The sequence below is a fragment of the Microtus oregoni genome, unplaced genomic scaffold (genome assembly GCF_018167655.1).
Source record: "Microtus oregoni isolate MIOR12 unplaced genomic scaffold, Mior012 000000F_ref0000247, whole genome shotgun sequence".
Classification (NCBI taxonomy): Eukaryota; Metazoa; Chordata; class Mammalia; order Rodentia; family Cricetidae; genus Microtus; species Microtus oregoni.
Genome location: NW_024543059.1, coordinates 18862284 through 19438999, shown reverse-complemented (window position 1 = coordinate 19438999; position 576716 = coordinate 18862284). Strand labels below are relative to the sequence as shown.

Sequence of the window (576716 nt, the reverse complement as noted above, 5' to 3'; positions counted from 1 at the left end):
CAAGGTCCCAATGAGGAGCAGAAGGAGGGAGAACATGAGCAAAGAAGTCGGGACCACGAGGCGTGCACCCACCCACTGAGACAGTGGAGCTGATCTACGGGGAGCTCACCAAGGCCAGCTGGACTGTGACCGAAAAAGCATGGGATAAAACCGGACTCTCTGAACATGGCGAACAATGAGGGCTAATGAGACGCCAAGGACAATGGCACGGGGTTTTGATCCTACTTAATGTGCTGGCTTTGTGGAAGCCTAGCCAGTTTGGATGTTCACCTTCCTAGATATGGACGGAGGGGGGAGGACCTAGGACTTACCACAGGGCAGGGAACCTGGACTGCTCTGTGGACTGGAGAGGGAGGGGGAGAGGAGTGGGGGGAGGGGTAGAAGGGTGGGAGGAGGGGGAGAAGGGTGGGAGGAGGGGGAGGGAAATGGGAGGCTGGGAGGAGGTGGAAACTTGTTTTTTGTTTATGTTTTTTTTTCTTCTTTTCTTAATAAAAAAATTATTAAAAAAAAATAACCTCATGATATTTTCATTAGGTCCTGTAGCAGTTTCCAACAAGTTGTGTAACCTGCCAAAGTCCTTAGTGAAACCAGGAGAGAAAGACAAGTTGTCCGGAGCCCAATTCAGCAGTGGTAAGGACGGCCACCATCTATGGTCTCCAGTGTTGAGAACGGCCTTCTCTTTGCGGGGAAAGGAACGGAATCCTGATGTCTAAGAATCTAAGGGAGATATCAGTTTTAAAAGGCTCCTTTGTGGTCTGCCTTGAGTCAACAAAAGGATTGCCTTAACAAAAGGATTTGTTTTAAATTCAAGGCACATCTCTCACCAAAATTCTAGTGTAGAAAATTAAATTAGTTTTCCCTATTCCTCAGGACCCAACGCATAAACTTCCCACTCTCAATAGGGGCTCCTGTTTATTTTTTTTTTTTCAGTAAGCACAGGGAACCATTCAAATATCAGCATCGTCCTTCCACGGAAGATCACTATCAAGTGTGACTACCAACCTCATTAATACGAACACTTCTCAGAAAGCATGTTTGTCATTTCAGTTTGGAAATGTAAGGGACAGCGACAACGTAAATCCTTCGCTTAGAAGAGCAAAAGTACCACTAGACAACTGGGAAAAATCTGCATCACGTTTGTTTTGTAAAAGGCCAGGCACAGGTGAGGGCAGAAGCCATCCGGCATCTCCTGGCTCCTGGCTGCCAAGGACAAGTGACAGCTATAGGGGAGTGGAAGCCACACATCCTGGGAAGTCCTGGGGTTCACTCTGCAGGCCTTTGACTGATAGACATGTGGGCAAAATCCCTTCTGTGGTTTTCTGGGAGAGTGAATCTTCTCCACTCCCTGCGCTGCCAGAGAAGGGGTTCAGATAGTAATAGAGCCAGAAATGGCTGATTTACAGTGTGTGTGTGTGTGTGTGTGTGTGTGTGTGTGTGTGTGTATTTCTCTGTGGATATGTGCAGAAGCCAGATGTCAACCCCAGGTGTCCTCCTTTCACCAGCTGCCTTGCTTTGTGAGACAGGGTCTCTCATTGGACTAGAACTCACCAATTAGGCTAGTCAGGCTGGCCTTTGAGCCCGAAGACCTTCCTGTCTTAACCTCTCCGGTGCTAGGATTACAAATGTGTGTCACCATGTCAAGTTTATGTTATTATTGTTGCTGCTGTTGTTTTTGCATAGGTTCTTGGTTCGAAATCAGTCCCTTGTGCTTATATAGTAAGCTCTTACCATTTGAGCTATTGCCCTATGCTTGGTCGTTGGTATCTAGGAGAAAAATATAGCCCGATACTATAGGCAAACCTGTAGTGATATTTTGTTTATGTTTTAACAAATAAGGCTTGCCTGAAGATCAGAGTGCAAAGTTAAGCCACTAGAGGCCAGGCAGTGGTAGCACACACCTTTAATCCCAGGACTCGAGAGACAGAGGCGGAGGGATCTCTGTTAATTCAAGGCTACCCTTTGTTGTACTAAAAGAGAAACAGAGCTCACATCATAGGTGATCCCAGCACTTAGGATCCCACACCTTTAATCCCAGCACTAGGGAAGTGGAGACAAGAGTGATATGGCTGGGCAGAGAGAGGAATATAAGGCGGGAGAAGAGAGGAGCTCATTACAGTCAGAGGTTTGGTAGACACAGGTGCAGCCTGAGGATGCAGCCTGAGGATGCAGCCTGAGGATGCAGCCTAAAGAGACAGTATGAGGATATAGCCTGAGGATGCAGTCTGAGGATGCAGCCTAAAGAGACAGTATGAGGACAGGATTGCCCCTTTGGTCTGAGCATTGGTAAGGTAAAATGTCTCTCTAGTGGCCGACTGCACTGCTTCTCTGATCCTTCAGCTTTCACCGCCTCCGCCTCATATCTGATTCTGGGTTCTATTTATTAAGAGCAAATAGAATTCAAGTTACACAAACCAAGCAAATTCTAGAGATGGTCTGCAGATTTTTAATGTGAAATTAGGGAAAGAAAGGGGCTGTACGCCGTCTCCCAGCCAGCTAGAGGAGGAAGGGACTTCCACGCACTGACAACTGCTGACAGACTTCCCTGTTCATCCTGAATTTTATCACTGTTTCAGTTCTGATGATTCAATTAGGCTCTCACCAGTGTTAAAATGCCACTGCCCTGTATGAAGACACTCTCGGCAGCCAGGTCCACTCTAACGATCGACTTAACCGGCGCCTTTAAGCAGTGTGCTTGGCACTGAAAAGCGTTCCCTTAGCGTAATTGCTAATCTCAAAATCCTGTAGGGGTTTACGCACGCACACTGCTTTTATTGTAGAAATCAAAAAGCTTAGAGTGGTCAGGTGATTTTCAAGCAGTAAATGATGGGGTGGAGAGGCGTATCATACTACAATCCAAAACCGGGGTTCCCCCCACAAAAACACTCTTTAGGCCACACCCCACCGCTTGCCTCCTCAACACACGCATAGACTGGCTCCCAACGGCAGACACATCCGTCTATGCCTTACATTTTGTACGTATTCTCTCTTGCGTGTCTTCCCATGCGCATCTTCTCCCCCTAATGCTGTGGGAGCTTTTGACTGTAAAAGTTGTTTTTCGGGTAAGTTCCTGCTGAGAGTCCACCTTCTCCGAGAAACCTTTCCAGGGTTTCTGGTCCTAATCTAGTTCTCCAGGGCAATCCTCCCTTCCAGGTAAATATGAAGTGTCTGTACCAAGTCTTTATTAACTCCCTGAATGCATCTTTAGTCTTTTTAGACAGAGGAAACACAGAAATGACTGCAAGGATCATGGAATATACATAAGAATAAACTATATTTTGAAATGGTATATGTATGAAATGTCACAATAAAACTCATTTGTGTGCCAAGCAAAAAATTAAATATACATTTTCAATGCATATTTAATATCTTTATATGTTATATAAATATATAATATATTATATCAATATAAGTATTTTTATATATTAATATATAAAATATATATTTGCTAAGATTTTGAGCACATATTGTATACCAGGCACAGTAGTAAACTACTTACATGTTCAAGCTTGTTCAATCTTCATAGCAACTTTGTAAAGAAAGTCCCTTTGCACTTATGAAATAAGTGTAGCGATTCATACAGGGATAAAACAAGTCCCAAAAGTCACATGTCTGACCAGGAGAGTTGGCTCAGTGGTTAAGAACACTGATTGTTTTTCCAGAGAACTTTGGTTTCTCAGCACCTATATGGTGGCTCACAACCAGTTCCAGGGAATTGGATGCTCTCATCTGGCCTCCTTAGGCACCAGATGCACACACGCACGCACACACACACACACACACACACACAAGGTACACAGATGTGCATGCAGGCACAATGCCCTTACACCCAGGTCAGAAGTTAGGCACACCAGCTCAAGAGGCTGTGCTTTTAAAACTACTGCTGAAGCATTATAGGTTCTGGCACAGGATGAGGAGATGAATTGGCCTCTTAGAAGTTTTCACAGAAGAAATTTTAATGGTGTCCTGAAGAATTACTATCAAGGGACCAGGAAAATGAGGGTCCAATGGACATTATGGTATGCAATAGGTGCTCAATAATGACACCTATAATGCAAATACATATTTAAAGATATTGAAATGTGTATTTAAATTTTTGGTTATGTATAAAGAAATGAGCTTTAGTGTAACAGTTTCAGATATGTGCATCAATAGTAAAACAGTTTATTTTTGTATGCCTGTCATGTGCTTTTATGTGTGGTCATTTTTGTGTTCCCAGTGTCTAAAGAGAATTAAGATATAATATGTTCAGTGAAAAAATGGAGACACGGCACAGAGAATCCATACACCATTCAATCCAGGCTCCTTCAGCAACTGTAGAGTTTAGAAATATGTGAATTCCATGTGTGGCCCATGACTGGTGATTGGCAGTTCTAGAGGTAATCACAGCCCCTTAGCTATGATTTACTGAGACCCCAAAGCCTAGCAGCATTTCTTTTCAACAGAGTCTGACATTGGTGAGATCTAACAAAGCCCCTTCTAGAAGCCCTGTCTCTCTGTTCTGGTTGCAAGAGGGGAAGCAGACTTGTTGCTGGCAGCCACTCTAAGCCATGGTGAGGACCAGCACCTGCACAGCGGCTGCTGCCTTAGCCCAGGCTACCCCAGTCACCAGTATTCCATTTTACACCTGCTCTCCATCACAGTTCTCAGTCATAGAAAGTGTCAGTGACTGCTAGGGTGCAATCTGCCCACGGCACCAAGCTTCTCATTGGCCATCTGACCAGTGATGTCATCAGAATCCATCCTGAGGACCTGCTTTCCAGGACACCTCCTGGGACCAAATGCAGTCGCCTACATTTTCTCCTGAAAGCAGAGCCGTTGCGTGTAGGGTAGGGATACTCTAAAGGCTAACACAGGGAAGGAAGGGAAGCAAATCTAAGGGTTCATTATCGTACTCGTCACTCCTGTTGACAACTGAGCATTAGCCTTGCAGGAAAATTCTAAGGAAATGAATAAAATATGACCCAGAAATACTGCCCAAGGGCTAGGAGAACAAATCACCATGTGCCAGTGTTCATTCCACATCAGGCAAAGCTTGCCCTGTGTACTGTTAACTGTTTGCTTCTGCTGGTCACCTTATGCACAAGTGTCCTGATGATCACATGGTGGATAAGAGTCCCTCATCGAGTCTGAGAAAAGTCCTGGGACAGAAAGGGAAAAATACACTGTGTAGCTGAGGGGGCAAGGGGGGGCGGGCACGTGCAGAGATCCTTGCACACAGCTGGTTCCTTCACCATTATTCAAGTCAGCTGAGAGAATCTGAGGTAACTGTCCACACAGCACTACCAGACATCAGAGGGAAATAAGGATCCACAAGCTCAAATCCAACATTCATCACTACCTCTGTACGCCCAGTAATGTGAGCCTATGCAGAGACCACTGAATGATATGGGAGTGTGTGTGTGTGTGTGTGTGTGTGTGTGTGTGTGTGTGTGTGTTTTAAACAGATAAGCCATGACAGGGCTGAGGATGTAGCTCAATGACAGAATACTTGCTTGGACTGGGGAAGGCTTTGGCTTCGATAATAAGCACCACTAGAGACAGGGTATGGGGCAGAGTGGGAAAGAGAAAGAGGGGTGGATTATGAACAATGAACTGTGGCATGAGAGGCAACAGAAAGGCTATTAAAGGTATAGGGAGTATCTCTTATTGGTTATGAATCCTTAATTGTATCACACCATTCATGCTCAAGAATACATATAAAAACCGGATAGTGGTGGTGCACGCCTTTAATCCCAGTGCTCAGGAGGCAGAGGCAGGTTTATCTTTGTGAGTTGAAGGCCAGCCTGGTCTACAAGAGCTAGCTCCAAAATAGGCTCCAAAGCTACAGAGAAGCCCTGTCTTGAAAAACCAGAAGAAGAAGAAGAAGCAGTAGAAGGAGGAGGAGGAGGAGGAGGAGGAGGAGGAGGAGGAGGAGGAGAAAGCTGAAGAAGAAGAAGAAGAAGAAGAAGAAGAAGAAGAAGAAGAAGAAGAAGAAGAAGAAGAAGAAAGAATAGCATTTAAAGATTGCATTGCTTTTCAGTTGCTTTCAGCTTCTTAAAATACAATGCCTTGCTAAGAGTAGCCCCTGAGAGAACCAGGATATGTAAGGTTACACAGGTTTACATGCATGAAATTTGTCCTGTTTAGCATATTTTGGATGTGATTTTAGAATACTTTAACTCGCTGGCTTGTTAAGATTTCCTTCTGGGATTCATTAATATCAGCTCCTGCAAAGAAAGCTAGATAGAAGGCAACTTAACTATGAATTAAACTAGCATCGTGATCAAACAGAATCTCTAGATCAGATGTCATTTAGAAGCTAATTTAACTAAGTTTGGACCTCCCACATTAACCACCTCATAATTCATAGTTGCAAAGAGTTACAGTCTGCTGCAAAAGACTGTTTTCTTTTCCTGGGGAAGATGCTCAGATCATGGGGAGCCCTGTGGTTTCATTATGGAAAGGGTGAGCTGTAGGAACGGCCCATGACTCTAAAGCCAGATATCTGGGACTTGGTTTGCCTTCACTTCTTGGAATAGTGGAATAAAAGGAAAAAGGATGGCCAGTTGGGGATCACTGGTTGGCCCTCTTGTCCAAAAGTATTTGGGACAAATTCTTCCTTTAATGCAAGAGTCTGTGAAAGTGCAAACCCCGCCAGGCTGTTTGTTTTCTTGTTTTTGCTTGTGTGTGTGTTTGTTTGCAAGGTAACAGGTTTCATAATGACATTTTCATACAAACATATCACTATATATTATTCTTATTCCCCTCTACTCACCACTCCCTCTTCTTTGTCCCCCTAAATAGTTCCCCTTGTGCTTTCATGTTATATATATTTCCTAGTCCTCTCTTGCTCCCCTCTCCCCTCTCTTTCTCCCTTGTCATGATTCCCTTTCTATTTCCCTATTATACAAACATGCAGACATACATACACATGTACATACATGTGCATACTCTACAAATGAGAGAAAATCAAGTGATTTTTTTTTCATTCTGGCTGATTTCACTTAACACAACTTTCTTCAGGTCCAGCCATTTTCTGCAAAGGAAATCCCAGCAACCTATGTTCCGACCACATCCCTACTGTTAGCTATGTTTCTCTAAGAAAGAAAGAATTCAGCAGAATTTGGGTCAACCTGGATAACAGGGATAGGTCACTTTAAGAAGGGCTGTTCCTTCTCCCTAGGTTGTCTCCACCACACCCTCCAGAGATTCTTGTGGTGGTGCGAGACTTAAAATTTTACAGATTGCAAATTCCTCAGTCTCAGCCCTAGCCCTGTAGCAGACCGCCTGCAGGGTCCTGCCTTCCTTCTCTGCCTCCATCCCTAAGAACTCCATGGAGACATCCCTTCTCCCTCACCCCACCTCCTGTGTCAGACACCAAGGCGAAGAGTCCTCTCTACCTGGGAACACACTGGTCATGCTGACCTAGGCAGATTGTCACTCTCCTTCCCCTCTGTCGTTGTGAATCGAAGCTCATCCCTGCTTTGGCTTAGGCCACCCACAGGAACCTCCCTTCCCTTTCTGGACAGATCCTCATAGCAGACCCAGCTTTTCTCTTTCCTGAGGATCCTCTCAGGCCCGCCCTGCTAGCCCACCCCATTTCTTTGGGTCAACCCCTAATACCTGGAAACACACCCTGGACGCTCAGTGGCCACACCTAGCAGGATCTCAGACCTGTTCCTTACCAGGCAACCCACACCCACCACACTCTTCTAAGATCCAGAGACGGCAACAAAAAAACAAGGAAGGGAACACCCACCCAACAAAGACAAGAAAATATATCAACACCTAGAATTACAATCATCCCAAACCCAGATGCCTGGACACCAGCATAAAAACACAAATCAATGACAACCAGGACAACATGTCTCTACCAGAACCCAACAACCCTACAACAATAGGCCCTGAGAAAGACAGCACAGCTAAATCTAAAGACAAGGACTCCAAAATAACTATTAACGAATATGTTCAAGGACCTAAAGAGGTTATTGATACATCCTTTAATAAAGTGTAGGAAAACACAAACCAAGAGTGGAAGGAAACGAAGAAAATAGTTCAAGACATTAAAATAGAAATAGAATTACTAAAGAAAACCCAAACTGAAGTAAAACTTAAAATGAAATCTTTAGGAAGTCAAACAAAAGCCTCAAAGGTAAACCTCGCCCACAGAGTACAAGAGAGAGGAGGGAGAATATCAGGTAATGATTACAAGGTAGAAGAAATAGACACCTCAGTCAAAGAAAATATTAAATTAAAAAAAATCCAGGCACAAACATCTAAGAAACTGGGGACACTGTGAAAAGATTTAATCTACAAATAATAGGAATAGAGGAAGAAAAAAGCCAGGTCAAAGGAGAAAAAAATATTTTCAACGAAACCATAGAAGAAAATTTCCCCAACCTAAAGGAGGTACAAGAGGCATACAGAACACCAAATAGACTGGACCAGATAAGAAATTAGCCACAGCACATCACAATCAACACACTAAATGTATAGACCAAAGAAATAATATTAAAAACTGCAAGGTAAAAAGACCAGGTAACATATAACGGCAGACCCATTAGAATAACATCTGACTGAGAAACCATAATTAGAATATACTACATTGAAAAAATATTTTTTCAATAAAAAATAAATATAAAAAATAAAAACTGCTAAGGGCAGTGGGGAAAGAGCCTAACCAAGGGAGGATATCCCAAGCAAGACCAATCAGAGAGGAGAAAGCACCAAGGAAGTGTGAAGGACTCCAGAAGCCAATAAAAGGGGCTGGAGAGATGGCTCAGAGGTTAAGAGCATTGCCTGCTCTTCCAAAGGTCCTGAGTTCAATTCCCAGTAGCCACATGGTGGCTCACAACCATCTGTAATGAGGTCTGGTGCCCTCTTCTGGCCTGCAGGCATACACACAGACAGAATATTGTATACATAATAAATAAATAAATATTAAAAAAAACAGAAGCCAATAAAAATATCTGAACAGAGCACAGTGGACCTGACTTCCTCTCCAAACACACACACACCTTTTTCTAAGTAAAGATGTCCACTTATTCTTATGTGTTCAAACTATGTTCAATATATATTTTCTAAAATGATCTCCAGCTAGGTGCAATGGCATGTCTATAATCTCACCACTTTGGGAGTCTGAGACAAAAGGACCTGAGTTCAAAGCCATCCTGGGCTAGATGTCACTCCCCTCTTTTAAGATAACCAATAAAACAAAAGAGGTCTATTTAAATCTATATTCTTCTTTGTTTACTATGTTTGTGTTCTAGTCAGCACACAAAGCAAGAGGTTTTGTTGTGGTATTTCCATGTATGATTTGTTCCAATTGACCTTCACCCCTGACTCTCATCCCCACCCCAACTCCCTGACAATCTTTCACCCCAGAAGTCCCTTTCTAATTTCGTGATGCATGTACTCTATCCTCTTCCCCTCTTTCCTAACACCTCTTTTCCCTTATTGTGGTGTCCTTTTATTTGTTTTCTTTTTATTTTCTCTGTATGAATGTTTGGCCTGCGTGCATGTCTGCAAGGGTCTCAAATGCCCTAGAACTCGAGTTACAGACAGTTTTGAGCCACCAAGTGCATTCTTGGAATTAAGCCCAGGTCCTTTCATGAAGAACAAGCACTATTAACCACTGAGCCATCTCTCCAGCTCCCTGTAAACGCCTCTTTAGCTTCATGACCTAGACCTCTACCCACATATCCACATACATACACATATGTAACAATTAAAAGTCTAGGATCTACATGTGCTAAAGAACATGGTGTTTGTCTTTTCGAGTCCAGATTATATCACTTAATAATAATAATTTCCAGATCTACCCATTTTCCTGAAAATTTCTTAATCTTATTCACTAAAGCTGGATAAGATTCCACTGTTTATATGACCCATGTTTTCAGCAACCCTTCAGCCAAGCTGGTACCTTTTCCTTGCTACTGTGCATAGGGCAGCAGTGGACAAAGAGGTGCAGGTGCCTCTGTGGTAGGATAAGTCCCAGGTATATTCTGAGACTGTTATTGGTCATATGATAACTCTGGTTTTAATTTTTTGACATACCTCCACCCTGATTTCCAGCTGACGCCCCCACCACAAGTGAGAAAAGTTCCCTTTCCCACATCCTCATGACTGTGTGTTGTCATTTGCTTCACCGATGGGCTCCATTCTAACTGGGATAAGATGGAATCTCAAAGCAGTCTTAATTTCCCTAATGGAACAGTTTAAAATATTTATTGGCCATTTGTATTTCTTTTTTTGAGAACTATCTGTTCGGTTGATTACCCATTTATTGATTGATTGATATTGGCCCCTGTCTAGAGCACAGCTGACTAAAATTTCCCCTCGTTCTCTAGACCAGCAATCTCAACTTGTGGGTTGTGGCCCCTTTGGGAATATAATATCAGAAATCCTGCATATCAGATATTTACATTACAATTCATAAAAGTAGCAATATTACAGCTATGAAGTAGCAATGAAATAATTCTATGGTTGGAAGTCACCACAACACGAGGAACACTGTATTAAAGGTTTGCAACATTAGGAAGGTTGAGAACCAGTGCTCTGGGCTGTCTGTTCACTCTGCTGAGAGTTTCCTTTTCCATACAGAAGTGAAAAGCTACATTCCTAAAGTCACATTTTCAGATGAATGACACTCACCCCCTCTGATAGTTCATCTTCACTGTCAACTTGACTGAATTTAGAATCACCATGGGAACACACCTCTGGGTATGTCTGTAAAGGTATATTGAGAAAGAATTAATGGCAAAAAGAAAACCAGACCTGAATATGGGCACTGCCACTCCATGAACTCAATAACAGAGAGAGAGAGAGAGAGAGAGAGAGAGAGAGAGAGAGAGAGAGAGAGAACTGCGTATCAGCACTCACATCTCTCAGCTTCCTGACTGTAGATGTAATGGACCAACTGCTTCATGCTTCTGCATGACAACATCCTGGATATAATGGACTATACCTCCAAGTGGCAGACCAAAGCAAAGTCTTCTTTATAATGCTTTTGTCAGGTATTTTGTCAAAGCAATTAGGAACTAACAGCCCCATAAGTCACTGTGATGGTTTGAAAGAAAATGACCCCAAAAGGGGTGGCACCATTAAGAAGTGTGGCCTTGGTGAAGTAGAGTGAAGCCTTGTTGGAGGAAGTGAGTCACTGTGGGGGGTCAAGCTTTGAGGTCTCTTTAGCTCAAGTTTCCCTCAGTGTGATACTTAGTCCACTTCCTGTTGCCTTTTAATCAAGATGCAGCCAGCACCATGCCTGCCTGAATGCCTCCATGCTCCCTGCTATGATAAAAATGAACTAAACCTCTGACACATTGATTAAATGTTTTCCTTTGCCAGGTGGTGGTGGCACACACATTTAATCCCAGCACTCGGGAGGCAGAAGCAGGCAGATCTCTGAGTTTGAGGCCAGCATGATCTACAGAGTGAGTTCCAGGATACCCAGAGAAACTCTACACAGAGAAACACAATCCCCCTCCAAAAAAAAATGTTTTCCTTTATAGGAGTTGCTGTGACAGTCTTAAAATTAGATATTTTGGCAAAAATACCACACACTAACCTTGTTCAGTTCCATGTGGACTAGGATGTCTTGAGCATTTCCCATTGGCATGGCTTCCTGGGACACAGGCAAGCAATGGCTTTGTCCTGCAAAGATTCATAACTATGAGTTTTTATATAGTTTTAAAGAGAAAATACAATCTTTGAGGCAAAAATGAAACTAATAACCAACTTGCTACATCCTGTGTATGGATCCAAGTTTTGTCTCTTCTGTATCAGGGTGTTCTAGCTCTTTATTTTCCATTCATACCCTCCTGGATCCATGTTCACAGCTGTCACGTCTACTTGGGGCACCTTCCTTGGCTGAGTCTTCACTGAAGACTGAATTCTTGTCATCATTTAAAATTAAGCTAATGTTGCCCTTGATTAACCCTCTAGAGGTGACAGGTATTGCTGAAGATACCATGCACTTCAGAAACATTGTTCACAGACCCCTGAGCTGGAAGTGACATAAATGCACCCTCCCTGAGGATTAGCTTTCATGGTACCAGAAGATGTCATGCAAGCTTCCAAAAGAAGTAGATGACCAACAGTCCCTCCCAGCTATATCACCTATGAACTACATCAATGACCAGCATAGCACAATGACCCTAAGGTGCACCAGTGGCACACAGATCTTGGCAGTAACCAACTGCTCTCTAATTGGACTTATAAACCATTCAAGAAGAGGGAAACCACACCTGATACTGGAATCCTAGCTAACTCCTCAGTGCCAGTGAAGTTATGGCTATTAGAGGAAAATATATACCACTACTATAATCCCTAATAACAATTTGATTTGTAAACATTTGTCATTATAACCACAAATAATTGGTGATTCTTGATGTCGGATTTCCCTTCATGTGCTGTGAATGTTTTATTATCATTGGTTAATAAAGAAACTGCTTTGGCCTATGACAGGGCAGAATATAGCAAGGCAGAAAATCCAAGCAAAAAGGTAGAATCAGGCAGAAGCCATGTAGCTGCTAAAGGAGAAAGATGCCAAAAACCTTACCAGTAAGAAATCCACAGCTTTCTATCCACTGTGGAAACAAAAGAAGAACTTCTTTTCCAAAGAAACATGTCCTCAGTCTTAAATTCGGAAGTCAAGATACCTTTAAATATTTATTTTGGTTTAGTTTAGCAGCTCGTACAATGAAATGTCTCTCTGTAGTTAGTTCATTCACAGTCAAAAAACAAAAAGAAAGAAAGAAAAGAAAATCCAGACTCTGTGTATTTTTAACCTTTATGTGGCTTTTTTACTCTATTTCTTTTACTTTTATTTTTTAATTTTTTATTTTTGAGACAGGGTTTGTCTGTGTATCTTTGTCTGTCCTGGATCTTACTCTGTAGACCAGGCTGTCCTTGAACTTACAGAGATCTGCCTGTCTTTGTCTCCCAAGTGCTGGGATTAAAAACATGTGCCACCACACCTGGCTAATCTATTTCTTTTTTTTTTTTAAGGACTTTCTCTATCCTTTTTCTTTTCTCTCCCAAGACTACATATATTTTTAAACACACTGTAACCCATTTAGAGGGCTTTTTTTTTAATTTCTATCTGAATCTATCTTTACTGTATAGCTCTACCATTTTTTTTTTTTTTTTGAGCACATGAGTTTTTAATCTGCTAAACAGCATGGCTAGGATTAAAGCTCCCGCTTTGGCAGCTGACACCACCACATTCCTTAACTTTTTGAGAGTCTAGCTTCATGATGGAGGTACTGGTGGGAGCCATGGTTTTTTTCCTAGGTCAATGTCACCACCAAGAAACATGCTAACGGCTGCTCATAAACACCATTTACGTGTTTGGTGGCAGAGTCTCTTAAAAGAGCTGCACAGTTTTTGCTGCTAATGCTGACTCAGGAAGCCTCCCTTAAAGGAGCTGCACCTCTGCTTGCCTCTATCAAACAGAGCCTACTGGAGAAAGACAGTTACCAAGAAGCTGTTCTTAACTCTGTTCTTGTCTGTCTAGAATCTTTTTTTTTTTTGTAAGCTTTCTCAGACTTTATGTGGAAATTCTACACTTTTGTTTCCTGGACACCCAGATCCAAATAATCACACAGAAACTACATTAATTACAACACTGTTTGGCCAATGGCTTGGGCGTATTTCTAGCTAGTTCTTACATTCTCATCAAGAAAACTCTTTGCAACAGAAACCACTAAAAAATAATAACAACCAGTCAAAATGCTGACTTGTGAGGCCCAGTCCCCAAGGATATATCTAAAAAAATACTCCTGTGTCTAAGGCTCAGGGAACACTGTAAAAGAGGAGGTGAAAAGATTGTAAGAGCGAGAGGATCAGGAAGTTTGCTGTGAGATTGCATCTCTTAATAATGTCAGAAGCGACACCATGAAATCTCACCCAACATGACTGCCCAGACATAAGCAGAACAAGGTTGACACCAAACAGGACTAGGAAAATCCCATGAAACCTCAACCCAACACAAAAAACATAGGCAACTAAGGAAAGCTGGGCATGGGAAAAGGGGTCCTCCCCATGGAAGTACACACCAATCTGTTTCTCATAGCAAACAGTCAGCTCTGAAAATATATATGCAAATAACATTACACATAGTGAGCAGGTTATATTTAGGAATATGTATATATTACATACATGCCTGCAATAACAATCAGTGGGGGGGGGGGAAGCCATGAATTTAAAGGAGACTGGAGAGGGTTTCAAAGGAAGAAAGGAAAAGGAGAAATGCGATTAAATTATAATCTCAAAACTAAAATATTTAAAGCATACTTCAGGTGTTTGTGCTGTTATTTCCATGACTGCTTTAATAAAATCTGATACACATCAAAAATAAATAAAAATATTGACAGCAAAAAAAAAATTTTTAGTTAAATTGTCTTCATGTAAGGAAGCTATCCTAGCTAGAAAAAGTGATTCCCTTTGCTTTTCAGAATATTCTGTCATAAGTATACCATATACATAAGTTATACCATAGTATTTACCATTTTTACTGTCATTATGAATTAGTTGTAAAAGCTATCTATGCCCATTTTTGTTGTTGTTGTGGTTTGGTTTTTGGTTTTTCAAGATGGCTTCTCTATAGCTTTGGAGCCTGTCTTGGAACTCGCTCTGTAGACCAGGCTGGCCTCGAACTCACAGAGATCTGCCTGCCTCTGACTCCTGAGTGATGGGACTAAAGCCATGCACCACTACTGCCCTATTTATCTTTGTACCTTTGAAACCTCGGCACAGATGACAGATATATACAAATTTTGCAGAATCATAATAATTTTATGTCACCTTTTAAGGCTCAGAGATAATACTTTTATTTTTAATTTATTTACTCACGGGATGAGGCACATGCCCCAACACACATGGTAATCAGAGAACAACTCACAGGAGTCAGGTCTCTCCTTCCACTGTGTAGGTCCCAGGGATAGAATTCAGATCACTGGGTTTGGCATAGGGGCCTTATCTTGCTGACCACTATTATTCCATGTTCAGCTAGTATTAAGCCACCACATAGAAACCCATTTGCCCATGTGCAACTTATGTCTTTGTATCTTATGAGCAGGATACTGCCTGTTCATGAACTGCTAACACTTAATGAATTGCTAACGAAACTAACTGGATCATTAAGCTCAACTTACTGAAATTTTGGAAGGTCTTGGCTTTTAACTTTTTTTTTTTTTTTTGGATTTCCCAAAATGTATCTATATTTATTTAAACCATCTGGATTAAGAGCTAAAAGAATACATTTTTAGTGTTACTTTTTTCCCTTTTTTATTGAGCTCTACATTTTTCTCTGCTCCACTCCCTGCCTCTCCTCTCCCTCCTTCAACTCTCCCCCAAGGTTCCCATGGTCCCAATTTACTCAGGAAATCTTGTACTTTTCTACTTTCTACTTCCCATGTAGATTAGATCCATGCATGTCTCTCTTAGGGTCCTCATAGTTGTCTAACTTCTCTGGGATTGTGGTTTGTAGGCTGGTTTTCTTTGATTTATGTTTAAAAAAACACCTATGAGTGAGGACATGTGGTAATTGTCTTTCTGGATCTGGGTTACCTCACTTAAAATAATGTTTTTTAGATCCATCCATTTTCCTGCAAAATTCAAGATGTCATTTTTTTTCTGCTTTTTTGTGTAAATGTACCACATTTTCCTCATCCATTCTTTGGTCGAGGAGCATTTAGGTTGTTTCCAGGTTCTGGCTATGACAAACAAAGCTGCTATGAACATAGTTGAGCACATGTTCTTGTGGAATGATTGAGCATCCTTTGGATATATACCCAAAAGTGGTATTACTGGGTCTTGAGGAAGGTTGTTTCCTAATTTTCTGAGAAATTCCCACACTGACATCCAAAGGGGTTGTACCAGCTTGCATTCCCACCAACAATGCAGAAGTGTTCCCTTTACCCCACAATCTCTCCACCATAAGTTGTCATCAGTGTTTTTGATCTTGGCCATTTTTACAGGTGTAAGATGAAATCTCAGAGTTGTTTTGATTTGCATTTCTCTGATGACTAAGGATGTTGAACATTTCCTTAAGTGTCTTTCAGTCATTTTAGATTCCTCTGTTGAGAGTTCTCTGTTTAGGTCTGTACTCCATTTTTTTATTGGATTATGTGTTCTTTTGGTGACCAATTTCTTGTGTTATTTGTATATTTTGTAGATCAGACCTCTGTCTGATGTGGGGTTAGTGAAGACCTTTTCCCATTGTGTGGGTTGTCATTTTGTCTTGTTGACCATGTCCTCTGCTTTACAGAAGCTTTTTAGTTTCAGGAGGTCCCATTTATTAATTGTTTCTCTCAGTGTCTGTGCTGCTGGGGTTCTATTTAGGAAGTGGTTCCTTGTGCCAAATGCATTCAAGTGTATTTTTCACTTTCTCTTCTATAAGGTGCAGTGTGGCTGGCTTTATGTTGAGGTCTTTGATCCATTTGGACTTGAGTTTTGTGCATGGTGATAGATACGGGTTTATTTTCATTCTTCTACATGTTGATATCCAGTTATGCCAGCACCTCTTGTTAGGCTTTTAACTTTTTTTAGAGGGTATTTGTTTATTTATTTATTTAAAGGGTATCTCTGCTGTGTCACATGCGGAGAGATCATCTGACAAGTCCACGTCAGTTCTCCCCTTCCACCTTGTGGACTCCAGGAATCCGACTAGAGTTGTCAAGTTTTACAGCAATTGCCTTTGCCCACTGAGCTATCTCAGCTTCTGAAACCTTAGTTTTTTAACAGCAAGTTCATCGACTGTAATATATGCACCACGCTGGTATGGGATCTTGCTAGCAGGGGAAAGATTACATGTATGGTAGCAAGGAGTACATATGTATATGGGACTCCTCTGAGCTTTCTGTTCAGTTTTTCTGTGAAGTTAAAATTGTTTTCAAAGAAACACCTGTTACTTTGTACACTAACCCGAAAGCTAATCTAAGAAGTAACATTTGTTTAAAATTTTTGGCATTCATTTCTGTGTGAACATATATGTGAAGAACATGCATACCGCAGCATGCACGTGGAGGTCATGGGCCAACTTGGAGTTGGTTGTCTCCTTCCACTGTTTGTGTCCCAGGGATCAAACTCAGATCATCAGGATTGGAGGCAAGCACCTTTGCCTGCTGAGCCAACCCACTGTCCTGTACTATTTACTTAAGTGGGAGAAAATTTTACTTAAATCTTCTGCACCTTCCAATCTTATTAAAACGGATACGTGTTTCTTCTGCGTCTGGGGAGATAGAAAATACACTGAGATTTACCAGTTCTCTGCTCTATGAAAAAGGAGGAAGACACAGAGAGTCCCTGTGGGCTCCTTCCAACCTCATGCTTCCAAGTCAGGAACTGCTGGCTGAGTGACAGACTTCTGACACGAACTGAATTTGTTCTGCAGTGAGAATCCACAGCAAAAGAACTGTGACTCTTACTGACTGGTGTCTTCCTAGGGCTGCTCTCCTGGTTTCCTAGCCACTCTAACCGAAAGCTTAATGATAAATGTGATTTGGTGATACTGTCTTGTGTAACTCAATGCTTATTGACTTGCAAGGGACCGGCGTTCTCCAGGTGTTCGCAACACAGCCATTAATCTTTTACGCCTTTTCCGTTCATATGTGAGGCAGCTCAGACCCAGCTTCCCATCAGAAGCACGAGAGGATGAAGGCTCCCAGCAGGTTTGGGATCGCTGCAGAAACAGCCTCAGGACCTCCTTTCGTACACACTAGACATCACACACTCTCAGACAGGGGTGAGAAACCAAGATGTGTATCTAGCCAGGAAGCATGTTTCCATGGCGATCTCATTCTCCTGGGCCTGCCTTTCTTCTCGCAGCCAGGGTGTTCTGTCCGTTCAGTCTCTGCAGGTTTTGCCCCGTCTGCAGGGCAGCTGGGGCCTCAGCTGCTTCATGAGCTGCTAAAAAGCCTTGAAAATTAAGCCAAAAGCCAGACAATAATGCTTACAGTAATTATCTTGTGATTATTTGCCATGATTTTTTTTTTTAAATTCAAAGACAAAAAGCTTCGGGACCATCAAAGCCCTTACCTCCTTGGTAGTAAGCAGCAAAACACTAGAAATCACTTTAACGTTCAACAAGAGGGGAGTTTTGAAGTAAATCATGACGCACTTGTGATGAGACACTCTAAAGCTGTTAAAGCACTTTCTGGAAGGCGATTTTACAATGAGGGAAAAGCACACGGGAAAACACAGTCTCCAGAGCGTATGTACAGATTAACTCTGATCTGGGGCTGAAGATGTGAGTTATATGCTCCACGGGGCTGACCTCACACCATTCCTCCGAAGTCCAAAGCAGAGAGGATTTCCATGAGGCCTCTCTACCACCCTCCCAGGGGTCAAATAGGCTCGCACATGTTCATACTGTTTGAAGAAGAGCACTCACCACACAAAGTCATCCAGATGGACTAGCAGCGTCACAGAGAACAGATGGCTAACGAGAGAACAGGTCCACGTGCCACGGACCCGCCGGCTGATCTCTGTGGGTGTTTCTAGAGCACGTCAGGGAGGGAACGGCTAGCTCTGTTCTGTGACGCTAAAAATTCAAACATGCGCAGAAGGCTTGGTGGTCACTGGATGCGTCCTCACTCCCTCCTGCCCAGCAGACGATGCTCCCCTGGCGTGACACCTGGGCAGCGGCTTTGCACTGGCCATTAACTTAGGCTTCTCCTATGATCTTTCGTAACTTAAATTAACCTGCTTTTATTAATCTACTTTCTGCCACATGGCTTGGCTACCTCTACTCTGTGCTGTTAGGTCCAAACTCTTCAGTGTCCCCTGGCATCTCCTGCACGCCTGGATTCCTCCTCCTCTTCCTTTTTCTCCCTGGAAATCCCGCCTATCCTTTCCTGCCTAGCTATTGGCCATTCAGCTTTTTATCACACCAATCACATCAATACATCTTCACGCAATGTACAAATGTCCCACAACAATGGACCAGTTGGAAAATGTTTGAGTACATGTAAGAATTATCAGACCCCAGGAGGATTAGAATCTACTAACAACATATGCTTTTCTATTTGAAGTTTTAAATTCACAATAAAAGTTGTATATAATAAATGTTGCAAGGGTTGGTGAGGCAGTTCGTCAAGTAAAGGTGTTTGCTTCCATGGCAACATGAGTTCAGTTCCTGGGACCACATGGTAGAAGAAGAGAACTAACTTCCCCAAGTTGTTCTGTGACGCCCCCACATGTGCACAATGACACTTATCTGTATACACAATCACATGTGTATCGTGTTCATGTCCATGTGCGTGTACACACACACACACATTAAATAAATTTTGTTCGTGCCTATCAAAGAACATATTTTATTAATTTTTTTGTAAATTAATACCAAGTATTTTGATCACTTTAGCCCTACTCCTGTGATTTTTTTTTTAAATTATTTTAAATGCTGAACTATACCATGGAAAAAATCAATACTCCACTCCATCAGTTTACTTACAAAAGGTAACTGCTATAAATCATTATCAACAATTTGAAAGCCATGCTTCCAGCTACTTTCTGGAGCGTATATAAATAACTCTTACATAAAATTCTGCATCTCTTGTTTAATAGTGTAAGGAGCCATTTTTTTTTATCCCCACATGCACAAATTGCCTTCTTTGTCTTAACACTGAGTAGTAGTATTTATGCAAGGCCTTTGTGGTCGCATTCTCTCTTGAAGGACCATGTAAATAAAGATGAACACAATGGGGCAATCCAGGCATTTTATAAATGGTGTAGGAAAATGTGAATAGCCATTTCAAACTTGCACAATTAGAACCATTCTTCAGAACATACACAGGAACAAAATCCAAGTGGGTCAAGATGAAAGCATACAATGTTAGGACATGCAAAAGAAAAGATGAACAAATGTATCTAGCATGTGAGTATGGGCACATATCCGTCCACCATGACACAATCCCAAAGCCACTAAGCAGCATGGGTGAGTTGGAACACATAAATGTGTTACCATCGGGAGGATGAAAAGGAAAAAGAAAAGAAGGAAAAAGAACCCAGAGGTTAAAAACACACCTTCAAGCTGGGCGGTGGTGGTGCATGCCTTTAATCCCAGCACTCGGGAGACAGAGACAGGCAGATCTCTGTGAGTTCGAGGCCAGCCTGGTCTATAAGAGCTAGTTCCAGGACAGGCCCCAAAGCTACAGAGAAATCCTGTCTCAAAACAAACACACACACACACACACACACACACACACCCTCAAGATAAATCAACCAGAGAGCTGGTCAAGAAAGCCTGCCTTAGATTTATACTGGCACTTACTTACTTTGTTGAACAATCATAGGCAAATGCAGATTTCTTTACATTACTGCAAATGACATACTGCCTTATCATGCTAGCATATGTACATATATACAGCATTCATTTCCCAGTTCATCTCTGAACTACTGACATCAGGAATGGCAGGTCGTCGCTTTCCAGCTGTGCCCAACTTAGGATAAAATTAGATTAGAAAAGATTTCTCCATTTTAGTACATTTTAAATTTTATTTACTTGCTTGTGCATGGGCTGAAGTAAAAGGACAACTTGCAAGAGTTAATTCTCTCTTCTATTGTGTGGAATCACTGATGCTTTCCTATCATTTTCAAACATCACTTGTTTGGCTGGCTCTGTGGCTGCACCACAGCCCATCACCTTCTCCCTGTGTCTCCGGCTCCTTTTGCCTGTCACACAACATACATAGGATGGTTGCCCAGCCCACTTACCTCACATCCCTTGTTTAATCTCATCTGTCAAACTTTTCAGTACAAGATAACGCTTACAGGATTTAGAGATTAGTGATTTGGGGGCCATCCTCCTGTCGCCTACAGGGAAGAGTGAGAGTCACTGCTGGGTGCATGTGAAAACCAGTCCTGTGACCTCTGCTTAATACTGAAGTCACGTGTTGAAAGAAGAAAGGTTTAGATGCTCCAGTCAATAGGTACTTTGTGAGCCACGATGGTCGTGTAAGTAGGGTTATTGGGAAAATATTGATCGAATGCCAGGCGATTTATAGCAGGAAAGAGCTGTGTGACACAAATCCAGGTGGCTCTTGATTATCAAACCACAAAATGCTTTTTCAGAGACCAAAATAGCCACTGACTGAGATGCCTCCTAAGCTTGATCGAACATTGATGACAATGTTGAAAACACTGATTAAGGGTGAACTGCAGCTCCTGCACATATCCTTGTGGCTTGTCTGTGGACAAAGAAGTCATTAGAACAACACTCCCTGTTGCTTTGGGGGAACGCATACCCTTGACTTTGAAATACGGAATGACACCCCATAGATAAGTATAATTATTATATGTTAATTAATAATAAAAATATAAGGGTTACATCTAGGGTTCAGGGTTTAGGGATTAGGGCCCAATGTTTTGGGGAGCCACCCTCCTGTCCCCTAGAGCATTTCTGTAGTATGTCCAAGCACCCTACATTCAATGCCCAGCCCAACAAAAAAAAATAATAAAACATTTTATTTATAGTAATTTTTAAATTAAAGAGTTCTACAAAATAGAAATAAAGGATGAAGTTGAAGTAACTGCTTTTTCATGATGTCATTTTTATCTTAATTTATAAACCTTAATTTCTTGAATAATATAGACCAGGGTTCTGGACCCATTAGAGACAATTTATCTCTATGATGAGCACTCAGGACAGAATACCAGGATGTCTTTAGTAGATGAAATATGGGGCAGAGACTTTGATCTCTGGGCATTTAATTACCAAAGACGAGTGTTTGCCTTGACCAGTGGAATAAGAGCAAGAAAAAAAAAACAGTATCTTGTACTGCAGATTTTAAAATTCACATTATATTCAAGTAGTACAACCAGATGTGGACTAGTACTTCTCTGCGTGTGCCCATGGGTGTGGGTGTGCGCGTAAGTATGCACTCTCTGTGTGTGCCCATGGGTGTGGGTGTGCGCGTAAGTATGCACACGGAAGTCAGAGCACAACCCTGGGTGCCATTCTGCAGGTAGTGGGTGTGTGCGTAAGTATACACACTCTGTGTGTGCCCATGCGCGTGGGTGTGTGCGTAAGTATACACACTCTGTGTGTGCCCATGCGCGTGGGTGTGTGCGTAAGTATGCACACGGAAGTCAGAGCACAACCCTGGGTGTCATTCTGCAGGTAGTGGGTGTGCGCGTAAGTATGCACACGGAAGTCAGAGCACAACCCTGGGTGTCATTCTGCAGGTGGCATCCTTCGTGTTTGTGTGAGCCACAACCTCTCTTTGGCACGAAGCTTGCCAAGTAAGGTAGGCTGGCTGGCTAGCCAGACCCAGAGATCTGCCTCCCTCAGCCTCCCCAGCACTAGAGGTATAAGCACTTGCTATTCCTCATGGTTTTTTGGTTGTTTTGTTTTTGCTTACTTGTTTTTGTTTTATTTTAACATGGATTCTGGGCCTGTGGCTTAGAGTCTCAGGCTTGCAAGGCAGGCACTTGACTGAGTTATCTCCTTCCAGGCCCGGGAACAATGCCTTCTAGAGTCGTTGTCAAGCAGACAGTGAGAACAATGTGTATTCAAAGCCATCTCTTGAGCAGCAATGTGAAGTCTTTGTACAGCTGCCCGTGAAGTGTCTGGCATGGTGGGAAAGGCTGGAGTCATTGGAAAACGACTTCATTTTCTATCGGCTTTCCACTCACACTGCCACTCCCCATGACCTGAATTATAGGCTGGGGTTTTCCCATCTATTAACAAGATAGAGGAAGAAAGCAAACGTAAGAGGAGAGAAGAGATGGTGTAGAATCTGACGTGCATGGCTCAAGTGGGTCAGACACCATTAGAGACAGTCACAGTAGGGAAAGACATCAGGAGAAGGCAGTGCTTCAGCAGGTTAGACATTTCTGTTAGTGCCAGCTTTATCATTATGATCTCAAATGCTGTGTTTATCACTTGTAATATGACATATGTAGTTAGAAGTGTTTTCTAAACGTTTTATTGATTCTTTATGGACTTCACCTTATCCATTCTGACCTTATTCGTCTCCCCACCTGCTCCTACCCTGTTCTTGCAAGCTCCCCTCCCAATTAAATAAAATTTAAAAGAAAAACAAAAAAAGCAAAAATAATAAAACAAACAAAAACTCAACCAAATAACAACAACAACAAATCTCAGCGTGGAAGCTGAAGTGTGGCCCAGTGAGTCACACAGTTTATACTTTAGTCCTTACGTCCTTACTTGTAAGCGTTCGTTACCATGAGTCACTGGTCTGGTTCGAGGACTCTGGCTTCTGGTACACCATTGACATTGGGCCCTCACTGGGACTCCTCTTGGATAAACTGTTGTTGCCTTGTGTTGTGGAGATCCTGCAGCTTCAGATCTGCAGGTCCAGCCCCTTCACACATTCCAACAGTTCATAGATGATATGGATGTTGGAGTGGGCTAACTGGTAACCCTGGTTCTGGGTCTGGATGGTAGCTGACTTAGTCAACCTGCCAGCTTTTGCTCATCGTCACCACCAGGGGGAGTTCTCCAGCACTGCCCCAGCTAGCTCACCCAGTGCAGCAGGCAGCAAAAAGACCAGTTCTCCTGCTCTCATGCCTTTGGGGCTGGCTCATTTGTACCCACACCACCAGGGTCTGCTCTACTGTTTTGCCCAGGTGAGGTACAGGGCCTGCTCTCCCGAGTGCTGCAGTTGGTGAAGGACACAGCCAGTTCTCCCTTGTGCTAAAACCATGAGGAGAGGGGTCAACCCTGTGCAGCCCTATCCTCCCTGTCTTTGGTGGTAATAGGAGCCACAGACATCAGCACACACCCAGACATGACCCTTGTCAGCAGCCCAGGCCCAGAGGACACCATGGCTCCTGTTGACAGCGCAGGATGCTCAGATCTGTATGGTTCTGGCAGCAGCATGGCCCTCGGACAGTACCACCACCCTAGGTGGCAGCCAAGACCCCATTAAAAATCAAATGAGAACAGCAAGATCGCTCAGCAGGTAAAGGCATTTGCCATGCAAACCTGACCAACCGAGTTTGGTCCCCAGAATCCACATAGAGGCGGACAGAGAGAACTGGCTGATTCCACACAGTTTTCCTCCGACTTCTACACACATGTCATGGCATGCACACACACATATGCAATAATAACAATGGTTTTGTGTGTGTGTGTGTGTGTGTGTGTGTGTGAGAGAGAGAGAGAGAGAGAGAGAGAGAGAGAGAGAGAGAGAGAGCATGTACACACATGCACGCGCACCTGTCAAACACACTCAAGAGTGCCCTGACTTCTGTGCAGAGGTCAGAGGACAACTTTTGGGAGTCTGTTCTTTCTTTCCACCATGCAGGTCTCAGAAAGCCAACTCGGGTCACCAGGTTTGGGAGCAAGCACCTTTGCCTGCTGAGCCATTGCGCCAGTCCAAATTTTAAAAATTAAAAAAGAATTCAAAGTTTTAAATGAGACCTCCTCTTACAGACAGCAGCTTTTCATTTTAAAAAAGAGGAAACTTTTAATCCCAGCACTCGGGAGGCAGAGGCAGGTGGATCTCTGTGAGTTCGAGACCAGCCTGGTCTACAGAGCTAGTTCCAGGACAGGCTCCAAACCCTGTCTCAAAAAAAAAAAAAGAGGAAACTTTCAGTTCAAAGTTTTCCAGGATTAAAAATTTGATTGATTTATAAGAAGTCATTATATGAATATATATCTAAAAACTTCAGGTCTAAAGAGATGGCTCAGTGGGTAAGAGCTCAAGCTATTCTTCCAGAAGACCCAGATTGGATTCCCAGCATCACACGGTGGCTCACAGCCATCGGTAACTCTGGTTCCAGGGGATCTGAGGCCCTCTTCTGACCTCTGAGAACAATGGGCACTCGTAGGATACACAGACTTACATGCAGGCAAAATTCCCATACACATAAAATAAAATGTTTTTAATTAGCTGGAAGCAGAGGCAGGAGGATATCTATGAGTTTGAAGCCAGCCTGGTCTTCAAAGTGAGCTCCAGAACAACCAGAGCTACATTGTACATCTCTGTCTCAAAAATAAAATAAAATAAAAATAAATAAATACAGTTTAAAAAAACCTCAGTAGTTTTCGTCACTATAAAGAAATCTTAATAGCTAATCCACAGAGCTGAGGACAAATGGGTCAACAGTTTATTGAAATCCACTTTTCAATGTTTCATTTTTCTGTCTCCTTTGGGAAGTCATCTTTCTGAGCTATTTGTACAAAATCAGTAAGCCGGTAACTCCATTGTCCTGAGGTAGGGAAATTTGCATTCTGATTTTACCTGAAACCTACTCACTATTCATGTTTGCAGATTGTCACAAATTGCAGCATTTACTGATTTTTATTTTTGCACCGAAATCCACTAGAGACAGCACAGATACAGGTGAAGACAGCTGACTGAAGCTGAAGGCTCGCACCCACTAGACACTGACGGCTCGGACACTTAAGGCCTTTCCACCAGGGTTGGTGACCTGAGTGTGATCCCTGGGACCCACATAGTGGACAGAGAGAACCAGTTCCCATTGGGCTGTACCCTGACCATGTCTACATGTACACTGTGCAGAGAGACACACAAAGGCACACAGATGCACATGCATGCATGCACACATGTGGACACACACACAGACACATACACACAGACACATAGACACAAATACACACACACACACACGGATGAACACACACGTGAACACACACGCACGCACGCACACACATGGACACACACAGAGACACATACACATGAACACACACACAGACACATGGACACAGATATAGATACAAATACACAGACACACACACACGGATGGACACACACGTGAACACACGCATGCACACAATGTGCTGGTTATTCTTTATCACCTTGACTCAAACTAGTGTTATCTGGGAAAGGGAACTTCTCTGAGAAATTGCCTCCTTCAGACTGGTGTTTGGGCATGGCTGTGAGGGCATTTTTTTATTGTTAACTGATGCAGGAGGGTCCAGCCCACTATGGGCAGTACCCTCTCTGGGCGGGTGGGCCTGGGATATATAAGGAAATTATCTGAGCAAATCAGGAAATCAATCCAGTAAGCAGCATTCCTCATGGCTTCTGCTTCCGTTCCTGCTTCCAGGTTCCTGCCCTGAGCTCCCGCCTTCGCTTCACCTGATGATAGACTATAAAGAATTCTTTTGGATGCAGCAGGATTTATTATTATATTTGGAAATACTTAGTCACACGTATTAAATGATGAAGACATTGAAAGAGAAGAATTTAGGAAGGGACATAGAGAAGACAAGGAAGGGGGAAGTGATGTAATGTATTTTAATCAAAATGTCTGAAAATAAGTTTAAAATAAAAAGGCAGAGAGGAAGCTTAGCAGCTAATAGCACTGGATATTGTTAGAGAGGAAAAAAGTTCCATTTCCAGAAATAACCTGTTAGGTGCCTGTCTCCTAGAACTCAGCCTCTGCAAGTACTGCACATGGAAGCATGCAGGCAAATACCCGTATATGTAAAAATAAAATTTTTAAAAAAAAAATTGGAATTCCCTTCAGTGATGCCACAGCCCTGACACAGACGGCAGTCAAGGCTAGTTAAAATAAACTTTTGATCCTGCAAGGAAGCAGCCGTGGTCTTCCTCTAAGCCATCCTATTCTGAGGCGAAAGAACCCTTATTCTGGGATTAGAATAGTTCAGAAGAGCTCCTCACTTAAGAAAATCTGGCACAGTGATTATGGGTAACTTTTCCTTGATTTCTCATTTTGTTATATTTTTATTCTCTGCCCCGCGTATGTGTGAAAATTGTGACACTGATTCATATTTTAAATGAAGCTTTTCAATCATGATATATGATCTAAAAGATTTGCTGTGTTAATCTCCATCTGCGTAAGTGACTAGATTTGCTGCATACTTACCCTGCTTAACTGTCGAAAGTATGACCTGTGGCTTGATCCTAATAGAAAATTAGGAATGTCAGCATACGTGGAATGGAAAACATTTAGACTGTAAAATTTAAATGAAATAAATTCCTTCCCTCTCAAACTGCTTTTTTTGCTCACGGTATTGATCAGAACAATAGAGAGCAAACCAGGACACATACATACAATAAATTCATATAATAAAACTTAAAACTTTGTCGTTTTTATTTTATATAAGTGAAAAATACTTTCCTGTTACTTTCTTCTTTTTTTAATTTTATTTAATGTGTGTGAATTCTTTGCCTGCATGTCTCTATGTATGCACAGACGTGGTACCTGAGGAGGTCAGACAAAGATATTGGATTCCATGGAACTTGAGTTACAAACAGTTATGAGCCTTCAGGTGGGCACTTGGAACTCAAGCCCGGTCCCCTGAAAGAACAACAAATGATATTAACTCTTGAGAAACCTATTCAGTCTCTGTGATTAACTCCTCTTGTTCAGCATAATTTTGAGGTTCATACCTAGGTTGGAATTCTTTTCACTGCTGGACACATTCAAGAAATAGAATGTGCTGGTGAACACATGCTAAGTAACCAATCAGCTCAAGGGTTGATGGGTATTCAGGCTGGTAGTCATGCATAAATAGTCCTGTTCACGTCTGCTAGAGCACGTGAAAACACAAGTATTTCTTCATGCTTCAAATCTAGACCTGGAGCCATCTCACTGTCTGAAGAACACAGCTCTCAGGAACACAGGTGCAGGTAGTAGAGCTTTATAATAAAAAGAGGGAATTCAAGACACTGAAGCCAGTTGTGCAGCAATGGAGGGAAGCAAGGAGGGAAGACACCACCACTGGGGATGGGTGCACAACTGAAGAACTGCCAATGATCTAGTTCTCAATCCAGATGTTAGATATACAATTATTTGTTTGGATATTAATTCTAGGCAGGTGGGTTTAAACTTCTGTATCTATCTGACTACATTGTACACATACTAGTGTGCAATACTCTTTGAAACTCCAATCCACTTCTGTGAATTTTGTCAATAACCCAGACAAATTATATAAAGCATCATCTAAAGCAAACGGTGTATGTAGCAGATTTTACATGGGGCATGCACACCAATAAAGTCCTTCTGGGACAAGTACAATATTCAGAATGTAAAAAAATGCAGGACAGATATTATGAGATGTAATTAGCAAAATTTTATCATAACTCTTTATAAGACTTCCAGTTACTTGATAAATATCAGTGAGTTAGACATGGTGATAAATACCTTTAAACCCAGCACTCGGGAGACAGAGGCAGGAGGATCTTGGTGAATTTGAGGACAGCATGATCTACATACTGAGTTCTGGGACAGCAAGACTAAACAGAGAAACTCTGTCTCAAATATTATAATAATAATAATAATAATAATAATAATAATAATGTGGTTCCAGTGAGGCAATTGATAATTGATCAGTGTTCAGTACTTTCACATTAGCAAGGATAACCGGTACTCTGGCAGCACAAACTGAACCGCAGTGACGGAGCAGGAACAGGGACTCCAGCCTCAGACACGCTTGTTTAAGTCCCAGCTCTATTCCTCTGCAGCTGTGTTGTCTGGTAAACATTCACTTCATTTAAATATTTCTCAGTTTCCTAATCTGCAAAACAGGAATAATTATAGTACTTACTCCATAGAGTTATGACGAGGAGTAAATAAGGCCATGTGTGGAGAGCCCTCCGTGGGAGCCCCGAACCCTCAGCCAACACCGTCATTTGCTACAGCCAGGAAGCTTGTTGCTCCCGCCTGTTCCATACAATGCCTCGTTCTTTTTCCCTAATAACCACACCCGCCTGCTTTTGGAGCAATGAGTTGACTGCAGAGGATACTGTGCCCATCACAGAGCCTTCCCAGTCAAGCCAGATCAATTGTAGGCGCAAACCAACAACTACAATCCAGATATTTCTAGGAAGGTTCTCTTTTCTATTTCCTTTTTAATTTTATGTGTACAGATATTGTGTATGCTGTATGTCTGTGTACCACATGTGTGCCTAGTGCCCGAGGAGGCCAGAAGAGGACATTGGATTTCCCGGAACTGGCGTCATAGACAGTTATGAGCCATCATGCGGGTACTTGGGGGTCCTGGTCCTCCAGAAGAGCAACCAGTGCTCTACACCACTGAACAATACAGGACAGACACAGCTGCCAATCATCGTGGCTCCAGACTCATAATAATCACCAGCCTGGAAGAGGGCAATTACAACTCAAAGAACGGCAAAGCTGACAACTCCAGCCATCACACAGCCTCCTCCGAGCCTGCTCTTATGGCCTACCCATTTGGCTTTATACTCACCGCAGTGTTCTAGTCAGCTGTTCCAGTGATGTGTAGCAGCTGGCCTAGGCTTGATAAATAACTGTTGTCTAGGGACTCGGCATTTTGAATACAATGGCAAAGGATCTTTAAGAGAAAGGTATCAACCTTCCCTGAAAGCTTCTTGAGAAATGATAGCCTGGTTTTTTTCTCTCTTTTTGATACTAATAACTCTAGGGCTTGGGGTCCCTCTATTCTTCAATCCTGTAAGAACAGACCCTTATTTAAGATCCTAAATTTCAATATCTTAAAATCTAAAACTAGCATTGCTTCATTTTTCTTTATCGGAAGCAATTTGTTCAAAAATTTTACTGTGAGTGTTATATTTTCAAAGAAAAATCATGCTCACTAAACAAGGCACTGAGAGAATTCAAAGGGTGGCATTCTTTTGGCAAAAACCATTATGTTTCTGAGTCTACTGCTCAACGAGGTAATTCACATATTAAGACAGAACATTGCAGTTCCTCAATGATGACTTCACACTACCACAGTTTGCAGAGAGTAAAAGTAATTTAGAATGCCAGCACATTAATTTCCAATGACAGACACATCTATCACACCAACCAAAAGGCGTGCTTGCGCAAGGCATAAATGATCAGAATGCTACTATCAAACAGTGCACTGACGCATCTAAAAGAAGAAGTATTCCTGGATATGTGGCTCAAATATTTAACAGAGTCCCAGCTGGAGTTCAGCTTTGACCGATCCTGGGAAAGTCAAATATATTAGGAAACAGAAACCTCCTTGATGCAGACTGAAGGTGCACTGTAGTAGTTTTTTCTTCCCTTCTAATATTTATCGTGTGTGTGTGTGTGTGTGTGTGTGTGTGTGTGTGTATGCACGTGCACATGTATGTGCCACATTTATGGAAGTCACAAGAAAGCACTGGATTCCCCGGAGCAGGAACTACAGTGATTGTAAGCCACCCATTGTGGGCACTGAGAAATGAACTCGCGTCCTTCAGAAGAACAAGAAGCACTCTTGATCACTGAACCAGCTCCCCAGTCCCTATCACTAGGATTGATCTATGTTTCTCGTGTTGTCGCGCCTCTGAAGACATGACTGTATCACAATAGTGGAACATATTATCTATACATACATATATACACATGCGCATCTATAATAGGTATAGAGCAAATACAGAGGAGAAAATATCACTATTCAATCTTAATGAAGATTGTCTTCTGAAAAGTATTGAAGGTGGGGAAAATTGCTAATAATACTAAAAGATCATAGTTATGCACCTGTATTCATATTGTTAAGTGTGTCCTATAGATAGCACTGACTGTGGAAACAAATGATAAATCCTAGGCCTGTTTCTGATTTTTAAAAAAGCATTAAACCAGCTGAAAATGTCTGATTACAGATTGGCTTCCAGCTGTGCCTCTGTACCCTCAACACTGTGAACCATGGTCATCTGCCCTGCTCTTGAAGTCTATCATCTTTTCCTCTTCTTAACACAGCCAGGAGTTCATTGGATGTGTATGCCTTGAAGAGAAGGTGACAAAGTCAATGGCTCAGGGCACAAGTGATGGGGATAGAACACATGAATTGACATCCCACCACTGTCAGTGGTCTCCTTAATTCTTAGTGGTCTTAGTTACTTGTTCTGTCACATGTATATTAAAAACAGAAAGACACACATGTATTTATATATGCATGTGTGTGTTTGTTAGGAAATAATAGATGATAGATAGATAGATAGATAGATAGATAGATAGATAGATAGATCACATATATGCATTATTGTGTCAAGACATACAGAACATCAGTAAGTCCAGCCTGGCATTGCTAAGTGTTTCTGTAAATGTTGACAACTGTTTTTAAAATTGCAATCCATTTAATAGTCTCACCTCCTTGAAGCTGCACCCTAATAATCTTAATGATGATGCTGACATTGCTAATGACCTATTAAATACCTATAGTGTACTACAGTATACTGACAACAACCCCTTAGATAAAATACCTCATTTAATTATTGCAGTAAAGTATTTTCTATATATGTTTTAACTCTTAAGCTACAAAGAACCTTAAAAATCAAGAAATTTGCCAGGGCTGCAGTAGAATGATTATCGAACTTGCATAATGGCATGGTTCATTCCCCAAACCTGCAACAATTGGAAAGAGAGAGAGACAGAGAGATTTGTCTAAGATTAAACAAATGGTAGTTGGTGGAATCAAGATTTAAAACAAATTCTTTCCAACTATAAAGCTAGTGTTTTATCACTTGATTGGAGCTTGGAATTTCTTCAACTTCTGGCTCAAATATTTTCCTTTTTATTGTATCTACTTGGCAGGGTATGTACGTATTCATGCAGTGTGGTGCACACGTGGGGGTCAGAGAACCATGTGGGACCTGAGAATGAAACTCACCTCCGCCACCTCAATATTTTCTTATCTTAAATTGATTTTACAATGTATCCAATGAATAATTAATCCTATCCAGAATGGCTTTTTCAGTCTTGTTTTGTTTTTTAAGTGCGACCTCATTTCCCTGATCTCCAAGGAAAGGGAGGAAGGACTGCCTTACTGCAACCTCCTTCACCATCTTAGAGATTACAGAAAACAAGCGAGAATAGGCATTCATCAAAGCTGTGCGCTCATAAACAAATATGTTTCAATGAAAGGGGTTTGCCTTCCTGAAAAAGACTAGGGCGAGGATTGCTTTGCGCCCTGGGGTTGTAAGCAAGCCAAGAATCTTAGATTAAACAGGGAACAGTGTGGCAAAGCCCTCATCAATCAAGCAAGGAATTCCACGACGCTGAGAACCAGAAGAAAATCGCTCCTCAAATTGAAGACCCAGACTCACAACTTCCCTCTGCACCTGTGGACCTGGAGGCCCCCACGTGTGTCTTATGCTTACTTGTCACAGGTTTGTCCTCTTCATCTCCTGCCCCTGCCTCGGGCTCAGCCTTCCCAGAGATGCATCTGCTAGACGTCCCATATGTGGAACAAGATTCTGGAAAATGACCCAGTGTGCAAGGGTCACAGAAGAGTATTTGGGGAGCTGACTCAGCCTGATCCCTGACCAGACTGCACAGCCCAGGATGGCAGGCCACTTCTCAGTCTCAAAAACAGTATTAGGGCTGCCAATAAAATAAACTAAATGTAATTAAGATTTGACCAGCCTAGCCTTTAGAAGCATTTCCCAGCACTGTCTTCATTTGGCCTTCCCCAAAACACTTGGAAACAGACATTGTTGTTCCTATTTTACAAATGAGGTGACAGAAAACTCGTGGTGACAGCCAGCCATGGTCTGGGGCCAACTGAAAGACTCTGAAATGTCTCCTTTTGCTACCCTGTGCTCAGATGCATCAAATGGAACACACACGGAAAGGTTCGGTTGTATTCCAGGCCATGTAGTGGGAGCTCATAGCAGGCAGAGACAGAGAGTCCTGAGATTACAGTCCCCTAATCGGGACAGGCACACGCGAGCACATCAACCCCCTGTACTAGCTGTCACAATGGGACAGAGGAGAAGCATGTCTGCCCCAGGAAGAGGCAGTGACAGCGAAGTCTGAGCTTTAGAACTGGCAAGGGACTTGGCTGTAGGACAGTGTTCTGTCGTCCGTCCATGGCGTCCTACAAAGGCTTTGATTGCTCAGCATCCACCTTGAGCAATCTCCAATCTGACAGCCACGACCACCGGGTTCCCCTGCCCCTAAAGGCTTGTGACATTCACGTCTTTCCCATTTCACACCATCAGGCATGTATTTCTGAAATAAGCATCCTGTCCAGGTGGGTATGTCATAACAGAAGCATAAACAGAAAGCAGATAAAATGGCAGATAATATTTAGCATCTAGCTTGGCAGTTTGCTTTCTGGGCAAATAAGCTATTTATCTCAAGTGCCTCTTTGTGTCCTTCTTGCCCATTGGTAGGTTCCATTTGTGTGTGTGTGTGTGTGTGTGTGTGTGTGTGTGCGTGCGTGTGCGCGCGCACGCGCGCACCTATGTGGATAGAATCAAAGTGAGGGCTTTAAACTTAATCTTTACCATTGAACTGTATCCCCGGCCAGCCCTGGTGTTTTTGAGGCAAGGTCTAACATTGTATAGCCTAGGCTAGTCTCAATCTTGAGTTCCTTTTGCCTCAACCTTCTGAATGATGGGATTACAAATGTGCACCACAATGCTTGACTGCAGTCATCCTTAATGCCTTTAAAGACATGGGTTCTGGCTTGAGAGACAGGCAATAGGACACAATGGATGATGATCCAACAGACCTTCAGTTCTTACTGTTTCTGAACTCCGGTCTGTCACGGGAGTATAGGCAGAAAGCTCCAGATCCAAAGAACTCATATATGCAGAGAATCACCCAGAAGGATGCTTCCAAGACTTTGTTAGTGCTGACTCTCCTATAATAAATAGCCTCTGTGGCAAGAGCCAAGGAATCAATAGCCAGGAAGAAGACTGTCAGTTACTTGAGCATGGTAGTCATAGCTGTCACATGCAAAGAGCTCCCTCTCCTCCATCACAGAGCTTCTGAATGTAAACTTGAAGATCAGAACAATTACACAAGGGGCCAGACCAGAACCTCAGCTGTGGGCATATCTTAGCCAGGGTTACTATTGCTGTGATAAAACACCATGGCGAACGCAACCTGGGGAGAAACTGGTTTATTTGGCTTACACTTCCATATCACTCTTCATCATCAAAGGAAGCCAGAATAGAAAATCAAACAGGGCAGGAACCTGGAGGCAGGAGCTGACACAGAGCCCATGGAGGAGTGCTGCTTACTGGCTTGCTCCTCATAACTTGCTCAGCTCTTTGTTATAGAACCCAGCACCTCACAGCCCAGCGATGACACCACCCATAATAAGCTGGGCCTTACCCCATCAATCACTAATTAAGAAAATGAGCTATGGACTTGCCTACAGCCTGATCTTATGGAGGCATTTTCTCAGCTGAGGCTCCCTTCTCTCTGATGGCTCTAGCTTGTCTCAAATTGGCGTAAAACCAGCCAGCACAGGGCAAGGAGCACACAGTGAGCATCCCTCATGATCACACAGTGGTCTTGCATCACACAAAAGACAGACTCCAGCAGAATGATTAGTCCAGGAGCAGCCACTGTGTCATCAACAAATTCCACAAACGGTACTCTCGGGTTCACTGAGATTGCCTGGCTTTAGAGCCAAATGGTACCGGGAGATAAGAATGCCTGTTTCAACAGCGACACCCTGTGGCAGGATCGGCAGTAGCAACCCACCATTTGGAGCACTGAACCTTTAGTATCCCACTCTGGCAGTGGTAGCATGAAGGAAGCGCAGAGTATCTTTCAGGAGAATGGTCTGGGGAGTTGTCACAGAAAGGGAGACAGCAGAAAGAGGAAAAACGCGTTCTCACTATTGATGCTATGGGATCACAGAATGAGTTAAATTAAATATTGAGCATGTCTCCCAAACTATAGAATAAATAAATGCAGCTGCCTTTTGTGCCCTCCACAATTGTCTGTCATTTCATTCACTTGTTTCAACAAAGTCTCCATGCCCTGTATTTGTCTTCATTACTGGAGGAAGCTGACAATCAGAAACTCGGGAACGTGCTCACAGGAACACTGGCTAGGGACATTCTCTGCTCCAAGTAAACACGGAACAGTGGAGAGAGCTAAGCCAAGGTTGCGCTCCTAATATGTGGAAAATTCAGCTCCTAGCGATGCTGTCTACAGCCTAAATTTCACAAAATACCTACTCAAAGTTGGGCACAGTGGTGCACGCCTTTAATCCCAGGACTTGGGAGGAAGAGGCAGGCAGATCTCTGTGAGTTCAAGGACAGCCTAGGTTACGTAGCGAGTTCCAGGAGAAACCAGGGCTACATAGAGATCCTCTTTCAATAAATAATAATAATAAGTATTCTTTAAAAACTACTAAATGCTTATTCATTTTTTTCACCAATTTTTCAGCAGGTCTTTTTAAAAAAAAATAAGAGTCAAAGTATATCAATAAATAGTATTATTCTAACTATTAAATGCCTATCTAACTTCCTAGGCACAATGACAGACTTGACTTATTTATCTTTGCAAAGATCTTTGTAAAATGCAGCTGTTAAACCGACTGGATGTGGTCTATCTGTTGCCAGTCCAGATGATTTTGGAGGTAGAGTTGCCAGAGAGCCAGATACAGTGGGGCACACCTGTAATGCCAACACTTGGGGATAGGAGGCAGTAAGGTCAAGAGTTCAAGGCCAGCCTCTGATATGTAAGAGTTCAAGAGCCTCTTGGGATGCATGAAACCCTGTCTCAAAAAGATGTATACATAGTACTTTATGTACGATTATTTTAATATATTAAATATGTATCAATATTACAATATTGCTCAATGTAAAGAAGTCCGGATACCGAGGCCTTCTCGTACCACTCACACTTTGGTCCCTGGGTGCTTCAGAAGGGTGAGGGTGTATTGTATTGATCTGAGATGGCTTAGCCACGCACTAAAGTAGTTCATGGGAAACTGTGGCATGCTCTAAAATAATGCCTCCTCTCCTTTTGCCCATAAGAACATTGTAAACTTAGAAGGAAGCCAGTGCCCACAAGTCTTGTTGCCAATAAAATTTTAGCAAAATTAGACCTTGCTATGTAAAAGTTCCAGGGCAGCTGCTGGAATCAGGACTTGGAAACTGGAAGTAAAAGAAAACTGGGGAAAAAATGTATCATATAAAAATGAGGAAAGAAATGATTTCTCCAAAAATTAATGGAAAGAAAAGTTAAAACATTAACTGTTTAAACAGGGAAAGAAAAACGATAATATAACAAAAGGAAGAAAGGGGGTGCAAAAAGGTAGACACGGGTGTGTATCAGTTAGCTATTGCTACATAACAAAATACCCTAAAACTCAGTGGCCCAATCAATGGTCATTTATGAGTAGAGTTCTGCGGAGTTTGGCTGATCTAGGCTGGAGCTGGCTTTGCTTCTCTCTATGGATCTACAGGTCAGCAGAGAGAACTCTGCCCCACAGCGCTGCTGCTTCACCTGGAGCCAGAATTGAATTCTTATCTGTCAAAGGGGAAGCACAGAGACAATCCTCTGTGGAACTGATAACAAGTTTATTATTTACAGAAGGGAATTAACACTTAAAGAACTGAGAATTGGATCAGTTAGCCTAACACAGGTAAAACTTGGAGACGTTTTGTTACATGAAACAAGCCATTCACAAAAAGGAGACTGTATGATTCTATCTACATGAGACTAGGGGGTGTCAGATTCATTGAGACAAAGGGAAAAAATGGCTTCCAAGGGGAAGGTATGGGGAATTAATGTTTAAGGGATGTCCGGTTTCAGTTGGTTAAAATAAAAGCATTCTGGGAAGCCTGAGCGTGGTAGTCACGAGTGTGCTTGCTGCCAAATCGGACCACCTGGGTTCAAACCCCAGCAACCACCTAGTGGAAGGAGAGACCTGACTCCTGCGATTTGGCTTCTGACCTGCACAGGTGTATCATGGTTGTGCACACATATACACAACAAATAAATAGTAACAGAAAGTGTAATGAATTGACGAGATGGCTCAGTGGATATAAGCTCTTCCCGCCCTGAACCCACATGGTAGGAGAGAATTGATTCCTGCAAACTGTCCTCTGATCTCCATAAGCAAGGCCGTGACACCACGCACACATAACATAAACATAATTTTAATGATTAAAATGTTGAAGCTGTTGGAATTCTATAATAGGAATACAAAGGAAAAAATAGAAGGTTGAAGTGAACCTGACAAGAGCTGTAGAAAGGTCCTAACCTGGAACCTGGGTGCCTGAGGAATTGGAGCTCAGGACAACTGGCTTTTAGCTATAAAGGGAGTTTCCCATGATGGCCCAGAGCCAATCAACTGTGCCTCCCAGTGTGGGGGCAGTGGGAGTAGCCCAGCTGGGGATGCAGGGCATCCCAGTTGAGTACGGCGAGGTATCATTCATGTAAGTGGGTAAAAGGCTAAACAATAGTCTACGTTGCTATAGGAACACACATATTTATGTAAACAGATGGGAGTCTGGAGGCAATACTCAGTCACTATGGCTGTTTTTTTTAAGACATTAAACTAATAAAGGAGATGGCTATCTTGATCAGAATGTCTTTCTTAATAGTACCAAGAATGTGTTTGGGTATTTGTATGACTTGAAGTTAAATGAGAAAAGCATTGTGTGCTAACCTCCTTGCCTTCATTGTGTTAATAGAAATGTCTGTCTGCAGGAGAATGCCATTCTGCTTGCAATGGGCAATAGTTAATGCTGAGATGCCTAACTGATCAGAGGGCTGAGAATAAGTTACTCTTGAGCACTCGGCCCTAAATGGAACAACTGCAACACCCATTCAAGGCTTACAGAACATTAAGGAAGGGGTGGGGGGGGGATGTAAGAGCCAGGGCCTGAAGGTGGGCATGCGGTGCTGTAAAATGCTTATGTCTTCTGCACATGGTTGTTGTACTGTGACATCCCTGCACAGGGCGGAGCCCACTAACACCCCATGGTGAGTGGTTGGTGGAGTCAGGCGGCCCCACCCCTCTCTGAGGAGCAATGGGCAGGTTATGATTGCTAAGGTAGGAGTCAGTCACATATTCCTAAGTGGTGTGGACACTGGTAGGTTGCCCTTGCTCAAGTAAATAACTTCCCCCAGCTGCACTCAAGAAAGCAACCAAACTTAAATGCAATAAGACATGAAATTTTTAAAAATTAGGCATGGAAATAGGAAAGATTTGTTTGGGAAGAGGAGGGTTGACAAAAGGGACAGGGAGGAAAGATGGGATAATAGGGGAAGGTCAGGGGAGATGGCTCAAATGGATAAAATAGCTCACCATAAAAGCAAGGGGGGAAAAAAGGTAGACATGGCTGTTTGTGCCTATAACCCTAACATTGGCAAACAGACAGGTGGATCCTGGGAGCGGTGATGATGATGGTGGTGGTCGTGGTGGTGGTGATGGTGGTGATGGTGGTGGTGATGATGGTGATGGTGGTGGTGATGATGGTGATGGTGGTGGTGATGATGTTGGTAGTGATGATGATGGTGATGGTGGTGGTGATGAAGGTGATGGTGATGGTGGTGGTGATGATGATGATGGTGATGGTGGTGGTGATGATGGTGATGGTGATGATGCTGGTGATGGTGGTGATGATGATGATGGTGATGGTGGTGATGGTGATGGTGGTGGTGATGATGATGATGGTGATGGTGGTGGTGATGATGTTGGTAGTGATGATGATGGTGATGGTGGTGGTGATGAAGGTGATGGTGATGGTGGTGGTGATGATGATGATGGTGATGGTGGTGGTGATGATGGTGATGGTGATGATGATGATAGTGATGGTGGTGGTGATGATGGTGATGATGGTGATGGTGATGGTGGTGGTGATGATGTTGGTGGTGATGATGCTGGTGATGGTGGTGATGATGATGATGGTGATGGTGGTGATGGTGATGGTGGTGGTGATGATGATGATGGTGATGGTGGTGGTGATGATGTTGGTAGTGATGATGATGGTGATGGTGGTGGTGATGATGTTGGTAGTGATGATGATGGTGATGGTGGTGGTGATGATGTTGGTAGTGATGATGATGGTGATGGTGGTGGTGATGATGATGATGATGGTGGTGGTGGTGATGGTGGTGATGGTGGTGATGATGATGGTGATGGTGGTGATGATGATGGTGATGGTGATAGTGATGGCGGTGGTGATGATGTTGGTGGTGATGATATGGTGATGGTGGTGGTGATGATGGTGATGGTGATGATGATGGTGATGGTGGTGATGATGATGATGATGGTGATGGTGGTGGTGATGATGATGATGGTGATGGTGGTGGTGATGATGTTGGTAGTGGTGATGGTGGTGAGGGTAATGGTGATGATGATGATGATGATGATGAGAAAAGTGATAGAGAAAACCACATTTTGTCCTACTTTGGCCTCTACATTGTCCTGCACTCCCACCCACTCACAGGTGTGTATCTATATCACAAGCGTAAAAACCAGAATAAAAATTAAAAAGGAAAAGCCAGACATGCAAGCACATGCTTTTATTCCCACTATTCTGGAGACAAATGGAGAGAGATCTCTGAGGGTTTGAGGCCAGCCTGGTCTACACAGCAAATTTTTGGCTAGCCAGAGATTATATAGTGAGACCAGGCTTGGTCTACAACAGCTAGTTCCAGGACAGCTAGGGCTGTTACACAGAGAAAACCTGTCTTGGGGAGGGAAAAACTTATTAAAAAAATCAAAAAGGAAATGGGGAGAATATGATCACAGTACATAAAATATATGTATGAAATTGTGAAACAAACATTTTTAATGACAGAGTTTGCTCAAAGTTTTGAGATGCTGTTTTTGGTTCAATTCTTTCCATTTCCATACTCTTTTTATTATTCAAATCAGGCTAGAGACGTGCATCCATTAAGAGCACTTGCTGCTCTTGTAGAGGACTCAGGTTTGGCTCTCATGTGGGTGCTCACATCCATCCCTAGCCCCAGTTCCAAGGTATCCAACATCCTCTTGGCCTCAGAGACAGTGCTGATGGTGCACACGCATACCACCACACATACATACACATACATACCATAATGCAGCAAAACGGTAAATATACACAAATAAAAATAATAAATTCCTTTTTCTAAAGGTCTCTCAGAGCTACTGCCCTGGTATGCCCTAGGAAGGCATGTGGGCAATTGTTGCACTGCCCTGCCCATCCCACCCACACCTACTCTCTTCCCTCTGAGAGTTGGGCACCTTGGACTGCCGCCTTCCTTCATGCGCGCTGCTCAGTTCTCAGGGGCTCTCCCTTGTTCTCTCCGCAATGATCTGTGAGAAAGGTGTGCAACAAGGAGTCCCGGATGCTTCCGGTTGGGCTCAGCCATTGGTTCCCGGTTACACAAAACTTTTACTCAGGTCTCTGCGCTTCTCTTTCATTTATAAAGCAGTGAAAAAAACAAAGTTTAAAGTGTATCCATGGCTGCTACTATAAGGTTGCTGCCATTAGAAATAATAGGAACTAATTTAATCTTTAAAAAGCACTGGCGATCAGCTGGGAAAGAAAGGCAGGCTGGTGTAACAGCTGCCTCTCCAACCTAATTGTAAAATCCTACAGCATATCACAGTGTATGTATCACCAACCCCCCGGCTTGCCTACTCGGGCTTCCCTGGTTCTCCATGCTATAGGACACCTGATCCAGCAGATGGCAGGAGAGAACTGAGATCGTGGGGAAACGAGCCCAGGCATTTCATTCAATCTGCCCCGTGAACAGAAAGAGAACATCCTCATTCTCGCGTGTAATCCGAAACAGCCCTGCACAAAAGCTTCACAGTCAGTCTTTCCGGGTTGTACTAACAAAGATGGGCCTTAAAGTCACGTGATTGACCACGGCACTGAAAACAGTCTCTCCAGGGTTCTGGTGCCTTCTGCCTACAAGCCCAGCTACTGCTCCCTCCTGTTCATCCCTCCGTGTTAATGTTGTGACGAATTCACTTTAACGTTATGGTCTCGAAGTAGATATTATTTCCTCTGAGAAACTACCTCTGATGGCACATAAAAAATTGAGCTGGTGTTTGTTTTGTTTTTATTGTGCCTGTGTGTGTTTGTATGTGTGCTCGCGCGTGCATGCGTCCGTACGTGTGTGCGTGCATGCGTATGTGAGTACACGAGCACACAAAGGAATCTACTCATGAATTCAAAGAAGCTATAACCACCTGTACAAAATCAAGCCGGTCAAGAATTACAGCCTGAATCCATGGATGGGGTGGGCTCATGCTCTACTCCTAGCTGAGGAGCTACTGGCAACTGAGGGGTGCTGTGGAAAGAGGAGTCATTTTTCTTCTGGGGTGTGGCCCCTGACTGGTTGCCCATCTGCATGCAGAAGACAATACTAACCAGACTCAGCAGACTATTTGAAAAAAATAACAGAAGAAAAAAAAAACATAAAGGTGGGGAGGACACATGCTGGGGAATCTGGAGAGGGGCCCATATTATCAGATACACTGTCTACATTACGAAATTATCAAGGAAAAAATAAAATATGTTTTTAAATGAAGCTACAGTCCCTGGATCTTGCTATCTATATGTGTGGATATTTGAGAGGTTGAGTCACCTTCTGACTTGAAGGACTTGTCTGGGACCTGGGCAGGGTCAGGAAGGAAGAGGAGGCGATACAACACAGGCCTGTCTGCAGATCAGAGGATGTGGCTTCCTCACACAGGCTCCCACAGCAGGCAGATAGCAATGGCTTCCCAGACCCGCCCATGGGCTGTCGCCTCCTGGAGCCCCCAAAGCCACCTACAACCCGAAAACACAGCAAGGCCTTGGTGTGGAGCTCCTAGAGACCTCGTGAGACCACGGAAGATCATGAGACAATCGTGAGAACCAGAGAACAGTGACAGTGACTCCAACACAGTTGTGTGACAGGTGCAGGAAGATGTCACTTTATAGGATAGCCCCTAATCTGGTTATTTTCTTTCTGATAATATACTAATTGAGAAAATTTTGGAAAAATAGAGAAAATAGGTAAAACTTAGAGCATGTTATTCTATTACCCAGAAAGCAACAACAGTGAGAAGACTTGAACCCTGGCCATGCGATACACTGAAGACATTTGTGTGAGTTTTCAAAAATTACTTCATCCCCAGTGTTTACTTTAGTTCTGTCATCAATAATTTGATCACCCAGCTCTGTGTCTAGAATCTAATTAAGTCTTCATTTCAGTCCCCCAGGTGTTTAGTCAGTAATAAATTCGCATCATACTTAATAAGAAAAATATTTCGAATAGTTTCAAACTTGGATGGGTTTCCTAAGCTCGGGTGAACACTGCCCTCAACATTAGCTAGTCTTAATTAATGGAAAAGACCACTCAGCTTCTGGAGATGTCATTTCCTCATCAATAAAGTGATGGTGCTTATCTACAATGAGACATTCAGAGTCTGGAAGGCAGCTCTGCTTGTTATTACCCTGGCATAGCTGGCATAAACAGAGGCTGCTCCAGGAACTCCTGGATATGATCACCCCACCCAGCTGAAAGAGATCTGTACCAAATGATCTCAGAGGTTTCTGCTGGCCTTGTGTTCTGTTGCTCTATAACAGAAATAGGGGTCGAGAGCAGTTGTATTTGTTTAAACGTATTCTCTGTTCAGATACACACACACACACACACACACACACACACACACACACACAATGATGTGTCTCCTCTGATACAGTTTTATTTTTAATGATCTATGCCATGGTCACTGATAACTTAAAAGAATTTCTTGTGGGAGAAGAGAGAGCAGGTGGGCTCGTGTTCTCTTCTCCTCCCCAAGCAGATGATCACACGTGGGAACTGTTCATTGTTCTTGTTGGAAGGAGAACCCAGAATTGTTGGAGCTTCTAGGGTTGGATTCTCTGCCTGATGTATTCATTGAAATAAAGCTCTCTCGGCATTCACTCTCACAACTGTGCTCTCTGTGGTCTCGACACTGTTAGGAACTGCTGAATTTCATCACCTATCACTGTGAGTTTACATGAGGTAAAAGAAAGAAAAGGAAGAAAGGAAGAGAGGGAAGGAGGAAGTGAGGGAGGAAGGAAGGGAAAAAGGAAAGAAAGAAGAAGTGGCCGTAAAGGAGGGAGGAAGAGACCAGAGCATAAGAAGCCTGGGGGCAGACCTATCCCATATGAGTGACAACTTGTGGACCTGCAAAAATATCTCAGGAAAGAAAGCACAATTTAAACTAATGCACCAAGGGCTGGGGTGTGCAAATCAGTGGTAAAATACTTGTACAGTACTCAAACATGGCCCTGGGTCCAGTTTCCAGAACCACTAGAAAATAAAGTAAATTTTGGCTTGGGAGTGGTGGCTCACATCTGTTATCCCAGAACTTGGGAGGTGGAGGCAGAGGAATCAGAATTTTAAGGTCATCCTCCACTACACAGTGTGTTTGAGGTCAAACTGACTCATGGCACACTGTCTCATCCTCCCTAGGGATCTAAAGACAGTTGAAGGTTGCTAGAGGAGAAAGAGTGTGGGGGAAAAAAAAAAGTCTGAGCCCACTTCCGGGTTTGAAAACTTACCAAAACCAACCAATTCCTGGGCTTGATTTTTTTTTTTTTTTTTGGTTTTTCGAGACAGGGTTTCTCTGTGGCTTTGGAGCCTGTCCCGGAACTAGCTCTGTAGACCAGGCTGGTCTCGAACTCACAGAGATCCGCCTGCCTCTGCCTCCCGAGTGCTGGGCTTGATTTGAAATCCACCAATCCCCATCCTGGAAATCTCCACCCTAGAGAACTCTATCCCTCAAGAAATCCTATATAAAGCCTGTCTCCTGCTCAGTTCCCTGCTGCTTCTCACCTGAATAGAGGCAACCACTGTGTTGTGTCTCTCACAATAAATCTCACGTGTGACGTGTGTTGTAAGGTGTGACTTCGTGGTATTCCTTGGCTTCCGACTGTCAGGATACCTTTCCCTTCAGAGCTGTGACACTTGCATTGGACAAACCTTCCCCTTAGAGCTACAACAACTCCACTGGGGAAGGCTTTCTCCTCAGGGCTGTAACACAGACATTTTCTTTAGTGGTGTACGCACCAATAAGATGACCAAGCTACTGCAAATAACTCCAGACTGCTATATAGCCCTTTTCTACAAGATTGGAGGGAAGCTCCTTAAAGCACAAAATTTTAAAAGGAAGATGAAACAACAGGATGTTCTAAGGGGCATAGAAGTCTACCTGCAGGGAAGCTCCTACTGCTCAGGAAGTGAACAACTCAAAATAGCTTCAGGAAGTCCCTGAAACTGACTAGATGCACTGGACACCATCCCAAGCATATATAAACATTCAGAACTGCTGAGGGACACTCAGCTGACTAGAGGAGGCTCCAACAAGCCAATTTACCTAGAAGGAACAGAGATCTGTTAAGCTGGGAAGAAGCAGAAACTAGCTGAGATGCTGGGAAGAGAGTCAGGCCAACCAAACTATCGAACTGCCTATGGGTTGTGCAGTGTGCTACAGGTTCCCATGATCTGACAGCCAAGTTGGGGTGGTCTTGTGATGCAGCTATCTTTGGTTCATTACTGGTCTTGTAAATAACCCCTCACTGATATCACTATATAAAACCCACTGGTTCACCAAATTGAATTTTAGTGGTATCCTTACTTTGGTCTGTCATTAATTCCCTATCTGACACACATATCTGGTTGCCTCAGGCAAACATACACACATATAAAAATTTTTAAAAGCTTTTTGAAAAGTATTGGCAGAGGCCTGGAGAGATGGTTCAATAATTAAGAGCACTTGTTGCTCTTGCAGAGGACTCAGGTTCATTCCAGTACCCAGTTCACAACAATCTGTAACTCCAGTTCCAGGGAATCCAACAACCTCTTCTGACCGACATGGGCACCAGGCACACAAGCAGTGCACATACATATATGCAGGCAAAGCCCAATATAGATAAGATGAAATGTTTTAGTCTCAAAAAGTAAATCCCCAAATTTAAAAAGCATAGTGGCACATACCCTCAATCCCAGCACTCAGGAGGCAGAGGGAGGTGGATCTCTGTGAGTTCAAAGTCAGCCTGGTCTACATAGTGAAACCCTGTCTCAAAAAAATAAAACAAAAAGGATGGAAATGGTACATACAACAGGATCGATGGTTACTCCTAGGAAGAAAAATAAAATGGAGTAAGAAGTGAACTTTGGCCAGTTTTGGCCAGGGCTACACAGAGAAACCTTGTCTCAAAAGAGAAAAAAAAATACAAGAAGTCAAATTTGTCCTTCTCGCTCTCTCTCTCTCTCTCTCTCTCTCTTTCTCTCTCTCTCTCTCTCTCTCTCTCTCTCTCTCTCTGTGTGTGTGTGTGTGTGTGTGTCATTTCATTTATACATACAGTAGATTATCTTATACTGACCCTATCTTTGATGTGCTTCAAGGAGTTTTCCTTTTCTCTTTGAATTTTCCCTTTATATCTGTGCTGAATACTCTCTACTGCCTTCTCTTCAGGCTGACTTATTTTTCCCTCAGTAATGTAATGTCTCTCAAGCTGCTCATTACAGAATTCTTCATCTCTATCACTTTGTCTTTTTTGAGTTTTACAATTTTTATTTATTTTTTAGTGTTTTCATTGAAGTAGAATTACACTACCTCCTGTTTGGGTGGAAGCTTCACCCGAGCCTCCGGCATCCATATATCTAAAGAGTCTGGAATGTTCAGGTGGAAGCTCCATCCCAAGACCCCTCCCCCACCTCTCTCCAAACCCTGCTGCATCTCAGAAAGTCCACCAAATGATGACCCCTCCCCCAGAGAAGCTCAAGACCACTCCTACAGTGTGTTTAAACTGCCCCCCAGAAAATTGGCATGTGGTTTTCTAGTCTTCCTTTCCCATCTCCTCTCTGGGGGACTGGAAAACCAACTGGGAGCATTGTATCCATTAAACCTGGGCTTTTTCTAATTCACTTTGATTTGGTCTGATTTGGATTGTTGTGTCTGCAGAGAGACTTAGTGGGGTACAAAAACTTTTCACCTTCCCTCCTCCCTTTCTTCTTTCAAGCCCCTTCCTCCTATCCTCTCTCAAACCATCCCCTTTCTCCCTACTCACAAGTTCATAGCCTCTTTTCTTTGATTATTATCATTGCATATATACATATGTATGTATGTATGTATGTATGTATATGCACAAATGTATATAAATACAGCCTACTGAGTCCATTTTTGTTAGTGGTGTACATATGATTTCTAGGCTGACCTGTACATTGGCCAGCTAATAATGGGCTCATTCCTGAGAGGCTCATTCTTCTCCCAACAGTCATAAGCAGCCTGTAGATCTTTGTCTGTGGGTGAGGCTCCATGAAAACTCTCTCATTAGCACGTGTATTATGTTGTTTATGCAGCCACTTCTAGAAGAGACGATTCTAACAAATCCATTCTTCCTTCTGTTGGTCTATATAGGTCATTTTCATGGTGCTGTGACCAGTATAACTGGCAGACACAGCATGAAGAAGGAATGATTTATTGTGACTGGACTCAGAGTTCCATGGGAAGACATGGTGGAATAGTGTGACCCCCCCCCAGTCTGTTGGCATGGTTACTAACCAGGAAGCAGAAACACAGACTAGAACCAGGGGCTGCCATCATTTTCAAATGCCCGTTCCTTGGTTGCTTCCACCAACCAAGTGCCAGCTCCCAAAATCCCTCAGCTTCCCCAAATGGCACCACCAGCCGGGGAACAAGCATGGAGAATAAGAGACTGTTGGGGACATTTCAGACACAAATGACAGGTCCTCTGTCCACTGAAACTGTCCCATCAATGCATGCATATTGTTTACATTTTCCACTGGAGCCTCTAATGTATTAATTGTGGAATTTTTAATTCCCAAATAGTCTCAAAGGAATAAGGAGTTTCCTTTTGTTTTATTTATGTATCTTTTGTTTGGTTTGGTTTACTTTGTGCCGACAGGGTATCACTATGCAGCTCTGGCTGGCCTGGAACTATGTAGACCAGACTAAGCTTGAATGTGTGGTAACTGTCCTGTTTCTGCCTGCCAAGTGTTGGGATTACAAGACTGTGTCGACACACCTGGTCCTGTTTTGCTCATTCTGTTTTAAATCTTTTATTGCATTTAGTTATTTGTTGGGAAGCTCACGTATCACCGTGTATGTGTGGGAATAAGAGGACAGCTCAGATCACCGGGTTTAATGGCAAGTGCCTTTATCTGCTGAGCTGGCTCACCCACTCTTGTTCATTCGACAATTAGAATTTTTTCTTATATATTTTGTTATCAAGGGCAAAGACATTGTGTAAAGCTCCTGTATTTTGATTGAAAAGTGAAAATTCCTAAAATTAAAATGATTTGGTTTCCAGAGCTAAAGTAGCATTATTTTGAATTCTTGCCCTCCTCACTATCATATCTCCCACCCTCATATCTCCTCCCTCGCGTCCCCTCCCTCATATCTATTCCCCCATGTCCCCTCCCTCATATCTATTCCCCCATGTCTCCTCCCTCATATCTCCTCCCTTCTATCTCCCTCCCTCAGAGCTCCCTCCCTCATAGCTGATTCAGAAATAGTCTGACTGCAAACAGATACTACAGAATACTTATCAATCTCATGAAAAGAGCCCACACTTTCCTCTGAAAGCTATAAGAAGGGATCTCTGATTTAAGGTTGGAGATGTGAGTCACGGTTAAGAGCCCTCTCTAGTCTTCCAGAAGACCTGGGTTCAATTCCAGGCATCTTCATGGCAGTTTACAAACACCTATAACTCCAACCTCTTCTTCTGATCTTGTAGACTCCTGAACTCACGTGGTGTGCAGAGACTCATGCAGGCTCATGCACGTACACATAAATAATAAATTTTGAAACGTCAATCTTATGGGAAAGAGGACACTATAACTGCCCCCCGCCCCCCAGTGGCACATTTACCTGCTCTTTTCTCAGAGCCTCCAGTATGCTGCTGCCTTTCCATGGATTAAAAAAAAAAAATAAAGCCTTTTTTGAGACAGGACTTCTCTGTGTAGTTCTGGCTACCTCAGCTCTCATTCTATAGACCAGGCTAACCTCAAACTCAGAGATCCGCCTGCCTCTGCCTCCCAAGTGCTGGGATTAAAGGCATGCGCCACAACACCTGCAAACATTTTTTTAAGAAATATTTTGCCCAAAAGGACAATTTCCTTTGTTCCCAAACCCCAAACCTTTCCTATTCCCTGCAATTTTTGGTAGAGAGTGTGTAGAACAGTGCAGAGCAAGATAAACACTCATGCCAGAAAACGGGCATTGTGTTTTCTCATTCACTCACCAGTGTGGGGGCATCGAATCACTCCCGCCAAGAATAGAGGGATTGTGTTTGTTGTTACTATAGTTACCACCCCTACACACTGGTTTCAGATTCCTCTGGGGTATTTCATGCTTGATGAGACTGCACAGTAGAGGATATTTCTGTGTTTCTACTTCCCTTCTGGCTTCCAGCCTTCCCTGTGAGCAACCTGCTTTCTTGTAGAACCCAGGACCACCTGCCCGGGATTGGCACCACCCACAATGGGCTGGGTCCTCCCCCATTGATCGCTAAGGGAGCAATGCCTTACAGCTGGGTCTCTGGGAGGCTTTTCCTCAACTGAGACTCCTTCTTCTCTGATGACTCTGGTTTATGTCAAGTTGACACACAAATCCAGTCAGTGCAAAGACTGAAGCCAGGCTTTTGATAGTGCTTATCTATGACCCCAACATTTAGAGGAAGAGGTGGCAGGATTTTGAGTTTGAGGACTGCCTGATCTATATAATGAGACCATGTCTCAAAAAATAAGCAAAATAAACAGAAATTAAACATACATTGAAGATGAAAATATTTTATTACTTTTGTGGGGAGCGGAGGCAGGGTTTCCCTGGCTGTCCTGGAACTAATTCTGTAGACCAGCCTGTTACCAAAACTCAGGGATCTGCCTGCCTCTGCTTCCCAAGTGCAGAGATTAAAGGAGTACACCAGCACTGCCTGGCAAAATTTTTTTTTAATTTATTTATTTATTAAGGATTTCTGCCTCATCCCCACAACCGCTTCCCATTTCCCTCCCCCTCCCCCGATCAAGTCCCCCCCCCCCCCTCATCTGCTCGAAGAGCAATCAGGGTTCCCTGACCTGTGGGAAGCCCAAGGACTGCCCACCTCTATCCAGGTCTCATAAGGTGAGCATTCAAACTGCCTAGGCTCCCACAAAGCCAGTACGTGCAGTAGGATCAAAAACCCACTGCAATTGTTCTTGAATTCTCAGTATTCCTCATTGTCCGCTATGTTCAGCTAGTCCGGATTTATCCCATGCTTTTTCAGACCTAGGCCAGCTGGCCTTGGTGAGATCCCAATAGAACATCCCCATTGTCTTAGTGTGTGGGTGCACCCCTCGTGGTCCTGAGTTCCTTGCTCGTGCTCCGTCTCCTTCTGCTCCTGATTTGGACCTTGAGATTTCTGTCCGGTGCTCCCGTGTGGGTCTCTGTCTCTGTCTCCTTTCATCGCCTGATGAAGGTTAATATTCCTGAGGATGCCTATGTGTTTGTCTTTGGATTCACCTTATTTAGCTTCTCTAGGAACATGAATTATAGGCTCAATGTCCTTTATTTATGGCTAGAAACCAAATATGAGTGAGTACATCCCATGTTCCTCTTTTTGGGTCTGGCTTACCTCACTCAGGATAGTGTTTTCTATTTCCATCCATTTGTATGCAAAATTCAAGAAGTCCTTGTTTTTTACTGCTGAGTAATACTCTAATATGTATATATTCCATACTTTCTTCATCCATTCTTCCGTTGAAGGGCATCTAGGTTGTTTCCAGGTTCTGGCTATTACAAACAATGCTGCCATGAACATAGTTGAGCATATACTTTTGTTGTATGATAGGGCCTCTCTTGGGTATATTCCCAAGAGTGGTATTGCTGGATCCAGGGGTAGGTTGATCCCGAATTTCCTGAGAAACCGAAACACTGCTTTCCAGAGTGGTTGCACAAGTTTGCATTCCCACCAGCAATGGGTGAGTGTACCCCTTTCTCCACAACCTCTCCAGCAAAGGCTATCATTGGTGTTTTTTATTTTAGCCATTCTGACAGGTGTAAGGTGGTATCTTAAAGTTGTCTTGATTTGCATTTCCCTGATCGCTAAGGAAGTTGAGCATGACCTTAAGTGTCTTTTGGCCATTTGAAGTTCTTCTGTTGAGAATTCTCTGTTCAGATCAGTGCCCCATTTTATAATTGGGTTGATTAGCCTTTTACGGTCTAGTTTCTTGAGTTCTTTGGAGATCAAACCTTTGTCAGTTGCAGGGTTGGTGAAGATCTTCTCCCAGTCAGTGGGTTGTCTTTTTGTCTTAGTGACAGTGTCCTTTGCTTTACAGAAGCTTCTCAGCCTCAGGAAGTCCCATTTATTCAATGATGCCCTTAGTGTCTGTGCTGCTGGGGTTATACATAGGAAGTGGTCTCCTGTGCCCATGTGCTGTAGAGTATTTCCCACTTTCTCTTCTATCAGGTTCAGTGTGTTTGGACTGATATTGAGGTCTTTAATCCATTTGGATTTGAGTTTTGTGCATGGTGATAGATATGGATCTATTTTCATTCTTCTACAGATTGACATCCAGTTTTGCCAGCACCATTTGTTGAAGATGCTCTCTTTTTTCCATTGTATACTTTTAGCTCCTTTATCGAAGATCAGGTGTTCATAGGTTTGTGGGTTAATGTCAGGGTCTTCTATTCGATTCCATTGGTCGACTTCTCTGTTTTTATGCCAATACCAAGCTGTTTTCAATACTGTAGCTCTGTAATAGAGTTTGAAGTCAGGGATGGTAATGCCTCCAGACAAACCTTTATTGTATAAGATTGTTTTGGCTATCCTGGGTTTTTTGTTTTTCCATATAAAGTTGATTATTGTCTTCTCCAGATCTGTGAAGAATTTTGATGGGATTTTGATGGGGATTGCATTGAATCTATAGATTGCTTTTGGTAGAATTGCCATTTTTACTATGTTGGTCCTCCCAATCCAAGAGCAAGGGAGGTCTTTCCATTTTCTGGTGTCTTCTTCAATTTCTTTCTTCAAAGACTTATAGTTCTTGTCAAGTAGATCTTTCACTTCCTTGGTCAGGGTTACCCCAAGGTATTTTATGCTATTTGTGGCTATCGTGAAAGGTGATGCTTCTCTGATTTCCCTCTCTGCTTCCTTATCCTTGGTGTATAGGAAGGCAACTGATTTTTTGGAGTTGATCTTGTATCCTGCCACGTTACTAAAGCTGTTTATCAGCTGTAGGAGTTCTTTGGTAGAATTTTTGGGGTCGCTTATGTACACTATCATATCATCTGCAAATAACGAAAGCTTAACTTCTTCCTTTCCAATACGAATCCCCTTGATCTCCTTATGTTGTCTTATTGCTATTGCTAGAATTTCAAGCACTATATTGAAGAGGTATGGCGAGAGTGGACATCCTTGTCGTGTTCCTGATTTTAGTGGGATGGCTTTGAGTTTTTCTCCGTTTAATTTAATGTTAGCTGTTGGCTTGCTGTAAATAGCTTTTATTATATTTAGGTAGGACCCTTGTATCCCTATTCTCTCCAAGACCTTTATCATAAAGGGGTGTTGAATTTTGTCGAATGCTTTTTCCGCATCTAGTGAAATGATCATATGGTTTTTTTCTTTCAGTTTATTTATATGGTGGATTACATTGATAGATTTGCGTATGTTGAACCAGCCCTGCATCTCTGGGATGAAGCCTACTTGATCATAATGGATAATTTTTCTTATGTGTTCTTGGATTCGGTTTGCCAGTATTTTATTGAAGATTTTTGCGTCGATGTTCATGAGTGAGATCGGTCTGTAATTCTCTTTCTTGGTTGGGTCTTTTTGTGGTTTTGGTATCAGGGTAACTGTAGCTTCATAAAAGGAATTTGGCAATGACTCTTCTGATTCTATATTGTGAAATACCTTAAGGAGTATAGGTATTAATTCTTCTTGGAAGTTCTGGTAGAATTCTGCATTGAAACCATCTGGTCCTGGGCTTTTTTTCGAAGGGAGATTTTTGATAACCATTTCTAATTCTTCGCGAGAAACCGGTCTATTTAGATCATTCACCTGGTCTTGGTTTAGCTTTGGTATATGATACTTATTTAAAAAAATATCCATTTCTTTTGTATTTTCCAGTTTTGTGGCATACAGGCTTTTGTAGTAAGATCTAATGATTCTCTGAATTTCCTCTGTATCTGTGGTTATGTCCCCCTTTTCATTTCTGATCTTATTTATTTGCGTGTTCTCTCTCTGTCGTTTAATTAGTTTGGATAGGGGTTTGTCGATCTTGTTGATTTTCTCCAAGAACCAGCTTTTGGTTTCATTGATTCTTTGGACTGTTTTCTGTGTTTCTATTTTGTTGATTTCAGCCCTCAGTTTTATTATTTCCAGTCTTCTACTTCTCCGGGGCGCGTCTGCTTCTTTTTTTTCTCGAGCTTTCAGGTGTGTTTTTAAGTCCCCAATGTATGCATTCTCTGTTTTCTTTAAGTGGGCACTTAGTGCTATGAACTTTCCTCTTAGCACTGCTTTCATTGTGTCCCATAGGTTAGAGTATGTTGTCCCTTTATTTTCATTAAATTCAAGGAAGACTTTAATTTCTTTCTTGATTTCTTCCTTGACCCAGGTGTGGTTCAGTAGTTGACTGTTCAGTTTCCATGAGTTTGTCGGTTTTTTGGGGGCAGCGTGGTTGTTGCCTTCTAACTTTAATCCGTGATGATCTGATAAGACACAGGTGGACACTGATATTTTTTTGTATCTGTGGAGGTTTCCTTTGTTTCCGAGTATGTGGTCAATTTTTGAGAAGGTTCCATGAGCTGCAGAGAAGAAGGTATATTCTTTCCTATTTGGGTGGAATGTTCTATAGATGTCTGTTAAGTCCATTTGCTTCATTACCTCCAATAATTCTCTTAATTCTCTATTAGGTTTCTGTCTGATTGACCTGTCCCTTGGAGAGAGAGGTGTGTTGAAGTCTCCTACTACTAGTGTGTGTGGTTTGATGTCTGCCTTGAGTTCTAGTAATATTTCTTTTACATAAGTAGGTGCTTTTATATTGGGGGCATATATATTCAGGATTGAGACGTCCTCCTGATGAATTGTTCCTGTTATGAGTATAAAGTGACCGTCTCGGTCTCTTCTGATTGATTTTAGTTTGAAGTCAGTTTTGTTAGAAATTAGTATGGCCACACCTGCTTTTTTCTTAGGACCATTTGCTTGAAACACCTTTTCCCAACCCTTTACTCTGAGTAGGTGCCTGTCTTTGTGGTTGAGATGTGTTTCTTGCAAACAGCAGAATGTTGGATCCTGTTTTCGTATCTAATCTTTTAGCCTGTGCCTTTTTATAGGTGAATTGAGCCCATTAATATTAAGTGATATTAATGACCAGTGGTTGTTTACTCCGGTTATTCTTATTGCTTTTGGTAGTAGAGATTGTGTGTCTCCTTTCTTTGAGATGTGCTCGTGAAGGGTCATTAGATGCCTGGGTTATTGTAGGCAGTGTTGGCAGTGTTGGATTCCTTGGGTTGCGATTTTCCTTCTATTACTTTCTGTAGGGCTGGATTTGTGGCTACGTATTGTTTAAATTTGTTCTTATCCTGGAATGTCTTGTTTTCTCCGTTGATAGTGAACGATAGCTTGGCTGGGTATAGTAGTTTGGGTTTGCATCCATGGTCTCTTAGCTTCTGCAGAACCTCTATCCAGGACCTTCTGGCTTTCATAGTTTCCATCGAGAAGTCAGGTGTAAGTCTGATCGGTTTACCTTTATAAGTTACTTGCCCTTTTTCTTTTGCAGCTCTTAATATTCTTTCTTTAACCTGTATATTTTGCGTTTTGATTATTATATGGCGAGGAGATGTTTTTCTTTGATCCAGTCTGTTTGGTGTTCTGTATGCTTCTTGAATATTTAAATGAATATCTTTCTTTAAGTTGGGAAAGTTTTCTTCCATAATTTTGTTGAAAATATTTTCTGAGCCTTTGAGCTGTGACTCTTCTCCTTCTTCTATTCCTATTATTCTTAGGTTTGGTTTTTTTATTGTGTCCCATAGTTCCTGAATGTTTTGTGTTGAGAATTTGTTGGCTTTGCTGTTTTCTTTGATCTGTTCGTTTATTTTCTCTATGGTGTCCTCAGCATCTGAGAGTCTTTCTTCTAGCTCTTGTATTCTATTGATTATGCTTGTTTCTGTAGACTCTGCTCGTTGGCCTAGATTTTCCATATCCAGCTGGTCCTCAGTTTGTATTTTCTTCTTTGCCTTCATTTCAGTTTTCAATTCTTGAACTGTTTCCATTACCTGTTTGATGGTTTTTTCTTGGTTTCCCAGGGTATCATGTACGTATTTACTCATTTCTTCAAACTTTTTGTTATACTTCTCATCCATTTCTATAAGGGCACTTTTTACATGTTGTTTAAGGGACTCTATTATCTTCATAAAGTCGATTTTTTCCACTTCTTCTGTGTTAGGTTGTTCAAATACTTCTGTTGTAAGATCATTGGGTTCTGATGTTTTCATGTTGTTTTTCGGATTATTGGGTGAGTTCTTGCCTTGGCGCCTGCCCATCTCCTCCTATTGATCCTATCCAATGGATCCTTTAGAAACCGGATCAGGTTTCCCTGCTGGCCAAGGGCTCCGCTTACAAAATGCCCTCACTCTCTTTCGTGGTTCCTGCTGCAGGCCAAGAACCCTCTCACCCCTCCGAAGGATCTTCAGGACAGGACCAGGCTCCCCTTGTGCCAGTGACCTGGCCAACCAAAGGCCTACCTCTTTGATTCAATTGTAGTAGGGCGATCTGCTCTCCTTATTGCACGCCTGTCCCAGCCGCTTGGGTCTGGCCACTGCTCCGCCTCGTCTGGCGCCGCCGCCGTGCCGCCGCCGCTGCGCCGCGTCTGGCAAAATTTTTTTTACATTTTTTAAAATTTATTTAGTTTGTGCATGTGACCACAGGCCATGTATGTGGAGATCAGAGGACAACACGCAATGTAGGTTCTCTCCTTACACTTGTGGGTCCTGGAGATTAAACTCAGGTCTTCTGGGTTGGTGCCTTTACGCGCTAAACCCTCTCAGCACCCCCACAAAAAATATTTTTATAAATGTTAGCACCATTCCTTCTGATACTAGGATTGTGTGTGGTCGTTTTTTATCTTATCTTTGCATATTGTCAAATTTTCCATGTTGAGCATTATTCATCTAAATTCTTTTTGTTTACTGAGGTATAACTTTTCTTTCTTTGTGGTTGTTTTCCCTCTGACCACACATAGACACCCCCCCCAGTGTGAAATGAGAACGATTGTAAATGAAGATGCACCCTCTCTCCCCATTTCCCCAACTCTTAATGCTTCCTTTTTACCAAGGACTTTTCTCCCCATCAGCAACCTTAGCTCCTGGTTAGGGTCCTCAACTAAAACCTGGTTCTGGTACTAGCTCTTCCTCTGAGTCTTAATTAGAGGCTAAAATTAACATTATCTTGGGTATCTCAGAAACCAACAGCCATTTTTTTCCTTGTATCTGAATAGTCATGTTCTTCATAGCAAGGATCAAACTCATTAAAAGTATCCAAAACCCCCAAATTTGGAGGACATCTTTATTTATCTCTTGATATAAGATCTGAAATTGTATTTGCCTCACACATTTATTTCTCTAATGCTGCAATAAAAATTATTTCAATTTACCGGATTAAAACAATACACATTTATTATCTGAATTGTTGGGGAGCGATCATAAAGTCAGATACCACTTAGTTAGGGCCCTCTACTTAATGACTTCCAACATAACAGAAATCAAAGTGACAGCCTGGACTACCATCATTTCAAAGCCCAGCTGGGACAGGGCAGACGCACTTCTAAACTCACCTCACAGTCATTGACAGGATTCAGGACATGGATGCTGTTGGGTCGAAGGTCACGGGGTTTCGATATGTGTTGACCAGAAGTCATCACTGGTTCCTCGTCATCAAGCCTCTCTATGATGTCATCTACCTTCATCAGAGCACACCAGAAAGCACAGGAAGAATAAGAATGAGACCGTGGTAGCAAGAGAAGGATACCTAACCAGGTAGAAATCACTGCCTCTTGTGACCTAATCATGGCACAGATATCTCGATTGCCTCGTCTTATTCATGAAAAGCAGGTCTCAGAGTTCCAACTCAAGCCCAAGGGAAGGAGATCACACACTGGATTTAGTACCAGGAGTTGGGGGGGGGCACTCAGATAACTGCCTATCTTACTAGGTCTCACCCTCTAGTCCCAAAGTCCTCCTCACGGTTTCTTCTCAGAGGCCTAGCAGAACCTCAGGCAAACCGGACTCCAAATGCCCTCTTCTGCTTCCCCTGGTTCCGGTGAGATGGCCCAGTCATACTCATGCCTCCTTTCTCTTTGCCACACAACCCCAATTGGCTTAGGCTTTCGGAGAAAGAAAGCGGTCAACAGAAGAAAAGGAAAGTTTGTCTAAAGCTAAAGACTTAAAAGATGTTCTCGTTTCCAAAAGAAATCCTGCCCCATGGTTTAAAAAAAAAAATCCTCTCTGTGCTTGTGCAGTACACTTGACCCGGGGCCCCACAGCGCACTGTTCCTGTTCACAGACACTGAAGCCACGCTGTCTTCCTGAAAGAGTTATCTTGCCCTTAGCTGGAGCTCAGCTGCACAGAGGGACTTAAAAGGAAACAACAGCTCTTGGTCCCGCGCAATAAAAAGACAAATGAGTCATAACAGTCTGGATTCTCCTCCACCAGCCTCAGCAGTTCCGTGAATCGTCTCCATAAAAACCCGCCCTAACATCCCAAGCTGTGTTCCAAGTGCCAAAAGCCTCCCATTCAAGAGTTTTATAACTCAGCCCTGTGCTCAGAAATGTCACTGCACATAAGAGGGCCTTTGATCTCAGGCCGTACCCAAGCCCAGAGTCTGCAGCGAAGCGTGGTGATAACTATCTAAAGAGAAAAGCTCTTTGGCTTCCTCTCATCCTTTCTATTAGACTTTTAACAAGCTGCTTAGCTCTGGGCATGTGCCCTCTGCCCTCTGAGCTTCATCTGAATCAGAAGTAAAACAGGCCTGTGGTTATGCGCTCGGAGAGCTTTTTCAATGACGACGGTGGCACAAGGTCATAAAGGGCTCACTGTGTGCCAGGCACTGTCCTCAGTTTGTGCAGGCTGCAGGAAGCTTGTGCAGAGGAAGAAATGGAAGCACAGAGAAGCTCGGAGTGGCTGACAAAGCCACAAAGCCAGTAAAGGGTGGAGTCAGGACAAAAAGAAAGAAAGAAAGAAAGAAAGAAAGAGAATGCATCTCCAGAATAGATATTGCCCCTCCACAATGAGAAGAAATAATACTCCATATATATCCCAGTATGAAGTCATAAGGGTGTCTTTAATAAGAGCAGAACTTTGGAGCAAACTCCTAGACCTAAAAACACATTTTTTTCCAAGTTCTCTGTTAGAAATACCTTCGGTAAGGAAAAGGAATAGGCCAACTTTGCACCATATGAAAACTTTACACAAGCTTTCAACAACTCCAGCTGAACTGAAGACTCCAAGTCTGACTAATTTATGCTCTAAAATCTATTGTAAGTAAGCCCATTGGAAGTGACTTCGTTGTCCTTCTGTGAAATACAAGGACAGAGGGCTGGGGAGAAGCTCCGTGCTAAAGCACTTTGCCTGGCGTGTAAAGCCCTGGCTTTGACCCCCAGCACCAAAAATTTGCCATCCATGAGGATTTTATTACCCGGCATATTGGTACACATCTGCAATTTCTGCATTTAAAAGACCGAGTGAGACCAAGACCACCTCGGGCTACATAGTAAGTTTGAGGACAGCCTGGGCTACCAAGCAAGACCTTGCCTCAAAATAGTAGCAAGAACAATAACAATAATAAATTAAAAGAGAAAGAATTCCTGATTTAAATTAGAAACCTGGACTTTCTAAAGCGCATTTTTCAATAAGTATGGAAATACACAAAATACATCTAGGTTAGAAAATCATGATTGTTGGTATAAATAAGATGTTTAATCTATCCTTTCAAACATATTGGTATTTGAAAATTAATTACCGGAGATGACTCAGTGGGAAACGTTCCCACTGCACACAGACACGAGGGTCTAGCTTGGGATCCCTAGCACCCAGAAAACCAGGGGCAGAAGTACGTGTAGGTGATGGCTTATACTCTTTTGACTCTTTGCTCTTTGGCAGGTCCACCACCAGAGCCCAAATGTGGTTTACATGGAGGCTTATTATTATTTATATTATTTATAAATGCCCAGCCTTAGCTTGGCTTGTTTCTAGCCAGCCTTTCTTAAATTAGCCTGCCTACCTTTTGCCTCTGAGCTTTTACCTTTCTCTATTTCTATATGCCTTTCTTTACTTCTTACTCCATGTCTGGTTATGTAACTGGGTGGCTAGCTCCGGGTGTCCTCTCTCCTTATTTTCTCATACCTCAATCCCTCTTGCTTCCCATTACCCTTTTTCTTCTTCTGTTTATTCTCTCTGTCTCCCAGCCCCGCTATCCTTTCTTCAGCCTTGCTATTGACTGTTCAGCTCTTTATTAGACCAATCAGGGGTTTTAGACAGGCACAGCAGCACAGCTTCACAAAGTTAAACATTCATAAAGGAATGAAGCATCTCTTTGCATCATCAAACAAATGCTCCACAGCATAAACAAATGTAACACATCTTAAAATACTCTTCTATAACAAGTGCATGCCTGTAACCTAGCACTGGGGCTCAGAGACTGGCAGACCCTGGAGGCTTGCGGCAGCTAATCTAGCTGAAATGCTGAGCTCTGGGTTCAGTAGAGACCCTGCTTCAAAATGCAAGGCAGCAGGTCTGGAGAGATGGATCAGCACTAAGAGAACTTCGTATCTTTCCAGGAAACTTGAGTTCAGTTTCCAGCACCCACGTCGGACAGCTCACAACTGTGATCAAACACCCTCTTCTAGCTTCCAGCACACACACACACACAAACACACACACACACACACAAATAAATACTTTTTTAATTTATTTATTATGTATACAATATTCTATCTACATGTATGCCTGCAGGCCAGAAGAGGGCACCAGACCTCATTACAGATGGTTGTGAGCCACCATGTGGTTGCTGGGAATTGAACTCAGGACCTTTGGAAGAACAGGCAATGCTCTTAACCTCTGAGCCATCTCTCCAGCTCCCAATAAATACTTTTTTTAAAGGGTGAAAGCAACAGAGGAAGACATCTGTTATTGCCTTCTGTCCCCCACATGCTCAGATAGGGACTGAAAATCTGCATATACATACGGTAACACAACATATATCCCACCCACAATAGATACGCTCAAGAACCAGCTATTTCAAATGGATCCCAGAGAGCTGAGTGCGATGACATGTCTGTAACGTCAGCAACTGGGAGGTGGAAACAGGAGAATCAGGAGTGCAAGCTCAGCCAGGTGTCACAGTGCTCGCTTTTTATCCCAGCATTCAGGAGGAAGAGGCATGTGGGTCTCTGTGAGTTCATGGCCAGCCTGGTCTACAAAGTGAGTTTTCCAGGACAGCCAGGGCTGTTATACAGAGACACTCTGTCTCAATAAAAAATAGTGTAAGCTCATATCCAGGTACCTAAGAACTTCTTTCTTGATAGACAGATAGATAATAGATATATTTAGATATTATAAATATATACATATTACAACCTACTTTCTTCTGTTAATGTGGCTGCTCTATTACCCTAGCCAAAAATCTTAGACTTTCACTGAATTGTTGAGAAATTGTTCTTTTTAGTATGTGTGCTGTTGTTGTTGTTGGGGATAGAACACAGGCCCTCACATGTGATAAACAAGCACTGTGGCGTCAAGCTATCCCACGGTAGCCCAAGAGTACTTGGAATGGACTTGATAAGCAGGTAAAATACAAGCCTGTAGCTGTTCCAGACTGCCCATTGGGGAAAACTGAAAGTCAGAAAGTGCTTCTGGTGGTGATGCTATGATATCATTATTCTATTATACAGTCATATCTAACTCTACCTGAATCCCCTTCAGTTCTATTCAGCTAAGAGCACCTGTAAAATTATGTTTCTATTTAAACCTATGTATTGAGTTTCTGCCACGTGTTACCTATGGAGTCTGGACTAGTTCAGAGGTTAGCTCCCAGACTCTGCTCAGTTACCGCTAACCACAGTAGGTTGTTTGGATCCCACAAGAGTCGATTATTCCAAAGCCATGGCCATGAGCTGAGTGTTTCTGCTAAAACCATCAAGCAGTCTGTTACAGCCAGAACTGGCTAAGGAAGCTTCTCCAAAGGCCCGAGCCTTCAACTAGAGGTCATATAAAATAATCTAGAGAGTTAATACACAGCACACGCCACCACCACCATATCACTAGGCAAAGATACCACAGATTTTCTTTGTAGAGGAAATAATCCTGAGCAAAATACAGTTATGAATCAGCAACTGCCTATAATTAGGGGCTTCCCCTCCCCTCCCCTATACCCCTGTAATATCTGAATTAAGGGAGAGAACAATGAACAGTCCATCAGTTGGTTGAAAAACAGCCACATCTTTTCTGATGTTTCCCATGACTCAACTCCTGAAAAGCAGGCCGCTGCAAGTTGGGAAAACACTTCCTAGGAGAATGTAATATCTAAGTGGTTGGGAGGTTCCTTCTCTCTGTCAGCATCAAGATAATTCTACCCTGGGTCTTCCACTTAGGACTCAGCGTGACTCAGGCATCCACTCCAGAATACCCACCGATTGCATAATTTCAGGGCTTGTTTCTCCCTACAGAGCAGTATAGGAAACGTATGTGCATGTTTTTAAACGGTAGTTGTATTAAACAGTGCACCCATCCACCCAGACAGAGACGCGCCTGACGACAAGTCATTTGCAAGCTCCCCAGCTCTCCTCGCTCTCCAGAGGGTTAGTCACTGTGCTGCCTTTAATGTTGACCATTCTCTCCCATTAAACAGAAAAAGGTAGCAATTGTTGCCTGGTGAAACGGCTCAGTCAATAAAGCGCTTGGCCTGCAAACATGCGAACCTGAGTTCCGTTCCCAGGACCCACATAAAAATCCAGGCATGGCAGGACAAGCCTGCAATCTCCGTTGGGGAGGCAAAGGCACGGAGATTGGTGGACTTTGCCGGCCTAACCATGTGAGTGAGCTCTGGTTTCAGTAATTAATTAATGGCTCTTCACTAATGAGCCCCCGGCAGATCCTTATGCTTACTGCTCTGACCTTCATAGCAGCTAAGAAGGGACAAAATTCACTCTAGCTCCCGGGTGACTTCAGCGTGATGGGAAGGACACAAACACCCTCAGCAGAGCTGCCCCTTTAGCCAGCATAGATTTTGTTTTCTCTAAAGGCAAACAATACCGAAAAGACAACAGCAGGGGATGATTGGCTTTGGAGACAAAGCGATGATGGCAGGGTGGGAACAGCATGGTGACACCATACAATTGAGTTCCCTCCATTTTCCTGACGACACCTCCCGAGAAGCGCGATCAGTCAATGCCTCTCACTGAATTCTTACCGTGTGCTCAAATAGGCTGAAGCGTGGGGCAGGGCTCTTGACCTCCCCACTACTGTTATGCCTCATTGAGCAGTTTCTTTCCTCCCAGGAAGCATTCCACAAAGTAAAACTCCCAAGGAAGAGGGACTGATGGACTGCTTAAAGTACTCAAATTTTATTTCCTTGAAATCCACATTTTGGCAAAAGTGATGGCTCAGTGGTTAAGAGAGGGTTTTGCTCTAGCCGAGGACCCAAGTTCAGTGCCCAGAACACTTATCAGGGAGCTCACAACTGCCTGTAACTCCAGCTCCAGGGGGATAGTATGCCGTCTGTTAGACTCTTCATGCATCTGGACCTATGCATACACACACAGAGTTGCACATAGACATTTTTTGAGAACATTAAATGTATGGGTTTTTTTAATCTTTCTAAAGTGTGTACCTATGTAGTTTTAAATAGAAAACATGAAACAAAGTTTAATCCTGACTTGAGGCTGGTGTTATGGTTACACATATCTAGTTTTAGAGTGTTAAGAATTAACCCAGCTGGGTGATGGTGGTGCACACCTTTAATCCCAACACTCAGGTGGCAGAGGCAGGTGGATCTTTGTGAGTTGGAGGCCAGCCTGGTCTACAAGAGCTAGTTCCGGGACAGGCTCCAAAGCTACAGAGAAACCCTGTCTCGAAAAACAAAAAACAAAACAAAAAAAAAATTAACCCACAAGACATTAAGGGAGTTTGTAGCTATTTGCCCCACACCTAAAGAGAGCACAGATCTATTTGTGCTCAATATGTGAGCTTTTCCCAAATCTATCAAATGTCACCTGATTTCTTTTATTGGTCCCACTTCAAATTGGCTATTTCACCCCTTCTTTGCTATTTCTTCTCCGATACAGGTTATAAAATCCATAACGTATAAGAAACAAGCCTAACAAAACTAAACTCATCGAGGGCCTGGATACCCTGGCCACAGATCAAGTGTGGGATGAGGACTGGTCTTTCTGATTCCTATCTGACAAACTCCCAGATGATGCTTATGACGCTGGAACAGGGACCTCACTAAGAATTAATGGAGCCTCCCAATGAGTCATCTCTTCAGATACGGTATCCTTTTCCTTCTTCCAAATCCCTCCCTTCTGTGGAGCCAGTGTGAAGGCTTCCATGTCTTCCTTCACTCTGAGAAAACGTTTGGTTCAGTCTTCTCAGCTTTTTATCTCTTCTATACATACTTTCATAATCTGAAATGTCCAAGTAATCAGTTAAGGCTATATTCTCCATCTCAGCAATCAGGCTGATAATTTATTGGATGAGTAAATAATGATCATATAACACAGTGTGGCAGAGTATGCCTGAAGTTTCAGCATCCAGGAGGTGAAGCAGGAAGATCAGGAGTTCAGGGTCACCCTCATCTACATAGCAAGCTTGAGGCCAGTTTGAGCAGTAGGAGATCCGATCTCAAAAATAAAAAAAAAAAATACTAAAACAAAACAACTGTGTAAATAGAGATCAATGATTAAACACTGTCTATAAGTCAAATATTATTTAGGTAATTTTTATCTTCTTTAATCTTTACACTTTTATAGCCACCTAGAAATAAAGAGCTCATGCATGTTCTAAGCTGCATTGTGGGTGGGGTAAATAGACTCACTCTTTCAAGGTCATGTTTGAATGGTGTAACTGGGATTCAAATAAAGCCAGAATATATTTCATTAGACTATGGCTTCAGCCTCATTGAAAGCAAAATGAACAGCAAGGTACAAGGAGAAATGGCAATCCATGGTTTACAAAACAAACAAACAAACAAACAAAAGACACAGCAAGCTTATTGATACCTCTATCAGATGCATCCACATCCCTGACACTTCTTCATTTTCAACCCACTGTCTCTAGTATCCAGAACTAAACAATTAGAGCAAGCATAAATTATGAGCCTATGTGGTTTTGCTTTACTTATTTGTAAATTTTATATGGTGTTTTACCACTTAGAAATATCACACTAAAGGGGGGCTGGAAAGACGGCTCGGTGATTAATAACACCCAGTCTTTGCTCATTCCGAGGACATAGGTTCAGTTCTCAGCACAGGATGGCTCACAACCCCAGTTCCGGGGGATCCAATTCCCTCTTCTGTCTTCCCTAGGCACCATGTGGTGTACACACATACATGTGAGCAAAACACCCATACACAAATAAATCTTCAAAAAAAATCCAACTAAGGAAGCAAAAAAATCTGATGGAATCTAGAAAGATGAGTAGGTAAAATTGGGAAAGGTAGGCTTGGAATAGAACTGAGCAGCTCTTTCCTACCTCATCCTATACCACTGGTTCATAGCCAGGGGCAATTACACACACACACACACACACACACACACACACACGTTCATATCAGTGCCATGTTTATATTTTTGGCTGTCACAACTTAGAAGTGCTACCGGCCTTTAGTAGAGTCCATGGATAATCCTATTATAGCTAAACGTCCTATAGTGCACAGGACACCATGCCTTCTCCCCAGCAAATACTATGCAGCCCTCAATGCCAATGGTGCTGCAGTAAAGAAGCCCTGGTTGATTTCATAAACACAAATAAAAGAGGAATGGGGCTATAGTTCCTGCAGATGTAGAAGTGTGCTACCTCTCTGTCACATTGGGAAAAGAAATCCAAGAGCTAGAGATCCGCAAGTTTGCCTTGGGCTCTGTTTCCGACTGCCCACACACAAGCTGCGGAGGTCACATCTGGCTGGCTACAGTATCCTTTTGTTTCTTTCTACTCAGAAGACTGGAAGAAGCATCTGCTACCCACAACTGTCTCAACTCGGCTTTTGGCTGGCTTTGTCAGTTTCCCTGCAACCAAGAAAGACAAAAGACATTTACAAGAAAAGGGAAAGTGAACTGGCAAGGGGAAGAGCTGGCCAGAATCAGCTAGAAAAACTCTTGCCCCGCCCTCGGCAGCCTGACTGGTTTTCACTGAGGGCAGTGAATGTTCTCACAACCCTTTTGTCCTTGGTTTGAAATGACCTCATCCTCCAAGGGCAGCATCCAGAGCAGCAGAGCTGGCACCCAATGGCATCTCCTTAGAACTGTAGCATCTCAGCCCTCCTGACTCAAATCTCTTTGTTTTATCAAGACCCCTGTGTGAGTCAGAGGCACGTGAGTGGTTGTGAGGTTCAGTGATAGGGTTTCTAAGAGGCAAGATAAAACTTCAGAGTGAACAGCTGAAGACCGTGCAAAGCTGTAGCCCAATACACACTTTCTCTAAGGGATGTAGTATCCTCTGTTCTTGTACCTCAGAAATGTGAAAGAATGAATATATGTATGGAAGACGGGGGCAGGGGGATGCTAAAAGGTCATATTGTAGACTCTTAAACGTTCCAAAGGGATTGATTCACTTTCACTTTGGGATACAGGAAATGTACCCAGCTTCTGAACAGCCACACAACCACATAAGAGATGAGGTCTGTCTCTGTAGCTCAGAATGTCCTTAACTCATAGCAATCCTCATGCCTCAACCTCCACATGCTAAGTTTATAAATATGAGCCACCACCTCAGCTTATTTTTTTAAATACACAGCAAGAATTTAATCTCCCATTAAATGAGGAAAAACCTGATCTAATTAATATTTCCGAATTCTTATAAGAAAACAAAAAGCATATATCTCACTAGCCTGGGCTGCCCTGGAGCTAGCTATGTAGACGAGGCTGGCCTCAAACTCAAAGAGATCTGCCTACCCTGGCTTCCTGAGTGCTGGGATTAGAGCATATGCCATCATGCCTGACCTTATACTGTACTTTTAAATAATTTGGGAAACAAATTCCTGTGGATGAGGCAGGTTCAACTTAAGATTCATATTTGGGAATACTAGTTAAAGATGTGCTACATTCTTTTATACTGTGCAACATTTGTTTAATGATGCAAAGATGTGTCGCACTCTTTTATGCTGTAGTTGTTTAACACTGTGAAGCTGTGTGACTTCCTCCTATCTAAAACACCTGATTGGTCTAATAAAGAGATGAACAGCCAATAGCGAGGCAGGAGAGGGAAAGAGGCAGGGTTGGCTGGTAGAGAGAATAAATAAAAGGAAGAAGGACAAGAGGAAGGAGAGAGAAAAGGAAAACAGGATGCTGGGGGCCTGGCACCCAGTCACGCAACCAACCGTGGAGTAAGAAGGAAAGAATAAAGGCATAGAGAGTAGAGAAAGATTAAAGCCCAGAGACAAAACATAGATGGGATAATTTAAGTTAAGAAAAGATGGCTAGAAACAAGCCAAGTTAAGGCTGGGAATTCATAATGAGAATAAGTCTCCATGTATTTATTTGGGAGCTGGGTAGCAACCCCCAAAAGAGCAGAGAGGAAAAAGATCCAGCTACAGGTTTACACTCAGCTCACCCACATTGGCTTGCTCTGATTCATTCAACAAACACCAGTTCCCTGGTTTATGCCAAGAGTTACAAATTGTAAGAAATGCAACCAACCATGCAGCACCCATGCAGCACCCATGCAGCAGCTTTGGAATTACAGGCAGCTCCTGAAAATTCAGGTTAAAAAAAAATTAAACATGAGCAGAACTTTTTAGGGTGGATGAGGAGGGACAAGAACTGTGGATACATTTATAGATTAAGAAATTGAGCTGGGCAGTGATGGCGCATACACACCTTTAATCCCAGCACTCGGGAGGCAGAGGCAGGTGGATCTTTGTGAGTCTAAGGCCAGCCTGGTCTACAACAGCTAGTTCCAGGACAGCTAGGACTGTCACACAGAGAAACCCTGTCATGAAAAACCAAAAAGAAAGAAAGAAAAGAAGGAAGGAGGGAGGGAGGAAGGGAGGGAGGGAGGGAAAGAGAGAGAGAGAGAGTGTGTGTGTTAGGTGAGTTCCTGGGATTCTGGCTAGGTCTCAATTTCTGGACCACATTGCCCAGAACACAGGCCTAAGACCCAGCCATGGCTCATGGTGAAAACATTGTGTTTTGTTTATTTTTTGAGGAGGAATCCTGCTATATAGCTGTAGCCCAAGTCTTAAACTCGAAATCCCCCTGCCCCAGCTTCCTGAGTGCTGAGCTCACTGATCTGCACCACACGAGGCTCTGGTAAAGGCTTTCAGAGGACAATGTCACCCAGTCTTGACAACTCCTGCTTGTGACTGGACAGCTCTGGCCTACTCAAATGAGCAAGTCCCCAATTCTTAAGGCACCCTTGCTCCACGCAGCATGTCTAGAAATGACCACTAGAGGCTGCCCTTGGTCCCCTCGCCCAGGATCCGGAGGCCTTGAGCATGTTTGGGGGCGGACTTTGTTCAACCCTGAACACTGTTGTGTCTGCCCTAACATTGCCGAACGCTGCTGGGAGAAATCAACGGGGAAATAAAACGGAGGTTTCTAGAAGCTGCCCCACCTACAAAACAGTTCAAAGGCCATCAAACGTTCAAGCTCAGGGAACGTTCTGAGCTCTGGGATGAGGACTCGGTGTCAAGACAGAGAAACAGAAGTTACTCCTCAAATACGTCAAGAGAAATGTGAGCCAGCGAAACACAATCCTGCCTAGGGCGGGGATGTAGGCATTTGTCTAAGAAGGGCAATGGTCTGGCGACATTAGTGAGTCCCCCTCCCCCACACTGCTTAGGACCCCATTTTCCCTGATTTCAAAATTCGAGCTAACATCTGCTGAACAACTTGGCCGTGGAAAGCTGTTCGCCTTAGCGGAGTAAGGACGCGGCTTTGATTTGATTTGTAAATAGACCATGCAATCACACAATCACATTATTCAAAACTCAATGTACACAGAAGGAGCTGGAGAGCTGGTTCCGCCTTTGGGAGCATTTGTCAGTCTTTGAAGAACCTGGGTTTCTTACAGGGCACCCACATGACAGCTTACAAGTGTTAGAAACTCCAGTTCCAAGAGAATCTGGTTACTTCTGGTTTGGGCACTGTATAAACATAAAGGACAGACATACATGCAGGCAAAACACGCATACACACAAGATAAAGATAAATAAAAAAAATTTTAAGTGTAGAAAACTCAAAAACAAACAAGGCTTCTGTCCCACTCGCCCCAAATCTGCCTCTTTCTCCATCTTCCGCCTCCACATACTGTGGTACCCACCACCCTTTCTACCCCATTGCATATTTTTAACTTTTTTTTTTCTGAAAGAGGGGCTAGTGTATCCTAAAGTGGCCTCAAACTTGCTATGCAGCTGAGGATGACCTTTAACATGGGATCCTCCTGCCTCCACCTCCCTAAGTGCTGAGACTATAAACCTGCACTACCATTTATACACTCACTGAGCCCAGGGCTTCAGACAGGCACTCAACCAACTGAACCATTTCCTCAGTCCCCTTTAGCATTGCTTCATGCATGCACCAGTTAACACAATGCATATTCTTCTGTTTCCCTCCGCACCATGCATAGTGTTCCAGATTTTGCTCTCTTCCCGTGGCAAAATATATCAAAGGCTTTCTGCCCCAGCACGTAAATAACTTCCTCATTCTTTGCCTCTCACGGCTGCACAGTGTCCCGTTGTATAAAATACAGCGATTTAATTACACAGCCTCTATTAGTGGAAATCAGCCTGTTTCCCACCTTTTGCTTTCCTGAACAATGCTTCAGTAACTTCATACCTACATCCTCTTCACAAGCCAGAGCCAGAAGCCCACACCTAACTAATTCTGGTTTAAGTTCCCTCCACTCTCAAGAGAAGGCAAGGCGAAATAGAGGTGATCTCTGGTGGGTAAATGCTCCTATTTCTGTCCCATGCCCATCTCCTATCTCCCCACTCTCCTAACTGAACTCTATTCACATCTGAAGCAGCCACAGGCGCTCCAGACAGAGAGCTCCTTCCGTTTTCTCTTTCTATGACGGCCTCACTCCATTCCTTAAATATAGTGGGACTATAACTGGGCTGAGCTGGAGACAAAGTCTGAAGGTGGTGTGTATAAAATGGGATTTCTGCTACCCTTTGGATCACACTGTTCTCTCCACGCCTTAAAGAAGTTCAGGTCATGCCTGCTGTGCTGGCTAGTTTCGTGTGAGCTTGACACAAGATAGTCATCAGAGAGGAGGAAGAAAATATTTCTGTAAGATTGGGCTGTAGAGCATTTCCTTAATAAGTGATTGACAGGGAAGGGCTCAGCCCACTGTGGGAGGGGACATCCCTGGGCTGGTGGTACTGGGTTCTATAAGGAAGCAGACTAAGCAAGCCATAAGTGCAAGCCAATAAACAGCACCCCTCCACGGTCTGCATCAGCTCCTGCCTCCAGGTTCCTGCCCTGTTTGAGCTCCTGTCCTGACTTCCTTCAGTGATGGACTATGGACTCATAGGCCAAATAAACCCTTTCCTCTCCAACTTGCTTTTGGTCACGTTCATAACAATATTAACCAAACTACAATACCTACCATAGCCGACAACAGGCCTGGATTCCAGTTTAGACCTTGAAGGAAGGCCCCGAGAAACTACCTGCTGTTTCGAAAGCCAGCATCTTCCACCGTGTTTAGCTGTGACCTAAGGGCTGGGAAGTAAACAGAGGAACATATTGGAGGATGTCTGCCTGATGGGAGAAGTAAAAACCATCAGCCAGATTTTCATTATCATCAGCTATGATCATTTTATCAACTCTTTCTATCCTCTGTCTCAGATTCACCTTTCGGGGGGGGGGGGGACTCCCCCAAATAGAAAGCAGGATTAAGAGAGTCTTCAAAAACAAAGAAAAAACCAAGAAAGAGCAGGTTGGTTTTAGTCATGGGATTTAGATGATCTGCTGCAGCCTTTCCGGGGAGACAGGATCCTTCTGTTTCAGAGGAGTTTCTTTAACTGCAGGCCAGTGATGTTATGGGTGAACGGCATAAGGCTAGGTAGGCACTCCTGCCTAAAGGAGATGCAGGGACATACCTGTGTTTCTAATACATCAAAAGGCACAAACCCGAAGTCATCGAACTATCAGATAGCCAGAGAACTATGCCTAGGGTCTCCTTGAGAGAAGCATGCAGTGCAAACTGGGGACAGAAGAGGAGAGCCAGGCAGTTCTGGGATTCTTTGAGGACATGAAACCGAAGCCTCAACACCTTGCAGGCAGAGGTCAGTGGCATGAGCAAAGGTTCAGTTGGGAGCACTGTGACCAAAACTTGGGGTATATATGTGTGTGCGGGGGGTGACTAAGAATAGCAAACTAATTGCTCCCGAGGAACAAGATTTAAGAGGGAAAAGTTGAAACAGAATTGAATTAGATCTCTGAGTCCTTACGTATTAGCCATTCCTCTGATCTTACCTTAATAAGCTCACCCTGACCCTCTTCAACAGTTTGAGGGATGGTTCAGCAGAGTTCCCAGAAAGCCTTATCTCTGACCCATGACCTGGTTCTGCTAATCACAACAGAGGCTTAAACTGCCTTTTAAACCCTACCAGCCTCGCGCTGCTCGCCTATTATTCCCGTGTCTTTCCCTCTAGTTACTGGCTGTGAAAGGCAAGGCCCTAGGCTTCTAGAAACCCACGTGCCCTGGCTGGTTTTTATCAGCTTGACACAGATTTACACATACCTGGAAAGAGGGAATCTTAATTGAGAAAACATCTCCATACAATTGGGCTATAGGCAAGTTCTGTGGTACATTTTCTTGGGAGTGTCCAACTAACCTCTGGGCAGGTGGGGTCCTGGGTTGTATTATAAAGCAGGCCTAGCAAGCCGTGAGAAGCAAGCCAGCAGCACTCCTGCATGGCCCCTGCATCAGCTTCCACTTCCGGGTTCCTGCCTTAAGCACCTTCTCCGACTTCCCTCACACTTGCGTGGAGGACGAGGCGGCCGGCGTCTCACAGACAGAGCGTGCAGAGGCGACACCTTATTCACCCATGCCCAAGGTCACACCGCAGAGGTGTGTGAAGCTGAGAGTCACACCCCAGCCTCCTCGGTGCGCGAGCCTTGGGTCATGTGGAGCGTTGTCTCATTTTATTGAAATCTCACCTAGGGCCAAGTTCTTTATATACTTCCTGTGAGCTATAACAGGACCGAGCCGAGTGTCAGCATTTCAGAAACCTGCCGCTTCCACATGACCCCAACACCTCGAGCTAAAATTGGACAGGAGCTGGGAGCACAGGCATCTCTTTCCTTTCCTGGTGATTTCATGGCATGGGGGAGGGAACCCAGAGTGGGCAGAGTTCAGAATAGGAAATTAGGAAATAGGCCCTTAGCTGGTACTCATGTACTTCTTTCCTTATAACCACAGCGGTGTGTAAGACATAAAGCGCTCAGGAGAGCCGGGTGGAGCTCAGGAGTAGAGGCTGTGCTTAGCATATGCAAGGCAGAGCCAATCTCCATAACTACTACCAGCCGCCATAGATAAAGAGTCTCTCAGAAAAGCAAATGGTTCATGGATTTTCCTTGGGCTTATTTGGAGAAATGGAACAATTCAACTGCTTTGTGGATTTGTAAAAACAATTTATTAAGTCTTTGATTTTTAAGTAACTTGAAAATAGTCATTTTTTACTACTCTCCCTCCCTTCATGTGTGTGTGTGTGCGCTCCCATGTGCTCCTGCGTGCATACATGTGCAGAGTCAGAGGCCAATTTGCAAGAGTTGGTTCTCTCCTACCATTTGGGTCCTGGAGATCAAATTCAGGTTCCCAGGCTTGGCGGCAAACACCTCCAGCTGCTAAGCCATTACTGCCCCTAGAATCATTTTTAGAGGAAGGAACGCACATTCGTTGTGTGTCGATGTGCCAAGTGCTTTAGCCTGATCATTTTGTGGAGGGGAATATTTATTTTCTGTCCACTTTACAGGTGAGGAAATTGAGGTTCAGAGCCATGATAAGAAGAGCAGGGGGCAGAACTAAGACATCTGATTAGTCATCATGAAGTTTGAATAGGTTTTCAGAACATTAGCAGAGGGTCAAGGGAGGTAAACATGTTTTCCTTTTGAGACAAGGTCTCTTTGTGTCTCCATTCTTAGAGGAAGGGGCTATCTATCCTGTGGTATTTAGTTAAGGTTTCTATTCCTGTGATAAAACACCATGATCAAAAGCAATTTGGAGAAAAAAAATGGTTTATTTCCTTTTATTTTATTTGGGGAGGAGAAGAAGTGGCAGGTTTCTGAAGTGCCGGCACTAAACATTTGGCTCGGTCCTGTTAGAGTTCACAGGAAGTATATAAAGAACTTGGCCCTAGGTGAGATTTTACTAAAACGAGACAATGCTCTGCATGACGTAAGTGGTGAGGTTCACCACTATTCACCTTGGGCATGGGTGAATAATGTGTTGTCACTGTACGCTCCATCTGTGAGATGCAGGCTACCTCACATGCGACATGGTGTAGTGCTCCACATATGGCCATCCCCCTCTCCTCCATGGGGACCAGTTTCTTCCACTTAGCATCCGTAGAGATGTCCAGCTCAGCAACACTACAACCCTGCCTGATCACCAGTCACTTATTGGAAATGCTCTTCCTTAGACAGTTTTGCATTGTTTGGGGGCATCTGTGGTAGAATCCTTTGCTGGCTCTGAAGCCTGTATCTTCCCAGGCAGAGCAGAAAGAATAGTCCTCCTGAGCTTCCACTCCATGCGATGCCATTTGGTACCCAGGGCGGTGTATCACCCCCATCACACTTTCTCACCCAGCATCCTTGCCCTTCCCAATGAAGGCAGACTGGGATCTCTACCTGGGACTATCTCAATCCCTTTAGTACTCAGACCTGGAACTCTGAGTCTCTTGTCTGTTTCTTACCCTTCCACCGTTGCTTGCTCTTACACTTCCTGGGGCATTCCCTTCCCTTTTCAGTGACATTTCGGAGTCACTTTGCTTTTGTGTTGTTGCTTTGCTGTGTCTCGGCGACCAAGGTTAGGAGCCCCAGCATTCTCCCCTGTGTGCATGACTCATTGTTTGTACTTGCCACACCAGGGAGAAATCCCAGGGACTGCCCCGTGCTGGGCAAGGGCTTGCCCACCCATCCAGACCCACAGCCCACATAGGTTATTTTTATTCCACCATCTCACCTCTCAAAGTAACATGAGACGCAAAAAGATGCCTTCAAAATACCTCATAGCCATCAACTAAAGGCCTAAAGATCCAGAAATACTAAGCAACTAGGGAAGCAACAGTATTTGTGTTCAGCGTACACTGACACACAAACCAAGCAGTTATGTATTTGCAATATGAAATTATCAATAAAATCACACTGCCATAAAATTAAGGCAACAGGCAAAAAAAAAAAAAAGTAACTGACTACTTGGCACAGTGGCAAACACCTATAACCCCAGTACTCAAGGAGCTGAGACAGGGGTGTCTCAAGTTTGGGAACAGCCTGGACTATATAGTTAGGATCTTGCCTCAAAACAAAAGCCAAACAGACATGGTGGTGGTACACTCCTACAGTCTCAGTCCTTGGGAGGGTAAGGCAGGAGGAGTACTGAAAGTTCAAGTCCAACTGGGGTATATAACGAGTTCAAAGTTAGCCTGAGTTACATAGAAAATCCTGTAAAATAAAACAAAACTTGGCCAGATGTGGTGGCCCAGTACCTAGGCGGCTTCCTATGAGTTCCAGGCCAGCGTGGTCTACACAACAAGTTCCAGACTAATCAGGAAGTGTAGACCCTGTCTAGAAACAACAACAACAAAAAAGGCCACAATGCCTACAACATGTACACACACACACACACACACTTGCCCTCTTTCCCCTCTGAATGCCTTGCTTCCAAGCCATTTCACTCACATTGCAACCTAAATTCTGCTCAACCATCGCCCATTGTTAAATGAGACTGCTGTTCCTAGGCTGGAACACTTTCCACTTTGTCACAGGACCACGTCACGGTTACTTTCCCATTCTGCCAAGTCTTGGACGCAGCAAGTACCCAGCTGATGCCTGTGATTGCTCAGTTATTGGTGTGAAGGATGACTCTACAGTCCTCTAAGTGTGGCCCCTCCCCTTTCAGAGAGAGCCTAGCATGCTCTCAAGAAATAGTGATCACTTGAACAAAGAAGAGCCGAGGGGCATCTAGGTGATACGAGGAAGGACCTCCCTCACTGTGACAAGTTTTTTAGAAGATATCCATTGTAAGTCTGGAGGCTGAAGGAGCAGGGCTTCAGGGACCCAAGTGGGAAAATCAGAAACAGGATCAACAAATACTGTCACTACAAAGCATTTCCTTCAACTGGCCCTGTCTCTCATCCTCAGACACCAGGAAGGTAGTAACTCCTCCCTTTGGAATCAGAACGCTATGGTAAGGAGACAGCCACAACCTGATCCAAACTCAGCAAGCCCTTACATGCATGCTGTGTAGAAAGCATCAGACCCTGGAGGGCCATAAGTGATGAATGGTTGAACAGGTGAATGGATAAATGAGGGGGAGACACACACACACACAGACAGAGAGAGAGAGAGAGAGAGAGATAGAGAGAGAGAGAGAGAGAGAGAGAGACAGAGAGAGAGACAGAGAGACAGAGAGAGACAGAGAGAGAGAAAGGGAGTAGGGAGAAAAGAGAGGTAGACTCAGAAAGAAGCATTGGTAAGGATTCCTCTTTAAAAAAACCATAAGCTTCTATCTCCTAGATAATAAATGGGAATGGCTAATGTTTGCTCAATTCTGTGTGCAAGTTATAAAGGGCTTATGTATATGATCCCATTTATAAAGGGCTTATGTATATGAACCCATTTTCACCCTCATAATCTTCAGCGTTGATCCTTTCATTATTATTCATTTTGTGCCATCGTCTGAATTATAAATGTTCCCCAAATGTCCATGTATTCGAGACTCGGCTTCCAATCCAAGGCACTGGGAAGCGGTGACACCTGCAGGAGGCGGGCCTAGTGAGAGAAAGTTAGGTCATTGGGAATGTGCCCCTCGAGGGGACACTAGAAGCCTGTCCCTTCCTGAACGTCCTGATGTGAACAGCTTCTTCTGTCACATGCTCTCACCATGGGGCCCTGCACCATTCTGAGCTTAAAATCAAAGGCCTGAAACAGGGGGCCATGAGTCAGAACAAATGCCTTCTCATTTTTAGTTGATTGACCATAACTATTTCTAATAACAGGGAGCTGGCTAACGCGTTCCCTAAATAAACATTTAAACACAGTGAGGTTGAGTGACTTCTCCAAGTTCCAAGTCCAGCTAGTGAGCGGGTGAATCTGGAAACAAGGAGGGAGGGATGTAGGAATTAAAGGAAGAGAAACGTTGGGTGGAATCTTGACCCAATCACCTGTTAGCTCTGTGACCTTTTGGGAGTTATTTCAATTCCCTGAATCACATTTGCCCCGTGAAAAAAAAAAAAAAGACTGTGTCTACAACATAGTGTGCTGTATGATGTATTGAATCTTGGACCTTTGAGTTTCCAGTAACTTAAGGACTAGTGACTTGAACTAATCCTGCTGCAGAAAACACAGCCTTGGCTAGTTCCTCCTTCCCTTCCATTCTTCCCTCTCTCCTCCCCTCCCCTCCCCTTCCCCCTCTCTCTCCTTTTCCCAGGAAGGCCTCTCACACACTGTAGAACATAAGACAACCTTGGAGTTTTGATTCAATTGCCACCTTCCCAGTTCTGTGATTACAGGAATGTATCACTGTAAGAAATGTTTTTTTGTTGTTGTTGTTGATTTGCTTATTTGTTTTTCTATCAAAGGTAGTTTGTCCACCAAGGTTCAATATTACATAAATCTCCCCCACCTTGGTGAATGGTATCTTCCCTACCTCTGCCTCCAGAGTTCTGGGATTACCTCACAAACCTAGGGCTTTCTGCATGCTAGACATGGACTCTTACCAGCAGCTCTGTACTACCAGACTCTCAAGTTAAATACTTACTGCACACATGAATACAATGAGGAGACAAAGTGGGAAAACAAGTGCAGAAAAGCAAGTTAAAGAACAACAAAGGGAGATATTTGGAGATATTTAATGTTTTGGTCACATTAAAATGTTCCTATTTCTCTATTCAAACATCTATATCCCTTCTAGCCTTTCTTCTTCTGTGACAAGCATCACCATTGTTAACCACAAGATCCAAAGGTCAGATGGCCAGGTTTAAATCTGGACTCTGCAGTTCCATCCCTCTGGTTGTTTTCTTTATTTGAAGAATCAGAATCAGCACGATATCATCTCCTTCTTTATTCTGAACATCAAATGAATAAATGCACAAAGAACGCTCAATGCAACAGTCGGCCAGTAAGAAATCACTATATAGGCTGTGTGTGGTAGTGTAGCATATCCCTTTAATCCCAGCACTCAGTGGAGGCAGCTGGATGGATCTCTGTGAGTTTGACACCAGCCTGGTCTACATAGCTCCAGGAGAATGACATAGAGAGACCCTGTCTCAAAACCAAAGCCACTATATGATGATGGGGTAGTGCTGGCGACTTTCTGAAATGCTTTCCTTATCTGTCAAGTTGGACTAACCCTTCACAATGTAGGTAAAATATTACCTACCCCTTAACTCTTCTTTGTTAGTTTCTATGCACTAAAACACTCCACACAAGTGTCTTCCCTTGGCACAGTGGTGCTCAACCTGTGGGTCTCGACCCCTTTGGAGGGTTCTGTACCGGATGATATCCTGCATATCCGATATTTACATTATGATTCATAACAGTACCAAAATTACAGTTGTGACGTAGCAATGAAATAATTTTACAGTTGGGGTCACCACAGCATGGGAAACTGTGTTAGGCAGCATTAGGAACCTTGAGAACCACTGTTTTAGAGCGATGTGTTGCAATGGAACATTGACGTTTTCATTTCTTCTCCAGAACGATACACCTGTTCACAAATCCTTTTTACTGTAAAAGCATGAGTTGCTCGTACCTGACACATAGGTGCTGCTTAGCAATATTTGCCAAAGGAGTATACTGATTTCTCTTCCCTCAGAATGGGAAGATTACTTGGGCAATAACATCTTTTGAGGCCCATGCCCTCTCTCATGAGACAAAACCATAAAGCATCATTGGATCACTCACTTGTATTGTCACTATGAAACAGAGGTTTCTTCATAGCTACCCAGTAACTTATCCGCCTGATTTTCTTCTACGTGAACCGCAGTGTCTGGAAAATGACTAAACCACCATAAAAATGATACTGGCAAATATATGGAGCTAATGAATCATGAGATAAGTGACCAAGAAGAATTCTTCCTGCTCGTGTGGGAATGTAGATTTGAACTGACTTCCTGGTTCTCTCGCACTGGTGGGAAGAATACTGACCTTGGAGTCAGAAGATTGGAATTTAGAGCCCAGATTCACTCCTTATTTGTTAAGTGACAGCACAAAGCTTAGCCTTCCTAAACCTCACTTCCTTCACTTGGAAGTTGGGTTTCATTGCACATACCAGACCATGTTTGCTGTGAGCTCAGTATGCTGAAACGACTATCCACGGCCAAATGTTTTTAAATTATAAAGACGCTTGATTAAGCTGGATCCCAGTGTTTGGGAGATAGAGGCAAGAGGACCAGGAATTCATGGTTACAGGAGACCCCTTCTCAAAAAATAAATGATAACAAAAATACTTGACTGTAGTTGCCTAGGCTAGAAAGGGCCCAGGTCTATTTCAGTTCTCAACACTCAGTGGACAGCCTAGGCTTTCCTCATTACCAAGCCAGGTAGTTTCCCTAGGAACAAAGAGATGGAGCGAGATGGAGCGCTTGTCTTCCAGGTGCAAGACCCTGGGTTTGAGTCCTAGCACTGAAACAAACAAATCAATCCAAAACAACAACAACAACAACAACATTAGGCCTCTTGGGATTTAAACGGCATCTCCGGTTTGAAAGTTTGGCAAGAGTCTGAGCTCAATTCCAGAAAAAACAACCCTGGAGGGATTTGTTTGGGGAGTACGTAGGAGGGCTCATGCTTTTCCCATGACTGGACGTGCTCTGACCCATTCATCCACAGCAGCAAGTGGAGAGAGGCGTGGGATGCCCCAGCTGAGGCCTGGGAACATGGAGGAGACTCTAGAATGACATGGCTTTGGACGTTAGCTCTGAAACACCCGGGCTAGAGAGTAAAAACAATTCCCCCTAGCAGGAGACTCACGTCAGGGCCGGACTCGAGTGGCCTCATGTCTAAATCATTCAAGAGCAGACTCTGGCTTTAGAGATCCATTTGCTCATCCGACGTATGCGTCTAGCTGCATCCCAGTGCTCCCCAGATCAAAAAGCCAAAGCCAGTTCATCACACAAGGAAGCCCTTCCACTGCGATACTGCTTTGTTGATGAAAACCATATTATCTCCCTAGTTGTATATTCCTGGAATTAAAGGACACCGGAATGTGATATTTATACTGTATCAGTAGGAATCCACAGGAGGGGAGAACCCAACAAGTGGCACACCCCTGGGAAGTAGTGAGTGGGACCAGAGTCCAGGTGTCTTCACCCCCAGCCTAAAAATGCCAGCCTCTCGTTGTCCTCCACCTCCCAGAGGCATGAACCTGGAGGAGTCAGATGTTTCCGCCGATCAGCTGCAGTCCAAAGAGAGGGTGGAGCCGGGTCAGAGGGAAATTTGTTAAGTAAATAACTTAGCCAGCTGCAAGGCAATTCAAACCTCCTACTGAGATAGACGGCATGAGAGTCGTCATCTGTTTAAGGGAGGACCAGGGTGTCAGTCCACTTACTGGAGTTGCAGCAAGACCAAAGATGTTTGCCCAACCAGTACTCTTCCTTGTTAGTCTCCCCTGAGCAGGCTGGGGATTGAACCAAGGGCTTCGTGCATGCTAGGCAAGAACTGTACCAACTGAGCCACAGCTCCAGCCTGGAAGGCAGCACCTTAAGGATGATGTTCTAAACCAGTGGTTCTCAACCTGGGGGTCTTGACCCCTTTGGGCGCACATATCAGATACACATTTCAAAGCAATGCCTTGAAAACAGTAATTGTATTTTGAACATTAGAAAAAAAGAAAAAGTTAATATACATATGCAGACAGACATATTTCACTGGTGCTTCCATATTCACATGTAACTAGAAGATTAAAGGAAGATTATATCCATTAAATCACGACAAAAATCACATGTGGATGGTTACATTCTAGTCCTATCTGCCCTTTGTGCTCTGGAGAAAATTTGTCTCACTGTCCCTAAACTTCAAACTAGTAGTGTAAGTAATAATAAGTCCTATTTAGCCAGTGATTACGTACCAGGCAACTATGCTAAGCCTTTTAGATTAATTACTTCCCAGCAATTACAGGAGAGAATTACCACTATTAGCATCGTCCCTAGCTGACGGGATACATTGCACATGACCCGTGAGGAACAGAACCTTGCTCTTAACCGTCACGCTGTGATGTCACCCAGCTGTCAAGCTAATACTTAGACGTTTAGGGAAATGAAGGTGGAGACCAGACCCCTGCAGCTCTCCCCACCTTGGTTGAGGAGGCAGCTAATCCGAGCTGCACTGGGCCATGGCACCAGTCTGGGCTGAGATGCAGCACGGGATAGAATTCTGAGTCTCGTCATTTTATTGCTATACAAGAATTTCCAGTCAGATGGTGCCTTTAATCCCAGTGCTCGGGAGGCAGAGGCTGGTGGATCTCTCTGTGAGTGGGAGGCCAGCCTGGTCTACAAAGTGAGTTCCAGGACAGTCAGGACTGTTACACACACACACACACACACACAAAAACCCTGTCTCAAAAAAATCAAAAAGAACAAAGAAAGGAATTTCCAGGAGGTTCAGACTCACATAGGAATAGTGTTCATCTTGTGGGTAGATAGTGTCTGTCTTGTGGATAGATGAAAGTTTGAACTTTTTTCCAACAAGCCGGTTTGGGTAGATGGCTAACATTTGTTTACGTTTCCAAGGCCAGGAACAGGTACTGACACCGACTTAGACTGACCTCATTCAATTGCCCAACAGCTTTACTTTTTATCTCATTACCTGAGCACAATGCCTTCCTGGTGTGCAGATAGTTAATGAGGTCACCATCCCACACAGGAGAGCTTTCATTCCAGGGCTGGGCTTCTGCAGAGGCCTCTTCTCCCTGCTTTCGAAGCCTTGCAGACTCTTTGGTCAACCTCTGGTCACTCCCTCGCATCCATTGGCTGTTGGTGAACAGGCTATTGTTCTGGGGGACATTTTAAATGGCCTCTTTTGCACGTTTTTTTATTTCTTCTAATTAGGTCAGAAGCTTCTCGGGGACAAAGATTCTTTTGCTTATTTGGCATCTCACCCATAATGCATAGCATTCTCTTTGTGTTCAGTAGGTCGCCAGCAGAGCTTTGTTGTCTGACTTATTTTTTTTTTAACCTAACCTCCAACATCAGGGGAGAAAAATTCAACAAGCAGAAAGGAAGGTGAATGAGCAATGAATGGTCTGGATGTGCCTGGCTTCAGAAAAATAAATCATTCTCTTTGGGCATTTTTTTGTGGGAAATTCTTACTTGCCAATCACATTTTACGTACACATCAATGACATTTTTGTTTTGTTCTGATCAGTGTTGTTGAGGCATCATCTCACTTCCTCTAAACCCAGGATAACCTGTAGACCATGCTGGACTTGACAATGATCCTTCCACTTCCGGACTCCCAAGGGTTTACACTACAGGCATGACATCAGCCACTATAACAGCATTTTTTTTTTTAAAGACAGGGTTTCCTATAGCTCAGGATGGTCTTGCACTCCTGATCTTTCTGATCCTAGGACTGCACACTTAAGACACCATCCCCAGCTGTAGTCAGGCTGGCCTTGAACTCACAGAGATCTGCCTGCCTCTCCCTCCTGAGTTCTGAGGTTAATTAAAGCTACACACCACCACGACCTGGCAACAGTGTTGACTTTTGTAAACACTGAGTGAAAAAGCCTTACTGGGTGCTAGGTTTCCTGTGGACGTCACTCTTTTATTTAATCCTTACAATAACAATAACAGTAACAACGACAGTAACGACAGTTTTTTATCATTATGAAGATTGACTGTCTGGGATAGGAAGGAATTTTCCCAAGGCTTTCTGTCTAACTACTACTGGGACTGAGAGTCAAAGCCTAGGATTTTCTACTCAACTACATATCCCCAGGCTCTGTCTCATGGTTTTCTTGCCCGCCCCTTTCGTTCTTTTTCTGTTTGACTGGCTTATCTGTAAATTGCGTAACACAGACTCCAGGGAAGTCTGATGATAGCTTTGAAAAGAAAGGAAGACTTGGAGAAGAAAAAAAAAAAAACAGTATCAAAGGGAAAGAACATCGATTGCTGATCCATAGTGGTAAACTGGGCCATTACTAGCCACCTCGTAGTTTTTGTTTTGGTTTTGTGAACCTCAGATAACCCCAGCTGGCTTCAACTGGCTATATAGCTGAAGACCTGGATTTCTGATCTTCCTGCCTTACTTTGGAAGTGCAGGGATTACAACTGTGCAATACCACCACACCTGGTTTATTGACTCAGTTTACAATCCTCATTATGCAAATGAGAAAAGTTGAAGCTCAGGAGGTCACGTGACTTATTCTAAGTCCCACAGCCCTCAGCGATGGCATCACAATCTTGCCCCAGAACTACGAGAAAATGGGAGATTAAATGAGATGAAATAAAATGCACTCTTCGGGATTCGGCTGTTGTCTTTGCCGTGTTCTCGTGTCTCCCGGCAAACAGGTTAGTCTGAGTGCCACAAGACGCTGAATGCTATGCATGTCTGAGGCAGAGAGTGCCAGCCACTCTCTGATGTGGTTCACTGAAGCTCAAGGAGGATGCCCAAGAGGTCACAGGTCAAAGCCACTTGCCCAGTCAGTCTTTTAGAGATGCTACTGCTCACACACATCCTTCATGGTGACAGGAGAGCCCAGAAACCACCAGTTGCAGTGAATGACCTTGATCTCTCTGCAGACCAGGTCCTTGGGAGAAATCCAGCTGGAACCATCTTTCAGATGGGCAGCATTTTGGGTGGACAAGATAAAAGGGATTATTTTTAGATCAGAGACGAAGAGGATGGCTTGCTTTCTCTACTCAGTAGTCACTCACTTGCTGCTGGCAGCACCCCATATATTGTCAGACCCCTCTCCTGTGCTGTTGGTAAATTGACACTCCCCCCACTTAGCAGGTGACTCAACCCAACCTATCACCGTGTCCATCTCCCGTAAATCATGGGACAGTCTGTAATTATTGCTACTATTATTGGCCTGTGTTTTCTTTTTCTTTTTTTTTTAAATATTTTTATGGTTTATTTAACTTTTATTTTATGTGCATTGGTGTGAAGGTTTCAGATCCCTTGCAACTGGATCTTCAGACAGCTGTGAGCTGCCATGTGGGTGCTGAGAATTGAACCTGGGTCCTCTGGAAGAGCAGTCGGTGCTCTTAACCACTAAGCCATCTCTCTAGCCCCCCTGGCCTGTGTTTTCTTAAATATGTGTGTGCTTGTGTGCGTGTAAGCACGTGTGAAGAGGTCACATGACAACTTTTGGGTGTTATTTCTGTTAGAAACAAAGAATAATCTCGGTGTCCCACAAAGGGACAAAAAAAAACAATGCAAAAGGAACTTGCCAAGTCAATTCTTTCTGTGAAAAGAATGCTTCAAGATCCAAACCGGTCTAGCAAGTACTCATGGGTAAGTGCATCTTGTACCATTGGTGGCAGCTCACCTTTATAATCTGACACCGTTGGCCTATCGGTGCAAAGGAGGAGATTCAGGAAACAGAAATTCTTGCCTTTGTTAGATAAAATCTTTGATAGAAAGAAACAAAAAATAAAACAACAACAACAAAAACCTTTTGTCATAGTTCTCCCCTTCTGTGTTGTTTTTGAAGCAGGGTCTCTCCCCTCTTTCTGCTGCACACTCCTGGCTAGCTGTCCTTCTGTTTCCACTTCCTATCTGTCTAGGATCCCTGGGATTGTAGCTAGGACGACTGAACCTGGCTTTTTTTTTATTTTTTTAAATTAAGGCAAAGTCTCACTATGTATCCTTCGCTAGCCTGAAACTTTCTATATAGACCAGGCTGATCTGGAACTCATAGAGCTTCATCTGCCTCTGCCTCCAGAGTGTTGGGATTAAAGTTATATGCCACTATGAATTCCTTACATCTGTTTTGTTGTTGTTGTTGTTGTTGTTGGAGATAGAGCTCAAGCCATCAGGCTTACACAGCTGAAGCTTTTACCCACTGAGCCACCTCACCGGCTCTGCACTTGTCTGTTTTATTCACTGCTGTTGCCCATCTAGAGCTTGGCCTATGATGATGATTCAGTGTATGTTGTCTCAGTGAGTGGGAGAATATCTGGAAATGCAATACAGGAAGGAACCCCAGAGCCTTTTTATTCAGACCTGGGTTCAAGTCTGCACCCTCACAGGTGATGACTTCCTTTCTTTTTGTTATTGTTTGTGTGTATATTTAGCTTGCTTGCTCATTTTTTTTTTAAGACAGGGTCTTACTTCATAGCCCGAGCTATCCTGGAAATCACTGCATAGCTTCTGACCCTCAATGATCCTCCTGCCTCCACTTCCTAAGTGCTGGATTGCAAGCATGAACCACATGCTCAGCTTCAACTACTAATTTCTTAATGCTGTGCAAATTACTTAATATTATGGAGATTCAGTTTCTCACCTAAAAACAGGACATTAATAAAATCTGCTCTTGGGCTTATGAGGTTAGACGAGGTTATGTCATACAGCATTTTCCTGCCACATTGAAGGCTCTTGTTACACACATGGGACGAGGCAGGAACTTGTTAAACTGTTACCTCTTGCTCATCTTCTGGGGATCCATGATGGCTAAGGGACAGCCAATGGTATAAACCTGACTCCATGACGAGAATCAGTATCTTTACCCAGTGTTAGCATGCTCACTTGGTTTTACAATAGCTGATCCAAGGAAAAAGATTTTTCTGGCCTGGAATGCTGGAGGAAGACATCTGATAAATTTCTGAAAAATGAAGAATGGTAACATGACTTGTGTTACCGAGTGTTATGAGCTGAATGCTGTGATGGACTCAACACTGTGTTCTTTAAGATTCATATGTTGATAGACAAGCCCCCATGTGATAGTATCTGAAGATGGCAACTCGGTATTCTTACATAAACACCAGATTGCTCTTTCTTCCCCTTCCTCAACCCCCTGTTCTTCCCTCATCACCTCCATGTCTTGTTCTGCCTTGTTAAAACAGAGCAAGAAAGGGGATGGGATGGGAGAAGGTTGGAGGTGGGAAAAGGGAGGGATGGGGATCTGGGGTTGGTATGTGAAATGAAAAAAAAATAAATTAAAAAAGAAAGAAACAAAGCAAGAAGACAGTCATCTGTAAACCTTGGCAAAAACCTGACTATACCGGCTCTCTAATCTTGAGCCTCCAACCCCTAAAATCATGAGAAAATTCATTTCTGTTGGTAAGTCAACCATATAGAGAATTTTGTTTCAGAAGACTGAGCTGATTAAGACCATTGGGCATGCTCCCTTTTTCATTGGACACATAATAAACTTGAAGTTCCATATCATGAAGTGGCGAAATGAAAATAAAAATACCAAGATGGAAAGTTGAAAGTGTAGCTGAAGATGGTTGGTGATGGCGCACACCTTTTATCCCAGCACTCAGGAGGCAGAGGCAGGAGGATCTCTGTGAGTTCGAGGCCAGCCTGGTCTACAAGAGTTAGTTCCAGGACAGCTAATGCTGTTACACAGAGAAACCTTGTCTCAGGAAAGAAAAGAAAAGAAAAGAAAAGAATAAGAAGAGTAAACAGTATATAAGGAACTCCAAGTTCTAGAACTGAGCTGTGAGTTTAACTACGAGCTTCTAGTTCTCCAAGAGAAAAGAGAGGAGAGGGAGAGAGGAGGGAGGAGACAGCAAAGAATGTCCTGATTGGCTTAATGGCTAGGGAGTTAAGGAGCTCCGAGAGTTCAAAGGTAGCATTAGTTATTTAACATTATGTAAGGTGTGACTACCTGACTCCTTCATTATATGATTGATGCCTTAACAGATATGCCCCAGTGAATAGGCTCAAATGAGTAGGTTGAGCCTTCACAGCCCTCATTGAGCTGCCATGGTGTGCTCATCCCTGCTAATGAAATGTCTGGGTTTCTCTTTCAAGCTGGTGGCAACTTGCTCATGTAGACTCAGGATCGTTGTCTTGGGCTCACAGCTGTGATTTAAAGATGTCTTCTCCCCACAGGGCCCTTTGGAGGTTCTGCTAGGGGCCCTGGAACCTTATCTGTGCCCCCCACTGCTGCTCTCTCCAGGCTCCTGGCCAACGAGGAAGACGACTGGGACCCAAGAGTCCTACTCTTCTCTTTCCATTAAAGTGTCATACGTTTTAATGGCTCTCATCATTCCTTCTAATCGTTCTCTTATTCTTATAACCTGGATTATTGTTTGTTATTTTTCAGTAAGCTTACTCACTATAGATTTTTGTTTGTTTTTAGTTGTAGGTATCAAACCAGGGCCTCATGCATGCTGCTGGGCCAGTGCTCTGCCCCTGAGTGACCTCTCCAGCCCTCACTTTCGTTTAGTTTTTAATAAATTTATATTTTCCTTAAACAATATCATAAAAGCATGGACCTGCTGTACTTATTAATTGTATCTAGTTTTTACTTTTTTAAGATTACTTTTAATGTGTCTGAGTGTTTGTCTGCATGTATGTATGTGTCCCATGTGTGTGCTGGAGCCTGTGGAGATCAGAGGAGGGCGTCAGATCTCCTGGAACTGTTGTGAGCCTCCATATAGGTGCTTGGAACCAAACCCATGTACTCTACCAGAACAGTAGCAGTTTTAAAATTATTATTGTGTGTGTGTGTGTGTTTTGCCTACATGTATGCATGTGTGCCATGCATGTACATGGTATCCACATTGTGAAAAATGTCAGATTCCCTCATATTGGAGTTACAGAAGATTGTGAACCACATGGGTGCTGGGAACTAAATCTGGCTATTCTGCAAGAGCAGCAGGTGCTCTTAACTGTTGAGCCAGCTCTTCAGCCCCAGGGGTTCTATTAACTATGTGCAAAACAATACTGGAGCTATTAACTTTTATTGCAGATTTCTTTTTAAACTTTATTTTATTTATTATTGTCATAGCGTTACAATATATGTGTGCGGTCGCCATGGTACACGCGTGGAGGTCAGAAGACAACTCTGTGGAGTCTGTTCTTTCTTCTCACCTTTCCATGGGTACCAGGGACCATCCCATAGTTTGGAACAACCCGAACTGCACAGTATTCCAGGCCAGCTAGAGCTACACAGTGAGACTCGACCTCAGAAAAGCAATGACAAACAATGTAAAAATCCCGAACTATTTCAGCTAGCCATGCTGCTGTCCCACAAGGTGAGGTAATGAGACTGGCAATGGGGTCTGTAGGAAAGAAAGCCAGTCATTCAGATATCCATGATTTTACCCTTCTGTCCAAAGCAGACATTTCTTATTTTTCTTCACATGTATTTATTTATTTTGTGTAGGGGAACACGTGCTACAGCACAGGCGTGGAGGTCAGAGGACCGTTTACTAAAATCAGTTCTCGCCTTCTACCATGTGGATGCTGGGGGATTGAACTCAGGCCACTAGGCTCAGCAGCTTTACCTGCTGAGCCATCTCTCTGGCCCTTTAATAGACCTTTCTTTCTCTCTCTTTCTCTCTCTCTCTCTTTCTCCCCCCCCCCCCCGTCCCTTACCCCCTCTTTCTTTCTTTCTTTCTTTTTTTTTTCTTTTTTTTTTTTTTTGGTTTTTCGAGACAGGGTTTCTCAGTAACTTTGGAGTCTGTCCTGGAACCAGCTCTTGTAGACCAGGCTGACCTCGAACTCACAGAGATCCACCTGCCTCTGCCTCCCGAGTGCTGGGATTAAAGGCACGCACCACCACTGCCCAGCTTAAATAGACATTTCTCAACAGTTATATATTTCAGATAATATTATGAATACCAGTTGAAAAACTTAGGATTTTATTAATAATAATGATCAGACGAATGCTAAATTAACCATGACAAAATAATAGCAATAAGATTAACGTTGTCTTTATACACTGTCAGATGCCTGGGGATCCAAAATCTTTTAGATTTAACTGCATTAAAAATAGAAGGAAATTTGCTGAGTTGAGTTTATCCTCATTGTGGTTTTTAACTGATATGTGTGTGTATGCACATGGTCATATTTATGTCCACATACAAATATACATGATGTGTACATACAGAGGACAACCTTGGGTGTCATTCCTTAGGTGCCATCCACGTTTCTGCTGAGACAAGATCTCCTATGAGTCTAGAACTAACTTGTAGGCTAGGCTCACTGGCCAGTGAGCCCCACAGATTACCTGTCTCCACTTCTCCAGTGTTGGGATTTCAAGCCTGCCACTGTGGCTGGCTTTCTTAAATGGCTTCTGGGGACCAAACGCAAGACCCTAGGCTTATAGTACAAGCATTTTACCAGTTGTGGTATCCCTCCAACTCCCCGATTCATTTTTCTTTCTTTCTTTTTAAAATATGTCCTTATGTTTTATTGTCTTCTAAGCACAATGGGCTTGGAACTGGATCACTGTTGTCTGAGTTTCTTTCCTGCCTGGTTCCCACAGTCGTTAGGTCTCAAAGAATCACACAGAAGTCTACATTAGTTATAAACTGATTGGCCCATTAGCTCAGGCTTCTTATTAACTCTTATAACTTATATTAACCCATTATTCTTACCTATGTTAGCCACATGGCTCAGTACCTTTTTCAGCGGGATAATCACATCTTCCTTGTTCAATGTCTGGGCAGGGCTGTGGAGAAAGCTTCCCTTTTCCCAGAATTCTCCTGTTCTCACTGACTCACCTCTATATTCTGTCTGATTGTCCTGCCTATACTTCCTGCCTGGCTACTGGCCAATCAGCATTTATTTAAAACATAATTGACAGAATATAGACAATTGTCCCGTACCAGACCAACAGGCCCTTTCTCTTCTTATCACTTCCCAATTCAAAATGTTCACCTCTCTTAAGAGCAGCCATTCTTTTAGATTGTGAGGTTGACCTCAACACACTCAAACCTCAGCACAACCTTGGTGATTTGAGCCCTTTTGAAGGCAATCAGCTTAGTCTGCCCACTTTAACCAGTCTGTGTTCTGTCATAATGTCACTTTTGCAGGACACATAGAGAACCGTGCCCTTCTTGTGTTGTGTCACTTTGTGGGACTTGTGCTTGCCACATTTCAGTACTGTGGGATTTAAGTGCTGTCCACGCAGGGCAGAAGACTAAGCTGGATGCTAGCAGGTCCCAGGATCTTATCAAGACCACTTTCACAAGTAGGTTTGGACAGTGGTCTTGAGAGAGAAATATTTTATATAAAAATGTGTTTTTAATAGAAATGGAATTACATCATTTCCCTCCTCCTAGTTCTCCCTCCAGCCACTCCTAATAATCCTCCCTCAAACCCTTCCCATTCCTACCCTTTCTCTCAAGTTGATATCCTCTTTTTCTTTGATTATTATTGTTGCATACATCTATAGCTCTATGTTAAATACAACCTTGTGAGTCCATTTTGTTGGTTGTTTGTACATGGTTTCAAGACTGACCATTCTGCATTGGCCAACCAATGAGGGGGCTCATCCTTGGGAGAGACTAATTCTCCTTCTTTCATCTGTCATTGGGTACCTGTAGCCTTCTGTTGAGGAATGAGACCCCAATAAAAATTTCTCCTTTCCCATTAACATGTCCACTGATATTGCCATTGTTCTGGTGTTGTTTACACAGACGTTTCTAGGAGACTGTCTCACAGCGGACTTCCTGTTATTCTGGCTCTTACGATCATTCTGCCCCCTTCTTCTTTGATGTTCCCTGAGCCATAGATGCAGGAGCTCTGATACAGATGTGTGCAGTGAGGCTGGGCTCCCCACTATCTGTTGATCTCTGTGTTGCATCCACTTGTGGTTTTCTATGAAGGTCTCCATTTGCTGTAAAGAGAAGCTTCTTTGATGAGGTAGCTACACTTACCCAGGAAAGATGGCTCACATGCAAAGAGTGGGAGAAATCTTTTCAGCTAGGCAAGTAGAAGAACAACCTCCTTAGGTCTAAAGCAAAGAAGACATTTGCTCATTTCACCAGCATCCATTTGTGCTGGATATTGTGTTGAATTTAAGAGCAATCTCACGATCAGGGCATGGTGGTGCATGTCTCTAATCCCAGCACTTGAGAGGCAGAGGTAAAGGGATCACTGTGAGTTCAAGGCCAGCCTGATCTACAAAGTGAGCTCCAGGTCAGCCAGGGCTATAAAGTGAGACCCAATCTCAAAACATAAAATAAAATATATAAAATCTCGTGAGATGCAGGGTTCACCCTCAGGAGCTTGTAATGTAGTTGGGTGAGACTAGCACATACTATAAAAAGTGGTACTGTTCCGTTCTGTAGGAACAGTGAGAGTCTACAGGAAGGGAAATGCAATCTGGCCCAAGAAAGTCAAGAACTGATTGCCAGAGAAGTGAAAGGGTCATAACCCACATTTTTATAAGGATGAACTAACATGGCTAGTAATTGAGATAATTCCAAGCCAAAGGACGTAGTCAATTGAAATGTCTTGGATGCGGGGTTCAGTGGAACATTGAGACCCATTATTGAGGGTAGGCAGTGTATTGAAACAGTTATAAACACCATGATCAGACAAATAGCACAGCAGGGGCTCTGAGCAGAGTTCAGGCCCCAGGGACCACACAGGGCCCTGGTGGGGGAGGAGGGCTTTAAGGAGGAATTAGATTGATGTGACGATCAGGCTCCCTTCTTTTAGGACTCTGAGGAAGGGGGTAGGTTTCACAGTATAAACCTGGCTACAGATGGAGAGAGGGGACTGCAGGTATCATGGCCTGAGCAGCAGTCTGGTATGGACTCCTTCACAGACAGAAAAACATCTTAACGAGGGGCAGTGTGATGTGGGAGCAGGTTACTCACGAGAAATAACCAGTTCAGTGGGGCTTAGGTGAAGGCAGTCGGGGATGGTGATGGATCAGACACAGACAAGCAGCAGAGAGTCATCGCAGCCTCTCCAAATTTTAGGTTGAGGCCATCGGGGCCTGCTCAGTGTGGTTGCCAGGAATACCCTGAGCCAACTGCTCACCTCCATTCTCGGGACTTTCCCCAGATGCATTTGTCTCCAGAAAGCAGCTGCAATGGCTGACTGCTGGAAAACAAGGTCTTGCTGGTGTGGAATTCAGGCGACTGTAATTACAGATAATAGGTCTCAATTTGCCCGTCAGGAATTCGCACGGTTGGCTCTGTCATTGGAATTTAAATATTTTACATCTCGCTTGTGCGCTGAAGTTAGACAGCAGACGAAGCAGAAGTGGTCCAAGTGTCCCATCAGCTCAGTAAGTTGGCTTTGGAAAATGGTCAGGAGGTCTCTGAAGTGTGGCCTTTTCCCAGTAAGGGAGATTTCCCTGAGTAAGCTCAAGCCACTATTGGGTCCTGGGGCTGCAAAGCTGAAGAAGCAGGGCTTGCTGTTATGGTAACCCTAGGGCATTTTCTTGGAGTCTGTAACAAATTACAAGGACTGTGTCCACTGCATGCTAGTTTTTGAGACTGACACACTGTCCCAATTCCAGAAATAAAAATAAGGGACTTGTCCGTGAATGTCATGGCTCTACTTAGGATAATTGTCTGGGAAGCATTACCTTTCTTTTCTTTTCCTTCTGTCCTTCCTTCCTTCCTTCCTTCCTTCTTTCCTTCCCTCCTTTTTCATTTTGAGACATGGTCTCTCACTATGTAGCTCTGGCTGGATTGCACATCTCTAAGTAGACCTGATCACCCTCAAACTAACAGAGATCCACCTGCCTCTGCCTCTCAAGGGCCAGGATTAAAGACGTGCGCCACCACATCTGGCAGAAGCATTTTATTTACCACTGTGTTTGTTTCTCGTGCTTCATTCCTCTCCAGAGCCAACCAGTTTGGTTGTCCACCTGCTAAGATTTTGGTCTTCAATGTCCTCAAAGGATCATGTATTGAAGATGGGGTCCCCAACCAAGCCATGTGGCGCCTCTATGAGGCCATTGGACCATCATCTGATCTCGTGAGTAGATTAACTCAAGTGTGGAGGCACAGGTTGAAGGACCCAGGAAAAGGACCCTGCTTACAAACCCCCCTCTCCTTTCTTCCATGTGCCACACAATGTGCAGCTCTGCTTTCCCGCATTTTCCTTGCACAGTGACTTGTCTCACCACAGATTTATAGTCACAGGCCAAGAAACCGTCCATGAAACCATCACGCGAAACCATGAGCCAATGCAAACCTTTTTCTCCTTTTAATCCCCTCAGGGATTCTGTGTTAGTGATGAGAACCTCACTGCACACTATGCTTCTAATGTTGTCTTCTAGTCTTGTCCCAGCATGGGATTTATTTATCTACATATTTGATAAATATTTGTGGTGTACTTGGCCGTATGTCAAGAATGTTCTAAAGCGATTGTGTGTGTAATCAGATTTATTTCTAGTAAAACTGCATGCAATAAGTATAGATGATTATAGAAGCTATTTGACCCATTTTGCAGATGAGAAAAAAAAGTCAGATAACAGTGGAACTCCGACTTAATCCTGGCAGTACGATATAGCTCCAAAGTCTATCATCTTCCACCTGAACGCGATAAATGCCAACTTTTCTTTCCTAATATAAAGGGTTTGTGTTGTTTTGTTTTGTTTTTTGTCTTGTTTTATATTTTTGAAGCAGGGTTTTACTCTTTAGCCCAGGCTGACTTGGAACTCACCGTGTTGTCAAGCTACCACAGTTGTTCAAGTGCCGGGGTTACAGTCATGAGCCAAACCATCCAACACTGAGATGGTATTTTGATAAGTATGTATGTGTGATAGACTCTTTATTCCTGTGACTTCTGTTAGGCTTCACAACAGACAGAGATACAGAAAGGGGATCCAAGTCACTTTATTGGAGGGATTCCATTAGTAATCAGGTGAGCTACCGGCATGAGAGCCCTTTGTCTCTAGTTTCTTTTCCTCACCCAGTACCCGGGTTTGTTTTCTAATTGTCTACTATATTGACTGCCTTGTGTGTTCTCACAGCCTGAGTAAATCCTCAGGACCTGACTACTATAGCACCGGATACGCTCCAATCTCGGCTCAAGAGGTGTCTGGAGCAACTTGCTATGACTCAGAAGCATGGAATTTTCATCTCCAGTCTGTTTCGTGAGGCTACATTCTTACTACTTCAGTGGGAATCTTAATAAAGTAGTAGTAATGTTTACTACCTGTATTAATATCTTCTGTTTTTTAAAAATACTTTCTAATAAGCCAAGCACTGTGCATTATAACATCCCTAGCCATCATTCCAGCCCTACAGGTAGATAGCATTGTTACTGTCGTATAGTGGTAATGAGGAAATAGGTTCCAAGAGGCTAAATGACTTGCTTGTGAGGGGCCGAGAATATAGCTCACTGGGAGAGTGAATTACATAACACGCACCAAGCCCCAAGTTGAACCACAGGAACTATATGAAACTAGATGTGATGACTCTTCCTTATAATCCCGGCACTCATGAAAGAGAGGCAGAGCAATCAGAAATTCTACGTTATCTCAAACTACATGCTAAGTTCAAGGCAAATCTGGGGGATATGAGACCCTGTCTCAACTTGCCTATGAATACACCATATATGCTGACTCTGAAATTTATACTCTTCTTGCTGTATCTTCCTGTTACGTGTATTTTATATAAGACAAGCCTTTCCATGAACTTGAGAAAAACTATAAATGGGTGGAAGAGAATAGGCTTTAACTTGGGCCAATGGGATATTTCTATTCTTTCTTTCTTTCTTTCTACTTCCCTACTTCCTCTCCACCCTTCCTTTCTTTTTTTTCCTTCCTTCCTTTTATTCAACCAAAGAAAAAAACCACACAATAAATAGCAAATCTAGCAGAAGCACTAGACTTGGTCTTCTGTCGTTTTTAAAATCCAAGTTCCACACATAAACAATTATGACTGCTGACAATAAAATCCCAACCCAGTGTGAATCAGCTCAGAGAAAAAGCAAAAGAGGGCAGGGCTGGGGCTTGGTGATCCGAGTTAGCCCCAAAGTTATGAGTCAGAGAAGTCTCAGAACAAGCTCCCTGCCAAGCTAATTCCAGGCCAGTACTTGCTGAGGTACAGCTGGTTGCACAAACTCTGACTGGAGTGGAGTCCTGGGGAGAAAGGGCAGTGTAATATATGGAAAGGAGGCAGACTGGGCTGGTTATTAGAATTACAGTCATTGCGCCAGATCATTCCAGCCACTAAGACACAACACTCCTAAAGCCGCAGAATGGAAAGCACCTGCTTAATTCAGCCCCACCCTGTAGCTAGGAACTCCAGGAAAGGTGTGTGTGGGACGTCCAGAATGGAGACACAGATTTGTTCTTCTCAGGGTCTTTTCTTCCTTTTCCATCCCCTTCCGCTCTCTTTCATTTCCATTTCCTTCCCTTCCTCACTTGGTTCTTTCTTCCTATTGAGACAGGGTCTTCTGTATCCAAGCTGACCTCCAATTCAATACAGCCCATAATAATGCTGAACTTCAGATTACCCTGCCTCTACATCCTAATTGATAGGAGCATGCACCCATATGCCTTGTTTTATACGGTACTGAGGACTGAAAAACCAGGGCTTCCTGTATGCTAGACAAACGTTCTACAAACTGAGCTACATCCTTAAGACTTAAATTAAATAATACTTGTAAATATCAACTGGCCAAAAACATTGATTAATACATGCCATACTAACTATATGAGTTCTTGGAGACTTCAATGACTGATATCAAGTGAAAAATTTGACATTTTTTCCTCTCAGGATCCAAGCATGGTGATACACACCTTTAATGAGATTACTCAGACTGTAGAAGTAGGGAGATCTCTGTGAGTTAGAGACTATCCTGATCTTCATAATGTGCTCTGTGACAGTCAGGGCTACAGAGTGTAACCCTGTCTCAAACTTTCCCACACCCCTATCACGGCTGAGTTAAGTGGTGTAGCGTTTGACTGGCATTAGACAAATTCCTGAATGTTATCTCGAGCACTACAGAAAATTAATTTAAAAAATGTGTGCTTGGTTCATGCTTCCCTCTCTATTTGTGTGAATTTGGACATTATGATGAACTTGGGGTGTTCAGATTATTTTTCAGTCTATTCCAGCACATACCCAGTCTCCCTGGTCTCATCTGATGTGTTCCCCTTCATTTTCCCAAAAGACAGAAACTGGGGACGCTCTCATCACCCAGATCCTCCTGGAGGAGAAAGAGGAGGTTGTAGATACACCTGATGTGGAAAGAGAGCAGGGTTTAATTGTTCTCTTTTAGGGTGCTGGGATCAAACCCAGGACCTTGAGCATGTTAGACAAGCACTCTACCCCTGAGCTACATCCCAACCTGAGACCACACACGTTATAAAGTAAAGCATGGAAGGCAGATGAGATCCTGAAAGGACCAGAAGGAGCTGACCAGGTGCAGGAGGGAGGTAGGGACAAGTTCTGCAAGCCGAGTGTGAAATCAAGATTGCTTCTGTCTGGCAAAGACCATGGGTGTGGAAGGGGAATGTACGGCTGGGGAATTGGGCAGGGGTAAGTCAAAAAGGGTCTGGGAAACTAGCTGTGTAATTTGGGTTTGACCATGAAATGTTTGGAGAATCTTTGAAGAATTCCAAGCAGGGGTAACATGATCAGATTTGCTGTTTCAGATTGTCGTCAAGGTTTATATCCACCGACTTGACTTGGTATTATGAACTCAGTGGTTTTCCCCTCCACAGACAGAGAAAATACATCTTTGAGAAGTTGTTAAAAAAAAGAACCAAAAAATAAAAATAACAAAAAAAAAAAACACCCTTCACACTAGATGGGATTTTGCTGCAGATGGGAGGAGACTTCTGAGATGTGGGAAGGACTGTTGACACTGAGAGTCAAATTTACGTCTCTCATGACACTAATGGCAGTTAACATTTTTACCAAAGAGAAAGGACAAAGGCCTTCACCTTTGCAAACAGGTTCTGAGTAACGTTTCAGGTGTGGGTGAGCATAAGGCTCTTGCCCAGCCCTGAACTGTATCAGCATAGGCGGTTTAGGACCAGGGTGTTCTGCCAGTCAGGCACTCCAGGTCTTGTGCTCTATTTCCGGCCATAACTAAAGGTGCCAATATCTCACTTCCAAATGAACTTAGCTTATTTAATTAAAAAAAAAACTATGTTTGCAAGAAGTCTACAGAAGTGCCTTGAATAGTTCACGAAGCTCATTTTTGTAGCCCTGTAACATCTGTGAATATTTTTTGTTGTTGTTGTTTTCTGAGACAGGGTTTCTCTGTAGCTTTGGAGCCTGTCCTGGAACTAGCTCTGTAGACCAGGCTGGTCTCGAACTCACAGAGATTGGCCTGCCTCTGCCTCCCGAGTGCTGGGATTAAAGGCGTGTGCCACCGCTGCCAGGCAAACATTTCTTTTTAATCATTGGCATTTACTTGTTTATTTGGGGAGGGTACAGACTATAGGGAATGTGTGGAGTGTGTGGAAGTTGGAGGACAGCTTTGAGGGGTTGGTTTCTCTGTGTGGTTCCTCCAGATAGAACTCAAATCGCCAGACTTGTTGTGCATCACCAACTGGTGAACCATCTTACTGGCCCCCACTGTTACTTTTTGATCAAATTCACTGTCGGGGCTTTTGAGTTTCAAGGACAGTTTAAAACTGGGTTAGTGGCTCGAGCCAGTAATCCCAGCACTTGGGAGGCTAAGGCAGGAGGATGTCTATGAGTTCCAGGCCAAGCTGGTCTACATAGTGAGTCTCAGGTCAACCGAGGGTATATGGTGGGACACTGCCCCAAAGCAAAGCAAACAACTAAAACAAAACGGAGAAGATTGAATTTGGTTACACAGACCTTTAGTTTCAGCACCCAGGAAATAAAGGTTGAGAAGTTCAGTGTCACCCGTGACTACATGGCAAGTCTGAGGCCAGCCTGGCTACATAAGAAGTGAGAGAGAGAGAGAGAGAGAGAGAGAGAGAGAGAGAGAGAGAGAGAGAAGAGAGGGAGGAAAGAGAAAGAGAGAGAGAGAAGAGAGGAAGGAAAGAGAGAGAGAAGAGAAAGAGAAGAGAGAAAAGAGAGGGAGAAAGAGAAGAGAGAGAGGAGAGAGAAAAAGAGAAAGAGAGGAGAGAGGGGGAGAGAAGAAAGAGGAGAAAGAGGAGAGAGAAGAGAGGAGAGAGAAAGGAGAGAGAGAGAGGAGAGGGGGAGAGAGAGAGAGGAGAGAGAGAGAAAGAAGAAAAAAGGAAAAAGAAAGACTGGAATAGAGCAGTTTGCCTTACCAGTCAGACCCCATTATTAGATGCTTTGCTTACAACAAGAGCAACAGGCAAGATCTGGAGAGAAGAGTTAGAAAAGAAGGAATGTGCCCCCGCCAAGGCCTTAGTTGCTGTGCTGCGCTCCTTGATTGCCCCCATTCACTGGAGGCTTTCCTAATATGACATTTGTCTTGGCAGATGGAGTGTCACATACTAAGCAGGTGATAAGCAGCATGACTCTAGGGAGGCATTCAGGACAGCAAGTCGGGGACAAATGACAAGCTGGAATGTGGAACTGTCAGCACACACAAGCCGAGGTCTCTGCATAAAAGTTATTTTGAAGGCTCCTTTGTGGCTTGGCAACTGTGCCGAAGTTCAATAGGCACGGGCTCACTTTAAAATTGTGTGTGTGAGTGTGTGCGTGTGTGTTTTGTCTCTGTTGTTCATCATTTAAAACAAAGAATCAGGAGGTAGTGTTGCACTTAACGTAGACAGGAGAGCAGAGACCTTTAAGCGGAAGACAGAGGACTGAAGCAGATTTCCAAACAGACCTGCCGTCCACTTCAAGAGCCCAGCTAAAATTACCCTGGCCAGAGTGTCTGGCGTCACAAGCTTTGTTCCCGATGGATGCTAAGGCTACGTCGTCCCCACATGGTACTCCAGCCACAGCCCAGCAGGGAATTATACACCCACTGGGGTCTCTAGGTCAGGATTTAAGTGCGTTAGCAGAGGGCCTCTTCAAGGTAATGTGACAGAGAGCCATCAAACCAGGCTGAAAGCTAAGGGGGTGGGGTAGCGGAGGGAAGAAGAGGAAATCATCCCTTTGTAAGCTTCAATGCATTTTCACAGACTGGGGTGCACTTGTTCAACCTTAAAAATGTTAGCCTAATGCCTTGCTTCTGTCTGAGTTACTTCAGTTCGTCGGGTTTGACATTGGCCGAGCCCTTTCTTTGTGTGAAAGGGAATGGGTGTGAGAAGAGAGGGCCGGGAGGGGGAAGGGGTAAAGGACAGCTGTTCCAGCTTGTCTCTGTTTCCAGGGTCTCCAAAGCTCTGTAGGTGTTGGTTTCAAGCTAGACTGTGAAGGAAGTCTCCAGATAAAAACGAGACCCAACAGCACTCTCCTAGAAGATGGCGACCAGTTGGAATCCTCCCAGCCGGTTAGTAGAACACTTCCTGTTGGTGGTATTCTTGCACCAGTCTGTAACGCGTAGATTTAGCTGGGCACCGATGTCGTTGGAGGATATTCTGAGTCCTGGTAAGTGTATCAACAGGCAGAGCAGAAGGAACGCAAGGGCCTGTTCTGGAGAAGCAGAGCTGCGGAGTCAGCAGAGTGTGGCATGCATCAGCATCTCTCTGCAAGGTTGGAATCAAAGTCAGAAGACACCTGAAGGTTACCAGACAAGACACAGCTTTTACTAAAGGATGGGCGATAGGGAAAGGAATGCATTTGAGACAGAAGTTATGAGTATGTTTACATGAGTCAGGGTTCTTAGAGGAGCAGAACCAATAGAATGAATGTATATTACAAGGGGAGTGTTATTAGATTGGTTCACACAGTGTGGCTGGGCTAACCTGACAGTGGCTGTCTACATGCTCTTATGTCTGAGAACCCAGTATCTGGCCAGCACGTGAGGCTGGATGCCTCTGCTGTGCCACTCTGGTGTGGAAGTCCTGGAGGATTCCTGGAGAGCAGGTGTTTTCAGTCGACTCCGATAAGCCAAAGCAGTAGGTTTCCAATGTCAGCTTCACCATAACCCTGTGACAGACCCGAGACAGAAACTTCCTGTCTGAAGGAAAATGAAATAGCAAAAAGAAGCTTGCCATCCAAACAGCCTAGAGCTTCCTAAGCTTCAGAAACTTTGTAAGCTAATTTAAACTAGGTGGGGAGGGGGGGCAATTTTTGCATAGGAATTAATGATTCTGTCTTTCCAGAGACATACATTTCTGTGCTTTCATTAAAATGAACCCTTGGGAAGACAAATCTTTAAGGTGATGGAAAACCAGCCTGCAGTTATTTGAAGTCCTGGGGAAGGAAGGGTGAGCGTTTCTGAGGACCCATGCTTGGTTTTCAGCGTCCACACGGTCAGCTCACAAATACCAGTCCCTTCAGCTCCAGGGAGTCCAAATCCCTCTTCTGACCTCCTTTGGAACCAGCACACACATGCACAAACACACAGACACACACACACACACACACACACACACACACACACACACACACACACTTACACATTTTAAAAGTGAAAAGAGAAAACAGGTAAATGAGAAAGTGGTGAAATCAGTAGGTTCAAGTGTGATGTTGGTGACAAGAAGAGGTGGGACAATGTCACAACAATGTATCTGGGTCAATGGTCAATGATTGCATTTGTTTTACAGCTTAGGATAAGAGGCATGAGTAAGTGTGACACGGATAAGGACCAATAGCATGAAGTGGGAAATTTGCATTATAAAATGAAATTCTGGAGCAGCCTGAAATAAATGACATAATAAGCTTGAGAATTAGATGGTGAAACTCTTCATAGAGAAGGTTATCAACACTAAGAACAACCCAGTAGAATGGGTCTGTTTACAAAACCCAAATTAGACACTCTTTGGATTTAGACAGAGAAGTTTAGCTTTGTACACATTTACACTGGAGTTCTGAATTCTCAGTTGAGACGTTTAGTCTTATGCTATGAGCCGCAGTGAGTCACTGAAGATTTGGAACTGCAAAATGAAGAGCCAGGGATGTACCTAAGCAGGGAGGCTGGGAGAGGGATATCTCGGTGGATAAAGTCCCTGCTATGCAAACATGAGATCCTGAGTTCAGACCCTCAGCCCCCAAGTAAAAGGACTGGTGCTCTAGAAACTAGTACCAGGCTGGAAAAAGACAGTCTGATTCCTGAACTCGTTGCCCAGAGAATCTAGCCAACTGATGCCCTAACAAAGTAAGATGGCCAGGTTAGCTGAGAGGGTAACTGCCCTTGCCACCAAGCCTGAGTTCAAGCCCCAGAACATGCATGGTGGAGAGAAAACTACCTCCCCCAAGTCATCCTCTCATCTGTAAGCACACTCATTCCAACCCCCCAAAAGTATAAAAGTTGCAGAGTGACTGTGGGGTGTCAACCTTTGGCCTCAACATGTGTTGGAGGAGGAGACTTGTTCGTTTCCTGGACCCCGAAATCCAGAAATAACCATACAGAAACTGTACTAATTAAATCAATGCTTGGCCCATTAACTCTTGCTTCTTATTGGCTAACTCTTACATATAAATTTAGCCCATCTCCATTAATCTGTGTATCGCCACGTGGCAGTGGCTTACTTGGTAAAGTTCTGGCATCTGTCTCTGGCGGGGCTACATGGCTTCTCTCTAAATCCACCAGCATTTAGTTTAGTTCCCCCCTCTGCCTAGCTCTGTTCTGCCCTGCTCTGCTATAGACTCAAGACAGTTTTTTTTTTATTAACCAATGGTATTCACAGCATACATAAGAGAATCCCATATCACCCCTCCTTTTCTGTTTAAATGAAAAGGAAAGTTTTAACTTTAACACAATAAAATTACATATAACAAAACAGGTATCAAGCAAGAATTACAGTTACAATATTTATATCTACTTTATCTTTTGTCATAACTAAGGAAAACTGTAGCTATAAATTCTTCAACTCCATCAAAGACTCCAGAAGGATATATTACCTAAGTAAACAGGAAGTGCATTGTTAGCATCTTCCAAAACTCTAGAATTGAGAAACATCTTCTGTACCATTGGGGCATCCATCTTCAGCCTACGGGCCCATAGTATCCAGCAGACTTTTCCATTAAGCAGGAAATTTCAAAGACAGTTCTACCTATATTGGCAGTTCGTCAGTCACTTTTTTCTGTGTCCTGCAGAATGTCTAACAGACTCTTTCATGAAACAGGAACCCAGAAGGATCGTCTCACCTTTAGGCAAGTTCAGTAGTCATTTCTCTGTGGGTCCTGCATGTGCAGTTCACCCAACATACCATCCATCAAGCAGTCCAGGCAAGAGCAGTTTCTTGCCCAAATGGTTATCCAACTCCATAAGGAACCTCTTTGATACCCATCTTCCTCTTGAAGTAATTGGTGCTGCCAGGAGCAGATGTATCTCATTGTCATGAAAAGTCCTAAGTTCCTAAAACATTTTAAATGCCATATGCTGTAGTTCTTGAAAAATTTGAAAAATGCCTATCCATCTGAAATACTTATCTGTCCAACTAGAAAATCTAATTAAGGTGACTACAAGCTTGATATTATATTATAAATGATTATCTATTAACCTATATTTCTTAATTATACATTACATTTTAAAATGAGCTACACAAACACAATACCTTAATCAGGGGCAGAAATATATGAATATATGTATGTATGTATGTGTGTATGTATGTATGTATGTATATATATATGTGTGTGCCCCCAGCTCACATGCACACAAAATCATATGTGTAACACACACACAAAGAGAAAGAGAGAGACAGAAAGAGATACAAGGAGAGATACAGAGAGAGATAGAGAGATACAGACAAAGAAAAAGAGAGATATTTTTAATTTTATTTTACACTCTGAGTTCCTCAAAGCCATCTGACCAGGGAGACTGGCCATACCTTCAAGCTCTGGGTTCGATTGAGAGACCGTGCCTCACTGAATAAGGTGGGAGATTGACTGAGGATGGATCCTAACACCAACTTGAGCTTCCATATGCATGTGCACCCATGTACATGCCCATCCACACATGTCCCATATGCATGCAAAACAGGCTTGCATATACATGCACTATACACACATCTATGAAAAATGGAGAAAGGAAATAACAAAAAAGAAAAAAAACTGGCTCAAGCCATGCAGAAACTACTTATTTTTAGCAGCTGGGTGTACATCGCTTTCAATTTTTAAAATTTATTACATTAATCGTGTGTGTGTTATGTATGCGTGTACACATGCTCATGTCGCGGTATGTGTGGCGGTCAGAAGAGAGCTTTTGGCAGTCCATTTTTCCCCTTCCACCATGGCGAATCTGTGATGAAACTCAGGTCACTGGGTTTGACAGCAAGTACCTCAACCCGCTGAGCCATCTGGCCAGACCCATCCTCTCTCTTTTATTTTACTCTGTGTCTACTTATTTTCCTATTTAAGGTCATTTCTTTTAGCCCAGGCTGATCCTAAACGTGTGATGATCTTTTTTACTATGCCTCAAACTCCCAAGTGCTAGGATTGCAGGCCCGCATTGCCACTCCCAGCTTGGGTTCTCCTCCTTAATAACACAACCTCTATAAAGTGTTAGAAAAATAAAACACTGAAGATGAAAGCGAATCTAAAGGGAAAAAAATTCTCCAAGCAAACCTGGGCTTAAGCTTCATGTGAGTCGCTGGAGCCCATTTCCACTAAGTGATGTTTAAGGCTCAAAAAACACGGTGTTTCTCTAACGCCAGCTTCAGAACCCTGCCATTATAAATAATTGGGGATAATTATGAGAGCAGCTGAATAAACTGGGAAAGACTGGGCATAAAGAGCAAAGCAATAGGAGGAAATGTGTAGCGCAGAGCCCGCCCATAAATCTCCCTGGAGTCACAGTGACAGCCGTCCCCTCCACACTGAAACCTGTTTGGGGAGCATCCCAAACCAACCGAAACAAATAAAAACAGTGTTCTTCCCCCAGAGTGACTTTTCGTCTTTATAGTTACTAGGAACTAGTGGACTGTCCTTGAACTCTTTTCTACATTGAAAAGGACACCTCTCTGATGCCAACTGAGAAATACAGCAGTAACGTTAAGGTCAGGGTGGTCCCTTAATCCTGAAGTCGTGTTGTGATTCTCTCTTCCCCAGGCTGGCAGCCCTCAACCCTGTACCGCTTCTAACATAATCATGGTAGAAGGCTAATAGGGTCCAAGGGACAGCCATAAGCCTATATATTGCTGGAAAAGTTATAGGGAAAAGAAAGGTTTTCAGAAATTAAATAAATTGTTCTGACAATAAGTGGTACACCTGGTATGTATTAATCAAAGGCTGGGATGCCTCAGAGAGAGGAGACAGGGAATGGGTGGCTGCCATGGCTGCTAGGGGGGGGTTAATACAAGATAAGGAACACTTTTGGTTGGGGATGCTCTATAATAATTGTGATAGGCTCGTGTTTCCTGACATTCTCCCCCCCTCCCCGCGTGTGTACATGCACAAACATGGGCGTGGAGATCAGAGGGCAACTCCTATCGTTATACTTCCAGTACATTCCACTTATTGTTTGAGATAAGGTCTCTCACAACCCTGGAACATTACCAGATAGGCTAGGTGAGGAGCTTTACGGATCTGCCTGTCTGCTTCCCTGTCTCCCTGTTACTAGGATTACAGATGCGTGAAGCCATGCCTGATTTTGACATGGGCTCAGGGGATCTGAGCTCAGGACCACATCCTTGTGAGGCAAGTGATTTAGGGACCATCTTCCCAGCCCTGCGTTTTTCTAATATTACGTCTACCAAACCAAACTGACTCCAATATATTGTCTCTAAACAGGGAAACTGAAGAAGTTAAAGGGGGCAGAAGATTTCTGCCGTGCCAGACAGCAGGCTAAGGGTTATCCACAGGCTGTTGTTTGTATCAGAGCTGTTGACCTGGAGTGAGCTCTCTACCGAGAAAGAATTTGAGACTCCTAGCCAGGAGGTGGTGGCACATGCATTTAATCCCAACACTTGGGAGGCAGAGGCAAGCAGATTTCTGTGTGTTCCAGGACAGGCTCCAAAGCTACAGAGAAACCCTGTCTCGAAAAACCAAATAAATAAGTTTGAGAATCCAAGGCTTAACCCAAGCTCCAATTGCTTCTTTCTGTTTCCTATGAGAAGAACTTAAATCATGTTAGACTCCTAATGCCCTCACTTATCAGCACGGCTACTATAGAGACAATATATGTACCATGGATACCAAGGTTCCTAAAATTATTAATATTGTCAGCCACTGAAAAATAATAATTGCAATGCTAGTCAGTAGACATTTACCTGCAAAACAACATATAATCCTAGCCATTTGTGTAGTTCATATGCACAAAATGACGGAAATGTATTAACAGGAATGTATCCTGAGCCTGGGTCCCTTGATTTACCAGCCTTCATAGAACATCCATTCTGCAGACAAGATCAACGCTTCCGAGTCTTAAGAGAAGGAAGAGGGGAAGAGAGAGGCTGACCTGAAGGAAGACCTGTGCCTAGGCTACTCTAGATTGAGAAACCTGGTGTGGTGGTGCACACTCTTAGTCCTGGCAACTCAGGAGTACAAGACAAACAGATTTCTGTGAGTTCGAGGCCGGTCTGGTTTACATAGTGAGTTTTAGGATAGCCAGAGAGACCCTGATTAAAAAACAAAACAAGCCGGGCTGTGGTGGCACACACCTTTAATCCCAGCACTCGGGAGGCAGAGGCAGGCGGATCTCTGGGAGTTCGAGGCCAGCCTGGTCTACAAGAGCTAGTTACAGGACAGGCACCAAAGCTACAGAGAAATCCTGTCTTGAAAAACCAAAAAGAAAAAAAAAAGAAAAAGAAAAGAAAAAGAAAAAAAGGCGAGAGAGAGAGAGAGAGACAGTATAGGTGTTATGGTCTGCAGCACACATTTAGGTTTAGAAGTAATTCCCAGTTAGAGCACACAACAGCAAGGGACTGGGGGAAAGAGATGAGTGGTAGACTTTGTCCTTAGCATGTGAGATGCCCCGGGTTTGATCCCAGCACAAAAACAAGGAAACAAGCAAGCAACCAAAACCACAGATGGATGTCTTCAGCTGGTCAGACCCTGAAGAGTCAATTTTATTATTAGGGTACTAACTTCCCCAATGGGCTACTCTACTGATCAGCTAGGAGATAAATGGACTATTAAGAGGTGAAACATAACTGGAAGAAGCAGGTCACTAGTAACACTCCTCTGAAGACATTATCTTGACCCCAGCCCCTTTCCTGTTCATTTTTCCACTTCCTGGCTACCATGGACGGCTTGGCTCTCCTGCTAAGCTGTTCTGCCCCACCATGTAACAATGTACCCAGCCAAATCCTCGCTGAAGCCTCTGAGATGCTGAGTCAGGATACACATCTTCTCTTTCAAGATCTCACTAAGTAGCCCAGGCTGACCTTGAACTCTTACTCCTCCTGCCCCAGTGTCTCAAGTACTCTTTGTTCTCTTCTAGTGTTTTGCCACAGCAACGGGAAGTTGAACAACACGGAATCAACCACTCTGATAATTCTTGAACAATACAGTAGCTTCCAGCCTTTTGAACACTTGAAATATAGCTAGCTAATCTGAATTGAGATGTGTTATAGATGTGAAGCACATAATGCTTTATTTTAAAGACTTGATACACCAAAAAGAACGTAAAATACCTAATTAATGAATTTTATATGGATTTCATGTTGGAAAGGTATTTAGATTACATTTAGCTAAATAAAATTAGCATTAAGGGTAATTTTATACTGCTTCCTTTTTAATGTGAATATAAAAAACATGAAGCAATATACATCTGTGCCTTTGATTTTCCAAAGAAAGTCTTTCATTACCCATGCACTTACAACCCTGCCCTAAGAGAGACTGTCCCTAATTAATTGTTCTTCTAGGATACAACTTCTGTGTTTCCTACTTGGATTCCGCTTTTGTTTGGATCTGGGATCCAAAGACCCATGTGCTGAAGGTCTAAGCTTGGAAGGTGTTGCAAAAGATAAGCCGCCCGTGGTATGTTCTTGAAGAGGAAATCTGGACCCCAAATCCACCCTTGTTTCTCTTGCTTCCTGGACCGAAACCTGGAAACCTGTAAGTCAAAGCCGGCAAACTTTTTCATTGACTTGTTTGGGTGCTGTTGCTGAAGCCGGGTATTACTCCGTAACTCAGACTGGCCTTGAATTTCAGCCGTTCTTCTGCCTCTGCCCACTAAGTGCTGGGATTATAGGTGTGTGCCACCATGCCTAGTGGCTTTTCTCATGTTAAGCTGATCACCTCGGTTATTCTGCCACAATAAGGGGAAACTGAGAAATACAAATACCTTCTTCTCTAAATCATTAGCCTCCAAGTACACATACTATTCTTTGGGTCTCTTACTCTCAGAATTTAAACATTCTTTTTAGATTTATTTTATTTTCTGTGCATGAGTTTTTGTTTTGTTGTGTGTGTGTGTGTGTGGCCTATATGTGTGTATACGGACCATGTGTATGTACACATCTGGAACCTGTATAGGTTAGAAGACAGCATTGGATTCACTGGAACTGGAGTTATGGATGCTTGTAAGCCACTATATGGGTGTTGGGAACCGAAGTTAGGTTCTCTGGAAGAACAACAAATGATCTTAACCACTGGAACATTTCTCCAGTCCCGGTATTTACTTTTTTGTTTGTTTGCTTTTTGAGACAGGGTTTCTCTGTGTAACCACTCTGGCTGTCCTGAAACTTGCTTTGTAGACCAGACTGGCTTTGAACTCACAGAGATCCGTCTGCCTCTACCTCCTAAGTGCTGGGATTAAAGGCTTACACCACTATCTCCTGGTCTGTATTTGCTTTTTAAAAGATACTTAGACATTTGGTCTCTGGTTTGCTCTCTTGTTTCCCTTGCTTGACTGTAAGTTCCTTGAGGATAAGACCCTTATCCTTCCCCTGTAACCCCTGGACCAAAGTTAATGCTTGACACACAATAAATTTTCAACAGTTAATTGCTAGCAGGTGACAGAACTGAGCAGGCATCGCCAGCTCATTATAGTGGTCTATCAATTAAGAATCCTGTGGATGTAAATAGTAGAACCCTCTGCTCTGACTTTATAGGCTTGTGTAATTGAAGCCCTGTATTTGTTCCCACCTCAGGCACTGCTGAATTCATTTATTTTACCTTCCTACAGTGGTAAGCTCCTAGAGATTCTAAGTGTTCCTTCCTCATGGCAACAAGATTCTGACAAGCATGTCCTCAGACTAATTTCAAAGCAAAGATTCTAAGCAAGAAAGGCCCTGATAGTCCAAAGGTGTGTGTGTGTTTGTGCGTGCGCATGCACGCATGTGTGTAGTGTGTGTGTGTGTGTGTGTGTGTGTGTGTGTGTAAAACTTAGCTACCCTATCCCTGATCAGATTGTCTGGGGTCCTGTGTCCAGCCCTGACCGAATCTCGGTAACCTATGAATAAGGTGTATCTTTTGCTGGTAGGCGGAGTGCTAAGACTAGGGAACTGGGGATGTGGTAGAGTTGGCTTTACACTAAACAAAGAGCCAAAAAGAGAAGTAGGAAAAGAAACATCAAGATTCTGCTTCTACCACAAAAACGAGAAAACACCCAGCGCTACACAAGAGCCCTGGGACAAGCTTGTTCCAGCATTATCTTTTATGAGAGTAGACATTTCAGGAACTGTGGGGCCTCAGAGAAGCTTTTGTTCTTCTCTGTTGACTTTGTTTTCTTTATCCTTTGCTTTGGTATTGCCAGGGACTGTAAAAAAGGGGTTTATTTTTGTTGGGTTTTTAGGTATAACATCCTTGTAAATAAAATTGAAAGCTACAAGTCAACTGGAGAGATACAAAATCTTCCCACTGCTTGATAAGGCTCTGACATCTTTCCTAGCTTACAACTTATTCAGAGAAAGTCAGGATGATTAAACCTGAAACTACTTTCTGTGAAAATGAGGCCCCTCTGGAGAGCTGTGTGGCGCACTCTGAAGACCTAACCTCTAGTTTCAGGGTCATTTAGCTGGAAGGTGCTCCCGTAGTAGCTTTGTGTAATCAGTCATGCACAAATTGTATTGAGTCCTTGTTGTGTGCCAGGTACTGTTATAGGCAAAGGAGTGGAGGGGTAAAGGGAGTTGTCGCCAGGCAGCTTATGCCACAGTGAAGGGGATGACCAGTAGATACACAACATAAATATTTTTTAGGTTAGAATATTTTACATGATAAAAACAAGTAAGATAAAGAGAAGGACTGGGTGAACAAAAAATTCTTTATTCATTATTATATATTTTCCCTCTTTTTTTAAATATCAAAATCCTGTGTTCAAAAAAGATTTATATATGTATGTGTGAGAACATGCATGTGTGTATGTCCACAGAGATACATGTATGTGCCTAGTTCCCAAAGAGGTCAGAAGAGGGCATTGAAGCTCCCTCGAACTGGAATTAAAGGTTGCTGTGAGTTACTATGTTGGGTGCTGGGAACTGAACCCAGGACTTCTGCAAGAGTAGCAGATCCTCTTAAACACTGAACGATCACTCCAGTCCTTCATTTCTCTTTTAAGTTGTCTGCTACACAATTAGCAGGCAACCATTGTACATATTGATGGGTAAAGTAAGACAGTTTCTTTAAAAGTTATTTTCCGTGTGTGTGTGTGTGAGAGAGAGAGAGTGTGTGTGTATGCACATACATGTGTGCAGCTGTCTATAGAGACCAGAAAAGAACAATGGATCCCTTGGAGTTAAAATTGCAGACATTCGTGATATATACACATTGTTTATGCTGGGATCTGAATTCTAGTTCTCTTGATAAGATAAAACAGCAAGCATTCTTAACCACTAAGCTGTCTCTTTGGTCCTAAGGTTTCATTTTTTTATGGTTGACTATATTCACATATATATGCTGTATACTTTATCCATTCATCTGTTGATGAACTCCTGTGTTTATCCCATCTCTTGGCCACTGGGAACAGTACTACAGTAAACATGGATGTTCAAGTAACTACTTTGTATGTTAATCTCATTTATTCTTGATACATACTCAAGCAGTAAAACAGCCAGGTCATATGTCAGTCAATTTTCAGCTTTCTAAGAACTTTCCTCCTGCTTTCTGTAATGACAGCAATAGCTTCCATTTGAGAAAGGGTTACTTTAGAGGGGTCCAGCTAACTTTTTGATATTGTAACATGACATTGTCATCTACAAGTGCACCGAGTCTTGTTCATAGCTAGTCTACACAGTTGGTATAGATGAATTCAACCACAGTGGTAGCAAGCCCTAACTGCAGCAAAGATGACATGTTTTAGACAATATTCATATACGTGAGCATGCATACGGGCAAAACCTTCCAGGACTGTAATTGTGCCTAAATGTGTAACAGGTGATTTTAATGTCTGCTCTGTAAAAGTATGTGTAAAACATTCCAACAAGGGTTTTGTTTTAAATTACATGTATTTACTTATTTGTGTGTGTTTATGTGTGTGCTTGTGTTCACGTGTATGCATGCCCATGCCATGGCACTTGTACAAACGTCAGAGAACAACCTTGGAGTCACTTCTCTCCTTCCACCACATAGCTCCAAGGATGAAGATCAGGTCATCAGGCTTGGCAGCAGGAGCCCCTACTTCCGTGGTTCTCAACCTTCCTACTGCTGTGACCCTTTAATACATTTCCTCATGTTGTGATGACCCCAACCATAACATTATTTCATTGCTACTTCATAGATGTTGTTTTGCTAGTGTTACACAATGTAAATATCTCACATGCAGGATATCTGATTTGTGACCCATGTGATATGGTCATTGGAACCCCAAAGGAGTCATGACCTACAGGTTGAGAACCACTGCTTCATCTGATGACCTAACTTGCCGGCCTCAAACAAGGGAGTTTGATTTTATTTATTTTCACATTTCTTTAATATGTGTCTATACAGGTATGTGTGTCAACAAAGGATTTTAATGAAAAATTTTCTCCATCCATGCTGTTGTTTGTTCAATGTACCGGTTTTATCAGGATACTGAATAAATGTCATTTTAATAATGATCTGTTACAGAGTTGTGGTAGCATATACCTGTAATACCAGCACTAGGGAAGTACGGGCAGGAGGATCAAGAGCTCAAGGCTGTCTTCAGGCAACTTTGAGGCCAGCCTGAGCTACAAGAAATCTGTGTTCAACAAGTAAAACAAAACCAATAACAAGCAAAAAAATGAGCCATGTTCAAGTTATGTGCTCTGAGATTCTCCTGGAAAACTTTCTCAACATGGAATTCTATCAGGGCGGTGCCAGGCTGAAAGTTGTTTACGGTCAGCTTCGGTAGAGAAACTATTTGTATTCAGGAAGCTTGTGTACTTGAAGTGACCCAAATGAAGTCAGAGAACTTGGTTATGAATCATATATAGAGGCAGGCACATTTGAATAACACCAAATTTTTCAGTGGAAACCCTGAAATCCAGAAAGGCCTGGACAGATTTTCTACAAAATCTAAGAGAATAGAGACGCCCACCAAGATTACTTTAGCCAACAAAACCGTCAATTAAAATAGATGGGAAAAAAACATTCTATGACCAAAAAAAAAAAAACAAAAAAACAAAAACCAGTTTCTGTCAATCCAGCTCTACAGAAGGCCCTAGAAAAAAGTTTCAGTCTGAAGAAATTAACCACACCCAAGAAGAGACAAGAAATAAATAATCTGAGAATAGTAAGTCAAAAGAAGGTTGGGAAACCACACCATAAGAACAAACTAGCAGGAATCAACAAGAATAGTTCATTGATAACATTCCACATTAATGGTCTCAATTCCCCAATAAAAAAACACAGACTAACAGATTGGATTAAAAAACATGATATAGACTGGAGAAGTGGCATAGGGGTTAAGAGTACTGGCTGCTTTTGTAGAGGCCCCGGGTTCAAGTCCTAGTGATGTGGAAAGACCTTCCGTATATGTGTTGCTTTTATTGGTTAATGAATAAAGAAACTGCTTCGAGTCTATAGCAGGACAGAACAGAGCTAGGCGGGGAAAACTAAAGTGAGCGCTGGGAGAAAAGGAGGCGGTGTCAAGGGGAAGTCATGTAGCCTGAAGAAACATTACCAGGTAAGCCACAGTCACATGGTGATACACAGATTAATGGAGATAGGTTAGTTCAGGATATAAGAGCTAGCTAGCAATGCACTTAAGTGACTGGCCAAGCAGTGATTTAAACAATATAGTTTTCTGTGTGATTCTGTTGGGAGTCTGGGTGGCCAAGAAATGAACAAGCAGCCTCCTAGCACCCAAGTGGCAGTTCACAATTGTCTATAAATCCAGCTCCAAATGATCCAATGCCCTCTTCCAGCCTCTATTGGACACACACACACACACACACACACACACACACACACACACACCATATATAAATAATAATTTAAAAATAACGGGATCCATCTTTTGCTGCATCCAAGAAATATGCCTCACTATTAAAGATAGACAACACCTCAGCATAAAGATGGAAAAAGATTTTCTAAGCAAATGAATCCAAGAAGCAAGTAGTTGTAGCCATTTTAATATCCTATAACATAGTCTTCAAACAAAAACTAAACAAGCCGGGTGGTGGTGGCGCACGCCTTTAATCCCAGCACTCGGGAGGCAGAGGTAGGCGGATCTCTGTGAGTTCGAGACCAGCCTGGTCTACAGAGCTAGTTCCAGGACAGGCTCCAAAACCACAGAGAAACCCTGTCTCGAAAAACCAAAAAAAAAAAAAAAAACCTAAACGGAATAGATAGGGAATAACAATATAGATTCATTAAAGGAAGACCCATCAAGAGAATATTGCAATTCTAATTATTTATGTACCAAACACAAGGATACCCAAACTCAGAAAAGAAACATTACTACAGCTAAAATCACATATTGACCCTCACACAATGATAGTGGATGACTTCAGTACCCTACTCTTGCCAATAAACAGGTCATCAAGACAAAACTAAACAGAGGAATGCTGGAGTTAAGTAATATCATAAATCAAATGGACCTAGCAGATGTCCACAGAACATTTCACCCAAACACTGAAGAATATATTTTCTTCTCAGAAGCCCATGGAGCTTTCTCCAAAATTTATATCATACTAGGAGACATTGTAAGTCTCAACAAGTACAAAAAATTGAAATAACACCCTGTATTCTATTTGACCACCATGGATTGGATTGGATATCAGTGACAGCAGAAATGACACAAAGGCATGGAAACTAAACAACTCACTGCAGAATGAAAAATGGGTCAAGACAGAAAACAGCTGGAAATGGAAACCTTTTGTGACTTGAATGAAAACGAAGACACAACTTAACCAAACCTATGAGACACAATGAAGGCAGTTCTAAGAGGCGAGTTCACAGCACTAAGTGCCTACTTGATAAAAATTTGAGAGTTCTCATATTTGTAACTTACAGCACATCTGGAATTTCTAGAACAAGAAGAATTAATACTCCAAAAGAATATATGGAAAGAAATTCAGGGCTTAAGTCACTGAACTAGAAAAACAAAACAAAAATACAAAGAATCAATGAAACAAAGAATTGGTTCTTGGAGTTTGAAGAAAATCAATACAGTTGACAAAGCATTAGTCAGTTTGACTAAAAGACAAATAGAGATCTTGGGATAACTCTCACCAAGAAAGTGAAAGAATTGTATATTAAAAACTCTAAGGCATCGAAGGATGAAATTAAAGAGGACATCAGAAGATGGAACAATCTCCCATGCTCATGGATCAGTAGGACTAACATTGTGAAAAGGGCTACCCCACAATAGCAATTCTTAATAAAAAGAATAAATTCAAGAATGTTTTAGATATTCTGAGTTTTTGTGTTTCCATACAAAGTTGAAGATTTTTATTTTCAATTTCTGTGAAGAACTGCATTAAAATTTTGATGGATATTGTGTTGAATATATAGTGTACAGTGGAGAAAAGATAGCATCTTCAACAAATGGTACCCGTCAAACTGGATGGCTGCTTGCAGAAGAATAAAAATAGATCCCTATCTATCACTCTTCAGAAAATTCCAAATGGATCAAGAACCTCAGTATAAGATCTGATATCCTGAATCTGATAGGAGAAAAAACGGAGAGATTGACTTGAACTCAACAGCACAGAGGAAGACTTTCTGAACAGAACACTGATAGCACAGGCATTAAGACCAATTAATAATGAATATGACCTCACAAAGCTGAGAAGCTTCTATGTGGTAAAGGACACTATCATTTTGGCAAAACAGCAGCCTATGGAATAGGAAAAGATTTTTAGATTAGATAATCTAATTTACCAATTAGACATCTGATGGAGAGTTAATATCTAGAATATATAAATAAAAAACTGAATATCAAGAAAACACATAATCCAGTTCAAAAGTGGGGTCTAGAACTAAGCAGAGAGCCTTCAAAAAATGAAACACAAACGGCTGATAAACCTTTAAAGACTTGTTCAACATCCTTAGCCATCAGGGAAATGCAAATTAAATGTACTTTGAGATTTTGTCTTATACCAGTCAGAACAGCCAAGATCAATAGAATAAAGCTCATGCTGTCAAAGATGCAGGGAAAGACTAACACTTATTTATTGCTGGTGCGAGTGCAAGCTTGTCTAGCCACTCTGGAAGTCAGTGTGGGGGTTTCCCAGGAAGTTATCTACCTCAAGATCAAGCTATATATGGATATATATATATATACCCAAAATACAGAAATACTTGTTCATTCATGTTCATTGCTGTTCTATTCACAATAGCTAGAAAGTGGAAACAGCTTAGATGTCCAACAACCGATGAAGGGATGATGAAAATGTGATGCATTTACACACTGGACTATTATTCAGCTATTAAAAAAATCATAAAATTCTCAGGTAAATGGGTAGAGCTAGAAAAAGTCATTTCAAGAGAGGTAACATAGATCCCAAAAGATAAATATCGTATGTTTTTTTTTTCTCTCTCATATGTAGATGTTAGCTTTTAAGCTTTCAATATGTATGCTATACTCCAAATAACCACAGAAGTTAGAGACTAAGTAAGAGGCTGGGGGAAGGAGAGGCTCTTCCAAGGAAGGGGAGATGGACGATATTGTTGTGGAGAGACAAAGGGGAAACTAGGAGGATTAAATTGGGAGGGAATGAGGGAAAAGGGTAAAGGGGAGAATGTGGGGAGGGACAACTAACACTAAAGGACTTTTGAAGACCAACGTGGAAACCTACTTCTGTAGAAGCTTCCTAAAACACATACATGTTTGAAAAGAATCTAAATGGAGTTACCAGATAATAGAGGAGACAACGAGACATCTTATACCACCAAGTAAAACCTCCAGTGCCAGGAATGGGTGATGTCTTGTTGAGCTGTTGGCTAAAGAGGCCCCCCTGGAAACCCCTAAACTTCACAGGCTATTTCCAATGCTACTGATTATTTTCCATAACCTGATAGTACGAATCTATTGCTGAAGGTAACATTTACTTCTATCATCAAACATGGAAGACCAGAGCTAGTGCCTAATTAGAAGCTTCACCTTTATTGATTAGCCATCAAGGTACATAAGAGAAAGGCAATCATCAATATTACTGAGTGACCTGCCTGTACAACATTCTAGTTTAATAGTGGCACCAATGTAATGGAAGCAACCAACCACTTTGTGATTCCATGAGATGGAACTCATACCTACGCTGCCAACGTGGCTAAGAATCTCTAACTGGTATGTCATGGGCCTAGGGGAAACCTACTGTTATTATTCTAATATAAAGGAACATAACAATAAAATGACTCCTAATGACATCTGGCCATACCTATAGATCAGTACCCCGATCCAATCCACATCAGAGAAGCTTCTTCTTGTAGTAGCTGGGCGTAACAAAGAGATCCACAAGTGCACAATGTGGAGAAGGTGACAGACATTGGGGCATTCCGTCCTAAATGGTTTGGATCAAACCCCTCCCCACAAGGCTCAGGGAGGTATGAGGAAGAAGAGGCAGAAGCATTAAGAGTCAGAGGTGATGGATGACTCCGAGGAAACAATGACCCCCAGGAACAATAGACTGAGGTATGTATGAACTCATGCAGACTATGGCAGCACACACAAAATTTGCACAGGTTCAAGCCGGATGCAGTCCAACCACTGAAAGGGGGAATTGGTCACGGGCTCCCATTTGGCTTTGTTTTGACTTTTTTTTGGGGGGGAGGGGAACTCTTATTTGTGTTTTGATGGTTTGATTTCCATTTTTGTGTTTCTTAATTGGTTTTGTTTTTGAAAGAAAGAGAAAAAAAGAACATAAAGTTATGTGGAAAAAGTCTCTGAATTAAATTTCTTTTTTTAAAACAATAAAGTTGGGTGCGTAGTGAGGTGGGGAGGATATAGGACAAATTGGGGGAAAACAAGATCAAAATATATTGTAAGAAGTTTTTTTTCAATTCAAAAAGCATTTTGAAAGAATGAAAGCACCATGTAGCAAGAGAAATGTCTAGTACAGCCATTGAGTACCCATAATACCTTCTGTTAGGTAGGTGGGGGGTGGGGGTGGGCTAGCCTGAATTAAAACTTCCTAATGGCAGTGATTTTCATTTTTTCAGGTCTGTGCCTTGTACTAGCAATTTAAAAAAGATTGACTTCAGTAATGAGATTAATCTTTTCATATAATTCTTTGAAAACTTCATACATTCATATAGCATATTTTGAACATGTTCACCATTCCTCTCAACTTATTTTTTCCTTTAAAACATTATAATTCACCGTGTTCAATTTGTTCTGCCTGTATATGTACGGATGTGAGGCTATGCACTGGGGCATGGCATGACTCTCCCTTCCCTAGCAGCAATCATCTGTCAATATCTCCTTCCTCATAAGCCCCACCCTCCAAAGGGCCATTCATCTTAGGGGTACAGCTACATGACATTTTCATATTTATAAGTTTGTATAACTTAGCTCAAAATACACAACCAGTACTGCAGGAATTCTGTCCTGTTCCTCCTCAGTCAATACCCTTCTCCCCCTAGATAACCACCCTTCTTACTTCAATCAATATAAATTAATTTGAGCTGCACAGAAAATCTCACATTCCTGGCTTACTATTTATATCCCCGGACCCTTTCCAACTTTCTATTGACCAAAGAAAACATCTTTTAAAATAGTTGGGCATGATAGGCGTGTTTTCCCCTAATAACATATTGCAATATGTAACTATTAGAGAAAAGTTTCTTCTTGTACCAATTAATTTTATCTCTTGGGTCACCATTGGGCACATGTCCATATTTTGTTTCTCCGAAACCACTAGATGATTTCTTGAAGTCCTTAGCAACTCAAAGCCAGTGGTTTTGTGGCGATCGAGTAGCTCAGTCACAAGATACATTGTGATAATCTTCATCCCGTCAATCGGCCATTCATCCCATCCAACGAACTTGTTAAGTACCTAGCGCTGCTCCACCTTCGACACTAAGAAGACCCCATTTCTTGGATGGAATTGAAACTCAAGAGTAGATTCCGTCAGTGGGTGGTGAGTGTTCCAACTTAGGTAAGCACCAGGCGCACGGAGGAAGGGCGGCTTCCGGAGATGGGGCGGATAGGAGAAAGTGGGTGGGCATTTCCCCAGCAGCTGTTGCCAGCCACCCGACTTTGATCACTTTGCCGCCTGGCAGCCGTAGCGTACAGCCTCATCGTTCCTTAGCAACAGGAGCCAACAGCCAAGAAGCCTTCCTATTGGGCTCACGCATCATGACGGGCAGCCGCGTTGTCCAACCGCAATTCCTAGGCTTGGCCGAGTGCCCCGCCTACTCCCGGTCCGCAGGCAGCGCATGCGCGGGTGGGCCGGGCTGTGTGCAGGGCGGTCGCGAAGCCGGAGGAGCCGCTGCTAAGTGTTTGGACTCGGTCGACACCGCGGTGCTTGCTCCTCGCCCCAGCCGCCGCCGAGGGAGCGGCCGCCTATTGTCCTTCGCCGCCGCCAAGGCGCGGAGCTGCTCCGGCTCGGCCCGCGGGGGAGCCCGGGGAGCCGCACGGTGAGAGCGCAACTAAGTTGAGGGAGTTGAGGGAAGTTTGGGCGTCTGAGGAGGGGGCGCGCGCGCAGCCGCCCCTCCCCCTCGGCGGTCCTCGGCTGCGCGCGCGAGAGCTGCGGGACTCGGGGGCGCGCGGGCGCGACGCGGGCGGCGGACCCCTCGTCCTCCGTCGCATCCGCGGCCGGGGGGTGGGTAGCGCGGTCACCGATCCCAGCCTCCTCGGATCCGGCTGCCCGCTTCAGTGGTTCCTGCTGGGGCTTTTCCTCTGAGGGATAGCTGCTCGGTGTGGCGCGCCGCCCTGACGGTCTGTGGCCACGGGAACGGGCTCCCCGGGGCAGTCGAGCGGGGTAAACATTCCGCGCCCCGGGCCGCCTTCGGGGGCTTTTCCGCGCTTTATCCCGGGGCAGGGGATGGGGGGCGCGGCGGACGCTCCGGGAACTGTGCATTCGGCTCCTCAGCCACCGAGCCATAGTGCAGCTGCTCGCACTTTCAGACCTAGTCGCTGCTTTGGTAGCTGGGACTCGCGAGACGCATAAAACTCTGGATGAGAAAAACCCTCAGTAGTATTCTCGTTGAGAAAGTGTGTACCTCCATCCCCACCCCATCTTACAGCCGAAAGATTGGTCGCCTGACGTTGCTAGACCCTACTGTGAATTCAGGAATTCACAATGAAAACTGGATTGAGCAGCATTTTAGTGTTAGGTCGTTTGCACTCCATAATGAAGTTATTTTGAGAGTTCATTGCCAAAGTGATGTGCCTCACCCTCTTCTCCCCTTTTATTTCCAGAAGTCGCTTGTTCATTTTTTTTTTTCTCTTTAAACGTTTAGATTGCCTGGGTCAGGTGAATTCTCCAGTTCTTGAAAGGTCATTGTCTGTAAAGGAGTTCCCATCAGTTGAGATGACTCAGATAAATCGGTGTCACTTTCGTACACCTTCATTTCTTGGGGACTTACAAGCTGCATTAAGCACTCACCTTCTTAAGTTTGGGGTGCATTCATTCCACTGCATTTCGTTGATTGGACTTAACACTATAATGATGATGATTCTGTTTTCGTTCCCAAGTGGAACTACCCTAAATGTCCTAGTATTCGTATTGAAACACAATGACTATGTCGCTTCATGTTCATTTCAGTTGTGTCTCTTTGGCATCTGTTAAAGTTTTCTTTGGAAACTACAGCAAATGATATTTTGCTTGGTTTCCTATGCGAATAACATGGAGAAACGTGGCTTGGGTTTTCTAGCTTGTTCGGCTTTTCTTTTGGAAATCCAGCTTTGAAATCCAGCTTTGTTTACCTGATGAAACCAAGGGAAAATAGTCTTAAGTCACAGGCATCCAGGACTCGGAATCTTCGTGCTTAATTTTCCTTCCCTAGGTGGGTGTGGTGAGGGAAAGGAGGTTGACAGAAGTTGGTAGTTATTAAGGAGTTACATAATATAAACATAATTGCCTACAAAGTCGGGTGACCAGGACACCAGTTGCTTTCCTTCCCTGGACTGTGATGACATGTGGTTTAGTCTTTCTTAGAATTTCGTTTGCTTCACTAGATGGAGACTGTATGTAGTACAAATGGTCTTTCCTAGTCTTTTTCCTCCTTAAGGACCACGATGGGGGGTATTTTGTACTGTCTCTGCTAGAAAGGTCTTCTACACATGGTTGGTATTCAGCTTTCGTTTGATTTGGATGAAGAGACTTTTACCTGCTACTGAAAGTGTACACAGGAGAGACTCATTAATTCTTGGGCCTTGTACAAAATGCTAATTAGTTTGCAGAGTTGTGGTGAAATTTAGTTTAGGAGAATTTGCTAAGTTTTCTTTTGAAACAGGGTCTCACTATATAGCCCATGCTGGTATTGAACTCACAGAGCTCCACCTGCCTCCTGAGTGCTGGAATTAAATGCCTAGATCCCCGTCCCCCTTGAGCTAGGGTTTGCCTTGTAGTGTAGGCTGGCTTTGAACTCCAGGCTTCCCTGCTTCAGTTTCTTCAGGTCTAGATAATGGGTTTGTATCACTTTCCCCAGCTTTAAAAACTCTTTAATTTGTTGATTTGTTCTTGGAGATAACTGGAGTTTGGATGGTACACTGTGGACTTCCCGCCCCCCCCCCCCAAAATAGCAGTTTAGAAATCATCCCACATACTCCCCTTTGTTGAGACTATTAAACTGCTGAACAATTCTTCCATAACTCTCCGTTCCTTTATCGTGAAATTGGGAGGGAGCACAATTTAGAAGAAATTCAATTTTTGGAGTTATGTCAATTCGACTTCAGATCCTTACTTTTTCTTTGTCTGATTTTGAAGCCTTGAGCATCTCACTTAAGTTCTGAGCATTTTTTTTCCTTGTAAGGGGTAGTAACATTGTATGTTCTTAGGAACACACAAAACAGTATACAGAACTTAGTGCACTGTCTGATATCGTGTAGGTGGCTGTTTCCTGGTGGCTAAAATGATAATTTTGATACATTTTACATGCCTTTTAAAATGTTATTTCTGCACAGATGATGGCTCAGTTGCTACCAAGCCTGTTGCTCCGAGTTCAGCTCCCAGAAGCCCACGTGGTAGAAGGAGAGAACCAGCTCCTGAAAGTTGTCCTCTGGCCCCCACATTCACACTGTAGCACTTCACCCCCATGCTAAGCTCACAAATGAATATAAACATTATGAAAGAAGTCTTCTGAGCAGAAGGATGATAGAAGCTATAGTGTTTCCTCACCTATTAGCCTTCTTCTGCGTGGGACTCCATGTGGCTTGGTAGGGACGAATTCTGTACAGCTATGTAGTTTGGGAAATGACAAGAGGTTGGGTTGTTTTCTGTACTGTCAGTAGTGTGTCTGTCTTTAGTGTTCTACTGCTGTGAAGAGACGCCATGGCCATGACAACTCTTACAAGAGGAAGCATCTGATTGGGACTGGCTTACACTTTCAAACGTTTAGACCATTGTCATCATGGTGGAAAGCATGGCAGCATGCAGGTAGACATGGTGCTGGAGAAGGAGCTGCAAGTTCTACATCTGATCCACAGGCAACCGGCAAAGAGAGACTCTGTCTGGCTTTCACTACTGAAACCTCAAAAAGCCCACCCCAGTGATGCACTTCTCCAGCAAGGCCACACCTCCCCCAACAAGGCCACACCTCCCAACCTTTCAAGTAGTGCCACTCCCTGGTGACCAAACATTGAAATCTATGGGCCTATGGGGACCATTCTTATTCAAACCACCAGGGTGTCTAAGTTACTGTCAGTTTAACTTTTCCTTTTTACCTTGGCCTTGAAAACCGTACCTTTGTGACATTCCTCAGGTTTGCTCAAGATAGAACTGCCCTGGGTGTTAACAGGTTGAGAGACTTAGACAAACTGCTCACCTGCCTTCCCAAATGCCACTATTTACGGAAGGAAGAAGTGGTTAAAGTCAGTTGTACCGACTTAGTTTAGAATGTTTAAAGTACCAAATGGAGAAGAGATGTTTTAGAACTGTTTACCTGATCAAACTTAAAGATTGTGGGTATAAATATCCCTGACCAAGCCACCTGGGCAAGCTTCGACTTCAATGCTTGCCTCTCTTAAAAGTTAACTTTAAATACACTCGAAAAGTCTCGAACTACAGTTATTACTGGCAAAGACGAACATCCATATGGAAGGGATTGTCATTGTGTTGTGTGTTCTGCCTAGCTTACTGTGCTGGGGAGAGAGAAGGAAGCTGTTAGTGGGAAGAAGTTTATTTCATGCACATGTCCTCAAGCCTGTAGTTTCTAGCCCATCTTTGTGTTGATTGGCTCATCGTAAGTAGATCAGACCCATTTGTGTCAGTCTTTGCTGGGAGGTTGGACTGGCAGATGAGTACTGGAACACTGTGATTGAACTTTGTGTTGGGCAATGGGCTGCTTTGTTTTATCTCTTCAGAGCTGTATCTTGGGACGTTTGTATGATATGGATGGTAAGTGAAAGAAAGGGAGAGGCGTGAGGTGTTTGCTCTTTTAATTTCTGATCGTAAGCCTGCTCTTGATCATAGAATTAGTTCCTGCCACCCAAATAGTGAATTATTCCTGAAAGGTTAGGAATTAATGAGCGTGGCACACTACAATCAATTGGTCTTTTTAACTTGTGCTGTCAGCATAGGGGAAAGCCTTAACTAGAAGTTAAAGATGAGTTTTGCAGAACCCCAGGATGGTTCTCTTTGTGGTCTCTCTGAAAGCACGTGGTGTGGAGCCACATCCACACATTGCCATTTTTCGGCTGTCTGTTCTTGAGCCAGTCACGTTATCTTTCTCAGACCTAGTCTCTTTGCTTATTTCTCCCCCTTATCCATCCCCACCCCCACTATCATCCTGTCAGCTAAATGCTGCTGTTGTGAGAAACAGGCCAGAAAGCACCATACTGTGTGGTGGTGCAGTTTCATTGGTTAGCTCCTGGTATAGACAAAATGTAAATCCTGCCCCTCAAGGGGAAACTCACCACTACCTTTGCTGTTATTTCCCCTCGGAAAGCAACTAAACTGTTATAAGACATCTACCCTTCCTCATGCTTGGGAAAGCTGGCTCCTTTGCACTTTCTGTTTGGTTCTCACATTTTCCTTCACGGAATATTTTATCAGGGAATATTTTTTAAACTAACTTTTGGTTCAGAATGCTTGTTAGGTTTAAATCGCTGTGGACGCAGCAGCTGACTTTGGATGCTGGGACTTGATGTCAGGTTCACTGCAAACAGTGAACAAACAGTGTTGGTCTTTACTACCATTTTCATACTTAAAATTTAAAATTAGTTTGCTCAGTTTTCTTCTGAGCTAGATGTACTTTATTTTACCTATATTTGTTATTTAGTTCTCAACCCACCCTCTACCTCCAGGGTGGTGGGAACCAAGAAACAATCCTGAGAATGAAATTGTTAATCCATTTTTAGGTTAAGAAAAAGTTCCTAAAGTAACTAGCTAGTAGGTCTCTGTGTTGAGTTGATTATTATGACTGAGGTCAGGCTTTTCCATATCATTGATACTGCCGTATGAAACTTTAAAGTACATTTTAAAAACAAATCAAGTTCGTTGAAGTATTACAGAATGCAGTAAAGCACACCCATTTTAAGAACATAAAGTTTAGTGAGTTTTGATAACGTGTACCTGCCTGTAACTCAGCAGAGTCAAAACAGCATTTCTAGCATTTTCAGGATCATTATGCCTGCCACCTTCTTGGCCAGTCTCTTTAGTGCTCATCTCCTGCCTACTGTACCATAGGCAACCTCTAGGGTACTCTGGTCTTCGCTGGTCTGCTGCCTGTTTTTGCAAATAAGGTTTTAGTGAGATGTAGCCACACCCATTTTGTTTATAGCTGCTTTGGAGCTATAGTTGCAGCTTAGAGTGGTTAACACATTCTTTCTACCTAAGTGGATTATTTAGCCTTGATTATACCTAACAAAATCCAGTTATTCATGTCTAATGTGAACAGTACTATATTTTTCAACATATATTTGATGTTCTATTAGCATTCATTTGAAAAAATATCAGGGGCTGAGTAATGACTCAGTGGGTAAAGTGCTTAATGTGGTAAGCTTGAGAAGCAGGCGTGACACCGTGTGTCTCTAAACCCAGGCTGGGAGGTGGAGACAGGAGGATTCCCGAAGCTTCCTAGCTAGCTAGTGTAGCCAGTCCATGAGTTCCCTGTTCTCTGAGTGACGATCTCAAAGACTAAGGTGGAGAGCCATAAGAGGAAGACGACTGTCACACCTCAGTCTTGTCCTCCATAGGTACACGTACTAGCGTGAGGACCTGCTTATAGATGCACACACCACACACAAGCTAATCAAGCTTCCCTCAGCACATTGTTACTGTGTCTCTTTAGTCTCCCATTTTTTCTTTAAGAAATATATCCTTTACAAATTCAAATTCATTGACTTTAGTATATAATATCTTACAGATTTTGACAAATGTGTAGATTCATCTAACCACTGCATGAATTAGAATAATTCCTTTGTCCTTCCAGATTGGTCAGAATCCTTTTGTAGTCATCTGGTATTTTACCCCTGAATCTTAGAAACCATTAATCTGTTTTCTGACTCTATGTGGTTTTTGTTTGTTTGTTGTTTGCCTTTGTTCTGGATTCTTTTTAAGAATGTAGGTCAGTCGGTGTATGTCTAGCATGTACCGAAACCTAGGTTCAATCCCTAGTAACAACACTGAACATGGTGGTTAATGACTGTAATCCCTGTATTTGGGGTGGGGTAGGGGGTGGAGGCTAGAAGATCACACATTTGCGGTCATATTTTTCTACATAAGAGTTGAAGGCTAGCCTGGATTATATGAGTCCTGTCTCAAGCCAAAGTGTGTGGGGGGCTATCATAAAAAATAGAATTATATAGACGCATTTATTTATTTATTTATTTATTTATTTATTATGTATACAATATTCTGTCTGTACGTAGGCCAGAAGAGGGCACCAGACCTTATTACAGATGGTTGTGAGCCACCATGTGGTTGCCGGGAATTGAACTCAGGACCTTTGGAAGAGCAGGCAATGCTCTTAACTACTAAGCCATCTCTCCAGCCCTAGACTCTGGTTTTTGTGTGTGTGTGTGTGTTTAATAATGCTGTCCTTTCATGTTATTATTTTTTATCTCTTGTTGATACATCTGTTCAAAACTGTCCACTCTAAAAATTGAATTGGTTTTGTGTGTGTATAAAACCATTACTTGAAAATATTATCTTATAATATGCTGCTTATGTTTTTCTACCTTCCTTCCACCCACCTCCTAGGGTCTTGTATACAGCAGGTTGGCCTGAAACGCTGTACTTGAGGATGGCTTTGAACTTCTGATCCTCCTGCCTCTGCTTCTTGAGTGCTGGAGTATAGGTGTGTGCCACTGCATTGGGTTTATTAAGCCCAGCGTCTCTTGTATTCTACCAACTGAGCTGTAATGCTTCAATTTATCATTATTATTATTATTATTAAAGTATGCTAAAGATCATGCTGTTTGCATACATAGGAAAGCCCCCTACTTATCACTGAGCTGTGTGTTTCCAGATCTATCGTTTTGACTTTTGAAGCACTGGGATCCATCCTAGAGCCTTTTATGTGGTAGAAAGGGCTTGCTCTGCCATTGAGCTAACTCTGTAACTCTAGTCAGCAGATATTATCATTTTTTTTTTGATTGACATTGGATTGAATCTGTAAATACTTGGGATTACTGCCATGAACATCTGCATATCTACATCTTTGGTTTTTGGTGGTGGCGTACTTTTTCAGCAGTTGAATCCTGCATGTTTTGTAAAGCTTTATTTATATAGCACGTGGTTTCAGGATCCATGATTTCAGTTGCTAGTGTCAGTAAGAAGGATGAGTATGGTACAGTAAGATACTTTGAGAGAGGAGAGACCAGGTGTGCTGGTTAATTGTTTTATTATTTATTTATTTTTATCAACTTGACATGAGCTAGAAGAGGTGAAATCATCTTTGAAATATTTCCTCAGGGTCAGCATGCAGAAGCAGTGGTCCAGAGTGGCCAAGGTTGCTCTTAAGCTTGGTAATATGCAAGAGTTTCCCAAGTAGGGCTGGTTTTAGCAGCATGTAGGCTTGGCATCATGTAGCAGAATCAGAGTCCCTGAAGAGGGCAGGAGAGGCAGTTGGTGAAGATGCAGCCTCGATTCGAGTGAATACCCCCAGGAACAACGATAGATGTGGAGCTGGCCTGAGCTTCTGAGGCAAAGTATGTTTCAGATGGCAGAGCCAGTTGAGAGGTGGTGGCACATGCCTTTGGTCCCAGCACTTGGGAGGCAGAGGCAGGCAGATTTCTCTGTGAGTTTGAGGCCAGTCTGGTCTACAAAGTGAGTTCTAGGACAGCCAGGCTGTTGTACACAGAAACCTTGTCATGAAGATACCAAAAACAAAAAAAGAAAACAGAACTAAACAAAAACCAACCAACCAAACAAAACCCCAAAACTAAAACAAAACAAAACAAAAAACCCTAAGCCCCCCCAGATGGCAGAGCCAGAGAAGTAAGCTTGCCTGAGACTTTGGAGCCCACATCAGGGTCCCAGGTGTTAGATGCTGGGCCATTTTTCACTGTTGCAATTTGGTTTTGCTTAAGCGTGGTTCTAAGTGTTCCTTGGTATGTAACTTATTTTTTTATTTTACAAGATCCCACAGTTGAGAGCATTTTTAATTTTAAGAAGAATGTGGGGCTTAAAACATGTATGTACTGCTTTATATTGTGAAATTAAGGAAACCTGAGATGAGCCTTTAGGTTGTTAGAATCTGAAACATAACAACTTTAGCGTTGGTTTTACACGTCTTCTTTTATCCAGCCGATGGCTGTGCTAAAGTGGCGAACGTTTGAGAGACTTTTTGTAAATATGAGATTTTCTATATCCGTGGGTCACTTAGAAAACTCGGGATGATTTGGGTGCTGCCTCTGTAGAAGCGTGTCTCCTTGTCTGGCCATGGAGTTTTGTCTTGTCTAAAGTAAGTGCTTTTCTGAAGTGCACCGTGGCATTGAATGGAAGCAATTTGTTATTTTTGACAAGCTGAAGGAGATTTTTAAACTTTCCCCTTAGACTCCTTCAACAGAACAGCTAGATTCTGAACACAAAGGAACTCTCCTCTGCAATAGTCATTGTTGAGTTCCTTAGGAAAACGCTGTGGCAACAAGAGTTGAGAAATCGAGGGTAAATGTTTATTTGATCATAGGAGTGTAAATGTTTATGTGGTCACATGAAGCTGTAGAGAGGCCTGGCTCAGGTACTTTCTCTTTTTGAGGATTAAAAGTCAGTGTCTGGGCCTTCCTTTCAAAATGGTTCTGCATACGTGCTTAGGTCAATTTGGAGAGACCATTGAAGGACATTTCCCAGTGTTTTCTAAACAGGTCAGTAAGGGGGAGAACTTGTGTGTGGCTTATATGTTAACTTACCATTCTTAGTGCTTTATAGAGTTATAGATTTAGTTTTATTCTTCCAAGTAAATAAACTGTGACTTTCTTCTAGGATTTATGATATATTCTAGCTTTATTGTTTATGCTGTAAGCCACATATTTTTCACCCTGATATAATTATATCCAAAGAGCTTAAAATTCCAACTTGTTCTTGGTCTAGGAAATCATTGTGGTCTGATCTTAAAGTTTTCCTGGAATCCTTAGAAACATGCTAGGCTTTCATGTTTGTGCCTGGAAAGTAGCAAGAGCTTGCCAGTGGTTGATTTTTTTCACATGCAGTGACCGTTGTGGATGGCAGCCAATAATTAACGTTAGCACCCTTGTTCACATCTTCAAAGTTTTTTACGAACGTTTAATTAGTTCATGCTTAACTTCTGTGCTAGAAGTTGGAAAACCAGTTTTTAAGGTTCATTTTAACAGTCCTGAAGTGTTCGGGGGGCAAATGAGAAAAATACAGGTGAAGATAGCTTTCCTTGCTTTTGGCCCAGCTTGCTTTTTGAGGTGTATAACTTCTGGTTGATGTAAGCATAGAATTATATAGATTGGAAAAAAAAAAAAGGCATTGGGCGGAATGGCTAGGAATATGTGGATAATTTGCTTTCAACTCAACTTTTCTTTTATGTAGGCTTGTAAGTGAGAATTGTCTTAATTTATTCCTGTGACTTTTTGGAAAGATAGCCTGTGACTGGAGTAGGCTCTGGAGAATTAGAATATATGCTAATACATGATAATCTAGGGAGGGGTCACCTCTGCTAGCTTCCTCATTTCAGTTTGTCTCTTGATTCTGTTTTCACAGTAAGTTGGCTTTTACTTGGCCAGGTTGTGTAGTGAACGGAGACACTGTTCTCGGTTGTGTTGTGTTCCTGTCACATTAGCCGTGTGATCTTGTGTGGGCAGTGCTTTTTTTCTGCTCTTACATTGCTTTGTTCTGGGAAATTACCTATTTAATTTAATTATTTTGAGGTAAGCTTTGTAGCTTGCCTGGAGCTCTCTTATATATCCTAGGCTGCCCTGGAACTCCAAGTAGTCCTCTTCAGCTTTGAGAGTTACAGTACTGGTATTTAGGTGTGAGCTGCCACACCCAGTTGTGAAATTGTATTTGTCTATGACTCAGGTTTTAATAGAGAAAAAACTTACTGTTTTTCTATATGACACAGACTCGATCAACTTTTTTTGGTTGGCAAGTGAGACACAGGATAACACTTCCTTTTATTCTCTCGAGATTCTGTGTCATTCATCTGCCTCTGGAAGGACTCAGTTTCTTAGGAATTCTCTGTAGACGAAGATACCAGTGATGCTTAGGAGTAAAGAACATTTTGCTAAGTTCGGTGCGAAGTCCTTGCTCAAGGTATTTGCTGTTTTGCTTCTAATTTTGTTTGCAGCACTTGTTTGCATGTTTGCTCTTTATTAAGAAGAGGGTCTGCTTGATTTAGGTGTTATGTGTAGACGTGGAGTAATATCATTAGATGTCAAAGCTCTGCTTTATTGTCATGATTGTCTGGAGTAGAGAAATAGGGTAGGTTTATGACAGACACAGATAAAGGTTTAGTTTTGATTAGAAGTAAATAAATAAATAACAGAAGTTCTGTTTGCTGCCCTGCATGTTGCTACTGCAGCTGCCATGCATGTTAGTATCTTATTTTGTATAGGAAGAAAATGTTAGAGAAACTGCCTCTAAAATCTGCTTCGAGGCACATGGTTTCCGTTTGGCAAGAATTCATCTTGCTTTCGTGACTCACCTTTTGTGTAGTCCTAAAGAGGTGGTCAGAGGAGGATCGAGAACTTAGGTTCTTGGACAAGAAATGGGACAGAGAATGATTCATATTATTGAAGATTAGTCTAAGTTTTGGTGACTTCCTGCCTTCTTTGGAATAGATAACTTTAACTGTTATTACTGTACTTTATAACATTTGCAGTAAATACTGTGTCTAGTTCGTTTCCTACATCAAGGGCATCATTTTCGCCATTGTTTCTAGCCGCAGCATTCAGAGGAACCCGAATCTTAGTCTAGATAGTCTCGCCAGGGCAGCTTTAGTACCTGATGGCAGAAAGGAGAAGAGTTCTGAGAGCTTCGCATGCATGTTTAATAAACATTTTATCGTGAATATGGATCTGTTCTTCATGGTGCTAGATAAGCATGGCCCTGGGGCCAGGAAGATAGCTCACCTGGTAAAAGTGCATGATGTGCAGGCTTCTCTTGAGGTCAGATCCTGGAACTCATGATAGTTCAGTGTAACTGTAGGTGTCTGTACTCTTAGTGACTGAATCTGCAGCCAGGTGGGAGAGCCTCCTGCCCATTGATCTGGAATCGGTGATGCAGTTTGAGATCCTGCCGAAAACAAGCTGTCTATCTGTTATTATTTTTTAAGTGTGCATGTGGAGGTCAGAGGACAATTTGTAGGATTCTGTTTTCTTTACCATATGAGTTCCAGGGATTGAGATTTCATGGCAAAAGTATCAACTTGCTGAGCCATATTGCTAGCCCTATTTTTTAAAACTTATTTTTATTTTTTACTCAATCTTATTTATTTTACCAGTGTATGCTTGCCATGATGCATATGTGGCAATCAGGGACAACTTGAGGGAGGAACTCCATTCATCTTTACCTGGGTACTGTGGAGCAGACTCAGGTTGTCATGTTTGGTGGCAGTTGCTTTTACCTGCTGGGCCTTCTTGCCAGCCCAAAATTTTATTATTTTTTATTTTATTTAAAAAAATTTAAAGATTTATTTCATTTTGTTTGCATGAAAATTTTGCCTTCATTTTTGTATGCATTCCACGTGGGTGCCTGGTGCCCACGGAAGTCAAAAGAATTGGCATCCCTGAAACTGGAGTTATGAGTGAGTGTAAGCCACCATGTGGTTGCTGGAGACTGAATTCTGCTTCTCTGCAGGAACAGTGAGTGCTCTTAACCCTTGAGCCAATCTCTGTAGTTCTCGAAGAAAAAAATTAGAGCTTTGTGGACAGGCAGGTTTGGTTCTTTGTTTAAAAAAAAATATATACACATACATATACATAGACACATACACACATATGCACTGTGGGATAATGCTCTTGTACAATGTAAAGATTTGTCACTTATATTAGTTTAATAAAATGCTGATTGGCTAATATCCATTAAGGAAGTATAGAGTATAGGCGGGCAACCAGCCTAGAGGAATTCTGGGAAGAGGAAAGGCAGAGAGTCAGTCACTAACCTGATACAGAGGAAGCAAGATGAGAATGCCTTACTAAAAAAAGGTACCAAGCCACATGGCTAAACATAGATAAGAATGGGTTAATTTAAGTTGTAAGAGCTAGTTAAAAATAAGCCAGAGCTAATAGGTAAACAGTTTATAATTAATAGAAGCTTCTGTGTGTTTCTTTGGGATTGAACAGCTACAGGACTGGACTGGACAGAAACTTCTCTCTCTCTCTCTCTCTCTGTAATTTTTTGAGTCAATTTCTTACAGAGTAGTCTTAGCTGACCTTTGACTCACTGTGTAGACCAGGTATGCCTTAAACTCAAGAGATTTGAGCACCTCTGTTCCCAAGTGCTGGAATGAAAGTATAGTTTTTTTTTTTAATTTCTTTTTTACTAATTTATTTTGAGCCAGGATCTCACTATATAGCCTTTCCTGGTCTGAACTCACTATGTAGACCAAGAGTTGTAGAGATCTTCCTGCTTCTGCTTCTTAGGTGCTAGGACTAAAGTGTGTGCCACCACACTTGATTTCAAAATTTATTTTAATTTTGATTTGTTTGTTTGTTTGTTTGGGTATTTTGCCTGTATGTATGTCTGTGCACTTGTACAGAGTTCAGAAGAGGCTGTTAGATGGCCTGGGACTGGAGTTACAGACAATTGTAAGCCACCGTTTGGGCTCTGGGGATTGAACCAAAGTTCTCTGGAAGGACAGCCAGTGCTCTTAACCGCTGAGCCATTGCTCCAGCCCCAGTTTTATTCATTTTCAATGGTGAATTTTAAATAGTATCTCACACTAATTCATAATACTATACAACATGAAATATCTATTATAAAACATGACATGATCTGTTTCCAGGACACTAATCAGACAGCTACTTTATTAAAGCAGATGAGAGCTGAATAGCCATTTTCCTTTCAACAGAGAGCAGTTACATAAATAAGACCGTAACCTTTTTTTTTTACCGTAACCTTTTATATAGCACCTTTGTATGAGATCAGAAGTGTCTATCAAGTTAGACATGAAAAGTTAAACAAAGCTGCACCACTTATGGATCTGAGCAGTTTTAGGTTCTCCCTGTGTTGAGTTTTTCTCTTCCAGTTGACTGTTTCTTTTAAATATCAGTGCAAGAATGTTCTGATTTATATAAAATTATCTTTGGTTTTATGTTAGGTCTTTTTTTTTTCACTTCTCCATATAAGATTTAGTTACCTTTTTCCCTTTGGGGATTATTTTTTTTTTATACAGTGCATTCCCACTTTGATTTTTATGAAGAAAATACCTTTATTTTTAATTTTTTAAAAAGTAACTGAATACCTTAAGTTTTGTGCTTCATAATTTGGGTAGTGTATGTAAAAATGTTGATTTTTTTTTCATGAAACCTCAAGAAGAACCAAGAGACTTTTTCCCATGGCCTCTGTTGTGCACGTTGTATCCTAGCCCATGAATTCTTTGAAACACCACAGTTCTCTGCTCTACCCATGGCAAAGTATTATTTGACTGCTTTGCCCAAAGTGCTAGGGCCCTGTAGAGCTTACCACTTGATTAGTCAGCTCCCTAGGATATGCACCCTTGCTGTAGGACAATGGTCTTGTACTTTGTAAAGATTTGTCACTTGTATTTTAGTAAAATGCTGATTGGCTAGTAGCCAGGCAGGAGGTATAGGCTGGGCAACCAGAACAGGAAGGAGAATTCTGGGAAGAGGAAAGGTTCAGTCTGCAGTTGTAAGCCAGACACAGAGGAAGCAAGATGGGAACGCCTCACTGATAAAAGGTACCAAGCCACGTGGCTAATACAGACAAGAATTATGTGTTAATGTAGGTTATAAGAGTTAATAAGAAGCCTGAGCTAATAGGCCAACCAGTTTATAATTAATGTAGACCTCTGTGAGTTTCTTTGTGACTGGATGGCTGCGGGACCGGACAGGACAGAAACCTCTGTCATCACACCCTTGAATGCAGACATTTCCTCCTTGAATTCAAATAAAAATAATGATTCCTCTATGCAATGCCTCAGGACACAAATATGAGTCCAGAAGAAAATCTTATCCTCAGCTCAATGCCTGTTGAAATGGCCAGGGGCAAGCTCACTAAAATAACAGCTGCATGATTTTGATTCTTCTCCACATTGTGATGAAAATGAAAACCATGGAATGCTAAACCCAGGACAAGTGTTCTGCAAGATGAGTTTGAATGCTCACAGTTGGCAGTTGTAAGAGGCCGAGACTTTGAATGCTCACAACTGTAAGAGGTTGGGACTGCTAACTTATTTTATGAGTGAGGAGTCTGAGGCTTAGAGAGGCTAGATGATTTGCTCAGTGTTAGGACTTAAACTGATGAGGGTCCAGCTCTAGAATCCAAACTCTTCTGTATGTGTTAGTCTAACAGGATTTGAAAAGGCTATCCATTGTAAGCTATGATTTTGGCAGAGCCTTATGTAACTTTGATTTTGCTAGTTGACTTATTTTTATGGGTCATTTCCTACTTTATGATCTCTTAAACTAGGTTCATCAGATAGCTCTTCTGCCTTAAGAAGGATATTGGGTTTCCATCACTCCTGTAATGTGCAGTCCATCCAGAAATTCAGAAGTGGATATAATGCAAACAAGTAACTCTTAGGAATAAATGACATTATCTAGAGGAGTTTTTTCAGTGTGATTTTTTTTTTGTTTCTCCTTCCAAACTTGAAAATTGGTAGAGGGTGGTTGCACGTATCCCTGTGTACATGTATGTAAACCATTTGTGACATATGTACTTGGAGACAACAGATTATAGAACATTTCTGGGTTTATATACTATTAACACATGTCATAATTAACTTAATGACTGTATGCGATCACTAATTATCTTTTTTGCATATCTATGTTATATTTTTCTGCCCTCCCTTGCTCTCTGTTGCTCCCTTCTTCCTTCCTGCTACTTACTGGTATTGCTGTGGAGAATTCCTTTGCACACATATCTGTGTATCCTTGTTTATGTCCTCTCACAGAAACTGTCAGCAGCTGTCGCTGGTGCCGAGTTGTCAGTGGACAGCTTCTGTCATTCACACTTTCACTGGTAGCCCTGAGTACCCGCTTCCCATTTCTCCATAACTTTTAGGAAGCAAGTGTGCAGTTTTAGTTTTGCCTTTTTAGGAGTTTTGGTGTTATCCCAGGCTGGCCTTGAACTCTTGCTTTATCTTCCCCAGTGCTTGGTTTGGAGGTGTGTGTCACCATCCCCGGCTCTTATAGGACACTTTTAATGTTTTAGATGCCATCGAATTGCCACATTATTGATAATCAGTAATAAATGACAGGATCCTGTGCTTTTGTTTATCTTTTGTTTTTAAATCAATACTGTTCATTTTAGTTTCTATAGAATAAATTGATTTTTAGATTTAATCTATAAATTTCTATGTGTGTTTTTAAAATTGGAGAAAAAAAACAAAACATGTGAAACACATGTAGCCTGAGAACATGACTAAGAGCACTTATAGCTCTTACAGAGAACCTGGGTTTGGTTCCTCAGAACCCATGTGATGGCTCACAACCCTCTGTAACTCAGGCGCTAGGGGATCTATGGTCTCTTCTGGTACTAGGGGTGCACAAGGTACACATATAGACGTGCAGACAGGACACACACACAAATCTTAAATCTTTAAACATTACAGTTTTATTCATTTAGAATGTGTTTGTGAGCACATTCTGCCTGCCTCTGCCAGAGTGATGGGATTAAAGGTGTGTCTGGCTCTCTTTGCTTCTGTGTGTATCACATCCTTGGTGAAGGAACCATGACTGAACTTAATCACGGCATTATGTATTTTTATGATCGTGTTTTATTTTTCTCCCGCCTCTCTTGTGACCTTGGACTGGGTATTCATTTTTGAGCTCCAGCTTCCTTGTGTATAAAGTAGGAAAAGCAACCGCCACTTTGTACACAGCACTGGTTGTTGGGCATATATGCTTTGTAAGTGTTTTGTCTACAGTTTTGGGGAAGATTTAGTGCAGATGGTTGTAGTGACATTTCACTTGTATTTTAATAAATAAAACTTGCCTAAGGATCAGAAAAGTAAAACAACCACACTGGCCAGTTTTACTGACCAGGAACAATATAACACATTAATCCCAGTAGCCACACTAGCTTGCTATAGAAACCAGGTAGTAGTGGTGCATGCCCTGTATACCAGAACTAGGGAGGGTTATAAGACGGGAGGAGACGGATCTGTCTCATTCTGAGATTCCTGGGGGCAGGATCGCCATTTGAAACTGAGGTTGAACCCCAGTTTTTGCTTCTGAGTTTTTATTAACTGTGCTTCACATGGTGGTGTAAGGGATTGGAAGGTAGTAAAGACAGTACTGTACAGCAGACATGGACCACTACAGTTCCTGTTTCTATTAAACAATTCTCTGCCCATATTTGTGTTTTTATGTTGGGAAACGGGAAGTATCTAATAACTTGTTTGCAAAATTTTTGCTTCTTAATTTTGTAAATGTAATTAGATTGCGTATTATTTTCTGTAAGCAGGCCATAGATACTTTGTAGGAAAAATAGGGTAGAATGGAGTTAATTTAATGGTTTCTAGGAGCAAACTTATTTTATGAATTATCCAAGAACATTTGAAACTTATCATTTTGGGTCAGGCTTTGAAAGAACCAAAGGAGAGCAACGCATAACCCCAGGTCACCAAAGCCTATTGGAGAAGTGGTGGTTTTTTGTTGTTGTTCACAAAACAGAAAGTAAGTTTTATGTAAATCATAAGTACAAGTTATGTAAGCTGGTGGAAGAACATGTATGCACAGAAAGACTATGTGCCAGGCCACTGGAATGGAAGAGTTTTGGATATACCAATAGAGCTAGAAAGTTACGATATACTGATGATCTGGGCCTGGCTTTGTGGTAGCTGAATTCTGAGGCACACTGGGAACAGATGAGGGATTGCACTGGGTCTGCAGCGTGACTAAGGTTTTGTTAGGCATGCGCTGACAAGAGAAGGAATGGTCTTGAGCAGCTATGCAGTGTGACCAAAGAACAAACATCAGAAAACTTGGTGGGAGCAGTGGCATGTACTTGAGTCATTTAGTTTGGTTATGTGTGAACACAGAATTAGGCCAACAGTTCAGGCTGGGGGGAGTGTAACTGTCTTACACTTGTGCTAGAGAATTTACTTTGTCCTTCTGAACAAAAGGGAAAGCAGCTCATTTGGGGAGGATTATGGGTAGTGACAGCTGGGGAAAATGAAGCACTCCCTCTGAGGGACATTCAGAGTCCATTGTGTTAGTTTAGGATGGGATTCCCAGAGCCAGAATGCAGGGAAGATGAAAGAGAATCAGAGCTACTGAGTATTTAGAGAGTCAAATGAATGAAACTTGCTGAGTGGATGGAGGGAAGTAAAATGCATCATTGTCCACAGTGATTGGAAGCATCTAGGAGCAGTTTGGTTGAGCAGTCGCATGCTGGGGCATAATTCATATTGGCATGGGTTTGACTCTCCTTCTTGAAGGAGGAAATGTTTGCGTTTTATTTAGATTGCCTTTTTCTAAGTAGTTCTTGTTCTTGACAAGCTTGTTCTAGAAAAGCTCCTGAGTTTGTATAACTAAGCTACCTGCTTGGTATCTTAGTTGGTATTTTAAAAAATTGGAACAAGTTTAGTTGTGGTAAAATAGATAAAGCATAAAATCTACTATTATAACCATTTTTTCTTTTAAAGGACCTTTAAAATTATTTAAGTGTTTGTGTTTGTATAAGTCATGTTTAGGTACCTGTGGAGACCAGAAGAGGACATAGGGACCACTGGAACCAGAGTTACAGGTGACTGTAGCCACCTCATGTTTGTGCTGGGAACTGAACTCTGGTCCTCTGGAAGAGCAGTAAGTGTCATCTTTCCAGCTGCATAGTTGCTATTTTTTGTTTTTGTTTTTTTTGAGACAAGGTTTCTCTGAAGCTTTGGAGCCTGTCCTGGAACTAGCTCTTGTAGACCAGGCTGGCCTCGAACTCATAGATATCCGCCTGCCTTTGCCTCCTGAGTGCTGGGATTAAAGGCGTGCGCCACCACCACCCGGCCTATTTGCTGTTTTTAAGTGTGCAGTTTAGTAGCGTTTGTTAGATTTATGTCATTGTACAACTGTAATTTCTGTCTATACGTTTTCTTCCTGCAGAGCTAAAACTACTTTTTAAACTATAATGCCTGTGGCAAATGGCAACTCTTTTTTCTGTCTCTATTAATTTAGCTACTTTAGATGCTTCGTATCATTAGTATCTAGAATTTTTCTTCTTGTAACCAGCTTAATTACCTTGCATCATGTCTTTATGTTGTGTGTATGTGTCAAAATTTGCTTCTTTTATAAGGAAGAACTACATTCCATTATGCATATACCACAAGGGTGGCTTTTACCTATTGGCTGTTGTATGGAAGCTGTGTGAGCATGGGTGTAGAAAAGCTCTTTAAGCCCTTGCTCTCAGTTCTTTGGAGAATCTGCCTACAATACCTCAATTGTCATGGTATTCATAACAGTCATGCACTCTGTAGGAGAAAATAATGCCATTTAACACTAATGTCTTTTTAAAAAATGTTTATTTTATTTTATATTATGTGTGCATGTGTGTCTGTGTGAGTACATATGTACCTGTGGCATTCAGAAGAGGGCATCAGATCCTGTGGAGCTGGAATATAGGCAGTTGTGAGCCACCTGATGGGGATGCTGGAGCTGAACTCTATCTTCTGCAAGAAGAGTTTGTGCATGTAACAGCTGAGCATCTCTTCAGTCCCACTAACATCCTTATAAAGGGATAAATATTAATTTGTTAAATCTCATCTTTGAAGCACACATTTTAAAAACATGACCAAAAGGGAGTTCTATTTAAAAGACTCTGTATGTTGAAATATTTTGGTTGTGTTGAGGAAAAGCTGTTCAGTGATTTTCTTTCCAGATGATCTCTCTTCTTTTCCGTTACCCACTCTTTAATGGAACTCCATTTTGACTTGAAGGGCAAACTGATAAACTGTTGTTTGATATTTAGAAGGTGGTTATTTGGCAAATATTCTTCTTGTTTCCTCTCCTTCTGATTTTTTCTTCTTTTTTGGTAGAGATGGGGATTGAACCCAAGACCTCATGCATGCTGGACAATGGGAATGGAAAAGTAACTGTCTTAGTCCCCCAAAGCAGGGAAAGAGGCATAACTCCTTATTTATTTATTTAAAAGATTTATTTATTATATATACAATGTTCTGTCTGCATATATACCTACAGACCAGAAGAGGATACCAGATGTCATTACAGATGGTTGTGAGCTACCATGTGGTTGCTGGGAATTGAATTCAGGACCTCTGGAAGAGCAGCCAGTGCTCTTAACCACTGAGCCATCTCACCAGCCCATAATTCCTTTTTTAAACATCATCACAGTCAGCACTGCTGTGGCTGTTGCATAATTGGTACTGTCCTTCTTATTTGTGTTATGTAAATAGGCTTTGACTGGAGCGTATTTAAACTGTTGTAAACATTGCCTGTTCATTCCTACAACTGTGTTTTGTGGTAATTGAATTACTAATTGTGAGAAGGAGTTTTAAAATGAGGAACAAAGTGGGAAAATTTATGAATAGTTGCCCAGTAAAGTCATTGAAAGGAGTGTGATCACTGTGTTTTATTTTTCTTCTGTAAAGTAGGCAATAGCTTTTTCCTCCAGTACTGCGTGTCCTTTGTCTTAGGTAGGGTTTCTATTGCTGGGAAGAGAAGTTCTCTTATAAAGGAAAACATTTAATTGGGGCTAGTTTGCAGTTTCAGAGGTTCATTTCAGTATTGTCATGGTGGAAAGCATGAAGACATACAGGCAGACATGGTGTTGGAGAGGGAGCTCAGAGTTCTACATTTGATCTGCAGGCAGCAGAAAAAGACTGAGTGCCACTGAACCTGGGCTTGAGTATCTGCAACCTCGAAACTGGTCCCCACAGTGGCATGCTTCCTCTAACAAGGCCACACCTACTCCAGCAAGGCCACACCTAACAGTGCCACTCGCTATGGACCGAGCATTTGAACACAGGAGTCCATGGGTGGTGGCATTCGTACTCAGAACACCACACCCCTAAAACTGTTTCTGTGTACACAGAAATGAATTTAGGAAAGCAGAGAAGATGATGTATTGAGTGACAATGAAGAAAAATCTTGTTACTACAAATGGGTGGTTTATTTTTTATTATTATTATTAGTAGTAGTAGTAGTAGTAGTAGTATAACTTAGAGAGTGAGTTGCAGACTACATTTACTACAATTCTAAGATGATTAATTTGTTGTTGCTTTTACAAAGTCTTTTTGAGCAAATGACAAATTCAGATGATGTCCTAACTCTGAAGAAGAAACTTGGTATCTGCCCAGGGCTTTTTGTTTGCTTAGACTTGCTATTGTGTGTGGCTAAAATGGTCTAGTAGGAGTAGAATTGGCATCCTGTTTTCAAAAGTTAATTCTGGGCCTTTTAAGGGGTGGTGGGATGGGGTGGTGGTGTCAGAGCCCAAACCCAGTAATTTAGGCGTGCACTTTTATCCCAGAACCCCCACCCTACCGTGTCCTTTTAATTTAAGTAGGATCTTCTGTATTCTTTCCTGGCTCTCAGCTTACTATGTAACAGTATAACCCTTGAACTTTTGATCCTCCTGAGTGGTGAGACTAAAGGCGTGCTCCTTGTACCTGGTTTACTTGGTTGGTCCTAGGGATTTGGAATTGAACCCAGGTCTTGTGCATGTTTGGTAAGCTTACTTTCAACTGAGTTACTCAGCCCTGGTCTTGAACTCTTTATCCTTCTGTCTTTGTGTCTTCAGTGCTGGCGACAATAGACATGTGCTATCATGGGTTTCTTACCTGTATTTGCTGCTTTAGAATGTGGAAGGAAGACCTCAGTGTGCTCCAGAGTTACACATTTTGTGAGTTATTTTGGTTGGGTTCTCTAGAGTTGGAATTTTTTGTTGTTGTTGCTGTTGTTTTAATTTAACTTTCAGATTTGGGCTGTTAGACTAATTCCAGAACTGGATAATTTTTTTCTTTAGTCTGAGGAATTTTGGAGAGAAATGGTCGGTTTTTTTTTTTTCCCATCTGAATATGTTCTTAAGTAGTTTTTGGATAGGAGATTTATGACAGATCTAATGAACTCACAACCCCATAGTTCAGCATGGTTAGTTTTTTCTTGAACTTCATGGATCATGCAGATTTAGAATTAAATTTAGTTTGTGTGGTAAATGACACAGGGAAGATTTGAATCATATGTGGATACAGAACAGCTGGAACTTCTTCGAGGAGTTGAAAAGTATGGAGAAGGACCATTCGGTTTGTTTTGGTTTTAAAATCTCCTGGTGTGACAAGCCTGAAATTCACTATTTAGACCAGGATGGCATGAAAATCACAGAGATCTGTGTGCTTCTGCTTCCCAAATGCAGGGACTAAAGGTATGCACCACCATACCTAGCCTGATAAGGGCCATTTTAAAATTTAGAGCATTAAGACTGATGTGGGTGGTGTTTTATGAGCTCAGATTTCACTAACTGTGTATTTGCATAAGTGGACACTTAAGAATTAGTCTAAGAGGAATGAAAAAAAGAATTTAGTCTAAGAGGCAGACGGATCTCAGTGAGCCCGAGGCCAGCCTGGTCTACAAAGCGAGTTCCAGGACAGCCAGAAGGATAACTGAGCAGTTAAAAGTGTTAGCCACTCTAGTAAAGGGCCAGCGTTCAGTTCCCAGTACCCACATGGTGGCTTACAAACATCTGTAATTCCAGTTTTAGGGTATCAAACTGGTTCTGTAGACACCAGGAACGCACAGGTACACACATAATACAGGCATAATGCCCACACACATAAAATAAGCAAAAAAAAAAATCCTAAATGTATACACACAAAAGAATTAATTTAGGCAACTATTTCATTGTGTAACTTACATTTGACTCTATATGTTAGGATTTGGGAGAAGGAGTTAAAAATTAATGTATATCCAGATACACTGATTTTTTTTTTCTTCCCGTTTTGTTAATTTGCTATTTCTTTCCTGGAATTAAGCTACTTTGGAAGCCTCTTGTTCATTAATGTAAAGTCACACCTTATACCTCTCTTCTGTAATAGCCTTGGACCTGATTGGTAACCATAGTAGCTTGGGGTCTCCTGTGGTTAATGAGTTTGCCATAGGTACTTTTTTTTTTTCCATGACTGACTAGGTTTTATTGGGAAAGGAAGTTAAGTAATTTGCTTTTAACTTTCTGAGTGTGTAAGGTATTGGATCACAACTGTGATGATTATAGGAAGTTTCAAGGTCATCCTTGGAAACTAACCCATTTGATACCAGTGTGCTGATTCTAATAGACCCTAAGTGAGGCTGTGGCTTGTCTTGTTTTATTCCTCTTCTTTCCTACCCATGGAGCCTTCCTTTTTTTCCTGAGTTTTGAAAGTAAAATTTCAGACTTCTTATACATATGTGCTTCTTTAAAATTTACTGTATCTTACAAGGTACCTGCAGAAGCTGTCTGATACCCTGGAACTCGAGATTCATATGGTGGTAAGCAACCGTGTGAATGCTGGGAACAAAGGTCCTCTGCAAGAGTAGCTATTGCTCTAAACTGCTGAGACAGCTTTCTAGCCCCTACTCTGATTCCTAATTATCTACCTATGCAAATACATAGTCAGAGCATTACCTGCATACAAAGAGTTATATGTTTAAAGAATATCGTGTCTTCAAAATTAGCTCTTTCCCATGTATGGTACAGCCCAATGCAAATAAGCTACATTTGAAGGGCCCAGCATCCTCATGAGTCCAGTTGCCATTCCATGGGACCTAGTGTTTATGCAGTGGCCACAGCTCCATTTTGCTTCTTTTAAGTATGTAAGTTAGGAGCCAGCACTTGAGCATCTGTTTTAAGTGTTCTTTTTTTTTTTTAATTCTTTAAGTTTGTAGGATGCTGTTAGCACTGCCATTGACTAGTTTAATAAAATCATTCATTAGGAAGTGACATAGTTCTTTGTGGAAATGTAGCTATTTGGTTATTTTCCTGTATTTAAAAATTAACTCTTAAGCAGGTTAAAATGAAATAGACCAGTAGTATATAAAAAAAATAACTGTGCTTAAGCTACATATTTTAAGAAATTAATAATTTTCCTTGGTAATGGAAATGGCATGGCTAAGACAGTTTTAGACTGAGAAGAAAACAATGAGAATTGATCAGACTGTAAGATAGCTAATTTCATCCAGCAACTCACTTTTAGTACTGGTTATGTGCCAAGCACTATTCACATGTTGAAACTAAGAAATGGACCTGGTAATACTCAACTCACCCTTAAGAGTTTAATTAGAGGCCCTGTTTTCATGTCACCTCCTAGGCAGTCAGCTATGTCAAGATGACACTGCGTATCTTCTTCCCTACCCCTAGCTGTTAGAAACTCATTGAAGTGGGCCATGAATGCAAGCTTTGTATGTTGTATGAGAAGCACATGGCCACAGAAGTAGCTACTGATGCTCTGATGAAGAGTGGAAAGGTTATGTGGTCTGAATCAGTGGTGGGCATGACAAACAAGGTCTTCCCATGAAGCAAGGTGCTGTGATCCATGGCAGAGTACGCCTGCTGTTGAGTAAGGGGCATTTTTGTTATAGACCAAGGAGAACTAGAGAAAGGAAGTGCAAGTCTGTTCATGGATGCAGTGTGGATGCCAATCTGAGTGTTCTCAATTTGGCTATTGAGAACACTGAAGAAGATGTTGTCTGCCTATAATTGTCAGAAAGCCCTTAAAGAAGGTAAGAAGTGTAGGACCAATGTGCCCAAGATTCAGCATCTTGTTATTCCACATGTCCTTCAACACAAATGCCAATGTATTGCTCTGAAGAAGTAATGAACTAAGTAAAACAAGGAGGGTTCTGCAGAACATGCTAAACTTTTGGACAAGAAAAAAGTCAAAGAAAAGCACCAGGAACAGATTTTTAAGAGATTTAGGTTATTCTAGCTGAGAGCTTATACTTCTAAATGAGTCCAGTCAAGAATAAATATTTAAGGATAACAAATAAATAATCATACCTTGAATCCTCCCCAAGAAGTTTAATTAGAATAAATTATACTGTTTTAAAGTCTGGAATTGAGAAGAAATGTTGAAATTAATGAGAAGAGTCAAAGTGTACTTTTTGTTGTTATTATGAAGACTGTTTGGTTTAGGTCTTAGTCCTGTAGTGTTATAGGATTTTTGAAATTTTCAGGCTTATTTCTGTCCGTTTAAAAATACATTACATGGCTGAGCAGAGAAATCTTCCAGCAGTTAAAAGCACTTAAGTGCTTGACTCTTCCAGAGCACCTGGGTTCCGTTCCCAGCACCCGACCCACATCCTGCAGTTCACAACTGCCTGTAACTCCAGCAGTTACAGGGGACTCTATACTCCTCTCTGGACCACATGGGTACTGCACTCATGTGCACCCCTGCCCCCATGTGCATACACAATTAAAAATAAAAAAATAAAAAATTTTAAAAATGGATTGTATGGTACTGAGAGGATAGAATTATGATAGCCCTGGTGCTACATTACAGTGTTACCCTTTTGATGTTCTGTAACTTGTCCTTATGCTGCCTTATTACTATTCATGACAAAAACCTACTGGTCACATTGATGAACTACATTTACATTGTGCATACATGTATGTCTGTGTACCATGTGCACACAGTACCCTTAGAGGCCAGAATTAATTAATTAATAAGAATTAATTTCCTTGGAACTGGAGTTAGAGGTGATCAGTTTATTGCTAACCACTATGTAGATGCTGGGAATTGAAACTGGAGTCTTCTGGAAGATTAACCACTGCTCTTCACTGCTGAGCCATCTCTATTTCTTTTTCTTCATTTTCCTGAGTTCTTTTTCTAGTGGTTTCTCCAGTTTAATGGTCTATCCAGGAACTGTTTTCTGGTATAGAGAAGCCTGACTACTTCCATGCAGCATAGTAGATAATTTCTTGTGATTTTTTTTTAATCAATGTGCAATTTTGCTTTTGTCTGATAAATGATAAAATTAGATGTGTGTAGTAAAGATGAGTGGCGAGCTGTGTTCCTGCCACTCGGCTCCCGGCCGCCTGGCTAGCTTATACCCGAAATAATTACACGGAAACTGTATTCATTTAAACACTGCCCTGACCCATTAGTTCTAGCCTCTTACTGGCTAACTCTCACATCTTGATTAACCCATTTCTATTAATGTGTATCGCCACTTGACTGTGGATTACCGGCATGAGTCTAACCACCGTCTGTCTTGGGTAGCAGAAGCATGGCATCTGCCTGACTCTGCTTCCTTTCTCCCAGCATTCTGTTCGGTCTACTCCGCCTATCTAAGCTGCTGTCCTATCAAAAGGCCAAAGCAGATTCTTTATTAACCAATGAAAGTAACACATAGACAGAAGACCTTCCCACATCAGATGTGTGCTAAACAATTGCTGGAAAATAGAAATACGTGTTTATTATTGATTTGTGTGTCTTTTTTGCATAAACCTCTATGCAGGAGACCATGTAAAAAATTTTTTGGGTGAAAAGAGTCTTTGAATGGGAGTGAGAAAGGTTTTAAGAAGCTGTGTTCTAGACCAGCAGTTTTCAGCCTATGGGTCACGTCGGATATCCCGCATATCAGATATTTACATTAAGATTCATGACAGTAGCAAAATTACAGTTAAGAAGTATAAATGAAATAATTTTATGATTGGGGTCATCACAACATGAGGAACTATGTTAAAGGGTTCTAGCATTAGGAAGCCTGAGAACCATGTTCTAGACCAACAGTAGTTAGCATTCTTCTTGGAGAAATTCACTTTATTTCCTAAACATTTGTGTTAAGGATGTTCCTTGCTAACATGATTTGGTGCTAGCCTCCTGGGAAAATGCCAGCTTTCCTTTGGCTCCCAAGAACTTACCATCTAGTTGAAGAGTTAAAATATACACAAATTTAAGAGAGTGAGAAGTGCCACAGGGCCAGAGAGCCATAAGATGAACCAACCCAGCACTCAAAGAAGCCACTGTCTGTTCAGAGGGGAAGGAAACACAAATGTGAATAGATATTATCAGGAGGCTCTGGTTCTCATCCTGGCAATGGGTGTTAATGTCCTGGGGAGATTTTTAACTCAGTCATTTTGGGGGAGGGGGTAAGAAGCTGGTTTCTGATCTGTGCTGTGGTTTATAACATAAAAAGAATCTTGTATTTTCTTCTCAGAAACAGGTTTTCTCTTTATTTCTACATATTCTGTCTCATTTTTGACATAAAAGTTGTATGTATTTATTCCTAGGGTCATATATAGTGTTGCCCTATATGTGTACAGTATACAACATTCAAATCAGAGTAAACACATTTTCTCAGATAGTACCCTTGGTGATGAAGCCATTTAAAATCCTTTCATCCAACTTTTTTAAATCATACAGTACATAGTCGTGATCTGTATCTACCTTGCTGTGCAAGAGAACCTAGAACTTCTCTTATCTAACTGTGATGTAGTGCCCATGAACCAACCATCTCCATCTTTCCCTCATTCGAACCTTCCCCAGCTGCTGGTAACCACTTCTCTCCTCTCGGCTTTTGTGAGAACAGCGGATTCCACTTGTAGCTGAGGCGGCTTTTGTGGTATTCCTCCCCCCTCCTCCATACTATGCTCAGAAGTGGAAATATTGAACCAGTGGGAGGGGTTCATTCTCATTCTTCTTACTTAGATCTGTTAATGTAATCTGTGACTAAGTTGGCAGACTTCCCAGTGTAGAAGTCAATTCAATCTCAACTGCAGTTAATTGTAGAACCTAGTGAAATAGGTTTCATTTATAATTGCTTGATTTGGACTAAAGTTTTACATTTAATAGCAGTGCCTCATCATATTCTGTTAAGCCTCATTAATTTGAAACCTGTAATGTAAATTTGTAGTTTATATTTGGAGGCATGCTGACTTAAAGTTTAATACATAATAAATCTGCCATTGTTTGTTTCAGTGTGCTAATTACATGCTTTAACAGTCATAGCAGAACAGACTTAACTTTGGGTGTTGTTTTACTGGCTCCTAGTTTCAAGCTAATACCTTCATTAAACTAGTAAATCTTTATGTTCATAAGCTTGTTACTAAATGATCTTTCTCCAGCAGTCAGATTAGTTGAGGTTGTAAATTGTAATTGTTGTAGTGAAATGTGCTGATATTTTCTCTTGAACTATAGAAAGAACATTTCTCATTTGAGAGGATTGTGAGCGGCTGTGGGTGGGTCTGTTTCTTAGCTCCATGGTGTAGCCATGGAGTCAGCCAGCTGTATATTTAGACTGTCCTAAAGTGTAGTCATTGAAGGGATCCTGCGCATGTCTAAATTCTGCGTTACTACACACAATTTATGTTTTAAAATACTGTAGGTAGTGAGAAAGTCGAGTAAGTTGATAAAATTTCTGTTACCTGACCAAGCTGTAGTGTAAAGGGTAGAACTGCTTGTGATTTGTTCTGTTTGCAAAGACTCAGAGGAAGAGATGCCACTTGTTTATGATACAGATGAGACTTGGAATTATGGACGTGCTGTGTGTTGCTTAAAAAAATGACTAAATTTCATGCTAAGGCTGAGTTTAGGAGAGAGGTTTTCTGCACCCCCCACATATTGGGATTTTGTTTTACTATTAATTTTTTGTGATTCTCACAGTTGTACCCAACTTTTGTGTGTATTAGGTAGTAAGCTGTCTGCACTCATCTGTATCCTTGAGATAATTATGTTGGGTTTTTTTCGAGGAGGGGATTGAATATTACAATCAGATTAGTTCTGATTTCTTCCTTTCGTGAGAATATGCACTTTAGCCCAAGTACAATAGGAAACAGCCCTCTCTTCCAGTTACCTCAGTTCATGTTGACCTCATTCCTAGCAGCCTGACTTTATGGTTAATTTTGGCTACAGATTCCTGCCTACTTTTTATCTTCTCTAAAAACTTTATTTCTTTTCAGTGCAGGGGGAAATGTAAAGCATTACGTGTTTGTTCTGGATTATCTTTCCACTTTCTTGTAGAACCTTTGAGGTCTTCCTTCCTTCCCCGGTCTTAAAGAAATGGTGGTTGCATCTGAGGCTAGATAAAAACATTTGTGTGTGTGTGCTCACACACTTGTGGCCTGGTGTGTAAATGATAAGAGAATGCACCGACTTCCCTTAGAGGACATCACCCAGCAGTCCACTGACGATGAGAGTCTGCACTGGCTGCCTTAGTAATCTGGAAGAGTTCTAGGTAAAGAACTCAGGGAGACCAGGGAAGACTTTGCTTTCTCCCATTAAGAAAATGTTTTATTATTAATATGGTAGGGGGAGGAGAGAACAGAGCAGGGGTGGCTGTGTGCCGACAGTGCCACAGTGAGCACAGTATGGCAGCCAAAGATTGGGAGTTGTCTGGTTCTTGGGATTGAACTCAGGTTGTCAGGCTTGTGTGGCAAGCGGCAAGCATTCTTAATCACTGAGCCATTTTGCTGTACTCAAAAGTTATTTTCCCATGGGGGTGGGGAGACAAAAACAATAAAACTTAGGTAGATTTAAAGCTCATCATAGCACTGGTTTTCACTCATTCTGCAAAATTGGACCTTGATTAGGCTAATATAAGGTGAGAAACCATTCACAATCTTACAGTGTTGCTCTGGACTGAGTTTCAGTGTTTGCAAGCATACAGAAAACCATTGAGAGGCACTATTAACATGTCTTACTGTAGTTTTCTTTACTGTGCTTAATAATGGTCACTGTAGTATTTTGAAAAATGGTGGATGATGTAGTTGCCTACTGTCTCTCCCCTTGCCACATCCAATTATATAGGTAGATAATAAATAAAAGTTTGGAAAATATGTAAGACAGGGATGGTGCTCTAAACTTTTAATCCCAGCACTCCAGAAGGCAGAGGCAGGAGGATCTCTGAGATCAAGGCCAGCCTGGTCTACAGAGTAAGTTCCAGGACAGGCAGGGCTACATAGAAGGGCTCTTGTCTTAACCCCCCAAAACCAAATAAACAGAAAACCAAGAAACCAACACACACACACACACACACACACACACACACACACCCCTACAAAAGTATAATCAATAGTTAAATCTTGGAGAGAGAACATGATTATTTTCTCTTACATAGTTGAGAAAATCAGGTGTTATTTGCATAATTTCTTTAACACTGATTCCATTTTACAAAGTTTTTTTTTTAATATTTGTTTATTATGTATACAATATTCTTTCTGTGTGTATGCCTGAAGGCCAGAAGAGGGCACCAGACCCCATTACTGATGGTTGTGAGCCACCATGTGGTTGCTGGGAATTGAACTCAGGACCTTTGGAAGAGCAGGCAATTCTCTTAACCGCTGAGCCATCTCTCCAGCCCCCACAAAGTTTTTTTTTAAAAATATATTAAGTGTGTATTCTATTGGAGTGATCAGTTTAGGTAGATATTTTTATTAGATAGTAAAGTTTCTCCCCTCCCACAAACCACCAATTCAAATAATATTTCTTTACAGTAAAATAAAATGACTATTTACATGGTTGAATATTTGCTATTTTTGTTTATTTTAGTTTGGTTTTTTGAGACAGGGTTTCTCAGTATATCCCTGGTTGTCCTGGAATTCATTCTGTACACCAGTTTGGTCTTAAACTCAGAGATTTGCCTGCCTCTGCCTCCCGAGGACTGGGATTAAAGGCCTGCACCACCACCGCCTGGCAAATATTTGCTTTTTATGGGGCACTCAGGACATTATGTACCCCAGGTTGGCCTAAGATGGGCTAAGTATCTGAAGATAACTTTGAGCTTCTGGTGCTCCTGCTTGGACCTCCTGTGTGTCACAATTTTGGGATTAGTGTGGTGGAGCCCAGGATTTCCTGCATACTAGACAAGTTTTAAGTACTCCCAGATGTCTAGTATATTATCCCATTACATTTTACCCACAGTTTATGAACATTTGTGTTTCATGTCTATTTTCTGAATAGATAAATTTTTGCTTTACTATATCTTTATCAACAATGGAAGTTTTGCTTTCTTACCCTGTCTTAATTTGTAGGTGTTTTGAAAAGATACCATCTCAGATGCAATGAGATTATGCATAATTTTAAAATGTTACTTTTATCTTGTCGGTCCATGGGCTCTTTAACCTTAAGTTTTGGCCTGAATCAAATTCTTAGAACATGGGTGAGTTTGTATTACATTAATGTGGTTTAATTAAGAAGAGGTTGTCAGTAAACTGAGCAAGGACTTTCCTGTGAAAGAAATAGAATGCTCAAAATTCATTCTCTCTCTCTCTCTCTCTCTCTCTCTCTCTCTCTCTCTCTCTCTCTGCATGTGTGTGTGTTGTTTTGGTCTGTCATTAATGTATTTAGTAACTATATTAGCTAAACCAGTTTGCATCCAGAAGAACCAGTCAGGATGTCTGTGCCTGTTCCTTCCCTCAAAGCAAACACCTTGGTCTTCCTACTTTGACTTTTCTTTTGACCACAATTAGCAGGTCCCCAGCTGTGAAGGTTAGTGTTTAATGGCCAGCCTGGCAAAATCTAGAATCTTCTGGGAGAAGGGCCTTTGGGTATGCCTGAGGGGGATTTTCTTGATCGCACTAATTGATGAGGAAAAATCCATTTTAAACTTTATTGTAGGCCCTATCATTCATTCCCTGGACAGAATCCTGTGTCTTATAAAGGGGAAAGTGTGCTTAGTGCTAGCTTGCATACTTGTATTCTTCTGTTTCTTGATTAAATATTGTGTGCCCAGCCATGTTTGAGTTCCTGCTGCCTTAACTTCCCCACCCATAATAGATTCTAGCCACAAGGGGCCTGATCTTGATACTGAAGAGCTAATGTAAAAATCATGTCAGCCTGGTCCTGTGCCTTCCCTCTCCCCTGCAGCTTACTCCCACTTTTGAATATGAATATTATGGTTCTCAGGTTGGTTTCTTGAACTCAGAGGCATAAGCTATCCTGTACTGTGTCCACCCAGGAAGATAGGTCTGTATATTTATATTGCCACAACTGGCTCTGGTGAAAAATCTCATAGTTAAAGAGCTTTTTTCTTCATCAGTAAAATGTGTTCCTTTATTTAGCTTCCACAGATGAATTAATCTTATGTCATCCACCCCTCCCCCAACTCGCCTTTGAGACCAGGGTCTTGATGTATAGTTCTAGCTGGCCTGGAACTTGTAATTTTGTTTCAGCACCAGAGTGTTAGGACTATATGCGTGAGCTAACATGTCCTGACTGAATATTTATTTAGGACAATCTTTATTTGAGATCAGTCAGGTATCACAGAGGGAGAGAGCAGAGTCTAAACAGTTTCAAAAGATTTCACCACGGTCTGCTTTTTCAGAGTTACTTTTATCATATATGACATTTGAAGAAGTTCAGTTGAATCTTTTCCTAACCTGTATATACCAAGGTAGTCATGACCATTTAGGAGCTAGGGATTGTTTGAGAATAACCTAATGTGATTGCATTTTCTTTTTGTACATCGGAAGTGGTTGGGTAGATTGGGTCTCTTCCAGAGGACTTGGGTTTGATCCCCAGCATCAGTGTGGCTGATCACAATTACCTTGTAACTTTAGTTTCAGGGGATCTGATGCCCTCTTCTGGCCTCCACAGGCACCACTCACACATGTAGTGCACAGACATGTATACAGGCAAAACACCCACACACATAAAAATAAGTAAATAAAATAACAATTATGAGGTGATTTAAATCATGCAAGTAGGTTTCACCAAGGGTATTGCTTTATCAGTTGTAAGCACCAACTGTTTGACAAGAGAACCTGCACAATACATACTGAACCCCAAGGACAACGATCTGGTTTCTCTTCAGATTTTTGTGTTAATTAAAAAAAAAAAAACAGAGAAATTGCTGAATTAAACTGCCAAAGTGGTTATGAATTTTATATTCCTACTATGAGTTCTATAAGCATTCTGTTTCTGCACACTTTTGTCTATTTCATTACAGCCACTAGTGGTGTTCAGCATTCTTCCTGTGTTCATTTGCCATTTTTCTCTAGTAAAGTGTCGTTAAATTTTGCTTATTAAATTCTGCTTTTGTTTATTGAGTTATAAAATTTTTATATATTCTGAGGGAACCTATGAGATGGCTCCTTGGGTAAAGATGCTTGCTGCCAAGCCTGACACAATCAGAGTTCAAGTTCCACGTTGTAGAAGTGAGAACCAGTTCCACACAGGGTCCATGCCCTGCTTGTGCCTACATACACACCAAAATGATTTATAAAAATTTAATGTAGTAAAAAATAATTCTTAATATATTGTGGATATGTCTTTTATATGATTTGAAATATTTTATCCTAGTCTCTGGCTTGTTTTTATTTTCTTTAAAAAAAAAACAAATTAATCTTCTGCGTATGAGTATTTTGACTGTGTGTTTGTGCACTGCATGTGTGCCTGGTACCCGCAGGGGCCAGTAGAGGGTCTCAGGTCCTCTAGAACTAGAACTTCAGGTGTTCATGAGATACCACCTGGGTTCTAGAACAGGGATATGATGTATTTGGTGTCTTAGATCCTCATCTTAGTGAAGATTTCAAAGTTTTCCCCATGTCTTTTCTCTAGAAGTATTAGTTTTTATGCTTATGCCTGTGATTTACATTTGTTTTAATTTCCAGCAGCTAAAGCACTGACCTCTACCCTGAGTCTGTCCATGCTTGGCAAGCACAGCACTAACTACTGAGCTATACCCACACCTTCAGTTCTTTTCTTAAAAGATGTGTATCTGCTTGTTCTGGCGCCACCTGCTGAAAAATCTCTTAAAAGTTGCTTTTACTTTGATCTGTATTATTCTGTTTTATATACACTGATCAGAAGGCTTCAGTTTTTCACTGAGTTGGGGAAGGAAGATGAGAGAGGGTTTGTCTTGGGTTTTGGCCTCATTACTCAAAGCACTTGTGTTATAGTTCTTTTAGCTTTGATGCTTTGCCTTTTCCAAGGGACCCACAGAGTCTTTTGTAAGCAAGGAGTCCAAACTTGGCTTTGTAAGAAGCTGCTCTGTTCCCCTCTCCACAAAAGGTGATTATGAAATCTTATTTTTACACACAAGGGTGGGTAAGCCTAGGGCAGTGAAAGCTGACTTGCTGAACATTAATGGTTCCAGTATGAGAGTGGTGAAAGCCTTAAAACATTTTTGTTCCAGCAGTAATTTTTAGCTATATAAAGTAAAGCATCCTTATTGTGGAAAGTCTTGGAGATTACCCAGAGTCTGAAGAACAAGTCTTTCTTCCTCTATCATCGCCATGCTGTTTTGGCATAGCAGTAGTTGTGAGTTTTGTGTGCTTGATATAGGTACAAATTTGGGGGCAATATGCTTTTGGGAAACAGTATTTGGGTTTTTGATGGATTTGGCTCTGTTTTCTTTCATTTCTTAGAAGATTGGGTGCTGGTACGTGACAGAAATTTACGGTGATATCAGGACTCGTGTTCCCAGGGCTCTAGGGACTATTACAATTACATTAGAAAAACATTAAAATTATTTCCACTTCTGTGCTTACTGCATTCCCCCTTCTACAGACAGGTTTGAGTTAAATAACTTGCCTAATGTTTTTAAGCCAGTGTGGGACAGATCTGAAAACGAAGAGTTAAACTTGAACATTTTCTTTCTTTCTTTCTTTTTTCCTGTTTGAAAGACAGTGAAAGCAGAAAGGCTGAAGCAGTTCTCCTTTTCTTCCTAGCTCCTGCGGTTTCTTTGTGTGCTCTGCAGGAACTGGAGGCTTCTGGTTTGCCCAGTCCTGACCAGATTAGGACTTGTTTCTCTTTCTGAGCTGTGCTCTCAGCACAGAGACCCCTTCCATGCCTCTAGCTTTGCTGAGTACCATTAGCTGAATAAGAAGAAAGGGCAGGTTGGATTTTTTAGTAAGGAACATTTAAAAATTTTTTAAAATGGGAAATAAAGTTATTTTCACATAATATATTGACGATTCCTTCTCCCTCATCTCTTTCCAGATTCTCCCCACCTTCCTACTCCTTCATCCCCATGCATTCTATCTTTTAAGAAAACAGACAGGAAACAGAACAAAACAGATGAACAATAATAAAGCAGAATGAAAATGAACAAACAACAAAAAGAGCACAAGAAATACGTATACACGTAGATACACACACACTCATAAAAACACAAAACCAGAAGCCGTAATATACAAGGAAAAGACGAGTAAGTTAAAAAAAAAAAAAAAAGCAAAGCCCAGACAAAACAATGAATTGAAAAAGGAAAAAGAAAATCTCCAGTAAAAACCATTGAGTTCCTTTTGTATTGGCTGCTGCTGAGCATGGGGCCTGCCCTTAAGTGTGGTTTGTCTCCAATGAGACTCCCATGGAGAACGGAATTTTTCCTTTGAGAGTGCTTGTTAATTGGAGATAGCTTCTTGACTGGGGATGGGAGCTCTTGTCCACAGCCCATCTTGGTGCTAGGACCCTGTCTGTTTGGGCCTGTGCAGACCCTCTGCATACTGTCTCAGTCTCTGTGATGACTCTGGATGCCACTGTTTCCTTGGTTTCATTCACTCCCTCAGACTCTTAACAGTCTTCCTGCTGCCTCTTCTTCATCGTTCCCTGAGCCCTCAGAAGGAAACCTAATACTGGGTTAGGGATGGTAGCTTGTGTCCTTTTCCCTCTCCGTGCTGGGACCCCATCTGGCTTAGACCTGTACAGGCCATGTGTATGATGCCACAGTATCTGTGAATTCATATGTGTGTCAGTCCTGTTGTGTCTAGAAGGCCTTGTTTTCCTTGGTGTCTTCCAGTCTTGACTGGCTCTTATAATGTTTCTTTCCACTTCTCTTCCACGGAGTTCCCGGAGTCCTAAGAGGAAGGATTTGAGATGAAGACATCCCGTTCAGGACTCACTCTCTACACCTTGTCCAGTTGTGATTTCTGTATTTGCTACCACCTACTGCATCATCAGCTTCTCTGCCGATGACTGAGCGGCTATAGCAGAATGCTGTTACCACTCATTTTTATTGATATATTTTCTTAGCAGAACAGTAGTATTTGGCTTTCCAATAGATCCGTGATCTATCTAGTCTCAGATGCTTCGTCACTTGAGCTGTGTCAGGCATTGGTTCCCTGTCATGGAGAGGGCCTTACGTCCAGTCAGACAGTGTGATTACTCTTAGAACTATTTATTTATTTATTTTTGATTTTTCGAGACAGGGTTTCTCTGTAGCCTTTTTGGTTCCTGTCCCGGAACTAGCTCTTATAGACCAGGCTGGCCTCGAACTCACAGAGATCCGCCTGCCTCTGCCTCCCGAGTGCTGGGATTAAAGGCGCGCGCCACCACTGCCAGGCACTCTTAGAACTTTTGTGCCGATACTGCACCAGTGTTTTATGCAGGCAGGACAGCATTGTAGAGCAGAGGTTTTGTAGCAGGGTTGGTTTCTCCTCTGTAGCTTGCAGAGTACTTTCCAGTACCATGAACACCAGTTAGTAAGAAGGCCCTAGTTAGGCACCAGCTTGTCTTCTCCGTGTTCAGTGAGATATATAGGTGTCATTTCAGCAATAGGGCCTTATTATCAGTTTGTGGAGTACAACCAATAACCTTGGCAGTAGCCCGAATCGTTCGGGTGTTTCCATGGGACACTTTTGCCCTATAGCTCAATTAGTTATAACCTATTCCTGTCAAGGAGGTTTTGCTTGGTGGCGAAAAATATCTAGTTGAGGCTTTGTCTTCCTCATTATTTGATGATTTCATTTGGGTTTCTTTCATATATGTTTGCATGTTAAGCTTCTGCTGTAGTAGGTTTCTGTAAGACCCCTTGATGGTCTTTAGTATTGCCAGCTGTTCCCCATATTCTCCCCCTTATCCTCTTTCCCTCGCCATTTAATCCTCCCTTTCTAGTCCCTCCCCCCATTTTTAATCTATCTATATATTCTATTTTCTTTCTTGGGAGATCCTTCCAATCCCCACTAGTTAAGTAAGGAACACTTGTTCAGTTGGATTGGTTTCATCAGCATTCCTGATTTATTAAGCATCATCTGAGGGTTTTGGCTGTTAGGATTCCTACCTATTTAAAAAGATCCTTTCATAGTCTGTTCCCATTCCTTATTGTTCATGATAGGATCAGAAATAAAGATGTGATGTGGTGTTCAGAGTGTCTGCTGAGGGGACAAGTATCTAAAGAGCCTCAGATCCTCCAACTGTGCTACGAAGGAGAGGTAGGAAGCAATGGGGATAGGTAGACAGAGATATTTATGATTCTGTAACTTCATTTTCCCTTCATTGAATCAGTATTTATGACTTTCAGGGCCTGCTCCAGAGCCAGAACTTTCCACTGACCGCTTGCTTGCTCAGCTTATCAAGTAGCACAGCTTATCATATGTTTGTTTATCTTGTTGTCATAGTATCCATCTTGAAAACAGAAAGGTGGTTGTGTTTGTGTAGGAATCCAGGGTTTTCCCCTCAGTTGACATTTGCTGGTAGAAATCTTTCTCAGTGATTCAGGCTAAAACTTGAGGCTGTGAGCACAAAGGGAGAGAGAGGGTATGTCTTGACTCTGGACAGTTAGAGAGTTCTTAATATTAACCCATTCTGTTAATCGCTAAACTTTTTTGTGTGGTGATTAGGTTCTTCCACTAAAGCTAGTTACTTGTTATGGGAATTGTATTTATTCCTGGCAGATATTCATGGACTGAATGATAGGATTTGGTCTGCAATGGAGTGCTTCACTGGGACAGCAGGCCTATACAAACAGAATTAAAAAACAGCGTACAGTGCTGGTTTTGTTACATTAGCAAAGATAGTTTATAAAATTCAAAAATGAAATCATAAAGATCAAATTTTGACCTTATTGCTAGTAAGTCTTTGACTTAGTTGCAGAAATAAACTTAAGTCAAATCACTACTTTGTGTTTTCTTTTCATATGTAGAGAAAGATGAAGGAAACATTTGCTGATTTGGTAAATTGTCAGCATACAAAATATAATGTCCTCTGGGTGGCATCGGCACACACCTTTAATCCCAGCACTCGGGAGGCAGAGGCAGGCGGATCTCTGTGAGTTCGAGGCCAGCCTGGGCTACAAGAGTTAGATCCAGGACAGGTTCCAAAGCCACAGAGAAACCCTGTCTTAAAAAACCAAACCAAACCAAACAAAAAAATATATAATGTCCTTAGAATGTGTAAGGAGAGCTACAAATCAGTATTAAGAATGGGATTATATACACTTCAGTTAGAATTTAGTGAGGTTAGAGTCAGGTCTCCAGCTCTGTTTGTGGTAGTGATGCTGTTCTCTTTGATCTTCTACTTTTTGGACCTTTTGCTTCTTGGACTGTTTCTTCCCGGCCTCTTTACCCTCAGGTATCCACTTACTGTAGAAGTTCTCTTCATTTGATACATTAACACAGCTGACTGATTCTTCTTTACTGTCTTGAGATATTATTTAAGGTGTTTTAAACATTAAAACATCTGTTTTAATGGTGCAAAGATGCATTTCTTATGTTGCATTTGTTTAACTCTGAAGCTGTGATTCTTTGCCTGATGGTCTAATAAGGAGCTGAACGGCCAGTAGCGAGGCAGGACAAAGGATAGACGGGACTGGCAGGCAGAGAAAATAAATAGGAGGAGAAATCTGGGAGGAGAAGAAGAAGGAACAAGATAGAAAAAAGAGGAGAGGAGGACATCAGGGGCCAGCTACACAGCAAGCTTCGTAGAAAGAAATAAAGAACAGTATACAGAAATAGAGAAAGATGAAAGCCCAGGGGCAAAAGATAGATGGGATAATTTAAGATAAGAAAAGCTGGCTCGAAACAAGGCAAGCTAAGGCCGGGTATTTATAAAAAAGACGAAGACTCCATGTATATTTATTTGGGAACGGGGTGACAGACTCCCAGAATAGCCAAAGAGTGAAAAACCAACAGCAGCATTTTGGCGTTCCAACGTGGGGCTAGAGTAAAAGAAAATCTGACACTCTGCAGCTGAGGAAAGGAAGACAGAAGTGTCATGGGTCATGCGCTGGCTTTCCATTTAATGTTTTTTCTCAGAATGTGTTCCCGTCTTTCCTCCCATCCTATATGTGCTTACTCAAAGCCCCACTTCTGATCTGTGATAAGCAAAAGGAGGTTATCTGAGCAAAACCAGTTCTTTGGAATGAACCTCATTTAGGGTTATCTCAAATTCCTAAAGATGCTGGGTTACTCTAATGAATACTGACTTACTGCACCTTGTGGGCGATGTGTTTGAAGCCTTCTCAGTAGCCAGGAAAACAGCTTGCTCCTTACAGTTGGCAGTCTTCATCTCTGATCCTGTCTAGAGTACCCAGTGAGCTCAAGGCTGTGGTGGCATTCTTGAGAGCCAGCACTGAGAAAACTGGATGATTTAGATACTTTGATTTAGGGACATTCTAATTTAGAGACTTTGAAAAAGAAACCTGATTCAGCTTAGGATTCTTACTAATCATTGATTCAGAAATAATTTAACCAGGAAATTTGGTTTCTTAAAATGTTACTTAATTTTATTCTTTTCTCCTGGAGGTAGTTTATGGGGCATTTTGGTCTTGATGAACATTCATTTAATTACATTTTTCTTTGGACTTTCTTAGTGTTGTCACTTAGCCTATATTATACCATTGACTTAGAGATTGACTTGGAGGAGGGGAAGATACCAACAGGGATGGAGAGTGCCAGTGGCTATTCATGTTTGTCCTGTTGTAGTGATGTGGTGCTTGGAAGCGCCTCCTTCTCTTGCCTTAGTTGGTGATGGCCTGATGCTGGGAGTTGTGGGGGCGGCAGGAACTTAAAATCCAGATAGTAAGTAATGTGAGGTATATACATAGGATAAAACACTGGGTCCTTGGAAGGATTTGAGAAGGAATTGCTGCTCATACCTGAACTGTGGTGGATTTGAACCTTGTGATTAGGTAGAGGAGTAGATGGATGTACTTGGAGTTTGGGAGAACAGTAGGGAAGCTATGGTATAGGGGACAGGACAACATGAAGACCAGGACAGTATGGTTAGATAAATAGCCAAAGTTAATCTCTTTAATAGTCACAGCTGCTTCTTCAGCTCAAGCATGATCAGCACACACCCAGATTCTTTGCCTAAGTATCATGAACTAATTGCTTTTATCCCAGTTTTTGACGCTGTCCTCATTCTTGATGAACCAGGCTTCTACTGTCTGCATTTCTCTGTGCATTTTTATCCAAGCTCCCCACAGGATCAGCCCATTAAGTTGTAACTACAGCACCCAATGGCTTTTCCAGCCTAAATTCCAAGCTCTTTCACGTAATAATCGAAAGCAGCCACATGGTCAGGGTTATGACAACAGTGACCCTGCTTCCTCAGTACCAGTTTATGATGTGATTTCATTTCCGATGCAGTGACAAAATACCTGGAAAAGAAAAAGCAGCTTAGGGAGAAAAGTGTCATTCAGCCTGGACTTCCAGGTTTCAGTCAGAGGAAGTTGGGGTGGCAGGAACTTGGAGCAGCAGCTCTTGTCATATCTACAGCCAAGGTCAGAGAACAAACGAATGTACGCACGCCTAGTGCTCAACTTGACGTCTATACTCTGACACAGTCCAGGGCCCAAAGCCAAGGGATGGTGCTGCCCATTGTGGCCTGTGTCCTCCCAGATCGGCTAATAATCAGAGACATGTTCATAGGCCTGAGCTAGACAGTTCTTCTTGAGCCTCTCTTACCAGGCAGTTTTAGGTTGTGTCAAGTTGACCTTTAGAGCTAACCATCAGTGTGTATCTGGCTGGACAGAACAGCCATACTTGAAGATTGAAGGCTGAGAAGTAGAAAAGAGAAGAGTATAGACTGATAATATCTGGTCAGCTGGCCTTAAATTGGATCCCGAATTAGATAGAGATAATAGATATTCTCTGTTATAGACCAAGGCAGTAGTCATACCCTTGGAAATACAAACCAGAGAAATGAGGTGTATCCTTTCCCACACCTTTTTATGGAACAAAGCCAGTGCCGAATAAATTCGTGAGAAGACTTGGATGTAAGACTCTGATTTCTTTCAGTTTTGATGTGCAGTTTAACAAGGTTTTTCTCCTGTTGTCATTTGTTTCCCCATCCTTACCCCCTTTTTGTTTTTAGTTTTCTCTCGAGATTGAATTCTTCAATGTATCCTCTATTGGCCTTGAACTCAGAACCCTTCTTCCTCTGCTTCTTAAGTGCTGGGATTTTAGTGTGCACCATCAAGCATAGTTTGAAAATGATAGAACTTCTTTATTTACTCTCAGTAATTTTTTGACTTGTTCATTGATTGATTTTGAGTTAAGGTCTCTCACTATGTAGCCCTGACTGTCCTGGCATTCATGTAGATCAGGCTGTCCTAAAACTCACAGAGATCCTCTTGCCTCTGCCTCTTTTCAGTGCTGAAATTAAAGACATATGTCACTACTCCCAGCTTTAAAATTATTATTACTACTAGTATCACTACTAATATTGTTATTAGATAAACAGTGTCTACTATGTAGCCTTGGCTATGTTGGAATTCATTTTGTAGACCAGGTATACTTAAACTCAAGAGATCTGTCTGCCTCTGTCTCCCTGGTACTGAGATTGATGGCGCGTGCACTGCCTTGCCCAGCTGCTTTATACTTATTTACTGTTGGTTTTTTTTCTCTTTGTGACAGACTATCATTGTATAGCCCAGGTTGACTTCAGAGTTTTGATCTCCCTCCTTAACCTTCTGAGTGCCTGGATTACAGTTGTTTACCATGATGCCTGGCATTCTGTTTTGTTTTTTTGTTTTTGTTAATCTTTTTATTAGGTAGCTCTTTGTATGTGTTGAGTGTGTGTGCACGCACTCACGAGTGCATGCACCTATGCCAGAAGTCAATGTTAAATGTCTTCTATCATTTTCTTATTTTAATCTATTTTTTAAAGATTTATTTTTTTTGTTTGAGTTATGTGTATGTGGGTAAGCACACACGGGAGTGAGGGTGCTTCTGGAGGCCAGAGATGTCATATCCCCTGGAGCTGGAGCCACCCAGTGTTAGGTGGGCTCTGTGAACAGGAATAGGTTCTCTGGAAGATCCACAAACACTCTTAACCATTGGGCCATCTCTTCAGCCCCCCCCCCCACCTTATGGTTTGGGGGACAGAATCTTTTCACTGAATCTGGAGCTCACTGATTCGTAAACTTTGACCAGCAAGCTCCGTGGATCTGCTTGTCTCCCTTTCCTAGTACTAGGGTTACAGTGTATGCTGCCATGCTGGCTTTTATGTTGGGGTTGGGGAATCTGAATTCAGGTCTGCATGCTTGCTGAGCTGTTTCTCCAACCCCATGTTTTTATTTTTAAGAGCAGAATTAGTGTTATTACTCTAAGATAAGAATCCTTCAGTGAAACAAAAAGAATGTGGACCCTTGGTTTGATTTGTATTCTTTTCTTTTAAAACAAGTTGGTGCTGGAGAGGTGACTCAGCTGTTTAGGACAGTTACTGCCTCTGCAGAGGACCTGAGCTTGCTTCCTAGCATCCATGCCAGGTGACTTACCACAGCCTGCAGCTCCAGTTCCCTGCCTCTGAGCACTGAGGGAATGTGCCCCAACTAATAATTAAAATGAATAAAAACACAGCTTTAAAACACAGCTTTAAGATAGAATTCATACACTGTATTAGTCAGAGGAACAGAACCGATAGAATGAACATAAAGGGGGTTTATGAGAGTGGTCACAGGCTGAGGTCCAGCTAGCCCAACAATGACTGTCTGCCACTGGAAGGTTCAAGAATCCAGTAGCTGTTGAGTCCCACGAGCCAGGATGTCTCAGCTGGTCTTCAGTATACACCAGAATCCCAAAGAAGTAGGCTTTAATGCCAGTGAAGGAATGGACTTGCTAGTAAGAGGCAGACCAAGCAGGCAAAGAACAAAAAGCTTCCTTCTTCCACATCCTTTATATGGGCTGTCAGCAGAAGGTGTGGCCCAGATTAAAGTGGGTCTTCCCACTTCAGATGATTAACTAAGAAAAAATTCCTCACAGGTTGCCCTGCCATTGGGTTTTAGTTAATTCCAGATGTATTTAGGGTTTTAGTTAATTCCAGATTACTTAAGTTGACAACCAAAAATAGCCATCATACATACCATATACTACACCCACTTAAGGTATACTGTTTATAACCCCATAGCTTTCGAATGTACTGTACACAGCTGAGCAAATCATGACCACTTTAAAAAATTTTCGTCATCTTCAGAAGAAAAGTTGTACTGCTTAGCTATCATTTTGACCTAACACAACTTTTTTGCCATGAGTAACTCATTTAATCTCTCTGTTTAGTTTATTTTTCTTCTTAAACATTTCTTTTTGTTTGTTTGTTTCTTGCTTTGAGACAGTATCATGTCTCAGGCTGGCTTTGAACTTGCTATGTAGCTGTGGATGATCTTGAAAACTTCTGAGACTGTGCCACCTCTACTTTCCTGAATACATGCTAGCGTTATAGATGGGTAGTATATCAGTGCTTGTCATTTATTTGGTGCTAGGAGTTAGACTGTAGGCCTTGTGCATGCTATCTATCAACTGAGCTATATACCCAGCTCCTTGTTTCATTTCTTTTTTAGTTTATTTTTAAATTTATTTTATATCCATGGGTACTTTGTGTGCATGTGAACACCACTTGCCCTTGGTGCCCATGGAGGTAAGAAGAGGTCATTGGATTCCCTTGACCTAGAATTATAGTTATGAACCATCATGTGGGTGATGGGAATGAACCTGAGTCCTTTGATAGAGCAGCCAGTGCCCTTAATTGCTGAGCCATGTTTCCAGTTCCTTGTTTCATTTAACAACCCAGCATACAATTGAATCAGATTACCTCACTTCCTTGATACCTCAGCAAATGATGGCTAGTGGGGTTGATCTCTCTCTCTCTCTCTCTCTCTCTCTCTCTCTCTCTCTCTCTCTGTGTGTGTGTGTGTGTGTGTGTGTATACACTTTAAGATATATTTCTGTCAGTTGCTTGTTTTGACAGTACAGGATCATGTGTATTAATATTAAATTTCAACTTGGTATAGTTTGCCTTCTCATTATATCTTGTACATATCCATTTAGACTTCATGTGTCTCTGAGCTTCAGTGCCCTGTCTTACTTTGGATATGATAGGCAAGCACTGAATCATCTTTTCAAGATAGTAGTATTGTCAGATAACTGCATATAGTTGTCTTGTTCGTCTTATTTTACTCACTGTCCTACTTTCTTCTGTTTCTGTGTAAATACCATGACAAGAGTAAACTATGGAGAAAGGGTGTGTTTGACTCGCAGTTCCAAGTCACAGTCCACCATGACAGGCAAGAAGCAGAGAGGGACACCTGCTACTGCTCAGTTCCCTTTCTCCACTTTCACAGTCTAGGGTCCTAGCCAGGGAACGGTGCCGCCCCCATGCGGGAGCCTTTCCACCTTAACGGAGACAGCACCAATTACATCTTATTTTCTTATGGTGGTGAGGATCCTGCGCAGGGCCCCACACGAGGCAAGGAAGTGCTGCCCATAGAGCTCCGTCACAATCCCTTGTCATTCTGTCATTAGATCAGTCAGGTCATTGTTCAATATATACCTTCCTAAGAACTGGACAGAAGCTAGGAGGAGAGGCACACAGGTTTAGTTCCAGCACTAGCAGAGGCAGGTGAATCTCTCTGAGTTCCAGGCCAGCTTGGTCTACATAGGAGGTTTCAGGCTAGCCAGGGCTACATAAAGAGACATTGTCTCAAGAGCAAAACAAATGAATAAACAGAAGGACTAGACAAATTTAAGGTGAGGAATTCATTTTGCTCCTTAAATTTTTTTTTTTTCTTCTTGAGACAGGATCTCAGTATGTAGTTCTGGCTGGCCTGGAGTCACTAGATAGACTAAACTGGCTTCAAACTCATAGAGATCTGCCTGCTTCTGCCTCTTGAGTGTCAGTTTGCTTTTTATCTTAGTTAGCTAAAGGCTTAGAAAGGACCAGTAAATCATTTTCATTGCTTATGAAAAGCGTTATAGGGTTGAAGATGGTAATACTGGGAATGAAAACATATCCCCCCCCCCCCCCGGTTTACATTGCTTTCCTGATTTTCTAGAAGAATCTAGGTATTTCCCCACAAGGACACTCAGATTGAGAAAAGAGCCTTTACGTCTTCTAACATTCTATCAAGCTGGATTTGTGAGCTGCCTGACATAGGTTCTGAGAACTCAACCTGGGTCTTCTAGAAGAACAGAAAGTGCTCTTCAGCTACTGAGCCATCTCATCAGTCCTTGTTTTTCTCGATTTTTAGTAATAAATGCTTATTGTGGAAATAATTGGAATATGAAGAATTAACTCATTATGGAAACTTTGTAATGTGAACTAGAAAATGAAAATCCCCATGATTGTTCCTTCCAGGAGTGATGACTGTAATTGAGGCATGGAGTTATTCTTTCTTACCTTGTAGCATGAAGTGATCCTTGCGTAGATTTGACATCTGATCACTTTAATTTTAATTGTTGCACGTTATTAAGTTGCTCTTATAAAACAACCTTAGTCATTTTCCAAATGTTACACAATTAGTCTGTTTTTAATATTATGAATATAATTTTTACATACATTCTTTAATTTTTTGATTTTAGAATATATCTTGTATGTACTAACTAGAATTATGTTGCCTTGAATAATTTTGAGTATTTGGTAACTTTCAGGACTGTCAGAATTTTTACCGCATTGGATAATTATCCCCTCCCCCTCCTCTCCTCTTCCCTCTGCTCACCTTCCCCCTCCCCTCCCTTCCCTTCCCCTCCTCTCCCCTCCTTTCCCCCTTGTTTCCATTTCATTGGTCAGTGTATCTGTTTTTAGGACAGTGCCATGTTTTCTCTTTTTGTAGCTCTGAAGTATCTCTTAAAATCAGGGATGGTGATAGCTCCAACAGTTCTTTCATTGTTCAGCACTATTCTGGATATTCTTTTGTGTGTGCGTATGTACCCAAATGAAATTTAAGGGTTTTTTTGTTTTGTTTTTTTTTTTTGTTTTAATTTCTGTGAAGGATTGTGTTGGAATGGCATCGAATGTATACGTTTCTTTTGGTAGGATGGCCATTTTTACAATATTAATCCTACCAATGCATGAGTGTGGGAGGTCTTTCCATCTTTTGGCATTTTCTTCATTTCTTTCTTAAGTAAGTATCTTATTATAACAGAACTCTTTTTTAGGTTACATTTATTGAACAATATTTGAAGCATGATTAATAAAAACTAAAAGACGTATATTGAGGTTTGACCTGAAGACGAGAAAAGCAAAACAGCCAGCCACTGGCTCTTTCCTCAACATTAGTCTGAAAACGGAGATTCTGCGTCCAGGAATCTCAGAATAAGACTGTGTCTGAGAGCTGTCTTCTCCCGTTTTATAATCCCTTTAGTTCTGGGATTAAAGCGAGCACCACTACCACCTGGTTTCTATGGCAAGATGGGAGACTATCTTGAAGGTGATTGTTTTCCTGATTTATTTTTTTTTTGGTATGTTTGCTGTTTGTTTATAGGGAAACTTTTATGTTTGTTAATTTTGTTTTCTGCAGTGTATTTATTAGCTGTCTGAGTTTCTGGTGGATTCTTTAGGATCTTTTATGTATAGAATCATATCATTTATAAATAAGGATATGCTGACTTTTTCCCCTATGTATAATCCTTTTCTCCTTTCCTTGTCATATTGCTTTAGCTAAGACTTCACGCACTCTATTGAGTAGGGCAGAAAGAATGGATGTCCCTGTTTTGTTTCTTTTTTGTAGAAATTCTTGTTCTGTTTAGGGTGATGTGATCTTACTATATATTGGCTTTATTACGTTGAGATATGTCCCTAGATTCTCCAGGACTTTTGTCATGAAGAAATGTTGGATTTTGTCAAAGGCCTTTTCTTTTCTAATGAAATGATTCAGTGTTCTCTGTCCTTGAGTCTGTGTATCTGGTGGGATACAGTTGCTGATTTACTTATGCCAAAGCACTCATACTCTGAGCTGAAACTGACTTGATCAGTTTTTTTTATATGTTCTTGAATTTGGTTTGCAAGTATTAAGAATTTTACATCTATATTCATTAGAGAGATCAGCCAATAATTTTCTTTCTTTCCCTTTTTTTCGTTCTTTTATTGAATCTTTGGCTTTGGTATTGGGCAATACTGACTTCATAAAAACAATTCCAAATGTTTCTTTTTTCCTCTTCAGAATAATTTGAGTAGTGCTAGTCTTTTGATGGTCTAGTAGACTTCTGTATTGTTAAAAAGTAGGGCCATCTGGTCCTGTTTAATTTTTCATTTATATATTTATTTTTAACTGGAAGAGTTTAAATTACTGCTTTTCTATTGGTCATTTAAGTTACTGACTTCATTTTCTATCAATAGACTTATCAAAATATGTTTCTTTAGCTATTTATTTCTAGAAATCTATCAATTTCTAGTTTAACTTTTCCAGTTTAGTGGAATATAGATTCTTTTGTTTTGTTTTTACTTGAGACAAGGGTCTCATGTAAGCTCTGGTTGACCTGGACCTCTCTGTAGATCAGGATGCCCTCAAATTCACAGAGATCCACCTGCCTCTGCCTCCTGAGTACTGGGAATAAATACATTGCTATGGAATTTAGATTTTAGTGTTTTAATTACTTCTTTTTGATTCTCTGAATTTCCTCAGTGGCTTCGCATTGTTTTCTTTTTCATCTCTGATTGTATTAATTTGGCCTTTTCTTTGTTTCTCTTGGCTAATTTGACTAAGGACGGTTAATCTTGTTAATGCTTTCAAAGAACTAACTCTTCATTTAATTCATTCTTTGTAATTTTTTTCTTCCTATTTCTTTGATTTCAGTCCTGACTTTTCTCTTGCCATTTACTTTTAAAAGGTATTGTTTTTGTTTTCCCAAAGCTTCAGGTGAACATTATTATGAAATTGCTCCTTGTTTTGATGTAGGCTCCTGTGCTGTGAACTTGTGTCCCAGAGATTTTGGTATGTTGTGTTTTTATTTTCAGTCAATTCTAGGAATTTTGAAATTTTTCTTCTTGATTTTTCTCTTGTCTCAGTTTTGATCCAGCAGTGTGGTATTTTGTTTCCATGAGTTTGTGTATTTTCTGCCACATCTTGTTGTTGACATCCAGAATGTTATTTCAGTTTTGCTAAATTTGTTGAGTCTTGCCTTGTGTCTTTTGGAGAAAGTTAAGTGAGCAGCTGAGAAGAGAGTGTATTTTTTTAGTGTTTGTATGAAATGTTTTATAAATGGCTCTAATATTAATTTGACTTATGATCATTCAGTACCAAAGTTCCTCTAAAAACAAAAAAAAATAAGAATCAATTTTTGAAAGGTCTGGTATATACATGTAATCAGAGCCATAAGAAGAATGAGATGAAAATGTAGCTAAATAAAAGATAAATGTTTTCTAATTAAAAAAAAAAAAAAACCCAACCCTCAGTGGAAATCAGCTCATGAAGTGGGAGGAAAGGATGGTTCTTTTCCCAGCGAGCCTCCTGGGTGCTTGACCCTGTTAGCCTCCTGATTGACATCGCTTGTTTGTAGTAGTTTTGTGGTGGGCTTCTGTTATGTGCAAATAAAAGGCAGTGTGTTACTTCTTGCCCAGCCCCTGTACTATCTGTGTGCCTTTTATTTCCTTTCTTTCCCATGCACTCCTTAGCTAGCACTGCCTTTGTGGGAACCTCTCTGCTCAGGTTGCCTGTCTCAGACTAAACATTAAACTTTCACCCTTTGTTTGATTTCAAGTGTAGGTTTTTCCCTTTTTAAGTTTGCAAAGTTTCTGTCTTGGTGAGCTAAGGTTTATTAGAGATGAGGTGTTGTCCTCTTGAATACCTTTTCTGCATTTAATGAGATGTATGTATACTTGTTTTTCTTTAAAAGTATTTTATTTGTAGCCAGGAATGGTGGAACATTCCTTTAATACCAGTACTTGGGAGGCAGAAGCAGGCAGATCTGTGTGAATTCCTGGCCAGCCGGTCTACATAGCAATTTCATGCTATCTGGAACTTACAAAGTGAAATCCTGCCTCAGAAAAGAAATGTCATTGTGTTGTGTATGATGTGTTTTTATAGGCGCATGCGTGCCATGGTGCACATGTGGAGTCTGGACAGCACAGTAGTCAGTTCTCCTGTCTTGTGTGGCTTCTGGGATCGAAACCCAGTGACTAGGCTTGTGCCGAGCTTTCTCTTTTGAAAATTTTTGACATGAATTCAACTAAGTTTTTCAATAGTTGACAGTATATTCCTGGATAAACTCCATTTGATCATTGTGTAGTATTCTTAAAAAACAAAACTTCGTGCGGGTTGAGGAGATGGCTCAGCAGTTAAGAACACCTTAACGCACACACATGCAGGCGCACACACACACCAAGTAAATACATTGTTTAAAAAGAGCACATTCCTGGATATTATTGGAAACATTTTAAAAGGTTTTCTGTCTATCCATGTGAGGGATTTGCCTTGTTCTTTTTCATGTTGTTCACTAGTTTTGGTGGCAAAGCAAACTTGACTTCATGAATTGAGTGAAACCTCTCTTATCTACCCCAGTGTTTTGAGAGCATAAAAATTCTGTCACATTTTTTTCCTTTTTTTTCTTTTGATTTTTTTTTTTCTAGATGGGGTTTCTCTATATAGTCCTGACTATCCTGGAACTCTCTTTGTAGACCAGGCTGGCCTCAAACTCACAGAAATCTGCCTGCCTCTGCTTCCCGAGTGTTGGATTAAATGCGTGAGCCACCACTGCCCAGCCATGTTCTGCTCTTTAATGCTTGGTACTTGTCACCAGGGCCGGAAGATTCTTGGTTGGAAAACTGAAAGTGCATGTTTGGAGCAGATGAAGGAGCTGCTAGGTGAATAGGAGCATTTTATGATCTGTTTTGACTGTTTTCCAGTGACCAACCTGATGTTGAGCATCTGTTTATGTACCTGCTAGCCATTGAGATCTCTTCTATCATGTCTGCCTGTCTGTCTGCCTGCCTGACTGCCTAGCTAATTCTTTGAGAATTTCCTATAAGTACACAATGTATTTTTATTACAGCCATTCCCAAATCCCCCCTCCTCCTCTCACTAGGCCTTCACATCCCCCTTTCAACTTTGTGATCCGCTCTTCCTTATATTTCTTTTAATAACCCAGTGGTTCCATTTAGTGCTGCCCTCATATAAATAGGTCTTCATATGAATAGGTATGGAGCTATCCACTGGAACGCGGGATAGTGGCCACATGCCCAGAGAGAAGCAGTTCTCCCTCCCCGTCAGCCATTAGGAGTGAAGACTTCTCAGCCTCACCTCTGCCCCTGCTAAAAAAAAATTGACAGGCTTGATCTCGTGTAGGTAGCCACAGCTGCTGTGAGTGTGTAAGTACAATGACCATGTCCTGTGCAGAAGACAGCATTTTACAGAACTCCTGGGTCTCTTCCATTCTTTCCTTCTTTCCTTCTGTGATACTCACTGAGCCTTTGGCTGGGATGGAGAGAGTACTAGGTTGGCCGTGTGCTGTTCCATTTAGAGCCAAAGCACTCACAGCCATGTATTCTCAGCCCTGCAACGAGCTATGAATCTCCTCATGAACTTCTGTCATTACAAAAAGAAGTTTCTCTGACCAAGGTCAGGAGCAGAACATATCTACAAATATAAATGTAAATATTAAGAAGGCAATTGGGCAGCGTGTCTATTTAGCAAGAATAATAGTAGTAGGTTATCACATAGGATATGTGACTTCCTGAGCCAGGTGCTTTTGATTGGGTTCACAGAACCCAGCATGCATTTTCTCCTATGGAACTGGCCTCTGCCAATCACAAATGGTTGATTACCCCCATAACCTTCATGATCGTACATTTCATAGAGTCTGTATACTCCAAACCTTTGAGCTTACTTGTTGTTGTTACCTTACCGTAGAGTGTTTCTTAGGAATCATAACATTTCAAATGCTGGAAAGGAACAGGTTGATTTGTCTGGCAAGATTTAAATAACATTTTTTTTTTTGCTTGCTTATTTTAAGTGCCTTAGAAAGGGAGAACTCGCCTGAAGGTTAGTTACATCTAGTTAATTCTCACCCGAGTGAATGTTTTTATTATTTTAAGACTGTTAGCAAATCATCAACTGAGAAGTACTGTCTCGGAGAGCCCACAGCAGAGTTTTTAAGTTTCCCCAAGTCTATGGTATTTCTTTTTTCTTTCTTTTAAACTGACTGGGGAGGCAATCCTTGCATGGGTAGCTGCCTTCTGTTTTTGGCTGCCTTCTGTGGCCTGGCTTAGTGGATCAGGTTCTACAATGGCGTGTCATAGTGTGTATGGCTTTGCTTTGTCCATTGTTCTGTGCCATTTGTCTGCTCAGCTTAATAGCAGATTTCAGGACTTGGGATTACTGCTTTGAAAAGCTAGTGTGCTTTTCAGTGTGTGCCAGGCAATGATAGGGTGACATATTCTTTATTAATATTTAAAATTGGTTTAATTTATTGCAGAGCTGACAGAAACATTATACATTTTTTTCTGTAAAGTTTTGAATGATAAATTGACTCCCTAGTCACTCTTACAGCTTTGGTATTCATTTTTAAGATTGACCTTTTTTTCTCCCATAGTTTTGTACAATTTGGAGTAAAAATTTGTGGAAAATTTTGTTCATTTAATAGCAACTAAGTTTGTTTAGGACTAAATCTCAACTGGTGGCTGCAAGCCTGTGTTTGTGTGGGAGTCTAGGAGTCCTTTCCAGCCCCTTCTCCAGTTGTCAGCATTTCTGTTTGCTCAGAGACAGAAAGTGCCATATGTAAATTAGTTTACAAATGCTACCTTTGTCTCTTCATTTCAGCGATTTAATTAGTAAAATTTTATATACTCTGTAAAGCATCTTCTGTTTAATGAAGTTCTCCTAAGAATTTCTTTTCCTTTTTTCTGTATTGATGTATAGCATACAAATAATGCCCTTGCCTCATTTTTGCTCATATCCCTAAGGTGCTCATGTTTCTGTGTGGGGAAACTATAAGCATGACTTCAGAGTCAGGTCTGGGTTCAAATTCCAGCTGCCTCTGTTTGTATTAGCAGTGCAGTGCTATATGGGTGCGTTTTTTCCTATTTTTATTAAAGATTTTATTTATTTTTATTTTGTATGTATGAGTATTTTGCCTGCATATATGTCAGTGTTCCATGTGCATACAGTGGCCACAGAGGCCAGAAGAAGGCATTGGAACTCATGAAACTAGAATTAAAGGCAGCTGTTAGCCACCATGGTGGGTGCTATCTGTTGGACCCATATACTCTCTGGAAGAGCACCCACATAGTAGTAGCTCAAAACTCCCTATAACTCCTAGGGGTACAGCACTCTATTAAAGTACGGTCACCTTTAATCCTGGCAGAGGCAGGACAGCTAAGGCTGATAGTGAGATCCTGTCTTAAAACTGAGCAAAACAAAAGCCCATGATTGGATTTTAGAAATGATTTCAGGTGCCAGGTAAGAAACTTGTAACAACAAAAAAAGATGAGATGAATTGGTGTATTAGAGCTAGTTGATCATCCCTTTACTTGAAGATTACAGGATTCACATTACAGAAATGAATTTAAATATACCTAGGGCCTTTCAGAGAAATTAGTGTGTTAGTTAAGGAAGGAGGAGGGGTGAGGAGAATGGTGGCTCACAACTGCTTCTTTAACTCCAGTTTCTTGGGATTTAATGGGATGCAAAAACTTTTGCAGTCATGCATGAAGGCAGACAGGTAGACACACATGTACACTGGTACACACACCCTTCAATTAGAGCAAAACATTCAGTTTTCTATGTATGTTATATAGCAGAACAATTCTCCAGGGATATTCAGGTCAGAGATGTTTTGTGGGTTAAAAAGTCCCATTAGAAATACTTTTCATTTAAGCAGTTAGTAATATATTTTAAAGACCTGTAATAGGGAATTGCTGAAAGTATTGGAATTTTTGTCTTTATTTCAATTTTACTTCATTGTGATATGTACAGATTTTTAAAATTGAAGTCAAGTTTTATTAAATACAAGTACTTCTGATTTTGAGATTTTTTTTTAATTGGCATCTCTCCAATTTTCTGTAGTTGTTCTCCAGATATTATTGTAACATTATAACGTTGAAAGCAACAGTTATCTTCAAGAGAAGGAACTTTTTTTTTTAAAAGCTAACATTAACTTCTTTTAGCTTGTTTGTGGCTTCTTCGTTAACCTGCTTGTGTAATCCAGTTGATGGTGCTTTTGGACATGTGTCCGAGCTGGGTAGACCTGTGGTTCTGTAGGGTAGCTGCAACAGAACCTGGAATTTGTCCTGGTAAGGGCTACGTAGGTTTTCCAGGTGCTGCTAATTTACTTAGCCCATCAGGCTGCTTATTTTTTTAGATGATAGAAACTAGGGAGGGTGGGGAAGTATAAAGGCATGAATTTGGCAGTCTCTGTACCGGATATCTATTTTAACCCCTGCAGAAGTCAATTTACATGTTTCACAGCTGTGTATGAGTTTTCTATATTTAAAGTTTGTTCTTACTACCATAGGTATAAATGTCAGCACTTAACTAAATTTGTGAGTTTTCTTTTCCTTATCTGAATGTCTAGGCCACTTAGAGTTCCATTTCCTTTGGATAACAGAATACAGCTGGCACCTAAACTCTCACCTACGGAATGACCGTTGGGAGCTTTCTTCTCCATATAGATGTTTGCAAAGTATCAGAAACCATATTTGCAGGAAACCACCAGGTTTGTTAGCATAATTGAAATAATGTGCTTGTGTATTCCTCCCCTCAGAGGCTGCATCCTTCATGTGGAAGGCCTAGGACATGGTGAAGTAGCACCCAGTAGTCTTAGAAGATGCCCTCCTCCAGTCTCCTCCTGTCAGTCTTTGGTAGATTAAAGTATTGCACAGACATTCAGGTTCATTTGTCTTTGATGTTCATGTTTAAAAAGACTATCTTTTTTTTAGTTGACAATTCTATCCATGTATATATCTTGGTCACACTCAATCCCCACTAACCCCTAGACGTCACCAGACACGTACCCTTTGTACTTTCATGTCTTTTTCTCCGTTTTTTTTTTCCTTTTTAAAAACACAGTCTAATTAGTGCTGCCCGTTGGAATTGGCTGATCTGTTGGCTTGACTTTGTGCATGTAGCCATAGCTGCAGTACAGAGTTCATGAGTGCAGCAGCCTTGTCATGTCCATGACAGCTTTCACAGCACCCCTCCCCGTCTTCTGCCTGCTACACAATATAATAGATCATTTCTGTCCCCTCTTCAAGGAATCGTCCTGAGCCTTGATGGTAGGAGGGGGGTTATATGTGATCACTCCGTAATAACTTATTCTAAGCATTTTGACCAGTTATGAGCAGACAAGTTCAGTGTTGGATAGGACGGTTGATATCTTCCGCTGGCAGCTGCCTTCACGTCTTCTTCCGGCACTATGAAAACTAGCCAGCCAGGTACAGGGATGAAGTTTTTAGGTCATTTTTAGATTTGTTTCTCTCTGTTCTGCAACTAAACTGTGTTGTATTTTTGGCAATAGGATTTACCTTCTAGTAAGTTATAGTCGACAGCCAGAAGCAATGGCAGGAATCAACATTGCCCTCTTTCTTACCAGTAACTTGTAGGAATATATCCCGCCTGACACTCAGATTTTTGCTTACTAACCTATTTCTTCTGGAAGCAGCGTTGTCCACTCATGCAGGGTATTTGTATTCAGACTCCTTTAAAAGATTTCTAAAAATCAATTTACAGAATTTAAATCTCTATGAGGGTTTTCCATAAACCTTGGCTTTGGCATACTCTCTTCCCACTCCTCCTCTCCCGTCCCTCCGCCTGTATTTATAAGTCCTAAGATTCCCCATCCGTACATTTTGTATCATTTGTAGTGTATCATCCCCTTACTTTTTAAGGTCTCTTCCCTGCTCAATCTCGTGGGCCCTTTTTTGTTTGTTTGTTTTGTTATTGTTTTAAGAGTATTGAGGAGATCGGCACTGTGCCAGATGGTGCGTATGGTACGTTTGATAGGTGTTCTACAGAATATCTTTGTAATGTGGTAGATTAAGTTACTAAGGCAGAGGCAGAAGACAAGTACAGAAATGAGAAAATACTATATAGTGTGTTACTTATTCTGTTGATTGTATGGATTGAGTTATAAGCAAGAATCCTGTAATCATAGCAAGGGTTGAGGGTATAGGCATGAGCAAGGGCCTGGAATGGGCTGAAGAGCTAGGTATACAGGTGTAGGAAAGCAGAGTACTTAAGCTTGCATAGATAATGAGGAGAGCTTGAATACTACTCAGAGGCTTAAAATAGCAAGGACGGTGTGAATGTCCTTCTGATATCTCCTTTAATGATAAATTGCACATTTAATAGAGTATCATATCTACTCAGATTTACTCAGCAACTCCTCAGCATTACCCTTTATTTATAGTTATGGATTAGCATTAGATGTTAGAATGCAGGAATTGATTATAATGTATGACTGGCCATGAAGTGGTTGTCATGTCAAGCATACCAGGTATTAGGAACAAGAACTTCCTTTATTAGCATTTCCTTATTCTCCACCACTGTGTTAAACATTTCATACATCTTTATTATTTAATCTCTATTTTACGAATAGGAAGCTAAAATATGGCAGAATCTTAACCATAGCATGAGCTCCTTAAGCCTAAATAGTGCATTCATATATACATACACTTGGCCATGACCGCTATTAAGTTAAATATATTTATTTTATACCAACTGTGTATAAGCATTTATAGGGATAAATGCTCTCGAGAAAGTAAGGTGGTTCACATGCGTCCCCTAAATGGAATATAGTTTGTGCTTTGGCCTCTGTTTCTTGAGTCTTGGCATTATTACTCTTAGTGTTATGTCCTAGAACTACTTAAAGAAAAGGGATTGATTGATACCTCAAAAGAGCTTCTTTCAAAGATTGCTTATTCCAGTACATGAAAGTGTTACAGAGTGAAAGTGGAGTTTTAGGAAGGTTTAGTCAGTCAGTGGAGCCTGGAGAGATTTTCTCAGGGTGATAAGACTCTGGCATTCAGTCTACAAGCAGAGACAGGCAAGTTGGCAGTGGTTGCTCCCTGGGGAAGGAGTTTGATCTGGTCTGTTGCTGTGACCCCCTTATATTGCAAAGGTTTGTGACTAGTGGGATCTGGCTAGGGATCTTAGTGAAGAGCACAGTTCCTGTGCAGAACAACCAGGACATCAGACTGTGCTTGCTGTAGAGAAGCTACAGCGGGAGTCTGGCTAGTCCTTTGGGTTGTGTACAACAGGTTCTTGGCTTTGTCTGGATGGGTTTGAATTCAGGCCTTGTGATTACCAACACCTTCCACTCTACTGTTTATGTATCATTGGGCATTCAGTTGTGGATAACAGAATGTGAACTGAGCTTTGAAAAGATAAACTTGAAGCCATCATGTTTTGCATGGATGTGATTTCTTTAGTATACAGCCATGTCATAGAAGTTTGCGTGTTTTCTTCACTTTCCTCTTTTTGCTCTCTAAGGCCGGCACTTGGAGGCATGCAGATTGACATGAGATTTTCCTTTGACCCCTTTCCTGTAATCCTCTGCTTGTACTCTACGTTGATATGTGTCATGGTCAGGAGCCCACCTTGCTCCCAAGGCTTGAAACTGCAGCTCTTTATGCTCTGTACTTTCTCCATGTCCATGTGGTGAAACTTGCCTCTTGATTTGCCTCCTCTAGCTTGGCTGTTGGGATCCCCTTTCTGGAGAGTTTATTGTTGCATCCTGACCCTTATAACGTTGTTACTGTTCTCATTGTACTGTAATTTAAGTGCCTGTTACATGTACATTAAATTGGTAAGATGAGCCATATATAATTTATTTCTGAAGCCCAGTAATTAGTTTTGGCTATGAAATACTCTAGGAGGCCAGGAAAGTGGAAGGATTTTCTTTGCTCTTTTTATGTTATTGAGTTGTCTTAACATGATAAAAAAAAAATAAAAATAAATTTAAAAAGGGCTCTGATAGGTTCTCATGAATTTTTAAGTAATCTAAAATGAATGTGTAAAAAAAAAAGATTCTGAAGTTTTTGTTTTCTCACAATACTGGAAATTGAACCCAAGACCCCATGACTGTGCTATATGTTCAGCCCAAAGCTGTGATTTTTTTTTTTTGCCTTTTTCTTTTTTAATTTCAGAACTGTGATTTTAAAAACGATTTAATTTCTTTATTCGCAGTCTTTATTTCTGAAGTAAAAATGCTTATTATTGCTTTGGAATTTACGCATAAGTGTATTTTCCCTAAATATGTGCTTATGCTGCCAGTTAGATAACCCAGCATTGACAAAAAGTAGATAAGTGAATGTGAGTATTGTGGGATTTTTATTTGTTTATGTTTTAATTTACCTGGATTCATTTGTATCTCTGTTGCGTCTTATTCTACTTTGAAGTCTTCTTTATTTTCATATCCTGTTTACCTTCTGTGGCTTATGGGACACTCCTGCTCATTTGGATCAGTGCTTTTCCTCCTCTTTCTTGGTGGTTAATAAATAAGTACTGTGCCATTTGATAGCGACAGTCAGGCAGAGCAAGGCTAACCGCTAAGTTAGCAGAAAATCAGATCCATGCCATGCAGTTTCATCATTTTCCAGAGTGTGTGGGCCACGATTCCAGAGCAGAGGCATTGCCAGATGTGGTTCTTGATAGAGTGCAAGAATCTGGTGTTTAACAAAGCGTTGAATGGCTGCCCTTGAAATAAGGCTCAAGAATCACTGCTTACAGCTGTCCACTTAGTAGTTGCTACAGTTGTAAACAAAAGCAAGCATAGCCCCCATGGGCCCTGTTACACCCCCATGAGAGAGGGAGGGGTGGGGTGCGGTGGGGTGGGACGTCTTCAGCAGGAAAACGCTATTCAGTCTACATATTCTTCTTGATCTCTTCCTTTGACTAGAATTCCCAGTTTTAGCCTCCCCAACTTCCCTCTAGTACACCAGCCCATGCTCCTAGGAACGTAAGAAAGATTTGTTGGATTCTGTTGTTTTCTTTGAATAAGAGCTGAACATTTATTCTTTTACTGGAACCCTGAGCATGTATGCATTGTCATTCCCATGCTTACTTCTACAACAATGTTTAATGAGTTCTAAGAATTGGGTATAGCTTTAGTCTTTTTTTGGTCTTTAGTAGAGTCTTTGGCCAGGAGAATTTATTTGAAGCATATTCTGTAATGGAAGAACTCTGACAATAGAAATCCTCTAAATATACTTGTGTGCGTTCTTAATTGTTGTCCTTTCCTGCTAGGACTTAGGGCAGATGTGGAAGGTATTGTGTTTTAAAACAGCATCAGTAGAATTTAGGTAGTTTCCAGTCAGTGAGCTGAGATCACCAGGTTTATAGGTACTAGAAAGTGTACAGTGAAATAATGTCAAACCTATGAAATGCCTCTCGCGGACTTCAGAAATGCTTTATTATCGGCTTAGAGTAGTCTTTTTATATTAATATATGTATAGGTACATACATTCTCAGTTTTAATTGTAAAGTTCATTAGTAAAGATTGTAGTTGTTTTTTATTTTTCTTTCAATTTTATACATCTGGCAAACTGTCTTCTTACAAATTTGAGGTTTAGTTCTGATGTGTTGAAAAACTACAAAATTAATATCCAGATTTTGTTTGAGTAGTAACAAGTAAGAAAGTCTGGGAAGGGACATTCCCTGCAATCTCCAGGGATGTATACTCTTCTGTGATTTACTATGTTTACTTTCCATTGTCGACTTGAATCATTTAGGGAGACATACCTCTAGGTATATGTCTTGAGAAAGTTTCCAGAGGCATTTGACTGAGGAGGGAAAACCCACTGTAAGTGTAGGCAGTATGTATCCCAGGTTCAGGTCCCTGACTGATTTAAAAAGGGGGTATTAGGGATTGATGAGTCTTGTCTTGGCATAAAGTGAATATGCCACTTTTATACAGCAATAAAATATGAAATTTGTGTTCCTTCCACTTCATAAAATAAAGTGGGAAGAACAAAAGCCTTGATTACTGTCATTCTGCTTAATTTCACACCCACCAGATTTATGACTCATTTCAACTCTAGGTAGTTTTACAGAGTTGTGGATTTGTTGACCAGACTTCATAACACCATATCTTTAAAACTAAATTCTGGTGTCTCCTCTTAGTCTTTCAGATGTTTGGCAGCTTTTGCTCTTTGTACTTCTCTGTATTGGCTGTTATCTGAAGGCTGCTCATTTGAATCTGTGACTAGCTTTAGGTTACTGGCTAAGGAAGACATTGTAAAAAGGTTCCTTCTTAACATTGCTCGATGACATTATTAGATGTTTATAACACATTTCACTAAGTATCCCTTGCAGACGATTCAGCAAATCTTGTTGACAAAGACTTGAGTTGATGACATGGGGAGAAAACCTCTATGTTAGTATCTGGCAGATTTGGGCTATTCCCTTTATGCCCTTGGTGTTAAATAATTGATTCTTTGGGTCATCGAAATAGGGAAAATAGTATCCTATGTGGAAAAGGAATAAAACATCAAAAGTAAAGTGCTGTGAAAATTAGTTTTGCTCTTCTTGTGTGTCAGCATTTAAGAAGCCTAAAAGTCATCCAGTCTACCAGCCCTTCCCTGGAGCCGTCTGATCATTACTGTGATTCTTTTTGACACATGGATTTGTTTGCTGCCCCGTATTAGCAATGTAACAGTGATCTGACTCTTTGGAAAGTGTGGGAGGGCAGACACTTTGTCATCCCTCTTTAATCCTGTGTTGGAGCGGCGTGTACATGGCTGGTGATGTGGTGTGTTCAGATGAGTGTGTAACTCTACACAGTCTGATGGCATCAGCCTGCCCTTACGTTATGTGACTTTCATCCAGTATGATGGAGCCACATCAAGAAGTTGGTGTAAAAGCCAGCAATTTATTTATTTTTTCTTAGCAAATCATGAAGCATAGATGACTGTGAGTCACACAGCTTTTTCATCACAGATGGTGCCAGTTCTTATGGGTTGCCAAAGTATTAATTTCTTTGTCAGTGTAACTGGCATTTTTGACTGTGTGCAATGGCAGAACCACTTCATAAGTTAATCGAGGCACACTGACTCATAAATTTATATGTTCCAATTCTGTGTCCCAGGCGAGTCTAAACGGGATCTGAAGAAACAATTAAAAGGCTAGCAATTTAAAATTAAATGAATATTTAATACACTGAAAAGCTATTCAAGCCCATCAATATTTCTTTTTTACTTTTGGTTTTTCAAGACAGGGTTTCTCTGTAGCTTTGGGGCCTGCCCTGAAACTAGCTCTTATAGACCAGGCTGGCCTCAAACTCACAGAGATCCACCTGCCTCTGCCTCCCAAGTGCTGAGATTAAAGGCATGTGTGACCACCACCTCCGAGCTAATATTTCTCTTTAAAAAAATTAGTTTTATTTATTTATTTTTAACTTCTGCAGATTTATGTGCATTTGAATGCAGTTGCCCAGATATGCCACAAGAGGTCATTGGGTCTTCTGGGGCTGGAGTTACAGGCAGTTGTAAGCAGTGGATATGGTTGTGTTCTTAATTATTGAGCCATTCATTGTTCCAGCCCCTAACCTTTCTTTTTAATCCGCATTTACTATTTGAATATGATTGCTTGAAATGTACTTGACTTTCTTCTACTAAAAAGAGCTGATTCGTTTGTGATTTTGGTTTTTAGTGATTTCAGTGATTTTAGTACTTCTAAGTACAAAGTCATTAAATGAAGACAGATATGGAGGAAAGAGCTAGGGAATGAGTAAGGAAGGCCATACAGGTACTCCTTTAAACATGGGGGAACCCACCTGTGGCATGAAACTGATTGGGCAGGATTTAGTTCTAGGAGCTCAATAGTAGAACTCCCCACCACCAGTCTATGTTGGTCGCTTTTGGGGTGAGCCCTAATCTCTCTGTCACGCACACACGCACGCACGCACACACAGAGAACTTGATCTGTGGCAGGTCTCTGAGATGTTTATTTTGAGAGGTGTGTTTAGATTGTTCATGGTCACAAAAATGTCTTTTGTTCTCAACATTAGGCTTTTAACTTCTAATTTTATGCTGTTTGGATTCCAGTTTTATTGTTGGGCTTCTGAAATCTGTTAGACTTCATGGTGGGAGTTTACCTACTGTTTTTCACTCAGTGAATGTTTCTGAACTGCTGATGTTATGGGTTAGTATGTGTCTTTATTTATCTGTTATGGATAAAAAAAGCTTCAGATGAGATATTAATGAAGTCATTTTGGTCTTCTCAACTGTAGTGAGTAGATCAGTGTCTATTCAAGGTCAGAGTATTTGGCAGAGGACCTGCTGTCCTGACGCCCTCGTGAGATTACCAAGCCAAACGTTTAAGAGTATGATATTCTTTTTTTTAACCTTTTAATAATATTTTTTATATTTTTGAAATTATAATTCTGTCACTTCTCCCCATCCCTTTTCTTCCTCTAGCAGTTCCTGTGTACTTCTCTTGCTCTCTTTCAAATTCACGTCCTCTTTTTCTTTAATTATTGATATTGGTATATGTGTGTATTCCTAAATATATAAATACAACCTTCTCATTTCATATAATGTTACTTGTATGAATATGTTTATATGTTTCCAGGACTGACCGTTTGGTAGTGGATAGCTAATCAGTGCTCTCTTCCCTGGGGAAAACTTATTTCTCATGTTTCAGCATTCTTTAGTTAATTTTCATTCTTTGTCTAGGGTTGAGGCCTTGTGAGCTTTACCCCTTCTATTTTAGTGTGTCTATTGGTGTCGTCTGAGTGTGTTACTTAATTTAAAAAATATATAATCCTAGAAGCCTATAAAGTTCGTTGATTTATTTTAATATGATGAAAATTCAGGTACAAAAATGACTTGGAAATTTGACCATTAATTTTAGCCATAAAGAGCAAACAGTAACCTCCCTTTTCAAGAGCGCTTTAGTGGTCCTCAGTTACCTCCTTTCATCCCAAAGTTGGGGACATCCACTGGCAAGCAATTTTTCATGTGCTTAGGCTGTCGCGTGAAAATTCAGCTGTGATGTCACTGTGAAGCTACACCTTTTCAATCTTAAAATTCACCCCTTCTGAAAAGACTAGAATACAAGTATTCTGCAGTCTTTGGGCTTCCCTCTTCTTTCTTATATCTCTGAGTGTACCTCTCTCAGACTTAGGGTTTTACTCACAGTGCCATGGGTGACATCTACAACTTTTAGGTGGTATTTTTTTTTAAATATATGTTTTTGCTAACAACTTTGATTTTTATTCTCATCTATTTCTTCTTTTTGTTTCAGTGTCTTGGGTCATGAAACTTAGTCCACAGCAAGCTCCATTATATGTGAGTAATGTGCTTTATTTTGATTTATGGATATCTGTGTTTGTTTACTTATAATCAACTTGAAGTCTCATGCAGTAGAAATTAGAAAAGCTGTATATACTACAGCTTTACTGATGCAGACACACACACACACACACACACACACACACGCACACTTTTGCAATTAAGCTTGATTTGGAAAGTCATTTAGATGACTAATATGTGCATGGCACTTTACTGTTGGAAGTCCTCCAGTCGGTGTGATAGTTTGCACATGTGGCACAGATTGCCCTCAGTGGGTCCTATGCTCTCTTTTACTTTCACCTGGAGAGCATCTCTGTAAAAACAGGATGGAGATCTTCACCTGCCCTTTAAGGTACCCTACATTACAACTATGTGACACTGTGTGCCATTGGCCAAAGTACTGCTTACCTTAGGACTCTGGCTAAAGCAGGCACATCGGTTCCGTCAATAAAATAAGGGCATTGTAAGGTGAAATAACTAGATGCACAAAGCCAGGCTGAATAAGGTGCATTCTAGATAGAGGTTTTTCTTATTGCTGTAGAAATGAATTGACTCCATCGGAGTGGGGAAAAAGTGTGTGGGGGTGAGGAGGCAGCCAGAACTGCGAGAGGCCCTGGGGCTTTGTGTTGTAGTGGTTTGGAGTCTAGTAGAAGTCCTCTGTAACAGGATTTGAATCTCTTTATCTCAATCCATAAACTATGATTCTATTTTGTACAGCAAGAGAGATTTGTCGTAACAGATTGAATTGTAAATCTTGAGAGGGGAGATTATCCAGGATTGTTTCGATGACCCACTACCCATTGTAGTCTTTTTTATTTTTAAGACTGGTTTTCTTTGTCTAGTCTTGGCTGGCATGGAATTTACTTTGTAGACCTGGCTGGCCTGAACTCACAGAGATTTTTCTTGAGTGCTGGGGTTAAAGTTGTATACCAGCATGCCTAATTTCATTTGGTTCCTTTAGAAATTATTAGTTTCATTTTTATGTGTAAGAGTGTTTTTGTTTGCATGTACGTGCCCTGTGTTTCATGCCTGGCTACTGAGGTAAAAAGAGAGCAGTGGATTCCCTGGAACTGAAGTTATGGGTGATTATGAGCTGCTATGTGGGTGCTGGGGATTGAACTTGGGTCCTCAGCAAGAATAGCCAATGTTCTTAATTGTTGAATTCAGCCCCCATGATAGATAAGATTGTTAAAAGTGAGACAGTGAGGAGAGTCAGAAATTTGAAGATGCCTTGCAGCATCTTGATTTACATAGGGAGTTCTAGGCCAGTCAAGACTACAACGTGAGACTTGATCTTCTCTGCCCTGTTCAACGTATGTATGTATGTATGTATGTATGTATAAAATTTAGTTTGTGGTTTTGTGAATAATTGTGAAAGAGAAAATAGTGATGAAAAGATGAAGTAAAAATCCTTCTGACCTTACTATCATGAACCGTCCCAGCTGTAGAATATTTATAGAATAAATAAGCACTTGGGAATTATCTGCTTTGCCCATTTTATCTTAGACACAAGGAGACTGAGGTCAGAACATGTTGTGATTAGCATAGCTTTGATTTGAAGCTATTTTCCAGATGAGTCAGAAAGCACTATAAACATGTTAAATTTTAAAATGTTTCATTCTGGGGCTGAGAGAGATGGCTCAGTAGGTAAAGTATGGGGCCCTGAGTTCAGATCACCAACACATAGGTAAAAGGCCAGGCATGGCTGGGAAGTGGAGACAGGAAGGTCCTGGGAGCTTACTGTGCAGAGCCAATGAGTGACTGTCTCAAAAACATGTAGATAGTGATAGGAAAGAGGCCAGGCTTTGATTTCTGACCTCATACATTCATATGTACATGAGTACACACACACACACACACAGGGTTGGGGAGAACAATAAGCAAAAGCACGGTTTCCTTTGAGATGCAGGACTCAAGCACGGTATATATGATATCATGTATATGTATAATATGTGTAAAGGAATTGAACAGGCTCTACAGAAGAATGCCCTAAGTCTCAGCTTACAAATATGTCTGTCAGCAGTCATACTTTTATGTCTTTATTAAAAAGGTAACAGTATATTCCATTCTCAGTGAACTGAATTAAGACAAGTAGGTGTTGTATGGCAGTCAGAATTGAGCAAAAGGTCAAAGATGATTGTTTTAGGTAGGGTTTCTATGGCTGTGATAAAACACCATGACCAAAAGACAATTTGGGGAGGAAAGGGTTTATCTGACTAACATTTCCACTGAAGGAAGTCAGAACAAGGATCTCAAATAGGGCAGGAACTTGGAGGCAGTGCAGAGGGTGGAGGGATGCTGTTTACTGGCCTCCTTTCTTATAGAACCCAGGACCACGAGCCCACGGATGCCATTGCCCACCATGGGCTGGACCTTCCCTAATGCATCACAAAATGAGAAAATGCCTTACAGCTGGATCTCAAGGAGGCAATTCCTTAGCTGAGGCTCTTTCCTCTCTGGTGATTCTAGCTTGTCTCAAGTTGACACACAAAACCTTTCTGTACAGTTATGTTGAAGTTTTCTTTTAAATTACATACTTAGGTCTCCTGGGGTGTCATGAGCAGAGGAGAGAAAACTGCTGTGAAAGAAGGAGAACAATCCTTAGAACTTTAACTAGAGAAATAGGCTGGACTTCAGATAATTAGTTTACCTAGTCGTTGAGTAGAGTCTCATACAAAATAATTTGCAGTAGTTAAAAAATGTGAGCCAGGCATGGTGTACACAACTATAATCCACCAGTCATGAGACCGAGGCAGAGAGGTCATGCGTTTGAGGCCTGCCTCAGTTACTGAGTGAGGCCCTACCTCAACATGAGAGTTGTACAGTATATAGATGCTTGTATTGTGAAATGATTTAGATGAGGCTGCCTGAATGCATAATTATTTCTTGGAGGAAATGTTCTCAGTAATGTAGAGTCACTGGGTTGGAACTTTGAAGACCAGTTGCTAAGTGTGTGTGCTTTCCTCACATCTGATTCTTGTGTGAGTACTGCCTCATGTTAGAGAAGCAAATTACATTAGTAGGTGATGTTTTTCTTGCACCTCCACAAAAGCATCCATTTAGTATAGTCATTTCACTATCTTATTTCTTTGAATACCACTGGTATTTGTGGTAATTTTTCTAGATAGCAACTCCTTAAAAAAACAAAACAATAGAATATGCTCAGACAGTACCATACAGTTTTAAAGGCATGCCAGACTTATGCCATTTGGTTCTCACAGCACAGTTGTGATGGTAGAAAAATGAACGTTCAGGATGGTTCATTAGTAAGTGGGCGGGGTGGGGCTTTTTCAAATCCATTTTCTTTCTTCTGTGTACCAAGTGGTTGTGATAATCCACAGCTGTTCCATAAACCATGAAAATCTTACAATACTTGCAAAGTTCTTTTGTCTTTTAACTAACTCAAGTTTAATCTTATATTTAATTTTTAAATTTTTAGTTATTTCATTTGAAATAAGATTAAACTATAAATCACAGTGATATTAACTTCTATTCATCCATTTAAATATCATCTGCTTACCATTTACATTGTTTATATTTTATATTTTGAGCCATTTGAAAGTTGATAGTATCCCATTTGTTTACATATTTCAGCATATATTTCCTCATATCTAGGATATTCTCTTTCATAACCTAGTACAATGAACAAAAACGGGCATTACAACATCGATGCAATGCGAGGTAATATAAGTCTGTATCTGTAGTAGGAAGCTGCTTGTTTGTTTCCCGACCACCCAGACTCCTGATGACCATACAGAAAATGTATCAATTAAATCACTGCTTGTCCTAGCAAGCTCTTACATTTTAAATTAACAAATTTCTATTATTTTACATTTTTTCACAAGGCTCATGGCCTACTGGCAAGGTTCCACCTAGCTGCTTGTGTCTTTCTCCTCTGGCAGCTCCATGGAATGTGACTCACTCTGCCTTCTTTCTCCCAGCATTCAGTTTAGTTTTCTCTGCCTAGCTAAGTTCTGTCCTGCTATAGGCCAGAGCAGTTTCATTATTCATTAATGGTAATCACAGCATACAGAGGGGAATCCCACATCATACATCCAAGATTCCTTGACTATCCCAGAGTTTTCTTAGCTCTCTCCTCCCAGCTCTGGATTTCCAGCGGTGTTACAATGTAATTATATCTCAGTTTCTTAATCATGAAAAAGTACTTTTTTCATATTTGTATTTATAAAAAAAATAAGCTGTGTATTGTAGCAGTTAGGGTTTTGGTGATGTTTTTCTTGTGATTTTGTAGTACTACATAAACAATGTCTTTTGGTAACTTGAAGATCTTCTTTTTGTTGTTGTTTTGAGGTAACGTCTCACTGTGTAGACCAGGCCGGCCTGGAACTCAGGGATATGTGTTTGCCTCTGCCTCCTCAGTACTGGGATTAAAGGTGTGTGCCACCACTTCCAGCTTGCTTTATTCATTCATGTCTAATTATTGGAGAATTAACTTTGGTTTCTTGATTAAGGTAGTGAATTTATCTGCTCCAGTGAAATGAAGCCTCATAAGGTGGTATGAAAAGTTGCTCAGTTTTTTCATCTAATGTTGTCTCTGGTTTGGAAGCACCTTTTGCATATTAGACTTTCCCAAATTGGGGCACCTTTTTCTCTGTCAGGTATATCTTCAAATTCTTGTTTGAATGTGAACTGTCTGCCACAGGTTCATGTGTTTGAACATATGATCTCAGCGAGTGGTTTGTTCAGGTGTTCTGTTTTGAGAAACTGTAGAATCTTTATAGGGTGGAACTTAGCTGGAGGAAGTGGGTCACTGGAGTGCAGGTCATAAGGGTCTAGCCTCACATATAGGCCCCAGTGTGTCCATGACATAGTCTGTTGAGATGAACAAGCTTTCCCATGCTCCCACTGCTGTGGAGTTACTTGCTGCATGCCTTGTCAGTCACAATGAACTTTGCCTCCCTAAACTTTGAGCCAGAATAAATCCTTCTGCCCTCAGGTTGCTTCTTTTCAGGTGTTTGGTCACAACAATAGAAAGAAAACAAGTGCTGGTATCAATAGAGTGCTCATTGTAAATAACACATCACTTGAGGTTTGAACAAAACATTATCTTTATCTTTGTATACCAGATTCTTTTTTTCTTAGTTTTTATGTGTGTGAGTGTTTTGCCTACATAGAAGGATGTAGAGCATGTGCATATCTGGTGTTCACAGAAGCCAGAAGAAGGTGTCTGATTTCCTTACATTAGAGTCACAGATAGTTGTGAGTCACCTCACAGGTGCTAGGAACCAAACACATCCTCTGGAAGAGCAGCACGTGGTCTTATCTGCTGAGCTCTCTCTCCAGCTTCTTGCATCTGGTTCTTAACAAATGTTGTTCTCAACTGAGCCGTAACAACCATACCTAACATTGATGCAGTAGTGAGTGGTTGTAGAGTAAGTGAAAACAGTTCAGATTAAATTAGAAAAATTATGAAATTTGCATTATTTAGATTGAACAACTGTTTCCTTTGAGTTGTGTGTGTGTGTGTGTGTGTAGGCCTGACTGGACTGAAACTCCCTTTATAGATCAGACAGGCTTTGAGCTGAGAGATTCCCTTGCTTCCTCTCAAGTGCTGGGATTAAAGGTGTGCACCATCATGCCCAGCAGTTGCTAGTGTTTTATGAGCACAGTACATGTGAACTTTGGTCTTCATGCTATAAAGAATAAAAGTATGGCCTTACTGGGACAGTAAGGAGTAAGAGATGCTGTCAGACAGTCAAAGGAAAGCCAAGCGCATAAAAGGAAGGTTGGTGGTGTTTAATAAAACAGCTGGGCCTTACGATGTGGTCCACAACTAAGTACTACTTGATTTAACAACTTATCACTAGTAATAGTAAACAAATCCTCCTCTAGACTAACAGCTAAAAAGGAAGCCAGGTTTTTGGTTGTTGAAAGAAGATGGGAAAGGTCTTTGTTTCCTCTTAGACCCAAGGTACAAGGAAGCAGTAGGTATAGGTGTCAAGAATTGGGAGACTTTGAATGAATTCTTTAGTTTATATGGGGTGGTGGTGGAAAATGATTATGAATGTGAATATATCTTTACTACTTTACACCAAGTACATTCTTGCAGTTAGCTCTTCATGTGGGAATGGCTTTTGAGAAAGTCTAAGCCTGGGGAGTAATTTCATAAGCCGTGGGAATTATTGTATTTTAGAGACTTTTGAGTTTTGTCTTCTAGAAGAGTGGGCAGACTCTGCAATAAAGAGACTGAAGGGATTGCATATAGTCTGATCAGGTAGCAGACTCTTCAGTCAGTGTGAGGGGACAGGACTTGAGCTGATTTGACTGTAAGACAACATGCAAACAGAAGTTGTAGGGTTTGAATATGAATGAATGGACTAAGAAATGTAGCGATTGGAAGACTGAAGAAGAGGAAGTGTTTGAATAGAGCACTGATGGAACAAACAAGTAAGGGTTAGGACATCTTCATGAACTGTAGAAATGTAGCCTAGTTTGCCATCTTTATTTGAAATAAGTGGGAGACATGCTCTAATTAAATCAACTTTTAACATAGTTGGATAGATATCTCATCATTATACTTAGAGCATCCTTAATAGGGTGATGAGTTTTAAGCCCTGAACAAGTGAGGTCAAGGCGCTAGAACATGGAGGCATTTCTTAGAATTCAGCTTCTGCATTTCCGGATACTTTGCCTGTATTAGAATAATATTCTTTACTGGTTTCTTACGTGTTTCAGTGGACTTTGAGTCTACTGTGGTTAATGCTATTTTTAGCTGTAACTCTAGAGGAGACTGCTGTGCCAAACGCTCTCCCAGATGGTTTATATTGTATGCTGGCAATTTGATAAAATGACCAGAAGAACACATTTAAGGGGGGAAAGTAGGGGTGTATTTCTCATATTCTTCTGTTGCAAATTGCCTTTTTATGGCTCTAAGACTGTTTGTTTACTTTTTGGCTGTGGAGCCAGGAGGAAAGTTTCCATCAAATACATCTACTCTTTGAGGAAACACAAAGGCGCTCCTCCAACAAAGCAAATACCTTTAAAAGTTCTTTAAAATATTTAATTTGATGATATAGTCACACATGAGAGATAAATTTTTTTCCAAGACAGATTCCAAGGTAATACATGGGTTAATAGTCATTATCTACCCTATGTTTAGGATAAGACTCCTGTTTATTAGATTTTCAAGGGGAAGAGCCATTTCAATTGCAAAACAAATTTCCAGAACCCCTACAAATATGGTTTATTATGTTGTCCTTTCTCTCTTTTTCCCCTGGTACCAATATTTTTGTATGTAATAGCTTATAAGATGAGACAAAAACATTCTGAAAATTGAAAAAAAAAAAGTTTATGAAAAAAGAATAGCCAGTACTAGATGTCTTTCCTTATTTAAGTTCTGCAAAACAAAACCGTATCTAGTGATTTTAGCTGTTTCTATTAGGCTAATCCACAGCTGTTATTGTCTGGTTTTCAAAGGAAAACTATTTAAAATGACATCTTCAACAGGGTAAAGGTATTATGGCTTGCAGTTAATATGGATTTCCTAATATGCTCTTCATAATGAGCATGAGAGTGTGGTTAATATTTCCACTTCACGTCCTGGCAAGTGTGAGTTAATAACGGTCCCTCAACCACCCCAGTGGAATTGTATTCAGATCTAGATAGGTCCACCAGCCATATACAGAAGGGAACTCAGAAGACCAGACCCTTTTGTCTGGTTTGTGCGTTTGGATGTTGACAAAGAATGACTTAGGGCTACCACATTGGATTTTTCCCCCCACTTTGGACTTGTTTCCAGCCTGCTAGTATTTGCACTTTGGGCATGGGCTTGAACTGCTTGTTCATGATCATTAGAACAGATCTCAGTCCAAATGCCCTTGGGTTCATCATGTGATAGCACTGATGCAGGTACTGTGTTGAGATAGAGGGGAGCCTAAATCTTTGACCACTTTAAAAGTTATTCTTTTTTTTTTTTTTTTTTCGAGACAGGGTTTCTCTCTGGTTTTGGAGCCTGTCCTGGAACTAGCTCTTGTAGACCAGGCTGGTCTCGAACTCACAGAGATCCGCCTGCCTCTGCCTCCCGAGTGCTGGGATTAAAGGCGTGCGCCACCACCGCCCTGCTAAAAGTTATTCTTAAATGTAGTTTGCATAAATCAAAGTTGGGAAGAAACACAGAACTTAGGATACCTGTACATAAGTGTTCTCAGTTGCTTCAGTAGGAAAGAGAACCAGTTTGTTAGTGGACCCCCTCCCCCTTACACACATGCACACTCCCATTCCAGGGAAATGTGTTTCCACAGCAGGAATGAAACAATCTGTGACTCACTTTACAGGTAGGTTATATTTTGCTTCTACCATGGTAGAATGATCAGCATTCTGACTTCTTAAGTGGATTGATTATCTATCTAAACAATATTTCTGGTAGGTCTGCTTCATCATTTCATTGGCTGGTGGCTCTTATCTAGCCAGATCTGAGAATTATATTTAAATAACAGTACTATGTGACTAGTGTCAGAAGATGTAAGGAAATCTGCTGTTGCTTCACAGTATGGTTTTATAGAGAAAAACATTGTTTCCATCTGTTGGGCTTTTTAACTAGTTTCCAGTAGTTTGAGCTCTATGTTTTAAGTGGTAGTTTTAGAACTAACAAAGGTGGTTTTCAGTGAGTATTTAAAGGATACATTTTATAATAGATTTATATTTCCTAAGCTTTAAAATAGCAATGAGGGGAGTTAAATTTTCCATTTAGTACTTGGAGTCTTGCTGGCCCCTGAAGATCGAAATATAACGTTTTGTATGCTTAATTCATTCAACATAGGTATTGTGAAGCACTTGTTACGAGAAGAGATGTGGTCTTAGAAATCAAGACATGTGGCACTCACAGTGAAGCTCACATTGTCAAGAGGAGGAGATACTGGCAGAACTGATGGGACCCTCAGAAAGGGTAGCTTCTAGAACAAACACCCCATTCCCAACATGTAGAATCCTGGGCTTGAAGCCTTCTGTAATCCTGGTGCCCACCAAAATCTAATCATGAACCAAACAGACAAAAAGGTTAGTTTTAAAATCCGTTGGTGAATTAAATGGAATAGTTTGGGTAGATATATGTCTTCCGACATGGCTGATAAAGCAACCCATCAAAGAGAAACAGAAAATTGTAATGTAGGTTGTTATTTCTAAAGGACAAGTACCTAGCTTCTCCTTAAGGCCAACTTCCTGGGTAAATTGTTAATAGATTTTGAAGTCCTTGTTAAGGTGCATGTTATTGACTATAGCACCAGTAATGGTCGCTTTCAGAGGACCACTCTGTTACTGGGGCTAGTACTTCACATCATGTTTCACAGTATTTTTTTTAAGTAAACTTTTAAAATATTTATTTATTTATTATGTATACAAATATCCTATAGATATTTGGTGCCAATAGTAGAGGGCACCAGATCTCATTACAGACGGTTGTGAGCCACCATGTGGTTACTGGGAATTGAACTCAGGACCTCTGGAAGAGCAGTCAGTACTCTTAATCTCTGAGCCACCTCTCCAGCCCCTCACAGTATTTTCTATGTCTTTTGGAATTTTCACAGATTCTTTGTGTGGACATGGATAATTAAGGCCACATCTGCTTTGCAGTGGGAGCAGTATAGGTCATGATGCAAATAGAACTGATCAGATGCCATAGGTTTTTCTAATTTGCCTATAGAAATTACAGCATAAATGCACACAGTATTTTGACATCAGCATTTGGGAGGCTAAAGATTCCTAGCTATGGGCAGTGCTATGCTGAGTTGGTAGAATGCCAGATCATAAACGAGTTCCAAATATATTGTTTATTACTTGCTTTGGAGTACCACCCCTCCTCCCCCCAAAACACACACCACCACCACCAAACCGTTTAGCTTTCAGGATGAATTTCCTAGCATTTGTCTGTGTGGTGCTCTGCCGTATCCTTCCCTTCTGTGGAGCCCATCGTGTCTCTCTCCTGCTGTGCTCTGCAGGCCGCTAACACCTCGAAGGCTTCTGTGCACTTCTGTATGTGGGTTTCCCCACTTACCCTCTTACACATTTCTTGAGAGTTGAGAGTAGTACTTGAAATTTGTTTTTATCGCTTTCAGTTTAACTTGTGCTTCTGTATCTCAGTGCCTTGCACACAATAGGCACGGTGCTTTTGGTTAAATATTCTCAGGTAGAATCCGAGTCATCCTCAGGAAAGAGCTTTACCCCGTGTGTGAGTAAATGCCAGATCGTCTAAAGAAGTTAGAAGATTTATGTCCTCAAAGGGAAGATCAGTTAAGAGATGAAACTGAACAGGAAAACTTTGTGATCTGGAGCAAGTGACAGAGTGTTATTTTGTTTTGACCTCTGCGGTGTGGTCTTTAGTGAGTACTTGGGACTGACAGTGCATAAATGGGAGTTTTAGCCAAACTTCTGTCCCATATCTCTGTTATTTACTCGGAACTCTCTATGTGTGCTTTCTTAGTAATCTTGTTCTACTCATCTGACAAAGCAATGAATTAGGAATTGTTTTCTTATTTTATAGAAGAAGAAATTGGGGTAAGATCTATTATCTTAAAGTTAGCAGTGTTTGTTTGAAGGTGGAAGTTTCTCATTGCTTCTTTGAGATTTGCTTTGTCATTTGAGATGAGACCATTATTTTCTTTTTTAATTAAAAATTTTTATTTATGTGTTTGTTTGACTGGATGTCAAGTGGGTACAGGTATCTAAAAAAAGTCAGAAGAGGGCATCAGACTCCTTAGACTTGGAGTTACAGGCAGATGTGAACTATCCAGCGTCCAGCATGAATGCTGGGAATTGAACTCAGAGTGGTCTTAACCCCTGTTAATCTGTCTCTCCAGTTTCCTTTTTCTCGCTCTTAAAAAAATTATTTACGTATATATTCATTCATTCATTTGTCTATTTAATTTGTGTGTTTGGGGGCATAAGTGTCACAGCATGTCTGTGGAGGAGATCAGAGGTCAACTTGGAGGGGTCAGTTCTCTCCCTTAACATGTGGACTGGTGGGATCCAGCTCAGGTCTTCAGTCTTGGGAGAAAAAACACCCTTACTTGCTGACCCATCTCCCTGGCTCTGTTTATTCCTTTTTAAACCAAGAAAGAGCTGTTGGCTCTGGTATATCCATGGAGCCCTCCACAAAACTTTGTTTGGATTAACTGCTGACCCCATGTGATATACAGAGCATCTGGCAGCTGGGGTGGAATTCTCAGCTGTCTCTCTTTGTTTTGTCCACAGAAGGAAATGTGAGTTTTATCTTACTGCTCAGGCAATGGTACATTCCTTTTTTGGTTCATGGGACCCACCAATCTGGTTGTGGGCTCATTTCCGACTTTTTTTTTAATCTTGCATTTGTTTGAAGATCAGGAATGAATTTAACCTACTCTTAATGAACATAGAATTATGAGGTACCTCTGGCATTCCAAAATTCTCCTTTGAGGTTTTGCTGACATGGTCTAGTCCATCCTTGTTGTGTGTGTGAATACAGGCAGCAAACCTTGAGAATTTAGGTCTGCTGTTGTTTATTTTTGCCCCACAAAGCCTGTTTTCCAGATTTCAATGACACTATTTACTATTCTTGGCACATCTAAGGGTACGGTTATACATTATCTGTATCTTGCTCAAAATTAAAAGTGTTTTTACTTTTTGTCTGGGAGAGAAAGGATGTTTGAAGACATGAAGCCCAGCCATAGTTTTTCTGCTTAGTATAGCGTTGGGAATACTGATTTTTTTTTTCAGTTGTGATGTATTTGTGCATATATATGTGGGAGGGAGTGGCAGAAAAGTATGTTGTTTTATAGTTGTAATAATATGTACCTCTGATTTATTTAATACCTGCTAGTACTTACATAGTGTGCTGTTTACTCTATTTTCTTGTAATCCTAATAACTTCACGAGATGACTACTCTGTTTTAAGAGGAGGCAATGTCAGAACACCTGTGTCACTTGGTGCACCATGAAGCTAGCAAGGGACAGTTTTCCAACTCAAACCAGGTCTCCCCCGACCCCTGTGAAGTTAGCAATACATATCTATTTTTACATTTTTGGGTACCTGACCAGATTTATGGAAACTTCTGTACTGTCTAGTGTGTGTAAGGGTAGCGTAAAATTGGTGAACTAGCTTCACTGATGACTTTGGAGGAGAAGGAAGAGAATCAAGAATAATAAGTAACCCAGGATGATAGCAGGTAACTGAGAGCCGAATACAACAGCCAAGCTGTCTTTCAGTCAGCAACAGCAGCGTGATAACAGTATAGCTAAATATCTTGTTCCCAGGAAGAGGGGTACAGAGTGAAGAAGACCTGATGCTACCTAGTAGCTTTCAGCTCCTTCCATGAAATTCTAAATGGAAATAATAATAATCATAATCATAAACTATGTTTTCTGCATTTTCAGAAGGGAGATCCTGTTTCAGAAGGGAGAATGTCTTAGTGTTGATCTAATTATTTGAGCACATAGTTATGAAACAGTCCTGAGAGGAGAAGTTGCTTTAAAAAGCAAACAAACCAGGAAATCTAGGTCCAGCTCCCTGCAGATAGTTTAGCACTGCCTGTTTAACAAAAACAGACTGAGAAGTTGAGCCGAATACAGCAACAGAAAGAACTTGGAACAACTTTTAAAACTCCATTCTCTTTAGGGACACTTATCATTATGTGACTTCCATACATGCATGGTTTCCAAACATATTGCATTTTTGTTTCCATTTCATCTTAAGTCTCAAAATTCTTACATTTGGGAGGAACTCTCTTCCACAGAGAAAGAAACATACATCAATTGGGCGCCATCTGCTGGTTTTGTCTCGCTAGAACAAAGAAGCAAAACCTACAAATCTGCATTTGCTTCTGTCAACCCTCGTCTGTATCTGCAGTGACCTAGTTGGTACTAAAATCAGTAAATTCCTCAGTCGGTTTCTGTTTATGTTGTTAAGGAAAGTTAAGGCTTTGCTTGCTAGTTGGTAGTGGGCTTTACCCAAGGCTCTTGGATTGTGTCTGAGCATTTTTCCTCTAAGAGTCGGTCTGATAGATGGGATGATCCTGTTACAGTTTCTTATCATGAGTGCTTTTGAGTCTTGCTTCCTTTTAACCGTCATTTTATGGACTTATAAGCTGAACTCTTATCTTCAGAGCATTTCATTTTAGATTTCCTGATTTCTCATCCAGTTATCCCCATAGTAGGCATCGGGGAAAGAGATTGTTTGCAGAATGGAGTTAAGAATTCTTTTATCCGGCCAACGTTATTGAACACTTACAACCACTTGACACACTTTTGGGCTGATACAGCATTGAATAAAGCAAGCATGTCCTTAACTCAGATAAATATGCTGTCGTAGAATTCTGGACATCGATACACTGTATATTGTTAAATGTATGAGTCATATATTAAGTGTTAGAGAAGAAAGTAAAGCAGAGAAGAGGTAGAATGGGAAAGTTCTTGCTCATCCAGAAACACATTTGAAGGATAATGGTTGTGTCATGTTGAGGGTACGTCACCTTTACCAGCCATGTGTGGCAGATGATGTAGCCTTTTCCTGGCTCCCCTTGCCTAGTGTACATCGGACTAGGAACTCTGGTCCTGGCTTATATGCTCCTGGTGCTCAAGCCATGGCATATTGCTCCATGACTGTGCCATGTCATTTTATCAGTGTTGTGACTTTGTAGGCATCAGTTCACCTCCTCTGCGTGGATTTACCCTTTGTCTATCTACCTAGTTCATACTTGTCCTCCCCCTTCTTTTAAAGACTCGTGCTGTTTTACTTTCTTTAATAAGTGTTTATATTCTGAAACTGGGTTATTTATTTCCTTTTCTTTCTCTTTTGTTAGCCTGTAGCTTCTGTTTTGGGCACTTTCTGTTTGTCTGAGTCTCTCTTACTCATTCAGGAATGAATTCTTCATGTGTTTTTTGTTGGTTTTGGTCAGGAACAAGAACCAGTAAAATGTATGTACAGTTTTTGTGTCTGTCCCTGCTAAGGAACACATAGCATGGTTTCATCTAAATAAAAAGCCCTAAGCATTTGTCTGGGACAGTAGAGTTCTTCTTAGCATGTGCTACACATTGATCACCTCACATACACCCCCAAAAGCTTTTTAGACAAGGAGTTTAAAGACTTACATCTGCCTACTACCTGCTTTTTGAAGCAGGGTCATGCTTTTATTTTTCTAGTTAGTTGTTTGTAGAGAGAACATGAGCGTGGAAGTTGGAGGCCAGTGTGGGAGTAGGTTCTCTTCTTCCAACGTGTAGATTCTGTGGATCACACACAAGTCTGTGAGGAGATTGTGAGACTTGAGTGGTGGGGTTCCGACAAGGGCCTTTAAGATGTGCTATTTTGCCAGCCCTATTCTTGTTTTCTTATGTGTTGTTGTACATGTCTGCTTTTGAGCTATAAAAAAAGAGAACTGAGTAATTGTGATAGTAACTGTATATGTTCCACAAAGCTGAAAGTTTTCCAAGTTCACAGGAAAATTTTCCCAACCACTACATTATACCTGAGATCAGCATATACATGGTAGAGACTGTTGTAATCTTGGTTTGAAAGGCTGTTCACCTTCATTCCTGGGCATTAGGATTAAAACAGAAACTTGTGGTGTTGTATGGTACAAAAAAAAAAAATGGTTTACCTCTTTCTTGAGACCAACTTCCCTTTGTCATAGTTCAGAAAACTCCAGTCTTTCTGAGTTGATATGAATTTTACTCAAAAGTTGATGAGAGGGGGGCGGTGTTGTGGTTTAGAGTGCAAATTCTGTAACAGGGGTCACAGCTTTCTTCCTGAGGAACTGGTGTCTGCTCCCCCTGGATCAGACCTCACTGCTCCTGAGGGCAGGCAGGCATTGGCTATAAGGGGAGCGCTTACACTGTGGCTATTTTAAGATTTTCCCAAGAAGTAGTAGCAAGATTGTGGGCCATGGTTTCTGGGAAGAGAGATTTACCCACATGTCACTGACTGGGGGCTCCTTCTTTTGTGGCATTTTACTTTGTTTACTTGATACCTTCACAGATGGACTTCAGCAGGTTCTACTCAAAGCATGCCAAGTAGGAAGGAGCTGGGAAGAATAGAGAACTGCCTTGCTTTGAGGCACTCAAATCAGGTTTTGTTTCTCTTTTTAAAAGATAGGAAGGCAGCATGTGTGCATGGGGGAGGGGGAGTCCACAGGCTGTAAGGGCAGGTGGTGTCACTGTTATCTACCCTTGGGACCATTCTTGATGGCCTCCCAGGTGATCTTCCTTCTCTGTAATTTCTGTCCATCGTATTTTCCTCACACAGGAACTGTAATTCTTAGAAGATGTGAATTGTGTTACTATGTTGCTTACCCCTCCTCTCCTCCTAGTGGTTTAAGAGCACACTCAGAACAAACAAACCCCCATGTAATGCCCTCCATAGTCCTATTGCCTGCAGTCAGTATGTCTCCTCACTGGGCTTTGTTCCTTCTTAATGCTGGCTTGCACTTGCCTTCCATTTGCAGTGCTCTCTCTGACTCGATGCCGTCAGGTTTCAGCTTGAGTGTCACTTTTCAGAGGGACTTTCTGTCTCCACTCTTGTCTCACTCCGTGTGACAATGTTTTTCACTCCTGCTTCATGCACATTTCAGCCTCCTCCTTGTATTAATCTAAGGTTACTTTTTATGATCTGATTATTTCTGACCTCCTAAAGCAGTGGTTCTCAACCTTCCTAACACCATGACCCTTACTACAGTTCCTCATGCTGTGATGGCCCCCAACCATAAAATTATTTTGTTGCTAAGTCATAACCAGTTTTGCTACTGCTGTTAATCATAATATAAATATTTGATATGCAGGATATCTGGTGTGTGACCCAAAAGGGATCACGACCCACAGATTGAGAACTGTCTAAAGTATAAGACCCTTCCACCCTAGTTCTGAATAGTTCCTAATGTAACATGATTGCTTGGCAGTCATTACATATATGAGTTGGTTTTGTTGGCAAAGTGAACAAGTATTTCCACTCGTCATCCACTCACTCTAGAGTCCTCATTCAGCACAGTGGCAAATACTCTGCTCCTGAGGCGCTTCTTGGCGTTGAAGAAATAGTGCTTTCGAATGGAAGGAAGACTTTGTGTTTGGACACATAAGTATTCCTTCTCTCCCTCCCATAACATGTGTCCCATAATTGTTAAATTTTGTGTTATAATGCTTGGGGTAAGTTTCAGTATAAAGAATGTCTGATGAAGATGTAAATGTAAGGGCGGTTAATATTTATTTGGGGTTTGCTATTATTACGTGGCATTGTAAAAGTTCTGTCATAGCTAGTGTCTACAGCTTCTCAGATTCCACAGCTGTTTCCTGGACGACTGGATCTAGAATCTAATTTCTTTCCCCTCCCCCTTGTCACCTTTGCCAGTTCGTTGTTTCAAGAGGAATTTGAAATCAAGCAACAGAACTTGTGTTCTCTTGGCCACTCAGAGATGACTCTATGGGAAGCCTTTCTACTGTACTTTGCTCACTCACATCACGATCTCCTTTCCTTTCTGTTCTCCCTAATCTTGCTTTTCCTGCAGCACTTCTTATTCAGCTGGAGCTGTGTACAGCTTTATAAATCTTCTCCCTGAAGAAACTAAGCCTGAAAGGAGCAAGAATTCTTTTGTCTTCATAGCCTCATTTCCTGTCGCAGTGTGTCCCGCATGTGTTCTCCAGTGTCTCGAATGAGAGGAAAGGACAGACTTTATGTACTTATTTTGTGTAGCATTTGAAGTTTCTTTTTTAAAATATGAAATATTTTAGGTTCAACTCAGCAAACACTAAAGGACGTACTTGCTATAGGCCAGCCACTTTAAAGAATGCCAGCATAAGCTAGTACTTTCTGTCACTTAGCTGTGTTGTGATGACATCTTTCGGGCTTGTGTGTCCACCTAAAATGATCTGCGTTGAGTTTGGGGCAGCATGGGGTATAAGCATTTCTACAGAAGCTCTCCTGGTTATAGTCTTCATTGTAGAATGTGAGCATTCATCTTGTAGAAAATCTGCTGTCATTTACTGAGGTTCATGTCTGTCACTGCCCCTGAAGGGAACTTGAGTCCTTTGCAAGAGCAGTATGTGCGTATATAGCCAGCCACCAACCTCACTGCTTACTGTAGGGGTGTGCCACAACTGGAAAGAGTCTTTTAACTTTATACAGAGTAGCTTTACCTAATTAGTGCAGACTAACAATTATATCTTGTCTAGATTATGTCATCTTCAAAAAGCTCTTGTTGTTACCAACTGCTAGTATTATTGATAGCAGATTATTAAAGAGAAATAGGAAGTATTTTAGGATGAACATCCCTGTTCATTTTAGACATCTCTTTTGGTATCTACTGAAAGTTTACTATTTCATATATATATACATATATATTTATATTTCTTCTATTGATAATTACTTATTTACACACACCACTTTTATTTCCATCTGTGTTTTAGGCTTTATCCTTTAGAATCAGAATAATGGGAAGAATATAAGCTTTGCAATTGTACTTGAATTTTAATTTTGACCCTTTGTAGTTTTGTTCTCAGGCAAGTCATTAAAGTAAACATTCTCTAGGCCTTAGGGCTGGAGATATGATTCAGCAGTTCCGAGTGCTGACTGTTCTCGAAGAGGACCTATGTTTGGTTTCCAGCACTCACTTGGTGGCTCACAGTCACCTCTAACTCTAGTTTCAGGGAATCCAAAGCCCTTTTCTGACCTCTGTAGGCTCCTACACAAATGCATGGTACACATAATACCCCTAGGCCCACACATAAATAAATAGTACTTTGCTCATCACTAAACTGGGAATAAGAATGTCCTGTAGTACTACATTACACATAGCTCAGCCCTGAACTACAGCAGGGCTGAACTACAGCAGGGCTGTAGAAAGCAATAGTAGTAGGTGTTAGTTTATCTTGCCTTCTATACACTCAAAGATTTACTGTTCAAGAAGCAAGTTTGGTGCTGAAAATGCTGTATTGTATTACTCAGTTTACCTGTATAACCAAGTGAGGGACAGTTGTGTAAGAGTAAGGACAAGCCGCATGCTCCGAGTTCAGGGCCCAATTTTAAGTGGGCTTTAAAGAGCTAGCTGTTTAATTATGGAACACTGTATGCATCTACATTGGTAGAGCATTCTATATCCCCAGTCCTTTATATCTTTAGAACCTTTTGGGCATTGTGGGTTTTGCTTGTTTGTTCTTAAATCCTTTCATTTACAAATAATTTTAAAAGTGTTCAAATTATGTACAAACTCCATAATCAGTGCAATGAGTACCCATCTGTCCTTTACTTAGGGTGGGTAGCACTTCTTACTTTAAAAAATTGCTTAAAATTTATTATTTGGGTTTTTTATGATCTTTTTTATTTTATATGCATTGGTGTTTTGCCTGCATATATATCTGTATTCAGGTGTCAGATCCCTTAGAACTGGAGTTACAGACAGTTGTGAGCTGCCATATTGGTACCAGGAATTGAACACAGGTCCTCTGGAATAGCAGTCAGTGCTCTTAACTACTGAGCCATCTCTCCAGCCCCGTTATTTGGTTTTCCAATAGTCCCAGATTTGTCTAGAAGGAGCCACTTTAATCTGGTCTTTGTGTGTGTACTTAAGGCAGGCCTTTCTAACTTTCTGAGTTCCTCCCCTTCCCACTCCTTATTCTCTCTCAAGAGAGTGTGTTCTGGACTCATCTAACAGACCCAACCCAGGCTAGCACCAACCATTTGAGGAGCCTTTGTTTCTTTTACTGGAGACTGGGATTTCTAATGACTATAGTCTGCTCTGGCTTTGCTTGCTGTTACAGAAGGTTCCTCTGTTGTGAAATCGTCCAGTGACATTGAGCACAAGTTGCCTTGAGTTTATAAGGAAAAAGACTGCATGGTTGCCCATGGGGAAGTTGTATCAGGTCATCAGTCTTTGCTTGCTTTAGGAAATGGTTTTGCAAAATGATAACAAGTGTGCTTAAAGCAGAGGAGCAAGCCTAGTTATATATGAACCTGTATAAAAAAGGTAGCTCTCTCCCCCCTTCTCTTCCATCTTATAGAAAGATAGGAGCTTGGAGCAATATTCAGATTTACTTAGTATTACCAACTTCCTTAGTTTCTCTTTACTGTGGTGGGTTTAAATGTCATTTTGGGAAATCGACTTCAGAAAACTCTCATACCTTAAATGCAAGTTCATTCTTGTTTTCTTGTTTGTTGACATAATCATGCTCTCACCATATTTTTTTAAGATTTTTTTTTTTTCTGTGTATGTGCATGTGAGTGCAGTTGCCTGCAGAAGCCGGAGGTGTGAGCTTGACCCTGGCACTGGAGTTAGGTGTTGCTGTGAGCTCCCTGACATGAGTGCTAGAAATGGACCCCGGGTCTTCTTGCAAGAGCAGGCCATGCTCTTCACCTGTCTGTTGCCGTTTTTCTGAAACATTTAAAGACAGGTTGTAGTCATTATGCTCTTTTATCTTAAATATTTCATTGTGTATTTGCTAAGAACAGGAGCAAGAATATTGGCTTATAATCACAGCATAATTAGAAAATATCAGAAAATTGAACACTGGTACAGCATTAAATATGTAAAAATCTCATTCAAGATTTGCCTGTGGAGGGCTGGAGAGATGGCTCAGTGGTTAAGAGCACTGACTGCTCTTCCAGAGGACCCGGGTTCAATTCCCAGCACCCACATGGCAGCTCACAACTGTCTGAAAATGCAGTTCCATGAGATCTGACACTTTCACACCAATGCACATAAAATAAAGTTAAATAAATCATTAAAAAAATTTAAAAAAAAGATTTGCCTGTTGTCCTAATAATGTAGTGGCAATTTTAAAAGATCATTTAGTATTCAGTTTAGGACCATGCATTTTATATAACTTAGAAGTCTTTTTTTTTTTAAAGTAATATTCTCATTAATTCTTTGAGGATTTTATATGACATTTTGATCATACTCACGTTCCTCCCCAACTCCTCTCAGATTCACTTAATCTACCCACCTAACTTTGTGTTCTATTTTTCTTTTTAATCAAAAATTGTTTCTTTGATGGTTGATGGTGTACACCTTTAATCCTAACATTCAGGAGACAGAGGCTAGCAGATCTCTTGAGTTAGAGGCCAGCCTGGTCTGCACAGTGAGTTTCAGGACAACCAAGGCTACACAGAGAAACCCTGTCTGGAAAAAAAAATTTCTCATATCATATATTTTGATGGTATTTTCCCATTCCCCTAACCCCTCCTAGTTCCTCCCCCTCTGCCTCCTTACCCACTTCACTTACGTTCTCTCTTTCAACCATCCCTCCCCCAAAAACAAGAAAACAACAAAAATCTGATAAATGAAACCCCCCACAAAAATGAAAATAAAAGGCCATCACTTCCTAAGCCTCTTCAAACAGTGCCACCAACTGGAGCCAGGTATTCAATATCTGAGACTGGGGGTGGGGGGACACGGACGGACGGACATCTCATTTGCATCACCACAGTGACAGACTGCTGGGCCAAAAGTTTTTGTTTCTGGAGCCTTTTACATTTCTTAACTAAGTAGGCTCCGTGTACAACAGCAGTGCTGTTGAAATGGACTGTGGCCAATGCATCGCTATGGGTCCCTTTTTTAAAAAAATAAAATAAGTCACTTAATTCTTGTAATCATCTTATGAGACAAGCAGAATTGCTTTCCTCCTTTATAGCTCAGAGAATAAAGTTAAAACAGGAAAAGTACTCCATCTTAACTGGGCCTGATGTGAGAATTCTTTACCCTCTGGTCCTTAGCTGACCATTTGGAAACAAAGGCTCTTGTGATGGTTAACGTGGGTTGTCAACTTGATAGAAACTAGCATCCCTTGGGAGGTGAGCCTCCAGTCTTTCCTATGGGGATTATTTTGAGTATATTAATTTGGGTGGCAATACCAGCCCGTTGTGGGTGGCACCACTCCCCGATTTAAGAAGAGAAAGTGAACTGAGCTTTCTGTTTGATGCTTCGAGCTCCTGCCTCTGTGAATCTTCTCTCCCATTATGGACTGTAACCTGAAACTGTGACCTAAATAAATCCACCCTTCTTTACATTGCTTTAATCAGAATGTTTTATCACCAGCCCTGATATATAGCATTTGCCCTGATATATAACATAATTTCTCCCTTAGTGATTGATTTCTAGCTATCCATCCCACTTCACTAGGGGCAGAATTGTCAAGTGATGTATCCTAGGAAAAAAATATGTCAATAGCACATACACTATTACATAGATTTTCTTCCATATGCACACCATAATATAAACCTCAAAACAGTATAGTAAGATATAGACTTATTAATATAGGCTTTTAATGTATGTTATATTTGCTTTTAATCTATTTTACTTATTTGTAAGTTTAACTTTTAATAAAAGCTGTGCTTAGCATTCCAATCATAGAATTTCCCAGAAATCTAACTGCTGGATCTCACGAGTCCATACAAGTTGGCCAGGATACTGCTGTAGTTATCTTGTTGCTGAACAGACCCACCTTCTAATATTATGTGGCCAGCATTATCCACGACATCAGGGATTTCTTCTCTTGTACCAGTTCCTTACTCCAGTTTTCTACTACATTTCCCCCTTATCTATTTACCATGTTCCCTGTTTCCCACGTCCTTTTTCTTCCATCTGCTTCTGTGGCATAATTATTTCTTGTTCCTGAAATGCCTAGCTCTTTTCCATTCTATTACCCACTTCCCCCACATTCCTGCTCACTGAAGGAGGGTCCTGGATGACCAGTATCTTGTGAAATGAAGTCTTCTGGCGAGGTCTTGTAGAGAGAAAGTCTTTGGTCTGAAGAAAAGAAAACATATTCTTAGCATCCTGATGAGAAGTCAAAGTTAAAAACAATTTTTTTCTCAATCATTAAGGTAATTTTTACAGTGCTACTAATATAGTTGATGATCTATATAAGTTCAGGATGTGGGCAACTGAGACTTACCACCATTCACAATCTTCCTTTATTTTTATAATATTTTTATTAAAAACCTATTCTTATGGACAATTAAGCAGTTACTCTGATTAACATTTATAATCACTGTATTATACTTGGGGGATCATCTGTGTAAGAATGCATTAAGACTGCCTTTTTCATTTGTTATTATGTCATCTATCAGCAAAACCAATTATGACCCTAAAAATAATCAAGCTCAAGGATATACTTCTGATTAATGAAGAAAGGGAAAATTTTATCTCTCTAAGGACAGCACTGTGTTTCTTGGGCTGGTGTTACTGGAGGCTGATAACATAGATGGAATCCTTTCCCCTCAGTGGGTAAGACTGAAATAATAGTTGAAACTATCTTGAACATTACTGTTGTTATTAAGCTCATCTGTGTAGTTAGCAGTTACAGACGTAACTGTGCAGCCATACTGTTTTTATTCTGTGTATTCTATGGGTTGGGCCTAGTTTTGAACAGCAGAGTAATTTATCAGGGCTTCTTTCATGGAAAGTAGAGATAAAACCAATCGTCTGGATACAAATTCTTACTGAGATCTGCAACTCTTCTTCAATCCCATTTGCTTAATCTTTCAAAGTCATCTCCAGTTAATAATAGGTGCTTAGTGAACAACCATAAATAGGAGTCACCTGCATCTGTGAAATGTGAAATTTGTTTGCTCTGTGACTATCAGAGGGAACCAGCTACTTCAGTGCCAAGTGTCTTTGGAATTTAGCATTTAAGTTGTCTTGAAGTATTTGAATAAAGCTTTGTTCCCTTCTCTTAGGTATAGGCTTATGTGACTTAGCTTTTAAAAAAGTATGAAAGCAATTCGGAACTTAAGTTGTTTTTGTCTTGGGAGTGAGAAAAGAGGTTGGTATTGAAAACTTTGTTAAAAGGATGTTAGTTGCTTGTGTCAACTTTCTCTTGCCCTTCTTGAAAGGAAGCCCCAAACCTAACTAGTATAGGCACAAACAGTACCTCGGCAAGAGACTGTGGATGCTCACATGGAGAGGATTCCTTGGTTCGGCAAAGGAGGATTCATTATTAGAGTTCCAGTTTAGAAATCTAAGTGAACAAACTTCAATTAGAAATTAAGTAGACGTCCTCTCTTGGAAAGATGTAGGTGGTAAATGAACGTGACCGTCGTGTGCAAGCGTGTGACTGAATAGGCACAGCTGGCTCCAGTGAAGCTTTGCTCGTGACGTAATTAACAGAACAAGCAAGAGGCGGGGTGTGGCCCATGGGGCTTAGTTTCCAACACGTGAAGAAAAGAATGGAACTTTTGTGTTCTGTTTGTAGGCTATGAGGGGACTCCTTTACTTAGAGACAATGGACTGTTCTCATTGTGCCTCAGACACATAAACTGGTTGCATCATACTAAAGAATAGTGAACGTTTCTAGAGAAAGACACATGCAGAAGACCAAAATACAGTTTGGAGTAGTGGCCAAAATTAGTAAGTCTTTTCCTGGCCTTGATATCCCTTGTGTGAGGGTGCTTTGGAGTGCTCCAGTTATAGTTATAGTGCTCCAGATAAGTTATGCCTTAAAAGTTATGGTTCATTTTGACTTAAATTGCATTTAGGGGACTTGAGCACTCAGAATAAAATAAAAGTGACATTTGCGCTCCAGGAAATACTCTGAACTAAGTCTCCAAAATCAATGTGCTGTTAACATTTATTACACTTAATCTTTGCTTTGACCTCATGAATTTGGGTTTTCAGTGATGGCAAAGTGCTGCCTTCTCTTTCACTTACTCTGAGCTTAATAATGTGGCCACAGGGTGGCGTGGTTGCCTTACATACCTCAATGTTGATAAAATGAAAGAGAAAAAATACAAATTAAATGGTAACCCCCCCCCCCAATTTTAGTGTTAAAATGGCCAGGTTTTCACTAAATTATTGTTTACATAATTCATTACTAAGATTTTTAGAATATTAAATCCTAGTACCCCAAACCTTCATGTGTTAAAGTTTTTTGTTAGTTTATGGCTATAGCACAAATTATGTTTATAATTGAGAAGAATGGTAATTAGGGCTGTATTTCATAGGGTATATTTAACTGTGAGCCTCATTTTATTAAAAACAACATCTTATAAAAACTGATAGAGTATTTGGAGCTGGTAGACAAAGATGTTTTTCATCATAAATAATGACAAAGGTGTGTGCAGAGTTTCTGGCATGATAGCTACCTATTGTAAAGACTTAGTGGAAGGATGACTAAAGGAAAACAGGGATCTCAGGTGGTTAGGAGGCACAGGTTGTTCAAAAAGTGATTTTATCTTAATTGATGGAGAGTTCACTCTGTCCCATGAGTTTTCATTTATCAGCTCTAAAGACAGAAGGGTTGCTTCCATTTATACAGTTAAGGAAATTTAAGTCTAATGGACCTAAGTAAATCTTTGTAGGTGGAATTTGAATGAACACTGCTGTTTCTAGGCAATATCTAGATGCCGTCACTTTTGTTGGGGAACAGATAGACTTGGTGTGAAATTTAGCAGGTTCCCAGGAACCTTAATAATTCAGACTTGTGAACTCTTTTCCATTCCTAGGGCGATTGTGTTGTTACAATACTGCTTGCTGAAGAGGACAAAGTTGAAGATGATGCTATTTTTTACTTGATATTTTCCGGTTCTACCCTCTATCACTGCACAAGTACGCGGAAGGTCAGTTCTGATACATTGGAGACAATTGCTCCTGGTAAGTATCTGAGTGAAATTTTTTCTAGCTTCTAGTAGGTATTTGTTAGTTTGCTTTTATTTTGAGGCAAGGGCTAGCTGTGAATAGCCAAGACTGGCCGAGAAACTCTGTGTCCTGCCTCAGTCTCCTGAGTGCTGGGATTACAGGCCTATACCAGTATACTGGGCTTCTTTAATAGTAGTGAACTACTAGGTTGTATTTGTAGCAATTGTAATTGTCGCAGTAGCAGGTTGTTTTGCTTTCGCCTACCTTTGAGATTTGTAGAGATTTCAGGTAGTTCTTAGGAATGTATTTCCCAAATATAAAGAGATGGCTAGAAGAAATAGTGAGCTCTTTTCTAAAGAATATTAGGCATCCTCGTTTCTTACTCAGCCCTCCAGCCATCTTGTTTTCTGTGATGTGTATCATGTCAGAAACACTGATCTAAAACTTAAGGTCTGCTCTTTAGCAGGTGCCATGCAGCATTTCAGCTGCCTAGCTCATTGTGTGTTGGTGAAGGGACAAGGGTTCTCTAATCGGGAATCAGTCTCTGGGCAGACATACTAAGAAGTGAGATGGCTTTTATGGCTTAATTTCTTCCTGATTACAGTTTATGGTTAAAATTCTCTCACTCTCTTCTCTTCCTCTCCCCCTCCCTCCCTCACTTCCTCCCCTCCTCTCTCTGTTTCTGTCTCTCTCTCTCTCTGTCTCTCTCTGTGTGTGTGTGTGTGTGTGTGTGTGTGTGTGTTTTCCAGGAACGCCCCAGCTCTACCCTCTGTGGGTGTCCATTTGTGTTTATTGATTCTGAATACTGTTGCCCTAGTGACCTAATCTAATCTAACCAGAATCAGCATTGCACTGTGCTACTAGTTTTGTCATTCTTGATCCATTCATTCATTTGTAACACAGAATTCCCATTTCTATTTATCAGCTTTTTCCTTACCTAAATCTATTCTCTATGATGCTTACTGATTCACTCTAACTCTCCTCTTCCTCAATAACCCCATTCTTCCCCCACCCCCTAAATTCGTTAAGATTTCTGATAGGAAGTGCCTAATTACAGCAAAATTCTGAAAGCTCCTCATGTACCCAGGGGAGGCTAGTGAACATGATGGCGTCACTTTAGCTTGTGAGGCTTTATTGTATGCTAGAGAATACAATATTCATACTCGGGTATGAGAAACTGTGAATCCTTGTGTTTTGGTCATCATGTTTGAGACATTTTGTTTACTTGTCTCTTTGAGCGACTGCCATTTGGATTAGTTCAACATACTGTAGTGGAGGGGTAGAGGTAGATATTCAAGACCATGGGGTGGGCGCAGGACCCAAACAACTTCAAATATCTTGTTTTTATCTTGGGATTGGCTTTTTAACCTAGGATCAAACTGACTTGAGTCTGCTCTTGTGGTCATCCTAGACCTGTTTTTTCCCTTCTTCAGTATGCTTTTTCTAGAAAAGAAACACTACAGTGCCTTTGGACATTTATCTGTTCACTCAGCTTCTCGTGCACTCTGTTTTGCCCATTTCCTTTTTATTTCAGCTTCATGAGGCACGGATTCTGTTTTCACTGGTGTAAGCTGAATTAGCTTTTCTAGTAATCCCTACTGCCTAATGGGCATTGTTGCTCTGGTTCTCAGAAGGGACTGCATTCTAGAAAGGTGCACGTTATCCTCCCTTCCCCCTTTCCCTCTTCTTTGTGGAAATGCAAAAGGAGTTTCTGGTTTCTTGAGTGCAGTTCTTAGCCTGTCACTGTAGTCTCTGCTCTCTTTCCAGTGGTGGCTTTGATGGTTTCAGTGCGTCACTCAGTGGTAATGATAGCTCCGATTTCCTGTCTGCTGAGGGCCAGTGTCAAGTTAATCAAGATTTCTTGATGGAAAATCTGTACAGTGCTTTGCACGTTGCTGTTACTGCATAAATGTTCACTGTCTTTTTTTGGCAGCAGGTGTTCCTGATAGGAATTTCTCTGTGCCCTTTCTACTTATTCGAGGACTAGCTCTGCCATTTCCAGTCATCTGAGCTCTAAGAAGAAAAGGCTTTGTGCCTTGTTCTTCCTTTTAATGTCATGATTTATTCATATACCTGCCTTTGGTTTTTCTCTGTATGATTCATTGTCTTGTTTAGTTACATTTTAGTTCTTACTAAAACCAGATGATTGATTGACCTTCAAAAAGCAGCTATATTTTGATGTTAGTCTGTAACCTTTTATCAAATATTTTCTGCAAATAGGTTAGGAATGAGACATTTCTAAATTATCTTAGAAAAAAAATTTACATCATGTAATACAGTTATAACATTCTATGTTTCTAATTCTGTCGTGCTATGCAAGTCTGAAAATCTGATTTTGATCTGTGGAAGGAGAGAGTTGGGATCCAAACATTGTTATTTGACCTCCATCTGCATCCCGTTGTACTTGCCCCCTTTCCTCCAATAATAATAAACAAAACAAAAATAAGCAATTTTTAAGATGACTGGTTGAAGACTATAATTTCAATTTTACTGAACTATCTATCTCAAAGGTATTTTTAGGATTATACAATACTATTTCAGAAGGGTTACTTTTTGTAGTCAGTTTAGACAAAGCAAATAATGCTTTTATCATTTAAAAGTGGAATGGAAGCTGGGCTGGTGATTTAATCCCAGCACTTAGGAGGCAGAGGCAGGTGGATATCTGTTGGTTCAAAACCAGCCTGGTCTACAAGAGCGAGTTCTTGGACAGGCTGACTCCCAAGCTACAGAGAAACCCTGTCTCAAAAAATAAATAAGTAAGTAAAAGGAATGGAGATTTCTGTACATTTTATTGTGAAAGGCTTTGGTGTATGCTATTAATTTACTTTTGGAATCCATGGCAAGGCTTTTGTTTGGCAGTAAAATTACAAACCTTTAGTGATGTCAGACTAGACTCAACACTTAAATATTTTTCTTTTGTTTCATACTTATCAGGGATAGTTGACCATGTAAAGTAGTTTCATTGTGTTTACAATTCCCTTTAGTGAATGAGTACTGGAAGCTTAGATCTTACAAAGTAGTTCTGTGTGTGTAGCACGGTATTTTTTTATTTATTCCTTGTGAACCAACATACTCTTTAGCCTCAGGGGTTTATTATCAAATTAAGAAGTTTTTTTTAAGTTATTAGCATTTAATTTGCATAATCAAAAATTCTTAGAACCTCCTTACTAACAGTTATCAGTTATTATTTTTAACCAAACACTGTATGATGGTCTGTGTAATCCAACTGTAAGACTGTTTCTCGAAAGCTTTGAGTTCATCTGCTTGTTTTTTTAAAAATCAGTTAATACAGTGCATATAATTGTTATACTGGAAAAACAAACCAAGAAGTAGTTGAAGAAAGGAAAAAATACCCACATCTGTTGTTCACTGTCCTCGTGATTATGTGGTAAAAACTATATATTTTATCCCTATGGACCTGTGAACACAGCACTGTAATCACAAGGAATGTATTACAACAGAAATGGTATAATTTGAGAGTAGAAATTGGATTTGGGGTGTGTGTGCGTCAGAAATTTTTATTCTTTACATACGAAGTACATACACACATGGCATAGCAATGAAATTCAGATTTTTTTTTTATTTTTTTATTTTTTTTTTGTCGTGCGTCGTGCAGGTTGAATAGGAAACGCTAAGAAGGCTTCTGGGAGTAATGATAATAGGAAGAAAGATTGAGAAGCACTAGCTTAAAGGTTTTGTCTGGAATACAGGAAGTCATGATTTTAGAATTCGGTAGCCTGCCCTTTTTCACGGTGCACATGATGGGGTTCTGGGCTTTGCTATTGTGTTGTTTAATTATTCCTGTACATATAGAGACATTTTGTAAATACACTAAACCTGTGCACCTGCCATTATTTGGCCAAGATCTGGTAGCACGAGAGTGCGTGTTTCTCCATGGAATCCTCTCCTGGGGGAGGGGCAGTCTGCAGACTGAGCATTTCACTTGCTGTTCCACAGCCACTCCTGAGGAAGATCACGCCAGGTTCTTAGCACTTCTGTGATAAATTAAGTAGTAAAGCCAGTTTATTTCCCACTGCTGACTATTATAGTCTACCCTTTCTGTGTGGGATGGCCTGGGCTGGTTCAGCCAGTGCTTTTAGGGTCCTTTTTAGATCACTGATAAAAACAAAGGCCCGATTGTTTTAGTCTCAGAAGAGAAGGCCCGGATGGGATGTGTTCCATTTTTAGCTTAACAGGAAATGAAGTAATTTTTTGGGTCATACTTTAGCACTTTTGTTTATCTGTAGCAGTTTTTTTGTTTCCATGGGTACAGATGTTTTAGACATTGATACAAAGCTTGCAGGGAAGACGCCTGCAGGAAAGCTCTCTAAACCCCAGGCACACATACTTCTGACCCACAGGGCCTAGAATTGAATGAGTTTGAGAGAACCATTAACCTTAGGTAACTTGTTTCTTACCTAGGTGCTTCTTGTATTATTTTAGCTTTTTATCCCTTTGTTTTTTCAGTTCTGCGGTGTCAAAGGCACAGTTTGTCTTACAGACTTATTGGCCTGTGCTATCTAGTGAAATTCTTTGTCAAGTTTTTTGGGATCTATTTTTTTCGGTATGTGACTTAAACAGCAGCAGTATTTTGAGAATAACCACTGTTTGCCATGTGCTTTGTGTTTAGCCTTCTGATATTTCCAACGGTTTGTAAGGTTGGTGGTATTTTATGATGAGAAAAACAGTCTTCAAGGCTGAGTGTTAGGATAACTACACCTGTCTGCAGTAGAAGTTGGCACTCAAATCTAGTGTGTCCATCAGTAGTATGTACTATAGTTTACTTGGTAGGTAACAGAGCCTTCTTCATACCTCATAATTTATCTTGTGTTTCTGTTGTAAATGAAATAGACTTTGTAGAAGGCTAAGATGCTCTTAAAGTTAGGAATTTCTCCCCTTAACCGTTTCTGAAATTTTTTGTTCTGTTTTATTTTGGTTTGTTTGTTTTCCTTTCTGAATTCTATGGGATAGCTTCTTTTAGAAACTGAGCAAAATTTCAGTGCTTTTCCTTTAAAAACCTCTGACAATGTTCCTCTCTTGTTACCAGGAAATTGAAAGGAAACAAAAATTCCATGGAAACTAGCTGAAAAACGTTGCTACTGTACTTCCCCGTTGTATCAAATTAGATGAAATTTCCCATACTGCTTTTGTAGTTTAGTGGTAGGTCTGTAGGTCTTTTCACTTACTGTGAAGTTCTCTCCAAACAGTCATTTGTCTGGAGTATGTTTGCAGTAGTAAGCTTTAGAAACTTATCTGTACTGATGCAGTTTTATTCCTAGATCTCTATCAGACTGCCTGTAGTTTTAAAATATGCTGACTCCTCTATCCTCATGTTTTATTTGAAAAGATACAGGGTTTTAAAACTAATCTTGAGCCTGATAGTGTAACTCTGCCCATCTTGAGTATTTTGACCACACACTAGGTGAGGCAGGTATTTTGTTCTTCTTCTTTTTTTTTTTTAGTTTTGTCTTGTGTTTATGATTGTTTTGTCTGCATTTGTATATGTGTACTACTTGTGTGCCCATGGAGATGTCTTTGTTACTCTTTAATTGATGTGACAGATCACCGTGACCAAAGCCAACTTAGAGAAGAAAGACTATTTGGTGCTTTCGGTTTTAGAGCCTGAGTCCATGATTATCATGGAGGGGAGTGTGGTAGCATGCAGGTAGCATGGTGCTAAAGCGGTAGCAGAGAGCTCACATGTTGATCCATGAGCAGGCAGAGAGAGCTAACTGGGAATGATGTGGGTTTTTGAAACTCAGATCCTGACCCCAGTGACACATCTCTTCCAATAAGGTCACTCCTTCTAATCCTTCCCAAACAGTTCCACAACTGAGGCCCACTTATTCGGACATACAAGCTTATAGGGACCCTTCTCGCTCAAATCACTACATTCTACTCTCTGACCCTTATAGGCTTGTGATCATACCATAATGCAAAATGCATTTAGTCTACCTTGAGAAGTCTGTATAGTCTTTCACAATCTGAACATCATTTCAAAGTAATCTCTTCTGAGACTCAACAGTCTCTTAACTGTAAATCCCTATAAACTCAAAATCAGATTACCTACTTAGCCATATACAGTGGCACAGGATATATATATATATATATATATATATATATATATATATATATATATATATCTCACCATTCCAAAAGGGAGGAATGGTGGCATAGTGAGGAAAAACTGGACACAAGTAAGACTGGAACCCAGTGGAGCAAACTCTCAAATCCTGTAGCTCAGTGTCTGATGTCAAAGGGCTTAGATGATGTCACCCTTCCAGCTTTGTTGACTGCAATACACTTCTCTCTCTTGGTTCAGTTCTACTTCCTGTGTACAAGTCTTACTGACAGGCCTCCCATGGCGTTGGTACCTCTAACTTCCTGAGGTCTCCAAGTGTAATCCAGACTTCATTTTCACAGCTTCATGCAGTGGTTCCTCCTCTCTTCCCTCTATGTCTTCCTCCATCTTACCTTCCTCCCCTCTTCCCTCCATGTCTTCCTCCATCTTACCTTCCTCCTCTCTTCCCTCCATGTCTTCCTCCATCTTACCTTCCTCCCCTCTTCCCTCCATGTCTTCCTCCATCTTACCTTCCTCCCCTCTTCCCTCCATGTCTTCCTCCATCTTACCTTCCTCCTCTCTTCCCTCCATGTCTTCCTCCATCTTACCTTCCTCCTCTCTTCCCTCCATGTCTTCCTCCATCTTACCTTCCTCCCCTCTTCCCTCCATGTCTTCCTCCATCTTACCTTCCTCCCCTCTTCCCTCCATGTCTTCCTCCATCTTACCTTCCTCCTCTCTTCCCTCCATGTCTTCCTCCATCTTACCTTCCTCCTCTCTTCCCTCCATGTCTTCCTCCATCTTACCTTCCTCCCCTCTTCCCTCCATGTCTTCCTCCATCTTACCTTCCTCCTCTCTTCCCTCCATGTCTTCCTCCATCTTACCTTCCTCCTCTCTTCCCTCCATGTCTTCCTCCATCTTACCTTCCTCCTCTCTTCCCTCCATGTCTTCCTCCATCTTACCTTCCTCCTCTCTTCCCTCCATGTCTTCCTCCATCTTACCTTCCTCCTCTCTTCCGTTCATCTCTTCCCACTTGTCGCCTCCCTCCTTGGTTACCTTATTTCTCTCTATCTTTGCAGTCATTTTTTCAGCCACAGATAGATTTCTGTGCATTCATGCACATTTCACAGCTTTGAATACAGTACTATTATTTTATCATAGTTGTTTGGTTTGTATATTTGTGTGTACATACAGACCAGTAAATTATATTTATTTCTAGTACCATTGCCTTTTGATTCAAGTTTTTGGGTTTTTATCTGTGCTAAAGTTTGGGAAAGAGGTTGGCAAGAAAGAATGAGGTCTGTTTGCATAGGTTAAGAGCATTGGGTTTTTCTATTTTAGGCTAGTACAGTATCTTCTCTACGGCACAAGCTTTAAAGTTTGAAGGTAGAATTTAATTTGTATCTGTTATTATTGATAACATCTCTGTTAGATATACTGTCATCTGAACGTTCAGCTCCTTCAGGCAGTGGCTTACCTGGTGGTATTCTCTCTTCTCTGTTTACAGCATTTGGCACAAAGCTCTTGAGTCCTAATGAATGAAATAGGCAGTGTCCTTTCACATCAGCTTTGACTGTAAATGATGGATTCTGCTTTGCAGTATCTTTGGAGCTTATGTACACTACTTTATTTAATCATAAAATTGTTACATAGAGAAAATGATCTACTAAATACCCAGTATATAGTAGTTACTTGGTTGCTACGCACATTTTATTAATACAGAGTCATAACAACAGTGAGAACTATGTTGTGTCATAAAGGCAATGGATATAAGGAAGATTCTAGAAAAAGTAAATGAAAAAACAACTTACACTTTTTAGGTATATGAAAAAAAATTATTTTTCTTTCCCTCTCTTCCTCAAAGTGGTGATGATAGGAACAGAATATAATAGCTATTTGAGATCAGTGTTATAAAATTGAGAAAAAGCACTACATGCTTTGTTACGTATGATCACGTTGGAAATACTTAACTCTGAAAGGGTAGGAAGGTTTGGAGAAGAGAGTCTTGTTCTGTAAGAATAGCTAACCCACCAGAGCTTCCTGCTGCTATGTGTGAGAAGTTTGGCCCTGGTGGAGCTTGCAGCGGCATGTAGTTGTTACTTAGCCTAAGGCCGTGTGGTGCCTGCTGATCTGTAGAGTGGGAAGCACAGTTCTCTTTGCTTGTGTTTGCTTTTCCAGATTTGGGCTTGTAGCCACAGCGTTGCATCATCTTTATTTGAACCTGGTGATTTGATTGACATGCTTATTGCCTTAGTGGTTGGGACAGGTAGAAAGTATCTGGGAACAACAATTCTTATGTAACTTTTGGACCTTGACTTGTGTGAAAACTTATCCTTTTAACTGTTCTACAGTCTTGGATTTACTGTGTAGTGGTATGGGGCTGTCTCTGCTGCTCCTCTCATATCCCCATTCTTCCTGTTGTTATTTCAGATCTAACTCAACTCAGTAAGCCTTAGACTGCCTACTTTGTGCTGGACCTTATAGGATCCTAAAACTTCCATTCTGAAGTTTGTTCAAATGTAACAGCACTAGTTGGTACAGCCTATTCCATGTGACCAGAATGTTGAAAGCAGGAATTCATGTTTGCTCACCATTTGTTAAAGATATCATATATATTTGCAAATATCAATAAGAAAACTAAAACTAGAATTTAAAGAATTTGGGAGAGGAAGGTTTTCTTTTTGGAGGAGAAATCTTGTGTGCTATGATAAAAGCTGAACGGACCCACTAGGGGGTTCTTCATCAATCAATTCAATTCTCTTTGCTACCTGTGTTCTCTTTAGGTCATGACTGCTGCGAGACAGTGAAAGTGCTGCTCTGTGCTTCCAGAGAGGGCCTGCCTGTGTTTGTAGTGGCTGAAGAAGACTTCCATTTCGTCCAGGATGAGGCGTATGATGCAGCTCAGTTCCTGGCAACCAGTGCTGGAAATCAGCAGGCTTTGAACTTCACTCGTTTCCTGGACCGATCAGGACCCCCTTCTGGAGATGTCAATTCTCTCGATGAGAAGGTTGCACTGGCATTCAGACACCTGAAATTGCCCGCAGAGTGGAATGTGTTAGGAACAGATCACACCTTGCATGGTAAAAATTTACATGGCTCACAAACTGCTTTGGGATGCTTGTGCCTTTGCTTTTAAACAACCACTGTTGTTCAGGTTTTCTGCAGTAAATTAGAACTCTTGTACAGAGTTCTCCTGGTGACATAACCTAAGAAAATTGGCACATCTCTGTGGGTTGTGACTGACTTTTCTGAGCAGGGCTGTTGATTTACCCTTCATGAGAGAATAGTAGAGTAGCCTGCTCTTTAGTCACAGAACTGTAAGTACAGGGTTTTTGTTGCTGTATCTGAGGTTCTGTTAAAAACGCTGTGGGGTTGTAGGAAATCAGCTATAGGTGTGTGTCAGGGAAGCATGATAGCAAGATACTGTTGAGAAACTCCATAGCTCTTTGACTAGGGTTTTGATTTTCTGACTCTCTATATAAAGGTTCTTACAGGGCTGCATTTAAAAAAAAATAACACTTCTATTGTAATAAATACATTAAACAATTAAACATGGGTTTCCCCATCTAATTATTCTTATAGCAAATGATATCTAGATGTCATGATTGCAAATACACATATTTTAGTAAAATTTCCTGGGCTCATAAATAGCATCCTGTTCCTATACTTAGTGTGAATCCAACTGAATAAAAAGTGTAGGAATCTCGCACATGGTACTCAGAATGTTTGTTTCAGTACTGATGAGAGCTGCATTGGAGCCTGGAAGTCGGGCTTCTAAAGGAAAGGTTTGCTCTTACTTTGTAGCTGTCTCTAAAGGAGCGGATGATCTTGCGTGATGTCTGGACTCCACCCAGCTTCAATTACAGTGTTGTGTAGGGTGAGCGGAGAAAAAGTCTTCCACTCCACGGATGACATGAGGAATTAGTTCCTAAGGACAGGAGCCATACTTAGTCCCTGAACTTCAGACCAGTCAGATAAGTTGATTCTTCCTTGATTGAATGGTAAGGAAATATTTGCTGACACTGATTCTGTTAAATCAAGTTTAAAGGCAAGCTGTGACCAAACAACAGCTTGATAATGCCATGCTTCAGAGACATACTGATGGCGGTCACAAATACTGCCAAAACTGGATCGTTCAGGGAAAAAAGTATGGACATTCAAATCTTGAAGAAAACTTTTTTTTTTCACTTTCTTAATAGTACAGCATCCAAGAAACTTCTGGATACTGCTAAGATATTAAGGTCCAAATATGTGACATTTACCGCCTGATTACCTATTCAGAATACCTATAGATGAATCCTGATTCTTTCTAGTAGCTCCTGCCATTTCTATGTTGATGTGGGAATTGAACTCTGGTCCTCTGTCAGTTCCAGCAAATACTCTTAACTGCTGAATCATTTCTCCAGTCCCTTCCTTCCCTGTCTTTTGTTAGAGGAAGCTGGCAAGCTTTAATTCATTGTATACTTCTAGACTTTGTATTACTGCTTCTAGACTTTCTGAAGTATAAAGTGATACTAGCAAAGACTAACATGTGTACTTTTAGGAAAGTGCAGAGCCACAAAATTATATCATTGCGTACTTGTTACAATGAGTATTAAAGTGTTGGCAAAGGCACCATTGTTGGGGCTTGGAATCCAGTTAGTGTTGTTAGAGATAGATAATTGGATCATGGGACAAGAGCCTCATTAGTAAATTAATCCATCGATGCATTACTGGTTGAATGAATTAGCGGGAGGTGGGCCTGGGTGAAGGAAGTCATTCACTGAGGGTTGAGGAGTATAGCATGTCACTGGCTTTTCCTGGCCACCATGAGGTAAACAGCTTTGATCCACTGTGCCATTCTGCCATGATTTACTGCCTCTAGTAGGCCCATAAACAATAGAACTAGTTCACAGGCTGAAACCGTGAGCCAAAGGTGCGGCTCAGTTGGTAAAGTGCTTGCCTTACGTGGATGAAGAGCTGGGATCAAGGTGTGGTGAAGCACACATGGAATTCCAGGCCATAGCAGGTAGATAGAGGAGAAATGGGAGTTCAAGGTCATTCTCTGCTACATAGCAAGTTCATAGTCAGTTATATGAGATCTAATCTCAAAATAAACACAAAAAGGAATCAGTTGTTTGAATACCCCACATTTTGTCATAGAACCCAGAGTGACTGACACAGGCATCTAAAGTTAAAAAGATGAAACATGAGTGCAGAATAATATGTCCCATTTTGCTTGTGGAAATGCCCACTTTGAAGAAGTGTGGTTTCTTCTATCACCTAGATACCTACTTTTGGGTGTTTACTCTAGAAAAATGAAATGTCTATATACAAATGTAGCATTGATCATGTATCACCAGAAATGGAAACAGCTCACATTCCTCTTTGAGTGATACTGGCATATTAGCCAATTGTGATACAGCTGTACAGTTGAATATCACTCAGCAATTCAAAAGGAACAAAGCATTGATATGTGCAGCAATTTGGATGTACTTTGAAATTTTTGTGCTTAAGTCAAAGTCAGTTTCCAAATATATAATATATGGTTCTGTTTCTATATTCTGAAAGGCTGTCATTAAAAAATATAAATAGATTCTATAGGCAGGGGGATCTCTGTGAGTTCGAGGGCAACCTGGTCTACAAGAGCTAGTTCCAGGACAGGCTCCAAAGTTACAGAGAAACCCTGTCTCGAAAAACCTATATATATAAATCAGTAGTTACCATTGGCTGGGAGTGGGGAAAGGTCTAACTTCAGAGTCTTATCATGGGAGAATTCTTTGTGGATATGTGAGTTATTCTGCAGCCTGTTTTAGTGATAGTTTATAAGACCCTAATGCGTATCTCCCCAAAATGAATTGTTGAGATGCAGTGCTGTTCTGGTCTCTGTGGTTTAGCCACACCTCTTCTCTGTGGTTTAGCCACACCTTGATAGACCTTTGCATTTCAGTGTGATTGTTACAGTTTCAACCTAGAGCCAGCCTACATTTTTGAATGCTATTTTGAAGGTTCTAAAGCCTTTCAGTTGGGACTAGCTGGTGGGAGAGGTCACTGGGGCAGGTCTTTGGAGGTGATACCTGCTCCTGCCCAGCTCTAGTCTAACCACTGTCCTCTATGCTGCCATGTGAGCAAGCTTTGGCTACATTCTCACACTGCCATGTTTTCCCTGCTGTGACTGGGCAAAATTTCTGATCCAAGAGCCAAAATAAAGCCTACTTCCCTTATTGTTTTGTCAGGTGCTTTGATCACAACTCTGGGAGAAATAATTAACTCAGTGGTCAAAAAGGAACACAACCAACATGGGTCCTATGAGATAACTCTTTTGGGCCCTAAATGTACCTGGAAGAAAAACTTTCAGGAAGGCAAAGATGAAGAGGAATTGTTGGAAATATTGCAAGAACATTCTGATTCCCTTGATCTAATTGAATTCTGTTGTGATGAAGGACCCAAATAACATTGTAGGAAATCTAGCTAGCAACCTAAAAACAAGAAGTTGAGAGCTGAGGAAGTGGCTTGGGGTAAAGACCTTGCTGCACAAACATGACAATCTGAGTTTGGAAAGCCAAGTGTGATAGCTCACATTTCTGACAGTAGAGACCAACAGGCCTTAGCTCCCTGGCCACCATGTCCACAAGCACCTCCAGCCTACCCCCTGAAATATAAAGTGAGTAACTTCTGAAATATAGAAGACCAAGAATGATGGGTTGAGGAACGATAGCATTCTGGATGCAGAGGCAGGTGAATCTCTGTGGACTCGAGGCCAGCCTGAATTAAGAGCGAGTTCTAGGACAGCCAAAGCTACACAGAAGCCCTGGAAAGAAAGATAGTTGATAAAGCACATATATTGATGGGAGAACATTTATTGTAGGACTTAAGTAGTTTAATATCTGGTAATTGTATAATTCTTTTAGCTTATATGTATTTGAAATTGTAATAGAAAATGAAGGGTGGGGTTGAGTAGTGGGGATGACTTAAGATGCGAGGTGCTTGGCCTTATGGTGCCTTATTTCTGGTGACTTAGAGCAAAGGTACTAGAAAGAGTGGAGGCTGGGGAGAAAGTTATTTTGAGGTGATATTACCTGATAAGACTGGAATTAGCCTGCTCTAAAAAAAATACCCACATATTTCCTGGTCCATAAGTGCTTAGTGCTTTGGTATTTTGATAAGGTTATCAGAGTGTTGTGAGAATCATAAAGTCCGAGTCAGGTGTGCTTAATCCTTGATGAGAATTCTTTCTGCCTTTTCCCCGGCCATTCCACTTCCTCACAGTGTGTGTCTATTAAAATTTATGCTTGGAAATAATTATTTATTCAAGGACATTATTTTCAGTAGTCTTTTTAGGGATTGTGGTTCAGTTCTTAGAGTACTGAGTATTAAATCAGGCCCCGTGTATGCTCAGCGTTCCCCTCCTGAACAATTTTCCCAGTCCCCAAGACATTTCAGTCTCCATCCCTGCTTGAACTCACTGCAAGGCCTGAATTCATCCCAAGTATTTAAAAGACCAATTTGCTTTTAATGAAATTGTGTTGGTCATAGGTAACACAGTGACATTAAGAAACAGTGCAGTTGGGACTGGAGAGATCTCCCAGTGACACTAAGAGCTCATACTGCATTTGCAGAGGACCCAAGTTCAGTTCCCAGGTTGTGCACAGTTGCCTGTAACTCTAGTTCCAGAGGATTCAGCTCCCTCTTCTCAGAGGCATTTCACTCACATGCAAAAACCCCAGCCCAAAAGAAATGAAAATCTTGTAAAAATTGTTTATGAGAAACACTGCGGTTCACTGTCAAGTCACATTTTCAAGGATGTCCTCACTCCTGCTGTGGTAGTCACCTGTAGAACCATCTGAAGATTTCAGAGAAAAGGAAAACGCTGGGGTTCATCCAAGAAGTCTTTGAGTGCAAAGAAAAGAAGTTGAGACCCAGAAACCATGAGGAAGAAGAGATGAAAACCAAGCTGAGAGGAGGAAGGAACGCACAACTGCTTGGACTGAGAACTGTTACATGTAGAGCCACAGGCAGCATCTCTGCCTTGGTCCTTCACAAGATGATGAGCTAGGAAGTGTTGCTAGTGAAGTTAACATGTAATCTGAAGCCCGAGAACAGGGCCAGAAGCAAGGAAGAGGGGGAGAACTGGTATTAATGAGAACCCTGCAGGCAGTCGTTAGTCTAGCGTTTCATCCACCCCTCTCTGTTACAACAGCACTGAGAAGTGATGCTGTCTTGCTCCAGGGGTCTGAAAGTGAAGCCCAGAGAGGCAAGTGAATCATGCCTACTCACACTGATGCTTAAGGCCAGGCCTGAGCCCACTTTTGCCTGATCTGAAGCCCTTTCCCATCCTACCCACTTTCTTAGGGACCCAGCATGCCAAAAAAAGGATCCTACATTTCCAGTGAAGTAAACCCAGGCACATGGTGAAGTTCTTAGTGTAGTCTTATAATTCGACTCATTGTACCTGAAGATTCATTTCATTTTCTCACTAAGCAAACACAAAGCTAGTAGTGCCAGCAATTTGATATGCCCTTAGTGTGAGGGACTTAAGACCTGTGTGTACTTAACAAGTCTAACCTGTTTTTAGTGTTTAACTAGCCAGCTCCTTTCTGAGTGTTCTTTAAAAAGTAATTATACCCTTCAGGATATACTCACCTAAGTCTTGACAGCTGTTCATCTTAGAGCCCCATCGTATGGAAAGCGCTGCATTTACTCTGGTTATTGTTGTTTTAATGGAAAGGCCATAATGTAGTCAGTCATCTTTATCAACTTCTGTGAGAAGGTACAGAAATGACTTGGTTCTCTTTGTGGGGTGAAGATTTTGTGTCATCATTTTTTTCTGTCTTTGTTGTCTTTACTTGAAGGGGGATTTTACCTGGAATAAAGTTGTTTGCAATGTGTTATCGTTTACCTTCAAGATCCTAGATACTTGGAAGCAACAGTATCTACCTAAACTTGTCTTTTGTTGTTGTTGTGGTTTCTTTGATCTTTGTTGGTGGATACTGTTATATATTCTTATTTTTATGTTCTCCGTTTACAGATGGTGGCCCCCGGGAAACATTGATGCACTTTGCTGTGCGGCTGGGACTGTTGCGGTTGACATGGTTCCTGTTACAGAAGCCAGGTGGCCGTGGAGCTCTCAGCATCCACAACAAGGAAGGGGCAACGCCTGTAAGCCTGGCACTGGAGCGAGGTTATCACAAGCTCCACCAGCTTCTGACTGAGTAAGCGTTCATTCCCGTTTGCTTCTTGTCTAGCCCCACCCATATTTCATAGCAGTACAGCCCACTGGCTCTGCACCTCGCCTGCCATGGAGGTCTGCAAGCTTGCTCCTGCTAACTGCTTCATTGTGTGAAGGCCAGTGTGAGTCACATTACCATTTGTCTTTCTCTTGTCTGTTTTCACTGCTTCTTAGTGTTTGCATTTTATTGAGAACTCAGAATGAAATCTTGTCTGTGGCGACAGTGTAACGTTCCTAGTGTATAGTTTTAGATGATAGTAGAGGAAGAAACAGTGTTGCTGTGTCACACTTTTTTTCTGGTGCATATTTAAGACCTGAGTAACTATTAGAAGTGATAGTTAGATGTTAAAATTGTATATAAAATACGGTAAAGAATTGAATTTTGGTTTGAATATAATTTCTGTGGATAAAGTTAAGAGCAGTGGTTTCCTACGAGTAGCAGTTAAAAGCAATTGCATTGTCGTGGAAATATGCAGTAGGAAATCCTGTTTGTCTTTGAGCTCAGTTATTGTTTCTTTAAAGACTCCTTTGGAGGAAGACTAGTAGTCAAAACATTGAAGGATTTTTTTTTTCTTTTTAAATAAAAGAATAAATAGAGTATCCAGTGCTTTTTTCATTGGAATATTTTCTTGCTTAATATGTTTTTTACTAGTTTTATGATCATCATTTTTCTGTCATATTATAAGAATCAAACTATATTGGTTCCCTGTTCTTTAGTATGAGGCAGTGTTTCCAGATTTTTAGATACTTTGCTTTGCTCGGAGTTGGATTTGATTTAGTTGCATTTCATGTCATTATTAGTTGTACAAGGTGACTAGAAGGACCAGGAGGAGGGCATCAGATTCAAACAGTTATATAAGCAGAGTTGTTTTCTCTTTCCTTTTTTCCCCCTTCATTTGCCAAGCTTATAACTTTCCCAGTCAAGCCAGGCAGAAAGGTCTTTTCAGATCAGACAGCTTTGCAGTGGGTGCTGTGGTGCAGTAGTGGAAGGAGGGGCCCAGGGGCGCCCTTCGTCTTGGATGAGCTTCTGATACTGGAGCTCTTCTGTGACTGTATTCCGGAACGTGGTCTGTTCCGTGCCTTCATCCTTGCTGTCTGGCCAGTGATCAGTTTCCTTCTGTTGTTTGCCTCCTGGTTTCAGGGAGGGAGGATTGCTTTAACAATTGAAACAATTAACTAGGAATGCTGTTAGGGATTTTTAATGCAGTTCCTCCAGATCTGATATTACAGCTGAGTTTGTCATGGACTGCCATCCAAATGGGGAAATAAAGTGATTGCAACATCTTCATTGTATGTGTGGACTAGGGTGTCACAAGACAGTTATTGCAGCATGACTTTATGAATGTTGGAATAAATTTATTCTTGGAGATTTTTGCTTACTTCAAAATACAGCCTCTGTTATTTACAGAAAAATAAAAGACACTAGTGCTTCCTTTTAAAGGGACAGTGGTGAGGGGAAGTCAGCCTGAGAAGTGGACGTAGAGGACTTAATACAAGCGTGACCGCCCTACTTTAGGTCTGTCTCGCTGAGCGTGACTTTCTCCAGGGAGTTACTGTTTGAAGCTAAGGAAAAGTGCTGAGTCATGGCTGGCAATTAAAAAAGTAGATGTGGGGGCTGGAGAGGTGGCTCAGTGGTTAAGAGGACTGGCTGTTCTTCCACAGGTCATGAAGTTCAATTCCCAGCAACCACATGGTGGATCACAACCATCTGTAATGACATCCGGCGCCCTCTTCTGGTGTGTCAGCATACATGGAGGCAAAATGTTGTATACATAATAAATAAATCTTTAAAAAAAATAAAAATAAATAAAAAAGTAGATGTGGTTCTCCTAGTTCTGTTAGTCTTAGTTGAATATCAGTGGGCTTTGCTAGAATTCAGCCATGATGGTGGGTTAGGAGAGATCATTCTTCTCTCTCTCTGTCTCTGTCTCTATCTCTATCTCTTTCTGTTGTGGGGACACAAACACTCTAAAATATACTCTTGGTTAGTTTAATTATATAACTCATTGTTGTGTAACTGTCGCCACTATCTGTTTCTAGAACCTACTATTAACTCACACAAAAACCCTGTACACAGGTAGCCCTAATTCTGCATTCACTTTCTCCCTTCCCCTGGTGGCCTCTGTTCTACTTCCTTTCTCCAAGAAACTTCATTCTAGATACCTCACATGAGCAGAACATAGAGTATGCTTCTGTAGCTGGCTTGACATCACTTAGTATCCTTAAGATTCAGCTCTGAGCCAGGTATGGTAGCACACACCTTTAATCCCAGCACCTGGGAGGCAGAGGCAGGTGGATCTCTGTGAGTTCGAGGCCAACCTAGTCTATATAGTAAGTCCTAGGACAACCAGAGCTATGTAGAGAGACCCTGATTCAGAAATGAAAATGATTCAGCTGGGTTATGAAGTATGTATCAGGATAATAACATTATTTTGAGGTTTCTGAAAAAGATTTAAATATTCACATCATAAAAAAGTAGTAGATATGGTGATGGATATGTTAAGTGGGTTGATTTAAATAGTTCTTATACTGTATACATCTATCAGAATAGTCACATTGTGCTCCATAAATATGTAGGTTGGATTTTTTTTTTTTGCCAATTTTAAAAAGGCCCAAAAGGAAGTAAAAGGTAGAAGTAGTGTAAATGTTGATCCCCAGATGAGTAAATAAAACATGTAAACAAAATGTGTGTGCACAGGGTGGATCATTGTTTATGAGAGAGGAAACAAGTAAATCACCCCAGAGAGGCAAATTGACTGATTTACGGTAAAAAAAAAGGTAGTGAGCCTGAAATAGGAGACAAATCTCCAAACAGGTTGTTGATTGCTTACTACTTGTGGGATCCTTAGAAGAGTCTGAGGAGTAGGCTTGATGGGATCTGTAGAGAATACGGGCGAGCTTGTGGGCAGTACTGAGCGAAGGGTTTGTTTTAGAAGACTTATAAAAGTGTTTTTGAAAGTTAAGAATTGCTGACTTCACATTACTGTCTCTCCAGTGTATACTAAAATCTCCAGTCTTCCTCTCACCCTCTCATCTTCCACGGAGACCTGATCCGCCCTGTCTGTTGTCTTCTTCCTTGCCATCATTCCTTTCTTCCCCTTCCTTTTGTGGTCCTGGGGATTGAGCCCCGGCTTTAGGAATGATAAGCATGTACTTAAGCTCCCGAGCTCCCTCCTTAGCTCTCTAGCGTTTGTATGCAGCATGCTTACCAGGGAAGGCCAGAGGCCTGCACATGGGACTTCCTCTACTGCTCCACCTGAAAGGTCTTTGCTTTTTGTCCTGAAACTAGAGCTTGGTTTGTTTTCATTTTTGGTTTTTTTGTTTGTTAGTTTTTGTGCTTCTTTTTCTTTTTCCTGCTAGACTGACTAGACAGCGTCCTGATCCCCCTGTCTCCACCCCCCAGCACTAGGGTGACAGACCTGAGTCCGTCATGCCTGGCTTCTTATGTGGGTGCTGGGACTAGGAACTCAGATTTCTTGCTTACACAACAAGCACTTTACTGGAACATCTCTCAACTAAGACCCATCTCTTTCAAAATCACCTTTAAAATTAGGACCAGATTAAGGAAGGATTGTGCACTCAAAAGAAAACTCCAAACAACTAAATAGCTATTTATTTCATTCTAGTCTGTGATGGTTAGTGTAATTGTCAGCTTGACAGAATCTGCACTCACCTGGGATGTGGGCCTCTGGGCGTGTCTAGGGGAGATTCTCTTGACTGCACTTACTGAAGTAGGAAGGGCTGCCTGGTGGTGGTGGTACCATTCCCCTGGTTGGTGAAGAAAGGGAGCTCTGTTTTCTGATTGTGAATGCAGTATGACTGGATATTTCATGTTCCAACTTCCTTTGCCTCTCTGTCAATACGAACTGAACCCTGTGAGCTTTTTACACACCCTTAAGTTGTTTCTTTTTTCCAACAATAGGGTAATAGGTGGTAAAGGATTCGTTCCAAGTACATTCTGGACAAAAGTAAAGATGTGAACAGAAATGACTACCGAGACAGTACATAATTCAAACATAATTCCCTTATAATGAACAGTTGCTGACGTGGATGACATCATTAACAGTTAGACCAGTCACACAGGCGTAAGGGCACGCCGTGACCATAAGATCATTTTTGTACTTTCAGATCGTTTCATATTTTAGTTCAGTTTTCACAGCCCAACTCATTCCTAACAAAGAATGTTTATGTTCGTTCAATCAGTTTATACCTTCAAATTTTTTAAATTGTTTTTTAAAGATTTATTTATTTTATATGTATTAATGTTTTGCTTATATGCATCTGTGTGCCCTAACTACATGCATACTTGGTTTCTGTGGAGTCAAGAAGAGGGTATCAGATCTTTTGGAACTGGAGTTATGAATGAATGAACCCTCGGGAAGAGTAACAAGTGTTCTCAATCTCTGAGCCGTCTGTCTAGTCTTGAGTTTTACATCTTTCTGGGATAATTCATTTGCAGATAAGAAAAAATATAGCCAAGTTCTTCATATCATGCATTCACATATGACCCCCCCCTCATCTTCATATGCTGTCCAGTTTCTTTATGATACTGGGTGACTCGTATCAGGACCACATAGATGAGAGGTTGTGTGCTGAGGAGATCACAACCTTGGGCATTTTCCCTTTCATCTCCTCTGGGTTCAGCTGGAGAGTGAGGCCTGGACCCAGAACATTGTGTTGTGGCTCTGTCTCGCTAGCTTGTAGCCACTGTGCTCGGCTGTCACCAGAGTCATTTTTGTCAATCTTCTTCCCCCCTTTTTAAAATCTGTGGTTATCACCTTTAACTTACTATAGTGACAAGGAACGGGGTATTTATCAACTTGTTACTTTCATGTTCATCTTACACTATTACTGTGAGTATATTTATGATCTGAAAATTTATCTTCAATAAAATAGTTTTCGTCTCATGAGAAGTCCTAGCTCCTGAGGAGTTCATATAGTCCTGCTCCAGCTTCAAGTAGAGCATAGTCATTTCTTCAAGTTTAGTTTCCTTCCAAGATCTCTCGCTTGTAGGTGATGGATAGAGTAGAACAGAACTTCAGTTGGCAGGTCCTTGGTATAATGAAAGCTAAGGAGTGATAACCTTAGGTGAAGGTGGCCTGGGAGTAGTCTGAGAACCTTTGAACGAGTTGTTATCAGATTTTACTAGCTTTCACATATCACAAGGAAGGAATTTTGGAACCTGGATTATTTGTGGAAAAGACAGCACCAAGAGCAAGGGGCAGCTCTAGGTAGCACCTAAGAATGTAAACCTGGTAGCATGATGGTTCTACCACTTTGGAGCATATTATTTCAGGCATATTAAATTTCTTTTCCTCTCTTAGGTTTTGCCTTCTTCACCTGATAAATGACGGTACTTTCTCATTATCCTCAAATGACAGCTAGGAACCTGGACTATGTAGTGTAAAAGTTATGGCTAAGTGGTTAGATCTAGATATTCTGTGGAATAAATAAAGGGGCCCTCAGTGTTTGAGTGTGAAGAGAGATACTGTGTCATGTGTTACTGCTAAGAGGTGAAGAGCTTCGGGAGAATCTTAGCTTCCTCACTTGGATTTAGTCTAAATCGCTCATCCACTCTGAGCCTATGTCCCCCTCTGTTACTGGTCTGCCTCGGTCACATTGTGGTTTGAAACAGATGAAATCTGTGCAGACGCTTTGCTCAACTACATGCCGATCTGCTTGAAAGTTTCATAAAATTGTGTGTAACAGCATCGGTAGTCTTACGGCCCTTACACTGTACAACTCAAATTTGTTTGATTGGTCTGCTGGGAATTCTTTTTTGTAATATATATCATGATTTTCTAGAAGTTAAAATTAGTAGAGAAATAGAGAAAATTTCAGAGCAGCCACTTTTGAATGTGCAGTCTTCCTCCTTGATGCAGTATCACAGGTTGTTTTGAATGATGTGCATTGCCTCTGTCTTTAGAAGAATTTTTTTTAAGATTGTCAACTCTCGAGTGTTGACATAAAGTGCTGAGATATTTTAATTGCTAGTAAGCGCCAGTTTATTTATCTTCATAAGCTTTATCTGATTTCTGGTATTGGTTTAACAAATAGTTCATTACTTGCTGAATGCCTGTGTTGCACTGGAATCCATAGTTAGTACATTGCAGATACTATTTAGCCTTCCAAGGATCTTTCTGACGAAAATGTATTTGTGATTTGTGGGTGAAAAATGGGTGCTCACAGAACTAAAATAACTACTGAAGAATACATAGAAAGTGGTTTTACACAGACATCAGTGGAAGTACATTCTTTCCTATATAGAAATTTGACAGGGAGAGACTGCTAGGATGCAGGATTAAATAGTGCTTAACTATAGAAGGGTCGTCTGCTTTCCATTTAGCCCCAGCCTCTGTATGGAGAACACAAGATTCTCATTGTTGTAACGTTACAGTTAGAGAACTCATTAGGATTGTTAAAGTATAATTGGTTACACTTGTGCTAGTGTCTTCCTTTTGAGTCTCATAAAAGCCTGGTGAATGGGTAGAATAAATACTAGTATCCCTATAGTTTGGAAACTGAGGTAAAGGAAATGAAGTGCTTTGCCCATAGTCACAGGCCCATAAAGTAACAAATAAGCTCAGCCTAAAGTGTCCTGATGACATTTGTAAATGTGGAGGACACAGACTGAGACATATAAGTACCAGGTTTTCAATCACAGGCTATTTTAGTAGGCAATATTAGCCCTTCTCAGAGGGTTTGTGCTTGGAAGTTTTTGAGTCCTACTTTTGAGACAACTTAAACGTGAAACCCAAGTCCAGGGCATATTGAATAACTATGTGTACCCATCGCACAATAGAACCAAGGACTATTGCACAAGATGTTCTGTCAACACTGTGATTGCCTTTGGGGTCCTCTTAAAGACTTGATAAGTGGATTCCATTAGCTTAGCTGTTACAAAACAAGTTTGGGGCCTGTGCATTTGCTGGAGAGGTGGTGGAAAGATGGAATAGATGTGTAAACTTAGCTCTAAAATAATGGCCAGAGAGAAGAATCTGGAACAGCCTGACTCCCATCTATCTTGCTTGTTATTCGTCTGGTTCCTTATTCAGTATGTGATCTGAGTTTTCATATTTTGTAAAGATGAAATCGTAGAACTGGTTGTTAGAAGTTAGAGATGGGGAGGGCACTAATACTTATCAGATGCAAGTAGCCACCTTGTCTTGTGCACACGGCTGCTTTGGAGCTTTTCATGGATTCTCATTTAAAATACCTCAGCAAATATGAGGTGTAGTTCTTGGAGTATCTAAGTAGCTTGCCCCAGGCTATATCACAAGCCTGACTTTGGCCAAAAAGCATATTTGGTAGTAATATCAGGTTTGTAATTGGCAATGTGTTGGAAAATTGAAAAGTACATGTCTTTTCTGAAAATGATAAACTGCTCGGCAATAATTCCAGTTACCGTATACTGTGTTTGTACTAGGCATTTTTCAGAAATACTTCTCCTCTCTGCAACCATGGGGAATGAGGACGTTCTTTCTCTCACTTACAGAGAAACGGTTAACATCAAAAATGGGTAGTTGAGTAGTAGAGCAGGGGTTTGTACTGCTCCAGAAGTTGAGTTTTCACGTTGCTGTAAGCATCGTATAAAAAAATAGGTAGGTATTAGAAGCTAGTTAGAATCCTAAGGCCTTTCCTAGCATCTTTTATTTAAATCCTTCTTCTCTGCTGTTGATGTCAAGTGATCTGAACAGGTGTTCATTCTCTGTGGCAGGTAATGTTGAGGCTAAGAGTTTCTCATCATATTTGTGGAATTGCAGAGCTTCATCTGTACTAGCAGTTTTGGTGGTAACAGCCTGTGATTTGGCCTGACTATGGGGTTTAGTAGGTACAGATCAGAAAATGAAGGATCCCTTAGAGCATCTACTTTATAATTAGTATATGCTAATAAAACATTCATAAAAATAGCTGTGCTGAATAACAATTTTTCAAAAAAATATTTGGCCCAAATTGGATATCATTAGCATGGAATGGTTTTAAAAATATATATATAATCCTATAAACTTATTGCAGTTTAGTGATTGCACTTTTGACGGCCTGTCCTTACAGTGGAAGGACTTCTCCGTCTTATCATGTATTAGATTGTCCTTCAGTTTAACTTGTGTGTACTTTTTCATGTCACATCAATAATATCTATAGTTAGTTGGATTATAAACAATCAAGTCAGAAAAGTTTTTAGCGACATGTTTTCTTGAAAGCATTTGCATTAACACCCTTTATTAAGCCAATCACAAAACTGTTTTCACTGCCTAAATTGACTGTCATTGTATAAAAAATTGTTTTGGCAAGGTTTTGTCTAAATGTTTAGTGTCCACAGGTGCAGAAAAGGATTTATATTCGTTAAGTACTTTTATTGAAGTTTTGTTTTGATATTAGTTAGTGAAATTAACTTTTTGTCCAGACACATTTTCCTCATGTTTTATTTTTCGATTGAGGATGATTTATCCTAGTTCACATTTTCTTTTCTATAAAATTTGGAGATGGCAGTATTGTTATTCTGCTTTTAATTTTTTCTGTAAGTCATGAATGATTTATAAATAGAATGTTCTTTTAAAAGGCAGATGACTAAAGTAGGATGAGATAATTATAATTTAGAAATTTTTATGGGTTTCATTTTGTCTTAATTTTATTTATGTAACGTATTTATTGTATTTGTGTATGCATTGCTGTGTGTTGGTGAACATGCCTATGTATACACACTTAGAGGCCAGAACTTGGTTTCTGGTATCCTTCTTTATCGCTCTCCATCTTATTTTTTGAAACGGCCTCTCAGTGAACCAGGAATGCCCAGTTAGCTAGATGGGCTCACCAGTGAGATTCTAGGATCCACCTGATCTAGAACCCTCAGCTCTGCAGTTACTGGCTTATGCCCCCACCTCTGGCTTTGTATGTTGGTGCTGGAGATATGAGCACATTTGTTTATGTTTGCATACCAGGCACTTTATGCTTTGGGCCTATTCCCTAGTGCACTCCAGCTTTTTAAATGTTAATAAATACTATTTTAAAAATTTATAAAGATCTAATGTTTGTAGTTACCTTCAAGTTTTCATAAACATTTGGGTCAAGAAAGATAAAATGTTCTTCCTACGTTTTCTAGTGCCAGTCCATTTCCTCCATACTGATACTATAAAGCTAGCTGTCTTGTCCATATGAAAATTATTAATAGTTCTGCAATTAATGACAACAGTTTTTATAGTCACAAATTGTAGCATTCTACTATTATATTAAATGTAAATGTTATCCGTAGCCAGTAGAACTCTGTATTAAAAAGCATATAAGAGGTTTTTACTTTATATTATCTAGAAAGTACTTGGAGAATGCTTACCTCCTGTATCAGAAGAGCAGCTTCATGAGTGGATGGTGTAACCTCCACATTCATTTGATCATTGACCACATAAATTTTCAGTAGACTGCTGTGGAATGGTCTTTCTGTACGTTATGAGTATGTTTTGCTTTGGCCTATGGCAAGGCAGGATAGAGCCAGGTGGGAAATTCAAACAGAGATACAGGAGAAGGGAGGAGTCTGGGAGATGCCAGCCAGCCACCAAGAAGCAAGACATGTAGAAAATGAGGTAACAAGCCACGAACCATGTGGCAAAGCATAGAGAAGAAATATGGGTTAGTTTAAATGTAAGAGCTAGTTAGTAATAAGCCTGAGCCAATGGGCCAAGCATTTCTAAGTAATTTTAAGCCTCTGAGTGGTTATTCTGGAACTGGTATGCAGGAGAGAAACCTCCAATTACAATATTGCTTTTCTTGATTATCCACTTTTCTTACTGTTTTATGGTTATACATACCATGAAACTGTGACACTGTCTCTTGAAATAGTAAAAGTCCCCCACCCTTTGGATTTGGAATGAGGGTCATTTATAGTGGTAAGTGTTTGAGGATCATTGCCTGGCAACCACCTTAAGATCATCTCTGTGCTTACTAGTATTATTACATGATCAGCATCTGATAGCTCTCAGAGACCTCCTTCTGATTTTTTCCTTAGGAATTGTACCAGTCCCAATGATACACCACATTTTGCTTTGTAGTTTGGGGCTTACAAACACTGAGCTAACACTTGACATTCTTGTTCATTTGGGCTTCGAAGTGAACTTAGTGTTCTGTCCTTATAGGTGATAAAATTGAAGTGCAGAGAAAATAGTTCCACAATCACACAAGTGGTTCTATTGGAGTAAAGAAGCCAAACTAAGACTGTCTTTTTCTAGTTATGGCCTAATTACTCATCTATAAATTTTCTCTTTTCCTAATTATTTAATAAGAAAATGTTTATAGCACGGTACTGATGATAGATGGCACTGCTAAATTTGTGTCTTCTTGGCTTTTCTTTTCCTTTGTACTTCTTCTGTGATGGTTATTTAGAGGAGAAATACAGTTCTGTCTCCTGCTATAGTCTGAATAGGGTTTTGGACTTATATATTGATCCTCTGTGCAGTGTTCATTGAAGGTGAGACATACTGGACAGCCCTCAAGTCTGAGAGGACCCACTGGGAAGAGATGAAGGCAGTTCTTATAACCAGAACTAGTTATAAAAGTAAACCTGACCCAAGATCATTGTTTGGCTTTTGGCTAGTAATAATGATCCCTGCTTCCATATATATACTTTGGAATGCGTGACAGCCAAGGAGAGTCTTTTTAGATCCAATGCTTTTACCTTAACTTTTAGCCTCTAAACGAAACTAACAAGCCTCTTTTATTTATACCTATCCAGTGTTTCATTATAGTAATGAAAATAGACCAATACATCCCATACCTCCACCCCTCAAAATAGGAAGAAGAGGAAAGCCAGTGAAATTCCTAGTGAATCTGCACATATGTGGATATTTATCTGACGATATCTAGCTAAGAAGAAAGCTCCATTTTGAGCAGAATAACTTTTTTTCCCCTTGGTCTACTTGTTCCTCTTCTGGAATTTAGACTCTGCAGCTCCATTTCAGTGGAGTTGTGGTTGACTTTGTAAACTCCACTGAGGTTTGGCAATGTTACAGTGTTGTGGTTTCATGTAAGATATTGCAGTAGCTCTCAAATAAGGAACCAGATGTTGCAGTTTCTTGTCCAAAGTAGGCTGGGGCAGAACACCCCATTTCCGAGGGTTGGCCTGAGTGTTTTTGTCTTTTCTTAAAGCAATAGTATGAGTCCAGAACCGAAATAGGATGGGCTTGAGATATTCATGGTGCTTGAGCAGACAAGTGTAAGTATCAGGTTTTAAGCTGTTGTAGTATTAGTCTTCGCTGGTGTTTTTTTTTTACTAGGTTTTTATTGTAATTGAACAAGAAGTAGCTTTGGACTTCCCCTGCCTGAATGATTAGTGTTTCTAAGTCTGAAAAAGTATTTTTCTTTGTAGTTTCTTGGGAGCTTTCATGTATGTTAGCATTAAGCCTGATTTTTTTTTTAAGTTGTAAGGTGAGAGAGTAGAGAGATAAATTATTGAATTGTGTAGCAGCTAGGTTACTCAGAATTAGTTGAAGTCTACTGTAGGCATATTGGATTTTGTTGAATTGCATATGTAAACTTTTGAGTTTGGTGCTAGTTATAGTCTCAATTTGGATGCTATAACCCTATCTCTAGAGAATGACTTCTAATTTATATTATTTTGCAATTAAAAATGTGTTGTGGATCCTGTAAAATTAATGAAAACAAATACCTAATATGCCTGATGAACTTCTGTTACGTTACATCTTTGTGTGTGTGTGTGTGTGTGTGTGTGTGTGTGCGCGCGCGCGCGCGCAGTTTGGATGTTGCTATAATTTGAAGCTACTACAGAGGTAGATAATGTGGGGAAGTTAAAAAGAGGCACACAGTTTTAGAATTGAGTCTGTATAGAACTTATGATTTTTTGATTTATTAGCTGGGTGTTCTGGAGGCAAATTACCTCTCAAATTTAAATTTCCTTACATGCAAAATGCAAATACAGTGATTCTAGCCCCAGAGGATTAAAGGTGGCTAGTGACATCTGGGTTCTGACTAAGCAGCTAATATTGTTTGTTAGTGTCATCCTTTGTTTTTTCTTTTGTCTGCTGTCTGAATGTTTTGTCACCATCACTAAGAATAAAGTCCTAGTTCCCACCAGGACTCACGCTGCTCTCACACACGGCTCTCAGACCTCCTTTCATAAACATTACCCTAATCCCATTGCTCTCTCAACTACCCTGGCCCTGGCCTTACCACCAAATCATTGTCCCTCAGGTTCTTACACATTCTGTGCTGGTTACCTGAAATTATCTGTTCCATTAACTCTACTTTTTATCATTTAAGTCAGTTTGCGTCTGAGAGCTTTTCCTGATGACTTATATGAGGAATCAACATTGTATCTCCCAGTAAAATAAACTGTTTCAGTAGGACCCTTGTTTCTCTTAAGTCTTCCTTAATGTATAACCACTATCTAGACTCATAATGAATACCGAATAAATATTTGTTGAAGGTTGGAGGAAATATGTAATTTGATCTTTAAATGTCTAGAAAATGCAGTATTTTGAGGTATCTTAAGATTTGGATTTGCAAGGGGATACAAAGGAGGGAGGCTTCAGGCACAGTGCATTTATAGATAATAAAATGGCATGCTCTTTGGTGTTATCTTTTCAACAAGATTTTGGAAATTTATCCATAATGGAAAAGATCAGTATGAACATGTAAAACAAATACTTATATCAAAGCCTAATACATTTCCAAATACTGACCCAACCCCATCTTAGGTTATAAGATTTATGTTTCCATTTTATGGCTCATACAAAGGCAGTCGACATTTTTTATGAATATCTTCTAGAGCTTTTGTAAATACATTTTCTTTTAGGGCACATATGCTTTTGAATATGTTAAAATTTGCACATTCACAACACCTCATTTGTACTGCTTTACCATGTAATCTAAAACATTTTGTGTTTAACTGTACATAAATCTCATTAATCAACAAAAGCTATCGAATTGAGCAAATACTTTGCTGGAAATAAATAATAAATAGACTTTGCTCTGGCATTGCAGCTCTGTGAAACCTTGTTTATCTATATACAGAATACTGGTATTGTCACATAGAAGATTGGATGTGGTTTTTATTGTTGTCATAGAGAACTAGATAATCCTTTATAGTTGCATTGTGTTTATTGTGGATTATAATTTGCTCCCAGCATTTCATATTTGGTTCAAGGGAATCATTTCAATAAATTGCAGAAGCCCTTAGTAACATGGCTGTTAAAGTTGAACTTTGGATGCTTTTGACATCATCATCATCATTATCATCATCACCAACAATAGCCAGTTGTGAACTGGGCTTTTTAAATCCTTTGAATTCTATTCAGTTAAATTTTCCATTTTTCCCAGGGCTATGTGAAGCATCCCTTTGATGGAGTAAGTCTCTAGCCAGTACTGTGTGTGCTGTGCCACCTCATGCTGCTTATTGTCCTGCTAGTTACCACTTCCCAGTATCTATTGATGTTAAATTTTATTTCCCAAATAATTCATTTTTAGAGTTTTTACTTTGTAATAAATTGGAAAGAAGAAAAGCTGTGATTCTCTATCATGAATAGAGAGATTATCTTCCTTTTTTTTATTTTTTAAATTTATTTATTTATTAAGGATTTCTGCCTCGTCCCCACAACCGCTTCCCATTTCCCTCCCCCTCCCCCGATCAAGTCCCCCTCCCTCATCTGCTCGAAGAGCAATCAGGGTTCCCTGACCTGTGGGAAGCCCAAGGACTGCCCACCTCTATCCAGGTCTCCTAAGGTGAGCATTCAAACTGCCTAGGCTCCCACAAAGCCAGTACGTGCAGTAGGATCAAAAACCCACTGCAATTACTTAATCTGCTGTACAGTGCTGTTATTAGGGAGAATAATGTTACATGTTGCTTCAAAAGTAGCAGGTTAGGACAGATAAAAGTCACACTAGTTGCTGGGAATTGAACTCAGGACCTCTGGAAAAGCAACCATGCCAGCATAACACTCTATGCATAATAAATAATTTTTTTTAAAAAAAAAAGTCACCCTAGTTTATAAAAAAATGAATTGTTTCTTTATTGTTACCTAATTTATTGGTCTAATTGACAGATAAGGTAAATGCATTTCAATAGTAGTTTTACATTCTGTAAAACTTAGGCAAAGCTGTGGACTTTCTAAAGATGTATTAGGTTCCTACAAGCTTGTTGATTTATTTATGGGTTTTTGTCTTGAACTTCAGTAACCTAGTATATTGCCAAGTGAACTTCCTGACTGAAAGTTGAACATCCTATCAGACTAATAAAATTTTCTTTTTCAAGTGGAAAAAGAAGTTTATAGACTAACAACTTTATTGTAACTTAAAGTTACTGATTTAATTAACAAATTGCTTACAGAATTGTAGACTCCTTACAGGGAAGTTTATTGATTGGGTGATTTTAATGTTCAGTGCAGTGACGTTAACAAATTCATGTTTAGATTTATTATCATTAAAAGTGAATTTCAGCATGACTAAAAGAGGCTGTATATTTATTTCTCCATAAATAGGACATTTAAATTAGCAAACAGGTGCTTGCTGTTTGATTTTGTTTTGGGTTTACTACACGAGAAAGCTAAACGACTAGTCTGCCTGCCTTGTTCTCTGTCTATGCTTGCAGTTGGACTTCCTTGGTCTGTTTTATATCATCATTTTGAAATTGTTTTACCATTTATGTTTTTCTTCTCAAGCTTCATATTATTTTTCTAAGTATTTCTCTAACCCATAGTTTGATTTTGGCCAGCAGTGCTGATGTTCTTCCCAGCGATGGATGACATGGCAGTGTAATGGTATCATCTGCCAAAGACTGAGCCCAAGTGTGGCTCAGCTACTTAGTTGTGGGTTAAGTTAGTCAGTTGCTTAAAACTTAGAGCTTCAACAGTCTGCACTGTAAATTGGGATAGTTATAATCTCCATAAACAGCTAAGAGTATAAATGGGAGCACACGTGTGCCTAGTTTAATGTCTGATATTTGTTAAGCAACTAATAAGTGCTAGGAATAGAGGAAAATGATAGTGTGTATCCTGTGTGTCTTTGCCCCTCATCTTCCCTTCCATCCTTTCTGGAAGTAGAAACTAGTATTTTGTTAGTACTGTGTGTGTGTGTTTACATTTGTATGTGCTCATCTTTCTTAGTATATCTTTAATTTTTAAGTTAACTTGATAAGAAAGCTATTGTTTCCATTTCTTTTGATTTTAAAAGTATTTCAAAAATAAATTCATAAAATGATCTAGATATAATTATAATACTTTAAAGCATATTTCAGTAATTTCCCCACCCACTTCTCATTTTTCCTACTTTTCTGGCACTCCACCCCCATCCTCACAGACTTTTTTTCTTGTAACACTTGAAAAACCTCTCGAATATCGAACCCAAATCACTCATCATAGACCAGACACAGCATAAATGAAATTCTGCCCAAATGTCAACACTACACGTGTTCCTCTCACTGCCCTGTGGCTGCATAGGACAGTGGAAACAGGGTATTAGAAGGTGCATGGGCTTTGTTCTCAGGTGAGGCTGCAGAGAGTTATTAGACCACAAAGTCTTGCTGAACTCAGAAGACTGTTTTCTGGAGCCATGCTAGAAACCACACGCAATTTGGGGCTCACAAGAATGTTGAAAACATTCATAGAAATCACCTTTGACAGGGAGATTGAAAGTTAGAAGTCTGTTTCAGAATCTGTTTAAATGTGACAATTTAAGACACTATTGCCTTCAATGAAATAATGTCTATACTGCATAAATGCAAGCTAATAATAAAATACCTTAATCATAGTGGTAGTTTTCTCACCATGATCTAAAAGGGAGATGGAGGTAGAGGAAGGAAGTGGTAGAGATCTCTCAAACCTTCCTATACTATTTTAGTTCCTTCATCTGCAGGCCTCCATTTCACTGGTTTCTAAAAGGGTCTTAACCAGGGCATCCTAACTCACCAACTAAAAGAAACAGAATCCCTCTTGAGTATTGTAGGTATGCTTTTGTGTTTTGCCAGACTTGGTTTGGTTACAGTAAAATCATTATGTAGTTTCCAAAGTAAACTTTAGGTAGTAACTAGGCAGAAGTTAAAGCTAAGGGACAACTTAATTACTACTGGTAGATACAGAAAAGGCTTCTACTCAAGACAGTGCTGAGTAGTTACCCTGGAGGTGCAAGGAGACTGAACAAAGCAGGAAAGGTGTGCTGACGACATGTAGACAAGGTCTGTGCTCTTGAGAACAGTAGAATGTGTGGGTGGACCTTAGCAAAGTGGAGAGTGGAGAGGCAACACCAGCTTGTACTTCCCTGTGTTAAGCCATTCATGTCCCTTTTATCCATTTCTTTTTTTCTGTGTTGATTCTTTTTTAATATTTTTTTTACTCTCTCCCCTCCTCCTATTCATTTTATCCATTTCTTGAACTAGTGTTTGAATTATCATATCCCTGTGTACATATTATAGAGCTAAGATCCAGAGAAGTTAAGACACTTTATAAAATTATGTAGCCAAGAAATTCAGTACTTGGCTTTGAGTCCAGAAATATCAACTCTGCATTATATACATTGTATCTGACTGACAAGAAAGACATAATGGGGAGGATTAGGGCTGCCAAAATATACATCCCAGAACAGAAGAGGCTCCTTAACTTGAAGTGTGTGCCAAAACAGACTGAATAAGAATATGAAATTGGGTGATACGCTGTATGCTTCATCCCTGTTTATCTTAAATGCTTAAATACCTTCATCCAGCATAAAACCAGTGTATCTGATGCTTTGCAAGCAAACACGGACATGGACAACCTTGTGAAGAGAGTAAAGTTAGAAGTGTTGTATGTAGTGACATTTCATTGTTATTTTAATAAATAAAGCTTGTCTGAAGATCGGAGAGTAAAATGGCCCCACTGGTCAGCCTTTCAGACCAGGCAGTGATGACACACACCTTTAATCCCAGTAGCCACGTTAATTTGCCGTAGAAACTAGGCGGTAGTGGTGCACGCCTTTAATCCCAGCCCTAGAAAGGAAGGAATATAAAACAGGAAAAGACAGCTGTCAGACACAGTCTTCTAAGATTCCTGGAGGCAGGATCGCCATTTCATACTGAGGTAGAGGTAAAAGCCAGTGGCTGGCTGTTTTGCTCTTCTTACCTTCAGGTTGAATCCCAATATCATTTTTTGGGTTTTTATTAATCTTGCAACAACTGTGAACTTTATAGAAGAAACCCACTTGTCTTGAACAAATTAGAGGATAGCTAAACACTGAGAGAGAACTTGTTCCTTTTTGTGTTCACTGGTTTTAAAATGTTTTCAAGTAAACCTGCTCTCCTCATTAAATCTGTTTTCTACATTTATCAGAAAAGTAGTTTTATGTTTTTAGTCTTAGGCCAGAAGTTGTTCATGTTTGTACTCATCAGGTTTATTCGTATACCGCTTATGTTCATAATATCGATTAGCAAAGTCGCGTTTTATCTTTAGAATTTTGGTGCTTTATCTGTTTGGTGCTAGGGATCAAACCCAGGATTTTACAGAAAAATCAAACCCAGGTGTTCTACCACTGAGCCACATAACCAGCTTTTGGTTTCTAAATTAAAAAAAAAAATAGCTTGAATTTCATAGACTAGAGCGTCATTTAAAATGGGGTTTTATAAGTGTGATGATGAGACTAGTATATATAGCAGTGTAGTTTCCCCGTATAGTGGACTTCAAGAATTTTGAAGGTGTCTCCTCTACCTAGTGATTCAAAGGAGTATCTTAAGGGGTTGGGGTGACCAGTTCATCCCTTCCTAATGGAACTGAAGTTTGTTAGCATATAGTGTAACCTATTTATAACCCAGTCTTAATAGACCTTGCTAGTATTGACGATCAGGTTGAAGCCATCATTCTGATAGTTGATTATTTGATTATTAGCATGATATTAACTATTTAAAGATTCTAGACTTCCCTGTCTTTATCAAAAGAACATCCTTAAAGGCAATTTTCTTAAGCCATTTCTGTTCTCTTGCAAAGAGGAAAAGAGGATAGAGATATTTGTCCTGTCATATGCTCATCAAAGCTGCATAAACCAACCATTTTCTGCTCTGAAGGCTCAGAGAGCAGTCAGAACTATTACATCATACTTAGAATACTAAATCTATGCCTGGTAGTAGATTTTGTATATTAATGAGATTGCTTACTTGCAGGGAAAATGCTGGTGAACCAGATTCCTGGAGCAGTTTATCCTATGAAATCCCTTATGGAGACTGTTCAGTGAGGCACCATCGAGAACTGGACGTCTACACATTGACATCTGAATCTGGATCACATCATGAACCCCATGGAGATAGCTGTACTGGACATATTTTTAAACTGATGAATATCCAACAGCAGCTAATGGTAAGGGAAAGTTTTCATTTTAGTTACTTGTCTGCCTATCCCCCTCCCGCCATGAGTCTTGCTATAATTAGAATTTAAATTTATAAAGGATTATTAGTATTCAGTGTTGCTGTGCTAGTTAGTATTTTGTCACCTTAACACAAACTAGAGCCATTTTGGAAGAGGGAACCTTAGTTGAGAAACACCTGCATCAGACCACAAGGGCTCGCTCCCTGGGTGGATAGTCTGGGGTTGTATAAGAACGCTAAGCAAGCTGTGGAACTCAAGTCAGTAAACAGGGTTTCTCCATAGTCAGCTCCTGCCTCCACTTCCTGTTTGATTTTCTGCCCTTATATCCTGCAGCAATGGACTATGCCTAGAGTTCTTTCCTTCCCAAGTTAGATTTGGTCATGGTGTTTAAAACAGCAATAGAAAACAAACTAAGACAGTTGCCACTTAAGATACAGAACTGACATTTGGCTTGTAGTAGCAGAGGACTGAGATTTAATTCTAACTTATAGAAGACTTTGTTTCCTTGTATCCTACATCCCCACTTGCTCTTTTAATTTTTTTTGCCTCCTCTTCCACAGTTTCCTGAGGTCTGAGGGAAAGGGAATTGGTGGAGACATGCCATTTAGAACTGAGTTGTTGCATGGTCTTAAACGCTCTGCACTTTTCTCTGTATTTGTTCCCACCTTCTGCAGGAGGAAGTTTCTCTGATGATGGCTAAGCAAGTGTAGCGTAGTGATGTTAGGCGTCATTTTATCGCTCCGTTCCTGCAGCAGAACAGGAGCATTTGGTTTTCCTCTAGGTCCACCTGAGCACTGTGTGGCATAGATTCCATCTCACGAATGGGCCTACAGGCACTCAGATAGTAGTTAGTTGCTCCCACAACTTTTATGCCACTACCGTATATCTTGCAGACAGGTCACCATTATAGATCGAAGGGCTTGTAGCTGTGTATGAACTCAAAGACACAGTGGTGGCGTACACAGGGACTGCACAGAGCTAAACCAGACGGGATCCCAGCACCAAAAGGGAAAATGGACTCAAGTCTTCCTCCCTGACCCAAAAGCTATCTCCAGTCAATAACTGCTCACAAAGGAAAAATTTGTTTTTTTCAAATAGAGTCTCCCTGGGTTTATATCCACACTTAAGAACAGGCCTCATGCCCAGCAGTAGGTAACCAACACAAAACAAACAATGTTTGTGTGCAAATGTTTATGTCCCTGCATCTGTATGTTTCCAGGGCTTTTTACTTTGGCTCTTTTTTTCCTGTTTGTTTGTTTGTTTTGCCCTATTCCATTTTTTGTTGTTGTTGTTTTTATTCTATTTTGTTTTAGGTGCCTGTTTGTCTTCTAATGAAAGAGAGAATAAAAGTGTATGGATTTGGGGACTTGGAGGAGGGAAACCGTGATTAGAATATATTATATGAAAGAATATTTTCAATCTATGTGTGTGTGTGCATGTGCGTGCACGTGTGCATGTATGTGTGTCCACCGTTTTTACTGGGCTTGTGTTCGGAGCTCAGAAGACAACTTTTATGATTCTGGGTTTAGGGGAATCAAGCTCAGGCTCTCAGGCTTGCATGGCGAGTGCTTTTACTCCCCAAGCCATCTTGCTGGCCCACAGGGCTGGGATCTTTACATTTGAAATTCTTCCCAAATTTCTAAAAGATACTCATAGTCACTACAGATGTGCACATGTGTAGCAAGCAGAACAAATTTTTTTCTGTCATGAATTTTTTTTTAATGTTTTAGAATTATAGGAGGCCATAGTGTCTAGATTATTGCTAAAGACCAAGGAGGGAATTGACTCCTTAGGAAAACCCTTTCACCACTGTTCAGGGAATGATGATAGAGCTGCCATGTTTAAATGAATAGTTGACAGTTACAAAGGTCATCAGAAAAATAAGGATTTTATAATCCACTCAAGCACTGAAGATAAAATGGTTGCCAGACATAAAATCATTATAGACTCCTTGGTAGCATTTATTGTGGGTAATATAGACGTCATATGGCTGCATCTCTCTGCATTTGAGAAGCTAACTTTAGATAATTTTTCCACCCAGTTTATTTCAAAGCTGATTTGATTTGGAAACAGCCTGATAATAATTCTATTTAAGGTCATCTAGGGCCAGCTTGATGCCAGAGGCTTCTTTGGCAACAACATTATTTCTGAAACAAGCAAGCCAAAAAAATTCTACACTAGGATTATATGAAATGGTTTATCCTGCTTTTCTCTTTTTGGAATATTTTTTATTTTTATGTGTGTCTGTGCAACTTGTACATGCAGTATGTATGCGTGTGTATCATGTGCATGTAGTGTGTTTGACTTGCATCCTGTGCCTGCATTTTATATATCTGTGCACCATATACATGAAGCGTATATGTCTGTACCATGTGCATGCAGTGTGTATGTATGTCTGTGTACCGTGTGCATGCAGTGTATATGTGCTTCATGTGCATAAAGTGTGTATGTCTGCACCATGTGAATGCTGTACTCTCAGAGGTCAGAAGAAGGCGTTGTATATCCTGGCACTGGAGTCCTGAGAATAGAACCCACGTCCTTTGGAAGAGCCGCCAATGTTCTCAATCACTGAGCCATCTTGCTGGCCTTCTTCTGCCTTTCTGAATGATATTTATTTCCAGCCTACCATTTTCCTTTGAATAGACTATTCCAGAATTACTTTTTCCTTTTTTGAACTCTTACTTAACAGATGGTCCTCTAATTAAGAAAACTCAGCTTGTACATTTCAATGTTACTTTGACCATTCTTTAGACAGCACTGCCCACTTGTTTCTTTAGTCTGCAGTGTTCACCTTTCATCAGGGGCATTGATTTGCTGCCCTAACTTTTAAGTGAAGTTTCCCAGGCTAGTATTGAATACTCTTGAGGAATGCAGCATACACGTGTTTAGTGGAAAGTCTGGCTTGGGTATACTCTAATAAAAAGACACCAGCAAGGATCACACGTTTTACTCTTACCTGCAAACTTCATAGTAGCTTTAATGAGAAGGAACAGTCTGATGATCTAGACTTAGGATATTTACAGATTAAACATAAGTGAGACATGATAGGAAGTGTCTATAAAATTATTTCAATAACAAATAATAAATGGAGAACTGATTTTTAAATAATTATGTATCAAATAAATATTACTGTAATAGTTGCTGAATTTTGATATTATCAACTCATTAAAGGTTCAGCTCTATTTATTTGTCTTTATTTTCCTAAGCCTTATTTGCATATCTATGATATTTTTATATTTATCTTTAAGATTATTATTAGTGGGGGGGTCGCATGTCAGAGAGTAGGTATAAATAAGTGCAGATGCACATGGAGGCCAGAGGGGGCTTTTGAATTCCCTCGAACTGTAGTTAGAAGTGGTTGCAGGCTGCTAGATGTAGGTAGGTGCTGGGAATAGAAGTCTCAGGCCCCCTGCAAGAATGGCATGCACTCTTCAACACTGAGCCATCTCCCCAGTCCCCTTTCTGCTTACTTTATAACTTTTGATTAACTGTAATTTTTACTTAGCTTTTCAACATTCTCTCTCTTTCTCTTTCTCTCTCTCTCTCTCTCTCTCTCTCTCTCACACACACACACACACACACACACAGAGTTCATGGTTTATATAACAGTGCTGTGTTCTTTCTGTCAAATTGATGAATTGTGATTATTTTACCCATTTCTTTTGTATTTTTTGTATTTGTTTATATAATAATATCAAAAGACTCTTCAGCTATGCATGGTAATGTGAGCCTATAATCCCAGTAGTCAGGAGGCAGAGACAGGGGATTAAGTGATTATGTAGCCAGCCTGTCCACATAGCAAGTTTCTCTTACATAGTGTGGCCTTATCTTAGAAAACAAATAAAACTAAATTACTCACAAATTTTAAGGTGGCAAAAACTATTTTTTGATAAGAGTTTTAATACCCTCCAACACGTAGGACCCTTGGCAATAGTTGGTAGTATATACTATCTTTTATTTAACATTTAGTATGGATACAACAAAAACCACTTTTTATCAAACTGATACATAGTACTCCTAATTCTGTACCTACTTAGTTTAGGTATGTTGGGTTGAGCATATTTCGAGGATATAGTTCTAAGACTGAGTATTTTGATTGAAAGAGTTTTAAAACTCGTTAGGCTTTGATTTTACATTAATATTTGAGGCAGGTGGAAGTAGACTCTGTTCCTGTATAGACCTAAGGATCCTCATTGGCTTTCATTTGAAGATGTCAATTGTGCTTTTTAAAAACAAAGCTTTTGAGGTCTAATTTCAAATCTGTTTTTTAAAAACGGAAGTCAGTCACTGAGTATAATCTAAATAAAATGTGACATCCCCATGAATAAACAGATGTGGTCAGAGGGCAGTGCAGCATTAAACTGAGAAGGATTGGAAAGACAGTTCTGTTCAACAAGACTTTGCTAGCAGGCATCAGTGACATTCTTTTCTCACGATCAGCTTTGTTTTGTCACACACACACACACATACACACACACACACACACCCCACGCACACATTCTCCTTTCTTTTCATGGTCAATTTTTTTAAAAGTATCTTTGATTTTTTTCCTAGAAAACAAACTTGAAGCAGATGGACAATCTTATGCCCTTAATGGTGACAGCTCAGGATTCTTCTAGTGTGCCCAGTGCCCCAGAGACAGACGGCCGGTTCCTTTCCTGTGCACCAGAGCCTTCTGACCAGCAGCCGCTCTCTTCTGAAGAAACCAGCAGCACTTCATGTTGCCGAGGGAGTCCTGAGGGGAAGGCTGCAAGTTCCTGTGATTTGTCAAGTGTGGCTGAGGAAGAAAATGCAGTCTGTGCTCATAAGAAAAATAAAGATGTGGAGAGGAAAGGGGAAGAGGAGGAGCCAGCATCTGCCGTGGACACTAGGTCTGCATCTCATCAAGACAGCTGCCTTCAGAGCACACCCGACTGTGGAGTAAAAGGCTCAGAAGGCCTTCCATCCTGTGGAAACAGAACCGAAGTAACTGGAACAAAAGATTCTGTAGTGGCCACAGGTCAGCAGTCCCTGAGCAGCAGTGGCCATGTGCTGCAGGAAGTCATGGTCACAGAGCCAGGGGCATGCCAGCATTCCTCTGGAAGGGAGCTACTCGACAGTTCAACAGTTGCTAGTGCCCCAGAGAATGCAGGAGAACTGGAACATAGCTTACTGAACCCAAACGGTACCATCCAGAAGAATAAGCATCAAGTAGGGGAAGTCACAAAGGAAAGATTGGAGAATTCTGATGTCAGCACAGCTGAGGCATCTGGTGTTGAAGCTTTACATGAGCCTGTGGAGAAAGCCAATATTACAAACCATGTCATTGCCTCCAGTGTCCTGGGTGCCAACACGCCTGCTGAGTCGTCACCTGCCTTGAGTCCTGGAGAAATCCCCGCTGAGAAAACAGGAAAGGAAACACAGGGAAGAAGTTGTGAGGAGAGAACCGATGCTCTAAGTGAGCAGAGCTCTCTGGTGTCTCCACCTGCTGCAGAAGACACGTCAGGTGGACTAGCACCTGATACTCCCCTAGCAGACCTGTGCGAGACACCATCACCATTGGCATTAACCTGTTCTGGGCCAAAACCAGATGGGATACCAAACCAGGAATCAGAATCTAACTCATGCCATGCTGCAAGCCCAAACAGCCAGGAACTGCTTTGTTCTACAGGCGTGGCTGGCACATCTTGTGCCAAGTCTTGGAGTCAGCAAAACACAGTGACTCCTAGTGGTGAGCTGGTTGTACAGCACTGTTGTGGTAAGGTCAACCTGCCAGAAAGCGCGGGAACGCAGCCAAAACCCTGCACCACCCTCTGCCCAGAAGACTCACAAGCTGACACAGTCACTTGTGACACTGTGAAAAATACCCAGGCATCTGTGGGGACTTGTCCTCTCTGTGTTTCAAATGCAAAGAGCCAGGGAAAAGATTTAAAACAAGATACAACCTTAAATGTGCTTGGGGATGTTTCACATTTGCCTTCAGTTGTCCCCCAAACTGAAAAAGAACCAGTGCCAGACCAGGTATCGCCACCAGGCAGCAGTTTCTCTCTGGCAAGCAGTCCAGAGAGTGAATCAGTAACCAAAGATGACGCACTTTCTCTTGTCCCCTCCCAGAAAGAAAAGGGAACAGCAACTCCTCAGCTTCATAGAGCTATAGCTTGTGGAGATGGCCCAGATGAAGGAGATTCGAGTGATCCCGGGAAGCTAGGCGACGGGGCCACTGGCCTGTGTACACCCTCTGCCGTAGAGCTTCAGCCCAGCATGGGGAACACCAGCCCTGTAGGCCTTGGTGGAGAACAGGAGGGCCCCGGGCCAACAGCGACACCTGAAGTTCTGAGCGGTGATTCACTACAAAGTGTGGAGAGAGCTGCTTTGGTCTCTGAGTCTCTACAGTCTGAAGAAGGTAGCAGTCTGGTGGTTCCAGAAAACTCAGCAGCTCAGGGGCAAGATGACAAGGGCGAAGCAAGGAGGTGTTCTTCCGCTAAAGAAGACGGGAATTGTTCAGAAATGTCAAGGGAAAACCAGATAACAACACCTCCTGGGCAGGAGATACCAAGAGTTTGTGAACAACCTATGTCAGCCATCTGTGCAGGGGAGAAAGCACTGCAGCCCAGTCACTCAGCAGGCACACCCTCTGCCGGGCTGAAAACAGAAAGTAAGCATAACAAGGAAGTGGCCACACAGGTCTCCCCACTGACTGAAGGTGGAGCTGCAAAGAACCTGGTGCCACCAAAAGCAAGTCTGGCTGCAGATTCAAAGCAGAAAGTCTCGGGTGCAGAGCAGAGCGGCTCATCTCTGTTGTCAGATGCATCTGAGGCCCTTCAGCCTTCTGCTCTGGATGCTAGTGCGAGTGCTCAGATCCAAGGGGAGACGAATGCTTGTGTGGTAAGCAGAAATGTGATGGAGGATGGGCCAGTGCCTAATGCTCTATCAGCTGTTGCTGAGCCCAGAAGAAAGGATACATCACACTGTGTCAAAGACAGTCCAGTTTCAGAGTTGTTCAACGAAGAGAAGAAAATGACTCCAAGTTTGCCACAAGCTTTTCTGGGCGAAGGTGTCACTGGCTCACAGGAAGGCATAACCCCAGAGATAGTGCCACTTGATTGCAAGAGAGAAAAACTGGAAGGAACAGACCTCAGCTGTGACATGAGTCACTCCAAAGAGGCCCCAAACGATGAAGAAACAATGCAGCCTCTTGCCTTGGACCTCCCCACAGAGATAGGACTCTCAGCTCTCAATGACAGTGTCCTCCCAGCTGGCATGAAGCACGTCACACAGACCTCAGTCCAGGAAAGTAATGCCACCTCTCTACTTGGAATCCAAGCTGCGAGTGTACCTAAGGGAGCTGATCCCATAGAGGAGACCGCCACTCGTATAGTAGAGGCCGTCATCAAGCAAGTCAAGGCCTCCAGCGCACTGTTGGCTAAGGGAGAAACCAGTAGTCCATCACTGCCCATCCCAGAGACTAAGCAGCTACAGCATGTTTGTACAGAGAGTACATGTACTTTCCCACCTGGGGAGACCCTGTACATGGATAATACTCATGAAGAAATCACCGGGAACTGTGTTGTTGAAACAGAGGAACCAGAGAAAATTGTTTCACCTGTGGACAAGCCTGAGCCAGCACCAGGTAAGCTTAAGCAGTTTATAAAATCAGTAGCTTCAGAGAAGCATGTTTCTGTTATGTAGCAAGAACGTGAATGTCGTTACTGTTTTAAGGTCTTGCTTGCTCAGTAGTGTAAATTGCCAAGTTAATAGTCACTACTGTCAGGAAACACGTGTCATCTTGGGTTGGACAGATTTTACTTCCTGTATTACAGACTCAAAGGTTGGGGATTTTTTTTTTTTAGCCTACACTGTCTGTCGCAGTGGAGCTGTTACAGTTTCTAAATCTGGAAGACAGCACCTGGGTCTGAGATGGTGTTAATCAAGCAGTTTAGTTCTTTTCTTTAGAGCCGTAGAACCCAGCACTGAAATGAATGTGCTCAGCTTACAAGTTGGAAACTCTCCTAAGTCATTGTCTGTATGTCTTGTAAGAGAATTTAAAGTCAGGCCAGTTTCGCGAGCAGCTGTTTCGAGAAGTACTCTTTTAAAATGAATATCTAAAATGGTGATATGAAGTCATTGGTTAAGTCGGGGGTGTGTACTCCCTCCTTTTCCTGCCTGAGGAACAGACCCCCCAGGTTTGCTGCTTCACTTTTGGGCCGAGTCTGGGAATTCAGAGTCCTGCACAGCACAAGGGCTAGGATACAGGATTTCCGCCCAAGCCCAGTCTGCCGTGCTGCTGTCACCAGGCAGACCTTGTGTCTGCTTATCTTGGTGAAGCAGCTGCACTGAGCAGATTGCTCAACACAAGCAGCCTGTTCATCAGTGAGTAGCCATGTCCAGAGAGAGCAGAAAGAAACCACCATTGCTCAATGGAATGAATTTGCTCACTAGAACGTCTTACGGTGTTTGAGACTGAGGCTGAAACTGGCGTCGGAATGGCTGTCCATCTTGTCTTCTGAAGTTCCTGAAGGTCAGTTGGGTGCAGACATTTCTACACTACCTGCTACCAGCTAGCTGTACCATGCCCCTCAATGCGTTTTTGATAGATTTTTTTAAAAAAAAAAAACTGTTGACAATGCTTTTAAGTGTAATGCTTATTGTGGGGGGGGGGGAGAAATGAACAAACAATAATAAAGAAGTTCTCTAGGAAGATGGGGTTTAAACATAATGCCTGTGCCCCGGTAAAGGGCTTTCTGGCTGTTTTAAAGCCCAACCAATGTCCAGCAGTGGTTAAGTGAGGAAGCTGAGGTGGGACTTTTGGTGACTTTAGATTTTTGAATTTAGTGCTGTGTTAGGTTGACGTCTATCTCAGCACTGAAATGAGGTCTCTAATTCTTGAGACAAGGCACCACGCAAGTCTATTTTGGGGGCCTTGGCAGTTTGACATTTCAGAAGCATGGGAGTGGCTGTAAGTTGATGCCTTGCTGTTTTCCTTTCTTTGGGTGCTCTGTTGTTGGCCACCCAGGGTGGGATTAGTTCTCCTTCTTGTTCTGTGATCACAATTTGACCCTAGCAACTGTGAACTGTGAAGTTTGTGTCTGTATCACTGGATCAGAAAAGGTAAAATAAGAAAAAAAAAGTAGCAGAATCTTAGACTTTTGTTTTTAAGTATATACAACTGTAATAAAGATACTAAGAAATAGTGTCTTTAAAATGAATGAGTTCAGGGTTGGTGTATGTAGTGTAGATGGATTACTTGTTTTGTTGCCAAAAGGACTTATGACTGGGTTGGTACTCAGCCTCCAGCTACAAAAAAGTAGCCAGTGGTGAAGAAATTGGTGCTTTCTTCACGAAAAAGCCATGGCTGAGGAAAGTCCCTGGTTACGTTGCATGTACATATGAGTGTGATCTCATAGCCAAGGGTATTTTTTTGTGAAGGTTGCCTTCCATTCATGGATTGTTTTTTAGGTCAGATTTAGCTATTTGGGAGTAGCCTATTAAAAGAAGGACTTGTGACCTTTGTCTCACTGAAAGCATTGATTGGTCACTGTTCCCCGAATGTTGGTGGTGCTTCACCAAACCAAGCTAATCTTGTAGTCTCAGTAATCAATGTTTACAGTTGTACTGGTCCATATTTTTGTTGATTACATATAGGAAAGTTGAGGTTATGTTAAAAATCACATTCCTGGGTGCAATAAAAGCCATATATATACCCCTACATACACATAGTTACTCTCTCTCTTAGAAATATTTTCTTTGAGTGATTTTTGTAAAGGGATTACTTCTTTTTAAAAAATAAATAAATAAAACTTGAGTGTATGAAAGCTAACAGATTTTTGTTCTCTGGGCAGACAAACTTGGCTATCTATTTTAAATTGCTAGTAAGATTGTATAATTATAAAAGAAAAGACAGTAGAAAGAATTGTGAATGTTCTTTTGTTAGGAATGTGACTTTCCCAATCAAAGATCTTGTAGAGGGTTACAGTGCTGTTAGTGTAAATGAGTCCTAACGTGAGTTATTTTTTGTTGAGAGAAGCCTCAGTCTTTCAGATGGGGATTGTTTTTATTGCCAGAGAGGTAGCATTGCTAGGTTATTAACAACACATGGAAATGAGGCAGAATTTCCATTTATACTTGGAAAATTAAGGTAAATTTTGACTATTCAATCATTGTTTCCTCTTTAAAGAAGTGTCAGAAGTCTAAATTTTCCTTGAACATCATTATTATCACTTCCTGCTTTTGTTGACCATGTGGTCTGGTAAGAGAGACTATTACTGTTGGATCTGCTGAGAGCATGGTCAGTATAGGACAGACTATTTCATACTAAAACAATAACATAAAAACCAAGAAGGAAAAGAGTGTCTGATTCTCTATATTTTGCTTTTGGAAGGAATGATATTTTTAAAAACAATTTACCTAAATGTCCAGTCTTATTGATTAAATTGATGGTATAGATAAGGATCTAAGATTTTATCTCAATTTTAATGGCTTTTCATTTTCTCTGTACAGATATATTTTCCTATAATGGTGTCCAGAAGGTACTGACTTATTTCAGATATTAGTTTGCACCCTTATAGTTTATGAATTTACTGTCACATGAGTTCTCATAGATTTTCATGAAAAGTCATTAATGAAATGAACTCTTAGTAGCGGATGAGTTGAAATTCCTTTAGCTCTATACTCATTTAAACCTGGGAACCATATGATAAGTACTAGCTCTGTGGGGTCATAAATGGCACCAGCTCCTGCCATTTAATAGAAAAACGAACAAAACAGATGGAACCCAGAGTTTGTTGTGTAAATACAAAAACACATAGGAACTTTCTTTAAAAAAAAAAAATCAAATATACTCTCTCTGAATAACCCGTATTCTCTTCAGAAATGCCAGACACTAAAGCTGAAGATGAAGTGGATTTTCTGAATAAGACCAGAGCTCCTCCTGCGCAGGAGGTTGTAGGAAATGGAACTACCACACCCAAGATGAAGCAAGGCCCTGGAACCCAAGCGGTAAGTGGCATCTTCAGGCCTGTATGGACAGAGCATTGCACCTTGGTCTGCTTGTTGATCCGTAGCCTTGGTTTTAGCGATAGGTTGGGAGACATCAGTGGTTTTTACCCCTTCCTTCTTGTTCTGCTTTTGAAAAGAAGGGTTGTTTTTGTTCAACTCGTGGTTGGTGTCATCAAATTTTGAAATCGCTTCTCCTACATGAATCCTTTGGACATTACAACTAAACATTATTCCTGTGGGCGCAAGACTTTGAAACTGGCCAACACATTTACATTGACACAAGAATTTATACCAGAGGGCATCCATGCACCTTACTAAACGTGACTACTTCTGTATGTCTTCATTTTGGAGGTCACCCATAAAGTGTCTAAACTATGAGGGATATCATTATTAGCAAAGAAGAAAACGTTAAGTATTTCTGTAGCAGCTTTATGAAGATACATACATTAGCAAAACCACCATTCAAATAAAATATGCTTAGTAGCTTTTTATATTTATAGAACTGCATACTTGCTACTACTGCCTGTTTTATTTTTTGAGATTCACTCACGTATGTTTGTTTTGCTTGCATGTATGTATGTGCACCATGTGTGTGCAGTGTCCACTGAGCCTTCTATCCAGCCTGATTGTTTATGTTCTTGGTGTGACATCGTCATCTCAAAAGCCCTATGCCCATTGCAGTCTGCCTGCCTTTCTTACTTCCACTCACCAGGCAGTCAGGATCCTGTCTTTTTAGACATTTGACTTTTCTTGAACTTCATATAAAGGGAACTATAGAGCATGTGCTCATGGCGTCTGGCTTCAGTGGCTTAGCCTAGTATTTTGACGTTTTATTTGTGTTGCATCATTGATTATTGTCAGATAGTATTTCATTGTAAACATATACCATTGTAGCATGATTACTAAAAACCCAGAGATAGACATTGGGGTTCAACATGAAGGTCAGAAAAGCAAAACAGCCAGCCACTGGCTCTTACCTCTACATCAGGCTGAGATGGTGACCCTGCCTCCAGTAATCCTCAGAATGAGACGGAGCTGAGACCTGTCTCCTCCCATTTTATATTCCTCTCTAGGGCTGGGATTAAAGGTGTGTGTCACCAGTTCCTAATCTGTAAGGCTGACCAGTGGGGCTGTTTTACTCTGGTCTTCAGGCAAGCTTTACTAAAATACAAATGAAATATTACTACATACCATTGTAAATAAGGTGTATATTTTGGAATGCTTTATTTTTGGAGCTGTTAGAAATCATGGGACTTTTGTGGATACACACAGACACATTACGTAGACAAGTTTTTGTGTACATAGTAGTGGAATTGTTGGGCCATGTAGTAATTCCAAATTTAATATTCAGAGTTTTAAATTTTTTTATTATTTTAATTATTGGGAAAGGAGTATGTGAGCATGAATGCAGGAACCCCTGGAGACCAGAAGAGTGTGTAGGATCCCTTGGAGCCAGAGTGATCTGGATGCTGTGAGTGGAACTTGGTTCCTTTGGAAAAGCAGCATATGCTCCGAACCACTGAGCTGTCTTTTCAGCTTCTTCAGTAGGTTTTTAAAAACATTTCCTTCTGGTTTAAAGTTAATGGCTTTCAGATCAAGGAAACTCGCTAAGAAGACTTTGTGTTTTCTTCTTTGAATTTTGTGCTGGCTAAAGACAGACTTTTAGAAAGCTGACCAGCAAGTTAATGTGCTCACATACACTGCCAGTGTTCCTTGGCTAGATCTGACAGTGTTTGCCTTTCAAAGGCTAAAATGGCATTTTTCATTAAGATTACCACAGTAGGTAAACAGAATTGTACCATCCCAAACTGCTTGACATTATGAGATGATAACAAAGCCTCATTTTATTGGAGTACGGTGGTAAGATGGTGCTGGCTGTTCCTGCCCACCACTTGCTGCAGATAATATTCATGACTAGTGCCTGGGTGTTTACTTGTATAGCAAGCATTTTTCAGATAAATGCTGCTTTTGCCTCAGGGAAGAATTGGGAATATAAGATTTGTGGGTGCATGTGTCTTTGATCCAGAAAGTCCCTCAAAAAAAAAGGAAGGAGCAAACTCAAGTCCTCAAATTCAGACACTCTAGTTTTGTTCTTTCCTAGTTCTTTTCTTCTTGTTTCTTCCTGTAGTTTTAGGGGTTGAAAGAAAGAATACACTGCTGGTTGCTCAGCATACCTCATTTTCCTGAAAAGGAGTAGAGCCTAGAAGAATCATGTGACTGGCATCATAAGCAGGTGGAGTCTGGAGCTAGTTCTTCTAACTTAGGATGTAGAGAATCTCTTACCTTATACTTTGTGTCCTCGTCTACCTGGTACAGAAAACATACTAATAGTTCTGGGGTATTTTTCAGGTGCAAAGGAAGTTTTTGTGTCGGCATCATTATTAAAATACTTAAAGTCTGAGCACCACTCTCCTTTCCTCTTGCTGTTGTGCTGTGAACTGAAAGAAAAACCCATGGACACAGACTTTTAACATTTCCTGTGTCTTCCTCTCTTCCAGTTTAATTCTTCTCTTTTTATCCATTAACTATATTTTCACTGTGTCAGAAGAGAACAGAAGTCTGTAGGAAAGTTTTAGTTTCTGTGGGACATATATATACAGTCTTTGCCCTAGCTTGTCCCCTTTGCTAGCACATTGGGAAAGCAATAATAGATGGAATGTTTCTGTACTTCAGTGAACCTTGTTTTAGACACTGAATTTTGAATTCCATATGATGTTCACAGCATTTACTATTTTTGCTTTAATTTTTTTCAGTCGTTAAAAATAATAAATCTACTCTTAGATTTTTTTTTTTCAGGGAGCATACACAACCAATAGTAGACTACTGGCAAGAAGTGTGTAAACTTCTGGCAAAAAGAATACTCTGTACCAGTGAAAGTTGAGCAAGCAAGCTCTTTGTTTTTCCATTCCCTTCTCTCTTCTTGATTTTAATTTTAAAAAACATTAAGTTGGGTCTAATGCTCCACATGTGTAATTCCAGTACTTGGGAGGCTGAGGCAGGATAATCACCATGAATCAAGGCCAGCCTGGGCTATGTATATAAAGACTTGCTCTTTACCACAACAACAACAACAAAAATGTTCTCTTGTATAACCTCTAATTACTACACTGCAAATTGGGTTAGAGAGCTCAATTCTGTCTGAGCTAGATTTTTGGTTTAGCTCTGTATAACTCAATTTTCTCATCTCTGTTCATCATCTTAGCCTTAAAGTTCTAGTGTCTGTATTAAGGAAAGGGTTGACTGAGTTTGTGATTGTAGTTGGGGGTGGAGTGGCATTTGTTTAATGTTATTTAATCCAAACTTTCTGACACATACCCAGGCTTTGTTTTGACCTTGGGAATAGGCCAGTCATTGCTTCATTGAATTATTGCTTCATTGACTCATTCTCTTCCAAACAGAAAACAGAACAAATACATTTGTCTGATGACCTGCAAGACAAGAGTGATAGGGAATTTGTGGCAGTTTACTAATAAATATAAATACAGAGTTTCTGTAAAGAGAAACCTGTGGTTGAATTCCTGTTTTCTTAGTCCAATGATCTGGCGCTTGATGTGCCAACCAAGCTGTCTGTGTTTCTCACTCCTTAAGACTACTTAGCATGTGCTAGAAGTCCGGCTTTGGAGAATGGGTGCTTTAAAATCGTGGTACATTCAGGATTCAGGCAATATCAAAGTTGATGTCTCCTTGTAGTCTCAGGAAAAACTTGAATGTTAAATGCCACAAAGTTCTCAAAATCTCTAGGTTGAAATTGTTCGCAGTCCAGCAGACAAAACTGATAATCTGCTCCTAAGGGTCACTCACATATGGCACTTCGTGGCTGTGGCTTGTGAAGTGTTGCCACAGTTTTATTAGTAGTTCGAATTCAGTATTGGACATTGCTTCCTCTTACATAACTTGCCTAATTTCAGGGGTCTCTAGATTGTCTTCTGGTGGCCCTTTCACCCTTGGGGGTGCTGATAAAAGTCTGGCATACAAGTACAACTCCAGTTGAACATAACTATTATTACTTTAGATTATTATTACTTTAGGTTCTGATAAGGAGTAGACAAGGATTCAGACTCTGTTTCTATCTACTGAGCTTACCTGATAAAAGCTTCAGGAATAGCATCATACAGTAATTTAAGTTGGGAGTTGTAAAACTTGGTTTATTTCTGAGACCTTAAAAATTTGAAAGAACATCTTAACTTATTAAAGTCATTCAGGATAATTAAATGTCTTGTTTCACCATTAGTTAAATTGTCACTTGGGTTGTAACCTAAGCTTGTGCTGTGAAATGTTTCTGTTATGCTCTTCTTTCCTGAAGAGTCACCCTGAGGGTATGCACTTGGTTTAGGGTGAGCTTTTTCCTTTAAGTGTCACTGAACGGTACTTTATTCCATACTCCAGTTCTAACCCACTGTGTTAACTCTTCATGCTTTCTATTACAGTAGGAGAAATGTCTCTTTCTGTTTGAGGATCTAAGTTGATTGTTTTTTTAATATCTTTCATTTTTTTCCTCCATAAAGTGCAGCATGCCAAATGGGAAGTGGGATGTTTGTTTTTTTTTCCAGATTCAAAGAAGTATTTATTATACATATATCTGATTTTTGAAAGAAACAAAAAATATGAGCAAGAAACTATTCCTACAATAACTTAAGGATTAGCAATATGTTCTGCACTGTTGGAGAAACAGAAGCCAGGGGACTGTTTACCTGGAGAGTATGATCCAGTAGAACCAGGGACACATTTCCGATTCAGCTTTCCTTTTGCTGTAATCTAAATGCCCGTGTCTAACAGTGGTCTTTTATTTGTAAGGTATGGCCCAGTTCATTCAGAAAGAGCTTGCTTCACTGCGGTATCTGTCCATTGAGGCTCTGCGAAATAATACCTTTCCCAAATGCTCATTGCATAAGCTTATTAACCATGTGGAACAGTTAATCCTGAAAGCCAGTGTATCTTGTCAGGATGCCCATGGGCCTAGCAGCCAAACACTCCAGAGCAAATACATCCAAGGACAACTATAAAATCCCATATGTTGAAGATTAGGTTACTGGGAAAGTATACTTTTGTTTAATGTATTTCCCAAATCAAGAAAGCATTTTCAGTCAGAATTCCTATTTTGTAGTTAGTCATCTAGACTTAAGATTAACTGAATTTCTATTCTTAGTTATTTTTTACAATATTAGCTTTAATGTTCAAAGCTATGATCACTGCAGCCTTGGTTTTGGATTGCCTCCTATTAACATCATCTAGAGTTTTCTGTCCTTTTATAGGAACACCATGTTTTTGTCTCTCATCCTGAGGGGTAAGCTGTTGTTTCCACATGTCCAGGAGCTGAATTAGAAACATCTCTGCTTCTTGTTGTCTCTTCACAGCCTTCATGCTCAGTTGCTAAAGGAACTTATGGTAGTTGCAGGACTACGTGGTGACTTAGAATAACACTTTCAAGATGACTTTCCACCATGCCACTGTACTAAGAGTTTTCAGTTTTTAAAAAGGACCTTGAAGAACATGGCTGCCATCATATTCACATATATGTTTGTGCTCTTTTTGTCCCCTAGTAAAAGTCAAATTGGCCTCTTTCTGAGTTGCCAATAAATTTTCTCTACACACATTTGACATTTAAGAAAACCGATTCCCTCCCCCTTAATTATTCCTTTTGGGTACAATGCAATAGCCAGCATCAGCCACAGGGAAGCTTACCCCTGAGTTTTGGGACAGCTTTCTCTAAGTTCTTAACTGGAGAGTTTCCAGGAAAATTTTTCAGTCACTGTTTCTGCAGATTTTCAGCGTAGTTGTGGAAAAGATAGGCCTCCAGAAGATCTCAGACTGCAAAACCACATTGGCAAAACTCTTGCCTTTGTGTAGAATTATCCGGAGATAGCATGTATAAGGATAGGACTTAATGATCTGGTTATACATTTTCAAATGGTCTTGACTGATTTAATTCCCAGGTCTTTATTTTTGTATGTATACTGGTCTCGGGTACTCTCTAACGTTTGTTCTACCTCTTAGTTTTTGACCACACATAAAAAGCCTGTGTTTGTCTGAAGTGTAGTGATGTTTCCTGGGCAATATACATATAGTTCAAGCGATACTGGAATTGTACTGGAAAGAACATAGAATCGGGAGTCTGTTGGTGGCCTTTGCCTGCCAGCCTGCCTACCTAACATAGCTGACCTGCAAAGATCCTATAATCGCCTACACTGCAGAAATAAGCCAGTTTGCAAGTAACTGACCTAGTAGGTACCCCAGGTTTAAGAAATTAGAGTAGGAAAGTAAGAAAAGTAGCATTTACCACAGAAGTATGAATAATGCAAGTGTTAAGTAGTGGTGAAGCGCATGGGAATTAGTAGTGTTTCTGCTTCAGTATCTCCATTCATACAGTGAAAACGTACCTTCTCCTTACCTTTTGACTCCATGCACTGATATGGGCGTTCTTCCATTTTAAGAACTCCTAAAGCTCTGTCACTGCCTTTAGATAGAAACAGTGTGGGGACACAGTTTCTAACTGCTTACACCAGTGCACATGTAGTATTCCCCAAAAATGTTAGCTGGTGGGAGCTGGCAAGAGGATTCGGTGGATATGGACACCTGTAGCCAAACCGGCAGACCTGAATTCCATTCCTGGGAGCCCATGTGGTGAAAGGAAAGAACTGACTCCCCAAAATTTTCCTTTGACTTTCACGTGGGTGCACATGTACACACACATGAGGGGGTGAGTAAATAGATATAGATATAAAGGTATAGATTAAATAAAAGAGCATGGAACTAAATAAAATGTTAAGTATTTAAAGTTCTCTGTGTTCCAGATTCGGTAACTATAGGAGTCTGAAAATATTTAAGAAATAATTGTTCTCATGGCATCTGGGTGTAAGGAATTTTAGTGATCATAAGGTTATACCCTTAAAGTCAACAAGACATGAAGGAATTTTACCCTAGAAACCCCAGAACACCAAGCATTGTCTGCCCAACTAACTAGTGGTCCAACTACTTCCTTTTAGCCTACCTTGGGGTTCACCCCGTCACTGAAATAAGCCAGGTCATCCAGAAAGCTCCCCAGTAAAATTTCTCCAAGAACACTATTTGCCATCTGGGAGATCCATAGATAGGACTATCTCTACTGCTCAGTTACCTTCCTCTACTTCATTGATTCTTTTAGCCCTTGCTCCCACTCCCATACTTGGGAGGAATTATGGGAAGGACACAGCTATTCTTAATCCCTTTTATAGCCACTAAACTTACATCTGCTGCACTATGTATGGCTTTGAATACTTCCTTCTAGCAAATTGCCATTGGAGGCTTGTGGCTGGACCATGTGCTAATCGCACTGTGGAGTGATCTAGATACATTTGAAATTCCATCCACATTATCTTCCCAGAGTAAAGCATCATTCTTTTTACATATGCCTGTTATAGTTGCATCCTTGAAATCTAACAAAAATAGCTATCTACCTTGAAGTTACCATTGGTTCCAAGTGAGCAGCCTGCATGAGTCACATAGCGATCTGATTTGCTTACTGATGTTTTTAACAGTGTGAAAAGAGAAACAGTCTCGTGCTTTCCATTTCCGTCACTCGGGATATCTCCTGGTAGACCTGGACAAAGCAGAAGTGTAGGGTCTCTTTTGTAATACCCATTTTCTTGTGCTGTTATGAAAACGGTAACTTCTGGGAAATGTGCTTTGGCTAGTTTTGCTTCTTTTTATGTGTTTGTAAGGATATGTGCATACATATATTGAGGGTAGACGTCGACCTCAGATGTCATTCCTCAGACATCCACTGCTTCTTTTCTTTTTTCTTTTCTTGAGACAGAGGAGACCCTCAGTGACTTGGAACTTATCAAATAGGCAAGACTGGCTGACTAGTAAACTGTAGGGATCTGTCTTTCTCCACTTCTCCAGTACTGACACAGAAGTATATGCACAGCTGGGTTTTTGATGTTGTTTTGTTTTGTTTTTAATTAAAATACGAGCTCCCCAACACACACACACTCTCTCACACACACACACACTTCAGACAAACATGGGTTCTGGAGAATCAGATTCACATCTTGATGTAAAACACTTTACCTAACAATTTATCTCTTCTGGCCCAGCTGGTTCTATTTTGACATCATTAACTTATTTATTAACCATCCCTCCTTCTCTTGTATTTTTTTTTCTCCTGAACTATCTATAGACTAGTGTCTTTTTAAGCAGAAGGCCTTATAGATGAGAGGGTTGGGCTTTGGTCTCTCCTGGCTGAAGAGACAGGTCGTTGGATGACTCCTGGCCTTTGGAGATTGGGTCAGGGCCTGGGCCATTCTGGAGACCAGGAGTGTTTGATGAGAGGCCCAGAATCAATGCAGTGTGCAGTCTTTACTTGAAGGTAGAAATATATTTACTCTAAAGATCTTAGGGATATTTTCTTCTTATATGCTTATGGAAAGCCCTAGAACATTATATTGGCAGTTGGGAAGAGAGAAACTGTATATATACATGTCTATTATGAGTCCTTCACTTTAGACACCTACAATGAAATTAAGACAATAAATTGTAATGTTGGAGTATGTCTTTTCTTTTAAGGGATAGTGCTGTTGCATAGTTACCATATATATTTGCCTTTTACAAATCTCTAATGTGTGCTGAACATTGTAATAGAAACAAGATTCTATGAAAATGGCTAAAGTGAGATTTGGACTGTCCCCCAGAAAGGTTTGCTGGGGGAAATTGGTGAATGAGGTGCTGACATAGGGCCGGGTAGACCTGAATTGTCTTTGGGTTGCATCTTGCTTTACCATGCTCCTCCTGTGTCTTGAATTACACTGTCAGACATTAAGTGGAACTCTGTAGAAATAGTTCAGTCAGGATTTTCCCCTTTGACAACATTGCTTTTCTTAAAATAGGGAGTCAGTATTTTCTTTACAATTCTAGAACATTATGTGTATGTCATGTATTTCTTTTGTGTTTTTGTTTTGCCATGGAGCAGTTCCTGTCCGTAATGCCTATGTGCACAACACAATAGACTTTGTTCCTTCTTAGGAGTCATTAGATTTCCCTAATAGAATGATGGAAATGGTTATTGGAGCTCTGGCCATCCTCTCATTAGTGCTGAACCCTGGTGCTGTGTCTGCTTCACATCAAACCCAGTGAATTGATTTTCTTCTGAGACTGCTTTCTTAGAGTCAAGAAGGGAATGAAATGTTTACTTGGCCCTTTTACAATTGCTGCTACAGCTGAACCCATTAAAAGAAATACCCTACAGAAAGAGAATGCGTGTATATTCTAATTAAGGCTGTAATCTATAGATTTTTGTCTTTGGCTCACCCTTACCCCTCTCCCACAACCAGTTAGGCTTCTGTGAAATCACCAGAGATGCTTGCCATTGGTGAGGTGTGGTGGGACACATTTTTAATCCCAATAGTCAAAGGGCAGAGGCAGGTGCAGGTGTATCTGTGACTTTGAAGCCAATGTGGTCTACTTAGTGAAACCCAGTCAGCCAGGACTACAGAGACCATTTCAAAAAAATAAAACAAAGCAAAAAAGAGCCAAACAAACAAAACTGTTATTAATACAGAGAGGATGGCTGTCAGCTGCTGCTTTGGTCTCATACTGGAAGATACTGGTAGTTTTAGCTGACTTTAGGGCAGGTGGTTGGAAGTGGGTGAAGTGGGTAAACCCATGCCTTAACATACTCAACTTTTTTATATTGCTTTTGGGAATCTATATTTTTATATGCCTGTTTCTTGCCCATGACACTGAGAAGGAGCCAAAGGTTAAATAAATAAATGCTTTTCTTTTAATGAAAACAAGACCCCAAGTCAGTCTTGTTGGTGTGTGTGTTTGCGTACACATGCCTGCATGTGTTGGGGGGGAGGGGAGGGTGGGCTGCTAAGATAGAGTCTCACATAGCCTAGCTGGGGCTGGCCTGAAACTTGATCTGTAGCTGAGAATGCTAATGAGCTTTGGATTCTCCTTCCAGTACTGGAATTGCGGGTCTGCATTGCTGAGCTCAGCTGAGCTAGTCTTGCTGTTCCTTTAGCTTTGAACTCTTCCCTACTGGTCATTTGATACTCTCTGCAGAAACTGACTGATGTGAAAAGCTGTCTTGATTTTTCTTTTAAGTTCTTCTAGATTAGTTTGTAGAATCCTAGGGGAATAGAAAGGAAAGGAGCAAAAAACAGAAGGGGAAAATGGAGAAATTAGTGTGAGGATGGGAAAGAGAACGATAACTGAATTTTCATTACTGAACGGCATGTACCACACAACCATAATGAAGTTCAAAATGGCCGTCAGCAAATACCTTCAAAGCTAGTCTGCTGTAAAATACAGTGGGTAAATTTCAGCAGCTGTTGCTAAATGGGAGAGCTGTGGGTCATCTTTACTGTAATAAAACTGTAAATGCTGATTTACATTTTCACAAAATAGATGTTCATTTTGGCTTTTTATTTAAAATAAGCATTTTTGTTGATTCTTTGAGAGTTGTTGTTGTACAGTATATTTTGATCATATTCACCTTTAACTCCTCCCCTAAATTCCTTCCAATTTTTTTAATAAATAATAACTTTTGACAGACACATGCAATTAATTTTTAATTTAGCAAAATAATCATTTGCTAGGGGTGTGTGTATATATATTCATATATATATATACTTCCATCCCCTGTACATACTGTTTTGGTAACCATAGCGGAGAGTAAGAACTGAGTTTTGTCCAACAGAGAAAACTTTATGAAACATATGCTGTAATTTTACCTTCCAATCTTTAGCATTGTGACTTGTACCTCTTCATGTTACCTTCGCCAGGATTAAATATTAAGACCATCTTATTAAATGAGACAGTTTCTACTCTAGAAAATGTGACAAGTGCATAGTGTAAGTTTCATGTACTTGACAAATAGCTGGAGGTTGCTACTTAGAAGTTTGTTATGCTTCTAAATTAGTTGGTTTCTTAACTGCTAAACACAATCCATTGTGTGTGTGCATGTATGTGCGTCTGTGTTTGAATGTCACTGTACATCCTTAATGCATGCATGTAGAGGCCAAGGGTTGATGACATATGTTTGTTGTGGTCACTTTCCACTTTTTTATTTTTCTTTACATTTATTTACTTCGTATGTGTGTTTTTAATAAAGCAAGTAATAATGAAATAATAGCCATGTGCACGTGTGCCATTGCATGTAGAGGTCGGAGGACAACTTATGGAAGTCAGTTGTTATTAAGATATAGATCCTAGGAATTGAATACAGGTTTTTGGCAAGCATTATTACCGGCTAATCAGACCGATCTACTTTATTTTTTGAGACAAGGTCTCTCACTGAACCTTGAACTTAACTGATTCTGCCACACTGACTGATCTTTCAGTTCCAGGCATTCTCTTGTCCCTGTCCTGCCATCATAGCCGTGTGTGTGTGTGTGTGTGTGTGTGTGTGTGTGTGTGTGTGAGAGAGAGAGAGAGAGAGAGAGAGAGGGAGGGAGGGAGGGAGGGAGGGAGAGACACATACACAGAGCCCCAATGCTGAGGTTACAGATGCTCACCACTATACCTAGCTTTTACATGACTGTTGGGGATCTAAACTCAGGTTCTCATGCTCACACGGCAGTACTTTATCAGCTGAGCCATCTCCCTCATCTTCTTGAGGTCAGCATTATCAAGGCCATCTTTGACTGTTAAGTGTGCTAATACTACTAGCAGTACAGGGACTTGCATGAAAGAGTCACTTCTACCAGGTTACCTTTTGACTATTTGCTGGTCTCAAGAGTGAACTGAGAAGTTGTTATATTTATGAGCTATTTGTGGGTGCTGGGAAATGAACCTGAGTTCTCTGGAAGAGCAGCCAGTGCTCTTAACTGCTGAGTCATCTCTCCAGTCCTTATAACTCTTATGTATGTGTATATTTTTAGAAAGCTCCTACAGTAATAAGTTTCCATATGACTTTTTTGGGGGAGGGTCGTTGAGTGGGTTTTGTTTTGTTTTTTGAAAGACAGTTTTACTGTAGCTTTGGAGCCTGTCCTGAAACTAGCTCCTGTAGACCAGCTGGCCTCAAACTCACAGAGATCCACCTGCCTCTTCCTCTTGAGTGCTGGGATTAAAGGTGTGCGCCACCACTACCTGGATCATATGACTTTTAAAAATGTCTTTTATGTTAGTTGTTCCTTCCCATGTTCCTCATCTACCCTGCCCTACTAGCCTCTTTCCCCTTAAGACCTTCAAATACCATTATTCCCTTTTAACTCATTATATCCCTGCATTCTGTCTTCCTTCCCTTACAGCACATATTTACAAGAATGTAAGCAAGTAGGCATGTATGTATTTGTTTTTCTCTGTTCTTGACTATTGACTAGTAATAAGACTAGCTGATGTTTGTCTCTTGACTTCTCCGTAATAATAAATAGACCGTGGCCTGGAATTGTAAGCTGTAATAAACCCTGCTTTCTCCTGAGTTGATTTTTGTCAGGATATTTTATCACAGCAACAGAAACAAAGCTAGGACATGTGCTGTACAAGTTAGAGGACGGACAAGGCATGTTTTTTCACCTTAGGTGTTTGATGGATGTATTATGGATGTGATAGACTTTGAAGGAGATTTCAATGTGTCACTTTTACATACATGGGGAAATATAGCCATATTACAGATTACAGGCATGTGGGTGGCATCCAGATGTAAAATCTAGTATGAGAGCAGGTTGACTTGTATTTGGAAGTAGAGGTGAAGGGAAAGGCCAGAAAGATAATTACAGAGATATGCTTCTCTCCCAGACTCAGCCTCTTTGGAGCCAAATGTCCTTTACCCCAGTGGGTCACACTGCTGTTTAGTCTTTGGGATAGGGGTTGTTGCAGGGACATTTTAAGTTCAGTCCAAATTAGGCACTTGGAGATTGGCCAGGAAAAAGACTATAAATATCTATCATTTCTTCTTTCCCTTTGCCTTGGATAAAAAGGCTTTTCTCTTAAAGCTTAACTCTTTCATCAGTGCTTTCAGTTGTGTCCTAGCTTCTTGAAAAAAAAAATGCGTCTTACTAAGCAGATGGCCTGGAACTTCTGCTCACCACTTATCTTCTCCAGAGCTGTCAGGGGTGACTCTGTTGTTTGTTTGTTTTGTTTTGTTTTTTTCTGAGACAAGGTGTTACTATTAGCTGTCCTGAAGTTCACCACAAAGACCAGGATGGCCTGGAACTCACAGAGATCCATCCACCTGCACCTGCTACTCCCAAGTGCTGGGATTAAAGTTCTGCACTAACCCTCACTGCAGAAACATCCCTGCTGCTCTCTTGTGCTATGTAAGACCTATCCAGGGGAGGTGGTCTGGTTTCAGCAGAGATGAAGTCAGTCAGCTCTCTAAAGGAGCAGAACGGTAGAATGGCCACAGACACACAGGTGGAATTTTTTTTAATTATTTATTTATTATGCATACAACATTCTACCTCCATGTATGTCCACACGCCAGAGGGTGCCAGATCTCATTACAGATGGTTGTGAGCCACCATGTGGTTGCTGGGAATTGAACTCAGAACCTCTGGAAGAGCAGCTGGTGCTCTTAACCACTGAGCCATCTCTCCAGCCCCACAGGTGGAATTTATTAGAGTGAGGTACAGGCTGTGGTCTGAGCAGTCCAGCCGTGGTTGTCTCTTGATGGAAAGGCCAAGGATCCGGCAGTTGTTCAGTCCTCAAGACTGATTTCTCAGCATTCCCAGTCTGGTTCTGGTCCCAGAGAAGTCCTAGAGTTGTCGGTCTACAGGCTACATTGGAATTCTTAAAGAACTAGGTTCTAACACCAGTGAAGGAATGCCTCCGTAGCAGGACATGCAAAAAGCAAAAGCTTCCTTCTTCCATGTCCTTTTGTGGGGGCTGTCACCAGAAGGTATGACCCAGATTTAGGGTTGATCTGACTTCAGATGATCTGGTTTAGAGTGGTCTTCCACCTCAAATTATCCAACCACGAAAAATATATTTTCTTAGTTTTAATTAAAAATATGGTTAAGTAGAAAGCCAACATTTAGCCATTACAGAAGTTTTGTTCTTTCAATTCTAATTTTTTAGAATTTATCATTAGTTGATTTTAGCACATATACCTCCTCATAGGCTGACTTATTGTTGTATGTGTATATAAATGCATAACTACGTAAGTATAGCCTGCTGAGTCAGCTTAGTGTTCCTTGTATGTGTGTGATTTCAGGACTAATCCCCTAATATCTGATAACTATTTGGGGTCTCTCTCTAAGCAGTTAATTACCTATAGCTCTTCATCTAAGGTTGGAGTCCTGTGAAGTTTCTTCCATCCACCCTAGCATGTCAGTGGGTGTTTTCATTGTATTGTTTAGGCGACGTGTTGTTGGTATTTTATGGGTTCAGCCTTCCTGTCATAAGACACACTCTCTCAGTAGACTTTCTGGTCCTCAGTGTTCCCCGAGTCTTGGGTGTGCAGTTAGTTGTCTTATAGGTGTTTCATTTGGAGTTGGGCACCCCACAGCCAGTTGTTTTCTGTATTTTTACCAATTGTAGCTTTCTATAATGGTCTCCATCTGCTGCCAAAAAAAAAAAAAAAAAAAAAAAGTTCTTTAATGCCCAGTGAGAGCTGCACCTATCCGAGGGCATAAAAATAAGTGTTTAGAATGTAATTGAGACTGTGTTGACTTCAGAAAGTGACAATAGGAGGTTCTCTTCTCAGATCTATGACCTCACTAGCCCTGGTTAAGTTGGCCAGGTTTATAATACCAGGAATGCTTTCCTTCTTGTTGAGCTGCCTTTAAGCCCAGTTAGACAGCTGTCACAAGATATCAGTGCCTTGTTGTGGATCATAAGCGTCACAGCTGGTCAAGACTATTGGTTGCTTTCCTCCTTGACACCTTTGATAGTATCTCCCAGGACTATGAATGCTAGTCCATGGAGAGTAAGCTTTCAGGTCATTTCCAGTGGAGAATCAGGGTTGTTTGTTTGTGGGGGGAGGAGGGGGTGCATGAATGCCAACATGAACCTGACAGTAAAGTCATACAGTGGATTTTGTGTCATTTTTCCCATGGAGGACTTTTCTTTTTGCTTTGTGCTTTGGCCCTTGATAGAAAGAGCGAGCTGTCCTTCTGCACTTTGGAAAGCATGACTGTACTGTGGTGTATTTGTCTGGAGTGAGGAAAGTCTTCCATGGGAAGCTGAGTCATTTCTTGGCTTCTCTCATGGAATGACTGTACCAGAGTTATTCTTTCTTGCTGTGAGAAGAAAAATCATAAGAATAAGTCATTTCCTAAAGAAATACATACTTATTTTATGTGGGATTCAGTTTTTCCTTAAACTTGGGGTTATTTAGAAGTTTTTATTTGGGGGGCGGGGTTGTCTGTCCAGGACTTATCATCTTAAATTTAAACTTTTCATTTGTTTATGCTAGCCCTGATGCTCGCTCGCGCGCTCTCTCGCTCTCCCCCCCCCTCTGTGTGTGTGTGTGTGTGTGTGTGTGTGTGTGTAGGTATTTAGGACCCATAAGCTTCTGCACATCTCCTTCCTTCACGATCCATGGGCATTACAGATGCTTGCCTTCCATGACTAGCTTTTACATGGATCCTAGGGATCCAAACTCGGGTTGTCCAGCTTGCAAAGCAAGTGCTTTTACCCACTGAACCATCTTTGAAGCCCCAGCCTGACATTTTTTTTCCTCTCATTGTCTGTGAGCTGAATTTGGTCATCTATTAAGGGATATGGTAGTGAACAAAGACATAATCTGGCACTGTCTGGCCTTTGTGTCTTACAGTGCATTGGGCACTATATGGAAAAATTAAAGAAATAGCTGTTCTTTTACAGCACTCATCTTTTACTCTGAGGCAGATCAGGCAGGCAGTACCTATGATTATAGGGGAAGCCATATAGAGCCAGTGCATCATTCTAAGGGCCATTGTACTCCAAAGAAGAGCTGTAGGAATGGCTAACTATAAAGAGAGCTGAGTTAGTAAAATGGGGTTTGAGAGGTAGATTTTGGTAAAGGAATACAGAAAAAGGAGGGGATCCTAGAAGTTAAAATGATCTGGGGAATTAAAGTAGAGTGAACCGTATCCTAATTTTGGAACCTGGAGGCAACAGCCTTTCATACACTTAACTTACCTTGCAGAATAATGAGAAATAAGGTACAACAAAGAATGTGGAGTGGTAGGAGATTTGGACAAGGATGATTAGACTCAGTGAAGCTGAAAACTTTTCTTCTTTCTGAATTAAAGCACAAATCAAATCACTTCTGCTGAGAAGTCTTCACTGGCACCATATGCTTCCATGGTGTAGGTTCTCGTATCCCCTTATGAGCCAAATCATATAGCTAGTTGTCTTAGTCGGTGTTCTGTTGCTATGAAGAGACACCATGACCATGGCAACTCTTCTAAAAGAAGGTATTATTGGGCAGGCTTACAGTTCAGCGGCTTAGCCCATGTTTATCATGGCAGGAAGCATGGCAGTATGCCGGAGACATAGTGCTGGAGTGTAGCTGAGAGTTCTATCTACATCCAGATATGCAGGCAACAGAGAGAGACACTGGGCCTGGCTTAAGCATTTGAAATTCCAAAGCCCACCTAGTGACACACTTCCTCCAACAAGGCCACACCTTCTAATAGTGCCACTTCCTGTTGACCAAACATTGAAATCTATGAGCCTGTGGGGCCATTCTTACTTAAACCACCACAGTAGACATCTTGGCTTTCATTTCCTACTTGACAGTCATTAACACCGTACCTTCACTCTCACTGTTAATATATAATGTATGTCTTCTAGGTTCTAGGTTTTTTTCTCTGTCCAACTCATCTTTATGAGACTGTTTTCTAATCAAAGCTCATTTATTTTGCTGAAGTTTTTCTATTCATTGATACTACCTACCTCTATAGTCTTGTGTTTTCATTTTGTGCAATTACTACTACTATACTTTTTGAAGACCCAGAAATCTTACATATTTTTATGTCTCTCATAACACCTACAAAGCAACTCACCCACAATTAAGTATTTTTGAATGGATAAAACAATTTAGGCCATTGTTCTTTACTTTACTACTAATGGGCATCTCATTTTGTTGATGATAAAATTCCTTTAGGAAGTTCTTGTCTATAAATGTCAGTTTAGTTTCCTTTTACCTCATTGCTTTTGCTGTATACAATGGTGTTTATTGCTTTCATAGTGATCATATGGAAGAGGGAGGTTCTTATTGGCTCCTTTTTCCATTTCATTGCTAAATACTCTGTGTCGTGTCTTTTTCTAGCTAGTATAAAATCTCTCTCCCAGCTAGTGTGCACTCAAGTTGTTGTCTTTTGTTCTGTGTGCCAGAATTACTTTGACAGGATTAAAAGAGCATTGTTGTACATGTAGCATAGTGAGCACTTCATGCTTTTTGTCCTTTTTCTCTGTTGTGCTTTATTGAATTCTCAAATAAATTACCAAGACTCTAGTCCTACAGCAGCTAGCGTATAAGGGTTTGTTAAAGGATCTTCCTTTTTCTTTTTTTTTTCTTTTTTTTTTTTTTTTTTTGGTTTTTCAAGACAGGGTTTCCCTGTGTAACAGTCCTAGCTGTCCTGGAACTAGCTCTTGTAGACTAGGCTGGTCTCAAACTCACAAGGATTAACCTGCCTCTGCCTCCCAAGTGCTGGGATTAAAGGCGTGTGCCATCACCACCCGGCAAGGTACTTTCTTTGAAGGGATAGATATCCTAAGAGAAGACCAGCAAGAGTTCAGTGTATTGTTACCAAGAGGCAGAACTTGCATTTTCATTGCTGAAGCATTTAAATCCTATCCTATGGCTCTACCAAAGAATATATGTAATATGCTTGCATCTGAAATGCCCCTCACCCTGAAGCTTTAAGTTGTTCCCTAGCTTGTGGTGATAGGTTTTTTTATTATTATTAATTTTAAAAACAAGTTTCATGTGTAAACCAGAATGGTCTTGAGGTTGTGTCGTTCTTCTACCTCTATTCCTGAGTGTTGGCATTATAGACATGTGCTGTGTGCCAGTTGACAGTGTTGAAGGCTGTGGAAACCTTCATGCTGTGACGCTTTAATACAGTTCCTCATGTTGTGGTGACCCCAACCATAAAATTATTTCATTGTTATTCCATAACTGTAATTTTGTTAACTGTCCTGAATCATAACATAAAGATCTGATATATATATATATATATTGTGTGTATATATATATATATATACATACACACACACACACACACACATACATACATACATATGATAGCTGATATACGACCCCTTGAAAGGGTTGTGACCAACAGGTTGAGAACTGCTGTTTTAGAGGGTGAGCACAGGCTGGCAGAGGTAGGATTTTAGGGCAGGCTTTTGAAGGTTGTACCCACTCCATTCCTGGTTCTGGTCTGCTCCGTCTGTTTCTAGGTCCACTATCATGAAAACCCTGCTGCCACGTACTCCTATTACTGCAGTTGGAGCCTTTGTGCCTTGCCTTCCCCACCATGATTGTAATCTACTGAGCTGTGAGCCAAAATGAGCTTTTCCTCCCTTACCTTGTTTCTTTCAGGTGTGTTGGTCACTGTGGTGCAGAGGTAACCAGCATGGCCTGCAAAATATTTATGCTGCATAACCCATGCCGCACGTGTCCCTCCTTTTTCACGACACTTGGCACTCTACCGCTCTTTCTGGGAGATGTTTTTTTCTTTGAATTTGCTCCATTTCTTATCTGTATTTTAATTTCCAAATCGGTATACCCAGTTTGTAAACCATTTTTCTGAATTCTAGATACAAACATTAATTCCACTGCTTATCACAGCTCCTCCTGGACATCTCTGTGATCTAAAACTGAACTTAGCGTCTTCCCCTGCTGTCAGTTCTCCTACTTCATGCCGCCGTTTATTTCATTGCCCAGGCAGAAATCTAGTCAGTTATGACACTTGGTTCTCTTCATTCTCTGGCCTTCAGTGTCCAGAATCATAGTACTGTTAAAAGACTGTAACCTAATTTCTCCTCTTGCTCTCCATTCACCGAGTGTGAACCACTGCTGTCTTCCGCCTAACTGCTGTAACAGTGGGGTGATTAGCGTTACAGTGTGTACAGAGACCCAGAAAACTGACATGAGATGGATTTTAAAGGACTATTTAAAATGTGGAGCAAGCACATCCTTCTTGCTATTAATACCTTAGAGGGGAAAAGGAAAGGGAGTATATTATTTGTGCTTATTTTGTTGAAATCAAATTTTATAGTTACCTAAAAACAGATTTCTTTATCTGAGAAGATATTCTTGTCACTGTTACCACTGCAGAGGTGTGCGGGACAAGGAGAAGTAGATTTTACTGTTTTGGTCAATGCTAGACTCTGTGTGTGATGCTCTTATGATTAGGCCTTGAAGGAACACTGCTGGGAAATTAAAAAGTAGCAATAAATGCAGTCGTGGTTGATCTGATGAGACAGACTTTGGCATCTGGTTTCAGATAAAGTTCATAGCCAGACAGGAATCGTCAAACAGCATAACTAGTAATAGTGCTGTTAACCTGGATAGAATAACACTATGGATGTAAAATGTGTTACTTATTGCAATAAAATTAGAAATAGTTGTTGGAGGTTGCTCGTTTGTTTTCAGCCACTCGGACCCGAAATAATTACACAAAAATTATATTATGCAAAACACTGCTTGGCCAATACCTTAAGCATACTACAAGCTAGCTCTTATATCTTAAATTAACCCATTTCCATTATTTTATATCTTACCACAAGGCTTTGTGGTTTACCAGTAAAGTTCCCGGACATCTGTCTCCTTTGGTGGTGGCTACATGGTATCTCTGACTCTGCCTACTCTCTCTTTACATCTCTGTTTGGATTTCCCGCCTGGCTTTATTCTATTAAGCCACTGGCCGAAAGCAGCTTTATTCATTAACCAATAAAAGCAATACATATACAGAAGGACTTTCCACCATTTTCCCCTTTTCTGTCTAAATAAAAAAGAAAAGTTTAACTTTAACAGAATAAAGTTACATATAACAAAACAGGTATCAAGCAAGAATTATAGTTACAATACTTATATCTACTTTATCCTTTATCATAACTAAGGAAAACTATAACTATATATTCTTTTTTTATTTATCTTTATTTTATGTGCATTGGTGTGAAGGTGTCAGATCCCCTGGAACTGGATTTTCAGACAGTTGTGTGTTGTCGTGTGGGTGCTGGGATTTGAACCCGGGTCCTCTGGAAGAGCAGTCAGTGCTCTTAACCACTGAGCCATATCTCCAGCCCCAACTATCTATTCTTCAACTCCATCAAATGCTCCAGACGAATATATTACCTAAGTTAACAGGAAGTACATTGTAAGCAACTTCCAAAACTCTAGAATTGACATCTCGCTGCCTAGACAGTCACCCAAAGTTCTTCTGTAACATTGGTGCACGCATCTTCAGCCTATAGGCCGATAATATCCAGCAGACTTTTCCATGAAACAGAAAAATTTGAAGATCCATTTCGCCTTGTAATGGCAAAGTCTATCAGTTGCTTTTTTCTGACCTGCAGAATGTCTTACAGACTCTTATGAAGCAGGAACACTGAAGGACTGTCTCACCTTCTTTAGGCAACTTCAGCAATCATTTTTCTGTGGGACCCGCATGTCCCACATACAGTATAACATCAAGCAGTCTGGGCAAGGGCAGCTTCTTGCCAAAATGGCTAACAAAACTCCATAAGGAGCCTCTTTGCTCATCATCCTCTTGAAGTAGATTGGTGCTGCCAGGAACAGATGTGTCTCATTGTCATGAAAAATCTTAAATTCTTAAAACATTTTAAATGCCATATTTTGTAGGTCTTTGAAAATGTTGAAGATTATCTAACTGAAGTATATCTCTATATATCTAGAAAACCTAACTAACATGGTTACAACCTTGACTGTTATAGATGATTATCTATTAACCTGTATTTCTTAATTACACATTACATTTTTAAATGAGCTGCACAAACATAATACTTTAATCAAGAGCAGAAATACATATTTAACAAAATTGATCTTAAATTTGTATCAATAAACCAAGATCCATACCAGTGCAAAGTATTTGTCTCTATAGCAAAGTATTTATCTCTATTGTTGGAGGCTGCTCGTTTGTTTTCAGCTGCTCAGACCCAAAATAATTACACAAAACTATATTATTTAAAATGCTGCTTGACCAATAACTTAAGCTAATTGCTAGCTAGCCCTTATATCTTAAATTAACCCATTTCCATTATTTTATATTTTATCACAAGGCTTGTGATTTACCGGTAAAGTTCCCTAGCGTCTGTCTCCTTCAGGGGTGCCTACATAGCATCTCTGACTCTGCCTACTCTCTACATCTCTGTTTGAATTTCCTGCCTGGCTTTATTCTCTTAAACCATTGACCAGAAGCAGCTTTATTCATTAACCAATAAAAACAGCACATATAGAAAAGGACTTCCCATACCAAGAAATTGTACTAATTGTCCTCTATTTTAAAGACCTTTGAGTCAGGGTTCAGTTGGCTTTGTAGCCAGTGGATAGCACTCTCAAGAGTGCTTATTGGGTTGACAGAGGGGTTGTATTTTCCAAGCCTGGCGAAACTGAGTTCATTCCCTAGAACCTGCATGGTAGAAGTCCCTACAAGTTGTTCTCTAACCTACACATGTACACCATGCCATGGGTACACACACATACACAAGAAATAAATTAATAAGATATTTTAAAATAGTACTGAGGGGTAGTTTGGTGTACTATCAAGGAAGCTTTTAGTGATAGAGCTGTGTTCATTTGCTATCTTTGCTCTTGCTATAGTTAAAACAGATTCAGGGAAGAACTGTTTTTGCTAGTGATTGAATCTAGGTTTAAAATACTTTCTGTGGCCAAACAGTAAATAAAAACACATAAAATAATCTGGCACAGAAGGATGTATAGGAAATTTTACAGTAACATTGCAGGATGATGGTATAGGAGAGACCTACTTAGGAAATAACTCAGACCGAAAAAAAAGAGCTAATTCCATAATAAGCTCATCTTCTAGTGTTGTGGCATTTATACTAAACTAACAGTTTTGGCTGTTTTGGTAGATTTTGTTTTGAGCTTCTACATCATAAGAAGCTTAGTATGCAGAGCAGGGCAAAGTGCACCCATTTGTATAAGACACACCTGTGGGAATCATTGCCCAGAAAAGATGCTTTAGGATCTCATTTATATGAAATGATCCTCAATTATATGAAATGCTGCCATGAGAGACAACTGTTTATTACAGGGGTGAGAAACTAGGGTGAGGATACTCAGACCCTCGTTTTTCTGAATCCGCCATGACAGTCGTCAGCCTCCAGATTGTTGGTGGTCTGCATATTAGGTGTGTTCATTCTAATGGGTGAAAGTTATGTCCATAATGAGAAACTTAAAACTGGAATGTGCTAAATAAAATGCTGATGAATCAAATCTGTTTAAAACAATGATATAAAATGAATCAAATCATTACTGATTTTATCTAAAAATAAAATCTGTTCTTGTCGTTTGGCATTTACTTCGAATCAGCTATATGAATATGATGAGAAATGAGAAATTTTAATTTATAATTTCTGCATTTCTGGAACTTCTCAAGTGACAAAATTACATTTGTATTGGAAACCAGGAATATGTACAGACTGGGATCAATGTAGACTGATTAGTTATGTGATATTGTCTAACTGATTTAAACTTTGGATGCTGTAACTCATCTGTAAAGTATGAATTAATACTTCTCTTTATAGTACCCCCTTCCTGCCTTTCTCTCTCCTTTCTCTCCCCTTGTCCTTCCTGCCTTCCTGATTTTTCTGTTGGAAGAGTTTTTTTTTCATTGCCAAGCTCATCTTGAAATCCTGGCTTTAAAGGTTCCTTCTGCCTCTGCCTCCAGAATAGTTGAGGTCTCAGATATCTGTTACCACGCCTGACCACCTTACAGGTCTTTCTTGGGAATAAACAAAACATATACACAGAAACATCTCTTAGTTAACAAGAGACAGTCAGCAAGCATTGTACTAGTATGATCTTGCTTCAGAAAACACATTCTACAAACTGAACATTAGCTTTTTTAGTTAAAATTCCATCATCCTTTTTCTTCCTCCTTCCTCTCCTTCTCTTTTTCTTTTTTTCTCTCCTTCCTGACTTTTTTCTCCCTTCCCCTCTTCCCTCTTTCATTCTTTATCCTCTTCCTTTTTCTCCTTCATTTTTTCTTTGTTTAATTTTTTTTTCAGACAGGTGCTCATCTATACAGTACTGACCTCGAGCTCTTTATCCTCCAGTTTCCAAGTGCTGGTGTTGCAGACCTCTTCCCTCTTTATTTCAGAAAGCTATGGTTGATTTAACATTTGCATGCTTGTTCCATGAGACTTCATCCTGGTAAAGAGCATTTATTTGTGAAGAGACTTCTCTATGAAGCCATATCTTTTGGTGGTTATTTCAATTGCTGATATTGTTAGATAATCTGCTGCTTCTAGCCAACTGTATATGTTGTTATTTTCCCCTTTGTAAAGGCAGTAAAGGGTTAAAGCAAAGGAGATGTTTTCAGATACTTGCTCCTAATTTGCTGAATTTTACTGTTTGTCCTTTTTTGCACCTTAAGTCTGTGCCCAATGAAATGCCAAGAGGAAAGAGTAGGACTCTTCTTGTTGCTTAAACACTGGAGTCAAACACTGGATGGACACAGTGCCTTTGCAGCCTTTCTCAATAATCCTCTTCTTTCCCTGCTCACACGTTCTCGTAGCTCGTTGGAAAGAATCTTTATTCTAATCAGACAAGTGTTCCTCAACAAATGTGTTATGCATAGGTGAGTGTAAAACTGTTAGCCGTAATAAAAACCTTTCTTTCCTGTATCTTTCAAAGACTAGAGGCAGAAAATACAATCTGAAATGATAATTGACAAGTGGCAAAAAAAAAAAAGCTTAGTGTTCAAATAACATTATGTAGTAATAGAAAAGAAAAAAACTTGGGTGGGTGCAGCATTGAATCACTTCCTTTTGTACATTTCGGAATTCCGAATCCAGACCATCAGATAATCCTTTCCAATTTGCTCCGGGAAGCAGTGGCTCACCTGGAGAAGAAAGGACTCTTATTGTTATTTCAGTGTCCTGTGTTCCCTGCCGCAATGAATTGACCTTCATGTGTCAAGAGTTATTACTTTTATGTTCTCTTAGGGCTTTCAGAAAAAATATTTAGTGGCCTGAGAGATATAAGCTTTTTGACCCTTGGTTTCAGGGTTTCCACTAGGTGGCATCCTACTTCTCCAAGCTTCTACCCTAACTAAAACCCAAAAAAACACACAGTGTTGGTCCCTAAAGTCTCAACAATCTGGATAAAGTATTTAATCCTGAAATCAAGGAGATTTTAACTCACGAGCAGAAATGTGGTATTGAAGTGTGTGAAAATTATTAGTAGATTCTTGTGCCAGAATAATTTGGGATTATGTGTTAGGCCCAGGTCGTGCAATAACCTAAGAGCACTTTCCTTCTCTTGGAGGGGTTGGTGCTCTCCGTAGATAGAGGGTGGGCTGACCGTCACAGAGAAGAAAGGGGATTGATACTGTAAACAACCATTGCACACACTTAAAAACAATCTGTGTTTTCCCGCAAGTTTCCAAACTTGAAGGAACTAAAAAATAGACTTACAATCTCCTTTATATTTGTAGCTTTCAACTCTGGTTTAGATGTGAAGTGGTTGGTTGCTGCGTTTCAAAATCCTAACAGAATAACTGTTCAGTGATTACAGATGTTTTTGATAAAAAAAACTTGGAATTGTAGCATCAGCAGCAAAAGCACAGACTACAGATTTTGTCTTCCATGGGGAGTGCCGCAGATCCAGAGGGAAAGCAGACTTTCCACCCCACCCAGAGCATTTGTTCTCAGAGAAGAAACAGATTAGCATGGGCAATTTTAAATTGCCCTTTTAATATGTTTATATGTGCAGAGAAGAGAGAAAAAAATCTAGATTTCTAGCACAAAGCTAACAGACAAAAAGATTAATCTACATATTTCAAACAAGTGCTCTAGTGTAGTTCAGAAAGTTGTAATGGTTTTGAAACATTTCTCTCTGATTATGTAAAGTTTCCAAGGACAAAGACCTTGGCTTTTTATTTGCTTCTTACGCAAGGCACAGAATGTCTATTAAATTGATATAGATTATCTTTATTTAGTTTGATAGAGTTGGTATAGAAAAAGCTTCCCAGTGATTAAAGCATCTCCAATTCCCTAGAGAGATGCCTGGGAACTTGCAAGCAGGAAACATTTGATTCTAATTAAAGCAGAAGGGAGAGGCAGTGAGGAACAAACCATGTTGAGAACCGAGGGGAGGCAGCTTCGTGTTCATCAGAAGAGGGGGTTCTGAATTATAGCTTGGTGAAAGTTGATCCATAAAAGATAATAGGCAGTCAGTTTTCTGTATACTAAAGCCTGCCCCTCCAGGACCTTCCACTCTATGCCCTTAAACCACATAGAATGAAAGTATTTGTAAATTCCTGGCCAGAATCCCATGCTTTTGGTTAGCTTAAGTACGAATTGTATTTACAACTTCATCTCTCATTGTCTTGTTTCTACTGTGTTTAGCATCATCTATACTGAAAAGCAGCAAATGGAGAGCCCAGGCTTGTTTTCTACAGCATCAAAAAGAGGACATCACCCACCTTCATAGCTAGGAGTGGTACCTAGCTAGGAGTGGTCCGGGAAGAAGAGGCTTGTTAGATAGAGTTGATACTGACTTCTGGGTAGACAGATGGATGAGAAAAAACGCTTGCAGCCTTAGCTGGTTCTGCTGTATTTCTTTTATTTAAGTGAGTTACCTGCTTTTAACACCTGGCTTGAGGAAGTGGTGAATTGTCAGACCTTCTTTACTTTTTTTTACAGCTTCCAAAAGAAAATGCCTTTCACCAACTTCGCTTGCAGTATTGACAGAAACTGGGATATGTAATCTCTTCTCTTCCTTTCTGTTGTAGTATTTAAAACTGTATATTCACTTTCTCCACATCTATGCTCTCCTTCCAGTTCAAAGAGAATATAAGACAGCTTCTCCTGGAAAGAGTTAATATGCCTGCTTTTTCTTTTGTTGGTTTGTTTTTGAGACAGGATCTCTTTATGTAACCCTGGCTGTCGTGGAACTCACTGTGTAGATCAGACTGGCCTCATACTCACAGAGCTCGTCCTGCTTTTGTCTCCATAGTGCTGAGATTAAACACATACATCACCATGCCTAGCCCATTTTTCTCTCTCTGTCCCCCCCCCCCAGCTTTTTGCTTCATCTGTTCCTCTTCCTCCTTACCCCTCCAAAGTCGGTTACAATAAGAGAATGTCTGAAAGTGAATGAATGCTTTCTAGACGAGGGCTGCTCCTGAGGAGCAGTAGGTTGGCAACTGGAAAATATGGAGTAGCAGGAAAGCAGACAAATGAAGTCACCGCATCCTGCACAAGGCCCAGTTAAATGTGAATGAGATGTGAAGGGAAGGAAGTCTCAGCCAGGTGACTCTTCTTAGTCACAAGAGTACTGAGAGACATGCACACATTTATCCTATACCATCTCCTTAACTCTCTTTAAAGTTTTCTCAAACTCCAGATATAACAAAACTTTAACTCTTGGTGGATTCTAAACTTGCCAGACATTTTATAGACAATTCTACATCCTAGAAACATAACTCTGAAATACTTGGCTAACATTTTTCTGATATTAAATCATTGCTTTTCATTCTGCAGGGAGATGCAGTATTTCCTTTGCCTGGATTCAGAATTCTGCATTTTCTCTGAATAGCTAAGGCTGTTGTACAGACTTGTAGTGTTTAGGATAACACCCCCTTTCTTTATTAGCATACTACTAACATCAAAGGGACTGAGGTTGCTTCTTGCAATGTCTGACAGAGCCTTTTTCACTGGGGACTTGTGAGGAGGAGGAGCAGAAGGAAGCCTGTTGGAAAAGGAAGCCTTGTTTTTTCTCTTCGTCTGCAGATGAATCATGTTCCCACCACTGCAATTAGGTTTTCAAACCTCCAAGGCTGCTGGTGCAGATCTGAAAGGGCAAGTAATGACGATCTTGAGCGAGCAGGGTAAAGGGTGTGGAGGCTGCGGAGGGAGGGGCGGGCTAGCTAGACGCAGCCAGCTAGGGAGGGAAGGAGGAGGACATCTGGAGGAGTGGTCTGTTTTCCTTGTACTCTGCCGGCCTTAGATATTTTCAACTTAAGTCAAAATCCAGCCCTGCCGCCGAAGGAGCTGGAGACTGGCTAAAAAACTGGATCCGCTAGTTTTTGTTTTGTTTTGTTTCATTTTGTCTGTATAGGTTTCCTTGTCTTTGTTGTTTTAAGGAATTTTCTCATACTATCCTTTTGAAATAGCCATCTTCCTTTTTTTTTAATCCTCCTTCGTGGCAGAGTGCGTACTGGCTTTTTATTACTGGCTCTGGGATTTCTGGATACGTGTGCCAACCATTATGCTTAGCCAGTTCGTTCTTAATTTTTCTACTGGAGTTCTTGGCAGTGATGGAAAAGATCTGTGCTTCTCTCTCAGTCAAGATCTGCACAGCAACGGTCTTGAGGCACTTACTGCTGATAGTATGAACTGTAAATTCATCGTCTCAGTACTCTGAAGTTGCCAGGAAGTTCTCACTCCATTCATGGAATTGGATTCTGCTTTTTTTCTTTTTCTAATTTAATTTTCTTAACCTGAGAGTTTTCTATATAGAGGAATCTGAAAGCAGAAGTCTGCTCCTGCCCACTGTGAGAAATTTGGAATTCTGGACCTGTGTGAGCACACTGGTCCCTGGGTTCAGTAGGCATACGTCTACATTTTGTCTCTTCTGCATCTGGACAAAATGTATGAGCGGCACAAGAGACGCTATAGTCTGTGTGACATCTCCAAGGTGGACAGGACTGTGGACGTGGTGTTACTGAAGGTAAGAAGGGGCCACACCTTATTCAATCTGAAGGTCTCCAGGCTATTTTCCCTTTGTAGCCAGTAGCCTTGTCTTGGTCCTTCCTAAACTGGAAGTGTGAGAAAGCCTGGACTAACAGTGATAGAAGAGCAAGAGGAGGTGATGTTCAGAATCTTTAAAGGAACATCTAACAGAAGTAGTGTGTGTCTGTCTGTGTGTGTGCGCATGTGCACACGCATTACTGAAAAACAGTTTTACTTGCTTTCAAGTAGGGTCAAGGAGAGTATTGAAGATCACAAAGAGGGAATTCAGAGTTACCCTTTGCTGGATGCCTCGGTCTTTTGTTGCTTGCCCCATCCCCACAATCCAGTTCTACCTCCCTTCCTCCTGAATCTATTTCTCTATGGGCTTCCTTTTCTGTCTCTTGGTCCTTTTTTGTCTGTGTCTGTCTTTGCCTGTCTGTTCTCCTGCTGTCTCATTGCTCATTCCCCGGGGGAAAGACCATATTCTTTCTCCTGGAAGCGTCTCCAGTCAGCCTACACACTAGTGTGGCTCAGCTGCCCTGCTCCTTTAGTTTGACTCCTTTTCTGCTGTTGCTTCTGCCTGTTGATAAGCTGCATTTGTTTGATTTCACATCATTAGTAATGTTGGGTGTCTAAGCAGGAAGGAGGTGGAGACTCTGGACAGGCTAATTGTTCACTGAAGGTATCCTTGAATCTAAAATTAGTAAGAACTTCTACATTCGGAAAGACCAGAGTCTGGGAATGTTGGACAACTCATGAAGTGCTTTTTGGAAGTTTAGCAATTTTCTGGCAAAGGCAGGGAAATTGGAAGTCACCCAAGTGCTTCACTAATGCCAAAAGAACCTGACAGCTAAATTTGGGAGAGTGGAGCTGTTTAAGTAGAAAAGGAGTAATTTTGAATAAAGTGCTAATATAATGCCTGGGTTACAGAAATAGTAGAAATCTATAATAGCTATCAACTCAATTTAGTACTTGAGATAACCAGATTCTTTTATTACATTTAAAATTTGTGTTGATGTCGGTGTGCCATGGCTCACCTGTTGTGGTCAGAGGACAGCTTAAGGGAGTTTGTTCTGTGCTTCTACCTCGTGGGTCCTGGGGATCAAACTCAGGTCCTCAGCAAGCACCTTCATCCACTTAGCCCCTACCCTCTGCACTGCCACCCCTCCCCCCCTGTGCCAAGCTAAGCACTTACTAAACTTGCTGAAACAGCCCCGGGGCCCACCTTACACTCAAACCTCTTCCCTGGGCCTTTCAGGTATGGGTTACCTCAGCCCCTCCCTGAGAAGCTGGCAGATGAGCTCAGAAGCCAGTGAAACCCCACATTGGGTGTGGCACCAAGAGATGTGATTTGTGGTGTGGTGGTGTGGTGTGGTGTGGTGTGGTGTGTGTGGTGTGGTGTGGTGTGGTGTGTGTGGTGTGGTGTGTGTGGTGTGTGGTGTGGTGTGGTGTGTGTGGTGTGGTGTGGTGTGTGTGGTGTGGTGTGGTGTGTGTGGTGTGGTGTGGTGTGTGGTGTGGTGTGGTGTGTGTGGTGTGGTGTGGTGTGTGTGGTGTGGTGTGGTGTGGTGTGTGTGGTGTGTGTGGTGTGTGTGGTGTGGTGTGTGTGGTGTGGTGTGTGTGGTGTGGTGTGTGTGGTGTGGTGTGGTGTGTGTGGTGTGGTGTGTGTGTGGTGTGGTGTGTGTGGTGTGTGTGGTGTGGTGTGGTGTGTGTGGTGTGTGTGGTGTGGTGTGGTGTGTGTGGTGTGGTGTGTGTGGTGTGGTGTGGTGTGGTGTGTGTGGTGTGGTGTGGTGTGTGTGGTGTGTGTGGTGTGGGGTGTGGTGTGGTGTGGTGGTGTGGTGTGGTGTGTGTGTGTGGTGGGGTGTGCTGTGGTGTGGTGTGCTGTGGTGTGGTGCGGTGTGCTATGGTGGTGTGTGGTGTGGTGTGTGTGGTGTGGTGTGGTGTGTGTGGTGTGGTGTGGTGTGGTGTGTGTGGTGTGGTGTGTGTGGTGTGGTGTGGTGTGTGTGTGTGGTGTGGTGGTGGTGGTGTGGGGTGGTGTGGGGTGGTGTGGGGTGGTGTGGTGTGTGTGGTGTGGTGTGGTGCGGTGCGGTGTGGTGTGGTGCGGTGCGGTGTGCTGTGGTGGGGTGTGGTGTGCTGTGGTGTGGGGTGTGGTGTGGTGTGTGGTGCGGTGCGGTGTGGTGTGGTGTGCTGTGGTGTGGTGTGGGGTGGGGTGTGGTGCGGTGCGGTGTGGTGTGGTGCGGTGCGGTGTGCTGTGGTGTGCTGTGCTGTGCTGTGCTGTGCTGCGGTGTCCTTGTCCTCTAATAGCCACTGTCAGGTGGTTGAACTTGCCAGCCCTACTTTGTAATTTGGTGTTTGAACTTGTTCCAAAGATGTAGTTTGTTTTAATTTCTCTGAAAAGTCATTTCCTCTGAGAGATAACAATTACCCTTTGCTGTTTTGCCCTCTTATATAATAAATGTAGAAAGGCTACTTTCTAGGATCCTTCACTCTCTTTCCCTCTCCTCTCCCCTCCTTTCTCCTTCCCCATCTCAGTGGGGGGTTGGGGAGAGCTGTAGAGGGAGCACTGAAATCAGGGGCAGCGGTGGGGAGAAAAGAGAGATGGTTATGGGGGCAAATAGCAAAGTGCAGTGTCATAACTTTAAATGTCATGACGAAAACTGTTATTTTATACTTAAAACAATAAACAGGTGCTGGAGAGAGGCTTAGCAGTTAAAAGCACCTGTTCTTGCAGAGTTTCTGGCTTTGGTCCCCAGCACCCACATGGTGACTTGCAACCATCCCTAACTCCACTTCCGGGGGTTCCAAAGCTCCCTTCTGAATTTCACATGCATCAGTCCTACACTTGGAGCACATATGTATATACAGGCAAAACACTCATACACATAAAAAAATATTCGAATTTTTTTAAATCAAATAAAAAGAAATTTAAAAATATGTAGTATCATGCATCCTAGTAAGGCATAAAAGTTTTATATTAGTAAAGCTAACTGAGTTCAGGCCTCTTAATTTGGAGACACTATATTTATATTTGCCTTTTCTGTGAATTATTCGACTTAAGCCTTATTTGTCAAGCAGTGACTTTTACCCCATTTTCTATGAAGAAATACTGGAAGCATGACTAGGAACCGTACATTAAAAAAGCATTGAATACCTTTCATAGGACAGACAGGTACTGAGTCTGAGGGTCTCTTCCTAAGAGCAACAGTACCCAGAGAAACAAGTGCAAACTGTGTGAGAGGACAGAGACAAGGAGGGTGCTCCATCGGGGCGGTGCTCCATCGGGGCGGTGCTCCATCGGGGCGGTGCTCCAGAGGAGGAAGAGACAGCTATATGGAGGATGAAGGAACATCTCTAGAAAGAATGGGCAGAATCCCTGAGGAAGAGAGAAACTGATAGGTGCATCCTGACAGGAACATCCTGCATAGCAAACAGCAAATTTCTTGTAAAATGTCTGGAGACAGAGTTGATGCACAAAAGCAGGCAGCCAGTGGGGATCCTTTCTTACTCTGCTTTTAAAACAGTCATTCTGGCAGTGTGGGAATCCCATTATGACAGACCCCAACATAGTTACATGATTTTGTAGTGGAATAAAATAAGGAAAGAATAGATGAGACATAAGCATTGAATGTTCCCGGAGCCTGTCCTGGAACTAGCTCTTGTAGACCAGGCTGGCCTCGAACTCACAGAGAGCCACCTGCCTCTGCCTCCTGAGTGCTGGGATTAAAGGTGTGCACCACCACCACACGGCGAATGTTTGCATTTTTAATCATTATCTGTTTCACATACAGGAAAACAGATTAGAATAGCCAGTAATTTCACCTATATGTTACCCCAGGTCAAACTCTTCACAGCCCATGCATTTTCTTGCTGTCCTTGCCCTCCTTTGAGTTGACCCATTTCTTTTATTACATGGGTGTACACATACACACGCACAGGTGTAAATTACTTTCTGTCATAAACTTGTGTTGCAAGAAGTCCTGGACATTATGTTGATGAATTCTTTGCCAATATGGGAATCCTTTTAATGGCAGTTTGGATAGATGCATGATAGTATATGAGTTCATTTTGCCTCACAGTTTGTAGCAGGTTTTCTCTGTAATTTCTTTGCTTCTTTCTCTCCCACCCTCTCAGTAATTTTCACCAATTACTTTTACATTATTTTGAAATTCAATATTTTCTATTAGTATTTTAAAATTATGTTGGGAGACTGGGGAAAGTGCTCAGTCAGTAACAGTGCTTGGGTTTCGGTCCCTAGCACCCATGTAAAAGTCAGGCATGGCAGTGCACACCTATAATCCAGTGCTGCCGAGGGGAGACAAGAATTCCTGAGGCTTCCTCACAAAGATCCATAGGTTCAGTGAGAGACCATCTAAACAGTAGAATAGAGTGTGATGGAGAAAGATACCAACACTGACCTGGCTTCCTTTCCTCTGTGCAAACACATACACACAGAAACATTACATTGGATGCACGCACCACTTAAATTCTCAAGTGAGAGTCTTTATATTCTCACCCTACTTTTACATACTTTTATACAAAGAAGTTGGTCATTTTTCATATGTTGGTCAGTGTGCCTACACATTACAGAATAAGATATCTTAATCCTATTTAAAAAACTTTGTAGATTTTTTTTTTAAACAGTTTTACTACCTTAACCCTGATTGGCATTGAACTTGCTATATAGACCAGGCTGGCCTGGAACCCATGGAGATCCACCTGCTTCTGCTCTTTGAGTGGTGGGATTAAAGGCATGAGCCACCATTTCTGGTTTTAATGGATATTTCTTAATTGAAATGAATTGATGTTTTAAGATTTTTAAATACAAATTCATAAGCCTTGTGCTAGCATAATTTTTAATTGTGCTAACAACTTTAAGAATATTGAAATTAAATATAACAGTAATCTCAAGGTTTAGATTCTGAGCCTTTACTGGCATTATATCTGATCTACAGCAACTGTATGAAAATATTTCTAAGGGAGCCACATATCGTGGCTTTTGGTTGCCTTGGTGTTCCATGAGGATGAAGACTGGAACTGTGTGAGAGTGGTACAGACCAGTTTGCTGCATCCGTGATGCAGAAATGGGACATCTTACTTACATGGGAAAGCACAGTATTCACACATGAGTATGATATGCTCCACGTTGCTGTTAAACAGGATGTGGTTGGAAATGCCGGTGGGTGTTTTTAACATTCTTTCTTTACTCATGGCATCATGGAAAGTGCCCTCTGGCTAATGGCGTTGGCCATGACTGGTAACATTTAGCTCAGATGACTGACTGTGATTTTGGTTTTGTAGGATGCCTGTCAACTTCTGTTTAAATAGGTTTGCATCTCTTGCTGTCCACTCAGTTCTTCTTAACCTGTTATATAGTATACACAACACATTTACCACTGTAACTATTTGGGGTATAAGTTCAGTGATATTAACAGTTATACCTTTTTTATAACTATCACTACTAGATAACTCAAAACATTTCTATTTTCCCAAAGTGGAACTTTACACCTGTTAAACGATAAGTCTCCATTCCTGTCTTTTGGAAACCATTATCCAATTTCTGGTTTTGACTGCTCTAGGTGCCTTGCACATGTTGAGCCGTGTAGTGTTTGTCCATTTGTGGCTATCTTAGATCATAATATATTTGAAGTTTATACAAGCTGTAATATGTGTCAGCATTTCCTTTTTTTTAATGCTAAATAACATTCATTGTAATATCATATACTTTATTTGTTCACATACACACGCCCCTGACCAACTGAGCTGTAAGTGGAGACTGCTTGTTCGCTTCCCAGCTGCCAAGAATCTTTATTAATTACAACACTGTTTGGCCAATAACTTAAGCTTATTTCTAGCTAACTCTTATATCTTAAATTAACGCATTTCTATTAATCTGTGAATCACCACGAGGGTGTGGTCTAACATTAAGGTTCTAGCTGGCAGCGGGCGTCTTTGTCCTTCGGCAGCTACATGGTGTCTCTTTGACTCCACCTACTTTCTCTCTGTATCTCTATTCAGATTTCCTGCCTGGCTTTACTGTCCTAAGCCATTGGCTAAAACGGCTTCTTTAATAACCAGTGGTAATAAAACATATTCATAGCATACAGAGGGGAATCCCACATCACTGAGCTATGTTAACTGTTCAGCTGTTGTGAATGGTGCTGCTCTGACCACCGTGTGTTAAGTATCTGTTTGAATCCCTGCTTTCATTCTTTGGGGTATATTATCAGAAGTGAAATTGCTGAGTCAAGGTAATTATGGTTTTTAGGCATGGCCACATTGTTTACCACAGTGGCTCTAGCATTTTATACCAGTAACATCCTACCACCAGTTCAAAAGATTTCAATTTTCTCTGCATTCCCAAGGCTTATGTGTTCTTTTTAGGTAACAGCATAATGATTATGAACTGATGACTCGTTCTGGTTTTGATTTGTGTTTCCCTGATATGCTATTTGTATTTGTTAGAAACCTGTGAGTATGAGCTGTCTCAATCTAACCTCACCTTTAAGTGTGTGTCATCTAGCAGTCTTGACTCTCTTACACTTTTTTTTAACTTTACCTCAAGAATATATGAAACTAGACCTGCAACTTCCTTTCACACCTCTTTCCCCTCGGCAAACCTTTTAGAAAACAGGTTTCATCTCAGACTCAACCTAATGAAATCTTATGCATCTTTTCCTCTAAGTTTGCTGTGTCTGTTTGTTGTGGATCTCTCTGCATCTTTTTTGTGGATTCTGCCTTTCCCACAATTTTCCATTTACATCCCTTCTGTATTCTAAAGAAACCTGACCCCGAGCAGCGTGGTGCAGATTCTTCTCTGGTCTTTGTCCTCAGTGTGTTCCCGCCTAGTCTCCAGTTTCCTGTTTTGTCTCTATATTTCTTTAGTGATTTTTCTCAGTACAGTACTCAACTTGTCACCCTCGCCTACCACCCTAGAGAATAAAGCATGCTTTCATTTTACCCCTGTCTTCTATTATTTGCTTAGTGAAACTACTTGTGAAAATCACTGGGAATTTTTTGCTTTTACTAACTATCTGCAGTAAAAGTCTCTAATTTGGATGATGCACATATGCTCTGGAGCCCTGGGTTGTGAATACACGTGATTCATGTGCCCAACAACGATGCCGCATCTTCCCTTAGATTCCTGACAGTCTTGTCACTCAGAAGGCTATGAGGTGTCTTTTTTTCCCCTTCTATTGAAAGTATCATTTTTTCTTCACATAATATATCCATAATATGGCTTTCCCTAGCTCTATTCCTCCCAGTTCCTCCCCAACTCCTCTCTATCCATAGCCACCCTTTTCTGTATCTCATTAGAAAACAAACAGGCTCCTAAGGGATAATAATAAAATAAAACAAGTAAAACAAACCTAACACATCAGAATAGGACAAAACAAACAAACGTGAAAGAGCCCAAGAAAAGTCATAAGAAATAGATACAGATGCAGAGATCCATTTGTTTGCATTCAGAAATCCCATATAAATATTAGACCAGACGCCATAATGTATACACAGAGAACCTATACGGTTAAAAGAGAAATAAAAAATGTAAATAAAATAAGAAAAAATAAGATAAAAAACTCACAGGACCTTATAAGAAAGGTATCTCTGGAAATGTCATTGAGTTTGTTTTCTGTTGGCCATCTGCTCTGGGCATGCGTCCTACCCTTAAAAGTGGTTTGTTTCAGCCACTGTGGTGGGGCACGCATTTAATCCCAGCACTCAGGAGGCAGAGGCCTACAGATCTCGGTGAGTTCAAGACCATCCTGGTCTATAAATTGAGTTCCAGTACACCCTTGGGTTGTTACACAGAGAAAACCTGTCTTGAGAAGGAAAAAAAAAAGTTTGTTTTTTCAATGAGACTCCCTTCGAGAAAACTAAATTTTCATTGCAAGCAGTTGTCGGTTAGATTAGGGAGAGGGAGTGCGTCCACTTCCTTCACTCTAGGACTCCATCTGGTACAGACCCAGTGCTGCTGTCTCAGTCTCTGGTGTGTCCTAGCTGTTTTCCTCATACTTTGTTTGTTTCTTTGTTTTCTCGCACGTGGCTCAAGTTACAGACGGTCATGAGCTGGCATGTGAGTGCTGGAAATAGAACCCAGGTCCTCTGGAAGAGCAGCCATCTCTACAGTGCAGTAGCAGCTTTTTTGGAATTAATTCTTTTCTATAATGGTAGGCAGAGTGGATATGACTTTCCTTTTAGCTTATTGCTTCCCTAACTTCAGAAAACCTAATATCCCACAGTTCTGTAGCTTCTGGGTTAGGGTGTATAATCTCTGAGTCAGCCCACCTGCTATAGTGTGTGGGTGCATGTCTATATGTCTATCTGTCTTAAATATAACATTTGTAGCTTGACCAGAAAAGATGTATATAGGACTAGAAATTTTGTACATAGTAACATACATTGTCTTGGTCAACACATGGTGGTTACTGAACAAAATGCTAAGGCAAGCTTATTGACCACACTGACAGGCTTCTGACATAAACTCTCAGCTCCCTAAGGACAAGGCTTTACATCTTTAAGATTTGGGACAGTGTTTGATCATAGAATGTGTTTAATATGTGTTGTATCTTTTTTGAAAGGAAAGGAAGAATAAAGCTATCTATGATGAGCATCCCCTAGTGCCTCCTTTTTCAAGAAAGTAGCAAAATAAAAAATACTTTTATTTAAAAAAAACATGCTTCAGGAGGAAAGCAAGGCCACATCTATTATGACAAGAAAAATCACAGATAAGAACAAAAATGTTGGCAAAAATGTGGCAAAATTGCCAAATGGTATATCCACTTTGGAAAACAAGCCATAATTCCCTAAAAAGTAAAGTCTAAGTTATCAGGTCCACAATTCAACAGTCCACTTCTAGGTGTTTCCTCAGGAGAAAAAAAAATGTGTGCCCTAAAAAAAGCTTGTATATATTGTGTGTGTACAATGTTCGTGTTAGTGCTCACAGCAGCTGGAAAGTCAAGACAACCCGTTGTTCATAACATGATGAATAGATAAGTACAATGGAGGTCTACCCATACAGTGGAATATTTTTTGGTATTAATAAAACACACTACAATGTAGATGAATCTTTAACATCACATAAGATCAAGAGTGCATGGCTACATTTGTAAGAACTGTTTACAGTAGGCAGAAGAGGGCTCAGTGCTTGTCTAGGACCAAGAGAAAAAGATCTGGATGCTGGCTTTCTTTTTATCGACATGACGGTGCTCTGAAACTAGATGATGGTGAAGATTATACGGCTCTGTGAATAGTCTAAAGCATGGAATTATATGGCCTAAACGACTAGGTTTTGTAGGCCAAGAATTTGAATAAAGATGTTAAAATGCAATTTTTTACAGTTGCACATACTTGGTTGAATACATATTCTTACGCACACATACATATACACACATACAAAATAAACACAGTGTGCATCATTGTCGTTACAAGAGAAAAAGAACATGAGTAGAAGAGCAAGTGAATCTAGATAACTGGTTTTTTTCTTTTCTTTAAATAATATTTTTCATGCAATAATCTGATCATGTTTTTGCCTCCTCCAACTCTTCCCCGATCCTTGCCACCTCCCTACCCATCCAACTTGACTGTCTCTCTCTCTCAAAAAAAAAAAAAAACAGTAGTAATCAAAAAGGTAAAACAAAAAGCCCCCCACACCATCTTTAATTTATTTATTTATTTTGTTATATTTTTTGAGACAGGTAGCTTTGGAGCCTCTCCTAGAACTTGCTTTATAGACCAGGCTGGCCTCGAACTCACAGAGATCCTCCTGCCTCTGCCTCTCAAGTGCTGGGATTAAAGGTGTACGCCACAGCCTGACTAAAGCCCTGCCCATCAAAAAAAAAAAAAAAAGGCCAACAAAAACATGGTGCTCGTTTTGTGGACATGGGGCTGACCCGGGTTTATATACCCAGTGACTCTTCATTGAAGAAAATTAGTTTCTCTTTGCCAGCAGTTATCAGTTGCAAACAGCTTCTCAGTCCACTTGCCCCTCTTTCCCCTCCTCTTCCTCATACATCCCTGAGCCTTGAGGGGTGGATTGGATGAAAGCATCCTAGTTAGGACTAAGTGCTCCAAAATCTCTCAGTCTTCTGCACATTTTGCTGTTGTGGGTCTTTGTGTGACTTTCCTGTCGACTGCAAGAAGCTTCTCTGATGAGGGCTGGGGGGGGGGGGCACTAATCTATGGGTATGGTAGTATGTCACTAGTCATTTTATTGCTATGTTCCCTTAGCAGGATAATAGTAGTAGGCTTCCCCCTAAGCCCATGACTTACCCAGTCCTATGTTCTTGGCCTTTAGCACTGTCAGCTATAGGTTCCAGCTCATAGAGTGGACCTTAAATCCAGTCAACGTTCAGTCACTATTGGACCATTATATCCTACAGGCAGTTAACTGTCGTAAGCCTCGGGGTTGTGACTGGGTGATACTAATGATTGCCCTTTTCCTCTGGTAGCTTTACAGACTACCTTCCAGTATCTTGAATACTAGTCAGTAGGCATGAAACTTTTATCTGGAGTTTCACTAACAACACTGTACCAATGTTGGTTTCTTAATACTGACAAATGTACCATAGTAATTTCAGATGTTGGAAAACAGGAAATGGGGGAGAAGAGTGTCAGTGAACTTTGTGTACTACCTTTGCAAACTGAACTCATTATGGTAACTTATGCCTCTTTTTGTCAAGTTCTTTGATTATAAAATAATTAATAAATAAAATTAGAATATAACCATAAAGGGAAATTTGCGAAACTATAGAAAAGTTGAAAAGAATATTAGTTTATGATCATTCAAGTATAATTGTTCATTTAAATGTTCATTCAAAGTAGGATTTTTTGCCACAAAGGTATGATCATATTAAGATATTTCAGGTACCCATATTTTCAAAAATTAATAATATATACTAATTGTTTTTAAAAAGTGTGGTGCTTCTGAGATTTTAGCTTTCTTGAGCTAGTCAGTTAACTAACTTGTGTTTATTTGACACACACCCAGCCTTGGAAAGAGTCTGGAACTAAAGGTCAGTCACAAGACCTGCAGACATGCCTGAGGCTTCTGAAGAGTGTTTCCTAACACTAGTGTGTCATCACGTAATGTGTTCTCTTTTAAAACGTTATTTTGTTTTCATGCTCATGTATTTTTGCAAAATAGAATATGCTCACTAAATGTAACATACCAGGACCTAAGATGAGAGAAATACAGAGAATGCAGTAAATTCTAGGTGAAGAATGTTTCTTTTAGACGTTGACCCTGGAGCAGCAAGGCTGGTATTGAAAGGGGTTCTAAGGCAGTGTTAGCTTTTCTAAAATTTTGAATGCAGAAAAATTTGGGGGTCTTGAAGAGAGAAAAAGAGCAGCAACATCATTCAGGAAGGTTCATTTCCATGTTCTACGCTCATATTTGAGAACCCCTTAAGCTTTTTTATTTCTATTAAATTTATTTCAATGTTTATGAACCTCTTCCTGTTATAATAATAATAAAGGTGCAAAGGAGTTTTTACTTTTCCCACTTCAAAATGCACTTTTATGTTGAAGTATGTTAGTCTTGACTTATAGCAGAGAAACATCCTGCAGTAACAAAGAGATGGCAAGTTAAAAATCAGAAAATTCTGTGAGCCACAACTTGGGTTTTGGTTGTTTGTTTTAACTTGTTTGTTTGTTTTTGGTTTTGTTTTAAAGAATTTCTGCCGGGGCTGGAGAAATGGCTCAGCAAAGTTCTCATTCAACTTGCTGTGCGTTGAATGCAATTCTTTGTTGTCATCAGCACAGTAGTGCAGTATTTTCTCACTAGTACTCACAAATATAGTGAGTACATACTATATTCTACAGGCCACTAAATAAAAGGATGGCCTCTGTCTTTTGACATTCTTATTATTCATCCGTTTGTTAATTTGTTCACATTATTTAGGATTTCAGTTGAATTTCAGTGGGATTAGAAAATTAAAGGGCTTGTAAAAAAACATTTAACATTTTATACTTTGGTTGAGGGTCTAATTTATATGTAAACTATTCAGTGGGCTAGGATTATAGTTAAATGGTAGATCACTTGCCTATGGTCGACATATATATACACACACACACACACAGAGAGAGAGAGAGAGAGAGAGGGAGGGAGGGAGGGAGGGAGGACACCTGTAGCGTGAAAAGGGAGGAAAGGTACATAAAAATAAAAAGTAATACAACAAAATATTTTTTAAAATAAATGGAAAAATTCTGTGAAACACTATGAGACAAGGAACCCCCAAACTTGTCCTTGAGTTCATTTTCTGTTGTCCATCTTCTGCTGGGCATGCAGCCTACCCTTAAGAGTAGTTGGTTTCACAGTGAGACTCCCTTGGAAGAAACAGAAAAGTTTCATTTGCAAGCAGTTATCAGTTGGAGATTGCTTCTGGGATGTCCATGTCCACTTTTCTGTTTAGCTCTAGGACCCCATCTGGTGCAGACTTGCACAGGCCCTGTGCGTGCTGCCTCTGTCTCTGAGTTCATGTGTATCTAGAAGGCCCTGATTCCTTAGTGTCCTCCATCCTCTCTAACTCATACACTCTTTCCTCCCCCTGTTCTGCAGAGTTCCCTGAGCCCTAGGATTGAATGTGCTAAGGTCTCTTACTCTCTGTAAAATATCTGACTGTGGATCTCTGTGTGTCTTAGTTAGGGTTTCTAGTTCTGTGAAGAGACTCCATGACCACAGCAAGTCTTAAAAAAAATAAAAGAAAATATTTAGTTGGGTGGCAGCTTACAGTTTAGAGGTTCAGTCCATTATCATCATGGCTGGGAGTGTGGCAGTGTGCAAGCAGACATGATGCTGGCTACTTCTTGGTCAGAAGGTAGCAGGAAGTGGTCTGTGACACTTAGGGACGCTTACACAAAAGAGACTTTAAAGCCTGCCTCCACAGTGACACACTTCCTTCAACAAGGCCACACCTCCCACTAGCACCACTCCTATGTGTTTCTGGGGGCCTGGTACATTCAAACTACCATACTGTGTTGTTCTCCTTTGCTGCAGGAACAAGTCTCTCTGATGATGGCTCAATCTATGAATATAGCAGAATATCATTAGGGGCCATTTTAATTTTTAGACCAATAATAGGTCTCTGGGCTATCTAGTCCCAGCTTCTTGGTCACCTAAGCAGTGTCGGGTATAGGCTCCATTTCTTGGATTAGATGTTGGTTGGTTACTCCCACAAACTCTGTGCTACCATTGCACTTGGATGTCATACAGGCAAGAACTCATCATCAATCCAGGGGGTTTTTACCTTACTCCTGGAACTTCTTTAGCGAAGGAAATTTGAAGTGTTAACTTTTTGTTCTAAGCAAAGAGTTAGTGATATCCCGTAAGCTTTTATGTAGAAGGTTTAATTTGTATTCAGTTATTTTCTTTAATATTTCTTATATGAACTGTGGGTTACTTAATAGTTTTATCTTTACACTTTTTTTTTTCTCTTTTTAAGATTGGTGTGGGATTCCAGTCTTTTGATTTGGGCTTCTGGTTTAATAGTATTGTGGTTAAAACAAAAAAGCAAAGTTTTTGTGATTTTAATCCTGTTAAATCTGCAACTTATCTTATGTATTAGAGGCCAGAAGTTTTATTTTATTTTGATGTGTTTTGTGTGTCACCGTATGAATATTCCAAGTGCACTTAAGAATGCCCTGCTACGCGTTCTGCATGTTAGTTAGGTGGGATGGCTGGATGTCTCTGAAGTTTTCTAGATCCTTGTATCTATCTGCTTGTTCTGTTGTAGGGTCCTGGGAACAGAGTGTAGAAATGTCATGTTAATTTAAAAGCACACATTACTTAAACGTCAATGAAGTTAGTAGGTTGTAATGATAAGGTGGGTAAGCAGTGGGTCTTAAGGGAAGGAGTCCATTTGCACTTCCAAGCCTTGCACACTTCAGGGTGCCAGTCCTGCTGTGTTTTACCCTTCTGAGCCTGCTGCCTTTGGTTTAACTGAAGTGATGCGAACTTCTTGTAGATATTATGATCATTTGATGAGAAAATGAGTTGGAATTCTCTTTAGTGTTTCAAGACAGGGTTTCTCTCTATAGCCCTGACTATCCTGGAACTTACTCTGTAGGGCCGGTGAGTGCTGAATTCTGTGACCTTTTCCCATTGCTTTGTAAGCATAATTACTGACAGTCTTTTCAGAGCTTTTAGCTCAATGTAGATTGCCTTGTTTATATTACAGTAGAGTTTGATGGGCTTTTGGCATAATTTTAATTACTTTGCAATAAAATATTAACATTCAGAAGTTGTGAACAATACATAGATTTTTGGAGCTATACAGTTACCTGATTGTCTGAAACAAATGGTTTTTCTCTTCCAGATCAACCGAGAAAGCTGGTGTACCATAGAGCCATGCCGTGAAACAGCATCTCTTTTGGCTTCCAAACAGAGCTCAGGTAGGCCTGTTCATAGTCCTGCTTTGAAGTAATAATTTGATGTTGTGATCTGCCATTCTGGAATTCATTACACAATAATTCAGAAGACATGCATATGTATAGGTTAGTTTGTAAGCACGATTTCATAATCAAAATAAAAGCACTAAGGTTTCCCTTAATTTTACTTTAGGAATTATTAGTCAAACTCATGTGGCTTTATGAGTTGTTATTCATTTGTAAAGCAATGTGGTGGTGTAAACTATAAGAATGTGTTGCTGTGGACCAAACCTGTGATTCTTATTTTTTGACTGTGTTAATGCAAAAACTAACACAAGAATTTATAGCTCTTGTCTCAAAGAGGCTAAGAGATAGTTTATTTTAGAGCCAAATTTGAGCGACCATAGCCTAGGAACACAGACAGGATACCCCAAATTCCATGTTCCGATTTAGAAGCGGTTTCATAAAGAAGTTTTTATAGCAATAAAATATAGAAAGCCATAAATGAATAAATTAAATACTTTGGTGAGAATGAATGATGCTCTGCTTTAAGCCTCAAATGCCATCTGATGATATTTTTAGCTTTGGGTTTAGTGGAAGGTAGCAGTCTGCTCCATTTATATATTCCAAAAGATTCTTTTGTCTATTAGTCACAGGATATTATTCCAACATAGAGGTAGATAAGGAACGGCTCTTCTGGGGGCTAAAGCTAGCCAAAATAAGGTAATTAATCTCTGGACCTGCAACATTCCAGCTTCTCCACATCACAGTGGTCCTAATCAATCGGTCTTTGCAGACACAGTGTCTTTCCAGGAAGTCTCAGTGACAGCTGCGTATTTCAGGGACTCTTCTGAAAGTATAACCAGCTACCCGAGAATGAAACTTCTGCCATGTGATTGTTGAGTAAAATCTTGGGATTTGAATATTCGAAATACGGAAGGACCTCTAGACATCATGGCTCAATCTATTTCATTAAGGAAGTAGATTTGAGTTGCAGTTTTTTTTTTTTTAGTTATAAACTGATTGGCCTAGTAGCTCAGACTTCTTATTAACTCTTATAACTTATATTAGCCCATTATTCTTGCCTATGTTAGCCACATGGCTCGCTACCTTATTCAGCAAGGCAGTCACATCTTACTTCTTCTGTGGCTTGGACAGGACTGAAAACCAAGCTTTTCTCTTCCCAGAATTCTCCTGTTCTGGTCACCCTGCCTCTAGTTCCTGCCTGGCTACTGGCCAATCGGCTTTTATTTAAAATATAATTGACAGAATACAGACCATGGTCCCACACCACATCCCCTTTTCAGTTTTCTGAAATCCTAGCCCCCATCATGGTTTAGAAAACTTAGTCATACAGTTAATCTTGTATTACTCCCCCATCCATTTATACGGTGTAGTAGAATACATTGAGTGTAATAAATATTATTTGATAGGTTTTTACTGACCCTATCCCAGACCTAAAACCAAGAAACCAGTAATTACAGATTACCCAGCAGCTATTTAAAGTGTATTTAAAAAAAAAAAGCTATTAAAAAAGTATTTAAAAATACACATAGAGTTGATACAATTACTTTCTTCACAGAAAATTAAAACTCTTTACATATTTTTTCATAAAAGGACCTTCCCCTAATGATCTTGAGTTGCAGTTTTTTTCAAGTCATAATCATGAATTGTTCAAACACCCCTTTCCAGTATAACTCCCAGAATCAGCAGTGTGGTCGTACAGTAAGGATTAATGAAGCCTGCGTTTCACTTAGGCATATGTACCACACACCTGCAGTGTGCTCCACCCGTGCCACTGTCTAGTTACTACATTTCTAATTTGCTGTTTACCGTCAGGACAACTCTGTAGGGATGTACTCGTCATCCCATTTTACTGGTACAGAAGCAAACACCTACAGGGCTAAATTACCTGGGATTTGTCTGTTAAGCAAGATCCATCTAAACATCCTAAAATCAATGTTCTTTGCTCTTGTTTCCAATTCAGTCTTTAATATATTCCTCTTCATTAGGAAGGGAGTATAGGAAAAAAGTAAGGATTCTGTCTCTTTCCTCATCCCTATTTTCCCCCAGGCACAATATCAAGATGGTTTTTTTTTTTTTTTTGGTGTTTTCCAAGAGGCGGTAATAGAAAAACCCACCAACTGTACTAAGTCATTGTTTACTGTATAGAATGGGTGGGGGGCTAAAATACCCATAATTATGGTCTTTTGAAGAAACCGTATGATTTCCATTGAACTAACAATGTGAAATTATCCACTAAGCTCATAATTGTGACTGAAAGATTTAAGACTAACTTATAGATCCTGCCTCCTTATTATGGTATTCTTTTTATAATTCTGCAATGAAATTGTCTCTTACTGTGTTAATTTGTACCACAAGGTTGTGAATAGCCCATTCTGGAAGAATACATTAAATGTCTTCCCAGAACCTAGCCAAATGCCTAACAGAAAAAGTAACTGTGTCAGTTAATATACCTGAAAGCTACTAATTTATTAGACTATGACCTTTCTAACTTTGTAAATATCTAAAGTAGAAGAGAGGCTAGGAAAGCAAAGAGGTGGGTGGAAAATAGAGAAAATGACTGAATGTTGGTATAAAACAGAAAGTTAATTTTTTTTAAAGGTATCAGTTAAATAAATGTTCTTTTTCAGAATGCGAAAGCTTCTTAGATGACGGACTGGGCACAGAGTGTGCCTCAAAAGAAGGCGTGCTTCAGAGAGGATCAGGGAGTGATCCTGACCTCTTTCCCTCACCCAGTGACGAAATGGGCAGCATCATCTTCTCCAAGGTATTAGAGGAGCCTTCTGTTCGTTCTCCTAGTCTCATTTGGCCTTACTTAACCCTTTTTTACTGTAATTTTTTCCACTTGTGCTCATTGTCATTCCATGACTTTAATTTGTGGCTCTCGCTAATGGACTGTGATCCAACTAGGCCATGTCTTCTGTATTCTGAGTGACTGTGTGGGGACTTACTTTGTTTTGCCTCCTTCTCTTCCTCCTCCCTCCCTTCCCTTTCTAAGCTGCTACAAACAGCCTAGCTGGATCACTCAGAAAGGAGGGGTAGAAGTATTCTATTTGAAGAAGGGAAATTCCTCATTGCCAGGGCTTAGAAACAGGTATTGGCCAGGTTATTGGCTGTATCTTCTGAAAAATCATGGCTGGTTACATGAGTGTTTTGAAGCTTGCGTTGAAGTTCAAAAAGCATGGGAGTTCCCTTTAGAATGAACTAAGTCAGATGACAGTGAACACCCTTCAGTGGTTAGGAAGGGACCGCAGCTCAGACTGCATGATGTCATATATATAAACTAACCATAGAGTCATTCTGATTAATGTGTGGATGCCTGGAACTCACTAAGTCTGGTGACGTCATCTTTCATCCAGACTGCTTAATTGGGACTTTCTAGATCTCTGGTGGAGAACTTAAGCTTTTCCTCTGGTGAAGAGCTAGGGAAGATGGCGGTTAGAAGCTTGAGTTCGTTTCTGTGTGTAGCAAGTTCTGTTTTGTCTTCTAAGAGGGCAGGACATGCTGTACTCAGTTACATGCTACAAAAGATTTTCCTAATAGAAGGACTGAAGAGGCAAAAACATTGTAGCAACTGTGAAGAAGAGTCTTCCTTCTGGTTTTCTGACTTTGAAGAACTTCTGAGAGCAGTTTTGTTAGTGGGTGATTAAATGGTCCAAGACAGTATGATGTTCCCGTGTTTAACTGTTGCGGTATAGGCGCCATGTCATAAAATTCTACTCTTTACATTTTTGTCCATCAGTCCTCATATTCCATTTGTTCTTCCCTCGCCCTTTCTACTTCCTTTAATTGTCTGTGATTCCTTGTGATTGTTCCTTTGATTGTCTTCTGAGGACTCTTGAAAACATTTATGGTACGACTAGGATTTCTGTCTTTGTCGCTGGCTAGCCAGGTTATTGGTGCATGCCTGTAATCGCAGCACTCAGGAGGCTGAGCTAGGAGGATTGTGAACTTGATGTAGTAATTCGACCCAGTCTTGAGGGGTTTGGGGAAGATTTGCCTTTAAAGTCATATAGGAAGAGAAGAGCCAGTGTTTTGCTTGGGGACCTTCTTTGTTTTGCCTCCCTGCCTCCCTTTCTTTCCTTCCTAAGCTTTTAACAAATGCATTTTTTAAATTACAGTTTTGGGGAGGAGGGATGTGTGCTTCCACACTCATGTAGAAGTCAGGATAAATCTTCTAGATTTAAAACTGGCTCATAATGATGGGAACTGGCTGATGAATGCTTAAGAGATTATCAAGCAACTGTGTATGCTTGTGTATCCTGATAGTAAAAACTTTCAAGATTTATTTTTATGTCTAAGTATGTTGAGACTGTGGCTCATAGAGGCCAGAAGCAGGCACTGGATCTCCCAGAGCTGGAGTTAGAAATTGTATAAGATGCCCAACATGAGTCCTGGGAACTGAGCTCAGGATCTTGACAGTAAATGTTCTTAACTGCTGGGCCATCTCTCCAGCTTAAGATTTGTTATTTAAAAGTTGAATAACCTTCCTCCAGGAACCATTTGTTCGCCTGCCGTTTAGATATATAACTAGTGGATGGCTTGTCCCAGGTGTTACCTTCTCCTCAGAGAGACCATTATTTCTGATCACTAAATTGCATGGTTTGCTTACTTAAAAAAAAATTAGAATTTTTTATGCTTTACCATCTTACTCAAACTATTAAAAGCATGCGGGAGATATTCATATAAAGAAACTTTGCTGCACATCTTTTCCAGGAAGAGTAGACATTATTTTTTAAAGCTGAAACATGCTCCTCAGACAAACTTCCACCTACATTGTAAACTGGAGTGCCTAAAGAAAGCTAGCTGGCTTTTCCCTGGCGCTCGCTGTTTGCTTCCTTCACCAAGTGTCAGTCCCCCTCCCTGACTTAGAAATAAATCAATTGGAAATGAAATTAAAAAAAAAAAAGAAAAGAAAAGAAAGCCAGCCAGGGCAGATGAACTTTCACCTTTATGCATGCATGAGAATGCCCAGATGGGCTGGACCTGGGTGTGGGTGGAAGTTGGGATGTTTCCTCCCATTTCTTCTTCCAAAGATGTGAATGACCAATTTTCCTAGGATTTATAAAATTGAGGGCTAGTTTATAATACAAGACACTGACCTGAATTTTATATACATACATACCATGTATTGTATGTACATATGTTGTTATGGTCTACTGGCCTCGAGTCACCTGCCACTACCCCTCGTGGGACCGGCCTTCCCCCCCCTTATATCTTTAAAAAAGAATAACATATATACATACAAATATTTGTATGTATATAAAATTTCATATGTCCAGCAACCCAGGTAGGTAGCTTTGTCCCTTATACCATACAAGGAATAGGTGTTGGTTGGTGTGTGCTGGCTAGTTTTATATCAGCTTCACCCAGGCTAGAGTCAATTGAGAAGAGAGAACCTCAATTGAAAAAATGTCCCTGAACAAGCCTATGCTGCATTTTTCTTTTTTCCTTCTTTCTTTCTTTCTTTCTTTCTTTCTTTTTTTCTTTTTAGTGTCTAGCTCACTGTCAGTGGTACCACCCCTGGGCTCTATAAAGATCTAGGCTGAGCAATCCATGAGGAGCAAAGCTTGTAAGCAGCACCCTTCGTGGCCTCTCTTTTAGCTCCTGCCCCCAGGTTCCTACCGTTTTGAGTTCCTGCCTTGACTTCCCTCTGTTGGACTGTCATGTGGAAGTGTAGGGTGAGATAAACCCTTTCCTCCCCAAGTTGCTTTTGGTGGTGATGTTCTATCACAGTAATAGGAACCCTAAGACAATTAGTAAAGAAGTTTGCCTAAAATAACTGTACGACTGAGTAGCAGAACTGAGGCTTAACTTTAAAGGCTCTTCCTGTTTTGTTACTTTACTGTCAGTCTCTTCACTGCGGCTCTAGAAATCAACGATTTAAGTCGAGACTGTGTTGGTAGATGGGCCGTCAACTCTCTGGCCATTATTGAGGAGAGTGCTGTCAATGTCACAGTCTTCCGTAAGACTTCCCAGGGCCTTTCCCTCCACTCTTTTCCGTCTTTAGGGGCTGGAGGGAGTCTTTAGGCCAGCCATTGCAACACGCTTTTCTGTGAACTCTGAGTGGTGCATTAGGTCACTTCCTGCAGCAGTTTGTTTCTCTCTGGCCCTCGGGAAGTCTCTTAACAACATGCACCTCCTGGGAAATGTGACTCTGTGATGAGTGTCAAGAGCTTAGAGTTTATTCTTACAAATAGTTGCTGGTTCCCAAGTTCAGTATTAGATCAGCAGCATAAAGCTTACACTTTGTTGTTAAAGTGAGATGGAGTCCTGTGATCCTTTTTGGCACTAGCTGAGGAAATATGCTTGATATACATGACTGTGATCCGGGACTTGAGGTTCTTAGATAGAATGCTCCACATGGAAAGATTATGTGATTTGAGGCATGTGATGAGTGTTTAAAATGTGAGCTCTTGTTTTTCAAGATTATCATGTCTTGTGTATAAAATAGATAAGTATTTGTTTCGTAAATAAAGGGCTATTCATTTGGCAGTATTAAACATGATTTCTTCAGGTGTAGTATCAACCTATAAAATGTGTGACAGTTTTTTTCTGTCTTGTGATTAGTAGTGTGTTCATCTTTCTGTAGATAAATACATTGATCATATAACTTTCTAAGAGAAAGGCATCCCCCCAAAATATTGTATTATAAAATACACACATACAAAAAAATAGAACTGTTGGGTCTTGCAGTGAATACCCACATACTTACCTTCCAGCTTCTGTTATTTTTTATTGTTTACTTATTACATAGCTGTGCCTCTGTTCATAGCCAGTCTGCCTAAATTACATTTCAAAACAAATTCCAGGTGTGTCCATACACATCATGTGTAAATTCTTAGAAGCAGTATTTTTCTATACTTGAGAGATTGGGGTGTGTGTGTGTGTGTGTGTGTGTGTGTAATTTATATATAGATCCCAAGAATCCCGTTACTTTTGGTAAATACATCCTCCACCTTTGTAACCTGGAGCTACATGAGCACATAGGCTATAAGCATGACTGGGAAAAGTCTCCTCACATGACTCCCTTTTCAGTGGCCATTCAGCCCTCCAGAAGAAACACAAAAGATGTTTTTTTCTCTGATTCAGAAAGTCATCTAAGTGGGAGCTGAAGAATATTGTTTCTCCTACACAACCCTAGGAGTGGAATTCTTAGTCATACAAGAAACTGGCCCCCTCTCTACTGTTCTCGCTCATGATGTGTGTGGATCCCAGTCACTCTGCATCCTTAGTAACAAACACAGTTGTTTTAATGTTAACGTTTCTGGTATCCATGCAGTGTTAGCTCATTATGGTTTTGATTTGTATTTCCTGACAACTAGTGATATTAAACAGATTTTCACATGTCCATTGGCAAGTTATGTGTCTTCCTGTATAGTGTGTCTGTTCATATCTTTGCCCATTAAAATAACTGGATTATTTGTTGGTGCAGAGGAGTGGATGTTATATATCCTGGATACTGCTCCTTTGTTAGGTTCGCCATTTGCAAATGTTTTCTCTTTCATCACTTACATAAAAGTGTCTTGGTTAGCTAAAATGTCTAATTTGATGAGATAATTTAACAGACTCTTGTTCAACTTACTGCTTTGTGTGTCTTCTTGTTTGCTTTTCTGTGCCTGTGTTGATGTTTTGCTTTAAAGGTTTATATTTTTTGGCTTTTATTTTCAGGATTAAGCTGTATCTCAGTATTATATTTATAACTTTAAAAACAGCTTTGTGGTTTACTTAGGAAGATTCAATCCTGGCTGTTTTTAGAACCATGTGAAGATCTTAAAAAGCGGGTGGAAGCACCTGGCTCTGCCTGCTGGCCAGCAAAATTAAAGTCTTGAGTTAACTTTTTTTCTCACCTCTAAAATGGAAATAAGTATATTTACTAAATCAAATAATGGGAAGAATTAAAAGGGATACGATATCTAAATTACTTGTAAAATCTCTTGTGAAAAACATGCTGTACAAAACTACCAAGGAACTTATAAAAATTTTAAAATAAAAAATAAAATCTCACATTGAGGTAAGCACCTAATAATTATGTTCAAATTTATATCATAATTATTTAATAATAGTAATAGTTTCTAAGTTTTTATATGTATAATGCTCTTTTATTTAGGCCTTTCCATTGATTTTAAGCAAAACAGTGTCTTTGGACCATTTTATGACCCAGCTATCTATTTAGGGTCATTGTGTGTACCAAGCAGCCACACTCATGCCCATTTGCTGCATAGAGTACTCGTAGGGACTTTAGCTACCCTGACTGCTTTTGCAAATTTTTAGTATTATACAAAGTCTAAGGGAAAAGACAGTGGTAAAGGTGGGAGGAGGGTTGTATGTTTTTCAATCCTACTTTCAGAATTAAAAATAAGCATAAAAGCTCAAAGAAGAGGGCTAGAGAGATGGCTCAGAGGTTAAGAGCACTGGCTGCTCTTCCAGAGGTCCTGAGTTCAATTCCCAGCAACCACATGGTGGCTCACAGCCATCTATAATGAGATCTGGTGCCCTCTTCTGGTGTGCGGGCATACATGGAAAAAAATATTGTATACATAATAAATAAATTAATTTTTTAAAAAAAAAGCTCAAAGAAGAAATGGTTTATTGGTCAGCCACAGCTGTAGACTAAGTCTCAGTTTCTCTGATATTTTTTTCTCCTACCTCTTACATGTACTTTCTCAGTCTCTTCTATTCTTTTTACTCTTTGTCCTTAACATTTGATGCAGCAGAGTAGGGAGAAGGATTTGAATTATGTCAAGACCCCAAATAGCTAGTTTTTAATTCCACATAAATCAAATATCATGAATTGAAGCCATAGTACCACTCTTCTAGGCCAGTGGTTCTCAACCTTCATAACACTGCAACCCTTTAAAACATTTCCTCATGTTGTGGTGACTCCAGCCATAAAATGATGTTTTTGCTACTTCATAACTGTAATTTTGCTACAAGATATCTGATATGCGATCCCTGTGAAAGGGCCATTCAATACCCAAAGGGGTTGCAACGCACAGGTTAAGAACTGATGGTTTAGGCAAATATTTTGGGATCCATGATCTCTTTAAAGAGAAAATGACATACTAAAGAGCTTTTAAGGAAGACTTCAGAATTTAGGCTTAGAACATCTTATTAGAGAGGTTAAAAGTGATAACTTTCTCTCTTCTAATAAAAAGTAGAAACACAGTGTGGATAGGGTCTAGTAAATAGTGAATTAACAGTTTCACATCTTATTTTATATATCTCTCTAAGATTTTATATCTTACACTTAGTGGATCTAGGAACTAGAATTTTCTTTGGAAAAGAATTCAAGTTTCTAAGAATCTTGTATTTCTTCCACTTTGTATTAATTATGATTTAGACAGTGCCTTTCCATAACTAACACAGAAGACCCAAAAACCATGAATTTATGTCCTGAATACCAGAGAGGTCATGTCTTCATGCCAGCACCCAGGAGGCTTAGGTCAAAGGATCTAGCATTCAAGGTCAGTCTTGTACCACACAGGGAGATCCTGTCTTAACAAGAAAGAGGAGGCCGGGCGGTGGTGGCGCACGCCTTTCATCCCAGCACTCGGGAGGCAGAGGCAGGCGGATCTCTGTGAGTTCGAGACCAACCTGGTCTACAAGAGCTAGTTCCAGGACAGGCTCCAAAACCACAGAGAAACACTGTCTCGAAAAAAACAAAAAAAAAAACAAGAAAGAGGAGGCAGCATTCTTATTAGATAGAACGGTGTGGCTAAATGTCATGCTTCTGTTAGGGTAAATATGACTACTATAGAAAATGCATGACTGTATATGAAGCTGACTTCTGGTTAGGGCACTCACAGTTTTCATTGTTCTTTTTATTACTTTTTTTACATTTTATTTGCTTATTTATTTTGGGTGTGTGTGTGCATGTCCAGAGTGAAGGTAAGCAGAAGCCCAAAGTGTAGAAAGGTGCCGTTCACAGGTGGTGGTGTGCCTTTGTGTCAAAGATACTATCTAGGCTTTAAAAAGACTCCAACTTCAGGGCTGTTTTCCATCCCAATGAGAAAAGGGCTCATTAGTTCTTGTGAATCTTAACCTTTTTTAAGAGTTTCTCTTAAAAATTGTCTTCCTTTACCTTTTTGTTACATTTCCAGTTGTTGTGTGTATGCATGGGTGTGTGTGCCATGCCGTATTTGTGGAAGTTAGAGAACAACTTGGAGGAGTTACTTCTCCTTCAGTTAGTCTTATGAAAACACTACTTCAAAGTCTGTGGGCTCGGCATCACACACGTCTAATCCCAGTACTCGGGAGGAATGGCAATTTCTGTGAGTTTAAATTTTGTGAATTTAAGGCCAGACTGATCTACGTGATGACATCCAGGGCTTTATAGTGAGAGCCTGTTTTAAAGATTTTCTTTAATGTCACCAAATGTCTTGATTAAGGGTATTTATTATGTGTGCCTTTACCTATTTCTTGTTCCTTGTCTAATGAAAAGCCAAAATAACATTTTGATCTTTTATGTCATGTGAAATGGAGTCAATCTTTCCTTCACTCATCATGTTGTGCACTTGATATCTCTCACTAAGCAGAAAATGTCAAGCTACTAGAACAAGATTTGCGTAATTCCTCTTAGGTACTAGAGTTTAGCCAGGAAAGGAGCATTATCGCCTTATTAAACACCTTATTAGGATTATTTTATGTGATTTGGCTTCAGAACACTCAACCAGTTCTCACTAAGGTGAGAAATAGTAGCATGCAGACTTTTGGTGGAATTAAAACTGTTGGGCAGTTTTCATAAGTAAACAACAGTCATACTTGGCTTTAGAATAGTAAATTCTCTACCTTATTGTAGCTATACAGGCTGACTTGTTTCAGTTTGATGTTCTAAAAAACCTAGTATGAGCTTAGAGTTTCATATAGCAGAAACCCTAGAGACTATTGAATGGTTCTCCTCATTTTGGTTGATGGTGGGTTGAAAGAACTAAACTAAGAATTGTTTTTTCTCCACTAAAAAAAAATTAGTGTGTCTTCTGTATAGTCTAGTGCCTTTAGTAAAATGACAAAGTTATAAATCTAGAACATTACTCTATTGGAAGCCAGGAGACTTAGATTCTAACTGAAGTCATGGGTTTGAAAAAATGATCAGCTTGAAGTCTGTTATTAATCTTGCCTGTGTCCAATCAACTATGAAGCATTGGCTTGGTCTGTCAGAACAGGATATCTCCTTGGTTCTGTTGGCTTCAACACTGCTCTCTCTGTTGCAGCCCGAGGAAGAGCAGTTGCTTTGTGACAGCACAGGCTCCAGCTCCTCTACAGATGACGCAGCTTCCCTGGATCGGCACTCTTCTCATGGCAGCGATGTGTCCCTTCCTCAGACTTCAAAGTTGAATAGGTCCAGGAATCATCAGGGCTCAAATGGCTTTTCCAGCCATGGCGTGGGACCTGAGCGTCGAGAGAGCGAGAGTGAGCCTGCCGGCTCTGGTGAGATGGAGGAGGAAGAAATGGACAGCATCACTGAGGTGCCTGCAAATCGCTCTTTCCTGCGGAGCTCCATGCGCTCTCTTTCCCCCTTCCGGAGACATAGCTGGGGTCCTGGGAAGAATGCAGCCAGCGATGCAGAAATGAACCAGCGGAGGTAAGATGAAGCCTGTGCATTTCATAACTCAGTCTGTGTTCTCTTTTGGGAAGTATCTACTTTATTGTTACTGGTTTTAAAAAAAAAAAAAAAGAGGAGACATTGGTCTCTTTTCTCTAAAAGGTAACCCAGGCTTGGCAACCAGGCAGAGGTGCATTCTGACTCCACCCTGGGCAGCCCCTTGAGCAGTGTGAACTTTCCTTTCAATGTATTTGTGATAACGTAAACTATTACTGTCAAATAGTGAGTAAATAATAAGCCTGATCAATCAGTGAAATTCATGAATCTGGAAGAGAAAATTCTGTTAACTTATGAAATCTTACAGTCTCAACACATCTGACTGGTGTGGTGTTTCCTGAGGATCACAGCCATATGTTTCTGATACAGAAATTTGATAATGTCTAAATTATCAGTATGTAATTCCCAAGAGGATACAAGACGCATACACTAAAATTGTTGGGTTTTTCCTATCTGTCGTACAGTTTGGGGAATTTTTACAAGTATTACCCAGCTTGTAAGTTTGGCAGCAGCCTGTAAGAAGTTGGATTGGCTTCTGACCTCTTGACTTTAATTCTATAGACCCATATTGTAGTATCTAACAGGTTGCTGGTGTGCTTGCCCGAGATCTGCTTTACCTGGCTAAAAAGATGCTCTCAGCCAGGAAAAGAGGGTGCTGCTTGTTTTTAGTTTTGACTGATTTTTGAAATAGGGTCTTGCTGTATATCTCTAGCTGACATGGAACTCATTGTTTAGTACAGGCTAACAATTAACTCCAGACAGTTCTCCCTCGCTTAATCTTTGAATTTCTGAATCTGCAGACAGGAGCTACCATACTCAGTTACTGATAGTTGCTTTAAAACAATTGTTATAAATAACACAATTATTCTTTTCCTTCCTCATTATATTAAGGCTATAAGTTCATGTAATCTTAATCAAGTCGGGGTTTTTTGTTTTGTTTTGAGACAGAGTTTCATGTAGCCAAGACCAGCCTGAGTGTCACTATGTAAGGCAGGCTTAGCCTCCTGATCCTCCTGCTTCCACCACCCAAGTGTTAAGATAACAGACATTCACCTCCTTTAATTTTTTAATATGTATGAGTGTTTTACCTGAATATGTATCTGCACTATGTGTGTGCATGGTGCCCAAGGAGACCAGAAGAGGGCATCATGTCCTCTAAAACTGGAGGTACAGACAGTTGTAAGCCACAGTATGGGTGCTGGGAATCGAAATCCAGTCCTCTAGAAGAATAGCTAGTGTTTTAATTACTGAGCTATTTTTCCAGACCTTCATTTATTCTTTTAATCAGCCAACATACATTGAGTATTCTTTTTAGGTCTGGCAGTATCATAGGTTCTAGAGAAATAGAGGTAAACAAGATATTACTCCCTGCCCTTGCAGAGCTCAGATTCAAACTATACTTCACTGGTTTGCCCATTTTTTTCAGACTCTTTTCATAGCATATTGTCTTACATTGTTTTTTAATCTTCTCTATGATAAAGGTGTTGTTTTTCCCATAGTTGCCAATTAGAGGACTGTTCCAGACACTTGACATCATCTACAGTAGAATCTAGGTTTCTAATCACAGTCAAATCTTTATACAATCTCTTATTATTCCATGGTATTAGGATAGTAGTTTAAAATAATAAGCTACATTGTGTTTATATCCTTTTGAAATCTCAGGTTATATAAAAACTAATTTCTAAATGCTTTCCTTCCCAGTTTTATATATGCTGTTTCCTTTTAAAACATTGATAGAGGGGGCTGGAGATATGGCTCAGCGGTTAAGAGCACTAACTGCTTTTCCAGAGGTCCTGAGTTCAATTCCCAGCAACCACGTGGTGGCTCATAACCACCTACAATGAGATATGGTGCCCCCTTCTGGCCCACAGGCAGGATACTGCATAAATAAATAAATCTAAAAAAATATTATAAAATATTTATAAATAAAAAATATTTTTAAAAAAAGTTTTTAAAACATTGATAGAGACATCAGGAATGATCTTGAAGGCAGAAATTACTCCCTGAAGCCTGAGTAACTTCTTGATAGGATATCCTTGACTTAGATGATAAAGGACTGATCAGGGAATGGGGATTTATTTTATGCATAACTCACCAGAGATCTGTTTTTAATAACTGATTTCAGAAGTATATATATTTGAATCGTTGCTCAGGTGAAAAAATTTGAAGCCAGTTTTAATGATTTGCCCAAGATTTCTTGGTGATCTTAGACTTGTTACCTATTTGTATTTTCAGCCTGTATATCATGTTTGTTTAAACTTAGTATAAAGGACTATCTAGTACTGTCTTAATACCTTTAGAGGCAATAGAATAACGGTTAGGTTTTATCACTTTAATAGCCTGACTAATTTGTATATTATTACTTGTATATTTTGTTATCTGAATTTTAAAGCCTGAAGAAAAGCCCTTTAATGTTTTGAATGGCGCTTTTCTCTGAGCCATTTATTTTATCACCTATACTAATCTTCATAACTCATCGTCCGATTAACTTTTTGGAGTACAGAGGGAACAAAAGCTTCCTTTCTGTCAGATGTTTGGGGTTCTGGTATTTTTATCATTTCATTCTTTTGGTCTCTTCCCTCCTGTGCTGTTTGTCTCTGGGGAATATATTTCTTCCAGGTGTAATCTCTGTGTGTTGTGTATTTGTGTATCGTTGTGATTCACCTCCATTATTGACCTCTTCCATCATTCATTTTCAGTTCAATGCAAGTTCTTGGGGATGTTGTCAGGAGACCTCCCATTCATAGGAGAAGGTACAGAGTTCACTAAATTGAACTAACCATGTCATCTCTGAGTGTGTACTAACAAGCATCTCATTCTGGTTACCTGATTGGGCAACATTTTTAAACATATTATTTATTTCTTGTGCAGCCAAATAAAATATAGGTGCTTCTTAATTGCTATGCCCACCTGGTAGGAAATAGTCTCTTTAATCTAAAGTCTTTTTCTAGTTCTAAATTTATAAAATACACACCCGCTTACTGACTCAGATGACTTTGAAATAAGGTCTCACCTGACTTTGTGTGTTTTGTTTGTTTATTTTGTTTTCATGTTGTAGCTAACTAATGGAACTTGGGGAATACTTCCCTCTGTAACCAGAAAAGAAAGAGAATAGCCAGAAATTCATTTGTGGTCACTCACACATAGGTTCTAAAATATTTTCAATACATCTTTGAATAATATGAAGAAGGATTTTTATTAGTTGACCACCTGCTAGTTTCCATCTCATTTTGGACAGTCTTTCAGAAAGCAGTGTGGCATAGGCTGATACCTTTTTTGAATTGCTTAATTGTTATTTATCAAATAAAAAATAAAGCTTACATGTATAAGCCAAGAGCTGATTTCTAACTAAACATAATCAATTGCTTCATGTTTTAAAGACTTTTATTGTGTAGAGCTATTAATGACTTTTCTCCCATTGTTTAAAAAAATCATTTAGAAATCAGAAAAGTGTGGTGCTTTTATTATATTTCTTATATAAAGAGACATTTGCAAAGATACTTTTATCTATTTACAGGACATTTGTGAGAAAGGCAAAAAAATAATCTTCCTACTTTTTTCTCTATCATTTTTATGTGTATCGTCCTTTAATTCCATATTTTAGGGGAAGTTTCAATCTTAAATTCTAACATTTTCATGAACCTAAATAGTTTTGATATCAGCTAGGTTCTGGGGAAGCAAATTATTAAGTACCTTTTTCAGTAGACAATATGTAAAAGTTTTAGAAATGTATTTGTTGCTGTCTCTGAACTAACTGAAGCCTGTGCTAGATTACATGGTGAAGGACAAGTTGCTGCCTGCAGCCCAAGCTGTACACATCAGACTCATGGCCTGAATTTACAGTATGTTCTAAGTGAAAAATATTTTTGTACAAAGAGCATGATTCATAATTTTTTAAAATTTATAAAATTGGGGGGCAGGAGAGATAGCTCAGAGGTTAAGAGCACTGGCTGCTCTTCCAGAGGTTCTGAGTTCAATTCCCAGCAACCACATGGTGGCTCACAACCATCTGTACTGAGATCTGGCGCCCTCCTCTGGCGTGTGGGCATACAACAAGGCAGAATGTTGTATACATAATAAATAAATCTTTAAAAAAAAATTTATAAAATTGAAACATTTCAACAAGAAGAAAGTCGTTCTCAGAACAACAAAAACTGTACCTCCTAAATCTCAAAGCCAAAGAACCTTATGATTTTGGAGGCTCTTGGAAATGCACTTTTATTATGACAGGAGTCAGGGAAGGCTTAGACCAATTGCAGCTTGTCAGATCCTATGAGGCTTGTATGGCTCTTTTCTTGTCCTGTTCTGCTGAGGATGTTGGCGCATGGTTTTAATCCCAGCACTCTGGAGGCAGAAGCAGGTGAATCTCTGAATTCGAGTCCAGGCTGGTCTACAGAGCGAGTTCCAGGACAACAAGGGCTACACAGAGAAACCCTGTCTCGGGGGGGCAAAAAAGAAAGAAATGAAATCATATACTTAGGTATCCTATTGGAAGTTTAATATTAAATTAGTAATCCAAAGAATGGACTTCTGGGCCTTATAAATGTTTGAAAATTACGTTGTATTTCTGTTCACGTAAGTTTGAGTCAGTCTAACCCTTCTTCTCAGATGAGAGATCCCTCAAACTGTATATTTTCTTCTTTTGTGAGCCTTACACTGTTATTTAATCAGATTTGAACATTTGTGTAGCATTTGGAACAGCTGTAGAGGAAACTGTCATGGCATCCCACCATTTTCCTCATGAGTCTTGTCCACCTAGCAGAGTGGTTGGAGATTTTGGAGGCAGAGCCCCCTGAGTGGTTCTGCTGTTGTCCAGGAGCTCTTGGTCCTCTTTGTTGTGTAAGACGAAAGCACTTAGTTATAGCCCCCAGAGCAGTATTTTTAGGCGACAGTACTTATTAATCAAAAATTCTGACCTCGGACCACACCTTGGGGAATATGTCTCCAGTAACTAAACAAATAAAGCATCAAACAAAGATTCTGACCTTTTTGATGTAGTTTGGTCATAAAGTACCTATGTATAATTTGTTTTAACCTTTTCACCCTAGACTTTCCTCCCCTGTTATCTCGCATAGGACAAACAAGAAAACAACTGCTCACATGGATGTTTTTTTAATCTCAGGGGAAATAAATACAAAATTAAAATTTTAAAGACATTTCCATCTTAATACCATAAAACTCTAAGAAAAATAAATCTGCTTACAGTTCAAAACTGTAAGGAAGGTATGGCCTTTATTGGAGCTGCCTCATTTTAAGCAGAAAGGCCTAATGAATGCTTCTAAAGAAGAACTATGTGTTTGCTATTGTATAAGGTGCTGCATGGCTTATCTGGATCCTTACTGGGAACATACGAGGGAAAAATACTGACTTCTCAGTGAGGCCTCTGAGCTGTTTGTAGTGTTTCCGTTCGATTCAGGCCTAGGAACCAGAGTCAAGGGATGTGGGAGCAATGATGAATACAGAGAGACACTTGGCCACAACAGAGGTTTTGAAACACTTAGGGGAATGTCTGCAGAGGAAGCCATGAGTGGGGTGCACTTTTTGCCAAGGGATTAGCCAAAGGAGCTCTTTAGTTTAAATTGAGTAGTTATCCTGTAAAGAGCACACATGACCTTTCCCAAAACCCTGAGTGGACATCAGCTGCACAGTATTAAATTCCTGAGGTTCTTTTTCTAGTCTTTTCCTAAATTCTCATCGTTGCATTCCTATTTTTTTATAAGTGGTTATATAAGTCTATCTCTGTGTCCTTTCTTTTTAAACTGAATAACCCAAACCTGTTTCCCCTTTTCTCCCTCCATTTCTTGTTTCTGCCTTTGATCATCTCCAGTATGAGCTGGTGTCCCTCTGGTGTGCAATACTCGGCTGCCCTGAATGCTGACTTTAATTTCAGAAGGTATAGTATGTCCAGCCACCAAACCAGGAACTGTAAAGTAGGACTTCTGGCCTTGGGCTGTAGCTGGCTTCTCTGTGGCTGGAATGCATATGGGCAGACTATGGTATCTGTGAGCCTAGTGTACTGCTGCCTTCGCTGTGGATGCCACTAACCTGTTTGCAGGAGTGTGGCCCAGGAACAGTGCCTACTGCCCTATCGTTTGTCTCGAGTAGCAATAGCTGCCTGTGTTTCTGCATGAACCTTGTGTCTGTGATGTAAGTCCTTGTCTTTGTTTTCTTCTTTCCAAGTTCCCAGATTCTTAGGAAAACAATGAATCAAAACAACTAATAGGCCCTGGTTTCTATTATATTTTCCAAGTCCTACATTTAAGTTCTTAATTTAGATACCTCGTCATTTTGTATTTGTCTTTGAGTTAAGCAGACAGATTTAATTATTAAAATTTTCAGAATTAAGTTTTGTAGTAAGTGGAGATCAAGTTTTCTCAGGCTTTTCAGATAATTCACGGTGGAAAACTAAATTTCTTCACGTGGCTAAAGTTTCTTCTTATGCCTGGTGTTAAAAGTGGGTTCTACATAGACATTTAGTTTCAGTTCATTATGACTTCTATTGTCAACTGAAATAAGAGCAACAAATTTGTTAATCGTTTACCCACTAGAGACAATAGAGACATATGGGTTCAGTTCTTAAGTAATCTATGAAGAAAAACCCTTTGGGGCTGGAATCTATGAACTTAATTGTAGCAATTAACTGTACAGTTTTCCCAGAACAGAAGTCACTATCTAGCTTCAGTATACATCCAAATACAGTTCCTGTGAGTAACTGAGAACACAGCTACAACTGTACTCTTCTTACAAAGACAGTCCCACTGTAGTTACAGCAGATGTGCGCATTATCCTAGCTAGCGACCCCAGAGAGTAGACAGCTAGCCTTCCTCCTTATCCTCTTACTTTCACAAAATAACCTCCCTTTTAAAATTCCACATCCTGTTTGCTTTTTCAGCATTATTTTTTATGTGCCTTTCTGCAGCTGATGATGCTCACTAAGCCATCATCAGGAACTGGCTGGCTGGGTGTGCACAGTGGTATTGCTTATTAGAGAAACTAATAAGTAGAAGTATACCCAGGAAGTTGTCAACCAAAGTATAATTGAGTGTAAAGTTTTATAATGGCCGCTGTGATGAGCACGCAGCCATCTCACTCACTTCATTCTCAAAGTTCCTTATGACTGTGCTTTGTGACATTTGGCATTAAATGAGTTAGAGTCTGGAGAGATTATTTTGATCACATCAATAAAAACCGATACATATATACAATATGATATAAATTCGTCTATTGATATGTTGAAAACAACTAAGAAAATGATGTCTGGCTCAACATTTAGAGAAGTCGAATGAGGCAGGGAAGTAAACGTGTCTGGGGTTCTTTCTCAGCATCCAGGACCCCTGCGGGGCTGAGTGGTGCTCATCTGCTCTGTGTCCTGTATACATTTTGAACAGGAGACACAGGAATAACACAAGTTAGAGGGATTTTTGTTTCCTCCCATTCTGAAAACTACAAACAATGAATGAACTCTTGTGCTTTGTGTTCAGTTTCAGTCTGGAAGGCTTGACAGGAGGAGCTGGTGTTGGAAATAAACCATCTTCATCTCTAGAAATGAGCTCTGCAAACTCCAGTGAGCTCAGAAACCCTTTCAGTGGCAAGGAACAGAGAGACTCTCTGATGTCACTTTCAGAAGAACATCTGGAGCCAGACCAGAGACAGCATCATAGGATGTTTGATCAGCAGGTAAAGCTAAAATTGGTATATATTGCTAATAGCGGTGGGAGTAGAACATTATCCCCAAATATGATCTCATTGATTTAATGCTTTTTATTAGTTTTAGTATAAAGCTAAAAATGTAATTACTTACCTACTAAATGATATCTTCGAGTCTAGAAATAACATGTTTTTAATCACTAAACATAAATACTTAAATATACGTTAATCAGAACTGGAGAGATGACTCAGTGGTTAAGAATGCTGGTCTTGCAGAGAACTGGCATTTGGTTCCCAGCACTCACATAGAGTGACTCACAGCCGTCCGTAAGTCCAGTTCCAAATATCTAATGCCTTCTGACTTCCAGGGGCACCAGTCAGTACACAAACATACACTCAGAAAAGAACACTCTATACAAAAATAAATAAGTATAAAAATAGCATTTTCAAGTAAAAATACATTAATATCCACAGATGTAAATATTCCATCATAACAAATGTTTTAGGATTGAGAAAGTGTTCAGGGCATGCAGCTTCCTTTGTCTGTGTTGTTCTTTTGCCAGCTCATTGTAAATTGAGTTTTAAAGTGTATTGCATGTCATTATCGCATTTACCAATTTTAAAGTCCATGCCCCAAGTTTATTTACTAGAGAAAACATGTTCTTTGTCTCAGCTATACTGTTCAAGAAATACCTGTTGATTCCCTTCCTTAACTGTAAGAGCTCCAAGCCACTGCAAGTGAGTTGTCTAATGCCACATAACATTTGGCTGAACAGTATGAACTCAAACTTGCTCACTTTGGGCTTATTGTTTCTTTCCATAACTTAAAAGTAGACAGGATTTAAGGAGAATATTTTAATTTTCTTAATACTGTTTGTGTGACCTTTTCTGAGATGGATTATATCCAGAAATTCAACAGATGACCCTGTCTTTTTTAGTACCACTGTTATCTTTCTGATTTAATCTTTCTAGATAAAGTCAACATTTCTAGATAAACATAAGCATTTTTGTGCTGTCCTGTGCTGTGCTGTGCTGTGCTTGCATGGTCTTCCTAGAACCTTCATCTTACCTTTAGTTCCTCTTGAGCACAACCTCAGTGTGGGTGTTGTGCTGCGTGTATCTCTCTGATCTAGACTAGTTGCCTGCAGCCAACTTCCTCTTGAAAGTCTCTGCTGTTCGCTGAGGTCATTTTTCAGGCCTCACAGTTGTATTTGAAACATAGCAACCGTTTGCCTCAAATTCCATGGTTACACATGGAACAAGCGCTAAATAATCAGAAGTCTTTGGCCCAGCTGAGTGAGTGCATGCTGAGTAAGATGTTCAGTGTCTTTCTTAAAGAGGCAGATTTCATCTTGTGAGAGGATTAGAATGAGCTGTCTCAAAAGAAGTGTGAGTCCCTTATCACCAGAAGTAATGATTCCTTCAGGGGTGTTAAAAGGAGTCCCTGCTTTACTTTGGGCTACACAGCTTTTAAAATGCTATGAATTTAAATTGCCAGCTATACTGCCAAGGAAGTTGTTACTACATTGCAGTCACCCTGCATTCATGTAGAATCAGTGAGGAAGTGAAAGAGGTTTAGCTCCTTCCCAAATGCATTGCTGCTTTGCTAATGCTCTTGAAATACTTCTTACTCACATCCCAGCCTCCAGCTCCTGATAATCTGAGTAACATATCCTACTGTGTGTCTGTGAATATGTTCTGATTTTTTTCAGAGGAGCAGTACAGTATATGATCTGTTACTTCCGGTGAAGTTACCGGATTGTGTGCCCAGCAGATACCTACTGATCACTTACTCAGTTTGAAACATTGTTAGATGTTCTGAGGGATGTAAAACCACTGTGAATGACGAATACTCGTCAGTTTCGGGTGGAAAAAGGCAGACTTAGAAAAGCTGAGCAACTGTTAAGCAGTCATAGACTGGATTCCAAGTCTCTTTTCACCAGGTTGGGTCGGTGTAAATTCTGCACGTGTCTAAATATATGAACATGTACTTAGAACCCATTCTTCATTTTTTTTATAGACATGTCACAGGTCTAAACAACAGGGATTTAATTACTGTACATCAGCCATTTCTTCTCCATTGACAAAATCCATCTCATTAATGACAATTAGTCATCCTGGATTGGACAGTGAGTATACTACTTTTTTAAAAATGAATATATCTTAGCCACTTTTCCTATCATTTTTCTTATTTTGGGATCTTGTTAACTTCCAAATTTTGTCTGCTTCTCCTTTTGACTATCTGACTTCATACTCAAACAGAAACAGAAATGCTAATGTAGAGATCAGCTTTCAACTCTTCCTCTGACTAAGAAAAAAATCTCTTTGATACATACATTGTTTCATTATATTGTGGGGTATAAATATTATACCATTGTTTAAAGGGCTTTGAAATAATTTCAGACTTGAAAAATGGGTAAAATGACTCTCCCTGGAAAAATACATAGCAAGAAAAATCCGTGACAAAACTAGTGTAAAGAAGCTGAGAGGTGATGGCACACACCATTAATCCCAGCACCTTGGGAGGTAGAGGCAGACGGATCTCTGAGAAGACAGCCAGGACCACACAGAGAAATCTTGTCTCAAAAAACAAAAACAAAACAAACAAAATTAGTGTAAAGAATTTGTGTGTTCTTCCCTTCTATCCCCAAATGTTAGTCTAATTCTTTCTTTTCCAGAATACTTCCTTTATCATTCCCCTTCAGAGAGTAGGTTTCCTTACCTCTAACTAATTTAATGTTTCTTAAAAACAAAGTCACTCTTTATTATATTAACATAATTATCTGAATCAGGAAGTTAATGCTGACCAAACGAACTAATATAGACACATGATCCATTTTCCTCACCTTTTCCTCTGTCCAGGATCCTACACAAGAACAGATGTTGAAATGAGTATTCATGTCACAGTAGGCTCCTTAAATCTGTAAATACTTCTCAAGTGATCTTGTCTCTGCTAAACTTGTCAGAAGACAATCCAGTCTGAGCACTCTGAAATGTCACACTCAGCAGACAGAACTGACAGATATTTTTACTTAAGCAAGTACAAGAGAATTAAGTCTGAAAGAACGGACAACCAGAATCTACAGACACAGGGCATATGTGATTAAAAATGCTTACATATATACTTTAATTGTACAAATATTTGTCACCAACTTGTTCCTTAAGAAGCCTCCTTTTTATTACTACGATTTATTTATTTTATTTTTGTGTATGGGTGTTTGTGTATCACACGTGTGCTGCACCCACAAAGTCCAGAAAAGGGCATTGAATCCTCTGGAACTGAAGTTACAGACAGTTGTGAGCTGCCATGTGGGTGCTGGGAATCAAACCCAGGTCCTCTGGAAGAACAACCATTGCTCTTAACCACTGAGCCATCTATGTAACTCAAGGAACCTGTTTTAAAATTTATTTTTAAAGAGTGTGATATCATGATACAAAGATTAAGTCTAAAAATGAGTAATAATACATGTTCTTCGCAATAAACAAGGCCAGCTATTCTGGAGACTAAACACAAGATCCTGGTGTCTATGATATTTTTTTTCAGTATCCTCTTAAAATTTAATTCAAAAGAACTGGAGATTAACGTAGCTGTTTTTCATTAATGAAAGGTTCTATCTTATATCTTGGCTGACTAGAGGTTTAATCTTACAAGTTTTCACAGCAGAGTGATGACATGAAAGAGAATTCTTTTGCTCTGTATCATGAACACCTGTACTGAGATCTCAGTACCTACACACAAGCTAGGCATGCTCTCATGCTTTTCTGGGATGCCGACATGCTGTAGGAAGCAAAGGCAAGAGGACCACTGGAACTTGCTGCCTTTCAGCCTAGCTGAGAAACATGAACTCCAGATTCAACGAAACCTTGACTCTATCTTGGCTTCCTGTGTGTACACACCTGAACATAAATACACACACATGCATTTTTTTAAGGGCAGTTGGGCCTGCTGTTCAGCAGCAGAGTTCAGTGCTTGTTGAGAATGCGTGAGGCCCTTCCCCTCTCAAGTTAAGGGATTGCAGGCACACATCTAAGTTTGCAGTCAGAGTTTCCTAAGGCAGTTTAACTCATGTTTTATGTAAGCACATAGGATAGCTGAGTGACTCCTTGTCACAGAAACCCTTTGCCCTCAGTTCAGCTTCAGCTGTTAAGTCGGGATAACATGCTGTGGCTATAATGTGAATTAAAGTCTTAGCATACTTCCTGTTGTATAATGGAGTTGTGTAGTTCACAATGACCCCAAATAGTGCCGAGGTCTTTTTCCCTGACTGTAATTTAAGCAGTTTTAGAAACAAGGACATCGTTCGTCATGTTGGAAAGGAACCCCAAATTATTGGAAATAATATTCCTGGTATCACACAGACAAACAGAGCAAAAGAAACTCAGCAAGAACAGTGACCTTGCCTGGCCAAGCAAACACATGGGGACAAAACAGTTCATTTCACCCAGTTGGTGGGAGCTCAACCTCCTAATCTGATTGGTTGGTGTAGCTTTCATATAGGTACAAGGCATTCTCTCTGATTTGATAGAGAGCCTTAAGATTCCCAAAAGCCTAATAAAGGGAGAATTCACGTATCTGTGTATTTAGTCCATATTTGGGTACCAATTCTTTGTTGTGTAACAAACTATACAATGTGGAAGAAGGATGAACTTAACTGATAGTTTCTTTCTTGGCCATATTTACTACTTAGAGATAGGAGAACAAGTTGACTCTAATAGAAAATAGTAAGTGAAGCAACCAAAATAAACACTCAGTACTCTGGAAGTATCAGACCTCAGAAACTGGAGAAAGTTTAGACCAAAATAAACTAGGAATTGGTATATGGAAATCTAAACTGAGAAGTTAGGGTTTCTTCCCAAAGGCAGTTAGAATCATGTTGATTAGAGCGCTTCAGACCAACCCCAATAGAAATAGTGTTGGGAAGAAAAGTCTTACAGGTCAGTAGAGGGTTTCTGCAGGGTTCACAGTGCAGCTGTTTCAGAATAGTGATCTCAGGAGAGAAGTTGAAGTTCAAAGAAGCCCAAATGAGGTATGCTGTAAGGATCCAATGATGGCACCCAGCTTTGTACCTTGAGAAATTAAGAAGATGTTAGATACCGCATGGCTGGTGAAGGACTAGAGGAAGAGCAAGGCAGCAGGAAAAGACATATTCCAGCTCCCTGTGTAGTGTCCACTCACACACAGGTGGACAAGGAGATGAGTGAGTCTGATCCTGAAAGGAGAGCACTACCATGAAGATTAGAGAGAAAGGAGACCCTAGTGAATTATGTGCATACACTAGGAAGAGGTATACGTGAAGTAGGAAACTTGGGATGAGTGAGAAAGGCAGTAAATACTGGACCCGGAGTAGCATCAGTGTTGGATGTTGTCTATACAGCATAAAGAAGGAAAAGTCAAGCTATGAATTATGACTTTTAAAAATAGTTTACTTCTTGCTTTCAAATCTAGCAAGTACATATATTTAGGTGACTTGTTAAACTGCATTACAATTTTCATTTCATAAGTGATTATATAAATAAAGTACATTGTTAGCCGGGCAGTGGTGGCACACAACTCTAATCCCAGCACTTGGGAGGCAGAGGCAGATAAATCTCTGAGTTCATGGCCAGCCTGGTGTACAGAGCAAATTCCAGGACAGCCGATGCTACACAGAGAAAACCTGTCTCACAAAAACAAGATACATTCTTGCGTGCATGCATACATATATTCATAGATTCGTAGATTGTTAATTTTGAGAACCTTTCCTGAGATCCTAAAGGCTGTCGACATTATCCTGTTCCTACATAGGTTAGGGGTACCTTTTCCTTTGTCCTACCATAACTTTTTCGTCCTCTAATGTCTTTCTGTTAAACTACTTCTCAGCTCAGCAGCAGATGAAGCCAGCAAGGTGGATCTCCTTTTCCGTCAGCGTTTCTCCACTCCTCCTTAAATCTAAAACTCTCTTTTCTTTTGGCTCTTCTTATTCCAGTGATGAGGAGGAGGAGTTGCATAGTAAGTAAGCTAATTTGGTGTCTAGTGGTTGTTCTCCAAAGTCTGGCTAGCTTTTTAATGCTATAAGCTTGCTACTAAAAGAATTAAATCATTTGAGGACTTTTATCTCCTTGTATGCTGTCCTCTTTAAGTCTCTTGAGTTTGCATGACTTTGCAAATCAATTTTGATGAAACCAGATTTCTGTCATCATTATCTATAACTACTAACAGCTATTGTTTCAGTACAGGTGTCTTTCCAGAATATAGGCATGAGGGGTGTATTCTCATCCCGCTTCTACCCTTTATAATACGAGTGCTACTTTTACAAAACTTTCATCTTGACCACTTCAGTTTTAATTTCAATTACCCATTTTTCTCTGTGTCCTGGGACAGATAGCTAAGCTATCTATCAGTGACACCCAAAAGTTTCTCTTCCAGTCTTTTCATATAATTAAAAAACAAAACTATGAGATTAGATCCCATAGGGTAGGAAATGAAAGTTATGTATTTTTCTCGCTTTTTGTTCTTCTCAAACTCTATATCATGCCATATTCCAGTGAGTTACAGGTTTCAAATTATTAAGTTCTTAGTGGCACCTGGCATGAAATACTTTGAGAAATCAGTTTTAGTAAACTTGAAATGCACCTGAGTATCCTTTTATTAGAGGACCTTGACTTCAATTTTGGAGGGCTTCTTGGATATTCTGGGACTTACTTTTTTTTGTGGTAAAACAATTTCTATCATAAAGTAATGAATTGTTGTGTTAGAACTAATATGAGTGCCTAACACTTCCATCCATATAATTGTCCTTCTGCTTGCTGATCTGAAGTAGCAGCCATGTATAAAAATTATTGTGGTCACCACTTTGCATTGTCTTTTAAAGGAAAGTGTCTGTGACATAGAGATATGGTTTAGTTTTAAATGGTAGTCTTATTGGTGTTCGGCATATTTTTCACAATGAAAAGATACTTGGCAAAGAAACAATGAGATATTTACATTTTATCCCTCTTAGGCAGAAAGTTGCAAAAATCCACCTCAACCTTGAGTGTTCAGAAGTTCTCAAATGTCTTGGGTCCAAAGTATTTCTAGTACTATAGCAAATAGCCAGACTATGATAACAACATTATCACTAGGAACTAATTGTACTGGTCCCACTGGAACCTTCAAACTATAGATGCAGAAGAGTGTTTTGAGTCCAGGGTCTAGCATTTCTTAAACTGTTCATTCTGTCCAAAAATACCAGTGAGAGTAATGGAGAGGGAGTAGTCTGACACATTGGGAAGCTCAGGTGAGCAGCTTTAAAATACTAATTAGCACATTGTGGCATCGCAACATAGTACTTGGTGTGCTGTACTTCCCAGATTTATTAATTAGTAAACCATAATAACGTATAAGACCGTCTCTGCTCCATGAAACTCTTATTCTATAGAACACGTTTTGTTGTTCAATGATTGAAGCCCCAAATCCCTGAGTATATAGTGTCTGCATGTTATTTTGTGTCTTAAAATAAAAATGTGATTGAAATGTTATTTATCTGCAATAATATTTAAAGGGTTAGTGACAAGTTTGTTGTCTTCTCTTTATAATTTTGTCATGGAAATGGCCATGTTATTGCATACTTATAAAGTCTCCACACGTCAGGAATTTTAGAGGCACTAATTTGGGTTACACTGATAAATTAATCCATTTTTTTTCAAAGCACATGTAAGAAGTCATAGTAACTGAAATAAATTCTTTTTTAGCAATAAAACCATTGGGAATTCTTAGAAGTGCTACCATAGATTCTCTTGCTACCTAATCACATGTGTATTTAGTTTTCATCTATCAGAAATCAGCCAGTGGTTTATTTTTTTTCTTGGCCAAGTTTTTTGTTGGGTATTTTTCTGCAATAGGAATTTGACTTTTACTTTGCATAGTTCACTAGAGTGGTAATTTAGTGAGTTGCTTAAATGTTACAGTGACGTCCTGGCCTGGCAGTCTGAAAGAACTGAATGTTCATATCATTGAAGACTCCTGGGTGGGAAAAAGCCATTGTTTTAATCCAGGCTCTTGTTTTAAAGCTAACTAAGGTATCTTAGGTTAAAATGTTTATAGTTTCGCAACTAGGTTCTGCAGAATTGGGAACCAGCTCCTTCTTTCCCAGCTGTTGTTACCAGACATGGTAAATGTAATAGGAAAAACCTGTCTTGGTTAGGGTTTCTTTTGCTTTGAAGAGAAAGCGTGACCCCAGCAACTTTTATAAAAGAAAATATTTTATTGGGTGACCCAGCAACTCTTATAAAAGAAAATATTTTATTGGGTGACTTGCAGTTTCAGCGATTTGCTTCATTGTCATCACACTGGGACATGGCAGCCTATAGACAGACATGGTGCTGGGCAAGGAGCCGACAGTCCTACATTTGATCCACAGGCAACAGGAAGTGAACTGACCTAGGCCTAGCTTGAGCATAGGAGACCTTAAAACCCACCCACACAGTGACACACTTCCTCCAATAAGGCCAGACTTACTTCAACAAGGCCACACCTCCTAATAGTGCCACTCCCTGTAAGCTTTTGGGGGCCAATTACATTCAAAGTACCACATTCTACTCCCTGGCCCCCACAAGCTTGTAACCATATCATAATACAAAATGTAGTTAATCCAGCTTCAAAAGTCCCCATAGTCTATAACAGTCTCAACAATGTTTTAAAGACCAAAGTTCAGAGTCTCTTCTGAGAGGCATGGCAATCACACACTTCCAACATGTAATGGCACAGGACATGCATTACCATTCCAAAATGGAGGGAAGGGGGCATAGCGAGGAAAAACTGTACCAAAGCAAGACCAAAAACCAAAGACTCCAAACTTTGCTTCTCCATGTTTAGTGTCAAAATGCTCTTTAGATCTCCAACTCCTTCCAGTTTTGTTGACTACAACACACTTACTTCTCTTGAACTGGTTCTGTGCTAGGAGCTTTCCTTAACAGGTATCCCAGGACTCTGGCATCTTGGAGGCTCCAAGGCAATCCAGACTCCTCCTTTACAGCTTCACATAGTGGCCTCTCTGTGCCTCCATTCAAGGACACCTCAGACAAATGCCTGGCCTCAGTGGCTTTCCTTAGTCGTGGAGGAAGATTCCATAACCCCTTTCTTCTGTATTTGACACTAAAGCCAAAACCAAAGAGCCAAAGCTGCCAAGTTCTGCTGCTTGATGGGGCTAGAACATCTTGATGGGGCTATAAATACATCTTTACCAGCTTTCTGTTTATCTCCTTGAACACAGGACTTAGTTACATTCCACTTCCTGTTGCTCTATTTTCTCCTCAAATTGTACATTTTTATTTTTCCTTTCTCAGCTTAAGCCTTTTCATTATAAATCTTCATAAGCGTGAACACTAGTAACCAAACGACAGAGTCTACACTAGGCTGTTTTAAGATTTCCTCTGCCAGTGGAATTAATCCAAATCTCTTCACTTTAGCCTCAGACAGACTCTTCAGACAAGGTCAAAAAACAACCACATTCTTTCCCAAAATATCACAAGAATAATCTGTATGTCACATATTAATATTCTTCTCCTCTAAAACCTTTTGATCTGGCCACCTACAGTTCAGCAAATCACGTTCAGCACCACTGTCTTTCATGTTTTTCCTAGGATGGCTGATTAGGCAGCACTTAAAGCCTTCAACTGCTTTTCTAACCCACAGTTCTAAGATCCCTATCCCTTCAAACAGAAAGATGGTCGGGCCTATCAGAGCAATACCCCAGTCCCTGGTACCAGTCTTTCTCTTAGTTAGGTTTTTTATTGCTGTGAAGAGACACCATGACCATGGCAACTTATGAAGAAAAATATTTGAGTGGTGATTTAGTTCCTTTATCATCACAACAGGACATGGCGGTGTATAGGCAGACATGGTGCTGGAAAAAGATTTAAGGGTCTTACATCTTGATCCACAGGCAACTGGAAGTGAACTAAACTAGGCCTAACTTGAGCATAGGGGACCTCTCAAATCCACAGTGACACATAGTTCAACATGGCCACACCTCCTAATATTGCCATATCCTGTAGCCTTTTGGGGGCCAATTACATTCAAACTACCATGAACCCCAAGTCGTCACATTCAGAAAAACAGAAGTTTGAAGATTCCTTTAATGTTTCATTTAGTTTATTCCTACCAGTTGAGTATTTAAGTTACGCACTTAATATAAGAACAATTACAGTAACAACTATAATTTTGTATTTAACATGTAAGTCAGATTTGTGGTTAAAAGAGTTTAATATGCCCCTAATGTCATTGTGGAGCATCTTCAAATCTCTCAGATTCAAATTTTACTTATAATAACCTCAGAGGCTCTGAAACTGACCTTGAAGAAGAAAGTGTGTGTTTTCTCCACATGATCACGGTAGTTAGGTATCAGCTATGGCACTAAAAATTAAAAGCCATTTACATTTGGTTTAGGCTTTCCTCTCTTCTAAATTCCCGATAATTAGTTCAAATCATTCTTGTTTCACTATTATTTATTATCCCTTTACCTACTTATCCATATTAATATGTTTTATAGAGAAATAATTCTACTGTTCCCTTTTTCTATTTACTGCCCTGCTACCTCATTTAGCAGTAATTTTAGTAGCCCTGTTCCATTTCCATTGAGGGAGGAGAAGGAAGAATGTATCTGCCCCATTCATTTTATCACTGACAACTTGAAAGACCTGACACTCTGGTACCCTTCGTTTCACAGTTGAGGGCCTGATCTGGAGAAGTCTTTCCTGCACTAGAGGTGGTGCCAGGGCTTTTTGAGCCAGCACTTTGCTCCATTTCCAGGAATCCTCAGGAAAATACCAGACGATATTAGATTATTCCGATGGACATAAATACAGACAGGATCGGGTGTAAAAGCTGTAACATTAACTTTCTTCTTTCATATTCTTTCATAGCATCTCAGAAAGATGGTCTGTGGGAACTGACCTTTCATTTAAAACAGAAACTGAATTGCTTCACCTGTATTTAAGCATAAACACTAATATTTTCAGTTACTCAGATTCTGGATTAAATTGCTCTCTTGATGAGAAATTCACTCCCTTGCCTCCTACTTACATATTTTCTCCTCCTCCTGAACTTCTTAAGGAAGAGGCACACCATGCACTGACTTTCAAAGACTTTGTAGAAAAGTCTGTGAATTCTTAGGTAGTTTTACCTGTCATCAGGACAAGATCCTCGTGTACTAACTTTGCCTCTACTGTTTTTATTTCCTAGATTCACGGTCTTTCCACAGTACCAGTGCTAACCTGACAGAGAGGTATGATGCGCTTACTCTTTTACTCCTTTTCCCAAAATGAAGTGACAACACGTAATTAAATAACCTGAGTTCTTTCTGGCTTCCTTGAATGGCAGTTATGCAGTTCTGTTATCTTCTTAGCCATTATAGCCTTTCAAGCTGGAGGCTGGTGGTGTAGTTCTTTGGGCATGCTTAGTGTGCCTGAGGCTCTGGTTTCTGTCCCCATTCCAAAACAGAAAAGCTGGGTGTGCTATATACCTCCGTCCATGTAAAATTGAGGTTTTATTTTCTCTCCTCTCCCATATCTTTCTTTCCTAATACTGGGGAACAACCTGGGAATTTGTGCATGCTAGGTAAGTGTTCTATCGTTGACTTTCATCCCAACTTGAATTGATTCTTTACTTGACAACATGCACAAAATCCCTGTTAACTTGTCATTTTTGCTTCCATTTGTGTTTTTGAAATTAAACATGATTAATTATGAAGACATACATACTTCATAAATTTCATGCAGATTTCTTCAACAAGTAAATCGGCAAATTTGGATCTCTAGGAATCTCTGGAATGAATCTGTCTACTTTCTGCCTGAAATATGTTTATTCTTCTCCCCAAAAGTTGTACATAGCTGCCTGGGCCAGTCCACAGTTTACTGATAGGCCTAAAGACCAGAAGAGGTGTGTATCCTCTGCTGTTAATGGGCTCATCCTTCACCTAAGGTTCTGTTTTGCCAGCTTTCTCAGCACACACTCTGCATCCCATTGTGTTCACGGATGTCCTTTCAAGCAAAGAAGTTGGTATACCCGATGCTATTTTATGTTCACTTCCAGACTTGCTTTTATAGTACACGAGACCATTCAGTAGCCTTTGCCTGCTTCTTACTCACCCCAGCATTTAACTTTTATAGTCCCAAAAAACGTCATCTTTTTGTTTTCATTCAGTATAACAGAAGAAAATTATAATTTCCTGCCACCGAGCCCCTCAAAAAAGGATTTTGAAGGGAAGAGTGGAACAAAAGTTAGTCGCACCTTCAGCTACATCAAGAATAAAATGTCCAGCAGCAAGAAGAGCAAAGTAAGTATGTCTGGGCGTTTTCTGTGTGGCCATGTCAGTCAGTCACCATGGCACATACACAGCAGGTGTAGATAGGAGTCATTGCAGAGGGGCTTTGAAACAAGCTCGTGTCTGAAGAAAAGTAGCAGTAATGCAAGCAGTAGCTAGAAATGCAGCCACTCCTTTCCTGCATGCCAAAAGTTGTCCATCCACCACTTACTGAGGGGTACATGTTTAATGTGGGGAAGCAATTCAACTCCAGTTCTCTGGCCTTTCGTCCCACACAGTGAACTTTAATCAGAGATGATTAAATCAAGGTTAAAATTCAATGGAAGAACTTTATGCTAAGATTATAGGACTGAAATGTACATAATAGATGTAGAGGAAAGAACATTATGCTTCAGGAAATTACCAGAACTTTTAAGACTTACTTGGATCTCTTTGTCCTTAGGAAGATTTGTGGTGTATCCTCCTTAATGCCTAAGAGGTAACATCTAGACACTTAAACCTGAGCTGGAGAGATGGTGCAGCAGTTCAGAGCACTGACAGCTCTTCCAGACAGCCAGTACTCAGTTCCCAACACCTATGCGATGGCTCACAGTGACATTTAAACTCAATTTCAAAAATCCAATTGTAGTTGTTTGTGCATTACAGGATTCTATAAAATATAAAAATTAAGAAATAAATCTATGATAATACCACATATATTCTCAATATTTTGATTTATTATTTTAGTACTTTTGTGATATATACATTTTTTTTATTTAGTTTTTTGTTTCTTTGAGACAGGGTTTCATTATGTAGCCCAGACTATCCTGGAACTTAGTCTGTAGACCAGGCTGGCATCAAACTCCCAGAGACCCACCTGCTTCTGCCTCCAGATTGCTGGTATTAAAGCCATGAGCCATCATCACCACCAGGCTATGATATGCCTTAAAAAGAAAGACCTTAACTCTTTTATACTGATTCCCGATTCTAAACCAAAACTATTTTCATTTCAAACGAGTGAGGGGAAACACTACCCACCACTTCCCCTGCACTCTGTTTCCATACCTTTAACCATCTGTCTGCATACACAAAGAAATACGCTTACAGAGGTATAATTGGTTAAGACCTCTTGAAGTGAATCACCGAAACATATCTTTGTACATTGTGTATCTAAATATATTCACATAAGTACACATGTGCATGCATATATTCTGAACTCAACAGCATTCTTGTAAAAATGGACCCTCTTAATAGCAACTACACACTTTATTCCATACCCAGAAGTTGGCTAACACAAAACAATGGTATTTGTGGGGGGTTTTGTTTTTGTTTTTGGTCTTACTGTTCTTTTTGTTTTGTTTTGTTTTGATTTTCGTTTTTGTGTTTTTTTGCAGGATTTCTTGAGGTTTGGGATTTTTGAGTTTTTTGGGTTTTTTTTTTTTCTTAAGAGAAAGAAAAGAATATACAGTTGGAGAGGTAGGGAAGTGGGAGAGATCTAGGAGGAATTGCGGAAAGAGGAAAATGTGATCAAAATATATTTTTTTCTATTAAAAAATGTTCCCATTTTTCTCCAAACCTTCAGGCACTCGGGAGCTGATAGAAATATGGTCAATAAATGTTACTAGAGGTCTAACTTTCTGTAACTGTAACAAGTTACTTGGTAAAATCAGCTAAGGAGGAAAGGCTCACCTTGATTTCAGAGGGGTTAGCCTGTGTTCACCTTGTGCTGTTGCTTTGACCTGGGATAGTGAGTACCCCATAGTCAGACCATCTGCTAGAGAGGAAGCAGAAAGAGACTGCGGGTCTGGGGCTCTATAATCCCCTGCAAAGGCACACATAGAAATTCTTCCCAGTAGGCCCTTACCTCCTGTGTGTTCCACCATCTGTACACAGGGGGATAGTGTAGGGAACAAGTACAAGGACCTTTGGGGTACATTTACTATCTGAGCCATGACACCAGGTTTTGAAAATAAACTCTTTTTTACCATGTGCAAGGGTCTGGTCATTATTCTTAGGGATTTTTTTCCACAAAACTTGTATACCAAAATCTGCTTTTTCACCGTTTTTCTTACCAAGTGCAAAATGAAGATAGAGTATAGTAAATAAATATTTTCTAGCCTAATTATGTGTTTAAATATTGGCTTAATTCTAAGACTTGTGTTAGAACTAAATATATATATACTATGTATATAATATAAAAATAAATTGCATATGTTTATGAAATATGTATATATGTACATATATATGTGAAGTCAGGAGAATTGGATAAATCACAGTATTCCGCATGCTGGCAACAACAGAACTTACATGTTTTGTTTATCTTGCTTGCTTGGTCAGTAGTTGCTATCAACAAAAGAAAATTCTATTGGGAAAGCCAATATGAACCGGCCACATATTGTTGAATGGCTTCTCTGCTTAGTGGTCTGTAATGTTCAGTCTTTACCTTGAAAATGTTATGGTCTGGTTTGGATGAATTCAAAATGTTTCCATTGTTTTTGTTTTGCTTTTAAACTATGGAATCTTATCCAAACACATTGTAAGACCAGCACGTCAGTGGAGATTCTCTTTACTCCACCTCCCCATTGTCATGGCTTTTGAATCCACATGGTGGATATGATGCTGAGATTGCTGAGGCTAGTCGTGCATGCCTTTAATCCCAGCACTTGGGAGGCAGAGGCAGGTGGAGCTCTGTGAGTTCAAGGCCTGCCTGGTCTACAGAGCTAGTTCCAGGACAGGCTCCAAAGCTACAGAGAAACCCTGTCTCAAAAAACAAAAACCAAACCAAAACAAAACAAACAAACAAAAAATTGTTGAGGGTAATGCAGACAGCAGAGAAGATAATGTGGGTCCAGACTCAGAAACTGGAACTTGACCTTTAAAACAGAATCTCACCCCAACTTCCGTACTCTACAAACTCGAATAAAATGTCTCAGCTGGTAAGGCTAGATAATACTCAGGGAAGCTGTGTGTGATCCCACTTTCCACACATGGTGCCTGTCATTGTGTGCTTATTCTTTGGTCAAATCTATCTCTAAGTGGTTTCTTTTTTCCTTTGTCTTTAATATTTTTTTAACCTCAGATTACTAGCATTAGGTAAGAGGGAGGTAATAAGGTGGGACAGGAAAAGAAGGCCATCTCTGTTAGAGTCAGTCTGTCATCACTGTTAAAGAACCAGTTGACCTCTTGCCTCTGCTCCTCTCCTTAAGCAAAATGACCAACACTCTTTTGCAATTGACATGGTTCCTCTTTCAAACTTGACTTCAAGATTTGATCTTTGGGGACTGTACTGTCTCCAGCAATGAAGACTCCAAAAACTGCAAATTCATAGCTCCTTAGACTGTAATAGAGTTAGTTCCCTTTACGGGTATTTACAAGTGCCACAGTGGCCAGACGTACTAACCTGTCATCTTTCTAGCGAGAGCTTGTAGGCTAACTTAAATAAGACTGTTACACCAGCTGCTGAAGAACACTGTCACTTTGTCAATATGGGCAGAGATAATGAAAAGAAGCAGTCACGTGTCCACTCTGATGCAGATAGTGAGTATCAGTCTACTGTTTTCCTATTGGATCCTTCCCATGTTGTTAAAAAAAAAAAAAAGGAAGTGATACCGTAGATATTAATACTAATTTTTTTTATAATTGATGAGCTTTCACTTCTTTTTAACCTGTTTGGGGTTAGTTGTTTTTCTTTTTCTTCTCCGTGCTAGCAGTTGAATACAGGGCCCTGCACATTTTTAATATGTGTTAAAATAACATTTGTTAATATGTGTTAATCTTTCTTATGTATTCGTCTACTAATATAAATATACCTACTTTTAAAGAAAAAAACTTAAGCACTTGATATCATATTAAAATAATACATACAAGTTGTATATGAGTATAGTTAGGAAAATTTCTGTCTGTGACCTTGGTATATGTATCTGAGAATACAGTTATAAACTTGGGTTTGTTATCCCACATGTCATGCTGTGACTGCCAACAGTCTTCTTCCTCTTTTTTTTTTTGTTATTTATTTCTCCCATGAATGTATTGGGAGCCCACACTGCTTGCAAGTAAGCGGCAGAAGGCCAGGTCTATGCAGGCCCCGGGCTGGCTGCTCAGTATACACATTATTGGCCTGCTGATTTGGGAGGCTGCCTTGAGGAGCTGTGTGTGGGTTGAGCTCTGTTGGGCCTAGGCACCCCCTCCTTTCCTGGGACCCAAGGGACAGTCTGCCAACAGTCTTCAGACACTCAGAGTAGCCAAAGTTAGCTCTTAGACAATGAGTGGTTCACATTTCTAGATAATGTGTTGCCCAATAATGCCAGGTTTTTATGTGTATAGTTTTTATTATATAATGGATTTAGTTACCAGTCCTGCATATGTATCTTTGACAGTCATTAGTAATTTGCAGAACTTGCCAAATATATACACTGAGTGCTTTTTAGAAAGCTGGAAGACCTAAACAGGAAGCACAAGAGGAAGATGGGCAGTTTCTCCTTTTGTCATTCTGGCTTTGAGCAGTAGTGCTGAATTGTGTTTATTGTACGTATGTTCAAGTCCTTGCATACATAGTGCTCACCTTCATAAGGAGAGTGGTGCTCAAGCCACTGATTGTCTCTTTCTATTAAGCCCTGGTTTTTACAAGGACAACTAGAAGGCGTTGGAAATATTTTAGACAAATTCCTAGGATGACTCACATTTTTTCTGAGTGAAAAGGATTAACTTCCTCCCCAGCTGATATACTAGTTAACTTTATAGTGAGATGTTGAACCCCAGTTCCTAGTTTCTGTGCCTTATATATGAAAGAACTGTACCTGTCATCCTTTCCAAGGTACAGAATGCCTAACCACATTCGCTTTTCATGGTTGTCCAGAGTACCCTACTAAAAGGAGAGGTTTAGGAAAATGACGGCTGATTTTCTTTTATAGCAGCCTAGTTTCATTGTGATAAATTGCTTCTATTTTTAAATATCATTAGATTCTTTTTCCAGTGCAATTAAAGCATGTTAGCAATGATTAAATAAAGATACATTAAACTTAAGAAAAATAACCAGTCACTCATTTTACCATGGACAACTTTGCTAAAATATTTTCATGTAAAACTTTGCTTTTTTTATTAGGAGTTTGCTAGATAAGTATGGCCTCTAACCTTGCCAGGCTTCTCCTTACTACGGTATAAGTGCTGTCCTCACATGTATTTGAGAGTTACTTCATTTGTCTTTCATTTCCTATGTTCTTTAGGGTAGTTAGCTTTACCAGCAGCATTCAAATAGTTAAGACTGTCTCAAGGAAGCAAGCAGCCTCAACCCTCCCCTTCTGTGCTTTCTCAACCAATTTCTGGCTTCCTCTTATGGTTTTGCTAGTGGCAGCTCTGAGCTACTGAGCTGTTTGCCCTGCCGGCATGAGCACCTCCTTCTGTGAAAGAACATTTCCTGGCATGGGGGTCAAACATGTCGGTAAAATGGGGTCGGCTTCCCGAAGTTCCTCTCATAACAGTGCGATTCACAGGACTAAAACATGGGCAGGTAAGAGCCCAAATTCTTCAAAGCACTGAATTATAACAGGAGGAGATGGCAATGTAGTTTGTTGTTTTGTTTTTGTCCGTGGAGGAACTAGTCTGGATTGCTGTAAAGCATGAGAAAATGGATTATTCAAATCTGAAGAACATTGCACTTCAGATAATAACGTAGCTGCCATAGAAAGTTGTGTTGTTTGATTATTTTTTTAACTATTCAAGTATGCTGTTAACCTTCAGGCAAAAAGAAAAAGAGTTCGATGGTTTTAAAGTTAACAATTCATGCATAGAGAATCTGCAGCAAAAAAAAAAATTAGTTAAAGGGTTATTTGGATATGCTCAAGGTTGGTAATTCGTGTTCTACGCACTTTAGCAGTGGCTAATTTTTGTTCAGAAGAGTTTCCTGTTTTGTAAAGTGGTTTCCCCCCATCCTTTCTGTTTTTTATAGTTTTAAAATGCAGCAGTTTGACTTTTGGGTTTTGTTATGTGTGTTCTATTAAGGGAGAATTTTACATGAGTCATGGAGTTTACAGATAACCCATTTCATACATCAGGTGGGTTCTGAACTTTAGAAAATGAGAAAATTTGAATTCCTGTTTGGTACTGATCATTGCTTTATGAGCCTTTGTGACTCAAGGTACCTCGCCAACCCTTTACAGTAATTGTGATGGATGAGAGCTAAGCCTTCGTCATCTAGAACTGTATCAACTCCAGATAGACAGTTGTTGCTCTGTGCTCTGAAATATATTATTAGACACCTCTAAGCCTTAGTCTCCTCAGATAGAAAATGGAGATTATTAGAAGTGTAATTCATTGCCCTGTCCCAAGAAAATACATATAAATTTCTTATTTCAGTGCCTGGCACAAAGTAACTATTCATCATTTTAATTATCATTTATTACCCTCTTTTGTAAAATGGGAAGCATGATGTCCATCTGCCAAATGAATCTATTTAGATAATCTGTACAGGTGCATTGACATAGTGTGTTTAGTGGCCAGCATGGTCAGTCACTTTGAGAAGCTCAGGGGGTTTTTTTTAGATTATAGTCATAGTATAAAACAGTAGGTAAAGCTCACTTCTGTGATTGGAGGTCTTCACCGTCTAGTTGGTTTTAAGGGAGTTACTGCATTCATATCATCATCATTATTAGCCAGTTGAGCACCTAGTATAGTGCCTAGCCCTGTAGTAAACACAAGGTTAATGTCAGTTACCTACCACTGAGGGGCAACCACAGTGCCTTACAGTGGAAATCAAAGACAGCAGGTCTCAGGGAGCCTTGCTCTTCCATCCATAGACAAGAGCCTGCTTTTCCTGTCTTACTGGGCTTTGGGGCAAGCAGCTAAGCCTTGGGGAACCCCTGTCCTCAGAGGAAATGAGTGCTGGAGTGATCATCTGGAGAAGACAAGGTGGTTGGGGAAGGTTACTGACAACACTTATTCTTTTCTGTACCTCGTATTTTCCATACTTTCTGCCCGTGTCCTTACCACTGCTCCTGGTTTTGTCTCCTCCTGCCTAAAATCAAAACCCCTTTTCTTTACTACAAAAGATTGCACTTTTGTGTTGAGTCAGAAAAATAATAAGCTGATGACACTCATTTTCAGTAAGATATGAATAATTGTTGTAATGCATTAAATGTTACTTTGATATGTGCTAGGCTTTAACAAAAACAGAACTATAGAGTGGGCACCTATCCCATTTTGCAAATAAGATGACTTCAGACTCGAGAGATAATTTGCCTACGGTCTCACCACTAGTAGAACTTAAAACCAACTTCATGCTTGACCTTTGTGCAGTTTTCTGCCCTCTTTGCCACCACTGAACTCTGAACCAAAATTGGTAATAGATAGATAGATAGATAGATAGATAGATATATGTAAGGTTATCAAATAGTTCTGATTAGAGTAAGGAAGAAAATGTCATGGAGTTCCATTTTTCAGGGACATACATGTTGTGTGTAAAAGAGGAGCCTCACAGAACTTCTTAGACTTCATGACATTGTTTCTGTCCCTCATGCTGATCCTAGAATTGCCATCATCCTCCTTCTCCCTTTCTAGACTGATCTAAATTCAGTGTTTCCTGTGTGGTCTAGGCCACCATACCTTACTGAGAAAGCCTTTCTGCTCTGGACTCTGCCCAGTGTCTGTTAGTATAAATAGCCCCTGATGACTCAGAACTCCTAAATTTTTCTAGTGGGAGCTTGTAGGATTGAAAATCAATACAATGTTGCCCAGAACATTGTTCCTCATTTCTGTCCACAATAGGCACCACCCTCTGTTGACTACGGGCCATCTCTCTGTCCGGGTAAGGGGAAGGCCTTCCGGTGCTCAGTTAACTGTTGATTCTTTTCTTTGGCAGGAAAAGGAAAGGGAGAAAGATAAAATTAAGGAGAAAGAGAAAGAATCTAAAGAGAAGGAAAAAGATAAGAAGACTCTTAACGGACACACTTTCAGTTCCATTCCTGTTGTGGGTCCCATCAGCTGCAGCCAGTGCATGAAGCCTTTCACCAACAAAGAAGCCTACACTTGTGCAAGTAAGAGACGCGCTTCTTCCTTTCATCAGATGAGGCTCTCTCGCTTTCAAGAAAGCTGGTTTGTTTCTAGTTTCCTGTACATCCCACCCCTGATCTGTTCCTCATTTATGTGGAGAAGTAACTCTCTGTGTGTTTTTTTCTAATTTTAATTATGTAACTTACAATCTATAATTTGTTTTCAGATATCTCTAATTTCATATTCTCTGCTTAGAAACCACCTCCTATTGCCAGAAACCTGGCAGATCAAAGCAGTACACAGTCTCGAACCTTAAAACTTCCCAGTTCCTTTGTCAGATCATATATATCTATTTTTATGCACTGCTCCCCACACCCAGCACACACATGCACACAGAGAGGGGAGGGGGAGGACAGAGGGAGGGTATCATGCAGTTTAGAGATTTAAACTCAGGGCCTGATTAGGAAAGCAGTCTGCTCCTGTGGTACCCTTGTGCACTTATTTTAAATCTGGTCCTTTAGAATATGATCCAGCTACTTGGCATCCTTAAATCTTGGTGGCTACCAGATGAGAATGTCTGCGTGTGCACATGTGCTTCATGTTTCTGTTACTGATCTGCTGAAAGACAAGTCTTTTAACTGAGCATGACTCAGCCTTTGAAAAGGCATTCTCAGCAAGAGTCAGTTGGCTTTCTCTGGACAGGACTTAGATAACAAATGTCTGTGTCACAGCCGCTGAATTCTACAGTTGCAATACAAAGATACCCTTAGATATATCAATAAGAATGGCTTTGTTCCAGTAAAATTTCCTTTACAGACACAGACATTTAAATTTTTGCATGCCATGTCATTTTCATCTTTTCAGTTTTTTTCAGCCATATAAAGTATAAAAGCCATGCATGGCTCATGAGCTCTGCAAAATCCAGCAATGGGCCAAATCCGGCACACACACTATAATTTGCAAATCTGCTCTACATTAGTGTTTCTCAGAATTGTGTTAGTGCACACATAGAAAGTAATTATATTTGTAAAGTGTACCAAGGTAACATAAGGAAGCTGCTTTGTTCAGCGGGAAGCAAGCTGGGAATCAGCCACTGTAGGCCCAGCACAACAGGAGGCTGTGGTGGTTTGTCTCGTGTTAGACTGCACACATGCAGACAAGACAGTGTCTGAGTCATACTCAAAGGAGCGAGTCTCACAACTGACATGATGATGTCTTGTTCTCAGTTGTTTATTGTACATTCCAAGTAATCTGTTACTAAAAATGGTTAGCTTACTGAAATTAGAAGTGTATATATATGGGCAGATTCAAAGTTCTGAAATAATTTTGGCTTACTTGCTTTCTTTAGTACAAAAGAGGGGTGACGATGCAGCTAGCTAAGAACCTGTAACCTCTCTTACCTGTGTCACAGCCATTATGACTTTCACAAATAAATTTTTAAAAAGGCTTAGTCACATATGTCCTTGTAAAATTAAGTGAAGGATATGTTATATCCTCCAAAGTAATCTATAGTCATATTTATTTAAGTCTTTCAAGAGAAAAGCACTTACCTAAATCAGTATGCATTCCTTTAGGTAGAGATCACACATATTGCTGTTCTCCATGTGTGATTTAGCAAAACATTGAGAACTGCATCACATAGTACTAAGTCTCAGGTAAGCTTTATGATGCAAGAGACCAACTGTCCAGTGTGTCCACTGTCCCCACCGTGATTGTCTGTTGCAGCCCACTCTCTAGCGAGAACTCTTTTCTTCAGTGTCAGTTTCTGCTTCTCAGTACTGCCATTAATTAATTTTCCTACACCAGAAGTCAATAAGCACATTTTTAAACCACGTTATCTATTATTAAACATTTTTAGCATATTAACCTGGGGCATTTAATGTTAAAACTACATTCAGATTGCACTATACTTAACAAAGAGCACATTGTAAGATGAGAGCTGCAGGTTTGTCATTTTATTTTCTGGTTAGTTATAAGTGTGGTTGGAATTGTCCTACAATTGTCCTACAGCTTCTCCAAAGAATTTGTGCAGCTGTCTTTTTCATTGTAAAAACAAGGTATTCATCATAGCATGGTGAAGGTGAACAGATAAGGAGCAGTATTGTTGTGGGTGAGAAACACCTCTCCTCCCTCAAGAAATTCTCAATATCTGTGTAAGGAGAAGCTGCCTGACATAAATACCAAGCGAGGCTCCAGTGCATCAATCTATAGATTGATTCTACTTCTCATTAAGAGCTCGTATTAATTATTTCTTTCATGATGGAATGCCTGACAGTGGCTCTAGTTTCAGTCCCTCATGCCGGGAAAGCATGACAAAGTTGGTGGTAACAGGAGTCAAGACCCTCCCTAGTGACTTGTATCTGCCAAGTATGCCACCTAGACACCATATCCCAAAAGGTTCTAAGCTCCTAAAACAACTCAACCAGGTAAAGACCAAGTACCCAAAACCTATTTCTGTGGGGAGTGAGGGGGACAGTTCACATTCAGGCCATAGCAGGAGTCAGTGTAAACGGAAGCTGCCGTGACTGGGAATGCAGGTCACTAATGGACCACTCGCCTACCATGTACATTCTGGGTTCAGTCCCCATCACTGGGAGAAAAGCAGAGCTGGAAAAAAGAATTATTTTGCATATTCCCTCCTCTTTCTTATGAAAGTGCTTTTATTTATTTGGAATCACTAATATCAGAAAAACATTGAAAGGCCCCAGTTCTTTGAAAAGTTCGTACAGTATATCTTGAACATATTCACACATTCTCAACTCCCCCTGTAACCACCTACCCATTCCTTCCCATCAGACTTTGAGTTTTCTTCCTGCCCTAATCTAGTCCAGTTTGTGTTGCCCAACTAATCTGACCTGTGGTTCAACCTACCAGGGGTCATATCATTGAAGGAAGCTGATTCTCCCTCTTCCAAGAGCTATCACATGCCATTAGCTTCTCAGCTAGTAGTGGGATGGAATTTTTTGCCCATCTATGCAGGATTTTGTCTGGCTTGAACTTCACAGTCCTATGCATTTCGTCAGAATGTGCAGCTGCCCTGTTGTGTCCAGAAAACACTGGCTCTTCCACTTTCTCCACCTCCCCTTCCAGGGATATCCCTGAGCCTCATGGAGAGAGGTGTGATGTGAACGCTCCATTTAGGACTGAGCACTCCACAGTCACTCATTCTCTGCAGTCCAGGGTCTCTGTTAATTAAGGCCAACATTCTTGACTGGCAGTATCAAATTGATATTCAAGGGATTTCACTGATAGAGCAGACTGAACTACTTTCTACTGTAGAAATATTAAAAGGATGGGGAAACTATATATATATATATATATATACACACACACACACATGCACATACATTTTATTAGTCTGAATTTTTTTGTTGCTGTGACCAGAAATCAATGACTTGAAACAACTTAAGGCAGGAAAGATTTATTTTAGTTCATGGTTTTAGTAGTTTCCATCCATCATGTAGATTGGTTTGGTAGAGCTGAACAGATCACATGGTGTCTAGGAAACAGAGAGAATGCTTTTGCTGCCTGTCTTTCTCCTTTTTCTACTTTATCTGGGCCCTCCTCTGATGGTGGTTGTATCTACCTTTTGAGTATATCTCCCCAAATTCTCTGTAGCTAATCCTTTTTGAAAAATCCTCACAGATACATCCAAAGCTCCTAGGTAGATAACATTAACTATCTCTAGTCTTTATCAAATTGATACCCAAACACATCTCCTTACATCATAATATTACATCCCTGGTCCCCAAAGCTTCAAGGCTACAATCTATGTATTCTTAACAGTATTGTCTAGAAGTTCAAAGGGTCAAAGCAAACTCTTAGCTTTGAGCTAATTAAAAAGGAAATTGAATATTGGCAGTAACAGTGACACAGAGTATGCATTCCCATTCAAAAAGATAGGTACAGCAGAATAACATGAAGACTTGCACCAAAACAAGATTAAAATCCATCATGGTGAATGTTAAATCATATAGCATCTGAAGGCACATAATGGTATGATGTGGGACCCAAGACAGGTCTTGAGCAGCCTCGCCCTTAAGGTATTGGTTTTTATAACTCCTATGGCCCTCTCTTTAAGGCTGGCTTCCCTAATTAACTGCACCTTTCTTTGGTAACATTCCATATTCGTAGGGTCTCCATTGCATCCTTGACTTCACCTTCACAATTTTAATGCATTGCCCTTTGAAGATTCCAACTCTGCCATACATTACCTGGCCCCCGCCCCTCCCTTTGAGATCAGGGTAGAAGCCCCATGATGCTATAACTCTTGGATTCTTCCTATCTACAAAAACAGTTAACACTATGAAAATAAAATCAAAGACTGCTATAAGCTCAAGCAGTAGCCAAGGCCCCCTTGAAACATTGTCTCAGAGTGCGCCTGAGAAAACATTTCCCTAACAGTGTGTCAATGCCACCTTGTGCCCCAGATGCACAACAAGGTGGCCTTGTTGAGTGTGGTCTTGATTGCTTTGGTCCAGTCCTTTCTTGGATTGGACGTCAACCATACAAGCAGTTCCCTAACAGGTAGCCCTAGATTCTCTTCTCAAAAACACTGTTTTCAAATGAATTAAAACCTCTACACCCTAGAGCTTGGAATGAGTGGAGTTCTGCCAATTCCTGAGTTGTCCTAAGGATATCTTTCCTATTCCTTTGATGTCCTTGGCTTGTTTTTAGTGGTGTGGGTGTCTTCAACAGCTCTTCTGTCCTTGGCCCCAACTTTGCACATATTTCTAAACTTTCTTCTGGTGTTTTTTTTTTCCTTACAATTCTCACTAAAAAAAACCTGTCTGTAAGAGCCAATAAAGCCCATTCCATAGCCTGAATGCTGGACCGTGGCAACATTTCCTTCACTAAAAATTGTTAGCCCAGCATTCTCACACTCAGCCTTCTAAGTCTCAGGGCTTACTCAAAATATAAACAAGTTCTCGGCCACAGCTTAAAATGGATGGCACTGGTCCAGTCTATGTCTGTCCTCACTCCCATTGAAAACCTCACCACCATCAGTCTTCCTATCCCCTTTCCTGTCGGCATTCTGAGTGTCTGTGCTCAGAATCACTCACTAAATTATGCTCAAGCATCTGGGGACTCTAGAGGGCATCTCCAGACCTTTGAAATGCTCACATGCTAATTCTTAAAAGTTCTCACACCAAGTATTTTTTTTTATTACTTAGACTTTCCCTCTCCTGACAAATAATTATTTATTTTGACTGATGGTTTCAGTCCATCTTCTCCATCAGGAAGAGTATGTCAGAGCAGAGCTGGTCACATCTTGTGCCAAGGAAACAGGAAAACAGTGTCTACACTGGCTAGCCTTTTCCCTTTTCATTTTACTTGAGTCCCCAGCCTACGGGATAGTGCCATTCACATTTATGGCCTCCCCTACTTAGCATTGTGAAAATGCCCATATAGAGACACTCAATGTGTCCTTTCTCAGTCTAATACGCTTGAAGTAAAGAGGCAGAGGTAGGCGGATCTCTGTGAGTTTGTGGCCAGCCTGGTCTACATAGCAAGTTTCAGGACAGCCAGGGGTTATACATAAAACCCCTGTCTCAAAGAAGAGACAAAAGTAAATATTAAAAAGTAGGAAAAGGTACATAATAAATGGAAAATGAGACACCCAATTATGGCTGACAGTCTTAAAGGTTAAGGGTATAGAAAAAAATGGATTCTTTGACCTTCCCTCTCCCCAGGACCCTGATTGGAATCCTTTAAGTCTGGGGTCTGGGTTTCTACCATCCTTTTATGCTGGGATAGATAAGCAGGCTAAGCAGTTTTAGAAGCTGTTTTGTGAGGTCCCATTTAAGAATAGTGAAAACATTATGATCCCCAGCTGGAGCAAAATATAGAACTGCTCTGGCCCAAACAGCATCTTCAGAGACTCCACAGAGAGGGGGTCGGATGTCCTGTGAAGTCAATAGCAACAGCACAGGTGCCACAGAGAAGCAAACCAGTATTGCTATTAGCAGATACGTAAGCAAGAAAGGACTTACTAACTGGATAACAATGATAATGGGAAAACAAGATGGAACAACTGATCAGACATAGAATTTCATTTAGAGGATAGTTGTGGGAAATTTTCAGATATTCTGGCATATTTGTATCTTCAGTATATTCAGATTTATATTTGTTAGCAAAAGATAAAAGTGGCTGCTTCTCTGTATTCTTGATGGTTTCCAAAAGTTTTTCATATTGTGTGATTTCTTGTCTTTAGTGGTGGTAGTACTAGTATTTGGGTACTGGGAATTGAACCTGGAGCCTCATATTTGCTAGGGAAGCACTCTACCACTGATCTGTATTCCCAGCCATAGTTTTTAATCCTAAAAGTAATGAAAGTGTGGTGGTGTGTCCCAACACCTGGAGGGCTGAGACAGATGGAGTGCCATGAATTCTGAGGCCAGCCTGGGCTACACAAAAGGATCTTGCAACAAAAACAAACCAAGGACTCACCAGATCAAGATACCTGGTGACCTCTGAGTTTAGTCCTCAGAAACCCACATGATGGGAAGAGATTGTCTCCTGCCCTTTATACACATGACATACATAATGTACACAAGCTAAATAAATTTAGCTGTAATTTTTAAGTATTTAAAAATAAAGCAAGCCGCAACTGACAAAGGTCTGATCTCCAAAATATATAAAGAACTCAAGAAACTAGACTGTAAAAGGCTAATCAACCCAATTATAAAATGGGGCACTGAGCTGAACAGAGAATTCTCAACAGAAGTTCAAATGGCCAAAAGACACTTAAGGTCATGCTCAACTTCCTTAGCGATCAGGGAAATGCAAATCAAGACAACTTTAAGATACCACCTTACACCTATCAGAATGGCTAAAATCAAAAACACCAATAATAGCCTTTGCTGGAGAGGTTGTGGAGAAAGGGGTACCCTCATCCATTGCTGGTGGGAATGCAAACTTGTGCAATCACTTTGGAAAGCAGTGTGGCGGTTTCTCAGGAAATTCGGGATCAACTTACCCCTGGACCCAGCAATACCACTCTTGGGACTATACCCAAGAGATGCCCTATCATACAACAAAAGTATATGCTCAACTATGTTCATAGCAGCATTGTTTGTAATAGCCAGAACCTGGAAACAACCTAGATGCCCTTCAGTGGAAGAATGGATGAAGAAAGTATGGAATATATACATATTAGAGTACTACTCAGCAGTAAAAAACAAGGACTTCTTGAATTTTGCATGCAAATGGATGAAAATAGAAAACACTATCCTCAGTGAGGTAAGCCAGATCCAAAAAGAGGAACATGGGATGTACTCACTCATATTTGGTTTCTAGCCATAAATAAAGGTCATTGAGCCTATAATTCATGATCCTAGAGAAGCTAAATAAGAAGGAGAACCCAAAGAAAAACATATAGGCATCTTCCTGAATATTAACCTCATCATGCGATGAAAGGAGACAGAGACAGAGACCCACATTGGAGCACCGGACTGAAATCTCAAGGTCCAAATCAGGAGCAGAAGGAGAGAGAGCGCTAGCAAGGAACTCAGGACCGCGAGGGGTGCACCCACACACTGAGACAATGGGGATGTTCTATCGGGAACTCACCAAGACCAGCTGACCTGGGTCTGAAAAAGCCTGGGATAAAACCAGACTAGCTGAACATAGCGGACAATGAAGACTACTGAGAACTCAAGAACAATGGCAATGGGTTTCTGATCCTACTGCACGTACTGGCTTTGGGGGAGCCTAGGCAGTTTGGATGCTCACCTTACTAGACCTGGATGGAGGTGGGTGGTCCTTGGACTTCCCACAGGGCAGGGAACCCTGATTGCTCTTCGGGCTGACGAGGGAGGGGGACTTGATTAGGGGAGGGGGAGGGAAATGGGAGGCGGTGGCGGGGAAGAGACAGAAATCTTTAATAAATAAATAAAATAAAAATAAAGCAAGGAATTGTCTATGTTGAGGAAAACAGTTGTCACATAGGTGTGAAGACTTGAGTTGAATCCTGAGACGGTGTGGCATTGTGCATCAGTAATTCCAGTGCTTCTGCGAGAAATAGATGGAGACAGAACAATCCCTAGAAACTTGTTCCCAGTGACAAACAACAGAGACCCTGTCTGAAATGAGGCATCTCACTCCTGCCCCTCCACTCCACCCCAATCCTCTCCCATTCCTCCCTGCTTCTCACTCTCTATCTCACATACATGAAAAATAGCTCAACATTTGGAAATTTCCATAGACATATTAAAATGGATCTCAAAATTCTGTGACAGATTTTTGTTCAAGGTTATTTGTATTCGAAAGTACTATTGTTTCAACTATTATGTATAAACTCTTAATATAAAACACACACAGAGTGACCTACCAAACATTTTCTTTCCCTTCTGAGGGTTTTATTTTCATTTTATAATTTTTCCATGTTTTATTAGTAAACATAGATGATCAGTTGAAGCAAATAGTTCAGACTGGAGTGGCAGATACTGGGATAATATGCATTTATACTTTCTGCACAGACTCAGTGTCCTTGCCAGCTCCCAAGAGTCTTCTTGTCATTGCTTTAAACCTACCCATATCATTGATCCATCTCACGTCAGAAGAGCATAACAGAGAAGCTCAAGGATTATTACCCCAATAAGTATCCAAGGTTCAGAAATACATTTCCAGTTTGCAGTTATTCCACATCAGAAACTTAGTTTGGTGATTTAGCTACAGCTACCACCCTGCTCTAGAAGTAATGGTGGAAGAGTTTAATCATTCGATGGGAGCAGTAAGGTTTGTGTATAACCATGTGCAGCTTCCTTCTTTGGGGAAAAGAGCAGGAGCACTAGAGGTTTAAAAGCTATGGAATAGTATATAGTCATCTTTCCAAAAGAGTGAAGGAAATAAGCTGATTCACCTGGCTTTCTAATGGGCAGAGCCTTCAATGCATATTTGTATGTATGAAGCCACATCTGTTATCTTGGCAGGAAGCAGGAAATATGAGTAATCCAGAAATCTTTTGTCTTTTCCCTTCACCCCCACTCATGTTCAGGATCTTCCCAGTATTCTCAGGAAATGTAGCTTCTCTGCAGTTAGTCATCCACCGCTGAGTGGAGCTTCATATCCTCAACAGCTCTTCTATCAGGCTTTGGTTTGTAATTTAGAAAGATCAACTGTAGGACAAGCTGGAGATGCAGTAGATGGTCTGTAGTGACTTCCTCCTGTCATCTGTCGCATTCACGTATCCCAAATACCAGGAGATCGGTAGGATGGGCTTTTCAGTGAAGTCAGCATCACTGAGACCATGGGATTACGCCCTCACCCATCTGGACCAGACTCAGTGAAATCTGGTGCGGGATAACACGGAAGTGTTCATGATCATAGCCACAAGAAACATTGAGCAGCAGAGCATCTGTGTGCTGCAGGCAGTCTACTCCTGGGTTTAAGAGAAAACCTAAACCTCAGGTCAGGAATACCTCAAAGTGCTTGAGTTTAGCAGAAACCTTAGGAGAATTTCTTTCTTTTTCCAAACTATTCTCCTGGTTTAGGGTTAATGGGGGAAATAAATGTCCTTGCAGTTCTTTATTCTAAAGCATGCAAAACTATCTTTGAATAATAAACTGTTCTTTCTGGCTGCCATAAATCATTACTCTGGGGAAAGCTCAGAGAATCCTTCAGAATAAAGAATTCGGTATGTTCAGAGTTTTGAATCTTGCCAGTGGTCTTATTTTGTTTGCTTTTAACAGTTGTGAAATAACACTGAGATTATTGTTGGTTCGTATTCTGTTCTGTGAGCGTCTTCTGAGTACTTTTGTGGTGGGTTCTTTCTGTTGACTAAAACAGTAAACAGTGGTACGACTGGAACCTAAGTAGGAAATGTGAGTTCACGTTGAGTGATGGTTGTTGTTTTGTTTTGTTTTGTTTTTCTTTTGCTTTGGACTTCCTTAGAAGCAGCATCTCAGGAACTGGATGGTTTCTAGATGGTAATTTAGAATCAGTTCATTGCTTTTGTAAGGTATGAATTGCCCGAAGAAAAGATACTTATAAAGGTACTTATTATTTAGAAGAAAAGGTAGGGATCTTCCACAATAAAGTCCATTCTTGATCAACAAGAATGCTTTATTTCATTTCGTTTTTGTTTCCCAGTGTTCTTATGAAAGCTGCTGTTAGGAGCAGTTAGTCAGAATGGCTTAGCTCTTCTCTGTGGCTTTCCTCTGGTCTGAATGTCAGCGCTGTGGTTATTAACACTGGCTACCAAGAACCTCGCACATGCTTTTCGCATACAAGCACTATCAGTCCAGACGAGACAGCGCCTCAAAGTCCCCAGGGACTTTAAACAAGACGTTGCAGCAAGAGTTTTGGAGCATGTGTTTCTGAGTGACTGCTCGTTCCGTGGGTTGGTTGGATTTTGTGTGGTTGGTTGGTTTGGCTTTGTTTCTAGTGGTGTTTCTTTCCTTTTTGTTAGAATTAGAGTTTTCCATTTTCCCATAGGAGGAAAATGTTTCTATTTGTTCTTACAGGCCATTCTTCCATGTGTCCTTAAAAAGGATCAAATTATTTTTTCCATAGATTTTTGCCGCTAGTAGACAGAACAGTGCACTAAAGTACTTAAATGTTCTTTTCTTCAAAAGTCTAGCTGCAAATGACAATTTTTCTGCTGAGAAAAAAAAAAATGCAGTGTGTAACATTTCACCAAAGCTGTCTGATGGATAGTTTGCCAAAGGGGGGACGAAAGCAACAAATAAATGATCACTGCCAGGCATGTAAATTTACTCCATTTTCTTTTGTTGGATGCCTCCTTGTAGAGGGAGGGAGGGGAGAAGATAGATGGACGGATAGATGCAGGCTGAGCTGTTGACTTAGTTCAAAGAAATATGATAAAGGGTCAGCCCTAAGCCTACAAACCACTGTACTTTGTGACTTTCTTTTTTTGAAGAATTTTGAAAAAAATGAAATCATAACACTTACTGAGCTTAGGGAATGTATTAAAAAATAAAGAAAGCCAAATCAGTTTTTTTCTCTTTTATGAACATTTTACAAGTTTATTTTAAAAAAAAAGGATTAACATAGATTTAAGCATAGCCATTGAGAGTGAAAAGTACTTAGACAAAGAACAGTCTACAGCCAAGGGTGGGTACCAGCTCCCCGCCCAGGTAGATTTTCTTTGATCTTTCTAACAACTTAGTATGGTTTGTGGCAGTATGCTTAAAAAAATCTATTAAACTTGTCTTCAAGTCTTGTGTTTTGGGCAATTGTCTGTTTTAAAACAGATGATACGTAAAAGGCAAAAGATTTATACGATCAATGAGGACTACTGAGAACTCAAGAACAATGGCAATGGGTTTTTGATCCTACTGCATGTACTGGCTTTGTGGGAGCCTAGGCAGTTTGGATGTTCACCTTACTAGACCTGGATGGAGGTGGGCGGTCCTTGGACTTCCCACAGGTCAGGGAACCCTGATTGCTTTTCGAGCTGTTGAGGGAGGGGGACTTGATCGGGGGAGGGGGAGGGAAATGGGAGGCAGTGGCGGGGAGGAGGCAGAAATCCTTAAGAAATAAATAAATTAAAAAAATAAATAAAACAGATGATACGGTTTTAAGTCTCATGACTTTGGCTGATGTCACTGGGACCAGTAGTTTCTAAATCACTTATGCCTAGCACTGAAAGCATCCTATGGATTGAGTCCGGGACCACTTGGTAACGAGTTTAGTGTTTTCGAGTGGGTGCTTCAGAGTGGTAAACAGGCAGCCATGTGAACTGTTTATCACTGAGACTTGTGGCTTTAATACTAGGCATAGTAAAATTTCAGCTAGGTTGTGGGTTTAGAGGCAGTTAACTAAAAACATGAACTTCTTTAAAAGTTCTACTGGACACACATCCAAGATGTTCTTTCTTCTGTGACTCACGAAGTGGAACTGTTCTTAAATCTCAGACAGTGGCCCAAGAACATGAGAACTGCTGAAGTCTGCTCAAAAGTTACAGTGCCCCCCTTAAAAACTGCACTGCTTAGCCTTTTGCGGGGTGCTGAGACTGGGAGGAGAGGAACGGGGCAGGGGCACTTGGAAGCGGTTTCTGTCTGGGCTTTTTTAGTTTGTCCCATTTGCAGATCAGAAGTAGCAGCAAGTTCTCAAACAAACCTTTCGCCTCTTGTATTTCTTGTTGATGCCCCAGATATTACAGAGTTAGAGTAAAACAAGAGAAAAGATTCGTCTTATAACTGTGATGATGAAATTTGTATTTCAGAATAATGCATCACAAATGTGGTAAATTGCTATTTTTAAAGAATAAGGGAATCTAAGGAGTTTATGAGGGTGATAAAGTTTGATGCACTGATGTTTTTAATTTAAAGACTATTAATACAGATACTATAAATGGACAATGTAATAGGAACCTGTTGAACCCCAACTCAAAATGGAAAATACATAGCTCAGTGGTAGAGTGCTTGCCTAGACAGTATGAGACCCTAGGTTTGACACGTATCACCACAGAAAGGGAAGGAAGAAAGGAGCGTAGGCAGCATTTTGACACAGTACTTCATCCTTCATTTTCTAAGAAACAACCCTTCACAGTTAAAATTGAACTGGTTTCCCTGTGCCAGTCTTCATTCTTCCCTACAGAAAAGCGCTTTGTAATCGATGGTTTATAATTGCATCTCATAGGAACGAAATTTAATTTTAACAGTTGGGTTACTGTTGCCGTGCACCTCACTTTGCAAGTTCCATTCTTCTCCCCAATGTTCTGCTTCAGAGAAGTGAAGTACTGACGACATAGATGCAGAGCCTGGCCCTTAGCTCCTGGGGGGGCTCTCTTACAGACTTCAGGCTGTTCTGCTTAGGATGTGGGGTCACTCTCACTCTGTCTCTGTGACAGACAGGGCCACGAGGGCATCCTTGTGTCCTTGTGTGTGGCATTAGACTTGGGGCCAGTTCTTAAAATTGGCACACACTGCACTTCATTAGATGTTGGAAAATGACTTTCCAGAGTAAATGTATCAGTTTTAGATGATACTTCTTCCTTGCCATGTCTTCACAGTACTTAAAATGGGGAATGTGGTTCTTTTTGTTTTGTAAACAAGGAAACCAAGGCTTGTGGAGAAGTACATGGTTGGGCTCGTGGTAATCAGAATCAGGACCTGAATTCAAATGTAATTTACCTGCTATGTGCCCTGTTCTCTTTTGCATGTTATTAAGTTGACATGGTAAATTTCAAATGCAGTAATGAAGGTTGTGTCAGGGTACTCGGTTGACATAAAATGGAATGGCCTGTGGGTTTCCACGTAGGCATTCAGATATATGTCATGATCCGGATACTGCACTCGAGTTAAAGATCCTCAGTGAGGTAAAAAGCCTGACAAAAATCCCAGCACAGTGTGACTGCTGGTGTTCAGAAGGGCCCAGCCAACCAAGCAGGCACTGCAGAAGGAATGGGGAAGGCCTTTGGGGTCTGGGTTTCTGGCAGTCTCCTTCAGAGTGGCAGGTTCCTCCTATCCAAACTTCCAAGTCCAAGAGCTTCTTGACCTTGGCTAGGACAAGGCCTGCCTGTGCTACTCCCTGAAGCTGCCATACCTAGTGAAATGCTGTCTGTTGCTGATTTTCTGAGTGAGCCTTTCCCAGGAGACACAAGCCTCTCCAGCTGTCCCCAAAGACAGATCTGCTTGTTTGTGCTTTGCCTCTGGCCTCTGGGCACAGTCTGTTTTTATGATGTCATCCTAGCAGGAAGAGCCCATGACCTTTCTTAGGCACAGAGTGAAGGATTTTTACATCAGTGGCCCCTGTAGGCCACGGGAATAGAAAATAAAAAATACTTTAAGATAAAATGTGTCATTGGTAAATTTGAATCTGTTTCGTCTCAGGAAATCTCCTACATTCTCTTGAGTCAGGGTTCCCAGGGGTTCTTTGGGAAAGTTGTAGTTACGTTTCTCACATGACTTCTGACTCAGGGAATGGAGTACAAAAGGCTTGGGTATTCAAGATCTCAAGAAGGGTAAACTTTCAGGTCCTTCTCTTGAAACTTTCACAGCTCCTTTTAGCAGTTTTATATATTTTCTTATTATTTAAATATAACATCTTTTCATTATTTCTTTTATTTTTGCTTTTATAATTATGTCATTTCTCCCTCCCTTTCCAACCTCCTATTTCATTTTCAAATTCATGGCCTCTTTTTTTCAGTAATTGTTCTTAAATCTCTATGTGTGTATGTATGTGTTCCTAAATATACAAATAAAACCTGCTTGGTCTGTATAATGTTACTTGTATGTATGTCTTTATGGTTGGCCATTTGGTATTGGATAACCAATCAATGTGCTCTTCCCTGGGGCTTTTAGTCTCACAGCAAATTTCCTGATCTTCTGGCTCTTAGTCTTTCCACCCCATCCTTGGCAATGTTCCTGAGCCTCAGGTGTAGGAGTTGTTGTGTAGGTTCGTAGTTGTTTTGTAGGACTAGATAGAATTCCACAGCTCTGCATTTGGCTTGGCTATAGTTTTCCATAATGGTCTTTGTCTCTTGCAAAGAAGAGTTTCCTTGATGAGGGTTAAGAACTGTGCTTATCTATGGGTATAAGGACAAATATTTAGAACATAGTTAGGAGTATGCTGGTTTCAGTAAAGTGGTGTCTGTAGATTCTTCCCCAAGATCCATGATGTCAGTAGCTATGTGTGGTTGGCTAGGTCTCCTCTTGTTAAGTGAGCCTGAAGTTCATTTGGTTACTTTTGGTTACTGCCACTTCTGCATGTGTGCCACTGCTGCACCCTGACGGTTATCATGCCATCCTAGCCATCACGGTTCATAGGTATCATAGCTTGGTGGGACTGTGGGAAGCTTCACTCCTTCGGATGTTTACGTGGCCCCTACTGGTGCCTCCTCCTTAGAGAGGAGACAGGTAGGTCAGTTCCGGCTCCAGGCTTTCTGGGCTCTATAGACATAACATCTTGATGGCAGACATTTAAACTCTGAGTTATCATAACCCTGAAGTACAATTCATAAAAACTCAGAGAAATTGGGGTTCCACCTCAAGGTCAGAAAAGCAAAATAGCCAGCCACTGACTCTTACCTTGACCTCGGTCCGAAATGACGATCCTGCCTCCAGGAATCTCAGACTGAGAGCTGTCTCCTCCCGTCTTATAATCCTCTCTAGTTCTGGGATAAAGGGCGTGCACCACTACCACCTGGTTTCTCTGGCGAGGTAGTGTGGCTACTGGGGTTAAAAGTGTGTGTCATTGCTGCCTGGTTTATAAGGCTGGCCAGAGTAGCTATTTTACTTTTTGATCCTTGGGCAAGTTTTATTTATTAAAATACAAATGAAATGCCACTACATAGCCTCTCAGACTTCCTGCCTGAGAAATTCCTGACTTCTTTTGGTTAAGCAGAAGTCCACCTGCTTCCTAGGAAATAGCTAAAGTGTACTGTCAGTTCATGAGAACGTTTGTTCTGTGTGAGTGAAAATCTGTAGCTCCATGCAGCAGTGGTGGAGTGTCAGAGTCCAGGGCCTGCTGGCTTTCTTGTTGTGACCTTGCCTTGTGCTTTCTTTCCAGGTTGTAGTGCTTTTGTCCACAAAGGCTGCAGAGAAAATCTAGCGTCCTGTGCAAAGGTCAAAATGAAGGTAAGATATCTCTAGCTATTAGAATGCTCAAAATCCAGTGCTTTAAAATAGAAAGTACCCACATGTTAGAATTTAGATTGTAGTAGATTTATTTGTTTACTTGCTTGTTTTAATCATTTAGGGCCAATTTTGATTCCAAATTAATCTAAAGATAATTGCTCTTTAAAATGATCAGCCCCCTTCTTGATTAACACATTTAAGAATTTGAGACTTTGAATAAAAGAATTGCTGAGCTAGAGATTCACACTTGTAATCCCAGCACTTGGGAGGCTGAAGCAGGATGGTTTACTTGGTTTGGTCTTAGCCATTGTACCAAAATGAAACCCTGCCTCAAAAAAGTTTTTAAAGAAAATGAAATTTTTTTTAGGACTTTCATATATTAAACATTTCTCTGTTTCTGTTTAAGTGATTGTCTTGACTAGCTCTGCAAATATACTCTGCTACTGAAATGTCCGGCTTCCCCATCTAGGAGCATGAGGGCAATAGGTGGAAATCAGAAGCTTTTGATATGTGATGGCCATGGGGAGGGCTCTCCAAAGGCACATACACATATGGATGGCAGAGATGACATGAGACATGAACAGGAAGTACCGATATTGGTGCCATATGAACTTGAAAGCGTGTCCTTCAGGTAGCCTGTGGACTGTCAGTGTCAACCAGACATAGAATGTTTTCCCTTAGAGAATTTCCAGATGTGTCTACACAGATGTTCATCAGTACCCGCATTACCTAGTGCAGTGGCCTCAGTCTTAAGTGTGCATCAGAATCATCTCAAGATCTTACTCAGAGAAATTTGCTGCTGTAACCCCTCTCCCAAAGGATTTTCAGTTGGGAGTGGACTGAAGAGTCTGCTTTTCTGAGGAATTCCCAAATGGTGTTGATCCTGCTCAGCCCTCACTTTGGGTGGTGCTGAACTAATAAAGATAGCTGTATCCATATCTGAATTTCCCCAGCCCAGAGACTCATGCTGCATTTTAAAATTTTAGGTGCAAAGACTTAGAAGTTAAATTTATACTAATTTGGATTTCTATTTTCTCCCCCAAAATTGGAAGCTCCTATAGCCCTCAGCTCACTGGTGCTGCCTGTCACCCAGCAGTCCCAGGCCCCCTCATCACACTCTTTTCCCATTTTTCCATCGTTGTTACGGGTCTTCTGGGACCCTTTTTTTCTGTCTTTTTGTTTTTTAAGTCTGTACCTTACTCCCACTAGAACATAATCAGGAAGGCAGGAATCTTTGATTTGTGAATACAGTACACTGAAAACCTAGAATAGCATCAGATGTATGATAGAGTCTTAAAATGTGAAGGATTGTATGTCAGAGAACAATCGTGGGTGCCCAGTGGATACTGTTGAAAGGGAAGAGCCTCCCAGATGTCAGAGAACAATCATGGGTGCCCAGTGGATACTGTTGAAAGGGAAGAGTCTCCCAGATGTCAGAGAACAATCGTGGGTGCCCAGTGGATACTGTTGAAAGGGAAGAGTCTCCCAGATGTCAGAGAACAATCATGGGTGCCCAGTGGATACTGTTGAAAGGGAAGAGCCTCCCAGATGCCCACTTGTGCTTTCTTCTCCCCTCCTGCTTCTGCCATTGATCATCTGTCTGACCACCCAGTCAGATAAGACTGTTACTGTGAATGCGCTGGGCTCTGGAGAGCAGTGATGATACAGAGAATAGCGTCTCTTTTGTATGTGGTTGTAATATCTATGGAAGTCTTCATTTTAAATTGAAAGTGGTCTGTTTCCTCCTAGTGATTTGTTTCAGAGGAAATGCTTCGGTTTGTAATTTCCCAAACTATTTTTTATTCATGCCCTCACAAAACTTAACTACAATTAGTATTCTCTCTAAGAATGTAATGTTTTACAAATGCTAGTCACCAAAGAAACAGTTCTCTGAGTAACTGACAGTGCCGTGTGGGTATGGACAGGCAGTTTCTACAGTCAGGAAAGGCTTTGGTGACCTTAGCAAAGAGAGAGTACTTAGAGCATCTGGAAATGGAAGAATGATACCTACATAGATGACAAAAAGCATCCTGAGATGGGGGTGGGCACACACCTAAGCATCTGTAGTGCTTGGTGAGCCCAAAAGATGGCAGGTGGTGGTGGCCATGGTCCAGCACCATCTCTTTTTACTCCAGGCTGCTGGAGAATTGTGGAGGATGAGTTGCAGTGTGGTCTCATGTTTGTACCTTCTTTTCTCGTTAGCAGCCCAAAGGGAGCCTCCAGGCACATGACACATCATCACTGCCCACAGTCATCATGAGAAACAAGTGTAAGTAGTTCAGCACGCCTCTCAGAAGTGCACTCGGACTTCTTGTTCCAGATTCAATGTTTTTGTGAAGCTTGCTTGTTGCGACTAGCCTAAGCTAACTAGCCAGAGCCTATACCTGTATTGTTTACCACTTTGTTCTGTCACATTCATTGACTAGCAATTTAGCATTACACCATCAAACCCTTCTTGAAGGTGTCTGTCATAGTAGGTGCATTAGCTGAAAGGGGGACTGAAGCCCGTGTGCGTGAGCAGCTTACTCCCGTGCAACTCGGTCTCCTCTTCAGCACCAGAGAAAGTGCTTGATTTTAGTGCCTCACATCAGTGGGACACAAATGAACTCTTACTGGTTAAGCTTATATATAGATAACATGTGAAATTATATAAATGAGTTTTTCATTGTTATTCCCAAGGTTCTCAAATATTATACAAAACTGAGTAAATCATATTCTACCCTCACACGTTAAAAAAACAAAACAACAACAACAAAAAAAAAATCTTGAGGATTGGCAAGGTGACTCAAGCAAGTAAAGGTATCTGCTGCCAAGCCTGACTACCTGAGTTCAATCCCAAGGACCCACATTTCAGGAGAGAACCAACTCCCACAAGTTGTCTTCTAACCTCTTCTGCACGCATGTGTGTACACGTGCACACACACCAAATAATAATAAATGTAATTATTTTAATTTAAAAGACTACTTTGAGTTGGATAAAGAGATCTGAGAAGGTAAAAGGGTTTACAGCCAAACCTGACAGCTGAGTTTAGTCTCTAGAAACCACATGGTAGAAGAGAGAACCAGCTTCTACAGGTTATCCTCTGGCTTTCACATGGACTCAGTGGCATGTGTGTGTGTACACACACACACAATAAATTCTAAAATCTAAAAAGAAACCAGAACTGATCTTTACCATCTTGTGAAAGATTTCACTTCAGTTTGGCAGTGTTCTTACTCCCCATGCTCTTTCATACCCATTTAATATATTTAGTGCATATCCTTCTGATCTGCTATCTCTTAGTCATCTGTATCTTTGAAAAGGTCTGTTTTATACACTAGTTCACTCTGTCGTTTTCAGAGCTACTATTGTCATTGTTTCAGACTGCTGCGTGATTTATTTCATGAGCATATGTTGTGTTTTAATTACCTCCAGCTGCTACCATAAGCAATGCAGTGCTAATTATCCTCTCTGAATTGGCTCCGTGGGAACCTGGGCTCCGTGGGAACCATTACCAGAGCAATGCTTTCAACATGTAGCTGAATCAATACCTGCGCAGACTCTGAGACCCCCATCTAGCCCTGAGAGTCAGACACTACGGTAGAGCCCTGTGGTGTAGGTTTTAGTAGATCCTCTGAGTGGTCTTGATGCCCACTGAAGGCTGGAAGCACTACTTGTGCCTTATTTCTCTCCTGCAGTTCCTGAGCACTTGAAAATGACTGTGCCGATCTGTACACCACAGAGAAAGAATTCCCTGTAGACATATTAAGTCTGGTTCTCATCCGTCCTTGTATGGAGACAGCTACTAGACTGACACCCACTTCAGTCTGTCATCCAGCTTCCTTGGACAGTTTTAATCTTAAAACCTTTTTCTGTGATGTTACCAACTATTTCAGAAGCACGGTCTTTTATGTGGATTGCCTCTGACCCTCACAGAGAACTTTCTTATTTATATTTTTAGTAATCTATAGAGTGCTGGGTTTTGTTATGAGATTTCCATATATAAAATGTACCTTAAGAACACCTCCCATTAGCTTTTCTTATCTCCGTCTTCCTTGTTTTCACCTTAGCCATCAGTAGTAGTACCTCATTTTGCCTTCAAGTCCCTGCCTTTTTTAAATTTTCATATGTGAAAATATATAAGTCTAATTTTTGTAGAATTGTCTCACTAAACATTTTCCTTCAAATAATATAATTTCATTCTTGAGTGTTGGCCATATAAAACTCTATTATATCACATTTTCTTTTTCTATTCACCCACTGGTAGTCATTTTTGGGCTGATTCCATGACTTGACTGTTGTGAATAGTGCTACAGTAAACAGTGATGTTTAGGCATCCCTATAGTAGCCTTACTCTGGGTCTTTTGGGTATCCATCCATAAGTGGTATGGCTGGATGGATAGAAATTCCATTTTTCATCTGTGGGGACTTCATACTGATTTCCATGATGGCTGTGCTAAGTTATTCCTCCCAGCATTATAATATAGTTTCTTTTCCATTTGCATCCTCATCGTCATTTGTTGATTTTATTCCCTTGAGAATTCTAACTAGGATAAGATGGAATGCCAGTATTGTAGTGATTTAGAGTACAAATTCTGGGGTTAGAGAGATGACTCAGAGATTGAGCACTGGCTGCTCTTCCAGAGGTCCTGAGCTCAATTCCTAGCAACCACATGGTAGCTCACAACCATCTATAATGAAATTTGGTGCTCTCTTCTGGTGAGTAGGCATGCATACAGACAGAACACTGTATACCTAAGAAATAAATAACTATTTTTTTAAATGTACAAATTCTGGATCTGGGAAGATGGCTCAGTGTGTAAAGTGCTTGTTGGACAAGCATGAGGACCCAAGTTTGGGTTTGGATATGGTGGCGCATGTTTGTAACCATGGGTCCTAGAAACAGAGACAGGCAAATACCTGGAACTTGCTGGCCATCCAGTCTAGTCAAAATGCTGATCAAGTTTAGTCAAAATGAGGTTCAGTGACAGACCCCCTCCCCAAAAAAAAAGGGTTTTAGAAGCTATTGAGGAACATATTCCAACATGAACTGTCTTGGGCAAGCACACTTGCATACACAAGAATATAGTACTGGATTCAAATCGCATGCTATTTGTGTCTTCTGCAGCCTTTTCGGTACAAATTATCTAGGGCTCTACATAACATTCTGGTTCTTCTCCTCACTGGTGCACCGCTCCCACCTCCCGTGTGTGTGTGTGTCCTCCCTCTACTTGCTTCTTTCTCTTTCTCCACTAATTCTTCATGATTATTTTGCCCTTTGTTCATATGGTTCTTCCCATCAGAATATTCTGTTTTCCTTCTAGCCTGTTTGTATCCTCACTCTAGTCTGAGAACCACTGTTTCTTCTTCTCTGACATTTCATTTGCTCACTGGTCACCCTTCTGAAACACTTAGGACATGCTGTGCCCTGGAAACCCACACTTTAGACTCCCTTCGTACTTCCTGCAGCAAGGACCTGGTCATATATGTAGCATACCGTGTTTCTGTTGTCTAAATAGAACTTGAATTAACTGTAAATTGTTGTGCTGTTATTTATTAAAGGTATCCTATAATATTGTAAAATTATACCAGAGCCCATATTCTCTTTTTCTTAGCTCTTGACCCTCTTGGAGATTAGACAGATACAAAAATTTACATCTGTAGCAGGTGCTCACTTACCAAGGAGAAATAATTTAGTGTCCATGTGCCATGTGATCATTTTAGATTAGAGCTCCAGTTCCTCTTTGATCATGTTAAAGAAAAATACTCTGTAATAACCTGTACAATATTAAACGTGTTCATTTTTCTCCATCCATAAATTCAAGATATTGACCAAAATACATGTTTTCCATTAATGAGCAGGGGCTAGAGAGTTGACTCTGGTTAGAAGCATATGCTGCTCTTCCAGAGGACCTGATTTGTGTTTCCAGAGCTTCAACTGGTGTTGTGGCACATGCTTTTAATCCCAACACTTGATCTCTGAGTTCAAGGACAGCGAAGGATGTGAAGACCCTGTCTTTAAATCTTCCTTTTTTAAGGAGCTAATGTATTGAAAACATTTTGTGTCTTTGTGGCGTCTGTGGAATAAGTCAGCACTAGGGATCTGGAAAGGTGATGTTTCAATTCATGTCCTCTCTTCCCCTGCAGCTTCACAGCCCAAGGAGCGCCCTAGGTCTGCAGTCCTGTTGCCTGATGAGGCCACTGCTGTACCAATGTTTACTAACAGGCGGTCCCAGCAGTGTGTCTCCCTCTCTAAAAGTGTTTCCATACAGAACATCACTGGGTAAGTGGGCTTTAAAGAGTCTACAGTTGACATATGGGTGACAAGGACATAGTAATCACTTTATTTAACAAAAAAAAAGAAAAAAGAAATGGGTATATAAAATAATGGGTTGGTACACAGTTGGATGGCATGGATGAAGTGGTTGGAAGTTGTGGTTTTGATGTACTGTATTTATACTTATATTTATAATTTAGATTGGTAATATTTAATCAGTTTGTGAGTTGAGGTGGAAAGGCTCAAAGAATATCATTTAATGACATGCTCAGTAGTTTGTAGGGTAGAGATTTTTTAAAAGAAAAAAAAAGTTAGTGATTATGTAATGCTTTTACAAGTTATTTTATGTATGTGTGTTTTGCCCATGTGCATGTCTTTGCCCCATGTGTATACCTGATATCTGTGGAGTCTAGAAGAAGGTATTAGATCCCCTGAAACCTGAGTTACAGGTGATTGTGAGCCACCATATGGGTGCTAGATATCAAACTCAGATCCTCTGAAAGAGCAGCCGGTGTTCTTAACTGCTGAGCCATCTCTCAAACTCCTATAATAAAATTTTAATTTTTCTATATAAATGTGTACATGATGCTGTGTACCTTTTTTTTAAAGCCTCAGAAAGTTGAACTAAGATTGAGTTTGTGTTGGTAACACTTCTAAACTTTTTAGTAATGCTTCATTTTGCTATGTACCCAGGTAGCTTGTCTTAAGTCATCATAAAACTCACAACTAACTGTCATTTTAGAGGTTTTTTTTTTGGGGGGGGGATTCACCTGAGAATGTGCACCACAGCTTATCAGATCGTATTTGACAGTGTGGTCTTCCTTTTGTCTCTAGAGTTGGCAATGATGAGAACATGTCAAACACCTGGAAATTTCTGTCTCATTCAACAGACTCACTAAATAAAATCTGCAAGGTCAATGAGTCAACAGAATCACTTACTGATGAGGGTAAGAGGAAACTCGGGCCTGTATTACTAAACGTCTGTAAGGATCCAGTGTATCTCCTATCACACTATTACCAAATAGCAGGGCCTGTTCTTTCCCTCCCTCCCTGGAAAGAGTCTCTCAATTGTTTGTAAAGCATCTCTTGCAGTGCCAAGCATTGGCGGTCGCACCTGTTCTGGTGTTGGCTCTCCACAGAAGGGAACACTGATTTTAACCTAGACACACTCTAGTATGGATGCTTTTCTTCCTCTAGACGTTGCACACATTCAGTTCTGTGTCTGTACAATTGTAAGTGTACTCAGACGAACATGCAGCTCGTAAAGATAGCAGGATGTTTCAAGCTCCAGCTTCACATAGGAATTATTTCAATCTTGCTAGATGTACGTATGTTTATCATTCCTAACCAGTCTTGAGTATAGAATCTTCCATTCCTGAACATGACAGTGATCCTGCCTAGTATGTTCTCCTTGAATATCCTCTACACTAGGACAGAGGATTTGTCTTAGGAACTCGTTTTCACCTGCAGGAAAATCCAGACTTGTAGAGGTCAAAAACCCAACATCCTGAGGTTGCTTTTTTTGTATTTTGAGGAGTAGGTACAGACATGAATGAAGGACAGCTGATGGGAGACTTTGAAAGTGACTCTAAACAGCTAGAAGCAGAGTCCTGGAGCCGCATAGTAGACAGCAAGTTCCTTAAACAGCAGAAGAAAGATGTGGTCAAACGGCAGGAGGTGATTTACGGTGAGATGCTTCATTTGCTTTGCTTGTTTGTCATCTGCACCATCCCCCTTGCACACAGTGAGGGTTACTGAGAGGTAGAGATACTGTCCTGCCTCCCAGGGAGGGAACTTGAGGAGTTGCCCTGTCCAGCATGTTTAAATGAGTGATTGTTGGACTGTAAAAACTAAGTGTTGAATATGCAGCATCATAAAGGTTTCCATTTAAACACTGAGGTATGAAGACATGATTTGGGGGACGGGGTTGAGACAGGGTTTTTCTGTGTAATAGCCCTAGCTGTCCTGGAACTGGCTCTGTAGACCAGGCTGGCCTCGAACTCACAGACATCTGCCTGCCTCTGCCTCCCATGTGCTGGGATTAGAGGTGTACGCCACCACTGCCCAGCTTGGAGACTTGATATTGCCTTTTGTTCATTTTGCCCTGTAGTGTCCCATTCTGTTCCTTTCTCCTTAGATTGAACAGTTTATATTTGCATGTGAGCTATACAGCAGTGTATGAAAGAGATGCCTTCTAAAAATGCATTTTTGTTCTTGAGCTACACTAAAAAAAGTGAAATATTTGTCAGTTCTGGGAAGCAGGGACACAGTAAATAAAAGGGACTGAGTTCAGTGCAGAAACAGTAAAAGGAAAGGACTCTGAAAATCATTTCAGACTGGCCGAATTCAATACACTTGTCATCAGAGAAATGTTCGGTCAGTGAAAAGGCAGCATGAGATGAGACTACGCCACGGAAGACAGCTGTTTGCTCGGTGTTAAAGTCCCAGCTGGACTCTGAGCTAACCTCACAAGCTTAGCTGTGATCTGAAAGACCTTTGCTCTCTCTTCTCATAGAGTTGATGCAGACAGAGTTACATCACATCCGCACGCTCAAGATCATGAGTGATGTGTACAGCCGGGGCATGATGACAGATCTGCTCTTTGAGCAGCAGATGGTGGAAAAGCTGTTCCCTTGTTTGGATGAACTGATCAGTATCCACAGCCAGTTCTTTCAGAGAATCCTGGAGCGGAAGAAGGAGTCCCTGGTAGAGAAAAGTGAAAGGAACTTTCTTGTCAAGAGGATAGGGGATGTGCTTGTCAATCAGGTGAGCAGCGGGCAGGTCTGGGATTCTCACACTTTGGGGTAGCAGAGAAGCTTTGTGATTCTGGATCCCTGTATGTATAGCTCAGCTTTACTGGTTTTCTTTGTAGACTTAACAAACTGAGGTCATCTAACCCTGTTTTCTTTTCTATAAAAGAAGGAAAGAAGGGTTCTCTGCTTATGCTATTTTTAGAAAGTTAGGTATATATAATATATTTAATAATAAAGTATATACTAAAAGATTTTCTTTCTCTAAGTCCATACAGTCATCAGAAGCAGTGCTGTGTAGGAAGTAAAAGAATGTTTATTGAAATCATGAGCTTTCCCCATGGCTCATTTGAAAAGGATCCCATCTATCTTTTTTTTTCTTTTTGATTTGATTTGATTTTTTTGAGACGGGGTTTCTCACTAGCTATGGAGCAGTCCTGGAACTCACTCTGTAGACCAGGCTGGCCTTGAATTCTCAGGTGGCCTCTGCCTCCTGAGTGCTGGGATTAAAGGTGAGCACTACCACCACCGGGCAGATTCCGTCTATCTTGAGACCAGCTAAAGCTTAGTCAGTTGACCAATAGGCTATCTGTGAAACACTTTATAAAATGTGTTACTGTTTTTTAGACATGATTTTATTTCAGTCCCATTCCAGAGAAGCTCACAAAGGTTTTTAATGTTTTTAAAAATGAAATGTTGCTAATAAAACCTAACAGACAAGAATATCATACACATTTGACTAGAGCTTTCCCTCTCAATAGATCCCTGCTTCTGTGTAGATGCAGAAGTTTAGTTGCTGGAACAGTTGAATGAGAATTGGGTTGGGGCTGGGCAGTACTTGGGATTGAACCAAGGACTTCTCATACATGGTAAGTCAGCACCCTATCACTGAGCTACATCCCCAGTCCTGTTTTTGCTTTTATTCTGAGGCTGTTTGAACCTCCCAAGGAACTGGGATTACAGGCTTGACTGAGAATTAGAAGTCTTCTCCTTGACTACATCCCTCACTTGATAGTTGATCAGTGTATTCACTCATTCTAGACGGATTTGCTGTCTGTTAAATGCCGGGGATAAAACTGCACAGCTGAATATGACAGAGGTTTCTGCCATAAGAAAATCTGTAGAAACAGGCATGATGTAAATAAATGTGTATTCTGTGTGAGACACTTGGATTTGGCAAGTGCAGATTGAATAGTCCTATAAAATGAGCCTAATGAGATGCTCTACAAATGAAGAGCCATATTCTCCAACTATCTCTCCTCTAAATTCTCTCTCTCTCTCTCTCTCTCTCTCTCTCTCTCTCTGCCTTCAGTACCTGTATAGGTATATAGGTATTGCATCTTGACTTGTATTCTTGTCTGTAGTTTCTTACATTGTATACAACTCTACTAAAGTCTTTGCTGCTGGGACTGAAACTTTAGTCCAGTGGTACTCGTGTTACTCTGTATTGGACTCAGCCTATTAGGGCACTTGGTTTGTGGTAGTAGTTCCGCTTCTGCCTCTCCATTGTGAGTGAAGAAACCTACACAACAAATCACTGGATCTTCTCAGATCTCAGTACTTAACCCTTCGATAAAGTGCCAAGCTGTTTGCCAAAACTGCTGTACCATTTAATCTTTTGGGGGAGTTTATTAGGAAGCACTTTTAGTCTTCACAGCAAGCCTGGGAACTTTCTATAGAACGATACCCTGACTTGTGGTGTGACTCCTGTTTTCTTTCCGGGGCAGTTTTCAGGTGAGAATGCAGAGCGCTTAAAGAAGACATACGGCAAGTTCTGTGGACAGCACAACCAGTCTGTCAACTACTTCAAAGACCTCTACACAAAGGATAAGCGTTTCCAAGCCTTTGTGAAGGTACTCCCTGAAACACAAGCATCCCCACCATGGTCAAGAACACAAGCACTCATTTTGGCTAGAGCTACTTACTACCTTCCTCACACGAGGACTAACAGTTTCTTCACTCCTTTGCAGAAGAAGATGAGCAGTTCAGTAGTGAGAAGGCTTGGGATTCCAGAGTGCATTTTACTTGTAACTCAGAGGATCACCAAGTACCCCGTTTTATTCCAGAGGATACTGCAGTGTACCAAAGGTGAGCTTGTAACTCAGATCCAGGTAGCCCTAGAAACCAGTGCAGACCTGCCAAGGTTTATTTATTTGGGGGCACAGATTTTCACTCTGGCCCAGGTTGACCTCAAACTCACAACCGTTTTTCCTCCACCTCCCCCAAAAGTGCCACGATTACAGGTATATCTTATCTTGTAAGCATCTTTTCATGGCTATTTATTTTTTTTGCTGTCTTTAGTTTTTGAGATCCTGTTTCACTGTGTAGGACAGTCTAGTCTCAAACTCGATTCTTCTGCACAGCCTCCCAAATGCTGGAATTTTAGGGAAACAAAATTATACCCACCTGATACACAGTTTTCTTGAACGGAAGGAAATAGGTCCAGCGATACAGTTGTGTGGACTTAGATTCTTGGTCTAAGGCAGGGGAGATGCAAATTTGAGGCCTGCTAGGATTTAGATCAGATTCGAGTCCAACCTGGGCAGCCAGTGAGGTCTGTCTGTATCAAGGCAAAAACTGAGAAGGAGCTGGAGGCACAGTTGGATGCTGCAGTGTTTCCTGGATATGCACAAGGTCCTGGATTTAGTTCCTAGAACAGCAGGCTGGAGGTACAGCTCAGTGTTAGATTACTTCCCAGGCATGTGCAAGGCCCTGGATTCGATCCCTGGAATACCACTTGGAGTGTTAAATCACTACAGTTGGGGTAGATGGACGATACCGAGGAGGGACCATGTATTGGTTCTGTTAAAGCACCATGTGCCCTGAGCATGGACTAGTTCAGCAGTTCCCACCTTTTCTTCCCATAAGTGCTAAAATTGTTACTCTGTCTTGTTTAATCAGTATGTAGAGGTTTCTCTCAGCAGCTGCTTCTCCTAGGCAGTTACATTAAAAGTTATGAGGCAATCACATTAAAGAGTAGGCAAAGATATAGCTGAGTAGCTTGTTACATGCCTCTGCTGCTCTCTCTCCCTAAAACATTGGTTTCTTTGGCTTTGGAGCATATAATTGCATATCATCCATAGCACTGAGAATACCCAACTTCCTTTGGAATTGAACTTACGGCAGCAGGAAAGGTCAGCATGTGACTTGGTGTGTTGGCTCCAGCATGAAGTATAACAGCTGGGGAATGTGATAATGTAGACTCCTTCCTGTGTGCTCTTGTGTGCAAGGAACCATTTAAAGTACTTCTTTCCTCCCCAAGACAATGAAGTGGAGCAGGAAGACCTGGCTCAGTCCTTGAGCCTGGTGAAGGATGTGATTGGAGCCGTGGACAGCAAAGTGGCAAGTTATGAGAAGAAAGTCCGTCTTGGTGAGATTTACACGAAGACCGATAGCAAGTCGATCATGAGGATGAAGAGTGGGCAGATGTTCGCCAAGGAGGATCTGAAACGGAAGAAGCTGGTGCGGGATGGGAGTGTGTTTCTGAAGAGTGCAACAGGACGGCTAAAAGGTAAGACTGCTTCCGTGTCTGGGTGCCTGGGTAGATGCTTCTGAACTTCACCACCAGGTTTCTTCTAGAGAGCTATACTCAGACATCACCCAGGGCAACAGCCATTTAGTAATATGTCAAAGAAGACTCATTTGAAGTGACTTACAAAGCCCTATGAAATGTGGCAGCAAGGAAAAGATACACTCAGGGAAAATGGCAAATTGATTTAAAACACAAAGGATCAAATTAATGCATATAGTAGACTGTTGCAGTGACGTGTTCCCCCAGAGAGGTGCTGAGTGGCCACTGTGGAATGGGGTCAGTGGCAGAACTGTCTGAGTCAGGGACTGTGAGTCCGTAAGAATTGAGAACTTATCACTCCCCAAAGACCTTCTGAGACCTTAGAGAAAAGCAACTCTAACTCATTTCAACTACATTCCTCATTACTTTGATTCATGTCTGTCATTTTTCTCTAAAGCAAACTAGATCATTAAAAGTAACTTGTTCATTTTATTTACTATTTCTCAATTTTCATCAGTCACCTACAATAAGTTAAGGAAGTTAGGCATTTTTGTTTTTAATTATTGAATACATCTTACTTTTAGGAAAGTGATCGGTTTCATCAGAACTTTACTAGATTGGCATCCTGCCTCTGTGAGCTCTACCCTCACAGCAGCTGCTGGTGTTCCCGCCACAGTCCTGGACTAAGTGAGCTGAGGAGGTGGAACAGGCCATGGGTACGCTGTTGTCCCAGTAGCACACTGAGATGAGAAGGAACATTTCCTTTCCTGTCTCATCAGGAACGATGCCATAGGTCTTCAGTCAGAGCACTCAGGTGCTTAGCCTATTATGTATGCTTAGGACAGTAGTACAGAAGTCCCCTCCAGGCAGCGGACTTCAGACCTACAAGAAGAGGGTACTTCTGTAGTGTGGTGGGTGCCAGAATGAAGAGGGAGCATGAGTGGCCGTGGAGGTCAGTCTTGAAGAATGAAAAGTATTGCTGGAGGAAATCATGGAGTTGGGAGAGCCTGGAACCCCGAGAAAGTTAAATCATCAAGACTCCCAGTCAGGCTGAAGAGAGTGATAGGAGATGAGAAAAAGGAGAACCTGCTGGGGTCCAGCTGCCAGAGATGCCTGCCACACAGTGAGGAGCTGGCTCTTGATGTTCTTGCTGGTTGTGGGCATGGAATAGGCTTACAATGAGAGGGTATCACATGGACAAGGGATGAGTTAGGTGTTTTGTGGTTTGAGGTTTTTATGTTGTTTCGTTTTTTCAACACAACTGGGAGTCATGTAGACTAGGACATCGGAAGTGGCAAAGGCATTGGAACCCTCACCACCAGTGCCTGGACAGCAGTGGAAGACATGGAAATGGAGCATGGGATAATGTTCCTGTGTCCCTCACCACTGATCAGGAGTGTGTAGGGTATCCTGTGGTGAATTAAGGTGCTCCTTCCTTCTAGCCCTCACAGCTCTGTGGTGGTCTGAGGATGCTAGCCCAGACCTCTTTCCACACCACCCCTTTGAGGCTGCCTTTCAAGCAGACTGGCAGCTCAGAAATACCTGTCCTCATGAGGACCTAGGTTTGCTAGAACTGCTGTTGCCTGGAGCCAACGCTTTATTCTCTTCCTTTACATGGCAGCTTATTCTGAAAATAAAAAATGGATTCCAGCTGTTGGAATAAAGCTGTGGTCAAACCAATAGCAGAACAATAGGTTTCTAGCTGGAAATGCCTGCACTGGGGAGAACGGGTTGCTATTTAGTCTTTTTCACACCCCCATGAACTCCTGCCAAGAACAGCTAGTACTGTATTGAACACCCCGTGGAAGGGGTAGGATTGTTATTTCTCTGATCCATAGCACTGATCATAAACCTCAGGATCCAACAAAGTTGAAACTTAAGCTTTTCGAACTTATTTTTGGCAGACACCTGAATTATTTTAAAGTAAACTTAAAATAACTTGTCAAAACTAATGATAGTGCATGGAAGATTACTGCTGTCTAGCCTGAAAATTGAGACCTCCTTTGCTTCTGTTTGCTGTGTAGCTTTGTAGGAAATTCTAGTTGTGGCAGAGGTGTGCATAAATCTGTTTCCCAAGGAGCTATAGGCTCTGCTTTCCGAAGGGAGAAACGTGTAAGGGTAGGCCTGGTAGTTCTGAGTAGCTGGCTAGGAGATGTGCATTGCCCTCGAGAGAACAGAGGAAAATGGCCCTGTGCATGCCTAGAGGACTAGTCAGACCATGAGTTGATGAATTTTTTTGAAGTTCCTGGATCCAATTAAAGATGTTTGTTTTGTTCCATTTCTGGGGTGACGATGGTGATAGAATCTAGATCTGCTGGAGTCTTAGGCACCGCTCAAGTACACATCAGTCTGTTGGTTTTGTTTTTATGTGTCATATTTTATATTCTATAGTTTAGACTTAACTTAGTTTGACCTTAATTTAGACAAAACGAATTGTGTTGCCCTACATATTTCTTAAATTAATTTTTTTAGCATACGAAACAATAGGTTTCATTATAATATTTTAATACAACATACATGGTTGTTTGCTCCACCAGCACCTCCTGCTGGTCCCCTTCTTGCCCCAAACTGTCTTTCTTCACCTTTCATGTCCTATATTACAAATAATTAAATTTACATCTGCATGTGAGAGGAAACGTGATATTTTACCTGGCTTACCGCCCCCATTTATGCACTCTGGTTCCACACGTGGTTTTGTTTTAATGGAGTGGAAGAGAGCTGAATTCACTTTTTCCTATGAAGCTAAAGTATGTCTGTGCAAGTGTTTAGTTTCCGTTCAGTTGCTGTGATTAAAGACGCTCTGAGTAGGTGCAGCAGTGGGGAGGAAAGAGTGTACTTGGCTGACACTTCCAGGTCACAGCCCATCACTGAAGTACATCGGGAGAGGAACAAAGGGCCCCAAAGAAACACTGGATGCTGATTCACATCATTTGTTCATGGGCTCCTGCTCAGCTAGCTTTGTTACATAGCCCAGGATCACCTTCCCAGAAAATGGTGTCACCCACAGTGAGCTGAAGCCTTCTACAACAATTAATATTCAGACCATTCCCCCAAACATGACCATGGACCTCTTGATCTAGGCAGTGAAGGCTTTCTTCTCAGATGACGCCAGGCTGTGTCAGGTTGACAGTTACGCTATCTGTGATGGGGTGAGATGGGGGAGTCTTAATCTTTTGCTTTAAAATGTCTCTGTCCTGATTTTGAGGGGTAACAGATAAGAGAATGTCAGGTATCCCAGACCAATCACAAACTCAGCTGACAGTCACCTTGAACTCCCCCAAGTGCTGGGGTTAACAGGTGTGTATCACCACACCCTGTTTTATGCAGATTTGGGGAGTAAACCCAGAGATTAGTGTGTGTGAACCCACCAGTCTTGTTCACTGTAAGGATGGAAAAAGTCTCTGCTATACATCCCTTCTGGGTACTTTTCTGGCTGCCATTTCCCATTAATATTATGAGAAATTGGGAAAGATTACAAACAAACTGTGGGCTATGAGTGTAGCTCAGGTGGGCTGCTTACCTATCGTGCATAGAACCCAGAGTTTCCTCTCCAACATTGGGGCGGGGGGGTTCTGAAGAATATTTCCTGGAGTATGTTGGTAAAGGTTGCTTGTTACTTAACACATTGGTTTTTTTCTTTTTTTTTTCTTTCTTTTTTTTTTTTTCTTAATTTTGAGACAGACTTTCTCTGTAGCTTTGGTGCCTGTCCTAGAACTCACTCTGTAGACCAGGCTGGCCTTGAACTCACAGAGATCCACCTGCCTCTCTCACCTTCATTCTTTTTTTTTTTTTTTTTTTTTTTATTTATTTATTATATACAATATTCTGGTGCCGGAAGAGGGCACCAGACCTCTTTACAGATGGTTGTGAGCCACCATGTGGTTGCTGGGAATTGAACTCAGGACCTCTGGAAGAACAGTCAGTGCTCTTAACCACTGAGCCATCTCTCCAGCCCTCTCACCTTCATTCTTAAATAAGTATTTTATACTTAAAACTTTGCCATACAGAATAATGGCTTAGTTGAGCAGTCGCCTTTTGAGTGACTTTCTGTGTATTAAGACCTGAATTCAGATCTCCAGAACTGATACAAAAGCCAGATACAGTGATGCACACTATAACCTGGGCAGGAGGGGCAGCGAATAGAGACAGGAGGATCCCCAAAGCTCACTGACCTATCCAGTGACCAGTCCTATCCACTGATCAGTCCAGCCAAAAATGTCAAGCTTCAGCCAGGTTCAGTAAGAGAAACCCTGTTTTAACAATAAGGTAAACAGTGGCTGGAGAGGTAGGTGGCTTAGTAGCACTTGCTACTCTTCCAGAGGTCCTGCCTGAGATAATTCCCAGCAACCACATGGTGGCCCAAAGCCATCTGTAATGAGATCTGGTGCCCTCTTCTGGCATGCAGGCATACATACAGGCAGAACACTGTATAAATATTAAGTAAATAAATCTTTTTTAAAATTAGGTAAAGAAAAAAAACAAAAAATTAAAGAGTAATAAAGGAAAATACCCAAAGTCAACTCTGGAAGGCACAAAAGTTGGCTTGCTCACACACACACACACACACATACACACACACACACACTGCAATGCAAAATACATCTTTTCAGGACTGATCACTTAACCTTTTCTGAGGCAAGGCTTATGGTGATGTGCCTAAAATGCCTCTAGGGTAAAAAGCAATTATTTGCTTTGCCAGTAACTTTGTATATGCTTGAATCCTCTGTTCTGTGTGCCAAGTCATATCCCTCAAAACATCCCAGGAAGGTGGAGCTAAAAATAACACATTGATTTACAGGTATGAATTACTCATTTCTCCGTGTCGTAACATTGTAAAGAGATCCGTATTGTTGGGGTCTGGGATTTATATTTTGTCCTCTTGTTTCTAAGTGAGAAATCTGGGGTTTCAGTATATGTAACTATTATTATACTTACTGCTGAAAACAATAGCTATCTTAAGGTTTGTAAAATGCTAGATAGCATAGTTTATTAAGGATAACAAAATAACTATAAACACTTTAAAGATAGAATAAAATGCCTCTAAAACTCCAGTGGTCAACTCTGAATCCTGCAGAATTACAAAACTGTTGCAGGGGGTGGGTGTGATCTCAGACACAGTCACTGTGCATTGCTACACCAGTTTGATGAACGGCTTCTCTCCTTCTCTCTCCCACTTCTACTTTGCAGAGGTTCAAGCAGTTCTCCTCACTGACATTTTAGTTTTCCTTCAAGAAAAAGACCAGAAATACGTGTTTGCATCCTTGGTAAGCTGAACTGTTTCTCCCTTCTGTTTGAAATAAGTCATATTCATGTCAGCTAGTTTGGGTATAAAGTCTAACCAGCTAGCATCACCATTTCTGTCATACAGCTGTGGCTTACCTGCCCACTGAAAACCGCCTGACTCACAGAGATCCCTGAGATCGATTCCTCACGTGCCCTTGTGGTGTTTTGTTGTTTTTCCTTCCCACTGCAAAATTATTTTTATGTTCCTTCACAATCCTGTTGAAGCCGGGCAATGGTGGCGCACGCCTTTAATCCCAGCACTCGGGAGGCAGAGGCAGGCGGATCTCTGTGAGTTCGAGACCAGCCTGGTCTACAAAGGGAGTGCCAGGACAGGCTCCAAAGCTATAGAGAGACCCTGTCTCGAAAAACCAAAAAAAAAAAAAAAAAAAAAATCCTGTTGAATGCCCTGAACACTTGATGATTTGATCACACTAGAAATCCACTTGTGGAATGTGTCTCCCAGATTCATCATGCAGAAAACAGAAGTTTAGTGGCCATGATCCTCTAATCTCCAGTGTGGATCTCTTGTTCACGTTTGAGGCGAATGATGAAATGCTTATCTGAAAACTGAAGGGGTTTTCTGGAAAAGGATTAAATTGATTTTATTTTGTTTTTTAAGTCGTGCATTTAAAGCTGTCTGAGCTTACCTCAGGTTAGAGTTGTCTTCAAGAGTGAGTGTACTGCATGCGTGTCTTATGTTTGCCTCTCTCCTCTGTCCAGGACCATAAGTCAACTGTGATCTCCTTAAAGAAGCTGATTGTAAGAGAAGTGGCACATGAAGAGAAAGGTCTGTTCCTCATCAGTATGGGAGTGAAAGATCCAGAGATGGTGGAGGTCCACGCCAGCTCCAAAGAGGAGCGGAATAGCTGGATTCATATCATTCAGGATACAATCAACTCCCTGTAAGTGAGACACCAAGACCTGCCCTTTCCTCCCTCTTCATACCTCTGTGTGACTTCATGTGCACAGGGCAGTGACATGTGACTGACGTCTTGGATGGTTTGTTTGTTTCATCTTGCTTTATTTTGGCTATGTTAGGAACAGAGATGAAGATGAAGGGATTCCTAGTGAGAATGAAGAAGAAAAGAAATTGTTGGATACCAGAGCCCGAGAGTTAAAAGGTAAAATCTTGGAAATGGCATTGAACTGTCTCAGTCAGCTCAACTACAGAAAGAAATAGTTTCCAAAGGAGAATGACAGTAAGAATAGTCTAGTGGGACTGGAGAGATGGCTAAGCAGTTAAGAACACTGGTTGCTGTTCCAGAGGATCTGAGTTCAATTCTAAGCGCCTGTCTATAACTCCCATTTCAGGGGATATGGTGCCCTCTTCTGGCCTCTGTTGGCACTGGGCATGCATGTGATGCGCAGACCAACATGCTGGCCCTATACAAATAAAAATGGGTAATATAAATATGTATAAATATTAAATAAATAGCACTGGAGAATATGGATTCTCTCCTCTTGGTTCTTTGGACAAAGTTCTTGATCTCTGATTCTTTGTCCTTGGACAGTGGGGACTTTATCCATGCCTTGTCATAGAGAATTCGCCACACTTTATAGTCATGTCTAAGGTTAAAATGAGGAAGATATTCTCCAGTTATTCTCATCTACTCTTTGCAGTCCCTGGCCTTATCTCTTGCTGTGTTCACGGATGAACTGTGAGATGGCTCAGGGAAGGGGGATCACTGTGCTTGCAGAAATGCTGGTGCTCGCAGGAAAGAACCCTTCTTCTGTCGTGGGCCTTTCCATAACCACCACTAGGTGGTGCTCACCTCTCAGTCATCTTGTGTTCCCTGGCTCCAGACAAGTCAGGTGGTTTCTCCGTTTGTCCTGCAGAACAACTTCAACAGAAGGACCAGCAGATCCTCCTCTTGCTGGAAGAGAAGGAGATGATTTTCCGGGACATGACTGAGTGCAGCACTCCCCTGCCTGAGGATTGCTCCCCAACGCACAGCCCGAGAGTCCTCTTCCGCTCCAACACAGAGGAGGCTCTCAAAGGAGGACCGCTGATGAAAAGTGCAATAAGTGAAGGTAATTCACCCACAGCATTGCTGTCTCTGTCCTGTCCTGGAGAGATGTGCACACTAATGTCCCCTGTCAGTGTCTGCTGTTGCTATCAAACTCCAGTATAAAAAGCTTCCCAGTATCGCTGTAGTTAAATTGTCAAGTAAACATCCCTTACAGTCACTACCCAAGCTAAGAAATAAACGTGGCAGACACCCTAAAAGCCTTTGCATGTCCCCATCACCCTTAACTTCCTCCTAAAAGAAGCAGCTGCCCTAACTTCTATCAATAATCACTTAAGTACTTTCCCCTTTTTTATTTTTAAAGTTACATTAGTGTGTCTGCTGTGCACATGCATGTGTGTGGGTATACACAGCCCATGATATGCATATGAAGGTTTATGAAGGTAAGAGGACAGCTTGGGGCATTAGGTCTCAGAGAACAAACTCAAGATCATCAGGTATGGCTCCAGCATACCTACTGCAAGCCCGCCACCCCCATCCTTGCCATGCAGTTAATCTTTGGGTTTGCTGAGCTTTTGGAACCACTGGTTGGATTTTTCCGTATAGCACTCTGTTCTCTAGGTCTGACAGTCACAGCTGGTTTCAGAAGCTGAATTTCTTAGACTTGGTGTATTTCATAAGATGTGTTCCTGTGGTGTTGAGTTCAGATCAGGAAGTTAGTTCTTTTTCTGTGACATGGGGACAGTGGGATGAAAGGATGAATCCTGCAGGGGAGGGGCTCTTCCTTTTGGTGCCAGTCTTCAGTAAACTGGTCTGTCTGGATCCTCCGGTAGGACTTGCACTGTTTTGCACGCATTGTTATGAGGCTGCAGCTGTAGCTCAGAGGTAGAGCTCTGCATGCATGAGGGGCCTTGTGTTCAGTACCCAGCTCCAAAATTAGCTGCTTATGGATTCATGGATTTAAACATAGTTGATGGGTTCTAGGTCACCGAGCAGTTCTCAGCCTCATATAAAGCACAGTGTCGCCCCACCTGACCCTAGTATTCTTGTGGCTTCTGTCTGTGGCATGGTCACAGTACAGAGCTTGCTTGTGGAGTTAAGCTTTTCTTGGTTGTTTGCTGATCCATTCATTCCTTTGAGAATTCTGGTGAAAAGTATTTTAAGATCATTATCTTGTTTTCTCTAATCTTGACTTAAATTCTTCTGTGTTTTGCATCGTTTATTTGGTGTGTTTATCTCATTTGTTTAATGGAAACACTTTCTGCTGTGCTCCAGTCTATAGGAAGTTACATTCTTGTTTACCACCTCTTTTCTTTATATGGCATTTGCCTTCAGTATTTTTTAGTTGTTCATTTTTTTCCATGAAATTTTTTCTTTCAAATACTGTTTTTTTTTGCTGGGCTTTGTAGCAGACTCCTTCAGTCCCAGCACTCAGGAGGCAGAGGCTGGCAGATCTCTGAGTTCAATAACATTGATCTACCCTTTCTACCCCCGCCCCCCAAAAAAAAGCTAAGGGGAAAAAAATTGACTCAAGCACCTTTTTAAATTATATTTTTTCTATTGTTTTTATGCCTTATTAAAATGATGGTGCTTGTTAAGAGATATTTTTTTCTTTCTGCCTCTTATCCTGTCTGGACCTTCTTTCTCACTCACCCCTGTTCCTCTCCTGTTCTTCTTTCCTCTCATGTCAATGTCTTCCCCACAGACCCTGCCCTGGGGAAAATCTCAAGTTAGCAGTTAACTTAAATTAGAAGATCTAGATGCTTAGGCTGCTCTGGCCCCTGGAGCCCACCTGCTCCTACTAGTTTTATTTGCTGTTATCACTGGCTCACATTTCCAGAGACCTTTCCACTGCTTTGGCTCTGCTTCTAGAACCATACTCCTCCCAGTCAACTACTCTGCCTTCCTTTTCGCCTGCGGATTTTTCAGGCCCACGGATAGAAGCATGGAATTCATCTCTACATTTCCAGTAGAGCCCCCTAGGCAGGAAAATTTACCTATTCTTTGGGATGTTCTGATCCAGTCTGTACATATCACATGTTACCATGACATTTTTTCCTCTTAATGAAAGATAGATATCCACATGAGTGTTTTGTTTGCTTCACTCCAGTGGAAATCCTCCAGGGTTTGGTGAGTGGAAGTCTCGGCGGCACACTTGGACAGACCATCAGCAGCCCTGTTGAGCAGGAAGTCATGGCTGGCCCTGTTTCCTTGCCCCGGAGAGCAGAGACCTTTGGAGGATTTGACTGTCATCAGATGAATGCTTCCAAAGGTGATCCATCTATTATCCTTTTGCAGCACACAGTCTCCTCTGTCCCTTCAGTAAATGTCTTCAGAAGAGTCTCAGACACTCAGGAATCCCTGTGAGAACCATGTTCATTATTCCTCAACTGAACTAGCTATGGTCAGAGGTCTTGAGCATCTCTAATGTGAAAAGTTGATATCCATGCTGCTCCATAGTTCAGAACTTCCTGACATGTCACACTGCAAACTCCACACTTGGGAAGTTGCACCGAGAACACAAAGATGCTCCAAACATTGTATACCATTATCTCCAGGCTGTGTGCAAGTGTCTGTGAGACATTCAATAGACAAGAGTCTCAACTGCCAATCATCTAATTATTACACATATCCAAAAATCTGAAGTTCACATTCTTCTGGTTCCAAGCATCAAATAAGGGGTATTAAGCTGTGTTTGGTGGTTGTTTGGTTTGGTTTGGTTTGGTTCTGTTTGGATTTTGTTTTCTTACTCTCCGTTGGCGAAGCTGTGACTAGTGGCCGAGTACCACCAAGTGGCTCCCTGTCCTCTTTTTTTATTTCTGGTATTAATAGGATTCAGAACTATTAATACCCCTAAGCTATCTATATTGTTTTCATTTGTTTGTGTTTTGTTTAGGAGGTGAGAAAGAAGAGGCTGATGATGGCCAAGATCTTAGGAGAACAGAATCAGACAGTGGTCTGAAAAAGGTAAGATTTCCTAGAAAAGCACTCTTATATGTGAACCTCTTTGGATTTCATCACCCTTTGGAAGTATTTTTCCTTGATCTGGCTCAGGAATCAGCTTGCCACTTGTAATGAAATTTCATTTTCTAGGGAAAGCACACTCTTAGAGCAAACCATACAGTTGAGAGGCCCATGTTGTTGGTGCTTTGGGCCCCCTGGCTTCAAGTGTCCTCTTTACACACCCTGTTCTGCTGTGCCCTCGCAGGACCAGTTTTATTAAACAGCCTGTTTAATGCCCCGTGACATCGTGATCCTGCTTACAGGGTTTTTTAGTTAAAAAACAGTTCAACTTTTTGTCATGCCCTCCAGGGAGATGCTATGGTAGAAAAAGTGGAAATCCAGAAGTACATGTAACTTAGAAATGCATTGAGTATAGTCTCTACATCAAGAGTTTCATTTTTAAATGCACTTTTGTTGTTATTTTATAGGGTGGAAATGCTAATCTGGTATTTATGCTTAAAAGAAACAGTGAGGTAAGGATTCCATGAACTATTATTGTGTTTAGAATATCTTTGTTTTGCTGTTACAAGTCTCTTGTGTCTTTAATGTTTTATAACTAAGAAGAACAGCTGTGCATTCCCTTCAGTGAGTGTTATACACTGTGAATGAAGATCTCTCTCTCTCTCTCTCTCTCCCTCTCTCCCTCCCTTCTTCCCTCCTTTCCTCTTGCTTGCTTTTGAGACAGGGTTTCTCTGTGTAGTCCTGGCTGTCCTTGAAGTGGCTCTGTAGACCAGACTGACCTTGAACTCACAGAAATCCGTGTGCCTGTCTCCTGAGTTCTGGGGTTTAAGGCAAGAGCTACCACAACTGTATAGTTTTGTCTGTACAAGAACTGGGGAGCCCCCTTAGTGCCTTCAGCCTGGGCCTGCTGGCTAGAATTTGTAGCAGCTTCTCCTGCAGAGTAAAGGATCCCAGTGGCCACTAGTCTATAGAGTATGGGAGTTAAATTCTCCTTAGTAATTTCTTATTACTGAGTTTGCCTCTTTGAACACTTCCTTTCCTACACAAGGGAGCCTGATAGGGAATTAGACCCTGGGAATATAGGCTTTGGTTGCTCCCTGGAGCGCTGCTGTCACTGAGCCCCACCTCTGAGGCCTGTTGGAATCAGTTTCAGGGTCACTGCTGTCTCCTAGACAAGTGCTCATGCTGAGCCTTGCTTTTGTGTGTCCTGCACATTTGGAACCACGCTCTTTAGGCTGTTTCTCAAGGCTGTTTCTTACATTTCATTCTTCTTTGTGTTTATTATCTTAAACCCCTGGGAGTTTTGTTTTGAAATTTTAAACTACTTCCTCCTCCCTTTTCCCCCTCAAAAAATCCACAGGATGTTGTTTTCTGTTTGTTGGCAGAGGAGGTTGCTGAGGGACTCACCCTGATCTAACCAGGACCTAGGCCCTGTAGGCTGCTGTCTCTTGAAATGAGCTCTCAGCTGATTTCTTCCATTTGGCAAGGTCCCCTGTCCTTAGTGAGGAAGTCCGTGGGAAATAATGCTCCTGGCCTTCACACTGGGACTGCACAGCTGCAGTCCGCAGGCTTCTGCGCCTTCTGTAAAGATTCAGTGTGAGCAGTAAGAAGGAATTGTCAGAACTAAGCTTGGTTTAAGTATTATAAAAAGAAAAACGTAAAGACTAGTAACATAAATCATCTAAACTTAAGTATAACCCATCACTGAAGAGTAATGACTGTTAGGTGTCTGTGTCTGCCCCTTTCTCATCCATCTCATGGTCATGTGCGACCGTCCAGAGATCTCTCAGTACATCAGAGGCATTTTCCCCAGACTCAGGAGCACGATCTGTGCTCAGTAAGTGCATGTCAGCTATGTCTGTCAGGTCTAGAGTGGATCTGTCTGGCGGTTAATCCCTCTTCCACTCTTCTGCACAGTACTCTTATTGCATGGCTCTTTGGTTTTCCTCACCGTATGACTGCATGTCGGAGCTACGGTGTAGCCAGGCGTGCGTATCTTCTTTTTACCTTCACCAGCACTGAGCACTACCATTTTTAAGTTGACATTTTGTTGGTTTGGTAATTTCAAACAGCATTTCTTAGTTTGTGCGTGTATGCTCTGTGGATTGAACCGGAGCCTCAACCATTGAGCTGTGCTTCTACTCCCTGAATGCTTTTCAGTGTTTCATATAATTAACTATTTGTATTTCTGTCCTGTTTCTCAACTAGGATATCCCGATATCCCTTATTTCCTTCCTACTTTCTTCTAATTCTTTCATGACTTTTTTTCTTTCTTTTTTTATTTTATGTTTTTAGGTACTTTGCCTCCTTGTATGTCTGTGAATATATGCAGTATCTGTAGAGGCCAGAATAGGTCAGATACTGGAGTGACACAATTAGAAGCTGCCATGTGGGTGCTTGGAATCAAACCCAGTGTTCTTACCCACTGAGCCATCTCTCTAGCCCTTATACTTGTAATTTAAGTGGGACATATTGTATTTTTGTTCAGTGTGTGTATGAGCCAAAGTTTTTTTTAAAGATTTATTTATTTATTTATACAGCATTCTGCCTGCATGTATGCCTGCAGGCCAGAAGAGGGCACCAAATCTCATTACAGATGGTTGTGAGCCACCATGTGGTTGTTGGGAATTGAACTCAGGACCTCAGGAAGAACAGGCAGTGCTCTTAACCTCTGAGCCATCTCTCCAGCCCCACCAGGGTGTCCTTTTTAAACTTTGAAGTATATACTGTTTTTATGTCAACTAATTTAAAAAGTGGAAGCTTTGTGTCGCACCTTTTAATAGATGCGTGCACACTCACATATCTTTACCCTTTTAATAGATGCGTGCACACTCACATATCTTTACCCTTTTAATAGATGCGTGCACACGTGCACACTCACATATCTTTACCCTTTTAATAGATGCGTGCACACTCACATATCTTTACCCTTTTAATAGATGCGTGCACACTCACATATCTTTAGCCTTTTAATAGATGCGTGCACACTCACATATCTTTAGCCTTTTAATAGATGCGTGCACACGTGCACACTCACATATCTTTAGCCTTTTAATAGATGCGTGCACACTCACATATCTTTGGCCTTTTAATAGATGCGTGCACACGTGCACACTCACATATCTTTAGCCTCGGCTGCTTGCTCTTAGTTACTCTCTCGGGTTTTCCAGTTTAGAAGATTTCATTAAAATGTAACGTCTTGTTGTGTTCTGAAGATGTTGTAGCCATGTGGTATTTCTTACAGTCAGAGAAGCTGACATGAATGTTCATTCCCTTGCTAGCAGGTGGTCCAGAGCATCGTTCACCTCCACGAACTCCTCAGCATGCTGCAGGTAATGTGCCGTCTTTATCTGGGTGCTTACTTGCTTGTTTAGGGAACATAGCACAGAGATGTTGTTGACCTTGGTCTTTAGGATTTATAAGTTACTTGTTGGGAAATAAGCCCCAAGATTAGCTTCTGGTTAAGAAAATGAAGACAACACATCATGTGTGCCTTCTAAGACCACAGTCTGAGAGCAGCTGGTTGACTCTAGGGACCTTCCCCAGAGACTAACTCAGAAAACCTTCCCTTAGCTCTCTCTGCTGTTTCATACAGTGGCTCTCTCATACTCTCTGGTGCTTCTCCCCTCTTCTGGTCCCTTCCTTTCATGAAGAGTTTACCTGTCTCCTGCCTACCTTCTCCCTCTTGCACTGCAGACACACTGCTCCCACCCCAAAGTACCACCAGGAATTCCAGAAAATGGGTGACCACAGCTAGTGAGGGGGTTCAGCAGGTAAACATGCCTGTCTTGACAACCTGAGTTCAGTCCTCAAGACCTACACTGTAGGACAGAACTGACTCCCACAGGTTATCCCTGACCTTCACAGGCTCTCTTTGGCACACACATGCATGCACACACAAAATATATGGAAATTATATCATGTCAAATGTTGAATCCCCATATCTTTGACAAGTTGCCCAGGAGCAACCCTTGAAACAGGAGGCCGGGAGTCATTCTGTCCCAGTACCCTAGTGTGGAGTCAGGGGAGGATCCTTGCAGGTGGCTCTTCTCCTGGGCCTGAGTTGTATGACTGTTCTCTGTGCCATGACAGGGAGTTGTGCTCCAACAAGATAGCTACATCGAGGACCAGAAGCTGGTGCTGACCGAGAAGGTACTCACAAGGAGTGCGTCCCGCCCCAGCTCTCTCATTGAGCAGGAGAAACAGAGGAGCCTGGAGAAGCAGCGCCAGGACCTCGCCAACCTGCAGAAGCAGCAGGCACAGCATCTGGAGGAAAAGCGCCGACGTGAGCGTGAGTGGGAGGCCCGGGAGCAGGAACTGAGAGACCGGGAGGCCAAGGTGGCAGAACGGGAGGAGGCTGTCCGCCGTAGGCAGCAGGACCTGGAGAGGGACCGCGAAGACCTCCAGCAGAAGAAGGGCACTTACCAGTGTGATCTGGAAAGACTACGGGCTGCCCAGAAACAGCTGGAAAGAGAACAGGAGCAACTGAAACGGGATGCAGAACGGCTCAGCCAGAGGCAGATGGATCAAGACTTCTGCCAGGTACCTAGAACCTGTGCCAGGCCAGTAGACAGGGAGGAAGGGGCACCCTACCATGAAGACCAGGCAAGGCAGCGACTGAGGGTGATGATAGGAGCCTCAGTAAGAGACCAGAGGAGAGATTCATGTTACACAGCGGCTGATCAAGGGGCGGACGTGAGTCTCACTCAAGGAGATTGAAGAGGGTGGGAGACACTTGAGATTGTAGCACAGAGAAGTCAGTGGTTCCATCAAGCACTTTTCCCAGCCATCAGCCTAGGCCAGAGATGCTTCAGCATGTCTGAGAGAGTAGCAATTAGCCCTTGTCTTGTCGAGCACATGGTAAATCAGGCATGTGTCCCCACAAATAGGAAACATACCAAGATAGAGGAGCCCTTAGGTCCTATGTGCCTGTGCTCAGGAGACTGCAAAGATTAGCTCTACTTGCCGGGCGGTGGTGGCACACGCCTTTAATCCCAGCACTCGGGAGGCAGAGGCAGGCGGATCTCTGTGAGTTCGAGACCAGCCTGGTCTATAAGAGCTAGTTCCAGGACAGGCTCCAAAACCACAGAGAAACCCTGTCTCGGAGAAAAAAATATATATATTAGCTCTACTACAAGATAAAGAACCTGTTGGGAGGATCAGCAGGGGTCAGTGACAGAGGGAAGAGCCCAGCAAGTGACAGAAAGTGGTCCTCTCTTGTCTAGGCAGGGATATTCAGACACCTATGCTCCATATAAAACCTGATTTGGTTTCATGCTCTTCCATGCTCTTCTTTCTCTGTAGTCAGCATGCTAAGTGTGATGCTACTGTAATGAGGTAATCTGTGATTGCCCTGGAACATGAACTCTGGAGGCAGATAGATAGTTTGGTAGTGTGCACATCTCCCTGTCTTTTAAAACTTATTGCGGTTGACCTTGGGCCATGAAAGGAGACTGAAGTGATGTCTTGGGCAGTACTGCCTTTTCAGAAGAGCTTCTCAAATACATAGCAGGGAGCGGCCAGTGGCTCTGTTGCATTTTCTAGCAGAAGGGTAGATCTACTCATATTCCAATAAAATCAGCAGAATTTTGACAGGGAGGGCTGGTTCCCAGGCAGCAGAGAACACAGATGAGTTGATGCTCTTCTGTTAGCACTCTAGCCTGGCCAGGTCCATAATCTCTTGACCCAAAGTGACGGCTGCACTCTTGTGTGAATTGGTCTTTAAATGAGTAGCTATCCCGTTTCTTCGGGGAGTGGGAGTTCTTTTAACTTTGCCTCATCAAAGATAAGGATGACATCGGTATTGGATGTAATGGTTTTAACATGCTTATAAATAGATAGGACTTGGGAAGGAGCAGTTCCATGAAGCCCTGTTTAGAGTAAGTTCTTTAGAGTGTGGCTACCACAATGCTCATGGCTTCTCTTGAACATATGCAGGTGTCGAATAAACATGGCAGGCTGATGCGAGTCCCGTCCTTCTTGCCCAATCCGGAGGAGTCCTCCTTGCCATCTGCACCTTCCATAACCAAGTCAGGGTCATTGGACTCAGAACTTTCAGTGTCTCCTAAAAGGAACAGCATCTCTCGGACGCACAAAGATAAGGGGCCTTTTCATATACTGAGTTCAACAAGTCAGACAAAAGTTCCAGAGGGGCAAAGCCAGGCCCCATCTAGCACCTCCACTTCCACCCGCCTTTTTGGGTTAGCTAAGCCAAAAGAAAAGAAGGAGAAGAAAAAGAAGAGCAAAGGAAGCCGCTCTCAGCCTGGTGGTGAGTTGTCCACACTACGCTGTCTCACTGTGGCCATGGAGTCTGCATTCTACAAGAAAGAGTAGTGACAGGCTGGTATGGGGGGACAGTTCAGATGTACAAAAAGCCAAGACGCCCACTGCCCACCAAGCCCACTTGTTAAGAATACTTGTTGCATGCCAGGCACTTGTGGCACATGCTTTTAATCCCAGCACTCAGGAGGCAGAGGCAGGCAGATTTCTGGGAGTTCGAGGCCAGCCTGGTCTACAGAGCTAGTTCCAGGACAGGTTCCAAAGCTACAGAGAAACTCTGTCTCAAAAAACCAAGAAAAAGGCCGGGCGGTGGTGGCGCACGCCTTTAATCCCAGCACTCGGGAGGCAGAGGCAGGCGGATCTCTGTGAGTTCGAGACCAGCCTGGTCTACAAGAGCTAGTGCCAGGACAGGCTCCAAAGCCACAGAGAAACCCTGTCTCAAAAAACCAAAAAAAAAACCAAGAAAAAGAAAAAAGAATACTTGCAGGAGCTGCAGAGATGACCCAGCTGCCCAGCTGGTAACATGCTTGCCATTCAAACATGAGGACCTACCTGAATCCTCAGAGGTGGGAGGCAGAGGAAAGAGAACCCTGGAACTCACCTACAAGCTAGTATAGTCACATTGGTGAGCTCCAGGTTCAGTGAGAGACCTAGTCTCCAAATTAATAATCAGTGATAAAATAATAATTATAATAATAATAAACCATTTATAAAAATATAATATAAAATAATAAGGCATTTATTTGTGTACAAGAGACATATGAAAAGAATGCTCGTGCAAGGGCTGGAGAGGTGGCTCTAAGGTTGCGGTCACTGCCCTTACAGAAAGCTCAGGTGCAGCTCCCACACCCACATAGCAGCTCACAACCACTTGTGACTCCAGTTTGAGGGGCTCTGATGCCCTCTTCTGGCCACTGTGGGCTGAACGTATGCGTGAACCTGTTGCACATGCAGGAAAACATGCCTGATCTTTTTCAGAAAGAATGCTTGTACAGTGAGCATCCAGGACCTTGTGTTCTGGGTCCTCTACATATGGATTGCAGGTTTCATTTCTTGAGCCTTCTCCCAGTTGAAGAACTAACTCCCCTAGTTGGAGTTTTTCTGGCTCTCACTATCCTGCTAGGCACTTGTTCTTGTAAACAATACAGCAGCAAGATTGGGTGCTGACCTCCTAGGTGCCTCAGGCAGGTCACAGCACTTTCTCTGGGAGGAGTTAGGACCAGAACCTCTGCCGTAGTCCACATTTCCCTGATGCTTTGCTGGGTTTGCCTTCAGTTAAGACTGAGCTCTCGCTTCCCTTTACACACATGAACACTAGTACTCTGTGGAAGTTAACCAGCCTAGTCACCTTTCACAACACAGAAATTTGACGGGGTCGAAGTGACGTCAGAGGGGCCATGTTTTCACCCTTGATTTCATGGTTGCAGATGGTCCTGCTTCAGAAGTATCAGCAGAGGGTGAAGAGATCTTCTGTTGACCCATTTCATCTGCCAGGGCAGCCACCCTCCAACCCTGATACGGCGGCGGCTCCCCTGCTGCCCTGTGCACAAGTCTCCTACACTGGACGCCCACTGCCCCTCAGCGTCCAGTCCTCCTGAGCTGTCCCAGGTCCTGGACAAGAAAGAGCAACACCTGCGTGTCAGGGTGGGGAAGGATACGCAGACTCCACTTGGGCCATGATCCGTGACTGCCCAGGACTTGGGTGGGCCTGGCCTTACTCAGGGTATTACGCTGAACATAGTGACCCTAGATAGAGGTGATAGTTTGAGACGTGTCGGGGTTCCCTAGAGACTCAAAGGGGTTTTCCAAATGAGGTCTGACACCCTGCCTTGTATGTGAGGGAATGCAACCAGAATCAAAGAGCAGATAGTGCAGACTTCATCTGTGGGCAGTGACCACCTCCATGTGCGTGTGGAATACACCAGCTGTGCACACAGCCGTTCTTACACATCAGGGTAACTTAGGCCAAGAGCAAGCACCTGACTGACCGGTGGCATGCAGACGCACAGTATTTCACTCTGTGGGCCTCTGAGATTGGGTCCCTGGAAATGGCCCCTGTGCACACACCACCCCTCTTTGTATGTATTCCTCATTTTATTTTAGGAAAAAGAACAAAATGTTTGGGAAACCAGTTAGAGGTCTGATGTGTACGAAAAGCACATAGTCTGCACCGTATTCTAGATCTCCATATTCTAGGCTGAACTGTCTGGCTCATATTCAAATCAGGAAGACACATACTGTTGTCCTCAGCGCCTGTCTAAATGCTCTGGGCACAGAGGAAGGAGAGAGGACTCTGCAGCACTGTCCCCAGGAAGACACTTTCTAGTTGTTGCTGGACTCCCTGTGGGAAAGCATGCACCCTGGTGGTGCTCCCAGCCACCTGCCTGGGACCACATTGTCCCCCGGGCCTCTCCATGCCCTGCTCTAGAATTACTGGCTGAAACATAGGTTCAGGTGCAGGAGTTAAGTCTGTCTGGTGCTTTTGCCAGTACAGACAGGGGAACTGGCTCTGAAGCATGGCTGCGTGTACTCTCTCCAGTCACAAGGCCTCCTCATACGGTTTTCAGATGCCGTTTGCTTGGTTGTGCTCCTATCCTTGAAGCTGTCAAATGCCGCCTGTCTCTCTTCTCCCGCTCCCCCTCCATGTGTTGATGCATGCTTGAGGCTCTCACCAGCTCATGTGTGTGCAGCACAGTTCATTGGTAATGGACCCTGGAGGCTCATGTACCTGCCCTCAGGGTGCCCATGAAGGCCGTGCTGAGGTCTCTGGTTCACATGTGGCCTTCAGTTCCTGGTTTTGCCCTCAAGCACAGGGCTTTGAACATAGTTGTGCAGAAACAAACCTGTAACTCGGTGCTTGTTGATGACCTGCAAGCTGGACTTGCAGATACGGATATTTATCTTTCAGTTTACTTGAAAGAGTTCTGGTTTAAATTTTTTAGCCTAAATTTGTTTTATTTATTTTGTGTTTGTGTTTTGTTTTATTTTATTTTGAAAGTGAACCAGTACTGGCCCAACAGCTTGAACCATCTTTTCAGTACAGAGAATGAAGTGTCTGTCCAAGTGCATGAAGGTCCCCAGGGAAACTGAACTGGAGGGTTGAGATGGGAGCTGTACCCTTCCCTCCCATGCTCATTTTTTCATAAGGAATGTGTTCATCCTTTGGAGATTTTAAACGTTGCCCGTTGGTTCCCTTTGCCTCTTTTTGATGAAGCCAGTTTGGCTCTTTAAAGCCTGTTTTTTGTTGTTGGGTGGTTTGTTTTTTTTTTCCCTACTAAAGCTATGATATACTTCCCTCAAGAACCTCAACAGCAAGAAGTTAGTTGCTTCCTTCTCCAAGTCCCGAGCCTGCCATGCCTCAGATCCACACAGGGTTTGGGTGGCAGTCCTTGTCTGTGCCTCTGAATGCCCTATCAGAGAGGCTGCACCCTTCCCCAGCAGAGCCCGTCTGCTACGAGGGAAGGACCTCATACCACCTAGACTTGATGGAAAATCAAACCAGCCCCTGCCCTCGTCCTGTGCCGCCCTCCAGGTCCCCTCTAACCAGTTAGCCACTGTACACCCCTGGGAAACTTCATTCCTGCCCTCAAGTGCCCTCTCCGCCCAACCAGCTGTGTTGTGTTTTGCTTGCTTTGGTTGTTTTTAAAAACCAATTTTACTTTACCCACACTCCCCAAAACAATGGTCAGTGAGAGTTGGGAGAAGTTCAGATCAAGAGAGAGTAATCCTCTGAGTTCCCCTAAGCTGCCCACCTTCCTCCAGGAAGAGAACCATTTGCCAAGAACTGTGTTACCTGCCTGCACCATCTGGCCCCCCAGAAGTCTGTCGCACTTGGGGAATTGCCGCTTCTGCTCTTGCTTAGGACCCTGAAGACTGCTATAGCTGAGTAAAGCCTTATGTGGGACTCTCAAAGAAAAGGGTGGTTTTCTAGGCACCGGGGTTGTGTCCCATATGAGGAAAGGGTGTTTCTTCATCAAGCTAAAGAAATCACTGCGTTGGGCAATGGGAGTAAATTGTGCCCCACCCCCCTGCATTGTGGAATCTAGTGAACTTTCTAGAGGTTGTATCTTCTCTCAAAAATTAAAATCATCTCAGTAGTTGTCATCCGGTCTGGGTGACGTGTGCACTTTAAATGGCCTCTCAGCTGGCTTCATTTGTGAGACAATCAGACCTACTTACTGTTTTCTGGAAGTGGAAAGGCTAAAACAAAAGCGGCGCCAGCAAGCCCCACCCCCTACGAGAGTCTCTTGCTGGGAAAGGTACGAACTGGATCTTCTGGGGGTCACACCACTAACGCTACCCTTTGCTAGGCCCTGTCTGCCCCACACTGGTCCTCTTCGCAGCCTCGTGTTAGTATGCACAGGCTTGGCACAAGGCTGAGAACCTTGGCCCCTAGGCCAGAGCTTGCCCAGAGTCGCCCGTACAGGCCTTTAATTGGTGTCCTTCTGTCCCTGAGGCTCTCTTGCCAAGGCTTCCAGTATTTCATAGGACTTAGTTGACTCCAACCTGTGTCCAGAGGACAGTCCTGGAGAGTGGGCTTCCATGCCTGGACACCTGAGCATGAGTGCCCTTGGGTGAAGCAGTGACCCTGGCCATCCCTGCGGAGACCAGGGCACAGTGTGTTTGGCTCCATGCTTTCTTTCACGTAGCATAACATTCCTAGTTAACCAGAGCTTTGGAGTCTGCTGCCTGCTGGCCAGGTTTAGATATGCAAAGTATTCTAATGCTGCCATGAAAGGAGGGGAGGGTTGGCAGCAGAGGCCTTTTCCTGCACTCACAGGATTTAATTTGTCAAGAGATTGACAGGTCCTGAGTTACTTCTCCATCTCATAAGGTGTAAGGTGGGTGGCCCCACTGCTTCAAGTGTGCCCTGCCTCGAAACCATGCAGGTGCCACTGTCACAGACCCCTGAGGGCCTCTGCAGGAAGCACCAGACCCATGCCTTAGACCCTCTAGCATCAGCTGCCCTGCCTCGGTTGCCACCTGCTGGGATGGGCCTACCCAGCTGGTTAGTCTAGGTCTCTTCCTGAGGCCTGGGCACTACAGAAGGTGGGCAAGATACACCTATACCTCTGTTCTTGTTAAGTCGTCTCCAAATGCTGTACGAACATTTCTGTTCTAAGCCCTATTAAATAAAAGTTGGGTTAAACCCAAGCGCTGTATAGTAATTTGTAATTATGTATAAAGTGAAACAGTTTTGAACTGTAAAGATTTTCAATGTGTTTTCTGGAAATTTGCCACAACATACTGGCTTTGTATTTTATTTATCACCCTTTGTAGTTACTGGCTTCAGACTCTTGTAAAGTCCCCTCAGACCTTTCAAAAACAATAAATTTCCTTTGAAATCTTGATCTCCGCTGTATTTGTCATGAAGGAGTGTGCGCCTTCCCCTCCCCCACCCCGCCCCCCAACTGGAGCCATCTTCCCAGTAGAACGGTTTCTGTGCTGCCGGGATCAGGGTGCAAGGAGGAGAGGCCTTCCACGGCGAGCCAAGCCTGGAGCTGGCCCCAAACCCCCGGGTCACTGACCCATCTGGCCTGAGTCAAAGCCTAAACCACACTTCCGTGGAATCAGTACAGCAAGGTTTGAGCGTCTGTACATTTATGTCCTCCATCTCAACTGACTTCTGCCAGGGCTCTCCTCCCAACCTCAGTTGCTGCCGCACTAAGGAGCAAGTCCTGTCTCATTGACCACTTGTAAGGGTGTGCCAGGTAGGACCGCGCTGGTCCACACACACAGCTGGCTTCCTACTGCTGTGAGTCTCATCCAAGCAGATCAGCAAAAGGCCCTTCAGTCCCTGTGGACATTAAGGAACCATAGCCTTTGGTGGTACAGAAGCTATGGGCAAAGCTTGGGAATCCCGCTGTGCCCACCTCCTTTCCAACAACCAGCAATCAAGGGGAAAAAAAAAACTCTGCCAGGGTTCCACTCTGTCCAAGAACTTGGAAGTGCATGCATTTTTTTTTTAACAGAGGCATTTGTAACCTTAGCAATAGTTACCCCAACCCCCTCAGGTCCCTGGGATACTGTCCCCTTTTCCATATATTCTGCCCTTGGCTGTCATTGTATTCCAGACCCTCCCCCACTGAGCATCCAGCTTGGCTTATCTGTCCCACTCCAGTGAGTCAGGGCTTGCTCAGCCTGCAGAACAATGGTTCCCATGGAGCCCCTCATCTCCACTCCAGCTGGTTCTGTGCCTGAGACAGACTCTTGTCTGGGAATCAAGGCACACAAAGAAAAACAGGCACAAAGCACAGGGCCCCAAGAATCCTGCGTGGCTGTTCTGTGGGATGGTCCACCCCTACTGACCCCTAAAGGAAGCCATTGTGCGTAGGACGTCAACCAGAGCACACACTGATGTGTGAAAGTGGCCATCACTGTTGGAAGGTCCCCATCCCAAGGGATTGCCCATGGCAAGGGTAGCCGGTTGTATCCTTTCTCTAGGGGACCAGCAGTGAAGACTGCCTCATACAGCCAGACAGCCCACAGTAGGGAAGAGACATCAGGAAGCCCAAAGACTAAATATCCTACAGATGAAAAGCAGGTTATGTGCCTGGTGTTAAGTTTTCCTTGACAGCAAAACGGAACTGACCCTAGTTCCAGTACCAGTAATACAGCCCCAGGGCCTGGAATCTATCTCTAGATTCTCTGTTCTCACACCCTGAGGGTGCCCCTGGTAAGTGGCATCAGGAAGGCACCTGGGAAGGAGTGATGAGTGCTCCAGATTAGAGGAACGTGGGCCAGGCACGGCCTGCAGCGCCTCGGGGTGGTTGCCAGCTCCCTCGTTTCGCAGCCTCTCTGCTGCACCTGCTCCCTAGGTTTGCCAGTTACATCTCTCGTCTCCATCACCTGCCTTCATGTGGTTATTACTCCACAACACTGCAGTCACCTGGAAGCCTGGGCTTTTCGTGACTTCTGGGAACTATACCCAGTGGGGATCAGGGAGCTTCTTGGAACAACCGGCTGAGAGCTAGACCTCCCCTTTGTCGTCTGTGAGCCTTCCTGAACTGCTTTAGGAATGTGCTCTTGACCAATTAGAAACAACTCTGTGTCGACCTTATCGTTTCAAGGTTCTGGTAGAGTTTTTAGGACAAAGAAGTGTGAAGTAGGACAGGATTGTTAGAGTACAAACAGAACAATAACGAGCGTGTGAAGTGACGAGCGTGTGAAGTGAGTGTGTGTGTGTGTTACTAAAAAGATTTTTTTTTTTTTTTGGTTTTTCAAGACAGGGTTTCTCTGTGGTTTTGGAGCCTGTCCTGGAACTAGCTCTTGTAGATCAGGCTGGTCTCGAACTCAGAGATCCGCCTGCCTCTGTCTCCCAAGTGCTGGGGTTAAAGGCGTGTGCCACCACCGCCCGGCCTAAAAAGATCTTTTACACACACCCCTGCCGCGCACAACGCCGGTCTGCACTCTATGTGCTACCATACAGTTCGCGAGTTTCAGGCAAGGGGCTGGAGGTTGAAACACACAAAGACTCAGAGAGACAGAGACACGGACCTCTAAGTCTCTGGTAAGAAGCCCTTTATTCAATAGCACCACAGAAGCTTATACACCCAACAGTTAAGTGGGCCAACAGGTGAAAACCTTATCCTCTGATCCTCAAGGCCCAGGCAACACGGGCTCGTGAAGGAGAGCTGGTAAACAACTTTGACACAACTTTCAGTAGCTCAAATCAGAAGGAAAGTAAAGATCAGGAATGTAGAGATCTGTGCTCAGAGTGCACCACAGTGCAATTTCTCAGTTACCTTATTTGCCACAGGGCCCGTGTAGCTCAAGCTGATTTCTGTCTGGGATTATTAAAGATGTGCGCCACCATCTAACTTGGATTCCTAAGACCACAAAGCTGACACTTTTTTTTAAAGTCAGGATCTTACTTGTATCCCTGGCTGTTCTAGAACTTGATACAGACCAGGATTTCCTGGAACTCAGAGAGCTGTTGCTCCCTCTGCCCCACTCCCCCACACCCAATGGCATATATACTTCTGAGATTAAAGGTGTACCCTACCACCATCTTCAGACAGGGCCTCACAAAGCCCAGGCTTACCGTGAACTCCTGGTCCTCCTGCCTTTCCTTCCTAACAGGAGTACAGGTGTGTGCCACCATGTCTGCTTTGAACCAGGGCTTTCTGCATGCTAGCTATCAATGAGCAAATCTCGGCCCAAGGAATTGTCACTTTAAAGATCAGGACACAAGCTGCTTACCTTCTGTCATCCTGAAGTGCAGCAAGGGATTAGGGGCTGGGTCATCATGCCCCTCCGGCTTCCTGTGGTCGTGTTCCTAGGAATTCTTGAGATGGGCACGGTGGCGCTTGCTTATAACCCTAGCACTCAAGAGGCCAGTGTTAATCCCGCCAGGTGACAGTAAGATTTTGAGCCAAATTGAAGGAAGCTTTAATTAAATACTGACCGGGATGATGGACCGAGGCTGAGTCATTTCTGGATTCCCAGGAAATGGTGATGGTCATGAGTCACATTTTGCAGAGGCTTAAAAAGGCAACACCATATTTCCCATCAGGTCCAATCAGGGAAAGTGTATATCCTGATGCACTTCCTGCCTGCATACCTACATCCAATGGGGGGCAAGTGTCCATCCTGATGCATTTCCTGCTCACAAGTGATCAGGCTGGTGCAAGACCAACAGTGGCTTGTTATCTTACATGAACAATAGCCTCAAGTATTTCAGGAAGTACCTGTCCCTAGGTAAATGGCTTCACAGGTTAGTTACTTTTGTTTCATGGCTCTCTTACACACAGTAATTAAAACTTTAAAAACTAAAAATGAAAAAAAAATCTTAGCTTATACTGTAGAAATGTACTTTGGAGCCCTTGAAACAGCTGCACCCAAAGGTGTCTGGTGTCCCAGCTTTTCCCTAAAAGGAAAAACCAGCTTCTGGTTGAACCCGAAAGGAGAACAGTGAAGTGGAGGTCTACTGACCACAGCAGAGTTCTGGAGCCCGGGCAATGCATGGGAGGGTAGAGCAAGGGGGGCTTGCTGAAGCCCTGCCAGGCCACTACCTGGGTGGGCAGGTGGGTGACTCCAGGAGTGTCACCACTTCCCCCGACCAACATCTAAAGGGTCCTGTGCAGTGGACCATAGCCAGGTCCACCACCTACTCTTGCCTTGTTTAGCCCTTTAGACCCTCAATTGGAATTACCAACGACACAGGTACCTCTCTGTAGGACCAATCGTGTTTTTTTAAATTTTTAAATATTTATTTATTATGTATACAATATTCTGTCTGTGTGTATGTCTGCAGGCCAGAAGAGGGCACCAGACCTCATTCCAGATGGAATTGAACTCAGGACCTTTGGAAGAGTAGGCAATGCTCTTAACCACTGAGCCATCTCTCCAGCCCCCCCCCCCAATAGTAAGTTTTTAAAAAGTTAGTGGACTCAGTGAATCAATTACTCCCAGGGGGAGGGCCATGCAACACCCATTTGCAAAACAATGAATTCCCTTGGTAGGAGCTCAAGAGCAGAGCAAGGTTCCCAACATAGGCTGAGGGGTGCTCCTGGTGAAGCCCCTGTTAATCCCACAAAATAAGAATAATGACCACTGACCACAAATTACGACCAAATCAAAGCAAGCTTTATTCTGTGCACAGCAGAGCCAGTAGCGTGGCAACTGTCCCACCAGCTGCTCCCAAGTAATCACACAGAGGCTTAATATTCATTATAAATGGCCAGCCAAGAACTCAGGCTTGTTACTAGCTAACTTTTATGTTTCTATGTATGCCTTGTCACATGGTGTCATACATCTTCTCAGTACAGCATACCCACCTTGCTACTCTCTGCATCTGTTCCTCACTCCCAGACTCCACCCTTCTTCCCAGCATTTTCCTAGTTTGGCTCTCCCACCTAACCTCTACCTGTCCAGATATTGGTCAGTCAGCTTCTTTATTAAACCAATCACAGTGACATATATTCACACAGTATAGAGGAACAGTCCACGTTTCTGCCTTCTTGTCAAAATAAAAAACACTTTACCTCTTTTGTGAGCTTCTTTTCTGAATCTGGTAACAAGGAAAAGTATAACTATCTAGTCTTCAACTTCATCAGAGACCTGAGAAGGATATAATATTACCTTAGTAAACAGGAAGTGCAGAACAAACAACTTCCCAAACTAAGAAATGACAGAAACAGCTGGCTGCCTGGACAGTCACCAGAGATTCCTCTGTAACGTTGGGGCATCCATCTTCAGCCTACAGGCCTAGAATATCTGGCAGACTTTTCTGTAAAGCAGGAATTTTGAAGGACTGTCCCACATTGTCTTGGCAAAGTCCGACAGTCACTTTCTTTATGATCCTGCTTGTCCAATTAGGACAGCATACTGTCAGCAGTTGAGAAAAGGGCAGTTTCTTGCCCAGTGCATAACTTTTGCCACAAAGAAAGCAAACTCCATATGGAGGCTCTTTGATGCCCATCATCTTCTCTGAAGTAGATTGGTGCTGCCAGGAGACATGTCTCATTGTCATTAAAAAAAAAATCTTATGTTATTAAAACATCTTAAATGCCATATTCTGATGATCTCTGAAGTCTTTGAAGACGGCCTGTCTATCTGAAATATGTTTGACCTTGAAAACATACTTAACTACAAGTTTGATTGTATGTAACTGGTAACATGTATTGCTTCATTACCCTAACTTTCAAGGACTAGAAATTTACATTCCATTGTTAAATGAGCTGTTTAGACACAATACCTCAAACAAGAATAGAAACATATATTCAGTATGGTTTAACAAAAATAAACTTAAATTTGTATCACTATACAAAAATATCTTAAACAAAAGTAAAAACTTCTAATCAGTATAACAAAAATAACCTCAAATTTGTATCAATATACAAAAGTCCATACCAATGTAAAATATTTAAGATTAGTAGTTTTTTGGTTTAAAAGTAGATTCAATAATCTACCCTTTTATCCTATCATTTAACCCCTCCCTTTTTCTTTTCAGAAGAAGATCCCTGAATCTAATCTCCTTTGTTCAGTTTTTCCTGACCATTACCAATAATAACAACTTGTAACCAACCCCCATAAACAATGACAAGTATCCATAACCCACTGAACAACCAAAAACTGCCCACCCCACCTCTTGGGAATGTGGGCGTCGTGTTCTTAAAATTGCTTCCTGCTGTTTGGGGGTGATGGCATCTTTAGGGGACCCTGAGAAAACTGGGACCATTGTCAAGTCCTGGGAGAGCCAGCTGTAGTATCACTTGCTGTCCAGTTGCACTGGAGGAGCCTGTGAGGCTGCACCATCACAGCTAGCCACCTGGAAATTGTCCTGAGAAGTTTGGAGTTCAAAGCCGATCTTTGGGTGGTGTCTGTCAGTGTAATGGCCTTACCACAATGCAGGTGGAATCGTTGTGGGGCCCCATCATCCTTTTGGAGACGTCAAAGGTTGCTGTTAGGAATGGTCACGGTTCACTGCAGAAAACTTAAGCATTTTAAATGTCATATGCAGCAGATTACAAAAAGGTTAAAGGACCACAATTTATTAAGTACATCCAGAGTAACAAAAACTTCATTCCTAGTTACCTGATAGTAACTCAAACCCGGAAATCATGTACAGGAAGCTAATAAATCTTTTTTCTAGAATTAGTATTCTATATGGCCATTAATATCATGACAGAGGGGTAGAGATGGAGCAGAGGTTAAGAGCCCTAGCTGCTCTTCCAGAGGTGTGGTGCTGAGTGCCCAGCAACCACAAGGTGGCTCACAACCATCTATAAGATCTAGTATCCTCTTCTAGCATGCAGGAATAACACTGTATACATAACAAAAAAATAAATCTCAAAAATACATAAAAATTTAATATATGTGTATACATATATTAATTTTATAAATTTTGAGAAATATTTATACTTGTTTTGCTGGGTGGTGGTGGTGGTGGAGGCCTTTAATCCCAGCACTCGCGAGGCAAAAGCAGGTGGATCTCTGTGCTTTCAAGTCCAGCCTGGCCTACAAGAGCCACTTTCAGGACAGGTTCCAAAAGCTACAGAGAAACCCTGTCTCAACCCCCTCCCCCCAGAAAAAAACCAACAACAAAAAAAAAAAGTTTTAAAGACTCAAAACCAAAGGATTGAGAACAGTGGCAATAGAATAGTCACTTAATTTTGGCTCTCCTCCTGTCCCATAAAGGTGTCTCATAACATGAATAGAGATTTTTGGATTTTCCTTTTAACAGGAGAGGGCTATGGAGAGGTTAGATTAGGCAAGACAGTACTTCTTAAGTCTTTGGAACATGGGTGTGCTGGAAGAACCAAGAACCTGGGGCACTGGGAGATCTCTACTGGGGCCTATAGATTTAGGTTCTTCTTATCTTACTGCTTATCACTGGATGGTAACTGAGAAAGCAGGATTCAATCCAACTGCACATAGCCTAATTCCCCAGGTTCTTCCTTCATTCCAACGTGAGTTTTCAGAATCACAAATGTTCCAGATTTAAGTTGGAAAACACAATGTTACAATGACCACAACCGACAATTAGAGTTGGTTTTAGAGGGGTTGGGAGTTATGGTAAAGGGATTTGGCCTCCCCAACTCTGGGGTTTGACTGATCTTTATGGCCAAACTGTCTCAAATGACTTTAGAAGCCCTCAATATAAATTGGAAATTATGTTGCATGCATTACCATCGGAGTTCAGAAAATATAGAAATATATTTCTATGTAGAAATATAGAAAAAATGATTAGAACCTTAAAAGAAATTCTCATAAACTCACTCCATGTGAAAGAATTTAGGGATAGCCACCCCCAATGGTCCCCAGGGCACATAAAGAGCACAGATTACCTAATCTCTGAATCCCTGAAGAGATTGCAATTAACTCTGGATAAGAACTTTCCTCAAATCCAGGCCGCACAACTGATCAGGTACTACCTGACAATCTGTTCCAACCTGGGGAAATGTTCTAGGCCACCAACTCAAGACTGACTACCCAGAACCAAGACGGGAATACCCCTAGATTGTGATTCTTTGGATGCTCCCCGCTGTTAAGATTGGTAGCATTCACATCTCAAGAAGGCACTAGAGGATCCTGTGGAAGAAGCGGGGAGGGGCTGCCAAAAATGCAAAGACACTGAATGGCATCCCCTCAAAGCTCTCAGATCTCTAAGGTTTACTGCTTTGTTACTGACTTGCTTTTACTCCTTTCCTTAGACTATGGAAGCCATACGGTTAGTCTTGGTCTGTTGGATTATGTTCTTAGCTGATTACTGCAAACTCTGTCCCTTCCAACTTGGAATGGGCTGGGGACATTTACAACTGGAAAAAAAAAAAAAAAGCAAGGCATCCTGATGTATGTTTGTCCAGCCCAGGGAAGCAAATCCTGCAGGGTAGTGCTTCTTGGAGCTACAAAACCATCGCCCCTCTGGAAGACCCTTTGGGGTGACACCTCTGATTTTGCACTCACCTGAATGCAAGTCAAACAGCAATTTGAGATGTTTTGAAATATCTCCCAATGTCTGGGTAACCAAACATGGGGAGAGATTAAGTTCTGAGATTTATCATAGGTAATAAGAACATTGCTTTGGGCTGGCAATTAACCAGTTCTTCCCTAATAGACTGGGGATGCAGACTTTCTCATCCAGTAATATCCAGTTATATAAATTACCCACGGCAATTTTGATGGGTTCCCATGCCAGAGTAATTCAGTCTCTTTGGAGAGCTCATAGGGGTTTCTTCACTGAAGCAGAGTGGGGGCTCAGGAATGGCCAATAGCTCCAAGATGGTTTGGGGCAAAGGTCCCCAAGAGCTTCATCCCTTGCTCTCTGATCTGCGTAATTATTCTCCTGGGTTTGGGGGCTACTGTCCTTTTGATGCTCCCTCAGTGCACTATGGCCAATTCATCAGGCAGCCAGATGACCTCCAACAATTGGATCATCTCCCTCTTTGTAATGTTTTTCCTTCTGAGGTTAATCGGGCTCTTTGGACATGAGCTATGGCAAAGGCATATTGGTTGTCTGTGTAAATGTTCCGTTTTGCTTCCCTTGGCCCATTTCAATGCCTGAGTTAAGGCCATTATTCCTCTCTTTGGGCCAATGTGCCTCTTGAACAGAGCTTATGACCAAACAACTCCTTTCTGGCCCAGAACTACTGCTGCCCCAGTATTCCTAGTTCCTTCACAAACAAAACTATTGCCTTGACTGTGAAGGGACCAGCCATGAGGTCTAGCCAGCTACCCTGAATGACATCAAGGATCTCCAGTCATGTATGGTTTCCTGAGGGTCACTGTCCAGTAATGGGGTACCAAAGTTGATAGCCATGGGTTTGTCAAAAGCCAATCTATCCTTATCTAGAAGGGCCTCATATTGGGCTAGACAGCATCAGACATCCAGCAATTAGTGGCATCTTTTAATAGTCTCAATGCACATGGGGTTGTTGTGGTTAGATTCTGTACCAGGGTAAGTTTGTCTGCCTCTTTTACAAGGATTGCGGGTGCTGCCATGGCTCATAGACAAGGGTGTCAGGAGGTTTCCTCCTAGGATAATTACAGGAACCATCACCCTGGGGAGTCTGCAGATCTGTCAGGAGCAGTTTCCTCCTAGGATAATTACAGGAACCATCACCCTGGGGAGTCTGCAGAGAACCCCACACCCCTAATTGTGTTAGGAATCTTCTACTGACAGAGCTTACCCCACACCCAAATTGGCTGTTAATGGAGAGCTATCTGTTAGCAGAACCCGCCCCACATCCCAAACTATCTAGAGAACTAGGTGTGTCAACTCCTAGTTGTGACTTCCTGGCCTACGTGACCTGACCAAAGGTAACCTCCTGGACCACGTGACCAACGTGAACCACGCAGCAAGAGCCCAGGCCCCTGTGCCCACCCCCCAACTCTTTACCCTATATAAGCTGTACCCCATCTCTAATAAACAGAGGCTCTGACAAACCTAGCATGGCCTTCTTCTTCTGTCTCAGCCCATATCTTACAGATAGTGCCTCTCTGGGACCCTGGAATAACTGACTGCAGGGTGGGTTACAACCCCTAGACTAAGTAACCCACCCAAAAGCGGTTTACACAAGGGGGCCATCCTGAGGCCCCAGGATCCAATCTTTTTGAAATGTAGGCAACTGGCCTTTTCCAGACACCCAGGGTCAGGATTCCTTTGGCAATGTCCTTTCTCTCCTGAACACAGATGTTGAAGAACTTGGAGATGTCAGGAAGAGTTAAGGAAAGCCTACACAAGAGCCTCTTTCAAGTTCCTTTAAGATCTGCTAATCAGCCGGGCGGTGGTGGCGCACGCCTTTAATCCCAGCACTCGGGAGGCAGAGGCAGGCGGATCTCTGTGAATTCGAGACCAGCCTGCCTGGTCTACAAGAGCTAGTTCCAGGACAGGCTCCAAAACCACAGAGAAACCCTGACTCGAAAAACAAAAAAAACAAAAAAAAAAAAAAAAAAAAAGATCTGCTAATCAGCCGGGCAGTGGTGGTGCACACCTTTAATCCCAGCACTCAGCAGAGGCAGGCAAATCTGAGTTCGAGACCAGCCTGGTCTACAAGAGCTAGTTCCAGGACAGGCTCCAAAGCTACAGAGAAACCCTGTCTTGAAAAACAACAACAAAACAAAAACAAAAACAAAAAAGAAGACCTGCTAACTTCCCCCAGTGCACTCCACAAAGGGGTTTTAAGCCCTTGCCGTGGCTGAACACAAGGGTATGGCAACGCCAACAAACTTAGGTATCCAGAGGCAGCAATACCCAATGAAACCCCGGAATGCCCTAATGTGCCTCTTTGTGGTTGGAAAAGGGATTCAAACTATGACTTCATGGTTGAGGGCTTCATCAAAGATGGCAGATTTGCTGAACCCGAGGTAATCGGGTCTAGTTCAGTTGTCCCCGATATTCTCAGTTCAGGGTCAGCCTGTTTAAATGTAGACAAGCTGACTTAATTCTGACAAGGGAAAAGAAAAATGCCTCCTTTGGATCCAGTCCAGTATAAAACTGATGCTCAGACAGCAGCATGCTGAATGAACATGAATGAACAGAGTATCAGGATTGGGAACAGTTGGGCAAACAGGTTCCACCCGTTCATGTGCTCTCCTTAAATCCTATACTGTACTAATCCCAGGTTTTGGACTGGTAATAAGGGGGGGTTCCATGCTGAGTGGCATGCCTGCCTTGAGGAGGCAATTGAGTCCCTCTCTGGTCTCTGTACTGATGGGATGGGCATGGCCTGAGAAGTCAGCTGAACTCTAACTGGTAACACATGCTTGGCCAGACCAGAAGGACTATCTCTGGCCCAGAGAGCTGGATCACTTGCTCTTTTAATTTCCTCTCAGGGCCTGGGATCAGACCCTAGAAGAGGAAGAGGAGGAGGAACTCCTCACTTAAGGGTCAGGTGATGGTCAGGACTGTGGCTGGGCACCCTAGTTATAGTTTAGGCATATCTCCTGAGAATAAGCTAGTTGCCTGGAGCTTGCTTAGGAGGTCTCTTCCCAGCAAAGGGAATGGGCACATTCAGGGATAGTCATGAAGGAATCAATCACTGTCCCCTTTCCCAGATTCCCAGTCCACTTATATTTCCTGACTTCCCCTGCATTTCCAATGTTTGAATGGTGAGCAGCCCCCAAGGGTTTTTGAAATACCAAATGTGAGCTGGGCGGTGGTGGTGCACGCCTTTAATCCCAGACAGAGGCAAGGGATCTCTGTGAGTTTGTAGCCAACCTGGTCTACAAGAGCTAGCTCCAAGAACAGGCTCCAAAACTAGAGAGATCCTGCGGGGTTGGGGGGTAATGGGACACAAAAAACAAAACAAAACAAAGGTGAAGGCCCCATGTTGACAAGGAAAAGTTTATAGGTTGACACTAATTATAAAGATTACCATAGACTCTTGGGGGCCTAAATTGAAAAAAGCTATGGCCTCACTATTGTCCTCAAGCAAAACGTGGCTTTGGCCAGGGAGGACCTACCCATCTCTGTTGGGGGCATTCATGCTTCCAGTGCCCCAACTCCTTGCAGTAAGCACACTGGTTTCTTCGCAGGGGCCTGCTCCTTTGGTTGTACGCAGAGGTGATAGCCTTAGTCAATTGCCTTATTAGCAGCTGCTGTTGTTTGTATTCTCTATTGTTAAACACATCCTGGGCTATTTCCAGTAATTCCAATCTACTCATACTCGGATATTCATCCATGTTTAGGATTGCATCCCGTATATCTGGGGCAGACTGAAATATGAAGGTCAGGTCAACGGCGGGGAAGAAGATCGGGTCCTCTGGATCTATGGTTGTATATTCACGGTACGCCTCTAGGAGGCGATCGAGAAACACGGAAGGCAATTCATCCTTACCTTGTCTCACGGCTGCCACCTTGGAAAGGTCAGTGGGCTTCCGGGCTGCTCGTTTCAATCCCTCAAGCAAAGCCTGGTAGTATTCCCTGAGGGACTTCCTACCTTTCTCTACCCTAGAATTCCAGTCTGCACTCTGCCAAAGCAGGACAAGTCCGTCAGGCAGTTCAGAGAGCCCAGGAAATGCTTTAGATGCTTCTGTCAGAATCCGTTCCCTCTCCTCCCTTGTGAATAACACATAAAAGATACGCTTGCAATCATCCAAACTGGGATGGTAGATGAGAAAGATAGATTCAACTAGAGAGGTTAGGGGCTTGGGGTCTGTGCTGAAAGGAGGGTACTGCGCCTTCCAGTTAAGAAGATCAATGGTGGTTAAAGGCACCACATCTATGCAGCTCGCGTTGGTGCTGGAAGGTCGGTTCTGGATGTTCTGGTTAGGAAGATCAGTGCTGGTGAAAGGCACACAGACATCACAAGGCTGGGATACAGCTTGGTGTTGAGGTGGGGATTGAGTGAGCGGTTTGGGTTGAGGCGGGGGCTGAGGTTGAGGTGGGGATTGAGTAGGGGGCTGAGTCAGGGGTTTGGGTTGAGGCGGGGGCTGAGGTTGAGACAGGGGTTGAGATTGAGGCGGAGGCTGAGTCAGGGGTTTGGGTTGAGGCGGGGGCTGAGGTTGAGACAGGGGTTGAGATTGAGGCGGAGGCTGAGTCAGGGGTTTGGGTTGAGGCGGGGGCTGAGGTTGAGGTGGGGATTGAGTAGGGGGCTGAGTCAGGGGTTTGGGTTGAGGTGGGGGCTGAGGTTGAGACAGGGGTTGAGATTGAGGCGGAGGCTGAGTCAGGGGTTGGAGTTGGGGCTGGGACTGAGGAGGGCGAGGCGATGGGGAATGAAGGCCATTTACGATTATATACTCCTTCATCCATACTGGTGGCTTAGATGTTGCCTGTGCCCAAGGCACAATGTATCCAAACTGGTTCATGAGGTTGGGTAGCTCGAGGACAGCCTTATAAACGGCCCATGCCACCTTGGGATCGAAGGTGCCCTCAGGGGGCCATTCAACCCCTAATGAGGGCCATTTCTGTTCACAGAGCGTCTGGAGTTGCTCCTTGGTAATGTGACCAAAATAATTCTTCTTAACCTTACGAGTGTAAAGTAAGTCAAAATTTTCCAGTACACACTTTAAGGGAGTATTAACTTTACAATAATCAACTTTACTAGTCTTATTACCCATTTTGTTGTCCAGTCACCCCAAGTCCAAACCACAGAAGACTAGGGACAAAGAGACAGGAAGGACAAAACAGCACAGGGCACAGGGGGACAAGAACGAGTGTGACTTCTCCTTAGCGCCCAGATGGGATCCCAACAGAACCAGGACCAGATGTCATATAAGGAAAACTAAGACTTACTGATAGAGGCCTCCTCAGACAGATGCTTACTGGTTTTCTTTGGATGTAGTCCTGGGCCAGCCAAACAGGAAGGGAGCCTGAGGTCCTTGAGCCTGGGGTCTGAAGGTGCACACGTGGCGGGAAGCGACGCTGCAGTCCCTGAGATTCAAAGGGAAGGGTCCGCGTTTTAAATTTGGGAAGAGGGTCTTATATCATTCAAGCCTCCAAATATCAATCCCACCGAATAAGGGCAGAGACCACTTTATTCCGTGCAAAACCGCACAGACGGGGGGCTGGAGAGATGGCTCAGCGGTTAAGAGCATTGCCTGCTCTTCCAGAGGTCCTGAGTTCAATTCCCAGCAACCACATGGTGGCTCACAACCATCTGTAATGAGGTCTGGTGCCCTCTTCTGGTCTGCAGGCATACACACAGACAGAATATTGTATACATAATAAATAAATAAATATTAAAAAAAACCGCACAGACGGAGATTTTGCAAGTGAGTGAGTTTACAGAAAGAACAAGGCAGGTATGGAACTCTTCCTGGAACATCTGGTACAAAACATTCTGAGGTTATCGGGTCAGGAAAAGCTGAAAGCCGAGAACCGGAAACTTAGTTTCAAAATGGCTGTGGCTCAACCCGGGCCCTGCGGCGGTGGTGGTGCACACCTTTAATCCCAGCACTCGGGAGGCAGTGAGGCAAGTGGATTTCTGTGAGTTCGAGGTCAGCCTGGTCTACAGCGTGAGTTCCAGGACAGCCAGGAACCCTGTCTCAAAAACTCAAAGGCTGTTGTTCTTAAATGGTGACCCAAATCCCCCCCCCCTCCAGTGGACCGATCCTCGGTCCCACACTCTGCAGGACGCTGCTCCCGGAGGGAGGCCGTCCGGATGATCAGTCCCGACTACAGCGGCCACCTCCGGCGGGACACGACCCAGTACTCACCGTTCAGCCCCAAGCGCGGGATATCCCAGCCGCCGCCGCAGCCCCGGGTCACTCCGGTAACCGAACGGCTCCGACCGAACCGCTCCGGTCCCGCCAACAAACTTCTTTCCCTCTACTTCCCGCCCCCAGTGGGCGGCCCTAAGAACAGGAGCCAATCAGAGGCTGGGTCTCTGTGACGGATGGACCGATGAACCCGTAATACAGCTGCGTGGAGAAAGAAAGAGTGGTTCTCCCCTCCCCCAGGGTCGCCCTTACCCAGAAAGGTGCCGGAGGCGGAGAAAAGTGGAAATGGCAGCCACGCTTAAAGGAGAGAGAGTGGAAAGAGGAGAGGGGGAGAAGGAGGTGGGGGAGAGAGGGAAGGAGGGGGAGAAGAAAGGAGGGAGGAAGAGGAGTAGAAGGAGGGAGAGAGAGAAGAGAGGGAGAGACTGGTGGAAAGTGAGAAATGGATCCCTTGTGCAGAAATCTGCTTAGCCTGGCAGAAAGAGAACTTTGCTACATAAACTGCATAGCCTACGTGGGCCAAAGGCAGTCTGATGTAGCTCCAGGCTTGGCACTAATTCTGCCCCTTAAGATCTCTGAGGACTGCAGGCCAGTTGATCTGTTGAGTGACTGGTTCTTGCAGGCAGAGGGAATATCACCAAACCTTTCCCATAGGATTAGTGAAAAGATCTAGGGCTCGCCAGCCAGTAAATGCTCAGTAGAGTGTCTCCGTTTGACTCCGATCACCTCTGGCCGAAGAGGAGCCTTGGCCAGAGGTGATCAGTTGGCCTGATGTGCTGTGAAGGAATAAGGGATGAGGCGACATCAAATAATAGTTTCACTAAGTGAGCGACAGTCTGCTGTTAGAGTGTCAGGGCCCTGCCAGTTTCCTGAGACCACGGCACTTATGTCATCGTGGGTTGGCTGAAGCTTCCCATGCAAAGCTGATTATTAGCAAGTTCATAACCATTGCTCTGGCTCCCTAAAGGCTCTCGGTGAACTCGTCCATGCCAACCGTCTAACATCTGGTCAACATTATCACTGCTCCCCTCCTCGACGCTGAGGCCTGAATTAGATGGTGGTATACATGAATATTAAATATAGCCAACGAAAGGAAATTGTTGCGGGAGCTCCTTTTTTCCCTTTTAAATAAATAGCTTCTCTATTGGTCATGATTCCAAACTGGTGTGGGATTATTTGTGATTTACGCCTTCAGGAAATCAGAAAGAACATGTCTAAATTAGAGAATTTAGACAGGACCTGAAAGGGAGGAAAAGATAAGCCTGCTTTGCCATCTCCTTCAGTCCTAGCATGGACCCCTGGAGCATCCCGTCAGGGCCCCTACATGCCCGACCAGCCCAGCACACATGGAGTTGTGAGGTAAAGGGGTCTACAGGGCTACCTCAGAAACCTCGGTGTTATCCATAAACTGGCTTCACGGTTTTGAAGTACTACCTGAAAATCTGGTAACATTCAGAACTCTGATACTGAATATGACAGAAAGGATGAAAATAGCTACAACATAAATAAGATAAAAGATCGGGGCAATGATGTGAATATTTTCCCCCTTCAAGCAAAGTCAGGAGTCTTAACATGGAAGAGAAAAGGGATGGTGAGCGCCAGGCTAAGGCTGGACCTTGACTGGAAGGAGAGGGATGGAATTACAGGAGGTGGCCCTTTGATGTTATTATCCGGCTTCCAGAAGCGTGTGCACACATGGCTCTTTCATACCAATGCACCTGTTAGTGTCCGAGCCTCTGAAATAACCCAAGCAGGCCCCAGAGCCCACACAAAGCAAGACTTGGATTGAATTGAGAGGCAGGAAAACAAAATCAAAAACAAACAACAACAACAAAAAATCTGACTAGTCAGGAACAATATCACGCAGAGCTCATTGGATTAAGGAACGGTCACTGCAACAACTATTTAAGCCCAAAACCCACAAACTTCTGTGCCAAGCTCCAGTTTCCTGTTCCCAGCAGTCATGATTCAAAGATTAGGGGCCTTCCTTCTGCACTCCATCATTGTCCACGGACACAATGTGAGCTTCGGAGTCCAACCAATTAGATTCCTTTGTTCTTTTTCTTGTTAGGGACAACTATAATGTTCTAGAAAACCAAAGATGCATAGCTATCAAACGCCATCTGAGGCCTGCTCTGCTGACTTCCTTCCAGGGTTCTGGTAACAAAAGGGCCTTAAAACATTTCTAGTCTGAGAGGTAACAGGCTGAACTCACACGCGGGCTGTTGGTTACAAAGTCCCATGCATAAATAAATCCATTCAACTATTTTTATTACTAACAGCTTGTTAGGAAAAACAAACAAAAACTACAAGGAAAATTCTCAGGGACACAGGCTTTCTTTGAAGACCATAGCAAAACTTCTCAGCTAGTTCGTAGCTAACCACAACTGCAGCTGTGGGCCTCTACAGGTTACAAAAGGAGAAAAACTAAACCGTTGAGAGAGCTGGGGGAAAGGCGAAGAACGTGTGTATTATTTTCCGTTTTTTTTCTTTTTTTGGTTTTTCGAGACAGGGTTTCTCTGTAGCTTTGGTGCCTGTCCCGGAACTAGCTCTTGTAGACCAGGCTGTATTTTCCGTTTCTTAAGTGTGATTCATAACATCTGGACATGGTTAGTCAGTAAACAGTCCGTTTTTATCACCCACCTCTTGGGACCTAGACAAAAACAGTCTACTGCATCAAAAGCTGGTGCAAAGTGTTAATTGCTGCTTCGAGTCAGTGAAGGATGCTCAGGGCAACAGAGGTCCTATGGAGGATCCCTCGAGCACTAGGATCTAACAAGGACAGACACCTGCATTACTGCCCGAATTCATCATAAATCTTGGAAGACTTAGATTAGCAAGGCCAGACACCTGCAGTTCTGCTTTGTGAAAGCTCCCCCTGTGATCACCCCACAAGGACTTGGTCAAATCATCCTGTCAGGGAGTTAATTATAGAGAATAGGTTCCTAAGGGTTTTTTTTGTTGTTGTTGTTGTTGTTTATTGAAGCCTGGGGCAAAAGGTTTGACTGTCTTATTGTCTTTACCAGAATACACAGTTTGAGGGAAAAATTCATTCTACTAACAGAACACAGGAAAATTGTGCCTGACTTGTGAGGAAGACACTGCCGGGGAGCATGCTATCACACAAGAGAATCTGCAGTTAGAGACAACCAGGTATTCAAAAGGCAGTGCTTTTCACGGGTCATGCCTATGTGAATTTAACCTCCATCAGAACTATAAATCTCTGTGGCTTGGCCTTCCAAATGTCAGCTGCTGATCTAGTGGGTAAACTTGCAGATCTCATGAGCTAACAGAATACTTGTTTTTAAGACGATTGGCAGCTATTGGAAAGCCCCCAGCTTCTCCAGGGACTAGGAACTTGACTTTGCTCGTTTCACTATACATAAAGTCTAAAGCCAAAATTGTAGTACGTTGGCGAAGGTGCTATCGCCTGTTCCAAATGCACGCCACACATATGAAAGACCCCCACTCACTAAGCAGCAGTAACGCCATTTTGCAAGGCTTAAACTTTGGAGCAACGCAAGTAATTAGAGCAGGGAAGTTCGACTTGAGAATAAGGGCGGAGAAGCCAGGCGAGATATCTGCGGTCAGCCGGTCAGCCACCTGGCCCCAAGTGATAAGGAACCCGCAGCTGGCCTGCTCTAATGAGAACATCCCGTTTGCTTAGGGAAACAGGATGCCTATAGTCAGCACATGTGCCCAACTTAGAATATCAGTAATTCACAGAAGAGACAACTCCCCCTATGAAAGATCCCAGCTTATCTGCTGTAACGTCATTTCACAAAGCTTTTGACGAACGACTGTAAGTGCAGAGTAAGGTCAGGGTCCCTGGCTGCAAAACAGGATCTTTATATCCATAGATTAGGACAGGACATCAATTAACAGGATATCTGTTCCCATACATCTGTGCTGGGAGAGGAAAAACCACCTGTGCCCCTTGCCCCATTCCAACTGACCACTAACGATGCATTTGCTTCTGTAATCTGCTTCCGCTGCCCTCTTTCCTATAAAAAGACCTTCCCCCAGTCTGCAGGCGCGCTTGTCTCCCGAAAGACTAAGCCGCCCCAGGTACCTGTGTACTCAATAAAAGCCTCTGCTGTTTGCATCCGGAGAGTGGTCTCGCTGTTCCTTGGGAGGGTCTCCCCAGTCTGAAAGACTGCCTACCACGGGGGTCTTTCAATAAACAGGACATACATCACTGGCGGGCGAGACATCATCTTTTACAATATCCACAAGACCACAAAATATTTTTGAGTAACTCTAATCACACAGATGGAAAAACCTGTATGACAAGAAATTTAAATCTTTGAAGAAAGACATTTAAGGCATCAGAAAATGGAAAGATCTCCTATTCTCTTGTGAAGAGAAAGCCAACACAGCAAGTCTTGTAGTAAGCCATCTACAGATTCAATGCAAAAGCCCATTCAAATTATAACAAAGTTCTTCACAGACTTCGAAAGAACAATCCTCAACTTTATAAGAAAATATAAGAACTCAGGATAGCTTAAACAATTTTAAAATCCTATACAATTAAGGAACTTTTGAATGCCTTACAATCTCTTGACTTTAAAACTTTCCTACAGAACCACAGTATTGAAATCAATCCACTTGGATATAAATTTATATGCCTACAAACTAAAGATTTTTGACCAAGAAGCAAAATTGTGAAATAGAAAAGAAGCATAATTGGGAGGCAGAGGCAGGCGGATCTTTGTGAGTTCGAGACCAGCCTGGTCTACAAGAACTAGTTCCAGGACAGGCTTCAAAGTTCCAGAGAAACCCTGTCTCGAAAAACCAAAAAAGAAAAAAAAAAGAAAAAAGAAAGAAAAGAAAAAGAAAAAAGAAAGAAGCATATTTAATCTGCTTTTACTGTCCTGAAGCTGTAGTTTCCCGAGGCTAGTTTTCTTTTTTTGCAAACCTGCCTGGCAGCTTCTGGTTGAAGCTGCTCCACACGGCAGGGGGTTACGACACAGGCTCTCTTGGCCTGTCAGCCAGCCTGCCCATTCCAAACTCTGGCAGGCATAGCTGTGTGGATTTTACCTTTACTCCCCATGTCTTGAGGGACTCCTTGAGTCCACAAGTAAATGGATTCTGTTTACTGAATGCTTGCCCCGTGGTATAATTTTTTTACCTTGCGTTACTGTGTCAAAAATCTCTGAATTTGACTCACGGTCGGGTTCCCCGTGGCAATTCTTCACTGGAACCATTTCTTTGCCTTCTGGCTGCGGTGGTTCAAGTGAGTGGACAGGCCTGTCCTCTGTGTCCGGTGATGTTCCTCAAGCCTCCACGGTGGCCTCAGGCACTACGTTGGGTGCCATCTGTCCCGGCCAGCCGGATACGAACAAGGTTTCATGATAAATCTGGAGGAGGAAGAGGAATGGAGGGGACAAGAGACACGAGAAAGGACAGCAAGTCTAATTTTCTGATCAAGCTGCCACTTTATTTATTAGTCCTCAAGAGTTGTTATATAGCAAACAAGAAGGGGGAGGGGAGGTAGGATGCTGGAATTCAGGTCTGGAGAAACCCCTAGCAGATGAGTAAATCCTGAGGTCTGTGATTGTTAACTAACAAAGGAAATGCTAATTGCTTCTAAAGCTAGGGCCTGCAAGTCTCACAAGGAGACAAGATACTATCACCTGCCTGCAGAGGTGATAAAGGTGAATATTTTTTACTTAACTTGTGAACTTACTGTGGCATAAACAAAGTACAGATCTCAAAATACAGGTCTTTGCTTCCAGCAGACAGTAAGGACATTATAAATTTGGTTTTCTCCGAGGAAAGCTTCTGGTTGGCCCTAGTTCATCTTGAGTTAAATTCTAATCCAAGTGGTTCTGAACCTTCTTAATGCTGCAACCCTTTAGTACAGTTCTTCATATTGTGGTGACCCCCAACCATAAAATGATTTTGTTACTTCCTAACTGTAATTTTATTTACTGCTATGAATTATAGTTTAAATGTCTGATGGTCACAACCTACAGGTTGGGAACCAGTGAGTCATAAGGCATAAAGCCATTCCCACTACTCCAGGTCAGGCAGCAAACAGGAGGTTTAGCATCCCGACATCGTTGAGGTTTGAAGGACTAGGTAGGCATCAGACCAAAAATATAAACACAGAGGTCTAAGTTCTCTTCTTAGCAAGCCTTGAGGTGAACTTCAAATTGAACTGCAAGTGAAAAAGGAGTAGGAAAAAAGCCCTCTACCAAGACTTCTCCCGCCGTCTTTTCCCAGGTAAGAAGAGTTGACTGCAGACAGTGGAGGGTATTTGGTTGTGTTACGAGCTGGGGAACTTCGGCTCCAGGTTCTTTCCGAGTAGTATCTATGAGGACTCTGTGCCCTTCTCCCCAGAGAGTGATGAGTAACCAGACCAAGCAAGAGAATTTTTTTTTTTTTTTGGTTTTTTCGAGACAAGGTTTCTCTGTGGTTTTGGAGCCTGTCCTGGAACTAGCTCTTGTAGACCAGGCTGGTCTCGAACTCACAGAGATCCACCTGCCTCTGCCTCCCGAGTGCTGGGATTACAGGCGTGCGCCACCACCGCCCGGCAAGAGAATTGTTTTTATAATGATTCTTTACTAGCAACTTTAATATCCAATGCATCAATGGGGTTTACAATCTCAATAGGCATGGGGGATTGATAATGGGCAACACACAGGAAAATTCAATATCACAATTATTGATCCTACTAAACCTAATACATAAAACCAATTCATAACCTTAATCTAACTTAATCACTTATTCATAAAACACTTCTTAACCTTAATACAACTTATCCATTACTTATCTATAACCTTAATACAACTTATCCATTACTTGTCTATAAAACACTCCTTAACCTTAACTTATCCATTAATATTTCCTAATCTTATCAATTATCCATAAAATATCTCTTAACATTTCACACACTAAACATATGTATTAACACATTTATGCTCTTCTCTTAACCCCTCATACACACATGAAATAGCATCATACGACCTGGTATTCCCTGGCTTAAAAAACGGCTTTTTGAATTTCTTCAGGCTGGGCTCTTGTCCTCACTGGGGGCTGGGTAGCGAAGATCGACTCTTGACCCCGTAGTCAGTCTGCGCTCTGGAGATAAGGTCCTGATGTTCCTGAAAGACCCTCTGGACCCCACCCCCCCTCAGAACCCGCAGCTAGCCTGCTCCAGTGAGAACATCCTGTCTGAAAGATTTTCAGGACCTGCAGTCGGCTGTACCATAAGAACATCCTGTTTGCTTGAGACCCTCAGGAACTCCTCAGGACCTGCAGCTAGCCAGCTCTCAGGAGAACATCCCATTTGCTTAGGAGAACAGGATACCTGTGGTTGGCACATGTGCCAAACTTAGAATGTCTGCAGTTCACAAAAGGAACTGTCGCCCCTACAGATGTTTCCCTTATCACGCAGCTATTCTCCTGCCCTGGAATAGACCAATCACTGCTAGTAACCCTTTGAATAAGCCAGTCCAATAAGTTGGAAAACAACCTACAGGTCACCCTCCTTGTGTCTGTGGCTTTTTGCTTTAAAAGATGGGCTGTAACAGCTATCATTGTCCTTCATATCCTGAACCTGAAGGACCCTGTCATGACAGAATAAAAATCCTCTTGCTTTTGCATCAATTTGTGGTTATGTGAGTGGTGTCTGGAGCAACCCTTCCCTGATGTTTGGACTTCTAGTCCAACACTTGGACGAATTATATCCTAAACTTCTGGTTAAGGAAACTAATTATAAGGAGAGCGGGAGGGTTAAAGTGCTAAGAACAGTTAGAGGGGTGAATGCTCAGTTATTTTTTGGTTGTGAGTGTAGCCTTTAATGGATGAGCCATCTCTCCAGCCCTTATTTTTTTTTTTTTTTTTTTTTTTTTTTTTTTTGGTTTTTGGAGACAGGGTTTCTCTGTGGCTTTGGAGCCTGTCCTGGAACTAACTCTGTAGACCAGGCTGGTCTCGAACTCACAGAGATCCGCCTGCCTCTGCCTCCCGAGTGCTGGGATTAAAGGCGTGTGCCACCACCGCCCGGCTCCAGCCCTTATTTTTTATATTTTCTTGGTAGGTAACTATTTTGATGCTGTTTGTTGATAGGAAACTAGTGAGTGAGGTAGTGTAAAACTAAGTGTATATAGAAGAATAGATTGATATGATTATTATAGCTAAAGAGGTAGCCATGAGGCCAGGCTAGGTGTTTGAAAGAAAGTGTTCTGATACTTGCAAGTTACTTTGAAAAGTATCAGAAACAAAACAGAACAAAACAAACCCATGGCTTGTGAGATGGAGAGATATATGAATATATATGAAGTAGGTTAAAATGTTAGCGAAAGAATCTAGGTAAGGGATAAACGTATGTTCGATGAAAAATTCTTCAAACTGATAAATATCGTTGAAAGTATGTCTAGGTTTTGGGAAATAAGTTATTACTTGTATTTTATTTAAATTAAATTTGAAAATAGTTTCCCCCATTCATCTCCGGCTCCACGTTCTTTTTTATGTCTGGCTGCGTTAGCAAGACATCTGGTGCCATTATTCACCAGTAATACACAGGAGACCTAAAAAAATGAGACAAGGCACCTAGAGTAACGTGAATCCAATGTGAACACAATGACAAAGAACATCAGCCCGGGAACTTCCCCGGAGAACGAAGGCGCGCATGCGCGGTTTCCGCCGCCAGAGGGCGCGCGGCGTCCTAAGCACCGGGCTTCAGACTACAATCAGCTAGCTGCTTATGCAATTAACCTGCAGAAAACAGCTCTTCAGACCCGGCAGTCTAAGTCAGCATTCCTTCACAGCGCTCGCTTCCTGGTTTAATTATGAGTCAGTCTGAAAACAGAGCAGCAGATGAAAGGGACTTTCGTTTTATCCCAGACAGGGGCTGTCCAGCCAGGGGTTCCCTGGTTCTCAGACATTTGAGCAGCTTTTAGGGCTGTCAATATTCTTACCAATGCTTTGTGTCCCATAAGCAAAGGGGCTCAGGGTGACCCGGGCAGAGTGAAATATCATGGTTGTGTCCTGTGACCTCATCCAGCACCCCCAAGGATCCAGCCCACTGGCTTCTAAAGGTGGGTAATAGAGAAACGTACTAACATTAAACCCGTGCACAACTCAAACCATCCCGGGATCTCACTACTGAAAGACTTAGAGGCACCTTAGCACGACTGCACCCCCCCTTCCTGGGAACCAGGGCCCTGGTAACCAACAACACGTGCACGAGAGCTTTGAGTACTTTCCATCTCCATTGTATAGATCCGGACCCTGGAACTGGGGTGAGACGACCTTGTAACCGTCATAACATTGATCAAGGCTCCTCCTTGTAACCATGACATTGATCAAGGCTCCTCCTTGTAACCATGACATTGATCAAGGCTCCTCCTTGTAACTGTTACAACATTGATTAAGTAGAGTTAGCTGACCGTTAACTAGTCAAAATAGTAGACAAATGATTTTTGGGCTTTCCCTTTGATTTTGTACTACCCCTCCCTGATTTTGTGTTTTTTTCCTTTAAAAGAGCTTGTAATAGACAAAGCAGTCGTCCTTCTCTTGAGGCTGGGGGACCTCTGCCGCGGCAGAATAAAAATTCCTCTTGCTATTGCATCAACCGAGTTGTGAGTGTCTCTTGGGGCGACCTCCTCCTTGGTGGGGCCTTAGGGCCCAACACTATCTATGAGCTCCATTGGAGTATCCATGTGTCTCTAGCCACAAGATTCAGATGTAAATAATAGGTCACTCGGCATTTTAAAATTATAATCATTAAAATCCCATTTTCCAAACAAGCAGTCCCTGTTTGGTTTGTTCGTTTGTTTGTTTTTTTTGAGACAGGATTTCTTTGTGTAGTTTTGGAGCCTGTCCTGGAACTCACTCTGTAGACCAGGCCGATTTCGAACTCACATAAATCTGCCTGCCTCTGCCTCCTGAGTGCTGGGGATTAAAGGCGTGCACCCTTACTGCCCGGCACAAGCAGTCTCTTAAAATGTCTTGTCGGTTTAGCCACTGCCTGAGCCTGAAAGTCCCAAGGGTCACATAGGCTAGTCTAACTCTCCACTCAACAGGCCAGCAGAGTCCCCCAGGACCACCTGCTCCCCAGATCTCTTTAACAGCCAGCTTGGGGAAGACAGGATCGTCCTCAGAGTCATTTCCCGACCCTAAAATCCAGACCTGGAAGGAAAGGGGATCTGAATCGGTCAGGATTTGATTAAAAAGAATGACATATCCCAGACCTGGATTCCTGTTTCTTTTGTTGTTTTAAATAATTTTATTCGCCAGTATTACATGTTAAGCCTAAAAAAATAAGACAAGAATTAAGATAACCAAATCTGCCCAAGAGCCCACCCTGATATAAACATTAGATACAGTGGTGTTTACAGTGCTGAAAGGTGTAATTCCAGGCCTGTGTTGGTTTGCACGCGTTTGGGACTTGGGTGTGTGTGTGTGTGTGTGTGTGTGTGTGTGTATGTGTGTAAATTTTGTTTTGTGGGGCTGGGGCCAGTGTTGTTTTGAAACAGGGTCTCACTGTGTAGTCCAGGCTGGCCTCAAAGTCACGATCCTCCCATCTCAGTCTCCTGGGTATTGGACATAAAGTGAACATATGTTTACACGTTTATTTAACTCATTTTTAATGGGAGAACATTAAGAAGTCACAACCAGCCTCAAGAAGTGCAAAACACAAAAAGGCTTAGAAGTTTACACAGGAACACTGAAGGGAGGGAGGGAGGCAGCTGGGCAGGAGAACCCTAGCCAAGCATTCAGGAGGCCTTGAGCTCACACTTCACACACACACACACACACACACACACACACACACACACACACGGCTTTACGAATGAATAGAAAATTACCCTGGCAATTGGAAGGAGGCATTGAACAAACTTCCACTGGATAGGGCTCCCTTTAGTCTAAGAGGAGCAACTTGTACTTCTGGTTCAAACATCACATAAGGCCAAGAGTCCCATAATCCCATAACGTGAATCAGCTAACAACTTGTCTGTGTTCCGCACAATGACTAGCTCGCAGCTGATGCAGGAATCCTTCCCCGCACTATAGGGACAGGTTTATCTCCTTGGTCATACAGATGCGCGCTATGAATGCAATCACCTATGCTAGGGTTTATTGAGTAAACGGCTTCCAGACTAGCGGCTGCGTCTCCTGCAGTCAGTTCAGCTCCACCACAGTGTGTATCTTTACGCTGGAACGGTATAAATTCCTAGTTCCTTGGGATAAATTCTTAGGAAATGGGAGGAAGGCTCGAGGGGAAGGAACAGACCTCCAACAGCCCCAGAACCTGCCCGAACCCAGGGGCTCTCAAGTCTGGGCTAGAAGGACACCCAGATTGTGTGATCCTTTGACAGGAAATTATCCCTTGCCCTGAGATTCTCTTCTATTTCTGAGGTATTCTCTTACAAAGTTAAGAACGATGGGATTAGTAGAGACAAACGTATGTCAAATAGCTCAACGTAGGCCGTTGTGTCTTCAATTCTGTCTTGGCTACCTAGGCTGACCCCGCCCACAGCAGCACAGCACGGCTCTCCTTCCCACCCTCCCTAGCTGCTGCTGCTGCTGCTGCTGCTGCTGCTGCTGCTTCTTCTTCTTCTTCTTCTTCTTCTTCTTCTTCTTCTTCTTCTTTTTGGTTTTTTGAGACAGGGTTTCTCTGTGGCTTTGGAGCCTGTCCTGGAACTAGCTCTGTAGACCAGAGCTGGTCTCGAACTCACAGAGATCCGCCTGCCTCTGCCTCCCGAGTGCTGGGATTAAAGGCGTGCGCCACCATCGCCCGGCCCCCTAGTTTCTTCTTAGATGCAGAGAGGAATCTTTGTGAACCCGTATCTTTGAAGCTCTGGGCTTTCCTTGCCCAACTCTTCCTGTTTGGAGTTACATCATCACTTCCTGGCAGACAGTATTGACATCATAATTCACAATTGGCCTGATACACCCATTAGGAAGGGACACTGGAAAACTGATGATGTCTTTTTTTTTTTTTTTTCTCCTGAAGCTGGCTGTTCTCCCTCAAACAGAAACCCCGAAGATATTCCCTCCTTGGTAATCCAAAATACTCCACTCTTTATGGTTCTCAGAAAGAGTTTATGACAAAGAACCAGTCTTTCTGACTTGCTTCCATTTCCTTTGGGTGAGTTACCCGCCAGCGGGATTTCTGTGTTATCTGGTAGCTCTGATTTTAAATGTATGTGAGAACCCTAATAGTGATAGGGAACCAACCCAAAGGTCCATCAACAGAGAAATGGGCAAAGAAAATGTGGTGAACATAGTGTGATTATTCAGCCGCAGAAAGCACGAAGCCCTGCGTGAGCAGAACTGGAGGACATCACCGTAAGTGAAGTAAATCAGACACGGTTGGTCTCTTAAGACATTCAGAGCAGGATGATGGTTTCCAGCAACTGAGGCGGTGGAAGGAACAGGGGCCCAGAGTTCTACGAATACAATGTTACATTTGTGCCCTAATTCGAGAAAGCTGGCATCTCCCGCCAGGAAGAGGAAGAGACAGAAAAGACAGACAGACGACTGTGGGAAGATCCTTTGAGAAGAAGCTGGCTGCTAGCCAAGAGGACAGGCTTTGGAAGTAGCCAAGCCTGGCCCCACCTCAGACCGTGGGATCCTGCCCTCCAGATCTCTGAAAGGCACGTGCTTCGGTTTGATGGCTCCAACCAACGGAGAGAGGAGCCACCACCAGTGTGGCTACCTGAGTGTTTTGCAGTCCCACTGGAAGACAAAGGGAGGGACGCAGTCCAGTGCTGGAGTGTGGTGAGGCGCACAAACTGACAACTGAGGTGCTGGGGGCGTGGCCCAGGGACCGAGCATCTTCTGTTTCCCAAACACAACAAAAGAAAGCAAAATCCCTATTCCAGGCATGGAGCTGAAAGGTCTTTGGAGGTCGAGGAAGGAGGGTCAGGAAGGAGTTCCAGGCCTTTCGGAAGTGGGAGTTTAGAGTAAGCGTGGAAGAAACCAGGATAGTCTATCACACAGTCCTGTTTTTTTCTTTTTTTTTTTAAAATATTTATTTATTTATTATGTATACAATATTCTGTCTTTGTGTCTGCCTGCAGGACAGAAGAGAGCACCAGACCCCATTACAGATGGTTGTGAGCCACCATGTGGTTGCTGGGAATTGAACTCAGGACCTCTGGAAGAGCAGGCAATGCTCTTAACCACTGAGCCATCTCTCCAGCCCCCAGTCCTGTTTTTTTCAAAGAAAGGAAATGAATGATGCCTGGACACTGGAATGCCAAGGAAAGTGGTCAAATCACCTGGTGATCCTTTGCTATTCTATTAGGGCCAACCTCTGCCTGAATCCCCCAATTTCCTGAGCATTGTTTAGGCCTTAATCCTGGGCTTTGTCTCTCTGTGAATGGGACTCATTCCTATAAAAGAGGGTCCATTACTCCAGGATTGGCATCCTTCATCAATAGAATCCATCCTTCTTCCTCCAGGTCCCAGTCCTGAGTTCTGCTTCTCAGCCAATAGAACTCATTCTTTTTAATTAATTAATTTAATTAATTAAAATATAATTTTATATTCAAAGAACTTTTTTTCACTTATTTTACATACCAACCAGTTTCCCTTCCCTCCTCTCCTCCCTCCCTCCCCTACCCCCACTTACCCCCCTCCCCATCCACACCTTCTCCGTCTCCATTCAGGAAGGGACAGGCCTCCCACGGGCTTGCAAAAGCCTGGCACAGCAAGTTGAGGCAGGACTGAGCTCCTCCCCTCACGTCGAGGCGGGACCAGGTAATCCAGCGTGGGGAACAGGTTACCAAAAGCCAGCTAAGCAGGCAGGGAGAGGTCATTCTTATTGTAAAGGTCACAGGTGCTTTGCTGTCTCGCTAGGGAGTTTCCATGAAACTCTATGATGTCACATCTGTCACAGGGAAACCTCTCTCTAAAGCATCGCTGTGTTTAATGTGTAAGAGGAATAACCCACCAGGTCAGACTCCGGAAATTTTTTGATCCAGTGACTGCAAAAATGGTACTTTTCCTCACCAGGATCTTCTTCCCGCTGGTCCAGAGGCTTGCTGGGTGTCCCTGACAAAGGCCAACTTGGCTATGAGGCCAGCCTAGTTTCTGTCTCAAAAATCAAAACCAAAATGAAACAAGCAAGCAAACCTGGTGTGGTGGCACACACCTTAATCCCAGCACTCAGGAGGCAGAAGCCGGCTGATGTCTGAGTTCGAGGTCAGCCTGGTCTACAGAGTTCCAGGACAGCCAGGGCTACACAGAGAAACCCTGTCTCGAAAACAAAACAAACCGGCCAACCAAACAAGCCAAAACTGTCTCAAAAGCACCTAGTATCAGTGAAGAGGTTGACTAAGAGTGACATTTTTCCAAGCAGGTACAGCACCCTGGGACTGAGGAGAAAGGAGGCTCCTGGGGTGGAGAGTCAGGGCCTAAGAGCTTGCTGTGTTTATATCGGGCACTCTCTCCCACCCTGCTGCTTTAATAGATCGTTTAAATAAGTAGAATAAAATTGTGGGAAAATGTCTTTTTATATATTTTTCTTCAAGCACTATATATCCACACAGGGTTAGAGCTAAGGATGTATATAGCTCTGTTGTCTGGTCTCGAACTCAGGGCTAAGGATGAGTAGAACTCGGTTGTCTGGTCAGGCATCCAGGAAGCTCTAGGTTCGATCCTCAGTACCAGGTGTCACACACACCTGTGTTTCTAGCACTTGGGAAACAGGCAGGGGGAACAGAAATTCAAGGTCATCTTTGGCTTCCTAGGGAGTTCAACTCCAGATTGGACTACACAAGGCTCTTTCTCTCTCCTCTCTTACATCTCCCCTCCCCGACTCTCTCCCTTCTCTCCTGCTCACACACACCAGGTGAGTAAGCAGACTTGCATGTGGCAGGTGTGTGTGGTTTTAAGATCTAGTAGTGCAAATGTGCATACCAATGGGGATGGGGGGAAAAAATCTTTAGGCAGTCCTGTAGCCTGTCAACAATGCAGTCACCAGTTGCGGGACTGGGAGCGGGGAGTACCCCTGAGGTTGGAGAAGGAGGATCGTGACCTTGATTGGATATTGATGTCGTGAGGGTTGGAAATTAGTGGTAATTAGCCAGCCATTCGAGCCCATTGCATCCGTGAAGACAAGTTTGGAGCCTGTGAGATGGATACTAAGTTGTTTTTATGGATGTTTGTGACATGCTGCTGGTAAACAGGAGCTTCCGGGCTCTGACAAGCCTCACAGGCTCTGGCGTGTGCATGCACATCGCTCTTCACGTGATCTCCTTCCGCGGTTAAAGCCATGACGAATGGACAAGCAGAAACCAGAATAAAAAAGGACAACGAGGTAAGCTCGTCAGAGGTTACAACCAACGTGGACAATTGGCTAATGTCCACATTTGGGGGTGGGAGACTCGTTCAGTCTACCAACTGAGGAAAGGGGTACACATGAATTCTTCACTCTGCAGCCACAGGCAGACGGACAGCTGAGAACCGTGCCTTGGGGTTCCATGCTTAGAATCAACATGATAAGGCAGGCCAGGGGATCCCAGAGCAGATCTCTTGGCGAGGGGAAAGGGCTGACTTACATTTGCATCTGCAGAGCTACCCAAGGGACAGATACGAGCCTGCCGACTTTTCAGCTACTCTTTTGCTGCCTTCCTGGGTTTCCCAAACTTTCCCTCTGTCCTTCTTTGGAATCAAGTTTACTCTTCCTTACACCGATTCTTGCCCTTGGCCAGGTCACACAACCTGGAAGACCTAGATGTAGAGACTTGGGTCATAGAGCATTTCCAGGGGATTGGAGCACCCAGGACGTGCCATGGCATCTCCAGAACTCCTGGGTGGATCCCAAACACCTGAGCTCTCCCACCCACCTGCATCCAGATGATCCTCTCAGAAAAGGGAAAGGTTGCTCTGAAGGAGAAAGGAGGAGTGGTGGGGGAATGAAAGGATACTGCAGAGGAGAAGAAAAGGGGAAGAAAATGTATGGTGTAAAAAGAAATCGAACACGGGCTGGAGAGATGGCTCAGCGGTTAAAAGCACTGACTGTTCTTTCAGAGGTCCTGAGTTCAAGTCCCAGCAGCCACATGATGGATTACATCCATCTGAAATAAGATCTGGTGCCCTCTTTTGGCAGGAATGCATACAGGAACACTACCTACAAAATAAATAAATCTTTAAAAAAAGAACGAAAGAAAGAAATCGATCATAAAGTAAATACTAGGAAAAAAGCCCAAAGTGCTGGTCTCCTTGTCTACATGATGGGGAATCCTAAGTGCTTGGGGAGGTTACTCACTTTAATGAAACCAGAACGCCCTTCAGGACCTGGAAGGTAGTGGGAATTCAATGTATGCTTGTCTCCTCCCGGCTCCTAACATGGAAATGCCTGATCCACTCAGTTGTGATGCCGGCATTACAGGTTCTTGGCTCCGCTGTCTTGAGGAGAGAGGGCTGAGGACTTGGAATATTGGTCAGATTACCCTGCCTTGAGGCCCTGTTATGAGGACAACAAACAGAACCCTTGGAAAACCCAATTCAGGGCCATTTACATTTCATAGAGAGTACGGGGAGCTTTCCCATATGGCCTGGCTTTGCTGCAGTTTCCATCAAGGCTGGTCTGAAGCTCAGAATGAAAGGCGTCCCTTGGCCACTGCCCAAAAAAAGAGCCAAGTTTCCATTTGGCCCCGTAGTTTCCTTTGTTTTGACTTAGACCGGGGAAAGCCAGCCCCCTTCGCTGGCACAAGAGCCCTGTCAATTCACCAGCTCTGGGGAGGGGCTACGGTCTTCTCTTTAGGGGTGACTAGTAGCTAAGCGCTAACATCTCAGGAGAAGATGGAGGGGGGGCATGGGAACAGACGGAAGGCTGGAGGGTTGTCAGAATTAACGCCAGGGGGTTGTCTCAGCGTCGTGATCTTCACGTTCACACCCCACACCCTCCTTTCTTCTTCCTTCCTCCTTTATACTCTCACTTCAGGAAGAGCCTCTCAGACCTTAAGACTTTTTCAGCTGAAGCAGGCAAATAACGTCTCCTTTCCTTTACCCGCCTCTGCCCTGCTCCTGTGTCCTCAGGGCCCTGAGAGGTCTGTGTGGAGGGGAGATCCCCATGCCCGTCCACCCAGCTTTCCTGCTCCACAGTCCGGCGCTTTGTATCCTTTCTTTTTTTTTTTTAATATTTATTTATTTATTATGTATACAATATTCTTTCTGCGTGTGTGCCTAAAGGCCAGAAGAGGGCACCAGACCTCATTTCAGATGGCTGTGAGCCACCATGTGGTTGCTGGGAATTGAACTCAGGACCTTTGGAAGAGCAGGCAACGCTCTTAACCACTGAGCCATCTCTCCAGCCCCTTCGTGTCCTTTCTTGATTCATTTGTTCCTCCTTCTGATGAGTGATTCCCCCTCAGCCAGGAATTCCCCTCCTGCTCCAGGAACCCATGCACAGATGAACACAGGCAATCTCAGACCCAGGTCCCAGCAGCCTCTGGGACTTCTTTTTTTTTTTTTTGCTTTTTCGAGACAGGGTTTCTCTGTGGTTTTGGAGCCTGTCCTGAAACTAGCTCTTGTAGAACAGGCTGGTCTCGAACTCACAGAGATCCGCCTGCCTCTGCCTCCCAAGTGCTGGGATTAAAGGCGTGCTTCTAGGCTGCCGTGGAAACCAGGAATCCTTCCCTTGAGCACCCAACAGATGCATTACCTAAAATAGCCATAAGGGGGCGCCCTTTTTGCTCAGTGCTGTGCCCCATGCCTTTCCTTACTTCCGTGTCCCCAAGCTACTTCCTGTTGCAGGGGAAGGGGGATTTCAGGAAGGGAGAGGGTATGAGAGTCAGTGCAGGGTGAGGAAGGTAGCCAGGGAGGGAGTAGCTCAGCCTGCTCTCACAAACAGCATCATGGGCTCCCTGATCTCCTATCTTCCCATAATCCATTTATCATCACGTCCCATTCCTTCAGTCTGGCCTGGGCTCTGAACCTATTTGTCAGCTGTGTGACCTGGTTTATTAGTCAGGGTTCTTCCACAGAGATATAATACCTCACGTGATCACATTTTAAGTGGGTAGCTAATTTTGGCTTATGGATTCGGAAGTTTCAAGGCGTGATTGGTTAGCTCATTGTTGTGAGCAAGGCAGTGCCCCATGGCTGAAGCATGTAGTGGAGGGTGGTTTTCACTCTACAACATCCAGGAAGTGAAGGGAGATACAGAAGGGGTGGGGTCCCCAGTAACCTCAGCCAGAGCATAGCCCCTCTGTGGCTAACTTTCTCACATTGCTCAACTTCCAAAAAGTTCTGTTACGTCCGCCCAGCACCAAGTAGGCTGGGGCCCTACCTAGTGCCGCGCGATCGTTGGTGTGTTCATCCCGTGATGGAAATAGACATATTTTTATTTTATTTTTTTTAATTTTTATTTATTTATTTATTTTTGAGACAGGGTTTCTCTGTAGCTTTGGAGCCTATCCTGGAACTAGCTCTTGTAGACCAGGCTAGAACTCAGAGAGATCCCGCCTGCCTCTGCCTTCCAAGTGCTGGGATTAAAGGCGTGCGCCACCACCGCCAGGCTCGAAACAGACATATCTTCCCCCTTCTGCATCTCTCCAGGGTGGGGTGAGAGAGTCCCACACCCTCCCAGTAAGTATGCTTGCTACAGTTCACATGCCCCTAGTTCCTTAGAAAAGAGGAGGTCAGGCACCCCCTCTAAGAGCTGGGTCCACAGAGGTACTTCCTGCTGTCAGGGTCAACAGTCTTGCCACAGTTGAACCGTAAGCTTGACTCATCCAGAGCCTGGATAGAACATGGGGGGGAAATGTAAACCAGAGAATGATTTATGGGGTTTCCTAGTTAGGGTTACTATTGCTGTGTTGAAACACCACGACCAAAAGCAAACTGGGAAGGAGAGGGTCTATTTGGTTTATCCTTCCATATCACTGTTCATCTCTGATGGAAGTCAGGACAGGAACTCAAACTGGTCTGGAACCCTGAGGCAGGAGCTGATGCAGAGGCCATGGAGGGGTGCTGCTTACTGGCTTGCTCTCCATGCCTTCTTCGGCCTGCTTTCATATAGAACCCAGGACCCCCATCCCAGGGATGGCACCACCTACAATGGGCTGGGTGCTCCCCCATCAATCAGGCATTTAAAGATGCCCTACTGCTGTATCTTATGGAGGCATTTTCTCAACTGAGGCTCCCTACTCTCAGATGACTTTAGCTTGTGCCAAGCTGACAGAAAACCAGCCATCACACAGGTCTTTGCAACAGCAGTTAGTGCTTAAGAGATCTTGTTATAGGATTAAACCAACTGTCCTACTGAAGCCTCCTTCATACTCCTTTCTCCTGGCTAAAGAGGTGGGAAGGGAATTCATTGCCTTGGTCCTCTACGGTGGGACCTGAGAAGCCCACCAGCTCCTGAGTCCTGAGAACTGAGAGCCTGGTGACAGTCACGAGGCGTGCCTGTTCTTTTACCTATTTCACCTTCCAGATAATGACCTCCAGGGACCAACGATTACCAAGAATGCTGACTACTCTGATTTCCCCCCCTCTTTCCTAACTCCAGAGTCACCCTGGGCAGAGCCGAGCATCCACGAGATGCTACACCCTCCAGCTTCGTGCTGAAATTTGCCTCTGGCACCTGGAAGGTTGTTTCACGGTAAGCTTTCAACGCTGAAGAAAAGTTGGGCGTGGTGGCAAAGGCCTTTCATCCCAGGATTTGGAAGACAGAGGCAGGCAGATCTTTGTGAGTTTGAGGCCAGTCACCCCAACATAGAGAACTTTTTTTCAAAAAAAAAATCCCAAACAATAAAACATAAAGCTTGTTGATAAAAACTGGTCAAAAGTGCCTTGAGCAATCTGAGATCTCAGAAGCCGTTTGTCACGTGTGTGCGGTGTGTGCTGCTGGTCACCAGAGAGCAAGTATTTCCCACTCTTCCTTTTTTCTTCCTTTGATTGGCACCTGCCATTTTGAACTCTTCTAGCCTTTTGTTTCAAGAAGGTTAATTTAAAATAATTATCTATTTATTTATTATATTTACAGTGTCCTACCTGCATGTATTCCTACAGGCCAGAAGAGGGCACCAGATCCCATTAGTGATGGTTGTGAACCACTGTGGTTGCTGGGAATTGAATTTAGGACGTCTGGAAGAGCAGCCAGTGCTCTTAACTGCTGAGCCATCTCTCCAGCTCCTAGTTTTTTTTTTTTTTTTAATTTTTTTGAGGCAGGGTTTCTCTGGATACTTTAGCTGTCTGGGAACTCACTCTGTAGACCAGGCAGGCCTCAAACTCATAGCAATCCGCCTGCCTCTGCCTCCCGAGTGTTGGGATTAAAGACGTGCGCCACCGCTGCCCAGCCCAGCTCTGCATTCTTGGAGGCTACTGCGGCTCCCTCTCCTGAAGTTGCCAGCCACCCACTCAAGTCTCGACCTAAAGCGCTGGGCTTTTGACCACACGTGGGCACAAACCCAGCTTGTGGTGTGCATGTCATCACCTCTCACCCTCAAACCTATATCATCTCCCTGCTTTAGTTCAAGCGTTTGGCTTCTTCGGCCTTAGCCTTGATCCCTGAGACTGGAAAACCCAGCTGGGAGTTGCTTTGCTTAAATAAACCTGTCGTTAGACTCTTTCAGTTCAGCTTGGTCTGGCTGACAGCATCGGTGGAGAAACCTGTTATCGGGGGACAGAACACCTACTACTCAAGAAGTTAGAAATAGTATGACCATACAACCCAATAGTGCTACTTCTGTGCATATACCCTCACCGTCTGAAAGGAGGACCTGGAGGAGAAATCTGGGACCGTCATGTTTGTAGCAGCCCTATTCACACTGGTCTACAAGAGGAAAATCATGTAGGTGACATGTAAGACTGTTTGATCAGTTTGCTTGGGCTTCCATGATGGAATACCGTTAACTAACTGGCTTACACAACGTAAGTATATTTTCTTACCGTTCTGCCTTGGCATTCAGTGTCAAGTGTCTCCTGATTGAGTTTCTGGTGAGGGCTCTATTCCTGGCTTTCAAAGAGCCACCATGGCCTAAGCAAGCTCTCTGGTGTCTCCTCTGTCACAACACGGCAGGGCCTTTATGGCCTCCTTTATCCTTAGTTACTCCCTTACTCCAAATTCAGCCCTATTAGGGGGTCGTGTGGGGTCTTAGCCAACATTCGGTCCACAGCAATGACTTAGTCTCCAAAAGAGGGAAATTCTGACACCTGTCACATGGATGGACCTTCAGGGACGATGCTCTTTTACCAGTCACTTAAAGCCACTAGTGGTACCTAGCGTACTCACGTTCCCAAAGAGAAAGCGTAATGGCGGTGGTTTAAAGGGCACAATTTTAGCTGTACAAAGTGAAGCGCACCTTGGAGATCACTTGCACAACAATGCCAATGGATTCACTACTAAACATCCCCAGATGGTTAAGGCTCCCTATGTGGACTTTATCACAGTTGAGAAACATCTAGGAGATAACTCAGCCAGGGAAGTGTTTGCCTCAAAGGCCTGCCTGTCACTGGAGTTCTACCTGTAGAAGCCATGGACAAGGCTAGGATTGGTGGCCCAGGCTTGTGATCTCAGAGCTGGGAAGGCAGAAGCATATGAAGCCATGGGGCTCACTGGAGGGCCCACTGAGCCTGACCTGCAGGCTCTAGGCCAAGGAGACGGTTTCAAAAACAAGGTGGATGGTTCCCGAGGAGTAACAACCAAGATGGCTTTCTGGCTTACACTGTAGAACTGAAAGACAAACACACACATCCCAGGTTAACAGAAGACCAAAACCGAAAATTTATCTTGCAGGTTAAGAGTTCTGTTTAAAGCCAAAACGGTTAAAAGAAGTTCCTGTCTGTTCCTAACTAAGAGATAAGTCCGTTTGTCCTGTGCAAAGTCCCTCCTAATTAAGTCTGTTTGCCCTGTGTTAAGTCCCTGATAATTAAGGCTTCTCTTTGTAATCATGAATAAATTCCTGGTCTGATGTAAACTACTTGCAACCCCCATGCACTTGGTGTGTACCCTTACCTTTGTTCTTCTCCTTTCCATTGTATCCTTTGAACAGTCAACAACCGCCAACCCCCTCACCCCTGGGAACACCTTATCGCTCCTGGAAGAGGGACTTCAGGAGGCCGGTGTCAGAAGTTCTCTCCAACTCCAGCTTAGAGAGAAACCACTGACTGGCCAGCTTTGAATGCACCCAAGTACAGTTTGCTTGAGTTTGGACAGTCGTGAACTTGGACCTTTCTTTCTCGAGAATCTCAATATTAACAACATATTCGTGTGTGTGCGCGTAGACACACACACACACACACACACACACACACACACACACACACACAACGAATGAATAAATCCTGCAGAGCATCATTCAACTTCTGCCCCACGTGGAGTCCTGGGATCATGAACAGCATGTCTTTTGAAATAATTTAGACCTGGGTTGGTCTCTGCACAAGAGCTTGGAAAATGTTAAGTACTCTGTCATCAAAATGTATCTTACATCCGAATGTGCACTTCATCCTTTGGGTGACTAGATCTTATTGAACACCAGCTTCTTCCCTAGAGATGTCCTTGTACTCTAGAAACACGTCTCCAATGTTGCTCAGCAGATCCATAACCAGAAGGGAAGGGAGGGATGTATTCAAAGGTGATCAGCTACCTTGGACAAGACTGACAAGAAATACTTTAGGGGTCAGGCCGGGTTCATGGTCCCTAAATAGAACCCCACCCTAAGCAGAACTCAGTAACTTGAAGCCTTGACTATCTGGTGTACACCATCTGTGTTCTGTTCACTGCACTGGGGGAGGGGTGGAAGTGAGGACCTCTTAGCGTGGATGCTCCAGGCAACGCCTTGTCACAAGGAGGCCTCCTAGTTTCTGATTTAAGAACAAAGAGCAGGGGGCTGGAGAGATGGCTCAGCGGTTAAGAGCATTGCTTGTTCTTCCAAAGGTCCTGAGTTCAAATCCCAGCAACCACATGGTGGCTCACAACCATCTGTAATGAGGTCCGGTGCCCTCTTCTGGCCTGCAGACAGAATATTGTATACATAATAAATAAATAAAAAAAAAAAAAAAAAAAAAAAAAAAAAAAAGAACAAAGAGCAGGGGGCTGGAGAGATGGCTCAGTGGTTAAGAGCATAGCCTGTTCTTCCAAAGGTCCTGAGTTCAATTCCCAGCAACCACATGGTGGCTCACAACCATCTGTAAAGAGGTCTGGTGCCCTCTTCTGGCCTGCAGACATGCACACAGACAGAATATTGTATGCATAAAATATTGTATGTATAAATAAATTTAAAAAAAAAAAAGAACAAAGAGCATTGACACCTTTCTTAAACTTGTCAGGATTGTTTCCTCAAGAAGGTGCGTCTAGATCTAGCAGCCACACTAAAGACCCTCTTTGGCTACTTAGCCCAACTCTGCAGGGACAGCACAACAGCCTGTCAGCTCCCCTCAGAGAGCAACTGCAGCTCACCTCATGGAACGTTCTCTCTGGACGGTCTCTAAAATCATTTCCTACTTTCTCAGTGAAGAGATTGAGGCTCCAAGACTTAGGAGACGTCCTTAATGAAAACGAAGAGTAGAGATGGGGATTGAACCCAGGCTTTCTGAGACACACACATTCTGATAACAACACATTGACTCAGAAGTAAAAGTGCTCATGAGTTTCTGTAATTCCTGCTCACGGACCACACACGCCAAGTTCTTCTGTTTCAACGTGTGCACTGTCAAAGCAGGCACATATAAAATCGTACATTCTTTTTTTAAAAAATATTTATTTATTTATTATGCAAACAATATTCTGTCTGTGTGTATGCCTGCAGGCCAGAAGAGGGCACCAGACCCCATTACAGATGGTTGTGAGCCACCATGTGGTTGCTGGGAATTGAACTCAGGACCTTTGGAAGAGCAGGCAATGGTCTTAACCTCTGAGCCATCTCTCCAGCCCCCCAAATCGTACATTCTTGACTATGGTAACTAAATCCTTGATCCGTCTGTACATCTCACTATAATTGCAAGCGTCGTCTCGTTGCTGGTTCACCTCTTCTCTATCCTCCCCATCAGGTTGTAAATTCCCTGATAAGGATTTGTTGGCCTGTTTGCCATCCCAGGATGGTATCTGCTAGAAATAAGGCCTGAATAGATGGTAGTTAGGTCACCGATTGTGCAAGAGCGACATGTGCTGTTTGGGGACACATTTTTATCTCATATCTTTATCTTCCAGGACTCCAAGCACCAGGGAGCACATAGGGCAAGTCCAAGACCTGTCAGCACAGAACATAGTTCCACAGATAAATTGCTGTTTTTTGTTTGTTTGTTTGTTTTTGTTTTTTATTTTTTGAGACAGGGCTTCTCTGTGGCTTTTTGAGCCTGTTCTGGAACAAGCCCTTGTAGACCAGGCTGGCCTCGAACTCACAGAGATCCGCCTGCCTCTGCCTCCTGAGTGCTGGGATTAAAGGCACATGTCACCACCACTCAGCTTGTTTATCATTCTGAATTTGACTTTTTGACTTTTCCTGCCTTTGTGAATTTTGTTGTTTTCTGTATGTCTGTTTGTCACTTGGTTTAATAAAGTCAAGGCTTTGAAAGTAGGCCCATCCTGAACTTGGGAGGTGAAAACGGGAAGGTCAGAAGTTCAAACTCACCTTCAGTCACAGAGCATCTTCAGCCTGAGCTGCAAGAGATCCCATGTTAAAGCAAAACAAACAAACAACACCGTTCCCCCAACATCAGGAAACAGGAGGGGAAATCAAAGGGCTTGCCCCATTTTTCAACATAAACTATCAAAGATGAAAAGAAAGGAGCAAGTAGACAGAACACCTCCCTCCTCTGGCCACTCTGCCTTACCACGCACGGACCCCCGGAGTGGCTTACTCTCTAGGCAAACAGCTGAGTGATATGGCAGAGCCTTCTAGAGGAGAGATTCCCTGATGCCCAGCTTCCGCTAGAGAAGCCCCTCTGTGAAATTCCCGCGAAGAGGGATTTCCCTGTCCACGGCAGAATCCTGCACATAGTTGTCCTTTGACGGCGAATCAATCTAGAAGATGCATACGGAAGACAGCGTATGAGAAGGTGAGCTCATAACGCTAGTACTCCGTAGCCAGCACAGACGCATACGCCAACAGCGATTAGACCAAGAAATGAGGGGAGGCCTATAAACCATTATGGGCTCATCTCCATGGTCTGTTGCCAAGAGGGGGGACGTTGAGTGCAGACCAATACTTCAGAAGTGTGTTACCCTTGGTGTAAAAAGGGGGGATTATGGATATAGAAGCATGTTTGTCATAGCTGTTAAAGGATAAGGCACAATCTTCAAAGCCTTCCCTCAGCACCCCAGGTAAGGGCGGAGAAGGGCTGACGTGATGAAGGGAAACAGGAAGCAAGAACCAAACACCTGTGCGTTTTCCACAAGCAATGTATCTTATACGTAAAGACAAGTGGAGCCGGGCGGTGGTGGCGCACGCCTTTAATCCCAGCACTTGGGAGGCAGAGGCAGGCGGATCTCTGTGAGTTCTAGGCCAGCCTGGTCTACAGGAGCTAGTGCCAGGACAGGCTCCAAAGCTACAGAGAAACCCTGCCTCGAAAAACTAAAAAAAAAAAAAAAAAAAAAAAAAAAAAAAAAAAAAAAGGCAAGTGGAAAGAAATGGGCGGGAGTGCCTGAAGGGGTAGTTCAGGGGTGAAGTGCTTTCCTAGTGAGAACACTATTGGGCTAAATTCTCAGTGTTTCTGGGAGGGAAGAAGGGAGCAAGGAAGGGGATTGGGGGGTGGCGGGAAGGAGAGTGAATGAACAATTGGATAGGAGAGCTAAGCCTGCAGTCCCGGCTACCAGGAGTGTCACTGGAGCCCAGCAAGTTCAAGTCTAACCTAAACGAGAGGCTGCAATCCCACACTGGAAAAGGATAGAAAGCTGGGTGTGTGGTGGCACACACCTTTAGTCCTGGCACTCTGGAGGTAGAAGCCGGTGGATCTCTGTGAGTTCGATGCCAACCTGGTCTACAGAATAAGTTCCAGGAAAGCCAGGAGTACACAAAGAACACCTGTCTTGAAAAACTAGAGAGAGACAGGCACACACACACACACACACACACACACACACACACACACAGAGAGAGAGAGAGAGAGAGAGAGAGAGAGAGAGAGAGAGAGAGAGGAGTTATTAGGGCTACTAGAGTCATTGGAGTTACTACTAGAGCTGATTGAAAGAGTTAATTCATCAAGAAAACACAACCGTCTTAACTATGCATGTGCCTTATGACATAGCATCCATGGGCCATGAAAAGTTCGGCCAGGAGGTGGTGGCACACACCTTTAATCCCAGCACTTGGGAGGCAGAGGCAGGTGGATATCTGAGTCTGAGGCCAACCTGGTCTACAAAGCTAGTACCAGGACAGGCAGGGCTACAGAGAGAAGCCCTGTCTTAAAAAAAACAACAAACAAACAAATAGAAAAAAACCCCACAAAGCTCATGACTTCAGAACACTAGCGTCTCGTTTGTCACTGCTAAAGTGTACTTGGAGATGGCAGCTGGCTGCCGAGTCTACTGGCTTGTCGAGGCTTCCCACAGCTTGGAACAGCTGCGTCCACCGACCCTCTCTGCTTATCATCAGAGGACCAGCATCCAAGTAGCACATCTATCACAGAAAGATGTGCCTGGCATCTCACCTGCAGCTTATCTAAATGACCCACACGCTATTACCAGTGTCACGGTTACACGCACACGTGTTACTAATAAATAACAGGGTCCTTAAGCTTTCAACTGGCGACTAGTGCCCCAAGCTATGTTTTTAAGTGCCATAGTCATTGTCAGCGATCCTGGCCCGGGGTTCCCAGGCAGCCAAGCCCAAAGCAATCCCAAGGTGAGTCTGTGGTGACTGGCAGCAGGTGAGGCAGTCAGGGAGGAGAGCCAGTGTGAAGTGCTGGCAATTGGACCCTGCCAGGACCATCGTCAGCTTCCTAGTTCAGAAGCAGAGAAAAGGCAAACGGAGCATCTCTTGCTTTTGTCTATACTGGTCAAAGCTGAACTGGGAGTTGCGCTTACGTGAACACACACTGGGGAACCCATGAAGAGTTGACTCAGCACTGGCAGGGTGGCTCCCTAGGTGTAGAAGAAGAGTCACCCGGAGTAATAGAGAGATGCTATGCATCTGGACACTGCTCAGACCTGGTAAAACCTGGCTCGCTGCAGCCAGAGCCAGTGCCATGTGTGGGAGAGGGAGGTGGAGAATCAGAGGGGTGTGTAGGAGGGGTTCACCATAGCTTGGCTACAGAATCTACCCCAAGTAGTCCACTTACATCCAAAATGTTGAGGGGGCCTCCCAAAAAAGGAAAAAGATAGGTTGTCTGTGGGGACCATACCGTCACCCATGTCTCAGAGGTCACGGGCAATGCAATAAAGCAAGAGAAAAAATAACCACAAGAATTGAAAAGAAGGGGGGCTGGAGAGATGGCTCAGCGGTTAAGAGCATTGCCTGCTCTTCCAAAGGTCCTGAGTTCAATTCCCAGCAACCACATGGTGGATCACAACTATCTGTAATGAGGTCTGGTGCCCTCTTCTGGCCTGCAGGCACACACACAGACAGAACATTGTATACATAATAAATAAATAAATAAACATTTAAAAAAAAAGAATTGGAAAGAAGAAATAAAAACTATTATCCACACAGGTGATAACTACAATAACTATTATCATTAACTAAATCAGAGACAGTGAAGGTTGTATTTCTAGGACAGCACAACAAGCAGAAAATGGGAATATAAAGTGAGTGTCATTTTACAGCAGCATCAAACGTTTCCATTCCCACAAGTCCATTGGTGTTCACTGAGCCGTTCGAGGCTGAGTGTTTAAAAAGCAAAAAGACACAACAAAAAATACTGACGTTGCAGAGAGCCATGGCTAATGGGCTCTGGGTCCTATACGTTCTGTAAATTTCCCTCTAAGCCCAAATCGTTTAAACATGCTAGTGTTTTGCCCTGACAAGTGATATTGGGCGAATAATCATAACTGGTGTGTAGACTGCAAAAAAATGTAAGTAAAGAAATAGGGGTGAGACTGGAGAATTGCCTCTGGCTAAGGGCACTGGCTGCACTGTGGAGGACCCTGGTTCCACTGCAGCAACCATATAGTGCCTCACAACCATCGGTAACTCCACTGCAGCAACCATATAGTGGCTCACAACCGTCGGTAACTACTTTTGGTCTTTTGGGCTCCCAGTACATGTGTGGTACCCAGATATGCATGCAGACAAAACACTAATATACATGAAGTAATAAAAAAGCAAAGAAAGGTGACACAAGCCTGCTTCTGAGGGCCTCCTGGTGTAAGCCAGGCGATACTGAGTGGGCTTCAACTTTCAAGTTACTCAGAGACCAGAAGCCTGCAGAAGAGCAGGAGGGATCCCCAAAACCCTCTTGGAGGTGGAGCCACAGCAGAGGAGACTTGGGCTGTCCTCTCTTTCCTCCATTCTGGGTTGGAGGGCGATGGCCCACACCCTGCGTCTTTTTTTACATAAATGGGAGGAAAGCTGAAATTTCTCAGCAGCTAAAAAAGAAAACCGTGTCTCTGAAGAATTCGGGAGCTGTTCTCCTGGCACTAGTGAAAGTTATTTAAGGACCACTCCTCGCTGTTCCCTCTGAAGCCCTGGCTCTCTGCCTCTCACGCTGAGAACTGTTTTAGTGATAACCCTATGGAAGTTGCCCCGTCTGGTGTTCCAGCCTTTGGTGCCAAGTTCGTTATCATGTTCTGTAAGGATCTTTTTTTTTTTTGAAAACTTAAGTGAGCTCCTTGAACTGTGGGTCCTGTAATCTGAAAGTGGGAGCCTTGAAAAGTCTGGCAACAGTAACAGTTTCTGGGTATGCTGTGGCCCCAAAATTCATTTGCAATCAAGTGTACACCGGATCAGAGATATTCCTTGCAGCGTTTACCCAGGCTGCATCACGAACTGTCACTAGAAACTTGTTTCTGAACACACGTGTACTTCTCAATTTCAGGTACCGTTCTACTATGTAACGCTGTTTAAAACCCGAAACACCGCAGCTCAGATCTGAGACTACTGTACGTTGCTGGGAATTGAACTCAGGACCTCTGGAAAGAGCAGCCAATGTGCTCAACCACTGAGACATCTCTCCAGCCTTGTAATATATTGTATTTTAACAATCACTTCTCAGAGTTAGGTGATGGTTGGTTTTGGTATCAAATTGCCACAAATTAGAGTCACCTGAGAGCAGGGATCCTTATTTGAAAAAATTGCCCTGACTGTCTTAGTTGATGCAGGTTGATACCTGGAGTGTGGGTGTCCCCTTCTGTTAGCACCCCAGATTAAACAAAGCAAAGCAACAGCACCTAGGTCAGAAGGAAGATTACTCACCTTTTTCTCGTTTGTCCTTTTTTTTTTTTTTTTTTGCTGAGGGATTGATTCATCCTTTGCTGCAGCTGCGACTGCTGCTGACCCCTGACCCCTTCATGGCTCCAGAATCAATGTCTCCAGACCCCCCAGGTGACTAAGGACCAATGGATTGAGCAACTACCAGGGTGTTGACCTTCCTAGTGACACACAGCCACAGGGGGATGCCTTCCAGTGCTGAGGTACCCAGAGCCCAGGACCTAGGGACCACCAAGTTATCATCCCCTCAGGTACTGGACAACTGTTAATATTTTGATGTAAGCTGATTTAATAAATTCTTTAATTTTTAACCTCTATTTATGGTTTATGTGTATGGGTGTTTGGCTGCATGCATGTCTGTGTTATGTGTGTGCAGGCCATGTGGAGACCGGAAGAGGGTAACAGATTGCCTGGAACTAGAGTTACAGATGGTGTGAGGTGCCAGGTGGGTGCTGGGACTCAAACCCAGTTCCTCTGGAAAAAACAGCCCAGTGCTCTTAACTGTGGAGACATGTCTCCAATCTCCAATAAATTCTTCTAACTTACATGTTCCTCCTATGAGTTCTCTTCCTCTAGAACATTCTAATGCAGTGTGCAACTCCCAACTAAGTCTAACTTCAGATTGCTTGTTCAACAAACAATACATCCATCTCATCTGTACAAAAAATGTATTCATCTTTCATAAATGGTGAAATTACAGTACACTGAGGAGCTGTTTTAAAATAAATTACTTTAAAAATTTATTAACAGTAAATGTTGGGCTGGAGAGATGGCTCAGTGGTTAAGAGCATTGCCTACTCTTCCAAAGATCCTGAGTTCAATTCCCAGCAACCACATGGTGGCTCACAACCATCTGTAATGAGGTCTGGTGTAGACATACAGACAGAATATTGTATACATAATAAATAAATATTAAAAAAAAGTAAATGTTTGCTTTACATTCCTGTTTCTCATCTGTGCATCTGGTGTGGTGTTTAGTTTTAATTGTCCACTTGACACAGTCTAGAATCATCTCAGAAAAGAGTCTCAATAAGAGATTGTCTAGATTTTTCCTTCCTTCCTTCCTTCCTTCCTTTCTTCCTTCCTTCCTTTTATTTTTGGTTTTTCAAGACATGTTTTCTCTGTGTAGTCCTGGCTGTTCCGGAACTCACTCTGTGGACCAGGCTGGCCTTGAACTCACAAAGATCCACCTGCCTCTGCTTCCCAAAATGTTGGGATTAAAGGCATGCGCCACCACTGTCCTGCTCTAAAATATTTTTTAAAGCAACTCAAAAGTCAATATCATTAAACATCTATGAAATGGGACAAAGGAAATTGGGATGCTGAACCCACCCTTTATTTGCAAGTGAACGACAGAGCTATTTCAAGTCACAGGTGTACCTTAGTGTGCTCTGTTGGGAGATACAGTTTCTCAAAGGAGAAGAGCCATGAACTTTCTGGAGCCTTCATGGCACTGCAGAGTTCCCAAAGTGGGCCTCCCAGTTAGCATCTGGATAGGAACCACAGGGGATGGATTACATAAGATGAAAGGAATTTAATTAGTTTGAAAGAACAAAAAGTCTCTGAGCAAATGCAGCCACCTGATTCTCTAAAGGTTTTTTGAGACTCTCCTCAGTCATTCTTTTATCTTCTCTGTTTTCAACATCAGAGAATGAGTCATGGTTCCCTGGAGACACACACATCCCGACTCCTACTCCCTTTTCTCCTCCAACCCTGTCCCTATAGGAAATCTGCCACAGACACTCAAGCGGGGGAATGTTCTCTGATACCCCTTCTGGATCCCAGGAACTTGTTTGCTGAGGTTCAAAGATGTCATCCTCCTGTCCATGCTCTGGGGACCAGAGATTGGCTAAGGAATTGGGCACAGATCTGAGGACAGGTGAGCATTTCTGTCTCCATCCTCCTCATCAGGACCACTCTTTATCCCAGAAGACGTGCCTGCCGTATTTCAGTCCCAGCTTCCTCCAGGGATGGAGAGACCAGCAGGCTTTCTCGTCTCTGTTCCCTGTCTGTGTTCTTCAGTTTGGAATCTTCTGAGAAAGGGAGAGTTTCTGTCCATTATTATTATCCACGGGTGACGATAATCTTCTTTGTGAACAGTGGTCAAAGGGCCACTGCAGAAAAATTTAAATAATGACCATTATTAACCCAATTTCCTCCAGCTTTCTCCTTCTGTGGCAACAAGAAACTGCTAGAAACTCAAGTTTTCATACCCAGTGCTGGACTAAATCTGATAGTTTAGATGTCTTCTGCAGACATACAACGTTAGATTTTTTTGTTTGTTTTCCTGTTTTTGTTTTTCAAAATAGAATATCTATATACCCATGCTCACTCTGTAGACCAGGCTGGCCTCCAACTCATAGAATCTGCCTCCCTCTGTGCCACCACCACCTGGTTGGCTTCAGACTCTTTGCTAACACATTCTAGAACTGAGAGAAGAGTGTGATGTGCCAAAGCTTTGCTGAGGGAAAATGACATAAAAAATAACAGCATCATCAACAACAAAGAACTCTGTTTTTCCCTGAACTTAGTCAGGAAGAAAGTAAGGTATGTGTTTTAGATGAAACCATCCAGAAGGCTCCCACAGTCATGCAAACATGTTGGCCTGTTAGCAAGCTGCGGGCTCATCCACCAATGGAATCACAGTCTGAACAGACTTCTGAGAGATGGAGCAGCAGACAGTGGGGCCTGATTCAGAGGCTAAGTCACAGGGCCTGTTCTAGAAAGACACCTCACCTCCTCTTCTCATTCTCTTTGCTCTCTGAAGAGCTGTTTGTTTGTTTTTAATTTTTCGAGACAGGGTTTCTCTGTAGCTTTGGAGCCTGTCCTGGCACTAGCTCTTGTAGACCAGGCTGGCCTCGAACTCACACAGCTCCACCTGCCTCTACTGTCACAGTCTTGGCATTAAAGGCATGTACCACCACTGCCTGAACTAGTAATTCTTCTTGAATGAATTATTGGTGGTATTGGTAAAGTCTGATGTGTATTCTTTTTTCTTTTCCTTTTGGTTTTTTGATACAGGGTTTCTGTATGTAACTGTCCTGGCTGCCCTGAAACTCGCTTTGTAGACCAGGCTGGCCTCAAACTCATGGAGATCCACCTGCCGCTGCCCCAAGTGCTGGGATTAAAGGCATCTGCTTCCACGACCCAACGGGGTGGCTATTCTTGATTTTCAAATTAATTATATCTAGAATTAGTTAAAAACCCAAGTAGCTGGGCACGCCTATGAGGGATTCTTTTCTTGGCTGGATCATTTGAGGTAGGAAGACATACCCTAAATCCGGATCTTTTGAGGTGGGAAGATCTACCATCAGTCTGGGCTACATCTTCTGGTGGCAGCCTATAGAAAGGACCCGGGAGAATGAAGTTTCTGTTCTGTTTGCCTTCTTGCCCTCTTTCTCAGGGACATTCACTGGTATTAGAGTCAGCTTCTGGATTCTAAGGAATACTGAAGACCAGCCAAGACAGCCAGCCTCACCGACGAGGACAACATTGGATTGTTGGACTACCCAGACCACAGCCTGTAAGTCAGACTAATAAATTCCATCTATGTGTGTGCATGCATGTATATGCAGATATTCATTTTATCTATCAGTTTTGCTCCTCTAGAGAATTCTAACAGAGTAAAGAATATTTGAAGACTATTTTTAAAAAGTTTAAAGAAATAACCGCAATTTTGACAGTACAGCTGAAGTATGTCTTCTCCCCTGAAATATATGGATTCCAAGTGTAGACAGGGATTTGTGGCGGTTGAAACTCCCCGATATTGAAACTAGCCGGAGCAAATAATGATTCCCTTAACATGGGGAAGGTTAGGTCGCAATTCTGTAAAAAGTCTGCGATTCGGGAACAGGATGGGACATGTGGCAATCTACAAAGCCTCTTAGGAAAGCTCAAGAGCTTTCTTCAACTCTGGCCACCAGGGCTGAAGGCAATGGCCTGTCGCTTTAAGAATCTGGTGGCAGTCGCTTTCCTCTCCCCGCCCCGCCTCCCGCGGTACCAGCGGCCGGGACGACCACCCCTTTTTCCTCACGCGGCCGTGCTACGGGTTAGTTGGCCCATCCGTCACAGAAGCGCGGCCTATGATTGGCTGCTGCTCTTCGGGCCGGGAGGCGGGGCGGGAAGGTCGGAGAAACTAGTTTGTTGGCGGCGCCGGTGCGGGTCTGCTAGGGGGAGCGCGGCGGGGACTGGCGAGCCGGCCGGGGGGCGGCGACGGCGGCGGGGACTGCGGGGTCTGTGGAGCCTGTGGGGCCATAAGGTGAGTACCAGGTGGGGGCCGGGCCGACAGGGGGCGTCGTCGTCGGGACTTGTCACCCGGACAGCGACCCTGCGGGAGGAGCGCCCGGTAGGGCTGGGTTCCCTGCGTCTGGGAAGTGGGCGCTGACCCGGGATCGCCCCTCGGTCGGGCTCGGGGGGGGGGGGGGGGGGCAGATTGCTTTGCTCAGAGCTCTCGCGGAGGCAATGAATTGTTTGGAAAATGGATGTTGCGCTCGGGAGCTGCTACCCTCCTCCCCCGGGAGTGGTTGATTCATTGAGTCCGCTGACTCCTTTTTAAAAAATTACTATTGATCCTAGAAAGAGGAGGCTGCTTGTCTTCGAGGATGCGAACAGCGCAGCTTTGCGCCCGCGCCTAGCCCAGGTCCGCGTTCCTAGCGAGGACCGAGGGTTTAAACCAGGGAAGAGAAGCCAGCCGGAGCTGGCCGTGTGTGGCCCGCCGCGCAGGGTCCTTCCTGTCTGGGAAGTTGTCTGTCGTGGAGAAGTGGTGACACTCCTGGGGCACACCCACCTACCCACCCAGGTGGTGGCCCCCCTATGGGACTATAACTAATCTTCCTCCTCCCCAGTTGCTCGTCCCTCCTCCCATGCGTTGCCCAGGATCGAGAGCTCCGCTGGGATCTGCAAGGCCCCCAGTTGACCGTTCTTCTTTGTTGTATCTGAAGCTTCTCTTTCCTATTGTGGAATTGTGCCTCTGGGGCACCTGACTCCTTTGGGTTTCAAGGACCCTAAAGTACATTCTGGTAGTCTAAAAGAATTTTTTTTCTTTTTTAAGTCTTGTTAAGTATCGCGCCAGCCTTGAACTTGGGATCCTCCCATTCCAGCCTCTGAGTGCTTGGGTTATAAGCAAGTGCCACCATGCTCATTCCAAGAATTCCTAGAAACTTGGCCACAGGTAGTTGTGTGTGTGTGTGTGTGTGTGAGACAATTCCAGGCTCCTCCCAGTTCATCTGTATATTGGGGAGTCCTGCTGAGTCCAAGTTGCTCTGGCCAAGACTCACTGCTGAGGCAGGACAAGATATGCCAGTTGCATGTGCCGTTTGGTTTCACCCTGGCCTGGAGTAGGACAGGGAGGAGGAGGAACTTGGGACCTGACCCTCCAGGATGCTGGGCCTCTCCTCTCATAGGTGACACAGTTATGCTGAGGACTTTTTATGGGTGTTGCTGAAGGCTTGTGTCTGGGGACAGGAGGGAGGACCCAGGGTACTCTTATCCTACAGTAAATTTAATCCCTTTAAGACAGGGGCTCTTGAGTTCATAGGCTTTGCCTTTGGAGACTGGCAAAGTCAGTTTGGTTCCTGGCCGTATAATTATTGGTATTTCAGTTTTGAGTCATTTATCAGCAAGTGTGTCCAGGGAGATTGCTGCAAAGGAAGCAGGGGAAGATGGAAGGAAGAGACCTTTGTCCTGGGCCTCCGGCTGCAGCTGGATTCCCTGTGCTGTGCAGCCAAGGACCTGTGGGCCAGTAGCCTGTTCCACAGTGGCTCGACTCCTGCTGATGGCATCTGAAGCCTGTGGGCACCAGTGTGGGGAGAGAAGAGTTGGAAGAAAAAGAGAGATATGGCCTTGCCTGTGGTGTGCAGTGACCGGCCGAGGGTGGCCTGGAGCAGTGAGCGTGTGATGTAGGGGCGCTTTTAGAGGTTCATTTGTTTGATTTGTCATTGGAGCAGACTGAGACTCTGCTTTTAGAGGGAAGGGGTGTTGGCATGTGGATTGGGGGCCTTGACACATCAAAGTTTGCAGAGAGCCCCAGGGAGCAGGGTCCCAGGGAGCTGGAGTGAAGAAGTGAAGGCTTCGCGGAGAAAGGAGAGAAAAGCTAGCTAAGGCATTCCACAACCGATATTCCATACCCTGGGCTGCAGCCCCAATTCCCTTGCCCAGAGCCAGCTCTAGGATGCCCACTCTAGGCACAGGTGAGGTCAAGGAAAAGGCAGATGGGAGGTGACCGAAAGGTTTATTCTTGGCTGTGATAGTGTGATGAATATGGGCAGCCTTCCAGGATGTTTGGAGGGCCTGGCTTCCCAGGCAGCTTGTGGAGTGTGTGTGTGTTTTCCTCGGAAGACTTACCCTGCTAGCCAGCTCACTGCTTGCGCCCTAAATCCTTTACTAGCAGGCAGTGTGGGTTTGTCCTCAGCAGGGGCTTGACTCCCTCCCCTTTATGCAGACTTGGCACCAGCAAGCAGTAGTGGCCACAAATGAATTGGCTGATTGAGACGCTGGTTTTCATCTAATGTGGTAAATTTCATAATTGAATTGCCTCAGCTGATCCATGCAAGGGAATCCCTTTCAAGGCCAGGAAACACTTGGACCCTTGTGCAGAGGGCCAGGAAGAGGCCAAAGTTAAGCATTCCCAGCTTACTGTAAGGGTATCCCTGCAGGACTGTTTCTGTCTGCCTTCTGCTGCAGGCCATATTCCCTTAGTTGCAACGGTGTCCTGAGCAACCCTATGCTGGTGCCACTTCTAAAGGCATCTAAAGCTGACACCTGCCAGCCTTGCCAGGTCTCTCTGGGCTCTTAGCACATGAGGGCAAACAATGAAGGAATTAGAGGGACAGAAGGGACTTGGAGGTTGGGAGTGTGCTCCCCTTAAATCCCGACAGCACAGGGTCGGCAGAATGACTGGAGTTCCAATACTTCTTGGGAGTAAGGCTGTCTTGATAGTGTGAGGTGAGACCACGCACTTAGAGCGTCCCCTGGAGTGGTGTCTGGCGTCTAGTGGACTGCTCATGCCCAGCTCCCTTTCCCTTTGCTCCGTCCTCCTGACATAGCATGGAAGGGAAGCTTGTTCTGTGCTCGGCCTGCATGGGGTCCACAGCCGAGGCGCCAACCTTACCCTCTCCCTTCTTTCTCTTGTTCTTCACCCTTTTCTCCCCCGCCCTGTTTTGGTGCCCCTTAGGATGACAGAAGGTAAGCAATTGTGTCCTGTTCTTTAAAGCAGCAATTGCTTGGGCCGAGATTTGCTCATTGGTAGCGAGCTTGCTTAGGTAGCACGCAGGAAGCCCTGGGTCAAAACAGACATGGTGGCACATACCTGTTCTCCAGCTCTTAGGAAGCAGAGGTGGGAGGACCAGGAGTTCACGGTAAGCCTGGGCTACATGAGGCCCTGTCTCAAAATGGTGGTAGGGTATACCTTTAATCTCAGAAGTCTAAAATGCCACTGGGGGTGTGGTAGGGGCAGCAGTTCTCTTGAGTTCCAGGATATCTTGGTCTACATAGAAAGTTCCAGAACAGCCAGGGATACTACTGAGATCCTATTTTATTTATTTATTTAATAGCAGCTTTGTGGTATTAGGAATTCAAGTTAGGCCAGTCAGGAGGGATAGGCAGGCAGATCTCTGAGAGTTCGAGGAAAGCCTGGTCTACAGAGCAAGTTCCAGTTCCAGGACAGTCTCCAAAGCTACAAACCCTGTCTCGAAAAACCCAAAAGAAAACAAAAAAGAAAAAAGAAATTCGGGTTAGAGGTTAGAGCCTTGTGTTGTGTGGTGGTTTACACACCTTTAATCCTAGCACCTTTAGTCGCAGGCAGGGTTCAGCTAAGGGCTACACAGTGAACCTGTGTCAGATAGGTTAACTGAGAAATTGCACTGTGCTTTCCATGAATTCATATTTTTCCCCCAGGCATTTTCTCCCACAGTGGTCTGCCCCCAAATTCTGTAGCGTCTGGAGGTTTACTCTGTTTCAGCTCAACCATGGCCCTAGACCGCCTCCACCTCTTCAGCCCACAGTAGCGTCCCTTAGACCTGAAGCTGTTGTATGTAGGAAGGACACTGAGTTCTGCCTGGTGACCGTAAGCAGGTCCCCTTGCCACTGTGAGTTCAGGTGGCTCTTCTAGGAAACAGATACCTTCCAGTGTCCCTTTCACAGTCTCACTGGAAGGGCCCAGGGTCTGGCAAGCTCTAATGCTAGGCTGTTAGAAGGCTTGCGTATCAACCCTGTGTGCAGGGAGAATCTGAGAGTCAGCCTGTGCTGGGCAGCGTCAGAGACAAGGTGGGAGTCAGGAGCCAGGTGGGCTCTGGCTCCAGCTCTGAGGGGCGCTGTGGGCATCAGATGAGTCATTCCTGTCCGGACTCTCGTTCTTCCCCGTGTAGGTAAGGTCTGCAAACACAAGCTCCCAGCTCCTTATCCAAGTGGAGCTGAGTCAGGCCCTGCTGGGAGCTCCAAAGGGCCAGGGCTCTTGTCCCCTCCAGCCTCCCAAAGTCCCCTGTGGTTCCTCAGCTGAGGGCCGCCCTGTGCCTAGGAAACTGGGTCGGGGAAGCACCAGTCAGCCCAGGAGGAGCAGGCAGAGGCTAAAGGAAGGTGGCACATAGTTGACTCATCCCCAAGGTGCCCCTTGACTTGTCCTGGGCAGAGGAGTGGACATCAAGTGTGGGAGTAACTGTGTGTTCCCCTCCCTCTAAGGAATGGGCTAGCTTATGGGATGTCCCCTGGGCACAGAGCCAAGGTGGAGAGACAGACAAAGGGCCCAGAGAAGAAGGGATTATGGGGAGCTGGGGGGTGGGGTGGGCAGCAGGAGGAGGCTGAGTGCCAGGCTTTGGCAAGGCTGTGCCTGCAGGACCAGTTGGATGGCTCCTCCCGCTGAGCAGGGCCATGGGAGAGCTGTGGCTGCTGCAGCCCGCCTAAGGACCACATCCCCCTGGCTGTCACCCCACCCACCTCTGCCAGGTGGCTGCTTTCCTGTCAACCACGCGGGCAGGAGTGGACTGCAGGGCAGGAGTGAAACCCAGCCCAGCTATCTCTGTGTGTCCCTGCTGGGCTCGCCAAGACAGGCTGAGCAAAGATCAATGTAGGCCAAGGGGAATTAGTTTCCCAATTAAGATAGAGATCCTTTCCTTGTTCAAGACCGAGATGAGCTGCTTGCCAGGTTTGCATAGCCAGGTCAGTTTGTTTGGGCAGGAAGGAGTGAGGTGGGCAGGCAGGGAGCGCTTCTCTAGAGAGTAAGGCAGCAGCGTCCAGAGTCCAGAGCTTACGTTCTCTGGGCCTGAGCGTCTGGCAGTGAGTCCCTTTATCTGCACGTGCCTCCGTGTGAGTTTACATCTTGGGGATCTGAAGGAGGAGGTATATGGTGCCCTGTTCCCAGTGGCTTGCCTTGTGGGTGACAGGGGAGGAAGGTGGGCTCAGGATTCACACTGGGCCTCAGCTTCTGGTGTACAGGGTGGGTGGTCAGTGGGCAGCTCAGCCAGGGTACAGGTTGAATGCCGTTTCCACTCAGGAGGGGCGAGAAGTGGACATTGTTAGTCTCTTTGTTCCTGATGTGTTCAGTTGGCTCTGCCCTCTGCCTGGTTCTGGGGTTCAGCAGAGAACAGGGTGAGCCCCATTCTCCTGAAGCTCCGTTCGTATGGAGGAGGCTGACCGCGGACAGAGCCGGTAAATGCAGCCACCCCACAAAGGGCTGTTGGGAGAGTAGACTGGGAGGTGTGAGGAAGGGGGACAGGACAAAGGGGCTGGGGAATGCCCCCCTGGTGGTGACTTGTGAGGCAGAGAGGTGCGCTAGGCAGGCAGTGCGGGGTTCAGAGGCTGGGATGGCATGGGCCCCATGGCACGGGCACAAGGCAGAGGGCCAGGCTTCCACAGAATGTCTCTTCTGAGGAGACCAAGGACCACTTTATGATTTTAAATTATATATATTAATTTAAACATATTGACCGATTCCTTTTATACAAGGGCAATAGAGAAACAATATGGTATGAAAGTCTGCCCCTTCCTCAGTGTGTTCCACAGGTAGAGATTGGGAATGAGCTCTGATTTTTTTTTTTCTTTTTCTTTTCTTTTTTTCTTTTTTTTTTTTTTTTTTTGGTTTTTCGAGACAGGGTTTCTCTGTGGCTTTGGAGCCTGTCCTGGAACTAGCTCTGCAGACCAGGCTGGTCTCGAACTCACAGAGATCCACCTGCCTCTGCCTCCCGAGTGCTGGGATTAAAGGCGTGCGCCACCATCGCCCGGCTGAGCTCTGATTTTGTATAGTCTGTCCTGTTCAGGACTCTTTAATCTCTGTCTCTGTATAGAGGGGAGCTCTTTCCCTTTTAATGTCGGCATAGCAGTCCAGCCATCTTGTGGCCAGACCTCCAGCCTTCATGTTGCCCTCAAATGAGAAACTTTGGGTTGGTCCTCATTTCCCCCATATCTCCAGTGAATCCTTGGAAGCCTGTTTGCATGTATCTTTCGATGCAGGTGTGCCAGTTTTAAATTTTATTAAAGCCACGTGCCTTTCACCACTATGTTTTTTTCCACCAACTGCCCATCTCTCCATTTTTCTTCCATGCTTGATATTATGCACATTTTGCTGCCTAGCTGATACGATGGAGCCAATATCATTCCTTTAAAAACACAATACTGCCAGCTAAGCAGTTTGTTCAAGCATTGTCCTTTGACTCGGCTTTCCCAGATGATCAAGGTTCCGCCTCCTGTTGGTCTCCTGGCTGCAGCTGGGGATGAGTGAAGCCCTGGGCTGTGTGTGCTCATCTGTGAAATGAGGCTCTTTCGTCCCTGCCCAGCCCTGCCCCCTGCTTGCTGCTGTTGGGAAAGCATTCCCGAAAGGTCCTTTGGGGCTCAGAAGCTCTGGGACACGAGGAGGTTTGCTTTGTCCTTTGGGAGCCTAGTGTCTGAAGGCTGGAGCATTTGAACGAGTGGGGACGCCCCTAAACAACATCTTGTGACAGGCAGGCAGGTGGCTTTTGGTGGCTTTTGGTATATGCGTAGAGCCTGACCCGACCCCAGAGAAAGTTGGCTGGCATTTCCGGAGCTTCCCAGGGGGCTGCTCCACCTGCCATGGTAGAACACTTGAGGTAACAGGGCAGGGTCAGCTCTCCTTGTACGTGGAAGGGTCTGGAAGGGGCGTCTGTGGACTGAGTGTGTGTTGTGTGTTCCCGTGAGGATCCCTGTGTGTTTTCCAGTGGCAGGGAGCTTTATTAGAAGCCAAGGATGTGCCGAATGGGCACTTGTACTTGGGTGTGAGACAGAGAGTCTGGAGGAGGAGAGGTAGATCTTGGGGACTGTGGAAAGAAAGCCAGGCTGTGCACACGGTCTCCTAATAGACTTTGCGACTAAGCGGTCAGGATGGCCAGACTGGCCTGGGTGCCTGGTGGAGTGCTGGGACTGAGCGCTGGGGTATTTAAATGGCAGGGCTCTCCTGTCCTTCCCTTGAGTCCTTGTTCCTTCCCCTCAGAAGCAGCACCCAGTCCGGTTGTGTGATTGATGCCCAGGAACCTTAGAACTCTGCCTCAGAGTGGGTGGGTACCTAATAGGACCGCCAACCTGACCTAATAGGAACAGACATTAGAGAGGAAGGGCTATGGTCATGTAGGCAACAGAAGGGACCATGCTCTCAAAGTGTTCCTGGGAGGCCTCCCAAAGTGTCCTTGTATATATAGCTCATGAGGGGAGGCGGAATGATGTATCTGCAGTAACACCCCTTTTTCCAATCTGAGTCCTGGGTGTTTGGAAAAGGCGCGAGGCACTCCAAGGAGCTTTTGAACGAACCCTAGCCTTCTGTCATCCCAAGCTTTGTGGGCAGGTTTGGCACCAAGTGTTAGGCTGGGTTGCCAGACTTCCTCTCAGGCATCGGCACCCACACTGGGGTATCTGTTGGAGGAAGCTGCAGTTGCTATTTTTATCAGCCCAACTAGAACTTTATATCAAAAGGTATAATTACAAGCACAATGTCAGGGTTTATCTGGCTGGTGAGACTGAGGCAGGGGCCACTGCACACTGCTCACTTGATGTGTAAAGCAGGGCATGTCTGCTTGGACACACCTATCCGGTCACAGAGCGCTTGTGCAACTGCTTCTGCGTCTACAACTTTCTTTTTGTAGACTGGGTCTTAGCAACTCAGGCTGGACTCAAAACTAACAAGTTTTGCAATGACCTTAAGGTCAACAATGACCTTAAACATCTGATTCTCCTGCCTTCCCCCCTGCATGCTGGGATTGCAGGCGTGTGACACCGTCCCCCATTTATGTGGTGCTGGGGATCAAACCCCGAGTTCTCTGCATCTTAGGCAAACACTACCGACTGAGCTGTTTCCCAGCTCGGTGTTATTCTGTGAAGTATGAAAGAGAGCTTTCCGGAGTTCACCGAGATATTTGCACCTGAACACAACTGGTTGGTCATGCAACTGTGGGGGAGCCTGGGAAATTATTAAAATTGCCGAGACCCCCCACTTGATGCCACCTCCTCTGCTAAGTACCAGGGACAGAGATGAAGAAGCCCTGTTCTGAGCTTCACACTCAGACCCGAAATCTTAACCTTTGGATAAATAGCCTGATCTGTGTTGCAGACTTTCAGTCTGGAGGCCACTGGGGCTCACGGGATAGCCTCTCTTGTCCTCAGCTTGACTTTGTGTAGCTTCAGTTATCCGTGGTCAGCTGCTTTGAAAATATCAAATGGAAGGGCTGGAGAGATGGCTCAGGGGTTAAGAGCACTGACTGCTTATCAGAGCTCCTGAGTTCAATTCCCAGCAACCACATGGTGGCTCACAACCATCTATAATGAGATCGGGTACCCTCTTCTGTTGTGTGTATACATAATAAATAAATTGTTAAAAAACAATCACATGGAAAATTCCAAAGACAGGTGTGGTGGCCCAGGCTGATTTCAGACTGGCAGTCTTCCTGCTCTACCTCCTGGGTTTTGGGATTGCAGGAAGGGCCCACTACCACCACACAGCTGGTCTCTTACCGTGCCTAATTTGAGATTCGGAGATCAAACTCAAGTCCCTATACTTGATCAAGGACTTCACCGACTGAGCCATCTCCTCAGCCTAGAACACTGTTTTAAAGGGTTCATAGAGGTACAATCCACCCAGATAGTGCACAAGTGGGTTCCTATGAGGTGAGAGGTCAACCCGGGATGTCATTCCTGACACTGTCTTGGCTTTTTTAAAACATAGGGTCTCACGGTGGTCGGGAGCTTACCTAGCAGGCTAGGTTGAACCCCAAGGACTTGCCTAACCAGTGCCGAATTGTGTGTCCTCCCCCAACTGACTTTTTATGTGGGTCTTGGGATGGAGCTCAGGTCCTCAGCTTCCGTGGCAAGCACGTTTCCAGCCGAGCCATCTCCTCAGCCCAGGGCAATCCGCCGTTGTACCTGTAACCCCCTTGCCGTGCAGGGTAACCTCTTTACAGGAAAGGACCACTGCAGGATCAGGGGCTCTGTCTTGGACTCCTGCCTGCCCAGGGCTGGTGCTGACGGTGCATGGAGGAGGACGGTGGCAGGGGTTGCTGCTCTAGCGGACTCGGCCGGTTCACGTGCTCTTGTTTAATTACCTTCAAGTGGAACGTTGATTTCACCACCAGAAGAGAAAACCAGAGACCTCTGGCAGCCAGGGATCTGGAGCAGGGACGCTCTTTACCCAGTTCCCCTTCCTGCTGCTCGAGGTTGGCCTCCCCAGCTGGGCTTGTGTGGTTTATGGGCCACCATCCAGAGCAGCACTGGGCGGGGGGAGGGGGTGCTCCCCTAGTTACAGCTCAAAGTGACTTTTGTTTTTATAGATGAAGACTCTCTCTATTTAATTAGCCCAAGCTCTGCTCAAACTTACTATATAGTCCAGGCTAGCCCAGAGCTCAAAGTGATTCTGTCTGTTGTTGGGACTGTATCCATGAGCCACCTGGCTTAAATGGTTAAACATGGGCAGGAGAGATAGCACGGTGGGTAAGAGCATTTGCTGCTCCTGCAGATGACCAGGGTTTGGTTGCCAGCACCCATGTGGCTGCTCATAACCATCTGTAACCCCCATTCCAGGGAATCTGGTGCTGGCTTCTGGCCTCCAAGGCACCAGACAAGGAGGTGGGGTATTCACATTCAGTCAGAACACTCACACCCGTAAAAAGAAAACCTTCTGGAAAGTTCAAACATGAAACACACAGGCTGCACCTCAAGAAACATGACTGTCCCAGTTGTGCGAGTTTATAATAGCCCCTGGACGTTTTCATTCTCATTCCAGCGGACAGCACTTCAGTCCCCTTCCATGACGTGGAGCTACGGTGCATCCAGCACAGACAGAGGGGATGCAGAATCTGCCCTTGGAGCTGCAGGCACAGATAAGCAGAGTGGGCAGTGGTCTGCAGTGTAAGGAGCCAGCAGAACAAAGGGTGTTATTCTTATGAGAGACAGGACAGACGCCCCTCTGGTGTGGGTGTAGTGTACACTAAGTGCTGGGAAATACTTGTTGAATTGAATTTCTCAGCATCTGCTATGTATAAGGTGTCCTGAGCAATGTAAGAGCGTGAGGGGGAAACTGGAGCTGGAAAGGTGGGAGGGGAAGAAACTGGGGCTATGGAGAGGAGGGAACAGGTTGAACAAGGCTTGAACATCCAAGTTCCCCAAAGGCTCCTGAGCAGGGGAGGTTGGGCATGCAGATGCGTCCGTGAGTGAGTGGCTGTTTATGGGCTTCTGTGTATTTGCTATAAATATGCAGACGTATGTAATTTCAAGAGACCAGGGTCTATCTACCAGCTGTGATGTCCAAGCACTGCCCCTGTACTTTGCTGAGGGAGGCCTGTCATTTGGGAGAAGGAGCTGACGCTGTGGTGAGAGACACTTCTGACAATGACAGAGGGCAAAGGGCCTTGGTGGGGGTTAGAGGGCGCACGGTCTGCAGCCCAGTGACTAAATGATGCTGCAGGCTGGGGAACAGGGAAAAGAGAATGTGACTCTGGGCATGAGTTTCACAGTCCAGTGCTTGGGATGTGGGCGGTCCCCAGCTCATCTGCGTGAATACTGACTCTGGCCAAGTCTTGGATGTGTGCATGTTAGTTATCGTCCCCCAACACTTCCTGCAGGGAGTTTCTGTAGGTTCCAGGGAAAGTGTGGTTAATGTGGAGGAGTTTTATAAGCCAGTGTCAACTGAAGCTCTTTTGAGGACCTCCAGATCCAAACAGGTTTTCACAGTAGTGCTGAGACATCGTCTGCCTTGTTCATTTTCTCCTGAGTGCATAACTCAGCGTGCCGGTATTTTCCTGTAACCCACGCAGCAGGTTACCAAACTGTGCCCGGGTAAACCATCCATTCAAGGTGCAGGTTGGGAATGTGGCAGAGTACAACAGTTCATTGATACGGGTCAGATTCCACACTTGAGTGGCCCACAGAGGAACTGCCGCTGGTCGCTGGTCAGAGAAGAGAGGCTGTGCTTATCTGAAAAGGCTTTATCTGGGTGAGACTGGCTTTTCTTCAGGTACCGTAATCAGAACCACAGATCTTAGCAGATTGAAGACTACAGCAGGTAGAAGTCAGCCAGTGTTCTGGGAATAATTTTTTTTTTTTCAGAATATTTTATGGGAAGCAACTCTGCCTGTGTGACTCGTGTGTGTGTGTGTGTGTGTGTGCGCGTGCGCGCATGCATGTATGAAGGTGTGTAGCACTGTGCTCCACAAGCTTATCAAAAGGCAGCCATCAGACCACTCACTCATTCTTGAGCACTGAGGCTCTCCTGGCCTTTCGTAGCCCGGCCACCATGGATGCCAGTGTCCAGGGGAACTGAAGGAAGACCTCCGTGAGTGGAAATGCTGAGGCAAAGGGCACCTAATCTCACTTTGAAAGATGCTGCCAGATGGTTCTCCCGAGAGTTGGTGGTGGCTGCTGCCTTCCTTGTGCTGCTTTAGATGAGCTTGGGGCGGGGGCAGTGAGAGGGCTCAGTGGGTAATGGTGTCTGCCACCAAGCCTGAAGACCTGAATTCCATCCTGGGGACCCACATGGTGACAGGAGACACCAGTGCCAGAAAGTTTTCTCTGGTTTCCACATTCAAACCATGGCACATGTGCTCCTGACCCCAAAGATATAAATAAATATAAATTTTTAATTAAGAGAGAAGGAGTGAGCCGGCCTTGGAGTGTGTGGTTTGGGGACTGGGAACATGATCTTCACGGAAGCCAGGGATTGTGGGAAGCAGGGCTTTCTGGAGACAGAAGGCGGTTCTCTCCTGGGACGTGGCTGCTACTTTTAATCTCTGCTCTCCTGTGTGAGCCTCACTCCGGGAGGTTCATGGAAATTGGTATCTAGGTCAGTGTGTTCTTAATGGCTCCATCTGTGAGGCCAGAGTGCAGGAGAGGCAGCCTCTCCTGAGTACCCGGGTACCTGGGAGCCCCACACCCCTCTACAGGCCCTGGTGTGCTGAGTAGGGGCTGCCTGTCCTGTCTGTGGCTCGCTCTGGCTGAGTGAGAGGCAGGAAGTGATTTCTCCAGATGGGAGAACCTGAGTGCTCAGGCCGCTCGCTCTGTGGCTAGAGTCATGGTGCACTTTCCACTGGCCATGCGCCCGTCTGGAGCTCCAGCTGGGCCTGGAGATCTGGACCCGAGACAGTGGAGGGGGAGCAGGTGGTGGCAGTGGCAGCTGAGTGACACCTGCTGCCTGGCCTGATGGGCTTGGGTCTGTGCTCATTCTTGTGACTGCAAGAAGCCTCTCTGTGGGCGGGAGCAGCAGGAGCAGGGCTTGAGTGGTCGCCTGGCAAACACAGCTTGTAAGACGGTGACACAGCTGTGATTCTTCTCTCAAGAATTTATCTCAGGAGAAAGCAGTAATTCAGCCAAACAATGCTGTTTGGGTTCAGGGTAAAATTTAAAGTACAAACCCGTCAGGCTGTATGAGAGCTATTAGGAAAGTGTCCCATGTGTGAAGTGGAGGTAAAAACAGCATGAAAGAGTATTCTGTAGGTGCAGTGACTGAGGTTCAGTGTTTCATATGGGGCCAGGGATTTGACCTGTGCCGTGTGCCCAGCATCACTGTAGCTTTTAGAAGTGTTTAGTTGTGGTTAAGAGCAGTTTTTTTTTTTTTTTTGCTACCTCTTCTTAAACCTTTTTACAGCTTTCTTCCAGAATTTACCTACTCTGTTTAAGTTTAGTGTTAGCATTTATATATTCGTGTGCGTGTGTGTGTGCACATGCGTGTGCGCATGTGTGTGTAGGTATCTGAGGTCTGAAGGGCACTAGCAAGAGTCGATTGTCTTCTTCCCGCATGTGTGTTCTGGGAATTGAATTCAGGCCGTCAGGCTTGGCAGCAATCCACGCTTCATCTCCAGCTACTGGCCGCCTTTAAGACCCTGTCTGAAAACCAACAAACTAGCATTTAGACAGGGTCTTACACAGCCCAGGTTGGCCTCAAATTAGATATGTAGCCAAAGGTGATCTTGAACTTAGGCTGCTGCAGCCTGTGTCCGGTGCTGAGAATACAGGTGTGTGCTGTCACATCCCAGATGATGAAGGGCTGGGAAAATCCAGGGTCTTGTGTGGGAAAGCCCTCTACCGACTGACCTACATCCTCACCCCTATTACATTTTTAAAAAATCATGTATTTTCATGGCTTGTAGTATGTCTCTGCACCGTTTGCATGCCTGGTGCTTGAGGAGACCAGAAGGCAGCATTGGATCCCTGGAACTATCGTCACAGATGGTTCTGAGCTGCCATGTGGGTGCTGGGAACTGACCCTAGGTTCTCTGGAACAGCAAATTTATCTCCCCGATTACAGATTTATCCTTGGTCCACCAGTGTGTCTACATAGAAAGAAAGGGGTATTTTTTAAAAAAAATATTTGTTTATATATATATATATATATATATATATATATATATATAAATAGTCTGTCTGCATGTATGCCTGCAGTCCAGAAGAGGGCACCAGACCTCATTACAGATGGTTGTGAGCCACCATGTGGTTGCTGGGAATTGAACTCAGGACCTTTGAAAGAGCAGGCAATGCTCTTAACCACTGAGCCATCTCTCCAGCCCATGGAGTATTTTTGTTGTTGTTGTTGTTGTTCAAAAATGGATCTTTGGCCCAAAATAGGGGTGGGTGGGGACTACCCTACCTGCCTCCTCCCTCTCCACTCACCTCCATGGTTCAGGGATATTGTTCAGGATAATGTCATCGTCAATCTCACTCATCACTGTCACTTTATCCTTTATGGTGGAGCTCCTGAGTGAGCATGTTGGCCTAGGCAGGATACCAGGCAGGCAGAGGTGGCCACGGAGGGTCTTGAACTGACATGTGGCTGGGCATGAGGGTCCGACAGCTTTTGTACAAAGCATATTGGTGAGAAGCTGGCCATTACCACACGTCCTCTTGGCTTGGTGTTAAACTCTGGGCAGCTGTCCCATCCTGTCCCCCAGGCAGCATTTTAAACACAGAGCACCACAGTGACCGGAGGCAGCTTCCTACTTGCCACAGAGCTCAGGACAGAAGTGAATCCATTACTGCTATGGCTGTCTTGGGGCACACTTCCTTCAAAGTTTACTGTCCTAACTAGACAGAGCCTGGGCGAGAAAGGTTGCTTTGTGAGTGGAGAGACACGATATGAGAATCTGGTGACAAGCCAGGCTAAGGCCTTCCTCTCCAACCCTGTGGTTCAGGGGAAAGTTAAGTCAGACCTGAGTCTAATGCCACGTCTTTCTCAACCTTGTAGAGTTGGGGTCACATGGGGAGGTTATAGGAATACAAGCCAGAGACCTGGCTCTGTTCCAGTCTCTATGGGCCTCAGGATGAATTTCTTAACATCTCTGCCTGCTTTCGCAACTCGTGCAGATGCGATTGCCTTGTCGGGTTAGAAAAGCTGGCACACAGGGCTCCCCATTAGCAGCCCTGTCTAGTCGTCGGGGTTACAGATGGTGGGTGAACGACAGACAGGGTTCCACCTTCTGGCTTTCTCTGGGCCAGTCACGTTGTGTGACTGGTTTTCGTCACTGAGATAGGAACAAAAAACGGTGTGTCCTTCCAGACCAGGCTCTAATCACCACTGCCATGGGTTTTCCCTCTGACACAGTGACTGGTGGCTTTGTGGCAGATGTCTTTGGGTCTCTGGGAGTGACCCAAGAGTGAGCTCGATAAGATGAAGCTTCCCACAGCCGTGTGGTTCCGCCAAGACAGTGCCGTTTGAGGGGTGTTTGCCGCTGTGAAACCTTGCCCATCCTGATTGAAGCAGGTGTACTCGGGTCTCAGGATTAAAACTTATGTCAAATGCCTAGCAAGAGAGGGCAGTGGGGGTGGGGACTGGGGAGAGAGACAATGTTCCATTATCCTCCCAGGGATTTACCTGATGTGAGTATGCCAGAAAATGAAGGGATTTACTTTGTGGGGAGAGAGGGGACCAGCAGGAGGGATGGTGGGAGGGGCAGATATGAGCAAAGTACAATGACGTATTTGAAAACTATAATAATGAAACCTATTATTTCTTTAAATATTTGCTTACAAATCTGGTAAGCACAATGTGGCTTTGGCCACTTGGCAGTTACAAGTTGGCCTTCTCCTGGCCAGAATCCCCAGGATCTTCTGCAGGGTCGCTCTATTCTCATTGGATTTCACAGGCCTTGACCCTTCCCCTCCTGCTCTGTGTGGCCCCTGAGAAGGCAGAGCTGCTGCCCTGGGTAAGGCCCAGCAAGGTCCATGGCCTGAACTGTTGCAGGCTTCCCCACTGCAGTGGAGAAAGGATTTGATGGCACCCGTCATTGTGTGAGACTGCACGGTCTCAATTTGCAGTCAGCCTGGAACTATCAATTATGGAGGCTAATGTGTGGCCATGCTCCTCAAGGATGCTTACCACTGGCATTGCCAGGTGCTGAGTGAGAAGGTTTGCCGTGGGAGAGGGTGTGGTTTTACATTCCTGTTATCTCAGCAGCTGGAGGCTGAGCATTGAGTTTGAGGCTAGCCTGGGGACACAGTGAGACCCCCATCCCGGGGCTGTCCTGTCTCCATTCACTTCCCAGGTTTTGGGAAAGGAGGTTGGGGTGGGAGCTGGTATAGGGCTCCCCTCTGACCTCACTGACCAACATGGGGGAATGATGTCAGGGGCTTGCCAAGCACATGGTACCCCAGCACAATTGGTCTTGACCTCAGTAACAGATGGAAGCTAGGCTCTCCTCCTGTGCGTCTTAAGCAGGACCGGAAGCAGGTTTGTCCTGCCCTGTTGGGGTGAACTCAGGGGTGAGTTTTAGCTTGCTATCCTGCCCTTCGTGGGAAAGTTAAGGTAGGAACATTTGGTGACCTGAAAAAAGAAATATATGAATTACCAAACACTGCTCCTAGGGCCATTCTAGACCCACAGCCTTGTCAGCCTGTTCCCGTGGGGGAGGTGTGGGTCAGGCGGGGTAAGAGGTGTGAGCTCAGAGCCGCGCAGCAGACTGAGGCGGCAATCTGCCTCTAACTCTATGACTTCACTTCAGGCTTTCCACAAGAGCCAGTTGTGGCTTGTGCCTGAGATTCCGCCCTCAGAAGGCCCCCGCAGAAGAGGCCGAGTGAGACCCTGTCTCGAAAGCAAGCAAAATCTTATCAAAACCGTGCTGAGAACTTAGCATGGTGCTACAGGCCTTTAGTGTCAGTACCTGGGAAGCTAAAGCAAGCTGAGACCTCTGAGTTCAAGGCCAGCCTGTTATCTAAAAACAACATTGAGAAGAGAACAAAACCAAAATAAAATGTGTCTGTAGTAAGAATATAACTCCTGCTGTCTGGTGGGCAGGAATCCACAGAGTTGGTGAAGCCCCACTTCTCTCTTTGAGGGGGGCTAGGGAAAAAGGCACTCACAAACTCTTGATGGCTTCCTTTATTCTTTCTCTTCTTTATTTTCTCTCTGTTCTCTCTTTTTATCTCATGTTGTTTTACAGCTTTTATACCCAACAGAACCTTCCAGGCAGGTCAGGAGTCAAACAGCTGCCCTCTATTTCTCAAGTGAGTGATTACAGGGAAAAGCTTGTTTTCTGTCTCCCTCCCAGGATTAAACATTTTATGTATTACAGGTGAAAAACAAGTTATCCCAAGAACCCACATACATTCATACCCAAGCAACTTGTTATTGGTTAACCATGTGGCAAGCAAGGTGGTTTTGGCAGGTCTTTTACTGGCAGGCTGCATTTCGCAGTTACAAAGAAAGGCCCAGTTACTTTGTTATATTGAAAGATAATCTTATAAGGAATCTTATAAAGACCCACAAACCTAAACTTTTTTTTTTTTTTTTTTTGGTTTTTCGAGACAGGGTTTCTCTGTGGCTTTGGAGCCTGTCCTGGAACTAGCTCTCTAGACCAGGCTGGTCTCGAACTCACAGAGATCCGCCTACCTCTGCCTCCCGAGTGCTGGGATTAAAGGCGTGCGCCACCATCGCCCGGCAAACCTAAACTTTTATATATGAAAAAGAATCAGTCAGTTCTTCTTTAAGTCTTTAGGACACGTATCCATTCACTAATAGTATTTCACATCAGGAGGTTGAGGGCAGAAATGGGTATAAGGAATTAATCATCACCTTTGGTCACCAGCCAGACCTAGCAGGGAGAGTACGTCAGCCAGTAATGGTTGGGCTGCTTTGTTCTTGTTCCCTGACCTTAAAGAGTTCCTCATTGAACTCTGTGCCTCTTTAAAACTTTAGATTGTCTTCTTGGGTTTTTCACCTCAAAGTTATTTAACAAAAACATTTTAGTCTAACTTTGTTCTTTTCAAAGCTTTGTTTCAGCCGTGATGCACTCCGAGAGCTGTGAACGAACACGTCTCCTAACATTAAGGTTAAAATAATTTGAACTAGCTGGGCAGTTGGGACTCAGTTGTTAGTCATTGAGCTACAATCCATGCAGCGCCTTCGGTGAGACTCGCAGACCCTGGCTGTGAAACATACCCTTGTTTTTATTTTTATTCAAGACTCTGTATAAGCTGTCATTATTATCAAATTAGACGGTACTGCTTAGGGATGGGTCATCTTGACAATCCCCAGGTAAAAATGCCCAGTAGAATGGGATGTTTCCAAGAGATAAACACACTATATTACAGGCAGTGGAGATCTCCCCACATCCATCACACCATGCTAGATACCAGAGAAAGAACCACAGCAAACATGGAAAGACACAGCAGAAATAAAAGACATTCTGGGGTCTGCAGTCCCATGGCCTTGCCTAAACGAGATTGGCCCACCAGAGGATTGATTCCCTTCTGCTGGGCTGACACCTGGACCTTCAACTGAAACCAGCTGCTCCTCTGGCATGGCCCACGGCAATGCACACTTCTGATCAACCAAATTTTAGTTGATTCTGTTTCTATGCTTTGTTTTTTGGAGACAGAGTCTATGTAGCCCTGGCTGTCCTGGATTTCTGCGTACACCAGGCTGGCCTCCCTCACAGAGGTCCGGTTCCGCCTGCCTCTGCCTTCCCAGTGCCAGGATTAAAGGCGTGTGCCGCAGGGATTAAAGCAAGAAAGGCAGCTCTTACCCTTTTAAAATGTGTGTGCGTGTGCTGGGTAGGGAAATGTGCATATGAGCGCAGGGGCCCTCAGAGGCGTTGGATCCCCTGACGTTGGAGCTACCCAATAAGGATACTGGGAACCGAATTCAGGTCCTCTGGAGGAACAGCACTGCTCTTCAGTGCCGACCCACGCAGGTGCTTGGCCTGCATGTATTAAGTCTGTGTCAGGCTCGCTCTTGCAGGCTGCAAGAGGGCTTCAGAGCTCCCGGACTGGACTTTACACTAGGTTGTGAGCTACCACGTGGCTATTGGAAATCAAACTCCGGAAGAACAGCCAGTGGTTTTAGCTGCTGAGTCACCCCGCCCCCCAGCCTTCGTTTGCATTTTGAAGTGGAAAGCAGGCTAGTCTTTATTTGCAGGAAAAGGCTTGTCTTGTTTCTGTGGTGTCTTGTGGGAGTTGGGCAAGCACTGTGTATACCAAGGCCCTGGCCCCTTGTGAGTGTATACAAGTGTTCTAAGTGTATTATGAAAAGGGCTGCTTTTTCCCTGGAAGTGTCTGTGTGAGGCCCCATGTCTGCTCATCCTCTCGTGTCTAGAGTGGTCTGTGGCACAGGTACGGTCACGGGACTCGCGTTTTATGCCAGTTAAGTTCATCTGCTTAGTGAGGGTTCTGTGTGCCAGACACTGACCTCCACCTCCACTTCCTGTGGCACTTAGCAGCCCTGCCTGGGCACTACCTCTAGTGCCTTAGCCTTGACCACCTTCACTGCAGGTCCAGGAGCGACCACACCCAGCAGCACACCTGACCAGAACCTTCAGCATGGTTTTTAATATAAAAATAGTGCAGTCATTAACAACTCCGACTTGCTGGGCGTGGTGGCGCACGCCTTTCACACTAGCCTGGGGAGGCAAAGGCTGGTGGGTCTTTATGAGTTTGAGGCCAGACTGTTCTGTAGAGGGAGCCAGGACATAACAGGGCTACATAGAGAGACCTTGTCTTAAACCACAAAACAAAACAAAACAAAAACAAAAACTCAGACTTAAAGAAGTAGAGTCTGCTGATGGCCTGAGGTCAGAATGCCTGCCTGTTTCTTCATTCAGCCACAGCGGCAGTGAGGCGCTGGTGAGTCAGTGGGGCGCCTGGGCTCTTGTAAGCGCTGTGTTCTTCTCATGGAGCCTTGAAACAGTGGGAAGTGCCGCTGCTTTTGCTGGCACTTTATTGTTGAGGAAAAATGCTTCGAGGTAAATTAATTTTCCCAAGGCTCCACAGTAATGGCTGAGATGTCTTCATGGTCCCTGTTCCTAACCAGTGGCATCAAGGAGTTTGGATCTTTATGCAGGGCCCTGTTGCCGGGCATGCCAATACCTGGAGCTCAGTACCTGTGTGTGTGTGTGTGTGTGTGTGTGTGTGTGTGTGTTTGTGTGTGTGTGTGGTGTGTAATGTAGATCCTGAGTGAGACTGGGTGTGTACCTACCACTTGCAACCAGAGGTGTGTGTCACAGGCCTTGGTCTCTGCAGGACAGGGTGAGACCCAGGGCCTTCTTGTCTGTGACATTTTTGGGGATGCAGAAAGGAAGGCTTGGTTTGCTAGAGCTGGGCAGAGGCGGGAGTGGAGAGAGAGGGGCATTTGGAGCTGAGCATGAAGAGTTTGCCTGTAGAGGGCCCACGATTGACTCTCGCTGGTGTCATCCCCCTGCAGGTTGATGCACCATGTCGGTCAGTGTTCATGAGACCCGCAAATCTCGGGGCAGCACAGGCTCCATGAACATCTCACTCTTCCATAAGGCCTCGCACCCTGACTGTGTGCTGGCCCACCTCAACACTCTGCGCAAGCACCGCATGTTCACGGATGTCACGCTCTGGGCCGGTGACCGAGCCTTTCCCTGCCACCGTGCGGTGCTGGCTGCCTCCAGCCGATACTTCGAGGCCATGTTCAGCCACGGCCTGCGGGAAAGCCGGGATGATACGGTCAACTTCCAGGACAACCTGCACCCCGAGGTGCTGGAACTGCTGCTGGACTTTGCCTACTCCTCCCGCATCGTCATCAACGAGGAGAACGCAGAGTCGCTGCTGGAGGCCGGTGACATGCTGCAGTTCCACGATGTCCGGGATGCAGCCGCCGAGTTCCTCGAGAAGAACCTTTCCCCCGCTAACTGCCTGGGCATGATGCTTCTGTCCGACGCCCACCAGTGCCGGCGCCTCTATGAGTTCTCCTGCCGCATGTGCCTGGTGCACTTTGAGACGGTGCGGCAGAGCGAGGACTTCAACAGTCTGTCTAAGGACACGCTGCTGGACCTCGTCTCCAGTGACGAGCTGGAGACCGAGGATGAGCGTGTGGTCTTTGAGGCCATCCTGCAGTGGGTGAAGCACGACCCCGAGCAGAGGAAGGCTCACTTGCCACTGCTCCTGCGCAGTGTGCGCCTGGCCCTGCTGCCCTCGGACTGCCTGAAGGAGGCCGTATCAGAGGAGGCTCTCCTCATGGGGGACGAACGCACCAAGCTCATCATAGACGAGGCCTTCCGTTGCAAGACCAAGATCCTGCAGAATGACGGGGTGGTCACCAGTCCCTTTGCCCGGCCACGGAAGGCGGGTCACACACTGCTCATCCTGGGAGGCCAGACCTTCATGTGTGACAAGATCTACCAAGTGGACCACAAAGCCAAGGAGATTATCCCCAAGGCGGATCTGCCAAGCCCCCGGAAAGAGTTCAGTGCCTCAGCGATTGGTTGCAAGGTCTATGTGACGGGAGGCAGGGGCTCTGAGAATGGGGTCTCTAAGGATGTCTGGGTGTATGACACTGTCCACGAGGAGTGGTCCAAGGCGGCCCCCATGCTGATTGCCCGCTTTGGCCATGGCTCAGCTGAGCTGGAGAACTGTCTCTACGTGGTCGGGGGACATACATCTCTAGCGGGTATTTTCCCTGCCTCCCCTTCTGTCTCCCTGAAGCAAGTAGAAAAATACGACCCTGTGGCTAATAAGTGGACTATGGTGGCCCCGATGCGAGATGGTGTCAGTAACGCCGCCGTGGTGAGCGCCAAGCTGAAGCTCTTTGTGTTCGGAGGGACCAGCATCCACCGGGACATGGTGTCCAAAGTCCAGTGTTTCGACCCCTCAGAGAACCGGTGGACCATCAAGGCGGAGTGTCCCCAGCCGTGGCGATACACAGCTGCTGCTGTCCTGGGCAGCCAGATCTTCATCATGGGGGGTGATACAGAGTACACGGCGGCCTCAGCCTATCGCTTCGACTGTGAGACCAACCAGTGGACGCGGATTGGGGACATGACCGCCAAGCGCATGTCCTGCCATGCCCTGGCCTCGGGCAACAAGCTGTACGTAGTGGGAGGCTACTTCGGGACGCAGAGATGTAAGACCCTGGACTGCTACGACCCCACTTCGGACACATGGAACTGCATCACCACCGTGCCCTACTCTCTCATTCCCACGGCCTTCGTCAGTACCTGGAAGCACCTGCCTGCATGAGAGGCACCTTTGGAGCCCAGCCAGGTGAGGAGGGCAGAGGAACCCCTCTGACTTGTCTGTGTAATGGTTGCCACATCTCCCCGGGAAGGTCTGATGAGCAGCAGGATAATGGGATTTAGGACTCGACAACCTGTTCGTATCCTATGTCTTCTGGCACAGTTACTGGCTTGCCAGCGGGAGGGGGAATATCTGCCTCCTGTGTGAGGTAAAGGGGTGAAGGCAGTCCTTCTGATCCTCGGAGCAGGTCTTACCCCAGAGCAGGTGCCTGTGAGCCCCGCTGCTCTTCTCAGTCCCATGAGTGCGAGAAGCCGGAGGAAAACAAGAGCCCGGGCAGGGGGAAGACTCCGAGAGACAGGTCTGGGGCGGCAGAGAGCCTGGAGACAGGAGAGACTGGCAGGGGGCGGTCTGCCCTTGTGCTGCCAATTGCAGGCAGGAGGAGGGTGCTAAGCCAGCCTGCTAGGGTGTTCTTGGGAGGGGCTGCCATGGCTGGCTTGTTGGAGGCAGAGCCAGGTTCTAGAAACGTCAGCTTGTTACTAGCCTTAGCTTGTTACTAGCCATTGCTTCAGTTCATAGGGGGAGATGAACTCCCATGGGCTGAGATGGTGTGGGGCTGCTGGTCTATTGAAAGCAAGGAAAAGAGGCCTTGAAAGAGGAACCTCCCATCTTTCACTCAGCTGGCCTCTTGTCTTGTGTTCCTGTGGCATTATTAAGGGACCCAGTCAGGAAGTGACCTGAACATCAGTGAACCTGTGGGTACTATGGCACAGGGAAATTGCTCCTGAGCTGGGCTTGCTTTGTGGACTGAGTTCTTGCTAAGTCAGGTCCTGCTGTGCCTCCAAGGCTCTTAAAGGCACCCTTCCCCTCCAGATCTGTAAACATGGAGCAGCTGGCTCCCGAGAGCAGTTGGAACAGACTAGGTTCTCTTTAAGACTTTTGGGCTTGCTTTGTTTTTATCTGCTCCCTTACTCTGAGGGAGGAGTGTGACTCTGGCAAGCATCGGAGTCCCCAGGGGAGCAAGCTTCAAAGGGATATTGGCATTCCAGTACTAATTGTCTGTTCCTGCCACTGATGACTTGGGAGTGCAGCATCACCTGTGGGGTGGAGTCACCTGCAGGGGAGGGGACTAACCAATATGCTGCCCTGGGATGCCAAGCCTGGGCTGTGGCCCGTTCTGCTGCCCATTCTCATCTGCCAGGTAGCCAGTAGGAAGGTCCTGGCAAGGGTCAACCATCCCTGACCCCTGCAAACTCCACTTGTGCCTAGTTTCTGTAGATCTACTCTGCCATCCTTATAGGCTCCAAGGTAGTTCCAGGGGGTCACAGCAGCAGTCCCCTGAAACCCCTGCTCCGTACCCCTGTAGCTCCCTCTTGCTCCCCTGCGTGCTTTCTCCATCCCAGGCGCACACTTCAAGTCTTGATGGGAACCCCACTCAGGACGTCTCCCTTTGCCTCTTTCTCAAAGCTACTTAAGTGAGTACGGCCCAGCCTCCCATGGTCCTCCTCCAGCCTCTCACTGTTGCAGACAGTAGTAATAATACTGCTACACAGAGAAGCCCAGAGTGGGACACAGGCTTCCTACAGCTTCTGTGGATAGGTCTGGCTGGCAGGAGAGTACTTTGGAATGTCCTTTATGTAGCGGTCACTCGTGCCTGCGTGAGACCTGAGAATGAAAAACAGTAGCACTGTTAGCACAGGTAGACAGTGCTCTAGTCATCTGCAGGATGGGGTTAGGACATGGGGTTAGCACAGGTAGATAGCACGCTAGTCATCTGCAGGATGGGTTAGCACAGGGTGAAACACTGACTTCCAGGCCACGCACTATTGGTTGTATTTCACAGATGAGAGAACCAGGCTACAGAGAAGAAATGGGCAGATTTAGGGGCAGAGACTAAGACCTTGGGGTGAGCCAGAGGACAACCACACGTCTGCAGCCATCACAGGAACCACAGAGGGTGGCTTTCACCATCCTTTGCTCATAGTTAGGGACCCTCACCCTGGATTTTTGTTTTTTAATTTAAAGATTTAGTAGTTTCTTATATATAGTGTTCTGTCTGCATGCATATCTAACTCACCAGAGGAGAGCACCAGATCTCATTACAGATGGTTGTGAGCCACCATGTGGTTGCTGGGAATTGAACTCAGGACTTCTGGAAGAGCAGCCAGTGCTCTTCACCTCTGAGGCATCTCTCCAGTCCCATCCTCACCCTGGTTTTGAAGGATACATTTCAGCAAATAGGGTGCCGGGGGTGGGGGTGGGGGTGGGGGCTGGCGTTCATGTTGCCTCTCTCTGTGGCACTCTCCTGCCAGCTAGGCCTGACTTCCAAAGCTGGTCGGAAGCCTCGGTCCTTGCTTTGTGGTAATATTGAGGCAGGAGAAAGTGGGTCTGAGCCACTGGGGGGTTCAGATTGATCATCTTAGAGCATCTTCGGACTGTTCGGGGCCTCAGGACCCTACAGGAAAAGCAGCAGCCTCCCTGCCCTGCGAGTGTCAGGAGATGGCAGGATTCCCGTGACTCAGCACCAGCCCGCCTGTAGGAACTGTAGCAATGCCAGGTGCACAGTGCGCGTGTGGAGAAGGTCCACAGAGCCTCCGCGCTGGCACGTGATTTTGTAAACATACGGAACTAAAGAAAAATTCCTTGTCTTGGGGTCTTACACCCGCACAGCTCACACCGGTGTACAAGCTACACAGTCCTAAGCCTAAACTGCCAAGCTTACTGACTAGATTTGCTTCCTGCAGTGCCTGAGTGAGGACACAGCTCAGCACAGCGCCCATGAGTTTACGAGCTCCTCCAGCCATTCAGAGATGGGGCAGTCTATTCCCCCTTCACCGTCTGTTCCCCCTTCACAGTCTATTCTTGCAGCCACCTTGTAGCTCTGGTACATCTAGCCCTGGCCTCCGCTGGAACCACATGAGCTTCTGGGATGCCTGGGAATGGGACCTGTGGCTTCCCTCTTCTCTCTTGCTGCCTTAGGTGCCCCACTCTCATGCCCCAGCCCTGCTGTGCCTCGCCAGTGGGTCCCAACGTGCTATAGTTCGGTCACCAGCCTTTCCAAGACTGAGATGCCCAGTCACGTCCTACTTAGGACGGGCCTAGGGTTTTGCCGCTGTAGCAGTGATCACACCAATAATAAATCAGTGTTTCCTTCTTGCTTCAGGAACATTCTCTATGAAGCCTGCAGCAAGGGGTCTGCTTCCTGGATCCTTCTCAGCATCCTCATTTCCAGGGCAACCAATGATGCTCCCAAGTGCCTGAGGATGTGCAGCAGGGGATATGAGCTTCCTGGCTGTAAGGACCGTCCCTCCTCGTTCGCCATGGCGTCCCCACAGCCTGTCTCGTGACCTGGCAACTAGAAGCTGTAATGAATTTTTGTTTAGGTCACAACAGAGCCTGCCTCTTGTCCACAGCCAGTCCCCTGCCCTTCATCACAGACTGCCTGCCTCCTGTGCCTGACTCACTGGCTCACTTCTGTTTCCGTTCTTAAAGGACCACGTTTTCTCTCAGGACCACCGTGTTCCTTCTGATCCCCCTCTCCAGCCAACTGCTGGCTCCCCAGCACTTCTCCTCCCTAGACACCACACCAGAATAAAATAAAGGTCCTGATGTTGACTCAGTGTTGGAAGTCCCTTTTTCGCTCTAGCGCTTCCCAGTGCACCACACAATTGTTTGTACAACTCCGCAGTTTCTCCAGGGAAGGTGATGCCTAGGGACCATACTGCATCTGCTCCTGGGTCTGTGTGAGGGAGGGAGCAGAGTGACGTAAGTGTGCGGCTCCTGCTGGGTGGCAGAGGTGGCTCTGGTTCCTCAACTGTGGAGGGCTGCCCTGGACACACAACAGAACCTTATCCTGCTCGAGGGGACTAGGGTGTCAGGCCTGAGTCCCAGCCCGGGGGCCTCTTGAGTCTGGCCAGTCTAAGACAGAGCAGTGTGACTGTTCATCTTCTCCCTGTGTTTCATCCACAGGCTGCGGGGGTCTTCCCGCCTGGGCCGGAAGCCGACAGCACCAACTCCAGGCAGCAGCAGTTCAGGCTCTGAGCTTTAGGCAGCAGAGCGAAGATCTCCGGTGACCCCCGTGCTCAGCCCCCTGCGCTGCCAGCGGCTTGTGTGGAGAGAAGCATCCAGAGGCACGGGCCATCACCAGGAACTCTAGGGCTGGGGGATGATGTTCACTCAAGGTCTTGAGGTCACCAATGCCAGCCAGGCCTGGCAAGGGCTGGCAGGGGGACAGCAGGGGTCCCTTGACTCCAGCAGCACAGCCTTTGACTGCAGGGCTGCCTGTGTGGGGTGGCCGTGTTGCTCCACAGTGTCCTGGACATGAGGGAGCAGAGTGCAACTGAAGACCTTTTATAAGGGACAGAAACCCACAGGGCAGCCCAGCCTTGGAAGTTCTCACAGGTATCACCAGCAGATGGCACCAGACTCCTGATTCTGTGTGCCCACTGCCAAGCACTAGCCCATCCCCCTAAGGGGTGAGTTCCAGGAAGCTGCCATGGAGGTAGGACAGATGCTGGTGACCCATCAGACACTGCTGAGGGTCCCCTAGCTGGACTCTAGGCCCCAGGGAGCTGGTGAGGCCTGTTGTCTGCCCTCCTTAGAACCACAGAAGAGCAGTGTGTCATACCCGCCCATAGTACTGGGCTCCTTTTCCAGAGACCCCCCTGCCCCTGAGATAGGGCAGTCATGAGCCCAGTGTGGGCAGAGGGACCCCACGGTCACTGCACAGAGATTGAATTTCTGTCAGTGTGGGATCTAGTGACAAGGCTCCCGTCACACCTGCTGTTCTCTCCTCCTCGGCACCAGCTGGCAGCCTGCATCCTTCCTGTTCGTTCCTTGAGCTCAGTTAGAAGGATCCGAAGAAACTTCCCGAATGTGTTCCTCAAGGATTCCTCTCCAGTATCCCCTGCAGTAGGTTTGCAGAGGCCTTCTGATGTTGATTTCAGTCTCCTCCCTTGTTCGGCTAGTCCAATCTAGTAGGGGCAGGCACCCCTGTGTCTGGCATAGGGGTGGGCAGGGTGCCAAGCCGGTGGCTTCCCGGTGGCCATTGCTGTATCAGGATGGAGCCACGGTACAGACCAGTGTGGTCAGCGCTCAGGGTCCTCACAGCTCAGCCTGGCATGGGTGTCGTGAGTGCCCACTAGGGTGTGGGACTTTTGGGTTGGGCTCTCCGGGAACGTGCTCTGGGAAAGAGCCCAATGTGCACTTCCTGATGTGACTTAGGCTCAGACTGGCTCTCATCCTCGGTCCCTCTTGCTTTCCACGCCACACAGGGCCCTCGATGCTGGAGACTTGCAGGGTCTTGGCCTGTGGACTATGCCATCGGGACTAATCACTCTGCCCAGCACAGAGGACCTAGTCACGGTGCTTGTCTGAGCACGGGTGTTGCTTTGATTAGTTTTCTAACTTAATAAAAGTGAGGAAGTTCCTGATCTTCCTTGGGTTCTGACGCTGCTCTGATTTTGTGAGTTTTATGGCACGTTTGCCGAGCTGGGGAGATGGAAGACTGCCTAGCGTGTCTGATAGCATGTCTGACTGCTTAGTTTCCCCTGAGCCCCAAAGCGTAAATAAAAATCAAACTATGCCCCCGAGGAGGACACAGGGTCCCCCAGCTGGCTAGAGAGGGCCAGGGTGCCAAGTGTTAGGGAAGCCTCTTCCTTGTCTAGCTGGAGAGACAAGAGCTGCCTGAGGGACTGGGTGTCCTAGCGTAGTGACCTTAGCCTAGTGCGGTGTCCCTGTACTGGTCTCCAGCCAGACACTAACCAATCCTTCCTCCGTCTAGACTAGGAAGGAACAGTGTCCACAGTCTTGAAGGAGGTACCAGGGCGGTACCAGGGACCCTGTTAGCAGGTCTAGGAAAGACTATGGCTTCCAGTTTCCCAGCATCTCCTCCCGCTCCCCCGCCCTGCGCTACCCCTGCTGCTCTCAGCGCCAGGTCCACATCGCTGGGATTTCCCAGCAGCCAGTGTGCACTACTGCCCCAGCTATGCTAGAGCACGCCCAGCCGGCTGACACTCCTCAAGGGTGGATACCTGGAGGCTGAGGCAGGTGACAAGGCTACCCCCGAGTTTCACCCCATGAACCTTCCATCGGAAGCTTGCTGGGAGCCTGTGCTATCCTGTGCAGAGTGTAGTGGGGTTCTCCAGACCAGGGGCCCATTTCCAAGATCTGGAAATGGAGGTTCAACAGGGATGCTAGGGTGAACCTGAGCTGTGAACCTCTTCCCAAGGTTCCAGAGGAGAGGCAAGGAGAGAGTTGTTGCCTTCGTCTATGGATTCGTTCTTAGTCTTTACTTATCTGGCGGCCCAGTGCTCAGCTAAGCCAGAACTGAGTGGCCTACTTTGTTTAAAAGAAAGAAAATGCAAGCAGGGGAGGTGGCACCCTCTTGTCCTTGTAATCCCAACAGAGGGCATAGCAGGCTCGCACAATGGTTCCCCTCACCAACGCAGACCACCCTGCCAGGCTTTTTGGCGCCCTTCCCACCACAGCACGTGAGTAAGATTTTCCAGTATTCACACACTGGCTCCAGCGGCTGAACCACAGTGAGTACACCCAGGAGGTTATCAGTGGCTTTGGTGAGAACTGAGTAAGTCAAGACATACCTGGGCTGGGTGTGGTTGCCCAGGCCTGTCATCCAGGGAGCTGAGGTAGGAGGATCAGAGTATTGACAGTTCTAGACCAGCCTGGACGACAGTGGAGACACTGCCTCGCGGATGAAGAAACATACCACTGACTCAGGACATGCAAAGCCCCACCGGCAGGGCCCGGTGCTTGGAAAGTGTGTTCCGATGGTGAGTCATCCTTGTTATCCTTGTGATGCTTTGGCCAAATACAGGGACCCTGCCACAGCCTCCTGGTGTGTGCCCACAGGGTAGACTCCTATTTCTGGCTCTGTGTGTCAGGGTTTAAGGACGGTGATCACGGACATCCTTGCCCAAGTCCCTCTGCACTTCATTGCAATATTTTGACTTCCTTTAAACCCCAGTGGGAACTTGGGGTCAAAGTTCGCTGTAGTTTAACAGGAGAGACAGGGTGAGGGATGAGAACGCAAGGTCTTTGTCAAGGAGGTAGCCCAAGACCTCCCACAGTCCAGTGCTGGACACAAGGCTTTCTGCCTGGCAAAATAACGGCTTCCCTCTTGTCGCTGTTGTCTACAGCAACACTAAGGAAACAGCAAACATGGATCTCTGGCTGGAGCAATGGCTTGGTGGGTAAAATGAGTATATTAGTTCAGATTCCAGCAGCCACGTCAATGCAGGGCACGGGGAGGGGGGGGCACGTATCTATCACTCAGCCTTCTAGACAAGTTGATGCTGGGAGCTGGAGGTCAGTCAACCTGGACAAATGGTTGAGTTCCGGTTTCAGTGAGAGACCCCGTGTGAAGAGAACGAATGTGGAGAGTAAAGGAAGAAAAGACCTGCGGCTGACCTCTGACCTCCACCCATCTGTACACTTGAACATGCGCACGCATGCACACACACACGCGCGCACACACACGCACCCACACACTGTTCTTCATGAGTCTCACGAGCCAGCATTTGCTTCCACTGTCTCCAAAAAGGGAAGAATAAAGACTCAGGACTGCCTGTAACCATGTACAAAGCTCTCGTAGTCCACAGACCTGGTGTGGTTTCCACCGTCCGAGCCACACTGGAAAACCTACCCTTTGGAGAACCGTTTAGCCCTATGAAAACTACGCAGAACACAAGTGCAGCCTCAGACGCTGCTCAGGATTCAATTCTGTTGGTCCTTTTAGAGTTTACCATGCAGCTTCTCGCTCTGCTTGCGCCTTAGATCGCAGTGAGGAGCTTTGAAGAACATTAAAGCTGAAGCCCCTACCTCAGCATCCCTGCTTCAGTGGGTCTGCGATGGGACCCAGTAACAGACATTTTTTTCTTCCCAGAAGCGGAATTGCTCTTTAATCAGGACAACTGAAGGGCCGTAGCCTCCCTGAGGGAAGGGAGACTGGACACATGGTGCTAGCCTTGGGGTTTTACGTGGCAGAAAAGGGATGAAGACTTCATCTGTTGATCATTCCCCCACAATCTCAAAGCCGTAGGTCCCAACAGAGGGCAGCATCCTGGTCCCTGACAGCACACTGGTGTTACCAGTGAAGTTAATGTTCCTGCCCAGAGTTTCTCAATCTACTCTTAGGTCATTAACCCTTCAGGTCCCAGAGACTGATAAAAAAGAAGAGAGGCAAAATATTCTCTCATTGGCTACTTCCTGACAGAGATGATAAAGGGACGTAGGCTCTGTCCCCAGAATCTAAGAAAGGATTGTTCTGGTTGACTTTATGGAGCAGGAGGAGAGTTTTAACCCTATCAACTGTGGTGGATCATGTGACTGCCATCAGGTGACCCTAGAGAAACATCTGAAAGCTAATTATTAGAGGGCTGAAAATGGGCGGTTCCAGAGTGAACCTGAGAGACTGACCAGGAACGGGGAGGAGGAGAATCAGGAGCCAGGGAGAGGAGGTGGGTGACCAGAGATGGGGGCCCTATAGAAGACAAAGGGAGGATCCGTATTGTGTCTCAAAGGACTGTGGGTATCTGGCAGCCGGAGTCAGTCAGAACGGGAAGGACGTCAAGAGACGTGGTAAACAGGAGGGAGCAACAGCTCAACCTTCTGGATCTGGGAAGAATGGAGGAAGAGAAGAGTCTAGGAAAGCGCAGCCATCTTAGGAGGTCACTGTAAGTGAAGGACCTGGGAAGGAGTGGATCACTGTGTGAAGATGGATCTCGAGAGAGTCAGGATCCATAGTGATGAGGGGGCAGGGCAGACCAGGAGCAGTGGGATGGACCAGAGCCCTGTAGCAGGATATGGTAACTGTAACCAAGCGTTTGCTGCATCAGACGCCTGCATAAGGAGCAAAAGCCTGGAAGTCTGTGAGAGCAGTCAGGTGAGCCAGCGTCTAACTGACAGTTTGAGAGAGAAGTGGGATCCCATTGAGTCCTTTTTCCAGGCTTGTCTAGGAGGCTCTGAGGACACCACTTGTACATCCTAAATCACTTCCCAAAACCATGAGTCTGATGACCCCACATGTGCCTGCCTCCTTGAATCGGGGAGCGTGGATGCTTAGGGTGCAGGGAGGCACATTCTATCCGTGAGAAGAGGTTCCTCCAGAGAGAGACTGCGTTCATAGTCAAGTGCAGCCTTGTGCATGGGACAGGGACGACGGACACTGTGCCCATGGCGCTGCGGGGCCCCTGGAGGTCTTGTGTCTTCCTCATGGGTCATGAAATCTTGTCTCCATGAGTCTTAAGGAGATAAGCAGAAAATCTGCCTCTGACCTCAGAGGAAATGAAAGCCTTTTCATCCGTGTGCACACACACTATGGTAGCAGTTCCCCAACAGGGCCAGCTCCGAGAATACAGGTCTCATGACAGAAAAGCAATGCTTGCAGAGACAGAGCCCAGTAAACCAGAGCCACGTGACCTAACAAACCTGGGAGGAAGCTGGAGGCCTGCATCTCTTACACCTGCAGATGTACATTGCTGGTTCATAGTTCCCGTCTAAGTACCCGACAGCAGCCTGGAGACCATGGGGCCATGGCGTGGCTATCTGCTTTTAAAGACAAGGTCTTAGGGACATGGTAGGCACCCATGGTACCCAAGGTCTCTGCAGAAAGACAACATTTGTGGCTGTGTGGTAAAATACAGAAGACAGAGGACAGAATGTGATGCCCAGAGACCTTCAGTCTCCTCCTCACTCCTCCTGGGGGAACTGTAGTTCTGGGCAGAATGCTCAGCTGCTACCACACACTGTGCCGTATCTGATAGAAGGAGAGATGTGGGGATGCTTGAAAACCACCTGGGGATGCATGAATGCAAGGTCAAGGAGTCACAAGGCAAACCAGGGGCTGAAGAGCCACGTGCCTTACCCAGGCAGCACCCTCGTCCACCCTGTTGTCATCAGCGGTGTGCACAGAACCTCAGGGTGTTGAGCACCACCATGATTGACAGAAAACATCCATCCAGCCGTTCCTTAGAGCTGTGCTGTGTCACACTGAGACCTCATCAGCCTGGTTACCCCCAAGGCATGGGGTTCTCTAAAGGAGTAACAACAGATCGGCTCTGAAGTCTCCCCAGTCTTAACTGCCTCTGACTCTGTGCATAGTTAATCATTTGTTTGTCTATTTATTTGAGATGGGGCCTATCTATGCTGTACAAGCAGGTCTTAGGCCCCCTAGGTTAAAGGGATTCTCCCAGCTCAGCCTCCCAAGCAGCTGAGACACCTGGTATATGCTCCATATCTGGATTTGACTTTCCTCTTAGCCCTTCAGCTTTGAAAAGGCCATGGGGGGGGGGGGGGCGTACCAGCTGTTTCAGCCCATGACCAATGAGATCAATGAGACCCTGATTGATCTCTGCGATAAGCAGGATGTTGGGAAGGGGTCTTAACAGAAGGGTGCTTGGGAACCTCTGTGCTGCTGAGGGCTGAGGAACAATAGGGTAACCGGAGGAACTCCTAGGGATGAAGCAGCCACTGGGTCCACACTCCTATCCCTTGTTCTGCCCCCCCACCAACATCAACAAACAGGCAGATCCCCTGTCTGTCCCAAGCCACCTGCTGTTTGAGGGTAGGAGGCCTTCTAGCAGGGACAGTGATAGCTCAAAAGAGTAGAAAACACACGCGTTCCCCTCACAAGCTTAAAATGAAGAGACAACTTGTTTGTTTTCTAATGCAATGAAACTCAAGAGTATGGCCAAGGTTCTCAGACCCAGAGCTGTCTAAGGAGGCAACCCCCGACTCTGAGGCGGAACGGCATGTCTGATCTGGGGTGGCAGAGACGGAAAAGATTAACCACAGCGGTGGAAGCAGCTGGGAGTGCAGCTGTCACCCTGAGGAAAGCGCAGTTTGTTGAAAGCTGCTCCAACTGTCTGCAGAGCCTGGGGCGCTAAGTGCAGCCACACCCAGGGAAGGCCCGAATTAGGAGTGAGGCGATGCTGCCCTCTAGAGGCCAGTCCTGAACTGTCACGGTACTGAAGACGATCTGTTTCATGGTCTGGTGCCCTGTGGAAAAGACCGGAGTTTCAGAGCGTGTCCCTGATTTGGGGTTCAAACAAGTACAGAGAATCCTACCTAGACAAAGTGTAACCCCCTCAACTGGTCTCCCCAGCCCATTTTCCTGCCTTTGATAAATGCAATATGGTTCTATGTGAGAATTTTCTTGCTTTTAGTGAAGTGTGACTGAAATCGTTAAACACATGGAGATGCCCTATTGTACTAAAAAGTTTTACTTAAAAAAATTGCATATTTTGAATCAAGCAAGCTGGTGTGCTCCAATACCTCCAGGACTCAAGAAGCAGAGGCAAGAAGGTGGCCATGGCGAAAAGTTGGGGAGACATAGCAAAGCAGTTTCAAAAAAGGAAAAAATTAAATACAAGAAAAATTACCTGTATTATGCTACAAGAGACAACGTTAGCACCTAACCTGCAGAAAACAGCTCTTCAGACCCGGCAGTCTGAGTCAGCGCCTTCCATCTGGCGAGCAAGTGTCAGCATTCCTTCACAGCACTCGCTTCCTGGCTTAGTTATGAATCAGTCTAAAAACAGAGCAGCAGATGAAAGGGACACACGTTTCATCTCAGACAGGGGCCGTCCAGCCAGGGGTTCCCTGGTTCTCAGACACTAACAGCTTTTATGGCTGGTAACGCCCTTCCCGATGCTTTGTCCCTGGAGCAAAGGGGCTCAGGGTGATCTGGGCTTTAGTGAACCGTGATGGTTGTGTCCTGTGACCTCACCCAGCAACCCCAAGGATCCAGTCCACTGGCCTTTCCAGGTGGGTCTAGAGAAACCTTAAACCCTTGCTCAAGTCAAATCATCCTGGGATCTCACGAGCCATGCATGTGCTTTAGTGGGACTATCTACCTCTGCCACCAGATTGAAATATAAATAATAGGTCAGTAGTTCTAAATCATTACCATTAAAATCCCATTTTACAAACAAGCAGCCCTTAAAATGTCTTGTGGGTTTATCCATAGTCTGAGAGTCTCAGAGATCACTCTTCTATGGTTGGACCACAGGCTCCATGAGATCGACACTGTTGTCTTTGCCAGCAACCTCCACTTTATTTCTGGGACAGTCTGTGGTCATCAGGTATAGTGGCCTGTAGTTTTCTCTGTTTTTTGATGTTGTATCTTTATTGGTTTGGGTTGTAGAAGTTCAGAAGTTTTTTTTTTTTATATACTGATTGGCTATAGATCTTTTTTGAAAATCTGGTAGAATTCCATTATGACTCTATCTGACCCTTGTAGTAATAGGAGCGGCGGGGCTGCGTCCCCGGCACCCGGCCGCCCACATGGCTAGCTCTAGCTTATGCCCTGAAATAATTACACGGAAACTGTATTCTTTTAAACACTGCTTGGCCCATTTCTATCTAGCCTCTTCTAGGCTAATTCTGATATCTCGATCAACCCATCTCTAATAATCTGTGTGCACCGGTCTTCCCGGGAAAGATTCTAGCCTACGTCCATCCTGGGTTGGAGCTTCATCGCGTGTGTCTGCCCAGGAGAGGAGAGGATGGCGTCTCTCTCTGAGGCGTCTTGAAAGACCCTCAGAGAGGACCTTTCCTCTCTGATGAAGACCCCAGAACCAGGACACTCTGAGACCAGGCCACAGGATGCAATTAGCAAGAGTTTATTGAGTAAACACAGGTACCTGCGGGCGGCAAAGTCTTTCGGAGGACTTGCGCGCCTGCCAACTGGAGGGCGAGCTTTTTATAGGGGAGAGCAAAAAGCAAGTTTACAGAAGCAAAAGCGTGGTTATCGGTCGATCGGAATGAGGTGGGGGCATGAATGGTTTCCTCTCTCAGCATGGATGCCTGGCCTATCTTATAGATATCCTGTTTTGCAGTCAATCTGCTTTGTTGATGTCCTATCTTATTGACATCCTGCCTTGCAGTCTTCCTATCTCATAGACATCCTGCTCTCTCAAGCACATGGGATGTTCTTACGAGAGCAGGCTGGCTGCTGATCTGGAGAATTTTTTTTTTTAAAGCAAACAGGACGTTCCCCCGGGAGCATGCTAGCTGTGGGTTTTGAGGAGGGGGTCTGTAGGGTCTTTCAGTCTTACCTCACTTCTTCTTCCTCCCAGCATTTTGTTCTGTTTACTCCACCCACCTATCTACTAAGCTATGAGCCCAAGCAGTTTGTTTATTACTTAACCAATGAAATCAACAGATTGATATATGACACTCCCACATCAGACCCTGGGATTTTTTTTTTTTTTAAAGCTGGAAGGATTTCTAATACTATAGGAACCTCCTCATTTGTTATGGATTTGTTTAGGTTGCTGACTTCTTGGTTTAATTTAGGTGGTTTGACTGAATCTAGAAATTCATTCATTTTTTTCCCCCAGCTTAATGGAGCACAGGTTTTTAAAGTATTCCTTTATAATATTCTGAATTTCTTTGGTGTCTGTTGCAGTGTTTCCTTTTCAATTCTGACTCTGTTAATTTGGGTCCTCTCTTTCTTTTGGTTAGTTGAACCAAAGGATTATCAATCTCCTTTATCTTCTCAACCAGTTTTTAGCCTCATTGATTCTTTGTTTTGTTTTCTTTGTTTCTATTTCATTGATTCCTTCTCTGACTTCTTTTCTATTCTAATTTTTATTTCTTGTCATCAACTGGGTTTGGATTTGGTTTGTTCTCGTTTTTCCAAATTCTCGAATTGCATTATTAAGTCATCTATTTTTTTTCTCTTTCTGATTTTTTTTGTTTTTTTAAGACAGGGTTTCTCATTTCTCCCTTCAGCCAGAAATACAGATACACAATTAAAACCCTGTTTCAATAGTCCCTCTCTATGAATTGAGCATCACATCTGATGGAAAAAAAGAAACAAAAAGGAGGACTTGACTGCTCCTTGGTATGATGGAGGAGACGGTTTACTGTAGATAAAAGGGAGGGCATAGCTACAGGCAGGGACATCTGGGAGAGTCCAGAGTGGCCGTGACCCTGAGTTGGGCCATGTGAAGACAGGGGGAAGGAAAGAGTCAGAAGACTAGGGGACAAGAGGCTGGGAGGTTAAAGGGCAAAAAGGATATAAAAGGGACTGGTGTAAGCAATACAAGGAAAAGCAGCCCAGCCCCTGGGCTGGGGAGACATTTAGGGTAGCGGGCAGGGCGTGCCAGTCAGAAGGACCCTGTAACAGGTAGGGACTGAGGGAGGCTGGGAGAACTTGCTGGCCAGGTCTGCTTTGATCTGTTAAACAGGCACCTTGGCCTTTTGCCTTGGGTTTGAGACCTAACAGCACCCACACTTCTGATATGGCCAACTTACACATTTCCCCTGAAAACATTTTCTTCTAGTAACCTCGGCATCCTGCATATGGCGTATTTCAGTTCCAATGTTTATAAGAATTATTCTACCATACCTGTAGAAATATGTCTGATAAGAAGTTACTTTGATAGAGTAAACTATAGAGGTTAAGATTTCTATAACAGGAGTTGAACCAGGACTTGGGAATTCAAATATCTCTGAATAAGAAATATAAAAAGTTCAGATGACATTTGCCACGTGGTTCTTGAACACTTTTGTGTGTTCACTTCTAGTTTTTGAGGTTCTGTTTTTATAGAATTAATCAGAACACTTATTAAAGGAATGCGATTAGTTATATATTGAATTCACAGAAATCTGCCAGCCTCTGTCTCCCTAGATGGTTGGGATTAAAGGTGTGTATTGCCATGCCTGGGTTTAACTAAGTATTTTTTTTAAAATATTTATTTATTTATTATGTATACAATATTCTGTCTGTATGCCTGAAGGCCAGAAGAGGGTGCCAGACCTCTTTACAGATGGTTGTGAGCTACCATGTGGTTGCTGGGAATTGAACTCAGGACCTTTGGAAGAGCAGGCAATGCTCTTAACCACTGAGCCATCTCTCCAGCCCCCTAAGTGTTTTTTTTTTTTAACTCAAGCAACAACCTCAATAATTTTTTTTAACTGGATATTATATTGAATTACCAAAAGTCAGGTATGTGACATTTTCAACCCAATACAGCCAACCTGCTCTTCACTTTCATCTTTGTCTCCCTAGCAATGGCTCTGAGATTAACACCATCTCACTCCTGAGTACCTGAAGTGACTCAAGGGCTCCCCATCAAGCTGGCCGTGTTCTCCTCACTTGACAAAACACTGTCCCCTTATCGATTGTTATATTTCAAATCTCCCAATATACTAATATGACACTAATTCTTGCTTCTGAAAATATATCAGTTCTAAATGGGGGCTGAAAAATCATGGCTTACGTGCTCGCTTCGGCAGCACATATACTAAAATTGGAACGATACAAAGATTAGCATAGCCCCTGTGCAAGGATGACACGCAAATTCATGAAGCGTTTCACGATTTAAAAAAAAATCATGGCTTACTCATCTGTTGCTCACACGGGGTGAATGTACGCTATTCTTCCTCATTGTTCAACTATGCCACTATGAAATTTTGTCATTTACACTTTCTTTACAGCCTCAGTATTTATCTCTCTGTCAGTTCCTTTCTGTCTTGTCTTAGGGCTGCTGTGATGAAACACCATAAGCAAAGCAACTTGGAGAGGAAAGGGTTGACTTGGCTTATGATTCCACTTGGCAGTTCATCATCGAAGGAAGCCAGGACAGGAACTCAAGCAGGGCAGGAACCAGGAGGCAGGAGCTGATGATGCAGCGGCTAGTAGGGGAGGGGCACTGCTTACTGGCTTGCCCCTCATCGCTTGTTCAGCCTGGTTTATTGTAGAACCCAGGACCTCCAGCCCAGGGGTGGAACCACCCACAATGGGCTGGACCTTGTCACATAATCACTAATTAAAAAAAATACCCTATAGGCTTGCGTGTGGTCCGATCTTATGGAGTCATTTTCTCAGTTGAGGCTCCCTCTTCTCTCTGATGACTCTAGCTTGTGTCAAGTTGATATAAAACTAGCTAGAACATATCTATTTCATCCTGTTCATAAATATGAAATAAAAATTGCCTCATAATATTAACTATCCCACTAGCCTTCTACCCTACTGTCAGTTTTTTTTATTTCCAAAAAGAGTAATTATTACGAAGTATTAAAAAACAATAGCGTTAACAAGGCTGTCTCTATAGCTACAAGTCTATATAATAGCCACACTTATTCTATTCTTCTATATACACTTAGTTTTACATCACCTTACTTACTGGTTTCCCAAGTAACAGCATTAAAATAGTTAACCACCAAGAAAACATAAAAAACAACTGAGCATTCACCCCCTAACTATTCGTAGCACTTTAACCCTCCCGCTCTCCCTATAATTACCTCCCTTAACCAGAAGTTTAGGATATAATTAGTTCAAGAACCTTTAATGCCCTAAGCAAACTTTTAAGTTTAACTTCTGCTATCTAAGGATTGCAAGACTTTATCTTACTTCTACTGAATGCAAATCAATTGCTCCTGTTAAGTCAAATCCCCTTCTAGATTGATGGAGCTGTCCCCCATGAAATTACAGCTAACAACTAAATACCCTCCACTGTCTGCAGTCTGCTCTTGCCTGGGAGAAGGTGGCGGGAGAAGTCTTGGTAGCTTTTTTTTTTTTCCTTCTACTCATTTGAATTTGCAGTTCAACTCGAACTTCACCTCAAAGGCTTGCTAAGTAGACTAAATCTCTGTGTTTAGATTTTCAGTCTGATGCTTGCCCAGCCATTTGCCTACGCTCATAAACTGTTGGCTCTTCTCAACAAACTGCAAGAATGTTGGGATGCTAGCCTTCCCGTTTTTTCCCGAGCTGGAGTAGTAGGAATGTCTTTATGTCTTCTAATTCATACTGAAGTAGGGTCAATCAGGAGCCTTACTAGGAAATGATCAAATTTATAAGGTTGTGACTGTCCATGCTTTTATAAGGATTTCTTTATATATTCATCCTGTCTTACTGTTACTACTGTTGTGAGGACACAGTACGACCAAAGCAACTTGAGGGGGGAAAGGGTTTATTTAGTTTATGTTTTCGCATCACTGTTCAAGGAAGTCAGGACAGGAACTCAAGCAGGGCAGGAACCTGGAGGCAGAGGTTGATGCAGAGTCCATGGAGGGGTGCTGTTTACTGGCTTGTGCTCCATGGCTTGTTCAAGCTGGTTTTCTTTCTTTCTTTCTTTCTTTCTTTCTTTCTTTTTGATTTTTTTTTCTGTGTAGCCTTGGCTATCCTGGAACTTGCTTTGTAGACCAGGTTGGCTTCTTCTTCTTCTTCCTTTTTTAAAATTTGTTTTTATTTCTTATTTATTATATATACAGTGTTCTTCCAGCATGTATTCCTACAGAAGAGGGCACTAGATCTCATTATAGATGGTTGTGAGCCACCATGTGGTTGCTGGGAATTGAACTCAGGACCTCTGGAAGAGCAGTCAGTGCTCTTAACCTCTGAGCCATCTCTCCAGCCCCTGACTACATCATTATTCTAAGACAACACTGTCAGTGTCATAAAGAGAGGCAAGCATACAGTATTTGGCACTGGACTCAGTAAGTTCCAGAGACTGGGGCTCTCAAGGATGCCCCTATCTTTTCACAGGGTTTTCATCTTTGTGGAAGTTGTCTCTGATAAGCCTCATAGCTCTGGAAGTTGGCGCGGTAAAGATCAAGATGCCAGCACCACGTCTGGACAGGACATGGCTAACAAAGGCAGTTTCAGAACCACCCAGTCTGGGACGGGGTTGCTAAGGTGACAGGGTTTGCTGTCCGGCTTCAGTGTCACCTCTAGAGTCCGAGCGGGGGAGAGGTTCTTTGAGCTCCAGTTCCTTTGCAGCCTCAGTCCATTCTTCGGTTTGGCTTGCTTTCTTACAGAGCCCAGGACCACTTGCCACAACATAATGGGCCCTTCCACATCAATTACTGATTACAATGCCCTACAGGCTTGCCTCTTATGGAGGTATTCTCTCTCTCTCTCTCTCTCTCTCTCTCTCTCTCTCCTCTCCCCCGTCTTCCTCCCCCTCCCTCCCTTCCTTCTTTCCTTCTTCCCTTCTTTTCTTCTTTTCTTTCTCTTCCTTTCCTCCCTCCCTCCCTTTCTTAAAGAGTGAGGCAAATTTTATTTTATATTACACCAACTTGCAGTTGGAAGGAAATGTAATATTTCAGAAACAGCACTGCAGCAAGCAGAGTGTCCCAGTCACGAAGGCCAGTTGATGGCCTTTTCTCTTATTCTTGCAATCGCTTGAAAATATGTTGTCATTTGGCTTCACACTTCTATTTGTTTGTCTTTGTTTGGTTCCTTGTGGATAACAGAAGCATATAAAGCCACCTTATTATACAGAGCCTTCAGCGGCTTAATCTATTAATGTGAATTTGCTTCGGAAAGACTTCTTCTCAGACTGTCTGATTTATTGTTTTAATTTTGACTTGCCACCGCCTAAGTCTCTGTGACACTATTATCCCAGGTTTATAAAAAAAGAACTTACTGGACTGTCTCCTTGTTTATTGGATCTTGGGTTTTTCTTTTATTCTTGGGTCCTCATTTTCTTCTGATTAACTAGTTGCTTTCACAAAAATTACTTTCTTTTTTTAAAAATTTATTTTTCTCTCATATAAAACATTCCCACGGCAGTTTCCCCTCCTTCCTCTCTTCCTAGTCCCCCTCCCCCATCCATTCCTCTGTTGAGGGTCTATCCTTTCAGATGACTTTAGCCTGTGTCAAGTTGACATAAAAACCGGGCGGTGGTGGCACACGCCTTTAATCCCAGCACTCGGGAGGCAGAGGCAGGCGGATCTCTGTGAGTTCGAGACCAGCCTGCTCTATAAGAGCTAGTTCCAGATAGCCAGAATACATACTGATAATAATTGGTATTATGGTTTCTGGAAACTGACTGTACTCTCATAATTGGGCCTCAAGGAGTGGGCTCTAAGTCAAATCAGACATTGGTCGGTTACTCCCACGAGTTCTGTGCCTTCATGACCTTAGCATATTTTGCAGGGAGGATAGATTGTAGGTCAAAGGTTTTTGTGGTTAGGTTGGTGTTTATGTTTCCCTTTTGGTAGTCTGAAGAGTACCTTTCCATGTCATAGGCACCAGAACAAGGGTTGAGGCTTCTGTGTGGGCACCAGTTCACCCATGTTCAATGAGTTGTGTGGTGTTGTCTTCAGCAATGGGGCCTTGCTGTCAGTTTGTGGAGAGTATCTTATTATCTTGGCAACAGCTTGGGTTGCTTGGTGATTTCCGTTGGACGCTTTGGGCCACCAATTCAATTGGATGTAACCCAGTCCTAGCATTGGAAGACTCATTTGATGACAAGAGATGACCAGTAGGATTTCTGTCTCCTTCATTATTTTGGAAACGTTACATATTATAACAACTTTCCCCTGCATCTAGTTTCCATACCACCCCTCAAATATTCTTCAATTCTAGCTGTCTCTCCCCTCATTCCCCCATCTCATCTCCCCTCTCTTCCTCCCATTCTTGTCCACTCCTACATACCCAGCCCACCCTTAAAATCTGTTCTATTTCCTGCTCCCAGCTAGACCCGTGTATCTCCCCTAGTCCCTTCTTCTATGCCTCATCTCTCTGGGTTTATGGATCATAGCCTGGTCATCATCTATTTAGTGACTTATATTCAGATATAAGTGAATAATACCATCTTTATCTTTCTGGTCTGGGTTACCTCACTCAGGATGATTTTTTTCTAGTTCCATCCATTTGCCTGCAAATTTCATGATGTTATTTTTTTTTTAAAATAGCTGAGTAATACTCCATTGTGTAAATGTACCATATTTTGTTTATCTGTTCTTGCATTGAGGGACATCTAGGTTGTCTCCAGTTTCTGGCTATTATGAATAGAGCACTGATGTTCTCCTCCATGCCCTTTCTACACTTTACACGGCATCGTTTGCAATAGCTGTGCTATATGACCCCAGGTTCAGAGAACACTTGCAGATATGTGTGCACTCTTATCACAATGGCCAAAGTAGTGTAAAGGGGTTTTTCATTTCTTTTCCACCCAGACACTTTTGTACTGTACAGACCCATGAAGGTCATGTCAACCCAAACCTTCAATCATAGCTTATGGAGCTCAGGGCCAAGTGCTTTGTTCAGGCTGACAAGGTGGATTCATCTCCTTTTGTCCAGGAGCAAACAGAGACTCAGCGGATGTCATCAGTCACCCAAATTCAAGTAGAAAGTTATGGAGGAAACCTCACTTTCTGTCCCTTTGCCATGCTGTCTCAAAGTGACGAAACGGGGGTTTGCAAGCTTGTGGATTGCACAACTCAGTTCCTGGCCTTTCATTAATTTTGAATCATTATCTCCCCCCCCCCCGTCTCTTCTAGCCACACCGTGTTCCGAGAAGAGATAAAGTGTGAGGTCCCTTCATGCTATTCATTCATTCGGTCAGTGGGAAAGTGACCAGTTCTGTCAATCCCTTTGTCACGGACACAGTGTGCCTTCATCAGCTCACTGGCTCGTGGTGCTTGAACAACCACCTTCATTGTTCTTCTGCTCACTGGGTCTTGAGGACACAGACAAAGCCTGGAGGTGTGCAGGACTCGGCTTAGCCACTCAGCCCAGGAGGAGGGTTCTGCAAAGGTTTGGGTGGTGCCCTTCCACGACTTCAGCCTTTTTGTTTTTTAACTTTATTTTTATTTTATTTTTATAACACACCGAGATGATGTCCGTTCTTACTGGCGGTTTCCTATTTTCGCTGTCTGTGGTCCACTTTAACCCTTACACTTGCGACTTTCTCCCTAAAGAAAAGAAGTGGTTATTTCCTCTTTTTTGCCTACTTCATCCCTCCCTCAAATGTCCCTGCATCTCTCCACTTACTCTTGGAGGAGTGTACCCCTTGCGCCACATCTTCTCTCCCGTAAGCTGTTATCAGTGTTTTTGATCTCGGCCATTCTGACAGGTTTACAATGGTATCTCAGAGTACGACTCAGCTTTCATTCCGCACTGGTGTTCTGTGGGGCAGAGGCCTGGCTCTTGTTCAACCTCGCACCCTCTGAGTCCCAGCTGGCTTTTCAGGGTAAGCAGGGCTGAAGATGGGAAGAAGCCCAGGTTGAAGTCTTGTGGTGCAACTGGGCCTTGCGCCTATCTCTCCCTTAGCTGCCATCTGCCTTCTTTGAGCTGTGGGTCCAAAGGCTGCCTCTCTGAAGGACCCACTGTGAGATTCTGTGACTCTTTAGAGACCTCAGATCCCACTATTTCCAGGTGCAGCAGGTTCATCCTCTGCATCATTTGTGTTTCTTCCCCAGCTCTTGTCCCCATTGCTACCCACTTCGCAGCCTCTTCCCGGAAACAGGTAGCAGTCTGAGCAGGGTCTGAGCAGGCCAGCCCAGTCTACAAGAGCTAGTTCCAGGACAGGCTCCAAAGCCACAAAGAAACCCTGTCTCTAATAAAAAAACAAAGACAACAACAACAAAGAGCAAAACAAAACAAAATCAAAACAGATTGGAGTTTCAAAGACAGATTCAAAGGGATGGAACTTCCCACTCAGACCTGGCTCTACCTGGCTCAGCATGCTCCTGTCTTTCTTTCTTTCTTTCTTTTTTTTTTTTTTTTTTGCAGTTTGGGCATTTTGTAAATCTTTTTTGGCTCTTTATTTTAATTTTCAAATACTGAATCAAACAGTATTTTTGTAGATGACCTTGGCTTTGAACACCTTCTTAAATTTTACTCCTGATCTCTTGCGTCATTTCAGTCTCTGAGCAAGGGCTACATGTCACCATTGCCCTGGGCCAAGGCTTTCATCAGACCCCTGAGAAAATGGTGCTGCTTGTTCTCCAGAGCCAGGTCCCCAAGGCCAACTCTGTGTTGCAAGTGGCTGCAGCAGGTTTTTGCAGACTTCTCTCTCTGTACCCTAGCTGTGTCTGTCTAGAGATGGCAGTCTGGCAGCTGTCACCATCCCAGGACTGAGGAGCTCTTGCCATGGCAGATCCTGGGATGCAGAGCTGAGGTGGGTTCATGGATGAGCAGGGTGGCTGACAGCCTTTGTGTTACTTTTGCTCTAGGGCATGAAACGCGCTGTGCTTTCTACCTCTGTGCCTTTGTGCCCACCATTCCCCGTGCCTGGGGGCTTCCTGAACTATCTTGAAAATCAACTCCTGAGAATGGTTCACTTACCTTTACTGTGAGCCTTCTGAGGACTTTCCAAATCCCCACTAATACCCTCTTACACCACAGCAAGGCTGATATCAAGGTAAAGTGTTTTGTGCAATTGGGAATAGGCATGTGTTTCCTATGGCTGCTGTCTTGGTTAGTTTCTTTCTTTCTTTCTTTCTTTCTTTCTTTCTTTCTTTCCCTCCTCCTCCTCCTCCTCCTCCTCTTCTTCTTCTTCTTCTTCTTCTTCTTCTTCTTCTTCTTCTTCTTCTTCTTCTTCATCAACTTGGAACTAGAGTCAGTTTGGACCTCACCTGTCAAAATGCTCCTTTCAGATTTACCTGTGGGCAGGTCTGTAGTACATTTTCTTGATTAATGATTGATGGGGGATGGGGATGGGTCCAGTTCACTGGTGGACAGTGCCACTCCTGGGTCTTGTGTGGTATAAGAAAGCAGCCTGCGTAAGCCATGCAGAGCAAACCAGGAAATAGCATTGGCCTTTGCACTAGTTCCTGCTTCCACACTTCCTGCCTTGAGTTCCTACCCTAACTTCCTTGGATGATTGCCTGTTATGTGGGAGGGTGAGCCAAACAAACTCCTTTCTCCAGGTTGCTTCTGGTTACGGTGTTTTATCACAGCCGCAGAAACCCTAACTATCTACAGTAACAACACACCACAAATTTAGGGGGCTTAAAACAGTCCAAATTAGTTTTCTTATAATTTGAAGGTCAAAAGTATACAATCAAAGTGTCTGCAGGGCTATCCTCTGCTGGAAGCTTGAGAAGAATCAGCGTTCTTTTCCTTTCCTAGGGCCATTTGCGTTCCTGTCCCATGGCGCTTCCTCCATCTTCTGCTTCGGTGGTCACGGTCTGCCACTATTAACTGATTCTCTTGTCTCCTTCTGTAAGTATCCTTGTGATGGCATTGGGCCCCTGGGGACCATCAAGGATAACCAACCACTCCATCTAAAGTACCTTAATGTTTTCTTTTTGAATCTTCTCGGTAAAATCCCTTCGCCATACAAGATTCAGATTCTGGGAAGTGAAGATGTGGGGATTTTTGTGGAATGTTATTCTGCCTCCCAGAACTCTCTGCTTTTCCAAGACGACCTAATCAGTATTTCTCACACAGCTCCGTTCTCCCAGCCGAGCACAAAGCTTTGGGGACTTGGGAGGGGAAGCCACATTGCCCCACCTTTTCCCTCGCTCTAGGCGGTGGCTCTAGGGATGTTTTGTAGGTGATAGCTGAGTTTCTCTGGTGGTCTTATGGGGTTGAGCAGAGGATCCCCCAAAATCTTGGGACACATTTTGGGAAGAGAGGTGCTGCACATTAATCCGCCTCCTCGGTACTTTCTGTTTCTTTTCCTAAGGCTAATCACTCCCATTAAAAGCCACTGCACGTTTCCAGGGCATTAAAAATGTATTTGATTTTATGCTGTGCATGTCTTTCCAAACTGGGAAGAAACCCACACTAAACAACGCCTAGGCAATAATACGGCTTTGCACCACACGGTTTTCAGGAAATGAGAACTCTGCGGAGTTGAGGCTGACTTTGCTGGCCCCGGAAAATAGACACATTCCAGAAATAGCCCCATGCGGCTAGACCTCCTCCTGGCCCTCCAAATTGTCTCAGCATCTCTTTGCGACTCGGGGTGCCTTGCCTGCTGGTTTTCTCTCAGGACTGAGCTGGCTGGAGCAGATGCTTTCTGCTGGGGTCGGGTGGGAAGAGGGTGAACTCCTTCCTTTCGGCAGATAGCCTGTCTGGATTTTATATACTGGACTTTGGATCCAGCCACCCTTAACAATCATCGAAGAAACGCTATATGGGAGCTTCATTTAGTGAATGGGGGGCGATTAACATCACTCACGGAAATGTTTGCGTTCAGTGACAAGTTAATGTTTTAAGGAAGATTTACAGACTAGCTAAATATTTTGACAGAGAAATGAAAGTAACTGTGAAGACCACTCCATCTGGATCCCCTTATTTATTGCCTGAATATTTACACGACTGCCTGGAAACTTCACAATCAGAGAATTAATGCACAGAAAAAGAGCTCATCTTTTTGGCCAGAGTCTGGGGGCAACTGTGAGCTGAGAAGAAGAACATGAGCCCATCTAACCCCTGAGAGTTCCCCTTCCCTCCTTCTCCTACCCAGTATGAATAACACCACTCCAATAATACCAAACCTCAACTCTTGGTTTTTCAAAATTGCAAACAATTGTCATGCAATTCTGAGATATTTCCTTTGTTTAAAATGTACACAGGGAACATGAGTCTTTAATATGACCAATAACTTATGTTGTATCCAAGTGTTTGGATGAAGAGTGAGCTATTTCATGTCACCATGACTTCTGCTGCCTGCAGTGTTTCTGTCCACGGCTGACATGTCTGTGTTCCTAGAGTCTGAAGTCGGTATGTTCATCTTCTGTACCACATGCCCCAAGTAGGCCAGGCCCTTCAGAGTGATAGATTATGCTTGGCAGATTATTATTTGGAGATGTTCACTGAAGATTTCCCTCCACGGCTTGTATCGTAAGAAGCCATTGATCAGGTGAAGATGGCAGGCAGCCTGGACTTGAAAGTGACCCCTTGTTGAGCAGGTAGGCAAATCCATTTTCGGTGTGGGTCATAGCTTTGCAGTAAGAGGGTTTAGCAGCAGGCATGGGCTGAGTACAAATTATCCCCAGACCCACCCTGCCTAGACAGCAATGCATGAGTCCTCTAGACCTTGCTGAGGCCAAGAGATCTTGTATTTACAGAATCAACTTCCCATTCCTTGAAGAAATGGCTAAGTTCCTTACAGAAATTGCACGCTGGTTCATTGTTGTGGGAATATTCCTTGTGTTTGAAGAGACTAGGACTTTTATTGAGACTCACAATGGAGTTACTAATACAGCCTGAGGTTGCTTAAACCTTCAAGATGTCTATCCTGCTGTGAACTCAGCCTGTTTAACTTGTCTTTAGGAGACGTGTCACAACCAACCCCACTTACCTTGGAGTTCCCATGTAATCCACTTTTATAACCTAAACTAGTACACTGTTGAAATAAGAGTGGTGGGCTGCGTCCCCGGCACCCGGCCGCCCACATGGCTAGCTCGGGCTGCTTCCTGCCACCCGGCTAGCTTTACCCAAAATAATTACACCAAAACTGTATTCTTTTAAACACCGCTTGGCCCATTTCTATCTAGCCTCTTCTAGGCTAGCTCTCGCACCTGGACTAGCCCATTTCTAATAATCTGCTGTAGCCCACGAGCTGGCTTACCAGGAATGATCTTAACCTGCGTCTGCCTGGAGTGGGAGAATCATGGCGACTCCCTGACTCAGCTTCTTTCTCCCAGCCTTCTGTTCTGTTTACTCCTCCCACCTATGTTTTAACATATGAGGGCCAAGCAGTTTCTTTATTGCTTAACCAAAGAAATCAACAGATTGATATATGACACTCCCACATCAGTACACAGCTGTGATCTTAGGTTGTCTGGCCTTTCATTCCCCAGACCCAGAGAGCAATGTGTGTGTGTTTGTATGTGTGCTGTGATAGTCACTTGCTGATAACTGGAGCAGGTCAAAAGTGAACCTTATAAAACAGACATCTATCTGGAAGTGGCATCCAGATACTGCTTGATACATTTGCAGCGTGGTGGTTATCTGGGTAAATTGGAGTAAATAAGTTAATCCCTTACAAAGCCCTGCTAAAGATTTCTATAAAGCAGTGCACATTCCTTCATCATGTGACACTTCCTGTGCTATTCAGATACACAGAGAGCAAAGCCCTTTGCTCTGAACAGACAGATAGGGCGGAAATCACAAGCTAGAGAGAGGTGGAAGACACAGGGAGAACGGTGAAAAATTCAAGCCTGGACTCCCTCTTGGTCAATCTTCCTTAATGTGATGCAGACACATCTTGGCGGCTCCAAGTTTATCACAAGCATATTTAACTGACTTGAAACAGAAGTCACATGACCTAAATAAATGAATCAACGACCCGGGAAGGCTCATTATTATTTCTGGTTCTCAAAATGTTGCTTGCTACTGTCCACTATATATGCATTACTCGAGGGGCTGTAGTAATTCGTGATGTACCTAGAGCCACAAATGGAATAGTCAAGCTGAGCATTCAGAAAATGAGATGGGCGCCTGTGTGATACTGTTCTCTGAGTCTGTCTGTAAGAAGGGAAAGGTTTTGAGGAACTTGAATTTGACACAGGTGGGCAGATCTCTAGAAAATTAAAGGAAGAGCTATGGTAGCTATTAAAGGCAAACCAAACTAAGCCAAGCCAAGCCAAACACAAAGGCAAACCCAGCAGAACCCACCTCAAACCACCTAACCGTTTAGTCCCAATCAAGGTTTGAGGGATGATTGCATTATCATCGGTATCCCACTAGGTGGCACTGCTAATCTACACTTGCATGCTTGAACCGGTTTCTATGGTAACAAGCTCACAAATTTATGGGCGAGAGTTGGCCTTGTCTTCTGGCCCCGGTGCGTGTGTGTTTGTGTGTGTGTGTGTGTGTGTGTGTGTGTGTGTGTGTGTAGGAGTTTTCGATTGTTCAGAAGCCTGATTTGTGCACAAGGGACTGTTGATTTACAGCTGTCAGAGAATCAAGTAAACATTATCATACTGAGTGAGGTAATAAGGAAGGGAGAGCAGAGAACTCCTCACTGTTCCTAGCGCAGTAACAAACAGCCTTCACCTGGTGGCTCTAACTGTGTGATGTTTTTGATGCATGCGGCCAGGTAGCGGCTCTAAAGCACACTAGGAGCCGGGGAGTCTGCGCTCTGCGTTCGCTCTTGAGTGAGAAGCATTGCCGGAGGAGCTCAGTCTGGGAGAAGCCATGGCGGCTTGCACTGTCAGCGTGTTAGGGAGGTAATGCTAGGAACCGTTACCTCTGCCCACACATCTGGTTCTACCCATTGCTGTACGTGTTCCTCTCTTGGAAGCGTGCATCCCACGCTCTCCGGAGAATGTGCGTTTCTGGAATATGATGCTGTTAGCACGGCTCTCACTCTTAATCAAACGTCCGCCCTCTGATCTTTCAAAGCAGGCTTTTCTCTGCAGGTGCTGGATACTTCACACCTGGACGTTGCTGTTTGGGATTCTAGATCTAGTAAGGAGTACTTCTCGTATGCACAAGAATTCTGAGGCGCGGTGACTGGGGGTGGCGGTAGGGGGAGGGGAGAGTGACCAGTGGAGTAAAAGCATCCATTAGGGATCTCGTTTCTTGACTGCAAGGGAGCTTGTGGACGCTCCTTCTTCGTGGACCCTAATGGAGCCCTGGGCCCCAGTTTGGAACCAGATCAACACACTCAATGCCACATGGGTAGTAGCAGGGGCTGGAGGAGGTCCATTGAGGTTTGGGAATTTGTACTGTTTGCTTTTTGGGAATTCTGGTCTATGCACTCATCTGAAACAGAGTTTACTTTTAGCCCTCTCAGAGAAAAGAGAAAAAGAGGATGGAAATGAAAGATTTTTTTACAATGATTTTTTTTTTTTTACAATTTTTTAACCCCTATCATTGGAGTTTCACCTGAATGACTATTAGCGATAGTTTCTAGAAGGGTTTAAAAATTGAAGATATTTTGAAATAACTTCAGAATTACAGAAAATTTAGAAGAGTACAAAGCTTGCCACGTATTCTTTCCTGCCATGTTAAAAGTTTGCCTTTCATCATGGTGCAGGTAATTTTTCATCTATTTAAAATTTTCTTTTTTTTGAAACAGTGTCTTCCTATGTATCCCTGGCTTTTTGTAATGACCACCTTCTTGCTTCTGCTTCTTTAAGTCCTGGGGATAGAGGAGTGGGCCACCTTGCATGGTTTATTTATTTATTTATTTATTTATTTATTATGTATACAATGTTCTGTCTGTGTGTCTGCCTGCAGGCCAGAAGAGGGCACTAGACCTCATTACAGATGGTTGTGAGCCACCATATGGTTGCTGGGAATTGAACTTAGGACCTTTGGAAGAGCAGGCAATGCTCTTAACCACTGAGCCATTTCTCCAGCCCCTGGTTCATTTTTTAAAAAAAAGGTCTTTTTAATATAATATGGCATCTCCTTGTGTCTAACTATTTCAATCACACATTGTTAAAAACACAAGAAAATCTCCCATAGGACCACATTGCAGTTATCAAAGGCAGGGAATTGGGCTGGGAAAGCTCTCTGCTAGCAATGGGCTTGCTGTGCAGGCGTGAGGGCCTGAGTCTGTGCCTCAGAATCTGGGCAGAGGATGGGCATGGTGGTGTATGCTAATAACCCCTTTGCAAGAGGTGGAGACAGATAGATTCCTGGGATGCACTAGCCAGCCAGCTCTACTTGAATCAGGGAGCTCCAGGCCAGTGAGAGAGCCTGTCTTAAAAAACCAAGAGGGCAGCTCCTGAATAATGACACTTAAGGTTGACCTCTGGCCTCTACACACCTGCACACATATACAGCCACCTCATGTGCACCTGCACACATGCAAACAGACACATCTACATACACATACACACATGCAGAAAAGCAGGAAGCCAACCCCATACTTGAATCAGTGAGAACTATTCAAATGTCATCAGTGGCTCCAGGACTGTGTTTTACAGCACGGAGAAAATATTTTCATCGCTGCAGAGCCAACTCAGAATCCCACTGTATTTACTTGCCGTATTCACTTTGTCCCCCTAGACCTCGGAGCCTCTTGCACGGTAGGCAAGAGCTCTATCTGACCTCTGCTGCAGCCCCAAGGCTGTTTCTCAAACGGCCATTAGGGCTGGTAAGGGAAAACATGCAAATCCACACACACTTGGATGCAACCGTGTGACATGAGAAAGGCTGTTGACGTCTGAGCATCAGCATTAGCGTCAGAGGCATGATACATGGTAAGAGCCAGGCGGTGGTGGCGCACGCCTTTAATCCCAGCACTTGGGAGGCAGAGGCAGGTGGATCTCTGTGATTTCAAGGCCAGACTCATGCACACAGTTAGTTGCAGTATAGCCAAGATTACCCAGAAAAGAAAAAATAAAGGTACAAGATCAGACCTACATGACATGACGAGTTTGGTCAGTAAAGCTGGGCAGGGTGTAGACTCATCGGTAAAAGGGCTCCTTTAGCATATTTTTATTTCCTTTGCTTTGGCACCATGGTGGCTTAAATAAAAATTTAAAGGTGGTAATTCATGATGTTAACTTCAGAAACCATTACAAATACCTAGACGCTTTTATACCTTTCCTGAAGAGTTAAACTTGTTCTTTCGGGGAAAGCTGTGTATTTGCATGCAGTCGTCCTACGTGCAAACGAGAGAGCTCATATCCACTTACCCGTGTTCCCTCCATGATGATATCTTGCAAAAGAATTAGCATGATGTCACAGTTGCAGCTCTGACACTGATGCCAACGGATGCAGGGCATGTGCCGTGTCCATATACGTCCTTCTTTCACCCAAACCCTCTTTGCCCCTGGAAACCCCCCCCCCCCGATTCGTTCTACAGGCTTATAACTTAGTTCTTTCATGTATTTATATGTAGCTTTGATTATGATTACATACTAGATGTAGTATGTAAGCTTTTGAGGTTGTGCCTTTCCTCCAGGCTTTATTGTCTGGAGTCTTATGCTGTCAGTTGTGGGCTTGCTTTAGGAAACATCACTTCTAGGGTGTGTGTGTATGTGGTGAGGAAGGACAGTGGGGGAGTGAGTGGCAACAGAAAATGGCACACTATGAAGATTCTATAATGAAGCTCATTGCTTTGTATGCTTACTTCAACTGAATAAGAACATGCTATTGAGTAGCATTTTACAAGCATGGATGTGCCAAGGTTTATAGCTTCCTTTTTGGAGCCCAGTTTACTTGGCAACACACCAGGATTGCCCAAACTTCAGCCCAGAAAGTGATCGGGGGGACTGGAGAGATGTCTCAGCGGTTAGGAGCATTTGCTGCTCTTCCAGATGACCCAGGTTTGGTTTGCAGCACAGACATGGTGGCCCACAGCCATCTGTAACTCCCCTGAAGACTAGATCCTCAGTTGGCCTTGACAGAAAAAAAAGGTTAATTTTGGCTATTTATGGTGCACATTCATACACATAAAATAAATATGAAAGAATACGTGCAAAACTCAAGGAAGAAGATGCTTGAAAAGCTTTCACTGTGGAGGTGTATAGATGACTAGATTTTAGTATTTCTTTAATAATGAAATAAGCGGAACATGAAATATTCTTCCAGGAAGAAAATGAGAGAGGTGAGTAGCTCCCAGCAGTCACCGGGGCATCACCGTGGAGTGGTATCACTAACGGTGCATCTTGCCGATGGCTGTTTTGTCAAAGTTCCCAATTATATTATATTAAAAATTATATTAAATTAAGAAAAGATAAATAATAAGTGAAGACTCATTTGGCCAAAGTTCACAAGTCCGACATCTTAGGTTTTGTACATTTTTATAATTTATACTTTGCATTTCTTTTAGTTAGAGCATGGGAACTAAGAAGAAGGCTATAAAGCCCAGATGTAAGTGGCTGTAAAGGAAGTTGCAGGGGGTTGTTTAATAATCACGTAAGAAACCCGAGTTCTGCAGTTCCAGGACACTTAGCACTCCAGTGAATAAATAAAATATGTAGGACAGTTTCACTCTTCCTTCCAAATCCCTATACAGGTTGGTCGCTTGAATCGAGCCCCACACTTTATTTTTAAAAATTAAATTCATAGGAGGAAAATGGGAGGTCACTTTCTTTGGGTTTACAGGGAAGCACTCTCCATCCCTTGATGGAGAATAAGAATTTGCGACTTCTAGGGCCATTTAACATCCGACAGGACAGACATAGAGGGTAATGGAAGCAAACATATCACGGGGATGGGTTTGGAGACATTTTGCTTTGGGACCTTCGGGGACACCGTAGGGGTCAAGTTTTACGAAGCTGTAGGTAACTTCACTGTAGGTAGTCACCCACTCAAACCACAAGCTGGTTTCAACGATCCTTTTTCCTTCTGTCATTGGAATCCTGATCGCGGCACGTTATTTTCGTTATGAGAATGCACCTAGGTGTTGGTTCTGAGACCTTTCTTCCATCCTGGGAGGAACTAGAGCCACCGCCTGGCAATGGCGCGCGTTAAATTAGAGGCCTGGGACACTGAAAACCTTTCTACTCTTCGATTTCTTCCTCATCTGTGAACAACGCGGTAGCCACCGGCAGGATAAATGGCTTGGTACACATATGCCAGCTTGTTCTAGTCTTTTGCATGTACTCCATGCTGAGTCGAGGGGCGCAGCCCTTCGCTGTGTCCAGCCCTGCTTCCCGCAGAGCATGCTTGACAGGTGGTCATATCTTCTCCTGGGAGCCATCAGGCATCCAGAGTGCCTGTGGGGACAGAGATAGGCAGGCTGGCCTCTTGCTGTATCTCTCAGTCAGACATCCAGGCCGCTGGGTTATTCTGCTTTGGCCCCCAGTTTACACTCTGCTTAGATGGGATTCTCTGTACTGTTTTGAGCTCCAAGTCCGGGATACACTCTAAACTTTCCCCACAGGGCCCCATCAGGCCGTGAACCCAGACATCAAGCCTTCAGTACCGTGACAGTTCTAGATTGACCTCTAGGGGGCAGCATCGCCTCACTCCTAATTCGGGCCTTCCCTGGGTGTGGCTGCACTTAGCGCCCCAGGCTCTGCAGACAGTTGGAGCAGCTTTCAACAAACTGCGCTTTCCTCAGGGTGACAGCTGCACTCCCAGCTGCTTCCACCGCTGTGGTTAATCTTTTCCGTCTCTGCCACCCCAGATCAGACATGCCGTTCCGCCTCAGAGTCGGGGGTTGCCTCCTTAGACAGCTCTGGGTCTGAGAACCTTGGCCATACTCTTGAGTTTCATTGCATTAGAAAACAAACAAGTTGTCTCTTCATTTTAAGCTTGTGAGGGGAACGCGTGTGTTTTCTACTCTTTTGAGCTATCACTGTCCCTGCTAGAAGGCCTCCTACCCTCAAACAGCAGGTGGCTTGGGACAGACAGGGGATCTGCCTGTTTGTTGATGTTGGGGGGGGGGGCAGGACAAGGGATAGGAGTGGACCCAGTGGCTGCTTCATCCCTAGGAGTTCCTCCGGATACCCCATTGTTCCTCAGCCCTCAGCAGCACAGAGGTTCCCAAGCACCCTTCTGTTAAGACCCCTTCCCAACATCCTGCTTATCGCAGAGATCATGGTGGATAGCATGGGTCTTACTGATCTCATTGGTCAGGGACTGGAACAGCCAGTACTTCCCTCATGGCCTTTTCAAAGCTGAAGGGCTAAGAGGAAAGTCAAATCCAGATGTGGAGCATATACCAGGTGTCTCAGCTACTCGGATCCCTTTAACCTAGGGGGCCTAAGACCTGCTTGTACAGCATAGATAGGTAGGCCTTGTCTCAAATAAATAAAAAGACAAACAAATGATTAACTACACACAGAGTCAGAGGCAGTTAAGACTGGGGAGACTTCAGAGCCGATCTGTTGTTACTCCTTTAGAGAACCCCATGCCTTAGGGGTAACCAGGCTGATGAGGTCTCAGTGTGACACAGCACAGCTCTAAGGAACGGCTGGATGGATGTTTTCTGTCAATCATGGTGGTGCTCAACATCCTGAGGTCCTGTGCAAACTGCTGATGACAACAGGGGGGATGAGGAGGTCACTGTAAGTAAGTAAGACTGAGATGGCTGCTCTTTTCCAGCCTCTTCCCTTCCTCCATTCTTCCCAGATCCAGAAGGTTGAGCTGTTGCTCCTTCCGGTTTACCACCTCTCCTGACGTCCTTCCCGTTCTGACTGACTCCGGCTGCCAGATACCCACAGTCCTTTGAGACACAATACGGATCCTCCCTTTGTCTTCTATAGGGCCCCCATCTCTGGTCACCCACCTCCTCTCCCTGGCTCCTGATTCTCCTCCTCCCTCTTCCTAGTCAGTCTCTCAGGTTCACTCTGGAACCGCCCATTTTCAGCCCTCTAATAATTAGCTTTCAGATGTTTCTCTAGGGTCACCTGATGTCTGTCATATGACACACCACAGGTTAAAACTCGCCTCCTGCTCCATAATGTCAACCAGAACAATCCTCTCTTAGATTCTGGGGATAGAACCTATGTCCCTTTATCATCTCTGTCAGGAAGTAGCCAATGAGAGAATACTTTGCCTCTCTTCTTTTTTTTTTTTAATCTGTCTCCAGGATCTGAAGGGTTAATGACCTAAGAGTCTCAGGTGGACTGAGAAACTCTGGGCAGGAACACTGACTTTACTGACAACACCAGTGAGCTGTTAGGGACCAGGATGCTGCCATCTTGTCTTAGCCAGGGTTACTATTACTGTGAAGAGACACCATGATCAAGGCAACTCTAATAAAGAAAACATTGAATTGAGGTGGCTTGCTTGCAGTTTCAGAGGTTCAGTCCATTTGTGATCAATGACGGGGAGCATGGCGGTGTACCGGCAGATGTGGTGCTGGAGCTAAGAGTCCTACGTCTTCACTCAGAGGCCACAGGAGGCCAGCACCACTGTCACAGTGAGGGACGCCTGACAACAAGACCTCAAAGCCTGCCCTCACAGTGACTGTCACTGTCTTTGTGACAACACCAATCTGTTGCTCCACGAGACTCATGAAAAGCAGTGTTCCGGTCCTCTCTCCATGCACACATCGTGAAGAGGCCTCTGCTTGTGGGCGTGTTTTTGGGTGATCATTTTGCTTTCTGTGACCAAGGAGAGCATGTTTCTGGGAAAAGGAGAGGCGGTGAGTGGTATTTTTTTTTTTTAACAGATTTAATTCACTTTTATTTTCCTTGTATAAAAACCCTTATGTGGTGGCCACAGCTGGAGCCTGGGTCCTCTGAACAGAGCCTCTGGTGTGGGTTTTCACAAGATGGTCAGTGAATTCCTGATAAGGAGACTTGGTGAACACAGTCTCTTTCCAGAGGTCGGGGGTCAGGTAGCTGTAGGTCTTAGAGATGGCATCAAAGGTGGCCTTGGCAAAGTTGCCCAGAGTGGCAGTACAGCCCCTGGCTGATGTGTAGCAGTCATCAATGCCAGCCATCATCAGTAGCTTCTTGGGCACAGGAGCGGAGACTATGCCAGTGCCTCTGGGGGCAGGGATGAGACGCACCAGCACAGAACCACAGTGGCCTGTCGCTTTGCAAGGGACAGTGTGGGGTTTGCCAATCTTGTTCCCCCCAGTAGCCTCTCCGCACAGGGACAATGGAAAGCTTGGCCAAGAGATGGCCCCTTGGATGGCAGTGGCTACCTCCTTGGAGCACTTGACACTGAGACTTACGTGACCATTGTAGTCCCCAATAGCGACAAAAAGCCTTGAACCTGGTCCGCTGCCCTGCCCTAGTCTGCTTCTGCACCGGCATGATCTTCAGAACCTCATCCTTTAAGGAAGCTCCCAGGAAAAAGTCAATAATCTCAGATTACTTAATGGGCAGGGAGAACAGGTAGATCTCCTCTAGGGACTTGACTTTCATGTCCTTAACCAGGTGGCCCAGCTTGGTGATGGGAATCCACTCCTTGTCTTCAGCTTTACCTCCTGGAGCCCCGCAGCCTCGGCCTCAGCCACGGCCTTGACCACGGCTTCAGCCCCTCAGACCGCTGCCAAATCCTCCGTGGAAATTGCCACGGCATCCTAATCCGGCCCCCGGGTCCTCAGGGCCCTCCCGCTGCACCGGCGTCATCGTCATTTGGTGTTTTCCAGAAGAAGAAGAAGAAGAAGAAGAAGAAGAAGCAGCAGCAGCAGCAGCAGCAGCAGCAGCAGCAGCAGCAGCAGCAGCAGCAGTAGCAGCAGCAGCAGCGGTGAGTGGTATTTCAAGGCAGAGGAATTGCAAAAGGTACCCACTTGAAGGCATAAGTCACAAACAATCCCACAGCAGTTTGGAATTATGATTAATAGAATGGTTATTTATTTAAAGGGAAAAAAAAACTTACAGATCACCGCGTCCCAGACAACAGCCCTCTGTGTGGTCAGGAAAGGAGTCTAGTAGCCTGAAGTGGAGCTGGAAGAACACGGCAGCTGCTGCTTCTTAAAGCTAACGAGACCACGCCCAAGTGGGCTGGTATCTTAAAGTCTATTGGCTGAAGGTGCGCAAGGTGCGCTCCCGCAGCAACCACTCAGATGAACAGTGAAAGTTTCCCCGCTCCACTGGGCTAAGAGGCACAAGCTCGCCCAGAAGACCTGGCCGTACCTCAGCTCCATGATAAGGTTTCTGCAGCTCTGAGAAAGGAAGGTGTGAACCGTTCAAGTCCCCGTGACAGGCGTGAGGGAGGCCCGAAGGAGCCACAAGATAAAGAGGGTAGAGGTTAGTTCTCCAAAGAGGAACTGTCCTGTTGTTCCTCAGCACTGAAACAGATGGACGTCCTGTGAGCAAGGTTAGTGTGACCTTTGCACTTGGGAAAGATAGGCTTCGGTTTTTTAGCTGAACCTCTCTCTAAATGGTCGGATCAAGAACTAACACCCAGCCAAGTCTGTGTGGCAACATTCTGTCTCTGGAACCCCAGGCCCCAGATCTCCTTCAGGATCCCTTGTTGGTTTCTTCCTTCGGCCTGAGTGCTGAGGGCAGATTCTACCTGCATACATACACCCAAGGCCTTGGCAAGGCAGGGAGGGGTGAATGGGAGTAGTGGCTGCTGATGGACGGAGGAAGGAGAGCTCGGGTGTGTGGGGTGGGGGACTCATATGCACCTGAGGCCTGGGGGTGACTGAGTGGCGATTTCAGGTAGAAGGTCACAGTGGATGTGTGGTATGTCCACCTGCATCGGAGGCACCTTGGGGGGTAAGGTGGAACCTGAAGCCGGGCGGTGGTGGCACATGCCTTTAGGCAGAGGCAGGCGGATCTCTGTGAGTTCGAGCTACGGAGAAACCATGTCTCGAAAATCAAAAAAAAAAAAAAAAAAAAAAAAAAAGAACAGGGGAGGGCTGGTGCTCAAGCCTGGAGAACTGACATGCAGGGCTGGGATTCAGCTCCCTTTATGCTGCCTCATGACCCTAAAGAACATGACAGAGTATCTGAATGTCAACGCTACGCTTCTAGGCCAAGTGAAGGTTGGTTGTCAAGGTACGAGGATATGACTTAATAGTTTATCGATTTGATTCTATTTAAAAAATGTTTATTTTTACTTTATGTGTCTGGATGCTTTGCCTGTGTCTGTGTATGTGCACATACATGCCTGGTACCTGCGGAGGCTAGAACGAGGATTCTAGATGCCCTAGAATTGGGGTTGCAGAACTGCCATGTAGGTACTGGGAACCAGACCTAGGTCCTCAACAAGAACAGCCAGTTCTCTCTCTTTTTAAAAAAATTGATCCTTTAAAAAAAAAAAAAGATTTACTTATTATGTATACAGGTTCTGCCTGCATACATGACTGTAGACCAGAGAGGGCACCAGATCTCATTCAGATGGTTGTGGGCCAGCATGTGATGGTTGGGAATAGAACCTTTGGAAGAGCAGCCAGTGCTCTTAACCACTGAGCCATCCTCCAGCCCCTTGGTTTTAATTTTTAGATATATGTGTGTTGGAAGATGGTAGGTATTCTGTTTGATCCCTCATTCTAGGTACTGTGTGCTAGGGATGGGCTTAGGTAAAACCAATACACATGTCTTTGTTAGTTTGGGCTGCTGTGGTAGACTTAAACTGGGTGGTTTAAACACCAGCCATTTATTGCTCAGATTCTCGAGTCTGGAAGACTATGGTACCAGTAGATCTGGAATCTGCAGAGGGCCTAGTTTCTGATCTCTAGATGGCCTCTTGTTACTGTGTCCTCATGTGAGGAAAGAAGAGAGAGAGGCAAGGTCTCTTGCATCTCTCCTCACAAGAGACTGATTCCATCCACTAGAGCAGGGCCATCATACCTTCATTACTTCTGGTTCCACTGGGGACCAGGTTTTCAGCACCCATATTGTGGGGAGAAGCAGGCCTATGGCCTATGGCAGGACATGATGAGCTGGAGCTTGCTATAATGATCAAAATGGAGATGAAGAGTTGTGTGGGTGATGCCAAGTTCCAGAATGAGTTTTGAAAGGCTTCTGGAAGGAAAACCCGGAAGGAACCTTGGCTATAGATCCCCAGTATTCCTGCTGCTTGACTGGGCTTCAAAAAACCATGGTGTTAGCCAAATGTTTCTCTCCGACACCAACCCTTCAAAGTCATTCTTGTGGAGAATGATAACATTTATGAGTATTAATTTTTTTGAGAGTTTTATACAACGTATTTTGATTGCACTTATTGCCATCACCCCTCTTAACTCCTCCCAGAACCACCTCCACCTCTCCAACTCCTCCTCCCAACTTCTCTTGTCTGTTTTTAACCCACTCAGTCCAGTTTGTGCTGCCTTTGCACTCCCTGGCGTGGGGCCATCCTAGAGAGCATGACCGACCTACAGGGGCTATACCTGTGAAGAAAACTGACTCCCCCTCCCACAGAAGCCATCGATCATCAATAGCTCATTAGAAAAGAGGGACTTAGAAGCCCCTCCTCACTCCATGCAGGAATATTGACTAGAATATTGTGTGAGTCTTGTGTGGCAACCCCACCTGCTGTGAGTTCCTGAGGGCAGAGGTCTTGTTACATCCAAAAGACAGTGTTTTGCTCTGGTCTCCCTGGACCTCTATTTACTTATTTATATAATTAAAATTTTTATTGATATTTATTGAGCTCTACATTTTTCTCTGCTCCCCTCCCTGCCTCTCCTCTACCCTTCAGCCCTCTCCAGTGATCCCCATGCTCCCAATTTACTCAGGAGATCTTGTCTTTTCCTACGTCCCATGTAGATTAGATCCATGTATGTCTCTTAGGTTCTTCATTGTTGTCTAGGTTCTCTGGGATTGTGCTTTGTAGGCTGGTTTTCTTAGCTTGATGTTTAAAAACCACTTATGAGTGAGTACATATGATATTGTCTTTTTTGGGTCTGGGGGTGGTTACCTAACTCAATATGATGTTTTCTAGTTCTATCCATTTGCCTGCAAATTTCAAGATGTTGTTATTTTTTTCTGCTGTGTAGTACTCCATTGTGTAAATGTACCACGTTTTTCTTATCCATTCTTTGGCCAAGGGGCATTTAGGTTATTTCCAGGTCCTGGCTATGACAAACAATGCTGCTATAAACATAGTTGAGCACATGTCCTTGTGGCATGATTGAGCATCCTTTGGATATATACCCAAAAGTGGTATTGCTGGTTCTTGAGGAAGGTTGTTTCCTAATTTTTTGAGAAATCACCATACTGATATTCAAAGGGGCTGTACCAGCTTGCATTCCCACCAGCAATGCAGGAGAGTTCCCTTTCCCCCACAACCTCTCCAGCATAAGTTGTCATCAGTGTTTTTGATCTTGGCCCTTCTTACAGGTGTAAGATGGAATCTCAGAGTTGTTTTGATTTGCATTTCTCTGATGACTAAGGATGTTGAGCATTTCCTTAAGTGTCTTTCAGCCATTTTAGATTCCTCTGTTGAGAGTTCTCTGTTTAGGTCTGTACTCCATTTTTTTTTATTGGATTATTATTATTTTTTTGATGACCAATTTCTTGAGTTCTTTGTATCCTCCAGAGTAATGTCACATTCAGAGATTCCAGGTGGGTGTAAACTTTTGAGGGATAGTTCTACCCTTGACAGGCTGTAATGTGCCCCTTGGAGGAACTTGGCTGTGTATTCTTAGAGATACCCTCAGACACAGAAATGCAGAGTTGGTGGAGGGGGATGGAGAGATACAGAGCAGACTGTATTGACAGCTGAATACCTGCCAGGTGCTCATTACTTACCAATGCCTTGAATCTCTGGTTTGCTAAGGTATGATATGACCATAGCCAGATCTGACCTGCTGCATCAGCACAGCTAGGAACCTGTCAGAAACGCACATTCTCTGGCCACCTGAGGCCAGAAACAGAGCAATATTTTAATTTTATTTTTTTTTATTATTTTGGTCTTTTGAGACAAGTTTTTTCTATATTGTCCTGGCTGTCCTAGAACTTGATTGCCTTGGCCTTGAAATCACAGAGATCTACTAACCTCTGCCTCCTGAGTGCTGGGATCAAAGGTGTGTAGCACTGTATCTGGATAGTAATCTGTTTTTTTAATATTAATTTTTAATACAAAGTTATCTAAGGCTATTTTCATGCAAGTATATAATGTACTGTGAATGTATTCTGTGTTTCATGTTTCTTTTTCCTACCTTCTCCCATCTAGTCTCCTTTATTCTAGATAATTCTGCCTTTTATTTTATGTCATCATATATATATGATTCTATATACCTATAAAGTTTAAGTCCCACAAATGAGAAAAATGTGGTATTTATCTTTCTGGTACTGACTTAATTTGCTAAATATGATAAATTCTAGTCGCATCTATTTTTCTGAAAAAGGCATAACATCATCCTTTATGGCTGAAAACAATTCTGCTGTGTGTGTGTGTGTGTGTGTGTGTGTGAATCATGCTTCTCTATCCGTCCCTCTGTTGATGGGCACCTGGGCTGGTTCCGTACTCAGCTGTTGTGAATGGAGTTGAGACAAACACTGGTCTGCAGCTGTCTCTGTGATGTCCTGACTTGGAGCCCTTTAGGTGAATATGCTCGATCTATGTTTAGTTTTTTGAGAAACCTCTATACTGATTACTAAAGCACCTGGACTAATTTACATTCCCCTCAGCAGCATATAAGAGTCCCTTCCTGTCTCCATCTTTCACAGTATTTGTTGCTATTTGTATTCTCAGTGTTTACCACTCTTACTGGTATAAGGAGGCTCCTAAATGTAGTTTTAATTGAATTTCTTGGATGCCAACAACCCCTTTCACCTTCCAGATCATTCTTGCTCTCTTAAAGCATTGCGAATACTCCATTTCAGTGGTTCTCAGCCTATGGCTTGACATTCTTTTGGAGAATCACATATCAGATATTTCCATTACATTTCATAACAGTAGCAAAATTACAGGTATGAAGTAGTGACAAAATGATCTTACGATTGGGGGTCACCACAACGTGAGGAACTGTATTAAAGGGTTGCAGAATTAAGAAGGTTGAGAAGCACTGCTAAGCAGTATTAGGTTTGTTATCATCTCCTTTCTCACGAGGAGTCTTTGGGAGCCAACTTGTTCAAACCGGCTCATGCAGGAAGTGGCACCTTGAGGCTGAAATTCGCATGGATCTCTATTCAGCCACACTGATCACATCTATCCTTCATGGAGAAACAAAGACTGGGATTTTATGTCTAAATCTTTCAAGTTTTTCCTTTTGATGGAGAAGCCCACCCTCTGTCTTCTCACCATCTTGCAATCAAGGATGACCCTGCTGGACCTGCTCTCTAAGCTTTGCAGACAAACCAGAAGTTTGACAAGCTGGCATCAAAAGACCCAGTGTCATCTTTATGGACCTCTGTGAATAAGAAAACAACACTAACAAGTCAATATTATGTGCAAATGGCAGTAAAATCCCACTAAATGGCTTCCTGGCTCTAATTTTGTCGAGTAAAATCGATGGGAGTCCTGTTAGGCTCGGTAATTTTAAAGGCAAAGGACTCTGAGCATCCAGACAGGCTGTTGAAAGATGGAGGCCTTTACTCTGGAAGGAAGTCAGCATTAGTACTTAAGTCTCTAACCTCCAGCATGTCAGCCGCTCGTCTGTGCTGGGCAGCAGCATTTGGTGACCCTAAGTGTCTGGCTTCCACCGTCACTGAGATACAACAGCCACAAGATGGCAGTAACCACCAAAGCATCGCACACATCACAGGAGTAGGTTTTTAATTTTAGGGTGTCCAAATTACAGATCCATCTCTGTGTGATCTGGAAGAGACCATGAAAGATTTTCCTGCCCACTCTGTAGCCTGACCTGTCCACAGCAGAATCAGGATGAACAAACTGCTTCTCAGGTCTTCAGGGAACAGGTCCTCAAATCCCAGGAGCTGACTTGATTGATTTCATTTATTTACTTCGTACCTATCATCTCTACTCTTTATTCTGAAAAAAAAAAAATTAAACATGGAACCAAAATGCTTTCTTTTCACTGGAATTCATTAAATTCAACAGCTAGTCACATGTATTTCCTCCCTCCGGCTGTCTCTCTCTTGTTTAAAGATAACTTTGGACATCTTGACTCTTCCCTTCCACATCATTCAACACATGTAGCCCTGGTTGTCCTGGAACTCGCTCTGTAGCCTAGGCAGGCCTTAAACTCACAGAGATCCACCTGCCTCTGCATCCTGAGTGTGGGGATTAAAGATGTGTGCCATGATGCCAGGCTCAGACAATATATTTTGATCCTTTTTCCACTCCCCAATTTACTCCCAGGTCAGTTTTACTTTCTTACCTATGAAACTTTATGTCCTTTAACTGCTCTCTTAAAAAAAATTACAAGAAAGAAAACCCACAAGAAATATTTTCCTGTGTGAAAAAAACCCAAGAAACAAAAAACTCCCACAAAACCACAATAAAATCAAAACAAGCTAAAGACCAATAAGACAAAAAAGAAAGCTCAAACAAAGGAAAGTTAAGCAACCAGTCCACAGAAATACCTTGAGTTCATTTTGTGTAGGTCAACTGCCAACCACTACTGAGTATAGAGTTTACCCTGAAGTGTGGTTGATATCCCCAGTGTGACTCAATTGGAAAAAAAAAAAACAACTGATTTTTTCTGTTGCCAGTGGGCATCAATTACAAATAAATTATTGGTTAAGGGCAGAATCTTATGTCCACTTTCTCCTTTTAGTGTTGGGACCCTGTCTGGCTTGAGCCCGGGACCTTGCACAGCCTCTGTGAATTCATGTGTGTACTAGTTCTGTTGGGTCTGGAAGACACTGTTTCTTGGGATTTATCCTCTGGCTGTTACAATATTTCTGCCTCCTCTTTATATAGATCCCTGAGCCTTGAGGGGAGGGGTTTGATGTCTACTTTCCGTTTAGAATTAAGGGCTCCAAAATCTTTCCTTCTCTACACACTATGGAGTTGTGGGTCTCTGCGTTTGTCTATATCTACTGAAAGAAGCTTCTTTGACAAGGGTTGAGCAAGTCATCGATCTATGGGTACAGTAGTATGTCATTACAAGTCATTTCTATGTTCCTTTAGCACAATAATAGTATTAGGTTTTCCCCTAGTCCCATGGGCTGTCTGGTCTCATTTTCTTGGCTACTTTAGCAACGTCAGGTATAAATTCCGTATCTTAAATATAATCGAAAAGTAGTTGGAATTAATGAAAAGAGGCCGTGAATTTGAAAGAGAGCCAGGAGGAGGCGTATGATAGGGATTGGAGGAAGGAAAGGGAAGGGAGAAATGTAATTATATTAATCTCAAAAATAAAGAAAGAATAAAGGTGGTGCGTTACTCCTGTTAACAACTGTGCACTATTGTGCACTATTGTGCACGAGTGTGTCTTACAGGCAGGCCACTGTGTGGGGCTCAGGATTTGTATCTGGGTGGTACTGATGCTCACCTTTCTCCCCGAGCGGTGTGCAGAGTTCCCTCCAGTACTATGGGTGCAACTTGGTAGGGATGAAGTTTCTAGCCAAGTACCTGCTTGACCTCTTTGTGTTGTCTTCGGCAATAGGGCCTTACTATCAGGCTGTAGATGTGGATCCTGTGATGTTTTGGGGGTTTGCGGTGGGGTTGCTTTGGTCAGTGAATAACAAGATGTGACCCATTTCTAGCACTTGGGGGTGCATAAGATGTCTCGTGGGGGCATTGCATCCCCATTATCCAACACCTCCATTTCGATGCATTTCATGTAAGTATTTAAGTTTAGGAAGCCTCTACAGTAGTTTCCCATGATTTCAAATGGTTTTAGTGTTAGCTGGCTGATCCTCTCTGTAGTCTCTCCCTTGCTCTTCTTTTTTTTTTTCTCCCCTCCACGCTTAATCCTTCTGGTTGAGTAGTATCCCTTTTGTTTCTCAATGATGACATCCTAGTTCCCCTCCCGTGGGAGATCCTCTCCTGCCTGCTGGAGAGTCCCTCGCTAAGTGCCTAGTCATTGTGGTCATTTCAATTGTAGCACATTGAAAGCTTAAAGCTAACATCAGAGATGATGGCAAACATAAAATATTTGTCTTTCTTGGGTCTTGGTTATCACATTCAGGGTGATTAAAAGAATCTGTTCATTTACCTGCAAATTTCATAGTTTCATTTTCTTAACAGCTGAGTCATATTCCATTGTGGAAATGTATCACATTTTCATTATCCACTAATCAGTTCATAGACATCTAGGCTATGTCCAGTTTCTGGCTATTATGAATAGAGGAGCAATGGACACAGCTGAGCGAGTGTCTTTGCAGTAGGATGTAGAGTCCTTTAGGTATTTACCTAAGAGTGATAATGCTCCTGTTCCCACCTGTACTTAGTTCACTGACAGAAATCTATTCCCTTTTCCTTTCCCAGGGAGACCCGTAGATTACCGTTCCCTGTTTCTTTTTTTTTTTTAAATATTTATTTATTGTGTATGCAATATTCTTTCTGTGTGTATGCTTGAAGGCCAGAAGAGGGCACCAGATCTCATTACAGATGGTTGTGAGCCACCATGTGGTTGCTGGGAATTGAACTCAGGACCTCTGGAAGAGCAGGCAATGCTTTAACCGCTGAGCCATCTCTCCAGCCCCCGTTCCTTGTTTCTAAGTCCTCTTTAACTAACCTCTGTGTCTGTGGGTTGTAACTTATCATTTATATAGTAGGTAACATCCACTTACAACTGAATACAGGCCATATTTGTTTTTCTGGCTCTGGGTTACCTCACTCAGGATGTTTTTCTTCTAGTTGAATCCATTTGTCTGCGAATTTCATGTTGTTATTTTTTTTAAACAGCTGAGTAATACTCCGTTGTGTAAGTGTACCACATTTTCTTCCCCCATTCTGCGGTTGAGAGACATCTGGGTCGTTTCCAGTCTCTGGCTATTCTGAGTAAAGTTTCCATGAACATAGTTGAGCAAGTGTCTTTGTGGCAGGATGGGGTATCCTTTGGGTATATACCCAGGAGTGATATAGCTGGGTCCTGGGGTAGACTGATTCCCAGTTTTCTGAGGAACCACCATATTTATTTCCGTAGTGGCTGTAGAAGTCTGCACTCTCATCCGCAACGGAGGACTATTTCCCTTACTCCACATCCTTGACAGCATGAGTGGCTGGTCACTGGGCAACACATGTATATTAGCTGATATTACTATCCATAACCAAGACATTATTGCAATCAGGAAGTGCAATTGTCTCGTATACATGTGAGTATTCATGTGTGGTCTCACAGGAAAACCACTGATGCAGGAATGTCGCAGCGCTCCTAAGAAGCTACCTGGCTTGTAGGCTTCTGATGATTCTCCTGCCTCTGCCTCCCATCTCTCTGTGGAGGTGCTGGGACTACGGATGAGAGACCCTGCATCCAGCTTTTTATATGGGTTCAGGTGATCAGGCTGGTGCCGCACGAGCTTTTCCCCATCGAGTCGTTTCCACAGCCCTGTGGGTTATATCTGGGTGATATGGTGGTCTCTGCACCACATCTCGTCGCGCAGTCCCGTTACTGGCAATACTAATTTGGACACCTGGCTAAGGTACCATGCCATGGGCGGATTGCTCTCTCTACTCCTGAGACAGCAGCGATCTCAAATGTTCTTCCCACCATGGCTTCCGACTGCGTAGCCTGTCCTCTGCACACAGTGGTCGCGAGAGAGTTCCAAATGTCATCTCACGCCTTTGCTTAGCATCCCCAGAAGAATTGTTTTCCATCATAATAAAAAGTGCCCTTATGCTATCTGTAGGAACATGGATGGGACTGGAGTTAATCATATTAAGCGAATTAAAGTCCGTCTTAGAAAGGCAAACATTACATGTTTCTCATTTTATAGTCACATAAAAGCATGTATTCCTATGTAAAAATGGAAGCAAAAGGGCAATTGTCCAGGGGAGCAAAGGAAAAAAGGAGGGGCAAGGAAAGAGAGAAGTAGGGGGCGTTTGAGGGAATTATCAGCTCACTGTGCAGAAGCTACCTGTGCAGAAATAGAAAAACAAAATAAAAAAGTGGAAGAATATGTTTATAGTTAAAAACAAAAACAAGAAACCTGAAATCCTCTGTTGTTTCTACATCATGCTCAGAATGCCTTCTGGCTCCCGTGGCAAGATCTTCCCAGTCCTGAGGGACACGGGTGGCCCCTGCCTGCTTTTGACTGGTGTAGCAGACACCCATGTGACATTCATTTGCTTAGAGCTGCCTGCCACACCACAAAGTCTCAAAAGACCCATGAGGACCATTGCCTGGGTGGCTTTGCTCTTGGATGCCTGGCATATGGCAAGCACCCAGACAAAGTTCGTGAGTGAACACAGTTAACTAAATGCTGTGTCAAGCATTACTTTAGAGTCTGAGATGAAGCATTAAAGAAGGCATGGTTTCTGTTCAGGGAGGAAGGAGGGGAGGGTGCTGTTCTTCTGAGAAAGAGAAATTTCTGTCTCTGTTGACTACGGGACCATCTCAATTGCACGGCGCAGATTCCTGCTTGATGTTTTGTGGCAGCAGCTTTACAGTAGTGTCCTGGGACACCGGAGACCTATCGGCAGACTTCAGACCAGACACTTAACTTTCTAAGCCTGACTTGCTTTGTTTGTTGATTGAACGGTGTGGGTCGGATAATATTCCTTTGACTTCCATGTTATCTGAGACCAAGGCCTATATATATGTGTGTGTGTGTGTGTGTGTGTGTGTGTGTGTGTGTGTGTGTATGTGAGATGCATGTCTGTACACACATGTGGAGACCAGAGGAGGACACAGGGTATCCTGTCTTCTCTATCTTGTTCATTTGAGACAGGGTCTCTTACTGGAACCAGAGCTGGCCTATTGGTTAGAAAGTTCTAGAAATCCTTCTGCCTGCTTTCACCCCATTGACCTAGGGTTCCAGGTGGCCATTCCCGGCTCTTTACACGGGTGTTAGGATCTGGACTCATGCCTTCTTGTTTGTTCAGCAAATGCTCTGAGCCATGGAACCATCTCTTCATTCCCCCAAAGTCAGCTCCTGGCAGGTATGTGATCTTCTGAGTCTTCATAAAGTCGTATGTACAATGGAGCTAATAATATTCACTTCATATGATCACAGTGAGCAGCAATGGTGATGGTGTCCAAACTTAATCAAGTGCACAGCACTCTCTTCCAATACAAGGGCGTCTCTGTGTTCAGGGTCAGTTCTTCCCAAACAAAGAAACTGAAAGTGCTGATGTCTTCGGAACTTTCTGAAGCTTGCTTAGCAAGAGTAAGCTCACATTTTTATCTAGACTGCTTTCCCAAAAGTATTGATGCTTTGAGTCAAAGAGTCATAAAAATCCAGATGGCAGAAGACCTGGCATTCAGTTGGAGGCCCCAGGGCCTGGCAGCGCTCTGCAGAAATGAGGATGGATCATGCCATTTGTAATTGATGCTTCTGGTACCTTCCACATTTGCAGGTTTACCTGACCCTGACACAGTTGCCCACTGGGGCAGGGGCAAGGCCTGGGCATGTCACTTATCATCCTGACAAGCACATTGCATACGCTCTTCTGTTGCTTTCCCAGCTATGGAATAAGGGCACCTGAGGGGACTTGACAAAAGCACAGCTTGGTGGGGGGAGGGCAGGTGTAGGGTGGGAGGGTTTGGATGGGGAATGAAGTGGAACCTTCCTTCTTTTACCTTGGGCCCACTTTCACTCCAAGGTAGTATATTTTGCACAGGTTCCCTTGCGTTTGGCATCTGCTCAGGTGAGTTATCATTGTAGCCTTCTTGGTAATGAGGGGTTCTGGGTGTTTGGGACTTTGATTTCAAAGTCAGGATGGGGTTGGTAGACAGTTAAGTGGGCAAAGGTGCTTGCCATGCAGACCTGATGGCCTGGGTCTCACCTCTCGAAGCCCTGTAAGGGTAGAAGGAGAGAACCAGAGAATTGACTTTGTAAAGCTTTTCTCTGACCTCAGCATAAAAGTTAGGCATGCACAGAGAAACCCTGTCTCGAAAAACCAAAAACCAAAAACCAAAAAAAAAAAAAAAAAAAAGTTAGGCATGCACACTCACACAGCTCTCTCTCTCTCTCTCTCTCTCTCTCTCTCTCTCTCTCTCACACACACACACACACACACACACAAGTTAAAAAAATAAAGGTAGGATACTTGCATCCAAACTGAGATGGTGGACCACCTCACAGTTTCGTCTCGCCTTCACTCTGGAATTTAGGCTAAGCCTACACTACTCAGCTCAGAGGGGAAGAACGCCTCGTCCATCCTTGGGACCACTGTGGTATATACAAAGGTCCATCTTTGCAGTGTGGGTTTCAGGATTTGCCTATTCTCTCCCAGTACGGGAATTAGTTTTTCCCAGGCAGCACTGGAAATAGGAGCAAGAGGTTTGTGGACTCATTGTTTCCTCATGGAGGGATCCTGTGAAGGTAGCGCTGACATGTAAGTGAAGTCTGTGATAAAAAGGAAAGAGGCCAATGGACACATTTGGGTCTAGAAGCCAGGGGAAGAGCAATGAACAGTAAGATAGAGTGGGGAAGGCAGAGGTGAATGGAGGGATCAGAAGCCATCCTGGAAAGGGCTGATTCCTGACCGGGATGAGCAAACACATCCATCTGCCATTGGAAATCTTGTGTGGCTCCTGGGCCCGGGGCCATACTCTCATTTGTGTTGATCATGAATTTCATGACTTCTGATTTATCGCTAGTGGTAATTCTGGGCTCAATTTTGTCTCTAGTGCCTGAGATCTTCAATGACCCAGTAGGGAGCAGAGGGGGTCCAGGCTTGTTCCTTGAGCAAACAGGATTCATTTTTCCATCTTGTACTTAGGGCTCAGCATGAACACATCATGGTGATAGTCACAGTCCTTATGTGTGCAGGTGTGTAGTATGCAACCCTCAGCTTGTATCCCACATCTGGGCCATGTTCTTATCCACACACGCTTCTGAGTATGGGAGATCCCAGAGAACAAGGCCGACTAGGCTAGCCTAGCTCATCTCCATCACCAGAGAGCAATCTTGATCAAGCACTGGTATTCACAAGTTAATGATATCCTCTTTATCAATGAAAAATCGCTATTGACTCTATTGTCAGTCAGCAAATAAAGCAATTAGAGGACCCATTAAGATCTTCCAGGGAGACAGGCTTTCCCACTGTGAAAAGTGATACCCATAGGGTCGGATGTTAGACTCGAGTTCTTTTCTCACTGCAAGCAGGTGATTTCTGCATCACGGAAAATGAATGCCCATCTCCTTTCAGTCTGCTCAGTATTGGAGATGGAAGGGGAGAGGCTTTTAGCTGCCAGGGTGAGGGATTTTTCTGTAGCTGGGTCTTTCTGAGCTTCCACCACAGCTGGCTAGAAAAGCCACTACAGCTGGTGAGCTCAGGGGAGGGGCAACAGGCCTGGATGGGTGGGTTTGGGAGGGTCTGGGCAGAGGAGGTCTACTAGCATCGATTACTACCATTATACGTCAGGAGCATGTCAGTCATTTCAATCATTGGTTTTCCTGGAAAGCTTTGAGGGCATTTTTATAGACGAGCGGACAGAGATCTGAAGAGTTAAATATCTTGCCTAGAAAGACAGACCTGATGTTCAGATGCATTTCTAGCTTGGGAATTTTATAGCTGTTACTCTTGTTTGCCTTCTGGTTGTGGTTGTTTCATGGCTAGAGACTGTCCAATAGGGAGGAATAAAGTTGGTTTTGATATGGAAAGAGGATAGATACAAGAAGAACAGCTGATGATATAGAGCCCATCACACTGGTGGGAACAGGAAGAGTCACAGGGGGAGTTCTGGCTCAGGATTAAATTCTTTGGAGTTCAGCCTCTAACCGCCGTGACAATGTAAAGGCAATGCTCTCTAGTGGACAAAGGCTAGATTTGGTGCCCGAAGGCTAGCATGTAAGTCTTAGGGTTGAGCTTTCTTTCCAGTGGAGGACGGGAAACTGAGACAAGAGCTTGTATAAATACACACCACAGAGAAAGCCTTATTAGAGGTGGAATTTATGACTTTCTGAGAGCTCAGGTCAAAGCTGACTTTCCAGATACTGAGCCTGTGACTTCATGACTCTCCAGACAATATGTGGTTATACTGACAACACAAGAGCGTTGATTATTGAAGTCAAGGCTTGTTTTCTTCTTGCCTCTTTGAAGCTCACAGTCCTGACCTTTTATGAGCTCTGCAGAGCTTGATCTTCTCTCATGTTGATGCTCACCCTCTTTTCTGTGAGGTCCACAGTTACATGAGATCATGAACTTGGATGCAAAATAAGTGATTAGAAGCTGCATTAGTTAGTCTTCTTGCTGCTGTGGTCAGATACCTGATAAGAAACAAGTTAAAGGTGAAACCATTTCGTTTGTCTCATGGTTTGAATGCACAGTTGACCGTGGCGGGGCTGGATGGCCATTCAGTTGTCTTTGGATGTGACAGTCGGGCATGAAGCAATGTTTTGCTCACTTCTCTGCAGATCAGGAAGCAGAGGTTGGAAGGCATCCAGGGCCACCTTATAAATCTTAAGGCCTGTTTGGTAACCTGCTTCCTTCAACAAGGCTCCGATTCCTAAACATTCTACAACCTTTATAAACAGTGCCACCAGCTGGGGACCAAGTGTTCATACATACGAGTCTATACGGGGCAGTTCACATCCATGCTCTTAACAGAGATTGAACTGGCTGAGACACACACAGATTGTGTGATCTTCAGTAGCTCACTCTTTGATGTTAAACTTGCTTTTAGATTTATTGTATTTTGTGTGTGTGTGTATATTTTTGTCTGTCTGTATGTCTCTGTACAATATGCATGCGTGGTGCCTGCTGAGACCCAAAGAAGGTGTCATATCCCTTGGAACTAGAGTTACAGATGCTTGTAAGCCACCATGTGGGTGCCAAAGACCAAGCCTATGTCCTATGCAAGAATAAAAACTACTCTTGATCCGCCAAGCCATTTCTCCAAACTCATTCTTTCATCTTAAAAGTAGTCTACACTGTAGATCCTGCAACTTCATTAGTTAGGCTGATTTTCATATGTATACAGAAAAGCACAGAAATTAAAGCAGCTGAAAACAATGTTGGAGAAATAAAAACACAAAAGCGTAGTTAGAAGAGACCCTCAATGTGATTTTTGGACTTGTATACAGCAATAGGGGTGGTGTTGTGTTAAAGAAAGGGTAGATAACTGGAAGAGAACAGAGCGCAGAAATAGAACACATATGTGTGGTTGTCTGGTTTCAGCACAGGTGTGAAGGCAGTTCAGTGGAGCAAGGATCGTTGTGTTTGCGGCAAAGGATGCAGGACTAATTGGATATCTGTATGCAGGAAAATGAACCTTGAGCCACACCTAGCCCTCTAAACAAAAACTGGGATCTCACATAAGAGTCAAAAGGACAAAAGTTCTAGAAGAAAACATAGCAGAAAAATCTTTGTGTCCTTGGGGCTGAAGAGATGGCTCAGCAGTTAAGAGCATTGCCTGCTCTTCCAAAGGTCCTGAGTTCAATTCCCAGCAACTACATGGTGGCTCACAACCATCTGTAATGAGGTCTGGTGCCCTCTTCTGCCCTGCAAGCGCATACACACAGAAAGAATATTGTGATAATAATAAATAGATATTAAAAAAAATCTTTGTGACCTTGTGTTAGGTAAAGATTTCTTAAATAGGTCACAGGAAGCATTATCCATAAAAGAATACCGAGAAAAATTTGGACTTCATTAGAATAAAACTCTTTTGCTCTTCAAAAGACATTTTAATGGGAGAGAAAACACAGTGTTTGAGAGAATACGTTGGCCAAATACATACCTAGTAAAGGAGTCCCACCCTGTCGTTAACTGTATAAATAGAGATTAGCAGTAAAAGACTCTCGGCGGTTCCATGATAAGGGAGGAAATGACTCAATTTCAGAAAGCAGACAAAAGACTTGAGCAGACATTCACCAGAGAAAATATTAGGATAGAAAGTAGCACAGGAGAGAATGCTTGTCACCTGCAGTCATTAGAGACATGCAGATCAAAACCAGCCAGAAGAAGCCATTAGAGTGGCTGACCTCTCCCTTCTCCATTCTGAGCAGATCACCAAGCTCTGGGGTGGAGTCCCCCAGACACCGCTCCTGGGAACATACAGTGACACTGATGTTAGGGAAAACAGTTTGGTGGCTTGTCACCAAAGATGAAAACATTTGTTGTACAATCCACTAATCCTACACATAGGTGTTTCCCCAAGCGAAATGAAAATATAACACCTACACGGAGACCTGGAGGGAAACGCTTCCAGCGGCTTCCTTAGTAATCAGCTCAAACTGGAAACACCCAGATGTCTGTCCCCCAGCAAACACACAGACTCCGCGGTGAACTTCTACACTTTAAATCTGTTGTTCTGGGACCAGCAAGGAAGCTTTGCTGTAGTAGCCTGGGTGAAGGAATGTCCGGTGAGAGAGTGGAGTCAGAGACTGTGGGATGTGTCTTTCACGCACCTGTCTCCAGAGAAGGCAAATCTATAGGAATGGAAAACACACCCCTGTCTACAAGGTGTGTGCTCATTTTCTTGCACATTAGACCCCCGAAAGGGCTTCCCTGCCCTCTGTGATACCCATCCTGACTGCGTTCTATATCTTGATCGTGTCGTGGTTACGCAACCGTGTGCTTTGGCCGAAGTCTGCAGGACTATATTATTGACATGGTGGTTCTCGGAGGCCAAGAGCGGTTGGTATCTGCTATTTTGTGTGATCTAACCTATGTCTGTCACGTCGGACTGATGTAAATGGCAAGGCTCAAGTGCACTAAGGCGGATGAAAGTGCTTTGTAGTCTGCAGAGGAAGGAGGGCGACACAGGCTGTCGCTGGTAGGAAGGGCTTCGTTCAGCACAGCGAGCTGGGAGTACTGCCTTGGGCTCCGATTTCCCCTGAATGGAACTGGCTCACGCAGACACACCTTCCAGTCCTTTCTCCTAAATTAGGTCTCTCTTTCTCCGCAGTGACTGACCACATGAGTGTGTTCTGAGCAAGAGCATTCTCTCTGGACTCCAGGCTTCATATCTCTGTGCCCCTTTGTCAGTCTGCCGCCTCACCTGCTAGCGGCATCCCGTAGACATTTACTCTGAGCTGACAAGTAAAATGTCAATAATTCCCTGTCAGGCTGGAGCTGCTCTCACAGCAAACCACTGAATGGTCATTTCAAAGGGGGCAAAGAATAGAGGCCATTCGAAAGCTCCTCTTGACAAGAGAGATTGAAGAACAGGGACGAGTATTACCGGCTGGACCATTACTGGGAGAACATTTGGCGGTAGGCATCACACGACTATTGATATCTCCCCTGATGTCTTCATGTGCTCCCATCGAGGGGGTGTGATTGTTCTCTTGCAGAGAGAGCCCATGTCCAGAATGCTCTCCTTTTATGAGGGGAGGTGGCTGAATAGAGTATGCTTCTGTCTTCAGAAAAAAGTGGCCATTTTAAAGCCACTTTCTTCAACACTAGTACCAAAAGAGGAAAAAAAGGAAAGAAAGTAAATTCTTTTTTTTCATACTATTCTGAAGGCCCTTGCTTTATGCTAAGGCTTGCTTGTACCACACTCTCCGACTCCACGAAACTGGCATAGTTTCTGGAAAATTTCTGCCAGAGACTTGACCTAAAAAGCTGACATGCCAGAAGGAAAAGGTTCTCATCTTTAAGGAATCTTTCCTTCTAGACTCAAGAAGTCATGGTGGCAAGGAAACAGAAAGAAATCTCTGGTTTGAAAAAGTATCTGTTTTACTCAGCTTTAGGAAAATGGAGAAAGAGGCCTTTGGACAATGTTCTTCTTTTCCACGGTTTCCAGTCATTTTCTACACGGGGCTTAGGGTGTGAGTGTAAGTTCTATGGCTCTTGTTCTACAAACTTGGAACTTTTGGGGTTTCGTTGTTATATGTGTATACTCTCTGCATGTGACAAAAACATGGCCACAGGTAGGAGAGGGAACCATTGGCCTGAGGGGAGATGATTTACCTGAGCCAATTTAGGTGTTCATAAATGCTAGTGTACTGGGTAGTTATTGCAGAGCACCCCCCCCATTAAAAATCTTCAATTGCTATTATTATTGTTCATAGTATCTGGAGTTTGTCTCATCTAAAATTGGGTTGGGAGTGGTTAGGTGTTTTTTCCCCTCATTGTACATCTGTGAGTTAGTCTGGATGTCTCTGTTCTAGGAGCTAATTGTTGAGGTGACTTGGCTCCATCCATCTCCCACTGCTTGCTGGTGGAGGTTCTAGCCCAAGCATGCTCTTCTTTTGGCTATGACAGAAAACCACCCTAGGTCTCTTGAGACCTGTGCTAGGAGCTGGTCCATTGTTGTGTTCACACCATTCCATTGGTTTAAAGCAACCTACAAGATTAAACCCAAATTCCAAGGATGAAAAAATGTGGTAGCTTTGGCATCAAACACATGGCTCAGCATGATGGAGGTGGAGACAGGAAGGTGAACTAATGCAATATAGAACTCGCTTAATCTCGACCACGCCCCTGTGTGATGGAGATGGTTTCGGTCCTTGTTTCCCTATGCCAAGGTTCCAAGGGGTCAGAATCAGATTTTGAAGCCCGCTCTCTTGCCAGCATACAGTGCTCTCTCTTGCTCTGTGGTTTTTACTAGTGCTGAACAAGTACAAGTTGTATAAGAGCTAATGAATGAGAAGCGACACATCTCGTGGAAAGAAGAAAATAATCGCCTGAAGCTTTACAAATTTGCAAGACTTAGATAAGTCTGGTTTGTCTAAGATGTTTCATGGGGAAGTAGATGCTGTCTGGCTCTGTATCATGCCCACCTCACACTGAGTTGTGCTAGATCCTTGGTTATACCCAGCTCTGAAATAGAGGCACACATGCAACCTCTACCGGACACTGGAGGTCGTGAAATTCACCTCCCTAGCCAAAACAATTGTCTGATTCTTGACGACCCTAGTATAGTAACTTAAAGGCTACCTTGGATGGATTTCTTCATCCAAATAGACTTTGTCAACACTAAGAAGCACGTCCCCCATAGAATAGCTCAAAACTTTGCAAATTATTTTACTGACCTAGGATGGTCTGGCTCAGTCTGTGTGTAGACAGATGGTGAGGTGTGAGCTGGGAGGGTGGGGTGTTTCCTGGTGCCCTCAGGATGTGCTCAATGTGTTGGATCTGAGGAAGGGACTTGAGAAAGAAGCTGAGCACCAGGTCGAGGGGTTCAGGAAGTGACATTTTTCCTGAATTAGCTGGCAGCTCTGTGAGGTGGCCTGCAGGGGTCTGCTCCGCTAGACATAGACATGGAGTTCCTTCTGTCTGCACAGTTGTTCCACTGCCTACACAGCCACAGAAGGTTCTGCTCAGCGTGGGAGCCCACAGAGAAGTGGACCGAGATGAACAGTCCACATGGCAGCGCTTAGAGCTCAAATCTCAGAAAGAAGCATCCTGATATCGGGGACACAGAGGCTTTGCATGGGTTCCCATTTGTCTGGGACTTCCAGGGTATACCCCTTCAGTCATTGCCATAATCTGAAAGTATAACCTCTGACATAGTGACGTAGATCCCTGGGAGATCAGTATGTCCTATGGCCCATTCTTCCTGTCTCCTGGGAGTCCTTGTGACCCCTGGACCCTGTGGTATTTCCAGAGCTGCTCAGTGTTGTGAAGTATCCACCAAAGAAGACCACTTGGACAGAGGTTCAAACTAATGGAAAGTCTTTATCAGCCAGCTGGTCACTAGACTGGGTGTTCAGGACCCAAGTGCAGTCCTGAGCCTTTGTCAAGGTTAGGCTATTAACCACAAAAGCCATGTCCTGGGTTGACATACAGAGTTCTTCTGGATTTCTATGGGGTTAGAAGGGAAGCCCTGACTCTTCATAAAGGATAGCTTTTGATGTTAGCTCTTGTATAAAATTACCAGCTCCCTTGATCACCACCCACAGAGGAGAGGTATAAAATTCTGGGCTGTGACATGGGCACTGTTTAGCCTTGTACAGAATCTCACACACGTTCCAGCAAAGGGACTTGGTCCCAGTCAAAGGGAAAAAGAGTTGCCAATGAAAAGCAGCATCCTGGTGTCAGATTAAGAGTGTGGGACAAGGAGGCATGATGAAGCTTCTTCTGCAAAGGAGTGAGCAGAAAGGAGGAGGGGCTATGTGCGTCCCTGTATGAGGAATCCATCCAATCACTGTCTGTTTTAGTTGGGAAGGAAATTACCTCGTAGCAAGAAAATGTCCTGCGTGATAAAGAAGGTGAGAAGTTGAAGGCCTTCATGAGTGTCAAGAATCACACTCCTCTATGTTACCAAAAACTTGCTGACAGTCAGTGGGAGGAGATCATGACAGAGTGGGCGAGCAAGGAGAATGGCTGGCATGAGGGTGGATTTCAGGGCTTTAAGGGTGGGGACACTGGTGTTTAGTTGGAGATGACTGGTATTTCTGTGGCATGAAGGAATTTGCATTTCTTTTTCTCATGACCCTTTCAGGAAAGTCTATTCCAAATATTCTAATGGAAAGATGCTGAAGAAAAACCAAGGGACCAAACAAACCAATGTACTCAACCCAAGAGCCACAAACGTGGGGTCCTGTGCCCTGGGGATAGGGATATTGCAGGCCAGGGTCTGTGGTTACCTTAAACCCGGGAGGGATCCTGATAGTGTACACTTTCCAGGAACACATAGAAGTCTTGGTATGGGGAAGATCCTTGGTCTCCCACAGGGAGTCAGTGGTGTTCTTATCAGTCAGGTCTGATCTCCGTGGGAAGACATCAGCAACTGGTTGAGTTATGTATCTAAGTTTCTGTTTCCTTGTGGACTTTGGCTTATCTGAATGTGGGACTCTAATGTGAAAGGACCGGTGGTGCATGGCCTTCTCAGCACTTGGGAGGTAGAGGCAGGCGAATCTCTGTGAGTTCGTGACCAGCCTGGTCTACAGAGTGAGTTCCAGGACAGGCTCCGAAGCTACAGAGAAACCCTGCCTCGAAAAACAAAAAACAAACCAAACAAAAACAAAAGCAAGCAAGTAAGCAAACAAGCAAACGAAAAGACCCCTCCCTACATGCTGAGCCCCCTCCTCAGAGGTCTGGGAATGGAGCCTGAAGATTTTCATCTTAACCCACTCAACAGGAGCTGCTGCAGCTACTCCTCTGGTTTGGAAGTCACCCTCTGAGGACCACACTTCTAGACCAGGCCTTTGCAAACTTTAATGTGCTTTGGAACCACCTGGAGATTTTGTTCAAATGTAGGCTCTGCGTGAGTAGGTTTGAGATGGGGCCCTAAAGGTCGCCTTTGGGCTAGCTCCCAGGGTGCTGGTCCTATAAGGATCACGTGACCCTCAGAGTAGCGTTACCCCTGATGTGCCGCTTAGAATCTCGGACTGGCAGACACTCAAGTGTTTTTTACCTCTTAGGATTAAGTCCTTCCACTCCAGCTGCTATTCTCAATGGAGTCTGCAGAGGCCTGGCTATCTGTGAGCGCGATTCCCTCTTAGGTGCACCCCACCCGATCCCTGCTAGAAACCGAGTGCCCAGTCAGCTGTGGGGACACCTGTTCATCCCCACAGCGGCGTAGTGGGGACAGTTAAGCCTCATCAGGCTCAGGCTCTTTCTGGCTATTGGACATTCTGCTCCCTTGCTCCCCGGGGCCTGCTCTGCTCACTCCACGCTGGCAGAGGCTGCCCGAATGCCAGCTGTCCCTTGCCCTTGAAACCAGCCCCGGTCAGCCACTCTGCCGGCTTCCCTGCTGTCCCCAGCCACTCTGGAATGACTCCATACTGCAGAAATGAGCCGGTGACAACCTGGGGCAGCTGCTCTGGAGAAGGGCAGGAGGAGCTCAGAACATGGCTCTAAATAGGAGGAATTGAAATGACTGGGACATGGGAGACAGAACAAGAAAGAAGGGTCAATCTCTTCTTAGAAGAGTTCTATTAATTGCAGGAATCATATAAAAAGGAGGAGATCAATCGAATATTCAGCATAAGGGAATGGGGGCTTTGTGTGGGGGTGGGACAGGGGAAGGGGGACTAGACGGACTTCTGCAGGCATGCGTTGTATACATTCCCACAGATACCCTGTAGCGTTCTCTCATTCATAAGAACCAGGTGGATGGCTCCACCTTGGGGGTGAGTGGAGGGATTATTGGAGAAGGCTGGCCAAACCCTCAGACCGCGGAATTAACCCTGGATTTAACTCCCAGCTTCTTTGGCCCAAAGGCCAAAGATATTAGCCATATCACCACATCACTTAGCTTCTCTGAGCTGCTTCCTCACCAAGGACAGTTAGGTGAAATAAAAACAAAATAATCGCACATAACTGCTGACGCGTAGTGGGCACACGGGAAGCAGAGGCCTCTCTCACCACATCAGAAAAGTGTTAGGCGCCTGCTCCCTTCCAAGCTCTGTTTAGTTCAATTAGACCCAAATGATAAAAACGTACTATTCTTTCCCCTCAGAAGCTATTACTTTAACTCTGTTCTGCCCATATTTGCCCCTCAGGTAATCTTTGCTTGCTCAACTCGGCCTCTGAAGAATGTGTCTCAAAATCTTGTAGTAAGAAGGCGATAACAATCAAAGCAGCAGGTCGCCATAGCCGGCAAGTTTTTAGGGGATTACTTAATACTAAGAGGCTGGAAAACCGAAGCATAACTGGCCCGACGGCTCCTGCGGGCCCCGTGAATCGAAGGGGTGTCTAAGAGCAGCGTGGGTAGGGCGGGATGAACAGACTCTGCATCGTCTCTCGAGCTAAAAGTTATTGTCATGAGCAGATAAGCATAGTATGTGGCCATCAAGTAGTTCTTGATTGAAAGAAGAATTTCTGGAAGTTTGCCTATCCTTTCCTGGAGGGCCAGAGTACATCCTGGCTGTGACCGGCACATTAATCTAAGGATGATGTTTTGTTTGTTAAGTTGCCATTTGGAGCTGCCGGGAAGCAGGGTGTTCGGGTGTGAGCGCCTGAAATTGAGTGCAGAGATGTTCACAGCGGAGTTCAGTGGGATCTGTGGCCTCTCCAGGAAGGATGAGGAGTTAGAGAGCAGACTGCAGGCCTGAACTGAGGACCGCACCATTGCAGGGATCGGTGGACCAGTTCTGATGAGCCAGAAGATGTACCTCTGCCTTATAACCTAAGCCTGGCGTCTCCATCGCCAACTTCTCAGGACCTGCTCTCAAATGCTATACAATACATCCCTTGGCAGCCCCAATATCAGTGGCTCACATAACTGTCATGCCAGGGGACTAACCCATGACTTGTGCCCATGCCAAACTATTACTTTTGCGTGCTATTTTCCTTAAAAGGCAGACCGGTTAAAAGGGCAGCCAAGTGAATGATACATCCAGCATTCACCCCAGATGGGATGGCATGGGATGTCTGTAGTCTTTTTGTGCTTGTGCTATTGTTCGGTCATTTTGTGCCTGCTGCGGTTTGGATTAAAAAGTCTGTGTGCTAAGGTCTTGGTGCCTGGGATGGCACTGGACATTGTGTGGGCAAGGCTAGAGGAGGTCCTTCCTCTTTTCCCTGTGGTCAAACGTTTGTTCTACTGTGTTCTGGCACCGTGATGAACTGCCTTGCAAGATGCCCAAAGCAGCAAGGCTGCTTGAGACCACAGTTGGATCCTTCAGAAGAACTCATGTTCTATTTATAAGTTAACTATCTCGGGCATTTTGTCACAGTGATGGAAATCTGACTAATTCAGTGCACAATATCCTTAAAATTTAAAAATAAATGCCTAGCACCCTGGGCATTAATAATACACAGAACACAACCAGCAGATGGCATTGGCCAAACAGCTCTGCTACGACAGAGTAATTTCCTTGCTGCGCTATTTTTGTTTAAGAATAGAGACAGAGGACTGGGCCCCTGTCACCCCTAAGCTTTATTTTTGAGTTGTATCATGAAATGGCCATAAGAACATTTATGTAGAGAGATTGCCATATTAAACTTTAATAAAGGCAGGCATGGACTGGTATAGTGGCGTATAATTTTAATTCCAGCACTTGGAAGGCAGAGGCAGGTAGGTCTCTGTGAGTCCTCCTGGTTCACATAGTGAGTTCCAGGCTTGCCAGAGCCTGTTTTTTTTTTTTTTTTTTAAGGCAGTCATGGCAGTAAATACCTGAAATCTTAGTACTTCAAAGCAGAGGTAGGAACATCTACATAGTTTAAGGATAACCTGGACCATCCAGTGAGTGCTAGGCTAGCCTGGGCCATAGAGTAGGCAGTTTGGATGCTCACCTTACTAGACCTGGATGGAGGTGGGTGGTCCTTGGACTTCCCACAGGGCAGGGAACCCTGATCGCTCTTTGGGCTGACGAGGGAGGGGGACTGGATTGGGGGAGGGGGAGGGAAATAGGAGGCGGTGGCGGGGAAGAGACATAAATCTTTAATAAATAAATAAATAAATTAAAAAAACACTTATAAAAAAATTAAAAAAATAAACATGATCAAAATATATTGCGTAAAAATTTCAATTAACAAAAAAATCTATTAAGAACAGTAAATATGTTGTACTCATAAAACAAATAAGCAAACAAATAAAACCTTCAAATCTGTACAATACATATGCCTGTAGCAAGGATGAATATAAAAGGCAAGAATTAATTACAACTTGTGTTCTTTTTCTATTACTATGTAATCAGTGACTGAGTCTTTGTTGGTTTATATTAGTTTTTCTTTTTTAGTGCTGGAGATCAAATCTAAAGTCTTGCCCATGCTAGACAAGTTCTCCACCATGGGCCACAACTGCAGCCCCTCTATCTCAAATTTGAAGGCAGAAAAGAATGTTCCAGCATGTTTCCTAACTCTCAGATCCCTCCGTGGTAAGATACTTGGTCACTCCATTTGTTCCTACACTTTTTGGCTTCCTCCTCCCTATTCTGGTTGTCTGCAGTACCTATGCCAACTCTGCTTTTAACTCAGGAGTGACGTGGCTTCACTTTTTTTTTTTATGGAGGTGCATTATTTTGTGTGAAAATATTAAGGCAAATGGCTATCCTGAGATAGGTTCTTACTCTCTAACCCAGGTTGGTCTCAAACTCTGGATGCTCCTGACTCTGCCTGTGTGGGATTAGAGGCTTGGACCCATGTTCAACTAATAATGATTGGGATTTTTCATGGAGGAATGGAAGGAAGCCGTGAACAAACATGTATACTACGTATACATGCACATGTCGCGTGCACATGTAAACACATGGTTAGGTTTCCAGCAGACTAATTTATCTAGACACAACTCATTCAAGTTACCCATGACTAACGGTGGTAGTCACGTGTCTGCTCTGCACAATTTGTCTATTGCTCTCCTTGCCAGCTCCCAACCGTGCCCTTCGGTGTCATTCAGCCTGTCTGCCTTCTAATCTATACAACATAGTCCAGAGAGAAATCCAGTAGTTCTTGTCCCCAGGAAGTCCCAAACCGAGAAAGAAAACAGACAGGTAAGTGGATAAGTTCCACCTGGATTTGCCTGTGTTGTGACACCTCAGGTTGCTGTCTTCAGGGTTCATGCCCAGGGCGGTTGTCCGGGGTTTGTGTCCAGGGCGCTTGCCCAGGGTTCATGCCCAGGGCGTTTGCTGCAGGAGCTCCAGGGTTTTTGCCATCCCCACTACTCCTTTTCTTTCCTTTGCAATCTCCTGCTTTACTTACACAGCCTTGGTGCCAACTGGCTGGCTTCAGTTCAGTGCCATGAAATTGCTGCGGTTGGCACACAGAGTCTGTTCAGGCCCTCAGAAGCTTGCAGGTGCCAACTCCCTCCTAGGAAGGGCCAGGCTGCCAGGGGCAAGGGCATGTACCCCATGCCCTCTCTCCACCTGCAAGTGTTCTTTGTCAGAGGACTCCCAGAAGGCCGGCTTTTCACCCAGCTTCTCCAGAAAGCTCTCTTCCCTACAAGGCTGGCCATTTTCTCTGGTTATTAAGCACTCATTGGTGCTTTGCAGCTGATCTGAGACCCACCTGGGATACCCTGTGGGGCAGCTTAGTCACCACACAGGATAAAAGGGCAAGCTTTACTATGCCCACCTCCTTCCATCTGCCCTTCTTGGAGAAAGGCCAGCCCAGAGGAACGGAGGAGGGACTTTTGATTTAGCTTCGTGTTTTTGTTCATTTCCAAACCTCCAAAGCAGTAGGATTAGGCTGAAGGAGGTGGGGGCAGGGGAATGTATGTCTCACTCATCTCTGGAAAAGCAGGGGCAAGTGTGGAAAGTTCTGTTTTTTGCTGCTGTCACCTCTTACACTTGGAAGCCTCCGTTCTCCTCACCCTAGGAATCAATGCAGAGACTTGCTCACCAGCCCAGGCCCTGCAATGGAAGTAAGACACCTATCTAGCCAAATCCACCCTCACCCACCTCCCGTGGCCCAGTCCCTTTTCCTCTTGTTTTAGCCACATTGGGCAGCTCTCTGTCTCCCAAACACTCCTTATGTTTTGCTCTGATCCATCCTTTACCAAGAATGCCTTCAACTCCTGTCTTGAGCTCTTCTGATTTTATTTAATTTTTTTAGTCCTTGGTTTTGATGTAACGTTTATTGGGAGAAGTCTTTTGTTATTTTTAGTTGGGGAAATTTCACTTTTCCCTCAGGGTTTGTCTGTGTGTGTGTGTGTGTGTGTCTGTCTGTCTGTCTGTCTCTCTCATCACTGCATTCTGTGAATGTTGCATATTTTTCTCTATCCTAATCCTTACTTGGGCATTGGTCATTCAACATGAAAAAAATATCGTAAGTAGACAGACCTCTCTTCCTCACTTCACATGCCCACGCAACCAACTCTACTGGAACTAACAGCTCGGTGATTGGGCCTTGTTATTGCCTTCAGAGGCCGCTACAGTGGACTTCCAGCAGGGCACCTTGCTGTGGTGTGCTGGGTTCAAAGATAATGTCCTCCTGAGGCTTTGTCTTTATCTCACTAGTTTAGAAAATTCATCAGTCAGGGGCAGCTCTGTAGCAGCCACTGGGGCCAGGCACACAAAGCATGCTTAACAACCACCAAGTGAATGAATGGCAAAACTTGCTCTCTGTGGAGGGTGGGGGCAGGAAGTCACCAAGCAACCTTGGTTGGGAAGATGTTCCATGACTTGTATGACCCTTGGTTCACCCAAATATCCCATCGAGAGGGGGTAGGAGGCCTCATTCTCTTTCCTCCCTCACTTTAGGAATCTGTACATCAAGGGTGACTTTGTTTCTAAGGTAACAATTTTTTTTTTTGTTTTCTGTAACAATAGCATTTCTCCCTGGATTCATTTGCTTTTGTTCAGTAATGAGAGAGACAGCTCAAATTGTGATTTGGGCAGCACTTTGCAAGAGATGGCTCTCCGTTCCTAAATGCTTTTTTATCTTCGTATTGTTCTCAAGGTCTACCATGTTCATCTTGTTTTGAAGTGGACACAAGCTGTTTCCAATTAGGAAGAACACAACCTTTTTCCCCCGCCTGTCTTCTGATTGGCTCTCATGTCCACCTAGATCGTTACATGCATGGCCCTGGGCTGCAAGTCAGAATCAAGTTAAAGAGTGCCTGAAAAATCTGCTTAGACAGAAAAATCAATGGGAGAGTGGGAAAAAGCAAGACCGATTTCAAACTACAGATTACCCGACTTAGGGAGCGAGCACACACGGCTTCCTCCTTTAAAGACTGCGAAGGTGGAAATTTGCAGTGTTACTTCAATAGTTGAGAGAAATGACAATACTGATTGTGTGGGAAATTTCTCCCCGTGTAACGACTGGGAGAACACACCCAGACAAGAACAGTACTCATATTTTATGTCATCTTTGTCTTCCTTCTCTCAGTCTTCTCCTTGACTTCCTCCTTTCCTTTCCTGCTCTCCTGCTGTTCTTCCTCCACCGTGGGATCCAGGGGTCAAACTCAATCATCAGGTTTTCACAACCAGCGCCTTTATCCACAGAGCCACCACAATGCCCCAACATCTTTGCTCTTGTCATTTAATGTAAGAGGTACTTATGAACTACAGCCCTCCTGTTCTGGAGCTCACCAGAACCTATTACTTCTATTTAATTTTGTGTTTACTAGTCATTTTATTAATGCTGGTACCATAGGAGTGCTGAATAATTATACACACACACACACACACACACACACGGCACATATATAATGTGTAATCCCTGCACAAAGTGAAGTGGATGGAGCAATCAAGGATCACGTGAGTCATATGAGTTGACTCAAGAAAGTCTGTGATTTTGATCAGGAAGGGACATTCGGGTGGCCAGGATGGAGCAAGCAATATTTGGGATAAGTCTTAAGTAGGTGGGGAACAGAATGACGGAGGTCAAGGCAGTGTCCTTGTGAGATACCCCTTGTGGTCAGGGGTCAGCACACGTGTCTACCTGGTGTTGCACACAGCTATCTTGCCAGTGCACAGTGGGTTTCTCAGGAGTCTATTATAACAACAGTAAAACAACCAATGATTCTGAAATCTTCAAAAGAAAGCAGACCAAAGATGATTTCTTCAGGAAAACCTATTTCCATCCCTAGCTGCATCAATTAAACGGTGAACAGCACGTGGTTTTTTGAACATTCTTATGAGCTTTACCAAAACTTGAGGAATGTATTGTAATTTCAATAATGCATACAGCTGGGAACAGTAGCCCATACCCTCAACCACAGTAGCTGGGAAGCTGAGGCAGGAGGATTGCAAGCTGGAGGCAACATGGGTGACATAAAAAGACTGTCTCAAAAACAAAAGCTAAAAAATGTGCTTGAGTAGGAAGGAACTACTGTAGCTGCAGCAGCAGCCTGGGCCTCCATGATCTGTTGGACCTACTGGTACACAGTTGGTAGCGATCATTGGGCAAATCATGGGAGCTGCTGGGACCTGCATGGCCTCTACCATGGGCACCACGGGCACAGCAGTTGGGATTCTGGTCACCGAGCTCCCAGTACTTCCTGCTTCAACAGAGTCATCTCAACCTCCATTTCTTTCAAGCATTTCTTGCTGGTCTTGCCCGCGAGGGTGACACTAAGTCCCGGGACCACAGGTCCTCCCGCCACGGGAATCCTGGAGCCACCCCGCCCCAGTCATTGCTGGTGCTGTCCACCTTCGCTGCTCCTCTCAGCCGCGCCTGCAGGTCCTACGGGTCCTACTTCGGTCCTGGGTCCTCCATAAGCCTCTGGGTCTTCCCTTGGCTTCATCTTGACCGCTCTTACTCGCGAAGACTTAATATTTCTAAGTGTCGTTTACAAAGGTGTAAAATGGAGAGCGAAGCCTTGCGAGCACTTTGGTTTAAGGCACATGTAACTAGATACATGATGTCTGAATAAACTCTAGCTCTATTGCACCTTAACGAGGTCCATGCTGACTTCCCAACCATCTTTAAGACCACAGGTGTCGTAATTTACTTTCTGTTGCCGTGAAAAAATACTAATCAAAACCAGTTTGGGGAAAAAAGGGGGTTGTTGGGCCTGCCGGTTCCATCCAGTCCGACACTGAAAGAAGCTGCAGCAGGCACTCAGGCAGGGAGCTGGAGGCAGGAACCGAAGCCGTGACTCTGGAGGGGTGCTGCTTACTGGCTCCATGTACATGGCTTGTTTGGCCCACTTCCTTATGTAAGCCAGGACCTCCTACATAAGCGTGGCACCTTCCTTAGTTTGCATCAATCCTTCATCAAGAAACGCCCTACAGCGTCCACAGGCCAAGCCGATGAAGGCAATTAATCAGCTGAGGGTCCCCACCCCCCTTGACTCAAGTTGGCGCCAAATTTACAAAACTAGCTGACAATGGCTTGACATTTGGTTTTTACCTACTCCTGAGACTTTTTTTTTTCCTGGTGTGTGAATGCCATGTCCTTCAGTGGTGAATCTTGTTTCTCTGTCTTCTCCAGCCTTCTCAGCAAAACACTTACACAGTCATGTTATGGAACAGTCGAGTGTTAATTGTAATTGGATGACATATTACCATTAAGCGTAGAGCACCAGGACTTGGGATTGGCAGCCCGCTGTGGGAGTCGCGTCTCTGTCTCCTCCTCCAGGTCGGATGACGTCTGCGTCAGTCTAACTCACGGTGGACTTCGAAGCGGCTGTGCAGCAGGGGCTCAGGAAGACAAAAGACAAGCCTGGTTTTGGGAATGACCTTGTCGAAAGGGACTGTTTCCAGGAAAGGGTGCTTTAGTCTATAGGTCGCTGCCATCCCGAGAACAGAGTGGAGCAGGATGCTCAGGGGAAGGGAAGGGAGTAGTGGAACGGTGTGGGATACGGTGGCAGCCATATTGTGGGTTCTAGGGAGTGGTAGATAGGAAAGCTGTGGCCAGAATGATGGCGTCAGCAGTCACGTGACTCCCATGAGCCTTTTATTCCTGGAGGAAAACTTCTGAAAAGTGCAATACAGAGACTGACCAAACAACCAGGGAGCCTGCGTAGGACTGACCTAGGCCTTCTGCATATGTGTGACAGTTGCGTAGCTTGGTCCTATTGTGGGACTCCTAACAGTGGGAGCAGGGGCTGTCTCTGACTATTTTACAGGATTTTGGGACGCTACCTCTCATACTGGGTCATCTTGCCCAGTCTTAGTACAAGGGGTGGCACTTCATTTGACTGTAACTTGCTATGCCATGTTTTGTTGATACTCATGGGAGACCTACCCTTTCCTAAACAGAAACAGAAGTGGATTGGGGGATGGGAACAGAGGGGTAGGGGAGGAGGGACTGGGGGGAGATGAGGGAGGGGAAACTTTGGCCAGGATGTAAAATAAATAAGGGAGTAAGTAAATAAATAAATAAATTTATTTTTTTAAAAAAACCAAACCCCAAACGCATCTGTGGGAGTTTTATTTGGCATTCTTGCCATGGTTGAAGTGATAACTAATATGTGCATAGATTCTTCTGCCATCCCCTGGCACCCACAAAGGAACGGATCCAAGGGCCCTGAAAATACCAAGCTATGCAGATGCTTATGCTCCTTGCAGAAGACACTTAGTATTTGCATACAGCCTACACACACCCTCCCACACACGCTAAACTCTCTTCTAACACTATGTAAATGCTATGCAAATCATTTCATACTATATTATTTAGAGAACAACAAGAAAAGGTACAGATACAAGTGGTTTTTTTTTTTTTTTTTTTTTTTTTTTAAGCTGAGGTTGGTTGACAGCACAGATATGAACCCTGTAGGCATGGGGGGTGCACAACTGTGTCTTCTTTGGAATGGATGGAGACAGAAAGCATCCTCGGAGTTCCTCTGCTGTGTGCGTGTTCTGCGATCCCATAATGATCACCTCTGTTAGCTCCTGCTGTCCTTCTCAAGCGAGGTGGACAGGCGAGTGTTCAGAGCCTGAGTGTGAGCGGATCGGCCTTCTATAGCATCTCCTTGTACTCCAGTTAGCATCTTCCCTGTGCTTCCTTCCCATTGGTCATCTGCTAAGGCGGTCTGGATATGCCATCCTCCCACCCATTGGCTCATTTGTTTGGGTACTTGATCTTCAGAGGGCAGCGATGTTTTAAGAGATCAGAGAACCTTTGGTACCTGTGGCCTTGAAAGTTAGACAGGGGACCTTGGAGGTGGGCCTTGAACGTTATATACATCCCTAATTCTAGCCTGGAGCTCTCTGTTTCCTGATCCACCGAGTGGTCCCTCCATCATCCACTTCTACTGCCGTACCTTCCCTGCCACGATGATGGATTATAACTGTGAGCCCCAAAGAAACTTTTATTGAGTTGTTTCAGGTATTTTGCTGCGGTGACAAGATAAAAGATTTACATATTCACCTAAGGGTCAGAATCTTGCTGTGGGCCTGCTCTAGGTCATGTGGATTTGGGTGCTTGGGCTGAGCAGAAGGATCCCTTCAATTCAGAGGGAACGTTCTGACGGATCATTCCCGTTCTGCTCCACTGAGCCCAGGGTGTTCTACGCTGGAGGGGACAGACAGGCATCAGCTGTCAGGGGCATCTCATTCCAGGTTATCAGATGGGCTCTATTTTCGGGCCTGCCCATCACGCCATCTTCCACGGTGGAACCCAGAGTTCCTCATGTGCTCAGATCCCAGCTGTCACAGTAGTAGTGTATTTTCAACCAGGCTGAGTGTGTATCCAAAATCCAGGGGAGAAAGGGAAACTCTGGGAGCTGGGAACATGGAAGTTGGGGTGGAGAGCTGTGTGATGGGGATCTATACAGACGTCTGTCAAGTGACACACATGGTCAGTTGAGTGTTTTTGGAGACTCCTGGGAATTTTCTGGTCTAATAGGAATTTTGGAATTTCCCAGGTCTAATTCAAAACAGTAACGGGAAGGAGATAGGGATAAAGATCATTCCAGGTTTTAGACATCATGGTGAGTCAGAATTATGTATGTGGAAGTGAAGTTCTCAGATCATCATGTCCTCACACCGTCAGGCATGCTGGGAAATGCAGATGCTGGAAGCGTGAGTAAGGGCTGGACTGGGTTTCTGGGGCAGTGGAGTGGCCTTATAGGTGGGAAAAGCAGAGTGTCCACTAAGACGGGCCATCAGCACACGTGACCCCTGAGACACTGATGTGTCTAGATGTGTCCCCTGGAAACTCTGCCTACCCACTGGGCCATTAGGACACTAGCCTCCCCAGGGAAATCACTAGCTCTGCACTGTGGGGAGGCTGCTGTTCACATTGGTTCTGCACAGCAACTTCTCCTAGCTGCTACTTTAAGATTTTAGTGATCGTGTTAGATATTCTACTCATCTCCACACCACCTCTTTGGTCTGCAGCTGGATCACTGGGTTTTTGTTGTCCATAGTAAGCTGTCATAGAGCGGCTGGCTCTTCCTGCCTGTTGATTGACCACACACCGCCTTCCCCTGCTTGGTGAGGCTGGAAGAGACCGATTGCCTCCTCCCCCCTCCCCAGGGCAGTCTTCAGCAGCTGTGTTAGTGCTCCATGTTAAGGGGATACCAGAGAGATGTTGCCGAGAGTTGAGAGCTTTTGTGAAAGCTAGAAGACCTGAGTTCAAATCCTCAGCTCCTATGTAGAAGCCGGACTCAGTCATATGTGCCAATAGCCCCAGCATTTGGGGCTGGAGGCAGATAGAGCCCTGGGATTCATTGCCTATTTAGGTCAAGCTAGGAGCTTCAGGTTCAGTGAGAGACCCAGTTTTGCAGAAGAAAAAAAAAAGTGGATAGCAACAGAAAATTCTCAGTATACGCCTCTGGCTTCTGCGAGCTCACATACCAGTGTGTACATCTGTAGGAACACGCATACATACAACTCACACACATATGCACTTGAGTGCACACCTCCAAAAGATTTTGAAATAGAAATGCCTTGCTGTGGAAGGAGGCAGTACCCTGATTTCTGAGTTACAGTGCTCCAGTGAGCCATTGTTGCCAGGGGCTAAATTGAGAAACACTGATGAGAAATAATGTCCTGTTTTTAGAAACCTCTGGAGCTATCTCAGGGCAAAGTGGCTTATGAACCCCTACAGAACCCTAGAGGGTATTCTGTTACCTCAGTGACACTGAGTTTTGTTTTTGAGATACATGTGCAAATGGACAGGCCTCCAGCTTCCAAATGTGTGACGCACAGGTGGCCTAGGCAGGGACTTCTGACAAGACGTAGTGTCTTGAACGTACGTCTACCTTTCAAAAATCTTAAACCTCTTTTCCCACATGTCTTTTTGTTTGTTTGTTTTTGCATCCCAACCAAAGTTTCCCCTCACTTGGCTCCTCCCAGTTCTTTCCACACCCCCCCCCCCCCCGACATCTCCCCATCCCAATCCACTCCTCCTCCATTTCTCTTCTGACACAGACGGGCCTCCCTTGGATGTCAGCCAGCCATGGTATATTGAGCTGCAGTGAGACTAGGTACCTCTTCTTCTATTAAGACCAGATGAGGCAATCTGGTAGAAGGAATGCATCCTAAGAGTAGGCAACAGAGTCAGAGACAGCCCCTGCTCTCACTGTTAGGAGTCCCACAGGAAGACCAAGCTACACAACTGTAACACACATACAGCGAGCCTAGGTCAGTCTCATTCAGGCTCCCTGGTTGTCTGTTCAGAATCTGTGCCCCTATGACCCCAGGCTTGTTGTTTCTGTAGATTTTCTGGTGGTGTCCTTAACCCCTCTGGCTCCTACATGGTTTTTGTTTGATCCCTGAATGACGGGGCAGGTATAATTCTCAAACCCCTGTGAAGTGACAGGTATAAGAACCCCTGCTTCCTACATGGGGTATCAAGACTCAGAGGAGAGCCTCTCCCAATCCACACGCTCATGGCTGGCAGAGTCTGGAGTTTGGGCTCCTCTTTCCCGATTTCCAGGCACTTGGCTGTCTTGGCAGATGCAAATGATTAAAGAGCCAAGACACTTTATTTGGAAGCAGTGAGGGATTCTAAAAATAGGCTCAGCGCTGTTCCTCTAATTTGAAAGTGTAAAGGAATTGAGTCAAATAGGACTGAGAGACACGAGCGGTCTCATTGTATCAATTTCTATCTACTTTGGTAATAATAATTGAAGCCGTAATTATACGTTAATTAAAAATACTTGAGATTTGGTGCAAAAATCAAAATGACATACCAACTTGGCTTCGAAGTGAGATACAGTAAACCAAGATTTTGCAAGAATGATTAAAGGAAAAGAAATGAATGTAAGTGTCAAAGACTGTGTTAGGAAGCGTTGATCATGACCTCACATTGCTGCTGGGCTGGATGAGGTGTAAATGTCCCAGCCGCCCAGACCTGAATAATCACACAGAAACTATATTAATTATAACACTGTGTTGGCTTAGGTGTATTTCTAGCCAGCTCTTACATCTTAAATTAGGCCATTTCTATGAATCTGTGTATTACCATGAGGCTGTGTCCTACTGGTAAGATTCCGGTGTCTGTCTCCTTCAGCAGCTACATGGCATCTCCCTGACTCCTTCTTCTCTCTTCCTTTATCTCTGCTTGGATTTTCTGCCTTGCTATATTCTGCCCTATCATAGGCCAAAGCAGCTTCTTTATTAACCAATGGAAATAAAACATATTCACAGCATACAGAGGGAACTCCCACATCAGTGGGGTGAAGGTGTTCATGGATGTCTGGACTTACCTAGATGTCAGCTGACTTTCCACTCCAGGGAACTTGGTATTTTAATGTGTTAGTTACAGTAATGGTCTAAAAATGCCTCAACCTACAAATTTGATGAAGACTTATTTGTCAAAAAATATGACTTATAAAAGATAAAGGGAATGGCAGTATAAGATCCAGTCACTTTTCCCAGCTTCAATATTTGTGAATATTATGCCATTTTAAAACATATTACACACATAAATAAATATTTAACAGCTATCTAACCACCCACCCACCCTATCTATTCTCTCTCTGTCTCTCAGAAGAGGGTAGGGTGCTATAGGGGAAATTCCAAACACTGTGTTACTCACTTGAAAATCCATCTGTATATACCTCTGGCAGATAAAAATTAAAGAGCTTGAGAGCTGGGGATGTAGGGAAATTAGTAGGGTGTTTGCTTGGCATGCAATAAACCCTGACACTTCATAAAATTGGTCATGATCGTGAATGCTTGTGATTTCAACACCAAGGATATGGAAGCAGGAGGATCAGAAATTCAGGTTTATTCTTGGATACACAGTTGAGGCCAACCTGGGACTCATGAGACTCTATCTAAACACACAGAATAAATATATAAATGAAAAAAGGAAGAAAGCTAGGAAGAAAGAAAGAGAGAGAAAGAAGGACAACCACTGCATAGAGTTGCATGAATTCCAGGTTGAATGTTTCATGATTATCTCAAAACAGGGTTCTTTGATGCAGATTCTTTAGACCAGAACATGCTCGGGACATCGTATTTGGCTGGCCAATCTCTATGCCTCCAATCTATAGGACTTCTTGTTCTTCTGTAAGAGAAGACAATTAGGGATAGGGGCTTGATTTGACTTAGGTATTTAAAAATACTTCATTTTTCACTTTCTTATGGCAATTCATTGGCAGTATGAAACAGATTTGGAAGGATTAGGAAGTAGCTGGGCATGGTGGTGCATGCTTACATTTCCAACACTTGGGACGGTAGAGTTCAGGAGGCTCAGGAGCTCAGGACCTGACCCAGCTGTGTAGATGTATAGCCTGGGCTACATGAGTGTATGTTTAACAAAAAGAAGCTAGCAGTTGCTTTATGTGACTCCAAGTCTCTAGAAAATATACTTAAGGACAGATATAAACATTTAGAAATTTGCTCTAAGAAATTTGATACTCCAGAGGCATAAAAATATTACAGAGGTAGTTGATTTAATGATTGATTTCTTCTATCAGATATCTCCTTAAATGATATCATGGTTATCAAATCTCTGGACATTTTTTTCTTTTTAATTTTTTTTGCATTTACTTAGTGTGTGTGTGTGTGTATGCGTGTGAATGCATGTACATGACACATATGTGGAGGTCACAGGGCCACTCAGAGGAGTCAGTTCTCTCATTCCACCATGTGGGTTCTGGGGATCAAATTCAGATCATTAGACTCGGAGATCTGACCCTTTGTTTCCTGGCCCCAGCCTGGGCTTTTTATATAACTTTTTAATATATTTTATAATATTTTACTTATTTAGATTTTCCACGAGGACACAGTAGTAAGCTCTATTCAGGGATTTTATTTCCCGTCTTCCTCTGTATGTCAAGATAGGCTCCGTTAGGGCTGGGTTTCCCTATCACACACTAGAGGTTACTCACTGCTGAAGAAACGCTTCCCTCTTCCTGAAAAACAATTGGGCAAACTCTACACGGTGAGTGTCTTATGCAACTCTGATGGAGGCTTGGGAGCTTGGAGAGGTAGATCTGTCATCATTAGAAATGACACCCTGATGGTCCACACAGCGTCACTTTCCTTTGTGAGACTCAGACTTCTAGGGTCTACATGAGAGAGGGGAAATAGAGAGCTCAAATCGGACACCCCGTCAGGCAGAACGAGAACAAGCCATTTGGGATAATTTAGTTAAGGGACAGAGAACACACAGCAATTTATCAAATCATTAAGACTTCAGTAAATAAATTGTTCGTAAGATGTCTCAATGAGCAAATAATGTTAGACGGACTTCATACAAGAAGGTTGGACGCTAAGACTAAAGTAAACCAAACAAACCACTTTTGACATTTAAACAAGTTATCTTCACTGCCCTGGCAGATTTAAGGACCCAGCGACGATGCGTTTCCTGTTATGTTTAGCTAACCAAAGCTTTATTGTAGTGCATGTTTGCAAAAAGTTAGGAATAACAAATAAGAAATTAGCCTCTTTGTTTCATTGGCAGAGAAAGTTTTGAAACTCATGGACTAATCTCACCTGGCCTGACATTTCTTCTCATTTTCAGCCATTTCTCCAGTACATTGATTCTTTACATTTTATTCTCAGACACATCAGTGAATTAGCTAATCTGGAATTCGATTCACGCATATTAAAAACCAACTCTTTTTTTTCGAGCTCACAAAACCCCCTTATGTGAAATAAATGACATTATGTCCAAAAGAATGGTGTTAGATTATCTTTTACTTTGGAAGAAAAGGAGGTAATTAGTTTGATATATATTTTTCATTCATGAATGTTAATGCCATTTTCACAGCAGGAAGAAAGGTGAATGGCTGTGCCCAGGCACTGCTCCTGGATTTTGTGGTTCTGACATTATAGAAAAGAGTTTGGGGGAAGTGAGACAGGATAAAAGGGCCTCAGTTGAATATGTGAGCAAGCAGTGTTCTTAATACTTTAACAAAATCTAACAAAGTTCGCGATTCATAGAGCGTTTCTGAAAAGCTGCCAAGAGGGATATTTTCAATAGATTGGTGGAATGAGGAATCAAATGTATATTATTTTGGAAGAGATTGGAGTTTAATACAGCCTTTGCCCAGGTTAAATCTATATCAATAAAATGCCAGGTGGAGAAAGGGGCCATTTAATTTCGGGCCCACCGCGGACACACAACATCTCTGGAAAGGATGAAGTCCACGTGGGTTACCCCTTTTAGGCCTCTGTGCACCTTTTCAAAAGCAGCCTGGGAAATTTCTGCCATCCTTTGGAGTTCGAGGCCCGTGGCAAAGCTGCGGTCAAATGTGATGGATTGCGCAGCCAATTTGCTTGAAGTTTGTGGTTCATTAATCCTGCTTTTTTGAATTTCAAAGGACTGGAGTGATGTCATTTGGAATTTAGATCACAGAAAATTAATGGTGTCCCTTGGTCAGAAGTGAACATGGAGACAATGAGACCCAGAAGAAAGGGATGGGTGATGGCTGAGGAGCATGGGTTCGGTTTCCACCGAAATCTGAAGCCTCTGGGCTTTTCAGAACTCCAGGCTTCCCGCTCCCCACTAGGCCTAGCGATGCGGCTTTGAGGGATTGCCCTGCACCTTGTGAGAGAACGCAGTGCAGCTTCTGCGAGCACTCAGCAGCATCTAAAGTCTATTCAGTGCCGCAGACCTGCCTTGTGTCTGTCCCTAGGTCCTCAATCCACCGCCCTTTCTGTGCCAGGAGTTTTAAAGGTGCCATTGAGATGATGGGAGCCCTGCCTATTTGGATGCAAGCAACTCTTCCATCGCATGCTTCCCACGCTGGGACCCCGGCGGAGTGGCAGAAGGGAAGTTGAATCACTGCCAAAGATACAGGCTGGGAAAGCGGGCTCAGAGAAGGTCCTGGGAAAGCGAATGGGTGTCTAAGGAGCATCCCAGCTGCTAAGCTGGGAGCTAGCGGCAGTCTTATAGCTCACTGAGTCCCTACAGGCGTTGTCTGTGACACTGCTGAAACGGAGGTTTGGCTCGAAATGGTCACACAACAAGGACTGCTTGAACAAAAACTAAGTGAAGTAACGAGAACAACGAAAACTTCCACAATAGCTCAGCAAGATGGTGACAATGTGCTTCTTCCTTCCTTCCTTCCTTCCTTCCTTTCTTTCTTTCTTTCTTTCTTTCTTTCTTTCTTTCTTTCTTTCGACAACCTGCTTTTAAAGTGAGGAAACAGAGTTAAAGCTGTGCTCAGGACAGCGGGAGAACTGTTCTCGGTGCCCTTGGGAATGGCTAACAATGCTCTTCAGATGTCGTTTCTCCGTGAGCCATCACGGAAGCCCCGGACTCCGGAAATGCCTGAAATACTGTTTAGGTCATTGATTGGTCGCATATATGAAAGGCTCATGGAAGCCCAGCAGGACTGTCATCTTTTATGAGCAGAGATGAAGGTTCATTCATAGGCACACTATCCATGGCACAGGGTGAGCCGTTTACACTGCGTAAGAGAGTTGAAGTTTATCAGATATTAAAAAATAAAGGTAATGAGGCGGGCAGAGGTGGTGGACACCTTTGATCCCAGCACTTGAGAGGCAGATGCAGGTTGAGCGAGGCTGATCTCTGAGTTCTAAGCCAACCTGGTCTACTGAGTGAGTTCCAGGACAGCCAGGGCTACACAGAGAAACCCTGTCTCAAACAACAATACAAAGATAATGAGACCGTGCAGAATAGTTTTCCCTTTGGAAATCTTAACTTTGGCTTTAAGGCCTTGATTCAAAACAATAGGATTCAAATTTACTGATGTTTATTGGGTAGCATTATAAACTGAGGGAGTGAAAAACTTTATTTTTGGCAGTGCAGGCCGTGGTTCTATTTTACACTAACTGATCTGATGTGGGCAGGAGTTTTTGTTGCTTGTATGTTTATTAGTTTTCGAGCATGCTTTTAATTTGATAGCATGTTCTATGCCCCCCACCCCAACAGTAACTAGACTTTTACTTTAAACACATTTGGGACACAACAACCTGTACTTCAAGATAGAATAAAAGTAATTTTGTACAAAAAATAATTTTATGCATTCTCATGGGTCCCTTTCTTGGAAATCGTCACTAAAAAAGGTGGTCAATAAATTGAAGCTTTCAGTATCTCCTAAGAGCAAAGCCTTGGAAAGAACCCAGCCTCTGCGTTCCTTCTCCCTGGGCTCCATGTAGAGAAAACCTATGTGGTTGTGTTTCCCTTATTATTTGAGACTTTCATATAGCTGTATAATCTATTTCAATCAAATCTACCCTCTATCTTCCCATCTCTATAAACCATCCCTTATCTCCACCCCTGTTTTTCCTTCTTGGAGTTTATAAGGTATTAATGTTGTAATACATATAAATCTAAAGAAGCCAAAAATACTACTTATTACCTTTGCAATATCATCCCGGTCTTGTTGCTGTTACTTGGGATTCGTATGGTTTCCACCACCCTCCCTCCCATAGTTTGGCTATGCAATGCATTTTTGAATGCTTAGCCACGGAAACAACATACTATCCCTAACATAGTTCATTCAGGATCAAGATCCCTTCTCTATAGGGCATTGAAGGATTTAAAAAGAATTTGTAGTAGACCAGAATGACCATCACGGCTCCATTAAGGACATCAGTGGATAGCAGCAGCTTGTTGGTTGTCACTTTTTCTGGTCATTGAGCAGAGAAATGTTTTAGCTTTTGCTCAAGTTTTCTTTTCTTCTTTTTAAACTTTTTTTTTTAAAAAAATGTATTCTTTATGTCTTTCATGCATCCTGATCCCACCCATTTCCTGTCCCCTTGCAACTATCTTCCTGTACTGCCATCCCAAATAAAACAAAAGTTAAGAGAAGAAAAGGGAAAGGAAAAAGGGGGGAAATAAAATATCTCATCATGGAAGCTGCAGTGTGACACAGTGAGTCACACAATGTACCCTTTTTTCCATGTATCTATACTTGTAAATGTTCATTGCAAAGAGCGATTGGTCTGATTTGAGGCCCTCTGGTTTCTATTACGTTATTGATACTGGGCCCTCACTGGGCCTCTTCTTGGATAGCCTGTTTTTACCCTGTATTGGGAAGCTCCTGCAGCTTTGGGTCTGAGGGCTAGGCTCCTTCATGTGTTCCAGTAACTGCCTTGGCCTTTTGATAGGGCAAAATTTAGATAGGCGGAATAGACAGAACAGAATGCTGGGAGAAAGGAGGCAGAGACAGAGAGCTGCCCGCTATGAGCTCATGGTGACATACAGATTATTAGAAATGGGTTGAATCAAGATGTGAAAGTTAGCCAATAAGAGGCTAGAACTAATGGGCCAGGCAGTGTTTAAATGAATACAATTTCCGTGTGGTTATTTCGGGGGTTAAGCTAACCGGGTGGCTGGGAGCCGGGCAGGACACAGCCCACTGCTCCTCTTACTACACTTACCCATGATGGAAGTAATATAAAGCAAGCAGATTGACAACATCAAATTAAATGGAGAGAAACTCAAAGAATTTCCACTATAATCAGGAACAAGACAAAGTAGTCCACTGTCTCCATTTCTACTCAATATAGGACTTGAAGTTCTAGCTAGAGCAATAAGACAACTAAAGGAGATCAAGGTGGTACAAATTGGAAAGGAATAAATCACAGTACCATTATTTGCAGATGATATGATGGTATACACAAGTGACCTTTAGTCAAGTGGCTTGGTACAAGATTAACATACACACACAAATCAGTAACCCTCCTATATACAAATAATGAGTGAGCTGAGGAAGAAATCAGAGAATCAACACCCTTTACAACAGCCTCAAATAGTATAAAATACCTTGGTGTAACTCTAACCAAGCAAGTGAATGACCTGTATGACAGGAACTTCAATTCTTTGAAGAAAGAAATTGAAGAAGTTATCAGAAAATGAAAAGATCTCTCATGCTCATGGATTAGTAGGATTAACATAGTAAAAATGACCATTTTAGCAAAAACAATCTACAGATTTGATGCAAGCCCCATTAAAATTCTAACACAATTATTTTTTTTAAATTGATTTTATTGAGTTATACATTTTTCTCTGCTCCCCTCCCTGTCTTTTCCCTCCCATTCAATCCTCTCCCATGGTCCGCATGCTCCCATATTACTCAGGATATCTTGTCTTTTTATACTTCCCATGTATGTTGGATCCATGTATGTCTCTCTTAGGGTACTCATTGTTGTCTAGGTTCTCTGGGATTGTGATTTGTAAGCTGGTATTCTTCGCTTTATTCTAACACAATTCTTTACAGATATTAAAAGAACAATACTCAACTTCATATGGAAAAATAAAATAATCCAGGATAGCTAAAAAAAATCCTATTCAATAAAAGATCCTCTAGTGGTATCACCATACCTGACTTCAAGCTCTAGTACAGAGCTATAGTAATAAGAACAACATGGCATTGGCATAAAAACAGACAGGTGGATCAGTGGAGTCAAATCGACTTGGACATAAATCCACACACCTATGGATACCTAATTTTAGACAAGGAAGCCAAAACTATACAATGAAAAGAAGACAGCATCTTCACCAAATGGTGCTGGTCCAACTGGATGTCTGCATGTAGAAGAAAGCAAATAGTTCTATATCTATCAACCTGCACAGAATTCAAGTCCAAGTCTATCAAAGACCTCATCATAAAGCCAGATACAACGAACCTGATAGAAGAAAAAGTGAGAAATAATCTTGAACATATTGCCACAGCAGACAACTTTTAAATAGAATACCAATAGTATAGACATTAAGAATGACAATTAATAAATGGGACTTCATAAAATTGAAAAGTTTCTGTAAGACAAAAAACACTATCAATAAGACAAAACAGTAGCCTACAGAATGGGAAAAGATCTTTACCAACTTCACATCCAACAGAGGCCTAATCTTCAAAATATATAAAGAACTCAAGAAACTAGACATCAAAAAAAAAAAAAAAGCAAAAAACCAAACCCCAAACAATCCAATTAAAAATGGGCACCTAAACAGAATTTGCACAGAAGAATCTCAAATGGCAAAGAAACACATTAGGAGATATTCAACATCCTGAGCCATCAGGGAAATGCAAATCAAAACAACTCTGGGATCCCATTTTACACCTGTCAGAATGGCTAAGAGCAAAACCAAAATGACAACTCATGCTGGAGGGGATGTGAAGTGAGACGAACATTGCTGGTGGGGGTGTAAACTTGTACAGCCACTTTGGAAGTCTGTGTTCATTTCTCAGAACACTGGGAAACAGTCTACCTCAAGACTCAGCTATACCACTCTTGCGCATATACCAGAGGACGCTCAATCATACCACAGGGATACTTGCTCAGCTATGTTCATAGCAGTTTTATTCATGATAGCCAGAACCTGCAAACAACCTAGATGCCCCTCAACTGAGGAATAAAGAAATTGGTAATTTACACAATGGAGTATTTATTACTCAGCTGTTAAAAACAAGGACACCAGAGAATTTGAAGGCAAATGAATGGAGCTAGAAAAAATCGTGAGGTAACCCAGACCCAGAAAGACAAGCATGATATGTACTCACCCATAAGTAGATATTGGGTGTAAAATAAAGGATAGCTATGATATGATCCATAGACCCAGAAAGACTAGGAAACAAGGAGGGTTCATGGTTGGCACATCTGGGTATCCCTAGGAAGGGGAAATAGAAGAGACTTTGTGGGTGGACTGAGGGCAGGAGGGCATGGAAACATGAATCGTCAGGTTGTGGATAGGGGGAACGAAGGGGATAGAGTACTGAAAGAGACTACTGGAAAGGGGGAGCATTCAGTGTTAGGTAAAAACCTGCACAGGGAAGACTATTTCTCCTGCTCTCAGCAAGCCTTAGTCTAGGGTTGAGGCCTCGTGGTCTTTCTCCCACTCACTTTGGCTTGTCTACTGTTGTTGCCCTTGCTAAGCTCGTCTTCAGGCAGCCGTGTTGGTAAGACTTAGTGGGTGTGGCTTCTGACATTCCTAGAGGAAATAGTCTCTCAGCAAACTCCCTGATTCTCTGGTTCTTACAGCCTTTCTACCCCCTTTCTGCTCTGATCCCTGAACTGCGCTGATATTTGTTCATTGTTATTAGTTCATGACTTATTTATTATTTCTTCATTACTCATTAGTAATGTCAGTAAATGAAATCATAATCACAAGCATATGAATAGCATTCCATAGTTGTCAGCATGGTTTTACAAATATTTCTTTCATCTTTACAAATACTTTGGCCACTTAAAGCTGAGGCTCACCCAGTCTATAATATAATATAGGCTATAATCCCTGGGTGCTTTTCATGCATATGACACTTTCTAACTATCTCTTCTCAAAGGGATTTTGTTTCTAAATTCCTCCTTTTACTGTATCATGTCAGATTCATTGAAAAGTCTGAAAAAATATATTGGTCATTTTTTTTATCCCACAGAGAATTGGTTTATACAGTTGTGGTGGTTGACTTAGTAATCTCTGGAAGGTTGCCTGTCATCCTCAGGCTGATTTGAAGTCCCCAGGCAGATGACAGGAAAGGGAAGATGACAGCAGGCAGCAGCTCTGTGTGCATAAGTTGGAGAGCTGGGGTTGACTTGCATCCCTCAGGGAGACCATAGGATACCCTGGACCTTTGGGACCACACTGAACGTTTACTGCCATAGATGCTTCTCACTGTAAGACTTTCCTAGCTGGAAGCTTGATAAACAGGTAGCTAAGCCTTGTGAGAAACGAGAAAACAGGCTTTAAAATGGGGTAATTAGCAGGGAAGCATGAAGTCCTGGCTTATTTCTGCTGCAGGGTCATTCACTCATTCGGGGGCTATTTGTGGCTCTGGGGTAGTGCCGTTCAGCTCTTTTGGGGATTGCCTGGCATCACTTTGGGCAACAGCTGCATCCTTGGGTGTCCTGGTTGCAAACAGCTAATTGTCACACTTCTCTTCGTCCTGTAGACCGTGCCTGGCAGATTTTTGGCTTCAGCCGTGTGGGTACCTTTCATGTCCTGGCATCCTTGACTCGTGGCAACTGAAAAGATCTTCCTTAGCAAACTTGGGCTCTGCTAAAGATATACCTGGGCAAGCTCGACTCTCATCTGTCTAATGTCACCCCCATTAGCTTTGAACTCGGGACGTCTACTATTTGGGAATCTGTCACTATGCAGACTGAAGGGTTCAGGGAAGGAACTAGCCTGCGTAGCTCTGAGAAGGACATGGGACAGAAGAAAGCTGACCGGCACTCATCAGCCTTAGTCTTGATGTGTGACTTGGTGCCGCCTTTGAAATCAAGACCAGTGACTAAAATACTCCCCGAGCAAGGATGAGAAAGTCCCCAAGGATGGGCACAGGAAAAGTTGGACCAGCCGGGTCTGTGACACAGTCAGGAGGCTAGCTTCAGGCACTGAGAACCTTCAGGGCAAATGGCAGCTCTGAGCCCCAGGACCAAAATGGCAGGGCCTGCCAAGAGCCAGGCCTGCCAGCTCTAGCATCAATGTGCTCCCCTGGAGGAGGCTGCCATTCATCCTCTTTGTTCTTGGATCACTGCTTAAACGGAGGAGAAAGCCCAGGGCATTTGCAGTCTCAGCTGGGAACGGGAGCTCTGACAGGCAAGCCTGAGAGGCCACAAGCCCCGCTAGCTCTGCAGAGAACACAGTTTGCCTTACCAGCAGACGCCACTCATTGGCCCAGGGTGGCAAACAGTTTGCTAGCCTTTTTACATAAATAAATCCCGATATCTTCATCTAACGTCTCCCTCTGGGATGGTACGGTGGGAGAGGGGGGACTCGGGAGCCCCGAAACTTGCTTGGTTTGGCCTGTGACAAATAGGTGGGATCTTCTTACACCAGGAAAGCTCTAGAACCAGCTAGGGCTCTTGGAGGCAAAGCTTTCATCTTGGAAAAAAAAAAGTCAATTTCTTCTTCTCTGAGGGTTTAGTTAATCTATACAGTATCACCAAAGTAATGAAGTCATAGCCTCCAGGTACTCAGAATTCTGACAGAAAACTAGTGTGGGGGGGGGGCGGTGTTTAAGAGAATGATTTTTTTTTTTTTAAATGGAGGGGTGTGTTCTTCCTAGTTGTGATAACCAGATTCAGAGCATGGCAGGAAAGAGAGATGATGGAGCCCGGGGACTGTAGCTCCTAGCCCTTTAGATGATCCCTTTACTGCTTGTGCTCAAATCCATCTCTGTACACTCCCCCCAAGATATTCTAATATCTCAGGACCAAGCAGATAGATTCTGTAAAGTCGTGAGTGTGAGTGCATGCATGAGTGTGTGTGTATGTGTGTGCGCACGTGTGCTTGTGTGTGTACGTGTGTGTGTGTGTGTGTGTAGTTATTTCTTTTTCTAATTAGCAGGAACGGTTGAAACTTGGTTCACTGCATGGAAAACTTAAGTCCTGCAGAGCCGGGCTCCAGAGAGAGGCCACACAAAGGAATGTATTTGGTGAGACGTATGTGTGAACTCACCTTCTCACACTGCCAGCCTGGGGACTCCAGCAGGAGCGGCATCGCCTGAGTGCATCTTGTGAACTCACCCTGGCACGAGGTGGGAGGGTTCATGACTGTTGTACCAGGCTGTTCTGAGTGAGTACGTGACAACGTGGCCTGACTTCTGCCTTTCTCCGGGATCCAGGCATCACCTGATCTTTCTGATGTCTTGGTCTTCATTTCCGGATGTGCTACTCTCGGCTCTGCCCTGCTTAACTCCAAACCCTATCATTTTGTTTGAGGCTAAGACAGGATAGTAACACATTCTTTTGAAAGCTGATTCCCTTCCTCCTCTTTCTTTCTCTTTCTTCTTCCCTTGCCCCTTCCTACTTTACTTTCTTCTTTCCTTTCTCTCTTCTTCCATCCTCTATGGACAAGAACATCTCTAGGGCTACAAAGTCAAGTGATAACATGGTTTGTATTTTATGGTACTAATAACATTCTAGAGTTGACACTAACTTATACTTAGTTTGAAGCTTGTTCCGTGCAATCAATCACGCCATTCTCTGCTTGTTTCGCATATTTAAGCTACACCAGCTACAAGCTTGTTGTGTTGCCACAAGTGGAGATCCAGTCTTTTGCTCGCTTTGGTTCCGAGCATCTGTCTCAGTGATGTGCTCAGGGGTACAGATCAGACGGCCTGCTCCCCAGGCCCACAGTGAGTTCTGAGTTATGTGACGTCTCTAAGTGCATAGCCCAGTGTCTGGTACTGAGTAGAGATCTCAGTGAGTGTTAGCTATTATGACCTCTGTGGGTGGAGCATCTTGGGAGATATTCCTCAGTGCATTTGAAGTGTGCTGACAGATGGGCAGAGACAGGAGGTGAAATTCAAGCCTGTTGACTTGTTAGTAGACTAGTTCCTCAATTAGACAACAGCACAAACTCCTAGTACTGTTTTGTTATGCTTCAATTTGGCATTCTTTGGGTATTCTTATTTCTCTCTCTCTCTCTCTCTCTCTCTCTCTCTCTCTTTCTTACACACACACACACACACACACACACAGAGAGAGAGAGAGAGAGAGAGAGAGAGAGACAGACAGAGAGAGACAAAGAGACACACAGAGAGAAAGAGAGAGACAGAAAAAGAGAAGGAAAAAGGGAGAAGGAGGAGGCCAGACACAAACCTTGGGTACCAACCACTTTCTCTTTTTTTTCAGACAAGGCCTTTTATTGGCTTGTTGCTCAGCCAATTAGTCTTGGCTGGCTGGCGAGCCATGAATCCGCCTGAAACTATCTCTCCAAAGCAGGAATTATAAATGAGTGCCCACCATACCTGACCTTCTTATGTGGGCTCTGGGGATTGAATTCAAGTCCTTGTGAGAATGTGAGGCTAGCAGTTTGCCAACTGAGCCATCTCTCCAGCTCTACTGACATCCTTATGAAAAGTTGATTTCTCTAGAGAACAGGCAGAGTTATGAAATCAAATGTAGTTATCCTCAAGCTGGACTTGCTAAGTTGACTGTAAGACACTATGCTATAGGACACCATGACACCCAGATGATAGTGTTGTCATAGGGCTAACAGCGACAGTGGGTGGAGCAACTTGTATGTAAAGTAACCCTAATGAATTAAATTTACAGACTATTAGTCTGATAGGGGTTGCCAATAACAACAAATAAAGTATCACTGTGTGTGTGACATGCAAACAGAAAGCTATAGACTCAACTGGCGATGTTAGTCTGGGTTCCTCTGAGATATAAATCTTCTTCACTATGTATTTATGTCATTAATTCCTGTCCAAGTTTGCCTTTATTTTATGGCTATCAGCCCTAATGGATTAGGTTCCATCCTAATGATCATGTTAGAAGTTGGTTACCCCTACAAGAAATTTTTTTTGTCCAAATGAAACCGTACTTGAAACTTTTGAGTTTTGAAACAAACCAGGACCAGTTATCAGTCTCTATTACTTAGAGAAGAGGAACCAGGGCCCAGGGAACCTCGCTATGGCCTGGTTAATTGGAGAGGTACTAGGAGAAGATACTACTGTTCTTGAAACCTACTGGGCTCCATCAATATAAAGGAAGGCATAGCAGGTAGCCCTAATGGGGGAGCACAGTGCTTTGGTCAGTACCTATTCTTGCTTAGCACATGAGCTTGGCACTCAGGTATCATGTCAAATGGATGTGGTACTTAGATTTGACAGGAGACATCTCCTCTTAGGTATCCATGCTTCTTGTACTGGTGATTGGACTTCTAACCAGAGTCCACTGACGACAATAACACTTAGAGCCTCTCTCTATGGCTTGAAATTGCTAGTATGCTGTGATCTTCTGAGATGCTCATATCAATGTCATTTTCATTCTTTTGACAATCCTCTGGGCATAGGTAAATCCATACCTCCGTATGAAATCCCTTAGGGCTAGATATATTTCAGAATCCAGAGCTTGGCAGACTTGGGAAGTGTAATAACAGTACATATCTTGCTTATTACATAGCCTTCCTGTAGGGTCTGAGACAGTTTCAGGGACTTAGGGCAGAATGTCCAAATAAGTCATATGACACTGTGTCAATAAAGGTAAATAATAGCTTGTTTATTTAGGTCAGATTTTGCCGTTGCTGAACTATAAAAACCCAACTGGCATGTTTTGGGGTTTTTCAGATTCTAGATGGGCAGGGGGATCCCAGATCACCTCTTGGGTAAAGTCACACACACCTATCTGAAGAGATGAGCTGGGTTAGGTAAACTCAGGGTCAGCCCAGGGCTCAGGAAGCCTCATGGAAGCCCTGACCCAGCAGCTATCTGTCAACAGAGGGATCTGACAGTAGGATTCTGTTGAGGAAGACTGGGGTACAATTCTAGGGTAGTGCAGCCAATTGGTCAGGTACTGTGTGTATTTCCCAGCCTCTTGAAGCTAGTTGGCCATTTGACTTGAAAACGTCCACTCCATGAAGTCTGAAAACCACCAGGTTAAGGGAGATAGCAGGAACATCTCTCTCTCTCTCTCTCTCTCTCTCTCTCTTTCTCTTTTTGGATGGTGATAGTGGTGTCGTACAGTTTTTATTGCTGTGAAGAGACACCATGACCATGGCAACTCTTATTAAGAAAACATTTTCATTGGGGTGGTTGGCTTACAGTTTCAGAGGTTCAGTCCATTATCATCATGGTGGGGAGCATGGCAGTGTGCAGGCAGACACTATATTGGAAACATAACTGAGAGTTCTACATCTTGCAGGCAACAGGAAGTATACTGAGACACTGGGAGGTATCCTGAGCCTACGAAACCTCAAAGCCTGCCCTCACAGTGGCACACTTCCTCCAAGAAGGCCATACTCACTCCAACAAAGCCACACCTCCTAAGAGTGTCTCTCCCTATGAGATTATGGGGGCCAATTACATTCAAACTATACCACAATTGGGGAGTATTTGAAGGTCGCTTCTATGAAATGAAATATACAATTACAAATAGAAAATGAGGTGCAATGTGAATTTTTCATTAAAATGTAGCCTCACAACAGATTACAGACGTTAAAAAAGCTGCCAAGGGCGTGAAAGGAGGTAGATGGGGACCTTTCACACTTTCTGCTCAATTTTTCCATAAACCTAAAACCACTCAAAAAATCCATTAATTAAAAAAAACCCAAAGAAACTGCCAAATAGTTCAGACACCACACAGACCAGAAAGCATTTTTGTTAATTAACAACCTGTAGCCTTCTTTGATACACTTTTTTTCCAGTAGGTTGTTTTCTGGTGTAAATTCTTTAATTTCTTTTTCACAAGATAATGATTTTGAGATTTTTTTTTTTAAAGGGAGAGACTATAAAAATGGGGTGTGTGTGAGGGAAGTGCCAGAGTCCTCTGTAGGTGATTGTTTCAAGACAGATGGGAGAAGAGAAGAGAAAGTGAGACTTAGTTGTGTTCCCAGACACGGTCTTTCTAGAAGCTTGGAGCTTTCGGGTCTTCTGCTGTAAGATCTTCCCTGTCCTGGCTTTGAGAGCGGTGCTTCGGCAAGAAGGTCTTTCGCAGCCCTGTTGTACCCGGTCTCGGGTTCTCAGCTGGACTTCTAGGTCCTTCGGGTTCTGCTAACAAGGCCTTTGTTTTGTGAGCATGCTTTGCCGAACACCCCAGCTTCTGATAAGATGGGTCCTGGAAGTGAACAGCTTTCCTTGAAAGTATGATGACCCAAGTGTCACTGCCTGAGTGTATCTGTGGTAGTCTGCGCTTGTATGGAAGTAGGAACAGGAGTATTTCTGGGGCTTCTTGGATATCCTGTGTAGGCTGACTGAGGAGCTTTAGGCCATGAGGGAACTTGTCTCAAAAAAGGAGACCCGTGTTCCTGAGGGTGACACCTGAGATCATATATGCACACACATGCATTTCTTATATGTGAACCCATACATAGATGAACATGCACACACATGTAAATACATACATACATACACATGTATGCACATACATGTTAAGAAGAAGGTGGGCCCTATCTAATTGCTCTTGGATTTATGAGTATCTCAAAAGAGTTCACGATGCCAGAGTATATTTTTCCATGTCTGTGACCCTAGCATTCAGCTTGGTGTCTGTCATGAAACTAAGCCTCGGAGAATTGGGATAAAAATACATAAATAAAAGAATGAGCTATTGTCTTGTCCATTTTGTGTTGCTATAAAGGAATACATGCTTCATATTTTTTTTTGCATTGGTATTTTGCCTGCACGCATGTCTGTGTGAGGGTGTCAGATCTTGGAGTATGTTACCTGCCATATGGGTGCTGGGAATTGAACCCAGGTCCTCTGGAAAAGGAATCTGTGCTCTCAACCACTGAACCATCTCTCCAGCTCCCATACTTTACAATTTTTAGAGGAGAGAAATAGATAACTTGTAAAGGAAATATGCTTATTTTCCACAGTCTTTTTATTTCTTAGACATCTAGGAGTATGATTCATGGATCTGGTGAACACGTTATCATCCCATGATGGAAAGGGGGACAGTCCAGTGAACCTCATGGAAGAGGAAAGAGTGGGAGGCCAGACTCTTCCTCAGGACGATCTTATTTGGTTCATGAAGATGACCTTTGTGACCTAAACACCTTCCCTTGGGGAAAGTTTTGACGTGAGATTTGGAGAGTCGTTTAAACCACAGCAGGGGGCTGAGATGTGGATCAGTCGGTAGGATGGTTGTCTGCACGCACCAAGAGCTGGGTTCAATCCCTAGCACTGCTTAGACCAGTGTGGTGTTACATACCCACAATCTCAGCACTGGGGCAGTGGAGGCTGGAAGGAGAGGAGTTCTAGTTTGTTCTCAAGTACACAGCGAGTTTGGGACCAGCCTGGGCTCCACGAGACTCTCTGTCAACACACACACACACACACACACACGCACGCACGCACGCACGCACACACACACACACACACACACACACACCCCAGTAGATATAGATGGCTGGTTATTGCCAACGATTATCTGGCAAGTGTGAGCACACCATATATCAATGGTTCTGAGTTTGGAAGAGGGAGATGAGAAGTTGTGGTGGGGTGACTGTGGCACCCCCATATTTATTCCACAGGGTTACTGCAACACACAAACTGTGGCTTAAAAAAGGGACATTTATTGACTCAGTCAAGGAGGTTCAGAGTCTGACATCAGGGTGTCAGCCAGGCTGTCCTTTCACAGACTGTTGTCTTCTCTTCCTTTCCTCTGGGGTTTCCCCAGCAATCTCGCTGTGCTCTTTGTCCGTTCCTCTGTCTTCCCAGATGGTGCTCTGTGTTATCACATGCCATCTTTCTTCTGTGCATATCTTTGTCAAAGCTTCTTTTAGTGTATAAAAATAACTTATATGGGATGTGAATCAACAGTAATGACATCATCTCCATGTGGTTAAGTATTCAAAGGCCTTATTCCCAGATAAGGCCCCATTGAAGAACTGGGGGTTAGGGTTTTAACATGCCTTTTGTATGGTGGGATGCATTTCAACTTAGAACAACACCCAGAAACTTTTACTACCTCCTTCTTCTTCTTCTTCTTCTTCTTCTTCTTCTTCTTCTTCTTCTTCTTCTTCTTCTTCTTCTATGATGTTCGTGGGTTGGAGAGGAGGGTAAAGTACTCTCAGGCATAGAGGAGTGAGAATCCTGGATGGGGCTTTTCAGCATCACCACAGAGGTGGGTTAGTGCTGTTCAAGGAACAAAGGAAAAATGGAGGAGATTGAAAGAATGAGTGGATGCATTCTGTGGAGTTAGCTTTGCAGCTTTGTTTTGACTTTGCTGGTCAGATTGCCTTTGGATGCTTTGGCTATGGTGCTGCCAGACTGGCCCTTCTTGATACCTGCAACCGGGAACCAGACAGACTCATGTTTCTTTGGGTTCTGACACCACTCTTTTTCAATGACAGGATATAGGTGAAATAACTCAGTCTCCAACAACCTGCTATTCCCTGTTGGACATGAGAATGACAATAATAACTGTGCAGAATTATTAAATATGGCAATGCATATGACACTTGCAGGCCAGGGAAGGCAGAGTGTGAATGTCCAGTAAATGATGATTAGCTTTGTGTGTGTGTAGTGTCGTGGATGCATATGTATTTTTTCATGTGTGTGTATGTGTGTGTGCGTATGTGGAGGGTACAGTTCAATATCAGGAGTCTTATATCACTCTCTAACTTACTTTCTGAGGAAGAATCTGAATCTCTCACTGAACCTGAAACTCACCATCTTGGCTAGACTGGCTGACCAGAGAGCTCCTAGGGCTTGCCTGCTTCTTTACTCCCCTCAAGGATGGGATTTAGGATGATCACTAAAGCTCCAGGCTTTTGTGTGGGTTCTGGGGATTAAAACCTGAGTGTCAAGCATGTTACCTTCTGGACATTGCCCCCAGCCCCTCCTTTTGGTTTTTCTTTTTGCAGAAATTTGGGAGTTGTTCCTCAGATTTATTTGTGCAATATGTTTGGGTATATGCATTTATCCAATTTGGAAACACCTTGCCTTCTCCCAGAAAATAATTAAAAGCACCCCCATACTTGAATATAAGAGATATTAATAAGCAAAATGAACCCCGCGAATCCCACATAATTTGTGCTCTTATGATGAATTTCTCTTACCTCAGGGTGACATTAACTATAATAGTTTTGTCAGCTTTGTTGACTTATATTTTACCAAATGTTTAAAACAAGTAAAGAAAATCAACACTAATAACCAACATAAAGCTCACTCTATGCCCCTGAGTGACAGCATGGGCTACTTAGACCAGGATGTCCCGGGGGGCAGCATGGCCCTCGGATGTCCTCATGGCCATAAGTTGCAGCCCAGAACCTAAGCATCTAGGTGACCTTTGGTGGCAACATGGGCCACAGACATAGATATAGGCCCTGACTGTGGTAGGATCATGGAACCAGATATAGAACTAGGCATCAGCCCTGACTCAGATGTCACCATAGACCCAAGTGGCAGCACAGGCCATCTGGACTACCAGTCCCCATTTTGGTCACATCTGGCTTGATTTCTTCTATCGACAACCCTGGAATAGCTTGTCAATTTATTTCTGTTTTCGTCCTCATTGTCCCTTTATTCAAGCTATAGTTCATCAAGCTATACTCACCTACTCCCACAAATAGAGTAAGTAAATGCCCAGTCCCTAGTTAGGTATAGTTTGCAGCAGCAAAGACATTCTTTTGGGTTACATCAGTTCAGTGGCTCTGTGGATTAAGCTATATATCTTCTCTCTCCTAAAGGGCCCTCATTTGTCAAATGGAGAGGTGGTTCGTCTGTCCCTATACATTCCTGTCAGGTCATTGGTTTTATGTTCCTGTGAATGCAGATGGGAAGGGCTACTAGTGAACATGATTGCACTATAAGGAAACATTTTTCTTTTTTGTTATTGGCAGTGACATGGCAATGAAGCCCTGGAATGAAGAAAAATTTAAGAAACCACGCATTAGAACCTATTCTAGAGGAAGGGGAACCAACGGTGTTTGACCTAATTATGTCTCTTGTATTTTGCCATTTGTTTTGTGTTCAGAACCATCACACACACACACACACACACACACACACACACACACACACACTCCAGTGCCTCTAAGGCAGGAGTGAGCATAGTTGCATAACTCACTAGAGTGCTCAATGCTGGCGAGTGAGAATTCCAATGCTTGAACCCAAGAAGCCTGGCATTCAAGGCCCTCTGGAGAAGCCGTTGGACCCCAGGGGAGCCATGCGTTGGCCTTGTGTAGAGGTGTGAGCTGCCTTTGGCTCGGGTGATGGATGCCAAAGAGTTCTTGTGAAAGCAGCAAGGCATGACTAAAGAGCCGTAGACCCTTTGGCCTGCCAAACAGGCCTGTGTGCGAAAATGAGCTCCTAAGGAGATAACAAAGCCAGCTTCTCTGGGAAGTGAGCAGCAGCTGGTGGGAAACATTCCCGTGCAAACCGAGTGCCAGCTTCTGTGTCCCTCGTAGCCTGTTCTGTGTGTGAGACAACAGTCCTGTGCTACGGAAGAAATACGTGTCTTCCTTCATTCAGCACAGCGTCCCAGGAGGAATTATGACCAGCCGCAGAGGTTCCCCGGCTATTTTCCTGTAGGTATTTACACGAAGCAGGTGCTTTTGGCTCCTGAACTCTCTCTCAAAAGGATATTAAAATGGAAATCAGCTCTTTTTGGTTGAAACTTGAAGACAATAATGGCCAGCTACTCACACTTTGCAAAGTGAGATATAAGAGGACATAGAAAAGAGAGGGTCGAAAACTGGTTTGGGAACTGTAAGTGTTTAGCTGCTGTCGGACATAAAAATGGGGATGGAGAAAGGACCTCGAAGCCAGAAAGATGGAAAGGGCCAAGGGGAAGCTGGATAATTTCTTTGAGCCAGGCTAGCTTGAGAGTTGACTCTTGATGGACAAGAAGCGTGGGTGTTTTCTGATCCTAAGACTTAGGGTGAGAGGGACATCCATGGGAATACACAAAGCTCTTGGCATGCACACAGTGATTCTTCAAGGTCACAGTAAACCCAAATGGGTGAGAAGACTTTGAAAGATAAAAGATCAAGATATGAGATATTCAGGAGCCAAGGGAATCACTGTAAGGGACGAGCCAGAAGATCCATTTGTCCACGTGTTATTGAGGCATGCTACAGCAGTTCCTTCTGATAATAGCTCATGTGTGTAGGGAGCTGGGAAGGGGCCAGGTCATTCTACGTACTCATTCTGTCCTTATCACGAGGCTATGAAATTGATACTATTACCGTCTTCTTTTTATAGACAATGAAACAGGTCAAATCATTTGTGCAAGGTCCTGCAAGTAGAGAGTTGCAGAGCTGGAATTTGAACCAAGGTACTTTGGTCCGTTATTCAAGTCTTTGTACATCTGCTGCTGAGCCTTCTCCTTGTAGCAAAGCTATGGTGTGGTTCTGTGTAGGAGAATGTTCAGCATCCTGCTGGGACTCTTAAAGAAGCTGAGATTCTGAGCAATGTCATCTTTGCTTAGAGCTCTTTCCTTAGAACTCTTTGCTCATCCTGAGGAGATGCTGAGTCTCCAACACATCCTTCATTCAGCAGCACCTCCATATTCTCTCCTTAAGGTTTTCTAGATGCTGTGATGCTGCCATCTCTGCTGCTGAACAAGTCTCAGAGGCTCCCTCAGAGCCCCTCACCCCATTAAGTAGAGGAATTTCTTTAAATCCAGCCCCAGGAAGAGCTCTGGACATCTCTAAGCTTCCTAAGGGAGAGCTCCTGGCTTAAAAGTAAAGCTTTTCATTGATAAAGTTTACTGGCGAGACATTGAAAACCCTTCACACACTTTTAAACATCAAACCTTCCTCTTCTTCCTCTGAGCCCTTCAGGGTCTCAGCTGGGAGACAGCTTTAGAGGGGGATAATATGGGAGGCCCTGTATATCCTTGCTGGTCCTGAGCTCTACCGGGGAGAAAGAGTCCTCAGATACAGATATAAATACAGATACACATCTTCTGCCCATGCCCACTATGCAACAGGTTCTTGTTGTTAGTGATCCTCTGACAAAGGAGGCCCTTTGAGAAAATATTCCTTGATGAGACACAAAACTTTAAAAAATGTATTTCTACACATATGTAAAATATTTGTGTGAAGCTGGATGTAATGGTGCACACCTTTCATCCCAGCACTTGGGAGGCAGAGCCAGGCAGGTCTCTGGGGATTTGAGGCCAGCCCAAATCATGACATGGAGACTTCTTATTAGTTATATTCATAAGCTCAGTTTAGCTCAGGCTTGTTTCTGGCTAGCTCTTTTAATTTAAATTAACCTGTTTCTCTTTGTCTATCTTTTGCCTCAGAACTTTTTACGTTTCTTCCTGTATGTCTTACTTTTCCTACTTCTTATGTCTGTCTATCTGGCTGTCTGGCTTTTGACCCTGGGTATCTCCCTCATTCTCTCCTCTTTCTTCTCTTGTTCCTCTCCTGAGTCTAGAGTTTTCCTCCTATTTATTCTCTCTGCCTATCACCTCTGCCTGTCCCTCTCCTGTGTAGCTATTGGCCATCAGCTTTTTTATTAGACCAATTATGTAACTTAGGCAGGCAAGGTGAGCCAAATACAACACATCTTTACATAATAATTAACCACACATTCTTTTTTTTTTTTTTTTAAGTTTTTCGAGACAGGGTTTCTCTGTGGTTTTGGAGCCTGTCCTGGAACTAGCTCTTGTAGACCAGGCTGGTCTCGAACTCACAAAGATCCGCCTGCCTCTGCCTCCCAAGTGCTGGGATTAAAGGCGTGCGCCACCACCGCCCGGCTTAACCACACATTCTTACACCATTAAACAAACATAGCATAAACAAATGCAACACATTTTATATAGTTAAAGTAATTTCCACAGCAATAAGGCCTTACCATCAATTTGTTGAGAGCAACCAATAGCTTGGGCCGTAGTCTGAGTTGTTTGAGGGTTTCCTTGGAGCCCCTTTGATGGTCAAACTATTTTGAATTGTGATTCCTCTATTTTCCTCATTATAGTCTACATTAATCAGCTTTTCATCACTGTAACAAAATACATAAAGCAGATCACTTTATAAAGTACATAGGGATTATTTAATTCCAAGTTTTAAATACTGAAAGTTCAACTAGTGTGTTGCAGTGTTACTGATTTTCTTCCTTCCTTCCTTTCTTTTTTTTAAAGAAAATCTTAAATGCCCCTCAAGGTCCACAGCACAGTTAAGAATTTAAGTTGTTAGTGGGGTGCTCTTGAAGGGAATATTGGGATTCTGGTCTCTTTCTCTTATTTCCCATTTGCTCCAACGTGGTTTGCTTCTTTGCCATTGACTCTGACGTGATGTATTGCCTAGCCATAGTCCGCAAAGCAACAGGGCTGATTAGCCATAGATTGAACCTCAACAACTGTGAGCAAAATAAACCTTTGCTTCTTGTAAGTTGGCAGTCTTAGGGATTTTATTATAGTACTATAAAGGTGACTAACACACAGGTTCTAACAAAGGCCTAAGTAGGCTACATCACACTGTGGCAGAAGCATGTGAATCTCTCTGTGGTCTCTCTCTCCTATAGTCACTGAGATTCAGTCATGGGAGAACTGCTCCAATGACTTAAACTAATCTAATCGTTTCCCAGCCTCTAAAGACCATGATCAGATTAAATTTCCACCCTCTTATTACTGTTAACGTAAACCTTTGGGGCTCAAACTCCTGCATGAGTTTGAGAGACAAATTGTATTTAAACCATAGCACAATCCACCCTCTAGATTCATTACTTGGCTCAGGCCCATTCATTGTGGACTACCACACGTTTAGGCTAGGGAAACCATCTCAGGTGTCCTGCGAAGCCCTTGCTTCCTCATTCTCCTTCTCCCCTACTGTAATCCATATTTAACCCAGCAATAATCTAGTTACATATAGTGCATATAATGCTTATTACACATGTATAACATATATGTTGATGCCACTCTTTTGCTAAACCCCTTCAATGCTTCCCATAGCATTTATAATACAGTTTAGTTAATCATGCCTTGCATGATGTAGTCCTAGCTTTCCCCTGACACCCTTGCCTTTGTTATCTACCCTCTGGCCACAAATTTCCAGACTGGAACAGAATACCCTAACCTGGTCTCAGCTCAGATTTTTCTCATGAGCTCCTCATTTCTGGAGAGCTCATTCACTGATTCTTCAAATGGTTGATCCCTTGACATGAGAAGTTTCAGCCTAATTATTTACCTCTGTGATCATCTTTCCAAAGTGGGCCTTATGTCTCATGACCCTCTGCCTCCCTACCTCCTCCATGACATCTACCATAGCACCAAATCTTGTAATTGTTTATATACTTATTTTTTTGGGTGCAAATCTTCCATTATGTTATCTGTAGGACATCAGGGCTCTGTCTTCCCTGGGTCCCTAATATTTGTCATGTGTCTGAGACAGAGTAGTTAGGTCCTCACTGACCTGTGCTCCATCTGAAGATACTGTTTGAAGCTTTCAATCTAGACCAATGATGGGGATGCTGGAGGATTTTGTAGGAAAGGTCTGGGGCCCCAGGGATGCTTTTTCAGGACTGTTAACTTGAATGATGCGCAAAATGCACAAAAGATTGCAAAGCACACCTCTGAGTGAGTCTGGGAGGACATTTCCAGAGATGATAAGATCATAAGACTCTGTCAGGGTGGGCATATATTCTTAGATAAAGCACTTCCTCCTTCTGGGCTTCATCATCCTACAGAACTGAGAAAATCACAAGGAGGAAATGAGTCACTAAGGTGGGGGATAGCCTGCACTTTTCAATCTTGTAACCTTCCGTTGACAATAATATGGGAGGAGGTCACATTACATACATTGAGGCTACAAATATCTTCAGGATGCCATACCGAGGAGACAGGACATCCCTCAGAGAAGTCATCTGACTCTCCACTGTGTGTGCAGATGCCTTTCTTGTCCACTGTAGTAAATTACCAAGATGCTCTTTGCGATCTCCCAGGACTGGAAGGAGTAAAAAAGATTAGAGCTGGCTACATCATGCCAAGTTTGGGATCCAATTGCTCATATCTGTTAAATATTCTTTTTTAATTACCCCTAACTATAAAGCATATAAAACTGATGGAAAATTTCAGTGACAAGGGACAGGAAAAATCCAGAAGGGCATCAAAGAATATTATAGCTTACAGAAAAAGAAAGTGCATTTCAGGAGCCCCTTTCCTTCAATAAAAATTTTATTATAAAAATGTGGCAAATAAAATAAAAAACACACAGTAAATTAATCAGATCTAAAGACTATGCAACTTAGGGAACTTCCATACAGTTATTCCTATCATCCTGAGTTGAGGCTGTGGTACTTCACGTCGGATTTTATACTTTTCACTATTGAATATATTTTTGCACACTTATCCAGCACCAAAAATGAAAAATCAATAACAGACTTAGAACTAGAAAAACAATTAGCTTTATATCCTCCTTCATAACTTGTGTCTGTTACCTGCATTCAGTCCTTCTCATCTCCTAATATTTAGCCATTTTGTCTTATTTTCTGCATGTTATATTGTACCCATTGTACATTTGTTTACACAAGTTATTGCCTAGATTCTGCAGAAGAGAGAGAACACATGTTTTCCTTTCTGACAGTGTGTGACCTCACTTAATACTATATATTTTAAGTCCATATATACTTTCTTGAAAATTTTGTGGTTACATTTTTCTTTAAAGATGAACAGTATTTCATACCAAAATTTCATTATTCATGCATCTGTTGATGAACAACTAGGTTGATCCCAATTTTTTGCTATAGTGAATAAAACTGAAATATATATGTATATGGATTCAAATATTTCTATGGTAGATTCCAGAGTTTTCTGGGTATAAATATATCCAGAAGTCATATGGTAGTTCAATTTTTAATATTTTGAGAAAGCTCCAAACTAGTTTCCACAATGGCTGCATTAATTTGGACCCTCACCAGCAGTGAATAAGGGCCCCTGTTTCTCCACATCCTCTCCAATATTTGTTGTCAGATTTGTTGATGCCAACCATTCTGCTTGGGGTGTGGTAGTATCTCAGAGCAGTTTTAATTTGCATTTCTATGATGGCTAGGGATATTGAATGCTTTAAAAAAAAGTTACTGGCCATTTGTGTTTCTTTTTTTCTTTTCCAAAACTGTCTATTCAGCTTATTCATGCCTTTGTTGATGGACAACTTTCCCCTTGGTATTTATTTTCTGCAATTCTTTATAAATTCTGGATATTAGCCTCTCAAGTGAAATGTGTCTGGTAAAGACTTTCTCCCATGCTGTAGGCTGTACGCTCTGCTAATTGTTTTCTTTGCTGTACAGAACTTTATATTTTCATGTAGTCTCTTCTATTGATACTTGGGTTTACTTCTTGTTCCATTGATTATTTTATTTAAAAAGTTTTCCTTACTCTAATATCTTGATGGGTATACCCTAGGTTTTCTTGTAACAGCTTTAGTGTTTCAGGTTTTGATTAGATTCAATCCATTTTGAATTGAGAGGTAAAATATGGCAATCTAACTTCATTCTTCTGCAGGTAGAAATCCAGTTTCGCCAGCACCATTTGTTGAATAAGTAGGGTATCTTTATCCAAAGCACATTTTTACTTCCTTAGTCAGAAATTAACTAGGCATACTCTGTTGTTTTATTTCTGGGTCCTCATTCTATTCCATTGAGATTCCTTTCTGTTTTTACATCAGTAATAGGCTGTCTTTATCACTATAGCTCTATAACAGTGGTTCTCAGCCTCCCTAATGCTGCAGCCTTTTAACAAGTTCCTTATGTTGTGGTGACCCCCAACTGTAAAATTACTTTTGTTGCTACTTCATAACTGTCACATTGCTACTGCTTTGAGTTGTAATGTAAATATCTTTGTTTTCTGACGGTCTAGGCAACCCATTTATAAAAGGGTGGGTCAACCCAAGGGGTCTTGACCCACAGGTTGAGAACCACTGCTCTATACTTTAATTTGAGGTTGTACTGTAATGCTCCCAACAGTTTTAATCCCTTAGGATTCCTTTGGAGAGTCACGATCTTTTATGAGAAACTCCATAGAAATTCCCCTTTTTTCCCCCAGCCTGTGAAATATTATACCAGAATATTTTTTGGTATTATATTAAGTCTGTAAATTAAATTTTGGTAGTATAGTCATTTTCACAGTTATGCAAATCCAGCAGCATGGAATGTCTTTCCACTGTTTAGTATCTTCTGTGTTTTTTTCCCAGTATCTTGAAGTTTTATTATAAAGTCTTTCACTTCTTTGATTAAATATAATTCCCAAATACTTAAAACTTTGGAGTTACTTTGAAAGGGATATTTTCTCTATGTTCTTTCTTCAAGAGTAGACTTTTGGCATAAATGTAGAATATTTTTTTCATATTGACTTTTTATCCTGCAGCTTTACAATATATATTTTTTAGGTCCAAGAATTTTCTAGTAGAGTCAATAAGGTCTTTTTTAGTATAGAATCAAACCATCTTCAAATAGCGATAGTTTAGCCTTCTCGCTTCCAATTGTTACCTCTTTTATGTCTTATCTGTAATATCTGGCACATAAAAGTTTGCAATAGAGTTATATCTTATTGGTGAATTTTTCCTTTATTAGTATTTACTGTCCTCTTTCATTTCTCCTAATTAGTTTTGGGTGGAAACTTACTTCATATAAGGGTAGCTACACCTGCTTGTTTATGTCTTTTGCTTGGTAGTTTATTTCCCATTCTTTGGTCCTATGTTTTAGTATCTTTGCTGACTAAGTGTGTTTCTTGGAGACAGCATATAGTTGGTTCTTGTTTTTAATCCAGCCCTTTAGTCCGTTTGCTTTGAGTGATGGGTTGAGAAAGGCCATTTGCATTTTAGGTTATTATAGAAAGGGTTTTGTTATTTCCTATATATTTGTTAGGTGACTTCCTAGTTTACTGGACTGCTGACATTTCTTTTTCTTCTCCTGAGTTAATTTTGAGGGTTGGCTGAGTTGCTGTATTGGACGTGTTGTTTCTTTCCCATGCTCACTTTGTTTATTTGTAGTTAGGCCATCTTTCAGCTTCTCTTCTTTAATGTTTGCCACTGAGAACTTTCTGCTGTGCCGGGTTGGTTGTCACGCACTGCCTTAATTTGTGTTTATCTTGAAATACCTTTATTTTTCTGTCAGTTTTGAAAGACAGCTTTGCAGAGTATAGCATTCTTCCTTCACAGTACTTTCTGAGCTTGACATATTTGTTTCATTTCATGCTGTTCTGGATTTTAGAGTTGCAGAGGAAAAGTCTGTGGTAATTCTGATATTTCTGTCTTTATATGTAAATTGATGTTTTTCTCATGCTGCTTTTAGGATTTTATCTTTACTTTGTATTTTTAATGTCTTGACTATACTGTGCTGGGGAGAGCTTTTTTTTGTCATGTTATATAAAGTTTATTTACCTCTTGCAGTTGTCTGCCTACTTCTTTGGATAAACTGGGTAACTTTCTGCTATGATTTCATTAGCAGTCTGTCTAGCCCATTTAGTTTTACCTCTGTTCCATCTTCTATTCCATGAATTCTCAGATTTGGTTTCTTAAATGTATTGCAGACTTCTTGGAACTATATTTCATGCTCCTTAATTTCCCCTTATTTGTGTCTGTTTGTATAGTAAGCTGGACTTTGTCTCCCATCCCTGAAATTCTTTCTTTGGCATGGACTTGTCTGTTAATAATGCCATCTGTTGTGGTTTTTATCTAATTGACCATTTGTTTCATTTCAAGAATTTTTGTTTGATTGGTTTTTTAACATTTAAATAACCTCGCTAAATTTTCCCTCCGTATTTTAAACTTTTGGTTCCAGTTTACTAAGTGTTTCATTAACTCTGGAGACTGTCTTGTCGAGGTCTTAGATGCACTTCCATAGTTCACGCATTTGATCTACTTGTTTGACTTTTCTATGAGCTCATTAATTCTCTAGATGAGCAAGATTCTTCATGCATTCTCAGAGATTTCGGGTGTATCTGTAATTTTGGATTCCCTTTTAGGGAGGGGAGTAGGCTGCTCAGGGATTTATCATGGCTGGTGATTGTGTCTTGTTCTTTTGTGTTGTTTTGTCTTGTTTAATGCACCCACTGAAACACATTTGTTTTGATTCCCTTTTCTTCTGAGCCTCTTGCAATTCTGTTTTCTGTGACTCTTCCTAGAGAAACATTTGAATAAAGTTCAGCTGTGAGGACTGGTGAATCTTGGTGCTGACTATCAGGTGAGTTAGTGATTTTTGACTATGTAGCATCAGGACTAAGGGCTGGGCTACACACTCAGCACCGAGGTGACCAGATGGAGTCAAAACCTTGGTAACCCTTTGGAGTCTATGGATCTGTTTGAGGCAGAATAGCAAGCTTCAGATTCTGTGTAGTCTGTTTGTTATGAATACAGTTCCGTGGTAGGTGAGGACCACAGGAGGGAAACAAATATGCTATACAGACAGCTTGAGTGCAGAGTTTGCAGCGATAAAGGGAATGGAGGGAGGAAAGAGAATAGGTGACAGAGATCCAGAGAGATGCAGAGAGAGAGAGAGAGAGAGAGAGAGAGAGAGAGAGAGAGAGAGAGAAAGCTGCCTCCTTAGAGAAATTGCAGTAAGAAAGAGGGAGGGAGTGGGCAGAGCTTATCTCTTAAAAAAACAGGGTACTATCTGCCATGCACACAGACGCATGATGCACTGTGCCAGGTTCTCCAGGGGCAGGGTCAAGGTGTGCCTCTATGCTAACATTGTCTACTCTCTGGGGACTATGGTTAGAGCCACAGGCCCCAAGTAATCTGTGGAACCATGGCAGTATAGACTTCAGGTCCTGCAGTGACCTTCAAAACCTCAGAAATAAGAATTCCAAACCTGGAATGGTCCCAAAGATACTGGAACCAGAACTCCAATTTCTCAGGGGACCCTGGGAACACTTGAGTCCATGCAAGGGCACTGCATTGACTTCTTAGGGTCTTTCTGGTCCTGTGGATGCTGGAGGCCTGATAGCTCAGTCCTGTAGAAATGGGAGGCCTGAGAACTGGTTCTTTCTGGTCTTGGTTGCCCATCTGCTTGCCCAGGGCTCTCTGGTCCTGCAGAAAGTTGAAGCCCAAGCACTGGTGCTTTGGTCTCTCTGAAGCCAGATTGGTGGAGCTGTATCTTGTCCTGAAGAGCTGGAGGCCTAAGCACCTGATGCTTTGTGGTCCAGCAGAAGCCCAGAAGCTTCCAAGAGAGAACTGGAAACAAGGAGAAGATGACTTGGAATGTGAAATGTTTTTAGATGAGAATTTAATTTTAGATATTTTTACTTTTGCTGGAGCTTAGGTTACAGCAAGGCATTGATACTGTCTAGAAAAGTTATTTAAGACCTGAACTTGCCTTTGGTCTTTTGAGGTGCTATTTAGAATAAAAAGAGATTAGAGAGCATATAGGAGATATACACTTGCCAAAAGATAAACAAAGCAAAACAAAACTGGGTTCAAATATTAGCTACATAAAATTTCTCAGGGAATGCTGGCCTAGGGTTAAAGATGAGGCTGCAATTATTTTATAAAGGAGCATATTCTTGAGGTGGCCATGGTGGCACACATCTTTAATCTCAGTTTTGGGAAGGCAGAGGCCTGTGGATCTCTGTAAATTCGGGGGCTAGCCTGTTCTACACTGAGTTCCAAGTCAGCCAGGGTTATGCGGTGAGACTTTGTCTCAAAAAACACTCAATGACAGTAACTGATTTTCATCTTTGTTTCTGTTGAGGCAGAGAGAGAGGAGAGAGAGAGAGAATGAAGTTGGGTGAGTAGGGAGGTATCTGGGATGAATTGGAGAAGGAAAACATGATGAAAATTTATTTTGTGTTTTAAAATCAACAACAGTAGCAACAACAAACAAACAAAAGTGAATGACCACCACCATTACCCAAAAGAGCATTCTTTTGGATCTGTCGTTTCCTCACTGGGAAAATCATCATCCCTCAGATTCCTTCCAAGTGTCAAAGGACACTTGGAGTATTCACATTTCCTCCTAAGCCCCCCCCCCCCCCCCCCGCGACCATCTGGGGACTCCCCCTCATCTGATTTCTTGGACTTTCCAAGTCCTACTGGAAGTCTAAATAAACATAGCTTCAGTTCAAGCTGAGCTCCACTACAAACGCTTGTTTTCCCACTTCATTCTAAGAGGGCTTGAAAGCTTCGCTGAGCAAAGAGCAACAAAACCATTACCAGTGGGCAGGCAGCAGCTGCTCCCCTAGCCAGAGCTCGGGTGCCCACAGGCTGCAGGTAGCTGATGGGAGGGGTGATCCCCAGCCTTGGCCTGCTACAGTGAGAGGCAGAAGAGGGTTGGACAATGGAATTGAGTACTTTTACAGAAATTCTAAGGGACTTCCAGGTCCCAAGGTCAGTCCTCTGATCTGGAATTCTCAGTGCTCACAATGCTGGGTCTGTCTCATGTTCTGTCCTCTCTACCTCACTCGGGAGTGGACTGAGGGAAGTGGTAACAGGGAAGTGGAAACAGGACCTGTTGTGTTTCAGTGGTATCGACTAGATCAGGAACAAAGCAAGATCGTGTACCAGCTCCTATTATTTCTTCCCCTCCTCCTCATCTCTTTGTTTCTCTTCCTGTCTCTCCTCTCTGTCTTTCTGTCTGTCTCTCATAAAGAGAGAGAGAGAGAGAGAGAGAGAGAGAGAGAGAGAGAGAGAAAGTGGTATTGAGATGCTAACGTTAGCACCGAAATAGTAAACACAAAATGAATTTTGTAGGCTGAACTGGGCTTCTTGAAAACTTTGGGGAAGCTTTTTTTCATGGGTTTGCTATTTCCCCCTTTTCCTACAAACGAGAATAATCTAAGATTTTCCCAGTCTCTAAGTGATTGGCTCACTCTCAAAGTGTGTCCTATGGATCTAAGGCTTGGCCAGATGAAAGCCTACATCAGTGCACAGGTTAAGCCTATAGAAACCTAATGCTGGGGTTGAAGAAATTGGGTGAAGTCCAAGAACCAGGTGGATAAGAAGAACCTGTGAACAGAATTTTCCATGTTTTTTTCCCCCCTGAATGAGTCCAGGCCATCCATCACAGATATTTTCCTTGGCTGCTCTTAGACCTGTGAAAGCCTAACAGAACATTGGGTTGTTCAGTAGATGTTAGAGGTAGAAAGAGATACATTGCTTGTCTTAGCATGTTGCTGAGGTCCATCCTTGACTAGTACTGCTCAAAGCTAACTAGTCAGCATCAGAAAAGATACAGCACCTAGAGCATCACTGATGAAGTGGAAGACAGCTGGAGGCGGCGGCTGTCACTCTCATTTGCCTGCTTGCAGGGTCTGTCCTTGGGAAGGAGGGTGGGGGAGCCCATCCCTGAGAAGAAAGGCCTCTTAGAGTTGTCTAAAACCCACGTGCAACCGACAGAAGGACCAGGCTGACTGTCTGGGCACTCAGGGCTAAAACCAGGGAAGTTCCAGGAAAAGTGGGAGGTGTTGGTCCCTGTAAGAGATTCCTGTATCTTAGAGACCCTCGGGACTATGAGCCATGCCACATACTCAAGTGGGAGGCCTGCTGCCGAGTCTGGTGGATTGTCTTCTGGAAGAATTCATCTCTGCCCATCATCCAAACAATTCAATTTGCTCAAAGAACTGATTCTCTGAATGCAGTAGGCCACATCTGTTGGCCTCCTTTGCGATGCCCCCTCTGGTGGCCTCGTTTCTGTTGTGAGATCTATTGCTGGGGTACTTCTAAACAAGAGTCCTCTCCTTTTCCCTAATTGAACAGACCGTTGCCTGTTGCGTCTTCCGTCTCTCGGAGCCAGCTTATTGATGTCTTACTCTGTTCCAGCCTCCAGGCTTTTACAGTGAGGAATCTCATCTATTCCAGAAGATCTTTCTAATTAATTTCCTTTCCCCTCCCAGAGGAAAAGAGTGCTGAGGAAAAGTAGCCAGGGGAGGGAGCAACAAGGGGAGGCTGTCATAAAGAGAGAGACGGCAGCGGGTGGGAAACAGATGCGTGCAGAAGGAGTAGACGTTTGAGAAACACACCCCATATCTTACGGCACTTTTGGCAGCCTCTTTCTTTGGCCTACTTTTTTTTTTCTTTCTTCTTCTTCTTCAACTCTGACATACTTCCCCTCTTATTTTCCTTCCATGTGTCAGTTGTGAGTATTTTGGTTTGAGTCAAAAGAAACAGACAGTTGGTGCAGCCCTCATTGCTTCAGTCACACCAGGGTGTTTGTGTTCACACTTTCCATTGGATGAGTGGGGTGGGTGTCAGGGAACACACTGAGGTGTTCCGTTCTGAGCCTTAGTGGGAGGGGTGGCAGGCCACGGTGGGAATGGCCTTCTCCAAGTTCAAGGTCAAACGTGGTGTGAGAGATCCAGGTAGGTGGGGTGTTGAAGGAGTGTGTGTGTGTGTGTGTGTGTGTTGAGGGGAGCTAGGGGGACAATTCAGATCAGTTCATATCTGGGATTACACCAGCTGGCTACTTTGAAAGGAGGCTGGACCACTCTCATTTAAAAGGTTGCTATGATCCTATTCTGGATAATGATTTGTTTTGAAATTTCCATTGTTTTGAAATTTCACACACTTTGTTGGTGAACTAAGATCAGACCTTCCCCTTACTCTAGTTCCCTGGATAGCTTGAGACCCTTAGAGTTATGTTTGTAGCCCTGGCTGGACACTGGAGTCATTAAAAAGACTGGTATTGGCCCTACCCCCTGAATATTTTGGTTTATTTGGTTGACAATGGGGATTTTGTTTTCTAGATTGATTTTGTTCTTTGACAGTTTCATTTATGCATGCTCTATATTCTGGGTACTTTCTCCCTCACCCCCTCATACCTCCCTCTAATTTTTTTACCTCTCCTCCATCTTTACAAGTCCACTTCCTAGATCCGTGACTTTTCATTTTGTTTTGTGATCCATGCTGAACTTGAACTATATCCACTGGAACCTGGTGGAGTCACTAGTGGGGACATGACTGAGAGCATCACTTTCCTTTATCTGTAAGTTGATCACTAGTTAAATAGTTCATTGGTGAGGTATGGAGCCCCTGCTTTTCTTTTTAGGGGATATGAATTTATTGTTTTATTAGTTATCAGTTTTGACAATCGGACACATGTATATAGTGCATTCTTTCAATCATATTCTCTCATTGTCTTCTCATGGCCTCTTCCCATTGATCCCCTTCTTCTTCTTTTTAATTGATTTTTATTGAGCTCTACATTTTTCTCTGATCCCATTCCTGCCTCTCTCCTCCCCTTCAACCCTCTTCCATGGTCCCCATGCTCCCAATTTACTCAAGAGATCTTGCATTTTTCTATTTCCCATGTAAGTCTTTCTTAGTGTCCTCATTGTTGTCTAGGTTCTCTGGGATTGTGATTTATGGACTGGTTTTCTTTGCTTTATGTTTAAAAACCACTTATGAGTGAGTACATGTGATAATTGTCTTTCTGGGTCTGTGTTACCTCACTCAATATGATGTTTTCTAGCTCCATCCATTTGCCTGCAAATTTCAAGAAGTCATTATTTTTTTCTGCTGTGTAGTACTCCATTGTGTAAATGTACTGCATTTTCCTTATTCATTTTTCAGTCAAGGGGCATTTAGGTTGTTTCCAGGTTCTGGCTATGATAAACAAAGCTGCTATAAACATAGTTGAGCACATGTCCTTGTGGCATGATTGAGCATCCTTTGGATATATACCCAAAAGTGGTATTGCTGCGTCTTGAGGAAGGTTGTTTCCTAATTTTCTGAGAAATCACCACACTGACATCCAAAGGAGCTGTACCAGCTTTCACTCCCACCAGCAATGTAGGAGTGTTCCCTTTACCCCACAGCCTCTCCAGTATAAGTTGTCATCAGTGTTTTTGATCTTGGCCATTCTTTCAGGTGTAAGATGGAATCTCAGAGTCGTTTTGATTTGCATTTCTCTGATGACTAAGGATGTTGAACATTTCCTTAAGTGTCTTTCAGCCATTTTAGATTCCTCTGTTGAGAGTTCTCTGTTTAAGTCTGTACTCTATTTTTTTAATCGATTTTATTTTTTATTTGTTCTTTTGATGACCAATTTCTTGAGTTCTTTGTATATTTTGGAGATCAGCTCTCTGTCTGATGTGGGGTTGTTGAAGATCTTTTCCCATTCTGTAGGCTGTCGTTTTGTCTTGTTGACCATGTCCTTTGTTTTACAGAAGCTTTTCAGTTTCAGGAGGTCCCATTTATTAATTGTTTTTCTCAGTGGCTATGCAGCAGGGGTTACAGTTTGGAAGTGGTCTCCTGTGCCAATACATTCAAATGTACTTCCCACTTTCTCTCCAATGAGGTTCAGTGTGGATGGCTTTATGTTGAGGTCTTTGATGAGCCCCTGGTTTTCTAATACCTCCCCAGAATGACTAGAATGCAGCCATGACTGATAGCTAATGTTTAAAGCTACAAAATATGGTGAATGATCAAACATCCAGCCTCACCTGGTACCTGGCTGGACATGTGAACCTCAGCTTCTAGCAGACTCCAGGATGGGCCAGAACCTGCAGTTGGGTAAGACCCTGCAGGTGATTTCCAGCAGGAAAGGGGAAGAGGTAATCTCACAGCTGGTGGCCCCAGGCTCACTAAGGAGGCGAGGCTGCCTGTCAGCTTTGAGGGTTTTAGATGAGTCACAGTACAGAGACCAGTGGCCTGGATCCAAATCTATGTTCTTCTATTTATTAGTTGTGTGGTAATTAAGTAAGTCAGGATGGTGCCTCAGTTTCCTCTTCTGGAGAATAAAGACAATAGAAACTTCTTGTCTCATGGGATGCCAATGAAGAAGAACTACGGTACACTTACAATAGTGCCTGGTGCATGGCACGGAGCTCACCGTGTTAGCTGCCATTGTGGTCATGAAGGTGCTGATCTTCCCTTTCAAACAAGGATTTTCACTGAACCTGTGATCCTTTAGTGGTTATCTGGTAGGTATATGAGAGGGATGATCAACTTTAGCTAGGCCACAGTAATACATTTATATATATATATATATTTTTTTTTCTTCTTTTCTCTGATAAAAATCAAGCCCCAAGGAATCTCCAGCTTGCATTATTTGAGACACGCAGTTACTAAAAATGCAACCTTTTAACCCACTTCCTTCCTGTTAGTCTTAGACATCGATTCTGGGAACCGCGTGCTAGGGACATCAAGGACGAATCATCTCCTTTGAATACAGCAGGTTGTGGCCCTTTAGTGAACCCATTCCCTGCTCCCACACACACCCAGGGCCAGCCAGACTGCTTCTGGGAAGCTGGAGACACAGTTCCACTATATGGAAACAGGCCTAGAGCCAGCCTTGGCATTTCTTGGCCCAATAAAGACCTGAAATCCTCAGCGGTGCTTGGCCTCGATGACTCACTGCTCCAAAGACTATAATTCATACACCTTAATGAGAGGCTCATGCATTTGTAGGACACAGTGCAAAGAACAGAACAGTGCTGACAGCCAATCCAGAGTGTTAGTGAAAAGAATGACTTCAATTTCAGCCAATCAGTTCCTTCCTAGGATAGCAAACCCTCTATAGGTTTCCTGTTACTGGTAACTCAGGGGAAGTGGGGGGGGGGGGGGATGTCAGGGACACAGGTAGAACATCGTGTTTGTGGAAGAGTTTTGCAGAGCCGGGAGGGAGATTATGTTGAAAAGAAAGAGTTCAGTGGTTGCATGTGTCGAGGGCCCCTGCACATAACATTCTTTTCCTGGTGACCTGGTCTCAAGTGACCACCTTAGAGCCTAGACAGACTATGCCCCAGAGGAGATTCTGTAGCTTGGCTTTCTTAACGATATCTCTTATGGAGTCCTGACTTAGAATAGTGTCATTGTACATTTAATTAAACTAATGTGTTGAGGGAAAATATTGGGATCAGCTCCAAGAATTTTGAATTTTGAAGCAACGCTGTCTCTGTTGTTCATATTGCTCAATCTGTTACCCAATCACTTAGCTTAATTCTGGTAGCGGGGACTTCTTTAGCAAGTCTCTGTAACTTAGGAAGGTTATCGTCAAGCAGGTTCTACTTAAGTGGTCCCTCGGAGGACAAGAATGGGAGGTGATAGGTTTCTGACGATATGGGAAGAAACATTTCCGTTGGAAGGACAGAGGAAGGAAGACCATGGCGGGTATGTAGGAGGGAACCAGCATATTGCTAGTCGCCAGGGCTGTAGTACAGTGACACCGGGTATAATGAGGAGCTCCGAGGGGTTTCAGCTGAGGAGGTCGTATGATTTGGCTAATTTCAGACAATGTAAGTGCCTGTAGGATGCAAGGTGGTTTGTAGAGGATATGATGGTTGGTTTTTCAACTAGACGCAATCTAGACTCACCCGGGAAGGTCGTCTCAATGAGGAACTGTCTAGATTGGATTGGCTGTGGACATGCCTGTGAAGGATTTTCTCACTTGGGGTTAATTGCAATGGGAACATCCATCGTGAACTTGAGCTGCAATGTTTCGTGTGTTTGGTCCTGGACTGGACGGAAAGCAGAGGTGAGTAGAGCATTGGTTTGCATTCATTGGTTCCTCTTCCTGATTACGGATGCGATGTAACCTCTGCCCTCAGGTTCCTGTTACTGGGAATATTATGCTGTAATGAACGGTACCCTGGAACTATGAGCTAAAATAAACTCATTTTCCCCTCTGTTGCTTTTGTCAGGGTGTTTAATCACAGTGGCAGGAAATGAAACTGAGAGAGAAATAACACAGATACAGCGGAGGACAGACAACGTTTTCTAAGGGCAGCTACAGAGTGTATCTTCTTCTATAAGATTCTGGAACCACTCAGGATTTTATTAAGAGATAAAGCCAAATTGACCTTTGAACCCAGGCAGGCTTTATTTGCTCTTAATCAATAGGACTCGGTGGGATTTAGCACCATGTGACTTCCAAGGGTAGGTCATAAGAGGTGACAGCAGTTTCCATCTTGTTAGGTGGAACTGTGCTTAGGACTTGGGCTGTCATGAAGGAAATCTGACCCTCCCTCTGCGTTTAGCTGGCCTGCTGTGAGGAATACAAATGACACAGAGGTCTCATGTTGCCAGGAGCCTAAATCTTTGAATTTGGTCAGGCCATCTAATTTCACAAATATGTAGATGATTTTTACCTTCTGGGATCAAGGCACCCTTCAACGCTGAGGAACAGAGCCAGGTGTCTAGACTGTGTCCTTTCTAGTCTCACATTCCTGTCTCCCAGAACCACCAACTAGTTAGAAAAGCTGTCCTAGGCTGCTAAGTGTTGGGATCACTTCGTGGGCTAAAAGAGTAGACATGATAGAGTGGACAATCAGGAGGCTGTTTCAGGGATTCAGAGAGGAAAAAGGACAGCTTCAATTTAAGATTGTTAATTTCTGCACACACCTGTACTAAAACAACAACCACAACATCTTTATTATTTGAATCTTGCACAAGGGAGTGATGGGGAGCCATGGTGGTTTCTAAGCTAGTTAAAGGGTTGCTTTGGAAGATGCTGAAGAGACGAGTGGTCCTTGTGTTGTTTTGTCTGTAAGATTAATTTGTCTAGCTTCCCCAGGAGTCTTAAGGGCTTGAATGAACTAGCACAAAAGATGTTTTTTTTTTTTTCTTTTCCTTTAGTGAGTCTGCGGTGAGCGCTGGCTTATCCTAGCAGCACAGAGTGTCTGCTCGTGAGTCAGAGTCCACACTGCAAGTTGTGGATTTCGTCTCAACTCTACGTTCTGCTCCATAGCTTTGCTGCCAGCTGCTAATTTTAAGGATGAGATTGGGACTATGCTTAAAAAATACTTCTTATTTTCAAGACATATGAACGGAAGTGGTGACTCTAGAGAGCAGTGATTCCAAAACATTTTGTTATTATTTTTAAATATATATTCAATGAAAATAAAACTGTCTTATACAATATATTCTGTTCATAGTTTCCTTTCCCCCAACTCCTCCCAGATCCCTCCTACCGCCCCACCCACCGAACTCCTTCTAAACTCCATGTCCTTCCTTTCTCTTTCTCTCTCTCTTCCCTTCTTTTCGTCCTCCCTCTCTCTTTCTCTCTCCCCTTCTTTCCTTCCTTTCTCTCTCTCTCTTTTCCCTCTCTTCCTCCCTTTTGTCTTTTGAAAACAAATAGACAAACAAAACTAAGTAATGAGAATTTAGAGAAGAAACAGAAAAAGTACAAGAAACACACACACCATAAAAACACAAAATCACAACCATAATATACAAGCAAAAGACTAGAAAGACAAAAAAAAAAAACAAAAACAAAAACAAAAAACCGCCCAAAGCAAAGCAATATGAAACAAAAAAAGTCTACAAAAATGCCATCTAGTTTGGTCTTGCCCTTAAATGTGGCCCTTAAATGTGGTAGTGAGACTGCATTGGAGAAAACTAAATTTCTGGATGAGTTGGTGACTAGCTTTTTTGGTAAGGGATGGGAGCTTATGTATATTTCTCCTTCTTAGGGCTGGGCCTCTGCCTGGCCCATGCAGACACTGGGCATGCTGCCATCGTCTCTGTGAGTTTATGTGCGCATCAGTCCTGATGGGTCCTTGGCGTCATCTATCACCTCTGGCTCTTATAATATTTCTCCTCCCTCTTCTTCCATAAAGCTCCCTGAGCCCTGAGGGGAGTTCTTGTGCTTCTAGTTCTAGGTACTTAAAAATTATTTGAGTCCACAGAGTAGTGCATGTGTTTGTGCATTTGTGTGTATGTGTATTTGTGGGTATGTGTATTTGTGTGTATGTGTGTGTAGAAGCATGGGTGTCTTCCTTAATTACCCTTTGTCTTATTATTATTATTTTTTTTAAGGCAGAGTCTCTCATTGAAGCTGGAGCTTGCTGAGTCAGGTAGAAACAGCCAATTCAGCCAGCCAATTCCTGGTTGGCCAGCAAGCCTCAGAGATCCTCCTGCTGTCTCTACCTCCTCAGTGCTAGGACTCTAGCTGTATACCACCACAGGGGCTTTCGTGTGGATGCTGGGGCTTGAACTCATGGCCTCATGCTTTCTAGTAGACACTTGACTGACCGAGCTGTCTTTCTAGTCAGCTCCATAGATCACTTTTTAACGTGAGTTGTAACTATTTATCATATAAAATTTAAATGCACGTTTATTAACATTAATGTATAATGTTTATTAATTAATAATGGATGAAAGATTTTAAGAGTAATCTGTATTTTCAAAATAGCTAGTGAGAAAGTATTTATTGTTTAACATTTTTGCAAATCACTCTCATTTATGGCTTAAGGAAGGTGATTGTTCATTACTTCATTAGATTATGCTAATCTAAAAATGAAAACGGGATGGTTGTATTCTTTTACCTGCTTCTGAGTTTAATCTATTATAGTCCATGGTTTTGAATAGAGTGTTTGAAGAAAGGTTGCTCCCCAAATGTGCTGATTTTAATGGGATGTCCCCAACAGGCTCAATTATTTCCATATTGGATCTGCAGTTGGTGGTATACCATGAATAATAAAAACCCAGAAGCAAATATTGGTGTTCAACCTGAAGATCAGAAAAGCAAAGTAGCCAGTCACTGGTTCTTATCTCTTCCTCAGATAGATATGGCAATCCTGCCTCCAGGAATCCTCAGACTGAGACTGAGCATGAGATCTGTCTCCTCTCATCTTATGTTCCTCTCTAGTGCTGGGATTAAAGGTGTGCACCATCACTACCTGGTCTCTAAGGCTGGTTAGTGTGACTGCTGGGATTAAAGGTGTGTGCCACCACTGCCTGGCCTGTATGGCTGATTAGCGTGGCTGCTTTTCATTCTGATCTCCAGGCAAGCTTTATTCATTAAAACACAAGTACTTTTCCACTGTATCGTGGCACTTTTTGGGGAGGTTATGGAACCTTTAGGGGATGGAGGCTGGCTGAAGGACTTACTGCACGGGCTGTGGTTTTGAGCACACAGTTTCGCCCTCGTTCCAGTTCACGCTGTCTGCTTTGTGTTTGTAGTTGGAGATGTGATCGCCCGGCTTCCTGCCCTGGCTGCCTGTGTCACGTCTTCCTTGTCCTTGTGGACTCCATTCCTCTGGAACCGTAAGCCAAAATAAACCTCTCTTCCTTAAGTGGCTAAGGTCATGATGTTTATCACAGCAATAGAAAAGAAACTAACATATCAAATGAATGTATGGTTGGTGGAGGTAATGGTATTTTATTTATTTATTTTTTAAATATTTATTTATTTATTATGTATACAATATTCTTTCTACGTGGATGCTTGCAGGCCAGAAGAGGGCACCAGACCTCATTACAGATGGTTGTGAGCCACCATGTGGTTGCTGGGAATTGAACTCAGGACCTTTGGAAGAGCAGGCAATGCTCTTAACCACTGAGCCATATCTCCAGCCTGAGGCAATGGTATTTTAATGGCCTTTTTTTTCTAAATATAATTCTTTTTGATACTACACCAAGAAATTTAATATTAATGAGCGTTTCTGCTTTGTCAGGTTGTAGTCTGTTTTAGCTTGTGCCTTATTGTTAATAGCTTCCTTACTCATATTAATTCTTTAGGTTAGGATGGAAATTATTTGGTTTCTTCATGTCGCCTTCATACACATTATACATGTGTCGTTTATACTTAGTTACTATAAATGGGTCTGTTATCCATACCATGGTTCTGTATTACCAGTCACTGGTCATTGCAATTTGGTTCATGGAGTACTCAGGACTTCCAAATGGCACCATATTTCACGATATGATTTTCAGAAAAGTCACACTTGCTATTATCACCACGGATTGCATCGGGAAGGTTTTTAAGTATTGAGAAGCTGTCAAACCCATGGTGGCAGATACTATTTCCCTCAGATAGTGAGCTTTTCTTTTAAGGTTGAGCGACGTGATGGACAACAAATGCTGTCGGTTGTTTGCCCTGAAACGATGGTCTTCCTTAATTCATGTTGGAGGAAAATGTGTGCTGAACACCTGAAGTTTGTCTGTCAGTCAAATCTTTATAGAAAAATATTCTATGAAAAAGACTAACTTAGCTCATTGCTCACAGGTCAGCATAATATTTGGGGCAGATATACTTAGCCGTGCACCAGGAAGCATTTCATGGGTGTTTCCATCTCGTCACATACTGGATTCAAATGACGCGTGTGGAAGAGCTGAGATTTGCTAAAAATGAATGACTACTATATTATTACTTGCTTCTCAAGGACGTTTTTAGTGCCACCGGTGCTTATTTCAATGCACCAATAGGCGGGGAAGGCCGTAGTGATGCCGTCTGGCCCCGAGTGAAACAGCTGTTTACTTCCCATTGTTTTGTGCTATCAGTGCAAATGTCTGTACAGTGAAAGACACAAGCAATGTTTAACTGTTGTAACAAAACGTTGATCTGTCATGACATTTTCCTGAAAGTGACTTGGTAATCCCAGGAGTCAGTGAGATGTACTTCAAAATAACACAAGAAAGAGGAAGGCGGGGGTGGGGGTGGGAGTCAGATGACATCAGAAAGGTTGTGAGTTGATCACTGTTGAAGTTGGGTCAAGGGTCCCCTAGGGGTTTGATGTCTTCTTTGGTCTACTTTGACACGAATTTGAACTTTTTCATAAGCCTAGAATAGAGAGGCCAGAGCCCCCGGGGAATCTAGCTTCAATCCTGGTGGGGAAGAAAGACCTGGAGTTTATGGTGATTCTGCTTACGGGTGGGGAAGATGGAAGAACAGGGAAGGTTTGGATAGGGAGGACGGTTTTGCAGATCCCAAAGGAGCACCCACATTAAGTGGTGGAGCACAGACCCCTCAGTTGTCACCTGGTACTTGGAAGGATGGGCTTGGCTGTTAGAATGAGATTGTGCCTGTTGTAGGAGCTGTGGACTGTGTTCCTGCCGCCCCAGCTCCTAGTCGCCTGGCTAGCTTATACCCCGAAATAACAACACACAAACTGTATTCACTTAAACACTGCTTGGCCCATTAGCTCTAGCCCTTACAGGCTAATCCTCATATCCCGATCAACCCATCTCTAATAATCTGTGTAGCATCAGTCTTACCGGGAAAGATTCAGCATGTCTGACCTGGCGGCTTGCTTCATCACGTCTGCATGGCCTCTGAGCTCACTTCCTCTTCCTCCCAGCATTCTGTTTACTCCTCCAACCTATGTTTTAACCTATCAGGGCCAAGCAGTTTCTTTATTACTTAACCAATGAAATCAACAGATTGATGTATGACACTCCCACATCATGTGCCAATATGGTGAGCCCAGTTAAGAAGCCTTTCTCAGTGTGCTGGGCTCACGGATTGGGCCTTGGTTAATTGCCTCCAGTCCTGACAGCCTTCATAGGCCTTTCTGTGTTCCTGGTGCTTGGCACTGTCCCCTGGGTATTAAATCTTTTATCCTCTGGTGCTCTGATTATCTCCTGGGATCAAGGGCGTTAGAAAGGCCCAGAAGGAGAGGCGGCCTTTGGTTTCTTTGGGAAACTTCGAGCAGATCTTATCCCTGCTGCGTCTGTTATGATGAGAGCTAAGGGGAGGGGCAGGGAATCTCAAGAAGGGACAAACTCACAGAGACTCTTTAAGCCTCATTCTGGCTGACATTTGTAGACTCCGCCCACTACGTTCGGTGCATGTGTTTACTAGGGGTGTTCAGAGTTCAGACACTGTCATGGTCGAGGCTAACCTGGTGGTGTGGATCTGAACCCACGAGACTCAGTCAAGGAGGATTCAAGTCCTTTCCCTTACATCATGTGCACTTGATCCCATGGCTAGCCTCTTCCAAGTTTTGATTTCTTCCTGTCTGAAGTAGAGCAAAGCCCATCTTCCTCATCGGTTTGGAGGGAAGGTGTGTGAGGTATGTGTGCACAGGGCTTGCACAGTTAGTACCCTGTGGATGTTGGTGCGTTTTCCCCTTTCCTCGGTCCTTGCCTCTCTCTCCTGGATGGAATAAAGAGGAGTCATGACTCACTCAAGTGAACAGATGGCTTTCTAAGTGGCCATCTTTACCGGCCTTGCATCTTCCTTACCATGCTTTCAGGCAGGGCTTTCTCTCCTCAGTGCTAAATGACTTATCAAAGAAGCCAACCAGTCCCATCTGGAGCCAAGAGAGATCCTTCTGTTGGAAACATTTGGGGACCTCTGTGTCCTGGAGAGCATCAATGCCTTCCAGGGACTGGATGAATGAGGCAAAGCCAGTGCCTGCTGGTGTCCACCTTGCTTAGTGTTGCAGAACCTACATGCTGGTTATAGTCCCTGAAAGGTTCAGCTCCGGCATCCTTGCGGGGGAGCTGCCCCATGCTCGGCACTTGCTCTTCGGCTCTGAGTCATTATCTTTTAATCCTGAACTTTAGACGTTTGTCCTCAGGATTACTAGGCATCTGTCTCATTGTAGAGGACAATACTACTGGTAGAAGATACACCAGGGTAGTCTGTTGTCCTTGTGTCTTAAGATTACCTGGTGTGAGATTTGCCTGATTCGAAATCTTTTGCACATTATTGCTCAACTACAGGTGAATATATATATATATATATATATATATATATATATATATATATATATATGACAGGATTTCTCTGTAGCCCTGGCTGTTCTAGAACTCATTCTGTAGACCAGGCTGTCATTGAACTCATAGATCCACCAGCTCTGCCTCCTGTGTGCTGGAATTAAAGGCATGCACCACTACTGCCCAGCTGAGATGAATCTTTATATGCTGTTTTCCAGACCTAAGTTCTGTGTTTGCCATGACTTTGGGTGCTATAGCCAAGGGTGGACTGACAAAGCTGGGGCACATCAGAGAAGGGAGGGAAATGGGAGGAGGGGAGGAGGTGGAAATTTTTAATAAAAAACTGTAAGTATATTCCATATCAAAAAAAGAAAAGTCAGAATTCATGATTTTTTTTCAAGCCAAGTCTGCATGTTTAAAAACACCAAGATAAAAATATTGTAAAATAGGATGCTGTCCTCCATGAATATGTGGCATTTTATGTTTTTGTGGATAAGTTAGTCATAAATTTAATAAAAATATACAAGTCAGTATATGTTGATCAAGCAAATGTATCTTCATAACTAACCTATCTGTAGGCTGTTGCTTTTCAAGCTCTGTGTGAAATATGTCCCAGAGGGAAACTGCGGTCATGCAGGACCAGAAGAGGAGAGACTAGGTGCTACCCAGACCTGTGGAACATTTGGTCTGTGTCTTGAACTGGGCTAGGGAACTCTGATCAGGCAGGAGAACAGCTAAAATTGGATCTGGGGCCTTTGTCAAGTCACTGAGAATATTTAAAGAAAATGGATTTCTTTTTTTTTTTTTTGATATCAATTGCCTTTTTAAAGTAAGTTTTTATTTGCATATATGAATTATAGATGATAATAGGTTACATTATAACATTCCCTTAGTATATATTTTGATTAGATTCCACTTGTTCCCCACTCTATTCCTGTAGTTCCCCCTTACTTTCTTCTATGACTTTTTATTTCTGGTGACCTAATCAGCTTCAGGAGAGTGATAGGAACATGGGTGAGGGGTCATTTACAGGAGAATGGTCATTCCACTGAAGAAAATGTTTTTTCTTTCACTGTACCCTCTGTCTGTTGACTTTTAGGAAAGGGTAGGACTTCGTGAGCCAGCCACCCACCTTCCTGGTTATCTTGTTTCAATTTTGCTTTTTCATGGCAAACGGTACCAGAGATATCCAACAGTTATCTTTGCCCATGACTTGCAGGACAAAATTTCAGATTCATCTGTTTCAGGCTAGTGGGAACATAGATGTCCCCTAATAGAATACAGCAGGCATGCATGGCATTTGTCTGGTCAAGCCCAGAAGGAAGGTGCTTCTTAAAAATGGTGTCTGCAGTGAAGAAGAAAGTCCATCCGCATGACAAACTGGCTGTGATTCCCAGAACCCTTGAACCCCGAGCCTCCAGTGGCTGAGCATCTTCAAGCATCGACACTAAGGGGCACCTGAAGAGCAAGATGTTAATGGAAAATCAGTTGGCACAGCTCAGCCCAGGTCAGATTCCTGGGGAGACTCCACTGATGTCAACATTCCCAATGTTGTGCAGCATCTCAGGAGATGAGAAGCTGATGTAGGGCTCCAGAAAGAGTATCTGAGGTCACTGTTCCTCAGCGGGTTCCCACAACCATCTGTAAGAAGGCGTGGGTAGACTCCAGCATGTGCCCAGGCTTCAGGGAGGAATTCACGGACCAATGCAGAGCAAGTGTCCTGTGTCTAGAAAGAATAATGGAAACTCTAGCATTTCCCAGACACTGTGCCCTGTTTGTGCCAGTCTTCTATGGCTTAGAATGCTGAGCCCAGAAGTGCTGGAGGTGGTCAGACACATCTCCTGTTCCTTGCCTAGAAAAGGGCACCAAGGAAGGGGTAGAAGCCATTCATGTTCTAGAAAATCTGTGGGAATTACAGAAATTGTTGCATTTAAGGACAAAGGGACCCTAAGGATGGCTTCTATGACTGGTTGATGGTTTTGATAAGCATGTAAACTTTGAAGCTTAAGTATTATCGGTCTAAGACTATCTTACCAGCTAGGCACATCGCTGTGCGAAGTCATTGCTGCAGTTGATCTGAACTCTTGTGGTTAACCGTGTCCAGAAGCATGATCCACTCACGGAAGGTGCTGTGGTCTTGGAAGGCAGGTAGCATGGTATATAAACTGGACGTAGGAATGGTGTAGACCTAGAAATATATCCTAGGTTTATCATAATCACATCTCGGAAGTGAACTTCGATAAGCTGTTTAATTTCTCTGAGGCATATTTTTTCGTCACTGAAATGTGGGCAAGACCCATGACATGATGAGGTTTGGCAGACAATGCGTTTAAGTCCAAAAGACAAAACCTGGAGTTCTCCAGCAGGCACATAGTAGAGGTACTGTTAGGATTATTTGATTCTGGTTTGGACATCTTCAGACCTTTGTCGACTGTGTTTCTCTGGTGCCATTTTCTTCCTTGCACGATTCATGTAGCCATGTTTCAGCTTTTACTCTCCATAATTTCCCAGGTGACCAGGGTTCTCAAGATTTTTTTTTTTAGTTCTTCCTATTATATAGGCAAATGATGCTGTAAACTAACTCAGAATGATTTTATGTAGATCAATGAATCACCCCTCTAAGCAGTAATTTTAATTTTAAAATGAATTACCTATACAAGACCTTTGCAAGAAGCTTCCTGTACAAAAAGCAAATAAAATAACCTGAGAGTATTAGCGAATGATGTCAGATTTCAACATGAGGTTCCGTTTGCCCTGAGGATAGAGGCCTGCCCAGTGATCCGTTCCCTATGGGGGAGCCAGTGGTTCAGTAGCTCATTAAAACCTCACATGAAGGGAAATCTCCATAGCCCAGACAAGAGCTGGCTTCCTGTCATTCCCCTTCAGCCAGTTCCTAACAGGTCACCCAGAGACTCAGTTCTTTTAATTGTGGCTGTCAGTGAGTCAGTTGTAAAACACAATCCTTAACTGTGTTTTATTTTTTTTCAAGCATGCTCTCTCAAATCCACTTTCCTCTCTCTCAATTTCTATTTCTCCTGCCTTGGACCCGTTTCCTATTCATCTCACAATGTTGACATTAGACAGAGTCCTAATTGCTCACCTCTTCCTAAAAGATGCTGATCTAAAACATTTTTTATAATTCTTTGAGAATTTCATACAATGTATTTTGATCACATTCACTCCAGCACCTCCCAGATCCACCTCGACCTCCCTATAAACTCATGAACTTTGTGTCCTCTTTTCTTTCTTTATAAAAATTAGATGTCAGGCTTTTGAATGACATGTGCTTTGGAGCTCTTCCATCAGGACACCCTGGGCTCATTACTTAAATTCTTTGAGTCTTAGTTTTTTTTTTTGTTTTTTGTTCTCCTTAACAACGGGTTACTAATAGCATTCAATAGTGAGTTACTAATAGTATGTACACAGCAAGGTTGTTGAGTAAATCTGATGAGTTCCTGTAAAGACAGGAAAATGGTTTCAGGTAGTGGAGAACAGAGAAATAGGACAGCTATGTAAAGTGTGTGATTCTGTACTGGGCTATGTTATGCTAAAGGATATTATAGGACCATTAGCGAGATTAGAATTTTATCTGAAGACTAGATGGTGGCAATGATGGATGTTGTGTTCCTGACACCGTCTAGTGTATTGACAGCATTAGAGAATGTCTTTTGCATAAAAGATTCAACAAGAGACATTTAGGTAGAGGTGTTAATTGGAGGCATTCCAGTTAGCAACTGATGAAAAATTGTTTTGAACATTAAAAAGCCACCAAGTTCCTGTCTGCCAAGCTTCTGGCATTGGGCTGGGACTCAGGGCAGGGGAGCCCTTGCTTTCACCTTCTCTTACCTCTCTGGTGTGTGGTGACTCAGGAGCTTCATCACATTCTACCTTCATCGTCTCCCTTCCTTCATTAGAGACCCTTCTGGGGTCTTGCAAAGACAAGACTCCCTTCTTAGCTTCTCATTGGAGGACCCTTGCAATCACTCATTTTTTTTTGCTCTAGATTTTTATCTTCCATGTATCTTAGACATCCTCGTTTATTTCCACCTTAATATTGTTGCTCTTTTCAGTCTTCCCTCTTGGAAAGCCCTTTCAGCTAGCAATTTCTGATGATTTAGTTCTGGGTTTTTCTTTCTTTGTTTTTTTATAGGAAGATTCTCAGAACTAGATTTGTGTCTTGGTTGGTCACTAGTTCCCTTACATCTTCAACCTTTGACAGAAACTTGATTATTTGCTCTGGTCTGTGGGGATTTCATTCTTTACATTCATTGTTAATTTTTTCCTAGCCTGATTTAGAAGACTGGTAAGCTTGGAGCCAGAAGAACCCCTGTGATGAAAACTTTCATAAGGTCTAGAGTTCGGTTTGTTCTAGCTCTTTGTTCACTGCTAAACTTCAGAGCTTAGAAAACTGGTCTGTAGTAGATATTCAGAGAATATTTACAATATTTTGTAAGTGTCATAGATTTTATTGAATATCCTACAGCATATAGCATTGGTATTTAGAAATATGCATTATAAAACAGTAGTGGATGGACAGATGGGCTGAATTGACCAGTCAGACACACTTCTTGTCATGAATGGTCTGGTGTTTCAGCTGCAAGAGGGAAAGTTGAGTAACCACCTTTGTTTGTAGTAATTGGGATATCGACTGTAAAGTCCTTTAAGAGGACTGTAATGTCTTTTCAGAGGCAGTGGCCAAGGATGACAGCCCTTATTACATTATTTATGGACCTTTCCCATATCCTCCCTTTGGGGTTTTCTTAGAAGTCATTTGACATGGTCAATTTTTTTTTCTCTTTGGATGAGGTGTCATTCTGGTCTTAGCATGTCCTGCTTGATGAGACGTCCCTCTGACATGAAAAGGGAATGAAAAGATGAGCTATGAACATAGTTGAGCAAATGTCCTTGTGGAATGAGTGTGTATCCTTTGGGTATATGCTTAAGAGTGGTATTGCTGAGTCTTGAGGTAGCTTGATTCACAATTTTCTGAGAAACCAACCACACTGATTTCCAAAGTGGCTGTACAAGTTTGCATTCCCACCAGCGATGACTAAGTATTCCCTTGCTCCACATCCTCTCCAGCATAAGCTATCCTTGGTGTTTTTGATCATAGCCATTCTGACTGGTGTAACATGGTATCTCAGAGTTGTTTTGATTTGTATTCCCTGATGGCTAAGAAGTTGAACTGTTCCTTAAGTGTCTTTTGGCCACTTGCAATTCCTCTGTGGAGAATTCTCGGTTTAGATCTGTACCCCATTTTTGATTGGATTGTTTGATGTCTAGTTTCTTAAGTTCTTTATATATTTTGAGGATCAGTCCTCTGTTTAATGTGGGGTTAGTGAAGATATCTTCCCATTTTGTAGGCTGTCATTTTGTCTTTGTGACTGTGTTCTTTCCTTTATAGAAGCTTCTTAGTTTTAGGAGGTCCCATTTATTAATTGTTGCTTTCAGTGTTTGTGCTACTGGGGTTATATTTAGGAAGAGGTCTCCTGTGCCCATGCATTCAAGTATACTTCCCACGTTCTCTTCAGTGAGGTTCAGTGTGGCTGGATTTATGTTGAGGTCTTTGATCTATTTGAACTTAAGTTTTGTAGATGGAGATAGACATGGATCTATTTACATGCTTCTACATGTTGATATCCAATTATGGCAGTACCATTTGTTGAAGATGCTTTTTCCCCACTGTATAATTTTAGCTTCTTTGTCAAAAATCAGGTGTTCATAGGTGTGTGTATTAATATCTGGGTCTTCAGTTCAATTCCATTGGCCAACCTGTCTGTTTTTATGCCAATACCAAGCTATTTTCATTACTGTAGGCTCTGCAATAGAGCTTGATGTCAGGGATGGTGATGTCCCTGGATGTTCCTTTATTGTAGAGGGTTGTTTTGGTTATTCTGTTTTTTGTTTTTCTATATGAAGTTGAGTATTGTTCTTTTGAGGTCTGAGAAGAATTGTGCTGGAATTTTCATGGGGATTGCATTGGATCTGTAGGTTGCTTTTGGTAGGATTGCCATTTTTTTCAGTGTTGATCCTATCTACCCAATAGCATGGGAGGTTTCTATTTTCTGATATCTTTCTTAGTTTCTTTCTTCAAAGACTTAAAGTTCTTGTAATACAGGTCTTTCACTTCTTAGGTTAGTGTTACTCTAAGATATTTTGTTATTTGTTGCTATTGTAAATGGTGATGTTTCTCTGATTTCTTTCTCAGTCCCTTCATCATTTGTATATAGAAGGGCTAATAATTTTTTTTTGAGTTGATCTTGTATCCTGCCACATTACTGAAGGTGTTTATCAGCTGTAGAAGTAGCTTGTAGAATTTTTGGGGTCATTTATATATACTATCATATCATCTGCAGATAGGAGAAATTGACTCCTTCCTTTCCAATTTGCATCCCCTTGATCTCCTTTTGTTGTTTTATTGCTGTAGCTAGAACTTCAAGAACTATGTTGAATAGATATGGAGAGAACAGACAGCCTTGTCTTGTTCCTGATTTTAGTGGAATTGCTATGAGTTTCTCTCCATTTAATCTGACATTGGCTATTGGCTTGCTGTATATTGCCTTTATTATGCTTAACTATATTCCTTGTATCCCTGATCTCTCCAAGGCCTTTATCATGAAGGGGTATTGGATTTTGTCGAAGGCTTTTTCAGCAAGGATCCCTTCTTTCTAAACCAAATTTGGTCACAGTTTCTCAATTTCCTTGCACTTTTTAAAAAATAAAATTAAAGTTATCTTTATAAATCTCACTAAAGCTAATTTCCCTTTTTCATATGGCTGCATTTTCTCAAGATGGATGTGGATGGCCATTTTTGTCCCTGAAACTCATTTTTCTCCATGTTTCTGTGAAAATCACATTATTTTCTTTCTACATTTCTACTGCACATTACTTTTCTGTTTATGTTGCTTCTCACTTTCTTTTCTCTCTCCTCAGAGTTTTTTTTTATCCAATTTTTTCTGCTTATTGATGCTTCTCTTATTTTTTTAACCTAGTAGTATCCTCTGAGTAATAGAATTAAATATTCAATTACATAATAAGACTTTTACTTGGATGCTGAATTGATAATTAAAACTCATCGTGGTCAAAATGGGAGTACTGATTACCACAAAAATGTGTGATCTACTTTTTCCTACTTCTCTTCTGCCTATTGTTCCCCTTTTCTCTATTCTGCTCAGTATCAACCAATATAGACTTACCGAATCTTGGATGTGGAAGCGGCTTGGGGATTTCTTACTTAAATGCTTTCATTTTATGCATGAGCTCCAGAGGGAGGCAGCGATGGGTGAAAACTGCTTAAACCCAATAACTGTAAAGCTGCAACTGGAAGCAAAGTTTTCTGGCTCTACGTTTTCATTTGTAGATGACATTTTCTACTTTCTCTTTTGAGCATCTGTGTTTGAAGAAAAGAATGCCTGTGGTGGCTTACTTTAGTTGGTCTTCCGGCTTCATTCATTGACTCCTGAGCTCTGATCAGTTCCAAGTTTGAGCCTATTTTATGGAATCCCACACTGCATTTCCAAGGAGGTAAATACCTGGCACATGCGTTACGACTCCCTGATCCATCCACAGAAAACAGCACTATTCATCCACGATACTGGTGAAGGGTGATACACGCTTAGGAGGCATCACAACAGGGCGTTCTTTTTAGACCTCCACTATTAACTGATCAGAGCTGAATTTTAACATGAGATCTACTTTGCTTTATACAAAGTCAAACCTTTTCTGGTCATTTTTTAAAATAAATATTTATCCCTGGAGGCAAAGTAATTTGATTTAGGGTGTTAGAGAGTGGTAGTGAGATACTATATGTGAGCAGCAACATCTGGGAGCAGTCCTGAACCAGTGATATAACGTTGTAGTGGCGGAAATGTAAGGGCTCGGGGCAGAAAGTCTGTTTCTCTCCAGTATAGCAGGTAGACAAATGGCTTTGAGTTCAAGTTCAACTCTAAGCAATTTATTAATAGTCTGATTTTTAGGCTAGTTTCTTAATCTCTCTGGACTTCCCTTAAACAAAATCTAGTTTATATAAACTATGCTGGTCCTCACTCATAAATAAGCCTTAGACCTAGCATATAAAGTCTTAGTGTTCTTTGAAGCTGTATGAGGAGGAGAGTTTATACTGTCTTAAAGATTTAATCGATCTTTAGGAGTCTGATATCTGTGTTTGGTCCTGCAGATGATGCTGACTGGTTGTATGGTAACCTTGAGCAAGTGTCTCAGCCTTTCTGAGACTCCATGTTGAACCCAGGGTCCTTTAATAGTTTTAGTGTCTATAGCCCCCAGACTGTGGCAGATGCATGCTGATCAGTCAATCACCCAATGAACCAATTCATCCAACTAACATTCACTGTGCATCTAAGTGTGCCAGGGATGGCGCTGGTGATAAAGTTGTCTGCAGGGAAGACTCAGTCCTGTCCTTATATGAAGTGACTTATGTTCAGATTGAAGAGTTCTTGATGCTCGAACAAGCGGAAACATTGTGGCTTTAGGCAGAGACACCAGCTCTCTGAGAGGAATCTGGCATTTTTGCCTCCTCTGTACCATGTTCCCCAGAGAAGGATTAAGGAATTTCCCCAAGTGTCCTAGCTGGAGACTACAGCAGTGTTGCAGAGGTGCTTCTCTTGTCTGGTGAGTGACCCATGTCCAAGAGACCGTGCTCTTCCTTGAGACCAGGGACAACCATTTTCCGGATCCCTCTGGAGCTTATAACGCTAAGAGTTTGTGCCAACTTGAAAGTCATCCAAGCAAAGAGCAGATCTCAAGAATGGCTGCAATTTCTTAGTGGGGAGTTTCGTTCTGTGGCAATATCACAAGGTTCTGTGGAACGAATATCATGTCAACGCTATTTAATAATTCCGTAACCACTGACCATTTAATTACGTGGTAATTGTCACTTAGTGGCCGGGTAATTGCACAGTAAGTACCATCTAATTTCAGGGTAAAGGGTAAATACAAGATTATTTCAGGCTCCTTAGGCACAGTATAGGTCACTCAGGAATTAGGTTTGGATTGACTAAGTATAAATTACCTAGAAATCTGTTTTCGGGTGATTACTCCTGCTCCTGTCATCCGTTCCTGACAAAGCTCCTAACGGTTGCCGTACAATTAAAGAGAGATTTTTAAGATTTTAGGCCCCAGGAACTTAAAGGGATACCACTCAGTCTTCTGATCAATCATTGCCCACTGTGCAAGAAACAGTGAAGGAGGAGATGGAGGAAAGAGCGAGCAGTTCTGTTCTCTTTCTTCTCCCGGCAGCTTTCTTAAGATGATGTGGTTGCCTCAATATCGATGTTAAACAGAAGAATTGCTGATTTCATGACATGTGAATCCAACATAAAATTCTCCATACCACTCATCCTGAGCGCAAGAGAGGCTCCTTGAAAGCCATGCTCACTTGCTAATCCCTGGAACCTAGAAATGTGACGTCACTTTTGGAAAAAGTCTATGTGCAGGTAAATAGGTAAAGTAGACTTTGAGACAAGCTTGTTGTAGGGTGTGGAGGTTGGTACTCACAATACGTTGGCGAGCATCCTTCTAGCAGAAGGATGAAAAGGTCACATGATGCTAGAGGTGTAGACTGGGTGCTGCAGCTATACGCCAAAGATGCCTGGGCCCAGAGCCTCTCACAGAAGTGAGGACAGACCAATATCTTGATTTCAGACGTCTCGCCTTCAGAATCACGGGTTTCAGCGGTTCTGAGCTACTCAGTTATTACAGCATCCTTGGTGGAAGTAATGATCTCTTTTAGAAACTGTGGGGTGGTAGAAGCTCTATGCCTCTCTGGCATCATCCAGAAACATCCTGCTTAATTTTGGTGTGGCTGGAGCTGAGGAACAGCCCTAAAGAGATACCTGGAAAACTTTAGCCTCATCTCCCATGGGGGCATAGAGCAACACTCTGCAGTCCCTGTAGCAGAGATGCTATGGAACTCAGCCGGTCACCAAGCAGGTACTAGGGTCTGGCAAAAAGCTCGTCCCAGGCTTCCTGTATTAGCTTGGTCTCATATGAAAAGGCATAATCATCTTCATTATGAGGAAAATTTGTTGTTTTTCTGATTAAAAGAGAATAGTTTAAAAGTCAGGTCCAGATAGAATCACACCCCTCCATTCTTGGCTCATCTTTTTCATTGGCCTTAGCAGGTTTCTCAACGTGGTGGAAAGAATAAGAACACACACTTCAGGGTCAGATGAGCTGGGGCTTAAAGCCTCATTCTACTGATGAGTGTGTGGCCTTAGAAAAGTGTCTTCTTTTTTTTTTTTTTAAATTTTATTTAAATAACATTTTTTTCATTTCATTTTCATGCTGAGCACAGTTTCCTCTCCTTCCTCTCCTCCTGTTCTTCCTGTTTCCCATCTACCCCCTTCTTATCCACTTCTCTATCTCCATTCAGAAAGGGACAGGTCTCCCTTAAACAAAGCATCGCATATCAAGTCAAGGAAGGACCGAGCTCCTCCCTTTGCATCAAGGCCGGGTGAGGTAATCCAACAGGTTCCCAAAAGCCAGCTAAGTGCCAGGGACAGGTCCTACTCTCACTGCTAGGAACTTTGCAAAGAGACCAAGCTACACAACTGTTACACACATGCAGAGGGCCTAGATCCGTCCATTGCGGGCTCTCCAACTGTTGTAGACAAGTGTCTTAGAGTTCTTGTGTCTCAGTTTCCTCTGCTTTCAGGCCAGGAGTACACACACACACACACACACACACACACACACGAGTGCACACATGCATACACACACACCACACATACATGTGTGAACAGAGCAGAGAGTTTGTGCAGAGAGTTAAGCACAATTATTAATTCTCTACTGAAAGCGCAGGGTAATGCAAAGCAAGCATTCCCAATGTTCTTGCACACCTTTCATGCATGTTTGTTAAGCGGCTGCGCTGTAGTCCATTCAACACACGTGACAGAGACGACAGATTTGGTCATTAGCCACATTGCCTCCCTTTTCCTCTCAATGAGCTTCCTTTGAATTAATCCATCCCCCTTCTACTCCACCCTGAGCTACTGGAGTCCTCATCTTTTTCTGTGGCCCGTTTTCCCCAGCCCTAGTCATGAGCTCACATCTTGGGAAGGCAAAGCAATCAGCGCTTCTGTTTATATACCTTAGGCACTCAGGTTTAGACAAACAGGTGCTTGGAGACTGAGACCAAGGCCCCGAAATAACCCGCTCAAGATTGTACCTATCTTTATGAGTCTACATGAGAAAGCTAGCCAGCCGACAGGAGGATTAACAATAAAGGATTTAAAGACCTTCGCTAAATAAAAATAGCACAAGCCATTCTCCAGGAGGCCTCCCGAGTCTTCATTGAGTTTAAGTGCTACATGTAAAGTCAGGTTGATTTTTAGGGGTTTTGAGTCATTTTTCTCCCGGAGTTCTCCTCATTCCTGTAACGTGTTCTCAGCTCAGTTACACATGGCGTTCTAAACACCTGCCTTTCCTTGTTCCATTTGGGCTGGAGAGAGGACACCATATCTAGGCTCTAGACTAGGCAGCCAGAAAAGGTCCATTTTCAGATCTATGTATCTATCTGTCTGTCTGCCTATCTATCTATCTATCTATCTATCTATCTATCTATCTATCTGTTAATCATTTGTTTAGTGTTTGTGTGTATTTGTAGTATTATCCTTTGAAGGTCAATTTTGATCTATGGTCAGTGTCTTAATTCCCCTCCCCCCCACTGATTTACAGTGCTAGACAGATAGGAAGACACTTTAGATCATAATCTCAGAAAAAAAAATTTCTTTCGTTTTCTTTTTTTTTTTTTTGTTTTTTTGAGACATGGTTACTCTGTAGCGTTGGGGCCTGTCCTGGAACTAGTTCTTGTAGACCAGGCTGGCCTCGAACTCACAGAGATCCACTTGCCTCTGCCTCCCAAGTGCTGGGATTAAAGGCATGCACCACCACTGCCCAGCAAAAGTATTTCTTGAAAGAGTGTTAAGCAACAGAAAACCCTCCTTGTTGGGTATTTCTACTTTCCTAGCAAAGGCATTTACCAGGTCTCATGCATATTCCTATTTAATTATTAGAACAAATTGGAAGTTGACCTGTTACTTCTGTTTCTGTAGGAAAACTGAAGTCTAGGAAAGTCCCCTGACCCAGCTAAGGGACACATGGCTAGTGAGGAGGGAAAGGGTGCAGATTCAGATAGACAGAAAGGCACACTGCGAGTGAGTCACCTTTGGGGCTTACAAGAGTTGTGTCTGTGCTGTTGAGCAGAATACCTGAGATGGGACAGGTTTTTAAACACAGTCACTTATTTCTTACATTCTGAAGGCCAGGAAAGCCAAGATTAAGGTGCTAGCATTTGCTTTGGACCTTCTTGATGTATACTCATTTGGCATAAGGTGGAAGGATTACAGGGGTGTTCAACCTTTTAATATTGTTACATGACAATTATTTACATATGTGTTGGGCTACTTTCATAGCTATTGTGAGACATGTGTGTTGCGAAAGCTCCTTCCGCTCCTTCAGCCAATAGCCACTGAGAGACCATGCCCCAGCTCCTTCTATACACATGTGTCCTGAGGTTCATAGGCCAGACATGTCTTAAGTCTGTGATGATGCAATATGTTCTCATGAGTGTTAGTCTTAAATCTATAATGATGTAATATATATTCATGAGCATTACCTCTGATCCCCATGACAAAACTCTTCCTCCTCCACCCCTCCTTACTTTACAGAGGAGAAGATGGCATCACTGTAGTGGCATTCTTTCTCTGTAAGTTCCATACTTTCCCCACAGGACTATGTCCCTTCTGCAGTATCTTAAGGTAAGGGAAGTTAACAGAAAAAGTTGTTTGAGAGAGAAAGTCCTATCACTACCATTTTGGAGGTCTTGGAGACCTGGAGGAAGAGCTTGCAGAAGACAATGAATCTTCAAGATTTATCCCCCTCCCCTGCTACTGTCACAGCTGGAGACAGTATCAATACATCTCCACAACTTTTTCTGGAGGGCCATTGCTGAAATTTCACTTCTGGTTTCTTTAGCACTTGTGTGGGATAAACAAATCCCACTGCTACTGAAGCTGTCACATGAACTTGGAGCTGGGAAGAAACACGTGTTGGATAGACCACTCAGCAAATGCTGGCTTGGCTCTGATGTGGGCAAGTGGCTGGTCTAACATAGATTGTCATGGATCAACAAGGATCATGGGCTGGCAAAGGACATGGGAATGGAGCAGGGAATGATGAAGCCATCAGGCTACAAAGAAAGTATTAAGGACAGCCCAGGGCAGCATAAAGCCCTCTGAGCTGTTGGCCGAATTTCATCAATACCAGACAAAGGATTGTTGACAGAGGTTTCTGTCCCACCAGGTCCCACAGTGATTAAGTCCCAAAGAAGTACACAGAGGCCTACATTAATTTTAAACTGGTTGGCCTATTAGCTTAGGCTTCTTATTAACTCTTATATCTTAACCTTTAATTCTTGTCTGTGTTTGCCACTTGGCTTGGTACCTTTTATCAATGAGGCATTTTCATCTTGCTTCCTCTGTGTTTGGATGATGACTATAGATTGAGCCTTTTCTTTTCCCAGAATTCTCCTGTTCTTGTTGTCCTGCCTATACTTCCTGCTTGTTCACCCTGCCTATACTTCCAGCCTGGCTACTGGCTGCCAATCAGTGTCTTATTAAAGGAATACAAGTGACAAATCTTTACAGGGTAGAGGACCATTGTCCCACAGCATTCCCCCCACCCTTTTCAAGATAAAAACTCTAAATCTAATCTCCTTTGTTTAGCTTTTTTCCTGACTATGATCCTTAGCAACTTGTAGCCAATACTCTAACCAAAAACAAACATCCATAATCCATTTTTTGGCGGGGGGGGGAATGTGATTGTAGTTTTCCAGGCTACTTCCTGCTGATTGGGGGCACTGAAAATCTTATGAGGACCCAAAGAAAATTTAGAATTATGATCAAGCCCTGACTGAAGTATTCTGTGAGGCATGATCATCTTAGCCAGCAGTCTTAAAACTGTTCTGGATATAGAACTCAGACATCTGGACCATCTGTTCCTATTGGAGATTTTTTAGGGGGTCTTCCTTGATCAAGCCTTATTTTTCTTAACCCAGAATGAATCCACAGCCTCTCATTTCCTGTGGAAACAAAAGCAAAACTTCTTATCCAAAGTAACATATATTTTGACTTAAAATTTGAAGTCAAGGCATTTTCAAAATACATATGTTGGTTTAATCCAGCAGCATTTACAATCAAATGTCCATTAGCAATTGTTGCTTCTTCCTCAACAGCCATACAATTTAAAGATAACACAATAATATACAGTATCCAGACTCTCTGTGTATTTTCCACCTTCACATGGCTTTATTTTAAACTCTACTTATTTTTATTTTTTGGTTTTTTGAGACAAGGTTTCTCTGTGTGTCTTTGGCTGTCCTGGAATTCACTGTGTAGACCAGGCTGTCCTTGAACTCGCAGAGATCCATTTCCCTCTGCCTCCCAAGTGCTGGGATTAAAGGTATGTGCCACCATACCCAACTACTCCCTTTCTTTTTTAAAGGACTTTATCCTTTTTCTTTACTCTCACAAGCCTACATATATTTTTAAACACACTGTAAACCATTTAGAGATTTTTTGTCTGAATCTATCTCTGCTGTATATCTTTCTTTTTCTGACCACATGAGTCTTTAATTTGCTAAGCAATATGGCTAGGATTAAAGCCATGGCTTTGATGGCTGGATCTACCACATTCTTTAGCTTTGTGAGAGTCTAAACTCAATGTGGAGGTACTAGTCAGAGCTATGTGTGTTGCTACAACTCTATGGAGTTTCAAGGTTCCTGCCACCACTAAGAAGCATACTGTAAGCTAGTCATAAACACCATTTCAATGTTTTGTGGCAGGGCCTCTTAAAATAGCTGAGTCAGGAATCCTCTCTTAAATGAGAAGCACTTGCCTCTAGCAAACAGAGCCCACCTGAGAAAATGCTGCTACCAAGAAGCCATGTTTAACTCTGTTCTTTTGTGTCTAGAATTACTTCCCAAGCTCTCTCAGGTTTTATGTAGATATAGTTGTCCACATTGGGTGGCATTTGTTGACAGAGACTTCTGCCCACCAGGTCCTGGAGTGATTCAGTCCCAGAGAAGCACACAGAGGCCTACATTAATTATAAACTAGTTGGCCTATTAGCTCAGGCTTCTTATTATCTCTTATATCTTATATCTTAACCCATAATTCTTGCCTCTGTTAGCCTCGTGGCTTGGTACCTTTTATCAGTGAGGCATTCTCATCTTGCTTTCTTTGCATCTGCGCAAAACTGCAGCCTGAGCCTTTCCTCTTTCCAGAATTCTCTTATTCTGGTTACCCACCTATATTTCCTGCCTAGCTACTGATCAATCAGCATTTTATTAAACAAGTACAACTGACAAACCTTTACAGGGTACAAGACCATTGTCCCACAGCAAAGGATGAAGGGCTGGTTCATACCATGCCTATATGGTTGATGTGACTTTTTAGTATCTGTTTTTTCTTATATAAGTCAATATTTGAGCTATGAGTTTAGGGCATGGTGAATTAAAAGCCCCCTTGAGCATATTGCTCTAAGGAGATAGTTACAATCTTGATTGCTAGAGTATGCAGAGAAAGGACACATCTGCCTTGAAGAGGAATTACAATAATTCATTTTTTTAATGCACAGTGCTTGCTCCAAAATCCAATACTCCACCAAGGCAGTTATGACTATGGCATCCTCAGCACCATGTGATAATCCTTTCTTTGGGTATTACCCATTATTTGAAAGCATCTTTTTCTGGCCATGTGGTCTTCATCTTCATTTCTGTATATATAATCTTTGGATTGATGTCCCTGAAGCCATCTATCCCTTTATCTTCTGTGGCCATCTTATCTCTGCACCCTCTTCCCTCCATGTCCAACACAAGATAGAGCTCTTCTACTGAGCTATTAAATATTAAGATGATCAAAAAGGGGCATCATTTTCTGCAGCTGGTATTTGTCAACTGTCATAAGGTAACTTGTTGGGTCTGTGTGTTTAAAGAGGCAGGCAGCTCTTGAAGATATCTTTGAGACCTCAAGTCAGATGGAGCATTTGTGCCAAAGGTCAAAGTGCTGTTGCTACTGTTTTGCTTCTGGAACACATCCCTGGGAGTGAAACTCTTGTCAACCACCACTTGCCTGTTCTTGGAGAAAAGGATGCTGACACCTGTGCCGAACAGACCATAGCTCTGAAAGCAGATGCAATGCAGCTGCACCAGAGATTAGGAGAAAAAAAAATGCATGCATAGGGTTTGATGTGTAGAGGTCATTCTGAAAGGGAGACGATAAACAGAGTCCACCAGTTATTCTTGCTACTTGTCCCATTATTCATCTTCTAATGTTGCTTGCTCGGTGATCGTTAAAGGTTTGAATCCAGAATGCTGATGTGTTGAAGACTTGTTCTCCATCACAATAGTGTTCGGAGACCAGGGCTTCTAGGAAGTGACTGAATCACTACAGCTGTGATGTCATTAGTAGATTAATCAATTAATTGGTTCATAATTTAACAGTCTTTTGGGAAATGAGGGGAAAGCAGGAGGTGGGATTTCATCGAAGGGTATGGGTCTCTGGGACATCCACATGGGGGCTTTGTCTTGCTCCCACCTCTTCTTGTGCTGGCTCCTGTCATACGAGATTGGCTACTTTGCATTGTTGCACCACAGGCCCTGAACAAGGGGCTTGATGATCACGTACTGAAAGCTTTGAAGCCATAGGCTCAAGTAAACCTCCCCTCATCGGTTCCTCTCAGGAGTTCTGTCATAGTGACCTAACACTGACTAACACAATCACTTCACTCAAAAGCCACTGTAATGTCCCAGTTAGTATTTGGGCCACTTTTAAAATGCATGAATATTCAGTTTGATTTTTTTGGAAAGCAACTGAATTTCTTTTTCAAGTGTTTGAATATATTCACCTCTCTCATTACTGCCTTCTCCACCACCTTTCCCACTCAGCTTTGAGATTACTTTCTTTTTCTTCTTTTTCTCCTTTCCTTACAAGTTCAGATTATAATACCTAGTTATTCTTGCAAAAAGGGGTCTACCCCGGTGCGTGGCCAACCTACCAGGGCTTTATATGATTAAAGAAAACTGCCTCTGTCTCTGCCCCTCCCAACAATCTTAGCTCCTTAACTTATTTTTTTTTTTAAAACCAGGCCGAAGAACCAGGCAAGAAAATGAGTTATTTAGAATTTCAAGCTCCTCATCTTGTGTGTTTATGATGGTGAATAAAAGTTGCCTTCATTGCTCATTGCAGAATATAAACAAGTGTCAGCCATCTTAGTGAAGGGGCATCATTTGATTTAATTGCAAATTAAAACCATAAACCACCTCAAACATGGATCTACACCACATCGAATCAATATAATAATTGCAGGACGGCAATTGAGAGGCGAGGGAAGTTTCCATACATTGCATAATAACAGAAGCTAGCCCCTAAGGGAGATGGTAAGCTTAGTAAATGGCAGGCAATTATGGGAAATTGC

General features: G+C 42.8%; 2 protein-coding genes, 1 non-coding gene and 2 pseudogenes across 11 annotated transcripts; 4 read left to right on the top strand and 1 right to left on the bottom strand.

Moving 5' to 3' along the window:
- The first annotated feature begins 114585 nt into the window (after positions 1–114585).
- Positions 114586–376621, top strand: Akap13 (A-kinase anchoring protein 13). Of its 7 annotated transcripts, none has more exons than XM_041654825.1 (38): positions 114586–114748; positions 175890–175933; positions 200343–200490; positions 209317–209613; positions 215541–215724; positions 233863–234055; positions 238619–241673; positions 244911–245038; positions 287149–287224; positions 289855–289991; positions 298438–298808; positions 301526–301579; positions 304654–304719; positions 306308–306503; positions 308494–308602; positions 317674–317716; positions 318634–318766; positions 326586–326760; positions 342194–342261; positions 344464–344530; positions 348389–348524; positions 349353–349465; positions 350059–350205; positions 351034–351284; positions 352996–353121; positions 353239–353356; positions 354531–354779; positions 359967–360043; positions 360783–360964; positions 361101–361183; positions 361899–362093; positions 364140–364301; positions 364926–364996; positions 365461–365505; positions 368275–368325; positions 369086–369535; positions 370931–371261; positions 372700–376621. In XM_041654825.1, exons 2-38 carry the CDS (start codon positions 175901–175903, stop codon positions 372747–372749), a joined length of 8370 nt encoding a protein of 2789 aa, XP_041510759.1. In that variant the 5' UTR covers positions 114586–114748; positions 175890–175900; the 3' UTR covers positions 372750–376621. The 7 variants fall into 7 exon arrangements, with proteins under 7 accessions (XP_041510759.1, XP_041510739.1, XP_041510748.1 ...); XM_041654805.1 differs by having other exon boundaries at positions 350056–350205; XM_041654814.1 differs by having other exon boundaries at positions 350053–350205; positions 368278–368325.
- On the top strand, positions 138170–138793 carry LOC121450102 (annotated as a pseudogene).
- Positions 376622–421910: 45289 nt separating the features above from the next.
- Positions 421911–451474, top strand: Klhl25 (kelch like family member 25). Of its 3 annotated transcripts, XM_041658639.1 has the most exons (4): positions 421911–422023; positions 423548–423667; positions 444251–446055; positions 449995–451474. In XM_041658639.1, the coding sequence occupies exon 3, from the start codon at positions 444262–444264 to the stop codon at positions 446029–446031; it is 1770 nt and encodes a 589-aa protein (XP_041514573.1). In that variant the 5' UTR covers positions 421911–422023; positions 423548–423667; positions 444251–444261; the 3' UTR covers positions 446032–446055; positions 449995–451474. The 3 variants fall into 3 exon arrangements, with proteins under 3 accessions (XP_041514573.1, XP_041514567.1, XP_041514579.1); XM_041658633.1 differs by lacking the exons at positions 421911–422023; positions 423548–423667 and adding an exon at positions 424289–424402; XM_041658645.1 differs by lacking the exons at positions 421911–422023; positions 423548–423667; positions 449995–451474 and adding exons at positions 424289–424402; positions 449189–449621.
- Positions 451475–461273: 9799 nt separating this feature from the next.
- LOC121454908 lies at positions 461274–461377 on the top strand. The gene has a single exon (XR_005975376.1). It is a non-coding gene; the product is annotated as a U6 spliceosomal RNA (small nuclear RNA).
- Positions 461378–479791: 18414 nt separating this feature from the next.
- LOC121450392 lies at positions 479792–480681 on the bottom strand (annotated as a pseudogene).
- Between the last annotated feature and the right edge of the window lie 96035 nt (positions 480682–576716).

Excerpts from the sequence above, each read along its gene's own strand:
- Akap13 (XM_041654795.1), top strand. The coding sequence starts at position 175,901 with ATGAAACTTAGTCCACAGCAAGCTCCATTATAT. Across the intron at positions 306,504-308,493 it reads ATAGGATGTTTGATCAGCAG|ACATGTCACAGGTCTAAACA; the intron begins GTAAAGCTAAAA and ends TTTTTTTTATAG. Across the intron at positions 360,044-360,782 it reads AATACGTGTTTGCATCCTTG|GACCATAAGTCAACTGTGAT; the intron begins GTAAGCTGAACT and ends TCCTCTGTCCAG.
- Klhl25 (XM_041658639.1), top strand. The coding sequence starts at position 444,262 with ATGTCGGTCAGTGTTCATGAGACCCGCAAATCTCGGGGCAGCACAGGC.